Here is a 576716-nt window from a genome sequence, read left to right as displayed (position 1 = left end):
ATATGCCTGGGGAAGGGGGTGGGGTGGGGGAGAAGAGGAGACGGAAGTGCCAATTGCTTGCTTGTATATTTGAGAAAAAAGAGTGCAACCAAAAGCCTAATCCTATGCATGCCTACTCAGAAGTAAGCCTCATTATAGTCAATAGGCTTACTCCCAGGTAAGTGTATATAGGATTGTGGCCCAGCGCCCTTCCTCTAAAAGCCCCAAAGTGCAGAGAAGGTCACTTTGGGGAGTTGCAGACAAACTGGCGAGGAAAAGGGACCTTCAGGAACGCTTTTCAGCCAGCCAGTCCTTAGGTTGGGGGCCTCAGCAGACTTGCTCGCTATGTACCTGCTTGCCTGCTTCTGGCTCCTTCTTCTCACTCACTCCGCAGCTCCCACCTCCTGGCTCCTCCAGGCTTCTCTGGTTGGCCAATCAGCAGGCAGGGCCTTCCTGCCCAAACCTATGCATGTCTACTCAGAAGTTAGCCCCATAATAGCCAATGGGGCTTACTCCCAAGAAATTGAGGATAAAGTTGCAGCCTTAGTCATGCTCAGCAGCAGGAGCAAGCTCCAAGTGGACTCTTCAGCTGCTGTGTGGGATGCAAAGCAGCCGCGACCAGCCCCTTCGCTGGCTGCTCCCTTGCTTGTGCTGCCTGCAACTTGAGGTTCATAGCAGCTGCTTCTCCTGTGCAGGCGTGCGGCTGCTGCCTGCCTCCTCCAATCCTGCAGCACACCTGAGGCAGCCTCGTGGCACACCAGTGTGCCACAGCACAGCGGCTGAAATCTAGTCGATGAACCTTGTACTTTTACCAGTACCTCAAACAAGCTCACCCTGACCTGAAAAAGAAATTTCAGCCACCAAGATATGTATCAAATAATATTCCAGGAGAAAATTCAAACAGTTTTTTTTTCAAATTTGGAAACATTTGAAACATCATTTTCAGATTGTTCCTATGTTTAATGCAGTGGTTCTCAAACTTTTTAGCACTGGAACCCACTTTTTAGAATGACAATCTCTCAGGACCCACAGGAAGTTATGTCATTGACCTTGAAGTGATGTCATGGCCCCGTGACATCATTAAGCAGGAACATATTTAACACCCCCATATGACAGAATCAAATCAAATATATTAAATAAGTAAATTAGAAATTTACAATAAGTATAAGTTTTAAAATTTCTTCAAAATAGAGAAGAACCTTTGTAACCCTCCCAAGCAGTTGCTGAGCTGTTTAAAAAAACAACCCCAAACATCCTAAAGGCTGCAATCCTAACCACGCTTACCTGAATGTAAGCCCCATTGTCTATCATTGCTGAAAGCATATACATAGTAGCCTGTTAAAAGTACAGCTTTGTAACATTTCCCCAAATACAGTCACATATCATGTCTAATGTATTAAAATAAAATATTAAAATATTAAAAATAAAATACACCTTGAAATGAATGGGGACCCATCTGAAATTGGCTTGCGACAACTAGGCTTGTGACCCAGCTAGGTGGGTCCCAACGCACAGTTTGAAAAACACTGGTGTACTGTAAAGAAGAGAACAGAGGTTTTATATAGGAACTGAGGATTTTGTGGTCAAAATAGTCATGAGCAAAAAATTTTTCCTACAGACCTCTGGGCCACAGTCATCAAGTTTAGCTATTCCTAACATTTTGCCTTCTACTATGACACAATGTCTTTGTTTACTTTATGAACAATATGAACATTGTTACTATGACAAGGGCCTGTGTTTTTTGTGTCCTTTCGTCTCCACTGGCCAAAAGCAAGTCTCTACAGGGGAAAAAAAAATGCCCTTTTCATATTATGCTTACCAGGAACACATATTTATGCACTATTTTTTGAAATTATTTTAAATTCTTAACATATGTTAACAAACGTGGAAACCCGCAATGGTAACCATTGGGTAATAACAGAGAAAACAAAAATAACATAAAGAGACACTGGACACCAGGAACAGAAGAAGCAGTGATCTTTCCAGTGAAAGGTCACTGCTGCTAGATGGCCCCACCACCTTAACAACAATACCAGCCTTGAAAGGTAGGTCTGCATCTTAAAAGGCTAGGAAATATACCCTGACTTTCATCTATCCACTGCTGGATAGGGGTTTTATAGCTCATGCTGTATTTCAGATTGCCGGGAGATGGCAGCAAAGAAGCACTGTTGAAAGGAATATGGCCCTCCAAAAGGCTGAATTCTCATTGCAACTCTCTACCATGAGGACGGAGGAAACTGAGGGGAGATACTGAGGATGCATGCCTTTTAAAATATTTTGTTGGAATTCATACATGCGCCGTTGCTCTTCAGGTGTCAGCCTTCTTCCTGGGTCTGTAGACTTTAAATATGCAGTGTATCTGTGGCGTGGCTACATTTGACTTTTATGCACATGAATGCAGAATGCCTGGGCATGACTTTCTTTCATCGTCCCCCAAACTGCTCATTCATTGCCTCCGATCTTGGTAAGCCACTGCAGGCCAGACTATGTAGTATTGGCCCTATTGCATATTACTGACATCCAGAGCACTCCTATGCGTGTCTACTCAGAACAAGTCCCATTGTGTGCAATGGGCCTATTCTCAGAAAAGTGGGTGTAGCATTGCAGCCACAGCATCACTAAATAGATCAGAGATCTGACAATGATATATATTTATTTTATTTCTTCCTTTAAAATATTTATCCCCCACCTTTCACTTTTACAAAAAAAAAAAAAAGACCCCAGGCAACATAATAAAAATATTATTAAAATTGTATAATACAAAACAAACAGTAAAACAATCAAGAACAAAATAATAGACACATCGCAATGCGAAAGCAATTCAAAATTTAAAAAGACGCAGTGGTGGCTTAGAACACATTCTTTGCTGCAGTCATCACCACAGCATAGGCCCTTCTTGTCGGAAAGCTTGCTTCAGATTTCTTGTGTAATCCCCACAGGGTAAACCTTAAATTACAAATGGCCAGGAAAAAAAGTGGGAAAGGCAGTAATAGAGGCTTGGGAACAGAGGGAGAATTTACATGGTTAGGTGCAGCAGCAAAGGCCTTGCCTTATATGAAAAGAGTTCTAGAACAATATGAGGGGCTTTACATAAACAACCCACTCCCTCAGATTGGGGGTCTTGGATCATTTGGCTTTTTCAGCTTTGACAGCTCTGGATTTTTGCTCCCTTTGCTGCTGCTGTGATGCTGTAGTTCAAGGAGATCTCTGCTACTGCCTGCTTTATTAAGCTGCCAAGAGAGAGAGAGAGAGAGAGAGAGAGAGAGAGAGAGAGCGAGAGCGTATTCCTATGGGAAAAGGTGATACTGGCTATTAGGTGGTAGTGTGGGGAGGGAATTTTATTTACCATTGTAATGGTAATCCTTGTACCCTTGACTCCTTGCTATGCCTCTCCGTATACTTCTTTCCCTTACCCTGAATGCTTTAATTAATAAATGTTCAGTTGTTTGTTAGTTCTCAACTGTTCACAGGTGTCTGTGTCCATTTCTTCCCTGGGAACACTGAGGCTGGGTCACAGAGGTGCTGCCGGGTATAGTTCTGTAGACAGATTCTCTGTGAAGCAGGGCGTTTTGTTAACACCTTGAAATGGACTCTTAATTCATGTGTAGTCGGACTTGTCTCAGATCTTCCTTCACCATCATTAGATGTCTGTTAAGCCATTTCACTATACATGACTCCCCAGAGTTCCACAGGTCAGCCCAGAGAAATAAACCACACTGGTGGAATTCTGAATCCAGAACTCCGTGTGAGTCCTTATAGCATGTTACAGAGTCTCTCAAGTCTGTGCTGGCAAAATAGCTGGGACAGACTGAACACTATCTCCTGATCTTGTCTGATCTTGGAAGCTAAGCAGGGTCAGGCGTGGTTAGTACTTGGATGGGAGACTGCCTGGGAATACTGGGTGCTGCAGGCTTATACCATAGTCTTTCAAGACTGAACCAACCACTTGAGAAGTCCAATCGTGGGGCTTGGGAGACGAAAATCCCCTTTCTCCGAGGGGACCTCCAGCTGCTTCCTGGTGCCCGCTGGATGCAGCAGTACCCATTTTGGTGTCACTGCTCCAGTGGGTGGTGGGAAGTTTAGGATGGGGCTGTTAATCAGTTCTACTTATAGCTCAAAAGTGGCTATCATCTCAACAGTGCAGCAAAGCACATTTCTTGCTGTAGGAAAATGCAAAGGTCTGTTTGCCTGGCCAGCTGCATACACATATTAAATAATACTTCATGAGATGGCACCATACAGTAGACAGAAGTGAGGGCCATCGTGGTGTCAGAAATGTATTGGGCCTTAGCACATGATTCAGAATCAACCCCTATACAGCATGCAATCTTTTAAGTACAGCAGTGAAGCCTTTCTGGAAGCCTGCACCATCTCATCTGAGAACCTTTCTCCATGTAATGGTACTTGTATGGTTAGCAAGCAGGGTTTGGAACTTGAGTCAGGTGACTTCAGTTCGAGTTGCAAAAACATGTTTTTTTGCTGACTCTTTTACATTTGAGTCATCCGTGTTGATGATTTGGGCATTGATTTGAGTCTGAGGCCAGTGTCTCGACACTCAATCCCCAAGTATGCAGAATCAAGTCTGGGTGTGCTTGCTTACTTTTTTTGCAGTGTGAAAGACTTCGTGGGATCATCATTCAGACCAGGAAAGTTCCAACCAGGAGGCAAGGAAGAGTTAATGTTTTGCTTTTACAGCAAGCAGGGGGTGGGAAGAGGGAGCAGGCTCTCTTTTCCATCTCTGAAGGAGATGATGGTCATTGGATGAAGGATGGGTGGTCTGATTTTTTTCTTTAGATGAGGAAGGACAGCCCAAGGGGGTTCTTGCCTGAGAATTGGCTGGAGAAGACCAGGAAGGGGGAGGAGGCAGGGAAGCTGGGGGAAGACAGTTTGTAGTGATTCTGCATTCCAAACACATGGCTCCTTTTGGCTCCATTGTTACAAGGGAGGAGGAAGTCTCATTGAACAACCAGTACAAATGGGATTACTTTTGATTAGAGCGGCAAAGGATTGGGTCATACTGGTAAACCTCCCATCTGCTGCGCATGACCCTCCTCCCTCTTGCCGCTTCAGTTCCCACTCTCATGCAGTCCATCCCATTTCCTCCCACCTCGTTTATAAATTAGATGAGGAAAGCGGGGGAGTGTTTAAAGAGAACTCTCTCTCTCACACACACACATACACCCTGGCAGCAGCCCCTCTTTATCCTGCAGAGCCACATCTGGCATTTTAAAGGGAAAGACTTGGAACTTGAATCATTGAGTCGACAAGACACTCTGGCAGGAAAGTCTGCCTGTTAGGACTCATTTCTGAGTCGAATCATGGGGGCAGAGACTTGTGACTCAACTCGAGTCAAGTTGTGCTGGACTCGTCCATCCACTTCCATCCACGTGGAAGTGCTTCTCCCTGGGCCTCAGAATGCCTTGTAAGGCAATAAAAACATCACTTCTGGTTTTACGACAAAACCGCGAGTAACTTTTTAAAATCGTGAGGCCTGCAGAGGCTGCGGGCAGACACACACAAACTCTGTGGGGCTTAGAAGACCCTCCAGAGCAAGGTGCGGGGGGGCATGTGGGGAAGCCTTGCAGTTTTGATCGATGATTAACTGAGACCACAGTTATGGGATCTGTGGATACAGGGCACCCTTGTACCACTTTTCAACAAAAAGTCATTCATAAAGTGATTTACATAGCAAAATAAATAAATTATTCCATGTTCCCAAAGGGCTCACAATCTATCTATCCCAGGGCTGTCCAAACCCAACCCAGGAGCCGGATCCTGGATAAACCTGTTCACCTGATGATTGGACCTTACCATTCCACCTAGGAGCCATGTGTATTCCTCCTAGCTCAGGGGACAGAACGTTCTGGGCAGTCACATCTGCTCGGACGTACCGTTGTGCAGCCTTCTGGGATGCCTCTAACAGACATGATTGCCCAGAGCATTTCTGTCACCCTAGGTAGGAGGAATATATGTGGTGACCAGGTGGAATGGTATGATGTGGTCCAAACGGGGACCCCATTTTCAATACGCAGCGGTCATAAGTTTGGTGACTGCTGATCTAGCCCTTTGTGTATTGTTCAGTTTATCATTTTTTGGCAGAGCTGTGAGTGAAGACTGGATTCAATTCACATCTCTCCTCTCTCTTGGCCCTCAGATGGGATCCAAATCTGCAGAGCAAATTACATTGGTGACTAATGTAACAGTGAACCAAAACATGCTGGGAATGGCGATTCTGTTTTAATTCTTCAGCAAGTAGATGGCAGTACTGTAACAAGACCACAAGCTCTTGTATCTCTAGTAGTGGTGAGGACGACAGAATTTCAGCATGTGTAGCTTTTCTCAACTTTGCATGACAAGCTTCATTTCAAAAAGTTTCTTCTTCTATACAGCTATTAAAGGTACGGGGTCCCTACCCTTATTCTGGTTATCCTAAATACAGTAGTCCTAATATCCCTTTGGTTCGTTTTCTACATGGTTCACCTGTTGAGACCTGCAGTGAGTAGCTAACATGCCATTTTATATTTAATTTTCTTATATGCCTTCTTTTATGCTCATTTGTTTTCTGTAAATAAACTTCACTTTGGTTACGAATATGATTGACTTTTGATTTATGATTAAGATTCTGATCTGAGCCAATATAAGTCTCCTGCCACTTGGTTATATAGTACTTGTTTATTGATTTAATTTTTAATTTGCCTTTCAATCCAGAAGGATCCCCAAGGTGGCTTACATAAAGTAAGAAAATGCAGTTAGAAGCTATGGGGAAAAAAATCTGAACCTGACTCAGATGCAATCCTATGCAGGTTTATGGGGAAGTAAGTCTCACTGTATCCAATAAAGCTTACTCCCAAGTAAATGTGCCTAGGACTGCAGCCTCCCACTAACATCTCTATTTTGGAACTGGGATGAGCACTCATACAAATTTCCCCCAAAGTTATTCCATCATAGCCACAGCCATGAAGCTTCCTGGGTGACCTTGGGCCAGTCACTTTCTCTCAGCCTCAACTACCTCACAGGGTTGTTGTGAGGAAAAAAAGGAGGGAAGTAGCCATGTACACTGCCCCGAGCTCTTTGAAGGAAGGGCGGTATGTGATAGATAAATAAATTATTCAGTCTGGGTGTAGCCTCTCAGCAATGACTGCATTCGAGTTATTTACAATTACAGCACAATTACAGCACAATTTTGTGCATGTTTACTCTGAAGAAACTGTCACTATGTTCAGTGGGGCATGTGTGTATTGGATTGTAGGCACAGACAACTAGAAAATGTTCTTAAAATGATTGCTTATACACAGAAGCAGACTGTGCTGCCCTGCTCAATCCCCCTCACAGTTTTACCACCCCGTACGTGCAACCCCCATGGATGAAAGTGAAGGGCTAGTGAGTGGGTGGGGAGGGTGACCGAGCGAGCGAGGTGGGCCTCAAACATTCACCCACCCACCTGCTAGCTCTTATCTACAGGGAAGATGGGCAAGCAAGCACATCTCCCCCATGGTTAGAGAGGAGTGAGAAAGCCATCCCTACCCCTTTCCTTAAACCCACTTTTGCACGGCCCACAGGTGTATACTTTTGGTCCCTGTTGTGTATATGCAACATTGGACAGAAATGGCTTTAATAAACAAAAACTCACTGTTTCCTCGTTATGATATTTCTGCAATATGGTTGAGATCAGGGATGGGAGAGTGGTCGGGCAGGACTACAATCCTATGCCCATTTACTTGCAGGCAAACTCATTGAACTTAGTGGAACTTAGTATGCATAGGTTCAAGGTACAAAAGTCTCCAAATCATAGCTTCAGGAGTGTTTTTAACAGCAGCTTGATATGCAGGAATTAGCTGGTAAAACTTTTCACTATTATGAAGCTATTAAATGAGCAGCTACCCAGTCCAGCTGAAAAGTTGGCAACCTTGTGTTGCCAGCTAATATACCAATTAGTATCATATTGCCCCACACACACTCAGGACAAGCAAATTTTGCACGCACCATGCTGTTAAAGCAGCCTTCCTGCGCACCATTATTTGGGAATCATTTCCTCTGAAATTAGTGGGACTTGCAGGTAAACATGTTGTAGGGTTGGGCTACATGTCCTGCCTATCAACACCATGTGGATGTTTACCTTGTCACTTTCACTTGTCTTTCTTTCTTTTGAAGTTCACACACTAGAAAGGACATTATTTTCTTGTTAGAGCATGATTGTTTTAATAAGGGGCTCTTCAAATATGGTAACTCTATGGAAGGCAACTAATTTGGCAATTAAGCAATCCACTTTGAGAGAGCCTTCTACCCTAACAAGAGAGGTGAGGATGGTTAACTGCTTAATTAAGCCATCAATGGCAATGTAAAGAGGAAGCAGAGGCAAGACAGAACCAGCAGCAACTAGAGGCTAATGAGAGCAATACTGGCTTCTGGGTTGTTTTCTATAAATTGACTAATGTAAGTATTTGGAGGAGTCAGGAGACAACTAGCAATGCTGCAAGAACCCAACTAGTAAAAAGCCAAAGTGTGAAGTACAATAGAGCAAGCCAATAAGATTATTCACATACCACCCCAAGGGGGGATGGGACCTCAGGGATGGCAATTAATCCCTTACTTCTCCCCTGACTAGTTGTCTGTTGTTTATTATAATATGGCTATCCTCAACCAAAATACAGGTAAGAATGTGTAACTACATTTGTTCACAGCCCTTGCATCATTCCCATCCACTACCTGTTTAGTTCCTTCCTTCCCTTCACCTAGCAAAAGCACCGTCTACATTTTGATAAATTCCTTCAGCCAGGAATTTGTCTCTGGTTTATGTTAATCTGCAAACTGCCATGTAAATACGAAGAGTAATTAATGAGAAAAATTCACAGCCCAACCCTATCCACATTTTCCTGAGAATAAGCCCCATTGACTCTAATGGGACTTACTTCTGAGTAGACACTCAGTAGGAGTACTCAGTAGGAGTACTCAGACACTGAGTAGGATTGGGCTGTCAGTCTCTGAATGGTCTAGAGACTCATGACTACGGAGTCACTCTGCAAGCTGTCTCCTGTTCCTGCTTCTTGAGAGTGGATGCAAATAGTTAGAAGAAACAAAAGGCAAATAAGACAGGTCTAGTTGCTGGTATATAAACCTTGTCAACATGCTAGCAGAGCTCTTTTATAAGTGCTCAATTTACATGAGTCCAGCTTGGTATGTTATCATCAGCAAAACCTTAGTGACATTGGACTTTGACTCTGTCTTCGCCTAGCAATGGTGTTAGATATTATGGATTGATCACCCCTCGAGGTATGTTTGTATATATATATATTCTGCCTAAAATAGCGGAAGGGAAAATGAAGTTTATGACTAATTCCCAGGTATTTGCTATTCCTGTGCTTTTATCACTTTTGATGTACAATCTATTTATAGTGTTAAATGAGACAGAGACAGTACAGACAGGGACAATTCTGGGATCTCAGAGGGCAAGTTTTTCTTGCTTTTATTCATAATCTTTTGCAAGGAACAACACAATAAGGAAAAAAAATCTTATTTTTTAACATAAATCTTAATTTGGTTCAAAATACCTTGGAAACATTACTTTTTATATAGTAACTTTTAAATCATGGTAAATGAAAGTTCTTATCTCAATTTCTATCTTTAATATAGCATAAATCACATCAATTGCACAGAGTCTACCTAGTTAGTGTCATACTTTTGGCACCACAGTGCAGATATGTTCAACCCCCACCTTACAGAAAATAAAGGCCTGGTATCCTTCTAACTGGTTCCTGGAAGAAATCTAGGTGGACATTTTATATCTACATTAACTGATAGTTGATTGGATGGGTTAAGAACAACCACTGAATAGTTTTCTAGCAGATATCTTCTGAGTTTTGACTCTCTATTCTGTAAAAACTATTTTAGAAACAGATACTAGAAATAAAAACAAAATCAATCACAAAATTATTCCATTCTTTTCATGAAGTATGTAGGTTTTTAAGAGTACATTTATTGTAAACCTGATACCTTAGAGCCCAATCCTATGCATGTCTACTCAGAAGTAAGTCCCATTAGAGTCAATGGGGTTTACTCCCAGGAAAGTGTGTATAGGATTCGGCTATCAGTTAGATATTGATAGCTGAGAGAAAGACAGAAAGTTATTTTTAGAAACAGACACACTGATTCACAATTAGATTATCTGCAGGCATATTTATTCTGAAATAACCTCCACTGATTTCAGTGCAACTTGCACTCTAGCAAGTGTTAGGTTGCACCTTGTGTTACCAGTCATGCTCTGAGATATGTATGACATGAGCACATGGGGGAATTTAGACACGATGCAGAAACCAAGGCACTCAGGATACACTATAGTGAATTGGCATGTGATAAGGATGAGAAATTGTGTTGCATATAGATGCAACACAAGACAGTGTATTGGGGAGGGGATAACTGTACCATAAGAGGAAGGGGAAATTCAGTAACTATGCAACACAAATACTTAAGCCCTAAATGATAGCAGGTGCTAGTCAGTAAAAGCCTAAGAAGGAGGAGGAATATGCAGATAGAGGAAGGGGAATAGGATATGAATGGGGAAGACATTAGTATCGGTGGAAATTTGGGAGATTAACCAGAGAGGTCAGCTAATAAGAAACCAGAGTTTGTGTGGGATTGGGGAAAGGCCAAGAGGGGTAGAAAGTTAGGGGAGTAAGGGGAAATGATCTTGGAAAGAACCAAGCATATACATATACAGCATAAGACAGTGACTTAGGATGGCATCCACTGCAGCCTGGAATCATGGCTACAAGGAGTGAGTGTCCTGGCAGGCATAAAGCACTTCACTTACTTGCAGTGGGGAAGCTTGCCTCTTCTGCAGTGTGATTCCTCTTAACTGACAATACAGATGCTCAGATCCCCTTTACAATGCTGGGCATCCCAGCCATTTAAGCAGCTGCTGTGAAGTTTAAGGGGATCCATCTGAAAAGAGGCTTCGAGCTAATCTCTGGGTCTCTGTCCTGATTGGTACAAAAAGAGACTAAGAATTCTAGACTTGAACATATTCAAACCACTTTGAACCTCCTCCACAAATAAGGGGGAGGGGATAGAAATGCTAAGCATGACTACATATGAGACACAGAAGATGATGAGTGTGGGCAGCCTCTGGTCCAGGGTTCCAGTGGCCAAAGTTGCCTATCTGAATCTGCTGTGGTTGAAGCTTTGATTAATGTGGGGCTGCGTCTTGGCTAGTCAGTTGTATCTTGGCTATCTCCCCATTCAGAAAGAACGCTGAGATGAAAAAGAGATGAGCAAAGCCAGTGGGAACTAGGCAGAAGCATTAGTTCCAGGGAGGGAAACGAGACAAGAGAGTTGAGTTGCCATTGCTTCCTTGGGCGGGGTGGGGGAGGACACAGGTCATTAAGAGGTAGTACAGTAGTGCTTGAGTGGTAGTGCTCAGTGGAACACTGCAGAAGAATGGGGAGAAAGGTTGGCAGAGAGGAGAGCAGTCTGATGGGACACTCAGTCTTTCCTAAGTGTCAGTTGAACCAGCAGTTGTTGGGAAGCAGAGACTGGAAGTGCTTGAGGCAGCACCCACCAGTCACTAAGCAATCCACAAACAGTAACAAGAATGGGGGAAAAATGGACAAAAAAGCAGACACAAGGGGTCTGTGACCCAGCTCTGTATAACCAAAATTTCCATAGGGACTCAAGAGGCTTTTGAAGGATGAACTCAACAAGGACCCTTGTTTTGTTTCTTGATGCAGTGCATGTGCAGTGCAAGAGGGACTGCCTATTCTGCACCCCACACCTTGATTGCTCAGGAGGCCTATGCCTTCATTCTCATATCATTCTTGATAGAGTTTTCAATGAAGTTGGGGAGGGAAGCCAAGGATGATTATTCTGAAGTCAGGAAACTCCCAGGATGTGGTTTATTTATCAGTTGAAATCTGCAGACTAAGCAAGGTGCAGTCCGTCTTGGAATTTCCCAGAAAGAAAGGCGAGAGCTCTCTTAATTTTTTTTTCTTTGTGTGTGGGAAAGAGGGGAATTGCTCTGAAAGACCAATATTTGACCTTTTCCGTAAGTCTTGTGGGACCTGATGCATCCTTGTCATCATCCCAAGCAAAATGCCAGGAGATTAGCCTGGCACACACCCAGCACCTTGAACATGCTATGGCACACACCCAGTACCTTGAACATGTATGTATGTATGGCATACATACATACATACATTGAATCAGGCAGTAACAGGTCCAAATTGAACCAGTGCAGTCAGATGTAAATGAGGGAAGGATTCCTGTACCTTTAGTAGATATATAGGAGAGGTGCCTAGTCTCAGTCTCACAAGACAAGCTGTAAAACATTAGTCTGACACAATTATTAAAGGTGCAGAAACCTTTAAAACCCTTTTTAAACTCCTTTGCATCTGGTCATCTTAAATCCGACATTCCATCAGCGCTTCACACCTTCTCCCCTGTTTCTAGTAGTGCAGTACAGAGAGGAATCAAATTAAAATTCACTCTGGGATAAGCTTCATAAATTTAATCAGGTCAGTTTTAACTAGGTTATCTGCTCCCACAATTAATCTAGCAAAACGAGAGATCTTGCCTCTGAACAACGAGAGTTTATTCTGATCTTCTGTGAAAATGTAATGTATGAATTAATATATCTACCCTTGTGCTCACATTATCCTGCAACAGAAATTCATTATATCACTGCTAATATACTCGTATAACCCAAGAAATATTCTAGAACTAACTCATATTTCTTTTTAGCTACATTTGTCTAAACTAGACATTGTCTTGCACAAAGTCTCTGCTTGGTCTTCCTATCAATATATGCAGAGTATTTGAAGACACTGGCATTATCCTATCATCCAAACATTAATATTTCTTTTCTTTTCCAAGAATTAAATATGACAACTATGGATACCGAAACTGAAGCCATGGCCAATTTATCCTCTTTGCAAGGCTCCGTGAATGTGCTCAGAAATTGCACTGATGAAGGTACCTCGTATCAGAAGATCTATATACCCATAATTTATAGCATTATCTTTGTGGTGTGCTTCCCTGGGAACATTATTGTCATTTATGTATATACCTTCAAAATGAGGCCCTGGAAGAGCAGCACAATCATTATGTTAAACTTGGCCATTACAGACCTGCTATATGTGTCTTGCCTGCCATTTCTGATACATTATTCCATCAATGGAGACAACTGGATCTTTGGAAGCATTATGTGCAAACTCATCCGATTCAACTTTTACTTCAATACATACAGCAGTATCCTCTTCCTCACCTGCTTCAGCCTCTTCCGTTTTGTTGTTATTGTCTATCCAATGAACTGCTTTTCCATTCAGAAACGTAGGTGGGCCATTGTGGCCTGTGCTACAGTTTGGATCCTTTCCCTGTTGGTCGTCAGTCCGATGCTGTACCTGATTACTACAAAACAAAAGCAGGGTGGATTAATTTGCCTGGACCTTACTAGTTCTGAAGACTTGAACTCTATGAGGTTGTTTAACTGGCTTCTGACCGCATTTGCCTTCTTCTTGCCTTTGGGAGCTGTGACTTTGTGTTACGCTGTGATTATCTACACACTGGCAAGAGGGCCTCAAACTCATACCACTTTCAAGCAGAAGGCACGTACGTTAGCCATTGTCCTCCTGGCTGTCTTTTACGTGTGTTTCTTGCCATTCCACATCTTCAGAGGGATTCGCATTGAGCTAATGATCCACCCTGTAAGCTGCCGCGCAGAAGCGCAAGTCCGTGATATTTTCACTCTGACTAAATCCTTAGCGGCGCTGAATACTTTTGGCAATTTAATACTGTACGTTGTGCTGGGAGATAAGTTCCAGCAAGCCATTCTTTCTATCTGTAAAATGAAACTAAAGATCAATAAGAAGTAGATACAGGTGAAGAGTGATGTGTTGCAAACACATGAAATATTAACTGACTTTTCAATTTGCTGCCAACTAATTCTGGAAATAAAATGTTGATTTCTTTTCTTGTTTTTCCCACATATTATGTGTTTGCTGCTTTGGATTCTAGACATTTCTTTGCATCTTAAGAGCACCATCCCATGGAGGGCAGTATTCTCCTCTCAGTTCCCATCAGTAGCTCCCTAGTTCCCCCAGACTGTCCATTTGGCTCCTCCTGACCTGGTTCTAAATTTTTCTAGCCTAGATCTTGGCTAGAGCAGAATCAGATCCAATAATGAGGGGGTCCTCTGGCACTGTCCACTTGTGCCCCCCCCCATGTGGATAATGTTGCCAAGTTTCCCCATTTTGCCTTTCCTCCTGGCACAGACTGCCATGTTGAGAGCTGGGTCAAGCCCGACCAGACCTTGGCCAAAGGTCAAGCAGCATTGTTTGTTCTGGGTTTGGATCCTGGACCCTTGATTATTTTGCTTCAAAGGATGAAGGGATTACTTATGTGCCACTTCAAGGCGCATATATGAAAGATTCTTTAACCCAGTCAAAAGTCTCCACTGAAGACTCTGCCCATGAATATCTTTCTTGTTAGGTTCTATGTCCTGAACAAATTTCTTCGCCTTTTGCCAGGAGAAACAGCCATGAGGAATATCCTGAACTGAGCGTTGGCTGTATGCACTCAGGCTTTCGTGGTTGGAGTTCAACTGTTTGTAATTACAAGCTTCTGATATTCTAAACCATGTTCCATGCAAGGTTAATCTTCCTGACATTTCACTCTCACCTGTGAAAGGCATTATCAAAAGTGAAAAGAAAGAAATTAAAAGCTGGTAAACATTGAAACCCACAGGACCTAAAATAAGCCCTAAAATAGAAGGCTAAAACCTACTAAATAACAGGAATGGGGACAAGTTTGTGTCATAAAACACATGTTTTTTGCTGTCTCGTGTACACTCAAGTCACCTGCATTGATGACTCCAGCACTGACTCGAGTCTGAGGCCACCAACTCGGAAATCAGCCCCCAGACTCTGTCTGTGTCTGGGTGTACTTGCTTACTTTTTTTGCAGTATGAAAGACCTTGTGGGGCCATCATTCAGACTAGGTGAGAAGCAGGGACATTCCAGTCAGAAGGCAGGGAAGAGTTAATGTTTTGGTTTTGCATCAAGCAGGAGGGAGGAAGACAGGACCAGGCTCTCTTGTCCATCTCTGAAGGAACCAATGATCATTGGACGAAGAATAGGCAGTCTGATTTTTTTCTTTGGATGAGGTATGGCAGAAGAAGGAGCTCAAGAGGCTTCTTGCCTTGGAATTGGCTGGAAAAGCCCAGGGAGGAGGGAAAATGAGGTGGGGAAGATGGGGGAGGCTACTCATAGTGATCACACTTTCCAGCCTCATGGCTCCTGTGGGCTCTGTTGTTACTTGGGAGGAGAAAGCCTTATTGAATGACTAAAATAGAAGGCTAAAACCTACTGAGCATTGGCTGTTTATCCATGAATTCTTTTGTTCATTAGGTGTAATTGAGGTAACTCTGGTTCCCAGACTTCACACTAGGACTTCATGCTGGCACCAGGACTTTGTACTAGAACCTCCATGTACTTCTGATCCATTCCTAAGTACCTACCTGGTTCTCAGTCTGTAAGCTCATAAGAACAACCCCGCTGGATCAGGCCATAGCCCCATCTAGTCCAGCTTCCTGTATCTCACAGCGGCCCACCACATGCCCCAGGGAGCACATCTGATAACAAAGAGACCTGCATCCTGGTGCCCTCCCCTGCATCTGACATAGCCCATTTCTAAAATCAGGAGGTTGCACATATACATCATGGCTTGTAACCCATAATGGATTTTTCCTCCACAAACTTGTCCAATCCCCTTTTAAAGGCGTCCAGGCCAGATGCCATCACCACATGCTGTGGCAAGGAGTTCCACAGACCAACCACATGCTGAATAAAGAAATATTTTCTTTTGTCTGTCCTAACTCTCCCAACACTCAATTTTAGTGGATGTCCCCTGTTTCTGGTGTTATGTGAGAGTGTAAAGAGTGCCTCTCTATCCACTTTATCCTTCCCATGCATAATTTTTAATGTCTCAATCACGTCCCCCCTCAGGTGTCCCTTTTCTAGGCTGAAGAGGCCCAAACGCCATAGCCTTTCCTCATATGGAAAGTGCCCCAGCCCAGTAATCAGTCTCTTTCTTTTGCACCTTTTCCATTTCCACTATGTCCTTTTTGAGATGTGGCACTCATTTTTAATTATCCCTAGCATAGAATTGGCCTTCTTCACTGCCACCACATATTCAACATGTCCTCCAGAATATGTGTGGCAACAGTAACCTCCCCTGATCTATGGGGCAAAATCAGTGTGCCCTACCTGGGTGGCTTTCAGAACACAGTTTTGTACATTTTGATGGTAGAAATAGAGTTCTCAACATCCTCCATTATCATCTTGGTTTGCCAATGCTATATCATTGTGGGGCATTGTAGATAGTGGGCAGAGATTGCCAAGAAGGTAAAACAAAATCTCAAGCTTCATTCACATGAAAAGTTTCTCCAGTCACAGAGGCATGCACTTGGAAAGATATTGCATCATCGACAAAGGTACTTTTCCCCTAGGAATATCAGAGTATTTGTGGTCCCTCAAGGCCTACAGATGAAATGAGAGGAGAGTCTACAGACCTAAGAAATAGGTCTCTGTGTACCCACAAGCCTGCTTTGCTAGTTATGTTTAATTCCGAACCTACCTACACCCAGAGTGAAGATTCTTTCATTACTTCCAAATGCTTGCAAAGTCTCTCTGTACTATCTAAATCAACCAGAACCACAAATAAATACAGCAGGTCTTTTATAAACATAATATTTGCAAAGGGTTAGTGTCAATCAGGCACACAAAAGAAGAAATTCCATGCAAATACCTGGTCAGTACATACCACACAAATTCACTGGCACCACAAAGCGTTCAGAACAGATATCTGCAGTGCAAAAGCCTCGGCTTTGGTGTTAGCCAAACTGGCTGGTGACAGATTTCCATAAACAAAACCCAAGGAGCAGCAGTAAGCATGACTGTGTAGTGATTGGGGTTGGGGCTGGGAAGAAATCCAAGGACATGCATTGTCTGACCATAGAGCTTTGAGAGTGGGAATTTTCCATGAGCATGAAACTGTGTCCTGCCTCTGATTCAATGCCAGAGCAGAAAACATTTCCAGTGAGCTGCAAGTGTCATGGGGAGGCTAACAAATGCAAGTGCCAGAGTGCAGTGACCAAATCTAACGGCATGAGAACAGTGGGGTCTTCCCCCACCATGTCCCCCATCCATCTGCCTGGCAGGTGTAGTCTCCCCTACCTGGACCACCCCATTTTTCCTCTTCAGTTTTTGTTGGGTGATTGGGAAGGGGGGTGGGATGGTGGCAGCTACAGAGACAGGAGGGTAATTAAGAAGGGGGGTGGGAAAGTGACTAATTTGAAGTCAGCAAGCTCTTCGGCCATTAACACTCCAAACCTATAGATGGTTCCTGCCATCTGAGAGTGTTTCAGGAGAGGGAAGGGAAGCCTCTTTTGAGATATTCTGCAGTGCTATACACCCAGCTCTAAACCTGAACATTTCATTGTCATACAGTGAAGGAGGGCCTGGAGAGTCAGAAAAAAATGCATCTTTTTCTTTCCTTCCCTGAAACATCCCTGTATAGTTCAAGGAAGGAAGTTCTCTTAACCTCTGTTATAACACATATTCCCCAATTCCCAGTCTCCCCCTTCCAGGGTTCTCAGGGGCTCCAGCTGGCCAGTTTCTTCTCCCTCCCTGCCTTCCACTTTTTAGGTTGTTCTTTTTTTTTTTTTAATGTTCTATGCTTCTGCTGTTCTAGGTCCTTGGCATCCCCCAGTGTTGTGGTGGCACAGCTCTTGGAAGCACACAGGGCTGTTTAAGAGTGGAAGGTAACCATTTCTTGTTCTTTGGGTTTAGCAATGTGAATGCTTCTACTTACCAAGGGGGTCCTGAGTTTAAAGAAACTACTACCTTCTTTTAGGGTGACTCTGTTTCACTTCCAAACAGCCAGACAGAAAGAGGAAACAAAAGGAAGGGAGAGAATGCTGGGAGAGAATGCTAGGAGTTGGCCCAGTGGATGGATGAAGCAGTCAGGCAAGATGGGTTCACCTTGACCAAGTCATGTCCCTGCTTTGCACCTTTCATCCCATTCCAGGTTCATGTGCTTTCTTTTTTGTACTGAAATAGGAAAACATTTGATTATTTGGAACTTTTTTTAGCGTGCTTTTCTCACGCGCACGCAGTTTATTATGACTCACATCTGATAATGCAACTGCAACATTTCTGCTCTAAAGGAAGACTCACATTCTTCACCACTTCCTGACGCTGGATGTATCTTTATGGGTTTCTTCTTCCACTGATGCTGCTGTCAGCCTCACTTTGCTATTATTTGGATGCTTTCAGAGGCTCCTGCAAGCAAGCAAGCAACCAACCACTGGGCGCAGGCAGCACTTGAGATAGACATTCTGTTGTCTGAAAAGTGTATGATGCAGAGTCAGGGAAGCAGCTTGTAAAGACAGGCTGAAAAGTAATGACCAGTTTACCTTAGACCAGTTTACTCTGAAAAATAAAGACTGGCCTGGTGTCAGAAATGTTATTGAGAAAAGGCCTAAGGATATTCTAGGGAGAAGAATCAGTGCAGAACAGCCTGCACCTAAAATAGGCAGCCTCATATGACATTTAATTGTACTGTATTAACACTAATGCCAAGTGTATAAATAAGTGCCTACTGCTTATTATGAAGCAGAGTGATGAGGGCTGCTTCTGGTGGCTGATTGTGGGCCATGTATGGGAGCAGCATAGCTGCCCACTCTTGCTCTTCCTCCCTAATAGGGAAAGCCCTACACTTTCCTCCCTAATAGGGAATAGCCCTACACTGCTTTTCCACCTTCCCTCCCTAATAGAAAAGAACTGTAGAGGGAGGGACTTGAAAGAAGGCAGGAAATGGGGATGGCTGGGTCTTTTTAATAGAAGAAAGGAGAAAGAAAAGTGCCACTCATTGTGATGATGGAGGGGGCAAGATGTCATGGCTTGACACTGCTTGGCATTTATCCCTGTGCCTTTACTTTTATGGTTAGAAATTGGGATGGAAAGAGCAGGTTGGCTTCTTACCGAACAACTGGGTAGAATATTGCCTGCATGTGCTTCCTTATATCTCCCCAAGCAAAAGGGCTAGAGACTTACATGTCACACTTCTCATTGAGGGTGTCTAGAAATAAACTCAAATAAGCAAGGAAAACTTGTTACGACCCAAAATGTACAAGTCAATGCTCAGAACAAACACCTGATTTGGAGACTTTCTGTCTCCTGATTTTACATTATTTAGTTTGCAATGCACTTACTAGCTATATCTCTGGCTGCCCTCGTTTGTTTAAGGATATCAAAACATTGGTTAGCACCTGCCTAGTGGGGTCAGAGTGCTCCATGGAAATGTGTCACATTTGCCTAGATTGAGTGAATATTAATACTGTAGACTAAAAATGGATGGGTTGTGCATGCACAAGTGCTATCATTTCTATAATGATTTGTTTGTGTAAATTTTGTGGAAGATAATGGTAAACCAACACAATCACATGAGGAAAAAAAAATAGGTGGCCCACTGTGACAAATTTGCCAGACACTCTGTTGATAAAATTGTTTACCTCTGTTCTGATTCGGATTCCTCTTTGGTTGTGCCAGTGGTACCTGCTTGCCCTGTTTTAATGGATATTTTCTAGTTTATTCAACCTGAGTATGTGTACAGGTTGCTTGGATCTCTCATTGGTGTGCTCACTTGACCTTTATTCATCCTGGATTGATTAATAGCCACACTGATTGCACACAGCTACTGGTGCAACATCACTCACTGCCTAAGCCAGCAATTTTCAACCTATGTGCCATGGCACACTGGTGTGCTACAGATGGTCCACAGGTGTGCTGTAGGCGTTTGGGATGGGTCATTTATTAGTAGGATTATTGAGGGATTTGAGCCCCCTACCAGCAGCAGGGTGTGCCTTGAAAAATGGTCAAAAAACTGAGGGTGTGCCTTGACAATTTTAGCTCCTTGTCAGTGTGCCAAGAGATGAAAAAGGTTGAAAATCACTGGCCTAAGCCCATACATGCAGTGCCGTAGCATCACAGCCCCCCCCCCTCCCATAACACTGGTGCAGCCCTTCTCAGTGACATCCCAAGTGTGCATGGAAACCCCAACACAGCCTGTTACCCATGGACTGGTGCACTGACATCAGCATGATGTCCATGAGACATTGGTCTGATGTCCAAGGAGCCAGTCACTGCATCCACCCTGCTCCAATGCCTGTGGCCAGAGAAGGACCACCAGAATGAAGTAAGCAAGGGGCAAGCACAGGGCCAATGCTGGTGGGCATCTTTCCTGCCAGCCACTGAGCAATAAGGCAATAGACACACCCACTAGCCATGGGGCAATGCCCCAAGTACACCACACCAGTGGTGTAGCTAACCAGGTTGCTGCCCTGTGCAAAAGAAAATTCTGTAGCCCCCCCCCCCCTTCCCGGCAATGACATCAAATTTAATTAATTACATTGGGTCTTTTTATTTGTTAAAGTGAGTGAGAAATGTTAGCTAATATTTTAAAATAGCAAACACTTGTTGAAAGTACTTATTGCACTTTTACAGTGCAAGCTATTCATGTCTACTCAAAAGTAAGTCCCATTGTGTTCAATGGGGCTTACTCCCTGGTAAGTGAAGTAAGGTAGGATTGCAGCCTTACACTGAGATGTGCAGGAGGGGACTGGAGACAATCATAAGAGCCAGCAGCTGACCTTGAGGAAGTGGAATTGAGGAATTATGTGAATAAATGATGAGGCCAAACCACCTGCTGCTCAGTGCTCCTGCTGCAACTTGCCATCCAGGTTGCTGTGCTTTGCTTGCTACCCTCTTCAGGTTCCTGCACATGCGCAGGTAACCTCTCACAGTCAGCCAACTCAGAGCCCAATCCTCTGCATGTCTACTGGGAAGCAAGGCCAGTCTAGTCAATGGGGCTTATTCCCAGGATAGTGTGGATAGGGTTGCAGCCTCAGAGCCCAATCTCCTGCATGTCTACCCAGGAGCAAGCCCTACTGGCTTAGATTGCAGAGACAATTGGGCTGCTGCAGCCTTGCCAGGAGGAGAGAGGAGGGTAAGGGGCAGGCAAGTAGCGAGAGGACTGTGACTAGCAGAGGAGAGTAGGCGGGGAGTGGTGAGCAACTGGTTCTGCTGCACAAGGAGAACCCCCTCCTCAGTCCAGGCAGGGCTCCACAAGGGTCTCTGGGGGCTATTCCTGCCTATGGGGGCTCCATCTCTCTCTCTCTCACACACACCCAGTGTCCTGATCAGCATCCAACAAACCCTCTTCTTCCTCCCTCTCTAAACACAAACAAGCACTAATGTGCTCTGCTCCGCTCCCCATGCGCCTCTCTTGCCATTTAAGCCAAATAGGGCTTCAGGGGGGCAGCATGTTGAGCAGGACAGGTGGAGGAAATCAGGGAGGGAATGAGGGCTGGCAGGTGCATGAAAGGAAGACTCGAGGAGCTCTGTGCCCATCGCCAGCATCTCAGCTGCAGGAGGGGGAGAGGCCCAGCTCCTCATGCCTGCTGAGACCGGTGGTTCTTGAGCTCTGCTGGAAGTGACGAGCTAGACTACCTTCCACCTCAGCTGCAGGGAGGGGCAACATGCAGTTTTGCCCCTCTCTATGACTGTTGCCCCTCCTCCCTCTGGAATGCCTGGCACTGGCAGGGCTGCCAGCAGCAGCCCAATTGTTGCGCACAGGTGCTGTTGCCTGCAAGTTGTTGCCCCCTCAGCCACGTTGTTGCTCCCACCCACCCTGTAGCCCAGTGTACCTGCTACTCCCTGCACCTCCCTCTATGCTACTGCACCACACACAATGTGACACAAGGATACCACAGCACTCCTACTCCTTACAGGAGCTGCAGTAGTGTCAGCATACGTGGAGCTACATTGGCATATTGTGAAGATAGGTTTGGGCTGTAAAACTCCAGAGAGAAAGCCAGGAAGGAACCAGATGGCCGAGTGGCAGAGATAGTGTGCCTCCCTGGGTAGGAGAGGCAGGTTTTCATCTACACTGAAAGAGCCTATTTTTGAACCTCTGTTGAGAAAGTCATCTCTGGATCCCACCATCCTCAATAATTACCAGCCAGCCTCTAATCTGTCATAGTGATCAAGCGGATACTGGGGTCTCTAGGCTGTTCTGTGTATAAAAATCAGTGTATAACAAGGTTGGACCTGTATATGCAAGCTCAATTGCTCCTCTCACTTTTTCCAGACAGCATGGAGGGTTAAAGCCTGTGGCGTAGTCATAAATTTTGACGTACAGGAGCTCATCATATCTCTCATAGCCAAAGACCCTTAGCCATGCCTCACTACAGCTATACAAAAAACAAAACCCTCTAAATTTCTTCATTCAAGTGTTTTCTTCTGCTACTTATTCCTACTATGAAACTTACAACACGTAGGGCCCAATCCTATCCTAACTTTCCAGAGCTGATGAAACTGTGCCAACTGGGTGTGCACTGCATCCTGCGGTGGGGGGACAGTCACAGAGGCCTCAAGGTAACAAAGTGTGTGTTTCCTTACTTAAAAACTGCATTGCAGCTGCATTGGCTCTCGGAAAGTTAGATAAGATTTGACTGTAAATCCTCAACATGCGTTCCAGAAGTCTGTACAGAAGTACGAATGTACATACCCAGAAACAGTCAGATCTTGTCAGACTAGCAGTATTGCACCTGCACAAAAGCACTACCACAGAAATACTGTGCCTGCCCAAAAGCGCCAAAGCAGCTGTCCATAACTCAGGGAGCTGGTGTGTACTTGTAAAAATCTGGCTTAGTGGATCTTAAACTTTTTAGAAACCCTAGAGGCCACTGCCTGATTTATAAATGTGTGTGGCTATACATAATGGTGATTGGGCAACAGTGCTCCCTCCCCAAGTAGAAGCTTGTTTAGCCCTCAATGCACATAGCCTAATCTGCCCTATCAGTTTTGCGAACAAAAAAAAAAAAATTGGGTCGCGACCCACTGGTGGACTCACAGTTTGAGAACAGCTGATCTAACTTATTTCACCCCAAACACTTGAAGAGGGTTGCAATAGCTTAGAACAAATGTATACCAATGGAAAATGGGATTAAACATATTCCCTATAAATTAGATATATTTGAGTGCTACCTTACTCAGAAGGTTTACTCAGAATTAAGTCATACTATATTTAATGGGAGTTACTAAATCTGCATAGGTGTGTAGACTTAATATAACATGAGTTCCACACTGTCTCTCAGGCAACTCTTAGGAAAGATGATTGAGATATTAACAGATGTTCCTAGACAAATTTCTCAGTTTGCTTCCTTTGGAGCCTGATGCATCTTCTTTGCTAATGTCTTTTTGGAAAAAAAAAATTCAAAAGTGGCACCTGAGCACTCCTGCTGTCACTACTTCTCTGTAGGAGAGCTCTATCCTCTCCTACAGAGGATGGGCAGGAGGTCTGGTCTAGAGGGTAGAGCCTCCATTTGCCTGAAGATTAACATCCACAAGGTCGCCAGTTCGAGGCCACCGGCACCGTGCGACCTTGAAGCAGCTGGCAAGCTGCAGCTGAGCTGTTCCATCTGCTCGGAGCGTGGGAGGATGGAGGCCAGAATGTTAAACCAGATCGGAGCGTAACATCTTGAATGTGGTGGTTCTTGAAAGAGAGAACCTTCTTTCAATTTGTAAAAATCCCTGCGTGGATTTAATAAGCCTGCCTGTGTAAACCGCCTTGAATAAAGTCTTGAATAAAGACCAAGAAAGGCAGTATATAAATACTGTATATTATATATTATTATTATTATCCTTCTCAACTACATCACAGTTAAAACACATCCATGCAACCCACAAACTTAATGTGGTAAGATATAGGAAATGAAAATTTTCTCATTACCCTGCCCCCTGCAGTTTTGCATGGACACCTAACTTGTATCTAGAATGAGGTTCTGCCTTCCCTGCATCAAAACCTGTTCATGAGGAGGTATAGACAGACTGCATCAGAACATTCCATAAAACAATTCCCCATCCCATCCGTACAAATATGCTCTCACACAACTGCTCGTTCTGTATTTTGAAAACTCCCTTCCGAAAGAAGAGGCTGAGCATGAAATGCGTTGAAGGACAGATGAATTAAGGGAGTTGTGTGCTTGTGGCCTCTTTCATCTCATGGACAACTTGACCCCAGTGCTGTCTCTTGTCAGGTTTTCTTTCCTAATCGCATCCATCACCAGCCTTTTTCTTTCCCCACCTCCAGAGGTTGCTCTGTTCAAATACCACACTTGGGGATCCTATTGATGCGATTCTGGGTGGAGATGTGTTTTTCCGAGGTCAAGTTGCAGCTGTCAACAACAATTCAGTGACACAGGCAGATTAGAAACCACAGGCACCATTTGAATAAACATCTGTGTTTAAAAATAAATAAATAAAGGAAGGTAAACCTTCAATCATTCCACCCTGGGGGAAATAAATGATTTGTGAGAACTGCAGCCATTTGTTCACTGAATACAAGGTTTAGAACTGCTACTTGATCATTGCTGAATTTGTTTGTTTACTACATAAAGACAGAAAGACTGCACACACATTTGGGGAAACCCTTCTTAACTGGTCAGTTGGGAAGAAATTAGTTTTTTTTCAGATTAGATGAGATTTGTACTTGAGCCGCAGTTTAGGGTGCCTGAGTTTGGGCAGTGATGAGAGGAACTATGTTTGGGATAAAGGTGAATTTAAGAGGCATGCTTACAAAAGAGGCATGCTTACAAAAACAATGCAATGGGTTCCATTTGAATTCTCTTGCCTGAACCTTCTTTTTTTCATATTTCTTAAATACTGCAGAGCCAATTCTATTCAATGAGGAAACCCAGATCCATACCCCTTTCCCCCCTTCTCTTTCCACCAGAGCTGTGTCAGAGGTTAGCCAGGTTGGATCTTGGTCAAGGACTTATGCCCATTAGAAGGTCCCTGGTGGGGTGTGGAGTGCCAGCACAACTGATGGAGTCACATGGTCTGCGAGGGCATTACCTAGCAGTTGGAGGCAGCTGGATGGGAAACCAAATCAGGAGGGGAAGGAGCTGGGAGAGGCCAGGAGCATTAAAGGCAGGGGGGGGGGGAGCAGAGGAATCAGGCAGTGCATGGAAAGGAGAGACAAAAGAGAAAGAAGGTGGTAGAGGAGTGCTTGAAAGCAGCAACACCTGGGAGATAGAAGGAGTGAGAGAGAAGAGCAGAGGAGGTGCCACTAGGGAAAGGGGGGGGGGGGTTTAAGACCACAGGAGGATGGAGAGGAAAAAGAGCTGACAAGGATGAGAGAACAGGCAGGAGGCTGAGTTGGAGGGGGTGGGCAATAAGGAACAACAGGTTGGAGACCGAGACAAACTGTTTCCAAAGGCTGGGTGGGAGATTTTTTCCTCTCTGGAGGAGGGCTAGGAGTGACACTCCCACCTTTACAGTGCACCAACCCCGTGTCTCCACCTTAAGATGAAACCCAGCTGGGACTGCCCTTTTCTTCCAGGCAATTTCACCCCCTTTATTAGGAGGGGTTCCATGTGAATAGGCTCCATCAGTAGCCTCCAGTGAAGTCAACTGGGAAGGGCCAAAAGAGCAAAAGGTTTGACAAAAGAGGACATTTGTATAGCTGTCACAGGAATGGCTAAATCTGCTTAAAAGCAGAGTAAGCCTCTGCCTGAAACCATCTTGGCCCTGGCTGGGTGCAGTAGTACTGTGAGAAGGTATCTCATTACATGTGCTGAGAAAGACTTTGTTTGGAGATATTGGGAGCAGCCATACCAGTCTCTCCAGCTAGCAGACTTTTTTCTCCAGCAGAGTTGCCTAATTGGCCAAGGACATCTTGATTGCTTGATGTACCACAGCTGTGGGTTCAGGCAGGGAAGAGGGACTACACCATAGGTAGTGGCTCCCAGTCATGTAGCCTTCAGAAAGTGTGGCAGGTTTTGACTTCTGATTCGCTGCTGAGGGAGAGCCAGGTATAAAGTGTGTGTACATCTAGTACAGTGATTTTCAATCTTTTTCATCTTGTGGCACACTGACAAGGTACTAAAATTGTCAAGGCACACCATCGGTTTTTGGACAACTGACAAGGCACACCTTTCTGTTGGTGGGGAGCTCGTATCCCCAATGGTCCTATTAATAAATGATCCTCCACCAAACTCTCGCAGCACACCTGGGGACCATTCACGGAACACCAGTGTGCCACAGCACAGTGGTTGAAAATGGTTGATCTAGTAAGTTTAGGAGTTAATTTTTATTATTTATATGCTGCTGTATTTTGTCTATGCTTTATTCCTATTTCTATCCAAGTGCCAGTCCTTTATATGTGTGTAACCATATTTAAATTCTTAAAATAAACCAATTATATTTGCAGATATTTTATCGAGTACAGGAGAGGTTTTGTATGTATCTGAGTCCAGACTTGGCTGCTATCAAAGTAGCCCTGTTTAAGCCACTACTTGTACAAATTTCTGGAGGAAAAGTTAATCATGGGTTACAAGTCATGATAAGAATGTGTAAGCTCCTGAATTTAGAAGTAGACTATCTCAGAATGCCAGTTGCAAGGGAGGGCACCAGGATGTAGGTTGTCTTGCTGTCTTTTGTGCTTCCTGAAGCATTTGGTGGGCCACTGTGAGATACAGGACATTGGACTAGATGGGCCTTTGGTCTGATCCAGCAGGACTCTTCTTATGTTTTTATGTTATATTGTTATGTAGCAGAGCCCAGGGCAGGATCAAGAACTGTGCTTGGCATTAATTTGAACCAATAAGGGCTGTTCCCCCACAGAAAGCCCAGGTCCACTTGATTGCTGTGATTGAGGTAATCCGTGCTCCTGAGTTGAAACCTGTACTTATGTATACTTTACCAAAGAACTGTGCATGACTAATTGTTTGGTCTTAGATTGGTCACGGAAACAAGTAATTGGGAGTTGCCCACCTTATTTGCTGAGGTGTTAAGCAGTGCATTGGGCTTGTGTTATAAAACATTAAAGGGAGTCAGGGTTAATGGGTTTATAGCCTTGACCCTATTTCACACTAAATCAACCCTTTGCCTGGCACCAATGGTTGTGTAGTGTGCACACTGAGTTGAGATGGAACTGCGGTTCCCCAGCCAATTTCATGTGGAACTACTCCTCTGGCAAAAGGTGGAGTGATTGGGCCCCCAACACAGGGCGAACCTCTCAACACAATGTGACATCATGGTATGGATGGGGGAACCATTGGGGGAGCCAAACCAGGACTTTTTCCTAGGACCCTCAGCAACCAGGCACCAGTACTGCTTCTCACCCCTTCCTTTTTTTGTCACTACTACTAGTAGTAGGGTCAAAAAGAGCATCTTTTGCCTTAAAGCTGATTGCCAGTTTTCCTGCTGTAAGGTACCTAGAATTTCTCCAGCCATTCTGGCAGTGAGACTCCTGCACCTTACTCAAAATGGTCATTCATCAGGACAGAAAGCTGTTGGAGGGAAGGAGGGAAGTAACAGAACCCATGTCTGTGACAGAATCACAAATGTTCCACTTCCCAGAGAAAAGCAGTTAAAAAAGCGTCTATCAATGCAAAATTAAAGACAATTGTGACAGCAGCAGGCAATAGAATTGGGCTGCCAACTGCAGCAAGTTGCAACAACAGAAGTCACTCCTGTTGTTGCAAAATGGCTGCCGATAGTACATGGAGCACACCATCAGCGGCCATTTTGGAAGTGATGCTGCAAGAGGCAGCAGTGCTCTATGTCCATCACTGGCTCCTGCTGTGCTAGTTGCAGGAGGCAAAGCAACAGCAGGGATGGGGGGAGGGGAGAATGGGGGTGTGGAGAGTGTGGGAAGGGATGGATCCAGTGGTGATGGCATGTGCTGGATTCTGTCCCCTTTTAGCAGCCTCTCTGCTCCTTTATTCTCTTTGGACTTGTGCCAGCTGCAGAGCTGCCATAGTGAGATGTGGGCACAGGCTCGTATTATTCATAAGGCTGACTAGGCTGAAGCCTCGGGGACCCCACCCCTCATTTTTTTTGCTGAGTCACTGTTACCTGTGCCCTAGGGCTCCAATGGTTGAAGGCACTTTGCACTCTGCAGTATAGCAATACTTGTACATATATTCTTATCCATGTACATGCTCTCATAAGTACATTATTTGTTTATTTATATACATACACATTACTTTTACGCCATATTGCCTACCGGTTCCTTTTTTTTTTGTCCATATCTCTATTCCAATATTCAGGCAACATTAATAAAAGGTGAGACATGCTTTGTTTCAGCTTGTATAGACAGTAATCTTCCACCTATTTTAGTTCATTTCATAGAAATGTTTATTGTTAGAAACTTCTCCACTTACCTGTGGCATATTATAGAATCCCTATGATCCCTTTTTGATGCTCAGAATGGATATAGAGCTATGTACTGCAATCTAGTACTTACTGTACCAAGGTCAGGCTGTCAGCTGTATTGGGGTGAAAGACTGAAGTGCCAGAACGGGCCCAAAATACCTGATAGCCTAGGGGCCCAGCCATGGGTTAATACGGCCCTGTGGGGGCATTTATTCCACTATTTCTGCCTATGGCTAACCAAATAACAAATAATAAATATTGTATTGTAGTCCAAATTTTAATTCAGAACTTATTTCTCTGCAGAAACATGATATCTAGATGCAATGTGTTCGGGGTTGATATACTGTACATTGCATGCTACTGTTGACCATGAGGGAGCAGGAAACCTTTAAAAAGCCTCCAAGCAGGTTACTTCAGAACAACTCCATTTAGACACTCAAGTTTGTAACAAAAAGTCACAGCTTCTTGTGACATTTACTTTAATTCTTATCCTGCCTTTGCCTAAGGGGCTCAAAGCAGCTTCAATCAGCTAAACTTCATCCAGATCTCAACAAAGGCCAGAAAGTGATTTAAAATGAATCCTGGACCTGTCTATGATGAAAAAGGAGATCTATAACTAGGTATTATTCTGCATACTGATGGCTGTGCATATACAAATTCCAGAAAATTGCATCAAATAGTTATATCATGTATATCTAGATCAGGGGTGCCCAAACCCCAGCTGGGGAGCCACTTGCAGCTCTCAGGGGCTCCCAATCTGGTCCTTGGGAAGCCCCCAGTGTCCAATGAGCCTCTGGCCCTCCAGAGACTTGCTGGAGCCCGTGCTGGCCTGATGCAACTGCTCTCAGCATGAGGATGACTGTTTGACCTCTCCCCTGAGCTGTGGGACAAGGGCTTCCTCCACTACTTGCTGTTTCACGTCTGTGATGCAGCAGTGGCAGCAAAGGAAAGGCTGGCCTTGCTTTGTGCAAGGCCTTTTATAGGCCTTGAGCTATTGCAAGACTTTCATTCATTCATATAAGTTCCATCTCTAATAAATTCATTTTTGTAAATTTATTTAAATTTGAAATGTAAATTAATTCTTTTTTCCCCAGCCCCCAACACAGTGTCAGAGAGATGATGTGACGCTCCTGCCAAAATGTTTGGACACCACTGATCTAGATCAATGCTAGGAGTGATGGAGGAGGGACTGGCACTGTCATTTTGAGGGTGATGGACCAGGAAAGATACGATGGTGGGAATCAAATTGGCTGTTGCAAGAGAAGGAGGGTTATTCATAAGCAGACTGTCCCACTTTCTGGTCCTTCCCCCTGCCTTTGGACCCTTGGTGGTTCTGATACTGACCTCTCCAGACTTATTTTTTACAATTAGAAGGAATACTGTGGCTGCATCTGCTGACACTGTATCACCTACCTAGTACACTTTTAAAGCATTTAAAATGAATAAAAATTAGAACTTGGAATGAGAACTTGGGATAAAAACATAAAACTCTGCTTTCTGCCTTTCAAATCACAAGATCTGCAAAAAATAAAACCATTCTCAAACACCTCTAGCTATAACAATACATACAAACACATTTTCAGATAGGTACAAGAGCATAATATGCCATTTGTATCAGCGCTATTTATCCTGCTTCCACTGTCTGATGTATGAAGAAAATTAAAAAATAGATGTCACATAAGCTGCTGTAAGAAATATTTTGTATTTTGATGTTTGGCTGCTTGCTCTGTCCTTTTAATTTCATGTTTTTTGGGGGGGAGGAAATATAATTTTACTGTTATTTCAATGATGTGTAGTACAGCCTCCTCCTTTGACATATTTGTTAATTTAAAGGTATGAACATCTCTTAATGACCTTTTCTTCTCCTCAAACAGCTTCACCTAGTGCTGCATTTCACACAGCATTTCTGAGTGATATGTCTTTGTCCAACACCTGTTCAATCTTCCCAAGGGACAAACGGATTTTAATTCTTCCCCCCTCCTTAAAATAGCTCATTGCTTAAAACAGATCTCTCTCTCTCTCTCTCTCTCTCTCTCTGACACACACACAGAGTTCAATAAACCCTATAATCTCTAATCCTTTACCATTGACACGCCTCTCTTTTCATAAGGCAAGCTGCTAATTAGAATGCAGATTATTACAGCTGGAATTTAGAGTACCGGCACATCGGTGTAACCCAGTTTATATATGAAACCAACTTCTCCTGGAGAACTTCAGCACATGAGATAATTTTCTAATTCTTCCTTAAACCCTTCCCTTTTATAGCAGGCCACCATCCAAAATAGTACGCTGTGCTTCAACCCATTAAAATCAAAGGGCTTCAGGATGCCTAACTATGTTTTAGATTGTGGCCCTAGAGGACTTCCCTTGTAATGCACAGGGATTCAAGGGGTTTTCTTATTTTAATGAGAAACATTACCTTTTTTGTATTGGTATTTATTACAGAGAACTTTTTATATTGAACCAACCTTACGAAGTGCTGTACGAACCTTGTACCAACATGCACAAAATACATTACAGCACTTGAAATGACATGTAGTCATTTTTAAGAGGAAAAAGTAATTTTTAAGGGGTGCCACTCCGCTCATTGCAGGAAAAGAAAACTTGCCAATTGAAAAATAGAGACAAGGCTGACAGTAAGTACCACAAGGCCTTCTACCGGAACTATCACTTAAAAGGCTGGCAGCCACTCATAAAGCTTAGCTGCTGTGGGAGTTCACCCCTGATTAATCTCCTTGAACAGAAAACTTATAATGAATGTGGTTTTTCCAGAGTTACTGTGAACACAGGTTAATTATCCCCTATCCAGACTGCTTGGGACGAGAAGGTGTATGGATTTTGAAAAATTGCATAAATATAATGAGATGCTTCCTCTTGTTCTTTTCACCATTACGCATACAGATGCCTGCTGGCCTTCGACATTTTTCAACAATGCCTGTACAGGTACACATCACAGAGCAGAAAATAGAACGTACAGCCTGTGCCTGCACTGTACGTGGGAATGAGCAAGAGGCCTTCTAATGTTCACACTACAGAAAACAGATGTGTGGCCATACCATCAATTTGTACAATGGCATTATAATATTAGCTGTTTTATTCTCAATCCCATTTTTAATTATCCCTAGCAAGGAACTGGCTTTTTTCACTGCCACTGCACATTGGGTTAACACTTTCATTAGCTGTCCAGCAGCACCCCAAGATCTCTCCTCTGAGCTGTTGCAGACAGCTCAGAATCCATTAGCTTATATGCGAAGTTTTGAGTTTTTGCCCCAGTAATTTACACTTACTTACATTGAAATGCACCTGCCATTTTGCTGCCCATTCTCCCAGTTTGGAGAGATTCTTCTGGAGCTCTTCACAATCTCTTCTGGTCTTCATCACCAGGAAAAATTTAGAGTCATCTGCAAACTTGGTCACCTCACTGCTTATCCCTGTCTCCAAGTCATTTATGAACTGCTGGAAAAGCACCAGTCCCAGGACAGATCCTTGGGGCACACCACTTTTCATCTCTCTCCTTTGTGAAAACAATCAATTGACACCCACTCTCAACCAATTGGAGAGACAGCATAACCAATAAATTGCTGGTCCTCAACCAATTCTTAATCCTCTGCTGGACTCAGACTGAGCTCTAGAGGTCAAAACATGCGACTTCCAGTTTCACAGAGAAACCAGAAGTGAATTTTTTATAAGGCATTAAAAATGTCACTTCCAGTTTTTAGTGAAACCAGAGGTTGCATTATTTATATTGCAGAGCTCAGTCTGAGCATGGGAGAGGCTGCAAACTGACCTCTGTGACCTCTGCTAAGCTCAGAGGATCCTTTGGAGGCAAAGGGAGCAGAGCTCCCCTAATCTGTAAATAACTTAATCTGCAGATGTGGAATCTGCAGATACAGGGAATCCCCTATAGCCTTCATATTGGTTGTGAGCCAAAAGTTCATTTGTAAATATATTTGTTTAAAATGTGAAATACATTTTCAATATTGTTGGGTTCCCAGGTTGGTCCACAAAAGACCATCCAAACCCAGCTCTTTTCCTCCTTGACCTTCCTTCCCCCTCTTTCTTATTTCTTCTCCTAACTTTTAAGACAGCAAAATGTTGTGTTGGCCTGTGTAATTAATAAACACAACATTTTGTGTTTAAAAGTTAGACCTATTATTCCTGGGCATATTTGGAATACTGATTCCAAAAATGGCATCTGTTTTGCCCTATCACGTTTAGTTTCAGAGATAAAGCATAGCCTCATTAGTGAATGCTTCAATCGTTTTTCTCATGAGGAAGCCTACACCATGGCTTCCACATGAGGATGCTGCTTGAACCATTCACTTACGAGGTTATGCTGTATCTCCAAAACTAGATGTGATAGGGTAAATGATGCAATTTTTGGAATCAGTATCCCAAATTCATATCTTTAAAAAACCATGGTTTTTTTAAAATAACCTTTTACTGATCCTCAGTTTCACAGGCCTATGTTATTATTGGAAAATTTTTCTTAGGTGTATGTTAGTCAGATGATCCTAATTTGAAGAACTTCTGAACTGCCTTCTGTAAACTTCCTTTTGTGAGGAGGCCAGTAAGTCCAGATAGATAGGTCAACAAAACATTCCCACTTTCTTTAAACCAGCATAGAAAATAAGTTTCATCAACTGGGGCTTCACAAGAGGCACTTTTTGTGTGGATATTTATATATATTAATAGACTGTGTCAGTCTTAATAATGTGACAGTTAACAATATTCTAATTTGTTGGCGTAATGTGATTTGTTTGCTGTACCTCAGTCCTCTGATTCATTTCCAAAACATGGTAATGTATAACATGAAAAAGCTTAGCCATTAGTAACACTAATACTTCTTATGAATATTTAATACAAAATGCTACCGAATAAAATTGCCATTAAATATTTAAATTAGTCTCTCGTCCTCATATGTATGCAGATGACTCATTTCCCATAAAAACACTTCAGTACACTAATATATCACTCAGAACTTGTCAGTATAAATCAGATGTTTAATACAACTTGCTCTATCAATACATGAATATGAAATGCTTCTTCAAATATTAAGACTCTGTTTGACGCACACCCCAGCTAGAGCTGAATGTAAGAAAAATATTAAGATAATAAAATGAACAAGCCCACAAATAGTGCTTGGTGTTTATATTTGAGAGAGAAGAATTTGGACAATAATCCATGTACGTGATGAAACCCACCAGCCAAGTACTGAAACCTGCCATGTCCTTAATAAGCCTCCTGTTTTGCAGCTCAAATAAAATCAAGTTATCAAGCCCTTGGTAGGCTGCCATACGTGACTGATGGCTGTATTCTGCTTGATGGTTCAGAAATTGCACATGCCTGAAATACAATGTGGACAGTGCACTTCATTGTGTATTTCAGGTGAAAGGAGCAGGTGACAAAGTCTTGTTCTATCCCTATTCATTTTCTCTCCACAACTCATTCCATCCATCCGACATTTCATAAGTTCTAAAATTTGTCCTCCCGCTTGGAATGAAGATAGAAATCCTCAGAAATACAAGGCTGTCAAGAAGTTAATTCATGGAAATGGAAGGAATGTCACTGAAACCTAGCAAGAGTTCATCCAGGAATTTGCTGTGGAGGTACTCCTCTAACGGGCCACACAGTTATTGCACAGACAAACGTATTTGGTTGCAGTTTAACTTTTCTGGAGCCATGCTCCACAGCAAGGTGTAAAGCTTCTTGAGCAGATGTTTTTTGTATTCATGATAACACCTTGAGACCCACCCCTATGATTCCAGATGTTTCTACCATATGCTAGAGTTTCCCACACATTATTATGTACGTCAACATCTCTTAAATCACATTTCCATACGACTTTAAAGTTTTGAAAGACCTATGGGTCTTGTGACATTGACTGCATAAACAGAGGCTTATTGTGGTTCATAGGCAAATATTTGATCATTGGTAGTGTTAAAATGAGTGTCTATTATTTATTTATTTTAAAAGTTTTTCTCCCCCATGAAATAAAAATTTTCACTGGCACTAAAACCTCACCTACCTATGGGAGGGAATGCCATAAAAAAGCTCTTTCCCATGTCACCTGACTAGATATACAAGTGGGCCTTCTTTTATCTGTGGGTTTGGAACCCATGGATTTGACTCAGCTCAGGTTCAGAACCTGCACTGGAGAGTCTCACCTTCCAGTCATGTCCAGGCAGCTTTCTGAGGTTCGGGGGGGGGGAGCACACCTCCTGGAGGAGTTGAAAAGGCACTTTCGGTTTTCGCAAAAACTGGAAGTGCCCAGCTGTTACCCTGCACATCTCTGACCTTGTCTGATCTTAGAAGCTAAGCAAGGTCAGGCCTGGTTAGTACTTGGATGGGAGACCGCTTGGGAATACCGGGTGCTGTAGGCTTATACCATAGTCTTTCGAGACTGAAGGTTGCCAACCAACTTTACCAACACCTGGGGGGGGGCCTTCTGAGGCCTGGAGAGGCCGTGCATTTCAAAATTGAAATGAAGCTTTTCAAAAAATTGTTGCTACAACTCCAGAGAAGCATTTGAGGTCTGGGCAGGAGGTCTGGTCTAGAGGGTAGAGCCTCCGTCTGCCTGAAGATAACATCCACAAGGTCGCCAGTTCGAGGCCACCGGCACCGTGCGACCTTGAAGCAGCTAACAAGCTGAAACCGAGCTATTCCATCTGCTCTGAGCGTGGGAGGATGGAGGCCAGAATGTGAAGCCAGATCGGAATGAAACACCTTGAATGTAGTCGTTCTTGAAAGAAAGAACCTTCTTTGAAATTGTAAAAATCCCTATTTAATAAGGGATTTAATAAAGCCTGCCTATGTAAACCGCCTTGAATAAAGTCTTGAATAAAGACCAAGAAAGGCGGTATATAAATACCTATTATTATTATTATTATTATTATTATTATTATTATTATTATTATTATTATTTCTCATCCACACAGTGACTGCCATTTAGGTAGGAAATGGGGTCATAGTGAGGCTCCTCTCCTAGCTTTTTCGTTGCCTGCCTTATTCTTTGAGGAGCAGTGCATATATAGTGAACAATATTTACCAAACTTTGCAAACCTAGAGGTGTTTCATCCTATATTTAGAATCTAATTTCTGCATAAATCAGATCCCTATCTCTCGCTCCTCAATGTCATATGACCCACAGGACTTTGAAGGCCTCCTGCAATATGCTCTCATAAAAGGCCTATTCCAAACCCAGGGAATGAATCATCCCAAATGATACTTTTACCGTGGCATGTCAGGGAAGCTCATAACGCTGTTCTGTCCAAGGCACAGTTGAGATCTACTCTTGGAGATAGATCAATGACCAACTGCTAGCAGATATACCACTGTGAAATGAAAGCATTAATAGCCTGTTTCTATGCCTTGGGCACTCTAAAATACCTGCTAGAGAAAAATGCTTTCATCAGACAAAAGGGTACATCACACTGAAAGCCTGTGAATTTGCTTTTCTCATAACCGGGGGCATTCATGGAGAGGGAGAACAATCAAGCAAGATGTCATCTTCTAGAAAGTCATCAGTAGAAAATGATACAGCATCCACACACTCTCAATTACCCCACCAGTTCACTTAATGAGCCTGGTGTTCTGGATAACTGTTACAATGTATAGCACTGTAGTGCGCAAGAAACATATACTTGTGTATCCCAGACAGCAAATAGTCACCTCCTCTACGCACAAGCTGTGTGTTGAACTATTTCTACATTGACCAGTTGGTATAGTATTACTATGACAGTATTATTCTAGGAAAAAAAGAAAACAAATTGTGAAGCTAGCATTGTCTGCTTTTTACTCTGACTTTTTTTTATGCCATGAAGAGGTCACCAGTATCTAAATAAGGCACTGTCATGTAATAGGGAGAATGTTGCACTGGGCTCAGGGAGACTAGGATTAAAGTCCTCAGTCATTATGAAGCTCACTGAATTACCATGAGCTAGCCACTCTCTCTAGGCCTAACCTAACCCCCCATCCCTGTCCAGCTTGTTTTGAGGATAACTGCGAGAAAAATAACATGTCAGGGAAGGTAAGATACAAACATGATAAAGTAATAAAATCAATCAGCCAAAAATAAGGCTAATAAGTACAAGATCTCATTAAAATGCTGCCACATCTCTCATAACTCATTAAAAATGCTGCCACATCTAGTATACTCAAGCCAATGTTCAAAGTTCTCTTCTGTTGCTTCCTTTCCCTGCCTCTAAAAGATTTGGTATCACCAAAGTCCTGAGAGAGCCAATATTGATGCATTAGCACCTGGACTTATTTCTGAGCATCTTTTTATATATACAGGAGTAATGTTAAAAGGGATTCAATGATTCCCTACTTTTTGCCTGTCCCTGAAAGAAAACAATAGAGACATTAAACTGCTATTAACAATTTACTGAGGAACATTTGTATCAAAATTTGTGCAACATATTTTAATTCTTTGATGTTGTTGCAGGTCAAGGCAAGGACCAAATGGACACAATGGAGGTCGAAGGAGCAAGTTTATTTCCATTGCTAGCAATGCGTCTCAGGGGGAACTCTCCCAAAGGCTGAGCAGCGAAATAGCCAGGGCTCCTAGCTTTTATACACATCAGATTTAACTTTGATTGACATACAACAAGCAACCTGTCTCAGCAGCTTCAGCACACCATGTGAATCTCTGCTTCCGCCTGCATCTTCCACTATTCAACATGCTCTACTTTATATGGCATTTAAGAAAGCTGTGGAAAATTACTAAGTGCAAAAGTTTCATCTCTCCTTCCTTGTATTAGCTAATAGCATGCTTGCAAAAGTCTCTTTTCTCTTCCAACCACCTGTCCGTTGCGGTTAAGCTAGCAGTTTCCTGTTTTTTAACTGCAAAAGTTCTGCAAAACAACTTCTTGCTGTCAAAACTTGTGTCTGCAACACCACTTCCTCTTTAACACAGACACAGGGGCATGTCCAAGCATTCAGCTGAACCAAACAACCAAGTACAAGGTCCTACTTTAGCCAAGCACTCTGTATGTGCTCAGAACAGGCTCAAATAACTCTGATCATGTACAAAATCCTAGGAATTTCAATTAGGCTCATCCCACGATGTGACACTGAATGAATTCATTAATATCCTGTAGAACAGTTCATTTTATCATTAGAGAAATTGTTAAATTGTGGACTGTACTCGAATGATGAGCTCAGTTTGCTTTGAATGCTTTATTATGTTGGCATCCTTCAGTCTCGGAAGACTATGGTATTGCGCTCTGAATAGTGGTTCTGGAACAGAGTGTCCTCTCCAGTGCGCAAAGCCTGGGTAAAGACTGTTACCTACCAATGCAGCAAATCCCCCCTCTTCACGTTGCTGAAATGGTCCAATGGAAAGGCAGAAGCCAATACGGTTGGTTCCAGCGGCGTCGCAGGAGTTGCCAGAACGTGACTATGTTCAGCCATGAACTGCCTCAGGGACTTCAGCTCCGGATTTTGCCTCGAGGTTGACTCCTGAAGCCTTTTCCATAGCTGGATGTAGCCACAAGGCAGTGGAGGTTTGGGATCAGAGTTTTCCTTCTCTCAGATGAGCTGCCTTCCCAGGCTGATGAGTCCCATCTACCCGGTGGCTGTTTAGTCGCCTCTTATGACAAGTACAGCCAAATTGAGGGCCTATTCTTATCCCCAGCCCCCAGGGGCGATGCTTTATTATAGCATTATATAAATGTATTATTATAAAGTGGTAATTTACCACAGTATGCATGTAACCACTTGATAATCGTTACCTGTATCATCTGTTAGGTAGTAAGACAAATCATATTACACCTGTACCGGATTAGAAATCCAGGAAATGAAACAGTAGGATTCTCCTCAACTTATGGTTCCTTTGGATACATCAATCCAGTCTTTTATTATCTTATTCCTATGTTTGATGAAAATGTAGAAAATTTTAAAAAGAGAGATTTATTTTGAAACAAACAAACCTTCTTCTAAAGTAGTTACATATACACCATGATAGATAGCTACTTGGTAAATAGTTATGTATATTCACCAGATTTCTGAACACACCCTGATAAAAATAATGCATACAGCTGTGCAAGGAAGTATTAAAAACCTACTGGCTAGTCTTTCTGTCTACCAGCTCACTGTCCAGTAAGTCAATACCTTTATCAGCACATATAAAACAACAATTACAGTTTCAAATACAAATATAAATTATAGTGGTAGTAGTTAATTATCCCCCTGGATTCCAGATCTTAATCTGCTGCTCTTCACCACTAACTCCAAGAAAGCAGTTAAACTTTCCTACTAAGGGCCAAATCCTATCCAACTTTCCAGCACTGGTGCAGCCATAATTCAGCCCTGAGGTAAGGGAACAAATGTTCCCATACCTTGAGGAGGCCTCTGTGACCGCCTTCCCACCACAGGATGCAGTGCATGCCCCATTGGCACGACAGCACCAGTACTGGAAAATTGGATAGGATTGGGCCCCATGTCCGGTTAATTGACTGACAGGATATATTTTAGGATCCCATTCTCCTAGCAATCATCCTTCTTCTTTATGCACGGCAGCAGATCTAAAAATTTCAAACGAGTTTCAGAATGCAGTGGACAATACAAGATTGTGTGGGTTAGCAATTCAACTTCTCCCAGCTCACACTCATAGCACCTATCGTGATAAGGAATTCCCTTATCTTCCATCTGTCACAGCCGAGGGCATGACATTACATTCTTGCCAAAATCATTACATGTTGCCACCTTCCACTTCATCAGCACACTCACTGACACATGTGACTCCATCACTGACTCAAATCCTCATTGACACAAACGACTCGAGAGTACACGAGGCAGCAAAGACAAGTGTTTTTGCGACTCAAACTCAAGTCACCTGAGTTCCTATCCCTGCTTATGACAAGGGTAATTACAATTTTTCACAAAAGTCAAACAGTTCATCAACAATAAAAAAATACAACAGAGAGCACACAAGAAACTTATCAAGAGCATGATTTCTCATTAGGAACCTTTCCTTACATGTTCAGCCTTTGTTTCTTGCCTCATTAGCTTTCATTTTTTCTAGGTCACTTGCTCGCTATATCTTTTGTTCTGACAGCATAGTTCAAGACGAGAGCTCCATAGACCAGTGTTTCCCAAACTGTGGGTCAGGACCCACTGGTGGATGTTGACCTGATTTCTGATGGGTCTCGAAGTGCTAAGCAGAGCCTCCAACATAAACACAGGTGATGGCAAGATCAGATAACTAATTGCCTCAAGCCCTGGGGTTATTCAAACACCAAATAACTGCTTATTGCCATGAAAACAGCACAGCAGCTGTTGTGCAAGCTACAAGAGCTTAGCTCTTTGTAGAGCAAGTAGCAGCTACCTTGAAAACTGCAGGAGCTAATTGCCCTTCAAAGAGCTCTGTTTTTTCAGTTTACAAACATGTGCAAATATAGAGAGTTAATTGTGTCTTAGGGCCCAATCCTATCCAATTTTCCAGTGCCAATGCAGTTGTGCCAATGGGGCATGCACTGCATCTTGTGGTGGGGCAGCAGTTACAGAGGCCTCCTTAAGGTATGGGAACATTTGTTCCCTTACCTTGGGGCTGCATTGTGGCTGCACCAGTGCTGGAAAATTGGATAGGATTGGGCCCTTAGTTGATGCCCCCTAATAAAGTATTTAAAAAAATACCCTGAAAGATTTTGCTTTTCATTTTTCTCTGGAGAAATAGGAAAAAAAGGAGAGTATTCATTAAAGTTGATTAGGGTTGCCTCATTAAGAGAAATGGATTGAATTTTTTTGTGAGTGGGCCCTGAGTATGAGGCATAGTGGCTGAGTGGTTAAAAACACTGGTCTGTTGGCTGGAAAGTTGGCAGTGCAGGAGTTTGAGACCCCAGTGCTGCGTAACAGGGTGAGCTCCTGTTACCTGCCTCAGGTCCTGCCAACCTAGCAGTTCGAAAGCATGTAAGTGCAAATAGATGAATAGGTACCACTTCGGTGGGAAGGTAACAGCATTCTGGGTGCTTTGGCATTCTGGGTGCTTTCACCAGCCACATGACCACGGATGATGATGATGATGATTTTGATGATGATACAGGCAGTGCTTTTTTTGTGAAAAAAAAGGTGCAGGAACTCACAACTTGTTAATCTTTTATTTATTTATTTATTTACCATTTTTTATTGGAGAAATAAAATATTTTTATGTGCTTCCCCCCTAAAGATGAACTTACTTCTGAGTAGACATGCATAGGATTGGGTTGTCAATCTCCACATCCCCTTCCCCCTAGCTACTTTTTCTACACATGGGAAAAAATACTGTACAGGTGCACTTGTAGTGTGTAGTATGTAGTGTGGCACTACTTCGAGGAGAGGAAGCGGTGAATGGATTCCAAAAAATGGCTTACATGAGTTCCATATAGTAAAATTACTCTAAGCAACTGTGGGAGTAAGAACAAAAAAGAAATTCGTACATGAGAGGGGTCCTTAGGTGCACATAGAAACAGCTATTTTTGCAAACAAGCGATTAAATATGGTTTAATTCAGGTATCAGAATACTCTGTGTCTTTGGGAAGGTGCTTGGCATGCAATTGTATGTTCTCTGCTTCCCTGAGCAACTGCTTTGCATTGCTGGAGAGGAGCTGCAAACACTGGCTGGTGGAGGGCATGCTTGTGGGGGAAGGACGAGGAAGATCTCTGGCAAGGCTGGACAGCACGTTGTACACACGTAGAATCCCTTTTCACCTGCCCTTAGCATGTGAAAACAGGTGCAGATATATATCTCTGCCAGGATTAAGAGCCCAATCCTAGGTATGTCTACTCTGAACCAATAACATTTCAGAATGGATCTTCCTGGTTTGGTCTCACTTCTGGCCTCCGGTTCTCCCATGCAGGCTGACAAGCAGCTCCATCTCTCACATGGAGGGCAGCCAAGACGCTTCTTGCTCACACCAAGAGCAGGTGGAATCACTCAGCTCGGCTTGTCAGCCGCTTCAAGTTCTCACCATTCTCAGCCTTTCAGGGAGCTGCTGGTGTCCTCGAACTGGTGACCTTCTGATGTTCTCTTCGGGCTAACGGAGGCTCTACCCTCTAGACCAGGGGTGCCCAAACCCTGGCCTGGGGGCCACTTGTGGCCCTCAAGGTCTCTCAACGCGGCCCTCAGGGAGCCCCCATTCTCCAATGAGCCTCTGGCCCTCCGGAGATTTGTTGAAGCCCACACTGGCCCAATGCAACTTCTCTCAGTGTGAGGGCGACTGTTTGACCTCTCATGTGAGCTGTGGGATGAGAGCTCCCTTCACTGCTTGCTGTTTCACATCTGTGATGCAGCAGTGGCAGCTAAGGAAAGGTCAGCCTTGCTTTTTGCAAGGCCTCTTATAAGCCTTGAGCTATTGCAAGACCTTGATTCATCCATATAAGTTCATATTTAATATATTCATTTATGTAAACTTATGTGAATTTATTCAAATTTGAAATGTAAATTAATTCTTTATTTCCCCGGCCCCCGACACAGCTTCAGAGAGATGATGTGGCCCTCCTGCCAAAAACTTTGGACACCCCTGCTCTAGACCAGACCTCCTGCCCAATTTTTCAATACTCAATTTTTACAGTTGAATAGATCTAGTCTTTCATAGAACTCCTCATTCCAGCTCCTCCGTCTTCAGACAATGCTGGCTCCCTTGGCTTAGAAACTGAGATGAACACTGCCCCTAGAGTCCTATGTAACTGTGCAGAGGAAACCTGTGCAGGGGAATCCTTTACCAGGGCCCTGAGTAAGTGAATAAAAATATTATTACTTGTAAATAAATAAAAATATTGTTTCTTTCTAGATTTTTTAAGTCTTGTAAACTTAGTTGGGTCTGGAAAGAGGGTCGTTTAAAAAAGTGGGTCCCAGTTCTAAAAGTTTGGGAACCACTGCTATAGACTTTAAGACCAGACCTTCACATACAGTAGAATGAAGTGATATTATACTGAGTTGTTTGAGTGCACTGTACCACTTCAAATGAAGGTTGCTATCTCTGACTGAAAACAGTCCTGGAGATTCCCCCCCCCCCCAGCATGATGTTAGGCCATTGAGGTGAAGAGGCCTGGTTGAGATCTCTAGGATTGCTTTCAGGAGCCCCCTGAAGATCAAGGACAATCCTGAAGGGCAACCCTACTTCAGCCTGCAGGTGGGGAATGCCATTTTGTATTGTTTTCTCATGATTTAAAAAAAAAAAAAATCCATTTTAAATAGAAAAGTGCAGCTGCAGGACAAAGACTGTAGTAGATCCTTTCTCTGCTTTGTATTTTCAGAAGTATTCAAAAGCGGCATCCCAGTAGTACAGTCCCTTCTACTATAACAGCATTCTACATGTCACCCTGACCTTAGTAGGGTTACAAAACCTCCAGGATTGGGCTGGAGTCTCCAGGATTCAGCATCTAACTCTAGGTGGCTACTGAAGCAATAGCCTGAGCCCTGGAGAAATTATCAGGGCCTCCAGAAATAACCAGTGTTACATTAAGTTGGAAACAAATCTCCAACAATAACTTCAAGTCAAAGTCAGTAGCCCTAGGCCTTAGAAATTTCATTTTTGTGCTCTGTCTTTCAACTTATAGGTGTCCTGCCCCCCTCATTATGGCTGTATGCCATGTCTTCAGCAGCTATAGCTGTACGGTTAAAATCCATTTCCTTAATCAAGTTTGTGGGAAAGCAACAAAACAAAATTATGTGTGCTACTTCAAACAAACAGTAACCCAAAACTGATGATAATGAAGTCTGTCCAACCAATAATATTTCCACAATTCTTTTGAAAATGTTTTAGTTCAGACCGGTCTGAGACCAAAGAAAATTTGTTTTCAACTCCTAACATGACATTGCACATTCAATACACACTGATAATATCCTGAGAGGATAATTCAATATTGAGACTGAGGAATAGTAGTACAGGTATAACCTAATTATCCACAGATTCTTCACCTGTGGTTTTATCTTAATGCGATGAAAAGGGCCCTTTAAAGGAAAAAAGTCGTTTAACAATAGCTTCATTAATGAGAGAGAGGGCAGCTGCCTGACAATCCATCAATCATTCTCTCTCCAGGCACTTAGAATAACTTCACTCCAAGGCAATCGACCCTCCCCCTCCCCCCTGAGCATGCAAAAGAATGATAATCACTTTGCATTCTTTCCAAGTGCTATGCTGTGGGTGAAGGAAGGGATCCCTGGCTTGAAGTGAAGCCTTTCTCAGTGCCTGGAGGGAGACTGATTGATGGATTATCTGCCTAATGATTCTGTCTTAAATTCTGACAAAGGTAAGCAAGGCTGTTTTTAAATCACTTGGCAAAGGGATGTTGTTTTTTTTAATGGATTTACTTTAATGCAATTTTTGTCATTCATGTCAGTTCTGGGAACGAAAATACTGAGACTCAACCTGTACTGTGATTTAAAGTCGCCAGATTAATATTTCAAAAGCATTAAAGGCATCAGAAATCTGGCATCTAGAAAATGGCTGTGGTACCATAAAATAAGCAATTTTGAATTGTTTTATAGCAGGCAATGATAGTCTGGAAAAAGTAGACAGCCATCACAAAAAGGATAGAGGATAAGATGTGCGCACATTATTTTTAAAAAATGGTAATTGTGTTCCTTAAATTTAGCATGTACAGCAGAAATAAGCCATGTGCAAGAAAGGGATAGATACATGAAATTACTCTCAGATAAGATAGCTATGCATTAATAAATATAAGGAGATAACTATCAGATATCCCTATTCTTTTCTAATTGCAGACTCCATTATGAGATGAACAGATATAAGAGTGCGTGCCTGCCTGCTAAATCAATGCTTTCTGGCAGCTGCTTTCCAATATACATGATAAAACCTTGTTCATCCTTGAGTGGGTTTACCTTTGCAGATCCATTAGTCAAGGGAGGAAAATTATTGTTCCGCAGCCTGCAGTCTACAGGGATTTAGATGATCTCGCTAGAAATGAGTTGGCAGAACAGTCTTCGGAAATAACCACTTCCATTACACCAGAGACTCTGGTTTGCCTAGGCCTTATTCCAACAGTGAATAGTTATTCCAGCCTCATGTTCCAAAGGTTCCAAAGCATAAGGAGGAATTTACAAGTCAAGAGTGGCGGTGAGTACCCAGAGAACAGCTCCTCGTGTATTCATGGATTATGTCTACACTACCTCTCCAGGTAACTTGGATATTGTCCCAGGGAACTCAATTTATCTTTGCCTCAATTTCTCTCCCTATTAAATCCTGCACTTATCCATGTTCTTGGAATACACATAGCATGAGGGTAAAATTAATTAGTTTTTGTGCAGTGGTGGATATTTTAATTGAGACTCAAAGGCTATTCTCAATAGACCTGCAAAATGTTATTAAACGAACTCATAAGGCTGACTGTAAAAAGGCTGCAGTAGACTTAAAAGATTAATAACTTCAAGCCTTCTCACAGGTCTTGCTGAGAGATCCTTGTATTGTCACAGGAGCACCCAGAGTTTTCCTTTGTTTATTGGAATTAAATTACTCCTTTCCCAAATGATAAATTTAAGCTGCTCAAAGCTCCAAGTCATACTAATTTATTTGTTCAGTCAGTGTGCCATTCATCTCCCTATTGAAGCTTTGGAATTAAAACTTGTCAGCTGTCATCAACGCCTGACCTCTTCTTCCTGTGAAGTTCAAATTCTGGTCCACTGGGCCTCAGAAGTGAATCTACCAATAGCAACTTTTTCCTTCCCAGAGTTTTCCCTCCGAGAAAACACAAAGTTTTCAACAGGTAAATAATCACTCTGAGACCACCAAGGAAAATATTGTAGAGGTTAAGCAACCAGATAGAATGGCAGGTATAGAGAAAATTAAAAAGAGACGGTTGGGCTAGCAAAATTCCTTGAGGGAAACAAAAAATGTCAGAGATCTGCCAGTTTCAGTAAAGAAGCTGGAAGTAATTGTTTCATAGTATGTTCATACATATGCTGCCCATGTGCACCTTTTTCAGAAGAATGCATTTCTCCACAGGAGGTATCCCAAAGGTGCTCTTTGCCAGGGAGAAGAGGACGCTGAGAACTTCTCAACAAGACAGATTATACTCTGCTGGAGGGAAAGAAAGAGGGGAAAGAATAGTGAGCAGAAAGGGCAGTCAGGCAATTGGAGACTGAAGGCCCAATCCTAAACAGGGCCAGCGCTGGCGCTGAGCTCCAGCACCAACACTGGGTATTGCAAATGTGCTGTAAGACATGTTCACAACACCCTGTGAAGAGCTGGTACTAGCCAAACACCAGTTAGTGCAGAGCCGCTGGCCAGACGCCACCTGGAGCTAGGTAAGAGCTCCAGGTGGTGGTAAGGGCCTCAGGGGCCAAGGGAGGCACTGCGGAGGGGGGGAGGAACCAGGGCAGGAGAGGGGTGGTTATGGTGGAGCTGTGCTCCGACAGATCCTGAACTTCATGTTGGACTGGAAGACCCAACATGGAGTCTCTCAGGTCTGTGCCAGCAAAATAGCTGGCACAGACTTGAGAAGCCCCATTGCAGGGCTTGGGGCTTCCCCCGAGGAGAACTGCTGCAGCCTTGGCGGTGTTGCTGATGCAGTGGTAGCCATTTTGGTACTGCTGCATCTGGCGGAGCTGTTGGCTTTAGATGTGGGCTGTGAGTGAGAAGAGTTCTGCAGTCAGGATGGCTGAAGGAAAAGAAACAGAGCAGCTGAAGGCCAGATACCCGAAAGCACACTGGGTAGGAGAAGGAGAGTAGAGAAAATAAGGGTTAAACTGAAAGAGGGACTTGAGATAACCTCACACTGGGTCCAGCAACTGAAAGGATTAGCTGCTTTTGGTAGGAACGGAATAGTGAGTTTGTGTTGCTGAAAGTCAGGGAAGTCAATGAAACAATTGGAAGGGTGGGTTGAATTTAATATTCTAATAGCCAGTGATGTATTTTGCAGTAGGTCTCCAACATAATTGTATAGCGTTGCTTAGCGATGGTATTCCACTGAGCCATTGGCCTTCAGGTGTGATGCCCCTGGCCACTAACGATGCTGCTAGAATGGAGTGGAACTGTTCAGGAATATCTAAGTGATCAGGACACAGTAGAGACAAATAATACAAAAGCAGCTGGGAAAAGCATCGCATAAGGGTAAAATTCAAGCCAGAGCTCTCCAGGCCTCAATTCAAGGATTTGTCTTCAATATGCTTACTCGCAAAATGCCGTTCCTCACCACTAAGAAACAGTGAAGCTGACACATTAGCAGGATACTAGGCTAGAACTTATGATGGAGACTTGAGCTCCAAAACCTGTTGTTTTAGAGGGGGGAAAAAAGAAGAAATATTGCTCAGAAAACAACACCTGAGCAAGGAAGCATGAAGGAGCCTGAGAGGCATAGGGAAAAACTGCAGAGAGCCTAGGAATACATAGTGTGACGTTGGAGGGAAATTTAATGAAGATACTTGAAGCCTACACAAGACAATTCTGTTTGGTTAATAGTCTGGATTTTGAGACATACTTTTATAAGATACTGAGCTAGAAAAGTAGGAGTTGGAAGAGAAACCTAGTCCGAGACTGAAAGAAGCTACACTGCCTGTAATGAGAAATCCATTCTGTCTGTAACTTACTCTGTTCCTCATTACTAACTGAGCATTTAACAAACACAACAACTGTGAGCACAGTGGTTGAGGAAGCATCAAGACCAAGGAGGCAGAGGGGGTGTGAAATTCACATTTTGCTGTGAAACCACCAGCTAAATATTTGACAGTGAGTCTCTAGTACTTATAAGGACTTATTAAAAGAAGGCAGTAGGCAAGTCTTTTAATTTATGTAGTTGCAAAGCAATGAGAAATACAGCAAGCCAATAGTTTAAGCGTTAGAACTTATAAGCCAGTGACAAGCCAAGAAATACCTGGCTCCCTAGGAAAGCCTGTAATTTTAAGTGGAGCTCATCAACATAAACTGTTTATTTACAGCCTTGACATCAGAATCCACATTCATCCACTGCTGGATTGTTTATAGGCCAGATAAAACACCAGCATTTTAAAGCTGGCTGTAGGATTTTCAGTTCTAAAAGTGGAACATAAATAAAAAGTCGGTCCAATATTTTAAGGAGAGCTGGTATTGTTCTTGTCCTTGAAAACAGAAACCAAAGAAAATGTGCTCTATGACACAGTAAAAAAAAATCTAGGGATCCAGTTCTCTGTCTTGCACCACCTTTTAATCTCTTTCATAACATGTCCTTTCTCTTAGCACCACAGCACAGCCAGCAAAAACTCTCCCAGATGGTGGACTGTGAAACAACCAAGTTGCATGTTGCACAGTAGGTCAGTGACTGGATCTGCCCAACTGTTTGTTTTTACTTCAAAACAGCTTCCAATTTGATTGGAGTGGCAGTGGTGAGAGAAGGTATTTTTCTGATCTAAATTGCTCTGGCCCCAATTTGTAAACTCTTCAGAGAAACAAATACATTGATGAATTCTTATATAGGAGCAACAGGGACCCCTCTTGGCTCTGCAGGTCTTATCTTCAGGTCATGTCTTCCTGAATTCTTCCTCAGAGATGCAGAGATTAATAGCACAATCCTATGTCTATATCCTATGTCTACCCAAAGGTAATGTTGCTTAGTTGGCATTTTCTTTGGTGTTAGGTTCCTTAAAACTAAAAAAAAAAAAAAAAGTGTTGCTTGCCTCTAACCTATAGGACACATAATCCACCATTTATGTTGAATACATTACAGGATGTTAACTTTTAGTTATTGCTAGATGTAGGCTGGAAGCTAAACAGGATTTGGCCCAAGTTATGTGGGAGCTGGACATAAGTTGCCTTATGCAGATATATTGTCCAGGAATTCTTCAAGTCACAGCTTGCATCTATATATACCAGCATGCATGCAGTGCTTCTATCAAGTGCTGATGTACTGCTAAGGTCAATAAGTAATAATGCTGTGATTGCATCTCTAGCACAGAATATAAATGTAGATCAGGTGAGATTTACCATTATAGTTTTCAGTTCAGTTCAGTAGACCTTTATTGGCATAAAATACAGAGAAAGAACAAAACAAAACAAAAATATACAAAGACACAACAACATAGACATCAGTCTTTTCCTCACATACTGCCCAGAGTTCCAGAGCTCTGCCTGGCAATTACCCCAGATAAAAAGGCAGCGACCCTATCAAGGGTCTCAGAGTCAGATGTGGAAAGGAGAGACTGAAGCATGATTGAGTCCTCCCAGCCCTGCATCCTAGTTAGCAAAGGGCCTAGATATTTCTTGCGTGAGACATCATGAAGTGGGCAGTAGAAAAGGGTATGTGTTATGGTCTCAATACAATCCCTACCACACTTGCATTTCCTCTCCAAGTAGGGAATACCACTGAACCTGCCCGATAACACGGCTGATGGAAGAGCATTACATCTTGCAAGTGTGAATGCTCTCCGAGCCTGTGGGCACTCCAGGTGATAAAAGAAGGAGGCCAGTTTCCCAAAACTGATTGGAACATGGAGATAGAGTGGAGAGCATGTGGTTCTGGCGGCACTAAACAGCTCTTGTTGTTCGATGTCAAGAATTCTTTCTTTGACGATTCTGTAAGCAGCATCACACCCAATCATGCCTAGCTCTGCAGTGTCCAGCCCTATTGACTTGAGCTTGGTTAGAAGATCAGTGATCTCTAATGGCAGGACTGAATCCGACAATAATTGGAGCATTAGACCAGAGGGGGTAGGGTTAAATAAAGTCCTAAACCAAAATTTCAATAATCTAAGCCAAGCAGTCGTCTTTAGCCGAATTAACCCCACCTCAAGACACAGAACCGAGTAGGGAACGCACCTGGGTAAACCCAAAATCTTCCGCAGAAAGGAGGCTTGAATGCGTTCTAATGGTTGGGTAATAGCCTTATACCAGATGGGAGAGCCATAAAGGACCAGGGAAAGAATCTTTCCCTTAAATGCCTCCAGAGCAGCTGGAACATAACCATTGCCGCAGGTAAAAAAGAAACGGGAAATAGCTGAGGACGCCAGTTTGGATGCGTTCTGCACTGCCTTACGATGAAAAGCCCAAGTGAGCCTGTAATGGAAGTTGATTCCCAGGTACTTGAAATGCTTAACCTGCTCCATTTTATTGCCATTACAAGACCACTTAAAAGCCTTCCATCTATTGGCAAATATCATTATCTTAGATTTAGCATAGTTGATTTGCAATTTGTTGGACAGAAGATACTCTTCAGTGCGATTCAGCAGACGTTTTAGGCCAATCCTAGTACGGGATATCAGTACTGCATCATCCGCATACAGAAGTAGTGGCACTTGGCTTGCGCCAAGCTTCGGGCAATGGCTATCTATTTCCTTCAGGGATGGGGCAAGGTCGTTTAGAAACAGATTGAAAAGCATGGGGGCCAAGACACAGCCCTGTTTGACCCCTTTGTTGGTAGCGATGGAATGAGTTAGATTCCCACTCCAGGAGTGTCTAACCCTGCATGAAGTATTTAGATGGAGGGACCTAATCAGTAGCAACAATCTTTTATCAATCCCCATGTTTTCCAACTTGGACCAAAGAAGCTCCCTATCCACAGAATCGAAGGCACCTTTCAGATCAAGGAAGGCTACATAAAGGCGAGCCTTGCATATCCTAACCTGCTTATGGGCCAAATGAGATAGGATCAAACAATTGTCCAAAGTTGATTTGCCCCGACAGAAGCCAGATTGCTCGGGGCCTAAGATGCCTTGCGAAGTAACCCAGAGAGTAAGTTTATTGCATAGATATTTAGCATAAATCTTACCTATTACAGAAAGCAAACTAACGGGCCGAAAATTTCCTGGTGTGGTAGGGTCACCCTTTTTATGGATAGGAATAACTGTCGCTGTAAGCCAGACATTGGGCAATAGGCCAGAACTGTCAATCACTGTAAAGACGTGGGCAAGTAACTGGGCCCACCATTCCGGATCGCCTTTTAAAAGCTCAGGTGGTATTTCATCTGGACCTGCAGCCTTCCCTGGCTTCAATTGCATAATTAGTTCTTTAATTTCCTCAGGGGTCACAGGAGGCCAGATAGGCAGATCCACAGAGGTAAAGTCAGGGTAGGCGTCTGGGGATTTGCTCTTATCGTAAAAAATGTCTGTGAAGTGTTGAACCCATGTAGATGATGGAATAATAGCAGGGTCGTATGTTTCTGATCTACACGAACCTGCTACAACTGCCCAAAATTGTTTATTATTTTTTTGTTGAATTGCTTGATGCAGCTTGTTCCACTGAGTTAAAACAAACCTTTTCTTTTTCTCTGTCAATAAAACACTTAGTTGTTTTTTAAGGATAGAGTATTTAACCAAACACTTGGAGTCATTGTATTTTCTAAAATCTAAATAAGAAGCCCTAATACACACCTTAAGATTCCTACATTCACTGTCAAACCAATCCTTTTTGTCAAATGCACCACAGGATTCAACCAACTTAGGCTTCGTACTCAAAACCTTAAAAACGTGACCAATAAAACCTTCAAAGGATTTGATTTGAACAAGGGGATCCGGATCCTGTAGAATGGCTGATAAAAAATCTCTGCTTGCTGGTTCCGTACTTAGACGATGGAAATTAGGGGAAAGGGCGCTATTAGCCACAATTTTATACCTACCCTCTGGATTTGTATCCATCTCAGCTTGTGATGGAACACTCCCAGAATGGAGGTCAAGGACCAAGATTAAAGGTAGATGGTCACTAAGGGTTAGGTCCCCAATGGCAAAATCTTTCACATGATGTTTCATTTTAGTGGAAACTAAAATGTAATCCACAACGCTGGCACCACGAGAGGATACAAAAGTAAATTCATCAGCGTTGGGGAACTCTCTTAGACCATTGAGCCAGATCATGTTAGAGCTGATGGAAAACTTAGCAAGGGCCATACCATTAGCATTATAGTATGCATCTTTGGACCGCCTGCTTAATGCGCAAATGGGGGGGAGGGAGCTGTCATCAACCACATCCCAGGCTCTGCGAAAGATATCTGCTGAATTTCCCACCCTGGCATTTAAATCGCCCTGCAAAAGAATTTCAGCATGGGGGTGGGCCCTCTTGAGGTCATTCATACATGATGATAGATCATTCCAGAGCTGGGTCCTTTGTAAACTATTAAGCAAAGGAGGGATATAAGTGTTGACGCAAATTAAGTCAATGTCTGCAAAAGACACCCTCAGTGCTTGTATCTTGCAACAGCCTGGAATGATGTCTAGAGGGCATGACTTAAACTGCTTCAGTACAAAGCTGGCTAAGCCCACCAAAGGACGACCATTAGAGGTGGATTTAGTTGCAGGTACTACAAAAGCCTTGTAGCCAGGGATATACAGATGGTCCAAAGCCCATGTCTCCTGCAACAGAATAATGTCAAAGGTTCTAAGATAGCTTAAGAAACCACTGTCATTTTTCTTATTCTTCCACCCTGCAATGTTCCAGGAAAGAATTTTTAGTTGGGAAGAAGTAGCAGGGGCTGGAGAAGCATTAATTAGTCAATCTTTGCTTCCTGATGGACACTCAGCACCAGAAGGATGATGAGACATGCAGCTACTCAGGGCTAAGTTGGTCACCGGAGAAGGTGTAAAATCCCTGGAATAAGGGACGGGAATTGCCTCAGTGGCTACTTCTAAAGCAGATTGATGAGCAGATGCTGGCACTGGAAGGGTCAGAGAATGGATTTCATAGGTCGAAGTTTCCGTATTATAATTGAGAAGTTCTGCTTTAACCCTGTCCAGGGATCTGATAATATTTATTTGTTCTGGTCTTGTGAGTTCCTTAAAGGCGCTGATGGCACCCTCCACAATGTCATCCCCCTCCAGCTGTAATTCCATTATCAGATCTTTAGCCAACAATGCAGGAGGATCTGCCCTAGGGCCTTGTTCCGTTGACAAGGGGCCTTTGGGGGCTGGGAGCGCCCTTGCAATGAGTGAATGGTCGTCAGTAGGTAAATGCATTGGGAGGGCAGTAGTAATTGCGTTAGCTGAACCTGAATTTTGGTCATTCACTTCTATGTCCCCAAGGAACCTGGAGGGTAGGTGGGAGCCAGGAATCTTTGGCAAAGCTTTACAGGACACAAGAGCTGATTCCAATTCCTCATCGCAGGGAGCAGCAGATGTTGCCCCTGATGGTACCCCATCCAGGGCTTTAGATAAGGAGTTCATATTAGGCTGTGATGAGCTTGGGGAAGATGACAAGACCTGGGCTGAGTCTCTAGGCAATTGTTGGATAGCCACAACATGATGCAGGACCTCCTCCGTGTTAGTTGAATGGCACTGCAAACCCACTCCATTGAGATAGTCCTCCTCACTGGCTGATTCATTCATCAGCACAGGCTTAAAGGCTTCAGAAGGAGAGCTATCCATAGACTCATCTGCTCCAGTTAGGGGGGGTATGCAGACAGAGGGTGACTGAGCTCCCATCATCTCAGAAATCAACGAAGAATGTGCCTGGTCTGGTGCTTGAGGTTCGGTGCCAGTGCCAGAAAGCTGGACCTGCCATTTGCTATTAGAAGCTGCACCAGTTGAACAGCCAATTGTTGAATTAACTGGCTGGGAGAAAGCAAAAGCCTGTGGCTTGTGCAGTGAAGACTTCAAGTGAAGCAAAGCATTTCCAAGAGAGTCAGCTGCAGACCTTAACTCATTAGCACAAGGCAGCACCAAGGGGCTTGAATCAGGAGAAAAGCAATTGGCAACTCCCACGCTCTGGGTACGATGATCTCTCCTCCAGTGACTGGGCACAGAGCCAGCCTGCGCAAGGCTGGATGGAAGGAGAGGAGGGGGAGGCTGCATTTTGTACCTTGGGAGCAGAGGTTTAATAATCAAGTCGGTAAACACCCTCCGCAAGAAAATGCCAAAGGACCGAAGAAACAAACTCTTCCCATGCAGCTGGCCTGGGATCTGAGAGGTGCCAAACTTCAAAAGAAGCCGGGTCCAATTTGGAGACTGGGGAATCCAAGGGAGTTTTATGATTTCCTGCAGATCAACACAGTCAGCCTGAGATGGATCAAGGTATAATAATCTGCATAGAGAGTCTTTTGCCCTCAGTTTATTGGCCCAGCGCCCCTTATGAATGGGAGAATCCTGGAATTCCAGCAGTATCTGATTTTTCAACAAACAATAGGCAGCTTCTCCACAATCCAGATTCTCACGCAGCCCCAGCAGTTCAGCTTCCCCTGGCTTGTTAAAGTTCAGGCCCAAAGCTTGAGCAGAGAGGGAAGGTAAAGGCGGTTGAATGGCCTTGTGAAGTGAGTCCAGCTGCGCAAGAATAGTATTAAGCTGTTTACATACAAAAAGGAGCGTGTTTCCAATGATAATATTGTAATCGCCCAACAAGGTCAAGAAGCAGTTACTGGGATCGTTCTGCTGAGATAATGACTGCTTATCCTGTGGAGAAGGAGCTGAAAGGGTGGGTGAGGGAGGGCAGGCTGACGCTGTGCCAGTATGACTGAGGGGAGACTGATAATTCCTCTCTGCCTCTGATTTGGAAACATGAAGAGCTTCATATCTGTTGGGAGAAGCGAGATTCATGAGCTCACCTACTGTGTCTGACCATGCTGGGAGATCCTCCAGACGTAGCTGCTTGGCTGACTTGATAGGAGAGTTGCCCTGTCCAGGGGAGTGTTTATGCCTTCTCCTCTTCCCCATCGAAGCAGCTTTTTAAAATCCACTGTAATCCAAAGACAAGGGTGCAGACTGGAAACAACTGGTAGTGTTGCTTTGCTCTACCAGGACTCAGGAAGCATCCAGAGGAGGAAAAAGAATCAAAGGATCCAACTAAAGAGAAATATCAGGGCATAAAGCAGGAGCACAGTAGCAGGGATCCTACCAGGTGGCCATCTTGAATCCCCAGTCATTATAGTTTTCAATTCTTCCTAGGTCCAGGAAGGCAAAAGTATCTCATAAACTATATGCGTGCTCTAGCACTGCTCAGTATCAAGTGGTTCATTTTGGCACCAAGTATCCCAGATGCATAAATAATCAGGCACATGCAAACCCTGACTGTGCTTTAAACCAGAATACGTTTCATTTCCTCAAACAATCATTCCATTATTTCAGCTACATTCTTGTGGGGTTGACTAGAACACAGCTCATACATAAGGGCCAATCAGTCAGGATTATCAAGCATAACATACTTCATTTTAATTGGCTTCCGATCTCTTTTATCCTAGGTATCCTCCCCATTGCTAATTACAGCATATAGTTGCATGTCACATTATTCATCTGTTTGAACACTTGTTGCTGTGACATTCCCATTAACGTTGATCATAAGTATCAGACCTCTCAGATTTACAGTCTCCTGAGCCTAGCAGGCACCTCAATTCTTCAGTTCTACTTTGGTACTTATGACTATTGTGTCAAGGAACATGATGAGCAATACACCTGGTTGTCAGTGGTATACAAGCAGCTTCCCACTAGTACAAAATGGCAACAAGCAACACTTCTGTGTTGCAAGTGTAGCTTTGTCCTGTAATTACAGTTAGCCTGCTGAATGTTAATACATCAGAGCTGGCTTACATTAATGATGCACATTCATCTGTACTGTATTACAAATAGGCTCCATTCTGCAACTTTGTGCAGGTGTCCCTTTCTCCAGTATCTTAGGGTGCAATCCTAACCCATGTCAGTGCTTTCCAGCACTTTCCAGCACTAACATAAGGGCAATGCAGCTCTGAGGTAAAGGAACAAACATTCCCTTACTTTGAGGAGGCTCCGTGAGTGACACCCAACTGCAGGATGCAGCACATGTCCCATTGGCACCGCTATGCCAGTGCTGGAAAGTACTGACATAAGGGGTTAGGATTGCACCCTTAGTCAACTAGATTTTGGCTAACCTAGCTCTATTATACTGTACTATGTGATGCATGCCAGCCTGTAAACTCAGATTTCATGAATTTCTCTGCTACCTGTATCCACAATGAAAAAGAATATTTTCCCCTCTGTACAGCAATTTATTTTTAAAATGTCTACACTACATTTTGTTGATTGTACCCAAGACAGTTTACAAAGTCAAACAATAATGAGACAAAAATACAGTGGGCCCTCGATATCCACAGGGGATCTGTTCTGTGACCCCCCCTCGCAGATACTGATTTCTGTGGATAATGAAATCCCCTGAATAGCCTCAAAGGACCACCTGGATGTGAACAAAATCACCTTCAGGTTCCATCTGGGAGGTGTACTGAGGTGTGGAGAGGGCACATGCAACCTCCCCATGCCTCAAAAGGCCTCCTGGAGGCATCCAGAGGGCACTTCCAGTTGTGTCTAGGAGGTCCCTGCCCTCCCAATTCAGGCTTGGCGTCCTCATTGAGTCAAATCTGCAGGTACCAAGCCCACTGATAAGGGGGGCTGACAGCATAACTAAACATATATTAAAATCAGCCACTAATAATATTTAAAACAAAACACAGAGTTACATATAAAAAATATTTAAATACTTTCTTGCTGGCCTAAGAAGTATTAGAAGCAAAAGTTTTGCAAAAGTTGAAACTGTATTACACTCAGATCCTTGAAACTGAAGTTCAAGTGGTATAGCCTTCTGTGGGTCAGGCACAATGGTCTTCTGGCCAGCCCTAGAAGTCCAGTGCACATCCTTTGGCTAATAAAATATCTTGATCAGGTAGCCATTTGGATGGTTAAGGATATTTCCTGGGTGACCCAGTTCTGTTAAATCAGTTTCCTTTGTCTTGTGACAGGTTTGCAGAAACAAGTTTGGATGTTCAGTGAATTTACCCAACCCTGAGGCCTGAATTCGAATCTCTCTCTCTCTCTCTCTCTCTCTCTCTCTCTCTCTCTCTGTGTGTGTGTGTGTGTGTGTGTGTGTGAGAGAGAGAGAGAGAGAGAGAGAGAGAGAGAGAGAGAGAGAGAGAGAGAGATCTTTTAGGGGTTTTATACTCTCTTGCACAGCAATATACTAATTACCGAAGTGCCTATGGGAGCCTAACTAAATGGTTGTATATGTAGAAATTTCCACATTCAATCCTGGGCATCTCCAGGTAGGGCTGGGAAAGACCACTCACCTGTAACCCTGGAGTACCACTGCCAATCAGAGTAGACAGTACTGAACCAGATGGACCAATGGTCTGACTCAGTAGAAGGCAGTTTTCAAATCTTGATCATATTTCAAGATTTGGGAAAGCCCAATTTTCATGTGGAATGCCATTTCAGCTGTAACACCTCAGCAGCTGAAAGCCTGAGGGCCGGATAAAAAGTTTCTGGGGGCTGCATCCAGCCCCCGGGCCTTATGTTTGACACCCCTAGATCAACACTTCAATTACGGTCATCCAAATACCTCTAGAAAGTACACAAGTAGATACAATGTAATAACTGCTTGTTGTTTGACCTCAGTGTTACCTTGCACTCTGAAGTGCTCCCTTCAATTTCTAAAACTAAAGGGCCATACACCAGGGTTATATATCAGCATTTAGATATTTGAACATGGGGGTTCTATTCTTAACTATTACGGCTAACAGCCACCGACAAACATCTTCCATTATTTTGTCTAACCTCACAACATTCTGTGATAATTAATTCCATAACTCTTTTGGAGAATATTGCGGCAGGGAATGTGGTGGATTATATATTGCATGTGCAGGCAAATTGATTTTATGGAATGACCTTGAGTTCTAAAGGTATGGGAATGAGAGAGAAATTTTTTCTAATACATTTTTGAACAGTCTGTTTTTGAGAGTTTTAATTCGCCCTGAAAACTACAGAATTGAGAGCAGAAGTACAATACAAGTTTTGTGGTCTTTTGGCCAAATTTGTGTCTTTCCCATCTCTTCCTTTAACAACAACAACAAAAATTAGAAGGCATTTATAATAACATATATGTTTGAGTACTGTACAGTGCTGAACAGTGATTGCCAGCCCTTAAATGGTTATCTGCTTCCTCCCTTAATTTCCCCAATGTGAAATTAGCTTTAGCATGATAGATTTAAGCAATATGAAACACTTCCAGCCTCTTCACTTTCTTTTCACCAACATGGTCAAAAGTTTATAGTTGCTCACTGCTTCTATTCCATAGGGAAAAAGAAAGATGCCTGCAGAGAACTTTATCTCTCAGTATGCATCTTGCTGCTGCAGCAAACTGAGAGAAACAGTGATTACAACAGTCTGCAGTCAGTGTGTCCTGTCCTGAATTCTATCCTATGCACCCCTAATGCTGCATCCCCCAATTTGTCTTTTGCAGTTATGTGCATCCTTTTACACTAGGAAGGAAAGGAAACAGGGTAAATGCCAAAGGCTGGAGGTGAGCTGTTGAAGAAAGAAGCAGGGGTCAGATAGCTACTGAAAATGTCTGGCAAATCATGAAGATGAATCCCATTCATCCAATTTAGAGACATGCAAGCTTCCCCACCCCACACAATTCTCAATTAATGTAAATGGTTGTTGAACACAATTATTTTCATTTTACTTAATTAAATTAAGTAAAATATTACCACACATTATTAGTTATGAACTTTTGCTGATAATATTGACAGTCCTTTAACTTGCTTCAAACGGCAGTAACAAAGACACAAAAAGCCCATTCCTAACCAGTGCTGGAACAAGCAGGCAGAGTGGCCTGCTTTTATATGTTTATGAGAGAGAGAGAGAGAGAGAGAGAGAGAGAGAGAGAGAGAGAGAGAGAGGTGCCACCTGGGTGCATGTGCAGCAGTGCTGTGTTGGGGATAAGAGCATGATTTTTCCTTCCCCTGTTGGGGGTTGCTCTGAAATGCTGTGAGAAATGACTGTTCTGCTCCGTGTGGCAGTGTTGCAGTCTGAAAAAGAGAAGGAGCCCAGGTGTGTGACAGTGGTTGGAATCTGTGGTATTTACCAAGAGAGAGCAGACATTCCCTGCTGGTAGCTGTGATGAAAGGGATGCTTAGGCAACACAACTGATAGCAAAAGCACATTTGACAATACTGAAGAGTCAGGGGGCAGGATAGAGAAATGAGACAAATATGCATCATCAATATATTGTGCCTTGCAATTCTCTCTTCCTCATTGCTTACCTTTTCCTCCCTGTTGTGGTGGTGGAGTAGAGGTTTCACTTTGGTGTTTTTGTGTGGAGCATCCTGGGGCAGAGTACCTACAAGAATTCTAAAATGACAAGCGTTAACTCAGTATATTGACATTCATGTTGTGAGGACAGCAGGCTGCTTGCCTGTGTTCCCTATATGTGCAAACAGCTCTTGCCCCATGGTTCCCATCTGCATGATAAGTGCACACTTAGATATGTGTGTATAACCGGAGGCCAAAGAGATATAGTCCTATGCTACATGTCCTATCACCTGAGTTCTGGCATCCTGGTGGGGGCTCCAGTACTAGCTGTGATGGCTGCCAAATGTGGGCTATATCCTGTGCTCCAGTGTAGGAAAGTGGGTAGGGCAAAGAACATGGCAGGAGTTGAGATTTTTTGGTTTTCCCTTCTCCCCATTATTTTCTGTGTTTTTTTGTTTCCTACACCAGCTCTGACAGCATAGCATTTTGCTGATGTTTGGGCTGTCCGTCATCTGGAGACAATTTAAATTATGGTGCAAGTTGACTCCTCCCATCTTGTTCTTGTCTTATCCATGTCCTCACCATGTTTTGGGATCTACACTGGCTATAGTTGCACTGCCATTGAAGGCACATCTGTGTAGTGTTGCACTGGTGTTTGTGGCATGTCTGTTGGTGAAACTGCATCTATGGCAGCACAGCTTCATTGCTGCAGTGCAACTGTAATTGCATCAATATCCTAGGATGCACTCCCTATCCCATACTGCTAAGAATCACATTTCTGAAGTATAGCACTGTGCTGTAGTTCATCTAGCCCAGTACTTTTCTTAGACTGTATGTCTGTGGACAAGGATTGTGTGTGTGTGTGTGTGTGTGTGTTTAATCCTTTATGGTGCTTAGGAATTTTAAGTATTTTATGTTGTTACCCTGCACATGCCCGTTCTCTTCTGATCTCAGAAGCTAAGCAGGGTCAGGCCTGGTTAGTACTTGGATGGGAGACTGCCTGGGAATACCAGGTGCTGTAGGCTTATACCATAGTCTTTCGAGACTGAAGGTTGCCAACCATATGCAATAAATAAAACTCCTCTGGCAAGCACTGGCTCTCTAAGGTCACTCTGCACCCTGCTACCTGAAGTCCTTTCTTTGAAGGTGCCAGGGATTACACTGAAGGCTTTATGCACAAGAAGCATGTACTCTGCCACTGAGCTATGGCCTCCCTCCTCAGGTGAGTTTATGAGCTAAAAACGGTGACAGAAGCTAACTGAACAAAATATTATACTTTTCAGGATTCCTTGAATGTTGAGGTCTTACAAGACTAAGGCTCTTGAAATATGCTGTTTGTTGAGTACTGTGTTTGACATAAAATACAGCTTCTGCATGTTGTTATAGCAAGCCACCCCAAGTTAGAGAAATAGCTTGAGCCTCTTTCTCCCTGCCATCTAGCACTGCCAAGGTAAAGGAAAGATACATGTGCAGGCAGATGTAATTCTTTGTACACGCACACAAGCACTTTGAGAAAGACAATTGAGAAAAACCTTAAAGAAAGACAATGTCTTCAAGAAGGCAATATTATATAGAACGGGGTGGCCAAACTGCTGCTCACAAGCCACATTTGGTTTGCTGAGCTCCTTTTTGCATCACAATTAATATAAAAAGAAAATATTTAAGCTTTATAATTGATTACAAACTATGAGTCTAGTTATAGTAGTCTCAGGTATAAATTGAGAGGCTGGGATTAGGCTCAGGAGTAGGGTGGGGACGTCAGTAGAAACCAAATCCTATCCTCCCTGCTGAGTTGTAGAGCTTCACACTGGTCTCCTTGGTTCTGTGCTAGCTCAGAAGTTGGCACAAATCCAAGGAAACCCCATTGGGGCCAGAGGTGTTCTACATGGGGTAAGTGAACCGAGGTTCCCTGAGGTGAACTGAGTGTGCACTGGCGGCTGCTGTGGTCCCACGGGCTACAGCAGGGGCCATTTTGATGTACCTTGCAGCGCCGGGGCAGCACAGAATTGGGCTGTTGGCTATTGAGCCATTACTTGTATCCTTGTACGCCTTTCATCAACAATGCAACACTATCAAGTAATTGGAAATGCATATTCTATATCTGGCAGCCAAATCTCAATGCAAAGACATACTGGATAAGGGATTGTAAAGGCCTTTCACTTTTCCTAGCACCTGTTGACTTCCTACATAGGGAGGCCTATTATCTACCCACATGCACTTTCTAGTTCCTCTAAGATATACTGTACAGAACAAATATTTCCTGTTTTACAAATGCAATCAATATTTATTTGCTGTTTATAATTAAGCCACACTCCATTATATTCAATAAAATGTGTTCTCAATAATTATTTTTACAGTTCCTTTAAAGGTTTACTAAACATTGTCTCATTTTACTGAAAATCATTGACAATTATGGGAAAACAATTTGTTTTAGACATCACTATGGTTTAACATGAAAAATATTCATCAGATTGTGCTTTACATCCATGAAAATTCTCAGTCCGGTAAACTACCTTCTACAGCAGTAAAAGTATAGGACATTCACAATACAATTGCCTAGTAGTAGAATCCATACATACTATTGCACATAACAAGGGAATAGTCCCAAAGGAAGAAGCATCAGTGGTTAGTTTTTCATCTAAATCAGAGGACAAATAGAAAATCCAAAGGTTTCTTTCCAATACTTATCTGACACTTGAGCAAGAGAAAGAAGACTGAAAAGGACAGTTGGTTGGAAAAACATATGCAAAGAAACTAAGATTGTGAGAAAGATAACCCAGATATGTGGAAGTTATTCTTATAGACTGTTTCAATGTCCTTCAATGTAGGAAGTAAATTTCTTATTCAGTCTTGAATTTACCAAGGAACTGGACAATTCTAGCCTAGGCAATCCCCAATTCAAAATAGGCAATTTTTTTGAGGCAATTCAAAATATACAGGGCTTCCTGTAACAGAACACAAGTCTTTCTCCCTCTGGATATTGTTAATTCTAATTTGACTTTGCTCTGTTTCATAAGGCTTCCTCATCTCCCTTTGTTTCATTCTTTGGCCCCTTAATTACCTCTATTCAATTATGCCTTTGTTGTCTTTTATACCCTAGCAGGAAACAAAGAGAAGAATACAGAGCAGCAAGACCATACTGTTTAACCAAGTACGCTAATTGCAACAAAACTAAAACAAGTAACAAAATCAGCCCCTTGTTCAAGAGCCAAGTTTTTCCCATGATGTGTGAAGGTATACAGTGGTGGGGTTGGGTGGGAAAGTATTCTATAAAGTTGGTGCCCTTACCCAAAAAGAGAGCCCAGTTCCAAGTATCCATCTGCTAAAGCTCAATCTACAGGTTACAAGGAGCAGGAACTCAGAAGCTGAATGGGGCATACAAGAAGGTATGCATACAAGAAGACAGCCATCAAAATACCAAGGGCCAGTGAACTTTGCTTTGTGACCTTCTGACTAGAGAAGGGCCACATATGTGATGGCCTGTCACCAGTCACTGTTCCTCCCTACCCAAGCCTCTGAGGGCTTTTCTGAGCCATTCTGAGCTTTGCAGAGGCAGTGCGTGGATGCAAGGTGCCTTTTAGAGTCAGTGGCGAGGGCCTTTTAGTGTCAGGAGTCCCTTGATGACAGGGGTGCAGGAACGCATCCCAGTTGTTAAGGGTCACACACCTGTAATTTAAAGTCCCAAATGAATAAGGACCTTAAAGTTAAGAATTGAGCCCAAAAATAAACAGGAAGCCAGTGCAAGCCAAGCAGCACCAAAGTAATATGTTCTGATCTGCCAGCAACTCCTTGAACTTTCTACTTTTCAAGAGCACTCAATGAAAAGCACATTATAAGAGTCAAATCTGGAGTTTACCAGAACATGAATCACATAATTCTCAAACTGGGGTTGGTTAGTAGAGTGATTTGGTTACCAGTGATTTGCAAGTGGAGGAGGGGGTATGACTAACAAGCTTATAAGGAAAGCAAACATTTCTGTTGCACATCTGCTTGCAGAGCTGTTATTGATGGGAAATGTTGCCTGTGATTTGTTTGTATTGAACTTGTGGCAGTCTCCAGAACAGTCTTGTGGTTTATTTACAGGTAGCAGGGTTATCTGGCACAAGCAGGTTAAGGCTGCTCAACCCATCCACCGAACCACACCGCCCACCCCCCAAAATCTGACAAGGTTACAATACTGCTTTAGTACTGACAGCCCATCACATGGCTACTATTAAAGACAAAATGGATTATAGGCAAGTTCCCACACAGTCAATTTTTCCCATAAGGACCGACCCTGGGAATTTTCACTTAACAGCATAGGAAGGAAATCAATCTGTCTGGGGAATGACTATCTCTCGTTCCTTGTGTTTTCAGGATCTTCAAAGACATGTTGGAACTGGACCATGTAGCACAGTTACATCTCAACTTCCATTGGTACTTAAGGAATTTACAGAAGGACTCTTCTTATGAATCATCATAAATAAGAGGTAAATTTAGAAAGCCAATTACTTTACAGTGTCAGAACCAATAAAGTTGTAAAATAACAAACAGATGCATTACTTAGTGACAGAGTGATTTGCATTCACAGCTGTGTTCCAGCTCTAATCAAAATCAAGACCTGTCAGAGTCAAGGAATCACTAGTGAGAGGAGAGCCAGAACAGGTGCATGTAGCAAAACTAATTACTTGAAAGCTCCACTGAAACACACAAGCTTTAAATGTATTTTAGCTGATTCCATAACCAGTTCCACCTCTTGACCCTAACCCTTAACCCACCAAATGTTCCAGTTGGCAGGAAGCTTTTGTTTAAACAAGTTGGATTCTGTGGTTAAATGTAGTTGGCCAATTGACTCACACATAAGTGCATGTCACTCAAAGACCACAATATTTTCATGCTCAAAAATGCTGGGTCACTGAGTGAATTAGAGTCCCTGGAGATGCTCTGAGGACTTTTAGGAGGTCGCTCTGCAATGTTCAGCTTTTAACCTGTGATAGCAATAATGTGAGCGTGGCATTCACAGAATTGCTATGACTGTACAATTAAAGTTCACATGATTACTATAAGCTTGTGAAGTTTTTGTATGGTTTGGGGAAGTCATTGTGGCAGCAGCTCTACATGACATCTACAGGATGCAAGAACCTTCACCGTGTAGATTGTCCCATTATGCAGAGAGTCTGTTCCAGCCACTGCCAAGAAAATATAATGCCTGTATCAGAACATCATGTGCTATCAGAGAATTACTTGGCAACCAACGTCATAATCATGTGGAGTTGAAGAACTCATGGTGTCTTCTACATGGCAGCATGTTGTCATATATATGTGAAGTATTCCTAGGCATGTTTCTTCAAAAAGGAGCCATTTGGTGGTCAATAGAGCCTTGTCCCAGGAGGGGCTGGTCTAAGATTTACTGACACCTGGGTAGCATGCCAAATGCTGCCCTCTCTTACTCAGTGATATGCCAGCCTCTGCTCCTTCCACCTCCAATGTTCTAGCCCAGTATACTCTTTGCTTCCATATTTCCTCTTCCTCTCTGTCAATCTCTTCCTTTTAAAGTCCAGAGTGTTGAGGAGGAGGTGCAGTGGAGGCAAGTAGGCAATGGGCAGTCTCCATGAACATGCTGCCTGTGGTAGATGCTTTAGTTGACTTCTTGGATGAGCTGGCCTGCCCAGTCTTATCCCCCCTCCCTCACTGGTGCAGCCATGCCAAAACAGCAGCACAATTGCAACAAAACACCTGGTGCAGCACAACGTGCTGGATACAGCATGGTTGTGCTCTATTCAGCTGAGGGGTGGATAATGAGGCTTCAGAGGAGAAAGAGGGTTTAATTCCCATTACACCTCTGTAAGCCCCTGCTCTGCAATGAGTCTTCTTGGACCTATGCCAGCAATTTCACTGGTGCAAGACTGGGGGCAGGGAGGCTGCCCATGGAGGGGACACGATCCAGCAAGTGCCATCTCTACTGGTTCCTCCCCTTCCCACCACCACCCTGCCTCCTCCTCCTCACCCAGTTTTGCCCCTCTTCACCCCATTCTACACTCCCCCACCCCTCCCTGATGTCCTACTTGCCTTGGCAGGTTCAGCACACTCCTCCAGCTGCTGCAAGAAGGCTCTGGCCTTCCCAGTGGTGCTTGGGCAGTGTGCTACTCTGTGCGCCGCTGGAGCTTAATTTATAGGTGCTTTGCAGCAGTCACCTGGATCAGGTATGGGCATCAGAACTTTTTAAAATTTTAGAAATGCTGAAAAGAAATTTGCCATAACCAGATCTCCAAATAAGGCACAATTTATACATGTCATGAAAAATGTTACCATGTTAACATTCATTATTACTAAAGCAATATTCTAACCCAGTATTCTAAGATTGGTGGAGGGGGTGGGTGGGTTAGCTGTCTTTACACGTGTACCAGGTAAGCGCCATACCTGTAAATAAACCACAAGATTGTTTTGGAGATTGCCATGACTCTAGTACCAACAAAATGCAAGCATCATTTCCCATCAACAACAGCTCTGCAAACAGAAGTGAAATGGAATTTTTTTTTCCTAACATCATGTTAGAATGTTGCTTATTCCAAACAAAACCAGGTGACAGTTGCCCATAAATGCCCAGCTACAGTGGTCAAATACTGGAAAAAAAATTAGTTCACCATCCATCTTGTGGGATGGATCAGGTATTCAGAGCAAATGTAATTATGCTCTGGGGATCCTACTCATTTTTAATCAAGGTATGTTAAAAAAAAAAAATCACTACTCTAAGTCCTGTGAGGAACAGTACAACTCGGGCAGCCCAATCCTGAGCTTCCCAGAGCCCACTGGAGCAGTGGTGCCAAAGTGGGTGCTGAGAAGCCACTGGAAGTCTCCTCAAGGGAAGGAAGGGGGCTTTAGTACCTTTCCCTTCGGGGGAAAGCCCCAAGCCCCGCTATTTTGCTGCCGCAGACTTGAGAGACTCTGAGGCAGATCTTCCAGTCCAACATGGAGTTCAGGATCTGGTGGAGCAGAGTTCTGTTGATCCCACCCCCCTTCTGCCTCTGTTCTTCCCCCACCCCTCTCTCCTCTTGCCCTCCAGAGGTTACACTGCCGCCCAGCAGTTGCTTTTAGCCCCTGTGGTGGCACATCCTCTTCCTGCCGGCGCTGGGCCCTGCGCCTGACTGATGTGGGCTCAGCGCCAGCGCTTCTGACTCACTGAGTGTTTTAAACATGCTTAACAGCACATTTACGGCACTCAGTGCTGGTGCTGGGTGACTTTAGGATTGGGCCCTTAGTTCAGAAAAATGTGGGTTTGCAGGCAAGCACATATATCAGGGTACATTTGCAGCTTTAGAGAAAGTCCATGCTATGAATATTGATTCGTTTCTTGCCAAATATAACTTGCTAAGAATGCAAGTTTCAAATAGCTGGAACGGAGAGCTTTTGCAGTCCCGGACTGGGAGCACTGCGTATAAGAAAAATCAGCGCATAGTTCCTACAGGGAAGAGAGACTCCTTAGCCGTTATGCCCATAGCAGAAACACACAGGTCTTATTTTAGTATCAAAATGTTTATGCCATTAAAGGTTTACTACTACTACTACTACTACTACTACTACTACTACTACTAGTATCAAAATGACTCGCTAAGACCAAGATGTTCACTATTATTTAAAATTAAACATCTACTTGTATAAATTGACACCATTAGCTACTTTTTTACCTCATTTAAAGCTGTATTGAAACATTTGTGTTAAAATTGGAATTGAAATCTGGAAAAAGCAAGCAGTGAATCTGGTTCTCTAATTATAGTTCTCTAGTTATAGTATCTTTTTTTTCCTACTATGACACATCGGAGTCTATCAAAAAAACTTTCACTGAGAACATGAAAGGACCTTGTAGCTCCTTTGTAGCTTAAAAAAGTGATTGGTGAATAATAATTAGCTTACAAATGGGATTTTTACGAGCTCTTGCCTAAGGCTTGTTGTGCTAAATTAGTGAAACTGTTTTGTTAATGAAATAAGCAAACATTTCATGTTATGAATCAGGCAGTGCCCTTTGATAATTTCGGACTGAAGCACATTTTCTGCCTAATTCACAAAACTGGGAATACCTATACCTGAGTCATGAAATCACAAGCTTTACATGAAAACTGCCTAATTCATAACACTGGGGACTGTCCTCACCTAATTTGTGAAATAAAGCAAGGTTGCTACCAGATTTGTAAAACTGGATGACTAAAGCAAAACCTGTACTTGAATCATTAACTTGCCAAGCCACTTCCTAATTAATTAAACAAAGATTTTATTGAATTTGAAAAATAGAAAAGCTTCGAAAATTGCACAAGGAACCAAACTAGACATGACATGGGAGATAGGATGTGTCTAGATGTACGGCAGGTTTACAGCTGTTCTCAGAATGGTTGCTCTTTCAATCTGATAACAAACGAGAAGTACTGGTTGTTGCCTTGTTCATGTAAAATGAAAAATTCACACAAAAAAATTAGTAGCCATGGGAACTGAAGCGGGAAGCAGACTGGGAATGCAGCACAGGGGGTTGGTCCGAACCTTTTCTTCTGCAGCATTTTTTCAATTAACACCCCCAAATATCATATGGATAACTGCAAACTTTTGTACTTAATACTGGCTTTGGAGGGTGAGGGACTTTGATAAATAGCAAGGGGAAAATTATCCTAGGGCCAGCACAAGACCCCCTGGCCTCTGGGGCAGTGTGCCAAATGCTATCCCCATCCTTACAAGGTGATGCACCAGCCTCTGCTCCTCTTGGTGGAGGCAAATGGAAGGTGGGTGCCCCACCCCACCTGCTTCAGTTGGCCTCTTAAATGGGCCAGGCTTGATTAACTCCCATTCTCCTAGCACCACAGTGTTCTCATTCCATGGCTCTTATTTTGAAACTATGGGAGATTCTAATCACAGATCTCCTGCAATAGGGACCTATCTTGCTGGTTATTTTATAAGGCAAAGACAAAATCAATTCTGGAAAGCTTCATGAGTTAGGCAGTCTTACAAGTTAGGTGGAGACTACGCCTATTCCATGAATAAGACCGCAGAAGTGCCCATATTATAAAAGAGGTTAAAGTTCTGGTTTCACATCACGATTACACCCTGCTGAAATTGATGGCAGAATCAATTCTAGTACGCAAATAAACTCAGGGACAAGACAGTTCTTCTGAGTCACAGAAGAGTCAACAGGAACAGATCACAGCACATGCAAGCCAGAGAGAGTAACCAGGAGAGCAGCCTGATTAAAGGACAAGCACTGGACAACCAGAGGAATGGTAAGGAGTGACCAGGATCACAGGTATAAAGTCAGGCAACAAATGGTGAGTGAAGTAATAACATATAAGCAGAAAGGACAGAAAATGGACTGGAAAGTACAGAACAAACGCTTGAGAGCCAGGCAAACCAGGTGGAAAATGCAGCTGACATACAGCAATAATACTTTTAGTGGTGGTGGTGGGGGGAAACAACATGCCCTACAAACAAGTAGAAAAGAATCACTGGGATTTCAGACAAAAACAGCAGGACAGTGCTTCAAAAAAAGAGGTAGCACACAGAGCCCCAAACCCAGCTCTGTGTACAACAGAGATGTGCTTATTTTTGTTGCTTTGCTTTCCCCACCTGATTAGCAGACATGTGCAGAAGCCCACTCAAACACGAGAGGTTGAATGCTGAAATAAAACGTATGGATTAAACAATCTTAAAAGTATCTTAAAATTATGGTTTTAAAAACTATAGTACTATGCCAGGAGCCTTTCCTAAAGCACATGAAAGGAAGTCATGGCAATGTATAAGAATGTTAAAGCAACATGATAAAAGGAGGCTTCACCTATATTTAAATCTGACAAAATTCCAATATCTGAAGGTATTGCATTCAAATACATTTGTAAAGCCCTCCTGGCCCTCCTCACCCCAGCAGTGTCTTTTCTTGTGACTGTCTGCTGGTGTTGCATCTTTTTAGATTGTGAGCCCTTTTGGGATAGGGAACCATTAGTTATTTGGTTATTTTTTTTTTAGTTATTTTTTTTTAACTTGATTGTTAGCCACCTTGCGTGCCCTTCGGGGAGAAAGGCGGAATACAAATCCAATAAATAAATAAAAATAAATAAATTTGATTTTTTTCTGTAAACCGCTTTGTGAAATTTTTGTTGAAAAGCGGAATATCAATACTGTTAATAATAACAAATGCAGCAGTAGCAGCACCCACATTTTGATGGTAGAATCTGATCCTTATGTTTTCTGATACTTATTTGGGGTTTTCTGTAACCCGTGTTTCTAGATTTACTTTTAAAAATGGAGCCTTATTACTGAAATCTGAACAGAAATCCATAAATATATACATGAGATTAATGTTTGTAATCCTTGTCAGTGCTAAAGGAATTTGTGACAATGACTTGTGAAATAACTAAAGGGACAAGATAGAGGGAGAAACACAAAGAACCCTGTGCTCACATTGTAACCCCTTTGTGATTGCCCACACCTAGGACTTGCATGTCTTCAAGGAGTTCTGCAAAAGGAAACCATGTGCTACACAGAACTACTTTCATGAGAAACTTTGTACACCAATTTGAAAAATGGTTAGTACTTTATTGTTTAGTTTAGTACTTTATTATCTTGTCATCTGACCCCATAAATATGAAATCACCTCAAGATAATAAAGTCTGCTGCCCTGTGCTTTCTGAATTCCCATGCAACCTACAGGACTTTTCAAAAGCAGGCTTAGCTTGAGAAAGAGCATTAATAGGATTAAGGCTGTTGCAAGATCCCCTCAACTTCATTTCTTACATCCCATTATTATAATACCCTAAATACCTGAATTCTTCCCTTTGCATAAAATGTTGTCTGTAAATAACTGAAGGGCAGCATGTTTTTCTCTGTGACATTCACCACAAACAGACATAGTACAATTTACAGAGGACAACAGGACCAACCTTGGCAAATCATTATATCTAAGTGAAACACACATTGTGGAATGACTTAATTTCTGCCATCTTTCCAAGTTTCAGTTGTGGTTTACAGCCAAAAGGAAAACCACCAGGAAACTCCTTTTAATAGGTGGCTTCTTTTAAATAACAAACTATTCAATAGTCAATTGAAGAGCACTGATTAAGCTGTAAAAACCAAACATTGTCCTCTTACGTGACAAAATCTATAAAAACCTAAAATGTTGATTGACGAGTGGCCAAGAGATTCGATCACTTTTATCAGATAAATTGGAGTTCCATATATCATTCACCACTGAATAATTCAATTCAACCAAGTCTGTGTGTATATATACACAAGTGCACATTAGAGCAATTTACCACCGTTCCACCTGACTATTATAATCTTCAGTAACACCTATTTCTTCTTCATTCTCCTTTTGCCAATCATGAACCTTTTGCTCACGCAATATTTTCCGCTCCTCTCGTCGCTTTTGGCGATTCTGTTCATGCTCTTCTTGTTTGGCATACTGAAATCGCTGGAGAAAGAGGTCTTTCGCATACTCATACAGCTGCATATCCAGAAAGTTCATCTCTTCTATGAGTTTCCTCACTGACTCATTGATATCCACGTTAGAGGCTCTTGTGATATTGTACTGAGTGAAAGGGGAGATAAACTCCAGGCTAAATGTCCTTTCAAATAGATACTGAGTTTTTCTCTGAAATTCTGTGAGTCCAAAAAAGGCCATGTTTTTCAGGTTGTTCTTAGCGCTTTGGAGAAGGATCATGTTTCTTTCACTCTCGTTCATAAAGGTCAAATTATAACATCCAACCAGGCTGAGATCTGCCAGCATACGCACTTGGCGGTTGTTAGCCAGGTTATGGCCACAATCCATAAATTCCTGTAAGGTGACCCCAGACCAGTCATCTCCCAGGTAACACATAGGCAGCTCCTCTGGGGTGGGGCTCCTTCCATCACACATGTGGAGGGAAGTCTTCCATGTTGCACCTCTTTGGACATGTTTCCATTCACTCAGGTAACGTGATACAGGGTCCCTCAGCATAGTGATATAATAGAAGTTCCTGAAACATTGAAGAAAACAGGTCAGGATACACAGTGGTGTATTGCTGTTTTTAATTAAATAATTATCAATTGAAAAACCTCAAAAGAAATGCCTATGGTTGGTTACATTATATGATAGCACCATTTGGTTCAAAGAATTCTATCTATAGAAAAATAATAGGGGTTTCTAGCCGCAGCTGGTTATTCTAATTGGACTTCCCCTGCTTTCTCATATATTCTCTTCTTGGATATGGACAAATGATCCAATTGGATATGGACAAACCAAACTGGATATGACAAATGATCAAATCTCCCAGTTTTTTTTTTAAGTTTATTATAATTATAACCATTGGGACTAACAGCAGCTTGTTATTTCATGAAGCAAATAACATAGGGGAAAAAGGATTTACCCCTCCCCCAGCAACTGTGATAGTGATCAGATTCAAGTTTCCCATGGCTGCTATTAAACCTGTCATGAATGTTTTGCAATTGACAGTCCAATCCTAAATTGTGCTGGTGCAGCAGGGCTCTACATGGTCTCCGCTGTATCCAGCACAGCTTAGGAGAAGAGTAATTGCAAGGCCTTTTTATTGGTGCAAGATCTCCTGAATAAAACTCAGTCTTTATCCTTCTTTATATGAGCTTTCTAGAGCTTGTCTAACCACCTCAATGGCAGGAAGAATATATGTGAACCCATTAATATGCATCAGAGCAGGAAAAGCCCACAGAATAAAGGCCATAAAAGTCTTTCAGTTGTTATGCATGCAGATAAGATAGGATTAGGATTGCGCTGTTAATGGTTCATTCAGCTTATTGGGGCGGGGCCAGCCACCCCAGGTGGCACTCTCAGGGTGTGCGTGACATCACTAATGACCAAAATTGTGAAAATCGTGGTTGTTAGAAATGTATATATAACCATCATATTATAAATAATTTGATATGTAATTTACAGCAGAATGCAATGAAACAAACCAGAGTGGAATATCTCCATTATAGCAAAAAAAGAAAAAAAAACCAAAAATCAGAAATAAAAAATACAACTGTCTTATGTAACAAAAATAAGATTTTCTTAACTCTAAATGGACCAATAAGACTGATTGGCTGAAGACCCAATGAGATGTTATGACACAGCATGGAACTAACGTGTTCGTAAGATGACATCCTCGGTGGGGAAGGGTTGACATCACTAGTGACCAAAATTGTGGAAATATCATAAGGACGTACAAAGAGCCCTGCTGGATCAGGCCAAAGGCCCATCTAGTCCAGTTTTCTTTCCTTTCACATAACACCAGAACCAAGGGACATCCACTGAAGTTGAGTGTTGGGAGAGTTAGGACAGACAAAAGAAAATATTTCTTTACCCAGCATGTAATTAGTCTGTAGAACTCCTTGCCACAGGAAGTAGTGATGGCATCTTGCCTAGATGCCTTTAAGAGGGGATTGGACAAATTTCTGGAGGAAAAGTTCATCACGGGTTACAAGTCATGGTGGGTATGTGCAAGGTAGAGCTTGGCTGCCTCTGATTGCCAGATGCAGGGAAGGGCACCAGGACGCAGGTTGTGTCTGTTGTCTAGTGTGTTCCCTGAAGCATTTGGTGGGCCACTGTGAGATAAAAAGAGCGTCTCTCTATCCACTCTGTCCACCCCCTGCAAGATTTTGTATGTCTCAAAATTATGCAGGAGCTGAACAGAGTAGAGAGACACTTTTCCCTTTCACATTTACATCTGTGTTATACTGTATAAGAAGTTATAGCCAAATAACCAGAAAAAGAAAACATCTGACTTATAAAACAAAGTGGATTTTCTTAACTCAAAACTGACCAATGAGTCTGAGTGTTCTGAGAGCTAAGGAGATGTTATTATGAGGCAGCAGGGAACCAATAAGATGTTATTATGAGTTAGCTCCGTTTTCCATGTACCAGAGCTAATACTCAAACTCCTATTCAGTTGTGTGTCATCAAGTTGGCCACTGCTTTTTTGCTGGTTACTGATAGGTTGGGTGACCTGTACTGTTCTATAGTAAAATAAAATTTAATGTGGATGACACCATGAGTTACCAGACTGGATGACACCAACCCTACTGATGTTACTGGCGGGAAGGTTGGTTGTTTTTGGTCACTGGCTTAGGTGACTTAGGGCACAATCCTAACCCCTTATGTCAGTGTTTTCCAGCACTGGCATAGCAGTGCCAATGGGACATGTGCTGCATCCTGCAGTTGGGTGTCACTCACGGAGGCCTCCTCAAAGTCAGGGAATGTTTGTTCCCTTACCTCAGAGCTGCATTGCTGGAAAGCACTGACATAAGGGGTTAGGGTTGCGCCCTGAGTGGATTCTAAATATTCAAGGTGGACTATAGTCTATCAGTGATTATTAACCATGGTGGCTACATTGAACCTCCAAACGCTGGGCAGTAAGTCACTGAGTAGTATGTGCAGGAGAGCAATAGCACAGGAGGGAACTGACATTCATTCATTGCTTGTGGGGAGGTATTCACTGTATTTATTTTCTGGCCATTATTACTATTCATTTTATTTCATGACTGTTACTATCTCTCACCCTCACTTACCTCACAGAGTTGTGAGACAATAAGAAGGAGAGGAACCATGCACACCACCCTGAGCTCTTTAAAGGCAGGGTGGTATAAAAATGTGAAAATAAAAATTAATTAAATAAATTTTGTTGTATGGGGGGGTGTCAAAAATTTATGGGCTTTGGGTGTTAAATGATCCAGCTACACCACGGGGTTCATTATTTCGCCTTTTGTTCTAAACATGTTAATGTTCTTGTTCTCAACATTAAGTTACAGAAGACAGACTCTTGTGAAGAAAAGTCCCATCAACATCACTTATAAATAACAAAAAGCGTAACAAAATGTTGATAATACATCCCATTTATTGGATTGCTTAATTTGACTGCTGTCCCCTGCCTTACCTAAAGCACAACATACATTTTTTTTTTCATTTTTAGCCCTCCTTTTCAATAGCTTCTGAAGCATACTGTTTTATGGAACTGCTCAGAAAGCTCTCTGAACCAAATTGCAGGATACAAATCTAGTAAACAAATGCATACATCCCAACAAGAAAAAAGTTATATTACAAAGTAATTTCAAAGGCTCATTTTGCAGATTTGAGTGTGTGTCAGTGGAGTAGCAATCATTTGAGACTCTGCTTAGACAAATTGTTCACAAATCATACATACATTTACCTGTGTGAATGCCAACACAATAACTCACAAATCTGGAATACAGCAATGGCCAAACAGGCCTTTCCACAGCAAATGCAACTTGGAAAGCCTTAAAGCATTTTAAATATTGGGAAGACAATATAAAGCCAATTGGAAATGCATTGGGAAAGTATCACAGAAAACAGACAGCAAAGGAAAGACAATGCCTTTTAATTAAGAATAGAATTTCTTGCACACAACTAAGTACAGAGTGCTCCAGGGAGTCTGTAAAATCCTTTTCAAGCAGTAATAATTTAGCAATAATTGCTTTTTTTAAAAAAAGGTTCAAGAAAGTTAACAGATGGATAAGACAAAGGGTAACAATTACCCTTTACCTGGCGCCGGGGAGCGGGCACCTTGAAAGGTCCCTGTGAGAGCCTCACTGCATCTGCCCGCAGCGCAGGCTCCAGAGCGCTTCTCGCGCCCAGCCCAGCCCCACGCCCCAGGCATGCATGCGCCTCCTGCCAGCCTGTAGGGCATGCGCCAGGCTCTCAGCCTCCCTGGCGTGGGCGGGCAGCAGTGGGACCATGCAGAAGGGCTAAGGTCCCCTAGTCTCCACTGGGGTGAGGCTGGTCCTCCAGCCACTTCCTGGTCCTCTCCAGAGGAGGGGGAGAGCTCCTGCCTTGTGCTGCTGCACCTGTGAACGGGCTGGGCTACACCAGCTCCTGAGACCCTGCCACTTGGACCCTTGACAATGCTTCACTTGCCTAGCAACGCCGCCGAGGCCTGAGAGCAGGCGAGGCGAGGTTTCCCTCACTTGGGACTACTCGGTGAGGGGCAATGCAGGACTGGGGGGAGCCACTGAAGAGAGTTGAAGAGGTGCTGCCTGCGGGATGTCGTTGAGCAGAGGTGGTCAGAGACTGCGGGCAGCCCCTGCAAGGAAGGACATGGCTGGGCAGTCGAGCTCGCTCTGAAGGCTAGGAAGAGCCCCAGCAGCAGCCAGTCTGCTGGTCTCACCGCCCAGTCCTAGCCACACTTTCCTGGGAGTAAGTCCCATTGACTCTAATGGGACTTACTTCTGAGTAGACATGCATAGGATTGGGCTGCCAGTGAGTACGTAGGCAGGCTTACTTAGAGGGTGTGAGGGGTAATTGCAGCTGCTTCTTGGAACGATCCTTTCCAAGAGGATCCTCACCCAACACCAGAACCAGGGACATCCACTAACATTGAGTGTCAGGAGAGTCAGGCCGGACATAAGAAAACATGTCTTTTCCCAGTGCATCATTAGTTTGTGGAACTCCTTGCCACAGGTTGCATCTCACCTACATGCCTTTAAAAGGGGTCTGTACAAATTTCTGGAGGAAAAGTCCATCACAGGTCAAGCTGTGATGATTATGTGCAAATGTGATGGGTAAAAGTAGGCTACCTCAGAATGCCAGATGCAGGGGAGGGCACCAGGATGCGGGTCTCTTGTTGACTTGGTTGCTCCCTGAAGCATCTCGTGGGCCTCTGTAGGATACAGGAAGCTGGATTAGATGGGCCTTTGGCCTGATCCAGCCCTGTTCTTATGTTTTTAAGAGCTGCCATCAGGAGTTGTGATGGGAGGGGAAACCTCCTGAGCAAAGGCAGTGCTGTAGCCAGTATTTAAAATACAGTACTGCTGGGTTTTTTGGTGTGGGGGGAGGTGGACTGGGGAAATATTGACAGTGGAGAGCTTCTGGTCCAGAAGTCTGGATAGTAAGAAATGGCCTGTTGGGTGAAGCTGGGCAAGCTTCTTTGTTACTTCACATTTTTATACTGTCCTTCCTCCAAAGAGCTCAGGGAAGTGCACATGGTTCCTCCCCTTCCTTTTGCCTTCACAACAACCCTGTGAGGTAGGTGAGGCTGAAAGAAAGGGACTGGCCCAAGGTCACCCAGGAAGCTTCATGGCCAAGCAGGGATTTGAACCAAAATCTCCCAGTTCTAAGACCAACTCCAGAACCACTACACCATGTTGGAGCAGGTTGCCTCGTGCCTCCCCCTATTTGAACCACTGAAGAAAGAACTTCCAGTATCCTGAGAAATGGGGAGAAGCTTTCCTGAGTAGACACCTCAACCCTGAGAAGAGGAACAGTCAGCATATGGTATTCAAGAATCCAGAGACACGCTAGGGTCTTACAGCAATGTTGTTAAGTATGACAATATTAGATAATCCTCATCTGCTAAAAACAAACCAAAGATAGAAGAGGCTTAACAGAAAGGCTGAGGAGACAACAGATGTGCCCATGCCCAACATTTTTGACAGAGGTGCTATTGAAAATTTTGTACTTTACCACTGATTGACTCTTAAGCATCCACATGTACCTAAGGAGACAAACACCAGTGAGACAGTTAGGAAGTGTGCAGTTGGGTTTTATTTATTGGCTATCCAAGATGTTGGGGGCACTGTATGTTGACAACCAACTTACCAAGTTGTTACATAGTTTGTGGTAAGCTGTCATTTGGTACAGAGTTATGGTACTTACTCAGTCACTGATGTAGGTAGACGAAATTTGTCTGATGAATATGAACCCACACAATACTGTACAAAGGTTTCTTTCTATTAACCTACTTGCCAGTTGAAATCCTCAGCAAGCCTTATTTCTATGCCATCCCTATGGCAGGTGCAAACCACAAGAGCTCAGAGGGAGGCTTTTATGGAAGTCATTACAAAGCTGTGGAATGTCATCCCAATAGAGCAACCTCTGGTCTTTTTGTAAGAGCTGAAAAACTGATATATCCTAAGCAGGCCTTTGTTTTGACTGCAGTCTTATTTTCTGCCTACATTGATCTGTACAATGTTTTGATAGAGATATTGTTTGTTGCTTTGGGTTTGTTGTAATGTGTTTTATTGTCTTATGTGAACTTTGACCATAGAGAAAAGTGGTATACAGTATTTAAATCTATAAAATTTATTTCTATACTGGTAAGATAATGGAAAAAAATTAAAGGGCTGGCATTGTGATATCTGATCACCACATCATGAGTTACTGTGCATTCAGTGTGGTAACTGACTCATTGTAAAATCTGGCACCTTACAGCTTCCCAAGCATCTGATCATGGAGTAATTCAAACACCTTGTGGAATAGTTATCACATCCTAGCAACCTTGTTTTTGCTATATTTGTGATAACACTGAATGCTCAGTTAGGATAGATTTTTTAATATTTTTTCATTAATATTTTAAAACTCTTACTTAAATCATAATCTAGTTTTGTGCACCTCTTTTATTGTTCTTATTTGAGTATTTAATACATGAATTATTAAACTACCTTTTGGTATATCTTTTGGTATACTTAAAATGGTCATTAGGACATAGAACCTGCTGTTAATTTATTTGAATCCCAACACTGAGTATGAGGAAATGCTCAATTTAGAAAGAACTTCTACAGACTTATTTGCAGATATTATTTTGAGGCCCTTGCGGATTATGAGGCCCTAAACTGTAGCTGTTGTTTTTTAAGCTTATACCTAAATTTGGCACTACCATTAGTTGCCACTACCTTCTAACTGAAACCTCTAATTTTACCTGCTTGGTTTCCAAACAGTATCTTATGTTAAAAATGCCATTGAGATTGTGCAGTCTCACACCCAGTTTCCACACAACTTGAGAATGAATTACACATTTTGTTTTCCCTCACTGCCTTCCATATCACGAATGTGGCATGAAATAAAAGAATTGTACTGCTGTGCCTGGGCTGAACTACGATGACTTCAGTGTCACAGATTTGACTGTGGTGAAGGGGCTACTCTGTTTGGTGCTAGAGGTTCACAATGTATTACTATCAGCTCTATTCTAAGTATGTAAACTTGGAAATAAGGCTTACTCCCTAGATCTCTGTATGCAGAGGATTTCACTCTATGCTATGTAAAGTTAAATAACCATATTAAAGACAAGGAAATTATTCAGATCACTATCACCTCAATTGATCAAATATGCCGATTTGATCAGCATATTGAATAGCCTCAAAAAAGAAGGGGAAATATATATTTCCCAATCTAGTGCCTTTGTTGTGTAAACAGATACTGCCTGCCAGAAAAAAAGGCTACTGGAGATAGATTGCCTCTTCTTGCATTAAGAGCCTGTTTGTTGTGTAGAGAGTCCTAACTGCCTCATTAAGTGCCTCTTTGTTTGACCATAGTTGTATATACGGTCTGTCATTATGCAGAAGGTTGTTAAGCAACACACTCCTGTATTATATACATAATATATAAAAGCTAGAGCCAGATGTAGAGATGGTATTTTAAAGAAACTATAAATGCTGATGTCATTAGAAGTAAAATGTTGTATTTGCCAGCATTAACTACTAAAGAAAGGTTATGTGACTTGAAAAGGTTGGTTTCATCATCTTTATTCAACTAAGAAAATAGGTCAACTTTCAACTTAGGTGTATCTCAGATAACATGAGGCAATCAAGAATGGCTTTGCTTGACCATGATGAATCCAACAACCATCTGCCCTCATTAACTACTCTTCTTTGCCCTTCATAGGACTCCTTTGAAACAAACTGGTTTGTCTGATTTGACAAGTATTTAGTCCATGGAATGGCTACCAGGCTAAACTCTAAACTATTTAATTTCTTTGTAGCAATGACATATCAATAGAAATGGTTCCACTGCGTAATTTATACGGAGTAAGAAGAGAATGGTACTGCCTAGAGGGAATCTCTGAAAGAGATGATGGTTAATGAGTCACATATTCACCTGGAGATAGCAAGCAATGCAGTCTGAATCCATAATGACACATTGTCCCTTAGTACCGAGCTGATTCTTGCCTCAGGTGGATTAAAAATGAATGTGGAAATTCTTGTTCCAAAGCACTCACTTCCAAAAGGCTAGCTGTGACACTGGAATAACTGACCAAAATAAATGAAAAAATCCAAACATTTTAAGCCCAAATAATTTCTCATTGTTTTTTTTAACTGGCATTCTGAATTGAGAAGTCTAATTAATAAAGATCATATTAATAAAGATTCATATTTGGCTCCAGTCATATTTGGCTTATATTGTAAGCATTGCTTTATATTAAACCTCATAGTTATGTTAAGAAGAAAACAGTACAACAGACACAAACATCCAAGCTCTTGTTTCCACCTATGTGGAGGCATGACAAAGCATCATTTTTATGGCTCTCTCTCTCTCTCTCTCTCTCTCTCTGCTTTATTGGGGAAAGCAGTACGTGGAAGAACTCAGCCATGCTTTCAGAAGGCTAGAACACCATAAAATGGTAAAATGTCAGATGTTTTGTTTGCAGTCAAGAGGTCAGTTGGGAGCTTATTTGCTGAGATGGATGGCCCTTTTGAAATAAAAGGACAGTAAGACCTCAGCAGATGAAACAATGATAAAGACATATGAGGGAGAAGGAAAGGACATCCAGGAATGTTTGCAAGAAGCTGCCAGCAGGGCAAAGGACTAACTATTGAAATATTTCACCACTGGTTCCTCCAGCTGGAATAGGAACTGCAGAAGATATAATGGGCTTTAGTTCACATGCTGCCACTAAATTTGGGGAGCCAAACTGAAATTGAAAAACCATCCTTGCCAATGGAAAAATCCCGTTCCAAGATGAGAGAAAAGCAGGTGGAAATTAAACTACTGAGGCTTTCATTCATAATGGCAAATAGGTAGGACTTCACATTTAAAATGAAAAATGCTGGGGGGAATAACATGCTTTGACCCCGACTACCTACTCTGTAATCTCAGTGTGAAGAAAATACATTTTCCAAATGCTCTGACAGCATTATTACTTCTTCTGGTATGGGGAAAGAGCCCTGCAGTGAAAACATATTCAGGAGCTAAGCCCTGGCTCAAATTAAATGTGCAGACTGAGGCCTGAATCCAAACTGCTGCTGAGACTCATTAAAAGGGCTTGTCCAGGGAAATGTTGGGCTTCTTTTCTTCAAACAGCTGACCTCCAGTACCTCATATACCACAAACGGCCAAAGCAGCATAAGGGGCTACTGCTCAAGAACAACTAGCTCCAAAGCTTGCTTCAACTGGGTTCAGCTCTGGATCCTGGTCATAGCATCAAAAGTTGTGCCCAATTGTAAATGACAAAGAAGCATTTGACAAAATCTTTGTAAATGACAAAGACTGTGAGAAAAAAAAAGCAGGGTTTTTAACAATGTAAACTAGGAGCAGAGAAAATGCTCACAGGCATAGCTCCTATAGGGCAGGGGTATACAAGGCAGCACTCCTTCAGGGGCAGCAGTGCAGTCCCCACAGCAGCAGCAGTGCCACACCACCTCCTATCTTGTCCATTTTGCTGATTTGTGCAATTGTGCTTACTCTATTGGCATAAATCAGCTACACATTCCAAGTTTCCAAAGTTCTCCTAAGTTTGATACAAAGCTGCAGAACCCCTTGAGGGTCATTAATACTCATTAAAAGTCTGAATTCTGTGCTTTGCTGATCTCGAAGGTTAACCCTTCTCCTCCCGTTTTCTCCTGCACAGTGCTGTGGCATTCTGTGTAGAGTAATTAAGCCTGAAATCAATCACAGGCAATTGTCATGTTTACAGCCACTGTATCTGCTGGGTTAAACTCATCAGTTTACTGCTGTTCTGTTTTACTGTAGAGACACTCCATTATTTCTTAGGTACAGCTGAGATATTCAGTTACATGCCCAATAGTTTGAATACAACCTAAGATTGAAAGGGGCAGGCAAATAGACAGTTTTTGTAATTGATTCACTGGTCTCCTTTCCTGCAAAGGTGCTGGATTTCCATTTTCTTACACCTTTCCTTTTATGAAACCCCTTTGTGTCCCAGGGTAATACATTCTCATTGTCCAATAACTGGAATGAAGGCAGCATTAAAGTTAAAGGAAAGTTGATGTAGAAAATAATTTGAACCATAATTAGAAAAAATTTGAACCATACAAAAATAGTCAGTGAAGTAGTTTTATTGCTGCAAAGCAAAGCTGGGGTTGGCTTTTCACACACAGAATTATGGCATTAGATGGAATCCTGGTAAATAACATTGTTAATGTTCTTTGAATTGAGGTTTAATCTGTGTGTAAAAAGAGGGGCAGGCACGTAGCCATCTAGCCTTGTCATGTAGCCAGTGTGTCTGCTAATGTAACCCCAAATGACATTTGATGTTCATCAGAAACTCATATTTGAATTGATGATGCTCAAACTCCTTTCCAGTGTAGCTAGAGTCTAGCAAGTTTCACTATTTCATTTTTATACATTTTTTCATTCCATTGTTTAATATTTGTCATTGTTAATTTTATTGCTTACAACCACCCACCCAAATTTATCCAATTTTGTTTGGAAATAATTATGAAAAAGTTGTCTAATTTACTGTTTTATTCATTTGTTTATTCAGTCATCTCCCTATGTCAACTTACATATTTCAGTTTTATTTTCATGTTGATATTATTTCACTTCTTCCTTCAACTTTCTAAATTATGAGGTTAGAGAATGCTGAATTTCACAGCAATAGATTGATAATATATTACTGCCTCTTAAACATATATGGGTCCAACATTGTTATACATGGATTTTTTATACACAGATTTGACTCAACACAAATGGCCACTGCAAATGAGAAGGAATGTGGTGATCCCTGGAGAAGGGGAAAAATGCATCCCTTTAAAATCACAGTTTAAAAACTGCTTTTTACTGTTGTAGAGCGACAGTCATGCAAGTGATTACAGGTATAACCTAATTATCCACAGATTTTTCTATCTCAACTGTGATGAGAAGAACCTTTAAATTAAAGGAAAACAGTCATTTAACAATAGCCTCATTAATGCAAGAGAGGGCAGCCAGCTGACAATCCCTCAATCATTCTCTCTCCAGTTTAACTCCTCCCTTCCCCCTGAGCACGTGAAGGAAGGATTATCACCTCCATTCTGTCCCCTTCATTGGCGCTCGTGGGGAAGGGAGGCATTGCTGCCTCCTAATGAAGCCTAAGTGCCTGCAGAGGGACTGATCACCTCTGTGTGCATTTCAAAAGATCAGCAAAAGGCTGATTTTAAATCACCTGAGCAAAAGGACTTTGTTTTTTTTTAAATTGATTTGCTTTTTTGCCATCCATGTGAGTTCTGGGAACAGAACCCTCGCGAATAATGAGACTCAACCTGTAGTTGAATTAATGATATATTAATTAATTTTGATTTCATTGTATGGGGGCGCCAAATTTTCTGTTACCCTGAGCAGCAGATGCCTCAGCTACACCACTGAAAACCCTTTTCCCTTTAGTACAGTGATTTTCAAACTCTCATGGAGAGTTTGAGCCACTGTAAGTGCTTGTGGGGTTGGGTGCACTTACCCAAGCCTCCTGCAGCCTCCCAGGGATGTGGGGAGCCTGCTGCAATCTTCAGCAGGGCTCCACACAGCAGTGAAAGTAAAAGCGGAGCGATCATACCCCCTCCCCTCCTCCCCTTGCTCCGCTTTCACTTTCACTGCTGCGGGGAGCCCAGCCCTGCTAAAGATTGCACTGGGCTCCCCGCACTTTCGGGAGGCTGCAGGAGGCTTGGGTAAGTGCACCCAAGCCCCTGCAGCTCCCTGCCTCCAGGCTGCCACCATCTCTTAAGGGGGAAGAGGCCAGGGCCCATAGGCTAGGGCGTCGTGACGCCCCAGTTTGAAAAGCCCTGCTTTAGTAGAAAACCAGTTGCTTAGAATTCACTTCATACAGAAAACAAGGTTAAAGGAAATAGAACATTTTTCGCATGTTTTTGGCACAGTATATGCACTGAAGCAATCTGATCTGTTTTCAAATAATGGAGAAATTAATGTACTGAATTTATTGCCAGTCACCCATGGCAACGTCCAGCATGTCTAAGCATAAAAAAAAGCAGAGCCTTTGTTTTAACTGATATATCTTCCTTCTCATCTAGATCAACTGAGCACCACAGAACTTAATTCTGAGTATACATGCATATGTTTGTGCTTTAAGTCATCCAGAAGAGTCCGCCATTTATCTTCTCAGAGCATCAGCTGCAGCATGAACACTTGGCAGACTGAGGAGAGTCACGCCCCTCACTGCCACTCCTGCCTTTGAGGAAAGCAAAGGAGAAACTTCCCTTTGAGAGAAGCAGATACCAGATACATCTGAAAGCAGTAACAGCACCTGGTATTTCGAAGGCAGAGTGTTTTAAGGAAGAGGCTTGCTCCTTTTGCCTCTGGAAATTTCTCAGTCCAGTTGGAGAATAATATTTAGAAAAAATTTTCTCTAACATCTGGATACATTTTACAGGATCTGTCAATAAAAGGGCAATCTGATCTGTCTATAAATCCAATTAATTGATTGTGAACTTCTTAGGTTGAAAAGTGATATTTAAACATTGTAAAATAAATAAGTATGTATTGCTATTACTGAGTATGAGCAAATAAGGGATACATTACTAGAGTAGTTGTTCCCAAACTGGTGGGTTACAACCTACCAGCCAGGGAAGCACTTGATCCTGCCCCTTTAAGGGGTAGGAAGATGGGAAGGCAGCAATGCAAACCCCAGGATTGCACTGCTGCTGGAGGCGGGAGGGTTTTTTGTTTTTTTTTTAAACTTACCTGCAGCCATGGCTGCAGTCCTAGGGGGTCCTGGGAGCTAAAATCTAAAGCAGGGATCTCCAAACCCCAGCCCGGGGGCCAGATGCAGCCCGCGGCCAGCCTCTATCCGGCCCACAGCCAGCCTCTTGTCCCCTCAAAGCCTCTGGCCCACTTGATCAAACATGATTGGAGCTGTGCTCTGGTTGCATCTGGAGGGTGTTCTAAAGGCCAGAGATGGAATGAATGAGCCCATTCATTCCTTTATTCACTCATCTAAGTTCCATCTCTAATTTATTTATATAACTTTTATATTTAAATTTTTTTCCGGCCCTCTATACCATACCAGTTATTTGATGCGGCCCTCTGGCCAAAAAGTTTGGAGACCCCTGGTCTAAAGGAAAACAAAAGAAAAAGAAAAAAAGGGCACTTCTGGTTTTTGCAACAGAACTAAAAGTGCCTAGTTTTTTTTTTCTTTTTTTCTTTTTAGACTTTAGCAGGCACAGGAAGCCCTACCAAAGGTTCCCTCCACCCTCCAGGACTGCAGCACTGGCTACAGGAAAGAAGAAAAAAAAAACCTTCCCATCTCTGGCAGCAGTGCAATCCTGGGGATTGTTCTGTGGCCTTCCCCCCTCCCCTGCAACAACTTACAGTGCTCCCAACTCCCTTTTAGGAGTTTGGGAAGCACTGTACTAGAGGATACTAGTCTAATGGTGGGCTGCTAAGTGGAAAGTTTGATTTGGCCAATGGTGGAGAAACATGGAAGGAAAGTAGGCTTTAGTCTGACTCAGTAAAGAATCTTATTTCTTGTTTGCAGCTGCTTTACAGAAACTGAAATAATGTGAATTCTGACCTTGAGATGTTTACAGGTTGGGCCTTGGTATCTGCAGGGGATCCATTCTCAGACACACACACACCCCGCAGATACCGAAAACCACAGATAAAGAAATCCATGGTTTTGGTCCCTTTAAACTCTTCTAAAGGGAGCTTCAGAATGGCCATTACAGCAAAGAAAAAGCAACTTCTGGTTTCCTGAGGGAAATTGGAAGTGATGTTTTTATGCCTCAGAATGCCTTATAAGGCATAAAAACTTCACTTCCAGTTTGATGGCCGTAAAAGCCATTCTGAAGCCTGCTGAGCCTCCAGGTTTCAGAAATCCCTTGCTCCAGTTGCCTTCGGAGGTTCAGGTTGGGCGAAGTCAGATCCATGGATAGCCAGATCTATGGATAGATAATCTGCGGATACTAAGGCCCTACTGTATACATTTAGACAGATACAACTTTTTAAAATTCAGATATAAAAAGCACAAAAGTCTGAATTTCCTTCTTATGTGTTTTAAATTTCACTTAGAACATTTATTCTTTGTACTTCAAATTTTCTTTCTTATTTCTTTGGCAGCTGTCATAAGTGTAGCCAGGTAAGTAGGATAAATGACTTATTTGTGAAACAGATGTCAGAGCTGCTTGGTAAATAGACCTTTGAAATCAAGTAGCAAGTACACAGCATCCCATGCTGTTCAAATTCTCTTTAATCTCTGCTAATTCAGTCACAGGAGCTCTCCCTTTAGCCTTCCTTTTTTAGTTGTTTTTAAAAAAAAAAAATTTTTTTTGCACTTCAGTGCATTTTGAGGCATTCTAGTGAGTCTGCATAATTAATACAGCAATTAAGAATGAAAAAATATAAAGTTATTAGAACTCCTTGAGAAACCAGTTTGTTGCCTTGGAATTGTTCATTGCTTTTGGCATAAGGGCATAACCTTACATTTCAAACATTCCTTTCAAGTAATGTACTTCCACACCCAACCCATTTTTTGTTATGGTAATTGCAAGTTCAATCCACTCTCATGACAAGAAGGACATTTTGCCAGTTCCTTGACACAATTTCTACAGAGAGCACTGAACAGAAGCAGCACTGTGTCTGCTTCTGTTCTCAAAAATATTAGCTGTCACCAGTAGGCTGGCTGTTTTTCTAAGAGAAAATAGAATGTATACCCCACCATATCTCTAAGGAGCTGAAGGTAGTACTATATACATGCTTCTCCCCCCTCCCCAGCAGCCTGTGAAGTAGGTTAAGCTGAATAATGGTGACTGACTCAAGACCACCCAGTGAACTTCAAGATCACTCTGACTGACTGGTGATTTGAACCTGGATCTCTCCATTTCCAATACAATGAATTACTACAAGTGAAGTGGTGTTGTGAATGCTTTCCCACACAGGACATCACAAAATATTATACAGAAAACAATTTGTAAATCAGCTCCCTATGAAATGTATTTTTCTGAAATCTGAAAAAACGTTTTTTAACTACTGACAAAGGCCCAACCCTAACCCCTGCTTGCGCCAAACAGCGCATGCTCCTCCAGTGCGCACTGTCACTAAATCACCATAAAGATAAGTTTCATAACATGCTTTACAACGGTGCAGCTTGCAGTAGCACTGGCGGGAAGGCCAGAGCCTTCCCACAGGCCCTGGCACATGGAGAGATGCTCACTGGAACAAGTAAATCTGGTCCAGGGGCAGGGAAGCAGGGTTGTTACAGAGTGGGGGAGAGTGTTGATAGGGATGGGGATAAGCAGGTTTGGTTTGGAAGAGGGAGCGAGATAAACAGCACCAACCATTGCATATGGTATCCTATCCCCCTTCCCAGGCTTGATCCGCTGAAATAGATCAACATATATACAGCTATGTAGCTGACGCAGGTCCAAGTTGATATGTTGCAGCTGCTGGGGCTTACCCCAAGGAAACAAATGTCCTCTTTCCTTAAGGAGACCTCCAACAGCCAAAATTCCCCCACAGGATGCAGCGTAGCCTGCACCAATACTATTGCATTGCAGCATGGATATTTAGGTAGTGTATATGGAGTGTATATGAAAATGGAGTGTATAATCAAGTTCTCCTCTTAGAGCACAATCCTAGACCCAGAAGTGTTGCGAATGTGCTGTAAAGCATGTTCACGACTACTCTGGAGTTGGCTGGGCTAGCACAAGGACGTGTGCTGGCTGGCCAGCGGATGCCAGATCCGGCTTCTGCACCAATGAAAGAGGATATGTTTGTGCCAGCTGAGGTTGGCTTGTACAGGGAGTCGGAGAAGGTGGTGGGAGGATAGAACAGGAGGGCAGGCCAGTGCGTGGGCTAGGAGGCACCAGCCTCAGCAACTTAGGCTGGATCCTACCCCCCCCAAACTGGACTCCCAGCTAGCCCAGCATACATCAGGCTGTTTCACTGGAGCAGATGTGAGTAGCCCCATAGGGGTGGCTGATGCCTGCTACAGGGTAAGTGGAAAACTACCTGGCCACGGTGATCCATGCTATGGTGACATCGAGGTTAGATTATTGTAACGCGCTTTATGTGGGGCTGCCCCTGAAGACGGTTCGGAAACTGCAATTAGTGCAGAATGCGGCGGCCCGTGTGGTCACTGGACCTAGGCGGTTTGACTCTGTCAGCCCGCTTCTCCGGGGGCTGCATTGGCTGCCCATTCGTTTCCGGGCCCAATTCAAGGTGCTGGTTTTGACCTTTAAAGCCCTATACTGCTCTGGGCCAGGTTATCTTAGAGATCGCCTACTTCCGCACAATCTGGCTCATCCTCTCAGGTCATCAGAGAAGGCCTTTTTACAAGTGCCACTGCCCAAGGAGGTTCGTGGGGCGGCGGCAAGAAATAGGGCCTTCTCAGTAGTGGCACCAACGTTATGGAACTCCCTTCCCCTTGTCTTAAGAATGGCTCCCTCTCTTGAGACCTTTCGGCGAGGCCTGAAGACCTTGTTGTTTAACCAAGCCTTCTGACTTTATGGCCTTTTTAACAACTTTTATACATCTTTTAGTTGCTTTTTTTACAGGCCCGATTCCTCTAAGAACTGCTGTTTTATGCTCTTTTATTCTGACTTTTATCTGACTACTGTTTTTATGGGTTCTGCTAATGTGTTTTTTAATATGTTTTTATCTGTTGTGAAATTATGTTTTAATTTGTTTTATATGTTGTTAGCCGCCCTGGGTCCCTTTGGGGAGAAGGGCGGGATAAAAATAAAGTTTTGTTATTATTATTATTATTATTATTATTATTATTATTATTATTATTATTATTATTATTATTATAGCCTTGCTCCAAGTGGCGCCACAGCCACTTCCAACCTTGCACTGGATATGGCACAGGCCAGTCGGCCTGCCTGTTCCAGTGCAGGTTAGGATTGGGCTGCCTGCTAACTTACCAAAAAAAAGAAGAAGAAAAAACTAGCTGTCTATCTTTCTTTTTAACCACATTAGACTTAGCTCCAAATGCGTTGGCCTTAACGAGTATACATTGTTGTTTTTTTTAAAGCCATCCATTAAAATGCAGCAGGTTGACTTGCGTATCACTCAGAAATCTTCTCATAAATCAAAAGCTCTGTACGTAATACAAATTAGGGTCAACCTCTGGAAACTATGGCAAATGTGGAGTCCTATACATGCAAATAATTTTCAATACAGAAAACATTTTACAGTAAAACTACTTGTCACATACTTCAGTGCTTTTCTGAAGAACAGAGGAAATCAGAAGAGGGTCTTGGGGTATTGTTTGTTCATGCATTTAATGTGCATAGCAATCAGGATCAAACTGAGAGCAAGCCACAAGGATTAGACAAAACAAAAACAGCAGCACAGTCCAGTTTATAGTGGCATTCCTTTCCACATTTGGCTCAAACCTAATGGGCTTCATGGGTACTTTTGGAGACTTCAGTGCAATGTGATAATGAGTCTGCATTCCCACTGCATTCTCACTGAATCTATCCCACTGATAGACATGGCTGCAATGTCTGTCAAATTTGTTACCAAGGCAAAGAGGGCTAGGGCCATACTCAAGATGCAGGATAAAGAAGAGCAAGACGTCCCCGTTTTAGAGTATGTCTGCACATTGTCTGGGAGTTTTTAGCCTGAAGTGCATTCTGTGTACATTATTTTATTTTAACAAATTTATATTCTGCATTTTCAATCAAAAAACAAGGCAGCTTGCAATAAGGATTAAAAATATCAAATCCAACAAATTAAAAATAAATATTAAAAATTATTAAAAATAAATACATTATATAAACATTAAATGGAGAGAAAATGCTAACCCAGCCATAGGATTAGGTCCCGCACACAGCCTCCCCTCCACACAGCCTCCCCAACTCTCCAAAGGCTTTGTAAAGCTCTTGAAGGACCAAAAAACATCACTTCCAGTTTCATAGAGGAAATCCAAACTGATGTTTTGATGTCCTTAGAAGGCCTTCTGAAGGCATTAAAAAGTCACTTCTGGTTTCCTCCGTGAAACTGGAAAAGATGTTTTTTTGAGGGCTTTACGAGGCCTTCAGAAGGTCAGGGGAGGCTTCCCTATGCTTGGCTTCCCCAGCTATGGCGGAAAGACCCTTATAGGACGCCCTAAGATCAGTGTGCCGGTCAACTGAATGCTGCAGGAGGCCACCATGGAGGGTTGGATGGCAGCATGCCACCAAATCTGGCGCCCAGGACATTTGTCCCCCTTGCCCTCCCCAGGTATGCCACAGTATATAGCTCTCCTAGGAAATATGTGGTAGCCATCACTTTCATTGGACTGAATTGGGATGAAGCCTCTATTGGCCCAATTAATGTAATAAAACAGAGGATAAAAATAGATTGCATAGAATATTCACAAGCTGTCTCCTCCAATAGAAGTGACAGATTAGTTTGGATGAAACTAAAACCTCACACTGGCTGTAGAGACAGGAGAAACAGTAATGGAAATAGGTAAATAGGGTAATGTTATGGTAAATAGGAGGGCAAGGAGGGAGGAAAGTTACCGGCAAGGAAGCCCAATAGTAATGCAGTGCAATGAAAGAGCGAGAGCTGTCAATGGCTGGGAATACAATAATCTAAGGAAGAAAATACAGGGAATTGAAAAAAGCAAAGACCAGTTATGGAGACTCATGTAGGGCAGAAGCAATTTATTACTGACCAGAATGGGGATGAACTAGAAGAGACTATGCTGGGCAGCAAAGCATACTGATTGAGACCCAAGATGTTCCCCACATATTTGGTCACATTGCCATGGAAACATGCGAGATCAACAGCCCAATCCTACCTAATCCCTTTGCAGCAATGCAGCAGTGGCAACATGGTGTTTGCTGCATCCTGCAGGGGAGTTTTGTCCTGGAGACTTCCTTGGGGGAAGAGAACATTTGTCTCCTTTCCATGGGATAAGCCCCTGCTGTGACCATGGGTCAATCTGGACCTGTTTTACTGGTACAAGTCTGTGTGGACCTGTGAGGGTGGATTAGGCTTGAGAAAGGGTTTAGGATTCGGTAGGCACTGCTATAGCCAAACCCAGACCCATTCTGAGACTGATCTGCACTCTTCCCTGCCTCCATTGCCCCTTTTCCATCCACCACATTCCAGCCCTCCCCACCTCCCTCCTACCCCCAATACAGTCTTACCTGCAGCGGCGGTCATATCCAGTCCATTGTCGCATGGACCAAGCTGTTCACTGCTTGCAGCGAACAGCTGGAAAGAGTGTTATGCCACCGAAATGTGTGTTCCAGCAGCATAACTAGAGGTTAGGATTGGGCAGTAACAATACTAACAGCAGGAAGAAAAACAAATTGGAGTATTATCTTTTAATAGGCTAATCCTATGCAGGACCTACAACAATGGATCTCACAGTCTGTTGCTATAAGTACTGTTATGGTGGTGCCAGTAGTGTTGCTGTTATGTGCTCCAGAGCTGCTATTGCAAATGGACAGAGGCTAAGTGGGGGAGTTCATGGGCCATTTGTGGGCAGTGCAGGAAGAGCAGGAGTTGAATCTAGTGCAGGGCTGTCCAAATTTTGGGCAAGAGGGCCACATCATGTCTCTGACATTGTGTAGGGGACTGGGGAAAAAAGAATTAATTTACATTTAAAATTTGAATAAATTTACATAAATGAATTTATTAGAGATGAAACTTATATGAATGAATGAAGATCTCACAATAGCTCAGGGCCCATAAAAGACCTTGCACAAAGCAAGGTCAGCCTTTGCTGCTGCTGCATCACAGATGTGAAACAGCAAGCAGCAGAGGGAGCCCTTGGCCTGCAGCTCACGTGAGAGGGCTAACAGTCAGCCCTTGCTCTGAGAGTAGTTGCATCAGCCAGCGGGACTCCAGCAAGTCTCTGGAGGGCCAGAGGCTCATTGGAGACTGGGGGCTCCCTGCAGGCCGGATTGGGGGTCCCCGAGGGCCACAAGTGGAATCTGTGCTGGGATTTGGGCAACCCGATCAAGTGCATGACAAGATCCTATCCCCATTTTCCTGGCCTGACATGCCCCATGAGGCTCCTCAGAATTACACCAACTAAATAACTGGCGTACATGAGAGGAGACCCATTGAGGCCCAGGCTGCCTAAGGAGAGGTAAGTAAAAAATCGAAGCAATCTCTTCTAATTCAATGTTTTGCAATTACAAAAAGAAGGAAAGAAATCTGAAAACAGTTAGCAGTACATTCTTAGGCAAGAGTTTTGGCATTTTCTTCTTGAAAAGGCTCAACGATATACAGTAAAACTCCAACAGTCTGTAACCCAATTGTCCTGCACTCCTGATAGCCCAGCAACAAAATTGTCTTGGACTCCCAACATTGTCAACCCCTGTGCAGGCGCAATTGTGTATGGCTTGAAGATTGCTTTGCTGAGCCAGGTTACAAAAGACACATGGAACAACCTGAACAGTTTGGCAGTAACGTATTGCAGCAACCCTGTCACTAGTTCTGGGAAGTAAAGTACATAGCAAACCATGCTAATCCAATATTCTCGCACCAAGCGACCTGGCATATTCAGTATTCTGGAACCATTTAGGAACTGAAGGTGCCAGACTATTGGAAGTCTACGGCAGTTAAAGAAAAAAAAATGTTATGATCATTATATGAGACAACTGATGTTATTATGCTTAGCGATATAAATAATTTTCTAAGATAACATTTTATGTCACCATAACAAGTTACCTAAATTGATCAAATTGTTCATGTCATGGATGACACAAATTCTGAGTCATCCTGGAACAGATTATAAAGTCGCAAAATCAAATTTATTGGCAATATTTGTACCTGCAAGCACTGGCCTTTAAAAAAAGAAATCAACCAGATATAAGATTGGAATACATCATGAAAGAGTCAAGCAATTAAATTCTATTGGAAAGAGGTTCAGATATGAGGCTTACATAAAGGATAATTACTGTTTTGACTAATGATTGCTCTAATGATAGCTGTAGAAAATGACAATGTAAAACTGTAACTCCCTGCACTAAAATCAAAATTCAGAAAGACGATACATCATTTTCAACTTGATGTACCGCAATGAAAATATCACGTTAAATTTGCAGCTCTCATCTCACCAACTTGGCATCTCAAGCAGCAGGGGGTTTTATGCATTTCATAGATGACAGCCATTTGTCTTCTGCTCTCCCTCCATGATAATCATGTTTATCAGTTTAATACCTTGGTTAATTTAACCCTACACAATTGTTTGCTTACGTGGGTCTAGCTTCTGTCGTAAAACATTGAATGCCTGAGCAATTCAAAACATACTACTACTCAAAATGGTAACAGAGTGGCGATTTACAGAAATCCTGTAGAACATTACTATGCTCTCCCAACTGCCTGCATAGTTCTAGCTGTTAGTAAGTGGCGATTAACACCCTGCTGCTTGCAGCTGCATTGCTCTATATAGATTTCTTGAGTAGGAAGGTACACAAGAGTAATCAATGCATCATTCCAGCTGTAGTTTAAGGAGAAATGCAGCATAAATCTGTTAAATTAAAAATCATAGACCAAAGTACATCAGCACGAATGCTTGCATTTTTCTACTTTTGTTACAACCAGAAGTGTGAGAACTGTAGACATACTATGTCTACTGAGATTTCTGGAGGTATAGTACCTCCAGCGAGATGAGAGTAGGGCCCATGCTGAAACGGCAATGCCAGGAGGGCAGCTCACAGTTTGGGAACCACTGCAATAGTTTATCTGGACCACCCCCTCAAAGAAAAAGCAGAACCACTGCAAAGAACTGCATCCCATTTTCTAGCCATAAAGGTACTTCAAAAGGAAACTATGGTCACTGCTACGAAGAAAAATGATTGAGATCATAAGATAGATTTATTGGATAACATGAGATTCCAATTTAAATTTATAGTCTTTGTTTTATGGACTGTCAGAGGGCTACCATTACAACATTTTAGTTCCTCTCTTAAAACCAGCACTAATCAGTTTTATCAGTGGTTGTTTTTACTGCTTTTTATTTGCTGGATTTGCTTTGTTTAGTTTTAATGTATTTTTTGTTTTATGTGTTCTATAGATTTTTGTTATGGTATTGATTACTAGCTGCTTTAACGTTCTGTGAGAAGGTGGATTATAAATTCCTTAACTACATACATAAGTACTGCATTCCACCAACACTGCAGTCCCAACTTTGCCAATGTTATAGATGGAAAATAAATAATATTCAGAATTGCAAGCAGAACCGGAGCCAGGTTATTGATTGGAGGCCTGAGAGCAAAGCCTTAGACTGTGCCCCTCATCAATTCCTTGACATGATAGGATAGGAGTGCATAGGTGGTTACCACTATCAGTAGTACAGAAGGTTCAGGGGTTAGTCCAGTCAGGTGGATCCTCTGATGGGCTGAACCTGACCAACATCTGAGGCTTGGCATCTATACTGGTGAGTATGAATGAATGAATGAATAAACCTTTATTAGGCATAGATAAAGAAACCATAAAAACAAACATAATCAGTCCTAATCCTGTTTATCAAAAACAGAGTTAAGTTACTAAATTACTAATAGTACATTTTCAGTTCAACAAAAAGTATCAGTTTTTTTAACAGATTACATTAAGAAGGCTTAGAAATCACCAAAAGTAAAAATTTTGAAACTCCCTCTAGTACATCTAGAGAGCAGTCATTTAGAAGTCGCTTCATTTTTGCCTCATCCGAAAGACCATTCATTTTGCCGAGAAGTGGAGCCACGTAAGTGCGTTGGGATCTAGCGGCCGAGGACAATAAAAAAGAATGTGTATGATTGATTCAATATTTCCCAAATTACAAGGACAGAGGCGTTCTTTATATGGTATTTGCCTATACCTGCCTTCAGTGACCTTGGATGGAAACACATTGAATCTTGCCAAGGAGATTGCACAACGTTCAGAGGGGTTGATCAAAATAAGATAAGAAGCCATTTGCCCATACTTAATCGGGATAGAGAAATTAAGAGGGGAGCAAATTCTAGAAGCAATTTCAAAGAGGTTTTGTGCCTCAATGTCTAGCATTCTTTGCTTTATCCTTTGGTAAACTCCAGGGAATGGAAATAAACTTTAAAAATCCAGTGAAAAACCAATCGATTCAATTTTCAATTTAATTTGGCTAAACCATTTAGAAGAACCAGACTCAGTTAACATTTTGGATGGGAGACTGCCCTGTTTCCCCTTTAGTATAACTGGAGCCAATAGCATATGGCTAAAAGCCATGCTCTTGATACTAAGAGTGATTGTCTGGTTTCCAAACATAATGCAAAGTATGTTACAGATTTAGGTAAACCCAAGATAGCCCTCAAAAATTTAGCTTGGATACTCTCAAAGGTGTGATTTATAGCGCTGATCCAGATAGGGTATCCGCACAGAAGGTGTGCCAATGCCTTGGCATTAAATACCTTGAGAGCAGCTGGTATATAACGATTGCCCTGACTAAAAAAGAATCGATTGGTGCTCTGCAAAGTAGCACGGGCTAAGTTTGTAACCAATTTTTTATGAGTACCCCAGCAAAGATTGTAGTGGAAATGAATTCCAAGATATTTAAAGCTTTTGACCTGTTCTAGTTTCTCCTCTCTAACAGGTACCTGGGCTCCATGATTTTGAAAAGACTATAACTTTGGTTTTCTGCGAGTTCAATTCGAGTTTGTTACACTTCAGAAGTTCTATTTAAAAGTTGCTTAAGTCCAATAGGTGTATAAGAAACTAGCACTGCATCATCCTCATAAAGCAATGCTGGAATATGCAGTGAACATAAGAGGGTCGCCCAGAAAGTAATGCACCACATTTTTTTTCTTCAACAATTATTTATTGAACACAATGAAACTTACACACAAGAAAGAATGATGTTTCTTCTACCCTCCCTATTTGTCCACGTAATCTCCGTCCAGTTCTATGGCCTTCCTCCAGCGAGACACAAGGGCATGTATGCCCTGTCGGTACCACTCCTTGTTCTGGTCACGAAGCCATTTCTGCACTGTGCGAATCACCTCTTCGTCATCCTCAAAATGTCTTCCGCGAATGGCATCCTTTAATGGCCCAAACAAGTGGAAGTCTGAGGGAGCTAGGTCAGGGCTGTAGGGTGGATGGGCTAACACAGTCCAACCCTGTTTAGTGATGTGCTCCGAAGTCCTCAAACTTAAGAACACAAGAACATAAGAACATAAGAACAGCCCCACTGGATCAGGCCATAGGCCCATCTAGTCCAGCTTCCTGTATCTCACAGCGGCCCACCAAATGCCCCAGGGAGCACACCAGATAACAAGAGACCTCATCCTGGTGCTCTCCCCTACATCTGGCATTCTGACTTAACCCATTCCTAAAATCAGGAGGTTGCGCATACACATCATGGCTTGTACCCCATAATGGATTTTTCCTCCAGAAACTTGTCCAATCCCCTTTTAAAGGCATCTAGGCTAGACGCCAGCACCACATCCTGTGGCAAGGAGTTCCACAGACCGACCACGCGCTGAGTAAAGAAATATTTTCTTTTGTCTGTCCTAACCCGCCCAACACTCAATTTTAGTGGATGTCCCCTGGTTCTGGTATTATGTGAGAGTGTAAAGAGCATCTCCCTATCCACTCTGTCCATCCCCTGCATAATTTTGTATGTCTCAATCATGTCCCCCCTCAAGCGTCTCTTTTCTAGGCTGAAGAGGCCCAAACGCCGTAGCCTTTCCTCATAAGGAAGGTGCCCCAGCCCCGTAATCATCTCAGTCGCTCTCTTTTGCACCTTTTCCATTTCCACTATGTCTTTTTTGAGATGCGGCGACCAGAACTGGACACAATACTCCAGGTGTGGCCTTACCATCGATTTGTACAACGGCATTATAATACTAACCGTTTTGTTCTCAATACCCTTCCTAATGATCCCAAGCATAGAATTGGCCTTCTTCACTGCCACCGCACATTGGGTCGACACTTTCATCGACCTGTCCACCACCACCCCAAGATCTCTCTTCTGATCTGTCACAGACAGCTCAGAACCCATCAGCCTATATCTAAAGTTTTGATTTTTTGCCCCAATGTGCATGACTTTACACTTACTGACATTGAAGCGCATCTGCCATTTTGCTGCCCATTCTGCCAGTCTGGAGAGATCCTTCTGGAGCTCCTCACAATCACTTCTGGTCTTTACCACTCGGAAAAGTTTGGTGTCGTCTGCAAACTTAGCCACTTCACTGCTCAACCCTGTCTCCAGGTCATTTATGAAGAGGTTGAAAAGCACCGGTCCCAGGACAGATCCTTGGGGCACACCGCTTTTCACCTCTCTCCATTGTGAAAATTGCCCATTGACACCCACTCTCTGCTTCCTGGCCTCCAACCAGTTCTCAATCCACGAGAGGACCTGTCCTCTAATTCCCTGACTGTGGAGTTTTTTCAGTAGCCTTTGGTGAGGGACCGTGTCAAACGCCTTCTGAAAGTCCAGATATATAATGTCCACGGGTTCTCCCGCATCCACATGCCTGTTGACCTTTTCAAAGAATTCTATAAGGTTTGTGAGGCAAGACTTACCCTTACAGAAGCCATGCTGACTCTCCCTCAGCAAGGCCTGTTCGTCTATGTGTTTTGAACTTGTGTGAGGCCGAGCGTTATCATGTTGAATCAAACATTCACCTGGGTTGTTATGGCGCCGAAGTCGCTGGAAGCGCTTCTCGAGTTTGGTTAATGTCTTCACATAAGCTTCAGAATTAATGGTGCTGCCTCTTGGCATCACATCAATGAGTATGATGCCCTCACAGTCCCAAAACACAGTGATCATGACCTTACCGGCGGAAACAGTTGCTTTGAATTTTTTCTTCTGTGGAGATTGAGGATGAACCATTCCATCGACTGTCGTTTTGTTTCGGGCTCAAAATGGTGAACCCAGGTTTCATCACCTGTCACAATCCTGGACAAGAACGCTTCCCCCTCATCTTCAAAATGTTTCAGCAACTCAGAAGAAATGTTTTTTCTGAGAGATTTGTGGTCCACCATAAGACAGCGCGGAACCCATCGTGCACACACTTTTGAGTAATCAAGAGCATGGATGATTGCATCCACACTTCCTTTGCTGATTGACAGCTTCAGCGCCAACTGCCTAGTCGTTATGCGTCGGTCCTCACGAATGAGCACATCAGCAAGCTGCGTCTTGTCAGGTGTGATAGCCGTGGATGGCCGCCCCGAACGCTGCAAATCTTGGAGCTCTGCCGAACCACCTTCTAATGGCCTCACCCTCTGTGCCCAGCGACTAACCATACTTCTGTCGACTGCAGATTCTCCATAAACTGTACACAAACGTTTGTGAATGTTCCCAACAGTTTCTTTCTCCGCAGTGTGAAATTCAATGACGACATGCTGCTTGTAATGTACATCACTTACAGACGCCATTTTGAAACACTGCTGCAGCTACACTATCTGGCTGAAGAAACCAAAAATTTGTGTGCGCACTCCTGAAAATTCAAATAATGTATATCTAAAGTTTCGCATTCGTACCATTACTGTAGGCTGAGAAAAAAAATGTGGTGCATTACTTTCTTGGCGACCCTCGTAGTTTAGGAATATGTCCATCTATCTGAAGCAAAAAGGGGGTAAAATCGTATAGAAAAAGATTTAAACGGGTGGGTGCTAAAATGCACCCCTGTTTCACTCCCCTTTCAGCCTGAATTTTGGGGGTCAATTTCCCCGAAGATGTAAATTTAATTTGGCAGGTGGTGCCTGTGTACTGGTGAGTATCAACTGCCTATTAAAGGCTGAACTATGCAGTCAGAATTATATCATATTAAAGTTGGGGGTGGCATATTCAAACGCTCTCCAATGGCAGTTTGTCCAATAGGTGAGGTGATGCAGGTTACCCAAGTGGCAGATTGTGTGAGGGCAGCAGATTTGGATGCCCCTCACCCTGAGTTTGTTGCCACCCCTCCTCCCTCCAGCCTGCTGTGGATGTGAGCCACACGGATCCACTTTCCACCCCTTGAAAAATGAGTAGTAAGCAGATCCTTACCTTGCTCCTGGAGGAGTTTCTTCGAATGCAGAAGTGCAGGACTTCCAGTTTCCCTGTAAATCAAACCAAAGTCCCACACTTCTGCAATTGAATAAACAATGCAAGGAGCACAATAAGGGGCTGGGGTTTTTTCTGTTTTGTTTTTATTATGCGAGATAGCAGCAGAAGATTCAAGGTGGCATTGGGCAGCATTCTGGGTTGCCCAGCAGCTGATGTTCTCCCACGCATTTAAAAAAAAGTTTTTTTAAAAAAAACCCTGTACCTAAAAAGTGAGCACATGAAGGAGAAAACTGAATGAGAATCAGATTCTTTAATATGCTGCTTTCAAACTGCAATTGCCTGCCTGAAGTGCAATGTGATTTTTCTGACTGTGCAACTCAAATCAATTCAGAGGACTGGCATATAATTCTCTTCCAACTGAAGCTCTCTGAAAACTGCTCTATCCCAAAACCTTTTGCTGAGGTGGCTTGGCTTCATGCCTGCTGAAAAGCAGTTATCGCAGTTAACAACCCACTGAAATAAATGAAGCAGTTCAGTGCTATTGTTTGAGGCTGACTTCTGACAAAGCTAGATTTCACTGCAACTGTTTACATTCAATTCCCACTATCATGATCAACTTGGAAAGAATGTGCTAGTAGATATGTTTTCATAAATTGGGAATTGAAAAATCTAATGTCATTGTACATTCTTATAGCAGTCTACTCATACCATTACTATTATTCATTGAGATTACAGATGCTCATTTCTAAACCTAAAACAGATTTTTTCAGATAATATACATGTTGTTCAAATCTCTGTGTATCTGAAAATTATTCTGTTACATACAAGACCAGATCAGTAAATGTTAACTGGCCTATGTAACAATTACTCAAGTCACCTTCAACTCAAATACTGGATAAGAGTTTGAGTTGTACAAAAGATTATACAGTATAGTCAAGAGTCATAGTATTTGTTAGTGGCTGACTCTAGGCTTCTGCTTGTCTGGAAAGTCTCCATGCCAGCACTATATATTCTCTGTGGTCACTGGCACTGGAGGCAGAAACTCGCCCTCCAATTGGCCAATTCTAATGTTAAAAAAGCTCACAAAAGTTATGGCTCCTGTATGAAACCACTGCTATGTGAAATGATTTTGGCACACTCCATACAAGGCACGTAATGTTTAAATCTGCACTTAGATATAAAGTGAATAAAAACCAAATTGATTTGAAATAATTCAAATTGCCTACAGTTATAACTATCTGTTCTTTGTCCCAATTGCACTGAACATGAACCATGGGTGTTATTGTTGAAATAGGCATTGGAAGTATTAATGGAGGAATAGTACTGTGATTTGAGCATAACAATATGCCCAAAAATAGGGCAGTGGTTCTCACACATTTAGCACTGGGACCCACTTTTAGAATGAGAATCTGTCAGGACCCACTGGAGGCGATATCATGACTGGAAGTGACATCATCAAACAGGAAAATATGTTTCCTAGGCTGCAATCCTACCCAGGAGTAAGTCCCATTTACTTTCATTGTTAAAAGAATATACATAGTAGCTTGTTAAAAGTACAGGTCTGTCACATTTACCCAAATGCAGTCACCAGGTAGCATCAAGTCTAAAATATTAAAAATAAAATATTGAAATGAATGGGGACCCACATGAAATTGGGTCGCAACCCACAATTTGAGAAACACTGTAATGGGGATATGATCCAGACAGGCATATACTTTCCAACTCACAGGGACTTCAGGCATAGACCTCACAACCTATTCTATATAAAATGAGATAAGGCCACCAAATGCCATGTCAATGCAAAAAAGAGACCTCACTAGTGAAGCACAAAAAAAGTAAAAACAGGCATGCCCACTTATCTATGGGGGTTCTGTTTTGTAAAAACAGAAAGTGCCTTTCTGACATCGCCAGAGGGGTTTCTGAGACCTGGAGAGGCTGTGTGGGGCCTCTCTGGGCATCAGAAAGCCCCCAGATGTGACTGGAGAACACCTTTAGAACCTGCAGTGAGTCAAATCTGTGAGTTCCAAACCAATGTATAAACAGGGTCCACCTGTAAGTTTTAAAGTAGCTGCTATTATTATTATTATTATTATTATTATTATTATTATTATTATTATTGTAGTTCATATCTGCATTTTATTTTGTAGCTTCTTAAGTTATTTTGTGTTTTATTTTATGCTATGGAACAGTTGTATGCTATAGAAAAACAACAACTGTTACTGAGCTATGGAAAAGCAACATAAAAATAAATGAATTGGATATAATTTACTGAATACCAGCAGTCAACAAAAATCTGGTCTGGTTAACTGAAAACCTACTTTATGGTCCATCCCTAATGCATGCTTACTCACAAGCATGCTTACCCACATTATATTTAATGCAGTGGCGTTGCTAGGGGGTTGCAGACCGCACCAGGTGACGTGCAAGAGTGGGGTGACGCATACTGGGAGGGTGATGCGCTAAAATTACGGTGGTTAGGAGTAATACCATCATGTTATATACCTTTGGATGCAGAATTTTGAGCTGAATGCAATGCAAAAAATAGAATTGAAATATCACCTTTCTATCAAAAGTTATTGGCAAAAAACCAGAAAACAAAAAATGCCCACTGGAAAGTGAAACCAAGCCATATCACACATTTACTCGTGAGTAGGTGAACATGCCTTCATCCATCTGAAAGGGCAGGCTGAGAGGAATCCAACAATACCAGAATAGTCCTAATCCAATGAATGTAGCCCCCCAAAAACACTCGAGAAGAAGGTCCTTCCCTCCAAGCTGGTGAATGTATTGAGCCCTATGGAAAACGAAACTAAGCCACGTGGTCATGTTTTCTCGTAAGCAAATGTGCCTTGGCTTCTGGGCAGGTCAGGTAAAGGGAAATGTGAGGCCACCAGAATGGTCCTGATTTGATGCAACTGGAGCTCAACAAATGCTCCAGAAGGCAGCCCCCCCACCATAAAAAGAATGAAACAGAGGCTTGACAGGGTAAGGTGAATTTTTTTCTGTTTTAGGCTGCAATCCTATCCATACTTTCCAGGGAATAAGCCCCACTGACTATAATGGGACTTACTTCTGAGTAGACAGGCATAAAATTGGGCTCTCAGAGTTGTAAAGCCAGGTGGATTCTGATAGTGATATGCTTTAAATAAAAGAACTTAAATTGAACTGGGTACTGGGTAGGGGTGAAAATCTTACTGATGCTTTTTGGGGGGGTGTTATTGAAGGCAGGCCACAGAGAAAATTCACTTGGTGGAACAAGGCTGGCTTTCCTTTATTTATTTATTTCACTTTAATTTATTTATAATTACTTATTTTAATTTGCTTTATGATGGAACCTGGACAGACTGTCATTCTAAAAAGTGGGTTCCAGTGCAAAAAGTTCGAGAACTGCTCCAATAGGGTGTTAGTAAGTTGACACCCGGGGAGGGAGAGGTGACACCACTAGTGGCCAAAATCACTAAAATCACAGCTTGCAAAAATAATACCATCATGTTATATATCATTCAATGTATAATTTCATGCAGAATGCGATGAAACAAACTGCATTGACAAATCTTTGTTCTATCAAAAGGTACAGCCAAAAAACCAGTGGGGGCGGAGCGATGGTAGATCACCACGCCCACCACCTGGAGTGTTGTCCCGCCCACTGCAGGGGGTGACGTGCTGGCCTCCCGCACCAGGTGACGTGAACTCTAGTGACGCCTCTGATTTAACGTAAATATAATGTCAAATATGTGGGACTTCCTTGCTTGGGAAGATTTACACTGAAATCCATAAATGTAAGTTTATGGTTTTCACTGTAAATCTTCTCAAGCAAATGTGCAAAGGACAGCACTCTTCTTGTCTCTTCTTTTTCTTGGGCACCATAGCTCATGTTTTGTGCCTAGGTTCTGTAGAAAGTTTTCTTTCCTTCAGCCCAACTCACTGCTTCTTTCTTTCAGGTTTGCGTATTGTAATGTTATGACAGTGTAAAGATCATATTCCTTTCTATTACACCGACATGTGCTTGGCATTGAGGTGCTGGCATAGTGCATTTCAAGATCAGGTATTCAGCTGGGAACTGTCAATGAGTCTATGTCAATAAACATGATTTTCAGAGCCAGGAGTTAAAAGTACCATTAATTACAAAAACTGTAAATTTATCTATGGTTGGCTGCTCAAAACTAATGTGCTTATGTAACAACACAGGACTTTTAATTTCTAATTACACTATGTCTTTCCTCCAAGCAATTTCAAAATCACAGAGTCACCATAAAGATCATGGTTAACCACTGCACATGAGTAGTTTAATGTCAATGCTAATCAAGCAGTGTTTTAAATATGTTATTTTGAATCTTCACTAGAAGGTAAGCATTAAATTACATTTTGTCAACCAGCTGAACATCAAGTCTGTGCAAGATTTTGGTAATGCCGGACATCATATTCTAATATAATAATCCATGATTATACAAGGTGGGAATAGACAGAAGAAGGGAACATGCCTCTCCCAAATTTGAAGCAACTGTGGGAAGGGAATAGTCATCATGTTGATTTTGGCTAATTTCAAGGACCTCTAAAATTATTTTATGGTTTCTTTGGATCAATTATTTGCTAACATCAATCTCTGTTCATGTTATTTATGATACTTATATAAGACTGAAATAGACTTGGCCTTCCCCTCAGTTCTGTCCTGGATGGGCAAATAAGATATCCTGAACTGTCCGTTAGTTGGAAAGCTATGAGTCATTTTGAGGCTGTTTACCTACAGCACAATCCTGTTTCCCTACACAGAAGTCAATCCCATTGAGTTCAATGGCAGTCTATTTCCATAAATTGTACCCCTCATATTAGCTAAATTTGTAATTAATAATATAAGCCCTCATCTCTTCCATATGAAAACCCATACTTCATGTATTCATCACAGTATTTTCTCTTCTGAAGAACAGAAGACTATGCCTTTGCACTGTTTTGCACCAGAAGCATCCTGAAAATTCTTGGTGATTGATCACTTTCCATATTATGTTTCAGCTTTTTTACTGTGCTGGTTTTCAATCATGATTCATACATGAGTTGATCACCAAAAACCAGCTATTGATGGGGCTTTCACAGCCAACTAGCTACCTCCCTTCCTGCCTTGCTGGCCCTGCAAGTCATTATGGAACATTACCTGCCTTTTTCTGCCATTATTCAATTCTTTTTCAAGCACCCCTAAAGATAATAATAAATAATAATAATAAACTTTATTTATATCCCGCCCTTCTCCCTAAAGGGACCCAAGATCCTGTAAAGTGCCCCTGGGGGTACATGTACCCCAGGTTGGGAACCACTGTTCTACTGGAATGTGGTTTACAGTGCACTTACTCTGATAGCGTTTACACAGATGTTGTGAAAACCAGAATTTTAAAAGTTAAAGAATAAAAATGTATCTTATGATCTTTTACTGTATTTCTAATAAATTAGAGACTGTACAGTTCGTTGGTAATAATTACTAGTAGGTTATTTTTCAGGATCTGGTCGCAAGTAAAATCAGACAAAACTATAGTCAGATACCCCCCTAAGTTTAACTGTTAAATGCAGTGACTTATTACTGTCTATTGAGCCAAATATGTTGTGTGGGGAAAGGAAGCAGGTCTTCATATTGCACAAAATTGTTACTGATTCCACTTGACAACAATACCTCTCCCTCCAAAGAAATGTCTGGTGCAGTGGAATAGAGTTCTATGGTCATAAGAGGCTGTATGGCAGGGTGGCATGTGTCTGAGGAAACCCATATATATGGCCCTAGGGCTTACATGGAGTTAAGGAAAAAATATTTTTACTTAAATTTTTTAATGTAAAACATACTTTTACTTACCTCCCATTTACAGTCAGGTCACCCCTCCCCACCATAGGATGCAGTGCGCACCTTTTTGGCATGGCTGCATCGGCACTAGTGTTAGGGGATAGGATTGGGGGTCAGTGATGCCAGTGTTGTTTGAGCTGCATGAAATTCAGCACATTTTTGTAGCCTCTAGACACACAGAAAAAAACTGATAGAACTGAATGGAATAAATTACAGAAGATTTTATTTCCTGAGAAATACATACTAGAACAGGAACAGAAGAATATCTTTCAATAAAACTCCAAGGCAACTAAAGAACAGAAATTAAACACACCTGACAGAAGTACGGAGAGGGAAGTACGTATGAATGCTTGAAAGAGTCTGAATACTTGACTTCAAGTTTCTAACTTTGTTGCCTTAAAATTAAGCCAGGATGTGCGAAGTAAGGATTGTGCATGTATGTAGAAAGAATATATGTACTCAAAAAAGTACTTCAGAAACTTGTGGATTAGCATTTCACCTCTATTTGTATAAGCAAGCAAGCAAAAAAGAACCAAATTTCATAGCCAACAGCCAGAAACCAAGAATTGTCTTATAAGCAATCTATAATTCTGAACAGTAAATAGCTAGTTCATAATTCATAGGTTGAGACTTAATGAGATATTTTAACAAATACCCACAAGGAAGATAAGGGCTGGTATAATGTGCTCTTTTCTGTACTCATGAGCTTTTCAAGGGCAACAAAGAAGACTTCCTGACAGCAAAAAGCAACAAGAAATATTGCCCTGACCTACAGATTTCCTACTTTCCCATCAAAGTAATCCATGTGTAGAGACATTAAGGAACAATTCATCCCAAGTGACAGTTTCCAAATAACTAGATGCTTTTTAATTGCTAGTATCATTAACCTTAATGGTGTAATTGTGTAGCTCCCCAAAATAATAATAATTTCCTCTCTACCCCAATTTGCTTAGCAGAACAGGAAAGATGATATATAGTCAACACACTGAGGAGTGGAAACAAATTAAAATGGGCAGAAAACAGATAAGAATTGTAGCTTTATCAGATCTATCTGCTTAGTAGTGTCAAACATTATGTAGTAAATATTCAAGACGTCTTTCTGGAGACATAATACATATTCATGGCATTCTATCTGGCAGTTTGGAATGACCTTTGGAAACAACAAACAAGCTAGCTTTGTCAGTGTTGGACAATTATTTCCTATTCAGGGATTGTTTGAGTGATTCATATTTGCATACTTTCGAATCCTTAGAAATGAACCTTTGCAGAATGATTATGAGTATCATAATGTTCTTCTTTATTTCTGGATGTAGACTTCTAGTTATGTAGACAAAATTTTTTTGTAGATTTTTTAGACCACGTACGATTAACATATTGACCAAATGCAGTTTCTCTTGATGCCAGAATTTGAGAGGAAGAGAAAGATCAGGGCTCATACAACAGAATGAACCCTTGGTTTTGAAAACACTGAGAATGACAGTTGGTTGCAGCTTCAAAGAGTTTTTCCCACCATAAGTGATCTTCCCATCTCATTTATTCTGCACACATATTCTGCACACGTATCTTCTACATACAACCTACTCAATCAGCCCACCAAGTAACTCAATGACCTTTTACAATTTCACTCATATAAGAATTAATTTGAGCATGTGAAGAAAGCTGAGAAAACAAACTTTCTAAATTTCGGTTTCCATAGTTTATTCTGCAATTCTATTACTATTGTTATACATGCCAGAAGATTACATAGAAGAACATGTGGCTGCTCCTCTCTGTATTCAAATCTCTGAGTATGTGATGGAAGTTACACAAGTATTGACGAACTGTACTGAATGAAAATTAAACCCAGACCCAATTCACACAAAGCAGCATGACAGCCACTTGAAAACACAGCCACAAGGAGATTGCTGTGAATGGTGGCCAATTGGGTAAGAGGTTGCAGTGAGTTTTAGCATGTGATTACGCCAAAAGGAGGGGGGTTGCAGTTTGCAGTGGCATGGTAAAAACTGGAAACACATCCAGAACAGCTTGGCGTGCAGAGCAATTGTGGAGCACAGGCATTCAAAAGTAGCTGCACTCCAGAATTGAATTTTGTGAATGTTGATGTACTGTACAGTACTGAGGTTTATGATCTGAGGTTTTGAGTCTCAGATAAAGTAATTATGATGCCTGCCTGGTGCTCTATACTTTGGGTAAAGCTTTTTGGAGAGGACAAGAGCCCACCATCTCATTCAGACAGAAGACCTTGGCTGTTTAGCCTTTCCTTAAACACATCCCTGGAAAAAAGATGCTAAAAGCTCTGTATCTGCCTTACTTCTTCCTAAGATTTATCTTGAAACTTTTTCGGTAATTGAAATGTGTTTCTTCCTGTTCTGTGAACTGCGGTTCACTCTCTTCTTCCTAACATACAGTAATTGTAAACGTGAAGACAGTCCTTGATCTTTTGCCTAGGTTAAACACACCCAGGTTGATTTTACTCATTTGGTATACCTTTTCATCATCCCTACTGTTCACTTTAGTAACTTGTTAGTATTTTACTAGAATGGTGCCCAGAAAAGAATGTACAACTCCCAATATTGTCTTATCAACTTTTTTAGGAACTTCTTTTCCCCTTAGCTTGGAGACAGTGCTTCTGTTCATGCACACTTTGAAATGTCATTGGCCTCTCATGTAATATCATTACACAAATTTGTCTCTTGTTTAATCTCTGCCCTTTCTTTCCTGCTACCTCTTATGTCTGAACCTTTTTTTCATCATCTGTGTGATACCTTTTCTCTTTTTTCCTCCAAATTCTTCTTCAGCACCTCCTCTTTCATAAAGCCTTTGGCACTGTCACTAGTCCCTCCAACCTACTGAAACCAGACACAAGGGAGGCAACAGGGGAAGGGGTCTGGTAGCAAGGTAAATGGGGAAAGATTATGCTAATATAGAATGTACAATATGTCTGCATTTTGAGCACCCCCCCCCCAACTATTTACCTCACCTCTATTTCCAGCCTGCATCAACATTTCAATCAGTCCCCTAAGGTACACAAGAGATAGTGTTCTGCCCACCTCTTACATTTAGAGCAACTCCGTGTGATAAGCTGAGAGCCATCCAGCAAGCACTGTGGCTGAGAAAGGATTTGAACTCAGGCCTCTCTAGTCTCATGGCCCAAACCTATGCTAGCTACATGCTAGCATAATGCACATTGCGCTAGCAGAGGCTGCTTTACATCAGTTTCAAAGCAACCTCTATCAATGCATGCTGCCAAGCCACTAGTGAGGAGGCCAGAGTGACCGCCTGCGTACCAGTGAAGACTCAGGTAAGCAGGTAAGGCTATGTAGGTGGTGGAATGGGGCAGGGGGAGGGCAGTTCAGGCCGGGGGGGGCAGGTTCAGCAGAGGAGGCAAACACCAAAACCTTCTTCTCAGGTCTGATTCACCTTCCCAGATCAGCACGGACTTGTGCTATCTATCAAGCTTCCACAGGTTCATGTTCACCTTCCAGGACCAAAGGGGCTTATCCTGGGGCAAGGGAACAAATGTTCCCTTACCTGGAAGAGACCTCCTGAAGCTGAAACTCTTTTGTGGGATTCAGCAGAATCCCTGCATCATCACACAGGAAGTTACGGTGGATTGGGCTGAAAGTTCCACACTCTACTAGCCATTCCACCAAACTAGAACTATAGGACAAGGGTATCAATTGCACGTACTTATGCTGGTTCCCAGAGTGCCTCTGATGTTGAGTCCCTCTGCATATTGGTGCCTCTGATGCTCCAATATGCAATCAGTGTGATAAGACTTAGTGATAATGGCACTCATACATAAGCAGCTATGACATCTGTGCTTTGTTGTTGCAAGACAGCTCTCAGAATAGTCTGGCTCCCCAGAGCTGTCCGATAAATTGATATACAAGTATATTGCAGAGGGACATCTTGTCAGAAATATATGAACACCTGAAGAGCCACAGTGACAATTAAGAGTAATCATATAATCGATCATTCCCAAATTTTACCTAAACCAAATTCAGAAATCTGTTGTTTAATACAGCTTTGCCAGCCTGGCCCTCCAGAGAGAAACATTATTTGCAAGCTGAAGACGACATATGCTGCTAATATTTCATGTTGGGAAACAATTGGACTAATAAACAAAACACGGTTATTAACTCAGTGTGCTGGGAATCTGCCAAGTTGGGAGTTTTCTTCTTGTTATTCTCCCCTGCTTAGAAACAGTCTAAATTACCTTTCCTCACTGTGGCATTAGTTTGATTCTGAGTCAGAATGATCAAATTGATTTCTGTTGAGGAATTAATGTTGTTATTTTGTTAGACAATTTGGAAGAAGGTGCAAATTGTCTTGCTGTGATATGAAAAATAGCCCCTTGTGTCTAAATCTTCTCTATACAGGCTTAAATTGATCAATGAATCATCACAAATAAAATCCATACGCTGCATTTTGTAAAATGACGACATTGTCATTACACAGAGAGATATTTCTGGACATGGAAATGCTACTTTCATATATAGCAACAAATACTGATGGTGACTTATTCAAAAGATGATTTGTTTTTAGGTATTGAATTAGCTGTTTTGCTTCTGAAGATAAACAGGAAGCTATGCACAGTCAGGTTACCCCTTAACCGTTGCGTGGTCATCTATTCAGGCACATGTAGTGGTGTCCATGCACAGAGTCAACCTTGGAAGCTTCCAGAGTTTTGAGGTTTCTGGCCCTGTGCTCAAGGAAGGAGACCCTGTACACCAGTGTATCTCAAACTGTGGGTTGGGACCCACTAGGTGGTTTGCAATCCAATTTCAGGTGGGTCCCCATTCATTTCAATATTTTATTTTTAATATATTAGACGATGCTACCATGGTATGTGATTGGGGAAATGTAAAAGATCTGTACTTTTAACAGGCCACTATATATATTCTTTTAACAATGATAGTCAATGGGACTTATTCCTGGGTAAGTGTGGGTAGGATTGCAGCCAAGATTGTTAAAAGTTTTCCTGCTTGATGATGTTGCTTCCGGTCATGTCAACACTTCCAGTGGGTCCCAACAGATTCTCATTCTAAAAAGTGGGTCCTGGTGCTAAATGTTTGAAAACCTCTGCAGTGTACACAGTTGTGTCCCACAACCACAAGTAGAATGCCCAGCCCCTCAGTCGAAGACTGCCTCCTGGTTCACACTACCCTACTTAAGCAGTGCTCCAATTGTTAAAGCCAGACTTGCAGAGGAATGGCTGTACATCTGTACAGCTGACCATTTGAAAAGCTAATGTTACAGATAAGCAACCTTCTTTGTGGCCTTTGTGCAGTCACACATCATTGGCATCCTTCAGTCTCGGGAGACTATGGTATCGCGGTCTAAAAAGTGGTTCAGGAACAGTGTCTAGTGTGGCTGAAGAGGCCAATTTGGGAGTGAATCCCTTCCACTCTGGGAGCAAATGTGGTCTGTCCCTGGTGTGTCTCCCTGGCTGTGGGCCTTCCTTCTTTGCCTCTTTGCCTCAGTCTGTTGGGCAAGTGTCTCTTCAAACTGGGAAAGGCCATGCTGCACAGCCTGCCTCCAAGCGGGACGCTCAGAGGCCAAGGTTTCCCATCTGTTGAGGTGCACTCCTAAGGCCTTCAGATCCCTCTTGCAGATGTCTTTGTATCGCAGCTGTGGTCTACCTGTAGGGCGCTTTCCCTGCATGAGTTCTCCATAGAGGAGATTCTTTGGGATCCGGCCATTGCCCATTCTCACGACATGACCAGCCAATGCAGGCATCTCTGTTTCAGCAGTGCATACATGCTAGGGATTCCAGCTTGTTCCAGGACTGTGTTGTTTGGAACATTTTCCTGCCAGGTGATACCGAGGATGCGTCGGAGGTAGCGCATGTGGAAAGCGTTCAGTTTCCTCTCCTGTTGTGAGCGAAGAGTACATGGCTCACTGCAGTACAGAAGTGTACTCAGGATGCAAGCTCTGTAGACCTGGATCTTGGTATGTTCCGTCAGCTTCTTGTTGGACCATACTCTTTTTGTGAGTCTGGAAAACGGGGTAGCTGCTTTGCCGATGAGTTTGTTTAGCTTGGTACTGAGAGGAAGAGTGTCGGAGATAGTTGAGCCAAGGTACACAAAGTCATGGACAACCTCCAGTTCATGTGCAGAGATTGTAATGCAGGGAGGTGAGTCCACATCCTGAACCATGACCTGTGTTTTCTTCAGGCTGATTGTCAGTCCAAAGTCTTGGCAGGCCTTGCTAAAACGATCCATGAGCTGCTGAAGATCTTTGGCAGAGTGGGCGGTGACAGCTGCATCGTCGGCAAAGAGGAAGTCACGCAGACATTTCAGCTGAACTTTGGACTTTGCTTTCAGTCTGGAGAGGTTGAAGAGCTTTCTGTCTGATCTGGTCCGGAGATAGATGCCTTCTGTTGCAGTTCCAAAGGCCTGCTTCAGCAGGACAGCGAAGAAAATCCCAAACAAGGTCAGAGCAAGTACACAGCCCTGCTTCACTCAGCTTCAGATGTCAAAGGGGTCTGATGTGGAGCCATCAAAGACTACAGTGCCCTTCATGTCCTCATGGAAAGACCTGATGATGCTGAGGAGATGCTGAGGATTGGATGCTGGACATCCAATCTTGGGGAGAATCTTGAAGAGGCTGTCCCTGCTGACTAGGTCGAAAGTCTTTGTGAGATCTATGAAGGCTATAAAGAGTGGCTGCCATTGTTCCCTGCATTTCTCCTGCAGCTGTCTAAGGGAGAACACCATATCAGTGGTGGACCTGTTGGCTCGGAATCCACACTGCGATTCTGGATAGATGCTCTCTGCAAGTACCTGAAGCCTCTTTAGTCAAACATAGAGTTTAATTAGCTATCCCCCTTACTTTAAGGTGGGAGAGGCTGGTTACAAGAGGATGCCATGCAGAACAGCCCCCCAAATGAGGCGGCATTGTGCTTGATGAAGGTCACTGGTGTAGATCACATTGCAGCTCTGCAAAGCTGTGGACAGAGGACACCCCTCAAGACTATGGTGGAGGAGAAAACGCTCTGCTGGACTGTGCTCTCAAGGAGGCTAGTGGTTCTTTGTAAGCCAGCCAGTAAGCCAAGGAGATAGTCTTGGTTAGTGAGCCAGCCACTGGACTGAAGTCTTTAACCAGATGTGTTTCAGGGACATGCTGTGATGTCTTGCGTCGGTGAGGCACATGACCTCACGGTGCCCTGTGACCCAGACATAACGTCACTTCTAGAAGTGACATCACTTCCAGTTCACCTCCGGATGCAACCCCTCTGGTCATGTCCAGAGGGTTCCGAGGGCCGGAAAGACCGTGTGTGGTTTTTTTTCCTGAAAAACCAGAAGTACCTTTCTAAGGCCTTCAGGAGGCCTTAGAAGGCCGTCCAAGGATTGGAGAGGCTGCGCATGGCTGCATTTCAGAATATGGCTGCACTTTGGATTTGTGCGCAGTCAGGGTCAAGAGAGGCAGAACCTCATCTGCCTTAATGACTGCACATCCCTGATGTGCTAAAGCCATTTCTGCCCAACAATGCATATATGCAACAGGGATCAAATGTGTACACCTGTGGGCTGGGCAGAAATGAATTAAAGGAACCAATTGCATTTTGTGCTCTGTTTTCACTCCAACCCAACATGCAAGATTTACAAGATTTACTGACTGAGGGAGAATCTCAGCTCCCTCTGCTGGTCATTACTAGTTACCGTATCCAATTTCATCAATCTTTTTCTTTGTGTCTATCCAGCCAAGTTCAGGTATTATCCCCCAGCTAGCTTGTACTTTTTCCTACCCCCTTTCCTCCACTTTGTTTAATTCCATTGTTTGGATCTTTAATAAATTACTTATCTTTAGACTCTTTTCCTGCCTGGTCTACGTTCATGCATAATTCAGTAGGTTGTCATGTCTAGTCGCTCGTAGACTACTGCAGTTTGATTTTAAAGAAGAACCCTTCAGGTTCTGTGCTCTGGGAGGGGGTGTCTTCCCTGACAGTCCCCCTCTGCCTGGTCTCTTTAGCCTGAGAAGGTGTAAGTGATAGAACTACCAATTTCCCTCTGCTGCAGTTTCCTAACTGCTGACCCAATAAGAAGGGAAAGTGGAGAACAGGAAGGGGTGTGTGAGTCTTAACCACTAGGACTGTCTCGGATTGTCAGACTGCCTTCTCTGGCTACTCTCCCTGACATCCTGTTACCAGTAATGGCTGGAAAGAATCACTTCAGATGTGTGCCTGCATGCACATTTCCCAACCATACAGACTTCCAGCTCCTTTTCATATAGTGAGAATTTCATGATTTGGTTTAATAATTGATTGATCCAGTATAAAAACAGCACCTCACAGGCCTTGGTATACAAAGATGGTCTATAGCTAAATTGAGTAAGTGATATTTTTCCCATCTCACTTTTCTGATTGTCATCCCATGCTGTTCACGGAATGAGAAAAAAAATGTTGAAATGATTTGGAAATGGTAAGTGTTAATACAGCGGAATACAGATGAAAGTTACTATAAATCTTTAAAAGTGTGGTTTCATTGTATTACTGAATGATGTAAACTAGTTGATCTAGGAGCCGGAGTCCCTGAGGTAGTTCATGGCTGAACACAGTCACATTCTGGCAACTCCTGCGACGCCACTGGAACCAACTGTATTGGCTTCTGCCTTTCCATTGGACCATTTTGGTGACATGGAGAGGGTGGATTTGCTGCGTGGGTAACAGTCTATCCTCCATATCTACTTCACCCAGGCTTCACGCACTGGAGAGGATACTCTGTTCCAGAACCACTATTCAGAGTGTGATACCATAATCTTCCGAGACTGAAGGATGCCAACAACAACACAGTTGATCTAATATCCTGGACAAGACTCAATTTTGTTCCACTTTGAAGAGGCATTTAATGGTGACAGCCCAATCTCCAACATACCCTTCCCAACCTGGCATTTCCCTCTGTTCACTTCCCTGTTGATGGGAGAAGGATCTGAAAGCATGTGAGGTGAAACTGTTCTCTTACCTTTGCAAGGGACCCAAGAAGTAGTAAGAGAACATTGGGGCTACAAGCCTAGCAATGACCAAGAGTCCCTACTCTGCCAGGAAGAGAAACAGGTAGATAGAACCAGAAAAGTAAGCAAGATCTGAAACCTAGGTAGATGAGAGAAAGGGTAGACATGGAAGTGTCTTATTTGCCTTCTCTCCTCCTTCTCTTCTGTTCATTCCCAACTCCTTTTCCTTCCACTTCACACATAAAATGGTTTTTCGTATCATGCAGAAATAAAACAGGCTTGGCAACTGAAGGGTCAGGTAGCACCCCTTCAGGGAACTGGTTTGACTCAGTAGTAGTAGTATTTTTTCAAACTTTACTCTGATATATGTCCAGAAATCAGATATCTTATTTTATCAGTAATTAGCAGATTCTATTTTCCTACAACGGTTTCCATTATTGTACCTACCATGCTTTTCATGATGAGTCAAATATACCACAGAAAATCAATGTAATCCTTCAACTAATGACGAACTGTCAGAAGTACAATGGTGATGTCTTACAAGTATGCCCAAAATGGCACCAACAGAGAGTAAACTTAAAATTAAACTGTCAAAAAGCAGCCATTACCAACCATTACCACACTAGCTTCTTTGTCTTTAGGGTATATTAATATTCTTTACAAAATCATAAGGGCTGAATTAAGAGAAAATTACAACATGTCCACTATTCTCAACATCCCATTTCTAATCTCATTTCTAATTATGGAAGTCCATAATGACCCCAAAGAAGCTCTCTCCTCTCCCAGTCAACTTGTATCATGGCTACATATTTCAGATACATGAGGCACTCAGGTGGATATTCTATTGTAAATATGCTTAAATTAAACTATTAAGTTTAGTAACAAACATTTTCCAGTTTTAATTATGAAAATGACAGAAGTGAGGTAAGTACTATAAAATGTATAATAATTATGCTTGAATAAACTGAATAAAATAAAATGCATTAAAAAAGCATTTTTATATCCCAAGGAATAATTTGCATCCTGATATAGGTAAACTGCTTTTAAAATACAACTGTGATGCAAAGAATTGCCAGTAAATTCTGATTCTATCTTGTCAGCATGAGCCTCAAAAATGAATAAGGAATATGTCTGGGAATTATATTGTTAGTTATGATAGATTTGATAGCAAAATAAAATGAAACTCATTAACTATAGTTACTAAAGCAGCCCAAGGCAGAAACTGACTCTTATATTTATCTAATGCATATAATCAAATCATCTCCACATATAGCTAGTTCACTTTAACATCTCCAGCACACTGTAAATTCCTTGCTCACATTTGTAGAAACTAATAGTCATTAGTCACAATTACTATTAGTAGGGTGGGGGGAGCGAACAAAAGAGACATCACAATATAAAGAACTGTCAAGATGAAATTCTTATTTTCAAAAATTAAGGCTGGAATTCTACATACTTCGCTGGGAAAAAGCCCCATTGGACACAATGGGGCTTACTTCTGAGTAGACATACATAGGATTATGTTGTGGAAAAAAGCTACCATATTTGAATATATGATAATAATAATAATAAATAATAAACTTTATTTATATCCCGCCCTTCTCCCTAAAGGGACCCATGATGAAGATACATGTTATTCTTAAACTTAAAGCCCAATCCTTAAGCTTAAACCCAATCCAATTTTTCATGGTCAATGCAGCTGCAGTGCAGCCTTGAGGTAAGGGAACAAACATAACTTTACCTTGAGAAGATTTCCATGACCCCCCCCCCCACCTCAGGATGTAGCACACAGCACAGCTGCATCAGTGCTGGAAAGTTGGATAGGACTGGGCCCTTAGACATAAAAAAAGACCTTCCCTCATTATTTGAATGCCTTATGCTGCTTAGGGCGCAATTCTAACCCCTTATGTCAGTGCTTTCCAGCACTGGCATAGCTGTGCCAATGGGACATGTGCTGCATCCTGCAGTTGGATGTCACTCATGGAGGCCTCCTCAAAGTAAGGGAATGTTTGTTCCCTTACCTCAGAGCTGCACTGCCCTTATGTCAGTGCTGATATAAGGGCTTAGGATTGCGCCCTTAATCTCTGTAGCCTGTGGCTGTTCTAGTTTTAAAGACTACCTGGTCAAGGGCAGTAGCTGAAAATGTGCACAGCTTTTCAAGAATGAGCTGCAGCAGCAGCAGTAACACCATCACCACAATGGAGTAATTTCTTAATCATTAACGTAATTAAAGTTGGATTCAGAATATTGAGTGCTTTACCATTTCTGGTTTCTATTCATCCTCACGGTAAGTAACCCTTTGAGTTAGATCATTATTTTAACTATTTTACTGCTGTATCATAAGTCATGCTGCTAATAAGTAATAAGTAAACACTAATGATACATATCCTGTATCATAAGTCATGAAGGATGCAGGCCTCTAAGGCTGAAGTCATAGAATTTTTTTTTTTTAAAGACCCAAAAGTAGTCTGAAAGACTGTGCTTCTCATGATGTACTCATAGGAGTTTGGTGCCTTTGGTCAAACAGGTTTTTTTGAGACAGTACAAAAACCTTATCAAACCTATTTCTAGAGGGAAAGTAAGATGAGTGTTCACAAGGAGTTCCTCTTTCAACTAGCTGAGGAATAAATTATGTCTTCAGACATAAGTACACATGTAGTTCTGTCTCATATAATTACATTGACTCTCTCATACTGGTTTCACTGGCAGTCATATCATTTATTCATATTTTTCTCCCACTTTTCCAGTACAAAAGGTGCTTCAAAACAGCTTCTAATTAAAACAATATACATAACCAAACAATGCTTCAAACTGTACCCTCTGATTGTGTTTTATTCTCTACTCTTTGAATTTTGAACTTGGGTTTTTGATTATGGTCCCCCTTTGGAAATACAGTTTTATTTATCTTTTGTTTTTATGGATTTCATTGTTTTAATTGTTGTAAGCTGCCTTGGGCATCTTATTTTTTAATATGATAAGAAAGCTATAAATGTTTTAAATAAAGTTTAAAAAGAAAATAGAAAATCTAAATAACTATTTTAAAAAATACAAGAAAAATAAATAGTATTGTTGACGAGATAGACTCCATCTTGACCCCTAAACAAATTCGGTATGGTAACGTTCTCAATTCTGCCCGGAACAAACTCTGTTTGTGTGAAATATGCAAGCTAGTTAAAATCAAGGACTACAGAAAGCAGTCCGAACTGGCTGAGATGGGACAAGTGCCAGTTAGAGGGTACTTGCTGAAATTATGTTGCAAATAAGGTACAATGCTATCTGAACTATATAATGGAACGGCTTATGCTCTCTTATGAGTTCCTCACCCTGCGGGGTGGGGGAACTATCTTTGATCAAAGAATACAGCTTTCCTTGCCAAATCCACCTTTCGACTCAGCCTTCTTTGTTTCCGCACATCACTCGTGAATGTAAAGGAGGGGGGTTTCCCTCTTTCTGCTACAGTATTGTCCAAAAACCAGCCACAACTAGGTGCCAGCACAGCAAAATTAATTAAACAGAAGCTGAAACAAGAGTTTTTTTTAAATATTACTACTAAGTAATGTAGGGGTGGACCTGATCTTAGTTGTGAATTTCATTGAGCTGGACACCACAACAGAAAAGACCGTTGTGGTTACTACTTGCTGAATAAATACCTAAAGAAGACAAGCACGCACCACTGGGCCATTTGGGATGATCTCATGTGATGGACAGACTAAAATGGAGAGAGAGGGTCCTTCAGATATCCAGGACTCAAATCATTAAGAGATTTATAAGTAACTAGCATTTTGAATTGTGTTCAGAAGCATAAAGGTCCTTCTCTTCCAATCTTTCTCTTATTATCATCAAATATGCAGGGCAGCCTTTTGAACTTTCTTCCCCATCATTCCCTTCCTATCTGGGTCTACTTCTACCAAGTTGGGAGGGAACACAGAGAGCAGACTTGAACAGCCCAATCCTATAAAAAAAAAACCCTGTTGGTGCAGCTGTGCCACAGGAGGTGTGCTGCATCCTGTTGGGGTGGGGCAGTTCCAGAAGTCTCCCCCAGATAAGGGAACATTTGTTCCCTTGCCTGGGGGTAAGCCTCCAATGCTGCAATGTGTATATTCAAACCTGCACCATGAGTAAGCTGGCACATGTCCAAGTTGACCCAAGAAGGTGAACTGAAGCTAACAACGGGTAGAGTAGTGGCAGCACTCTTCAAGGCCTTGATTTGCCCTCTTCCCTGCCTCCCTTGACTTCAGCTTCTTTGAATGATCTTGATAGATCTTGATAGATCACTTCAAGATAGTGGAGCCTAAGGGCCTCATCTATTCAGCTCCTTCTCAGAGGCTTTTGAAATTTACTATGAGTACTAGACAGTAGGGAAGGAAGTGCACCTTGGTCAATCTTCTCTGGGCATTTTTAGAATTGCAACCTTAGTCTCCAGCATGGCACAAGTCTATGTCAGTGATCGCTACTGTGTTGCTCTTTAAATGTTTGATCCCTTTCCTATTATTGTAAATGATCTCCTTAATAAACTGTGTATGTGTTTCAGTTATTTCTAAGTTCTGATTCCTTTCTGGAAGTACGTGTACCACAGCACATGGTCAGAGATCCCTCACAAATGTGAGGCTCAGTTTCATAATCTCAGCATTGTTATAAAGAAATACTTGATGAAAATCTACCAAAATTAAAATGACTAGTGTGTGTTAATCCCCAGGAAATTATATTGAGTGGGGAAAAAATTACTTCAAAACAATACAGACTGAACCAACCACTTTGCCTGGGTAGATTTATATTGTTTCAACAAAAAAACATTTTGAACTGCACAATTTTATTGTTGTCCTTGCTCAAAAGCCTCCTAAGGGTTTAGACAAATCCTTTTACAGTAGCCCTTTGGCAGTTGTCGGGCAGTTGGTTGATCAAGTACCATCTATGTTGTGGCCTTTCTGCCATCTAACCTACTTAGTGCACAACCATTCATCTGCTGGCCTCAAACTGCCCCTTCATCTTATCCTCAAAGGATCAGATGAAATCTTGTTATACTTGCAAGTCACAAATCCTCCATTCATTATAAGAGCACTTTCAGATATGCAGTTACTTCCTGCTATATGCTCTTGAAATGTGAAACCTTTCAACTGGAAAGCAATAGACACCTGAAACTGAGGAGACTTTATCCTTCTTAGCATCACCCAAAGTAGAGTTTCTCAGACATTCATGCCCCAATATGGTAAAATTGTTCTTTATACCCATTCCCAGAAGTTCAAAAGCTTCTGACACAAAGTGGGGCTGTACTGTTACAGTAGCTTCAAATGTTGTAAAATAGAATGACAATACAGTACAGTTAAGGGCTGCTGGGAGTACTTTCAAAGTAGTTTTTCATACAGGGTAATAACAGGGTTAAGTGTACAGGTCCAACCTATTTATACATGGATTTTTTATACACAGATTTGAGTCAACACAAATGGCCACTGCAAATAAATAGGTAAATAGAAACAGCAGAGGAAAAAGATACAGATAAGAAGATTCTAAAAACGTCTGTTTGTTCACTTTGGGCGCAATCCCAACTTGCGCTGGAACAGGCAAGCCAAGAGGCTTGTGCTGTATCCAGTGCAGGATTGTGGCCAGCAGCAGCTTAGCCAGATGCAAGGGGAAACTTTTTCCCTTACTCCTGGGTAAGGGCTGCTGGCGCCTATGAGTCTCCTCGGACTTGTGTCACCTCCTGAGGTGGCACAAGTCTGAGGAGAGTGGAGTGGCTTGAAGAAGCTTGATAACTGCCGGATCCCAGCTCCACCTCCTGCTCCCTGCCTGCCCCCAGGGCCACTCATCACCGTCCCTCCCCCAGTCCAGGAACACCTCCCTCCCTCCTCCTCCCCGCCCCCCATGCCTACTTTTCATCCTTGCGTCAGCTCAACTGAGCAAGGAGCTGGGGGGGGAAGCTGGCGCAGAGGCTTCTGTCAGCCTCCACATGCCAGCGCCTCTTGGAGCGCCGGCCTGGCTGCTTCCCGAGGAGGTGCAAACGTGCTTGCCCATGTTTGCAACCCTCCCAGGCCGGACCCAGAAGGAATGTGCTGATCCCTGGAGAAGGGGAAAAGTGCATCCTTTAAAATCAGTTTAAAAAACTGAACAGTCCTTTAACAATAGCCTCCTTAATGAGAGAGAGAGAGAGAGAGAGAGAGAGGGCAGCTGGCAGACAATCCATCAATCCTTCTCCCTCCATGTGACCTCTCCCTTCCCCCTGAGCAAGTGAAAGAAAGGTGATCACTTTGCATTGGTGAAAGGAGGGGTTGAGTGAAGCTTTCTAAGTGCTTGGAGGATGACTGATTGACGGATTGTCTTCTTAATGACTCTTATCTTACATCACAAAGGTCAGCAAGCCTGTTTTTAAATCACCGGAGCAAAGAAACTTCGTTTTTTAAATGGATTTGCTGTAGTGCGTTTTTGGCCATCCATGTGAGTGCTTGGAACCCACACAAATAATTAGTCTCAATATGTGTCAATATTAGTCTATGTGTCATATCTAACTATCTATATTAAGCATCTTTTACTTATTGTCATGTAAACAATCAAGTTGTATGTAGCCAGTTTGTGGGAGCACCCCATTGTGCCTGATATAAATCCCCCTTTTCCACCTACAAATCTTACTTTTTAGATGAGAGTCAGGGATGAGTAGTCATTAGCTATTTTAGAATGAATTTTTCCCTCAAATCAATTTCTCCCACTTTAGCATATGATTTAACTTACTTGTCCTGCAAGGGGCTCCTTTCACAGGTGAACCTATTCTTTTTGAGTTGCATCTTGTGGTCTGTTGTAAGGGCTCCTCTGAAGTTCTGAAGTGTTTCAACAGGAGCTTGAATTAGATGGCCCTTCAGGATGCTTCCAAGCCCATGAAACAGGGCTTTGTTAATTGACAGCAATCCAGAAGTACACAGATTTTGAAAGCAAAGTGAGTCAAAACGGTGGGATTTGTCTCTCTTTGGTTTCCTGCTGTATAGTGTAAGGGTATCATAACTGCACACAGATGGATTCTCTAGGACAAATGTACAAATTCAAGTTGCTAGTTTTGTTCTCCTGATAAATATATAGGGTTATAGATTATAAAAATATTTTCTCATTATACTTGTAACAATACAATCCAGTACTGTTTGCCTCTCAATAATATGCCTTACTGACTTTGTTTCTCTACAACAATGAGATGTACACAAGACCAAAGTGGGGATCTCTTCTTTCCTTTTCCATTATTCACATTTGTCAGATTTTTCAGGCAATTCCTTTCATCAGGCATATTTCAATTCAAATAATTGACATTTCAGCAAATCCTAAGGTGAAGTAATTTGTGAAGATCAAGGGAGATAAGCTGCCAAATGTTTTATGAAGTTTAACTATATTGCATTGCACCCAGTGCAATCATGCAATACTAATTTGGTAATTGAAATTTTAAAGGGCTTGACTTTTTGTTCTGTGTCAAGACATGCTGTTTCCTTCACAGAGGTCTGCCTGCACTTAGAAAAAAAAAATAGTTTTTTTGTTAGTGTTTGCATAGTTTCTAACTTGTGGGACACAGGAGCAATCTTTTTACTGACTGCAGGAGCTACATGGCATTACTTGCAAACAAGACTAGAATTGACAAGGTGAAATAAATGCCCTATTCTCAATGTTTAAGTTTAAAATCTGGACAATCCATTTTGGTCAAGTGGCATGAAGCTATTTCATGCATGTGCATTACTTAGCAAATGAAAATAAAACACATTTTACCTATATGAGCTGGATTAGTTCCCCCAGGTATTTTGTCTTATGGAGGTCAGATTTCCAATCATAAACTCCATCTTCAGGTATTCAAGATACGAATTTTTTGTGCCTGATAGTTGCATAGAACACTCTGTTTGTACAAAAGCTATTTTTACTCTCCTTTTCAAAATAATTCATTGCATCCTAATGGCTTTGACGTCCATAATTTAAGATGTTGAATTTCCTTTTTTAAAAAGGTGTCAACTGGGGGAAGATGATATTTTTGATATGGTCCATTCGTGGAAAGTAAGCCCACCAAGTTAACAGGATTCATCTGGCCCTTGGCACTGGAAAAATGCTACACCAGTGTCAGAGCTGGTATGGGTAAGTGTAATCCCATAAGGAACAATGGAGAAGGGAAAGCAGTTAAAACTTGTACATCCTGCCACCCCCTGCTGAGCCCACTTTCCGACAGTGGAGCATAGGATATAGACTACATTTGACAGCCAATCACAGCACACCAATCCCAGTATTAAAGCCCTGCCAGGGAGAGTACATCTCAGATGATCTAGCATGGAGCTATATCTTTCTGGTCTCTCAAAGGGGAAATTTGGTGATAGGAACCAATGTGAAAGAGCACATGGTGCACACTCTGCATGAACTCTTGTCCCTCACAACATGTATGGTAAGATATTTAGTAACTCTTGTCTTCTGAGAATTCTGATTACAGGTGTTCTTCCCCAGGAGGTCTCCACTCACAGACACCCAGCAGGAACTTCTTCCTTACCACCCCAACAGGAATGCCTTGCTTGTTAGATCATGTCCGTTGGCTGGACTTGAACCAATTTCTCCTGGTTCCCATTCTGTGTGCAGTGAACTACCAGGGACTGAGTATTGTTGAGGCCCTTGCCCCCGGTGACCTTTTCCAGTCCCTCTCCTGGCAAACAATTTCATTCCAGATGGTGAATGCCTCCACAGAGACTCAGACACTTGTCATGGAGAGACTTATGTGTCTGATGCACATGGCTACCCTCTCCTGAGGGCTCTGTCTTTCCTCCCTTCCTCTGCTATCATAAAAAAAGTATTCCTTGAGTGTATGTGTGTTGTGTGGGTAGGCTAGAGAGATTTGAACCCTGGATGCAGGTGTTTCTGGCAGGTTTTTGCTTTTGCCCCTTCTTTGCTGGCATTACTGTAATTCTTGTAGGAGGTGGGGGTGGTTTGGCACCCTTGTGTCATTTTGTGCTTATATGTGGTGTTCTTGGGTGCTTCTCTGTGTTTAGCAGAGGTGCCTGTTACTATGCTTCTCATTCCCAGGGACTGAGCAGGGGGTGTCTACCCAGGGTGCCCTGCACCTACCCCTGCCCCTGTTCTCCTGACAGTGTTTCTCTGGCTACTAGCGTTTTGGCTGGGTGGATGTGGTGATTGGCTCTTTGGACATCACACGGATGATGCACAGACATCATGCTGGTGTCATGACACTGCTCCTTGGGTAATGGACTGTGTTGGGGTTTCCATGTATTCTACCAGCAAAGCTGGGAAGGGCTGTGCTAGCATGCATTGCCTAGAAGAGCTTAGGCTATGACAGGCGTTGCTCTGGCATCTGTGCAGCATTGGCATGGCGTCCAAGTAAGATTGGGCCATAATTCTCCTTGGTTTGAAACTTTGAAATGTAGTATTTATTTAATGTCATATTGCTATCAGAATGCCTTTGAGGTATACATTAAGCTCCCATCTGCCATGTGCAGCTTTTTCACTGCATCCTCTTCTCCTCAGGGTGAAAACCTCTTGTGGATTTAATGTATTTTATGCTGTGCTATGTGCTTGCAGAAATGAAGACTAAGGTAGAAAAGTGTAACTGACTTGTGAAATAGAACAGATATAATGTGTGTAGAATTTTAGACCTTTATTGATCTTTCTCCTGCTTCTGCTTCATAAAATCAAGTTCCTGCCCCCAAAGCAGGTGTTTTACTAGAACTGCAGTTTTTAAAAACTTCACTTCCAAAGAAATTAGAATTTTAATATAATTAAATGTTTATATAATTTATATGTACATTTTTCAGAAAATGATGCTTAGTTTTATTGTAATTTTTTTATTATTTTATTTTATTTATAGTTTTATTCATAGGAAAATGTTTCATTTAGTTCTAAATAATAGTCATTTCATAAATATTTCTAACACAACTGTTTCGTGCTTTTTTCCCTCGTAAAAATTCTCATCCCTGGTGTGTTCATGCCTGGGCGTCATGGTGTAAGGCTATCATTCAAAAATGTGATATCACATGGATCTATAAGCCAATAAAAATACCTTTGTATTGTGTTTTCTGAGCGTGCAAAGTACTTCTCATGTATCTTAATGTCCTCCTTACAATAATGCACATTCATCTTTGCAGCTCTTTGCAGATAAAATAGATCGCATTTGTCATGAATTGGACTCTGACTCAACTATTCTGGTAGCTGTCCCTATGACATCTGCAAACCCCACCATTCGATACTGTTTTCAGCTTATATGGTCTGAGGATGTGGATAAAATCCTTGGGAGCTTGAGACCATTTTTTTGCCGACTTGACCCTTGACCTGCTTGGCTCCTACGAGATGCACAGGCAGGGCTAGCTGATTGGATGGAACCCAATGTTCCATGTTTATGGCACTGGAGAGTAGGGAGCACTGGTGTTGGCCCAGTACCTGTCAGGGCCCAGGGTCGGGAGCAGGGCACAGCATGGCTGCAAGAGCTGAGTTAGACAGTTGGGCAGTGGTGCAGCCTTTCAGGGTGGGTGATGGCATGCAGGGGCAGGGGGAGGAACTGGCCTCCTATCCTCCATGTCAGGCTGAAAAGCACACCACTGAGGTTCTCCTGCCCACGCCAACAAAATAGCTGGCTCAGACTTGGGGAAGCCCATTGCAGGGCCTTTGCCCTTACTCAGGAAGAAGTGGACAAACTTCCTCTTCTGGCGGCCTCCGTGGGGCCGCTGGATGCAGCGATAGCCCTTTTGGGCTGCCCAAATCTTACATACTTAAGATGTGTGCTGCAAATGGGCAAAAATTTTGATACAGACCTAAGAAGGGGGAGCTATTTTGGGAAAGTGAAAACATAAGTAATTTTTGCAAAACCTTAATTCTACCCTTGCCCTCATCTTTGTTGCAATTAGCTTGGTATCTGGCATGAGTTGACATTTTTCCTCACAGAGCTGGTTGTAGCTATTGGTCTTTGTTTCATTTAAGTGGATTATCTCACTGATATAGGTAATAACATCCCTCCCATCTGTGTTTCCATGCATTAATGTGTCCTTCAGTGCTTTTGTTTAATTAGAAAAAGCAGTTGAAAGTATTTTAAAAATATTTTCAATATTTGTTTTATATGTATATGTCCAGAGGCTCTCTCTTTGGAGTACAGGTTGAGCCTCATTATTCGCATGGGTACCAAGCATGGCAAAAGTGGATGGCAAAAAACACTATAGCAAATCAATTTTAAAAACAAAGTTTCTTTGCTCTGGTGATTTAAAAGCAGGCTTGCTGACCTTTGTGATGTAAGGTAAGAGTCATTAAGAAGACAATCCATCAATCAGTCGTCCTCCAAGAGCTTAGAAAGCAGCTTCACTCAGCCCCTCCCTTCACCAGTTCAATGTGATCACTTTTCTTTCACTTGCTCAGGGGGAAGGGAGGAGTCCGCTGGAGAGAGAAGGACTGATGGATTGTCAGCCAGCTGCCTGCCCTCTCTCTCATTAAGGAGGCTATTGTTAAAGGACTGTTCAACTTTTTAAACTGATTTTAAAGGGATGCATTTTTCCCTTTCTCCAGGGATCTGCACATTCCTTCTCATTTGCAGGGGCCATTCGTGTTGAGTCAAATCAGTGTATAAAAAATCCGTGTATAAATAGACTGAACCTGTATGCTGTAAACTAAACCAGATCCCTGCATTCTGAAGAATCACCTAACTTCCCCTAGAATAACCTGTACACATCCACTGTAACATAGTTCTAATATGAGAAAACTAAAAGAATTCTAAAATGTTGTTTTTAGCAGGAAAGGGCTACAGTGGCCAGGAAAGTGGGCAATAATTTTTGCTGACACCCTCACACACTCCCAAAGTATGAAACAGCAACAATAAGGAACAGCAACAAAGGGAGCAATCCAAACTGCGCCCTACGCCGGCCCAAGTCACTGGGTCCGGCCTGGGAGGGTTGCAAACATGGGCAAGCACGTTTGCACCTCCTCGGGAAGCAGCCAGGCTGGCGCTCCAAGAGGCGCTGGCATGTGGAGGCTGACAGAAGCCTCCGCGCCAGCTTCCCCCCCCCAGCTCCTTGCTCAGTTGAGCTGCTGCAAGGATGAAAAGTGGGCATGGGGGGCGGGGAGGAGGAGGGAGGGAGGTGTTCCTGGACTGGGGGAGGGACGGTGATGAGTGGCCCTGGGGGCAGGCAGGGAGCAGGAGGTGGAGCTGGGATCCGGCAGTTATCAAGCTTCTTCAAGCCACTCCACTCTCCTCAGACTTGTGCCACCTCAGGAGGTGACACAAGTCCGAGGAGACTCATAGGCGCCAGCAGCCCTTACCCAGGAGTAAGGGAAAAAGTTTCCCCTTGCATCTGGCTAAGCTGCTGCTGGCCACAATCCTGCACTGGATACAGCACAAGCCTCTTGGCTTGCCTGTTCCAGCGCAAGTTGGGATTGCGCCCAAAGTGAACTAACAGACGTTTTTAGAATCTTCTTATCTGTATCTTTTTCCTCTGCTGTTTCTATTTACCTTCAATGAATTAAATCTAAGATTCCTTATAAAATGGAGCAGAATCCCATTAGTGGCAGTGGCTGTACATATGTTTTATATTAATAGAATCAATTGCCCCCAAGGAATTATGCATTTATATTCATGAGCTCAATGAAGAAGCATCCAAAAGAGCTGCCAATAGTGGCAGAGCCGTAGGAACAAGGTGAGTAAATGTGCTGGCATGACACCATATCATTGTGGCTGGAAGACATTCCTTTGAAACAGATATCACTTTGTCCCACATACTTTCCTAATATTTCAGCCTGCTTTTCACTGCAACAAATATTTTAACGATTATCAATAGGCCAGAAATGAGTTTCAGTTGATGCACAATAAAGTCTGAAGGGAATAGAACATGAATCTAATCCAGCGTTTTTCAACCACTGTGCTGCGGCATACTAGTGTGCCGCAAGGCAGCCTCGGGTGTGCCATGGGGCCAGAGGAGGCAGGCAGCAGCCACGGGGTGGAGAAGCCGCTGCTTTGACCCTCACGCGGCAGGCAAAAAAGGAGCAGCCTGAGCTGAGCAAGAGGAAGGCTGCAATCCAATCCTCATTTACCTGGGAGTAAGCCCTGTAGACTATTATGGGGCTTATTTCTGAGTAGACATGCCTAGGATTGGGTATCAAGTCCATTGTTTGCCCTGCATGCTGACTGGACAGCGAGAGAAGCCTGGAGGAGGTCTGGGCAGAGTGAGTGAGAACAAGGGAGCCAGGGACAGGCAAGCAGGTAAGAAGCCAGGGAGTCTGCTGAGGCCACCAGCTGAAGAATGGGCTGGCTGAGGGTCCACAAAAGTCCCTTCTCCTTGCCACGGCTGCAGCAGCGACTCTCCCTGCCTTGCCTTTGCCTTTCAGAGGAAGGGCACTGGGCCACAATCCTAGCCACACTTTCCTGGGAGTAAGCCCCATTGACTATAATGGGACTTACTTCTGAGTAGACATGCCTGGGCTGGGCTCTCAAGTTCCTCTCCTAGCCCCACTTTCCTGGGAGTAAGCCCCATTGACTATAATGGGGCTTACTTCTGAGTAGACATGCCTGAGCTGAGCTGGGCTCTCAGGTTCCTCTCCAACCCCACTTTCCTAGGAGTAAGCTCCATTGACTATAATGGGACTTACTTCTGAGTAGACATGCCTATGATTGGGCTTTTGGTCACAATTTTTTTTTCTGAAATACAGGCAATGGGGGGAGAATGTGAGGCAAGTGATCCTGGACCTTTGGAAGGTTCAGACAAGTGAGGGGAGGGACAGTAGGAGAAGTGCTAACTGCAATTATGAGATGGGGGAATGTGCCTGTGGGAGGGGATGGGGTGGGGGAGAGGAGGAGAGAGAAGTGTCAATTGCCTGCTCCTATATTTGAGGAAAAAAGAGTGCAACCAAAAGCCCAATCCTAGGCATGTCTACTCAGAAGTAAGTCCCACAGGCACATTCCCCCCAGTCTTTGGCTGCAATCCTAACCACACTTTCCTGAGAGTAAGCCCCATTGAACAAAATAGGACTTACTTCTGAGTAGACCTGGTTAGACTTGTGCCCTTTGTCATGTAATGATTTAATTGTATTAATTATATTAATTAAAAATTAATTGTAATGTAGTAATTTAATGTAAGTAAAAAACTGGGAGTGTGCCTTGACAATTTTAGTGCCTTGACAGTGTGCCGTGAGCTGAAAAAGGTTGAAAATTTATCTATTTATTTATTTATTGGATTTGTATTCCGTCTTTCTCCCCGAAGGGCACCCAAGGCAGCTAATGAAAATGGCTGATCTAATCTGATACAGAGGTAAAATGAAGCTTACTTTGACAGAGTTTATACCTGATGCTTAAATTATAGGTTTAACTGCTCCACTCCATACTATCCAAGGCAGAGCGAACTTTCCTCTAACAGCGGTCAGATCATATAAAATACTGCTATTTATATACCGCCTTTCTGGTCATTGGATTGCTCCTTTGACTTTATTCAAGGCGGTTTTCATGGGCAGGCTTTCTCTAAACCCCCCAAGGGTTATTTTACAATGAACAAAGAAGTTCTGATTTCAAGAATGAACTAAATTCCAGTAAATTCTGGTAAATCATTCTGGCTGTGTTATTCTACACTGACAAACAGCTGCAGCCAACTTCTTGTCTCTCACCCAAGCAGTCCAGCTCAGTATGTCAGCTTCTCAAGGTCTCACCACACATGGGAGCTTCCAGCGATCTTGAACTGGTAACCTTCAGATGTTATCTTTGGTCTTAAGGGCAGCTCTATCCTCTAGACCAGACGTTATGGCCCTCCCGCTAGGGAGGTGTTCAATGCAGTTTACAGAACAACAGATTAGCAAGATGGGAACCCCTAGGAGGTCAGGCTTGTCAGGATATGGTATCTAAATTTGGCTGTTAGTGCAGCTGGTTGCATAAAGGCAAAAGCAGCATAAATAATAAAAAAATGTCAAATATACTGAAGAGAGCCTTGCTTCCCAAAGATCGACTGTAAGCTGTCTATTCTATTGTCCAGTATATTTGTAGCTTTTCTGAGCCACTACTTGCATTCATCTAGGTTGCGATTCCACAGAAACAAATAACTGTAGAGGCAATGACTCATTATAAAACCTAAGCCAGCAATATTCCATCAACCATTTATCACAAAGAACAGTTTTTTTGTTACAACAGACTAGCACTTGAAGACTTGTAATCAATCACTGTACAAGTCTGAAATTAGAGCTTGGATGATATTATTTCCACATGGAAAAATCCTTACAAAATCACAATTTTTTAGATCCACTTAATGCTGTCAACTCATAAAATGAAAAACACTGTTGGGGTCCCAGTGCATGGTCACCTCACTAGTTACCCCAGAAAAACTGTGCCCCCAAAACTGCTTGCACCTCAGTTGATGAATGATCTCATAAGGATCATTTATGAGAGCCAGGGTGGTGTAGTGGTTTGGGTGGTGGACTCAGACCTGGAAGACCCAGGTTCAAATGCCCCTCAGCCATGAAGCTTCCTGGGTGACCTTGGGCCAGTCACTTTCTCTCAGCCTCACCTACCTCACAAGGTTGTTGTGAGGAAAAAAGGAGGGGAGCAGCCGTGTACACCGCCCTGAGCTCTTTGGAGGAAGGGCGGTATAAAAATGTGATGAATAATAATGAATTTATGAATATAGTATGTTAAGTACATTTAATCACTTTTTTAAAAGTAGCACTTGTTCGCAGTAGTCAAGGTAGCTACTTCAAGAAAGATTGCTTGATGGAAGAAAAGCCACTTGCATAATGCAGGCACTTTCAGCAAGAAAACCTATGCGAGAGATAGCTTGTGAGATTGTCAGAGAAAGGAGAGGGAGTGAGAAAAGAAGGTTGAGCAAGCAGGATAGTGCCTAGGGAATGATGCACCTGCACCCCTTCCAGCCCCCCCACCCGTTCCATTTACTTGACCAGAGGCTGAATAAGGAAAAACAACTTGGTAACTTGTTACTGTGGCCATCATCCCAAGCTACAGAGTCAGACCAAGGAGGGCTGTCTGAGGGAAAAACCCCTCCCAGGACAGCACTGAACCTTGGGAGTGCTTATTAAAATTCAAACCTCTAGTAGCAACTGCAGAACAAAGAGATATGATAAACCACTGAATTACCCAAGAAAATAAATCAAGCAGACAAAGGGTCAACATGTGACTAGTTTTTTTAGAAGTCTAAATGAAAAGGGATCTAAGTAATATGGGGAAAATAAAGGTACGCAGTAAAAATACAAGCAAGTTGATGGAAAATTCCTGAGCTGGCTGGAAAGCGCACACACACAAAAAAGGTTTCACCAAATGGGATGCAATAACCAGTACCGCCCAGCAGATGGAGCCGGGATGCTATTCAAAGCTCTCATAGATTAACCCAGTGGTTCTCAAAACTCTGAGTTTGTCAGCCACTAAGCCTTTGCTGCAGGAAGTGGGGGCGGGGGGGGGGGAAGGCAGAGACACCATGCCCAGCATCACATACCCCCCTACTTGCTACTTAAGAGAGAAGAGCCCAGGGTTTCAGGCTGGGGCATCGTCTGAAAACCATTGGATTAACCCCGTGACCTAGATGGCAGGTTTATCTGCCCATTCACTGAGATCATGCCAATCCTGGGGGAGAGAATAGCCAGAAAAGTTCAATCCTGACCGGAAAAGCACAAACTCTCTATCTATATTAATGGGTAAAGGACGAACAGCCCAATCCTGAGCTGCCTGGTTTGCAGGGCTGCAGTGGTTCTGAAAATGGCTGCCACCCCACCTTGCGCACTCCAGGCAGCCACCAGTGGCTCCACAGGAGATGGGGACTTTCATCCCCTTCCCCCGGGTAAAGTGAGTAGCCCTGTCAGCGTAGAATCAAGAGTCTCCAGGTTGGGCAACCAGCCTAACACAGAGGCTCTGGATCCGGTGAAGCAAAGCTCCACTGGTCCCGCCTCCCTCCCCCAGGAATGCCTCTTCCCCACCCTCTCCCCGCCCTCCCTCCACCTCCCCCCTCCCTGCCTCCCCCCATGCCCCCATCTACACTGCTTGGCAGTCCACGTGAGCGGAGTGGAGCTCTGGTGCTCACCTGGTGCTAGCCCAGCACCAGGCAGTACTGGGCTAGCACTAGTGGAGCACTGGTGCTAGGGCCCACAAATATGCCTTACGGCATGTTTGCAACAGTGCGCGCTGGCGGTGAGCTGGCACACACCGCTTAGGATTGGGTCCAAAGGCTACCTGCAAGATAACGTTATAGCAGCTTTTACTTGCTGAACTTATAAAGGCTTGTAAGGGGTTAAAGTGCCAAAAAATACATAAAAGTAGCAAAAGGGTGAGATACCAGGCATTTATCTAAGAGACAAATTGTGAGCCTCCTCCTTCCCCAAGACCTGTGTTGCAATCCTATACATACTGTCCTGAGAGTAAGCCCAATTAAACAAAATGTGACTTGCTTCTGAGTAAACATACACATGGTACTATAAACAGTCAGCACACACACCCCTGGCAGCAGAACAGAATCAAAGTGCTATTGGCTTTCTCCTTTCTCTTCTCTCCCACCTAAATCCTAAGCAGATAGACCAAAAGGTAAACAAAAGCAGTGTTTGTTGCTGTCTCACCTATTCAACATTAGCAAGGAAGAGAGCTGCCCTTTCAAGCCAAAAGCAAGGAGTGGAGGAGCTTCGACAAAGAAAGGCTCTCCAGGCAGCCAGTCCAAGACAAGATCTCACCTACCAAATTCACATACATCATGTGTTTCACAACCACATGTTAAAAAACCTTTGTGATAGAATCCAAAGAGTTTAACAAGAGTAAAAGAGATATGTTGATATTCCGTGGCATGAAATCCATGGGATAAGGAAACCCACATGAGTTCGCATTCTAATATGTGCTTATTCCATGCATGTGCGATTTGGGCCTCAGACTACAAGTGAAAGCAAACCCAACACTGTGACCAACTTCTTTTTACTTTCAGCAGACACAGAGCAAGATACTTTCTTGAGTAAGCTAAGCTGAAAGAGTTTGCATAAGATCTGTTTTAAGTGCTTTGGGTTACTTTGAAGGAGTCATAATAATGTCTAACCAGAAACACAACTATTATGTGGCATCAACATAGTGAAGTCACTGAAAGAAGGAAATAACTTGTTACATGTAAATATTGCAAAAGCTTTGAATTTGTTTGATAACACTTAAAGCACATTTAAATTTTTTTTAATAATCAGATATTTCAGTCCAATACCATTCATTTAAAATGCCCCTTGTAATAAGAATTCCCTAATATAATCAAATCATTTATTCATTATTGATAACATTCATATGTTAAACAGTCGTTCATGTTAAAAAATATTATTTCTTGTCATTGGTTTGCTTCTTCCCTTCCAGTTACTGTTGCCAGCGTTGATTGCCCACACAGCCATTTAAAGAGCTTTATGGATAAATAGCACGCACAACTTCTAAACTTAGTTCCACCCCTACCTAGCTTAAAGCTTCGAAAAGCTAGTAATCTAATTGCCATTTCTGACTTTGAAACTCCTACTCCCTCATTACCATGAAAGTTACAAAGTCAGTACTTATCTTTGGAATCATCCACTGAAAGTATCACTATGGGTACATTTAAATTAATCCCATTCTATATCCTAAAACTGCACATAATGCTTGGTTCCAAGTTACGGACATCCAAGTTATGGAGTCTGAGTTATGGACGGCTGCATCGGTGCTTTTACACAAGCATAGTGCGTCCACTGTGGTGCTTTTGTGCAGTGCAAAAGCGTTGGGCTGGCAAAAGCCACCCTATGTACATTCTGACTTCTGGACAAACCTTTGAAGTGGAACCAGCATGTATCTTGGGGACCTAAGGCCCAATCCCATCCAACTTTCCTGCTCTGGTGTAGCCACAATGCAGCCCTGTGCTAAGGGAACAAATGTTCCCATACCTTGAAAATGCCCCAGTGACTGCCCCTCCACCCCAGGATGCAGTATACACCCCACTGGCACAACTGCACCAGCACTGGAAAATTGGATTGGGCCCGTAATGTAAAAATTAACTCATTTTAGCTTTAAGTTAAAGATATATACTTCAATACTACATATACATCTATTTATGTTTCTTTTTCTATTTAAAATGAAGCATACTGTTGTCTGACAAGCCTTTTATTTCTTTATTTAAAGCGGTGGTCCCCAAACTTTATAGCATTGGGACCCACCTAAAAAAAGTTTCACTTTACCAGCCACTCAGTCCTCTGTGTCTATATTGGTGACTGGGCAGCAGTGCCCTCCCCCAGTAGCAGACTGTTTAACACTTGATGCACATAGCCTATCAGTTTGGGAACCTGGGCATACATGTGTAAATGGGGCTGGGTACCTACTATGAGAGCCAGCAGGCAATCACACACCTCACCTCTCTACTACTGTTCAACATAGGGGAAGATTCTTGTTGGCCATGACTGACTGAACATTAGGATTGTCAGCTGGTTACTTTTATGGGCTATGAGAAATATCAGTAGTGTCGCGGCCCTGTTCCCAAATGTTGTATTCCCCCCCCCCACACACACACACAATTATTAAAAAATTTCCACGAACATTTCTTAAGAAAGGAAGAAAAATGTAGCTATTTGTAATAGTGTTTTTCTGCAGTTTAAGGTTGTGGGTAATGTTATTACATGTACTGCATTATACTTAGTCACAAAAGGAATGGAATTTTCGCTTTGGAATATTACAGGATTGGTAGAGTGAAACTAGCCACAACTTAGCACATAGGCATGCAATGCTTACTCCCAGAGATTAGACGTATATCTGCAACCTATACTGTATATTAGTTTGTTTATATAAGACTGTAAACTACAAATTTGTGGAAATGAATAACTATACTAGGTTGAACCTGGGACCTTCTGTTCCATCACAGATCCAAGGCCCTTCCTATAATTTGCTCCACAGAACTGTAAGTAGAATAAATTAATTAAATCTTTTTTTTTTAATAACAAATTAGCACAAAGAAAGAATGGCTCAGTGATTAAACTTAATTATCTTTCATTGGTATACTTTCATGTTCTGCAATGAGAGAGTACTCTAGATGAACAACCAAAATGTTCTCCAAGTATCATTATCTCTTTACTACTTCTAAAATATGAGGGTTGAACATTCCCAAATAATGTTTTTGCTGTTATGCTATGAAAAATAAAACCACTTAAAAAAATCTAAACAATTTTGTGAATTATTTTTGTCATCTTTGATAAGTTTGTAACCCAACTTCTCAAAAGAGCACTCACAGCATGACTATCCTTTAGGACTTATCTGGCTTTTCCAGTTCACTGTTGGCTTCCCCCCCCCCCCAAAGGACAAGCTGTTCCACTTCTTTTAAATCATAACATAATTTGGTATATGTGATAACAATTTTGCCTTCCACAAAGTCCAGAAAAATGCTATTTATATATTTAAACCAATTATCTGAGACAAAAAAGAGACAACAAAAAAGAACATAGGAAATTGAATGGTAGAAATTTATGAATCTTTGTCTTTAAGTTTTAAGACAATGCAAAACAAAAAAAAATTGTCACAGAAAGTATGTTGAATGAACTGAAACAAAAAAAAAATGAACACCTGTTTCAGGATGAAAAATGGATAAGTGTTTAACGGTTCCATATGGAACCGTAATATCACTTAATTGCATTTTCTGAGGATGTGGATAGCACATTAATGATTAATGCTGCCAACTGAAAATTATAAATTAGCAGCTGCTTATATAACATGAAAACCATTGAAAGTAAAAGACTCTGTTGATATCACTAATTATACAAGCAAAAAAAATGGTACACAAATACTTTCATCCTAATCAAATGTATTGTGAAAATGGTTAGATATACTTCAGATAGTTTTTAAGGCTCTTGATTTAAGACTGAATATCTTGAAACAGCACCAATTACAGCCCAATCCTACTATGGCCTTACAGCAGCAGATCCCAAGATGTCATAAAGGTCATGCTGTTGTTGTGTGCTGTGGGAACACCAGCACATAAAGCTGGAAGCCCCATGTAAGTGATAGTGGTGTGTAGAACCTCAACCAGAGCAAGTAAGGTGGTGACTGGTTTGTGGGCAGTTCAGGGGAAGACTGAGGTAGGGAGTGAGATGGACATGGGGTGGATCTCGGTGGCACTAGTGTATGCAAAGGTGCTATCCCACTTTTCCTAGCCCAACACGGCCCATGAGCCTACTTAGATTTGTGCCAGCTAAATAGCTGGCATAGGTCTGAGGAGACACATTAGCAGGCAGGTTGCCTACAGAAAAGTAATAAATATTTATATTTACCTCTCCCAGGCTGTCTGGTGCACCCCCGCCATGTGATGCAGTGCAGCTGCATTGTGTAAACTGGTGGGGAACAGGATTGGGGCATTATTTATATGGGAAAATGAAGGTTTTCTACATCTCTAATCTAAACATAGTTGGGCCAACTCAGAGCCCAATCCTGTGGTTGGCGGCATGGAGCCATGCCGCCTTACCACGGTGGCAAACATGTCAAAAGGCACGTTTGTAGGGCTCACTGCCAGGCTCCCACCGCTGCTAATCCAGCGCTGGCTGGTGCTGGGCTAGCATGGGGCAGTCGCCCAGGTTCTGTGGCTCGGTGGTCTCCTGGACCGCAAAGCTGCAGAATGGGAGGCGGGGGCGTGGATTGGGGCGTGGAAGAGGCCTTCCAGGGAGGGGGGAGTGGAGAGAGGGTGGGTGGGAGGCATGCCGGGGAGGTGTGACACGGGAAGGGGGGGCGGGCTGGAGGCGTGCGGGGGGGAGTGATGGGAGGTGGATCCGCGGAGCTCTGCTCCAAAGGATCTAGGGCACTCTAGTAGGGCTGCGTGCCCTACACAAGTGCCTTTTCCTTACCACCAACCTTTTGGTCGGCGGTAATGTGAGTAACCCCATTGCGGGTCTGCTTACCTTACTCGGGGGAAGGGGACGAACGTCCCCTTCTCCCGAGACACCTCCTGCGGTAGCGCGGGAGGCACAGGATTTGGCGGCAGCCCTTCTTGGTGCCACCAAGCCTGGGCGCTCCTGACAGCTCATGATTGGGCTGCCTATCATCTTCCATTTATTATGCACTGGAAGGGATGTCTGGATCCAACAAGATTGTAGCCCACACAAGCTTCATTATGGGGCAACACAAGAAGCAATAGAATGTTAGACACCTGGGCCCCATAAGTATAAAGATGGCAATGTTGACTTGCTTGGGAATGTATTCCACTGAGCCGGCATTGGCAAATGGGAGTTCCAGTTAACTGGCGCTAGGTAAGGCAAAGTCTAATATTTAATACTCTCCATTAGTACACAATAAAGTGCATAGGATTTCAAACGAGGAATGTTTTCCAAATGACTTACTTACTCCTATGCTTCACTAGCATATTCTGAACTATTTGGTGTTTCTTTTTATTAAAATTGCAAATATAGTAACGCAAAACCAAATGCAAAAAAGCTAAAGATAAAAATAAAAAGACCAGTATAACAATGATTATATTCTAATACACAATATCTCAGTCAAAGAAAGAAAAAAGTTCCAAGAATGACAGCTCAATCCTAAATCGATGATCCATCAGCACAGTGGTCCCTGCACAAGTGGAAGTTGTTGCAAACATGCTGTTAGGCACATCATGACATTCAGAGAGCAGGCAGCACTGGCAGGGAGGCCTGTGCCATCCCACCAATGCTGGATCCAGCCCGATGGCCACTGGCAGAGGTAAGGTTTGTGCTGGGCAGTGGTGCAGGGAGGTTGTTTGGGGAGGCTGGGAGGAAGTGTTGCAGGGGAGGGCAGAATGGGGATGGATCTGGCCTCATCTCCCATATCCATCTCAGGCCTCCCAGAGTTACATCAGGCCACTTGGAATTCCGTCAGCTATACAGCGGCCAAAGATTTGAGTAGCCCCATAAGGCAGGCTGGGACATTACTCAGGGTAAGGGGAAAAATATCCCCTTACCCCAAAAAGACCTCCAGCCTGCCTCAAAGCTGCATTGGATGCAGTGGAGACCATGTGGCCCCACTACATCAGAGCAACTTAAGATTGGGCTGCCCACAACTCACACATAAAGAGACAAATATAAAGAGCAAATTTAAAGATGTCCTAAGAAAAATCACCTAGTATATCATTCTATCATCCTATGACCTAACTCAGTAACAGTAAACTTTAGACAACATTTTCATGAGACATGACATTATTCCAATATACAATAAATATCTGCCAATCCTGTACAAATTAATTTATGGCAGAGCAATTGCTATCCTCAAATGGTTTTTGTGTTATTTTATGCATAATCATCATGTTCTGATGCTTACTTAAACATTCACAACTGGCAGATGAATTTGCCTTCAGGTCTTTGCCACCAGTATTTTGACATTCCCTTTACAAGTCCTTTACATTTGCTTTAGGGCCCAATCCTATCCAACTTTCCAGCACCATTGCAGCTGCAATGAAAGTAAGGAAATAAGAAATACATGTTCCCATACATTGAGGGGGGCCTCTGTGAATGCCCCTCCACTGCAGGATGCAGTGCATGCCCCATTGGCACAGCAGCACCAGCACTGAAAAACTGGATAGGATTGGGCCCTTAGTCCTCTGGCCCAAGCAAACTAGTAATATGTCTTGGGCAGCCCAATCCTACCCAAATTCCTGCGTGCTGATGGGGGCCTCCTCAGGGTAAGGGACACTTGTTCCCTTGCCCTGGGTAACCTCCAGTAGCCACAACAGGTCAACTCAGACCTGCACCCTGCATCAAATGCACATTTCCCACATAGGATTGGGCCAAAAATAAACCATCTGGGGTGTAATATTTCCAAGACTTCCTCAACAAGGCTATTTTTATATATAGTTTCACAATTGTTTCGTATTTTGTGCAAATTTTGATCAAAATTGAATGGTGGACTTTTCTGATGAGTTATGACTTTATGACTAAATATAATTTTTAGTTGAATTTCTGAAAATATATAAACATTGTTTTATAGAAAAAGTGAATCACTGAATTCCTTCCAACTGAATCACTTTCAACATCTACATTGACACTGGTGATAACGCTTCAAAATATGTGCCGAAATCTGGTATCTGTGCAGTTTTTCTAGTTTATGGATTAACCTAATATGATTCAAGCCCCATTTAACTCTGATTTTGATTGATTGATTTAAGATATTTATAACCGCCTCTTCCATTTAAGAAATTCCAAAAGTAGCTTCTAATTAAGAGGTGAATAGAAAACACTGACAAATTGCATTTTCCAGTCAAATTACTACTCTTGTCACATTTTGATAGTGGCATACTCATTAAAATTTAATATCAGGTATTGGTACATAACATATTAAACTCTAGTGTTTCACCTGGTGAAGCATAGTTTCTGGTGCAATTCATCATGAATTAACAACGCATTGTGTGAAGTACTTAATCTAATCCTGTCTCTATCACATATTCTTAATAAATCTGCTAATAAACATTGTTTTATAACTTTGGGATGTATGCTAGTGTCTAAAAATAATGAGGCTACTAAAGGAATGTCACTAATGTTTGGTTCAATCTGGCATACGGAACATTCTTGGTAATTCTCAGTCTAGTCTATTATCCAATTTACATAACTGAAGTAATATCATTCACTCAATATTAGAAAGTTAAACGTCTCCTGGATAACCACAGAATGAATTTTTGGACATTATTTTTTTCTGAATATATGTTATTCAGATATAAAGTTTCAATAATGGGGGGTTTTCTTTCAGGTTAATTGGATGACACTGTTCAATTTAGAAAGAGTGATTTGGGATCAATATCACTTTCTGTGCACAAATCTGACCAAAACGGTCATTTTCTTTTTACAATATAGACGTGCACCGCTTATCAACCATTCGCTTAATGATGAACTGCATATATGACAGTGGTCAAAGCACAATAAGGCAATCGCATCTCCCATAGCCTGCAGCAGAGTGTTTACACAACAAAGATACTCTGAATGCAAAAAAGAGGCAATCTGCTGCAGGCTATGGGAGATGGGAGACAAAGGCAATAGATTGGACTGAATGTTCACTTAATGACCTAATGGCATAAGAACAGGGATTGGAGAACGTATCATTAAGTGGTGCACACCTGTAATAGTGATTCAGAGTGGAGGACCTGGCAACTGCCCTCTCCTTACCCACTCTCCCTATGCAGCATAGCCGATTGGAAGTCATTACATTGCATTCCAATATTCTAGAGTATCAGCACCAACTCTTGTTCAAGCAAAGTACAGGTGTGTGTTTCTTATTGACCTTCTGGCCAGCAACAGGTTGCATATGTGATGGCCACCGCTGGTCAGGAGGTTGCACCCCTCAAGTCTCCGAAGCTAAGGGGAGCTTTGCTCCCTCGCATCTGGAGGCTTTTCTGAGCCTCCCAGAGGCAGTGCACATCTGCACGCTGCCTTTGCGAGGCTCAGAATGCCCCAATCGTGCTGCCTGTGTGCTGCCTCTAGGAGGTTCAGACAAGCCTTTGGAGGCAAGGCGAACGGAGCTTCCCCTTGCCTTTGGAGGCTTCGCATGGCGTCAAGCCCTGCTTGACAACAGGGGTGCCAGTCTGCATCCTTGTCACTAAGTGGCACAAGACTGTAGAAGACCTTTGCTATGCCACATCACCACCACAAGTAAGACTCGGTCTAGTCTAGGTTTTTGTTAGCTATGGGAGCTAGTGGGTCCTAAAATAAAGAAAACATACTAAGATATAAGGTGCAAATGATGACAAATAACAACAACACTACTTCCATCCTAAATAAAAATCTTATATCCAAATGTTCATGCAAAATATTTCCATGTACAGCTTGTATTCATTTTTTATTCATTTTTTATTCTGCTTTATTTCAAAACATTGCCATAAATGTTACTGTTCTAATAATTATTCACAAGGCTCTTAATGATTTCTAGTATTGGATATGTGAATTAATCATTGTAACACATTTCAAGAACTTCCATTGGGATAAATATGCTTCTAAACTGTTTAAAAACAACTAATTTCCTCTATCAAATGAAAAAAGACATAAGGCCAAACAAATAAACAAACTGTACCATTTGTAGTCATGCATTTTCCCCCAGGAAGGACAAAATAAACACTTCATAGAATGTGTGAGAGTATGCAGGCACAAAAACAGAGACATAATCTGTGTAATTCATTTTGCACTCACAGCAAGAAAAATTGCCTTGTTTTGAACACCAAAGCTGATGAAAATTGCACAATGGGGTACAAAATTTCTATTCCAAGAAGCTGAGTTTGTATATGGTAACTACTATCTGGATGATCTAACAACAATTTTAGTGCACTTTGAACAATTACAGAATATATTTATGTCCTATTTTCAAAATTATGTCCATTTGTGAACTTTTTTTTTCTTACAGCCCAATCCTAACCAACTTTCTAGTGCCAATGCAAACACAATACAGCCTCAAAGTAAGGGAGTAAAAGTTCCCTTCCCTTGAGGAGGCCTCCATAACTGCCTCCTTCCACCCCAGCATTCAGTGGACACTCCATTGGCATGGCTGTATTTGTGCTGGAAAGTTAATCAGAAATGGACTGTCAGCACAGTTATTTTATTTTCATCATTTCTTTCAGATAAGACCTTTATTGGCATACATAACAACCACACAACAAAGAGAACAGTAGTGAGTATAAGCCTATGATATATAAGGATACATAGCATCTAAATAAATCAGGTATATTTGTCCCATGTAGAATATACTGGTCTAACAAATAGAATATACTGATAGCCTCTCATGGGTCTACTTGCCACCATCAGCTACAGATAGACTACCACCCTCTCGGTTATAGGACTGAAGACATCATTCAGTCATTATGGCTTATCACTGCCATCAAGAATTTTGAAACCGTTTTCAACTCTGAGGGTGAGCAATCATTTAATAATAGCTTAATTTTTACCATATCTGGAAGACCCACCCTATTAACCAGAATGGGCATTAGATAGGTGGGGTGGGCACTATTATGCACAGGAGAAAAATATATGTGGAAGAGATTCAACCAACCCCATGTTACAAGGGCAAAGATGGTTTTGATAGGGAATCTTACTATATCTCCGAGCTGTCACCCTTGAAGGAATAATGTTGAACCTTGCCAGAGTTATGGCACAACATTCTCTGGGGTCTGCCAGTGAAAAAAGATAAATTGCCATTCATATAAATTCTTATATTTGAGGTGGACAGCAAAATTCAAGCTTCCTATTTGGAACATTGATAAGAATTATACAGGTCGTCCCTCGCTATCTGCCAGGGTTCTGTTCTAGAACCCCTAGTGAATTAAAAAAAAAAGCCGTGGATAAAAAATCAGTGGAAAAATAGATTTAAAGACCCACTCCCAGGTTTCTTGCCCCTCTGTTGCTCCTAATGGAATAAGGTCATGTTTCGACATCCACAGGGGTTTGATTATGGAAATCCCTGCTGATATAAAAAATGTGTTAAATAAAAGCAGTTTTAGGTTGTTTAAAAACAGCTTTTCTTTAACAGCCATTTAGTTATTTGATTTTTCTCTGTAAACCGCTTTGTGAACTTTTAGTTGAAAAGCGGTATATAAATACTGTTAATAATGTTAATAATAATAATTTCTTGACGTTGTAGAGAGGCAGTCAGCAATTAGAAATGCAGAGGAACCCCTGCCTTTGCCAGGTTCAGTTGAAGAATGGAATTATCGCTTGCATGACTGCCTCTCTACAACAGTAAGAAAAGCAGTTTTTTTTTAAACTGTGATTTTAAAGGGATGCATTTTTCCCCTTCTCCAGGAATCAGCACATTCCTTCTCATTTGCATTGGCCATTCATGTTGAGTCAAATCTGTTTATAAAAAATTTATGTATAACAAGGTTGGACCTGTATATTGATGCTAAGCCCACATATATTTTAGCATGTGAGATTGTAGCCCTACCCAGTGCCCAGTTCAATTTAAGAACTTCTGATTTAACCAGATCACTGTCAGGATCCACCTGGCTCTGCAAGTCTCAAAAAGGTTCACCCTATCAGCTGAAGCCTCTGTTTTGATCCTTTTTAGTGGGGGGAAGGGAGGCTACCTTCTGGAGCACTTGTTTAGCTCCAGGTGCATAGGATCAGGACTATTCTGGTAGCCTTGCACTCTCCTTCACCTGATCTTCCACACCAGCCAAGGCACATTTGCTTACTCGTGAGTAAACTTGACCGTGAGGCTTAGTTTCGCTTTCCATAGGGCTCAATACATTCATCTACTTGGAGGGAGGAACTACCTTCTCAGGTGTTTTGGGGGGCTGCGTTCTTTAGATCAGGACCATTCTGGTGTTGTTGGATTCCTCTCAGCCTGCTCTTTCCAATGGTCTAAGGCACGTTCACCTACTTACGAGTAAACACGCAATACGGCTCACTTACTCTCCATAGGGATCTATGCATTTTTGTTCTCCAGTTTTTTGGCCATAACCTTTGATAGAAAGGAGATATTTCACTCTGGTTTTTTGCATTGCATTCCTCTCAAAATTCTGCATCCAACGGTATATAACATGATGGCATTACTCCTAACCACCGTGATTTTAGCATTTCACCCCCCCAGTGCGCGTCACCCCCCGTGTGCATCACCCGGTGCGGTCTGCCCCCCGCCTCCCCAGTGATGCCACTCAGTGCATGAGAAAAGTTACCTCAAAGGATTCCAAAGGTTCTTCTGTTTCTGCAAAGTGTTAGGCAAGACCTTTTATGGTCACTAGAATTGTTTTAGTGATCATATCTTCTGTAGTCAACATGCTTTTTGTACCTGTTACAAAACTACTGGTATATTGGACCCCTTGAGCAAGAGCTCATAAAATAACATGAAAGCATTTCCTGTTTCTATTCACAGTTCTTTGGATCCAAGTCATTATGATTTTGAAAAGTCACCCTCATGCTCAAATATGGGTGAAAATATATTGCAGAGGTAAAGAACACAAAGACACATGAATCCAGCTGATCATCTCTCAGTCCTTAAGAGCACAATTTTATATCTATTGACTTAGGCCCCAATCCTAACCCACTTTCCAGCACTGGCATAGCTGTGCCAATGGGACGTTTGCTGCATCCTGTAGTTGGGTGTCACTCACAGAGGCCTCCTCAAAGTAAGGGAATGCTTGTTCCCTTACCTTGGAGCTGCATTGCCCTTATGCTAGAAAGTGGGTTAGGATTGTGCCCTTAGAAGTAAATCCCACTGTGTTCAATTTTATATGCTTACTCTCAGGTAAGTGTGCATAGGATTGTAGCCTGACAGCCCAGTCCTACCTCCCACCATGATTACACTACGTATGCAGATCAGAATAGGATGAAGTCAATCAAAACCTGTTTTGCAAGATAAATTGTGCCACTGCTATCCCCCAACATTACAAATCTAACAAAACCTACTTTTTCTAGCATTGCAGTTAAGCAAGCAGTTTTCCAAAATCTTTTAACTGTATCTAGTGACTTCTTGATTGGATAATATATACTGTCAACATTACTTGTCACTGTTTAATGTGCAGTAATTAGCCTGACATTTGTGTGAGCATCCCAAGTCAAGTGGAACTATTTGAACTCAACTCAACAAACCTTTATTAGGCATAGATATTTGAAAAATTACAACTCCGTGCAGAAATGGTAGAAACCAAACCCATATATATGTATATACATGTGCGCATATACAAATACTCCTATACATACATATATACATTGCGCATACATGTATTATAGTAAGAGACAGCCAATTACTTTACAAACTTTACCATACTGCAGACTACTCAATAGTTCCCTTTAGTTTGGTGGGCTGTAGTGAGATACAGGAAGCTGAACTAGATGGGCCTATGGCCTGATCCAGTGGGGCTATTCTTATGTTCTTAAGTTACTAGAGACCGATAACTTAGCACGATTCAAGTTGCTCAGGTTTAGGAACTGTGCAAGTGAGAGGGTTATATGTTTTGATATCACCCACCAATAAGAATTGAATGATAGCATTCTCAGAATGCCCTATTTTATTGCCGAGCAAGGCACAGAAATATTGATGTCTTAACGCTTGATGTCTGGGACAGCACAACAAAATGTGTATAGAAGATTCTACCTTGCCTAAATTGCAGCTACACAGGCATTCTTCCCTAGAGGCATTTCTAAATCTGCCAAGTAAATCGTTAGAGGGGGTCACATTACAATGCTAAGGTGAAGACCCTCCTCTCCAGGGGGCACACTAGGAAGGACAGATATTTTGGTTGTTGACCAAATGTACTTTTAAGTTGAAAATTCAAAGGGGAACTTTTTTTTGTGCTGCACCTAAAATCTCTTGCCTTTCTATGTCAAATAGCCTAGATGTCAGAAGCCTAGTGATAGCCTCAAGAGAAGAAGCCCTTCTAAATTGCCCTCAAGACCCTATGTTGGATATTTTTATAGAATAGGGTTGACAAGGAGTTAGCAAAGGACTAAGAGTACAGTGAAGTAAGACATGTAATCGAACTGAAGCTGTGAACTGGTTGCACACAGGCATTTGTTTGGATTGCAGCCTATTTGTTCTTAAGACATTGGAATTTAAAATCAGAGCTGATGCATACCTGTCCTTGAAAATAAGTATACAAATATGCTTAAGGGAGAGAAAGTGTTAAAAAAGTAAGTCATCAAGATTATATACATAGAGGTTCCCAAACTGGGAGTCGCAATTTCTGGAGGCATTGCAGAAATTGGCACTGGGAGCACTGCAGGGCTGGCACAGGCCGAGTTGCTTGGCAGCACAAGTGTAACACAACATGACAGAGCAATGCGTGGAGGTCTGGAGTAGTGGGCTGGGCTAGGCTGCCTGCAGAACTGCGGAAGAGCTCACCTGCTCTCCCTGGCCTTTTTTATGCTATTTCAGCCTTTTTTTGCTGCAACCTGGATGTGTCACTGATGTCACATTGCACGTCATCAGCACTTACTTCTGGGAGTAAGCCATGGAGGCATGGCCAGTCACATAAGTTTGGGAAGTGCTGCCATATATCAATGTATATACCTGTAACAGAATACCTGTAACAGAACCATCCATTGCAGTTGCGTGCCTGCCATAGGCTGACCTGTGGCAAATGCCCCGAGCGCCAGCCTCTAGGGCGCTACGGAAGCCTCTCTGACGCTCCCAACAGGGGCGGAAACTGTGCTTCTGGTTTGCCAGAAGCACAGGTTATAGCGCCGGGGAACCTCACAGAGGTTTCCCCAGCGCCGGAAGAGGCCTGCGATACTCTGTGAGCCTCTGGTAAGTAGGGGGGGGGGGTGGCAACAGCCCACGGGGGGGCACCGTTGCGGAGCTTTGCCCCGGGTGCGGGGCTGCGGAGGTCTATGGCTGATCCATTGTCCTTATCAACAAATTTCTTCAAATAAAACCTATCTCCATTTTATTTGGTGTAGGAGTACAAATACCTAAGTAAAGCACATTGTTAAGAAACAGTGGTGTGTGTGTGTATTCCTATTGAAACTTTTTAACCATATATCATTTTTTTGTTTCACTAAATGAAGCAATTTCTCTGAAAAATAAATTAAGCTGGGACTCTAGCCTGGCGGGAGCTGAATAAGGTTGCAAATTGATTTTTAGCTTACTGTAACAAAGGAACATTGGCTTTTGGAACTAAATTACTGGAATGTTTAAAATTAAATATGGAATGCTAGGGTCTAAAATCAAATTACCAACTATAATTATAACCGCGTTTCGTACAAAATAGTACATACATCACTAAGTATTCCCTACTTACCAGCAATTCCTACCTCAATTCCTTTCTTTTTAGATTTGGCTTTTAATGCTGATACTGGACAATACTGCATTCAGCAACCAACCCAAATCAAAATCCAAGCCTTGCAGAAAACCTAGCCCCTTACCATCAGCTTTCCTAAATTTTAAACAACTCAAACTACAAAAAACTTCAGACACACCTGCATTATTTGCATAAATTAACATTCCAATCCTATCTATTCCCTCCCACCAATTCAGAGGTGCCAAAACAACAACCGATGCATCCTGTGGTGGGAGGGCAGTTGTGAAGCTCTCAGGGGCATGCCTCTGAAACACAGTGTGAGTCTACTCAGACCTGTACTACCTTAAATAGGGAAGGGGCTTAGGGTATTGGTTGTGCAGGCACCACTGATCCTGCCCCTCCTGGGCCCAATCTGTGCCTCCCCCTGCCTCATTTTGACCCCTCTGTCCCCATTCTGCCTTCTCCCATAACTCCCACCCCCTCCTGCTGACTTAGCTGTTCAAGTGAGCTGAAAGAGAAGCAGTGGAGTGGGCAGGAAGCTGCAGGCTTTCCTGCTGGCACTCCATACAGCACACTGTTGCAGTACCTTTTGCAACTGACGCTGTCTTCTTTATGGCAGTCAGCACTAGCATGGAAGATGTAATGCTAGTGAGCAGCACACTTAGGATTGGACCCACTTTTACTTTGGGAATTCAAGGGACATTGCTGCTTTTATGGCTAGACGTGCTTGTGCACATCCCAAATGAATGGTATGTTCATAGCTGTTCTGATTCACATAGTGGCACAACACTTTTTTTGAGCCGCCATTACAGCAACTTGGATAACTCCAAGTTATCCAAATTCCATTCTGGAAACAAACAAATAGTACCTCAGTGCAAGTCTAGCCATGAGCCCTTCTGTACTTCTGAACAAATCACATGCAGACTAACTCAGGACATATAATAAATAATGTTCTAAAATGTGTTGCTTTTGAGCTCATCTATCCATACAGTCAATCCTGACAAATCTACTCCCTAGGCCCATGGGGCAGGCCGAGGGTCTGATAAAGAGGGGGGCGTCTGGATAACTGGAGAGGCAGTGTCCCTGGGATCTCCTTGAGTACACATATCCATGGCATTGAGAATTAATTGCAGCTGTAGGGAGAGAGTCAGCTAAGGCAGTATCCTGTTCAACCTGCTGCCCATGGTGATGCCCAGGTCTTAACATGGAGGGAATGAACTCACCAAAGCCAATCTGGGAGGCTGCATCTCTGGCCCTGTATGGGCAGGTTGGGGCCCCTGGTCAGCTGGAGATGACCTTCTGTTGGGGCTCATTCTGCTACTGCTGCCCTTAGGCCGTGCTGATCTGCTGCTATCTCCATCAGTGCAATGGGTGGGGGAAGAGGCAGACATGCAGCCTAGCTGCATGATGGCCCTTGTTTTACTGAGTGGCTCGCTGGTGGCTCCACCTGCCTCATCTTATAGTCTCGGCCCTGCTTGAAAGGGGGAGATGGACAGGGGGCTCATAGGCACTATGCGTGCTGCTGCTGCTGGCCAGTGTGGTGCCCTGCTCCAAGCATGCAGGCAGGAAGAAAATGGAGCCCATGCTGAAAGTGCGGTGTGGCAAGTCAGCACTTTCCAACGAGAGTAGTGCATAACCTGCACTTCTGGCAAGTCTTGATTGCCTGAAGTGGAACACAGAAACCACCTGAGGTAAAAAGATCATGTCCAATTTCAACACCACTTGGTCTAAAATCTGATGAATGAACAGTAAGAATGTACAGTGCACAGTTTACTGATCGTTCATGGTGAAATAATGGAAATTAAAAACACTTACTTGAAGGTGTGAAGGTACAAGCCCACCGCATTAATAATTCAAAAGGTTTGCTGATCACATGAGCCTAATGTTAGAGTCCCCAGTGGGATCAAACCTGGTTAAGCAGCTTGGATTCAAAGGACATTCACCCAGGCCTCAGCTTCATGAATCCAAAACACTTCAACACAAAATTGCAAGTAATATAATCTGGAAAAATCTTTGCTGTTTGATTCTGCTGCACATATATACTGGCCCTAAGAACTTCGTCATTTCAAAAAGTGTACATATTACAGTCCTTCTTGAGTTGTACCACTTCAGTACAACTTATGGAACCCCTAAGTGAAAAATGCCATGGACAAAGAAAACTGTACATTCTTAGCAACGCTTGTGAAAACCTTCCTTAGCATTCCTTCCCTCCTTTTTGCCAACATTACAGCCTCAGGTAGCCTATCCTTACTCATTTGTTTTTTTTGACACCTGAGCAGCAGATGTTGCAAATGCTTTGACATATGTTAACTGCATCAGAAGAAATTAGCACATTGCTGATAACACTTTGGGCAAGTTCCTTGGGTGCCAGAAATAACCTTTTATAGAAAACAGGTGTATTTAAAATTAACTAAAGGATTAGAATTTATTGCTCCAATGATGTATTTATTTGCCTTTGTTCTCTCACTCCCAGTTTTTCAGTTTAGAGTTCACAAAATATATTCATATAATCCTCTGTTTTAGTTCCTTTTCAAGAATATATCTGCACAAATCCTACTGCTTCAACAGCCCAATCCTATTCTTCCCTCCTCCCCCACAGATACAGGCAGTTGTGGAGGTCTCCTCTGGGTAAAGGGACAATCTTTGTCTACCACATCCAAGGTGTCATTGTGGTAGACAGACCAGTCGAAGGGAGTGTATTATGCCTACCTGCGCACTGGTTGCTGCCTTGCTTCGTATAGGGTTCCTCTACTCCTCTCTACTCCAGTATAGAGCTACTCCAGCTTTGTTGCTAGTGTAGAACTTTTGAGCCACTAGGGGCATGTCTAGCTCAGGAAGGAAGTCTGGGATTCAGTATTCACTGACTTCGTTTTGGCCACCCCCATCCCAGTAGATAGCTAGCCATTCATAAAACAACTTGCCTCTGTCTGGGGTTGTTGCTCCCAAAAGAGGCACATTCTGCAATCACTGAAAAGGGCAATTATTTATTTGGATTTATATCAGCCAAAATAAGAGATTAAGTGTAGTCAAATTTAATATTATTAAATGCTGTTATAAAAGACCATAATTTCTGTTAGCTCTCAAAATGCTGCATAGGTTTGGGTTTTGATAAGAATAAGGAGTACTGCTAAGACACATGCTGCCACTAGAACTACACACAGATCTGAACCTAAAAACATAGCACAATAATTGACCACATGCTTTCTTGCTGGCATTGCTTTGTGCTTTAAGAAGTTTTTCAAAACTGTATTTTCATACTTGGCTTCCTAATACATTTAGATTATTCTTCTACTATCTATGGCACTTGCATATTCACCAAATTCACAATAAACCTGTTCACTGAGGACCATGATCTGCATGTTTATCAAGTTAGTTGTAAACACTTGATTAAAAACTCTCAGCATTGCCATAAGCATTTGTATCACTCTAAATGCAAAAGTTTTGGAGAAATGGAAGATTAATGTGTACAGCCATTATGTAAGCAAATATTCTACACTTAGATGGGAATCATACACAGAATAATTGCAATTCACTATAGTGCCCAGGAGGGATAAATTAAGCCCAAGTAATGTGCAATTAATGCATGGGAAAACACATTCATGAGTCACATCCATGGGATTTGCAACCACATGTTCACTGCATATACATCTACACAGGTCTTTACCGAATTTCTCATTGGTCTTCCAAATAATCGTGACACAGCAGAAAGATCTGCTATAACAGGGCTGTCAAACTTAAGGCCCGGGGGCAAACTGAGGAAGCTTTTCATCTGGCCCTCAGGCTCACAGCTGCTGAGCCATACTGAGGTGTTACTGCTAAAAGGGCAGCCCACTTGAAAATTGAGCTCTCCCACATATTGAATATGATCAAGATATGTATGTTTTCTCTTCTGTCATTTGCAGCTAATGAGTTCCCAAGTGAGGAAAAGTGCTTATTTTTTGTCATGACCTATTTAATGACATCACTTCCTGCCTACTGACATCACTTTCGGCCCTCAGCAGACATCATGAATGCTATTTGGCCCTCTGTATGAAACGAGTTTGACACCCCTGTGCTATAACAAACAACATCCCCTCAGGCCTTTCGTCATAACCCTGGCGTATCATAAAATGCAGGATTCTTCACAAGGCAAAAAAAACTACACTAGAACCATCAGATTTTAAACATACTAAAGTTAAGAGAAGGGCTGCCAATGACCACACACAGATCCTCGGCAGTAATACCTAGTGTTTAGCATGCTTGCTCCCTTCCCTCTTCCCTATTTGGACACACGTTTTCTGGGGAAAAGGCTTGGTAGATTAAACCTGCTGCCAGCAGCCCAGAAGATCAAGCTAGCCAGAGGGGTTCCCTGGACAGAACCTCCTTTTCTACTGAATCTCACAAATCACTATTAAAATCACTCTCACAGTAGCGCCTGCAGAGCGAAGAGGCATGACAATCAACTGATTTTCCCAGAACTAGGTCAACCCAAGGTTAGATGAAAAATATTTATTAAAAGCCGAAAAAAGGAAAAGAAGAAAACAAAACCAATTGAACAAAGAAATCATGGGGATGAAATCTGGCAAAACAAAGGGTTACTTAATTTTAACCAATTATCCAACTTTCTATAAGCACTGAAAGTGCTGGAGCGCTGCAGAATCTCACAAATGCATTGTGCCCTTAAGAATTTCTGCCTGCAAATTTTGAATGAGCTTGAACAAAAGAGGTTGTGAAATGGCTGAAGTTTTTAGACAATTCTAAAAATTTTTTTTATAAAACCTGATGATACTAACTACATAGTTCCTAACTCTGCATCAGATGATGGAACCACCAGCTCATTCCACTCACAGTCAACCTGAGTGGGCCATTGGTGGGCTCCCCTCTGGATGGCCGAAGGTAGAGGAGTCCCATCTGCTTGGCTGTTTATCACTCAGCTGGAAAGACATTCTCCTGACCTATGTTTGGAGAGCTGCCTGGCTGGCTGCTTGGTCATTCAGCCAGTTTCCCTGAATTTGATCGACCAGTTTGGCCCATCTTAGCTGCTCTTTGAACTGCATTTCTTCTCCACTCAAGTTGCCCATAACTTGCATCTCAGCTCTGAGGGACCTGTGTTCTTGAGCCCAAGCCAGCTTCCAGCTTACGAAAATAGACAAAATATGCCCCAAAAGACAGATAACATACATTTTACGATAAAACATCTGAATACGTGATGGCATCACAGGTGGCAGTAGCTGGAAAAAGGTTTGTTCATCCTTGACACAGCGTAAATATGAAACTCAAGAGATTCAAAACAAAATTTTAGCCCTATATCCTAATATCTGTAAATTCAAAAAAAGAGCTAAAAGACCTAGATGAGATTTGCTGAAAATAATGAATACAGAAATAAGCTTAACTGAATTGTAACAACTCATTTAATTCAAAAAAACTGAGACTTTAATGTAAGTTGAGCTCTGCTATCTTTCTTTTTCAATGAGGTTTTCATTTGCCAGTCATTATCATTTTGGTAGAAGATTAAATTATTTGCTCTTTGTCACTGGAGGGGCAGATTGTAGACAAAATTTATGAAACTGACAAGTTATATGATAGAAATGAATAGAATTTATGTTCTTATCAACCTAATGGCAAGTAATTATCTCTGTAGCAGAAATGTGCTTTTTCATTATGAGAACTAGACATGTTAGAGAAATTTCTAGTAGACATTATTTATATAGCAAACAAACTGAGTCGGAAACTGAAATGTATGGCCTCAGTGTTTAGTACAACGGGGTACTGACCCACAAGGTTTGTTATATACTAAAGACGATGAAATATCTACCTCAAGTTAATTATTATTTACTGAAAATATTTTTATATCGCCTTTCCTATGCTCAAGGTGGTGTACAACATAAGACAAAATACAATAGATAAAAACATAAGAATAATAACCATTTAAAACTGCTGCAAATGATACAGGAGCCAATTAAAATATAAAAAAGAAAACATAAAAACAGCAGCAGAAGATAAAAGGGTCCCTATGAGATGAAAAGAAACCCAAGTCTTTTTGTACCCCCCCCCTTCCATTCACTGCTCAATTACAGCCCAAAACAGTTACCTCACCCTTGGGCCGCCTTTGCATTAAACACACAAGGATATTTCAGCCAACACTGTTTTCCAAGGAAGGCGAAAAAAGCACAATAAAAAACACTATCTGGTACCAAAGTATAATGGTGTCAAATACAGTCAGACCTAAGCATCCAAAAGAGTTCCATTCTAAGAACCCCTGCAAATGCTGAAAACCATGGTCTGATAATCAAATCTGTGCTTGCCCTATAGGGGACTTCCTGCAGTGCGTGGCAATTCAGGAGGTCTCCTGTTGGTAAAGGAACAATCATTCCCTTACCCTGGGCAAGCCTTTGTAGCATGGGGAGTAAGGTCTAGGACCTGCACTAGCTAAACAGCTGGCACAGGTCCACATGGACTTCCACTATAGGATTAGATCCTGGAAGAGAGTTGGGATTCAGTAACCACTGCTGCTGATGAACTTGCTCCCTTCTCAATTACTCAGGCTTCTTGACAAAAAGAAAAAGTTTATAAATCTTAAATTAAGCTATATGGAACACCCTTAAATGATCCAAAATATAATAGCCTGATAGTGATTATTAACGATAGTTGAGTGCAAGAATAATTAAATTATAGGAACTAGTTTTATTCAGCAGTCTCTAAGGACATAAGTCAAATTCTGTTAGGCAGAACCCAATGAAGCTGGATAACCATTCCTAAGCAGAGTATTACAGTGCCTTTATCACTCCTAGCACTCTTGATCCTTCTCAACGATGGGAAATTTTAGATATTGACCTCAGCCAAAAAGAAAAGTTAACTATTACAAGATGAATGTTCAGTCTTAAAGTGCTTCTGCACATTTGTTTGAATATGGTTTAGGGCAGTGCTTCTCAAACTGGTGGGTCGTGATCCACCAGTGTGTGTAAAGCTACACTGTCCCTTTAAGGGGAAGGCAGAGGCAGCGATGTGATCTCAAGGAGTGCATCACTAAGGGCAACAGGGGGGTGCTTTTATTTACTGTGGGCTTGGGCAAGCAGCAGGCGGTATAGGGAGCCCTGCTCAGCAATCCACAGGGCTCCCCAAAGCTTCGAATGTTGAGAAACAGCACACGCGAACAACTTCCGGTTTTGCATCGCAATCAGGAGGTGGTTTGCGTGTGCTGTTTCTCAACACTTCAAGCTTCAGGGAGCCCTGTGGAGGGCTGCGCAGGGCTCCCCACACCTCCTGCTGCTTGCCCAAACCCACAGTAAATGAAAGTACCCCTCCTCACTTCCCCTTAGCGATCTGGGGGATCGCATCGCTGCCCTCCCCCTCGCCTGCAAAGACTTACTATGGAGTAAATCTCCTTAAAAGTTTGGGAACCACTGGTTTTGGGTGTAAACCCAGAAACTGACCACTGAAAAATCTGGCTAGACTTCTCTCTCTCTCTTTCTGTGCGTGCGTGCATGTGTTTAGTTTTGAGTCAGGCAACCTTTTCAGCCAGTCAGTTTTCCCCGTTTACAAGATTTCTTGATTTAATGCACTGTTTAGACAGCATTATATTTGATGGAGCTTCAACACCATATGCTGGGAACTTCCTCTTTTTCAACAATTTTATTTCACTAAGCCAGTGGTTGTCAAACTGTGGGTTGACCTATGGGTTGTGACCTGCTTTTTGCTGGGTCGTGAAACTGACAAGCTTATAGCTGACAAGGAAAATGTGTTGAGCCCTATGGAAATTGAAACTGAGGCACATGCACGCATTTATGCATTAGTAGGCAACTGTGCCTTGGTCCACTTCAAAGGGGAGGCTAAGAGGAATGCAATACTACCAGAATAGTCCTGATCCGATGAATGCAGGCACTAAAAACTCAAGAAGGAAGTTCCCCCCTCCTAGAAGACAAGGAAAATGTATTGAGCCCTGAAACTGAGCCACCTGTGTGTGTTTACTCACAAGTAGACAAACATGCCTTTGCTGTTATCGCAGGTCAGGCGAAGGGGAATGCAAGACCACCAGAATAGTCCAGATCCAACAAATGTTCCAGAAGGCACCCCCCATATTAAAATGGATAAAAACAGGAGCTTGAGCAGCTGGTAAGTTGAAAAATTTTTTAAAGTCTTTTAAAGCTAGATGGGTCTTTATTTTAGAAAGTGGGTCCCAATGTTAAGAACTTTGGGAACCTGCACTAAGCCATACCTTCTCAATATTTTCATGCTCACCATTTTGTATTAGTGTTCTTTTTAATTTAGCTAAGAGTCAGCTAAGCCCCTTGGCATCCTCTCAATTGTGTTTTATTAAATCACACACGCTCATTTCCCAAAGAGTCAATGACCTTATTTAGACTACATTTTCCTCTCAGCTGACCTTGAGGCAAAAATTACAGCTACAGCAACTGGCAACTTTACCAGCATTCAGCAAAGTATGAAAAGGGTAAAGGCTCTTCATTTCCCAACCTCGACATTCATCAAAGAGAGACACAGAGAAAAAGAAAGGGCAGGTTTCAATGACATGCATCCAATAAATTGGAGACTCTTTATCACATCAAATGTCTGTTCAGCAGTTCTTAATCACAGTATGTATCATTCTATACGTTGTTCATTTTTAACCCATGAAAGACAGACAGAAGTCCACACTTTTTTAATGTAAGCAAACAGCCTTTGAAATTCATTGCAAGTTATAAAAAATAGCATAATTAATATGCTATTTTTAAAACTGCAATTCTTCTATTTGTAGCTTGGTATGGGGGAATGCAACTGTACTTAGGTCGCAATCCAGAAGGCGCCCTTGGCCGGTGCAAGTCCCTTGCACCTGTTGAAGAGTATTGCTAAAGTGCTGTAAAGCACTTCTGTGACAACTCTGGAGGAGAGAGGCCAGCCCAAGCCCCATTGGGCCAGCATGAAGGTAAGCCCATGCCACCTGAGTCAGGCTGGCATGGGAGTCTGGGGGTGTGAGGGGAGGGCAGGGGATGGTGGGTGGGCCCACAGGTAGGGGGACTAGGCTAGGATCTGGCACTTGTGCTATATCCTAACCCTGAATCAGCTACAGGCTGCTTGGATCTGCACCACCTTGAGGCGGCACAGATCTGAGTAGCCCCATTAGAGCTGTTGTGGCATTACCCAGGGTAAAGGGAAGGAATTCCTCATGCCTTGAACTGAGCTGCAACCGCCTCCAATCCTGCTCTGGATTCAGGACAGGCCAGCTGGCCTCCCAATGCCAGTGCAGGTTAGTATTGGGTTGCCCATTCCTTATGCTCTTTGAACATCATCAGTCCATTATCATTATCAGTACAACCCTGTACACAGGAAAAGTGAACACATGTAGTGGGTGACCTATGTGCATTTTGTTGAATGTCTGCACACAGCCCTTAAACATATAGTTGTACATTCTCCCTAAGGCTTTTTCCTAGCAATTGGGAACCATGCTTCTCTAAATGTATGCATTTAAATTTCTATGCAAATATTCAACTGGAATGCAAATATTGTGGACATAGCCCTGCAACCACTGTTCTGCTCCACTCTACGCATACTGTTTTCTCATGAAAGATATGACATAGGAACAGAGCCTGAGTAGTTCTTTGGGATGAGAATTATTCTGAAATTATTTTTTTCTATACAGTGGAATTAGTTTTCTGAATTTAATTTTACTGTATTTGCAGTACTTTATCTTTTAGGCTCTCCAACTCCTTCTCTGAACGTCTCAGAAAAAAAATTCTTTCAAATCTGAGGGACAGTACATTGTCATCTCCAATTTTATATATCTCTTCTTCTGGACTCAGTGATGTCTGTCTTTAATAATAAATAGAACAGGGCCAGAACAACCACTGGATAAATGAGCCTTACAAGCTCTCTCATTTGCTTTACAAAGCAGAGATCTCTCTCCTGCCTGATTCATGTCAACTATACCCACAGGCTTCTGGACATTTGCCATCTGATTATTTTGTTCCGCTGGTTTGCTCTTCTACCTAATTAGCCATTTTTTCAAATTTCTGGCAACAGCTAAGAATTGCTTAGGGTCTTAATATCAATAAGTCACTTCAGAACTGTAGTTCTAAATAAAAATTATCCAATAATGCTATCACAGTGGACAATATACACCACAGGTTTAATATGGGGGAAGCTACTAGCTTACATTATAAGCCTGGGACAAAAAAGTGAATTTTGGCTAAATACCACAATAGAGAGGCACTGAGTGCAAAGCAGTTATTGGTCTTGTCAAATGGTTAAGAGCCGGTCAGAAATTTGAAAATGAACCAATATTTTTGCTAACAAGTTTTTTCATTCATTCAGTCTATTGAAATCATAGCCAATGTTAGACAGCTTTCTAATCAGTTCCATTTGGAGTGAACCATTTTATTCAGTTAGCTTTCTGTTATTATTCATGTCAGGCTTTCCTATTAAGACTCTGGAGCTGACATCTGTCACTAAGATAAGTTAGAAGACTCATCCACAAAGACAAGCGAGTCTGTAAGGAATTAATTTACACCCTATTTCTACCAACCTGGACATTTTTTTCCAAACAAATTCCAGTCATGGCTACATTTATTTCAAATATTAAAGGGTATCTATGATTTGAATTCATTCTGTCTTTGTAACAAATGAAAGTAGAGTTTCATGAGAGTCCAGATAATTAACAGCTCAATCCTATATTCACACTGCAGTGGCAGCACAGCAACAACAGTGCAATGTTGGCAGGAGACGACCACCATGTCCAAAGCCATGCCCACATCCAGCACAAAAGGGGAGGAAGAACACCAGATCTCAAGCAATGCTAGCACAGCCGTCCTAGACATTTTGCCAGCATTTGCCTGGTGTACTGCGTCCAGTTCTGGTCGCCACATCTCAAAAAGGATATAGTGGAGATGGAAAAGGTGCAAAAGAGAGCAACAAAAGTGATTACTGGGCTGGGGCACCTCCCTTATGAGGAAATGCTACAGTGTTTGGGTCTCTTCAGTCTAGAAAAGAGGCACCTGAGGGGGGACGTGATTGAGACATACAAAATCATGCAGGGGATGGACAGAGTGGATAGAGAGACACTCTTTTACCTCTTGCATAACACCAGAACCAGGGGACATCCACGAAAGTTGAGTGTTGGGAGAGTTAGGACAGACAGAAGAAAATATTTCTTTACTCAGCATGTGGTTGGTCTGTGAAACTCCTTGCCACAGGATGGCATGCAGCCTAGATGCCTTTAAAAGGGGATTGGACAAATTTCTGCCGGAAAATTCCATTACGGGTTACAAGTCATAGTTGGTATGTGCAAGCTCTTGGTTTTAGAGGCAGGTTGCCTCTGACTGCCAGATGCAGGGAAGGGCACCAGGATGCTGGTTGTGTCTGTTGTCTTGTGTGCTCCTTGGGGCATTTGGTGGGCCACTGTGAGATACAGGAAGCTAGACTAGATGGGCCTTTGGTCTGATCCAGTGGGGCTCTTCTTATGTTCTTATTCCTAGCAACCATGATGCAACCCAGCAAGTGCAGAGGTCATGCAATGATTGGTTAGCACCAGGGTGGCATCCCACAATCTATCTGATTACACAATTCCATGACACCCAGACAGCAGTCCCACTAAAGACCCACTAGAGCCAGTTGCTGCCATATTGCTGGGTCAAAGCCAGGGATGTGCGGCGCGGGGGCGGCAGGAGAGGCAGAACTGCCCTATTGTTGTCTATGGAAAAGCACTGCAGTTGCCTTGCCTGCTTACTCCTGAGGAGACTCTCCTTACACCTGCTTTCTCAGGTATAAGGAGAGCCTTCTCAGGTACAAGTGAGTGGGGTAGCTGCGGTGCTTTTCCATGAACTATGATCGGGCAGTTCTGCCTCACCTGCCACTGTCGCAACGCACATCCCTGGTCAAAGCATCTACAAATCCATGAATTGGAGGGAGTGTGCTGGGCCCTCTGGCAAGAAGCAAATCCACTTCTGTGAGTTCTCACTTGCACAGCAAATGATAGGAGGTAAATACACAATAGAATTATTTTAGGTAAGACCTTGCCTTTCTCTCAAGGCCTCGTGTCACCAGAGGCTCAAGGCTGAGGCAGAGTCTTATCACACTTGGTGCTGATGGTTAAATATGACAAAACATAAGAGATTCTTATAACATATAGATTCTCTATAAGAGAATCCTGTTTGTTACATTCTCCAAAGACTTGGGATGATAGGGGATGACTGGGGTGGGGGTGGGGATATAGAACTCTAGCAGGCTCTAAGCAACCTGACTCTGGCACAGGACATGACTGTAAGACAATATAAAGAAGCTGGGGTACCCAAACTTCCTAATGCAGCATTGTAACTTTTGGCATTCCCCCCCCCCTTTATAGCTAATATAAAAGACATCTTAGAAAATACTGTGTTTAAAGATAAACATTTGGTACAGTTTCTCATTTGGTCCACAGCAAACAAAAACTACAAAAACTGTGAAATCCAGGATGGCAAAAACAGATCAGCATTAGCCACACCATCCTGGAACACAAATGAAATTTTAATTTTGCAAATTCCATCTTAAATCTCTACAAAATGTGTCTGCGGTTTGCATGTTATTTATTTATTGATAAATAATAAGGAGCATTAGCTACAGCTATGGCATATTTGAGATGCAGGTAAATTTGATATAAATCAAGTGTGCACCATAAAATCTCAAAAAGAGGTTTTTAGGCTAAACCAAAAGAATGGAAAAAGTTTGGAAATATGGAAAAGAGCACCTGAAAAATAGAAGTTGCACAGGAGCTGTCCCATATTTTTTCCTGCGACTGTAAGATTCTCCTAGCTACCTGTGGACTTGAGGGAGTCAATGTGTGGATTAGCGCAGCTGAATGCTGTGTGTTGAATCAGTGCTGCTAAGTCCAGTAAACACTCCATGGAGGCATGTCCTATACCTGCCAGACAATCTCATTCTCAGACAAACAGCCATAAGTCATTTTTTAAAAGATTGTACGTACCTACCTTATAATTTAAAAATACTTCAGGGCAGCTTACACTGATATCAAACCAATAATAAACCAATAAGACTTAAATACAATCCCTAAATATACTACCTAAATCCCTAAATTCTATGCATGTTGACTTGGGAGTGAATCCTAATGAATGCAGGTAAGCATAAGGCTGATGTGCTATACACATTTACCTGGGAGTAACTCCCATTGAATTCAGTGGAGCTTACTTCTGCATAAACATGTTTCACATTGTGCTGTCAATCTAACACCTAAATTTTCAACCATGCACTTTTGAGGGAGCATGTCAACAACAAAGTATGCCACGTGCCACAACAAAGAAGGCCTTGATTGCCAGCATATAACCATCTGACGGGGAGGGGGGGGTGTACCAAAAATAACAGAGATACTTCTCCTCGTCTACCCAAAATTTATTTCTCCTTACTTCATAATCTCCCAATGCATTGCAATTCTTATTCCGTTCTGCCTCACAACTCTGTAAAGGAAGGTTGAGAGTTAGTGATTTGGCCAAGGCCACCCATGAGCTTCATGTTGAACAGATACCTGCACTTGCCGATAAACGTCATGTCCAGGTCCATTGCACCACAATGGTTGGTAATGCAAAGAGGTAAATATGCGTAATTTATAAACAGGCCAAAATGTTTTGCTGCAAAGCACTTTATTTTATGACGTGTGCAAGCATCCCCAGCATCCATGGACGTTCCTGCTGCTCCTGCGGACACCAAAAACCACGGATAGCAGCAAACTCTATTCAAATCCCGCCCATCACGCTCATGACTCCCCTCTTTGTTTGCAAAGGCTTCGCAAAATCCAGCTTTTTTGTTTGCTTGTTATAGAACGCAGAGAAAATGAAAGTAGACACTGAGAATACTAGACTTAAAGCTGGTAGACTAACACTACAAGAGGCAATAGAGAACACTAACAGGAAGTGGATAGTCAAGAAAGCAGACAGAGATCTCTAGACTCCACTTCTCAGTGTCTGCTTTCATTTTCTCACTGTTCCATAGCAAGCAAGGCAAATAGCTATATTTTGCAAAGCCTTTGCAAGCGAAGAGGTGAGTCATTTGCACAATGAGGGGGGAATTTGAGAACTGCAGGTAAATTAGTCAGCGGCTATGGGATCTGCAGATACGGGAGGACACCTGTATACTTATGTCAAAAGGAGAAACATAACCAAAATAAAAACAGAATTTTTTCTCATTTTTTAGAGTGTATACATAGCATTGTTATGAAACTTTAAAGACAGACTAGAAATCTGCTGACATTTCATTCTTGGTCACACATCATGAACTATGGTAACATAAAGGACTACCGTGCAATTGATGGGTCAAATGCTCGGTCTTAAGCAACACAACAGTGCAATTCTAACAGCCACAGCACCCGAAGGAGCAGCAATGCTAGAATGGCCCCTGGAGGTCCACTTGGGGGCAGGGAATGTTCGTCCCCTTCGCCTGAGCAAGGGCGAAGGTTCTGCAATGGGGCTTCTTGCATCTATGTCAACTATTTTGCCACTGCAGACTTGGAACGTCCATGTCAGGCTTTTCAGCCTGACACCAAGGATAGGCTCTGATGGAGGAGGCCTCTGTTGGTCTCACCTTCCTTCCAGGTTGGTTCCTCCCCTTTGCCCTCCGCAACCCTGGAACACCTGACCCCCACCACATAGCCACCCAGCCCTCTTACGTTTCTCCAGCCGTTATGGAGTGTCCTCCAGCTGGCACTGGGCCCATTGTCAACAGGCACTGGCCTGGTGCTGGCGCTCCCTCCTTCCAAGGTGCCGTAAACATGCTTTATGGTACATTTACAACCCCAAACGCCAGCCCTAGAGCTCAACGCCAGCGCTAATGGCCCATAGGATTGGATTCTAAGAGACACCACACCATAATCTTTTTTTTTTTTTTTAATGTAGGGGAAAGCAAAACGACTGAGGTAACATAAGGAGAACGTATGAAGGGGCAGGGGAGAGAGAAGCAGAAAGATGGATAAATCAAAAAAGAAAGAAAAGTCTTCCCATGTGGCAGGTAGGGCTAAAGCAGTCCCTGAAAGAAAAGACTGAAGAGTACATGCTAAAGAAAGACTGGGAAGTGATGTGCCACTCCTCAAAACAAGCTAGGTCCATAAGCTATCCAGGTCACACATATATCACAATTTTAAATGTCAAAGGAGCTACTAGAAAGAAACATGTAGGACCATTTCTGAAAGAGGCCTAGATTTTATTTAGCAGGTAGAATCAAAGTGCTAAATATTCTTACATTCTACTATTTACAATTCCTTTTCTATGAACATCTTCTTGTAATGTGTAATCTGCCAACCTCACTCATTCTATACAATAAAAGTAGCTGTAAGGAGTCATGTGCCATTTCTGCAGCAGATGAGATATTAAAATAAAACATATTCCAGCTCTTTGATTTCAACTGATTTTGTGGGTAATACAATAAACAGAATAAGATAGCTGAAACCAATAAAATCTGATTTATAGCATTAAAGGCAATCTTTATAGCACTTATTTATGGTACATTACATCCAAAATCCAATTTCACAGGCTGCTGTTTGAAACTTTCTCCTCACTCATAAATACAGTACATACTGCATACCTCAATGGCATAAAGTTAGATTGCATAAATGTCTGCATTCCCAGGAGGTATGGCAATTCGCATACCATGGTGGTAAATGGGTTTGACAGTCATTTCCCTAACCAGCTCTCCAATGAACAATTTGTAGTCAGCTCTGAATAAGCACAGAAAATATACTTACTACTTTCACAATAAGAAAATACATTATATGTATGTTGAATAATGAGAAAAATTGAGATATCCAAAACTTTAAAAATACTACTTGGCTCCAGAATGATTAATTATGTAACCAAAAGATGAATTTTCAAATATATGTAAAATGGGGCACAAACAAATGACATTAAGAACATTTGGTATCCTGATTGATACCTGCAAATATGTAGGCTTCCAAAATTTATAAGACATTCACTCCTCCACCTAAATTATAATCATTTTCAAAATATAATAAAGCTCTTCCTCCCTGCAAAGGCCTACTGTGATATAACAAATTCCAGGCCAAACTTCAGAAATTCTTTAACTACTCTGCATGAAGTATTCAGACTAGTGCTCTAAGAAATAATGAAAATATACTCAAATAGATTACCAAGAAGGGTATACAGGTATCCCCCCTGTAACCGCAGAGGATAGGTTCCAGCTGCCACTGCAGATACTGAAAACTGCAGATAGCCGTGAACAATTCCCCTCACCATACAAACAACCTATCTGCCTGTGATCGGTCCTATCAGCCATCCTGTTGCTGTCTCCTGTGTCTCACTGGATACAGGGACACGAATACACTGGATACAGGGAGACACCTGTATGAGTATAAATTGCGGAACCATTCTGACAGAAGCTCTGGATAGTCTGTTTTTCCTATTTTTCTTTTGGTTCAGAGTCTTGTATTATGGCTGCTATGGAAATTGTACTACCTGCAACGTCACAAATTAACATAGAAAGCTGTCCTATATGGAGTCAGACCATTGGCTCACCTACCTCAGCACTGCTGACTGACTATCAGCAGCTCTCTGGGGTTTCAAGGCAGAAATTTTTCACTGCAGAGATTGTACAAAGGACCTTCTACATGCAAAGGATCTGCTCTACCACTGAGCTACAGGCTGTCTGCCATCATGTGTGTTCAAAGCCTAAAGTAAAAGACCCACAAGAATATTGTAAAACCTGGGAGTCCTCTGGAGATATACCTTCAAATACAGTCAATTTCCTCAGTAGAATTTTCCAAGCAATCAGTTCTTTTTAACAGCTTGTTTATCACTAAAGTTTATAATATGAACAACCAAATAAACTCACACTAATACGTATATAACAACTCAGAACTGTTCCTCCAGTTTACAGTAAAAGGAATAATTACTTCCTGAATATTGCCATTTAAAATACATTTCTTTCTGTGTCTTTACTCACTTAGTTCAAAGGCACAAGCCATGTTCAGTTTCAGTTAGTACAGTCATCATTGTGAAAAGGGCAAAGAACAGTATCTGACTTTTAGAGGAGCTTTGTCATTTGAATCAGGGACAAGTTTATCTTCATTTCAAATGGCTTCTTCTAAAAGAAAAAAAATTGCAGATTACATTTGTCAGACTTTACACAAGTTTAAGTTCAATGTAGTCTATTTATGGTGTACCGACTGGCTCTATGTTCATGCAATAAGACCACTGTCTCAGTAATGACTAATGGATTCTTTCATTCAGATGAATCCTCTGTCCAACTGCAGAGTTATGACTACTTATGCAATTGCTGGATGTATTGATTTCTATCAAACCAATTTCAATCATGAGTTTTAACTCATATGTGCTTTTCAAATAACATCTTTTAATCATTTTTACATGTGAACAGTTTTTTCACATAAAGTTGTTTTCTAATTAAAACATGCTCCCTTTCTTCTGCAGCAGCAACTGTTACCCTGCACATGCCTGATCTCGTCTGATCTTGGAAGCTAAGCAGGGTCAGGCCTGGTTAGAACTTGGATGGGAGATTGCCTGGAAATACCAGGTGCTGTAGGCTTATACCATAGTCTTTCGAGACTAAAGGTTGCCAACCATCTTCTGCAACCTTCATGTCCTCTAGTGCCACATTTCAAGTTGCTTTCTAAATTTTCCCAAGTTTAGTTCTAAATTTATCAGTTGTCTTTCCAGCCTTAAAAGCTCACTTCATCACAAAAAAGAAGTATGATCAATTTAAAAAATAAATAAAAAGAGCCTATCAGATGCAATATTGAAAAAGCAAAGGAACAAAAAACAGCAAACATTCTCAGTGAACAGATTCTGTGTAAAAGAAATAATATAAATAGTTGTGGACAAACTAAACAACAGAATGTATATGTGGTGGGGAAGGGAAATCAACAACAAGAGGGAAGTAGTACACAAAAACACAAAGACGCAAGAACAGGAGGCAGAACAGAAATGGTCCTTCCATCCTATTTGAAGGGGAACAGGCAGAGGCATAGCTAGGTCATTTGACACCCAGGACCCATAAATTTTTGTCACCCCATATGACTTAATTAATTAATTAATTAATTAATTAATTAAGTCATTACATATATATTACTATATATAATATGTATGACTTTGTGTACCTTGGCTCAACGATCTCTGACACTCTTTCTCTCGATACTGAGCTAAACAAGCGCATCGGTAAAGCAGCTACCACATTTTCCAGACTCACAAAGAGAGTCTGATCCAACAAGAAGCTGACGGAACATACCAAGATCCATGTCTACAGAGCTTGTGTCCTGAGTACACTTCTGTACTGCAGCGAGTCATGGACTCTTCGCTCACAACAGGAGAGGAAACTGAGCGCTTTCCACATGCGCTGCCTCCGACGCATCCTCGGCATCACCTGGCAGGACAAAGTTCCAAACAACACAGTCCTGGAACGTGCTGGAATCCCTAGCATGTATGCACTGCTGAAACAGAGACGCCTGTGTTGGCTCGGTCATGTTGTGAGAATGGATGATGGCCGGATCCCAAAGGATCTCCTCTATGGAGAACTTGTGCAAGGAAAGCGCCCTACAGGTAGACCACAGCTGCGATACAAGGACATCTGCAAGAGGGATCTGAAGCCCTTAGGAGTGGACCTCAACAGGTGGGAAACCCTGGCCTCTGAGCGGCCTGCTTGGAGGCAGGCTGTGCAGCATAGCCTTGAAGAGACACTTGGCCAACAGACTGAGGCAAAGAAGGAAGGCCCATAGCCAGGGAGACAGACCAGGGACAGACTGCACTTGCTCTCAGTGTGGAAGGGATTGTCACTCCCTTTTCAGCCACACTAGACGGTGTGCCAGAACCACCTTTCAGAGCGTGATACCATAGTCTTTCGAGACTGAAGGTTGCCAACAACAATAATAATTATATTGTTTAATTAATTCACTTTTTATACCACCCTCCTCTAAGCAGGAATAAGGAATAATTAATAAACATAAGGAATAAGGAATTAATACACAGGAATAAGACACGATTTCCAGAATTTTGGTCACTAGGGTGTCACACCCCCCCCCCCCCCGGATATCTCATTCATCTGTTTTGAGTTAAGGCAGTGGTTCTCAAACTTTTAACACTGGGACCCACTTTTTAGAATGACAATCTGTCCAGAAACCACCGGAAGTGATGTCATGGCTGGAAGTGACACCATCAAGCAAAATAAAATAATTATAAATAATTAAAATAAAGAAAAACAGATAAATAAGGGGAACCTAGCCCTGTTTCACCAAGTGAATTTTCTCTGTAGCCTGCCTGCAATAACCCCCCCCCCACACACACACACAGATAAAGCAGTGAGATTTTCAGCCCTCCCCAGTGCCCACCTTACCAGCTCAAGCCTCTGGTTTATTCTTTTTTTTTTGGGGGGGGGGGGAGGTTGCTGCCTGCAATAACACCCCCCCCACAAATAAATCAGTGAGATTTTCAGCCCCCCCAGTGCCCACCTTACCAACTCAAGCTTCTGTTTTATTCTTTGGGGGGGGGTTGCTGCCTGCAATAACACCCCCTCACATACAAATAAATCAGTGAGATTTTCAGCCCTCCCCAGTGCCCATCTCACCAGCTCAAGCCTCTGATTTGGGGGGGGGGGCTGCCTTCTGGAGCATTTGTTGAGCTCCACTTTCATTAGATGGGGACTATGCAGGTAGCCTTGCATTCCTCTTTGCCTGACTTGACCAGGAGCCAAAGCACATTTGCTTAATGGTGAGTAAACGCAACCGTGTAGCTTACTTTCGCTTTCCATAGGGCCCAATACATTTGTATGCTTGGAGGGAGGGACTTCCTTCTTGAGTGTTTTTTGCGGGCTGTTTTCGTTGGATAGGAACCATTCTGGTGTCACTGGATTCCTCTCAGCCTGCCCTTTCCGATGAACTATGGCAAGTTTGCCTACTCACAAGTAAATGCACGATATGGTTCAATTTCATTTTCCATAGGGTTCAATGCATTTTTTGGTTTCCTTTTTGTGGCCATAACTTTTGATGGAAAGGAGTTATTTCAATCCGGTTTTTTGCATTGCATTCTGCTGGAAATTCCGCATCCAACAGTATATGGCATGATGGGGATACTCCTAATCTTCGCGATGTTGGCGATGTTGGAGCATTTGTGGTGTTACACCCCCCCAAGGGTGGTACCCGGGGTGGACCACCCCCCGCTAGCTACACCACTGGGAACAGGTCTTCTGTGTAGTGGTGTACAAATCTAGGTTCCCAGAAACCACTGGTGACTTAAAATTGAGACAACTGTTGCTCAGGTTACTGAAGAATTTAGGAAACATTTTTGTTCTCCTCCCATATGTGTTGACACATGTGCATGACCTGGCAACCTCCTGTTTATCCTAGGCTTTGGTATTTTGTCTCCATACCAAGAAAAGGAATTTTGGTTTTCACAGTTCAGACTGAAACATCCTCCAAATCTACAAAACCACTTTGATAACAGCCTAAAGTAGGACAGAAAAAAAATGTATACTTATACTGTGAGCAGTGATTATACCTCCTCACTGCTCTTCAAATTTTTCATATATCTCATGCCTTGAACATAAACTTAGGACCCTTGAGGAAGACTCAACACAAGTTCTATGGTTTAATCTGGAGCAAAAGCACAACCGAAAAGGTTTGCACCATCAGTAATCAACCATCATATGCATTGTTCTGACGTTTTATTCATATATGGTAAAATCTTCACATACAATGCAATTTAAAACCCACTTATGCTGTGTGAAGTCCTATTAAAGCTTATAGGAATATTTCAGGATTGTTCCTCTGTAAGTGGTTTGGAAAGTATGCAAGAAGATATGGCTAAATGCACCACTGCACTACAGCAAAACAATTTTCTTTACATTAATAACATTTTTCTAATGTTCTATTTCTAGCAAACTCTTTTTTGCAGCACAGATTACTATTGCATAATTGATGTTGCATAATTCACATAGTAGCATGCCACTCTTTACTTGCTCTTAAAACATTATTGGGAACAAAAAGAGCTTTTAATTAGAACACAGTAACAAAGTTCCAAACAACACAGTCCTGGAACGTGCTGGAATCCCTAGCATGTATGCACTGCTGAAACAGAGACGCCTGTGTTGGCTCGGTCATGTCGTGAGAATGGATGATGGCCGGATCCCAAAGGATCTCTTCTATGGAGAACTCGTGCAAGGAAAGCGCCCTACAGGTAGACCACAGCTGCGATACAAGGACATCTGCAAGAGGGATCTGAAGGCCTTAGGAGTGGACCTCAACAAGTGGGAAACCCTGGCCTCTGAGGGGCCCGCTTGGAGGCAGGCTGTGCAGCATGGCCTTTCCCAGTTTGAAGAGACACTTGGCCAACAGTCTGAGGCTAAGAGGCAAAGAAGGAAGGCCCATAGCCAGGGGGACCGACTGCACTTGCTCCCAGTGTGGAAGGGATTGTCACTCCCGAATTGGCCTTTTCAGCCACACTAGACGCTGTTCCAGAACCACCTTTCAGAGCGCGATACTATAGTCTTTCGAGACTGAAGGTTGCCAACAACAAGTAACTAGGGGCCCAATCCTATCCGACTTTCCAGTGCTGATGCAGCTGCAATGCATCCCTGAGGTAAGGAAATTGCAGCAGCAGAAGAAAAGGGAATCTCAGAGAAGACAAGCTGCATCTGCAAAAATTCCTTCCTCTACCCCAGTGGTTCTCAAACTGGTGGGTCATGACCCACCAGTTTGTGTAAAGGTTCCTCTGTTCCTTTAAGGGGGAGGGGAAGGGCAGGGAAGTGATCCCAAGGATCATGTCCCTATGTGGGGGTGAAGGGGGATGCTTTCACTTACTTTATGTAGGTAGGGCTGCAACAGGCTGCAGAAGGTGTGGGGAGCCCTCTGCAGCACTCACTGAGGCTTGGATTAATCAGTAACAGCAAGCGCAAAGCACTTCCGTTTTGCAGGGGGTGCTTTGTGCCCGCTTTTGTGAATGTTCCAACCCTCAGGGAGGGCTGCGGAGGGCTGCACAGGGCTTCCCGCACCTGCTGGAGCCCTACCTACATAAAGTAAGTGAAAGCATCCCCCCTTCGCCCCCCCTTAGTGACACGATACTGGGGATCATGTCGCTGCCCTAGTCCCTCCTCCACAAAGACTTACTAAGGGAGTAAAGCTCCCTCAAAGTTTGAGAAACACTGCTCTAACCAGATGTTAAAGGTCAAGGAGCCCTCAAGCTGAAAGGTTGGCCACCCCTGCTCACCAATATATTTCCATCACTCTGCTTTAGTGTGGTTTTGACTTGCCACTGCTTCTTGTGCTGTTTCCTTCCATAATTGCACTTTTCTTAGGATGGTATTTTTTCTGTCTGTCTCCGATATATGTATACAAAATTACAGCAGAACTGAACAGCAGATAACAAACATAATGTTTGTTTTCTGTTTCGGCTTTTATTTACAGGGAAACTACTGGAAGAGGGAGGCTAAAGTTATTTCCTGAGGCTGCTGTCCACAGCTATTAGGAATTAACATACCTCTGCTGTTGGTTCTGGTTCATGGTCACACTACAGCAGCGATTTTCAACCTCTGTGCCATAGCACATTGGTGTGCCGCAAATGGTTCACAAGTGTGTCACGGGAGTTTGGGGGAGGGTCATATATTAGTATGGTCATTTGGGGGATGTGCCAGCAGCACATGGTGTTCCTTGTCAATTGTCAAAAAACTGATGGTGTAGTCAGTGGCGTTGCTAGGGGGGTGCGGGGGGTCTGGGCCGCACCGGGTGACACACACAGGGGGGGGCGACGTGTACTGGGGAGTGACGCGCTAAAATCACAGTGGTTAGGAGTAACCCCATCATATTATATACCGTTGGATGCGGAATTTCGAGCAGAATGCAATGCAAAAAACTAGAGTGAAATATCTCCTTTCTATCAAAGGTTATGGCCAAAAAACTGGAGAACAAAAAATGCATGGATCCCTATGGAAAGTGAAAGTGAGCCGTATCGCATGTTTACTCGTGAGTAACTTGCCTTAGACCTCAGAAAGGGCAGACTGAGAGGAATCCAACAACATCAGAATGGTCCTATCCAATGAACGCAGCCTCCAAAAACACCTGAGAAGGAAGTCCCTCCCTCCAAGCAGATGAATGTATTGAGCCCTATGGAAAGCAAAACTAAGCCTCACGGTCAAGTTTACTCATGAGTAAGCAAACGTGCCTTGGCTGGTGTGGAAGATCAGGTGAAGGAGAGTGCAAGGCTACCAGAATGGTCCTGATCCTCTGATGCAGGTCAGAGGAAACCCATTGGAGATTGTGGGACATACAGAGGGGTTGTGCATGCAAGCTAAACAAGTGCTCCAGAAGGCAGCCTCCTCTCCCCCCCCTAAAAAGGATCAGAACAGAGGCTTCAGCTGATAAGGTGAACTTTTTTGAGACATGCAAAGCCAGATAGATCCTGCAACTGATGTGGTTTAAAAAGAAGTTCTTAAATTGAACTGGGCACTGGGTAGGGCTGAAAACCTTACTGGTTTTGGAGGGGGGGTGTTATTGCAGGCAGGCTGCAGAGGATATTCACTTGGTGGACCAGGGCTGGCTTCTGCTTATTTAATTATTTGTTTTACTTTAATTATTTATACTTGTTTTAATTTGCCTGATGATGTCACTTCCACCATGATATCACTTCTGGTGGGTCTTGGACAGATTGTCATTCTAAAAAGTGGGTCGAGTGCTAAAAGTTTGAGAACTGCTACAAGATGTTAGTAAGTTGACACCCCGGGGGGGGGGGGTGTAACACCACTAGTGACCAAAATCATCACTTGGAGGAATAATACCATCATGTTATATATCAATCAATGCGTAAGTTCATGCAGAATGTGTTCTATATTTGTTCTATCAAATGGTACAGCCAAAAAACTAGTGGGGGCGGAATGATGGTACATCACCACTCCCACCACCTGGGGTCTTGCCCCGCCCACTGCATGGGGGGGGGGTGACACGCCACTGGGTGTAGCTCGTGGGTGGGCAAACATTCAGCTTTAGGGATCCAGAACCTTTAACAATTGTGTAGGAGAGAGAATTTCAGTAGATGCAGCTCGTCATCTGTGAAATTACAAGCTGTACCTGCTGAAATTCCTCTTCTATACAATTGTTAAAGGTCCAGAATCTCTAAAGTTGAACATTTGCCCACCCCTCGTGTAGCTTGACAACTTTAGGGCCTAGTCAGTGTGCCTTTAGATGTAAAAGGCTGAAAATCGCTGCAGCAGAGTATGATACCATCTTGGGGAGCGAGATAGCATGTTGGGAAATGACTTTTATATACAAAAATTTTTAAAATAGCACAAAATCACTTATAAAGGAAAAAGTGGGAATAGTATACTGTATCTTTTTCAAATAAGTTTTATTTGAATCAAACCAAATTCAGAAGAACAACCAGTGCAAAGGTCTGCCAACAATGGTGAGTCAGTGGGGTGGGTGGAATGGAGCAGGGGGGGGGGGTGGAATGGGGAACTGTGGCCCAAAAGGGAGGGGGTAGCATCCAGTGTGGGTGACTTGTGCTGGATGCTATACCTCCAGAACACGCTGCCATCCTCCCTTTGCCACCTCAGACTAAACAGCTGATGCAGGTCAGAGGAAACCCACTGGCAATTGTGGGACATACAGAGGGGTTGTGCGTGCAAGCCCTCCCCCACTATAGCATGCAGCACAGCCCATTTAGGCACAGATGCATGCTATGGTGGGGAAAACCATAGGATTGGGCCCTAAATACATGAGAAAGCCTGCTGCAAGTGTATGCAGGATTCTGGATCAAGGGCTTGAGTATAATAATTTTATACTCAACAAGGGTTCTCAACAAGGGTTTCCCTGCCTTGAACCTTGGAATACAAATTCAATTTGCATTATAGGCATTTGGGAACCACCTGCAGATACCTGAATCCACAGATACTGGGGATGCCCCCTGCCCTCTGCCAGGTTCCCTCATCTGAACCCTGGCCCTGCTAAAGGCATAAAATGTCTAAGTAAAAATTTAAAAAATAAAATATGTAAATAAAAATTTAAAGGCATAAAAATGTCACTGTTGGCTTTACGGAAAAAAACCAGAAGTAACTTTATTGGCCTAAATAGCCATTCTGAGCACCACAGTGTCTGAGGGCAGACGAGTGCGGCCTCTGCGGGCTCTGAAGAGCCTTTGGAGGGTGTAGTTAAGGGAAACCATGAATTTGGGATCCATAGATACGGGATACTCCCATATTTATTTTTGTAATGCTTGCACATTTTCTTCAAAGCATCTTTCATCATCAAGTGGAAAAAAGTGGAAATTCAAAAAAGTGTTTTTAACATAAGAAAAATTATGAGCAGATGGAGCAGAATTCTACTGCTCATTAAAACACTATACTTGGTTATATCAGCAAATAAAAATGAAATATAGAGCAGATGGTCATTTCTGCTTCCCCTGATTTCTATACTAGATCCCTCCTCCTTAAAGCTCTAGGTTTTTAAATAAAAATGGTCTATTTTAGAATACACACATTTTTGCAAGCCATTCATATGACCTCGTAAGTTCTGCCAGTATGTTTATTTTTTGCTAAGGAAAAGGTCCACAATTTCTGCGAAAATTATTAGCAGCCAATTTTTCTGAGACAGTATGAAATAGATACAACTAGTGAATGAATAGGTGAACCAAATACAGATGTTTTTAATGTGATATGGTTAATTTTGGCTCCTTTTACCTTTTTTTGGTGAAAGATTTTCTGAATAACACTTTAACATATTTTCAAATTGGCATAGCTTATCCTATACACTGTGCCACAGTGTTGCGAAGGTGCTAGATGAGCTTGTGCCAGATGAGCTGTAGGGTTGCTATCACCACAAATCAACCAAAACAACTACTTAAATGGCAACATTACTATTTTGTTATTGTTGCATGAATATTCTGGCCATAATCTATGGCAGAGATAGGCATGCTTAAACCAATGAATTTTAGTAGGTTTAAACATACAACTCCATCTTCGATGGCACCTTGGTTTGGAGGTTCAGGTTCATGCTGTGTCCTGATTGTAAGTATATGTGCAATTATTTTTCTAGCATTTTGCAAATGTTCCACCTGATTAAGCACAAAGATCATTATTTTTAGGCATCACTGCATTCCAGCAGCATTATTCAATGCTATTGCCTCTGAGATGCCACAGTGGTGCCTAAACTTTAAGATGCTTTTCTACAAAGATGGATTTCATTCACACTAATGAATAAAATAGACTTGATATAGAACAAAATTAGCATCCCACCCCTTGTCTTTTATCATCAGCTCATATGAACAGAAAAATGAAGACTGGAATTGCAAATATATTCCAGAATTAATGTACTTTATATGAACTTGGTCCACTTAGCCCAGTATTACCTGCCCTGATAGGCAGAGACACTTCAAGGCCCCTGGTAGAGATCTTCCCTAGCTTTTCTATCTGAGACCCTTTTCAGCAGAGATACCAAAGACTGAAGCTTGTACCTTTTATTAGATGAAGGGGTAATTAAGATACAATTGTGTGGGGTTTTTCAGATTAATTCTAGCTCCTTTTATTCTTTTGAAAGATTTTCTGAACCACACTAGAAAATATTTCTAAAGGGCACCTAATGTACATGCTCTACTACTGCGTGATGGGCCATAAAACAAATGAGAAAGAATTTTGGACTGAAAGATCTGGATAGCAGCAGGAACATACTGGTTACCTTCATTATAAAAAATTATAATGAATGTATTTAGATTTAGTAAGGGATTATGCTTCACAGAAGAGCTGCTTTGGGGAAGAAAGTTGAAGGAAGATGGAGGCAATATCATACAGGTGTTCTGCATGAGCGTTTCAGATATGAGACTCCAAAGGAAAAATATGCCATTTTAAGCCAAGGTTCTGCGAAAGTGACTACTCCAAAATGCACTGCATGCTAATGTTATGAATGTTATTTGCAGAATAAAGATGTCTGCATCTTTTTTAATTATTATTGAAACAATTATTATTGTTTCAATAATAATTATATGCAAATTAAACAAATGGATTTCCCATTATGTAAATTCAACAACCTGTTAATTATATTTGCTAACATACATACATAAGACCTTAATTGGCATAGATGCTAATAACTCCAAAGCTAGTCTCCCATCCAGGAGTCTGATCAGTTTCACATCATTCACTGACTCCTGGTGCCTACAAAACCCAGACTACTTCAGACCACTACCAATGATAAACTTTGCATTGGGAACATTCAATCAATCAGAGTTGCTTTAGCTGGCATTCCAAATGCACTAGAAACAATACTGCGAGTGGACTATGTGAATGCAAATCTGCAAGTGTCATATAAAAAGTGTCTCTAATAAGAATTTAAATGGAAACAACAGCTTATCAGTGAAGGAAACAAAACTTCATCTCTAGGATGTCAAAAGCACTTTCCAAGAAAGATTACAGTGCTTTCCTGCAGAGAAGTAAGAAGCAAGAACAAGGTCATAAGTCAGTAACAAATCTACCATCTTCATCTGACTGTTATTTATAATTGTGATTGCAATTTTGACTCTTGGTAAAACCAACATTCGAAAAGATGAGGTTAGAGAACTGAGGAGTGCCACACAAAATCCTGCTTGTTTTCTGTGGATTATCATTACCAATATGAATGCTTTCCAGTTGCACCAGCATCATCTGACAATTCTGCAGCTTGGGACTGATAATTTTAATCGCCGCATTGTTTTTCAGCTAGTGAGTAGCTCACCTAATGACAAGAGAGTTTAAAAACTAAAATCATGGACTGAGAGTTTAGCTGAGCAGCAGGCCAGTTTCAGTCCTTCCTTTACCCAGCTGACTTTGCCATATCTTTTTTTCAGATTTTGTGGGCTCTCTGCTTCATCCAGTCCTCCTCCCCTTTCTTCTCTTTCTACTATCTGTTTGCCTTTCCTGCACCTGCCCCTCAGGTCCTGTACCCCCGTCATGCACAGCATCAGGGAGTCAGCTGGAGATAGCAATCTGAGGGCCCAATCCTATCCAATTTTTCAATGCCAGTGCTGCTGTGGCTATAGGGTATACACTGCTTCCTGTCTTGGGGAAGCAGTCTTGGAGGCCTCCTCAAGGTATGAGAACTTTTGTTCCTTTACATCGAGGCTGCATTGTGGCTACCCTGGTGCTGGAAAGTTAGATAGGATTGGGCCCTGAGATGCTGTGAGTTGCAATATCTCAAAAAGGTGAGGATGGCACCTGCCAGAGAGCCAGGAAGGATGGAGAGCTGAGTTGGGGTAAAAGGAAGACAGCAGGGAGGTGTTTGGAGGGAGTGAAGAAGTGAGGATGACCAGCGAGCATAGGAAAGAGCGAGGAAGAGGAGCAGAGAAAAGGAGGAAAAATGGAGGAAGGAGGCAAAGGCAGGATTGCAGGGAGTGGAGAAGGAGGCAGAAAAAGTGAGGGGAAGAAAAAAGGGAGAGAGCCCTGGGGAAGAAGCCGCAGGGAGGGCCAGAAATATGAGAGGAAAGCACTTTTCCCAGGGAAATACAGGAGACACTCCCCACACTGGCACTGGGTGAACTTGCAGAGTCAGTAACACCCCCCTAAGATGTTCATTGGTCTATGGGATTTCCTGCTGTTGTCTAATTAGGAGAGGCAGATCCAAGTTATAAGGACTACAGGAAGGCAAGGAGAGATCGCAGAATCACCTTAGGACATATCAAATCAAATCAAACCTTTATTGGCATATGTACAAAAAAACCCAAATAATGGTCCAAGAAAATTATCATACATTAATTAAGCTCAGCTTCCGGTGACAATTCTTATATGAACATGGTGAAGAAATTTAGTCATATTAATTGTTACAGCCTCATTCCTGCCCGTAAGTAATTTTCTGACAATGTCAATTTCAGATACATTAAGCGACACAAGCAAAAGGCCTTAGGACGTATCATTGTACTGGGATTAGAAAAAAACTGGAACCAGTATAAGATGCAAGTATGATTGTAAATAAATCCATTCCCTTGAGCACCACCCTCAAAAATCTGCCTGATTAAAATAGCCAGGATGTCTCATGTTAACTCCTTTGATGCTGTCCTCCCTCTTGGGATGAGGCTGTGCCCCATGGTGATGTAAGAAGGTCCTAAGAAACTATGTTGCTTCTCCAAGTGCTAAAGGACAGCTCTGCTTAATTATCTTACTGTTTTCTTCAAAACATTGCCTTCATGGGAAGATCACAATATCTCTCCCTGTACAATTTAAGATTCAGCTGATTTCTCTATCAAATGTTTTATAGGTCCTAGAAGAACTACAAGTTATGTGTAAGCTTGGCATATGCATCAAAGCCCCAGATGTTGCCTGATATGATCAGTGTCTTGTTCTCTATTCCCATGAACTCTGAGTCAGCAAACATCTGTTTTCCAAATACATTTTTTGTACCCTTGTATGATTATTTCATTCCCTGCTGTTGAAATTGGACTATATTTGGGGCAGAAGTCTTTCATTCTTCAGTCCATTTTAGGTTCATGCTCCAGACAAATGACAGACACCAGGAATAAATTTTAGCAAACTTTCAAGCCAAGCCAATGCCTACTTTAAAAAGGAAACCGCTTGTCATATCCGCTTTGTTATGAGGATATAATGCCTTACTACCAGCAGTAATATAAATGCAGAAGGATATAAAATATTTCTGACCAGTATTCTGCATCTCTTACCTTGTTTACAATCTCAAGAAAATCTTTGTCATTACTGCAATGTTGTTTTTTTTAAAAAGTCAACAACCTTGTATTTAACATGAACCTGCTTAGCAATTCAGGTGAGCAGTTTTGTAAATTTTAATACACTCTATTCTCCCCATCCTGATTTTCCTAAATTGTTAATACTTTTAAATAGAACAAAACTGATCTTTATAATTAACATTAGAAGACCCAGACTAGAAAGTATTTATTTTCAACAAATGTAATTAGGATTAAAGTATAAATTATTCAAAAGACAGAAGCTAGTGTAATAATAAAATATGGTTTCTCACTAGGAAAGTTAATGATTAATTTTGGGCAAGAGGTCCTACAGATAATGGCATAAGATCGGGCATGCTGAAGTACAGTGATTAATTCTTAGCCTTTCCTTTTAAAAAATGTATCATCAATGCATTTTTATTCAGCATCTGCATGAGTAGACAAAATTAGTTGTTATTCCCATTACATCTTCTATTCAGTTCATGTCTTTATGCAATCTCCTTTGGAAAGAGTTAGACCAGGCAGGATTATTTTAACGTTTTTGATCCACTCAATCTTTCCCAAGAGGATTTTATTCCTCTATCACCAGGAAACCAACTGCAGATTTTGGTTGTATTAGTCAACTAGGCTACCTTTGGGAATGCCCATCTCTTCCCAACAAAGGAACATTTCACAAGAAAAACAGAAATTACTATAAATATGTAAAGAAATCCATTATTGTCTTTGTCTCTTGGGGGTTCAGAAGAACCAAGCAGAATGGAACAATCTCTTTTCAAAATGTGCCAAAAATATTGCACTGGGCTAAAACCAAATTGGGTTTGCATGTCCTCCTATATAGAGTCAAATTAGATATGCATGCAAATACACATGCCTTTGATCACAATTATTTCCATTTTTAACATGGTGCAAGGAGGCCATGTTGCTCTGTCACAACACGCAATGCTTTCCCCATCTCCTTTTCTCTATTGTCATCTTTGTGACTATTTTAGATGGTTAGTCCCTCCACGGACTGACTTGTCATGTAAAGTGCCATGCACACTGATTGCATTTTATACATAAACATATACCCAGCTAATAAGCAGTTGTACTGCATATGTTAACCAAAATAATCTAGACTACAGAATGCCATTAACATATAGCAACAGGATACAAAGTGCCCTGTGCCAAGGTGCCTACAGAACAAAAAGCAGGAAAAAGGAGGAAGGCAGCACCACTTCTAAACCACAACACTCAAAAGGTAGAAAAGAAAAGTAAGTTTTATTTGAGAAAGCCTCCAGTTAACAACTGCTGTGTTGTCGAGATCACTATCAGTGGCGTCACTAGGGCTGAAGCCTCTGTTTTGATCCTTTTGGGGGGGGGGGAGGCTGCCTTCTGGAGCACTTGTTTAGCTGCAGGTGCATAGGATCAGGACCATTCTGGTAGTCTTGCACTCTCCTTCACCTGATCTTCCACACCAGCCACGGCACGTTTACTTACTTGCAAGTAAACATGACCGTGAGGCTTAGTTTCACTTTCCGTAGGGTTCAATACATTCATCTGCAGATATGGGGGAATTTTCTGCACATCACTTCAAATATCAAAAAAATTGATTTGTGGTAGCGATGATAATTATTCTTCACTGGAGGCAACAAAAAAAATTTAAATTGCAAATTAGCCATCATAAAAATTACAGTATAAGATGACACTAAACATACGTTAACATTCAAGCACATGCATGCACCCTACACATGCACAGCTGCAAGCAACACTGCAAGCCAGCTTGGCTGCCATATTTGGCTTGTGCAATGCCTTCTGGGGACCCATCTCTCTTAGGCAGTGAGTGATTAAATCTACCAATACTGTACTGTGCATGCAAAGTATCTTTTGCACTTTTAACCACAAAGAAGACACTAAAATGAATCCTTGCTGAACAGGCTGAAACTGAACAGGCCACATGAAGTGAGAAATTTTGCAGTGAAAATACAGATCTTGGACATTTAGAAAACAATAGTTGAAGTCCTCTCCATTTTTAGAAGAGTGAATCTTCTCTGCATTCAAAATGGACACGTGAGGCCAAAATAAGGAAAGATGCAGCGGATAGCGCCCGAAACAACTAACTTTTGAATCATTTATGTGATCATATTAGGAACAAAATGGAAAAAGTTTTAAATTTGTGGCTCAAAGATATGATTAGAAAATGTGTGTCCTGTGATGACCAAATTATCCAACTGAAGGCTTTGTCACTTTATAGACACTTTAAAGAGATGTTGGGTGATGAAGAATCGTCATTGAGGGACCCATTCAGAGTGAGCAGAGGTGGCTGCATCGATTCAAAAACACTATTCCCCACATAATGTCAAGTTGACAGGGGAATCTGCATCAGTGGATCACAAGGCAGTACCAATGTTTCTGGAAGATTTGAAGCAGCTGACAAAGGGGTACAAGCCAGAGCAGGTGATTAATGCAGATGAAATGGGGCAGTTTTGGAAATAATACCCAGAGACTTACATCTGAAAGCAGGGAGGTAGGCTCCCAGGTCCAAGGCTGAGAAAGACAGGGCCACCCTCCTATTTTGTGGCAATGTGTAACCAGCCACTTAATCAAGCCAAGCTTGTTGCATTACTCAGCTAATCCCAGGGCTCTTAAAAGAAAAAAGAACCTCCTCCCTGTTTATTGGGTGTCTCAGAAGAAAATGGTGATATTCCCAGATTGGTTTCACAAATGCTTTGCTCTGGAAGTGGAGGGAGAATTTTCCAGAGAAAGGCATAGAGTTTAAAGTCTTGCTCACCACAGACAATGCTCTTGAACACCCTGAATCTGCACATCCTAATGTTAATGTGATGTTTCTTCTGCGGAACACCACCTCTCTCATCCAGCCATTCAGCCAGGTTGTATATGATGAGTGCTCTGTCTTTCTCTCCTATAGGCATTTTTTTTGCCCATTTTACTGTATTTTTGTATGCTTTTAACTCCCCTGAAGCTCCTATCTGTGCAAGTTCAGCAGCTGCAAACATCGCTCTCCAGACAGCCTTTTTTCCTTTATGTTTGAAATACTATCCTCAGACAGACATGTGTGAGACATGAACTAATCCTGCCTCCAAAAGCTATTCTGCTTAGTGATAATGTGCATCTGCTATTGAGCAGCCAAACCTACCTAGCTCCAAAAGGTGGGATGGCGTAACCAGGTGCTCCCATTCCTCCAGTTAGGTAATTAATGATATCATCAAACCAAGTCTTTTAAGCCCAAAAGTGTTCTTCTGTTCCTACCATGGAAAGCTAATGCTGGGACATGGAAGCACACCCACTTACTCTTCTGTAAGTGTAGAGGACCAGGATTCCTTAGACAAATGTAAGTTAGTGTTGCCAGGGACTCATTTTTAGCTAGAGGCAACCAGGGAATTAATTTTTCTTTTCATTTTGTTTGCTATTTTTACATCCAGCCAGCTTGCAAACCACACCATGCTTAATGTAGCTAGTGGGGGGGTCCCATGGGCTGAGAGTTTTGAGTAGTATCCCAACTCCATTTGCAGGGTGTTACTGGTTATGGCATCCATTTGATCAAAGGTTTTCATTGCATCCCACACACCCACTCCCAAGCTCAGGCACTTTCCATCAGCCTGCTTGTACATTTACTACATGCTCAGTGCAGGCAGGTCAGAGCATCACTGCTACATTTACTGCTTGAAAATCTCAAATGAGAGAGAGTCCATTACTGCAGAAGGCAGATACATCAGTTGAAGATAATAAATCTGGTACAGACAAGAACAGCCACCCTGTGGAGATCCCTTAAATTTTCACTTGCATGGCAGCTGTCTCCATATAGCAAATCACCCATGAGCAGTAGAGCTCACTATACTGATTGGGGTGTGTGTGTTCCTACACATCATCTAAAACCTCAGAAAAATTGGTTTGTGGTAGCGTGGAGAAAATCTCCTAATCATTGTGGTGAGCCACTGCACATGAATGGCTTGCTGCACAGAAACAGCTTGCAGAGGAAGGAATTTAAAGTGACACCACATGGCAAACTCAATTTAAGAAGCAAGAATTCTTAAGAAGCAAGACTAAGGTAAGGATGTCACCTTGCCTTCAATTCTGAAACCCCAGAGGAACACCATCACAACAGAGAATCTAGTCATCATTTTACATGGGCCACATTGCATCATTTATCAAAAATCTATAGTTAAATTTAACTTTTACGTGATTGGAATGCTGCAGTGGCAAGAGCACTCCATGCTGCTGATTTTTACCTGTGGATGCCTTGAAGTGGAAATGATGGATGCCACATGCTCTGACTATGATTAAATTTGCTTTGACAAAGCAGCGTGAAAATCTGATTTCTAATAAACCCCCTGCATTTTAACTTGTGCTGAGTAAACAGATATACAACATAATGTTGTATATGTTGTAATGGCTACCAGGTCATTAGTTAATTAATTGTGCAACTCTTATCAGTCTACCCATTAAACTATTATGAGTCAGTAAGAACTTAGAATCCACTTGGAAGTCATAATTAAGTACAATAAAAGCCAAAGGAGATTAGAAGTTAATTTTTTAACTGAAACCCCCCTCCCCCCCCAAAAAAAACCCCTCAAATAAACTCTCTAAAATTAGGCCAATAAAATAATTCCAGCTTGCCTGACAACAAAAATGTCATTCAGGTTGACTGAAGAGGTTGGAAGGGGGCAGTGAACTGATGAGGGGTACCCTGCATACTGCATGTCACCACTGCTGCCCAATGACCTGCCACTTCAACTTACCCTCCAATGCACTTATTCACTGAAGGTGAAACAGCAGTTCATCTCCCTCCAGCATCACTGCTGCAAGTAATCACAGCCGTGAACCTGCAAGAAGTCCTGTTCTGATTGCTCGATTCCCTGAGTGATCAGAACAGGATCACTTGGCTCTACCTTTTTCTCCTTCTTGCCCACCCAGTAAGGCCAGGAGGGAAAAAAAAAGGGGGGGGGGAAGAAAGCAAAGCCTCTACAACTTCTGCCTTCTCTTACTTTTCAGGCCATCCTCGACTACCACTCCACTGCCACAAATAGGATGGACAGAGTAGCATGCTTTTCCACACCTGTTGTTAGAACAAGCCACTGGAGAGGAAGTAGCATATGGATGGCCTGGCCAAAAGGTGAGGAATGGGGGGTTGTCTTGATGGCATTGCTTCACTGCGCTCCCCTCTTCTTGCCTGCCAGGTTGGATCTCTAAGCAGTTAGTCAGGTGAGGAGGAGGAGGAGGAGGAGATAGCGGCAACAATGGTTGGTGGTGAGGCATACACACACAAATGTGCATGCATTTTTTTTTAAGTGTGGGGAATTATGGGGATGCATGAGCAGGCAGGCAGGGACAGCAGATCTGAACAAATTCAGAACGTAGATCCACAGAGACCACCTGTGAAAGAAGGAATAGTTATACAATTCTCAAAAACATGGAGCACTAATAATGATAGGCAGACAAATTTAACCAAACATAAGGCAGTACAGGGGGGTCTCACTATCTGTGAATCCTGTATCCATGGACTCACTTATCCGTGGATTGGGTCCACACTCCACTCCCGTGTGCCCCCCCTCCAGAGGTGAGGCTCCCCTTGCTTCTCGAGGATGGGGGGCATTTCCTGGTATTCACGGTTTCAGTTAACTGCAGGGGGTTCCAGAACAAAACACCCTGAAGATACTGGGGCATGCCTGTACTTCTTCACAAAATGCACAATTTACTAATTGCTACAGAATGCTGTAATGGCTGCTAGCAGAAAGAGTTTTCATGACTGATAAAAATATAATATTTATAAGGAAAACACATTTTTTTAAAACTTTAATATTTAGAACTGTATATTCAGTGCAATTTTTTAAAACTTTAAAACTGTATATCCAGTGCAGTTCTATGAGTGATCCATGCAATTCGTTCGTTCAACCTTTATTAGGCATAAGTATTTGGTAAATAAGGTCTCTGAACAGATACCATACTGAAAATAGAGACCTAAGCAATACATAGATATACAGGGTGAACCAAAAGTAGGTGGACAGTAAATGATAACATTTATTTTGAGATTACATATACAGTTATATTTACCAATACAATTAAATATAATTTAATATAATATAACACAAACGCCATAGTTATAATGAACACCATCATTATAGTATAACCCTAATGCAAACCCTATTCCACCTACTGTCCACCTACTTTTGGTTCACCCTGTATATATAAAAATGTATATGTGTGCACACGTAAATGTACACACAAATACATACAAACACAACATTATACATACATGCAATGCTATGAGGGATTTCTAACATATATGCCCTGTCCACTCAGAACTAAAACCCACTTAACCCACTCAGAAGTAAAACCACTCAGTCTACTCAGAAGTAAAACCCACTTAGTTTAATGAAACTTACTCCTCAGTGCGTGAATAGGATTGCAAACTTAATTTGCTTTAGATTCAATTATAGTGTCCCTTTCCGAAAACAAATTTGAATTTAATACAAATATTTTAAAGTGTTCTAAGCATTTCCAATTTCTCGGAACTGAATGACCATCTAACACAGATGGAGTTAAAGGATGTGCTTCTAAGTAAAAGAGAAAACAATCTGACTTTTGAAGTTAAGTATTATAAATGACACAATAAGTAATGTATTGAATTTGTTACAGTGGGATTTCTAACAAGCCAATCTCCATAAGCACCAGAATACAGGAAATCATGTCATCCTAGATCTCAAAAAGAGCTCATCTGTGGAGCTCATCATGGAGCTCATCTGTGTGATCCTGTACTCCTGTACTCCTGCAATGTGCTCAGTTCCCACATTATGAATATTTATTATCGTACCAACAAAACAGCATGAATATGTATGTCCCATATCATGGAGAAATAATATTTTGTCCACTAATCATTAGCCCTGCTTCAGGAAAGTTTTTACAACCTGAACCTCTACATGTTTACTCAGAAGTATCAATCTGTTCAGCAGGACTTACTTCCAAATAGGCATGCGCAGATTGCAGCATCAGTATTAAAAATGTGATCCTGCTTGGGGCCATATTGTAGGTGACAAGAGAAATCTGTGATCAGGATCTCTCCTTTTTTTGTATTGTTTTCCTGATGAACAGCCTCCAGCAACTGCTTTTGGAGAAGGTGGTTAACTATTTCCTCCCATGCTCTTTCCTGGTTGTAAATTGTCTGCACACAAAATTCAGAATGGAAAAAGAAAAAGGGGGGAAAGGGGCTTCAAAAACTCCCTGAGCATCACTTTCTTGATCTTCAAAGCAACTGCCTGGAGTTGTAATACAGATATCTCACCTCACATCATTGTCTGGCCCTTGGTACTGAGGCAAATTGAAATGTCTCTTATCTATACGTAGATATGCTACTGTAATGCAAAAGGAACACAGGCTGCATGTCAAGGTTGCGCCTTGGTTCCTCCATTTAGTTAGTATCAAACCAATATGATTTACAGTAACAACCAGTTAATAATTATGCTTATTCAGGAAATACATGAATTTCAGAATGGAAAACTTGATGGGTGGCCCAATTCTATTCTGTCCCACCAGCAGAACAGAGCCATAAAGACAGAGCCTTTCCACGTGGCTCAGGGGGTTCCACGTGGCAGAAAGGGGAGGGTTTGTGCAGAACAGAATGGTGATGGGGTGGGGAGGCCTCCTTCCCAGGCCTAATCAGCCTTCCCAGAAAAATGCAAACTTGCACCAGCAATCGAGCTGGTGCACGTCCAAGTTGCCCCATAACAGTTGCTGGGGCTTATCCCGGAGCAAGGGAACAAATGACCCCCTTGCCCTGAGGAGACCTCCAGGATCTAAACTCCCCCACAGGATGCAGAAGAAACTGCACCAGAGCCACTGCATCACCACACTGAGGGTTGGAGAGGACTGGGCCATCAGTCTTTTTCTTGGCGGTTTAAATTCAAGCAACAAAAATTTTAGAGCATCTTAAAACTACAAACTATTTTAGCATAAGCTTCCATGGGTTCTAAAGTGTATGCCAAAATAAATGAATTAGCCTTTAAGTCACTACCAGACTGTTGTTTTTGCTGCAAAGAACAACACAATTGCCCCTCTTAATATGGATCTCTTCTTTTTTAACCTCATGGAATGGATTGATTTAAATTAAGGCAATTTAAATCAAGTGATTTAAATCTACTTAGGATGCATCAATCAACTCCAAAAACTTAAACAGTTTGTCCTTGTATTTCTACTGAAGTTTGGAAGTTCTCAAAGCACTTCAAAAAACTCAGTGTGAAAAGACCCAGAAACTTTTGATTAGCTACAAGCAACCATTTGCAAACACATGTACTGCTGGGATGCACCCAGCCAAGCTAAAGGCACACCCAAGATCTCAGGCGGCTGGAAAGGGTGGCACCTCCCAGCCTGGCCACAGGTTTCATTAGGAGCTGGACAGCTGAGGCAAGAGGTTGCCAAGTGGAGCGCTGCTGAAGAGCTTCAGCTGTGACCCTGGTAGCCTCGAGCCCCCATAGCACTTTGCCTTGGCCTGGACCCGGGCCTGAAAGGGCCTCAAGGAAGACCCTGACCAAGGGGAGCCACCCTTGGAGCCCCGAACCCTGGGGTGGCCCACCTCAAACCCTTCTCAAGGGGATCACTCAGCCCAGAAAGAACCTGGGCAGCAGGAGGGGCAGAAGCCTGCTGGAATCCAGCGCTTCTGACAGGGATGCCCCATGGACAGCTGCACATTACACTTCCTGAGGTCCAACACCTACCTGCTACTCACTGCCTGGAGGGCGCCACAATCCAGCCAATCAACACCTGCAGCAGCTGGTGAACTCGAGAAGGTGCACCCTTCTCAGCCCCCTTACTGATGGGACTTAAAAGGGAACCTGTGGCATAACAGGCCCCATGAAAGACAAAGCCTTGACCAGATTAAACCATACCCGCAAACTGCTGCTGTTGGCTTCTCATGTCTCCTGTCAGTGGGGTAAGGCTTGTGTGCCCATCTGTACAATGCCCAACCAAGCTGGAGGGAGGGCAGTACCCCAAAAATGGATATTATATTCGGACAAGATTTGTTGTCTTCAAAACAAAACAAGGACATTACCTTCTTCCTGAGCTCTGACATCAACCCTGCTCTGACTGTACTGTTACACACTGGAATAACATTCCTAAACATGCCTGATTACAGGTGGAACCTGTTTATCCGTGGATTATACATCCTAGGATCTGGTTCAAGGCAGGTACCCTAGACCCACACTGAGCCAGACTCTGCTCCACCTGAACTGTCCAAAACCACGCTCCAGTTCTCTCCATAGGACACCCAGTGGGCATACACCCACTGCCTCTCCGGGCTTTGGAATAGCCTGGAAGGCTTCCTGGGCCTCAGACTGCCTTAAAAGGCAAAAAAGTCACTTCTGGTTTTGTGGCTTTTTTTGCCTTTCTGGGCTATTCTGAAGCCCGGAGAGGCAGCGGTCGGACACACACTGCCTCTGCGGACTTCAGAAATCCCTTCGGAGGGGATCAGAGTGCTGCTACAGTCCCCTTTGGAGGGGTTAATGGGGGGAATTTCACAGATTTGCATATTCACAAAATTTTGTATCAGCGGGGGTCAGAGAACAAACTCCCCGTGGATACCGAGGCCCCACCTGTACAACATTAATCATGTATCTGATAATCACAGAAAAACAAGCATAGTTTACTGAATACACTTTATAAAACAGTGGTGTCATGACTCAGCCCAATGATGGTACACAACACAGGACTGAAAACTTCTGTAATAAAGTACAAACATTAATGGGACATTACCCTTTTGACAGGATCCAATAAAGAAACAATTAGAGTCATGGAAGCATCATGGGTCAGTCAGATTGCATTTTGCCCAAGGACCCACTAGAGGTGTTTGTTTCCCATGAGTAAGATAGGATTACAGCCTAAGTCTTACTGAACACAATGGGCTGACTTCTGAGTAAAATAAATAACACTGTTTTCAAACTCCTCCAAACAGAGAGCCTACCTGACTGAGTCAACCCTTGAATCCTATACTCCAGGTGATGGAGGGGAGGCAATCCAATACATCATCAGGAAAGGGCAGGGGGTCACGTCAGGGAGTCCAATACAGGGTTTGCCCCAGTAGTCTGAATATCCTGGCACCACAAAGGAACTCTAATTCGTTTAATGAAATGATGAGCAGAAAATGTATTAATAGCTAGTATTAGCAAGAGCACAGACACTCCTGCAGTTTCTAACTTTCTGCAAAACTAGGTAATTTGTCCAGTATGGTAATCCTTTTTTTTTTTTTTTTTTTCAAACTGCAACTTGTTCCATCTTTATATTCTGCAGTTGATTCAGATGTCTGTCTCTCTTTCTGGTAGGCTGGTTGAATTTGGTTTTATTTGTTAATTTATAATCTGATTTTCAATAGTTGTTCTCAAAGCAAGTTAAAGTTTAGAGAAAAAGAAATTACCAATAAAGTACAGCAATAACAATAAAATATTCTTACAGCGACAGATTAAAACCACAGAGCGGGCAAGTACGAGAACAATCTTAGGCTGAGACCAAATGTGCAAAAAACTAGATGTGCAAAAACCCACATGAAAATGGGCATTTTCCATGTACAGAATAACTGCATGTTGGGAAGCAAACCTCACAAGGTTTTACTTATCTGTGAGACACTCATGAGCAAATCCCATGTGGCCATCAGTCTGATTAATGATAGGACTGCCAAGTAATTAGTTCTCAACTTCAGATCTCCAAGAGCAGAAAGGCTATGAACAAAGGTGCTCCCTTAAAGAATCCAGCAATAGTTCAGAAGGCACGATGGAATCAGATGTCTTCAACTTGGAATCTGACTCCATAGTCAACAACAGAAGAGTGAGAGGAGCTGGCTTCCATGGATGAATAGCTCCTGTGTTAGATCGTTGCTGGTACTGAGGTAACCACCAACATCAATCCAAAAAAAGTTTGCCTGTGCATTAGCAGGACTGTCCTAGTGTTTATATACCACTTCCTACTGCAGGATTAAAATACAGTTTTACAATGTAGACATTCCAGGATCCCCCATGGTTAACAAATTCCATGGATAATGAAATTCACGGGGGAGGGAGGGGGGCTTCACAGTTACTTACTTAAGGGAACTTGCCCAGCCCTCCAAAGGTTGCATGCTGCCTCCCGTCCTCCTCAGAAGCCTCCTGGACACAACTGGAAGGTGCTTTCAGTTGTGTTCACGAGATCGTCCAAGACTCTCTAGCTCAGTGATTTTCAACCTTTTTCATCTCACGGCACACTGACAAGGCATTAAAATGGTCAAGGCACACTACCAGGTTTTTGACAACTGATGAGGCACACCATGCTACCAGTGGGGGCTCACATCTCCCATTGGCCTTATTAATAACTAACCTTCCACCAAATTCCTGTGGCACACCTGTGGACCACTCGCGGCACACCAGTGTGCCATGGCACAGTGGTTGAAAATGGCTGCCCTAGCTGAAGACTCAGCGTCTGCAGATATTCAACTCCGTTGATGGCAAGACCACGGATAAGCAGGGCCCATTCTACCTCATGCTTTAAGAGCTATCTCAGTTTTGCTATTTTTCTGAAAGAGTTTCATTTTTCTAAAAGGGTTTCATTGTAAACATTAACATGGTTTAACAAATAAATTGTGCCAATTGTGCAACAATAAGCTCATGGTCAGAAGAAAGGCCCACCTGCTGCTTTCTTCCCTTTGTGAGTACACACATGGGCTACTATTTCCCATTCAATCTAGCATCAGGAATATTTGGTACAGGGATAAATTCTGTAAATGTAATAAAGAAGGTGCTGCCTGGGTGTTTTAACAGCCTTTGCCCTGGAAGCTCTTTCCCTGAAATTACAGGTGTCTATGGTTACACAAGCAAAAACATTTTGTCGAGGCTTATTTTTTGACATGGTTTTAGGCAAAACTGGTCTAGGAGGCTTCACTGATAAATAACTCCTTTCTCAGAAGACCACAAGAACCTAGAGCAGAGTCTAGACGAAGGGCGCAATCCCTTCGTCCCTTGCGTCGGCCCAGGAGGATTGTAAATGTGCCATAAGGCACGTTTGCACCTCCTTGGGAGGAAGCCGGGTCGGCGCTCAGAGAAGCACCGGCCTGCAGAGGCCGAGGCAAGCCTCCACACCAGCTTTGTCCGAGCACCTTGCTTTGGCCTGGCTGTGCTGACGCAAGGCTCTGAGGTAGGCGGGAGGGAGGGGACAAGGTGGGAGGGAGGCGTTCCTGGATGGGGGGAGGGCAGGTGGTGGGCAACATCAGGGGCAGGTGGGGAGCGGGAGGCGGGGCTGGGATCCAGCAGTTATGCCGGATCCCAATTCCCGATTCTGGGGACAACAGAGTGGCTCCAAGCCGCTCTGCTCTCTTTGGGGACTTGCGCCACCTCAAGATGTGGCACAAGTCCGAAGAGACCCATAGGGGCCAGTGGTCCTTACCCAGAGGAAAGGAGAAATGTTTCCCTTGCCTCTGGCTGAGCCACTTTTGCCCCTGTCCTGCGCTGGATACAGCTCAAGCATCTTGGCTTGCTTGTTCCAGCGCAGGATAGGACTGCAACCAAAGTGAGATAAAACTAAAATTCTATAATCAAAACATCCTCAAGATGTTGAAATAGTTCAAACATAGTTCAAAGATCCCAAACAGTATACTTAAATCCTCAAATCCAGGGCCTTTTTTTCTTTCATCCCTGAAACCTACTCTATATACATTATGTTTCCTCTTGATACTACAATTTTATTACAATATGCTGCCTTATTTTGTTTCACTGAAACAAATTCAAAATGGCTAGGAAACCGATCCAAGTGAAATGTTGAGGTGAACGGCTGAACAAGCAAAACATCACAGCAACACATAAAATTGAATTGGTTTCTATAGCAACCATGTACAGAGCTTCTAGCCTTTTGCAAAGTCATCATCTCATGTGTCAGGTGTTAACTGTGTCTTCCCACCATGAGCCAAACACACAGTGTGTGCATTCTAGCTGGGACTTAACTGTCCACTGGTGTATATACACTTATATGGAAAACAATTACAAACTACATAAATGTATTTTGTAAAGGGTGAGTGTACATTTTCAAATATGAAGCAAGCGTATATCAGAACAGATAAGTTTAGCAAATTCTAGTAGACACAGTAACTATAAAAATGGCAAATCTTGAACTTGGATTTTAAAAAAAACTTCAGTTCACGCTATCTTGGTGTTTTACTTATATCTGAAATGCCACTCTCTATTTCACCTTCAGTTTTGCTGAAATTAGAGCTAAAATACTGCAGGTTATAATATGGAACAAAGAGTCCTTCAGTTTGTTCTTATCCATTATTTCAGCTAAACTGCATTGTGCAGAATGTATCATAGTATTCCTTGAGTTTAGACTTTTCAAAATATATGCATTGCACAAGCCATTGTTGCCAAACATATTTCATAAGATATAGGTGTTTGTTACCAGTCAGTAAGAAAGAGTTACAGCCTAAGTCTTACTGCAGACAATGGGCTTACTTCTGAGTAAGGTAAATAACACCATTTTCAAACACCTCAACTTGTAGCCAAAGTGACTGTTACCATTGATTTGCCATATGTGAATATATATAAAAGTTTTCATGAGTGAAAATAGTTATGTGATACAAAAAGAACAGCCCAATTGTAACTCATCAGAACAAATGTTGCATCTTTTCCATTTTTTCATGGAGAAACCACACCCAGACTATTTTCCACATGAACACTGACTTGCTTTCCAGTTACACTGCTGAATCTCATGTGCTCTGCTTTCTGCAAGCTAAAGAGGGAAGTAACTAATTTGATATACTGTACAAGTTTGGGACTCTTAAGGCCCCTCAAACGGGGCACAAAAGCTGGGCTGCTGTCACACACTGCCAGGCCACTGCTGCAAACAGTGAGGCATGGTGCCAACAACAGCAGCTCTGAGAGGCTATGCCAGCAGTTCTCAAACTCCAAGGGAGTTTGAGCAGTAAGTTCTTGCAGGGAGGGGGGAGGCAGCGATGCGATTGCCAGGATCACATCGTTGTGAAGGGGTGCAGGGGCTTGGCTGGACTTAGCAGAGCCTCTTGCAGCCTCCTGGGGGTGCAGGGAGCCCTGCGCAACCATCCGCAGGGCTTCCCAAAGCTTAAAAAGTGAAAGTGGAGCAATCACGCTCCATATCCGCAAAACCAGAAGTGGAGCGCGATAGCTCCACTTTCACTTAAGCTTCGGGGAGCCCTGTGGATGGTCATGCAGGGCTCCCCACATCCCAGGAGGCTGGTAAGTACATTCCAGTCCCTGCACCCCCTTTAGTGACATGATCCTGGCGATTGCATCGCTGCCTCCCCCTTGCCCCTGCCCCAGCCCCTTTAAGGGGGCAGAGGCCAGAGCCCTCAGGCTAGGGTGTCATAACACCCTAGTTTGAGAAGTCCTGGGCTATGCAGATGCAGGTAAGTTGGCAGCAGTGGGTGGGGAGAGTGGGGCATTCTGAGGCAGGGAGGCTGGAGGGCCAGGACTGGAGAGGGAGGATCTCAGAGGCAAATGTGCATGCCAGATCCTCTCCCCCATTTTTGGCTCACCCTGCCCCCTTGCTCTCCTCAGACTTACCCGAGATATATAGCTAGCATGGGTCCAAGGAGATCCATAAGCTATTAGGAAGCCTATGCAGAGAGAAGTAAAAGTTAAAATTTGACTACTTACCTCTGGCGAGCCATTTGATCATTCCCCGCTCCCCACCAGCACTGATACAGCACCTGCTCCGCCAGTACAGATGCATCAGCACCAATGGTGGGGGCAGCAACGGATTGGGCAGTACATCCCCCATACATTTTCAATACACTATTAGCAGATTTTTGTTGTTGTTTTACTGTACTTTATTGTTCAGTGTCAGAGGAGGACTACACACTGTGGAAGGCATATATGTCAACCATGTATAATATGACGTTTAACATATTCATATGATGTCACAAGACAAGCTTTGCAAGTTACATGGAGGAATGGCATCAGAAGTCATCCAGGTCAGGTGCTGACCAAGGTCCCACATCCATCAGAGGGCAGTCCTAGACTGAACCCTCAGTACTGTTGATAGTGGTAGTGCCCAATGCACCATCAAAGCAAGGGCGGGCGGTGTCATGGGGTACCCACTATAGTTGCCCCAGGCTCCCTAGCTACCTGGTACCAGTACTGCATGCAGTGAAAATTTCCATTTTAACCAATACCTTTACAATCAACACTGAAGAACAAATAAGCAATGTAAACATCCTGACAAATGACAAACCACATTCTCTGCACAATTAAAAATACAAACAGAGCTTGTGACCCACATAAATAAGAAAATTTTCCATTCACGCATCATACCTATTAAATATGAGATGATTCCAAGAGAAAAAACAGGATTTCCAGTATGAATTAGAGGGAAAACTGGTTTGGGCAGCACCAAAGAAAAAAAAATTACTTACTCTCTACTGCTTGTTACAGAAAACTTCATACAGACCTCACCTCAGTTTTAAGCCTAAAATTGCACTGACCTCCAGAGCTACTGTGAGTTCAACTTGGTTTCATCTTTGAGCCTTTTCGCTTCCACATTCACTTCTGCTTTTGTCTCTTCACGTTACTGACTTTCCATCTTATTTCAAATATCAATACAAAAAATGTTGTGTCACCCTTGCTTTCTTAGACCTAAGAGTATTTCTTGTCTCTGTGCTATTATTTGTTTCTGCACTTATTTCTACAGAGTGCCTTGAGTATGCACACTTGCAAGGATCTATGTAGACCAGACTGCAATATTATATTTACAATAGCCTCAATTTAGTTCCAGTACTCAAGATCAGTGTCCAAGGTTGGCCAGGTCAGGCACTGTCCAAAAGTCTAGGCCTCTTTTAGGAGACAGTCTGTTGTCCCCTGAAGCTCCCATAACCACCAGGGGTACTGGTAACACAAAGGAGATCTCTCTTTCATCTTCTACCTGTAGCGGTGGATGAGTATTCTCCATACCACCACTGGTGTCCACAATTGTGGCTGCTGCTTCCCCCTTCCATTGCCCAGTAAGCTCCCCCTTAGCTTACAAGCCCATTGTGGTGGAAGAGAAGCCACCATTGTCCTTCCTCCTTGTGCTCCACTTTAAATGGAGACCAGAACAATGAGGAAGGACCTTTGCAGTGGCTGATACACTCCCCTTCCCTACATCCATTATAGATAGCTCACCTTTGGGTCATCACTTTAGAAGTGTCACAAAGGAGAGTCCTCCACAATCTGCTGCACAGTTTCCAGGCAATCCTGGAGAGAAGCGCTGGCACTCACATACCTGTGTGCACGTAAAGGGGGGCTTGGCACTACCTGTGTGCATGTAAAGCCTAGGACTCCCCATATAGCTGACACAGAAGCTGCCAAGAGTGCATTATGTCATCCTCAAATGAAATGAGGAGGTGATCTCAGAAATAGCCCATCCAACTATTATTTATATTATACGAAGCTGGATAAGCTTGCTACCGTTACTTTTGCAAATCAAGGCAATACACAGCCAGCAAATATTTTTTTAAAATAACAAACAGTTTCAAACATGGGAAAACTAACATAGGATTCACCTGATTGCTTTTACATTAAAAACACAATATGCAGGATGAGCAATTTATTACTGTATTTTAGTGCTTCCCAAACTTTTTAACACCGGGACCACTTTTTAAAATGATAATCTATCATGGCCCACTATACCAAAAAAAATCTACAAAGAAATATTTTATTAATACTAATAAGTTATTAATTAATAATAATCAAGGTCCTGTGCTCCCAAGGCTACTAAGACCTGACATACAGTATGTGCGCATAGACATTTGATAGACTCTCCCAAGAAACTGAGTTCAAGGACTATTCCCCCAAACCTTTATAGTCATTCCAAGGTACTCAGAAGGCTAAACTGGGTTCACACGTGAACCCAGATGTGCAGTTAGGGACTTCCAGGTCAGTCAAAAGGCTGAAACTGGGTTCACACGTGAACCATGTCACACCAATTTCTAAAGTAAATAGGAAAATGTGACATTTTAATTTGAGGGTTATGAACCTTGTATCATAAGTTAGCATTCCAGTTTACAATTTTCTTATGCAATCAGGCAAGGGCGCTTGCAAAGTTTTTTTTTTTTTAATGTTTCAAAAACTTTACACAACCCACCAAAACTCAGCTTGCAATCCACTGGTGGGTCCTGACTCACAGTTTGGAAAACACTGCTGTATAGCATTAGAACTTCTGGGGAGTGCCCAGTTAGCAAAAATGTAGGGGGAAAATAGGACATATTAATAAATGTTCACAAAACTATCACTGACATAGGAAGGAAGAGCTGTTTCACAAGTTTAAATTATAGGTGCTCACGGTAATTACAAAACAACATTCTACGTAACAATTACAACAGATATGCTGAGCAAGAAGTAACATTTTGAGAAACACAATACTTAATGTATCTAGGAATGAGAAAATGCACCATCATCAAAATACAAGTGCAACCTGGAGGCAAGACATCTATGGCTAATTAACGTGCAACAACAACTGAATATCTGAAAAGTTTAGCAACATACAATGCTGAAAGACAATGGAGCAAAGTAAGCAGGGCTTTTCTCCTGCAAACATTACACCAGAGGTGTCAAACATAATGCATGCAGCCCAGATGCCCTGCAGATATGGTCCACAGAAGCTCTCCAACCAGCCTGTGGAAACTCTTCATAATGTAGCTGGGGCTTGGAGACCTCCAGTGCTGTTCTGAGGTCACGTGAGACTTCAGAACCCAAGATCCTGAGGAATCATGCTTATGGTCTTTTTAAAGAATAGAAAGATAGCTTTTAAAAAAAATAAGAAAAAAATATTGTGAACACAACATCATTTAAAAATCCACATTAAGCAGCTGAATTTACAAAACTTCAAGGACAATCTTCAGACACAGGCAGTAGTAAGATATGTATAACATAGTACATGTTTCCAGTATATTTCCCTAACTATACTAGAAATTGTTGCATCATACATCACATAGCAGCATCTGTCTTCTTTGAGGCATCATCAAGTTGCTGACTTGTAGTTACAGTACTTTATGCCTGACCAAGATTTACATATTTTCCTCTTCTTTCATTTGCACCTAATGAGTTCCTAGGTGAAAACCAAATGTTTATTTCAGGTAACTCCCTACTTAATGACATCATAATTGGTATTCTTCAGTCTCGGGAGACTATGGTATTGCGCTCTGAAAAGTGGTTCTGGAACACCGACTAGTGTGGCTGAAAAGGCCAAATCAGGAGTGACAATCCCTTCCACACTAGGAGCAGATGTAGTCTGTCCCTGGTGTGTCTCCCTGGCTACGGGCCTTCCTTCTTTGCCTCTTTGCCTCAGTCTGTTGGGCAAGTGTCTCTTCAAACTGGGAGAGGCCATGCTGCACAGCCTGCCTCCAAGTGGGATGCTCAGAGGCCAGGGTTTCCCACTTGTTGAGGTTCATTCCTAAGGCCTTCAGATCCCTCTTGCAGATATCCTTGTATTGCAGCTGTGGTCTACCTGTAGGGCGCTTTCCCTGCACAAGTTCTCCATAGAGGAGATCCTTTGGGATCTGGCCATCGCACATTCTCACGACATGACCATAATGACATAACTTCCTGCTTAATGATGTCATTTCCAACCCTCAGCAGGTACTACAAGAAAGCTATTTGGCCCACTATATGAAATGAGTTTAACACCAGTGTAGTGGTGCCAACCTAGCAGTTCGAAAGCATGACAAAATGTGAGTAGATAAATCGGTACCACCTCAGTGGAAATGTAACGGCGTTCCGTGTGCTTAGGCGTCTAGTTATGGAGGCCCCATGACGGACAAACACTGGCTCTTTGGCTTAGAAACAGAGATGAGCACCGCCCCTAAAGTCAGACATGACTAGGCTTAACGCCGGAGGGAACCTAGTGCTGCACAATAGTGTACTACACTACTCCTAGAAGATTAAATGTCCTGATCTTAATATCCAGAAGACTTAATGGAATATTAGATGTTAATATATTTTCTTCAGAATACCTTCTTGAAATCAATCCCTCAACTGTTCCATAAAATCCATTTTACTGGGAAGGCAATCTCTTTATGGCCTAAGAAAAAGTTGTTGTTTTTTTTAAACTACTACGAACAATAAACAATGAAACAAAGGTAAAGATCTGTGTGTTTTTGAGGGTTGGGGTGCAGGAGACGATATGGCTTCAGCAGCAATAGAAAAGGAACTGGGGAGGATGGGGTGTTTTACCCATGCTTGAGACACATGGCAGTGCATGGGATTTCCCTCTTCAAGCGCGTGAGCAAGAACGCTCAACAAAGTTCTGGAAGTGTCTGAGGTTGGGTCTATGCATGCCACCCTGTGTAGCAGATACCACCTGAACCTAGGACACAATTCTAACCAGGTGTACTCAGAAGTAAATCTTATTTTATTCAATGGAGCTTACTCTCAGGAAAGTGTGGTTAGGATTGCAGCCTTAGCCTAAACCCAGTTTCCACACTGGGTCTTGGAACATAGGAAATAAGCAAATACCACCTTTGAATACAGTACAGATCCCATCTCTGAATCCGTGGGTTTTGGACCCACAGTTTTAACTAACTGTGGGTTCTCAACCTGCAGTGGAGACTGGAACTGAACTCCTGGGCGCAATTGAAGATGTTGTCCAATTGCATCCGGGAATCTTTCTGAGACCTGCAGAGGCAGTGCACGGTTTTCCCAAAACCTGAAAGTGCCTTTCCAGCACCACTGGAGACCTTTCTGAGGTTCATGGAGGCCTCTGTGGGCCTCAGAACACCTCCAGACAGCAACGGAGAATATCTCCAGTTGCATCTGGAGGTCCCAAGGACCGAAACTGTGAATTTGTTTATCTGCAGGTTTTGGTATCCACGGGTGTGCATGTATGTCCAGGAACAGATCCCGGTGGATACCGAAGTCCGACTGTATACATAGAACACCTTCCTGTTATTACTATGTAGCCTCTAGTATCCATCTCAAATTTTGAATTAAGGGTAAAAGCTTTTGTAATAGAGATATGTCTAGAGAGGCTTGATAGTCAGCACCTCCCTTTGTAGAAAAAAAGCAGTCCTGAATTAGTGACACACAATGCATGCATGCAAAGTATGGCTTGTGTTGCAGTTATTTACACTGATGTAGATAGGGCTCATTCATTCTACCAGTGGTTATGTATGACATTTAATTATGTAAAGCAACCTTGATACATTATAGCTTCGTATGCCAAATTGTCCCTAAAAACTCATGTTTTATTATGTTTCAATGTGCTTCATACTTGTTCAAACAGAAAGCGATGTTACATTTACGCTATTAACAGACGTCAGTGCATATGGGTGTTAATACACATAAAAAATTATCTAAAAGTTAGAGATGCTCACAGGCTATTCACTAGATAACTATTATACTGTAGGACCATATGTTTTTGAACTCATGTGGATAAATCAAACATTTGGCTGGCCTCTTCAGCATATGCAGTTAATGACTGCTGTGGCAGACAGCAACTACCTAGGGAAATTATTCTGCACTATTCACACTTTTTATGAGTTACAAACCTCACAGGACAGCAGGAGACTGTTCTTTTTTTCAGGTCAAATTTGCTTCCGGCACACTTAAGAAACAGGAGACAATCTCAGACACAGAATGAGCTACAACTGAAGAACAACTTGCTCTAGGGTCTAGTTGGGTTTTTCCTATTTATATCGTTTACTCTTATGAAAACTATTTTAAAATGGCAGATTTCAGCTCAATTTTAATATAAATCAACACCTGTTATTTCTCCTTCTGTTCTGCTGCAGAAAGTCAGTTTTTAAAGCTTCTCGTTCTTCTGACCAATCTCTCAAGTTAAGCATATTATGAGAGTGAATAAGATGGCTAATGTAATAATGCCATTGTACAAATCGATGGTAAGGCCATACCTGAAGTATTGTGTCTAGTTCCGGTCACCACATCTCAAAAAGGACATAGTGGAAATGGAAAAGGTGCAAAAGAGAGCAACTAAGATGATTACTGGTTTGGGGCACCTTCCTTATGAGGAAAGGCTACAGTGTTTGGGTCTCTTCAGTCTAGAAAAGAGGCACGTCAGGGGGGACATGATTGAGACATACAAAATTATGCAGGGGATGGACAGAGTGGATAGAGAGATGCTCTTTACACTCACGTAACACCAGAACCAGGGGTCATCCACTCAAATTGAGTGTTGGGAGGGTTAAGACAGACAAAAGAAAATATTTCTTTACTCAGCGTGTGGTCGGTCTGTGGAACTCCTTGCCACAGGATGTGGTGATGGCATCCCACCTAGATGTCTTTAAGAGGGGACTGGACAAATTTCTAGAGGAAAAGTCCATCACGGGTTACAAGCCATGATGGGTATGTGCAACCTACTGATTCTAGAGGTGGAGTACCGCAGAATGTCAGATGCAGGGGAGGACACCAGGATGCAGGTTGTGTGTTGCTGTCTTGTATGCTCCCTAACACATTGGTGGGCCACTGTGAGATACAGGAAGCTGAGATACAGGAAGATTATGTTTTATCAGAATACAAGGAATGACAAGAAATGTCCTTTAAAAGAGATCGTTGGCAACCATAGGAGAAAAGACAAGCAGATGCAAGAGAGCATGGAAGGGATTTTCAGAACTGACTGATCTGAGAATGTGCTTATTGTACTAAAGAACAACCACCAAACACAGAGAATAAACTGCTTCTATCACTTTCACTTCGGTTATGTTCAGAAAGTCCTCTGAACTAAGTGAAAAAGAAAGAGCTCAAACCTAACAGCTCAAACACTAGTTAACACAAAACTAAGCTGATTAGCATTTCTCCTAGAAAGAATGAAAAATGTGGCAGATATTTATTTGGATGTGTAAGCACTTACAAGCATCAATGAACACTGTATCCTTTACAGGTCAAAAGACTACATCCCCTAAAAACGTCTGAACCTTTCTATTATCATAAATTCTGGAGCATGAGAAGAAAAATAAGGAATTCATGAGAAGTGAAAAACAGGTGAGAAAGGTTTGCTTGGTGGGTGAGCACTGACAGCCCAGAGAAGATGGAAAAGATCTGAAAAATCATCTTATTCAGCAGGGGGAAACTTTAGCACTGCAAGTTAAGGGACAGGCCCAAGAGTTCAGTATTGTCTCACAGGGTTCATTGAGCAGTATAGCAGTAGTGATAGCAGGATACCACATGTTCACATATAAGAAATTCAAATACTGGCCTCAAGCAGGCAAATGCTGAGAACAGCTTCAAGGGGCTTGTTGCACAGCTCATAGACTGGTCAGCATGAACATTCTAAAAATGTCAATGTGCATTCTTGAAACTGCATATGCGCACATAATGGTTCATTAGTAAGCTCTGGAAGATGTGAAAATAAAAACACAGCAAAGGCCAGAGCTTAAAAAAAAGCGACTTCCAGTTTAAGAAAACTATACTGGGATGAAGACAGACACTTACTCTCCCTCTATTAAATAAAGGAGGAACCACTTGAAAAAGTGCTTCTTTTCCTAGTTAGTAAGGTGAGCTTCTATCAACATGGGATTTGTAACCACATGGACACTTTAATCCAGGGCTTTCTTCATGGCAAAAGTCATGCTAGTCTCTCCTCCCACACTGCCAAACATTCTCAGGCATTCTCATTCCTGTGTCCACATGTATCTCAGCAGCATTTGCCCATCAAAGGGGATGTGAGCCCCACTGAGGGTTTGCCCTTCCTGTTGTTGCCAGCCACAGCAGGATTCATATGGAGAGGGTCTGGGGGCCCACCCACAGGTCTACCCGAAACTGAAAATTGTTCCATTTGGGGATTGGAGTGCACTTCCAGATTTTGAGTAAAAACTGGAGTGTGCTTCAATCCCCAAACAGAGTGAGTTTCAGTATGAAGGAGGCCTGTGGAGGGGGCTGCAGGCCTCCCAGATCCTCTCCAAAGCCAGCAGGACACCACAGATAAGGGGGAAAGCCCCTGGGTTCCCACAATGCCACCATCATTGTGGTGCCATTGGAGCACCCCCCCTTGCCCCAGGCTCTGCCCCCCCGCAAACACTTACCTGGGGTCCCAAAGTCCAAGTAGAACTTTGGGTACTGCTTCTATATATATTTTCCTGGAAGGAAGCCCCACTGAATGCAATTGGACTTACTTCTGAATAGGGAAATAAAAATGGCAGCACCAACCACACTTTCCTCTCTTCCCTAGAGGTTATTCTCAAGTTTCCATTAAAACAGTTTCAAAAAGTAGAATTAATTCACTCAATCACACAGCACTCACACAGAAAGGAGGAAAACAACAAACTAAGCATGTTACTAAGCACGTTATCAGTTTAATGCACATGAGATAGATAAGGAAAAATGGTGGAAAGTCAGCGAATCTACAGGAAGCCTGTGCCAGAGATTAAGGTTATCAGTCTTGTCAGTGCAGGGCGGGGGTGGCAGAACCGTTGTTCATGCACTGCAACTACAACTGCCCTGCCAGCTTACACTGGAGGAGGCTCTCCTTATACCTGAGAAGGCTCTCCTTACACCTGCTTCCCCCCCCACCCCCCTACACATCAGTCTGGCTCAGACGAAGCTTTGCCTGCTCCAAAATTCTAATAAAGCAACTGTATCTTGCTGGTGCAGCAAGTTTGACCTTGTGACAAAAGTCCCCTCCAGGTGCTTCTTGGTTTAGGATTGGTAACCCTTGCTTCTCTCACCTTTCCATTCTTTCTCTGAGTGTAGCCAAAGACAGTGTGCCAACATGGGCTGCTCAGCCAACCTTTGTGGGTCACCTTGCCAAATGCCAGGGAAGCAGCTATGGCTCTCCTGCCCTGCATCCCTTCCTCAAGTCAATCCAAGCTACTGCCTAGTTTTGAGGAGCTAGCTTCAAGTTCTCTTTCTGCCTTTGTACACTGTTTTAATCAGGAGATTAGCCTGGACTTGTCACTCTTGCCCTGCACCTCTTACAGTATATCGCCCTGAGTCCAGCAGTTACAGACTACAGGGACATGCAGTGCAGGGGCAGTAGGTGAGGCAGTACCACCCCATTGTACTCCATGGAAAAGTACCACAGCTGTCCCACCTATTTACACCTGAGGAAGCTTTCCTTACACCTGAGAATGATTGCTCCGATACATCTAAAATGCGGACTTCCTCTTGGCTTATGGATCTGAGGCTTCTTGTCATCAGTATTGGATCTAGCACCATGTTACTGGCATAGGCTATGGTAGGCACCCAGCCTACATACACATGCACCTATATACCTATATATACACATGCACCTACCTATATACACATGCACGCATGCATTTTCCCTGCATTTTCCCAGCATGCTTCAAAATAAAAGCTATCAGACAACATGTATTGATTAATTTTTATTGTTGATATTTCCTACCATCTAAACTAATTTGTGAAATTCAGCAAATAGTACATGCAACAAAGAAGAAAACCTGGTCGACTTGCTATTTATAAGACACATGAAACTGAAATCTTCATTGTCCTATTGACTTTTTTAAATAGATAGCAGCCATGGGAAGGTGTAATCTTGATCAGAACCTATTGCATGTGACAGGGGAATTATCCTTTAACCCCTCCCCATGCTATAACCCCCACCAAAACAGCTATTTGCATCAGCAGTATTTTCCCTCCTTCCCAGGACACATAGTAGCTTCAGTGAGGCAATTTTAATCAGGAAAATGACATGAACAAAGGGACAGGAAAGGTACCCGATTATTTTACTTTCACTTGTCTTTTCATTCTTTGTGTCTCTGGTTCCTTTTCTTTCTTGTGTATTGTAGCTTTCTGATAGTAAGCTTTAAACTCTGATTTTTCAAACATCATCTTTCAATAGTTACTGTAAATAAAATCAACTAGCCATTTTTAGCCACAACTGCTACTCCACAACCTTTCATAGACACGTCTTCAGCTTGGCCAAGAATGTGGAAAGGTCAAAAGGTTGAATTCTTGATCCAGAATCCAGTAAATGTGCTTCTTTTAACACAAGCGTTTAAAATCATGCCTCACACTAACTCATAAGGCACAAAAAAAGAAAACCTTTTAGTAAGGTGGTAAGCTATGAGGGGCAGACTTTAAATCTGACTCAGTAATTATAAGGAAGACAATTGTGCTGTCTGGAAAGCCCTGTATTGTTTCACACATCCTGAGACTGAACATTCCTTTTCTGTCCTTCCTCTACCTAATAAATATGTAAATATGTTCTGGTGGCAGAATTGGGGAATTAAGACTTATGCTGAGAATTGGAGAGCATAGCTACATTGTAGCCATGCTACAGTAATAACCTCCACTCTCTATGAGTAAGGTCTTCTTCAGAAGGTATTCTAACAGAAACCCACAAGAATAGTTGGAACTGCCACAGCCTTATTTTTAATATCCCAGCATAGATCAAAAAAGAAGGATTCAACTAAGCCAGTGACTGAGAAAACTAATTTCATGGTAAAATAATTCTATAATATATTTAAGGTGTACTGGCAGAACTACTTTTAAAAGAAATCTGCATTACAAAACATATAAGAGTGGGGCAATTACATAGCAGTACCCTACAAATTCTTAAAAATGGTTATTCTTTGTTTCTTCACTATTTTATTTAAATAATTTTCTGAGGGAAAAACTATTTTTCCCCTTTTCAGTAGGAATTGTTGTTGCTTTTTAAATTGTGGTTTATTGCTTTTGTACAGGAAAAAGGTAAAAGTAAGAAAGCTGGAACGTGTTTACCACAAGAGCTGTGTTATTCAGATGCTTCTAGAAGCATTACCTGTTTTTTCTTCTGTTCAGAATTCCCACCTGCATGCAAACGAGCTTACAGATCCATTGTGGGTGAATAAATGAGAAGAGGGTATAAGACAGTCAAAGGAGCTGATTTCACCTAAATTTTTATTGCAATGGCTTTTCCTAAAATAGGTTTCTAGAAATAATTTCAACACATACACTGTGCTATTATGCACAGTTTTGGAATTAAGAAGCAATGGCACTCTTATGTCCAAATCTAGCACTTTCAAACACCATCATAATAATCCAGAGTGGAGTCCTGACGGAAGATCAGATGTGTAATAAAGATATGAGAGTACGCCTGGAACACAAGCTATTTAACGGTTAGAGAGATTGGGAGCAAAACTAGACATGATAAGGGAGTTCTGTAAACTGAACTTCTGAAACATTTTTATTTTTTGAAAAGCAGCAGTGGCGGGCCTGATTTGGAACACAACCATGGCACAGGGGGTCTAACCTTTCTTTAAAAAGTTGCTTGTCCCTTCTGCGAGAACAAAAAGGGGGGGAAAGGTTCACTTAATAGTCTACAGAGAAATGTTTTATTTGGGGCTAAGTCTTAAGAGAGCCAAGCCTTTCAGCTTTTGCAAAAGTGCTGTAAAAAGCTTTGCAAAGTCTGTGAATGCCAGCAAGGAGGCCACAGCCTCTCCATGTGCATCGGTGGGAAAAACAATGCCCAATGGAACAAGTAAGAACAGAACGGGGGTGGGGCGAAGGACAGGGAGGACTGTGGGCAAGGGGGGTAGGTCGGCACATGCCATATCCTATGCCCCTTCCCAGGCCTGATCTGCTGAAAGAGATGAACAAGGACTTGCACCAGCAATATCGATGATCCATTGCGGCTGCCGGGGCATACTCCTGGGGCAAGGGGACAAATTTCCCCTTAACCAGACACCTCCAGTAGCCAAAATCCCCCTGCAGGATGCAACGTAGCCTATACTAGTGCAACTGCATCTGCCCAGGGGAATTCCTTTAGGACTGGGCTGTCTGTCAGTGTTTCAAGTCTTTTTAGGGGATCTCGTTAAGTAAAGCAATCTTCTATAATGTCTCAGAATAACCTCTGGGGGAAGTGGAACTTCTCTGGATTCTCAGGTGGCAGCTGCGGCCGTACTTGGATCGTGCAGACCTGGCCATGGTGTTGGCTTTGACTTTTAAAGACCTATGCTGCTCTGGGCCAGGGTATCTTTGAGATCACCTACTCCCATACAATCCAGCCCTTAGGTCTGCGGTTTTCAAACTCTCAGGGAGTTTGAAACCTGCAGTAAGTCTTTGCGGGGGGGGGGGGAGGCAGCAGGGGCAGGGGGAAGGCAGCGACGCGATCCCCAGGATCACATCGCCCAGGGGGCTGCAGGGACTGGGATGCACTCACCAGTCCCTGCAGCAGCCGACCCTGTGTGCGGGGAGCCCTGCGCGAGCGCCTGCAGGGCGCCCCAGGTCAGGGAAAGGGAGAGTGGAACGGAGCAGATAGCTCCACTCTCCCTTTCCATGTCCTGCAGGCACTCGCACAGGGCTCCGCGCACACAGGGACGACTGCAGCAGGGACTGGTGAGTGCACCCCAGTCCCTGCAGCCCCGTCAGAAGGGAAAGCAGAGCGATCGTGCTCTGCTTCCAGTTTTGTGGAGCAGGGCGCGATTGCTCCACTTTCACTTTTCCTGACCTGCCAAAGTTTGCACAGGGCTCCTAGCACCCCCTGGAGGCTGCAGGAGGCTTGGGCAAGTGCACCCAAGCCCCTGCAGTGCTCCCGAGCTGCCTTCTCCCTGTCTCCTGACTTCCCCCACCCCTTAAGGGGGCAGAGGCCAGGACCCACAAGCCGGGGCGTCGCGGCACCCCAGTTTGAATACCACTGCCTTAGGTCATCGGGGAAGGCCTTTTTACAAGCACTGTTGCCCAGGGAGGTATGTGGGGTGGTGGCAAGAAATAGGGCCTTCTCAGTAGTGGCACCAACACTATGGAACTCTCTCCCCCTTGATTTACGAACTGCTCCCTCTCTTGAAACTTTCCAGCGAGGTCTGAAGACATTTCTGTTCAGACAAGCCTTCTGAGTTCCTGGCCTTTTTAACATCTTTTAACCTTTACAGGCTTGGGGCCTTTTTACAAACTGCTGCTGTCTGCTCCTACATGTTTTTATCTGATTGCTGTTTTTAAGAATGTTCTTGTTATTAATGTGTTTTTATCTTGTTTTAGTTCATGTTTTTAACAGTGTTTTTAATGATTATTGTAAGCCGCCTGACTCCCTTTGGAGAGAAAGGTGGGGTACAAATGAAGTAAATAATAATAAACAATCATAAGTGTCCTAGTGTTCTTGCAACATCCTAATGTCCACCCTAAACCTGCTTTGTAGCAGCTTTAATCTAGGCATTCATAGACATTCTTTTCTCACAATGGGTGATGCTGCTTCAAGAAGTTGATAACTGTACTAAGGTAATGAATGAGATGAGGAGGTCTGTTTCATACAGGCAAGCCAGTGTGGTGATGCCAGCTCTGCTCCCCTTGCCTCTGGAGGGGCTTCTGAGCTTAGCAGAGGCCATCTGACCCCAGCCTCTGCTGAACACATACTGAACTTGGTAGGCAAAACAATGCAACTTCCAGTTTCATGGAGAAACCGGAAGTGACGTTTTTAATGCCTTATAAGGCATTGGGAGGCCCGAGGAAGCTTTCCCGGAGGGGGCACATGCAGGGGGATGCACAGAGGACCTGGACCAAGCCACGGATAACTGAATCTGCAGACACAGGATTCCCAGATATCCCCACCCATATACACAGTTTATCACTGTCTAAATAGACAGTGACTATTTTAATTTGACAGTGACAGTGATTTAGACTAAAATCTTTTGGATGAAAGTCATCCATACAACTTATTTTCTCCCTTTCCTCTTATTTATTGAATATTTCTACACTAAATCCTAAAGAGATAAGATGGCAAAGTCTCAGTTAACATTTTGTGCAAAGACTATCTGAAAATGAATTGCCCCCTCTCAGTACTACTTAGTGTTATGAACCACAGCCACATTAACTTCCAGTAAGTTTCAGATGGTGAACAGGACACCGAATACATTAGCACTTAAAATTCATACGGCAGAAATAAAAGTTTATGGGAAAAGAAATTCAATAATCTCTAGTCTCATTACTCCTCATCAAGCAAACAGGAAATGCCTTTCAAGCATTTTTGAAGATATAGGAAAAATTAATATGAGCAGGCATTATTAGGTCCCTGCTACTCCCATTTTTCATGGATTTCTCTGATGATAATGCACCTCTATATTCAATTTTGCTTTCAGTATCTCCTCTTGTCTCCTTTTATCTGTGTCTAAGAAACCTGTTCATTTCATCAAGGCATCCTGCAGACCCTGAAGAGATTAATAATCTACTTATTCCCACAAGGATACATGGAGGAACCATAACACAGCTGGGTGCCTTAGATGACCCAACTGATCATCTATTTTATAAGTGTAGTGAGTAAAAACTTAAGAGCTCAGCAAATTCATAACTAAATGGCAGACAGTTAAAAATAGGCATATCAGTGTTGATTATTGCAAACATATCGGCTGCAAAATGTCTAACAACCTGATCCTTACTGAAGGATGCGCTGGCAGAACACACATGTTCCACCAGTGAGTGCTGTCATAAAAGCTTCGTAAAGTGCTTTTCAACAGCACAGTATCAGGGAAAAAGCTGGAGCCTTCCCACACACACACTGGCAGCCATTGGAATACCTGCCAGACCTGGTAAGTCCAGCACAAGGGCAGGGGAAGATTGAGAGGAGTGAAATGGTGAGCAGATGAGGCAGGGTGGGCAGACAGGGCCCAGAGGAGCACAGAATTGACAGTGCCGGTATGTGCTGTATACAAACCTGGATCTGATCCACCTGGACACATCCAAGCAGACTTGCACCAACAATATTCACTGGGACAGGTCCGGGTTGACTCATAGTGGCTGCTGGGGCTCACCCTGGGGCAAAGGGAAAAATGTTGTCTTACACTGCGGGAACTTCCAATAGCCAAAAATCTCCAGGGCGATACAACATAGCCTGTTGTCAGTTAATTGCCATGTGGGGATTTAGGTTGTATTGGACCGTCAGTATATCTTTGCAGGATACATACTTTTAAGACAAGAAATATAGTGTGTATACTAGCGATCTGCAAAGGTGTTTGTAATTGCTTTATATTGCAGAGAGCGTGAGATCTTGAAAGAGCTACCTGTAGTAATATGAAGATGATTGTCCGTCCTGCCTCCACTACAAGCAGTTCGGCACTGGGGAGATGAACGAAAATGGCCAACACCTGCTAGAGTTTTGCTGTCATCACGGTCTCTGTGTCAGCAACACGTTCTTCAACACGAAGCCCCAACATAGAGTCTCTTGGAGATACCCAAGATCAAAGCACTGGCACCAGCTCGACCTGATTTTCACCAGACACTCCAGCCTTCCCAGCATCAAGATCACACGCAGTTTTCAGGGTGCTGCCTGTGACACTGACCACTCCCTGGTGTGCAGCAGAGTGAAACTGCAAACAAAGCGACTGTATCACACGAAAAAGGAAGGAAGACCTCGCATTGATGCCAGCAAGACCCGGGATCAGAGAAAAGTGGAAGAATTTGCAAGAGTGCTTGAGGAATCTCTTCCAAGCCCAGCCAATGCAAATGCATCCAACAGATGGGAACATTTCAAGAATGCCATTTACAACACTGCCTTGCCCATATTTGGCAAGAAGACTAACAAGACAGCAGACTGGTTTGAAGCCCACTCTGAGGAGTTGACACCAGTCATTGAGGAAAAGAGGAGAGCTCAAGCAGCTTACAAAGCCTGTCCCAGTGAATGCAACCTGCAGGTCCTCCGAGCTGCTCGTAGCAAAGTCCAGCAGATTGCCAGGAGATGTGCTAATGACTACTGGCTCCAACTTTGTTCCCAGATACAAACAGCAGCTGACACGGGCAACATCAAGGGGATGTATGATGGTATCAAGCAGGCCCCAGGTTCAAAACAGAAGAAAACTGCCCCTCTGAAGTCTGCCACAGGTGAGGTCATCCAGGACCAGGTGCAGCAGATGGAGCGCTGGGTGCAGCACTACTCTGAGCTGAATTCCAGAGAAAATGTAGTAACTGAAGAAGCGCTGAACAACATTGAGTGCCTGCCTGTGTTGGAGGAGCTTGACAGTGAACCAACCCTAGCAGAACTTAACGCGGCCCTGGATTCCCTTGCCTATGGCAAGGCACCTGGGAAAGACAGCATCCCTGCTGAAGTCCTAAAGTGCTGCAAAGAGATCATCGCCACTGAGCTGCATGAAATTCTCTGTCTCTGCTGGAGAGAAGGTGGAGTACCCCAGGACATGAGGGATGCAAACATTGTCACGCTGTACAAGAACAAAGGCGATAGGGGCGACTGCAATAACTACCGCGGCATCTCTCTCCTTAGCATTGTAGGAAAGCTGTTTGACCAAGTTGCACTAAAGAGGCTCCAGGTACTTGCAGAGAGTGTCTATCCAGAATCGCAGTACGGATTCTCAGCCAACAGGTCCATTACTGATATGGTATTCTCCCTTAGACAGCTGCCGGAGAAATGCAGGGAACGACAGCCACTCTTCATAGCCTTCATAGATCTCACGACCATGACTTCATGTACCTTGGCTCAACGATCTCTGACACCCTTTCTCTCGATACCAAGCTAAACAAACACAGCTACCACATTTTCCAGACTCACAAAGAGAGTATGGTCCAACAAGAAGCTGACAAAACATACCAAGATCCAGGTCTATAGAGCTTGCGTCTTGAGTACACTTCTGTACTGCAGTGAGTCATGGACTCTTTGCACACGGCAGGAGAGGAAGCTGAACGCTTTATACATGCGCTGCCTCCGATGCATGCTCGGTATCACCTGGCAGGACAAAGTTCCAAACAACACAGTCCTGGAACGAGCTGGAATCCCTAGCATGTATGCACTGCTGAAACAGACCTGCGTTGGCTTGGTCATGTCGTGAGAATGGATGATGGCCGGATCCCAAAGGATCTCCTCTATGGAGAATTTGTGCAGGGAAAGCGCCGTACAGGTAGACCACAGCTGCGATACAAGGACATCTGCAAGAGGGATCTGAAGGCCTTAGGAGTAGACCTCAACAGGTGGGAAACCCTGGCCTCTGAGCAGCCTGCTTGGAGGCAGGCTGTGCAGCATGGCCTCTTCCAGTTTGAAGAGACACTTGGCCAACAGACTGAGGCAAAGAAAGAAGGCCCATAGCCAGGGAGACAGACCAGGGACAGACTGCACTTGCTCCCAGTGTGGAAGGGATTGTCACTCCCAAATCGGCCTTTTCAGTCACACTAGATGCTGTTCCAGAACTACCATTCAGAGCTCGATACCATAGTCTTTTGAGATTGAAGATTGCCAACAATGTTGTCAATGACCTCAATTTCCAAAATGAGCACTATTTCTCCTAACTCCATCTTGGTTCCTTAGCTGATATTACTTAATAACAGCCAGGACCACTCTGATGGGAGCAAGGCATGATTTCCTCTAATCAAGATCATACTAATACAGGGTAATTGATCTGAACAAAAAGTTGTAGCAGAGCAGGTCACATGTGTGTCACCTTCCTCTAAGGCAGGGATGTCTAACATAAGGCCTGTGGGCCGGATGAGGCCCCAGAAGCTCTTTATTTGACCCTTGAGCTCTTCCAGCACCACCATCAGTTGCTCTCAACTGCTGAGCTGTACTGAAGTGTCACTGCTGAAAGGGCTCCCTGCATGATATTTTGGTTCTCCCATGTCTTGAAAATATGATCAAGTTTTGCATATTTTCTCTTCTTCTGCATTTGCAGCTAATGAGTTCAGAAGATAGAAAAATTATATATATATAATTTATTTATATTTATTTCTGGTCATGACTTGCTTTATGACATCACTTCTGGCACTCAGCAGGCATCATGAATGCTATTCGGCCCACTGTACAAAATGGGTTTGACATCCCTGCTCTAAGGGCTTGCAAATTGGGCTCTCCTCCTTCTTTCACCACACAAGCCTTCCTACATAGTAAGTTAAGCCTAACTACTCAGCAACCAGAGCATATGGACAGTCTTTTCAGACTCCTTCTCCAACATACTTCTCTTACCAAAGACCTAAGAATAGGTGCAGCCCACAACCTATCATTGTCCCTCAGGAACCTCTCTGATTGGAATGCAATTATGTCTGTGTGCCCTCCTGGAATTCCACACTTTGAAAAAAAAAAAATCAATCAATATCAAACATAAGAAATATTTACTTTAAAAGAAAATAATCTAATCTTTGGAAGGTTAATTAAGGGTAGAACAAAATGTGTGGATATTTTTTGCACATGTTTAACAAAAAACGCACTTAGTATACAACACCCAAACATATTTCCAGGGCTAAATTAACACAGCTAGCTCTCTCTTATGCAAATAGATTCCCATCGATCAAACCAAGCACAAAGGGAGCTAAAGTTATTTTATCTGCCTATCAGTGAGTGTTTTGTTATCTCAAGATATCCTCAAAGAGAAAAAGAAGTGCTTGGAATCAATACTGCCCAATCTAATTTTCCTCATGGCTCCCTAGGACAGATCTGTAATTAATAAGAAACTCTAGTAAACTGCCAAAAGTACTACACAGCAGACACCTAAGGCTCAACTAATTTTGCTACTCAAAAATAATGTTTGTATTTCATTTTTAAGCAACTCAATTGCTTATTTCCACAATAATGATTAAATGGATTTTTATTTAATAAATACAGACTAGTTTTGTCACAAGTATGCTACCTCTTTTGGAACTTCAAAATGGAATGTTATAAAACATGTATATCCAAATCCAACAAGGGAGAGCTGGTGTGTTTTCACATTGACTTACCTAATTGTAAACAAAGAACCCCCTATTGTGCCTGTGGATTGGTCTGTTAGCAAAGATTTACTCTTTTTGGTCAAACTTGGAAGCCAGAAGTGCTTAAAGCAAAGAACCATGCAAGGACAGAGGAATCATCCTCTCTGAAGCAAATGTCTTATCTTTTCTCTGAAAGCACTTCTCCACCCATAACCCGTTTAAGAACTTCTGAGTACCTGGCACCCAAAATTAAATTACTGGCGCTTTTGCATTAATTTTGGATGAGCCTGAGAGAACCTTTAGACTTTTGGAAAATCGGGTTGCGACTCAAAGTTTGGGAAACACTGATCTATTCTATAGTGAGTAATTTTACATTAGGATTCATTGAGTGTTCATTCTGAGTGCTATAATTGAAACCTTTTGTATTTCAGCTGTTTTATTGATTCACTAAGGAAAACTGATAATTTCATAGTTTCATAATTCCATCAGTAATTATACTAGCTTTTTGGCACTATAAAGCATTCAGGTACTAGGAAGGTCATACTATTTCCTACTGTTTTTCAAAAGACCTTTTAAATATGCTTTCCATATCATATATTCAATAACTTACTTAAGAATATTAAGTACTCTCAGGTGGATAGATACACATACGTAAAAAAAGAAAAAAAGAACAGGGTGTCTGTGGGCCAGCATGTAGCCATTGTGCTTATTTTCAGTTCCAAAACTGAGCCAACAGACCTTTCATACAATACGTCAGTTCTAGTTGCCCCGCCAACTCTCTTCATTTCAACAACCTAATTTAAATAAAAAGAATTTTGTCGTTGCAATGTTAGACAACATTGCAGAAGCCCTAGTTGATCTACTGTGAATCACCCACACCAGTAGATCTCAATCTAGCTTTGACCCACGTCTGTTGTAAGAAAAACAAATCCCTCTTTCCATGAACTGAAAGGTTAGAGAGAGTTGTAAAGCAAAGGCCTCCTAGAATTAATGACTAACAGAGAGAGAGGCAGAACACTGCAATTTATTCCTGTCACTAATTAACACTCTTTCACCCAGTAGACCTACCTTATTCACAAGTGTAAACTCTGAATAATTAGGTGTTCTAGAAGTCATCTAACCCTGTGACAGGATGGAACAACAATTTCAAATCAAAGTGACCAAACCAGCAAAGTCTACACAAAGATTGCTTGAGCAATACAAAATCCTATGTGTTTTTAAAGCAATACCCTGTTTGAAATACACAAATAAAATGAAATCCTGTATAATATAGTGTACCTGTAAGACTTAAGACATCAACCACTGATTTCCAAATGTTGGGCCATGTCCCTCCAGTAAACTGAGAGATCTTCAGGAATGGGTCACCAATAGAAATTGCTCCACTTTCCAAAAAGTGACCCAGGATTCTTTGCTATGTTATTTTTAAAAATGCTAGGATTTAACTTTCACATGATCTGAGAGTTTCATCTGAGAACCCTCTGCAATTATATATCCATTACATGCTACTTCATTGATACCTGTGATGAATGCCCTGAGTTCCCCCCCCCACCCCCATATCTGCCTATTTTCAGGCACTTGTAACCTCCCAGAAGCAACTGTGCAGGTTTTGTGCTAAAATCTACTGGGACATGCTCCTACAAAGGTTATTATCCTTTCTTTGAAATACCCTTCCATGACAACCATGTGTTGTTGTGGATTTAAGTCCTCCTTCATGTTTCAAATAACTAATCCTCCCACCGAGATTAAGAACATAAGAAGTGCTCCACTGGATCAGGCCAAAGGGCCATCTAGTCCAGCTTCCTGTATCTCACAGTGGCCCACCAAAAGCCTCAGGGATCACACAAGACAACAAGATATTTGCATCCTGTTACAACTCCCTTGCATCTGGCCTTCTCAGGTAGCATACTTCTAAAACCAGGAGGTTGCAAAAACCCATCATGGCTTGTAACCTGTGATGGACTTTAGAAACTTGTCCAATGCTGTTTTTAAAGGCATCTAGGTCAGATGCCATCACTACAACCTGTGTCAAGGAGTTCTATAGATTGATTACACTCTGGGTAAAGAAATATTTTCTTTTGTCTGTTCTAACTCTTCTAACACTCAATTTTAGTTCATGTCCCCTGGTTCTGCTGTTGTGAGAGGGAAAAGAACATCCCTCTATCCATCCCCTGCACAATTTTGCACATCTCAATCATGTTCCCCTCAGGCGCTTTTTTTCTAGACTGAAGTACCCCAAATGCTGTTCACTTTCATCATAAGGGTGGTGCCCCAGCCCAATAATAATTTTAGTTGCTCTTTTCTGCATTTTTTCTAATTCCACGATACCATTTTTGAGATGTGGCAACCACAACTGTAAACAATATTCCAGATGTGGCTAACCATCAATTTGTACAATGGCATCATCATATTTTACTCTCAATCCTTTTTTTTTTTTTTATGTACCTGAACATGGAATTTGCCTTCTTCACCACCACCGCATACTGGATCAACACTTTCATTTAGCTATCCACCAGCACCCCAAGATCTCTCTCCTGATCTGTTACAGACAGCTCACAACCCATTAGCATATACATTAAGTTCTGATTTTTTTTTTGCCCCAATGTGCATTACTTTACACTTACTTACATTGAAGAGCATCTGCCATTTTGCTGCTCATTCTCCCAGTTTGAAGAGCTCCTTCTAGAGCTCTTCTGGTCTTCACCACCTAGAAAAGATTAGTGTCATTTGCAAGCTTGATCACCTTGCTGCTTATACCTGTCTCCAGTTCATTTATGAACAGGTTGAAAAGCAGTGGTCCCAGGAGAGAACCGCTTCCAGTACATATCTTTAGGGCACTTGGCTTTTCACTTTTCTCCATTGTGAAAACTGCCAATTGACACCCACTCTCTGTTTCCTGGTCTTCAACTAGTTCCTAATCTATAAGAGGACTTGCCCTCTTATTTCCTGACTGGAATTTTCTCAGAAGCCTTTGGTGAGGGACCTTGTCATACGCGTTCTGAATCACCAGCATCCACATGCCTGATGACCTTTTCAAAGAATTGACTGGCATGCCCCTTTCTCTCTCAGCTATTCTTTTCATGGTATCTGTGCTAGTCCAACAGAAAAAAAGTATTTTAGGGCAATAGTTTTATCAGAATCAATTATAAAAGTCGCAATAATGAATCAGCTTTTGAGTTCACCAGAACTCTTCTTAATATTTCACTTTAAGATGAAAGTGGGGGAGGAGGTGTTGCTATGCAAAAGCAGAAGCCTAGCCTATAGTGGTCTGTCAGAGGACAAGCTTACCAGGTGAGAGAGGGAGTCAATGAAAAAACAGGAGCATGTGGCAGAGGTTTGTTAAGAAGGAAAGTGGGGCGGAAAGAGGAGGGCTAGCCAGTAGCTCCATGGGATTTAAACACCTGTGTGTGGCCAATGAAGAGAACAGTCTCCAACTGGAGAGCAGCCAGGCACTGAGCTATGGGAGGCTTAGGGAATCAGCCCAGTGACAGGAGGAGCAACTCACAAGGAGGAGTGGGGTGGAGTGCAACCCCGTCCTCTAAGGCAGTTTCTGAGGTCTTGAAGGACCAGGATGGGAAACTAATTGAAGAGGCTTGGGCATGCAAATAGGTAGGGCAACCAGGAGGGCCAGCAGGAACTCTTACTGACTTGGGGCCTTAGGCATAGTCTTAACACAGAATGGAAGGAAACATGCCATACAAGCTAATGAAGGCTGTGCAACACTTTGCATTCTAAAGAATATTCCAACCTGCAAAGTCAAGAGGGACTGTTCAATGAAAAATCATAGCTCAGTGGAAGAGCACCTGCTTTGCACTGTATCTCTGGTTACGGTAGAAAAAGTTTCCTATCTGACACCTTAGAGCACCACTGCCAGTCAGTGTTAACCATATGGCGCTAGATCACTGGTTCCCAACCTGTGGTCCAGGGACCACACTTGGTCTGTGAGACCCTCAGAAGTGGTCCATGAGATCACAGAAAAAAGATCACTTTTGATCACTTCAAGCATCTTGCCAAGTGAGTGATCCCTCACAGACCACCAGAGAGAGTGAAGTATAAACTGTCTGAAGCTGTCAATGAAGTGGTCAGCTCTGGGCAGTCCATTCTCTGCCATTTCTGGTAGTCCATGTGGGGGGGGGGGATTCACTTGTGAGATACTTCCCCACAGACCATCAAGGAGAACAGACCGCCTGCAGCCACAGCTAGCAACAAAAGCAGCAACCCAGAAAACTTCTCTTTAAATATTTCGCTAGTTATTACAGATTCAATTGTATTTTGGGGCGGGCGGTAGTGTGGTCCACAATAATACCAATTTTTGCCTCAGTGGTCCATGAGCTCCTAAATGTTGGGAATCACTGAGCTAGATGGACCAGTGGTCTGATTCTCAATAAGGCAGCTTTCTATCACAGAGAATAGATAACAGTCAGCCTGCACTATCACATGACTTTCCGTGAAAGTACTCCTAAAAATATTGTTGACCCAAATAACTGCAGTTCTCACCGATAGATCTACTTTCCATAATACAATTTTAAATCAAAGAAAAGTTTCTTCTGCCACTGTAGTGTCCTAAATTATAATGAGGACATGGATTTGTATGTGACTACTCATAAGACAAAGATATGCATGGAAACAGCTTGACATGCCTTTCTACTTCTTATTTACTAACCCAAAGCAGTTTTGGTAGACAGGCAGACTGAGTGAAAAAGAGTACTTTTCTAAAAGGCTCAATTGAAAGAGAAGATGTTTCAGACCTCATTGATAAATTAAAGATCAATAAGTCACCGGGCCCTGATGGCATCCACCCAAGAGTTATTAAGGAATTGAAGAATGAAGTTGCTGAGCTCTTGACTAAAATATGCAACTTGTCCCTCAAAACGGCCACTGTGCCAGAAGATTGGAGGATAGCAAATGTCAAGCCGATCTTTAAAAAGGGAAAGAGGGGGGACCCTGGAAACTATAGGCCGGTCAGCCTAACATCTATACAGGGTAAGATGGTGGAATGCCTCATCAAAGATAGGATCTCAAAACACATAGACAAACAGGCCTTGCTGAGGGAGAATCAGCATGGCTTCTGTAACGATAAGTCTTGTCTCACAAACCTTTTAGAATTCTTTGAAAAGGTCAACAGGCATGTGGATGTGGGAGAACCCATGGACATTATACTGTATATCTGGACTTTCAGAAGGCGTTTGACACGGTCCCTCACCAAAGGCTACTGAAAAAACTCCACAGTCAGAGAGCACGTCCTCTCCTGGATTGAGACCTGGTTGAAGACCAGGAAAAAGAGAGTGGGTGTCAATGGGCAATTTTCACAATGGAGAGAGGTGAAAAGCGGTGTGCCCCAAGGATCTGTCCTGGGACCAGTGCTCTTCAACATAAATGACCTGGATACAGGGTTGAGCAGTGAGGTGGCTAGGTCTGCAGACGACACCAAACTTTTCTGAGTGGTGAAGACCAGAAGTGATTGTGAGGAGCTCCAGAAGGATCTCTCCAAACTGGCAGAATGGGCAGCAAAATGGCAGATGCGTTTCAATCTAAGTAAGTGTAAAGTCATGCACATTGGGGCAAAAAAAATCAAAATTTAACATATAAGCTAATGGGTTCTGAGGTGTCTGTGAGAGATTTCGGAGTGGTGGTGGATAGGTCGATGAAAGTGTAGACCCAATGTGCAGCGGCAGTGAAGAAGGCCAATTCTATGCTTGAGATCATTAGAAAAGGTATTGAGAACAAAACAGCTAATATTATAATGCCGTTGTACAAATCGATGGTAAGGCCACACCTGGAGTGTTGTGTCCAGTTCTGGTCGCCACATCTCAAAAAAGACATAGTGGAAATAGAAAAGGTGCAAAAGAGAGCGACTAAGCTGAATACTGGGCTGGGGCACCTTCCTTATGAGGAAAGGCCATGGCGTTTGGGCCTCTTCAGCCTAGAAAAGAGATGCCTGAGGGGGACATGATTGAGACATACAAAATTATGCAAGGGAAGGATAAAGTGGATAGATGCTCTTTACACTCTCACATAACACAAGAACCAGGGGACATCCACTAAAATTGAGTGTTGGGAGGGTTAGGACAGACAAAAGAAAATATTTCTTTACTCAGCGTGTGGAAATCCTTGCCACAGGATGTGGTGACAGCATCTGGCCTGGATGCCTTTAAAAGGGGATTGGACAAGTTTCTGGAGGAAAAATCCATTATGGGTTACAAGCCATGATGTGTACGTGCAACCTCCTGATTTTAGAAATGGGCTATGTCAGAATGCCAGTTGCAAGGGAGGGCACCAGGATGCAGGTCTCTTGTTATCTGGTGTGCTCCGTGGGGCATTTGGTGGGCTGTTGTGACATACAGCAAGCTGGACTAGATGGGCCTATGGCCTGATCCATTGGGGCTGTTCTTATGTTTCTTATGTTTTAATTCCAAGAAAAGTAGATGATCTGCTAAAGAAATCTTACTTGCATTTCAGCTTCCCTAATACGTAGATAATCAGTGGCAGATCTTCGCTTTTACAAATGCATTAGCACAATGGAAGAATACAGGCAGAAAATGTATCATACCAGCCCAGCAATACAATACATGTGCTTTAAATGTCAATTCTCTCCTAAGTGCAGAATGACGGCCTTTTAAAACAACCTTATTCTGTTTCTACACTGGATTTACCAAGTTCCATTCTGTCGCATATATTCACAAGTTTTAAAAATGACAAAGCATGATTGTGACTTTATTACTATTACTATTGGAACATATCATTATATATACCCAAGTTTTTTTTAAGTGCTTGGAGAATATATTTCTATGAAAGCAAAACTAATGGGTAACTATTATCAGCAAACTGCTATCTTAATATTTTGATTTCTAGAAAGAAAGAAAGAAAAAAACCATGCATACATCTTCCATAGCATGCACATATACACCATTCTCAATCGTGCTCTCTAATCAATTCCACAAAGACTTATCTTGTTGTTGCTGTTTTGAAAAAAAAAAAAAACTATTTTGAAGAGGTTGGTAGTGACATGCCTGTGCACGAAGTCAGATCTGTTGAGAGGTTTAGACATGCACTGCTGTACGTTATGTGCATCCTGAATTGTGAAAATTGAGATCATACAGTTCAAATGAATGGGTCAAACCTATTACTCTGGCCTTTTATGTAGCATAATTTTGTGCAGAGAAACAGGGAACTGTGGTTCTGTTATTGTTTATTGAGAAACAAAATAGAGTGATACTAGGAACACCAGTGTAGGTGGACAAATTAAAGAGTAACTTTAATTGTGAACACTTGAAGTAAATGTCCATTTTTATTTTAAAATTTGTTATAAGCTTGAACAATGTTTTATGTATACAATTACGCATAAGACTTTTCTTGTTGTATCACATCTGTCCGTGTGACGTGATGCTCTTCAGTTTCTATACAACCATAAAAGTACGTATATCCCTGATGAGAACTGGATTATGACTTTGAGATCCCTCTCCTTAATGCCTTCTGTCAGGCCTTTGGCATCCCAGGCCCTGAATTGTTGTAAGCCAGGATGTGGCAGGAGGGGCCTTGATGTACAGGCCTGGTGTGAAATGTAAATTAAAAGAGACAGCAGCACTGTCTATGTATGCTGATTAGCAATCAGCTGCACCTGTTGCAGGTGGGAGTCACGTGACTTGGAGAGAGTTGTGAGCAGAGTCACGCAGGCTATGGTGGAGTGGTGCAATGTACCACTGGACACCCAATCAGAGTGGGTCACAAGACTGTCTTGTGACTATGAGGTCACCCTACTCTGATTGGCTGGCCCCGGTATATATGGGGCAAGCACAGACACCAAGGTGCGGGTTGTTGTGGTGGAGTTTCTGTGTGGGAGTGCTGCTGGTTTGTGTTCTGACTTGGACTGTGCTTCTCGTGACTGTGACCTGCTGTATCCCTGACTTCTGGACCGTTTGACTGACTAATCTTCTGCCTGCTCCTTTTACCAATACCTGCTTCTGCAACAAACAAGCCTGGGTCTGCTTCTTTGGCTCTGTTTGGGATCGCTTGCTTCGTGTGCTGTCTTCCTACACTCCCGTGCCACTTTGCTATTGGGAAAGCAAGGGCTATTCTCCCCTGCTGACCTGACACCTTCTAACTTACTAAGGGTGCAATTCTAACCCCTTATGTCAGTGCTTTTCAGCACTGACATAAGAGCAATGCAGCTCTGAAGTAAGGAAATAAACAGTTCCTTACTTTGAGGCCTCCGTGAGTGACACCCAACTGCAGGATGCAGCACATGTCCCATTGGCACCGCTAAGCCAGTGCTGGAAAGCACTGGCATAAGGGGTTAGGATTGCGCCCTACCTATTCTAAAAAGAAAAAGATTTTGCTTCAGTCCAACTTCATAGCATGCAATAATAGTGTTGGTAGTTAGCACAACCAAGTCTGCAAGAGGGATCTGAAGGCCTTAGGGATGGACCTCAACAAGTGGGAAACCCTGGCCTCTGAGCGGCCTGCTTGGAGGCAGGCTGTGCAGCATGGCCTTTCCCAGTTTGAAGAGACACTTTGCCAACAGTCTGAGGCTAAGAGGCAAGGAAGGAAGGCCCATAGCCAGGGAGACAGACCAGGGACAGACTGCACTTGCTCCCGGTGTGGAAGGGAATGTCACTCCCGGATTGGCCTTTTCAGCCACACTAGACGCTGTGCCAGAACCACCTTTCAGAGCGCGATACCATAGTCTTTCGAGACTGAAGGTTGCCAGTACAAATAGTTAGCACACATATTCTTGTGGGTATCGACCCACATATCCCTCACAAGGGGAGGAGTTACTAGCCCTTTTGACCACTAATCTGGCCAGTGGAGTGTTCTTCCTCACTGGGGGGGGGGTGCCTTGCCCATGCAGTTGCCTTGGTGTTAGCTCCAGGTTAAGGTGCACCCAGTTCCTTCTCCAAGCCTGGTGAGGCTGTCACCTCCTTCGGTGGGTCCACTTGTCATAGAAGAGCAATGGGCTGGAGCTCTGCCCTCAGTGGTCTGGTTCGTCTAGCACCAGACTAGTCAGCTACTCATCCCAGGTCTGGGCAGTTTTGAAGCATTGAGAGCCTCAGGTTCAGTCTGTTAAGCTGTCTCACCTGCCCTTGAGAGACCCAATTCTTCTTGCCTTGCCTTGTTTCTTCTAAGTTTCTTGCTTGACCCAGTGTCATAGCTGGCCTGGTTGGTACCCCAGGACAGGAGGGGGTCATCATATCACCCCCCACCTCCAGAATGGCCCCAATTTGGAACCAAATGGAAGCATGGCAGGGCCCCTCTATGCTCCACTCGCCGCTCCAAACTATCAGGCAGCGAACACTATGCACCCCTATAGTGAAGAGCCCAGCAAATCTCTAGATGGCAGCAGGAGGTGAGCTGCCCCAGCCATGCTATACCACTGTTTGAACATATGAAACCTAGAGCTGATTATGTCATATCTTACCTGACTGGATGAATGGAACTCAGTGGACCACTCCATCTCATCACTTTACCTAAACAGCCTGGTTTGGCTGCCCAGTTGGTAGGTCACTGGTTCCCAAAATGATGTCAATCCACCACCCAGGAAAGGTTTGGTCCCTTAAGGGGTGGGGACAGAGGGATAACAGCAATGCGATCCCCAGAATTGCAATGGTGTTGGGGAAAGAGACAGGCTTCTGGCTTGCCTGAAGCCAGTGAGAGGGTCCGGGGGAGGTGTAGAGAGCCCCGTGCACACCTCTGCAGGGTCCCCTAATCCTGGAAAAAAAAGTAAATCACAATCTGAAGTCAATTCCAGTTTTGTGATCAGAAACCGGAAGTGACTTTCGATTGTGATTTTTTAAAAAAAATTTCCAGGCTTGTGAAGCCCTGCAGTGATGTCCACTGGGCTCCCCACACCACCCAGACCGCGTCGCTGGTTTCCGGTAAGCCAGAAACCACCCCCTTCCCCAGCAGCAGCACAATCCTGGGGGATCACGTTGCTGCATTCCCCCTGCCCCCAAAAGCACTTCAGTGGTTCCCTCCTTCTGAGGAGGACTTTGGGAACTGCTGCAGTAGGCACATGCCAATTTCAGTAGGAGGCTCGGCTGTCCCAAGCATAGAGAAAGATCAGATTCACAGCCGAACACATTTTTTTTTTTAGCAATGGTGTTTTCAAACAAAAGACAAAGGGTATTACACAAGGATAACCCGGCAGTTTTCAGCCTTCTGAACCAACACAGAAGCTGGGGGATTGAAAGTGTAAAATTTAAGGGAAAATAAGCAAATAATAATAATAAAAATGGGGGGGCATTCTTCACAAGAATTATTAATTATCTAGCTGCACTACAAGTTATCTAACTGCATTCACCCCACTGATCCCATAGGAACAATAATCCACTATTCACTGTTTCAGTATCGCTGGGGTTTCCAGGAACCAAACCAAACCCTAGTGGATGATGACAATTGACTGTACTTTTCTCAGCAATGATGGTTAAAAAATGATTAAAAAATAACACTATCCAGTGTATTTCTAAGACAGAATAATTTGACAACACTTGGAGCATTAGTTATTCCCTGGAGTACTCCTGCTGCTTGCATCCAGTCCAGGTAAATGTATTATTGTTGTTCGAAGGGGCATCATTTTATCTGAAGTGCTAGAGATAAGGTTTGTACGTGAGAGAACCTGAACATTTTTTCTACTTAGCTTTGCTATGTTTAGTGTCTCTTTTCCCGACTTTTTGGCTGGCAGTAAAACAAGAAATGCATTTTTTTTTCTAAATGTGAGATTGCAATCTTGTCTCCATAGCATTTTATTTGGAATGGAAAGGTTAATCTTTCAAACTGACTTCCTGGAGCCTTGTAGACCTCTAGTAATAAAACTTCTGGCTATCTGCTTCCACAGGTAGTGAAGCCGAACTTCACGTTCACTTTTAAAATCAAGGTCATTTAAGCGAAAAGCTGTTTACCAGTTTAAAACTCAATCCTAAACAATCCTATTTGGATGCAACAGCAATTTTGACCAGATGTTTTTGGGGTTTTTTTTATTTTGTTTGATGACTTAGAGACAGATCCAAGCCCAGGCCAGCATCACACTCCCACATGCTGCCCAGGCTGTTGCAAAAGTGCTAAAAGGCACTTGTAACAACTGAGACACCAATAGAGAGACCAAAGCAGGCAGGCGCTGTGCCTCCACGCAGGTTAGAGACACCCCGGGAGCCATCAGTGGTAAGTTCCCTGCCAAACTGGAATGGGGAAGGTGGGGAACAGTTCGGGCCCAGGAGGGCAGCAGGGGCAGCAGCAGAAGACATCCTATTCCTCCCTTCCATGCCTGAAAGCTCTACATGGATCTGTGCCAGCAATTGAGCTGGTCCAGGTCTGAGTACACCCACACTAGCTGCCGAGATTCAAAATGGGATACAGGAACAAATGTTGTCTTACCTCAAGGAGATCTCCAGCTACCTCCCTGGCTCTACAGTATACAGCACTCAGTATACACTGAGGCCATTTCAGTGCTGTTGTACCAGCACAGGCAGCCCCATTAGCCCCATTAAGACTGTTGCAGGTCCCTCTTGTTTTACTTATCCATGGCTAAGGGGTCAATCTGGAGAACTGCTCTTTTTGGGTCAGTCTTCTAGGGCGTACAGATTTTCTTATTTTAAAATGTGAACTACTTTCATATATTTGGTATGTTACATAAATTATCCTTTAAAAAGCACTGAAGGCCAAATTTAAATGGGACGTAACATTTCATGTGTTCTTTTTCTTGAATGGTTGCAACATTGGCCCCAGGTTGCCGGGGAACTGGAACTAAGCCCTGCACCGAGTCCCCCATGGCTCCCTGCACCTACTCCTTGATGGTACATTGTGCACTACCATTAATGCTAGTCTGACAGCTCAGGGTCAGTCGGTCCAGCCACATGGGAGCTCTTATGGGCATAGGCCTTTGGCCATTGCCAGGTCTGGCCAACCCCTGGTGCCACCCGAGTAGATGCTTGACTGTACATTCAGCTATACTCCTTGTATTATTTTTTTACTTGCTTATTATGTAAATTTATTAAGAGCACCGACAGCAACTACAATTTAGATACATGGATTTATTCTACAGTAGCCTTTTTTTATTTTACAGATGACAGAGACTACTTTTTAGAGCTGTCGTTTTCTTTATAATATTTGACAGATATTCATCTCTATACTCTCAAAATTACTGGAACAGCATACTGTGATTTTCAGTGCATCTCTTTTGCACTGGAGTGGTTCAGATGAAATGCTATGCTTTGGCAGTACATGGATGTACAGTCAAAGAGCCCTGGGCCCATTCATTCTCCCTCCCTTTGCATGTGACAAGTATTTCTCTCCTGGTTTGAGGTTGACAGAGGACAGATGCCCCTTACGGAGACAAGTCAACCTGGCCCATCAACAAGCCTTGTTGTGTCTCCAACAGCCAGGGAGGGAGTTGAGCTGCAGTTAATTGCTCTGCTCCACTGGATCCACACTGGGCCTCTCAGCCTGATAAGGGGCCACTTTACTCTGCGCCAGCTAAACAGCTGGTTGAATAGCCCATCGTGAGGCCTGCTCCCTTACCCAGGGAAAGGGGACAAATATCCCTTTTCCTCGAGGAACCACCAACAGCTGCTTGGCGAGCACTGGATGCACTGGCAGCCATTTTGGTGCCACTGTTCCTCTGGGCACTGGGCAGTGCAGGATTGGGCTGTGAGTCCTGCTGCCAGCTAGCTGCTGCATACTGTTCACTCCTCTGTTTGTTTTTGTTATCAAGTGTTTACTGATTTTCTTATTCTTTTTTAATACAGAGAATAAACCTAAGCTTTCTTCTATGGCACACAAACTATACTGCCAAGATCCTTGGTAAATAATTTGGTATAGGCAGAGGAAAAGGGTGGCAAGGCAATTTTAAAAATTAAAGTGTTCTTTACTCCAAATTCTCAGTTCAAAGAAGTCCCTGTAAAAAAGAGCAGCGTCTTACAAGACCACATGGTCTAGACTTAAGAAAACAACTCATGAAAACACCTTAAAGAACTATCAATGCTAAAGGCCGCAATCCTATACATACCAATTTAGGAGCAGATCCCACTGAACTCAGTGGAACTTCCCAGTGTATACTTAAGTATGTACAATGCAACATATTTATTTTATGCTAGGAAAAAATTTGTAGTAAAATCTTGAACAGAAAAGTAAAAATGGTTCAGAATTTCAATGAACATATTCCCATAAAATTCCATTAGAAGAACATTAGCTTATCCCAGTTATTTCACAGAATTAAACTTCTGTTCTTTTTATAGCATGCAGTCTTGCCTGAGGTCAAGGTAGGTATTTTTAACATTTATAAATGAAGTCAAGGGATGTATGTGATTGAGTGCTGGAGAGAGCAAAAGTACAGTCACAATAGAAAGTAAGGGAAAAATTGAAAATAATTTCAAGCTGTAAGGCTTTCAAAATGGTACAGTTGCGAGGGAGGGATATTTCATGCACCACCTGTTGGTGTCACAGACCATAGGTCCTCAAGGACACTAGCACAGCCATCCACCTCCTGAAAGAATGGAACAGCAGCATGTTGAGGAAGGAAGGGGAAAGCAGAGATGGGTCTTTACCAGCAATTTCCAGTCAGATGTAGGATTTCTGTTACCAGAAATTCCTTCAGTAATACCAGCAATAAAAGCACTAGTCTCATGATCAGGACTTATAATCACTGTGATTTCTAAGGTTTCTGTAGTTTCCATTGCTAAAAGTTGGTGCGTCCCCCAGAGGTCTTAACTGGGCAAAGGCACTCCTGGTGTTCACCCAAGAGTAATGCTGGGTCCAGAAGCATCCCCAAAATGGGAATCTGATCCTCAAGGGGAATGCAGTCCCATACAGAGGAGGCTGACAATCCATAAACTGGGTTACAAATCTCCTGACTAACAGCGCTTTGGTCTTACCCATGTCTAATTTCAAATTGTTTACCCCATCAGCTCTAACCCTAATCCCAGGCAGTGGTTCAGAATGTCCAGTACCTAACGAAATGGAGGACAGGGGGTGCAATATTTCAGAAATGGAGTGTGACCAGTGGTAGAGCAGAGAGAGAGTGTAATAAGGCTTACTGTTGTATTGATCAGATCTGTGCTATTGATCATCCTCTGCTATCCTGAAAGTTTGAAGTGTTTCTAAATCCTTGGCTCCTGTGTTGTTGAGGTTGCACAAAGCCAAAGTCTTCTCCAACCAGTGACAGCAGTGTCTCCTAGTTGCTCTGATCCCTGAGAGAGCTTAACAGTATCCCAGATCTGGCTGGTGCAAAGCTTCTTTGGTTGGCGTGGTCTCCACTTGCAATTCCTCCTTTTAACCAGAGCTTTTAACCAGATGTCGTGCACAGGCAGTTCTCCTACCTGACATACCCCATGTCATCAGTTCAAGATCAGTCACAAGCTTGGGTTCTGAGGGTCTCCAGACCTGATTGACTACTTGTTTCATGCCTTAAGAGTTTGAAATTGTAGTACCTAACGAAATGAAAATAAAGAGGTGGATGTCATTTCCATATTGGTAGTGTCTACCTCCTGATGACTTCCCCCAGAGGTTTCCTGTAGATGTTAAACTGCATGTGAGATAAGAAATAACTTTAGAGAGAGCTGCAGACCCATAGCCAACTCCTCAAAAAGAGTTTTCCAGTACTTCCTTGGAGCCTAGCCTCAAGAAAGGACAAGAATTGCTGCAAAAGAGAGTCTCTAAGCCCCATTACTAGATATTTCATAACCAATGGTACTGAAAGTTGCTGAGAAGTCCAGCAGAACTTACAGGGATGCACTCTTCCTGTCAAATTTGCAGAGCAGGTGATTCAACTAGGGCAGTGGTTCTCAAACCTTTTAGCGGTCCTAGAGGCTGCTGCCTGATTTATAAATGCCAAGGGGTATGACTATAATGTGAGTGGGCATCAGTGCTCAGTCTCCTGAATCCATTGGGATAATAAAAGTACATTGAAAGTGGATGAAAGCTGTAGTGGAAATGCAACCTTTAATAAATTTGTTTTGTATAGTTTGTTTAGTCAGGACCTGGGCCCCCTGGAAACTCGGGCCCCAGTGATTTTGCCCTCCTGACCCCCTCTCCTGAGGGTACTTATGGCTCAAGTGTTAGCTAGATTATTGCTAATTCAATCATAAATTCCACAAAATAAGTACCAAGGAGGTAGTGTGTCAATCTATACACCCCACAAAGTGCTGAATTGTTTCCTATGCGTTTTATATTGCCTTAGAAAAAGGCAACAGTAGCAAGATGTATCGTAGCTTTGAGTCCTGACGTAAAAGGTAGCACTGCCAACAGACAAACAAAACAGCTCATATTCTGAAAGCATATATTCCAGCTGCATGCAGAGGCTATGAAAATATGTGAAAAGGAACATCCTATACAGCGCATTCTATTTTCACTCTAATATGCTTATCCTCACTCCCCCCAATTTGAGACTGGTTTGAAACTCTCTCAAGTCAACATTCCATCCCATCTGTGCTTTGGCTTGCTCTGTGCAAGACAGAACTCAAACTCCAAATTTCAAGAGAGTGCAAAACCCCTTTTTTATATAGACACAAGTAAATGCACCCTGCAGTCTAAAGCACACACACGCATTGCTAGCAACTACTAGAAATCACCCTCCCTCAACTCAAGCCTGTAAAGGGGGCACAACTCCCACAGTCTTTCATCTTACTTCTTTAATCTTGTCTTGCTCCTCTGAGTGTCACTCTGAAGGGGGGTCTCAAATTGTGAGAAATGTTAGCTCTCTCTGTCTCTTCATGGGCTGCGTGCTTCACAAGAGAGACAAATCCTTCATCTGCTGTCTGGAAGATGGCTGAGTGCATGGAATCTGCACAAAATCTTTGGGGAACCAGAGCTATTGCAAACGTGCTCAGAAATGGAAGAACACATTCATGTGCCTTACTTTCTTCTGCTCCAACTGCAGAAAAAAGCAGACAAAGTTAAGAAGCCAGGCAAGCAGCCGGGCAGTTATTTCCTTGTCCCTGAACCTGGGGCAGTTAAAAAGTAATTATATTTAAATATATAACAAATAAATGTTTTTATAACATGTTTTAAAATGCTTTAAAAACATTCATTTTCAGCTAGTCAATTTTTTTAAAAAAATCCAGTTTAAAATGAAATCCTCAGACAAACAAATATGCTAAGATGTACACTTACAATATGCTGTTATAACACTCAATTGTGCCCAACTATCAAATGGACCTGAGTTGACTGCTTTTTCTAAAATATTTCATGTTAAGCATAATAAATGATAAGCATAAGATACTTGCTTTATTAATGCAGGCTTCCTACTAGACTCAGGACCTAGCAAGGCATTACAGGCACAAATGGTGGTGGTGGTTGGCAACCTTCAGTCTCGAAAGACTATGGTATAAGCCTACAGCACCCAGTATTCCCAGGCAGTCTCCCATCCAAGTACTAACCAGGCCTGATGCTGCTTAGCTTCCAAGATCAGATGAGACTGGGCACGTGCAGGGTAACAGGTGACTATCCACAAATGTCCAAGTGATTCCATCCTATATTTCATCGGGTTCATATCTCACCACAGAGCTCATGTCGATGATCTTTTCTTCAGTTTTTTTCTCTCCAAACACCTTAGTTCTGCAGTGTATTCAGTTATCACAATGAATTAGTGTACATAGTTTTAGTAGTGTACTTACTTTTCCATAAAATATAACTTTGGAAAAGGAAAACTAATTTAAATCTTTTTTCTTGGTGATTTAAATTGCCTTAATTTAATCAATCCACACAGGCTGAATCAAGGGAGAAAAGGAACAGTTGCAAAAATTCCAAAATCAGTCAGGAAGCCAAAATCAATGGGTGGGCAGTTATAAGTTTTCTGCTTGCAGAGTGGGTGCACTGGAAGGAGGCATTAAAGTAGTGTGCACTTCAAAATATCCTGTGTGGGCAATTTCTGCGGCAACCTCTGCTCACAGAGATAGAAACCTCTGCTATCCAAAATGGGACTCTAATTTGAAAAGAATGATGGCTCACTTCAAAAGATTACTCTACTCACCTCTTTTGACATCTTCATGTGCTAATGCTGCTAATATAATATCTGCTTCACAGTCACAAAGAAACAAAATCATATTTTTGTAGGCCTTAGGAATGGACCTCAACAGATGGGAAACCTTGGCCTCTGAGCATCCCGCTTGGAGGCAGGCTGTGCAGCATGGCCTCTCTCAGTTTGAAGAGACACTTGCCCAACAGACTGAAGCAAAGAGGCAAAGAAGGAAAGCCTGCAGCCAGGGAGACACACCAGGGACTACATTTGCTCTCAGCGTGGAAGGGATTGTCACTCCCGAATTGGCCTTTTCAGCCAAACTGGACACTGTTCCAAAACCACCATTCAGAGCGTGATACCATAGTCTTCAGACACTGAAAGATGCCAACAATTTTTGTATTAAAGCCAGTTCTTTTTCTTACACAGATTTTGTATCCTGAGTCACTGAATAATAGGTAGAAATGTCACAGGTGATGTTTCTTCTTCATCTGGGGAAAACTTCACTTGCTAAGTTTCTGTCATACAGCCCAATCTTATCCACGCTTTCCTGGGAGTAAGTGCCATTGACTCTAATGAGACTTACTTCTGAGTAGACATGCATAGGACTGGACTGTTAATATAGCTACTATAGGCACAAGATCTCTGCGGATAAAATACATATATTCTGAGATATGCTTCTACATTTTTAACAAGTCATTATAGAAAACATGCAATATACACATGTAGGAGATCTTTAGAAGTTGTAGCACTCCATACAGATGAAGCTTGTTGAAATCATAGAATCTTGAGTGGAAATCCAGCAACCCAGGCATAATGCAGCAATCCTATACCCACTTTTCTGGGAGCAAGCCCCTTTTGACACAATGGGATTTCCTTCTGAGTAGACATGCATAGACTTTGCTGTACGTTTTGTAGGATGCCATTTTGTTTTTGGAAAGTAGGTATAAAATTGTTGCCTTATGCCCAGGTTGCCAGTTGTCTAGCCAAAATTTTACCCTTCCTTTAAGTATGCCCTAATAGGATCTGAAGAGAAAACTCGTCCACCTCAAAATTCCTTCAGGACTCAGGGGCAGGGACTAGATCAGGGGTGTCCAAAGTTTTTGGCAGGAGGGCCGCATCAGCTCTCTGACACTGTGTTGGGGGCCGGGGGAAAAAAGGAATTAATTTACATTTAAAATTTGAATAAATTTACATAAGTTTACATAAATGAATATATTAAAGATGAACTTATATGAATAAATGAAGGTCTTGCACTAGCTCAAGGCCTATACAAGGCCTTGCACAAAGCAAGGCTGGCCTTTTCTTTGCTGCCGCTACTGCATCGCAGACGTGAAAAAGCAAGCAGTGGAGGGAGCCCTCATCCCACAGCTCACACGAGAGGTCAAACAGTCGCCTTCATGCTGAGAGCAGTTGCGTCGGGCCAGTGTGGGCTCCAACAAATCTCTGGAGGGCCAGAGGCTCATTGGAGACTGGGGTCTCCCTGAGGGCCACATTGAGAGGCCTCAAGGGCTGCAAGTGGCCCCAGGGCCAGGGTTTGGGCACCCCTGGACTAGACTAAGAAGGTCTATTTCAAGTGAGACCCAAGAACCTCACTCCGTGAGCTCCTCAGAGAGAAAGGCACCTTGCTGGATGCTAGTGTAAAGAGTTGGTGAGATCTGCACCCAGGTAAAATCAGATAAGAAACAGTTTATTCGTTAGAAAATGGGAATTTATGGAACTGAAAGACCATTTTAAAGTGGTCTCTTCTAAGCTGTGTGTTACAGACCTCTTCAAAACACATGGTAGCTTTCAGTTAAAGTGCATCTGTGAGATTCTACAGAGTTGCATCACCATCTCCTGGTAATTAGCATTATTGCAGGCTGCTTAACCCCTTTTCTGCCATAATAAATTCTTCTTACTCTTTTTTTCTTGTTCATTTGAGTTTGTCTTCTTTTTCTTTTACTCAACTTTTAATAAATCTTTTACAGTTTAATCTTGAATCTGCCTGGTTCCTGGTATGGGAAATACAATGGATTGTCATGTCTCCTCATCCTCTGAGTTCTGCCCAGAGAGCCTCTCTGGCTAGCTTGATCTGGACTGGTGGCAGCAGATTCAATCTACCAAGGCTATAAATAAGCTTCCTCAATAAGCTATAAACAAGGAAGAGAGGCGAAAGAGAAAGGAGTGAGTATGCAACCAGTAAGCACTACTGCCCTAGATCAGTGCGTGGTTGCCAATAGCTCTAGTGAGTCTCCTCGGATCTACGACAGTTATTTTGCTGACATAAACAAGGAGAGTAGAGGAAAGGGATAGGGAGAGGAGGCAGGATCCCAGCACAAGTTACTGCTGCCAGGATAACTCTATTCTCCAGTCTGCCTCCTGCCCTCCTTGTCCAGAAACTCCCCCTCTCCATCCTAGTGGCAGCAGGACTGTCACTGTTTGAAGTCACAGTTCAAAAGTGGCTTCAGGTGGTACGCTGTGTGCTGCAACATGGCATAAGAACATAAGAACAGCCCCGCTGGATCAGGCCATAGGGATCCAGCCCCGCTGGATCATAGCCATCTAGTCCAGCTTCCTGTATCTCACAGCGGCCCACCAAATGCCCCAGGGAGCACACCAGATAACAAGAGACCTCATCCTGGTGCCCTCCCTTGCATCTGGCATTCTGATATAGCCCATTTCTAAAATCAGGAGGTTGTACATGCACATCATGGTTTGTAACCCGTAATGGATTTTTCCTCCGGAAACTTGTCCTTTAAAAGGCGTCCAGGCCAGATGCCATCACCACATCCTGTGGCAAGGAGTTTCACAGACCAACCACAAGCTGAGTAAAGAAATATTTTCTTTTGTCTGTTCTAACTCTCCCAACACTCAATTTTAGCGGATGTCCCCTGGTTCTGGTGTTATGTGAAAATGTAAAGAGCATCTCTCTATCCACTCTGTCCATCCCCTGCATAATTTTGTATGTCTCAATCATGTCCTCCCTCAGGCGCCTCTTTTCTAGGCTGAAGAGGCCCAAACGCCGTAGCCTTTCCTCGTAAGGAAGGTGCCCCAGCCCCGTAATCTTCTTAGTCGCTCTCTTTTGCACCTTTTCCATTTCCACTATGTCTTTTTTGAGATGCGGCGACCAGAACTGGACACAGTACTCCAGGTGTGACCTTACCATAGATTTGTACAACGGCATTATAATATTAGCCGATTTGTTCTCAGTACCTTTTCTAATGATCCCAAGCATAGAATTGGCCTTCTTTACTGCCACACATTGGGTCAACACTCAATGTAATGTAATTGTAATGTAAAGTAAATGTAAATGTAATGTAATGGGTCGTAATGTAATGTAAATTGCCATTTACAACACTCTGTCCCACTGTCATAAATGTTTGTTTGGATTGGGCTGCTAAAACACTTGTATAAAAAGGTATTGTACTAAAATGCTGGGCATTGATTTGGGTTCAGTTCCCTGTCCAGTGATGAAGCTCACTGGCAAACTCAGACCAGTCACCATCTAGCAGTCTAACATCTCATATTATCATTAGGATATAATACAGTAGAAGGAATGTGCATGCGACCTCGAATTCCTTAAAGCACTGGTTCTCAAACTTTTTACATGGGGCCAACTTTTACATGGGCCCTAACTATACTATGGGAGGGGGATGCCTTCTGGAGAGTTTGTTGAGCTTCACATTCAATGAATTGGAATCATTCTGGTGACCTGCAACCCTGGCCTGCAATAGGAGCCAAGGTACTGTTGGTTATTAGCGAGTAAACATGAATGTGTAGCTTCATTCTGCTTTCCATAGGGCTCAATATATTTGTCAGCTTGGAGGCAGTACGACCTTCTTGAGCTTTTTTGGGGTCCTGCGTTCATCAGATTGGGACCATTCTAGTGGTGTTGCATTCCTCTCAGCCTGCCCTTTGCAATGGACCAAGGTATGTTTGCTTACTCATGAGTAAATGCTCAGTGTCACTTTCCATAGGACTCAATGCATTTTCCTTGTCAGCTATCAGCTTGTCAGTTTCAAGACCCACCAACAATCAGGTCACAATCCAACAAGTGGATTGCAACCCACAATTTGAGAAACTGTCAAGGATACAGAGAAAATATAATAAATATTACATCACTAGCATAAATCTCTCTAAAACATAGGATAATGAAATTTCCTCCCCAGAGAAATACAGGTACAACCTTGTTATACATGGATTTTTTTATACAGGATTTGACTGAACATGAATGGCAACTGCAAAAGAGAAGGAATGTGCTGATCCCTGGAGAAGGGGGAAAATGCATCCCTTTAAAATCTGGTCAAATGCCTTTGAAAATCCATTACGGGTTACAAACCATGATGTGCATGTGCAACCTCCTGATTTTAGAAATGGGGTATGTCAGAATGTCAGATGCAAGGGAGGGCACCAGGATGCAGGTCTCTTGTTGTCTTGTGCGCTCCCTGGGCCATTTGGTGGGCCACTGTGAGATACAGGAAGCTGGACCAGATGGGCCTATGGCCTGATCCAGCGGGGCTGTTATTATGTAAAATCAGAGTTTAAAAAACTGCTTTTCCTACTGTTATAGTGATTAAAGGTATAACCTAATTTTCTATGGGTTTTTCACCTGTGGAAAAATCACGGATTTTTCTATCTCAATGCAATGAGAAGGGCCCTTTCAATTAAAGGAAAAAAGTTGTTGCCTGTTAATGAGAGGGCAGCCAGCTGACAGTCCATCAATCATTCTCTCTCAGGGCTTCACTCCAGGTCGGGTGACCCCTCCCTTCCCCCTGAGCGAGTGAATGAAAGCTAATCACTTTGCTCTGTGTGAAGGGAGGGGTCACTGGCTCAGACTGAAGCCTTTCTAAGCACCTGGAGAGAGACTGATTGAGGGATTGTCTTCCTAATGTCTGTGTTTTATATCACAGAGGTCAGCAAGGCTGTTTTTAAATCACCTAGCAAAGGGACATTGTTTTTTAAATGGTTTTGCTTTAATGTAATTTTTGTCATCCACAAGATTTCTGGGAACGGAACACTTGAGAATAACAAGACTCAACCTGTATGTCTCTCTCTACTTTACTTGCTTTTTTATCATCTGTTGAGAATCTTTCTGTTTAGGCAAGCATTTTAACTTGTTTGATTTAATACAGCTCTGTGATTATGTTTTATTCCACAAGTAGAATTTTGATTTGGGTCTGCAATTTATTGTTCTACTCTCTTCATCGTGATTATTTTATGCTGCTTTATGACTGTTTTTATTTTATTTTATTGTCATGTATTTTTGTATAAACAGTATTTAATCCTTGGAAGCTGCCTTGAGCCCTGTCAAGTAGTGGAAAGTGAGACATAAATTTGTATCTTTAAAAGAACATATCAGCAAATACTGATGAATCAGCCACTTAGGGTAATGGTAAAGTAATATTTCTACTAAATAAATAGGCAGTGCTATAGTTAATATACATAATTTGTACTCAGTTATAACATAGAGAATGTATCTGTTGTAGCTTAGTAACTGATCAATCAGTTGAGTAATTTGTCATGATCATATATAGCAAATACTTTATTACCATTAGCCCATAGGCAGTTGCTATTACATACATGGCTTGAAGAGAAATTGATTTCCTTCCCCATTCCCTGCTTCCCTTCACAATCCCAAACAAGCACCACCACAAGCACTTTTAGCAAGGTGTACTAACAAATATATTGCTCAACATTTTCATGCTATGTTGTAGACTACAAAGTATTTAAAATATATTAAATATTTATAGAATGACATTTAAATAAAAATACTGTATTACTGGACTGCTTTGTCATACTTCACTGAATTGCTATCCAGTGGAAAGAGGAAGATTAAAAATAAAACTACACATACAAAACACATGCCAGTCTTCAGGCACTGCTGGAAACCTTCATTTTCCAGGTCCTGGTTTTTAACGCTAATACAATATTTTCTTGTCTCTGAACAGAACCATGGTTGGTCTCCTCTACCCACAATGCATTCTTATTCAAGATTAATGAGGCACTATGAAATCAAACTGTGAAAAGTCTAAAAAAACTGTGCTTTTTTTACTCTTCACTGATTACATTGTGCAATCTCTGTTGAAATGATGGGTACAGCAAGGTGATGAGAAATGGAGAAATGCAGTTGCACAGACTAAAAGTGCATAGAGTGAATTCTTTTGTCATTCTCTCTCAAACACTTCCACTAGTTTCAAGCAGATGCTAGCAATATCCAAGGCAGCTAAAATATTTTAAGCAGTCAGCTTTCTATTCAACCATGCAAGAAATGGGCATTAAGGGAAGCTGAGGATGGGAAACTAAAATTTTATTTCAGTTATCACCTTATAACCCACTTGCCAGATATAAAATGAGCGAGAAAATGTATACAAAATTTTAAGAACTATCCTTCATGCATTTCATCTACTAGAATTGCTCTGGTTGTCACACAAAATACATGTTTGATTGCATACCATGAGCAGAATGGGGAATGCTAATGTTCTCAGCTATCTGCTTTTTAATTATTTAATTCAAACAGAACCTTTGAACAAATGGTGAAAATCCCTCATCCCTGATTTCTCCATCTATTTGCACCTTTCTATCCACTAAGGGCGTAATCCTAAACATGAGTTAGACTGGTGCAAGGAGACCCATAGGGGCTGCAGTGGTTTACCCGGGAGTAAGAGGAAGAGTTTGCCCTTACCTCTGGCTGAGCCACTTTGGTGCCCTGTCTCATGCTGGATACAGTACAAGCCTCCTGGCTTGCCTGTTTCAGTGCAAGATAGGATTGTGCTGTAAGGCAGTGGTTTCCAAAACTTACCTGCGTCATGACGCCCCGGAGCCTCTTTTTCCAGGCTCAGCGGGGCAGCACCATCTTGGATCTCACAAAAACTCATGAAATCCAAGATGGTGGCAAACAAATTTCATGCGATTTCCTGAAATATAAGATGGTGAGGGATCTGTGAGTTCAATTCTGAGGATGTTTTGCCCTATCTCCCTGGATGGCTTTCACTATTGTCGAGTTTTTAAATGAACTTCTCAAGGATTTGGGGTGTTTTCCATTGTACTGGGAGAGGCAGCTTCCCAAGGTAGCTTCCTTCTACCACTGTATGTAATGCTATGTATGTGACAAGGGGAGCGTTGCTAAGTTGTTAGGCACAAGGCAGAAGTTACAGGCACTGTGCCTATCATCACAGTATGTCTCAAGTATCTGAACTGCACCTGATCTCAAAAAGTCACATTCAGCCCAATCCTATCCCCCACCAGGCCAGAGCATGCAGTGCAGTTGACTAACTACACGCTGCATATTGTAGGCTGGAGGGGGGCAGGCGACAGCCCAGGAGAGGTAAATAAACTTTTTTTTACTTACCTTTCCAGAGGATCCTGAAGTGGGTCTCTGTGCCAACTCTTTTGCTAGGGTCAATCTGAGGAGGTTCCTGAGGCTGGGAAGGGGGGGGGATAGGATCTTGGCATGTACTTCAGCCACTGAGTTTCCCCCCCTTCACCCCTGGCCCAGCCCACTCCCTGTCATTGACCTACTTGCACTGGTGGAAGGTCAGAGGGCCATTCAGAGGGCAGTCTCCAAACATTTGTTGCTGGTGGCTGGAGCCCACCAAATGGAAGAGCAGATTTCACACCATTGGCCCAGGACTTACTGTGCTGGATCACAAGGCAGAAGGAGATTATAGCAGGGAAAGACAAAACTTTAAGGGTTCTTCCCTCATGTGCTCACCATTATTCAGAGAGGATCAGCAGGCTTTGCAGGCATCAGAAGCCTCCACATTAAGGAGGGCTTGAGGAAAGCAGTGATCACATGCACAACAATAAGGCTAGTTTGCTGGCTGCATTTGTGCCAGCAGCACAATGGAAGTTAACAAGTCAGCCGTATTTGTGCAGCAAAATGCACTATTTCAAAAATGAGCTACACAAATCACACTTCCAGCATTGATTTTGCAGTCGCACTATTTCAAAAATGGGCAAATTAAGAGCATGCAAATCAAGCATTACCAGTCCATTGGTTCATAACATGGAAGTTGTTAGATAGAGGAAGAACAGAAATGGAATGCCCAATTGATTAACATAATTGCAAGATGGTGTAGTGTTTCAGGAGTTGGACTTATACCTGGAAGATCCAGGTTCAAATCCAGGTCACCCAGCTTCCTGGGTGACCCTAGGCCAGTCACTATCTCTCAGCCTAACCTACCTCATAGGGTTGTTAGTGACGACTATGTACACCACCTAGAGCATAATGGAGGAAGGGCAGTTTAAAAAGGAGAAAAATTTAAAAAGTAATTTTTATAGCCTGTGAGTATCTAATATTAAGATATTATCAAAAAAAACAAATTATTTCTATTTTAGGTAGAAATAATTTCCAACTTCAGGTCAAAAGTTTGAACAAGCTTTTGGAAACATTCAATATACAGTAAAATTTTAACAACTACAAGTAAGGAATAGGAATTATTGTGATGTACTCCACATGCTGAAGTAGTACTCCATATAATGCATATAAAGAATAAAGCAATTTATCTCAATTTTAAATTGAAAAACAGAACATAATGAAAAGGGAAAGCTATTGGCTAGATAAAATATTTATTTTAGCCATCAAGTGTTCATTTCAGGCTCCACTGGCTAAAGAAGTAGAAATTTATAAGAAAAGGTTTTCTCAATTATAATGTATAAACACGAGTTTTTCATCTCCTTGAAGGTTCATTGCAAAACCCAAGTCCAAATATTTTAAGAAAAGAAAAATATTAATATATGTAATATTTCTTCAAAATAATAAAATAATAATAATATTTTTATCATTTTGCAATATTGATCCAATAGAAAGAATGGACAAGGCATCCACCTGTCTGAATTCTGCTGTTTAAATTATATGGCAGGTCACAAATTAGGAGAGATTATCATGAATATGAAAAAATGAAGCATGGCAGGGCATAAAATGGGTTGAAGACTGAATTTCAGAAGTGAACAATATTAATAGCTACTTTTAGAGGAGGAATAATATAAAGAGGAAATGAAAGGTGAGAATGTACAGTGATTTAAAGAAAAAAAAAGGTGAAGTTCAAGGACCAGCAGTACTGGCAATACTGGCATAGTGCTGACTTCCCCAATCCGGCCTCAGCAGTGAGCCCAGATTCAGTCCTAGAGTTGACCATAATTTGAACCTCCCAGTGTTGGTGGTCCTACTTTGCCCCATATACTTGGATTTGGGCACTGTGGTGCAACCAGGCATGTACAGGGACCACTGGAACCCAGTCCCTGCTTCTATGGTGTTGTTATACCATAGAAGTCCTCCACAGTTGTCATTCCTCCTAAATGCTACCAGAAACTGCCACTCAAGTGTCTGCTGAATCATCTCTCAAAGAACCCATTTCCCCTCACCCCAGAAAGCAGCTTCCTTGCCTCATTTCCCTCCCTGGAACTAGCTACAGCTACTTTCTAGCCCTCCTGAGTTTGCCTCTCAAATTCTTTTATGCCTTTCCCCCAACTTTGAATCAAGATTTATATGCCTTAACAACCTAATCCCATGATTGCTGAAACAATGCAAGCTCCATCCTAGCAGACACAAATCAGTGAACTTGACCTTAGGCACCCTTGACCATTTGGCAACCAGTCCCTTCATCTTCTGTGTATTTTATGTAGTCAACCTGATGTCATACTTGGCTGTATATCTAGGCATAGGATTCTCAGGAACAATAGTACCAATTGCCCAGGTCTTCCAGAATTGCTGCAGTAACCAAAAATAGGCACCACCAATACAGTCAGGTGCAGGTCACCTGAAATGTGCACAGACACCTCAACGATGTCCTTGCAAAATTCCCTAGGAGTATATAGGACGCCCATGTCTTCAGAATTTTGGTCCTCAAGCAATTCTTATTGTCAGTTGATTGGAGGCAACTCCTTCATAAGTCTGATTGGGTGGGTGTTTAGGTGCTGCCAAGGACTGTATGCAGAGGCATGTCTGACATCCCACTCTTGTGTTTTAAGGTGATAAGGGCTCCCTTTGGGAATGTACATTCTGATCCTGTACCCAGTGGAATTAACATGGCTGCAGCATACCACAGTATTCGCTAATGTTTAGCAACTGTCTTTTTAAAAGATCTACTTCCTTTCTAGAACGTGTTCTACTATGTTCTCATCTCTATTTTATTCCACTTAGAACTTGGCTGTCTCACCCAGTCACACTGTAGACAGCAATTCTGGTTATCAAGATGTGACTTATAGTATAAATGAACCTCTGTAATCTGTTGTGTAGACACTAAGGAGTATTAGGGCATGAGTCAGTGATCTTGCTTTTCTTAAAAATGAATAGCCATGCCTTGCATGGGAGAAAAAACTTCTCTAGAAATGATTACATCTCATAATGTCCCTGAAAGGTCAAGATATTTTCAGCAAGATATATTGCATTCCATGTAGTGTTAGTGCAAAAGTGTGCAAATTAAAATAAATCTTTTCTGGATCACAAAAACCAAGGAAAAATTGGCTATCCATAGAACGGTAACACACGAGTACACTCAAATTAAATGATTATAATTTACTTTATATCTGCCTTCCAATATTTAACATATCAACATAATTCAATCCCATTATACAGATACAATAGGAAGCTAATATATAATGTAACCCTCCTTAAGAATTGTCAGTAGTTTTATGGACAGTTTTTATGCATTCTGAATATGCATGTTTTGACCATGCAGAGTCTACATGTAAGCAGAACTGCAAGAAGATGCACAAGTTTAAAAACAGCATTTTTCTCAGTTCTGGTAGCGTATTCTACAAACGATGGTGACAAAACATGCATGTTAGCATCTTAAAAACAACTTATGGTGTATCCGTAAGGAGAAAATATACCAAATAGCTACAGCAAGGTGCAGCTGATCCCTGACACACAATACCAAGGTTGCGCTACTATCTGTTCATGGGAGGGCTACTGGTGGGTAAGAGCGGCAGGAAAATTTGCTTGCAAAATAGCAGCATATGCAAGGGTATAGGAAAAGGGGTCTGCATAATGCCCACAGAAACGCAACATTAAAATTATAAAATTTCCCCATACCTGAGCATAACAGTCCATGCATTGCAGCATTTTAAGTAAGTGTTAAGTGTACTCATGCTACATCTTTCTTCTGAACACTGCATCAAATTTATGTTGAAATGCTTAAACTATGTTCTTCAGACACTTGTCTTCATTTTTTTAAGTACAACAGGTTTATCTTTTCCCAACAGTTTGACAGTAGTGTTCTGGCTCCTATGCTGCCCCCTCCCCCCCCCAAAAAAATGCCAGGACCCCACCACCACCAGTCATGTCTGGAGGCCTTCTGAGGGCATGAAAATGTCACTTCCAGTTTCCCAAAGAAACCGGAAGTGATATTTTCATGCCCTCCCAAAGCTTTAGAAGAGGCAGCATGCAGCCTCTCCTGCCCTCAAAAGGCCTCCAGAAGGGGAGGCACTGGGTGCAGGCAACCTGGCTAGAGTGGCGGCAGCACCCCCCTCTAGCCATGCCACCTGAGGTCACTTGTACTCGTGGACCCTCCCCAGGAATGCCACTGAATAGAAGCAATGCTGATACAAGTAAAGTTTTTTGTGTCAGAAGTCAAGCTGTTGCTACCTTAATGTTTCCCTATCAGCTCCTAGGGTAGGAATAAACAAATGGCACACATGCACATAGACGCACACACAGATAAATACTGCAGAAATTGCAAAAGAGCAAACTATAACATCTTACTACACTCAAAATATGCTGTTTAAAAGGAAGATAAATATTTATTAAAGCTTATGCCTAATTCATTGCAACACAGTTAATTATGTCAGTTCAACCCACTTAACAGATGTTTGATTTTATGAAATCAATTTCAGAAGTTGTCATAAAATGACTATATTTTATGTGTATTTCTGGGCATATTTGTATATTTTCTGATGTGGGAGCAAGTTTGAAGCTCAAGGTCTGAGTCCTTCAGAACTAGAATTCAAATTACAAGCAATCTCTTTTTGTTGTGTAAACAAATTTAGACAAAACGAATTTCTCTTCCACTGAGCAGGTTCTCACCAGTCCCCATCCCAAGTACAGAAAATGCAGACAGATCAAATAACAGATGATGTCATTCCAGCTGAAGAGCAAATATAGCTCTTGGCTGGAAGCTCACTCTCCTCATCCTCCATCCATTAGCAGAAAGAGCCTACAAGAGTCACTGAGAAATGTAAGAAGAGCCTAGTGGTTCCATCACACAGGGAATGTCAGATAAAGAACAGTTTATTTAGTAAGAAAATCTTTAGTATTTTGCTGATTTCAGAGTTGTCTTCTCTAGCCATATTAACAAATCTCTCTCTCTCTCTCTCTCTCTCTCTCTCTCTCTCTGCATTATAAGTTCACTGAAAACATGGGGCAACAGCTCTGAGATTCCAGAGCACTTCAATACTATCTGCTGATGATTAGCATTATTTCAGGTTAAAAAATTAAGGGTGCAATCCTAAGCATCCCTTCAGCCAGCGCAAGTCCCTTGTGTTGGCTAAAGAGTGTCATGAAAGTGCTGTAAAGCACTTTTGCACCACTCTTCAAGGAGATAGGCCAGCGCACGGATATGCGCTGGCTTCCCCATGCTGATGCAGGCCCCGGGGACAGGTGAGTTTGCAAAGGCCAAGCTTGGGCGGAGCAAGGTGAAGAGGCAGGAGGGAGGCATTATGGGGCGGGGAGGGCGGGCGGCAGGAGTTCCTGGGGCAGGTGAGTGGGGAGTGGGAGGTGGGGCCAGGATCCAGCACTTATGCTGGATCCTAGCCCCATTCCTCGGTGTCCTGGAACAGTCCTAGGAACTGGTCCAAATAGCCCCATTGGGACTCCTTCGAATCTTCCTAGGGTAAGCGGAAAAGTTCCTTGCACCGAAACTTGCACTGGATACAGCACAGGTCTGCCAGCCAGTGCAAGTTAGTAAGGCAAGGCCAACAGAGAGGACAAAGAAATGTTATGATGTTTTGTTCAAATGTATGTTTGAAAGGCCAAAACAAACTTAGAAATTCACAAACATTGGTTCAACAAGTTTAACCAGGCCCAGAAAAACAATTTTGCTTTCTCTGACAGAGTCTGTTTGTACAAAAGGCATTACAAAGTTGTAAGGAACACTTAAGGTTTACCTAAGTGAATTAGTTTAAAGCCATAAGTTTAGTAATATAAAGACAAAAAGTAGATTAGTTAGAGGGAAATGCAATGGGTAAATAAGTTTGGAAATAGGGAATAAAGTAAAATCAGAATGAACTGTAATTGAACTTTCTAAAAGTACAAGGCAGAGAAAAAACCTTCCTAATTAAGAGAATCGTAAAATTCAGTGCCTAACCTGTTATCAGACAAGTTGTCAGGATGATATACTAAGCTAGGGACTCTGCAATTAGCAGGCTAACTGTCAAATTGAGATATATAGGACTCTGCCTGACTTCAAAGAGTAGAATGTAAACCCCCCCCCCCTCAAACCTATAGGCTGCCTTTAGACAGAGGAAAAGCAGTTTCAAAGCTGCTTTCAGAACAAAGGGAAAATGAGATTTTAGAAGAATTTTAAGGGAAGTTTAATGTGAGAATTAGATATTAATGAGAGACTAACAAATATGTGGATTTAAAGAGAGGCTTAGCAGTGCTTAAACAGGACATTCTATAGACTTTGAGGCAAGCAGCAAAGTAGTTGGACCATCAGTTAAAATCAGTTACAGATTCTGCTACTGAACCAATAAAACTTAATGCCTCAGGTCATAAAGTCATTATCTGGGATAATCATCTATCACAGGCAATTTGGATTTCCAAATTGTATTCATTTAGAGTTTCTCTACTAAGAATAAAATAAAGTTACTTTTAACCAAACAACACAGGAGCTGCACGGCTTCAGGAATTGAAAAGCAAAAAGCTTCTAGTCAGTAGTTTGCATTCAAGTTTGCCTGTAAGTAAAATGCAGCATGAAATATAAGAGGTTTGCAAATCAAAGTAATTATTAGAAGCAAACTGCCAGCCATAAGAGTTTAACAAAAGCCAGCAGCTCTGTAACTTCATTAGCAGATCTAGATATTTCAATTAGAACTTCTAATTGAGAAATAAGAATAGCACCAAAAGCAAAATGCAATATGTTTGCATGCATTCTTTAATCAATAATAAGAAAAGACTTGGGTCTGCCTTAAAGTGAAGCTTGCAAAATAAAGGCAACACAGCTAATTTGGAATGTGGAATTCTTATCTAAGTAGGAATATTTCAAATTTGACAACTAAAACGCCCAGACTTTCCTAGGCGCCAGAATAGATAGTGAATTTAAGAATATTTCTAGTAATAATAAGAAATAGTTAATCTTAGCAGACATGGACTCATTAGCAGAAAGTCTGTTCAAAATCAAAGTTGACAGAACAGATATGAAACTAGTGAGACTACATATCAAATTGACAAAGTCCGATAAGAGACAATTATCTCAGGAATGTGAGTCTCTTGAAAATACAACTTATATCAGAGAAGAACTGAGATTTTACAGAAATCAGAAATCATTTAATAACTTTGTGTGGAAAATAGATATAAAATATTTTAAATCAGATTGGAAAAGAGGATAAAATGATGATTAAAATAAGTATAAACACCATTAAAATAAGAGCATAATTAGAGAAACAGGAACAATTAGGAGAATTAAGATAGACACACAGTGCCCCCTTTGGAATAGTATTGACATTACAGAAAGGGGAGGAGTTCTCCAGATATGGCAAACACAGTAACCTGAGATATTTAAAGGTATGTCCCATTTCTGACATCACAGGCTCTTAACGAATAGGAGTAAAGCTTTTAGAACAAAGACCCTACAGGTATATAAGGTAAAACCCAGCAGGGAAAATTGCTTTTTCTCTGGGACACTGAGAGACCACAGCTCTCTGTGTTTCCCATTTTGAACCACCAAGAGAAGCCCATTGCTGGCAATGAATAAAAGCTTGGAAACCACTACAACTTCAGTCTGCTGAGTTTGTTCTTGAACCCTGATTCGCTGTGCAACATTAGGACTGTGTTGCCGGTAACCGATGTTCTGCCCACTTCAATGTTCACTGGGGGGGGGCTTTGTTATCTCCTTTTACTTTCATCAGACTTCTAATATATATTTTACCTATTATTGTGAAACCGCCTGATCCCATGTTTTGGGAAATACAGGTTCTGAATTGCCATCTCTCCTCACTCTGCAGGTGCTGCTATGAGAGTGATTTTGAAAGAGACCCCTGAGGTTCTGTGCGTTTCAAGAAGGGAGGGTTCTGTGTAGCAAGTCCCAGAAATGCCCCGATTCCTCCCTCTCCCTGTCCCATAAGAACAGCCCCACTGGATCAGGCCATAGGCCCATCTAGTCCAGCTTCCTGTATCTCACAGCGGCCCACCAAATGCCCCAGGGAGCACACCAGATAACAAGAGACCTCATCCTAGTGCCCTCCCTTGCATCTGGCATTCTGACATAACCCATTTCTAAAATCAGGAGGTTGCGCATACACATCATGGCTTGTACCCCGTAATGGATTTTTCCTCCAGAAACTTGTCCAATCCCCTTTTAAAGGTGTCTAGGGTAGACGCCAGCACCACATCCTGTGGCAAGGAGTTCCACAGACCGACCACACGCTGAGTAAAGAAATATTTTCTTTTGTCTGTCCTAACCCGCCCAACACTCAATTTTAGTGGATGTCCCCTGGTTCTGGTATTATGTGAGAGTGTAAAGAGCATCTCCCTATCCACTCCTGCCACAGGAAGTAGTGATGCCATCTTGCCTGGAAGCATTTAAGAGGGGATTGGATAAATTTCTGGAGGAAAAGTTCATTACAGGTTACAAGTCATAATAATAATAATAATAATAATAATAATAATAATAATAATAATAATAATAAAACTTTATTTTTATCCCGCCCTTCTCCCTAACGGGATCCAGGGCGGCTAACAACATATTAAAAAACAATAGAATTTAAAAACATTAATACAAACAGATAAAAACATTTAAAAACACACTACAGGGCCATAAAAACAGTAGTCAGATTAAAAGTGTAAAAGAGCAAATCACCGAGGAATCAAGCCTGTAAAACTAAAAGATGTATAAATAAGTTAAGAAGGCCAGAAATCAGAAGGCTTGTTTAAACAACAGTGTTTTCAGGCCTCGCCGAAAGCTCTCAAGAGAGGGAGCCATTCTCAAGTCAAGGGGAAGGGAGTTCCATAATGTTGGTGCCACTACTGAGAAGGCCCTATTTCTTGCAGCCACCCCCCGGACCTCCTTGGGTGGCGGCACTTGCAAAAAGGCCTTCTCTGATGACCTGAGATGGCGAGCCGGATTGTACGGGAGTAGGCGGTCTCTAAGATATCCTGGCCCAGAGCAGTATAGGGCTTTAAAGGTCAAAACCAGCACCTTGAATTGGGCCCGGAAATGAATGGGCAGCCAATGCAGCCCCCGGAGAAGCGGGCTGACAGAGTCAAACCGCCTGGCTCCGGTGACCACACGGGCCGCCGCATTCTGTACTAATTGTAGTTTCCGAACCGTCTTCAGGGGCAGCCCCACATAGAGCGCGTTACAGTAATCTAACCTCGATGTCACCGTGGCATGGATCACCGTGGCCAGGTCTGCACGATCCAAGTACGGTCGCAGCTGGCACACCAGCCGAAGCTGAGCAAAGGCCCCCCTAGCCACAGCCGCCACCTGGGAATCCAGGAGCAGCTGCGAATCCAGGAGGACCCCCAAGCTGCGAACCTGCTCCTTCAGAGGGAGTGCAACCCCATTCAGAGCAAGTCGATAATCCAGCACCTGCATCGAGGATTTCCGAACCAGGAGAGCCTCTGTCTTATCCGGATTTAATTTCAACTTGTTAGCCCCCATCCAGATCCTCACTGCTTCCAGACAGCGCTCCAGGCCCTCAACTGCCACCTTGGAGTCTGGAGGAAAGGACAGATAGAGCTGGGTGTCATCAGCATATTGATGACACCTCACTCCAAACCCCCGGATGACCTCTCCCATCGGTTTCATGTAGATATTAAATAGCATGGGGGACAGAATTGAACCCTGCGGCACCCCGCACCTCAAGGGCCAGGGTGTCGAACAGGCATCCCCCAGCACCACCATCTGGGACCGACCCTCCAAGTAGGAGCGGAACCACCGCAAAACAGTGCCTCCAACTCCCAACTCGGCCAATCGGCCCAGAAGGATACCATGGTCGATGGTATCGAAAGCCGCCGAGAGGTCCAGCAGGACCAACAGGGACGCACTCCCCCTGTCCAGTCCCCGGCGTAGGTCATCCACCAAGGCGACCAAGGCAGTTTCATAGTAGTATCATCAAGTCATAGTAGGTATGTATGTGCAAGCTCTTGGTTTTAGAGGCAGGCTGCCTTTGATTGCCAGATGCAGGGGAGGGCACCAGGATGCAGGTTGTGGCTGTTGTCTTGCGTGCTCCCTGGGGCATTTGGTGGGCCACTGTGAGATACAGGAAGCTGGACTAGATGGGCCTTTGGCCTGATCCAGCAGGGCTCTTCTTATGTTCTTAAGGGTGCACCTACAATTGTACAAATTCCTATGATCAAAACAGCTAGAAAAGTACAGTCATGATTGGCAATAGCAGAAATCACTGCTAGTTCCCCCCATGTCCCCCAGAACTGCCTGTTTCCTACTATGACTGCATATCACAGAATCTGACTGGGAGCCAGTTCAAATGACACTTACTTCAAAATAATTGGTCTGTTGGCTGCTACGGCAGAATTCTAGAACAAGCTCCCAGAAAATGACATCAAAAGACCTTCTGATCAAAGAATAGTCTCCTCTACTTATAGTTCATATTACCACAACTGAAAAATCCAACCAAATATTAGAATGAGTTAATAGCAGAAATGAGTTAATAGCAGGAGGAGCACAGGAATTAGAAAACAGAGGCTCTACTCTCAACCAGAAGAATCTACACAAACTTTACCTCCACTGTAAACCAGCAGTAATTTGAATTCTTGGCATAGCCCATGAAACTAGCCAGGAAGGAGATGACAGGAAAAAGACTCATTCACTAAGGGGATTAATATTGGGACATCTGTCTCCTAGCATGCCAGAGCACTGAAAGCAGCTTGCAGAATAAATATGATAAAATACACCTACCTTATTAACAAGCTTGAGAAAAAGTCAAAGCTTGTTTCTAGAATAAATCACAGAAGTGTGAAAAGATGGAAGATTTCTTAATCAAGTCTTTCTGTGAAGAGGAATACAAAGTAAAACTGCAGTTCCATCATCGCCACAAAGAAAGGAGAACATTGCTTATTTCTTAGACTTAGGGCACAATCCTATCCAACTTTCCAGCACCAATGCAGCCCCAAGGTAAGGGAATAAACATTTCCTGACCTTGAGGAGGCCTCTGTGACCGCTCACCACGACTACAGGATCCCATTGGCACAGTTGCATCAGCACTGGAAAGTTGGATAGTATTTGGTCCTTTAAGGCCCAAACCTCTCCTCAAGACATACCAGCATACCACCATGTACGTCAGCACAATAGCCTCGCCAGTGTAGAAGTCCACTCACCAGCAGATGTGCCAAAGACTTCAGTGGAACATTGGAAAAACATAGCCCAACTCAAATGTCACTTGCCAGCAGGGATGTCAATATAAGATTATTGATTCAATTTATACCCCAACATTTTGATGATGATGATGATGAATACTTATATATCACTATTCAACAAGGATGGTTCACAAAGTAGTTTACATAGTAAAATGAGTACACCAATAAATGGTTTACAACAGGTTCCAGCACATTTTTATCTCTTGAGGAATGCTTTAGAGTAGAATGATGCCTGTGTTGAAAGGTGTATTGAAAAATGCCACATTAGAGTGAAGAATCCATACAAATTTTGACAGAAAGATCTGAGAGCAAGAGATTGAATTTTAACCAGCTCCAACTAATGGGACTTTTCTGCAAAACCAAAATAGATTTTATTTGTAATGGAACTACCACAGTGGTTCTCAAACTGGTAGGTTGCAACCCACCAGCCTGGGAAGCATTGGTCAATGCCCCTTTAAGGGGCAGGGAGGGGGAAAGACAGCAATGCGATCCCCAGGATCACACTGCTGAAGGGGATGGGAGGGCATTTTCTACTTACCTGCAGCCAGTGCTGCAGTCCTGTGGGGTCCAGGGAGCCCTCCACAGGGCTTCCCATGCCTGCAAAAGTGTCTAAAAAATAAAAAATGGACACTTCCGGCTTTCAAGACAAAATTGGAAGTGACAATTTTTTTCTTTTGTAAACACTTTTGCAGGCATGGGGGGCCCTGCAGAGGGCTTGCTGGACCACCCTGGACCCCGAAGGATTGCAGTGCTGGCTACAGGTAAATAGAAAACCCCCTCCCATGCCTGGCAGCACCGCGATACTGGGGATCATGCTGCTGCCTTCCCTCTTCCCCGCAACAACCTGCAGTGCTCCCAACCCCCTTGTCGGAGTTTGGGAAGCAATGAACTACCATATTTCCCAAACACATTCTCCCACAAAAATCTTTCAAAAGCATTCACTGCAAAAATCCACTGCAGAGGAACCAGTGCTCAGAATCCAGAAGACTTTTAATGCAACATTTTAAGAAAAAAAATGTTTTTAAAAAGCAAATATATATATCCAACACGATCCTTTTCAACCCACTGACCATCAACTGAAGACCAATCTTTTACTAAAAAACAGAGACATACATTCTGAGAGGTTACACCATGACAATCAATAAGATTCCATTTCTCTTTTAGAGTAATTGGTTTCTTTTTTTAAGAATAAAAGAAAGAAACTAATAAAGCCAGAACAGTAAATCACTTGAGCCTGAGAGCTTTTGGGAACCTACTAAAAATGAGAGGCAGTGAAAACCTGTTATACAAAACCATATGAAATCTCAAATAGCTAGGGTAAACTATATAATTTGATTAACATATACTTCACAGACAATGGCATGAACCTAAAATAGATGCCAAAGACTAATGATTTTTATTTGCCACATTTAGATATGGTATGGTCTCATAAATTAAAAAAAAATACTGCAGTACTTCCGCCATTCCCCCCCCCCCCCCAGAACTGCTAAGGACTTTTGCTAGAAGCAGCTTTCAGCATGGATGTATACAGCTATATTCTGAACATTTACTGTTTGCTACTGTTGGGCCTAAATTCCCCAAATAATTATCAGAGAAGGCCAGTGCAATCCTAGTGAATAAACACAAAAAGCCCAGGATAACATCCCAAGCTTCAAGAGTAATGACAAAGGTGGAAAAGATAGTCTAGTCAGGCATGAAATTGATTTTAACACAACAAATATCTGTTGACTCCAATGGGCTAAGCAAATAATTCTAAAGTAGAGTGGAGATAATAAACACAAAATCATTAACTGCACCTACTAAATCAAATGTGGAGGAAAGAAACCTGTTGTCACATTGACCCTGAAACCTGTTTAATAACTGATTAAAGTAATTACTCCAAAACCTGACATGGCTTTTAATCATGGGTTCCTTTAGATCTGAAGAAGAAACTTCAATTTGTTCTCCTTCATGAGATTAATCTTCTTAAATATCAAGGGCACGATCCACTTGCACTGCAGATGCACAGAGATCCATGCACAGGATCTTTCTAAGGATGTGATTCTATGCACTCTTTCCTGAGAGTAAGCCCTGTTGAACACATTGGGACTTATTTCAGAGTAGACATACACAGCAGTCACGTGCAGTTAAATGAATGGTTGGTGAGGCACTTGCTGTGACCCATCGCAGAAAGGCATTCTGGGGGTTATCCGGAAGCCGCAGCACCTGCGCAATCCCAGTGGACATTGAGCTCCTGCTGCTGCAGGTCTAGTCTCTTCCTGAATAGAAACAAGCATGTGCCTGTTACTATACAAGGAGAGACTAGAGCTGCAGCAGATGAGGGCTCTGCTTCCCCTGTGATTGTGCTACTACTCAGAAATTGGGCGAAGCGAATGTGCAATCACAGGGAATCACATTGTGCACAGGCTCCACGCAGTTTCTAAGTGGTTGCACGATTGCAGGGGAGGCTAAGCTATCATCTGTCGCAGCTGTAGTCTTGCAGCAGTGAGAGCTCAACCTCCCATGCGATGGCACAACCCCTCAGAAAGTAGTGGCATGTGCAATCACAGGGGAGGCTAAGGCTATTTTTCTTGGAGTATAACAGGTGAGGCTCTGCCTCTCCTGACCACACATTCCTGATGCCTAGGATTATATTTCTAGTCTCAGTAGAGCCAGTTTTCTCCCTCTGCTTATATGCACATAGGTGGGAGAGGGAAAACAGGGCTCTCAGGATCCTTTATGCACTGATGTTATTGCCCTCAGTGCAATGGATTATGCCCCAAGTTTATTTCACTAGACACTAATGCCACAATCCCATCTATTCCAAGTGCAGTGCCCATGTGTGTTTCATACTGCAGAACAGAGACCTGTTTTCTCCCACTGCAGCACACATGCAGACATCATGCCAGGCCATTACAGAGAATAGGAACTCTATAAAATTACCCAGCCTCATGAAACAGGAAGTGGTTTGCAATCAGTTATTTTCAGTATTCTAAGAAAACAGAATTCAGAAAATTGCAATCAGTTATTTTCAGTATTCTGAGATTCAGGGAACCCTGTGGACGCTGTGTGGGGCTTGTTACAACTCTTAGACATTGCAACAGCCCCCTGTGAGTTAAAAAAAGCAAAAAAACTCTTCACTTCCCATTGACGCAATCATGGAGAACACATCGCTGCCTTAAGGAGCCAGAGGCTGAGGTTCTCAGGCAGGGGCATCATGACGCCCCAGTTTGTGAATCTCAGAATTAGTGTTATTATGTGGCTTGCTACTTAGCGGTAGTTCTGATAATTAAGCTCAAGTATGCTGAAGTTTAGTGTAAAAAAAAAAGTACTTTTACTTCATCTACATTCTAAGTCAAATTCATCTGTCTACTAATTATATAGCCTGAAGGACACGAGACAGCAAATAGAAATATTAAAGAAACATTTAAAATATTTATCTTATTATATTTAATATATCCTGCTCCTACATGAGTCTCCAATGAACTCCCATTCAGGCACTCATCAGGTTCAAATCTGCTTAGCCTCATTAATATGCCAGCATTAGCTGCCCTTAGAGGTTATTCACTGGGTGTCAGATTCTTCTGGGTTTAACAGTTGAAAAGGGTATTTAACACTGGCAATAGTGTTATGGAATTAGGAAGTAGATTTTAATGTTATGATTATCAATATTAGATAAACTACTCTTACATGATAGAATGCTAGCTGACCAGCTGTTTTAAGGGAGAGGGGCAACCAAAAACAAAGGTACAGTTTGGGGTGCAGAGTTTCAAGTTGGGAGATGAGACCTGATGCTGCTTGCAAGATTCTGCTGTAAGTTAATTCAATTTAAGTGCTCAAACTTTTATGTTTGTAAATAAAGTACATTTTATATTTGTAAATTGCAAAGACACTAAGACTCCAATGATCTCTTTGCCAAAGGAAGTTAGAAGCCAGGTAGCTCAGTGACCCCTGGAACTTCCCAGGACTGCAAGAAGTAGAGCACAAACATGTAACAATACAACCGTTATCAAGAAGAAGTCCACAGATAAAACTCTAGACTGAAACAACTGAATCCAGTCTTTTAAAAGTGAACTAAGTGCATTTCATATTAACTAATTACTAGTGGCCTATGCCTGAAAGGTTTCACATTTTTTTACAAAGAGAAAAGGACGTTTTGATCTACAGCTCCCAGTTCCCATTATCTTTGACATTTTCTGCAAAGCGTTGCATGGAAGTACACAGTAACTTCAGAATTTGATAATAATGACATTTTTCAGCATGCAAAATAAGCAGCTTTGGCTAGTACAGGTATATGTAGCGTCTATGGTTAAATACAGGAGTATTTTACAAATTGTACAACCACTCGGCAATATTAGATCAGGTACATGCTAAAGGCAAGTTCTAAATCAGGAAATATGACCTTCTTCAGTCACTCATGATGAATTAACCACACTCAATTTTTAAAGTAGCTCTTTAGTCACACATGAATAGTGTCGACTTCAAAACACGTCAAAAGCATGCTGGGATTTTAATGGGAAAAGGTATTTTCTAAGAAACCAATCAAACCTGTAAATTTTACAGATTTGTACAATACGTCTGCTGTAAAGATGATTGGAAAAAGTTGGGACATCTGCTCTTCCTGCTCACTCAGGTTCACATCCCGGACCACCAGCATAGCCCTGGTACAAAAGTTTCCCGCTATGATTCTTCTAAATTTTTCAGATTTCCTGCTACTTTCACCTTTTAAGGTGAGAAGAAAACTATTTTCCTCATGTACAGAAAAGAAATACTGAACACTGGTCAGCTACCACAGTCAAAAATGAATTTTTCCCTACAAAGAAAACATCAGCTCTTGGGGAGGGCCGAATCAGCCAATACCATGTCGCAGTATAAGAAGAGTGTGAAAAGAGTCTTGAAGAATGCAAACCAGCACACAATGTAGAAATTAACTGCTGAAAAGCTATGAGTTACAAATTTGAAAGAAAATTAACTCCTCTAGTTTGATGTGATATAGATCTGCCTACAGAAGGGTACACAGCAGCTCTACAGATTGCTTCCCTGGTTAATATCTAGGTTTCCATTAAGATCTTTGGCACATCAAAGCATTTTTTAAAAATTAAGATTAAATTATATGGCTGAAAGGACATTCTAATGCATTTGAAAATAAGATTTACTTTCTTGTTTAAAATAGAAATTATAAACAAAAATAATTTAGAATCAATCAAAATGCTGCAAATCTTTTGTGATTGTACACTGAAGTACAGTTCAAGCACATCTAGGATCGTCTTAAATTTCAATGGAACTTTTTATACTTCTCTGTCATATTAAGGCCCCGATAATCAACTTCAAGATGATACCAGAGGATTCAGTGGCGTAGCTAAGGGGGTGCAGGGGTTAGCAGTTGCACCGGGCATCAGGCTTTAGGGGGGCAACAAGCTGAGCTTGACACCAGTGACCAAAATTGTGAAAATCTTGGTATGTATGAATAATACCATCATGTTATATATCATTGGAAAGGTAATTTAATGCAGAACACAATGAAACAAAAGGCACTGGAATATATGTTTTCTATCAAAAATTATGGCCAATTAACCAGAAAATGAGAACAACTGACTTGTGGAACAAAAAGTGGATTTGCTTAACTCCAAACCGACCTATAAGACTGTTTGTTCTGAGTGCCAATGAGATGTTATTATGATTCAGCATGGAACCAATAACTTTTTATTTATTTACTTAATTAAATTTGATTTTGTCATGTGGGGGGGCTACAAAATCTTCTTTGACAGATAGTTGCAGATAGATGCCTTAGCTATGCCACTAACTGGGGGGAGGCAGCAGAGCAAGTAGGTGATGAGCTGCGGTAGGGAGGAGGTGGGATTCTCCCAATTTTCACTTTTAAAAAAGCCTGGGTGTGATGTCACTTCCGGTTGTTTCATCACTTCCGGGGCAACATTTTGAGCTTGGCACCGGGCTACGTGATCATTAGCTATGCCACTGCAAGAGATTCACCTATTTAAACCAAGATTATTTTAAATAAATATGAATCACAACCCAAGGAACTACAGTAGTAATAACAGTGGTGTTTTCTGCTCTTGCCTTTCTCTGCAAGATAAAGAAATCAGCAAGGATTGACCTGGTGAGCCTAGTATGCTTGATGCTTTGTGCATCTTGATAAGAATGAAAGCTAAAGTTAGCAGTGTATTTGCTCACATCTAACAGCAGTGAAGGCAAAACTAGCTGACTAGCATAGAAGAGACAGGAGTGCTTAATTATTATTAAAGTATTTCTACCTTGACTTTCCTATTAAAAAACTGAAGATACCTTACAATATAATAAAACAATTAAAATATCAAAGAACCAACAATTGATCATAAGAACATAAGAACAGCCCCACTGGATCAGGCCATAGGCCCATCTAGTCCAGCTTCCTGTATCTCAAGTGGCCCACCAATGCCCCAGGGAGCACACCAGATAACAAGAGACATCATCCTGGTGCCCTCCCTTGCATCTGGCACCTTGCACCTTGATCACAAAATAAGGGAAAATAAGCAAATGAAGCAATCAGGGACCAAAAAAAAAAAAAAAAAAGTAGAACAGCACATCAGATAACCTGCAGAAAAACAAAGGTTTCAGCAAGTAAGAGGTTGTGAGGCAAGTCTGCTTAGGAAGGGAGTCTCAAAGCCTGGGCACAGCCACGCAGTCTTTTCTCTCATCTCAGCCCTTTCTCTCATCCCAGCCAAATGCAACTCAGATGTTGTAAGGATGCAAATGAGTTAGTAATAAATTAGCATGTACACATGGAAAAGATAGTTTTGTAGGACAGTCTTTTAGGTATCACAAAACACAGTCCTAACCCACTTTCCAGCACTGACCTAGCCGCAATGCAGTCCCAAGTTACGGTAACAAACATGCCCATACCTTGAGGAGGTTCCCTTGACTGACACCCCACTGCAGGATGCAGTGCACATCACATTGGCACAGCTAGGTCAGTGCTGGAAAGTGGGTTAGGGTTGTGCCCATAGTTCCTATCCATGTTGGGTTTTGAAGGCCATGACCACGGCTTCATCAGAAATGCGTGCAGAGGCGGTAGAAAAATCCAAAGGAACTATCGCAAAGTGATTTCAATCCATTAGCTTCTGGGGACAGGCCATTCTAATATGCTCCCTGTCTCAGGAGATGGGATTTCCAGTTGGTCTAAACCCTAAAGGTATTGATCTGTTGAGGGCATAGCAAATATTTTACATTCCTCTACCCTTAGATCACCATAATTCCATCCACTCAAAAAAAAAAAAAAAAAGTGTCAGCATGTGTCCAGCTGAATGAGTGAGGCCAAGAATGACTTGGGATACAAGTACAGTTTGTCACAGAGGTTACAAAATCCTGGTGCATGGATGCTGAATTCCCCTAACATAGCATTTCTCAAAATGTGCTCCGAGAAGCCCTGGGGTTCCCTGAATCCTCTTCAAGATGGATCTCCACAAGCATACCATAAATAGCTACCATATGCCCCCTTCCCCGTTTGCTTGTCTATTGTTTCCATTTTCCCTATTCATGGCTCTTCATCATTCCCCTCTTATTTCCAGCTCTTCGCTGGTATTCTGCATTGCACCTAGCACTGTTACTCCATGCTCTGGAGCTCTGGGGTACTATGAGTCTCTGTTCATGCACCAGCAGGGCTCCCTGATACTCCTTTAAGGAATGTAAAGGGCTCCAGAGACTGAGAACTGTTGATGTAAGTTCATTATGTAAGTTCATGAACTCATGATATACTTGTAGTATAAGTCACCTGGGGTAAAGCAGTTTACAGGCATCAGGACAAGCCAAAATAATATTATTAGCTTCACTAGCTCTTGCCAGGGACCAGAGAGTGACCCACATTGGTCTGCTTCTCCCATAACCACATGGAAATTATGTGAAAAAAGCTTTCATATGATTGTCGAGCATGTAATCATAATCCCTGAAAAAGAGGATTTATGACTGCAAAGTTCAACTCCATATTAAAACATATGTGAGCTGCTTCCCACATATTGCAGTACCTACGCAATGTAGAAAATGTCACCCATTAAGGATGCCAGTTGTGTGAACAAAATATAAATACATATTTTTGGTCATTATTTTTATAATGGATTATTCACTCCTATTTTTAATTATTTAAAATCATGCCTAGACAAGTGAAAATGTACAAACCTGGATGAACTTTTAAAATAAATTGGTCTACGTATTCTCCTCCCCTCCCTTCATTCACACACTACTAATCTTTCAGCTCCTCCTTCATATCTCTCTCTCTCACACACACACACACACACACACAAAAGTTCCAGCAGCACAGGCTTACTATAGGATTGGGCCCTAAGGCAACAACAGCAAGGCTTAGGAACTGGCGAAATAAGTTTTAACAGAAGAGTGAGCTCAGGAATCCTCTATACGCTATGGGGGGGGGGATCAGGAGCTAGCTTCCCACTGCCAAATTAATCCATGTTTCCTTCTAGTCTCTGCTGACCACTAGCAAATTTAACAGTTGTGTGTGCCCTTTAATCCTGTCCTTTATGAAAGGAGTCTGTCTAGGCCTGGAGGAAAGGGGGTAAACATCATTCTGTGCATGTTTGACTGGACAGGTTTCTCTCCAAAAAGCTACAGAATGCCAGCTTCAGACAGTGTTTTATTCAGATGATTGCCACCTCCTTTTTTTGCATTCTGCATGATGGTGTTTCAGTGTATGATTAATGAAAATACTAACAAATTAATTATAATAGTGATCAATTACAATGCCAATAAATGTTACAGTGATGTCAGATTCTGTGTGCTCACTGATTATATATGAGAGAGAGAGAGAGAGAGAGAGAGAGAGAGAGAGAGAGAGAGAGAGTTTATACATCTTACAGTAAGGTAGTCATGTAAATCTGAAAGAACAAAGAGAACAAGAAGTTTTGTAACACTTTAAAAAACTAAGGGTGCAATCCTAACCAACTTTCAAGTGCCTTTATTTTAAAGGATGAATGGATTCAGGTGCTTTATAAGAAAAACAAACTTTCCTGTATATAAAATAATAAAAATCAAACAAAACAATACAAACAGCAATCAAACATAAAAAAAAATCAGCAGGAGGATTGAAGAACACCAATATCAAGTTACATCTTGGCAATGTCTGTATGAGTGTAGTGTTGGTGCCTGTCTGATTTGTAAAGATTTGATTTACAAAGGCACAAAATTTTGCATCTGATGCAGCAGACTGTAGTCCATGAAAGCTTGGGCTACAATAATTTGTTAGACTTTTAAAATGTCACAAGAGAGTTTAGCAACTTCCTATAAAGGTTGAGTCTCCTTATTCGAGAAGGTTCTGTTCCCAGAACTCACTTGGATGGCAAAAAATGCACTAAAGCAAATCAATTTAAAAACAAAGTACCGTTTACTGTGATTTAAAAACAGCCTTGCTGACCTTTAGAAATGCACACAGAGGCAATCAGTCTCTTAGGCACTTAGGCTTAGGCACTAGGAGGCAGCAATCCCTCCCTTCACCAGGAGCCCCAGCTAGGGGGAAAGAATGGAGGTGATAATCAATGCCATTTAGTCTTCATTCACGTGCCTAGCGGGAAGGGAGGGGTTTGCCTTGTGCCTGGAGAGAGAACAATTGATGGATTGTCAGCAGGCTGCCCTCTCTTGCATTAATGAGGCTATTGTTAAAGGACTGTTTTCCTTTAATTTAATTTTAAAGGGTACTTATCATGTTGAGATAGAAAAATCTGTGGATAATTAGGTTATACCTGCACTCACTTGTATGATTGTCTCTCTACAACAGTAAAAAGCAGTTTTTAGACTGTGATTTTGAGACAAGGCTATGAAAGCAAGTCATTTATGCTAAACTAATCATTTATGTAAATGTTCATAAGCTTAATGAACCAAATGTTAATGCTATGTTATGGGTGTTTATAGCTGAATTACGGTAGTTATTGGTTTATATGTTTATGAAATAAGAAAAAGTGTTTGTTTAGCATGCTCATATGTTTGAAACAAAGAAAGCATTTTTTTGGTCTCTGTTTCTGCTTCAAGCAGGCCTGCAGGCAGAAGCAGTCTGAAATGGCACAGGAATGTTTCTTTGGCAGCCTGCCAGAGAGATATTCCTTTGAAGGCACTGTCTCTGATAAGGGAGTTAGGAGTGACACACTCCCTCCTGCTTGCTTCTATGTGAAGGCAGAGTTGCTTTAAAACATCCAAGCCATTTGAGATGGAAATTCACTGTCTGCTTCTGAATAGAGAACATTTTGGATTTTAAAATATAATTCAGACAGGCTTTCCTTTTTAAACCAAATACAGTTTGGTAAACACTGGGAAGGGTTATTTAGACCAAAGTTTCATAGAAGTTCCAAAGAGATTATAATGCTTGCTTGCTTGCAAATATTTTTCAATGCCTTAAGTGTAGCCAATATATGTTAACTATTAGAGTAAAGCTTGATTGCCTGATGTTATTGAAAGTTAAATAATAGTAAAGAAATACATAGAATAGTAAAAGCAATTAAATTTGACTATTAAAAGGGCTTAAAGCCACAAGTCTGAAAATGTAATTCAAATGTAACCTTGAGAAGGCAGATGTCTGGCTAAAGTTCATTAAAAGTCTAACAAGGAGACACTGGAATGTGGTATACTCTTATCTTAAGCAAAAGCATTCCAACTCTGTAGACTCAAGGTCCGCCTGACACCTTAATTGGAACTAAAGAGTTATAACTTAAAGTGAGATTAGATACAACATACAGAGAACTAGGGAGGAGGCAGGAACCAGGATGCGCCTGCACCAATTAATTAGGAAGAGTTATGTCTCTCTTGGCACAAGAACAGATAACTAAAGGTTATACACAGGTTAGAGACATTTTAATGGGGAAAAAGGCCTTGGCAAAGAAAGTAAATCTGTTGCTAATTAAAATAGAGTCTTCCAAGATACAGATACCCGCAGAAACAGCTGGACAGGAACAAGATAATAAAGCCCCTAATTAGCAAAACATTCCTGAGAGCCTCTGTCTGAGCTAAGAGCTGACAGGAGGAGCTAGATTTAATTGAAATAAAGAGAAAGGTCTCTTAAAATCCTTATTTTCAATAAGAAGTTAGTTTGTCTTGTATTAAATATAAGTTTATACCACTATACAAATCACATATAGCGGGGAAACCAAAGGTTTAGTTAAACAGAGGTTGATAGAAAGCCCAGTGATTGATGAGACCAGACAGAAAGGAATTTGGAAAGATAGCACTGATGGTCAGAAATAAGCACAAGACATACTAAAAGCCAGTATATGAGTAAAGAGTGCCATCTAGTGGTTCTTGGAAACAATGTTTTATATAATGTCTCAGTGTATGTTTTCACCTTTTTTGGAGTTTGTAACTTGAAGCCAACCAATCAAATGCTTGTAAAGTTATCTGTGGCCAATCCTGAGAAAGCCCCCATTTCTGATGTCACACACCAGCCAATGAGAAATGTAAGACTCCTCAGACAAAGGAGCCAGAATCAAATATAAGGGAGAGGCTCACACTGGAAAATTGCTTTTCTCTGAGGACTTTGAGAGTTCCCACATGGCTCTCATTGCTCTCTTTATTTTGGACAGGAGTCCCTGAGAAGCCCGTTGCTGGCAACAAAATAAAGCTTGCAGATGATCACCACTCTTGCCTACTGAGTTTGCTTTTGAACTTTGCTCTCGACCTTGCAACATTTCTAAAGGGATAAATTTTTCCCCTTCTCCAGGGATCAACACATTCCTTCTCATTTGCAGTGGCCATTCATGTTGAGACAAATTTGTGTATAAAAAATCCATGTATAACAAGGTTGAACCTGTATTTTGCTTAAACCTTTCCTAAAAAAGTAAGAAAAGGGAAAGCACTCCCTATTAGTGCTCCTTCAGAAAGTATAGCATTGAAACTTCAGTTTTATTTTATTTTTAAAAGCACTTCCCCAATAGTGGCAGATTCTAATGAAGGACCTGAAGGATTTGTTTCACTTTATTGATGGCAAAATAACATTAAAATTTTCCACAACAAGGTACTTTTGGCAAATGCTACAGGTCAGAACAATTTCAGGCACCAATGAGAATACAAGCACTCAGACAGTGAGCATTTTAAATAAAATATCTAATAAGTCATCAGTTTGGAGTTTTTAATACAGAGTAACCTATATTGAAAATATTTTCACAATGTCTTGAAGGAATACATTTATAGTGGTTTGCTATTAAAGACAATTTAAATCAGAGTCAGGAATCTTTCAAAGTTTTCCAACCCAACCAGAGCTAATTTGGTATGTTACCACCCCTTTTGCCACCACATGCTCAGAACAGCTATCCTGTGTTGCTTATCTGTTCTTGCATAGTTTTAGATAATGGCAAACTAGGACTAGATGAGACAGCTATCTGTGTAACAAAAAGTAGCTGCTTCAATGAATAGCAGGGAGCAGTGGCGTCACTAGGGTTCACGTCACCTGGTGCGGGATGCTAGTGCGTCACCCCCATGCAGTGGGCGGGGCAACAACCTAGGTGGTGGGCGTGGTGATGTACCATCGCCCCACCCCCACTAGGTTTTTGGCTGTACCTTTTGATAGAACACAGATATGTCAATGCAGTTTGTTTCATTGCATTCTGCATGAAATTACACATTGATTGATATATAACATGATGGTATTATTGCTCCAAACTGTGATTTTAGTGATTTTGGTCACTAGTGGTGTCACACACACACACACCCCCAGGGTGTCAACTTACTAAGACCTTATTGTAGCAGTTCTCAAACTTTTAGCACTGGGACCCACTCTTTAGAATGACAATCTGTCCAAGACCCACCAGAAGTGATGCCATGGTGGAAGTGACATCATCAGGCAAATTAAAATAAGTATAAATAATTAAATAAGCAGAAGGCAGCCCTGTTCCACCAAGTGAATTTCCTCTGTAGTCTGCCTGTAATGTCCCGTCCCCCCCCAAATCAGGAAGGTTTCCAGCCCTACCCAGTGCCCAGTTCAATTTAAGAACTTCTGTTTAAACCACATCACTGTCAGGATCCACCTGGCTTTACAGGTCTCAAAAAAGTTCATCTTATCAGCTGAAGCCTCTGTTTTGATCCTTTTTAGTGGGAGAGGGGGGCAGGCTGCCTTCTGGAGCACTTGTTTAGCTGCAGGTGCATAGGATCAGGACCATTCTGGTAGCCTTGCACTCTCCTTCACCTGATCTTCCACACCAGCCAAGGCATGTTTGCTTACTCATGAGTAAACGCAATTGTGAGGCTTAGTTTTGCTTTCCATAAGTCGCAATACATTCACCTGCTTGGAGGGAACGACTTCCTTCTCAGGTGTTTTTGGGGGCTGCATTCATTGGATCAGGACCATTCTGGTGTCATTGGATTCCTCGCAGCCTGCCCTTTCCGATGGACTAAGGCAAGTTTGTTTAATTGTGAGTAAACACGCAATACGGCCCACTTTCACTTTCCATAGGGATCCATGCATTTTTTGTCCTCCAGTTTTTTGGCCATAACTTTTGACAGAAAGGAGATATTTCACTGTTTTTTGCATTGCGTTCCGCTCAAAATTCCGCATCCAATGGTATATAATATGATTGGGTTACTCCTAACCACCACAATTTTAGCATGTCACCCCCCAGTGCGCATCACCCACCCTGTGCACGTCACCTGGTGCGACACACACACCCCTAGCTACGCCACTAGCAGGGAGAGAAGGAGGTTTTTGTATGAGACATAAGCACCTGCATTTCCTAAAATCTGCTTTGCATATAGCTATATAAATCCCAAAAGAAGGTCAACGCTTCTTTTGCTCACCCAACAATTTCATTACTGGGTGAGCAACCATACAAACATGCCCTGGAACCTGTCCTATTGGAGTCTGTCCACTGAGGTCAGGAATGCCCAGCAAACTGAAAGGATGTTGTTTGTAAGTTCGCTTTTGCCAATGCATCACCTTTATATGCAACCATTATCTTAATGTAATGCACATACATTTATATTTACTTTTACTTACGTTCCCTTCAATATCTCAATAAATTTTATTCTAGTTTATTTTTGTCTGGATTTTGCTTTCCTAAGAACCCGAGTGACATAGGCTGCAATCCTATATGCACTTTCCTAGGAGTAAGCGTCACTGAATACAATGAGACTTACTTCTGAGTAGACATGCATAGGATTGTGCTGATATAGTCTGGCTGGACCAGCCCCTGATGTTAAGAAAACATATAGGTAGAATCAGTAGCGGACGTACCATTGATAGAATGGGGCAAATGCCCTGGGTGCGGGGTTTTGTGTCTAGCTGAATCTCATTCTGGAGAGTGGGAAAGTTTGGATTTGTAAAAGCTTGCGCTGTGTGTTTATTACCCTATCCTATGGATGTCTACTCAGAAGTCCCACTGTGTTCATTGGGACTTACCTCCAAGTTATTGGTATAGGATTGCAGCCTAAGAGCTCTAGACTAAGGCTGCAATTCTAAACAGACCTACCTAGGAGTAAGCCCCCTTGAGCTCAATGGAGTTTACTTTTGGATAGACATGCCAAGGGTTGTGCTGCATGACAGTTCTAGCTGCTTTGAGAAGAAATTCTAATCAGTACAGTTCATGGAAATTCTTCATATTCCAGTGTGGACAACAATTCAAAGTTGTACAGTTATTTAGCCTCCCCTCTTTTGTATTACATGACAGCAGCCTCCTGAGATACTACATCAACTGCAGTATTTGCTGGGACCAGCCTATTACACATCTATCCCTCCACCATCTCCAGTCCACACAGTCACACTGATAATTTGCAGAGAGCCAGGCATGTTCGTTTGTTGAAGCTAAAACACAAATCTTGAAGCATCTTAAAGACAAACAAATTTATTTTGGCATGAGCTTTCATGAACTACAGGACGCTCCATCTAATGAACCATGATTCAGGTTTATGTTGAATTAAATGTGTTAGGCTTTAAGGTGCTAAAAGTCTCTTCATTGATAATTTGATTATGTTCCTTAAAGCTATAATTTCATTGCACAAAAAATGCAAACATTTTCACAAAACAAACCATATGCTTTACAAGAGTAAGATGGCAACCACAATCTATAATAAATGGGAAGGATTACAGTAATAATTGGTAAGACTGCATAGTAAGAGCTAAGCTCCTATTTTGTTTTGCCCCCTAGTGACTAATCAAGAGTAATGCTTTCATACAGATGGTACATAAACATTTGTACCACAGCAGGAATGGCCAGAGGTCCTAAGCCTAAAATATCCATCTAAGAAATTATGTTGAATTACTTAAGGAGGTATGTGAAATACATTTTTAGATGCAAACACAAAACTAATTTGAATTATCTCAAAACTAGATCCAACACCACCTATTTAATCCTTTATTTTCTTGTATTTTATACCAATAGCCTGCCTCCCCCCAGAAAGAACTTTGTGAATTCACTGCTATGAAATCTAGCCATTAACAAAAATATATATCCTTGCTCTTCTTAGCAACAGTAACAAAGAGGAATGACAAAGTCAGATGCCTTATTCACAGAGATTAACAACATTCAAAAATACAGCAATAATTCTACAATGGAAGTGCATAAATAATTGTCGAAAGATAAAATCAAACATTTACATTATTCAGTTTCTTGAAGGGCTTGAATCTATCTATCCCCTCTAATAGTGCAATCCTATATAAACTTAACTGGAGGTAAGCTCCATTAAACAAAGTGGAACTTACTTCTGTGTAGACATGCACAGGATTGTGCTTTCAGGTTGCAATCCTATACACATAGTTCTGGGAGTAAGCCTCATTGAACACAATGAAACATTTCAGAATAAAAAAGGAAATAGCATAGAAGCTCACTGGCTAAAGAGAAGGAAATACTAGCTTGTAATGATATCAGTACAATAATAAAAAGCCACATTTTTGCATTAATAATTAGGCAGTTTAAATTCAGAAGCACACAGGACCTAATGCACAAATTTCTTTTGAGTGGTCTGAAGCCAATTCAATAACAGAATAGCTATGAGTGCAATTACTGGCAGCTGAGGTTGAATAATGAATACCTACTGTAGCAGCAACTACTGAACAACAAGAGAAGAGATTCAAGAGAAATAATCCTTTTTCAGTTAAAAAAGATACAGGTAAATCAGGCAGATTTCTTTAAAGTAGGTGTGTGGGTCCTGCACCCAGAAAAGATGTGTGAAGCAGGTCCAAGGGGCATATGAAGTGCTCTCAGAACTAAAAAAAATTGCCTTGATACACATGATTTTCATGAGAGGAAGTTGATTTTTTTTTAAGTCTTTGAATTTGGCTCTGACTATGGATAGGTCAACAATATATTTTCTTATCTGCCACAATATTTATTGTCTTTGGCGTTCTCATTGATTTTTCATGCAAGTTGTTTCGATGTCTTCAAATTCTTTGAGGCAAAAAAGTGTTTTTGTATGACTGAAATTAAATGTTTTTGAAGATCCACTTTTTGCCTTATATGTTTATTACAGTTTCAGGAAAACGATAAAAAAAATGCAATAAAATAAAAACAAAAACAAAGGAAGGGTACATACACCATTCAAAAGTCTCCTGAGGGTACATGAGGTACGAAGATTAAGGACTTCCACCTTAAAGAAAGCATGGAGCTAAACTAGATGAAACACTAAATTAACCATTGTCAAGCAGGGGGCTTTTACTTTAAAATAGCCTCCATGTGTTCCATGTCTGGAAAGGAACCAGTATGTACATAGGGGTCTAAAAGTACACAAAACACATAAAAAGATGTATAAAAGGGAGTGGCAACAGGATACAGGTATCTTGTTGTCTCATGTGCTCCCTGAGGCATCTGATGGGCCACGGTGAGATATGGGAAGCTGTCCTAGATGGGCCTCTGACCTGATCCAACGAGGGTCTTCCTATGTAATTATGCCAACTCTGGGACGGATGATGACACAATGATGTCCACATTCTACTTCTGGTTGCTGCAGCTGTTCCAACTGCTAATCTTGAGAGGTCCCACAGTGACTAACAGCAGAGTTGCTATTTAGAAACCAAGACCAGTAAAAAAAAAACAGGTTCTTTACTCCCTAGAGCAGGGGTCTCTCTCTCTAAACTTTTAGGCCAGAGGGCCACATCAAATATCTGGCATGGTGTCAAGGGTCGGAAAAATAAATAAATTTTAAATATAAAACTTAAATAAATACATTCGAAAGCCTAAGGTCTTCAGATGGCCCAAAAATGTCACTGGTTTTTCAGGAAAACAAGGAAGTGGTGTTTTTATGCCTTTAGAAGGCATTTTGAGGGAAGGCGCATGGCCTCCCCAGTCCTCCAAAAAAAAACCAGATGCAACTGGCGCACAGCTCTGGTCACGTTCAGTTGAGCAGGCCAGAGGCTTGCAGGGAATCAGAGGCTTGCTGCGGGCCAGACAGAAGATTGTCATGGGCCGCATCTGGCCCCCAGGCCAGGTTTGGAGACCCCTGCCCTAGATAAAGGGGCCTTTCTTCATATGGGAAATTGGATCATTGGTAGCTCCACCAGCAATGACAACATCACATAAATACAGATTCCACAAGGGGAGAGGAAACAAAGGAGGCTGGTTTTACAAGAGCACAAAATACAGTTGGACATTGCTATCGGCAGGGGAATCCATTCCCAAACCCCTCACAAATCCTGAAACCTTTGGATAATGGAGTCTGCTGGTTTGGTCCAATAGAACCTACCACCACTACTGGAAGCACTTTCTAATCATGTCTGCAGGTGTTCTAGGCCCAGAACAGCCACAAGTGGCCTCCCCGGGGCTCAGAACATCTCCAGATATGACTGGAAGGCACTTGCCGTTGCAGCCAGGGGTCCTCTGTGGGTCCTCCTGGTTCAGAAGCCGTGGTAGATCAAATCCACAGGTTCCAAATCTTCAGATAAAGACAACCTACTGTAACAGGAAAACTACTAAATGGAATGGTCATTATCTTGCTCATTAGCATCTGAATGCCTCCAGTGTCAGGAACAACAAGGCTTCTACCCAATTGCAGGAATGGCAGCTATCTTGGTATTTCCCATATTTGCTGAAGCTTCTCAACAAATACTTATAATCTTTCAAAATATAAAAATGCTATTAGTTAAATTCAACGTCCTAGCAAGAATTTAAGATTTTTTTAGTGGAAGATATTGAACGCATTGAATCTTGACATACTAAACCAAATATGCCTGAACCAATCTTTGTCTGCTTAAGGGAAAAATAATAATCCAATCTGTACTTTTCTAAAATGCCCCTGAGTATAAAACTGTACCACTGTGCTACTTGATAGCCCTGAGGGCAACACTGACTCAAGCAAGAATTAAATCAGTTGAGAAGGCTTCTGGCAATGGACAAGAGTAAATATGTTCACTAAGTCGGTGCATCCAAAAGCAAAGAACTGAGAACAGCAGGGATTTCATAACCTGTATATTCTGAAGTCAAACTTCTACCATAATGATGCAATTATATTGGAACTCATCTAGACCGCTAATTTGATACACCATACCTTGGTAGCACTTTGCAAATAAGCAAATTCTTAATTGTGTACAATACAGTACCATACACTGCATCAGAGTATTGGGGGGGGGGGACTTAAGTGTATGTTTTAATATAAAACACAAATTCTCTCAAGGGCAAGTAGTGAGCATACTTGTTTCAACTTCTGCAAAGTCTGTTTCAAAAGATATGCCCCAGGGAGATGGATCCTGCAGCACTGCTGCCACCCTCTGGCCTGCTAATGGACCATATTGATCACGGTAAAAAAAAACTGTCTTCCTTGGTCACTGCCTTTCTTGATGTCTGTTCTAGATGTACAAGTAAAAACAGTTATTTCCAATCAACCATTTTGATTGCTTTTACACTCATATAGCACATTTTACTGTTGATGTACTGCAATGCTAAACTCAGTATGGCACTGACTAGTTAAGATGGCTAATTTTCCAATTAACTTTTCAATTACGTGTTATTTCATTTATCCTTTAGGAAGGTAGTGAGGAAGGCAACCAACACAAAAATGTGTGATGATGTGTTATGATGTCACTGTTCAGTAGGCAATAGACGACTAGTTCTTCACATCACACAAAATCAAGACAGGAGCTCAAAACTACATTGCCCGAGTTAAGATGAGACATGTGAACAACCGAGTTTATCCTTAATTTCAATTTAAAGGTGTTTAGCAGTCTAATTCTAACATATAGTAAAGTGAAAGTATGACATGGTCAATCTTAATTGTTAACTAAAACCAATGTTAATTATACATAATGACTTCTTCCTGAACTTACCAGAAGATTAACTGACAGTGCTTAATTTTGCAGCCATCATAAAATATAACTCAGCATCTTCAGTAGGAGTTGGCCATTTCAGGGACCCAAATGTAAAAGCCACTACACAGGACAAATAGTGAAGTGCACTTAGACTTTTTACAGCATACATTCTGCACTTATGGAATCCAAAGTGTATACCAAGAAAAGCTGAATTCTTCAATCCACATAAATTATGCACTAAACACATCAGCGCAAGTTATCTATGTTGCTCAAGCTTGCAATTTTTGTTACTCGCTTAACTTATTCTCATTTTGGTCATAGGAGATGCAGGCCCTGTGCAACATCATCTCCAACAAATTAAAATACGGATTAAAATACTCGTAATATCAAGTCACTTTTTAGTCTTCTGTACCTTGGGGCTGCATTGCGGTTAGGCCAGTGCTGGAAAGTTGGTCAGGACTGCGTCCTAAATTACACAGCTTTTTTCCTGATCACTTCATACAAAAGCAGAACTCATACTTCTCGGCTTTCATCTCATCAGTGACTAGAGAGCCATGCAGCTTCCAGAGGGACTTGTGTTCATTCTCGGTTGTTCTTGTTTTCCACTTCTTCAGTCGACTGCTGGCCAAACCAACACTAATCTAAGGCTGACTCATGTAGATAAGCCCTTTTATCTCCAAATGTTTGAAAGAATGCATTATTAGACACCTAAGAAATAAGTCACTTCTCACTTTAGATGCAGAAGGTTAGTATAGAAATTTTATTTTGTCAAATTCACATCCCAACCATGTGGAGGAAGAAAAAAATCTCACTTCTAAGTTAACATTAAATTTTTAGTGATAGACAGATTCATTTGATGATGTCGTTTAGAAGGAGAAATTCAATTCTTTTCTCAGCATGAAGGCCATGTTTTGGATACTGAACTGTAAAAAAAAAAATGTTTTATTTTATACATACTGATAGCAGTAACTTACCACCTGCATTGGCAAATCATGACTACATGAGCTGACTTTACTTTCTGCAAAAGCATCTCTGAGTGAATTTAGACAATCCATTTTTCTTCTTCAAAAATAAAACTTTGGGAACTATTGCAAGATTCAACTTCCATGCTACTGTGTTTGCTGAAGGGTCACTCAACAAGGCCACTAGGCTTTTGGGGGGGGGAACAGAATGGACATTGAAATGAGTGTATACATTTTATTCCCCACAACTAGATAGATGCCCCACAGATTTTAAGCCTTTGTTACAGCTAGTTTAATTAGTGGGCCACATACACATGGCACTAAATAGCACTCTTCAAGATAGCCACTGAAGGAAGGGAATATCTTCAAGCGGTGGTGCTGACCACTGTCAAAACTTTCATTAAGGTGAAGTCTTAGCAGTCTGTTTTGGGGGTCCAGGAAAGGCAGTTACACATTCAAGGAATCTGAAGTATGCTAATGAATGCCTGGCATTTTGTTACTGTTAGCACTTTCTTCTGATTAACAGGATAGCTGGATTCAGACATGGGGGCCCCATCTCAGCCCCCATTGCTTTTTCTCAGGAAGTAGAGAGAACGCTGCTCCTGAAATGCTCTCTTTCATTTGCTGGCCATAGTGTCCTCCTGAGCTATCTTTCCAGGAAAGTTTGTCTTACCTACATCCACTGGTATAGATATTACCTGATTTCTCTCAAGTCTGAGTTCTCTCTGCACACAACCTTCAACTGGATTTCCTAGAGTCATACCTTCTCTTCCCCAGTCAGTTGGGTTCCCTCTATCTGGCCTGTTCACCCCTGGCCTCAGGCTCTTAACTCTCTCTCTTGGGTGGTCTAGGTCCCCATCCGTCCGTTCCCCCGCTGATGGTCCTCACCTTCTTATTGTTCCTAATGCTATCATCCAGCCTCTTATCATCATTGGCGATGGGATTCAAATATATCTCATTCTCTCCTCACCCTTTGGTGGGTGTACAATAACTTGCTCTGGAAGGATGAACCACACAGCTGCATAACTTTCCAGTTGACTTCAGTAAAACTAACCCTTAACTCAGCGTTTCTCGAACTCCCAGGGAGTTTGAGCCCTGCAGTAAGTCCTTGCAGGGGAGGGGGGGAGGCGGTGAAGCGATTGCCAGGATCACATTGCTTTGGAGGGGCGCAGGGGCTTGGCTGGACTTACCACAGCCTGCTGCAGCCTCCTGGGGTTTCCTGGAGTCCCGCACCAGTCTCTGCAGGGATCCCCAACATGCAAAGACTGTGAAAATAACTATTGCAACCCATTTCTGGTTTGTGATTGCAAAACCGCAAGTGGGTCGCAATTGTTATCTGCATTGTCTCCGCATGTTTTAGAAGCTGATGCGGAGCTCCCTGCACCCCCGGGAGGCTGCAGCAGGCTGTGGTAAGTCCAGCCAAGCCCTGCACTCCTACAAAGCGATGTGATCCTGGCAATTGCATCGATGCCTCCCCCTCCCCTTAAGGCAATTGCATCGATGCCTCTCCCCACCCCTTAAGGGGGCAGAGACCAGGGCTCTCTGGCTTGGGTGTTGCGATACCCCCACTTTGAGAACCACTGCCCTAACTGGTTTGCTTAGGAGTACTTTTATGGGCTCAATCCCATGGGCCTTCTACAAAGTGGGAGGAGCATCCCACAGTCACAAAATGCTCAGTGATACTGCATGGAGAGCACCACTGCCAAGCAAGTCAGAGCTGCTGCCCCGCAAAGCAGCAGCAGCATCAGATCCCTGCTAGTGAAGATCCCAGGCTGTGTCAGCGGCATGTTTTGGGAAGGGAGAGGGATGATCAGAGGAGGATCTTGAGAGTGTGTCTTGATGGCAGCGACTTGCGCCAGGATCCTAAACCCAAAAGCCCACCTCAGAATGCCCCCCCAGCTCTCTTCAGATTTACACATAATGTTTTTACTTACCTCCTGCTGGCTATTCAATCACCCTGCCACCACAGCATGCAACTTACCTTTTTGGCACATGCTGCATGCAACAGCATGGCAGGGGATAGGACTGGGCTGTAAGTATACCTCCTTAGGACTAGAACCTTAAATTAAAAAGGAACGGAAGGGGAAAAACTGCATCTCCTACTATTGCTTCTCAGTTGTAACAAGAGGTGCCTGCAGGACTGTCAACCACATTTCTCATTGTCTTCTTCCCTCTCCCTTTCCAATTTAAAGCATCTGGTAGGGGAATAGAGAAGGGAATGTAGCTATGATACCGGACCAGCAGGCAGTGCTCCTTTGATCAGATTGTGCCTGTAGAATGCCAGTTGTCAACTACAGTAGAAATATGTAAGTTTTCTTCTGAAAAACTGAGGAATAAAAATATGTCCACTTTAGAAATAAAAAAATGGAGATGGTCAAAATTCCACACAAGCAATCATATTTTCCAGTTCATGGTTATAATGTAAAGTATGCAAAGTCCAGCCACTTCAACAACAATGAGACAAACCGTAGCCCTATGAAATTATTTTATATCTTCCCTGGTAATGAATATTATCAAGTCGTGCATATTCAGGACAGTACATCTGTTTACTGGAGTCTGCAGTTTTCTTCTACATGCATAGCTGGCAAAAAGTTAAACAGATCTTCCCAAATGAAGCACAGACCTTCCCAAGAGAACACATACAGAAAGAGAAAATTAAAAAAAAAAAACTACAGAGAATCAACAAAGAACTAATGAACCTTTTCTGACAGAATTTAATTTCTAAGTATCTTTATATTGGGTTGTATCCAGAGAAAGTTATGACTGGTGACCTGCTGAAATTAATGGTGCTTAAGCTAGCCATGACTAATTGGTCTCATGAATTTTAAAGGGACTTAGTCACAATTAGCACTGACCTGAATGTTTTCATACATGAAAGCTGCATAACAACATATTGGTCAACAACCAACCACTAAAACAACAGTGAAGCTGCAGTTCCCTAACTGTGGGTCACGACCCACCAGTGGATCACAACCCAATTTTTGGTGGGTCATGCCAATCGCGCTACGGCATCAGCTAAAGTTCTATGGACAATGACTAATGTGCATCACAATGGGTTTCAGAGAACATATCCCCGTCATTAAGCGATGCATACCTGAATATTCACAAACACAGAAAAAGGAATGAAAACGGGAACATCTTATTAGTCTAGTAATTGCTTAACAGCACTAGCCTATGCATGCCTGCTCAAAAGTACATCACACTGAGTTCAGTGTGACTGGGGGTGCAATCCCAAAGGCACCCTCAGCCTGTGCAAATCACTTGCACCGGCCAAAGTCACACAAGTGCTGTAAGGCACTTATGCAATGTCTTTGGAGGAGGGAGGCCCAGCCTAAGCGCTGGTGCGCAGGTAAGCCCGTGCTGGCCGAGTCAGGCTGGCATGGGGTTCTGGGGGGTGGGTGGAGGGCAGAATGGAGGTGTTTTGAGGTGGTAGGAGGATGGGTGGTGGGTGGACCTGTGGGCGGGCCACAGGTGAGCACTTGTGCCGAATCTCAATTCTCGTCCCGGGCAGCCCAGAGCAGCTTCAGGTTGCTCAGATCTGCGCCACTTCTTTAGGTGGTGCAGATCCAAGTAACTCCATTGGGGCTGCTGTTGGGTTACCCAGGTAAGAGTCATCTATTCCTCTTGCCCCAGGCTGAGTTACAACCGGCCCCAAACCTGCTCTGGATATGGGGCAGTCCTGCCGGCCTTCCTGCCCCAGCACAGGTTAGGATTGGGCTGTAAGGCTGCAATCCTATCCACACTTAACTGGGGTAAGTCCCATTGATTATAATGTGGCTTACTTTTGAGTAGACATGCCTAGGGTTGGGCTCTTACTCCAAGGTAAGTGTGCATATATCACAGCCCAAGTATAAGCACAGCGATGGATCTAGTTTTTCCAGTTGTGATTCAAGTTTTCCTGATGTGCAAAAGGTACTTTACAAAGCAAAATTTGTCTCATTAAGGGAACGATAACTAGTAAGTCAAGCATGGAAAAAATGAGTTTTGGAGCAGCTCTAATCAAGACTTTCTTTGAATACAGTCCATTGAGTCACATTAAAACCCTATCAAACACAATGAAAAGTTATTTGTAAGAGAGAATTATATTTACTAAGGGTTCAAAAATATTATTTTTCTCAAACATGTATTTCGCTCGCATGGCTGCCTCTTGACAGCACAGGAAGAACATACTGGAGAAAGCAGTAGTCTAATGAGAAAGTTAAACGCCAATTTATACTGCTATAGAAAAGTCATATTGTTGCAGTTCAGGAGACAAAAAACAAAGGAAAAATAAGAGATTTCTAGATATCCCTTTATACCAGAAGTTCCCAAAGTGTGCGTCACAACAACCGGGGGCATTGCAAGGCACTCAAAAGGGTTTCACCAGACTCCTGTTTCTGGGCAGCAAGACCCAAGCCTCCAAAAAACAGCAAGAGGCTCAGGGAAAAAGGCATAGTTGAAGCACATGAAAACCACATGCTGGGAAAAGCCTTCCCACCTGCCCTGACCCTCTTACTGCTATTTTGAGGCTTGTGTTTGACCTACAAACCCAGAAGTGAGTAGTGGTGACATCATCGCATGACATGCTTCATATCACCACCAGTTACTTCCAGGTCCCAATGACATCATAGCAGCAGTAAGATTGGGAAGTGCTGCCTTTAGCCCAGGGGTCTCCAAACTTTTCGGTTGAAGGGCCGCATCAAATATCTGCACAGTGTCGAGGGCCGGAAAAAAAAAAAAGAAATATAAAATTTAAATAAATACATTAGAGATGGAACTTAAATGAATGACTGAAATGAATGAATGAATGGGCTCAAATGTCCAGGATTTCTTCAAGCACCAACACAGCCTAAGAAATAAAGCACACATACTTAAATGGACGCCCATTCCCCCACCCCACAAGCACAACTCTGGTTGTGTTTGGTCAGCTGGGTCAGAGGCTCTCAGGGGATCAGAGATTGGCCGTGGACCAGATAGAGGCCACATCTGGCCCCCAGGCCAGGGTTTGGAGACCCCTGCTTTTCCCCCATGGGGACCCCCCATGAAGTTTTCAACTATTATTTTTCAGAGATTTTGCATCCCTCCACACAAAAGCTTTATTTGCTTTATGTATATTTAATAAATCAGAGATTACATTTATAAGTGAATGGTTGAATACAACTAGTTGCAAATTTAGAACTTTTGTTGAATAATATTTTTCACTGCACAGGTTTCATTGCATATCCTTAAATTCAAAAGATACTTACTCATGTAGATGTTTCTGAAATCTGAAATCACTTTTTCATAAATAAAGTGATTAAGAAGTTTTGGGTAATGTTCACTGCTGCCAATAGCCTGTTTTTTATTAACTAGTTTCATAATCCATTTATTGCAAAGCAATAAGTTGCATAGGTTTCTGTGCCTGAAAACATTAAAGGCACCAGTCATCACTGAAAAGTGTCACACTGATATGACAAACCAAATAACCTCAGGGGGCTCACAGACTAGGGACCTCATTTTATAACTCATTTGTTTAGCAAATGAAAGACAAAATACTGCTTTCTTTTCCCCTCTGGAAGCAATACAGTGCTACAAGCCTCACACACATAATGGAGGGAAGTAATGGAGTGAGATAATCCTCATGCTATTTCTGACGGCTGAAATCACTGGAGTTTGCCATGCATTTCAGACAGTAAAAATGAAGACCATTAAATTTATGAAAGCAAACAAACATCTAAGCTTTTAATGTAGTGTTATAAGACCACTTTATTTCTTAGGAATCATTTGTTTAAAATCATGTTGTCCTAAAGACTACCCATTGGAGATATTAGAAAATTAGTGTAACTAAAATATTACCCAAACAGTTTTTAAGGAAGATAAGCGAGTATTCTAAACAGTACAATCCCTTGCATGGGACATGCCCAGGTAAGTATGTATAGGATTGCAGCCTAAAAGCCTATGAAAGTGTGTGCACACATACATACTGGGGAAAAGATGGGGTACAGCACACTGCATGCAAGAAAAAGACCTTCAGGTTTATCCTCTGCCATAACACTTCATATGGTCCACCTATTCGAAGTATCACTGGAAGTAACTGGAGATGACATCACCACCAATTACTGAGTTGGGAGGCCAGATGCAATGCGATAAACACCAGTAAGAAGCTCAGAGTGGACAGGAGGGCTTTCTCAGGCATGGAAAATCATGCTTTGGAGCTCTGCCTGCCGAGCTGAGCCTCCTATCGCTGGTCGTTGCATTGCGTTTCTGGTCTCGCTGTTAGGCAGCAGGGGTCCTGCGAGTACCACCAGACACCATCTCAAGTACCAGTGGTGGTATCTATACACTGGTTGAGAAACACTGCACTAGCATAAGGACACATTAACATACTACAATATTAAGCAAATTCAGGGCATTTTTTGACAAAGTTCTTCTTCAACAAGAAGTAGAATCTTTAAGTTACTGAAACGCCACATTCCCCAGTTGCAATTTTGCTACAAAAGTAGGGAGACCATTATGGAAAATCGGGGGGGGAGGGGAAGCAGCATGATTGTTCATTCTCTATCTCCCCCACTTTTCTGATAAACTTTTCATTCCTTTTTTCATTCAGCAAAGCTCCTTTCAGTGACTAGAAGTTGCCATGTTTCTTTCCAGTAATGGCAAAGAGTGAAGCTACGAGTATTTCTGGACCATAACGGAGCGTATTGACTGCCATCCAGCAGCTGCCAGGAACAGTTCTGCTACCACTGTCACCACAGGGGGCAGCAAAATACTACATTTAAAAGGAATAATTGGTTTTGACATTGTAATAGTTTCAAAAATTGATTTATTTTCTGAAGACATGTTACAACAGCCAGACAGATGAATCTGTTGAATGATGAACATTACTCATAGCATTCTGGAATGTCAGGTTTAATCATTATATCCAACCTTGTCATCATCTCCCCCCCCCCCTTTTATAAGAAAACAGGAAGGAATATGCAGTTCTTTCATTTTTCCCATCTAAAGTACATATAATCAATGTCTGCATTTATAACATAAAACAAAATATTTAATAAGATGGCGGGGAAATTAAGAAGCACTACCAACCATTTCTGGCTACTCCAATGACAAAAGAAGCCCTAAATCTTTTGAGAAGTTTGCTAGGCTTGAAACTGTCAATTTCATTCCTCTCAGTTTAAAGCAAGCATTCACTCTGAACTCAACTCTAGTACTGAATGACACCCATTTCTTCCACACAGTTTGTTCTTATCCCATGAAAACATGGAAGAACATAAACAATTTTGCACCTTCTTACTGGAATGGCTAACAGAACTCATGCAGAAATAGTTAAAAGTGGGTCCTAGCATCCTACTCAACCTATATGCAATGAGGGCATAATGGAGCTGGTACTGTTATGTATTACTGAATCTGTATTTAAAAAAAAAAAAAAAATTGCTTTCCTGTTAGTGGCAGAATAAGATTTTTCGTTAAGAGGCTGAACAGTTCTTTATTTTTGACTGTAGAAAGGAACTTGCCTCCAAATGAACCTGGAATGCAAGAAGAAAACAAAGACTCCTACATACTTCAGCTGCATCATGTGAATCATGTGACGGGCTGCCTACTGGGTGTTTTGCAACAATACGCTTTGGAGTAACATAGTTGAATCTTTCTTTAGAAGTGTTGAAAAGCAAACAATTTTTCTTACTCTCTCTTTTAATTTATTGTGGGGTCAGTGCTTTACATCTATTGTGAAAAGTTGAGTAGGGTCAAGCTAGTATAAGAACTTAAAATGTGTAATCCACACACCAAGTTGTATAACGCTACTGAACACAGCAGGTATCAGACTACAAGAAGAAACCAATGAAGAACTTCTGAACATGTGAAATGAACATGAATCCACACAAAGCCTCACATCCAAGAGGGATATGGAAGACATTCATGTTCTTCCTGCTGCCTTTATGAGCTGCAACCAGGTTTGCATTTCTGAAAGTTCCATCTCTGTGGCCTGAAGGCACTGTAGCTTTTTAAGGGAATTTTTTCTTTTAACTCTTCAATCACTGAATGGTGAAAAAATCTGTATCTGTTGCTAGGTTCACAAAAGAAATTCAGATTTCTACAAAGAGCCATTCCTTTATAAAAGTCTGACTACTTACATTCTCATTCCGCAAACAAGAATCATTTACAGGATTTAACTATTACTTTATAACACAGCTATCTGCCAACATCCATACACTTTAAGCACAGAATTCTAGTCAGAAAAGGGACCCACTGAAAGACAACAATATGCCTTTCTAGCTGGAAAGTTTTTTACAGCCCAGTCCTGAGCTTCCCAGTAACCTGGATTGCAGTGGCACCAAAATGGCTACCGCTACATCCCAAGGGTCTGGAAAGCACCACCAGAGCTACACTCCCTTACCTTGTGTAGCGACCAGTCAGCCCCGATGGATCTTCTCAGATCTGCACCTGCTACTGTGTGCAGATTCAAGAAAACCCATGTTGGGTCTCCCAGTCTAGGAGGGAGATCAGGATATGCCAGCAGTGCCTGCCGCCATCTCCACCCCCTCCCTTCCCCTGCCATGCCTTCCCCCACCCTCCCCAGAACATCTTCACCCCCTGCCCAGACTTACCTCTCTACCATCCGGCACTCACCCAGAGCTCTGGGCGGCAGTCCAGAACCAGTGCTGGCCAGTGTGGGTTCACGCTGAGCCAGCTCCGGCGCCAGCATAGACTGTCGCAGGCATGCCTTACTGCAAGTTAGCAACAGTGAGCACCAACGGTGGGCTAGCACAAGCATGTCAGGATTTGGCTTTTAATCTCTATGCTCCAGTTCTTTTCTGCTAGAAAAATAGCTCTGGAATGGGCACAGGAACAATGCACCATACATTTACTACTTGCCTAGTATGTAATGGGTCGCTAAAATGCAAGGTTATGATATGGGTCAAGTTTTATTCCTTCATATTCAAGACATACTGAATTACAGAACGCAGAAACAAACAGATACTCAACATGTGACTGCAAGGCCTCCCTTTGCTTGGCAAATTACAGAAATTTAGCTTGGCAAATTACAAAAATTCCGTAAACTGTATTTACTGAATCCCAGACATTCTGCGACTGCTGATCACAGGCAAGAGCAAGAAGACAGACTCTGAAGGCACTGAAATCCTGCTCAGAGTCACTCTTGCCCCTGACAATTTACCACAGAAGACCACACTGTATCCAACAACAGATTCCACATGGTTATACAGCACAATTATGGAGAAGACAACTCTAGACATAGGTATGTGAGGCCTTGTTTACCTGTGGCCATTATAGGTTCTAATCAGAACTCTGAGATAAGCCTGGAACATTAGAAATAGACAGAAAGGGGCATGGCATGATTTAAAATTGTAGAGAGCAAACACTGGTTAGTGAAGCATAAACTTCAAGCATCAGACAGGCCTACTACAAATCTACACAATATCTGGCTTACCATTTAAAGAGGCTATTAACATATGGCATCAAAACATTTTTTTCTACTAGAAGAGTTACTTACATGTGCCAGTGAGGGTGTTTGCTTTTCCACATTCACTATATTACGCCTCTATATTCTATGCCTCTGTATTCTGCAGGGTTTCTCAAACTGTGGGTCGGGACCCACTAGTTGGGTTGCAAGCCAATTTCAGGTGGGTCCCCCATTCATTTCAATATTTTTAACATATTAGATTTGATGCTACCATGGTATGTGACTGCATTTGGGAAAATGTTACACACCTGTACTTTAAACTGGCTACTATGTATATGCTTTTAACAATGATAGTAAATGGGACTTACTCCAGTATAAGTATGGATAAGACTGCAGCCTCAAATTGTTAAAAATTTTCCTACTTCATAGTGTCACATCTGGTCATGACATCACTTCCGGTGGGTCCTGACAGATTCTCATTCTAAAAAGTGGGTCCTGGTGCTAAAAGTTTGAGAACCACTGTTCTACAGAATACAACTGGACTTTTCAAATCAACTTTAATAAACAAATTCGTTACCAAGTTGGAAAGAGAGTAATGTTCAAGAAAGCTTAAAATTACTTTATTCTTAAAAGAATGCAAAACCTTAAGTGTGCTGAACTCACACCTCTCAACAACAGCTTCCCTTTAAAAGCTTCAGAATTCAACACATAGAAACAAAAGTGTACAGAATTTCAGGTCTAGAGAACTACGAATCCCAAAACACTGCAATTCCAAATTAGACAATCTGCTACAGTCTACATTACAATGTTTTTGACAAATCCAAAAGATTCAATAAAAATATGCTAAAACAAAAAAAAGTTTTAGAACCTGTTATTTTTTTAAAATTACAATACATGCAGTATTCAAGTTTTCAACTTTGGAATATAGCGGGGGTTGCCAGTAGCTATGTAAAATACAGTTCATAAATGGTACTAGTATGCTTGAGTTTTGGTATGATATCAAGACATTAACAGCTATTGAGTGTTATACAACCCAACCCGATGTACTGCAGGTTTACACAGAAGTAAACTCCACTGAGTATAATAAGACTTACTTCAAAGTAAGTATACATAGAAGATTGCAGTTCAAACATTTCAGTACACCAGCAAGCAGGCCAACAACCTCAGTTAAGCCATTTCTGCCCAATATTGCATGTACGCAACAGGGATCAAATGTGTACACCTGTAGGCTGGGCAGAAATTAATATCCAATTAAGATTTTAACCTTAGGTATGCAAAATTTAGGAAGAACTCTCCACCCAGAAAGATACAAACACAGTAAAGCAGTATGTGAAGGGCTAAAGAGCTGCAGGATACTTCATCAGTTCAAAATATGCAGTTCTCTGTGTAGCAGAACTGTCCATGGGTGAAGTGGCCCTTCACTTTCCAGAATTTGGTTGCATTACAGATTATGTGCCAATTTTGATCGTACTGGGGCCAATTATAATTTCATCTCAAGTGCAGGGCACTGAAAAAATCTCTCCCACAAGTCAGAACTCTATGTGGTGGCCTGAACACTTATCCCATGCGCCAGCCCAACTGCTGCAGCACCACCACATTAGCACTGCATATTCCAAGCAACTGCTTGCTTGCCTGGCATGGAAGCATTGCACACCTTTGATCACATGTACTCTCAGACCGCAGTCCCAGACTCAAACTTCTTAACATGATTCCTTTTTAAAATGCACAGAGTGTTTCTCTCTTGATTAATCAAGGTAAAGAATGTTAATCAATCTTGGAAGGAGCACAAGAACTAGCTAAGATCCCAATCTCAGCTAGTCTACCAGCATGTCTACTCAACATGTACACTTACATCTAAGTCCCTTTGTGTTCAATGGGGCTTACTCCCAGGAAAGCATGTACAGGACTACAGCCTAAAGGCCCAATCCTATCCAACTTTTCAGTACTGGTGTAGCCACAATGCAGCCCGGAGGTAAGGTAACAAATATTCCCATACCTTGAGGAGGCCTCTGTGAATGCCTCCCCACCACAGGATGCAGAGCACGCTTCATTAGTACAGTTGTACAGAATAACTGGATAGGACTTGGCCTTAATAATTGTCTGGAAGGGACCAGGCAGAGGAGTGCATTGCCTCTTTCTTCCCATGTATCACAATGAGTGCAAGGAAGACCTGCAGTGGGCTCATCTTTTGGTGGGTGTGTTTGCCAGGCTGGCTTAGGGCCCAATCCTAGCCAATTCTCCAGTGCTGGTGCAGCTGTGCCAATGGGGCATACACTGCATCCTGCGGTGGGGAGGCAGTTACAGAAGCCTCCTCATAAGAACAGCCCTGCTGCATCTTCAGGCCACAGGCCCATCTAGTCCAGTTTCCACTGTATCTCACAGTGGCCCTCCAAATGCCAGAGGGAGCACCTAAGACAACAAGAGACCCGCATCCCAGTGCCATCCCTTGCATCTGGCATTCTGAGGTAACCCACTTTTAAATTCAGGAGGTTGCAGGTACACATCATGGCTTGTAACCCGTGATGGGCGTTTCCTCCAGAAGTGTGTCCAACCCCCTTTTAAAGGCCAGATGCCATCACCACATGCTGTGGCAAGGAGTTCCACAGACCAACTGTCCTCAGGGTATGGGACCTTTTGTTCCCTCACCTCAGGGCGGCACTGGTGCACAGCATTGAGTCCTTAACCCTGGGGCTGTTGTAGGGGCCCCTCCTGCGCTGGAGAAGAGGTGCCAGGGACTAACCTGAGGGTGCGGTTGGCGGGGCAGCCCCCCCTGCGCTCCATGGCGGCGGGCACGCAGCTGGTCAGCTCCGTCCAGTCGGCGTGCAGCCCGCAACTCCAGCCGGTGGAGAAGCGCGAGAAGAGCCACGTGTCGCCCTTGCTGTCCCCCGCAGCAGCGGCGCCTCCGGGCCGGTGGCAGGTGCACTTCTTCTGGCCGGCGCGGCAGTAGCAGGGCTGCTCCAGGCGGATGTTGCGCACCAGGTGCCGCCCGAAGGTGGTGCCGCCGGTCTTCTGGATGTGCAGGAAGACCATCACGTCGCGGCCGCGCATGTCGAAGCGTACGCGGCGGCACAGCTCCGGCAGCCCGAAGGAGAACTCGTGCCGGGGCGCGCCGGACAGGCGGAGGGCGAGCCCCGACGGCTCCTCGCGGGCTTCTGGGTGCAGGTGCTGCTGCCTCCGCCAGGGGACGTGTCCCCCGTGCGGGAAGCCGCCACAGCGGGAGGAGGCGGCGGCGGCGGCTGGAGGGGAGGCGGCGGCAGGCGCGCTGGGGCAGCCCCCGCCGGGCGAGGCGTATTGGTAGAGGACGGAGAGGAAGAGCAGCGCCAGGAGCGGCGGCAGCAGCAGCCACCGGCTCAGCCGCTCCTCCATGGTGCCAGCGCCGTCTGTGGGGCTCCCGCTCTCTCCTGCTCCTCCCTCAGAGCCCAAGCCTCTGCATGTCTACTCAGAAGCAAGCCCCGTTCTAGTCAATGGGGCTTACTCCCAGGAAAATGTGGACGGGACTGTAGCCACAGCCGCTCTGGCCCCTCCCTTCAGGCTGGGGGCAGCTGCAGCCTGTCCCGGGGTCTCTGCGGCTCCAGGACGCGGGGCTGTAGCGAGAGACCCACCCGCAACGTCGACGCCAGAGGCGGCTGCTGCCGCCAGAGCCCCATCGCGAGCAAAGGAAGGACTCGCCGCTCTTCTCCTCTCGGAGCCCAATCCTAGCCAAGTCTACTCAGAAGTAAGTCCCATTCTAGTCAATGGGCTTACTCCCAGGAAAGTGTGGCTAGGATGGCAGCATCAGAGCCCTATCAGATGTATGTCTACTCAGAAGCAAGTCCCATTCTAGTCAATGGGCCTACTCCCAGGAAAGTGTGGACAGCACTGCAGCCTCGGTTCCTTCGCGCCGCTGGGGGATCAGAGGCTGCCCCTCCTCATCCCCCAGTCACAGCTGGAGAGAACTAGCAGACGGAGAACAGCTGGCCGCTGTTGCTCAGTGCCGTCCGGGAGCTCCACGGAAGGCGGCCGGGGAAGGGGCAGCAGCGCCAAGCCGTCCGGTTCTCAGCAGCAGCGGCGGTGCAGCTGCTCCGCTCTCCTGCCCGGCTGCGCAGAGAGAGGCGAGAGGGAGGGCTCCGCGCCCCCAAGCCGCACACACCGAAGAGCCGCGCCGGAGCTTCATTCCACCACCCTCAGATGCTGAGCGCCTTCGGAGTCTGACTCATGCCCACCCGACGTCTCAGGGCGGTGGGAGGGAAGAGCCTTGGAGGGGAGAGCGGGCAGGCTCTGCTCCTCGCTGCAGCTGCCAGCGTTGTGGCTCTTTCTGCGGGGAGGGTCTTCGCATCTCCCCCAGCCCAGCGCTGGAGAGAGGAGAGTTCGCCAAGCAGCAGCCAATAACTGCGCTCTCCAGGCATGCCGGCAACGGTGCCCAATAGAAAGCCACTGCGCAAGGGGAGGCGCGGCATTCGCTTCCCTCTCCACACCTCTCCGATGCTTGTGCTCTGGCAGAGAGAGAGGCAAGCAGCTTTCTTTCCCAGAACGGATCAATCCTCCAACTTTCCATTGCAGATGCAGAGCACAAGCCTAGGCATGTCTACCCAGAAGTAAGTCCCATTGTCTCCAATTGTGCTTCCTCCCAGGAAAGTGTGTATAGCAGTGGTTCTCACACATTTAGCACTGGGACCCACTTTTTAGAATGAGAATCTGTCAGAACCCACCTGAAGTGATGTCATGACTGGAAGCGACATCATCAGGCAGGAAAATTTTTCACCATCCTAGGCTGCAATCCTACCCACACTTACCCAGGAGTCCCACTGACTTATTGTTGTTAAAAGAATATACATAGTAGACTGTTAAAAGTACAGGTCTGTCACATTTCCCCATGCTACATAACATGGTAGCATCAAGTTTAATGTATTAAAAATAAAATATGGAAATGATTTGGGCCCACTTGAAATTGGCTTGCAACCCACCTAGTGGGTCCTGACCCATAGTTAGAGAAACACTGGTGTATAGGATTGCAGCCACAGTCACTCACAATGCAGCCCCAAGATAAGGGAACAAACATTCCCTTACCTTGAAGGGGCCCCCATGACTGTCCCTCCACCACAGGATGCAGCACGTGCCTCATTGGCAGAGCTACAACAGTACTGGGATAGGATAGGGTCCCGAGTCATTTGCTGTGCTCTGGCAAAAGGGAGGGCTCGGATTGGAACCTGGAAACTGAGAGGCCACAGAAGAGATGCCTGTTTAGTTTAGCCGGGTGGCTTTGTCACCATGTGCTGTGGTTGGCCGAGAGGTGCGAAATGGAGCGAAATCCTGAATGATTGGCATCTACGAACCCCACTTGCTGTCAAAGTGGTTTTTTTGTAGCTGTTGAACAGCCCAGCCCTATCCAACTTTCCAGCATTGATGCATCCTCAATGCAGCCCTGCAGTAAGGGAAAAAGCCTAGAGGAGGTCTCTGTGACTGCCCCACCACCACCGAATACAGTGCCCCATTGGCACAGCTACATTGGCACTGGAAAATTAGTTAAGATTGGGCTAGAAGTCATGTTCATGGTGCGCACTTAAGAACAACCGATGCATGCACAATAGGTTTGTTATGTAGGAAACTTCCTCAAAGTGTCTTTGAAGTGAATGGAAATACGGTAGTGAAGGTTTTCAGAACTAGCAGTGTAGATCCAGTTGTGTGGTGCATAAAAAAGGAGGGGAACAACATGTGTTGCAAAGGCTGTGGAAAAAAGGGGAAAGTGGTAAAAATGGTGAAGGAACTTTTATTTACAAAGAGTCCAGTAAAATATTTTCAATCACCTGATGTCTTTCAAGCAAGCTCTTCTTCAAAGGCAAGAGTTAGATTATTCTACATGTTGCTAAAGAAAAAATATAGCTGTTGTTGAAGTAAAAAAAGAAGACTTTTGCAATTGGTTCTTGGAGTTTTTGGTTTTGTTTTTACTTTTACAACTACATTCTTTTTCCTTTCACAGCTAACAGAATACGGTATGTATCTCTGACACAACATCTCTATCATTCTACCAATGCTGTGTGCATTCACTATTACAGTTGGTTTCTAAGATTATGGTAAGGATGAAATTGACTAATCTTCCAGGAATGTTTATTTAGCTGGCACAGAATGAGTAGCCCCATGTAGGGCTTTCAGACCTGGGAAGGGGGTTAGGATTCAGCAAAGGCCTGTTTATTTAGCTGGCACAGAATGAGTAGCCCCATGTAGGGCTTTCAGACCTGGGAAGGGGGTTAGGATTCAGCAAAGGCCTGTTCTGTCATCCCCACCCCTCTCCTGGGCCTGAACTGCCCCTTGCCTGCCCTCCCCACCTGAAAACTCCTCCTTGCCTCCATTTTGCCTTCTCACCCCACTCCCCTCTGCCACCCAGCACAACACCTACCTGCCCCAGTGGCTGTAGGGCAGAATACGGCACTTATGGGATGGTGCCTTCCCACCAGCGCTGCTTATTCACTTGGTGTCAGAAAGCCCTTTACAGTGCTTTTACGACACCCAGAGCTGGTGCTGCAGATAAGGCTATGAGTTTGTAAAAATAAGTGCATATTTTTTAGAGTTTGATTTTTAGAATTTGGTTTTACAGCTCAGTCATGTTTACTCTGCAATATGTCTCTCAATTTGTTCAATAAGGGTAATTCCCAGATAAGTGCAGCACTGTCACCTTAAAGTACATTTTCAACACTAAATACGTTTACCATTCTGACCTTTGGTGCAACAGTGTACTGTTGGTAAAAACCGCTTCTAAGAGTGAAGGAGATCCTATTCATTCAAGACATCCTTGTGTATGCCCAATTCTCCTTATGTAAATTCTTCTTCTATCATGAAAAGAGCTTTCAACAGTGTGCCACTGCACCCAGTGTGTGGATGCTGCCCATGTGCATGGGAGCCTGAGTGTATGTACACTCCCCCCCTCAAAGGATGAATGGAACTTAAGGAACGTTTTAATTATTTAGTAATACAGGGGAATATGAGGCTAGAGCAATACATCCATTTCTATTACATATAGACTAGCTTACAGCAGCACTTTCTGCTGTTCTCCTTTTATATGTAGCAGTCTTGAACATTGATTTTTAAAGCTGTCTTCTCAGTGGATTATAATCAGTACTTCATGTAAATCATAAACATGGAAATTTGTACATATCCAGATTAATTGGAAGGGACATAAAATATCAATCTGCATGATAGAAAAGTAGTACGGGTGTTTATCATAATTACATTTTGTTTAAATAATTGCAGGGAATATGGATGGATTTACACTCTTTGTGGGATACACTGGAAAGTGACTTGGCATTACCTGAACAATTTTAGAAGGGGCCTTTACATAAAGGTACCACAACACTCTATTGATTTTATATTAAGATAGATACACAGAGAGAGTAAGAGAGAGTGAGAATGTGTGTAAGTGTCACTCCAATGTGTGGCAGCTGTAAAGAAGGCCAATTCTATGCTTGGGATAATTCAAAAAGGGATTGAGAATAAAACAGCCAATATTATTATGCCAATGTACAAATAGATGGTAAGGCCTCATCTGGAATATTGTGTTCAGTTCTGGTTGCCATATCTAGAAAGGATATAGTGGAAAGCAAAACAAACAAACAAAAAGGATATGTGGAAGAAAGCAACCAAAATGATTAGTGTGTTAGGGCACCTCCCTTATAAGAAAGACTACAACATTTGGTGTTCTTCAGTCTAGAAAGAAGGTGCCTGAGATCGGACGTGATTAATACATATGAAATTATGCATGGGATGAGTATAGAGAGAACTTCTTTTCCCTCTTCCACAACACCAGAATCAGGGAACATCTACAAAAATTGACTGGCAGGAGTGTTAGAAAAGAAAGATGGAAATATTTCTTTACCCAGTGTGTAGTTAATCTGTGGAACTCTTTGCCACATGATGTTCTGATGTCACCTGTCCAAACCTCTTTTAATTGTGGAACAAACACATGAGTCTTTCCATGGCAAGGGTTCAAGTCTGCGTGTGGACACAGACTGAATCACTCAAAGGAGCTCTTATGCAAGGAAGAGACTGAAAAAGTCACTAAGGGAGCCTGAACAACAATCTGGCAAAGCAGGCTGCTGGTAGCTCACAACACAAAGACATAGGCTGGGAGCTAGACAGGCAGGGTTCAAGCCCAGCCAAGGGACTTGCCCTATCAGCAAGGGTCTCACGTTTTGCATGTCTGGCCAGAAACACCCATAGCAGAGACCAGAGAAGGGGCAAGCCTAGAATTCACACTACTGCTCCACAAAGCTTCCCCCTAACCACCCAGCTACAGCAGGAGAAAGGGAAGAGCATCTCATCTGGTTTTTAATACCTTCCATCACCACAAACAGGCACACCTGGCATGGAGGTCATAGCACATGCACCTATCAGAGGGCCAGTCACTGGGCCGTCATGAGACACAGGGTGCCTACTGCAGTAGCCCACCCATCTAGCCATACCCACACACACAGCCCATGCCCTTTGCTTCATTGCTGGAACCTGCCCGTGTGGCTCTCAGTATGTTGCCCTTCCTGTTCCCCTGCCACTGTCCACCATGTACCAGGGCAGCAGGGAACAATAGCTTGTGATCACTGAGGAATGTCCATCAGCCTCAGAGCCCAAGAGTCTGAGAATGCTGCAGACTGTGGGAGCAGAGAGACCCCTTCACCTGTGGAGTCCCATCCTGAGGCCTGCTGAGAAAAGAAACAATAAAGATGGAAAGAAAGGATCTCTATCTGGTAACAGAGTAACAAGAGTGATCAAGGCCAATTCAGGGTTGTTATTGAACTGTTTTGATGAGAAAGCAGCATCTGAAAGAGAAACACACATGGGGGTTGCCAACTATCTTCTCTTAGCAAGGCTGTAGTAACATTGCAAGTTATCTGACAGACAGCCAAGTAACAGGTGTCTGAGAGTGCGGCTGCACCAGATGGCTCTCTTATCTGCTGAGGAGTTGGCAAAGCCACTGGGGCCTGACTGGAACGAGTAGGCCAGCAACCTCACTGAACAGCAGCTGGACTCACACTGGTCACTTCAGGTAGGCTACAGGCTTCTCTTTGAATCTGCATAGTGTCTTTGCCAGAGGGATAGCTGCCTGTGGGGATCAAGATGCTTTTTGTGCAAAGTGCTTCCTTCATGCACCAAATGCCCTTTCACTTTGGTTCCCATCACCAAAGTTTCCCTTTGAGAGACCAGAGAGGCACAGCCCCATGCTGTACAGATAATCTGATATGTCATCTCCATGCAGAGGCTTTAGTACTGGGATTGGTGTCCTGTGATGGGCTGTAAAATGTTCACTATCCTATGTTAAGAGGCCAATCCTATTCTAATCAAATTTTAAAAAACCTTTATTAGCATACAAACTACTCCCTCCAGGGAAGAGTTAACCATACAAATGGACAGTTTATTGAAGTCTAACCCAGAACTTCTTGGTCTACTAACAAATGGAATTTCATTGCTCACCCAATAACTTCTGGGGGACCATCACTGAGGAGAAAAAGCAGTTTCTCTGTGTCCAAGAGCCCTAGTTTGTTCTCTAGGGCAGAATCCAAATAGATGATCAGAGAATCCATGTGCATTACACAATAAAAACAGATATGAGTTAAAGTCTCCACAGCGCCTGACTTACAAGGGCAACAATGATTAGGGAATGGAATCAATCTTACAGAATGTTCCCAGGGAAACTTGGGTGGAGGGAGAGACATTAAATCTTGAGAAGGATACCGATAGGTGCACCCTCAGATCCGTTAAGGACAAATAGGGGAATAACTGACCAAAGGGCAATGGAATGTATAAGGGGAAATATAAGGGGGAGCAGACATAGGAAGCAGTATAATGAAGAGTTTGAAACTCAGTATCAAGGAGTCTGGTTCAACAGTCTAAACCAGGGGTGCTCAAACTTTCAACTTTAGGGATGCTGGACCTTTAACAAGTGTATAGAAAGGAGAGAATTGCAGCAGGTACAACTTGTCATCCCACAGATAACAAGCTGCACCTGCTGCAATTCTCTCTTTTCTATACACTTGTTAAAGGTCCAGCATCCCTAAAGTTGAAAGTTTGAGCACCCCTGGTCTAAACCAGTGGTGCTCAAACTTTGAGGGAACTTTACTACCTCAGTAAGTTCTTGCAGGGGAGGGGCTAAGGCAGCAACACGATCCTGCAAAACGGAAGTGCTTTGTGCCGGCTTTATCTGAATGTTCCAAGCCTTGGGGAACGCTGTGGAGGGCTGTGCAGGGCTCCCACACCTCCTGCAGCAGCCTTGTTTTCATAAAGTAAGTCACAAGCAACCCCTCTCGCACCCCCTGTACGGGCACGATCCTGGGGATTGCTTCCCTGCCTCTCCCCTTCTCCTGCCCCTTAAAGGGTTGGGGGAATCTTTACACAAACTGGTGGGTTGTGACCCACCAGTTTGAGAACCACTGGTCTAAACACTTCCGGCTCTGGGAGTATAATTAAGGTGTCCGGAGAGAAACCCAATAGTCTTACCTTCTCCCACACTAAGTTTAGCCACTTGGGAGTCACAGTATCAGATGACATTTGAAAAACTAGACTGTCCAGGCAAGCAAGGAAGCAAACACGCAACCAGTATTTAAATCTTGCTTGCCATACTCTGGTCACAACTAGTGACTGGCCTAATCTCAGGTAGATCGCAGCAGTAGAGGTGCATCTAGGGAGAACCATCAGCTTCCTAAAGAACCCAGTTTGTAGCAGCTCAAAAGCATAGTCGACTCCATCCAAACCAGGGAATCCTATCCAACTTTCCAGCACAGATGCAGTTGTGCCAACAGAGTATGCGCTGCATCCTGTGGTGGTGGGGGCAGTCACAGAGGCCTCCTTGAGGAAAGGGAACTTTCCCCCCTTACTTCGGGGCTGCATTGCAATTGCATTGGTGATGGAAAGTTGCATAGGATTGGGCCCTAACAGGCCCGCCAAAATAATTTTAAAATATGCTTTCACATAGGTACATGACTTATTTTTGGGAAAATACAGTTTTATTTTTATCTCATATGCTGATAAAGCTTTACTTTTATTTCCTCTTATTGTAATCGTTGCCACTAAATACACAGCATTCACTATGATTTATACTAAGTGCTTGAACCTTATTAAAAATCCTTCATTAATCATGTCTTCCAAACACAGAAATAGCTGCAGCAATAAATTCTTATCCTCATGATTGTCTGTTGTGCAATTAGTTTTAAAATGTTGCTTTAATTCTGCTATTCTGTCAAAATATTTTTTATTTGCAATCTATCAACCAGTTAAGCTAGAGAAGTTATTAGCTTAAATCCTCATATTCTGGTTTAGATTAACCAGGGTGCCAGGGGAAAAGAACGCCAGATATTGTCCAAATTGCTCTTGTATGCCTCCTCTTCAAGAGGCTCTGTCCAGAAGGGTGCAGAGAGACCTGTGGGTTGGAGAAAGACAAATGGGAATGGTGGACAACAGAGATGAGGATACAAAGAGAGATGCTGAAAGGACAGACAGAAGAAAGATACAAAGTACTATACAGGTGTGTTGCTTAACAACCTTCCACTTAACTACAGACCACACATACAAGGTGGTCAAAGCACAACAAAGAAGCTCTTAATGAGGCAATGAGGTCTCCCATGGGCTGCAGCAGAGTGTCTGTTTACACAAAAAGCAGAGGCTCTTAATGAAAAGAAGAGGCTTTAATGAGGCAATGACCTCTTAATGAGGTCTCCAGTAGCCAGTGCAGTGAGTGTCTGGCAGGGGGTGTCAGTTCGCACAACAAAGGCACTAGATTGGGCTGAATATTTGCTTAATGACCTGGTCGCATAACAATGGGAATAAGATAATGTATCCTTGTCATTAAGTGACACACCTTTACTACTTTGAACTTCACTGGGTCCCCAAGTTATAAACACCCAAGTCATAGATGGCCACATCTTTTGCCCAGGTACAGTTCAACAGCTGTAGTGCTTTTGCACAGGCACCATGGCACTGCGCCAGCAAGAGCCAGATATTTTGACATACATACAGTCTGACTTCCAGACAAACCTCCAGAATGGAACCAGTAGGAATCTTGAGGACATAATATATCTACTATGATTGATTGTTGGCAACCTTCAGTCTCGAAAGACTATGGTATCGCGCTCTGAAAGGTGGTTCTGGCACAGCGTCTAGTGTGGCTGAAAAGGCCAATTCGGGAGTGACAATCCCTTCCACACTGGGAGCAAGTGCAGTCTGTCCCTGGTCTGTCTCCCTGGCTATGGTCCTTCCTTCTTTGCCTCTTTGCCTCAGACTGTTGGCCAAGTGTCTCTTCAAACTGGGAGAGGCCATGCTGCACAGCCTGCCTCCAAGCGGGCCACTCAGAGGCCAGGGTTTCTCACTTGTTGAGGTCCACTCCTAAGGCCTTCAGATCCCTCTTGCAGATGTCCTTGTATCGCAGCTGTGGTCTACCTGTAGGGCGCTTTCCTTGCACGAGTTCTCCATAGAGGAGATCCTTTGGGATTAGGCCATCATCCATTGTCACGACATGACCGAGCCAACGCAGGCATCTCTGTTTCAGCAGTGCATACATGCTAGGGATTCCAGCACGTTCCAGGTCTGTGTTGTTTGGAACTTTGTCCTGCCAGGTGATGCCGAGAATGCGTCGGAGGCAGCGCATGTGGAAAGTGTTCAGTTTCCTCTCCTGTTGTGAGCAATCTACTATGAGGGACAAAAGGAATCATGTGACGAAGAGAGATCAGAGTTGCAAAAAGACCTGTGGGGTGAGAAACTAAAGAAGAACATAGCTGAGCGATAGGCCTCAACTTTCTGCAGATAGGCATCTGCAGAAATCTGTGAGAAGAAAAAGAGGGTAAACAATAGATGGGGTGCAGAAAGTCCAGTGGGGTGAAGAAAGGGGATAGTGCAAAAAGGGGGGGGGCAGATAACTGAGATATAGGGCTGCAATGAGATCTGTGGGTCAGAAAATGGTAAAAGAGTGGGTAACAGATGGGAGTGCAAACCTGTGGTGATATGGAGACCGAAGACCGTTCATGTGCTAAACTGTACCCGGCCCAGGCACATATACATACAGCCAGGTACAATCATTGTTAGTCCATACCTAGATACATTATTCCATGCAGGTGCAATCTGTGTATAGTGTACATTGTATTAGCTTTAGATTGGATTGTTAATCTGTAAAAAAGAACCCAGGTACAGCCATTCACATGGAAGTATGCTCAAGGACAGCATTGTGTTGGTACTACAGAGACAGAGAAAGACAGAGAGAAAGAAGACATATATTTGTCTTCTGGGAGAAAGAAGAAATATATTAGGCCACAGGTGGGCACTAGGTGGTGTAAGTAGCTCTACTGCCTGAATTAGGGCAGATCTGCACCCTTGTAATTACAGTATTACCCTTTCCTCCCTTGCTTTTTCAAGGAGATCAGTGCAGAGTGATCCTGGAGCTCCCCAACTCCTTTACCTTTTAGTTTGCTGCTTGCTCCTGCTTGTTCCCACCCACCTGGCCATGTTCAAATAAACAGTATGGATGGAGCTTGTTAGGAGCTTCTTCTTACCTGCGTGGCTCACTTGTTGGGCAGGCAAAAAGAAGGCAGCAGCAGAGTGATCCTGTTTGGATCACTTGTGAAAACAAGCAGCCCAAACAGTATCACCCTGCTACTTCTTCTTCCTGCAGCACGGGGGGGGGGGGGGGGGGGGGGGGAGTGCTTAGGAAGAGGTGAACTGCCACTGCCCCAATCATCTTTCCACTTGCTGTGAGCAAGCAAGAAGAGAATTGGAGCACTGACTGAAGTGATTGGGTAAGCTGCATTTACAGTCTCCTCATTTACAGCCTACTACAAGAAGCAGCTCCTTCAGTCAGCCTTGTGATTGAGCTGGCACTGGTAAATTGGGACCCATTGGTCTGTGAATGATTTGCAGTGAGTAGCTGGAGTTTCTGATTCCTCCAAATTGCCACTTGTTTAATAACAGCAGCATCAAAAAGACTTCCCTTCTGCTGCCTCCCCCAATCAAATTGTTAGAATTCTTGATCTGTAGTTACTCAAATGTGGATTTCTACTTGGACATGCAGATCATCCCAGTGTATGGCTGTGGCAGTCAATTGACCCTACCCTCTGAGCTCTGTCTTTTGCCTTCTTGACACTGACTCCAATAGGTGGACTTTGGGATTCAAAGGCTGCAGTCCTATGCATACTTTCCTGAGAGTGTATGCCCCATTGAAGAGCATGGGACTTACTTCTGAGTAGACAAGCATAGGATTGTGCTCTAAAACATGCAGATCTCAGCTCACATGTCTGAAGCCTGCCCATTCTTGTGCTATGGGATGCAGAGTTCACCCTGTGCAGGTGAAAGAAAAGAAAGGGGTTCAAAGAGACATCTCTATTACAGAGAGAGTAGTTGGGAGCATTTAAGAGAACTTAAAAAGGCATGAGTTACACTATTAAGAGTGTTTTTAAATAAAAGCGTCCCCCCCCACCGCTGTCTTAACAGAGCTGAAATCCTAAACATGTTCATCTGGGAGTAACCCCTTGAGCTCAGTGGGACTTACTTCTGAGTAGGCATACCTAGGATTGCACTGTTAGACTATTAGTGGTCTCTCACTAAAGATCCTTGGGGCACTTTAAAAACTAATTGTAGCATAAACCTTTGCAGACCACACAGCCTGCATCTGATGGAGAGGTCTGTGGTCCACAAAAACTGGTGCTACAACACATCTGTTAGTCTCTCAGGTTTTAGATTTTGCTTCTAGAGACTAAGGGCCAAATCCTATCCAACTTTCCAGCCCTGGTGTAGTTGTGCCAATGGGGGGTGTCCTGCCAGGGCCTAGGAGAAGGGGGTAAAGGGGGTAATTTGTACCCAGGACCAGGGTCAAAAAGGGGACCCAGGATCCAAAGGGGGACCACCCAGAAATTTCCTGGGATCTTGCATTTTCTGATCTCACCTGTACTCACCAGTAAAAGGCCCAAAAGCAACTTTGTACCCCTGATAAAATTCCTCTCAGAGACCCTGTGTGCTGCATCTTATGGTGGGAAGGTAGTCATGAAGGCCTCCACAAGGTAAGGGAACATTTGGGCTGCACTGCAGCTGCACCAGAGCTGGAAAGTGGGATAGGATTGTGGATATCCTACCCACATTTTCCTGGGAGTATGTCCCATTGACTTTAATGGGACTTACTTCTGAGTAGACATGCATAGGATTGGGGTAATCCACGAGTACCTCTCTGGCCATCAGGGAGTAATGTGAAATGTGGCTCAGACTCTTAATTACACCCAAGGAACAACAGGGAGAATATTCAGCCTGACGAGCAGAAAGCAACAAGGGGAAGCAGGACCACCTACCGTGCTTCCCAACTGGTCTGCGCAGAGTTCTCCCAACTTTCGGCCACTCGTCCACCCAGCAGGCTCCCTTCTTCCCTCCCCGCCTCTGCTCTCCAGGCCCGCCTCCGCATCTGCTTGCGAACCCCCCGCCCGGCGCTGCTGCTGCTGCGTTCGTCGCGGATTGGAACCGGGCTTCGGCCAATGGGAAGCGCCTGCCCGCCAGCCCCTGGCTGGACGGGGTGGGAGCCGGCGCCCAGCTCAAGAGCCTACTGGATGGGCTGGCGGAGCGGGTGGAGCGCTCCCGGGGTCGGGACTGGGACTGTGCGTGGCAGGCGCTCCAGAGCGGTGCTTGCAGGAGGAAGGGCCATGGCGCTGCCCACGCCGGTGCTCTTGGGCGCCGGGATGCTGCTGCTTCTCCTGACGGTGTCCGCAGCCCCGCGCAAGGCGGTGACTGCTCGGCTGGCGGCGAAGTGGCCGGCCACCCCGCTGCTGCTGGAGGCCAGGTGCGTGTGCGGGGACAGGGGATCCTGCGAGAAGAGGATCCGCGCAGATCTGCACTTGCGGGTGATGGAGGCGGCCGCTCTCCCTTCCCCCCCCCCCAGCTCTGGGTGGCAAAGCCAGGGGCCTCTAAAGCGGGTGGCAGCGCGCGTGGCCAGCAGTGCCTCTCCTTCCTGCCCTCCGCCGACCCTCTGCAAGAAGAGTGGGGTTGGGAATGAATAAGGAGACTGCAGTCCTATGCACACTTTCCTAGGAGCAAACCCCATTGAACAGACTGGGATCTACTTTTGAGTAGACCCCTTTAGGATTGGGCTGTGAGAGACCATGTTTCCTTGCTTTTCGAGGGTGGCAAGGGGAAGAAGGAAGGGAGCTTGCCACGCAAGAGTAAGAAGCTAGGAAGGGGCAAGGAGAGAGTGATGGAGTAGGCTACGCAAACTCAGGAGATGGGTGGACGGAGAACATTTGGTTGAAAGGTTCCCTGGGAAGAGGAGGACACTATCTGTAAATTACTTAGCACCCAATCCTATCCAGTTTTCCAGTGCCGACGCTGCTCTGCCAATGGGGTATGCACTGCTTCCTGTGTTGGAGAGGCAGTCACAGAGGCCTCCTCAAGGTATGGACACATTTGTTCCCTTACCTGAGGCTGCATTGTGGTTGCACCATTGCTGGAAAGTTGGATAGGATTAGGCCCTTAAACCTCACAGGTTAAACCAGCTGTTTTCAACCACAGTGCCATGGCACACTGGTGTGTCCTGGATGGTCTGCAGGTGTGCTGCAGGAGTTTCTGGAAGTCTCATTTATTAGTAGGGCCATTGGGGGATGTGAGCCCCCTGCCAACAGCATGGTGTGCCTTGTCAGTTGTTAGATGAAAAAGTTATGAGATGGAAAAGGTTGGAAATAACATTCTAGTACAGATTCATAGTCAGTGGATCTGAATGCCACAGCTCCCTTTGGTCCAGTGATTTTCAACCTTTTTTGTTTCACGGTGTACTGATAAAGTACTAAAATTGTGAAGGCACACCATCAGTTTTTTTGACAATTGACAAGGCACGCCATGCTGTTGTTGGGCACTACGTCCCCCAATCACCCTGCTAGTAAATGACCCTACCCCAAACTCCCACAGCACACTTGCAGATCATTTGCGGCACACCAGCATGCCATGGCAGAGTGGTTGAAAATGGTTGCTAATCTTTGACACTTTTACATCTTCTTGTTTATGAGGCCACTCAAGGGTCCATAACAGTTAAGTTTCAAAGGCTTGAATGGAATTTTAGAAGGCTCCAGAGCAAGTGCTTTGGTTTTGCAGTCCAGAAATCAGTGGTGCTCTTGCATTCTGTTTCAGCCTCTTTTGTAGTACCCTTTATATCACTTTTACTGACCTGGAGCTTGCTGCCTCCAGTTGCCTTCAGGTGGTGAAGTGACATCGAGCAGTACAATATTTGACATCCGGTGGTAAAAGAGGAATTCTGGTACCAATCAGTTCTTTCAATCTGCTTCCAACACCACAGAATGCCAAAAGTGACGGGTTGTCACTTTATTGCACAGAACAGTATATGTGATTGATCACAGGTTACCATCACATGATGCGTCATCTCTATATGACTTCAAAGTTTTGACCACTGTGACCTCTTGGGTGCCTGCGCTATGTTGAGCTATACACAAATGTCTCACTAGTTCCTTTATTTAAATTTTAAAGTGACAATACTCTGTCATCAAAAGCAAGAAAAGCAACTGATGTGACTCAACAGGGTGGTTTTTCTTGTTTTGATTTTTTGTTTTAAGTACTCTCTTGCACTTGACTGGAGATGGTATTATGCCTATCAGTGGTGTTCAATTTGGTATGCTGTTGCCCCTCCCATGAGCCCCAAAATAGAGGCATTTGAATTCAAGCTATGTCTTAGCAATAAATAAACTAGCAACCAGTCCATGTCTTCTGGGATTGTACTATTGATTACTTAAACTATAAAAGTCTACTGTGGGTTGAAGACTTTAATTAAGTTTTCATGTTGATCACAGAGGCTGTCACGTTTTCAATGGAATAATAAAAGGAAGCAAACTTTGTTCACCCACTACCTGTATGCTCTGTTTTGTGTGTGGGAAGTTGTGAGACAAAGTGGGGAGGGGGGCGGGGGAAACCATTGTATGAACAGCTTTCACAAAAACACACAACCTGTAACCCAACCCAGTTAGGAAACAACAAAAATGGTCCTAAATGATCTCATTTAATCACAATCCAATTGTATGATTCAATTAGATAAAATAAAAAAAAAGATTTTCTTAAGTCATGTTAACTTAAGCAGTACAGCATCAAGATTGTAAAAAAAAAAGCCAGATACATTTCAGCCAGGGTCCTTCATAGCAGTAAACATTCAATGTGCATTTTGCCCTATTACATTTAGTATGTGCTATATGTGTAGAAGTATGAGGTAATGTAATTTGCACATCATGCTTTTTATCTACTCATTTTACAGTGGAAGCCTGCCTGCTGAGGTCATGGCTGATTGAATATCTACTGTAATTCCAAGTTAATTTTACGACAGTAAAAAATATAGACTTGTTAAATCCCACCTCAAGCATGAAAATGTTAGATGACCTTGAGTATCTCACTAAACCTTGGTTCCCTATGAGATTGCAGCCGCACTTCCTTCCTTTTTTTCCTTGTGTGTGAGAGTGTGTGTGTGAGAGAAGCAGTACTAACCGTTTCTTGCAAAAAAATTTTAACAGTGAATTCATTGCTGAAGAAAGTAATGAACAATTCTGGCAGTTTTTGGAAACAGTGAAAGAAGTATCGGTATACAAGAAAGGAGGTAAGCAACTTGAAAAACTTGGTAGTTTGGATATGTTTAGATTGGCAGATCCTCTCATGGTTTGTATGTTGTAATACAGTGAATTGCTTGCACTCTTTAAACTTACATGTTATTCTGCAATCTGCACCCAGTAGCACTTCACTTATAGGTTTCTTCCCATGCAAACTGGTACCTAGAGATAGCCCAGGACAGGTTGTACCTGAGCCAAGTAGCCATTGAGGTGGCACCCTAACCCGCAATGATGTTGATTTTGGGCCATTTTATCTGACTCAGATAATATTTGCACAGATTTCTCAATGTCTTCATTCTGCATCTCTTCCTTTTTAGATGGTTTTTAAAAATTCTGATGCATTGTGGCTGTCTTCATTTGCCAACTTTTGCATACATCTCAAAAGTACCTAGCAAAATGACATAATAAAACTGATTAGTAGAGCAGCAAACAAAAACCAACAGTGAGTTTACAGATAAAAAAACTTGCAAACAATAATCCAATTTGTAAGAAGGATAGGCTGAAAAGACATCATGTGCCATAAAAAGGCTGAGAAAACAGGATGGACTGTGCCTGCCCCTGAAGCAATAGCAATGAAGGTTCAGGCAACAGGAAAGAGTTCCATAATTGGGTACTACCACAGAAAGGGCCTTCTCTCCCACCTACCTAACCTCAAAAGGTAAGGGCACCTAGCAAAGGACCTCCAATGAAGATTTTAATTAAGAAGTGGTTCCATATAGAAAAAACTGTTCCTTCAGAGACATTTATTCCAAGTCGTTTAGGGCTTTACATGCCCAAATCAGCACCTTTAATTGCTCTATGAAACGAAGTGGTAACCAGTGGAAATTTTTAACATTAGAATAATGTATTTGTGGCAGTCAGTCCAAGTTAACAGTGAGGTTACTGTGTTTGATTGAGTTGTAGTTTTCGGACACACTTCAAGGGCAACACTAAGTATAATGCATTACATTCATCAAGTCAGATATAAATATCCTCATTTATTTGGAGATGGGATAGAGGAGGGAGGAATAAATTGTTTTCAGACTTTACCAGCCCTAGCTCCCCCCCTCCGATGTTTCTTTGCTCATTACATTGGAGTTACTGGTTTTGTCTAAGGTTTGTGTTTGTGCTTATAGCAACCAGAGCCTACGTTGCAAAAGCATAATCGTGCAAGAGATCCATGAAGGATTTAAAGACAATAAACAACAAATTAAAACAAAAAAGCACATCAAAGTGCATGAGAAAAGCTCTGGGCTGGACAATACTCTGAAATATCCTATTGTACGTTTTTATAACACAGTAGAATAATGGAGGATTAAAATCACATTCACATCCTTGAAACTGAAACAGGCTCCACAGTATTTAAGCAGTCACAGTGCTCTGCATATAAACAAACAAATGAAAATACGTGTGCTTGCCGTGCTGGAAATCCTCATTTTCTGACTTTGGTATTTGGTACTTGGTGTCTGTTTCATATGCAGATTGTCACAAACTATTACAGTCCCTTGGGTGTTGACCATGAATGTGTGAATTAAGCTGTAGAGCCAAACTAAAATGCCAGACAGTATCTCTGGGGGGAAAAATCTGAGTATAATGTTGTGAGAAAGGACCTGTGGCCGACATTGACACACAACACAGGATGGTACAGAAAGTATGCAGCACATCCTTCAGAGATCAGCATGAACTGAGCAGAAGGAACTTGTGGCTTCTGCGTATTAGGAGGATTGAGTTGAGTCATCCAGTCTCTCTTCAGTCACTCCTTGCATTTGGAAGCAATGGGATTGTTCACACATGTAGACCAGCAGCATGTTTTTCCTGCGTACGTAGAGAACCACTATATATCCTGGGCTATACATGAACATAGTCCGCAGAAGCCATTTCTGTGGCCGAAGCATCTCTTTTTCCACCCATCCTGTGATTCTGCACAAAGGATAGAGTGCATTAAAAAAATAAGGAGCCAGTTCTGCATGTGTGAACTGGCTCAACATTTCTCTGTGAAGCACTTAACTGTGAATACATTGTGCATATTTATTTTTAATCTGCCTAAGTTTTGGGAGAGATTACAATATGTTTTTAAACATAAAATATAGTGGGCTAAACTACATTTTTCCCACCCAGTGGCTGTGCAGTCAACATGCTGATGAAAAACAAACAGCAATAGTTAAGCACTGTTAACTGTGTTGTTGTGAGGGCAATGCTTTCATTTTAATTTTCAGTCCTTGAGGACTTGCCCAGGTGCTCAGTCAGGATGGTAGGCCCTAATTGCTATTTGTTAAGGCAAAATTATATACATAGTCACTCGGTGGAAAAAGAGCCTGTTTTCTCTCCTTTGTTTATCCGTTCTCTTAGCACCACTTTGTTCTTTTGTTTGTTGTCTTCCACAATATTGTCCTGTCTGCTCCTATGTTCCTCTTTTTCATTTTCTTCAGTATAGCAATTTGTTGTTCACAATGGTTTGGCGTTCGACTTAGCCTATGTCATCTCTCACCTGGGAAAATAAGTGGTGATAGCATCAAGAAAGAGTTTTCTGTTTGTTCTCAGATCATTCAGCTCTTTCAAGGAAAAACCAGGTTTGAAAAAAAAGCAAGTGTTTGCACTCCTGAAAAGTGGGCCATTCCAAAGTAACATTGATACTGTCGTATTGCTGCCATTTTGGAAGCAGCAGCTATTGCCTATCCTCCCCCTTTATTAAGTACGTATACAGGAAGTGAGAGTGTAACTGTTGCAGTTATACATACACTTTTACAGGTTCTGTTTCTGTATTGCCTTCCATCTGGAGTCCACTGCTGTGCTGGAAGGGACATGCATGGCATTCTGTGTCTCCATTTTATCTGGTACTAGGGTGGCTGCGGAGACTGTGGTTTACTGTCAGGATTGGTACTGGCTGGATGAGGACAAATAAGTTGAAATTACATCCAGACAAAACAGAAGTGCTGTTAGCCAGGAGGCTTGCAACTCAAGTGATGGATTATCAGTCACTTCTGGAGGTAGTTGTGCTCTTCTTATAGGAGCAAGGTTGCCATTTTGGACTGCTCCTGGATCCATTCTTGCTCCTGAATGTCCCAGCTTAGGCTAGTGAGCCAGTGTCTGCCTTTCTTCCTTTAGTTAGACCTGATTATGGTTGTCTACACACTTTACATTGCATTGGACTTCTGTAATGCACTCTGCATGGGGCCATTGAAGACCATAAAGTCAGTGCAGAATGCTGCTGCACACTTGTTGACTGGCACGAAGCATGATGAGCACTTCAGCCTTTGCATCTCCCATTGCTCTACTTGGCAGACTGTTTCTGGGTGCAATGCAGTGTGCTGGTTTTGAGCTTTGAATGCTTCAAATGGCTTGAAACCAGAGTACCTGAAGGATCACCTCCCTCTGAAAGAAAGTGCCTGCCCCCAAGGTCAACTGAGAAAGTCTTCTTGGATGTTTCATATTACCATGACTGCTCTGGGACATGTGCGCTATAATGTACATGTGAACCCTAAAGACATGTAAGAGGAAGGGACCTTTAACCACTGGATGGGGGGAACCCACCTCCCAGCCTGATATTGGAGAAAAAGTTGGAGCCTAAAGCTGAATGGCTTGAATACATGGTTTTACTGTGGAGATTAATTATAACAGGGGTTATGGGGGGATGAGGCATATAAAGCAACATAGTCAGTAACTGAAATTGACCTAGGAACTAGTGCCACTTGATGAAGTAGTGGGGAAGTTACAGCATATGTGGGGCTATTAGTGAGCAGATGTAGAATGTATGCAGAATGTTGGTTTTCCCAGAATTTGGGAAGAATTGCTATGAGGGAAAGGGAAGTGGGTTTGTAGTGCTGATTTTTCAGAGCCAAGTGAGTACAGCTTTACTCCCTGCAGTCTAAACTTCATGATTCAAGGTGCAGCGGTTCCCATTCATCTATAAGACTCGTTCTGAGTCTTAATTGGTTGGTTAAGGGAGACTGAATACCAGGGAACTTGGGCCCAATCTTATCCAATGTTCCTACTGTGATGCAGCCATGCCAATGCAGCCTGCGCTGCTTCCTGTTGTGGGGGAGAGACAGTTTTGTTTGTTCCCTTACCTTGGGGCTGTATTGCAGCTGCATTGGCACTGGAAAGTTAGATAGAATTGGGCCTTTGGTCTGCTGGTCTCTCCCATTCACTGGAGTGCTGCATGACTTGCAGAGGTTTGCTTCTACATGATCAAGACTCCTGCCATTCTGTTGCGGGGATCTTTGAGTGCACAAACCCTGTCCATTTCATTTCAGAGTCAGTCTCAAAAGGCAAGGTCTAGGTAACACCTGCGTTTGCAGAGGTGTGCTTAGCTATTATGCATGAGAGGAACCTTTTTGTTGTGGCACTCAGTTTATGGAACTCCTTGACTCTGGATAGAAAACTGACCCCTTTGCTACCACTGTTCTGATGGTGTCTCTTTGGGGTAAAAAGTTATTGATTGTTTCTGTTTATTTTCCCTTGATTTTGGTGTTAGTTTGGTTGGCACTGTGAATTGTTAAATGGTGTTTGGCTTTTCTTTGTTGTATGTATTTTTATTGTGCAATTAGCCATCTTGAGTGCCTCAAGGAGGAATGCAACAAGGAATGCATAATATAAATATTTTAAATAAATAAATAACAGCTAATCAAAGACAAAATGCCTGGCTCTTGGGCAATCTGCCTTGATTAAGTAAAGCTTTGACATGTCCTTTATTTTAGCAATCTTAGTAAATTATACACTCACTTGTTCTTTCGTGTTCTATTGAATAAGAATAGGTGAGTAATTAGTCAGAAATGTATCTGTCTGTGTGCCTATAATTTTTTAGTATCCATGACATTTATGTGCTGACTTAATTTATCCATGATTGGAAGCAGATAGTAATATCCCACTTTGTTTCTTTTTTTAATACAGTCTCGGAGCATTCTTATTTCAACTTAATCTTGAAGAAAGCTGGACAGTTCCTGTCAAATTTGCAGATTAATCTGTTGAAATTTTCGCTTTCCTTACGAGCACATTCTCCAAAAATTCAGATGTTTCAACAGGTGTGTAAAGCTGGCTGTTGCAAGCTGGGAATTTGAACATGAAATATGACTGTATTATGTGGCTACAGTTTGGGGGTGAAATAGTATCTGAAAAGGCCATTACAGCACAATCCTGTGAATGTCTACTCAGATGTAAACCCAGTTGAGTTCAGTGGACTCACCCTCAGGTAACTGTGTAAGAATTGTAGCTCTAAAAGCATCATCATGTGCAAAGTATGGGTCCAATTCTATCCAACTTTCTAGTGCCGATGCAGCCATGCCAATGGGGTGCAAACTGAATCCTGTGGGGAGGGGGGGCAGTCATGGAGGCCTCTTCAAGGTTAGGGAACGTTTGTTCTCCTAACTCGGGGCTGTATTGTGGCTGCATTGGCACTGGAAAATTGGATAGGATTGGTCCCTATGACTTGAATCCCAGTGACACTGCTTGATTTAAGGAGCATCTTGTGGTGGATGTGTGGAAAGATGCCAGGAATTGAAAGTTGTGCTTTTGAACAGAATTCACACCTGTCTCTACCTATATGACATTCAGAATCGAATTAGGAACAGCATGATGTTTGGCTCTTATTGAGGGGCATGAAAATTATTTAAAACTAAAAAAAATTTTTCTTTAAAATGTGGCATCTATTGCATTGTTGAAATGACGTTTGGTTTTGTATCAGTAATATATTGCTTTTTGGTTAGGTAAAACTTGCCCTACTTTCAGGACTGGGCTTTGTGCTTTGCTTTTTACAGAGACATGCATTTGAAAATTGCACAGTCTACAGCTATAGTAAACCCATCAATTGCTTCCACAAATGAAATTTCTCCTTGGATTGGATTTTTAAACTTAAACGGAAAGGAATATACAGTGGTGCCTCGCATAACGAAATTAATTCGTTCCGCAAGTCCTTTCGTATTGCGAAAATTTCGTCTTGCAAAACACGGTTTCCCATAGGAATGCATTGAAATTTAATTAATGCGTTCCTATGGGCAAAAAAAGTCAGAACAAAGTCAAATTTGGTTTACAAAGTGTTTATTAAGTGCTCTTTAAAGGCATACATACTGTACAGAGGATTTCAAAAATTTCAAGCACAAAACTTCAACTTTTTAATTTTAAAAATTCGTCTTGCGAAGCACGGCCATAGAAAAAATTCGTCTTGCGAAGCACGGCCATAGAAAATTTGTCTTGCGAGTCACCAGAAAAAATCGCAAAAACGCTTTCGTTTTGCGAGTTTTTCGGTGTGCGAGGCATTCGTTATGCGAGGCACCACTGTAGCTGCTAGGACTGTTTCTGGCTGAATGGGAAGAATCGTGGCTTATTGAACCACAGCTCTGCGTTGTCTGAACCTGGTTTTATACCGTGATTCTTCAGCTGCAGTTAAATTGCAGCAGCTGGGTTCCACTGACACATGGAACTGTTGTTGCGCAAAACCAACATTTCTTCCTCATGGCTGCGCATGTGCAGTGAGGCAGAAGACACAAGGACAGAGTTTGAGAGTTCAGCATTCATGTGGGTTGCTCTCACAGTGTTTGTTGGGTCATCTGGACTGGGTCATTGCCTCCAAACTTTGTTAACCCTCAGGCTTTGATGGTTTTCCAAGGGCATCCTTGGGGAATAGCCTTTTCACGCACCTAATTTCATATTGGGTGCATGGAGCATGGAAAGCAAGTGGGACAAAGGGCAGGAGGCAGTCTAGAAGGTATATCAATATGAAGCTACTTTTCATGCTTAGGATGCTGAGATGAGCAAATTGCTTTTCATTCTCTCTAATGATCTCCTTGGGATCATTAGAAAAAGATATTGAGAATAAAACAGCTATTATTATAATGCCATTGTACAAATCAATGGCAAGGCCATACTGGTAGTATTGCGTCCAGTTCTGGTCACCGCATCTCAAAAAGGATGTAGTGGAAATGGACAAGGTGCAGAAGAGAACGACCAAAATTACTGGGCTGGCGCACCTCCCTTATGAGGAAAGGCTGCAGCATTTGGGGCTCTTCAGTCTAGAAAAGAGGCACCTGAGGAGGGCGGGATGTGATTGAGACATAAAAAATCATGCAGGGGATGGATAGAGTGAATAAAGAGATGTTCTTTTCCCTCTCGCACAACACCAGAACCAGGGGACAGCCACTCAAATTGAATGTTGGGAGAGTTAGGTCAGACAAAATAAAATATTTCTTTACCCAGTGTGTAATTAGTCAGTGGAGCTCCTTGCCACAGGATATAGTGATTGCATCTGACCTGGATGCCTTTAAAATGGGATTGGACAAATTTCTGGAGGAAAAGTCCATCACAGGTTACAAGGCATGATGGGTATATGCAACCTGCTGATTTAGAAATAGGCTCCTGCAACCCCCTGATTTTAGAGCAGGCTACTAGTACCTCAGAATGCCATATGCAAGGGAGGGCACCAGAATGCAGGTCATTTGGTCTTGTGTGCTCCCTGAGGCATCTGGTGGGGCCACTGTGAGATACAGAAAGCTGGACTAGATGGCCCTTTGGTCTAGGGCATTTGTTGGGCTACTGTGAGATACAGGAAGCTGAACTAGATGGGTCTATGGCCTGATCCAGTGGGGCTGTTCTTATGTTCTTCTGCCTGATCCAGTGGGGCTCTTCCTATGTTCTTATGTTCCTGTACTTGCCTTGTCTCCTAATCCCTCGAGAGGTACTGTGTCTTCCCTGTAATCTCTGGATAGTTATTACTAGAAAAATCTGCAACAGCTGGTTGGAAAATAGTGCCATCAGGGGCAGCTGCTCATCTGGCTTCACAGAACTGTTGTGCAGCAAACTTGCATGGATATGTGAAAGAAACCCTGACATCACCAATGGGTTTTTAGAATTATTACTGCTGTGCTGGTTTTAAAAGATCTAGATTTTAACTGTTTTTTATTATTCTATGCTATATTTTGTGTGCTTTTGGAAAGGTGGGGTATGTATAAATAAAATCAACGTTGCATTGATGTTGACACTAAAACAGGCAAATCTTAATGGGTGTGATTTACTCAAAGGATATATTTAGAAAGAAGTTGGTTAATGTTGCAGCGTCGGAGGCCAACCAGCAATGTACAAAATCAACTGTTAGTGTTGCACCCTACACTATATAATGAAGTGTTTTGTGGCACCTTAAAAACTAATGCACTGAATTTCAGCATAAGCTTTCATGCTGAGGTTATCAAACTTTGAACTGCTAGGATCCACCTCATCCTACGCAGTGGGTAGTGACCCAGTTCTCCCAGCAGAGCATTACTGGGAGCCATCAGAGGCAACTTCCAGGTCTTACAAGGCCTGTATTCCACTCCACTGGCCTCTGTGGGGCCCTGAATGCCTTGCGGATGCAAATCAGATGTTGTGGTCATGAACTGGAAGTTGTTTTCGGTTGCTTCTGTAAGGCATTTGAGGTCCTGCGGAGGCCAGTGGAGTGGGTCACAGGCATGGTGCAACCCTGAAACTGCCTCTAGCAGCTCCCAATAATGCTTTGCAGTGCTACAGGGAGCACCAGCTCACAACCAACTGGTGGGTCATGACCCACATTTTAAGGAGTACTGCTTTAGTGAAGTGCCCTTCATCAAATGTGTGAACTATTTATGCTGAAATTAACTTGTTAGTCTTTAAGGTTCTAAAGACTCCTTGTTTCTGTGGCAATAGACTAATGTGGCCACTTCTTCAGAGGTTGTTATAAATAAATATACAAGTGGTGCCTTGGTATCTGTGGGGGATCTGTTCCTGGACCCCCTGTGGATACCAAAAAAGCACTAATTTAAAAATCTGTGGTTAGGCACTCCTTAAAGCCTCTGAAGGTGACAGGATCTACTGACTGGAGCTTAAAGCCTTCGGAGGTGACCAGAAGCCTCCACGGGCCTTGGAAAGCCTTCTAAGGCCTCTGGAAGGCCTCTGGAAGGCCTTAGAGCAGGGGTGCCCAAACCCTACCACTTACGGCCCTCGGGAACTCCTGATCCAGCCCACAGGGAGCACACAGTCTCCAGTGAGCCTCTGGAGACTTGCTGGAGGCTGTACTGGCTTGACAGAAGTGCTCTCAGCGTGAGGGCAACTCACTCACAACCTCTTGCGTGAGCTGTGAGACTAGGGCTCCCTCCACTGCTTGTTGTTTCATGTCTGTGATGCAGCAGCGGCAGCAAAGGAAAGGCCAGCCTTGCTTTGTGCAAGGCCTTTTATAGGTCTTGAGCTATTGCAAGATTGTCATTCATTCATATAAATTCCATCTGTACTGTATGCATGTATGTAAATTTATGTAAATTTGAAATGTAAATTAATTCTTTTTTTCCCCAGCCCCAACACAGTATCAGAGAGATTATGTGACCCTCCTGCCAAAAAGTTTGGACACCCCTGCCTTACAGGGTCAAAACTGCGTTAAAACTGGAAGTGATGTTTAAAGGCCTAAGAAGGACTGGGGAGGCCCTACCTGGCCCTCCAAAGGCCTTAAAATGTCACTTTCGGTTGTGTGTCAAAACTGGAAGCAACCTTCTAAGGCCTTTCAGAGGCCTTAGAAGGCTTTCTGAGGCCTGTGGAGGTTTCCACAGGCCTCAGAAGAGGTTCCAGAGGTGACTGGAGCACAGTGCAGCTCCAGTCACCTTTGGAGGCTTTTGGTTGAGCTGAACCTAGCTCAACGCAGGTGCGCAGATACATAATCTGTGAATAAATAGACTTGGCCCAATCCTATACAGTGCATGAAGGCTTATTGCTGGCACGCACTGTAGCAAATGTGCCATAAGGCATGTCTGTGGCCCTCAGTGCCAGTCCAGCACTGATGCTAGCTCAGTGCTGGCCAGCGCTGGTGGACCGCTGCTGCTCCGCCACTCTGCAATCACGTGAACCACTGGCTGAGGAGAGGTAGGTGGGGGAGTCAGGGAGGAGGCATTCCGTGGCTGGGGAGGCAGAGGGAAGGAAGGAAGGAAGAATGCCAGGGGCAGGGAGTGGGGCGGGAGGGAGCTGTACCGGATCCTGAGCCTCCATTTCGGGCCACTGGCCCAACACAGAGGCTCTTGATTCTATGGTGGCCTTTGGGTTTCCATAGAATCCAGTAGCCCTATTGTGGGGCTACTCGCCTTCCCCGGGGGGGTGGGGTAGGACGAAAGTCCCCTTCTCCTGAGGAGCCACCAGTGCTGCCCAGGTTGTGCTCAGGATGCAGTGGCAGCCATTTTCTGCGCCACTGCAGCCCTGAACACCGGTCAGCTCAGGTTTGGGCTGCCCACCTGTAGTATATTCCTATCATGTGAGGCAGCAGAGTGAAAGCATATTTCCTGAAAAACTTTACTATGGTTCTGGCTTCTAGTAATCTCCAGGACTGTATTCTCATCTCAGTTGAACTTGGGGAGTGGGGAATACATATCAGTGAGAGTTCTTTTGCTAATTCTTGATAAAAAATACTTGGCCCATGTTGCTATGCCAAAAAATAAAGTGATGTTTAAAGCATCCCAATGAGTGATGATTGGTATCCTGATAAATTGATCCTGACATTATTTCAGGGTTTAATCTTTTCATTATTTTTGGTTTGCGCACTCGGTACTTAGACTCACAATGTGATAGCAGCTGATGAGTTGTTTTAATCAAAGGAAGGTGCATTACTTTTAGGATGAAATGCAATTAAACCAGCCGAGTTGAGTGTAATTGTTGAAATATTAGATTGCAGCTGATGAGCCTCCACCTCGAGGTTGCAGTGCATTTGTGGTTATCCATGGGAAGAGCACCTGCAAGACTAATGAAATTAAGAAACTTCTGAAGAAGGCTGGTGGAAGGTAAATGTAATGAACTACCTTGAGTGATCTTTTTTTTTTCCTGTTAGGAAAAAATGTGATACTGCAGAACAAATGCTTTCCATATTTTGAAATGAACATTTCTCTTTGTTCCTCTCGAGCAAATGAGTACACTACACTCCATAATATTCATTAATCAAAGATGCCGCTTTGTGTGTTTAATACTGTATTAAGATTCCATAGTCCTGCCCTCTGATTCTGGGTCAAAGCGTCTTCTCAGCCCTTTTGGTCCTTTGCTACAGCTACTGATAATCATCTTGCCACATTCTTCCTAAAGAAGTCAGTGGGTGATATTATCCCTTTTCAAGTTTTGCTTGCATGCTATGCAGCCATACAAAATACTAACCTGTCTCCTCAAACTATCTAGTCAGTCAGCCATGGCCTAAAAAAGAAAAAAGTACCAGCTTTTGTACTACTTTCCTGCCTGTTTTCCTGCAGGCAGTTCTTATATCTCGTCTGTTAGGGGAATGGCTATTGGCAAGCCTTCTTCCACAAAAATTTTCTGTTTCTGGAAAGTTTTAAAGAGGTCACATGGATATATCTCAGCTAATCTCACTCCATCCCAACTTTCTGTTGCTTTTGTCCAATCAGGTTAGTTCCCCTCACACTCCAGAGGTCATGTTCCCAGACTACAATCCTATATGCACTTAACCGAGAGTGAATCCCATTGAACTTTGTAGGATTTTCTTCTGAGTAAACTTATAGGATTATGTTATCAGTGCTAGGGAATGTTAAGCTTCATCCATGAAACTGTGTACAGCTATTTATTTTTAGAAATAGATTGGTGGGGTTTATTTTAACATGACCTTTGTTAAACACATTTTCTTTTTTCTTTTTGGAAGCAAAATCATGAGATAAGTTATATGTTGTTTGTGTGAAACATTAAGCCGAGTCATGCCAGGAAATAATGTTGTAACACAAAGTTTGTGGCAGAGTTATTTTCCTCTGCCTTGTGATTTTTCCCTTCTGTGAGGAAATGGGGAACTTTTAAAAAACCCAACAAGATTAAATTATGCGTCAGGTGTACATGCAATCTTTTTGGCCTCTTTCTCATCCTGTACTACTCTGGTTCTCAATACTCCACCAGCTCTAATTTCAGGGATTTGTCATTTTATTTCAGTTCTTCCTATCCCCATAGTTCAAACCTCCACATATCTTTGTCCTATCCCAGTGCCTGCCAAATCACTAAGTTGATGAGGATCAGCATAGATCGTGAAGGCTCTGATTGACTAGATTTCCATTTATTAGCCCTATGACACCTATTTTAGCTTGAAAGCCACCTTTACCTTATCTGCTCTTTTGATAGAAACACTGCATGTTGCTCTTTGCATTGAGCTCAGTGGCCTGCTCTTTGATGATATTTGCATAACAGAAGTCGAGGGTCTAAATACTGCATCTGTTTACTGCAGGTAGTTAAAATGTCCTAGGGTTGTAAAACCATTAAGTACTCATGGTTAATAAATCATTGTTTCCAAGACACACAATTTAGGCTGCATTTCTAGTCACACTTGGGAGGATGTTCCATTGTATTAAATGCTACTCATGTCTGACTAAACCTAGATAGGGTCAGGCTGTACATGCATTTGCATTGTTTTAATAGCAGCAGCATCTACGGTCGGCTGCTCTGAAGGAAAGCTCCTTGTAAAGACTGGCCGTACAATGTTAGTGAAAACTAGACATTGCTGTTCTTCTTTTATAACTTACTACTCAGAACATTCACATCTCAGGACATACATGGTGAAAATATTGCTGCTGTAGCATGGAGGTGGAGAAGAAAGCCTGAATTCAACTGAAGTTTGAATTACCCATGTCATCTTTATTAATTTCATTGTATATGGTCCAATAGCTATGAATAGTACTAAATGAAAAGGCTGCACATTGCAACATAATTAAAATGTACTAGAACTCATTGCTTTGTGCTTGCTGTTCAGTAATTTTAATCTATGTCTTCATAACATATAGCAATCATGATGTCCTTTCCATGTCTCTCACACTTTGTCGATTTGTTCAATAAACAGGAAATAGCATAAAGTCTCTCTTCCCTTCTGCCACACTCATTCAAGCATTTTTCATTCTGATCTGAAAAGTTATTTGTTCTTAATCCAAGGCCCAAGCCATATCTGTTCAAAGGAGACCATAAATTCCCTACGCTCAATGAGGCTGCCCCAGTAGTGATCCTTTATGCTGAAATGGGTACAAAAGACTTTGCCACGTTTCACAAAGTTTTATCTGAAAAAGCACAAAAGGAGGAAATTGTTTATGTTCTCCGACATTTTGTTCAGGTAAGTGGAGGTGTACGCAGAAGTCATATGGTTAACTGCCTAATGACTGTGTAGTATTCTTAATAATTATATTACCTTAATAGTTGTTATCGTTTTCCAAATTCCCTGTGTGCTTTTGTTGTTGCATATTTGATTCTCTTATTTGAAAGTCTTTCAGTGGCACTTATGCAAAAGTAAAATGTTGTCTGGCCTGATGAAATCACAGATGGAACAATGTTTAAGATGCCTGCATTGGCACTAATCATAGTTAATACTAACTAGGATTTATTTTGTGACCGATGTTTGAAATGGGTTTGCAAATTCTGTATTTGAGGAATCTGGTAAGTATTAGCCATTGTTAATGCCAATGCAGATATAATGTTGGAGAAAATTGATGGGGAGAAACATGCTAGTCTGTGGCATGTGCCCTAACTCTTAACCATATTAGGAGATACAGAACATTATGTCTATATCACTGTGGGCAGAGAAGCAGGAGACTTTTTCTGCCTGATTATTGAGAAGTCTGTGATTAAGTTTAGAACTTAATGATCCAGAATCTGTGCGAAGTGTGCATGGCATCAGGCCTATGGCCAGACATGTTGGGGTAATTGGTAAGAGACAGGCTAAGTTATTCCTACTGAGCACACTGAGCAAAAATCTAAAAATGGGAAGTCTAATATATTTAAAGTTATTTAATACAATTTCAAGAACAAAAAAAACGTTTCTTGCACCTAGATGTTTGGAACAGATTTGCTTCTTATTGAGCAATTAGGTAGCATACTGCCTACATGTATATTTTCTTGTCTCCTCAAGTAGTGGCAAGGTACTTTTAAACTGCATGCTAAACATTAAGGAATGGCCTGCAAGATCCCTGAGTGTAGCCCCAATCCTGTAGCCTCGCTTTGGCTATGGCTCTGTGTAACAGCGTTCTTTTTGTTCAATACATCTGACCATATGTGTTGTTGTTACTTATAGTGCTAGCGCAGGAAAAAGAGAGAGATTTGGGAAGCGACCTGTGATCCTTTTGGTTTCTCTTCTTCAAATCTTGCAAACCCTTTTGCCAGTAGCATTCCAGAAATAACTGAACCCTAGCTGCTACCTCGTGAAGCAGATCTTGTTCTCCATATTTGACAGTACTCTCTTGGCTGATGTTAGTACAGAGGAGCCCTGTACTAACAGGGATCTTGTAACCCTGTTAGGGCTTCCCTGGGTCTCCTAGCATTAAAAACATTACTTTCAGTTAATGTTAACAAAGAACATTAAAAGCGTCACTTCCAGTTTTATCATCAAACAGGAAGTCACATTTGTTTGCCTTTTCAACCATTCTGAAGCCTGTAGCTGCTGCAGGCTGCTGTGCATGGCCTCTCCTAGCCTCAGAAAGCCTTTGGAGGTGAGGGGAGCCCAGCTCCCCTAACCTCCAGGGGGTGGGGTGCATCCACATTTATCTGCAGTTTCACTTAACTGAACCCCTGCGGATACCGGGACATGCCTGTAATTGTATTAATGAAGGCAGTCGTCTGAAACATATTTCAGAAAGATCACGTGGAGTTCATAAAAGAAGATAAATGGTAACATATTAAAAATAAAATTGATTGGTATCATGAGTGCAAGTAGCAGTACCCAAACATCAATATGAACTTAACATACAGTTGCATGACATTTGAGGAAAGCCACTTCTTTTTCTCCCTCAGAAGGCAAATAGCTACTTTATATATGTTTAGATTGTTGATATTGTCTTCTAGAGCCCCATCCTCTCATTTGCCTAGTTGGGGATAAGAGAGTGCTTTCTGAACAAAAGTGTTATTTCTAAGATTCCATGTGTGTGTCGTATGTATTATATCAATGAATCCTGCAACATCCTTACTTCCTCCTTTAGAATGTCATTGCCCATACCATTGTAGAGTGGATGGGGAGTCAATGCTGCAACTCTTTGCTGATTTAAATATTCAGTTTCACTAGTTTGTTAATCCATTTGTTTTCCTCTGTTTCCTGAAGTGATATTGCACTTGTCACTGGTCACGCATTTCTCTTTCTCTCTTTTCTTCTACATTTTTCTTTGTATCAGACCTATCTTTATACCCTGTACAGCTCCAGACTTCATATACAAATATCATGCGATTTAAAATATCAAAACATATTCTTACTTAAAATTGAATTAATTTGGTCTAGTATTGAGTCATAAGGGTCAGGAGGCCTTATTGGTATGAGATGGTGCAGACTTTTGTGTTCAGAGTATGCATAAAACTCTGTGGTATAGCCCAAATAAAGTTCCCATAGATAATATGTGCAGATGCATACATCTTCCCAACGTGAAAAAACAATTTCGTGGCCAAACTTTAATAACTGATACTGTAATTCAGGAGGAAGTAACGGCCCAGTCCTAAACCTCCTCAGCGCTGACGCTGAGCTCCAGTGCTGGGTGTTGTAAATGTGCCATAAGGCATGTCTCAGGCACCCAAAGAGGGGCTGCCAGCGATGGACCAGCGTCAGTTGGTGCTGAGCTTCAGCATCATGTGGAAGGGTGGCCGGTGGTCCAGCAGTGTTGCCTGGCAGTGAGTCATTTTGACATGGAGAGTGGGCAGAATGGGGCAGAGGAGGCCAGGGCAGGAGGAGGTGAGACCCGTGGAGCCCTTTGCTGGATCCGATGCTCCATGTGGGCCTGAAAAGCCTGACACAGAGCTCTTCTCATCTGTATCAGCAAAATAGCCAGCACAGACTGGAGGAGACCCACTGCAGACCCTTCCCCTGAGAAGATCTCTGGTGGCACCAGCAGTGCCTGTGGATGCAGCAGTAGGTGTTTTGGCACCTCAGGATTGAGCTGTAACTGAGGTAGTGAGTATCTATTGGTCCTGAAATTCGAATGATCAGGTTCCAGACTGTTCTAGTTAGATGCCTGTTACTTGGCTACAGTAAAGAAAAAAGCCTGACTTTGTGCATATTCACCCATAAGTCAGACTGATTTCTATCAGACTTATTCTGAACTAAACCTTAGTTTTTCTGCTATTTAGACATGGCAACTCTTCACACTCTCTTCTTTTCCCTTCTCTTCAAAATGATGTGCTCAACCAGAAGCCCAGCTCTGAGAAGATGTATTTGTCCGGATATGGTGTAGAACTTGCAATAAAGAGTACAGAATACAAAGCGGTGGATGACTCTCAGACTAAAGGTACATTTTTCTCCTGTGTGTGGTGTTATTGGAGACATTATTATCCCAAAATATTTGGAAGTGTCTAGAATTTTGAAGGCAGTAATCTGCTGCATTGCCCCATTGAAGTTAATGGAAAATGTCTTATTGGGTCAGTAATTCACCTAGTATTTGTTTTCCTGACACACACTGTTGGTTGTGATTGCATTTTGTGGGATATGGCAAAAGTAGCCACAGGCATTGAGAATCAATACAGAAATGTACATCTGTAATTTTTTTGTAGATGGAAGCCTTTGTATAATGGAAAAGACCTATTTTCTAGCACTGTACACCAAGCATGATCGTCCTCCTTTTCATCTATTTGAGGGCTGTCTAATTTCTTTTTTCTCATTTTAGGAAGTATAAGTTAGGTTGTTTGACAGGGAAAAAAAAGTGCCATTGTAATAACTTCTGGAAAGCAAACATATTGTCATATTTTCTGTATGTGCCACATTTAGCTACAGGTAATGTAACAGATACAGAAGATAATGAGGAAAGTGAAGTCCGAGGATTTCTCTTTGACACATTGAAGTGAGTTGATTTTACTTGTAATTTTGCATTTGTATGCTTGGTTTTATATAGTTGCATTTGTTTGCTTAGAAAAAATGCCCTGAAAAATCAGCATTATATACCTGTTTTGTGAAATTTATTTTAGATTAGTAGTTATGAATGTCTCACAGTTTAAAATTATTGTTGATTTGTTAAAAGAACCATTTTATAATTTTCTAGAAGGTGGCTTCTGTTACAATATAGTAATATGATTTAAAAAATGATAAAAAATATAAATATACAAAGTGAGTTTTTAAAAATAAACCATATCTAGATAACACAGACTGGTTATTTACATCAACTTATATTTTATTTTCAATAAAAATAAAAGGGAAATACCTTTTGTACTGGTATATTTAATTTTTCCTAGTTTCCATTTCTTTGCATTCAGTTATCTCCATTTATGTTAAAATGATGCAGCATAATATATGCTCAGTTATGACCTGTAGATAATTATCTAGTCTATGGAACGTACCTGGTGACCCATGGACCAGATCTGGCTTCCAAATTACCCATATCTGGTTTCTGGTAGCGATGTCAACGTGCGGTTGAAAAAAGTTCCTTTTTAAAAATATACACTTTATTGTATTACTATCTCAAGCACATTTTGGAAAGGAAAAGGACGGTTACCAGTCTGCCTCTTGAGGGGATTGTGTACTACTTCTCTCCTACAAATTGATGACTTCTAAATGAATGTTCTTCATATTTTTGAAGACCCGATTGCTAGGCAATACCTCATTTATTAAAAGCCATACTGTTCATCATGGGATGGGTTTGCTCCAGTTCACAAACTTGTGTCTGGAAACTATACCTGGGAATATAGAAACTTGCCATCCTTGCTGTAGAAATAACCAGGATAATTTTTTCTCTAATAAAAACAAGAGTCTGATTAGATTATCCTGCAAAACAAACTGGTTTTGCTTTTGTGTTTTAATATTTTTCTTGAAATTTGTAAAGAAAAATGTTGGGCTTTATGTGGTCCCATGGTGAGGGGGAGAGGGAGATTGAAACATCTAAAATAAAAAGAGAGAAATTTAATGAGCTAAAAACATCAGAACTATTTTTCTTGGTCCATTAGGGAAAAAAAGCCAAAATAGGGTAATTTTACCTTAAAAGGACAACTAAAATGTTTCAGAGGTTGGCAAGCTTTCAAGTTGTTCAGAGACTGTCTTCAGGCTGGATGTTAAACAATAAAGGGGGGGGAAGAAGAGGTGGAAATGTCCCAGTCTGCAATTTTGTAAGTCTTTCAAATGGAAGCCATAGAGGAGGCTTATGCAGACTGAATTTGATTACAGTGCATCCAAGTGGAACTGCCATCTGAGGGCAATCGCCATATCCTATACTATCCTCAGAGTGGCTATTTACTGGCATAGGATTGGAGTGTCCATTTTTGCTAGGTACAACACAAATTTGATGTGCACTAAGAACCACTTGAACAAAGAAATAAAAATGACTATTCCTTTTTATGCATTCCCCCCAAAATTTAGAAGTTACTCAAATCTGAGTAAAAATACTGGTGTTAATGCAAAGCTGAAACCTACCATCTTTCTCCAAGCCCGACCTCCTTTAGGGGAAGGAATAACATCTAAGAATACCACTGCATTTCTCTTTGTGCGGATTTGGCACTGAAATGGTGTAGTTAAAAGAATGTTTAGGTGCAGTTACTGAATTACCATCACCATCTGATGATGGTGATAATACATGTTGGGGGGGGGGAGTAGGAGCAAAAAGGCAGGATCCAGTGAATTTGAAAGGCAAGGTGCAGTGAACCCCCCCCCCACACCTTCCATGTTTTGCTTTTACCAAAACGTGGTGTGTGTGTGTGTATCTGCAAAAGCACTAACCATTGGTAGTGGTCAGTGGCGTCACTACATGGGTGTGGCTGCTGCAAATTGCAACAGGTGTGACCTTGGCAGGGTGTGACACCACACCACCGAAGCCTCTGTGCAACAATCTTTGGCTCTTTTCAGTCCCAGTTGCCTTGCACTCACACCAACAAACACTTGCCACGTGCTGGTGAGAACACAAAGTAACTGGGCCTAGAAAGGGCCAGAGATAGCCAAACAGAGGTGGTCCAGGGGCAGGCTTCTGCATTTAAAAGAATGCAAAATCTTGTAAGGTCATTGGCGACATGATTACATCACCTCAGAACTTCCGGAACGCCAAGCTTCACATGGTAAAGCCACTGCAGGGGCACCTCAGTTAGTGGTAATCATAAATTACTTGCTTCAAACACTATTTTCAACTCTGGTTATGAGGGATAATTCAGGTAACTCACAGTTGTACTAGAGAAAAAAAATTAAACGTTTTTATTCATCTTTTCCAACGTCTTATGTATTGTGATCTACTGCCAAGTGGGGTATATACTGTTGACTGGTATGTACTGTTGATCTATCTTGTGATCTAGGCAGAACTATCCTGACCTCAAAGACAATCTGACAGAGTTGAGAAAATATCTGATTGAAAGTTCTGATGATACAGCACCTTTGCAGGTGTGGGAGTTACAAGGTATTCAGCATGCATATTAGTACAATTCTGTGAAAGCATACATAGAAGTTCTGTAAGTGCCAATAATAGTGAAATCTGTGTAACAGCTGCAGTTCTTATATGTTCAAGATGTTTTTGCTTCCTTCTCTATCAGGCAAATGCTGGATGTGCACAGAACTTCCCTTATCTCATAAAAAACAAAATGGGAAGCCTTTGTTCCTGTAGACTCTGGATTGACTTTTGTGATTGAACAGCTGATGACAGGCTGAGGTTTCGGGCCCATGTACATACATGCTTACCCTCCCTCCATCATTGTCCTTTTCCCATCTATCATTGTCTAGCACATGTAAGCGCCACCCCCACCCCCTATTGACTGCTTCCCAGGTAATCCCTGTCCTTCCCACATGCTTTACCAGATAGAGTTGGTGGAGTTGGTGAGGGAGGGCAGTGGCTCTCCTACCCTTTCCACCTTGTAACTGCATTGACTAGTGCCGGGGTCTCAAAACTTTTCAGTATGAGGGCCATGTTTTATATTTGTATATTATCACATTGTATATTTTACACATTTTCCTGGGCTGTAAAAATCAGTTTTATAAATGAATGCATGAAATTTGAATGAATGAATAAATTTTACTTGGACTTTTTTGGTAATCAGCATGATATGATTCAGAATAAAAGAGAAATGTAACAATTATAAAGAAACAATGCTGTTTTTAAACTGAGAAATGATATAAAATGAGTAAAAATGTCAAACATTAGGAAATGCTCTGTCAAAAAAAAAAAGTTGCTGCTGGCCAGATAAAATCTTGTGGCGAGCTGGATGTGGCCCCTGATGACAGCTGATGACAGGTTTGGAAGCCCCTGAACTAACAGATAAGGGGGTGAGGTGAAGAAATGCTGGCATGAGCTCTTCCTTCCCCCGTCCAGAGGCCAATACGAATTACTCACAGGGGTCCTAAAAAGAGCACCTGGAAGAACGAAATTGGCACTGTGTAACTTCTAATAGCCTAGACCAGGGGTGTCAAACTCGTTTCATACCAAGGTCCAAATAGCATTCATGATGCCTGCTAAGGGCCAGAAGTAATGTCATTAGGAAGGAAGTGATGTCATTAAACAGGTCATAACCAAAAATAAACACTTTTTCTCACTTAGGAACTCATTAGTTGCAAATGACAGAAGAGAAAATATGCAAATCCTGATCATATTTCAAGATATTGGAGAGCCCCATTTTCCTGTGGGCTGCCCTTTCAGCAGTAACACCTCAGCACTGCTCAGCACCTGAGAGCCTGAGGGCCAGATAAAAAGATTCTGTGGGCCACATCCAGCCCCCGGGGCCTTATGTTTGACACCCCTGTCCCAGACATTGAATTAGAAAACCTAGAGTTGCAGAGTGACTAAATTTTTTTTAATTCTAAGTGTGACTTTTCTATTGGCTTCTTTCTTTTCTATTGGCTTCTAGGCTGTTGTGAGTCACATGATGGCCAATGATAGGGCCAGTTGTTTCAGTGGGACCCAGAAGTCTCCCCCGTAGTGGGGTCCCCACTGAGTCATGCACCTGTGTCCTAATGTCATGATGTTCTGTGTGTCCCTTCACCTCATTGGCTACTGCTAATGGAGGAAACTGGCCATGCATCTCCAGTTTTTAGCAGCAGTCATGCATTTATCATAATGCCTACTTTGAGTCTAAAGTAACCTATGATTGGGTCCTTGTAGTTTTTCTTAAGCTGTTAGAAATAAGTCTAGCCACCAAGATTGATACGTGGTTGGACTACAATCATCTTGTCCTGACCCTATTGGGTAGGATAAAACAGCAAGACACAGTATATTGTTCTGTGAATGCTGTGATTTTTTTAAATCAAACAATTTTAGATTGTATTGGTAAACTGCAGCATCAGATGAAAAAATCCACTTAAAGCATTTCAGAGAGGAGGAAGGAAGAAAAGATGTGAAATCTTTCTATACTGACGACCTGCAGGATGCTGTTGTGTGGTTGAAATCACTATAGTACAATTTATCTTTACCGTTTCTATTAATGTGGCACAGGAGTAGGCCATGAAGTGTTATCATTGTAAAATAAAAGGCATGATACTACTTAAAAAGCTATTCTGTCACATCCAAAATATGTTGAGGATGAAGGAAATTGACCGTGAAGCTTGCAGAAGATTAGACTTTTTTTCCATAATACGGTGAAGGTTGCATGATATGCCTTTCTCTCTTTCAACATTATTGGTAACAGTTTCTTATATGGTTTACATTCTGTATGAGATACTTTTTTGTCTAAGGCAGGAGTCTCCAAACTTTTTGGCCAGAGGGCCGCATCAAATATCTGGTGTGGAGTGGCGGGCCAGAAAAAAATTAAATATAAAATTTAAATAAATAAATTAGAGATGGAACTTAAATGAGTGATTAAATGAATGAATGGGCTCATTCATTCAACCTCTCTGGACACCCTCAGAGACACAGAACACCTCAGAACACCCTCCTTTTCAGAACACCCTCCAGACACAATTGGAGCACAGTTCTGATCACATTCAGTTGAGTGAGCCTGAGGCTTTCAGGGGACAAGAGGTTGGCCACGGGCCGGAAAGAGGCTTACTGCGGGCCGCATCTGGCCCCCAGGCCGGGGTTTGGAGACCCTTGGTCTAAGGAAAGGGAAGGGAAAGAAAACAAGGACACGGGTTTGTTAAAGGAACCCAAACACCTGGACTCAAGTTAGTCAGAACAAGTTGGCTGCAACTAACTTAAGATCCATTGCTTTTGAAATTATATAGCATTGGGGTGAAAAGACGGAATCAGGAATTCCTTGGTTTAAATCCCTTCGATGAGCTCCCTAGCTGATCTTAGTCAAGCCACACCCTCTCATGCGTCCCCCCCACCGTATCCATAGGGGGTGCTTCCCTGCTGATACCATGGATACTCAAAACTGTAGATAGTAGCGAACCCTACTCAAATTCCCCTGTCATGCTCATGAAGGGCCGGCCTTGCGGCACTTCGGTCAGTTGGTTCAAAGCAAGCCCAATGTTTGGAGGGGTCCTCCACCACTGCCACCAGCTTGCTCCACAGCTGACCATGGAATCATGTATGCCAAGGTGGAACACTGCTGTGTGGCCCTCCTGCCTGCTCCGGGTCCCAACAGCTCAAAATGGGCCTCCCAGAAGCTCTTAGTGGTGATGTCATCACATCACTGCCGCTTATTTCTAGGTGCTGCGCTTTGCACATGACACCATCAGCCCTGGGCTTCACATATTTGCTTGTTGCCATGGCTGCTTGGTGAGTGGGGAGGCCCCACAAAAATGTTTTACATTTTTGGGCCCCACCTCTCCTGACTCACTTCGCTCATGACTCACCTCCCTTCATTTCTGGATACTTTGGAAAAAGAAACTTTTTCTTCCTTTTGCTTTGGAACACTTGGAAAAGGAAGTAAGAACCAAGACTCTTAGCTGTTAGAAGAATGCTAGAGGAGGCATTGGTGAGAATGCTGACAGGAAGTGGACAGCAGAGGAAACGGACAACAAGACTCCTCTTCCTGTTTGCATTCTTGCTGTTGCTACAGTTTAGTTACTGACATTGACCAAGAAACTAAATTGGGTTTACTGTGAAAAAGAATTTTGAATCCTGCTCTTGCGTTCTTCAATGATCTTTAATTTTCTTTCAGATCTTAGTCTCCAAGCAGCTTCTCAGATCCTTTCTGTTCCTGTTTATAATGCATTAAAAGTAATGAAAGACATTGCACAGAACTTTCCAGTAAAAGCCAGGTATGATGACATTATTTACATCTGGTATTTGGGTTGTCTTTATTTTGTTTGATCTTCAGTTCTTAAATTTTTCCCCATACTTCCTGTAAGGATGTCAGGATGGTATACAAACAACCTTGAGTTAAACTGGAGAAAGAGTGACCCAAAATCAATCAATGAAGTTCAAAGATTTAAACCTGGTGAGTCTCACCAGTCCAGTCCTAGTTTATCCACTGTACCAGTGGTTCTCAAACTTTTAAGCACTGGGACCCACTTTTTAGAATAATAGTCTGTTGGGACCCACCAGAAATGATTAACCTAGAAGTGATGTCATGGCTGTAAGTGACATCATCAATTTAGACTTCAAACAGCCACCATCAGCCAAAGGTCCCATTATACAGCACATTGGTGCTGTTATTTGTCGAAGCTTGGAATTCAAACTTTCCAGCTCGGAAGGCAAAACAGAACACAGACTTGGATCCTTCTCCAACCACACAGCCCTCCCCCCATTCCAGAGTCCCATCTTCCTACCTATTCAGAGCAAAGAATGCCTGTCTCCCGTCAGGAACCCACCCTGTCCAGCAGCTCGGTTCCCTGTATTTTCAGCTCTGTATTTTCAATGGTGGCTAAGCTAGATGTTAGGCGACCCACCTGAAATTGGCTCATGACCCATCTACTGGGTCCAGACCCACAGTTTACGAAAAGCTGTGCTATCTTATGCTAGAGCAGCCTTGCAAAGAAATCTACAAAGGTGAGTAACCTGAGTGCCCATGTGTGCCTACCTGAGTTATGTATGGCCTTAACAAAGAACAGAACTGAAAAATAACTTTTGAAAATCTCAATAGATATGAGGACCCAGCATGTAAATCCTAACATTAAATTGTGATCTAAATGTTGTCATATTTGAGAACATACCCTTGAACATTTAGGTTACAGTAGTGGGGAGATTTTTGACATTTTTCTTCTTTATACGAAGAGATTTCTCATAACAGTGTACTGCCTCAACAGTGTTCATACGACTGGTCTTGAGTTGAGATTTCCTTTACTACCAGATGTAATCATTATTACAACTGAACTTTTCTATAGCATTATTCACATTACAAAGTGCTTTATAGTTCTTATCTCATTTACCCTTACAACAACCCTCTGATCAACCTTCACTGCAAAAGCCAAATGACTTTTTCAACTGTTCTGTCAAATAATAAGCTATTGCTACAATCTGCCATGCCTGGAATCCCAAATGGCTCTCTGTGCTTGTTTGACATTACAAGGCACAGCTTGCTATAGCTTTTGAAGTATGGTGGCAATACTAGCCAAGAATAAGGTAACAATGAAAGTGTGTCATGGATGCTTAACAATAGATGTGACTACTGCTGTCTCACATCTTGCAAAAATGTGAATAATGTTCTTTGTAGATAGTTGAATATAGCTATCATAAATATAGAGTGGGTGTGTGGGTGTGGTTTTTTTTTTTTACTGATTTTATTATTACACTTGATAAAAGGGACATTTATATAAAATAGCTCCATCCAAAAAAGTCCTTAATACTCATTATAACAGAATATTTTGCAAACCTTGTCACAGAAACAAATGAAGACAAGGGGTGTGGATGTATGTAGCTATTATGTTATTATTTTTAGAAGTCCTTGATTTTCCTTAAGTTGAGATTAGGAGTGACCCTTTAGTTTGTAGACTTTCTCACTTGCTTCTTACCATGAGGTGAGAGGTTATTTTCATAGGGTCAGAATTGTTTCCATGTGCCAATAATGATGAGCTCTACCATTTGCTCATTTACTTCTCACAGTGAGAGGTGCAGAAGAGGAAGTAGTTGAGGCCAAGGTTGTATCACTTCCAGACTGCAGATTGTGAGTTTAGAGATTGTGACTCTATCCTTCTCCTCGACATGCTTGTTTTTATTGTGGAGCAATTTCTCTTGCATAGAGGAACATTCAGTTACATGAGTTTCCATCTACTGTCCGAAGTAGTACAAACCAGACACAGATTTACTGCCTGGGGGAGGACTAGGCCAGAACATACTTTGCTTTAAAGAAAAATGCCATTCTACATAGCTGAAACACAGCTGCTGCTCTATTGCTGCTGCTTTTCCTAAGATCTGATCCGCAGTTTACAGAAGTGTCAGGTCCCTGAGTTTAAACTACAGGTCAAACACATCTTCTGCAATATTGGGAAGACATTGCTTGCCTGGCAGCACATGAACCAGGATCCCAAAACCCATGAAGATAGATGTTTCATGAACCCAAAGGAACTCTAGTTTTGTTTTCTCTCCCCCCCCACCCCACCTGTATTGGTATTGACATTGAGGGGAGTTTCAAAAACAATTTGAAATATATCAGTGAAGGTCATCTGTAGACAAAGTCAATTGTTCCATTAGGTTACTGCAAGCTTCTTGCCAGAGCCTCTTTAGATCTTGGCTTTTGTAAGCATGGCTCCTGGAGCTGCTATGGAACATGTTTATGATTTGTCCTTGAGTATGTGCATATACTTCTGATATTACAGAAAAAAGTCAGTTTATAGTGTGAATGTAGGAACTAATCATTTCTATATCCTGGGTAGTAGCCTTGACAGTCCAAATACTTACACTCTTCTTTGGATAAACATGAGTCCTATAAAAGGTTGCACTTTACTTTCCATATCAAACATGCATATCAACACTTCAGTCAGATAGCAAGGAAAATCTTCCCACTGTAGAAGTATCTTAAGTCAGATAAACCTTGTTGTAATTGTTTAAAAAATTGCTTTATTTTTCACGTACAGTATAATTCAATCTTGTGAAAATGAGATAACCAAATAACCTAGTAATAAAGTCCCCCACTTTACTGACTATTAAACTGGTTTAATCAAAGCCAAGTTGTGTCCAATTGTTATGACATGTATTTCTTTTCTTCATTGTGATATTTGTATCCTGCTTTTAAACTCAAGTGGCTAACTGTAAAACCAGAAGAATAAAATAAATTGAAACAAAACATATAATGGCATAGAAAAGGCAGCAGAAAACAGTAAAATTGAGACATCTAGTCCCATATGAAATATCAGAACAAATACAGCAGAGGGACGAAGTGAAAGAAACTGCTTTAAAAGTACAGCATGAAAAGATCTGACTTTTTCCGCTGCTTGTGTTTGAATTTTCATTGTATAATTTTCATATTCATTGTTACTGCTTTAATTATTTTATGTAAACTACTTGTGAGGTTTGCTTGAAAAGCTATATATAGTCGGCCTGCATTTTAAGGGCGACTGACTCAGAAGAATTTAAGTAACAATGTTCGCCCCCTCCTTTCGAAAAAGATAGACAAAAGCAGTAATTTAAATAGTGTAGGCAACTCTGCCTACTATTCTACTTGCTCGATTTATGCCCCAGAGTGAGCCTGAAATGGAAAAATGAAACTGTTGTTTACTCTGGCCTTATATGTGTCTCTCGTACTGCTCTTTTACTCCTAAAAGAGATGTATTTGTTGACTTTAAGGCAGTGTTTTCCATTCTGTGGGTCGGGACCCATCAATGGGTTGCAAGTTAATTTTTGGTAGATTGCGAAAGTTTAGAAACACTAAATCTTTACAAGCACCCTTGCCCAATTTGAGAAAATCATTAGCTGGAATGCTAACCTGTGGTATGAAGTAATCTTCATACCCCCAAATCAAAATGTCACTTTTTATGATTTTCTCTAGTAATTTGTGTGCCTTTTCTGAACCCAGTTTCAGCCTTTTGTCTGCCCTGGAAGTCGCTAAGTGTACATCTTGCTCTTCAGTTCAACCTTCCCTGGTTGAACAGTTCAACCTTCAGTTCTGGGTTCCCTGGACTGTACAGGTTTGGGGGGGACAGTCCTTGAATTCTATTTCTAGGGACAGTATAATAAATGTCTATGCACACATACTATATGTGTGTAATGTCTCTAGCAAACTTGGGAGCACAGGACCCCAATTATTATTAATTAATAATTTATTAATATTAATACATAAAATATTTCCTTCTAGTTCTCGTTCTCATTCTCGTTCTCTCTCTCTGGTCTAGTGGGTTGCAATAGATAGTCATTTTAAAATTGAGTCCCAGTTCTAGGACGATTGGGAAGCACTGCTTTAAGGGCATTTCAACCATAAGCCATTTTGGCTTTATACTCTTAGAACGTAACGCTTGTGTAAGATGTGGACCAACTACATTTATAAAAACCAAATATAGCAGATAAGTACAAAGCTAAAATCAGGAAGCTTCTGCAAGGGAAACCAATCAGGTACCCCTAAACTTTTCCCCTCAAAAAACCGGGCTTCAATCCAATGAGGAAAATATTCCAGGGATGAGTCCAGTACAGTAACTTGTGAATGATGGTTGGTCAATATTCTACATTCTATAAAGGCTTCATAATCTGGTATAGTCTGATCATTTATGAAGACGTTTGGTTGGCTAACACACTTTTTTTTCTCCTATCTCTCTCTGTATTGTAGAGAAAACCGAAGTTGGCCTTCTCTTGTGTAGGTCAAAGATTTACAGTTTTCTAGTACCCTGCTCTGGATTGTCATACACATAATTTCATTCAAAACACCCTGAGTATTTATTCACTTAAATCAGTGGTTTCCAAACTCTCCAGGAGTTCAAGAGCCACTGTAAGTCTTTCCGGTTTTTTATCTCGAAACCGGAAGTAGGTGGCAATCTTTATTTTTAGATTTTATGAGGCTTGGGGGGCTACAGAGTGTCCTACAGAGTCCTACACTCCTACAGAGTGTCCACAGGGCTCATTGTACCCTCCTGAGGCCAACATGGGCTGAGGTAAGTGTAAAAATGCCCCTGAAAGCCCTGGCAATGGCACAATGTCCTGATCATGTCACTGCATTCCCCCCCTCCCTACCCCTTAAAGGGACACAGACAGCTTCTCTGGTTGGGGTGTCATGACACATCAGTTTGAGAACCTGTCTTAAACAAAAAATAAGGTGGGGAGAATTCATCCACACACAGTTTTTTTGTTATGTCTGAATGTGAATTTTATTTTCTCAGGTCCCTGAGTAAAGTGCTGGTAAACCTACAAATGAGAAAAGAAATAAAGGAAAATCAAAAGGTTGGTTTCAGTTTTGTTTTTTTTTTAATTGTACTGTTCTGGGAGATGCATATATAATGAGGTTTAAAAAAAAACACTTGGAAAATTTCAAAATACTCATATTTCCTCCCCCAAATAGACATGCTAATCAGTTCAGTCTTTACTGCTCATTATACTCTTCTTCTCAAAGAACGCACAGCATGGCTTGATTTGCCGAACTACTGAACAACTACAGTTCCAGCTAAGTGAATGCTGAAGGGAGTGCAGGCTATTAATGTTCAAATGATGCCTTCAGGGGCTGAGCTTTAAGTCTGGAAAAAGCAGCTTCAAGTGACCTCTGAAGTCGAACATAAATCAGTTAAAACACTCAAGTGCCTGCATACATGGTAATTTATACATTTCTGTGTTGGAAACATATGAAGGTTAAGCTTTGGGCTCTTGCCCCTATGCATAAATGGTTGGATATCTGGGCTCTTTTGTGTATGCCATTGGTACTCAAACTTTTCTGGCCAGTGGCTCCCTTGACCCCCATGGCTGATGGCCATGACTCCCCATCATGTTCCTGAGGGCTGGAAGTGACATCATTAAACAGGAAGTGGCCAGAAATATTAACTATATTAAATATAATATTATAATATATTTATTATAATATAATTTTAAATATATATTAACTATATTAATATTAATTATATTAATCATATCATTAATTAAATGCAGATCTTAAAAATATATTACACAGCAATATACATGCTTTATAAATGATCAGCTGCTGATCACTGTTGGAGACAGGATGCTGGAGTAGGTAGATTTTGTCTGGTCCAGGAGGACTCATTTTTTTAAACTTTGTAAGCATACCAATAGAATTGTTTTATCAAATGAACTTTGTGAACAACCAGTCTGACCAACATTACACACACACACACCCCTGTGGACCCCAATCCAACTAGTCATTTCTCCCATTCTCCTTGGATAGGATTCAACCCTTTATTAATTTAATGAAATTAAATTTTTCCAGCAGCTGGTGGGGAAAACAAAAATAGACCATGAAAATATATCAGAGCTGATAAGGATTTGGTTTGGAAGCTGATTTGGCTCCTATACTAGGAGATGCACAGCTGAAGCCTGTGCATGTCTACTCAGAAGTAAGTCCCATTAGAGTCAATGGGGCTTACTCCCAGGAAAGTGTGGATAGGATTGGTCTGGCAATCACTTCATCAATGAACAATAAGTACCGGTATTCCCTTCAAATAGCAAGATTCATCACTTTAAAAATACAGCCTTTCCTCTTCAGTCAAACAACAAGCTTAATAAATCACTTTAACAACAGTACCCTTTTTCTGCTCCTGGCCAAGTAAAGTGTGTAGTTGTCTCTCCCCTCCCCCTTTGCCAACTGCATGGAAACAACTTTAAGGGGAGGGGGAAGAAAGCAGGAAGTTTGGAGATGGAAAGGTGGAAGTGGGAGTGATTGAAAAGAGAGATTTCACTTTGATGAGAAGCGATCCCAGGCTGGGAACTAGGAACCAACCAGACAAGGATCAGCGAGGATTAAGGACCTCAAGGCGAGCATGCTCGGAAGAGGGCGGGGTGGAAGCAACCACTCTCGAAGCTGAGCAACTCCTGTTTCTTCTGCTTTTAAAAAAAAGGGCAGAAGACGGGCTCGTATTCTGCCCAGGGGTGTGACTGTATCGCTGTGCCTCCCCTTTGAGTTCCTGGTGCTGCCCTAAAGAGCCGCACCTCACAGTTTGAATAACAGTGGTGTATGCTTAAACTGTGTTTTGAAGTACTATCCTGTAGATTGTATTACCCCAGCCTCTTGTATTGATTCAATATGACTGACCTACTACCTGTCCCCAGTTTAAAGGGACATTAGTCAGAGTTCCTTCATATAGTACTCCTTTTCTTATATGGTCTGTATACTCAAAGTGTGGGGAGGGAACAATGCTTGGGTCACCTTTCGATATGTCCTTCGATATGTAGAGCATATCAGGGCCAGCCTTAGAAGCTGCAGGGACCCCTCTAGTAATTTTATTAGCTCAACTTGAATGGAGCCAGACCAAGGGCGAAAAACAGCTTTTAATTCTAGACTCCTGTACTTCTAGTGGTATAGTGCTGCCTAGCCTGCAGCACTCCCCAACTCTCGCCCAACGCTGCCATGTCTGCAGCAGCCAGTTCCGTAGTGAGAGGATGGAGCTGGAAGCTGCAAGGGTAGGGAAAGAGCGAAGTGCGCATGCTGCTGCCTGCATGGCACCAGCGTTGGGCCAATCGGAAGCAGCAGTGGGGGGGGAGCTGTGACTCAATTTCAGGCCAGTTGGAAGTAGCGGTGGGCATAAGGGCAGTGCAGGACCCAATTGGGCAAAAATGCCCAAATTGCCTAAAAGCCAGTCCTGAAACAGATGTTTGCCTTGCTACTTACAGGGATAGAAAGTTGCTTGTTGAAATTTTTGTGTGCAATTACTCAAACAAATTCTTGATTACTAGAAATGTGTGAGAATTAATGTATAATTGAACACTTGTACGCCTCTTAAATGTTAAGGATATTTATTTTTAGCCAGGAAACTAAAATCTTGTACACTCGTAGTCAAAGACTTCCTGAAAAGTCTGAAAGAAATATTTTTATGCCTGGTATTCAAATCCATGACTATGACACATCAGTGGTGTCAGGTTGCTGGGGGCCTGGGAGCAAACTGGCTCGCTCCCACTATGCCTTCTGCATGCCCCCCCCCCCCGATGGTGCATTGAGTGCTCCACTGTCTCCAGTTTAGCACCTGTAGTGAGAGCTCAGAGGTTGGCCCACCAGGTGGACTCTCTTTTGTGCCTTGACCTGTGCCTGAATGGCTGACTCCAACTACATTTGTTGGACTGCTGGCTTGTATTCTTGAGTATCAATAACTGAGGAATGAAAAGTTGGCATGTAGAAGCATTTGATTTGGGGAAAGGGGCCAACGTATGCTGACAGTAAAAAATATTAGTATAAAAAAGGACAATTAACCATCAAACTTAGGAAAGCGGGTTCATTGGCAACTGGGAGTGTTATTATGTGATTGCATAATGCAAATTGTATTTAACAGTATGTGTGTAAAGGTCCACCCTTCTCATTTACTTTTTCACCGTCTGCAGATTTGACTCAATGTGCCACCATGGATGAGAAGGGCCCTTTAAATTAAAAAAAACTGCATCTCTTTACACAGCTTAAAAAACTCCTTTCTTACTATTGTCGCGTGGCAGAGCAGCAATCACAAAGTCTCTAGGGCTTAAAACAGCTCCTTTTGAGTTCACACCGAGGCAAGAGCCTTCTCCTTGGATTAGATAGAGGTTGAACTAGATGACCTATTAGGCCTCTTCCAACTCTATGATTCTGTGATTCCTGTTACTCTGGAGCTGAAAGAATGCACAATGAAAGTGATCAGTCAAGGTCCTTGACTCAGTGTGAGCTCAAATGGAGCTGTTTTAAGCTCTGGAGACTTCCTGATTACTGCTCTGCCACACTACAATGGTAAGAAAGAGTTTTTTTAAACTGTGCAAAAAGACATGGTTTTAAATTTTTTGACTGATTTTATTTAACGCAGTTTTTGGCATTGGTGGGGGTTCCATTCTTAAAACCCCCGTGAATGCTGAGGCACCACCTATATTATGTAATGTTGCTTGAACCTCACTGACATATCAATATTGGTCAGGAATTCCTACATTGGTTACAAAAGTGACATTTGGTAAGCATGCACCCCAACATGACCCCTGTTAGAGAAGTCTGAAAGCCAACTGGCCTCGAAACCACTGTGTTGTAAGTGCTTGTTCATTGCACCCCACCTTTCCATGGCCAGTCCAAGATATTTGGTCCCAAAGTCTGAACATGCAAATTGCCAATCCCACCTAAGTAACATGGAGTACAATCAACTGGGAAATTTTTCTTCAAGATCCTCATTGCGGTGGACAGGAGCTTTGCAAGGGCACTCCCATTCTTTGGGTTAAATCTCCAAGGACTATAAGCAGAAGGAAAATAGCTACTGGCACTGTTCTGCAGGCATACAAGGACTTGTACTAGAACACATGCAGCACTTTAAGTTTTCGTGCTTCTGCAAGGAGTTGGGGAAGGTCTTGTGTGCAAGTGGAAGAGCACCTTTGGACTTAGTTATGCTTTTCTCCCACCGGAAATGGATTGCGATCACATATTTTAGCAGTACTGAGGCTTGGGGAGCCCAGCAGAGGGGGCTGTGGGCTCCCTGCACCTTGAGAGTTGTGGCACTGCCATGAGTAAGTATGAAAACAGCGTCTTCGTCCTCAGCAGCACCTCAGTTGTGGGGATTGTGTTGCCACCATCGCCCCTCCCCCACAAACACTTACAGCAGCCCAAACTCTCCCTGAAAGTTTGGGAAATGCTGCTCTATATACCACAGAAATTCCTTTGTTGAAAGCAGGGGTGTCAAACTAATTTCATTCAATGGACTGAATAGCATTTGCTGTGCCTACCGAGGACCAGATGTGACATCATTAAGCCTGAAGTGATGTAATTAAGCAAATGATGGTCAGACACGGTGCTTAGTTCTCGCTTAAGAGCTCAGCTGCAAATGACAGAACAGAAAATATGCAAATCTTGATCATATTTTCAAGATATGGGAGAGCCCAATGATCACATGTTCCCACCCTTTCAGCTGCGCAACTTCTGCTGAGATGCTACATTGCAGCTCAGCAGCTGAGAGGTGCTCTGCCAGATGACGCCTCAGCAGAAGTGGCATTGCTGCAAGGGCGGCCTGTTTGATAATTGAGCTTTCCCAGTACCTCAGCAGCATCTCCATCTCACATCCCTCTTGGTCTGCCCCTTCCCCTATAGCTGTGGTTTTCAAACTCTCAGGGAGTTTGAGGACTGCAGTAAGTCCTTGCAGGGGAGGGGAGGCAGGCAGCGGGAGCAGGGGGAAGGCAGCAACGTGATTCTTAGGATTGCGTTGCTAAGGGCGGCTGTGGGGACTGGGATGTACTCACCAGTCCCTGCTGCAGCCTTCCAGGGGTGCGGGGAGCCCTGCGCAAGCGTCTGCAGGGCTCCCCAGCCTTCTAAAAGTGAAAGTGGAGCGATCACGCTCCACTTTCAGTTTTGCGGAGGTGGAGTGCAATCACTCCACTTTCATTTTTGGAATGTCGGGAAGCCCTACAGATGTTTGTGCAGGCTGCTGCACGACAGGCTGCTGCAGGGACTGGTGAGTACATCCCAGTCCCTGCAGCCCCCCTTAGTGATGCTATCCTGGGAATCGCGTTGCTGCCTTCCCTCTGCCCCTGCTCCTTAAGAGGGCAGAGGCCAGGGCTGTCAGGTTGGGGCATTGCGATGCCCCAGTTTGAATAGTGCTGCCCAATAGTGTTCCTTGCCTTCTGAGGACTCCTCCCATCTTTCCTCGCCGACCTTTGCCAGAAGCCACACCACTAAAGGGTCAGAGCTGGGAGAGCCTAATAATCACATGGGTCAAATAAAGAGCTTCTATGGGCTGTATCCAGTCTGTGGACCTTAGAGACCATTTGACACTCTTAATCTAGATGTTTCCACAAGGTAACATTAATTCTATTAAAACAAGGGAGGGTCTCATGGCACCGTAAAGACAGATTTATTCTTGTGGCACAAGATTTTGTGGACTAGAGTACACTAACAAAGCAAGCTTTAATCTACAGAAGTCTGTGCCCCAATACATCTGCTAGTTTCTATTTTTTTTTTCCATTTATACCCTTCTTTTTTTATCCTGAAACTCATGGCTATTTGTATTGGGTGGTAATTTAGTCAGTAACCTAACCCTCCTTGACCAGAAAAGTGACTGTATTGCTCTGATCATGTCCTGGGTTTTTAAAGATGTGTCAGGCAGTCCAATCCTGAGCTACCTGGTGCACGGAGCTGCCATGGCACCAAAATTGACTGCCACAGTATCCTGTGTGCACCAGGTAGCCACTGCAGGCTCCTTGGGGGGAAGGGGACTTTCATTCCCTTTCCCTGGGTAAGGGAAGTAGCCCCGCGATTGGGCTACTTGATTCTGTGGCGGCTCTTTAGTTAAAAGTCATTGACTTTCCTGGTTTTAAGATTATCTTTTAGACTTACAATACATTCCTTGAAATTCCAGAAATGGGCACATCTCCTCATAGCATAAGTCAAGAAGATTCAGGCTGCAATTCTAAATTCACTTCTAGCAGGGTTCTCCAATCCTCAGCCGATGGGCTGGATCCGGTGTTTGGAGATAGCCCTCCCCCGTGCGAGTAGCACTTACAGTTCCACCATGCTGCTGCTTCTCTTAGTCACAAGGATGCTCTATGGAGTCACCTGGACATCCTGTTGCGCAGCCTCCTAGGGGTATTGGCAATAGACACAACTGCCAAGAGCGTCTTTGTGATGTGATTGGGTGACAGGAGCAGCAGCAGCATGGCAGAATTGTAAGCATTGACTGGGACGGAGAGGGCTTTTCAGCTGCACAGCGGTGACTTATGGGAAGGAAGACGCATTGAATTCAGATGGGCTTTGTAGCAGTGATGCTTAGCATCAAGCTGCAAGTCTTATTTTGTAGATGCTTCAAAGCAGTTCTGAACTCCATGCCCATGAAAATCTCTATTAAAGAGCATATTGTTTTTCATGCTTTCCTGACACTTTTACGTGGTTGATCTAAAACAAATACTTCCTCTTTTTTTAAGCCCTGAAGCTATTTTTTCTTTGAGCCATTTGATCTGTTTAATAGGCTTCTTTTGGTGGATTCCTATTTAAGGTTTCCTTTTTTGCCTTACTGCAGATTACTCATTTTTATTAGACTGCAGCAGCTGCATAAACGCAGTGTAAAATGGTATCAAGTACTGGTAGTTAAATAGCTCTTAAAATAGATCTGAATGTGTTTTGATGTCAGTTGCTCTCTTTTTGGAAAATCCTGTTACCTAGCAGGAGAACTTTAAGCCTTTTTTCTCAAATGTTGCAGCCAAAGTAACATTTGAGTAGAAAATGTTGAATATATTTGATCAAATTGCATTCCCAAAATGGAAGTGGTGGTATCTAGAAATAGTTGTTTAATCACTACAGGGGGCCCCCCATATCTGCAGATCCCATATCCACAGATTCACTTATTCATGGATCGGGCCCAGGCCCCTCCAGTGTGTGCACTCCCGTGCGCACCCCCTCCAGAGAGGCCTCTGAGCTCAACAGAGGCCAGGGATGGATGTCCCTGGCCTCAGCCGAGCTCAGACTGAGCTCAGAAGCTAAAAACACTTGACTTCCAAGTTTCATAGAGAAACCGGAAGTAATGTTTTTAATATCTTATAATGTGTTGGGAGGCCGGGCTCAGTGGCTCCTCAGTCGGAGCTAAGCAGAGGCCAGGGATAGATATCCCCCTTCCAGAGGGGGTGCATGCAGGGGTTCACACACTGGGGGCCCAGGCCTGATCCGCTTATATGGGATCTGCAGATATGGGGGCCCCTGTACTAATTAAACAAATAGTTCTAGACACCCCTGCTTTGCCTCCGAGGGGGAGCGTTCTCCAGAACTTTGGGGACAGGCGTTTGCCTGTATCCACAGTTTCAGATATCTGCGGAAGGTTCCAGAATGGAACCCCCCGTGGATAAGGGGGATGTGTGTGGTCCCTATTTTGCACCTGCTGCAGAGGGGGTCTAAACTTGAAGCGAAGTGTGAAAATACAGTGTCAGTTCTTTCAATATAGGTAATGACATTTGAGATTAATTTGGGTGTAAATTAAACCTGACCCATACCATTGCACTTGTCTCTAAAGCCACATGGAGAGACGGTTTGGTGCACTTGAGTACAATGGTAAAAAAGCAATCTTCTTTGTCTCCATTATACGTTTGGCAGCTATTCAGACATCAGTGTTACTACAGAAAAAATGGTCTTACACTTTTTTGAGCTTCATGACATTCATCTAGCAGCGGGAGAGGCATGATTTCAAGCTGTGCAGTGCTAAAAGATTCCCTTGTAAGATAATGAAAGCTGAATAGAAAATGCAATACAGGAAATTGACTAAAGGCTATTAAGGAGTGGAAAGTATATGATGATTACATGCAGTTAGAATGGCATTGAAGGGTATAGATGTATAGAATGCGAAAGGTGTTTTAAGGCTAAGTAAGATTTTGCTATCCACTTGGGCAAGTGGGTGATAGGATTGTGCCATGTGCACAAGAAGCCCATTGTGGGTCCCAAAGAACTAAGTATAAAAGCCCACATCCCCCATCCTCTACTATTATATTATACAGGTTGTGTATCCCTTATCCGAAATGTTTGGGACAAGAAGCATTTTGGATATTGGATTTTTTCATATTTTGGAATACTTGCATATGCATGAGAGATCTTGGGGATGTGGCCTATATCACATCACTAAATTCATTTATGTTTCATATACCATAATACACATAGCCTTAAGGTAATTTTATAAAATATTTTTAATAATTTTGTGCATGAAACAAGGTTTGTGCATGAAACAGTTTGTGATTTTATTTCTTTAGGCAATAAAGTGAAAAAGAAAGAACGAAAGCCATGTTGGTGCTCAAAAAAGTTTCATATTTCGGAATTCCGGATTAGGGATGCCCAACCTGTAATTGTATAATGTCATAACAGTTGGTCTGTAGCAGTAGTAGATGAATGCCTTCTGTACAGTGTATTGATCTGTATACCATCATATTTGCTGTAGTGAAATGTCCTAATTTTTCCCATATGTTTCACCTGTTTTTGAACATTCAAACCACCCACAGGTTTTTGTGGTGCCTCAGCATCCTGAAGCAGCAGCTGAGCTATTCAGATGCAGAAGTTATTATCCTTTTGTGTTGTTGTTAATCTTCTCCTTTTTCCCAACTGACCAATAACAAATTATCTGGTTTTAAGCCAGTTCATTGGACTATGAAGCCCACCTGATTGCCAAGAAAGTGGAATTCAGGAGTCCAGTTTTAACATCTCCCTCATTAGTACCCAGTTCCATAGGTGGAACCTAGTTATTACTCACAGGCTATGCATAGTGAACGTCACACATACCCTTGTAATCTTTTGCCCAGGTCTGATTCTGCTTCTTCTTTGGGGTGTCACTTTCCCATAAGAAGAAGAATAAGCAGCTGATTCTTCTGGGGGGGGGGGGTAGGTCACTCACTTTCCTTGCTACAAGTTTGGGTGCAAGGACCAGGGACCTGGGCAACATGAAAAAGCAGGACAGGGAAAGTATCCAGTTAGTCAAATCAGGGCTTGTACTTTATTTCTCACTTGCTTTTTAGCATCCTTGCCATCTTTTGCTGCTCCCATATTTCCTTTTGCCTATTGATCGGTACCTTATTTTTATCCCTTGCAGTTTCCCATCTATAGTTTTGATTTTGCAGCCAATTGATCAGCTTCTTTCCTTTCTCTGTTTTGTCTGTCTGGTCTCAGTTTATTTAGGGAGGTAGTGGGTTACCACATGTACCAGGCTGCTCACATTCTGCTGCTGGCTGGTTTTAAGGAAACCTAGGCTTGTGTGTTCTCCTGGGAGGGACATTTTTCCAAGGCAACCACCTCCTGTTTGGGCTCTCTAGTTTGGGTGATGACAGCACGTTACCTTTTTCAAGCTCATTCCCAGTTTACCCAATAAAAAGAGTGGAAGCAGAGAGCAAGGGAGAGATGCGCTGTCAATAATTGATAGGTGCTGCACCTTCTTTTGCCTCCAAGTCTTCCCTTTACACTTGCCTTCCAATTTGCATGAACTGAGACTTTTTAATGGCATTCCATATAAGGAAATGTTAGTTAGGGCTAATTGTGAGAAAGTAGAGCAGTGGTAGAGTGCTGCAGATAACCAGGGTGTGAAATACCCTAGGAAGAATGTTCAGCATTTGCAGTTTAACTTGTCAAACCAGTGTAAAGCTTGTCTTTTGTGTTTGGTTTTCTTGTTTCCTTTCTGTGACCCCTTCCCCCTGTGCCACTGTCCTCCCAAAGAAAACAGCAGTGGGGGAGGGGAGCGGAGGTCATTTTAGTCAGGATCATAGTACAGGTGAGAAAAGGTTAAATGGCTCTCCCTATGTGCTGTCATCCTGACCCTGATTAGTTCCCATTTCAGTTGTTGCTTTTCACAGTTAAACAAAAAATGAACATGTGACAGCCAATCGTGATTAATATCACTTCTACAGTACTTTGGATATAAGAATAATTTGTGGCCTAAGTTTTTTTCCTCCCCAAATTAATGTCACTTTGTTCAGACAGACCTCAAAATTCAAGTTAGAATTATTCAGATGTTGGTAAGATTCTTTTTTTAAACTGTTTTATCTCAGTTTTACTAAACTTGGCAACATTCTTTTCCCTCTCCCTTTTTTTTCCTTGTTAGCATTTACAGGAAACTCTTGAACTTCAGCCTGGCGATGCACGTTTATTTTTAAATGGCCTTCCTATAGACCTCGACTTTCATGATCCATTTAGGTAAAGTATTACTTCTGTGTCTTGTTTTTATTATATCCTCAACTCATTCTCCTGATCAGTAGTTCAGCTAAACTGCAGTTAGCTGTATCTTGGCAATCCTGAAAAAAATATGAATGTGTGTCATTCTGTGGTTGGTTGGTTCAAAATTTTCTTTGGTTCCTCCCCCCCCCCAGGGGGGGATATTGAGAGGGGGAACAAAAAACAGGTGGACCCTTGTTATCTGCAGGGATTCTGTTCCTGGACCCCTTATGGACACCAAATTCCGTGTGATATCAAATCACGTGGATTTCAGGGTCCTCTGAGTTCTGAACATGCTCGGAGCTGTTCTGAGGCCCAGGCCTCAGAATGGCCTCTGGATGTCCTGGAAGGGCACATCTGGTTTTTGGTCGAATGTGCTCTGGTAGTCCCCGGTAGCCTCTGGAGACTTCAGGTTGGGCTGAATGTGGCTCAACAGGGGTCCAGAGGACCCACGTTGAGCCAGATTCGTGGGTCAAAAATCCATGGATAAGTAGGCTCAACCTGTAGTTGCTCAGGAAATAAGCAAAAGCATTTATCATTCCAACCATTGTGGTCATTATAGCAATCATATACTATTTTTGATTACATTTTACACAAAAAGAATAATAAAAAGGTTCACAGAAGCTATCTGTCAAAGATCTGATGGCTTAGTTCAAATCATTGTGTGAAATAACATTGCCACTTCACACACCACCCTTTACCACTTCTTGACCCTCTTTGCTCCTTTTTGTCACTGCAGGGAGAGCAGGACTAGAATAGGTAAATGCAAATTCCCCTTCCTGTAGACCAGCCATTTTCAACCACTGTGCCATGCCACACTGGTGTGCCGCGAATGGTCCCCAGGAGTGTCACTGGAATTTGGGAAAGGGTCATTTATTAGTAGAGCCATTGGGGGATGTAAGCCTCCCACCAACAGTATGGTGTGCCTTGTCAATGGTTAAAACACTGATGGTGTGCCTTGACCATTTTAGTGCCCTTTCGGTGTGCTGCAAGATGAAAATGGTTGAAAATCACTGCTATAGACTCACCACCCTCTGCCTTAACTCTGTCTTCCCTACCCTTTAAAACCTGCTTTTAGGAGCCACTGCATGCTTGGTTCCACTTTCTTTGACCTCCTTGTTTCTTGACCAATCTTCTCTGCATTCTTCTCTCCCATTGCTCAGAGCATTCAACCCTTCTTGATCATATGAACTGTAAAGTTTCTTCTTAGAACAGTGGTTCTCAAACTTTTAGCACTGGAACCCACTTTTTAGATTGTGAGTCTGTCAGGACCCACCAGAAGTGATGTTATTAACCTGGAAGTGAAGTCATGATGGGAAGTGACATCAATTTAGGCTTCAAACCTAAGCTGGAATTGGCCAAAGGTCCTATTACACAGCACTCCCATGCTGTTATTTTGCATAACTCAGAATTCAAACATTCCAGCTTGGACATCAAAGCAGAACACAGACTTCGATCCTTCTCCAAACACTACCCCCTTTCCAGCTTCCTCCAGCCCCATCTTCCCACCAGGGCAAAGCAGCATGCCTCTCTCCCACAGGGAATCCACCCTGCCCAGCAGCTCTGTACCCTGTATTTTCAGTTTTGTATTTTCAGTAGTGGCTATGCTAGGTGATACGCAACCCATCTGAAATTGGTTCATGACCCTAGTGGGTCCCGACCCACAGTCTGAGAAACACTGTCTTAGAGCAGTCTCTGATTTATGGCCCAATCCTATCCTTTCCCTCCCCTGTTGATGCATGTGCCAGAGCACATGCTGCATCCTATGGGTATGGGAGTCCCTGAGATCTCCTCTCATCTCAGAGGTAAGAGAACATTTGTAACCAGGGTAACCAGGATAAGCTTCTGGTGCTAGAATGGGCCTACTAGGACCTGCACTAGCAACTTTGCTGGCTTTCAATCTCCACACAAAAGTGGACTAATGACTGTTGAGTTCTCTTTGCAATCATTCCATGCTGTGACACCAGCTTAGTAAATTGGTATCTAAGGCTTTACTGCTACAGTCATAATACAGTATCGGTTCTGCATAAACAAAACATGAAGAAAAAGAAAACTTGGGGCCTATCCTAGCCTATCGTTTGTTCCCTTATCTTGGGGCTGTATTGTGACTGCATTGATGCTGGAAGTTTGAACAGGATTGAGCCCTAAGAAATGTCTTTGAATTGTTCTTTGCTTGTTCAGCTTTTTCTTCTGTATGGTTTTCTACATAAATATATGTTTTAAATATAAAGTTTTTTAGAAACTCTGAAACTGGAAGGCAAAGCAGTCCATGGACTTCACTCTCTTGGCCTTAAAGGAGACATGCTTAGTAAATTGTTGAGATTATCTATCCGTTCTGATGATAACACTTACGCCCTAGACATCCGTCACTCTGCAATAATAGTAAGTAACCTTATTTATTTTAACCACTGATTGTCATTTTGCTGATTACTGCTTGGGGCAGGCTGGGTATAGTAAATTTCTACCTGTTTTTCTGAGTTTTAAACAACTGGTACAGGATAGGATGCATTCATTTTTTACAGATCAGCTGCATTTTGCTTTCTGTGATGTTTATGAGAAACTCTTAGGCATTTCAAATTACCCATGTTGAAATATTTGCTCTTCCAAGAGCAACATTTTGTGTTTGCTTGAGGATGAAACTATAGCTTTGGAAGGGGTCTTCAAGGCCATCTAGTCCAAACCCTTGCTTGAACCAGGAAAATCCTATCAAGAGCATCTCCAAAATGTGCATCTCAAGCCCCTGCTTGAAGATGTCCAGTGACAGAATCGCCTCAGTTACTAATTATTAGTTCAGTAATTGGTTCCCTTGTTTTCTGTGGGTTTGCCAGTTATTAGAAGAAAAGCCATTTGTGTAAGACACATGTGCAACTGAAAACACTAGTAAACCTATTAATTAGTTCTATGTTCAGTCACCATATTTCACTGTTATATTTATTAATTGTAGATGTGCTTTTGTGAATAAAGAATTTAAAGCAGAATCTTCATTATCAAATGATATTTTTTTTGTAACTGAGAAAGAAATGGAAAGACTTCCAGAGGATTCCAAATTGTCCTTTATTGACAAGTACGTTAATAGTGGTAGTGGTTGAGGAAAAAAATTATTCAATTCCGGCAATACATACTGTATCCTCCCATGTGGACTGAACTCTCTTTTTTCTTTTTTAAAGAACAGTTTAATTGCTTTTTTCTTTTTTAAAGAAAAACTTTAACTTGAAAATAACTAAAGCCTAAATGACTGTCAGCCCAATCCTATGAATGTCTACTCAGAAGTAAATCCCATTAGAGTCAATGGGGCTTACTCCCAGGAAAGCATGGATAGGATTGGGCTGTAAATTGTGGTAAGAACAGCTTTGGTTATTTAAGAATATCTTCCACCTTTTGGAAGCTTGTCAAGTTTTCCTAAAGGAGAAGATGGGTAATGAGGAACAAGACAGCTTGCCCACCAACACTGGTGTTGCCCTGCAGTGTAGCTGAACTGTGGAACATAGGAAGGGCTGGATGTTTGTCAGACCATGTTTTCAGTTACCAGGGCTGATCTTGTGACCAATAGGTTTTGCAATTGTCTGATCTGAAGAGTGCATGTGCTCTAGAACAGATTCTAGAATTCTCTGCAATGTCTGGGTGATCCTTGGCAGATAAATCAATTTGGAAAGTGTTCTTTTCACCATAAAGTTTGATAAGTTTTATTCTCTGGTATATTTGTGCTTTGAAAATTTTTAGCATAGTTTTAAAAATGGAGGAGCATTTAAGAAATTGAGATAGCATAAACCTACCGTATTTTTCGCTCCATAAGACTCACCTGACCATAAGACTCACCTATTTTTTAGAGGAGGAAAACAGGAAAAAAAATATTCTGAACCAAATAGTGTAATAAAATATTTAATAAACTATAGCAGAGTAACATTTGAACCATCCCCCCCTTCTTAGGGTGAATGGGATCATAAACTGGCATGAAGATCCCTCCCTTTATTAGGGTGAATGGGATCATAAACTGGCATGAAGATCCCCCCTTCATTAAGGTCCCCAACGTGCACTCTTTTTTGCAGTATTTGCTCCATAAGATGCACACACTTCCCCCCCCCCACTTTTTTGGGGGGAAAAAGTGCGTCTTATGGAGCGAAAAATACGGTATCTGTTGTCTCCTATTGTTTTGATTTTATTTTAGAACCTCAGAATCCATTGTGATCCTCTGGTTTTTGCCTTTATGTTTGAGTGACTAGTACCTATGTGAAACACTCCTATCTACATGGAAGTTGTTTTTCCTTTAGCCATTTTCATGCATCTGGGAGAATATTTACATAATCCGATCATGTGTGTGGGAGACAGTGACATGTTTGCCACAGAATTTTTGTCCTCTTGCCACTTGGGTGCTAAGTTCTTGATCAGGATTCTCAGAATGGGCCTTTGGCCCATGTAGTTTGATGGCTTGAAAGTCTTCACAGTGCAGTATCCACTCACTGAAAAGAGCCTCCGCAACAGTTAGAGTCATAACAAGCTCCTAATTATAATTAACATTTCAACCTTACAATTGGGTGTTGAGTTTAGTATCAGGTTGCTAACATGGAACTTTTGAGAGCTTTGAGTTTGGCTATAACATTTTGTTTTAAGGGGTGACTTGGTGAACTTTGGCAATCACTGGGTTCTTTTTTTTTTTTAGTGGGTCAATAACCTGGAAAAGGATCATATGTATGACAAGTGGCCTTCAAGTTTTCAAGAACTTCTTAAACCAGCATATGCAGGAATAATGCGACAGATTCGCCGTAATTTGTATAACATGGTATGTATTTGTGTCTGTATGTACTGGGCAAATTAAATATATACTTTGATATAAGAGCTGCATTAGACTTTAGAGTCCTTCACATGGAAGTCACTGAAAAGCTCATACCATCTCTCACACCCCCACATACCAATCTTGACTGCATTTGACATGTTTATGTGTAACGCTTAAGAGTGCATCATGCAATCCATGTTAAGTTTGCGCAGCGGCTGAGGCTTTGCCTAGTAACACCAACAGGGGTGATATTTTTCATCTGATTAGGCAACACACAGATTAATGCAGTTTTAAATGCTACTTTTCTCACCCTTCTTGCATGCCTGAATTGTTGCCACAGGAGGGAGCTTTTGGTGGCCTCTGTTTGGGGGCTTGGTGCTAAAACAGTTCTAGTCTGAACCTTTTGAAGCAAACCAGGGAACTGGTCCTAATAGAAACAAGTTGCCCTAGACTTGAGCTGCAGTGTAATGTGTTTTTTCTCCTTTGCCTTGAGTACATGCCTATGCAGTCCTCATTGCTGGCTTCTACTTTCGGGCAGCTTTTACAGAAGCTGACTTAGGGCCAAATCCTATCCAACTTTCTAGCACCAATGCAGCCCCAAGGTAAGGGAACAAATGTTCCCATACATTGAGGAGCCCCCGTGACTGTCTCCCCACCACAGGATGCAGCGCACACCCTGTTATTGGCATAACAGCACCAGCACTGGAAAATTGGATAGGACTGGGCTCTTAGACCAGACTATGTGCTCAAATATTGTTAATTCATTCCAAAACACCTCATCTGTTTAACTATTGTGGGCACATTCATACATTGCCTATGGAGCCTCTGAGCCTCCAAATGTTGCTATGAATGTTTCCTGTATATAAAGCTTAGCAGCATGCTTTGGAATCTGACCCTGTGGAAGTGTTTTCTATGCATAATAGTAACATGTAAATCAGCCTTGTGGCATGAGTTATGAATGAATACATAAATACATGTAAGAATTTGGCATTGTTGACAGTGTTTCAAGATCTCTTCCTTTCATCATACTTCTCTTTTGCTGCAATTCTAACTCTTTGAGTTTATTACCGGAAATCTTAAGCTGTCTTTTTTCCTTCTGAGGAAGAGAGAGTAATATCATAAATTAGGTTTCTTTTAACTCTAGAAGAAGTTAATTTTATACATTATTTTGAAAACTAAGAGTGCAATCCAAACGGTGCGCCCGGCCAGCGCAAGTCCCTTGTGCCAGTCTGGGAGGGTTGCAAACGTGCCATAAAGCATATTTGCACCTCCTTAGGAGTCAACTGGACTGGCGCAAGAAGGTGCACCAGCCTGCAGACGCTGCATCCAGTTCAGCCAGTGTGGGGATTTGTGGGGGGGGGGCATGGGGAAAGCAGGGAGGAGGCATTCTGGGTGGGGGGAAGGTGGGCAGGGCTGTGGGCTGACGGTGAGACAGCGGGGGTGAGACCAGGAGCCGGCACTTGTACCAAATTCTGAACCTGTTCCTGGGCAGCATGATATGGCTCTAGGCTGCTTGGATCTGTGCCACCTCTCCAGGTGGTGGAGATCCTAGTAGACCCATTAAGGCTGCATTGGTTTTCCCTGGGGTAAGGGGAAGCATTTCCCCTTGCTCTGGGTCAAGCCACTTACAGCCCAAAATTCATGCTGGATACAGGGCAGGCCGAACACCAAAACTCAATTTATCCCTGGAGAAAAATAGGGCTTCTATCCTCCCTTGTGATTAGGCTTTTTATTTAGAGACACTTTACGATATGAGAGCCTGTTGATGTCTGTCAAGAAGTCTTAAATTCTAATACAGCAAATGTGCAACATACTGTTTCTCTTTCATGGAATAAACTTATTCTTGACTACTATTTTCTCAAACCAGTTGCTATTGAATACATGTATTTGAAAAATTCTATTGTTGAGACCCTCTGGCGGCAGTTTTCTCAGTTGGGCTGTTTATATATTGATGACAATTGTCAAATGAATAAGCCTTGTGGTTGTATGAATTTGCCTCTGAAATCCCAAGGTTTTTTTTATTGGAGACCATTTCTTTGTATTTGTACACAAGGTTAAAAAAAGACTAATATATTCAGCAGCAATAAAAAATATAGCAGTCAAGGTTAGTAATTTTTACAGCATAAAAAAAAATCTGCAGACCAAATGTAGGTAACAGACATATTTTAGGTTTTATTCAAATCCCCCGTGCGCCCCCCCCCCCCACAAAAGTGCCATTAATCAGAGGATCTCTGCAGATAAACATACACATTTTTGGGTCCTGAGCAATATTAGGATGACAATTGTATTATTGTTTATCACCCAGTGCTGGGCCTTTTAGTACAAATTCATAAATTCCAAAGTTGAATTAAAGTATACTAGTAACATTTTCCTCTCAGCTTTTCTTAGAAATTAATGTGCAAGTCTTCCCAGTTTCTCCAGCTATTGTGTGTGTTTGTACTTCTCACTGTAGTGGTAAATCTGTATTTCTGCTGTACAGTACTGCCTTAGGTGCAGGTGGGGACTCATATAGTGGAATGCTCTTCCTTGCAGGAAAATTTACTCCTCATGAAATACAGGTATGTCAGGTGATTTGCCTAGGCTACATTCCTTCTCTCTCTAACATCTAGATTTCCATGTGGAGGGAAGTTTTTATATGGTGGAGTTTTCAATCTTGTGAACCCACAACAATGGCCTGAAATAATATGATCCATTCACAGTTTTACTTCCTCTATGTGGAGCTTGTGTGGTCCCTTGGGCTCTTAAGTTTGCAAAGGAAAAGAAAAGAGAGTGCTGCCTGACCTATGAATTCTCTTCTCCTGTTAGGTTCTATTTATTGATCCTCTTCAGGAAGAAACAGCTGACTTCATGAAACTAGTAGATGTAATCTACAGTCAAAAAGTACCTCTTAGGTAACTTAAACTGTGATGTTCATCTTCTGTTAGAATGGTGGTGGTTAGCATGTACACTCTCTCCTTCCCTGTAGTTGCAGGGACTATCATAGAATTAGGACTTACGCATTAGTTTGCCTACTTGATGATATAGGGAAGATAATCTCAATTGAGTGAAGTTTATAAATGAGGGTATTGTGATGGATGTGCCCTTCTTTGAAACTATCACCAACTGCTGTTTTTCAATGAATGCAAACCTGACAAAATGGACAGGTGTGATCTTCATCCAAGGTGGTATACAATGAAATATACGATTATTTTGGGTAAAAGTCATGGGAGTAACTTTTGGATTTCCATCCATTGCTAATACAGGCATGCTCTGGTATCCGTGGGTTTTCTGTTCTGGAATTCCCCATGGTTAACTGAAACTGCGGATACCAGGGACCGCTTTCCTCACCTCCAGAGAGTCTTCTGAGCCCAGCAGAGGCCGCGCACATCCATCCACAGCCTCTACCAGGCTCATAGTCAAAATAAGTCACTTCCTGTTTTTTTTTCGTAAAACTGGAAGTGACCTTATAAGGTCTGGAGGGGGCACACACACATGGTGCGTGTGGGGGGAGGCACAGATGCAATCTGCAGATAAGGGAATCGGCCCCCTGTCTAAATTAAGGCTGCAATTCTAAACACACTTTCTTGGGAGTAAGTTGCATTAAATACAGTGAGACTTACTTCTGAGTAGACATGCATAAGATTGTGCTGTCAGTTAAACAGAGCTTATTCATGAGAAAAGGAGTTACAGAACACATAAGAACAGCCCCACTGGATCAGGCCATAGGCCCATCTAGTCCAGCTTCTTGTATCTCACAGCGGCCCACCAAATGCCCCAGGGAGCACACCAGATAACAAGAGACCTGCATCCTGGTGCCCTCCCATGCAATACTCTGCAAAGGGTGGTATTTAATCAACCTCTTGCATTCTGATTGTGCAAGTTGGGAATGAAATTAAGATCTTGGCAATGGAATATACATGAGAGAAAAGAGTATGTGCATAAATTTGAGAAAGTTGAGATGGACCTAGAGCATCTTGGTGACCCTACAGAAGATCTTCCCAGGATACCAAAATGGCAATGTTACGCAACTTATCCAACAATCCAGTTTAACTTATTGGTTGCCTGGACTGGCATGTATAGTGCAGGGTCACCAACATGACATCTGGTGCATCTTGCACACTGGCAGGAGATCAGACTGATTGGAAGAGGTAAATAAAGAAAAAAATTACTTGAGGGTGCAATCCTAACCCATTCCAGCAGCGACATAAGGGGAATGCAGCTCCAAGGTATAAGGGAACAAACATTCCCTTACTTTGAGGAGGCCTCCGTGAGTGCCTCCCAACTGCAGGATGTAGCACACGACCCATTGGCACAGCTATGCCAATGCTGGAAAGTTGGTTAGGATTTGGGACTAAGTCCTCAGCTGCTGCCTGGTCCCCCATGGGACTCCTCAAAGCTATGTCAGCTCTTTTGCTGACATCACTCTGAGAAGCCTTATGGGGACATAGCTGGTGCCACCTTCATCCACCCCCTATTGGCTCTGTACCAGCTCCTCCACTGGCAGACTCCTGTTGGCAATCAGTCTGTGTGGTGCTGTTGGTGACTCATCAGCCACAACACTCCAGTGACTGGTTGAGCAGCTGCAACTGTGGTAGATCTTGAGGTACACCGGCAAACCCTGAGGATAGGCTTGGGCCATAATAGTACAGGGGCCCTTTTTATCTACAGGGGTTCCATTTCCAGAATCCCCATGGATATGGAAAACCACAGTTTTTGGTACCCTCACCCTAACCTCTGAACCCAAACAGAGCTGGGTTCTGGTCAGGCCCGAATGGTTTTCTGAGGCCTACAGAGCTGCACATGACTGCCTGCAGCTGCTACAAGCCTCAGAATGCCTGAAAAAGGTTCTTCACTTAGGCAAAAATAACCAAAGATGCAAGTACAGAATAGAAGTTACCTGGCTTGGCAGCGCAACATGTGAGAGAGATCTTGGAGTTGCAGTGGATCACAAGATGGCCATGAGTCAGCAGTGCAATGTGGCTACAAAGTAGGTGAATACCCATCTAGTCCAGCTTCCTGTATCTCACAGCGGCCCACCAAGTGCCCCAGGGAGCACACCAGATAACCTCATCCTGGTGCCCTCCCTTGCATCTAGCATTCTGCTGTAGGAGGATTTCCTGTTACAGGCAGGGATTGGACTAGATAATCTTTTAGGTGCCTTCCAACTCTATGAGTCTATGATAATGTCTTAAATGGCAATAAAACTGTCACTTCTGGTTTTACGATAAAACTGGAAGTAGAGTTTGTTTTGGTCTCTGTGCTTTTTTGGGCATTCTGACGCCTGCAGCGGCTATGGACAGCTGGGTGTGGCCTCTGTGGGCCTCAGAAAATGCTTGGAAGGCTGGGGGGGCATTCAGCACCCATGGATAGCTGCAATCCATGAATGCCAAACCCACAGACATCATGGGCACCCTATATTAAGTTACAGAACATTTAATTAAAATATGTTTTATATGCTGTAACTCATTGTGACTATCTCCATCTTTAATATCTTGAACATTGCCAGTTATTTCTTCCTGTTAAAATGTTTGCATTTTGTAGAGAAGTATCTGTCTGTGTATCTGAAGGCTAAAGCAGCATGTTTTAATCTGCTTTTAATGTGGTTTAATAAAACTATACAACTCTTGCCAAATTTTCTTCTTTCTTGAAACAGAATTGGATTTGTTTTTGTTTTGAATACGGACAAAGAGGTTCATGAGAATGAGGATGCTGGAGTTGCTTTATGGAGAGCATTTAACTACTTTGCAGATGAACTGGACATTCCTAATGCTTTTGCTGCCGTCATAAAAGTTAGTACTTGTAAGCAAATGAAAAGAATGCCTTATTTGTTTTTACTGTTGCTTTCCTACATATAGAAAGTGGCCACAGGGCAGGGTTTATTTCTGGGGAGGAGAGAAGTGGAGGATATGGTAATGTATCATTTATCTATGCCTAATAAAGGTTTATTCATTCATTCATTCATTCATTCATTTATCAAAAACTGATTTTGCCTAACCCTGTTCTTGTAAGAGCTTACATGCAGGTTTTCCCTGAATAGATGTAGATATTTGTATGTGCATATTGTAGTCTGAATGGACCTGAAATAATTTCAATGTCCTGTTCTAATGTAGGATCCCACATGGTAGATTATGATGCATATAATCTAGGCATACAAGCAAGAAGTGGCGGGTCCCTTGAGGGCCAAATTCTATCCAATTTTCCAGTGCCAATGCAGCTGCAATGCAGCTCTGAGGTAAGGGAACAAACATTCCCTTACCTTGAGGAAGCCTCTGTGACTGCCGTCCCACTGCAGAATGCAGCATATGCCATGTTGGCATGGCTGCATTGGCACTGGAAAGTTGGATAGGATTGGGCCCTCAAAGAGTACAGAAACACACTGCAGATGGAAACTGGAAATCCGCAAGGTCTCTGAACAATCTGATCAATTTGATCTGAACAAATCTCAAAGAGTAAAGAGACCAAGGTTGGGGGGGGGGGAAGGGCAGAATCATTCCTGAACCCAACTGTGGTGTTCAGTTTCACCAGGAGTACGAAACTGAATCCAACTACAAGTTGGAGAAATCCAGGTTCAGCGTTCTTAGGGAAGGAACTGAAAATAAAATTCAGTGTTTTAATGACTTTTTATAAAAACAGTGCAGTTGCTTTAAGAACAACACATACAGTTCTTATCCCCTCTTTCCATAAAGGATACAGAGTTGGAAAAGGTGCAGAAAAGAGTAAAAGCATACCCCAACCCCCTCCCCCCCAAAAGCTAACAGGAATGGTGTCCTTGTTTCCAACACTTTTTGATTTTGAAGCCTCTTTTTCAGGACCATTTAAAACCTTAAGGAGCAATTCAGTACCACTCCATACAAATTTAAAAACACACTTAGCTTTTCAGATGTTTTTGAAAATCAAAACATGTTGGAAACAAGAAAGAACATCTATCCTGTCTGCTGTGCCTTGGCATTTTTTTTTAAAAAGCCTATAACTGCTTCCACAGCTGACCTTTTTTCACCTGGCACAGAAAAAGGACAACCTAAAAGATTGGAGTACCTTCCCTTAAAGGAAAACTTAAAACATTTGGAACTTTTTAGATTAGACACAGAAAAAACTGGAGGGAAGGGGGTTGCTTACATGCTGCTTTAAAAATTTTCCAGAGAAAATTAGAGAAATGCTTTTCCCTCTTTCATAACACTAAAATTTGGGGATCACTGAGTGAAATTGATTGGCAGTAGATTCAGATCAGATAAAATAAAATACTTCTTTCTAAGATGCATAGTTAAAACATGAAATTTGTTATTGCATAATGCTGAGATATTCAATCTGTGCGTCCTGCCTCCCTAGTGAGGCATGGCTAGCCTCCAGGGGCGTCACCAGGCATCTCAGGGAGAGAGGTGGCCAGCAGCTGCTCAGCTGCACTGGCTGCCTCATGACTTGCTGCTTTTCCGAGGCTGAGAACAAGGTGGGTGGGGCTGCGTGAGGTGAGGTGGGTGGGGCAGTGTGAAACATGGTGGGGTGAGGTGGGAGAGAAGGCTGGCTGGGCAGGCAGAGGTGCCACATCTCATCATGGAGCTCTCTCCATGTGCAACCTTTCCCCAAGGACTACATTTCCCAGGGTGCCCCTCGCCCTGGGCATCCTGGGATTGGTCAAGCCTGGAGGAGAGAAGAGTGTGGAGGCGCTGCATCTCATCAGCACAGGGGCACTCCTGGTAGGCTTCAAACTGGGAGGGAAGAGTTTGAAACTTACCAGGCAGTGCAGCGCTTTCCTCGGCTCCTAGTGGGGGAGGGGCAAATGCCCCAGCCTGCATCCCTGGGGGACTGGGGTGGCATCTGCATGCTGGGTGTATGTGTGTGAGCAGCCCCCATCTACTTTGGGGTGAGTTGTAATCTTGCTGTATGTGGCTGCAATCCTTTCCACACTTTCCTGGGAGTAAGCCCCATTGACTCAAATGGGGCTTACTTCTGAGTAGACCTACATAGGCTTGGGGTCTGTGTCAGCTTAACCCAGGATCTTCACCTTTCTCTTTTTCCTCCCCCTTCAAAAAAGAAAAAAAGCCATTCTTGATGGCTTTGTCTCCAAAAATTGATTAAAAATAAAAAATCCCCATTCCTTTTCAGCCATCCCTTTTTCCTCTTGCCTCTTTTTTTTTGGGGGGGGGGGGTACTCTGTTGGCTGCTATTGTAAGACAAAAGGCACAATCCTAGCTAGGTCTACTCAGAAGTAAGTCCTATTGTGATCAATGGGACTTACTCCCAGGAAAGTGGGGTTAGGATTCCAGCCAAACAGTGTCTGGGTCTCAGTTTGCAATTAGCAGATACACACAAAACAAAGTCTTCCCCTCCCCCAGCAGATTCATCACTTCCCCCTCCCTTTCCAAAACCCTCCAGGTGTGCTGCTAACAGGGCACAATCCTAACCAGGTCTACTCAGAAGTAAGTCCTATTTTGTTCAATGGGGCTTACTCTCAGGTAAGTGTGGTTAGAATTGCAGCCTCAGAGTGCTGGCAGCCTTGTTTCTAGTGTATAATTATAACACCTTCATCCCCATTTTGGGGGTAACTGAGGTGAGGTGTTGTAATAGGGAGCTGTGACCAATGGCCACAAGGATCAGGGGAGGCGCGAGCCGGAAAAGTTCGAGAACCACTGGCATAATGTGATGGTATCTGACGGCTTAGGGCCCAATCCTATCCAAATTTCCAGTACCGGTGCAGCTGTGCCAATGGGGTGTGCACTGCATTCAGTGGGGGGGGGGCAATCACAGAGACTTCCTCAAGGTTTGAGAACATTTGTTCTCTTACCTCGGGACTGCACTGTGACTGCACTGGTACTGGAAAGTTGGATAGGATTGGGCCCTTAGATGACTGTAAAATGACTATAGAATTTAGATAAATTTCTGCAGCGTGGATTTCTGCACTTCTGTTTGCCTTGATTGCTAACAGGAAGCTTCCAGGTTCAGAGGCAGTATACCATTTACCGGGCGGGGGGGGGGAATACTTCTGGTTACTCTTTTGGGGGAGGAGGGTGCTGAAATAGAATGGACCTTTGAACTAGAATAGACCATTAGGGCTCTTACATTCACACAGTGTGTATTTATCTATGTTGTAAATAGCTCTTGCCCCAACCAAATTTAGCTACGGGACAGAAACTATTAAATAGATGAATTTAAGGGAGTAGATATTGCCTCACAGAACCAGAGAGAGAGAGAGAGAGAGAGAGAGAGAGAGAGAGAGAGAATACAAGATGCTAAAATACAACCTTCCACCCAGTGGACCAAAATGAAACAGCAGAATAATATCATACATGAGCAAGAGTCCCTTTAATTTTATCCAAGTTTCTTTTAAAGTCAGTGGGATTCCTTGCTCCAAAGAAAAGAAGACTGTTCCAGAGTTGTCTGCCAGTAACAGAACTCCTTAATTTTCAGCGTAAATTTATTAATAGCTAATTTACAGCTGTGAAATTTTATGCCCACCACTTGTTTTTAACATAAATTGCTGACAACTCTGCTGTGATACTTGTAACACAAGTATGTGCTCAGCAGTTTACTCATATTTCTCATCCTTTAATGCTCAAGGATGAAATGGCGACAAGACAGTTTTGTTATGTAAATCTTTGTCTTGGTTGCCTGACCAATCTAGGGTTGGGTACTGGAAGGAAGCAAGATGGATGCACATAATTATGGAGAAAATAAATAGTACTTTTATTCTTTCCGCTGTACCTTTCCTTTTCCCTTAGTGCACAGAAATGCAAATGATGGATGAACTTAAGAGCGAGAGAACACTTCATTGAAGTTTAATTGGTTGAACGTATTAAAGTGTGCCATCTCTTGGCTATTGCCTAAAACTGGGTAATAAAATACAGTAGATGGGTCTGTGATTGGGTGACAAGAAACCTTTACAATCCACTTGCAGTGTGGTGATAAGGGTTTAATATAATATGAATATATCAGTGGAATGGATTATCTCATTTCTTTATCTCTCTCCTTTGTTAATTAGATGTACCGTGAAGTTAAAGATGGGGATGTACTTTCTCTGGATCATGTGAAGCGTGTTCTTCGCAGTAAATTTCCTCATGCAAACATGCGAGAGATCCTGGGATTTCGTTCTGAGTATGATGAGAAGAGAGAGGTATTAGAAAAAGAGTTTGGAAGATGAAGTAGCAAAATTATTTTTTAAAAAGCTGTTCTGTATCCATTGATGTGTTGCGTGGGTGGGCCAAATTGTGTTTAGCTTTGCAAATTACAGGTTTGGAGTGCCAGAACTTTGAAGAGATTCAGTATTTCCTAATCTACAACATTAGTTACTTTGACACAGATGCATGTCTTGTAAGAACAGTTACAGTGGGATGGATTGGTGCTGTAATGCCCATGGGAATGGCCACAATCAAATGTATCAGTGTGCATTTGAAAAAATGTAGGTTTTATGCATCACAGATAAGGCAGATATGGATGTACTGGGGTTGGGAGGGGGGACGGCAGTAGTGTCAGCCCCAGAAAAAGTATTGGAAAGCCACAGAAGGGTCCAAGTGGAGGAAGGGAAAACAAGCTTAGTCCTGCACATCGTTTTTTTGCAAGAGGAATAATAGCATATTTCGCATTAACCCTCCCAGTAGCTCTGATTGATTTTGATGGCGTTAGAGGTTTTTTCTTCCATCTTCCCCAGTTCTGTCATCATCAGATGGACTTGAGGCCATTGGGAACTGCTCTTTGTGTGTATGGGGTGTGTTTTTCTTCTGTGGGACTGTGCTTTTCTTTTCCCCACCACCGCCACAGCACCACCAATAGCACAGGAAACGGCACAGTCCTAACATTTTAAAATTCATCCTAGATCCAGGATACTTAGGTTTATTGGCAAACTTCAAAATAGGATTGGCAGCTAACATTAGGGCAGTGAAGTTGACCTGTTTCATTTACCTATCACAAACTCCTTCCATACCTATGACAGCACATGTTCCTCTGTGGTTTGTCATTGTGGCCAAACCTGTCTTCATAACAGGAGAACTTGTCTTTAGATGCTGTCAGCTAAACTTCAGCACTGCAAGTCTAAGCAAACACTTGCATCTTTGTGCATTTGCAGTCTTTTTCATTGGTTGTTTCAGACAATCATGTTTTCATCTGGTGATTACGAGCTTTTTTTAAAAAAAGCACAAAACTTACTGGAATGTTGCAAGAGAATAATGAATCACTTTGCCCCTGTGCTGTCCCAGCAGACAGTACTTAGATCTTTGTGTTCATTGTCTCTTGATATCTCATCACTTCTTTTTTCTGCAGTCAGCTACATTCTGTATAACTGTGACATCCCTGATCTGTCTAGGCAGGAGCAGCGTTTTATAAGAAGACTGGCCTGGGTCCATTGCCTCAAGCTCTTTTTAATGGTGTGCCTTTTAACAGAAAAGAGATGAATGTTGCTGAGCTTGGGACCTCTCTGCACAAGATGGTGGATGCCACAGAGACCTTCCAGCGGGCCGTGTTCATGGTATATTTAGCATTATTATTCTTTTTAAAATGTGCAGTGAAATACTGGGCAGGAGTCGTGGTGCTCCAAGCTTCAGTGGTGCTTCTATTCTACATCTTATGTAATGAGGTGGTTTGGAATTAATGTTGTGAAAACCTAAATGGCATCGTTATTTTAATTTGCAGTCATGATTTTGAAACCTAATACATAATGATCATCCATGCTTTAGAATTTAACTAAGCATTTGTTAATCTTTGAGATGCTTGGAGCCACAACATGAAGATGAATATTGGTAAGAAAATACATACTGGAGAATAGATATCTCTTTCCATGTGTTCTCTTTTTCTTGCTCATGGATCTACTGGCAATTATTAATGGTTATATAGAATCTCTACCGCTCACCCCCGTTTGTTAGTGTCTGTTGTGAAGCCTGAAGAGATGGTAGGGTGGAAAGTAAGAAGCATGAGTCTGCTCAGCCAGGCCCATCTTGAGGGGAAAATCCAGAAAGAACTGGTGGAGGTGACAGACAATAGTGGAAGCCCTGACAGTAACAAGAGCCAATGGCCAATCGGGCAGATACAGTCAAGGTTGGCCATTGTCCAGCCCAGGACTTTGCCTGACCTGGAAATCTTCATAGCCTTACCAGGTCAGAGGAAACCAATGTTGAAGTCATTTAGACTTCATAAGAGAATACTATCTCAGAGAACTTTCCAGTCTGCAGCCCCCAGTGGCTCACCACACGGGTCAGCAGAGCATAGATCTTAATGTTACCAGTTCTAGTTTCAGCAGCTCATGGCAATATCCAAGTACGTATGAAGCTTTGAATTAGCTTTAGATTGAAATTACAATTCTTGAGTGGTACAGAAATTGGAGTGAATTTTTTTATTGTCCCAATAGGGCTTGCTAAATGATCATAAAGATGCCGTAGATTTCATCATGGAGCAACAGAACATAGTTTCACATATAAATGACAAAATTCTCAACGCTGAAAAAAGATATCTGAATTTTATAACTCCATCAGGTAAACCAGTTCTTCCTTTCATGTTTTTGATTCTCATGTTATGGATATTTGATATGAATTAATCGTGCTTTTATTTTTGCAGTTCCTATAGATACAAATGATTTGTCAACTTTTTCCTTCTTGGATGGTCAAGATAAGACTTTTGTTGTTTCTGAAAGCATGAAATATGTGACAAAGAAAGGTATATTTATTTTGTTTAACTGTTAAAATATTAGTCTAGCATTCTTGCAGTAGGGTTTGACATAGACAATTTTTATTCGTATTTAGTTCTATCCCAGGTTAAAGTCTCAAAAGTGCAGTGGCACGGAGGTTTCTCTTGCTGAGCTATACCCTGCTCTCAGAGGTTATGTGTAGCAAGACATCAGTGAGACCTGCAAGGGGGGCAATTGCCTTGATCATGGTTGATCATGGAACACAGAGGTAATATTTAATAATAGTTAACGCAAGGTGTTTATTTGCAAGCAAACTCATTTTGCATCCTGGTTTGTCATATTAACCATGGATTATATATATTTACACATAGTGTATAATTTAAAAAAAGAAACTGTTTAAATGTTATGTCTGTGTAAGTCTTGAAAGCACTGTCTTGTGTATTTCTATATGCTACCTGATACCTCTAGGGCAAGGTGCCCAAACCCCAACCTGGGGGCCATTTGTGGCCCTCAGGGACCCCCGGTCCAGCCCTTAGAGAGCTCCCAGTCTCCCAATTAGATGCTCCCAATGAGAGCTCCCAATTAGCCTCTGGCCTGCCGGACACTTGCTGGAACCCACGTTGCCCAACCCATCTGCTCTCAGTGCCAGGGCCAACTGTTTGACCTCTTGCACAAGGTGGGGGCTGAGGCCTCCCTCCACTCCCTTCCATCTGTGAAGCAGCAGTGCAGTGAAGAAAAGTCTGGCCTTGCTTTGCACAAGGCCTTATATAGGACGAGCTATTGCAAGACCTTCATTCATTCATTCATTCATTCAAGCCCTATCTCTAATATAGTCATTTATGTAAATTTATTCAAATTTTAAATGTAAATTAATTCTTTTTCCCCAGCCCGTGACACAGTGTCAGAGAGATGATGTGGCCTTCCTGCCAAAAAGTTTGGACATCCCTGCTCTAGGGAATAACTTTGTTTAAAAAGATAACTGTGATTGCAAAATCTTAAGTTTACCATGATTACAAAACAATTTTCTAAATACAATGAATTATTTTAAAACAGGCAGTTTTTTTACTTAGAATAGTTTTTTTTAACCTTCATTTTTTTCCCCCCAAAATGCATTTAAAGGGAACCCTTGAAGGTGAAAAATGCTGCTATAAAGGCGTGCTTTTCTTTAGTGTTAGGATAAATTGCTGAGTCTGAGTCCCAGTTATCTAAATATCTTAGATGTTCTAATGATGATAGATCATCTGCATATTACATCTTTGGTGCTAATGACATTTTAATCATACACTGCCACCCTACACAGAACCTTACCTTTTATGTGCTTGTAAAAATAGTTTTAACAGCCAGTTCTTACATTTAGCTGTGTTAGCTATAATTTTCCCAGCCTCTGTACCTTGAATGACATATTTGCTGTGTGCTTGCACTTTTCCCCACCACCACCTTTTTATATGGCAATCCACCCCTCCCCTTCTTTCTTTGAGCTAATATGATGCAGTTTTTCATCTACACTTATTTGAGCCCTAGTTATGGTTAACTCTTTTGCAAATCCTGGTGATACCAATTATGGTTAGCTATAAAAACCATGGGGCAAATCTGCATAGATATCTCTGAAAAGAAAAGCGGGGCGGGGGGGAGAAGGAAATTTTATGTGGAAGGGGTAAAAACATTGGTTCCCATATGTTCCATATTTTGTAACCATGGTAAAAAGATAGGAAATGTTACTTGGCAGTGGGCCATATTTATCAAAGTGGACAATAAAGGGTCGATATTGGAGAATCCAGGGTTTAGGGTGGATGAATTGTGGTTTTTGATGGGAAACTTAACCTGGCACACTAGATCTGCATATACTCAGGGCTCAAAGCGCTTGTCTGACACATAATTGAAATCTGTTTTGGCATACACAAAGATATTTCTGAGAGTGACCATAAGTTACAAGTGCAATGACTGACAGCCTTTTATGTAGTTGGCAATTCTTGCTGCCATTGATATATAAACAAGAATTAGCAGGCTATTGTTGACTCATGTATTATACTCTGAGGTTATACATCTTTGGCCTGTAAAGCATCTGCCAAAACGATCCTTCCCACTTTCATTCTACTGCTTATTGCAATAGGTTTATTAGATCGGTCGATTTAAAAAACCTCTTATCCTTCCTACTCCAGTTTTAGTGGTTAGCATTCCAAAAATTGGCTCAAATATCTGGAGAACATATTCCCATTCTTCTCTTAACAATCTAGAGTGAAAAAAATGCTATTAAAATGTTTCAAAATAAGGGAGAATCGAGGATTTTCACCACCCTTCTGAATATAGCAGCATATTTTAACATATGCATTAATCCATATTTTTGTTTTGCCATTGCATTTTTCCACTCCATTCACCTGCTTTATTTGTTGCGCGCTGCAAGCTTGTGACCTGGGTTGTTTTGTTTTTTCAGATGAAGATATAATATATGCAGTTACCATATGGATTGTTGGTGATTTTGACAAGCCAGATGGGAGGCAATTGCTTTTGAATGCAATGAAACATCTGGTCAGTTCCTTACAATTCCTTTGCCCACTTACAATATGAATCCTTCTGACTATTCCCTCAGCAAATCAGTGGCAAAGAATGTGATAGAAATAGAAATAATGGCAGATATTGTAACTCATTAGATGACTGCAGCTAACCTTAAAAAAAAAAAAAGACAGATGGCAGCTGCCCCAAGAATCTAAATTTTGATAGTGGGGGGGGGGGCAGGTGGATAAGGAATGCAAAGGCAAGAGTGATGAAGGATTAATGTCAGCTAACGCAGTTATGCGTACATAGGTTTCATTACACTGGGGCATATAGACTGATGGGTTACCAAAGCGTCTTTGAGCAGGTGGGTTCCAAGAAGACATTTGAAGGAAGAGAAAGAGGGGGCAGCCTGAAAGAGACTTAAAGGAATTAAGCATCAACAATAATAATGATTCTATTTTTGTCTTATAGAAAACCAGCAGTCACATACGGCTTGGAATTGTGTATAATCCTACATCAAAAATAACAGAAGATAGCACTCTTGTTGCAAGAGCAATCTTGGCAGCTTTTCTAACTCAGAAGAATGCCAGTTTGAAAAACTTTCTTGGTCGGATTGTGAAGGAGGAGACTGCAAAGTCCCTCTCCATAGGAACTAAAATCAAGACGCTTCTTGTTCCAGTAAGTAGACAGCAGAATAAAATTATAGTCTCACATTTTCTGGTTCCACAGGAAAAAAATATGTTCCTTTTGGATAATGTTTACTATGAATATATAGTTTCCGTGTCTTTAAGGTGATTGCTGACACTAGTGGTTCTAATTTTCGTATACATTTGACCTGCTAGCTGTTCAAGAGAGAGAGAGAGAGAGAGAGAGAGAGAGAGAGAGATAAAATTTTCTTTTCTGTGAAGAGCTAGTAACCACTTTTCTCAAGCAAGCACAATTCTAAAGCACAGTGTTCCTATATTTGCCATGGAAGTTAGTAATGTTCTTGGATCCACTCTTCAGAGCATAGTATTTGTTCACAGATACATCATCGGTCTATATTTGAGTCTTCCACCAAAAATACAGAAATAAAATGTTACAGGACACTTAGAAAATAACCTTTCGGGGTAATGCCTAGGCCAGTGGTTCTCAAACTTTTTGGTCCCCATATCCTTTTACAAGCGTAAGAGGTATCTTGTGGAGACTTGCTAGCATATTTTCGGAGTCTCAGGGAGTCCCAGAGCATTGGTATGTGCATGGAATGGTTCAGTGCAAAACCCAGGGCTGGCTACTGGTGAAGAGCCAAGAGGGAATGAGGAAGGAGAGCCATGAACAGGTGAGGCAGGAGGAATGGACAAACAAACCAGGCAGGGGGCAGAAGACAGCCAGGTTCATGGAGCCCCAGAACTTTTAGGAGCATACTTTAAGAAATGCCAGTCTAGACAAGTTGAGAAATGGGGGGGGGGGGGGGGGGTTTGAGAAATGGGGGAGGGATTGGATGCAAAACCCTATTGACAAAAGGCATGTTCTATCTGTGCATTAGGGGAACATACACAGCCTTTGGATGAGACCTGGAAGCAGAGGTGGGGAGAGAAGAGAGAAAATGCATTATTGGCTTTCCTCTCCCCGTTTCCTTGAAAAATCCGAAGAGGCCATTTCCTAAGGAAACATTATCCTTACTGTGCCAAAGTCCTGAGTGTGATTCACATTTTATCTCTTTTAATAGAGGTTTTAATGAATCCATGTTGCTGCCTCACACCATGAGTTCAAGGGAAAGCTCTGGATTAAGTGCTTGGAAAGGCAATATCTGCTGAAAAGTTAGAGTTTACATTGTGCTTCTTTTTTTGGGGGGGGGGGGAGAGGTTTTTGCTTACTAGTTGTGTTTTATTTTTCTTATCCGGGATGCCTTCATACACTTTCTGTTCTAGGGCATGGCTGAAGATTCTTTTGAAAAGAAATACCACACAGTGGGTATAGACATGATTCGGGCTCACCAGATATTCTGTCAGGAGGTTCTTAAGCTGCTTCCTGGGCAAATAGCTGTGATTAGTAATGGCAGGGTAAGTAAAGAAAGAATATGCTTCCACTGGTCTTGGTTAATTGTTTTTCCTTTCTTTGAACTTGCTACTGAGGAAATGCATGTCAATGCTGTGTATTCTCCAAGACAGAATTCTTGGTTCTTTCAATGTGGATTGTGCTTCCTTTTAAGTGAAGGCCAAACTCTTGTAATAGGTCCTCCAAGACTAGCCCTGTGTCCTGAAAAAAGTGAGGTTCTTATGGAGCGCCGTTAAAGCTCATTAGAAAGGAGGAGGATGAATGGGGCCTCGTCTCATTAGCTAAGCAAAGTGCATTGGGTGCACCAAGGTACAGGAGCATCCAGTGTCAGAAAAGGAAAAGGTTGCTAGCATCTGCAACACTTACTCCTGTCTCTCACCATGGTGGGTATTGGTTCCACTTGGAGTTCTGGCAGTGTGCCAGTTCCTAGTTACCAGAGTGGTGGTATATGCTGTTGTATCCAGAGTTGATTTGCCTTGCAACTAATTGTACTCCATGTTGTTGTGCAAATGACCATATGAGGGGGGAAAAAGAAGCACAAAGGCTGTAGGAACTTTTGGGGCAGGTCCAGACACATACGTACATAAAAGAGGATCACAAATCTCACTCTAGCTGTGGCTCTTCAAACAACTAGTCTGGTTGGGGGTACTCCATGTCCCACGTGGGACTCTTCTTGAGTAGGAGACCCAAGTCCAGATGGCAACCGAGCAGGCCCTACCGATGGGGGGCAGCTGCCCCCATAAGCACTATGTTTTCCTCCAGCAAAAAGCCTAGGAGCCCGAAGATGTCAAGAGGAACAGGTCCAGGACTGATTTACAGCCCTTAGTGTCCCCAACAAGGCATCCTCTCCTCTGTTCAATTATGAGAATGAATTGTCAGTGGAAGCAGAGTGCCTGGATCACCTGACAGTGGGATCCACACTCTGATAACATCCAGCTTAGATTACAGTACTCTGATATGCTTTACATAGGGCTGCCATTCAAGACTATTTGGAAATTAATTCAGATTCAATTAATTCAATTCTGATTCCAATACTTGGATAGTTTCATTGGCTACCAGTCTATTTCTGGGCACATTTTTCGGTGTTTGACCCTTGGAGAGCAGAATTTAACCTTTTTATCCCACCCCCCCACCCCCAATTCTGAAAGTCAGTATCTTGATTTGTGCTTGTACAGATAATAGGCCCTCTACATGGAAATGAATTCAATGCAGATGACTTTGACTTACTGGAGAAGGTAACGCTAAGTTCAGCAGCAGCAAAGATTAAAACCGCCGTTAAGGAACTGGGTGTTGGCAATAAACGGTAACATTTCTGTGTTTTAATGTATGAAAAAAATTGGGGTGTGTGACTGGGCATCCTTCTTCACTAGTTCAGAGCAGAGCAACTTTGAAAATGATTTTTAGTTGAAAACAATTTTTCTATTGCATGTCAAATGAACCTTATAAAGCGCAAAAAAAAAAAAAAATAGGGCAGATTTCTCTGTATTGGAGCACCATGTAACTTAATTTTAATTCACCAGATATCCACATGAAAGGAGATCCTGTTCAAACTATGTTTTGGGGGAGGGAGGGGGGTGTTAAAGCACCACAATTTATAAATGTCATTGCGATTGTAAGTTACACCTCTGGTTTACTTTTAAACTTGTGAAGTATTTCTGTATCTTCTGGGGGCCTTTGGGTTGCTTGTATCCTACAACAATATAAAACCTCTGGGTGAATTGAATCTTCTCTCATATTTTGGATTTTGAAAACCTTGAGAATGTTGTAATGGTGACACTATCTCTCAGTAAGCATTTGGGGAAAATGCAAAAATAACTGCATAATAATTTGCAGAAATAACCTCCAACATTTGTGACAGGGAAGAGGATTAAAAATGAGCCTTTTGTTTGTTTAGTGGCAGCAATTTGGTTATGAAAGTGGATGCACTTCTTTCTTCATTGCCAAAAAGAGAGGGTCACAAAAATGTTGACTTTCCCAAAGAACGACACAGGTAAGATGCTTTGTATAGCTGCACATAACTTTGCATTCCAATGCAGTTGTAGCTGTGAAATGTTAATGTACCTGAATGACAGATAAGATCTTTCAGAACTTCAAGGAATTTGGTGGAACATTTGATTTACTGCTGTGTGAGTAGCTTACTGGTAATGAGCAAGACGTTCCATCTTAAGGGGTTTCCTACCATCACAAGTGGAAAAGATTTAGAGTTCAATTCTAAAGGAGTGCTTGGCTGGCACAAGTGCCTTGCGATAAAGTGCTTTAAAAATCCAGCCTCTGCGCAGATAAGGACAGGTAGGTTCATACTGGCCAAGCTTGGGAGGATGAACGTTGTGGGGTGTGGGGGGGGGGAGGGCGGTGGGCGGGCCCGGGGTCAGGCAGAGAGCGGGAAGTGGGGCCGTGATCCAGCAGTTATGCCTGATCATAACCTGTTCCCAGGTGGCGCAGAGCAGCTCCAGCCTGCTCCATTCTGCTCTACCACTTCAGGTGGTGCAAATCCAAGTAACCCATTGGATTACTTGGCCACTGTGGCTCTCCCTGGGGTAAGGGAAATTTTTTCCTTTTGCCTGTGGCTGAGCATCAGCCAGCCCCAAATTTGCGCTGGATACAAGGATTGCACTGTAAGTGCCTAACTTTATCAAATAATAGTTATTATTATCTAATAGTTAATAATAGTTAAATTATCAAATAATAATAATAATGTTTTCATACCACTTCTATATGCACTCCAGCACAATACCCCCTTATTGTATACTTCGGGAGGGATTTTTTAATGTAATAGATCTTAGAAAGGCACTTCAGAGCTGAAAATAAATGTTCTTTAGTCCTCCTCTGAGGTGATTGTTTCAATATCTAATAAAAGACAATTTTTTTAACAAATCCAGTATCACCTATGTCTTCTTTCAAAAGAACCATTGCAGTTAGAAGTGAGACCTTTATCAGCTATGCCTTTATAATTGGTGTTTGAAGAATTTTTCAGTGCTGTACATTTATAATTGGAAATTTTTGTGTATATGGGTGTGACAGCTAAGATTAAAACTGAAATCCTATACACACTTTCTTGGGAGTAAGCTTCTGCTGGACACAATTTGACTTACTTCTGAGTAAACATCCATTAGGCTGAGCTGTAGGTCCCTATCTATAGTCTGTCTTGTATGACATTCTTCAATACAGACACTGTTTAGTCCTGTGGTTCTGTTGCTAAATCATATGCCACCATTCTAAGGATTACTTTGAGAATCTTTTTTCCAGAACTTCATAATAACTGGGCATTAACCACCGCATGAATGCAGTTCTGTTCGGTAGAGGTAATTCACACAGTCAGCTGCAAGTTATCAAGTGATGAGACACCAAATGATATATGTCCACTTATTGAATCAGAATATGCTTTCTGGAATGGCTAAAAATGCAAAAGAACTATATTTTTCCAGTGACTCTTGTAAATGTTATGCTTTCAAGTCATATATGACTTTTTTCCAGTCACCCGCTCAATGTTTGATGTGTTTTTTCTTCCTTACAGTGTACTAAAGGTAGATCCACAGGAAAATGAACCCTTCTTTGATGTTGTTGGCATTGTAGATCCTCTGACAAGAGAAGCACAGAAGCTGTCACATTTGCTGATTGTAAGATTGTACTGATCTCTTGCATACAATTGCAATATTGTAATTTTTAATTTAAGCCTGTATAGCACAAATGTAGCACAAAATGGCTGTATTTAAGACCCATTTGTATCACGGTTGTTCAGCCATGTTCTCTGTGTATGGTATGATATGGTCATAGATCCAGGTTCAAATACCTGGTTAGGTGACCTTCAGCCACTAGCTGTCTCAAGTGAACTCACCTCATATGGTGGTTGTGAGAGCGCGATTGGAAAATACTGTATAAATTCACTTGAGCAAATAGAAAGGGAGATACAAATGTGATGCATAACATTAAAAAATCGTATTTGTAAACGTCTTTCAAATTACTTGCCTCTTTGGAAGACTTCCACAAAGCACACATGAGCATGTGTGGCAAAAATCCTCTATTTTGGCCTATTTGGGCCATTTGCCCTATTTTTAGAACTTTTTAACTAACCAGAGGTTTGTGCAATGTCTGTGAAGCTTGTGAATTTTGATACATACTGCTATTTGATCTTCTGCATCTGCTTTTGGTTCTTATTTTATTTGCTTTACGGCGCAATCCTAACCTCTTATCTCAGTGCTTTCTAGCACTGACATAGGGGTAATGCAGCTCTGAGGTAAGGGAAGAAACGTTCCCTTACTCTGTGAGTGACACCCAACTGCAGGATGCAACACATGTCCCATTGGCACCACTATGCCAGTGCTGGAAAGCACTGGCATAAGGGGTTAGGATTGCGCCCTAAGTTATTCAATCCTTTACTAAACTCCTGATTCCCTGTCTTACTGTAGTTTATTAGGATGAGAGAGGGTTACCACATTTCACAGCTTGCCTCAGACCCAACTCATACATTCAGAAATCCATGTGGTAATGGGCATTTCTCATAGAATAAGTGCACGTTAGGATGCAAAACCTACATGGGTTTCCTTATCCCATGGGTTTCACAGAATATCTAAATATCTCTTTGCCACTCACCAACCTCCTAATCCATGAGTTTGGATTCTTCCATGTATATTTTTGAACATGAGGTTGCAAAACCCACCTGGTTTTTAATATCCATGAGTTTCATAGGTGAGGTGGCATCCTGGACTGGCTGCTGGCAGCTCCTTTGCTACAGCTCTGCTTGTTTTTGGCTGTAAAATGCAGCTATCTCTCCCCCTTGCTTGTGGTAAATAGCTGAGACAGCAACAAACACTGCTTTTGCTTGATTTTTTGTTCTATCTGCTTAGGATCTGGGGAGGAGGAAAAGGCAGGGAAGCCAGTAGTGCTTCAGTGCTCTTCTCCCTGGAGAGACGGGGAAGATGCCATCTGTTTATATTGCCTTATGTATGCCTACTTAGAAATAATTCCTATTATGTTCAATGGGGCTTAGTGTCTGGAAAGTGTGTAAAGGATGGCAGACTAGGTAGAGAGAGTAAGGAGGAGGCAACAGCATTTTTTTTTTTTTGCCCCTTTCTCCATTTGCTCTTAGTTGTCCTACCCTCTCTTCTCATTTCCTCTCACCCTGTTCCGATCAGGGAAGAATGGCTGCTTGACAGACTATCATGATGACAGAAGATGCTGTCATTGTCATCCAATGTATGCCTACTCAGAAACGTTCCATTGTGCTAAGTAGGCTTTGCTCCCAGGAAAGTGTGTATAGATCAGGGGCGTCCAAACGTTTTGGCAGGAGGGCCATATCATCTATCTGACACAGTATTGGAGGCCGGGGGGGGGGGGAAAGAGTTAATTTACATTTAAAATTTGAATAAATTTACATAAACTAATATATTAGAGATGGAACTTAATATGGATGAATGAAAGTCTCGTGATAGCTCTAGGTTTATAAAAGACCTTGCGTAAACAAGGCCGGGCTTTCCTTTGCTTCTGCTTCACATACACAAAACAGCAGAAGGAGCCCTCCGCCCACAGCTCATGTGAGAGGTCCAACAGTTCACCCTCTCGCTGAGAGTAGTCGTGTTGGACCAGCATGGGCTCCACCAAGTCTTCCAAAGGGTCAGAGGCTCATTGGAGACTTAGGGATCCCTGAGGAGACGGACCCCAGGCTGGGGTTTGGGCACCCCAGTGAAGATGGAAGCTGAGCAGCCCAATCCTATCCACTTTCCCATGTCGATGTAGCAGTACCATGGTGGACTCTGCTGCATCTTACAGAGGAAGTTGCAATACTGGAGGTTTCCTGGGAGTAAGGGGACATTGTCCCCTTGCCCCAGGAAGAGGCCCAGCTGCCACAGTGGGGCAATTTGGACCTGTGTCTGGTAAATAGCCACTGCTGCCACTAATCTTGCCCCCCTCTCAAGGTGTAACTACATAATTCCTAATAATAGACAATACCTTTATCGGTGACCTTCCTCCCTGGTAGTTGCCCTTCCCAGGGATTGTTAGAGTGCCACCTCACCACCTAAAATTGTAGGGACCTTCCCCTGGAGGGACCTGGAACAGGCTTGTTCCTCCCCAGGGAGGCCTCAGATTGGCTGGAGGAGGAGGGGGTTCCAGCACCCTTGTCCTCCTCCCTAGCAGAGCTGCCAAACCTGGCCTAGGAGCAGGAGCTGTTGACCTCACAGCTCCCTGCTTCACACTGACTGCCTCTCATCCCTGGCTTCCCTGTTTTATGGAGCAAGCCTGCCCCCTTTGGCCCCTCCCCTTCCTCCAGGTGGGGCAGAAAAGGCCTTTCCTGTTCCTGGCTTGTTTCCTTCTGTGTTCCTTGTTTGTCCTGCCAGCCCCCTCTGGCTGGTTGAGGTGAGCCAACCCGCTTTGCCCCCTTTGGGGGCAGTGAAGCCTCCCCACCCTGGGCAGGGGGTGCCTGCTCCCAGGTAAGTCGGGGGTCAGGGCATCTGGGAGGAGCCCCGACAAATAAAAAATGCATGCTTTTATTTGGTAGGTAGCAGAACACTGACTGCTCCAAAGTGGCATGAGGGTGAGATGTACAGTGGGAACAGCAGAGTACCTTCCACAATAGGACATTTGGGAAAGAACAGTGTTTCTTCTGTCCAACTAGACTTCACTTTCTATGAAAAATTATTTTGATTGCATACCAGAGTGTACAGAGTGGGAATGTGGGATAAGAACATAAGAACATAAGAACAGCCCCACTGGATCAGGCCATAGGCCCATCTAGTCCAGCTTCCTGTATCTCACAGCGGCCCACCAAATGCCCCAGGGAGCACACCAGATAACAAGAGACCTCATCCTGGTGCTCTCCCCTACATCTGGCATTCTGACTTAACCCATTCCTAAAATCAGGAGGTTGCGCATACACATCATGGCTTGTACCCCATAATGGATTTTTCCTCCAGAAACTCGTCCAATCCCCTTTTAAAGGTGTCTAGGCTAGACGCCAGCACCACATCCTGTGGCAAGGAGTTCCACAGACCGACCACGCGCTGAGTAAAGAAATATTTTCTTTTGTCTGTCCTAACCCGCCCAACACTCAATTTTAGTGGATGTCCCCTGGTTCCGGTATTATGTGAGAGTGTAAAGAGCATCTCCCTATCCACTCTGTCCATCCCCTGCATAATTTTGTATGTCTCAATCATGTCCCCCCTCAAGCGTCTCTTTTCTAGGCTGAAGAGGCCCAAACGCCGTAGCCTTTCCTCATAAGGAAGGTGCCCCAGCCCCGTAATCATCTTAGTCGCTCTCTTTTGCACCTTTTCCATTTCCACTATGTCTTTTTTGAGATGCGGCGACCAGAACTGGACACAATACTCCAGGTGTGGCCTTACCATCGATTTGTACAACGGCATTATAATACTAGCCGTTTTGTTCTCAATACCCTTCCTAATGATCCCAAGCATAGAATTGGCCTTCTTCACTGCCACCGCACATTGGGTCGACACTTTCATTGACCTGTCCACCACCACCCCAAGATCTCTCTCCTGATCTGTCACAGACAGCTCAGAACCCATCAGCCTATATCTAAAGTTTTGATTTTTTGCCCCAATGTGCATGACTTTACACTTACTGACATTGAAGCGCATCGGCCATTTTGCTGCCCATTCTGCCAGTCTGGAGAGATCCTTCTGGAGCTCCTCACAATCACTTCTGGTCTTTACCACTCGGAAAAGTTTGGTGTCGTCTGCAAACTTAGCCACTTCACTGCTCAACCCTGTCTCCAGGTCATTTATGAAGAGGTTGAAAAGCACCGGTCCCAGGACAGATCCTTGGGGCACACCGCTTTTCACCTCTCTCCATTGTGAAAATTGCCCATTGACACCCACTCTCTGCTTCCTGGCCTCCAACCAGTTCTCAATCCACGAGAGGACCTGTCCTCTAATTCCCTGACTGTGGAGTTTTTTCAGTAGCCTTTGGTGAGGGACCGTGTCAAACGCCTTCTGAAAGTCCAGATATATAATGTCCACGGGTTCTCCCGCATCCACATGCCTGTTGACCTTTTCAAAGAATTCTATAAGGTTTGTGAGGCAAGACTTACCCTTACAGAAGCCATGCTGACTCTCCCTCAGCAAGGCCTGTTCGTCTATGTGTTTTGAGATCCTATCTTTGATGAGGCATTCCACCATCTTACCCGGTATGGATGTTAGGCTGACCGGCCTATAGTTTCCCGGGTCCCCCCTCTTTCCCTTTTTAAAAATAGGCGTGACATTTGCTATCCTCCAATCTTCTGGCACCGTGGCCGTTTTGAGGGACAAGTTGCATACCTTAGTCAAGAGATCTGCAACTTCATTCTTCAATTCCTTAATAACTCTTGGGTGGATGCCATCAGGGCCCGGTGACTTATTGATCTTTAATTTATCAATGAGGTCTGAAACATCTTCTCTTTTAACCTCTATCTGACTTAACTCCTCGGTTAGGAGGGGCCGTTCGGGCAGAGGTATCTGCCCGAGGTCTTCTGCCGTGAAGACAGATGCAAAGAACTCATTTAATTTCTCTGCCATCTCTAAGTCTCCTTTTATCTCCCCTTTCCCTCCCTCACCATCCAGAGGGCCAACCGCTTCTCTGGCGGGTTTCCTGCTTCTAACATATTTGAAGAAGCTTTTATTATTCCCCTTAATGTTGCTGGCCATGCGTTCCTCATAGTCTCGCTTGGCCTCCCCTATCACCTTCTTACATTTCTTTTGCCACAGTTTATGTTCCTTTTTATTCTCCTCATTAGGGCAAGACTTCCATTTACGGAAGGAAGCTTCCTTGCCCTTCACAGCCTCTCTAACTTGGCTGGTTAGCCATGCGGGCACCCTCCTGGATTTAGTGGAACCCTTCTTTCTTTGCGGTATACACCTCTGCTGGGCCTCTATTACTGTTGTTTTAAGCAGCCTCCATGCACTCTGGAGAGACTGGACTCTTTTACCCTCCCTTTCAACCTCCTTCTAACCAGCCTCCTCATTTGAGGGAAGTCCGCCCGTCAGAAGTCAAGGGTTTTTGTTAGAGATTTGCCTGGTATTCTTCCCCCAACGTGCACGTCAAAACGGATCGCAGCATGATCACTGTTCCCCAATGGCTCAGTAACATTTACATCTCTAACCAGGTCCTGCGTACCGCACAAAATTAAATCCAGAGTCACCTGTCCTCTGGTGGGCTCCGTGACTAGCTGATCTAAGCCACAGTCATTTAGCACGTCAAGAAATCTGGTTTCCTTATCGTGTCCAGAACACAAATTGACCCAGTCAATATGAGGATAATTGAAGTCCCCCATGATTACAACCCTGTCCCTCCTTGTCACCTCCCTGATCTGTTTCCTCATTTCAAGGTCCCCATCAGATTTCTGGTCTGGAGGACGATAGCACGCCCCCAGTATTACATCGCTGCTCAAGCCTGGTAATTTAACCCACAGAGATTCTACGGTGGAGTCGGACCCACCTTCAATCTCTACTTTGCTGGATTCTATCCCTTCCTTAACATAAAGGGCCACCCCACCTCCAACACGCCCCTGCCTGTCCCTCCTGTAGAGTTTATAGCCCGGGATTGCGGTATCCCACTGATTCTCCGCATTCCACCAGGTTTCCGTTATGCCCACTATGTCAATATTTTCCCTTGTCACCAGACATTCCAGTTCTCCCACCTTTGCTCGTAGACTTCGGGCATTCGCATAAAAGCATTTATACACGGAATGCCCCAGGATGGGCTGCTTATTCGCTCCTTTGTCCCCGCATCCTCTCATTGTGCCAAACTGTCTATCACATCCCATCACCCTACCTTTCCCAATTTCTTCTCCTACCCTGCCTTTGTCTTGTTGTTCTCTAACCTCCCCATCCTCATCCCATAGGGATGAGGAGTCCCGAACCGGATGCCCCTCAGCTCCTGTCGGCCTTCCCCCAGGGATCAGTTTAAAAGCTGCTCTGCCACCTTTTTAATGTTATGCGCCAGCAGTCTGGTTCCATTCTGGTTCAAGTGGAGCCCGTCCCTCTTGTACAGGCCCCGCTTGTCCCAAAACATTCCCCAGTGCCTAACGAATCTAAACCCCTCCTCCCTACACCACCGTCTCATCCACGCATTGAGACCCCTGATCTCCGCCTGCCTAGCTGGCCCTGCGCGTGGAACAGGTAGCACTTCAGAGAACGCTACCTTTGAGGTCCTGGCTTTCAGCTTCCTGCCTAAAAGCCTAAATTTGGCCTCCAGGACCTCCCAGCTACACTTGCCCACATCGTTGGTGCCGACATGCACCACAGCCGCTACCTCTCCCCCAGCACTGTCTACTAGCCTGTCTAGACGAGAAGTGATGTCCGCAACCTTCGCACCAGGCAGGCAAGTCACCATGCGGTCCTCACATCCGTCGCAAACCCCCCTCTCTATGTTTCTAATAATCGAATCCCCCACTACAAGAAGCCCCCGACCCCCCTCCCGCCGAGGAGTATCCCGAGTGCGTTCAGATACGGGCCCATCCCCTGGAGAAGGGGTCCCCCCTAGGGGATTGTTTCCCTCCTCTCCAGGATAAAAAGCTGTAAATCATTACACTGAAATATTTGGTTGCATTGTAGGAGCTAAGCTGTCCCACTAAAAGAAAAAATGATTATGAATATAATTTTTGCACTTCATTCTAAAACAGAAGTTAGGGTTATCTGGAAATCTGTTTTTAATATGGGAAATGTTTCTATTAGGTGCTTGGCCAGATGATCAACATGAGACTGAGGCTATTCATGAACTGCAGATTCAAACTCTCAGAAGTGCCTTTGAAGAGGTAAGTAGCATGTGAAATGAACCCAGCCCATCCACCCTATGTGGCAGACTGAAGTGGTTGCTTTAAGCAGTAAAATAGGGGGAGTGGAAAGCACCACCTGAAGAACAACAGCCAAATGCAGCCCATGCTGTTCCTCTACCCCTTGCAGAACCAGGGAGTCCCTGCCCTGGTTTCAAAGGAGACACAGAAAGTAAATGGCTGCTGGTAACCTCCCTCACTCCACGTCCCTGGTGCAGGAAAAAAGATGTTGTCATCTCCTGTGCAGGAAAAAAGATGTTGTCATCTCCTTCAGCACTCTGAGGGTCTGGCTAAACTGTATATGAAAGCTTTTTGCAGAAATTTGTGCTTTAATATGACTCACAACAAGAAATAGTTGTCACCCAGTCTAGCCTATAGGATGGGGACTTGCCAGTGCTGGTTCTAAATATCTGCCAGTCCACACTTTCTTGTACTGTGACATTTTCTTACTTTTTGTTATTCCTGTTCCTGTTTGTATCTGTCCTCCTCTCAGAATTCTTTCTTCCTTTTATATCTTACAAATACTTAGTCTTCCAGTCTTTATTTGGTCTTCAGGTCTTTGTTTTCATGTGCCGAGGCGTCATCTCTCACTTTGCTCTGCTCTGCACTCTTAAATAAATGTAACTTATTAACAACATGCATAAGTACAGTAAGTCATCCATTGGTGTTTGTATAATATTAGTGGTGAATAAATGTGAGAAAATTGCCCTATAACCTCATAGAAAGAGAGCTCATAATTGGAATCACTTATCGGAGCTCCTCATATTACCATTTATTTATCATTTTTCTGTATTTGCTTTCTATTTTGTAACCAACAGCCAAGAAATCCGTTTCTTTTACCAAAATAATTAGATCATTTGTTACAATATTATGAGTTCCTGGGACGTATTTTGCTTTCCTCTACCCAGGCATAAAATGGGTTCTGGGTAGGAAATTAATCATTGTGTGCTTCATGTTTGTGAAGGGCTTGAGACCTTGCCCATATAATAGGACAGTTGTATTCAGCTGGCAAATGCTGTACTCTGAAATGTGTGTTCTCTCTTTTAGGGAGTTAGTAATGGTTGCCATGTTCTTGGTTGACAATAATGGAAGAATGTTTGTCAAGGATTTGACTAGTAATTGTCGCAGTGAATCAGACCTGAGTTAGAGCTATAAAGCCTTCAGAAATTAAAAATAAACAGAGGGAGCGAAAGATCTCTGCTAGGACCATATAACTGAGGGTTATGAGGCATTAGCTGCTTCTAAAAATAGCAGCATTATGTGCTCAGCAATGACAAATGTGAACAGTAGGTTTGGAACAATTGTAGATGTAGTGGGTTTTTTTTTAATTAGTTAGACTTTTCTGTTACTTTCTGCCTCACCTTTTATACTCTAACAATCACATTTTTGCTCACAGTTTTTACCGGTTTGTTCTGGAGCCAGAACTTGCTTCTGGGGCTAAGCATGAATTTCCTCTTCCACCTGGTGCAAACTTCCTTGAAATGCCAGACTACCCTCTCTTGACTCTAAACATGATCACTCCAGAAAGCTGGTTGGTTGAAGCAGTGAGCAGTTTATATGACCTTGATAACATACATTTGAAGGATGTAAGTAGAGAAACAAAACAAATATTCAGAAAATTTGTCATTTCTTTCCCCCCCATTTCCTGTTCTCTTTTATAGATATTTAAATATTTTTATAAAGCAGTCTGGGTATGACTTTAGTAAGGAAAGTCAGAGAATATATAGTTAAATGTACACTAAAATGCTCATTCTCATGTGAAAATAACACAGGCCTACAAAATTGAGGATCAGAAAAGTTTTTCCCAAACTTTATGGTGGTTTGATATTAATTTGGGGTGCCGATTCCAAAAATGGCATCCATTTTGCCCTATCACGTCTAGTTTTGGAGATATAACTTCATTAGTGAATGGTTCAAGCAGCTTCCTCATGAGGAAGCCATGGTGTAGGCTTCCTCATGAGGAAGCTGCTTGAACCATTCACTAAAGAGGCTGTGCCATGTCCCCAAAACTAGACATGATCGGGCAAGGAATTGGTGTAACGTTTAAGGAAGCAAAATGTGTGTTGGCCTGTGTAATTAATGGAAGCAGTGCAAAGTATCATATGTCTTTCATGTTTGGAACCACCCAGATACGGCATACCCCAGATAAGGTAGTTATGCTTTCATAGAATGCAAGAATTTGAAGGGACCTTGGAGGCCATCTAGTCCAACTCTCTGCTCAGAACAGGCAACTGCTACTGCACCCTACAGGTGGCCTGTATCCAGCATGTCCAACAAGGGAGAACAATAACTCCAGAGACAAGACTGTTTACTTTGCATGGGGTTCTGATAGGTTAGAGCAGTGTTTCTCGAACTGTGGATCAGGACCCACTAGGTGGGTCACGAGCCAGTTTCAGGTGGGTCCCCATTCATTTAGATATTTTATTTTTAATATATTAGATTTGATGCTAACATGGTATGTGACTGCATTTGGGGAAATGTTACAGACCTGTACTTTTAACAAGCTACTATGTACGAGTTCTTTTAACAATGATAGTAAATGGGATTTACTCCTGGGTAAGTGTGGGTAGGATTGCAGCCTAGGATTGTTAAAAAATTTTCCTGCTTGATGATGTCACATCTGGTCATGACATCACTTCCGGTGGGCTCTGACAGATTCTCATTCTGAAAAGTGGGTCCCAGTGCTAGATGTGTGAGACCCACTGGGTTAGAGAAATACGGCAATGATGTAGTCAGCCTGAAAACTCTCAGTATTTGAAGCCAAGATGCTTAAGATGCACATAAAATATTTGGACTAAGGTAAGTTGTAAATGGGAAGTGCTCCAGCTGAATTGTATGCTGTTGGCATAGAATTGTCCAGTGTGAAGAAGAGAAGCACAGTAAGGGTGCAGTCCTAACCCCTTATGTCAGTACTTTCCAGCAATGGGAAGTGTGCTGCATCCTGCAGTTGGGTGTCACTCACAGAGGCCTCCTCAAAGTAAGGGAATGCTTGTTCCCTTATCTCGGAGCTGCATTGCCCTTAAGTCAGTGCTGGAAAGACCTGACATAAGGGGTTAGGATTGCGCCCTAGATGTTTTAAATATAAATTGAGGATCAGATAAAATAAAAACTGTAAAATGAAATTAAATTCTTGTTTCTATTAATTTTAATATTCCTAAATGACTTCAGGAAAGAGTTTGACTTTGCACCTCTTGGTGAGGATTCACCAATTTTTCTAATTATTAAATGTCAGAACTAAAGTAAGCTAAATTATTTCTTCTGTTTCTGCTAAATATGTAACATGGGGCTCTTCAAATGAGAAAACATGTGGCAAGGAGTTCTGAGGAAGAGAAGAACCTCTCTTCCAGTAACGGTCAGGATGGTCAACAATTCTGCAGCAGCAAGAGAGGGTTTTGTGGACTGATGGGTTGTCATGTAGTCCTACCCTATGCTTTGGAATGGCAAATGAAGCAGGGGCTATTAACTGCTCCTTGCACCACCTAGCTCGACAAGAGCTGCAGCTATTTCCTTTAATCAGCAGTTCCTCATTTGTACAGTGGCTGCCTTAGACTAGTCAGGGGAGATTAAGTGTTGCTGGAGCAAATGTGAAATGTGCTCTTCAGGTGTGCCCATTCACATGCACAACTTTGGGGGAAGCTGTCATGTGCGCTGGGACCATGTGCAGTGGCCAGTGACGCAGCTTAAGTGATCCACCAGGATAGAAAATGGAGGTGAGGGTGAAGGTACAACAACAAACTTTTATTATGGGGTGTGGGGGATTACAGGCCATTTGCACAGCACTCTAAATGGATGGTGCTAGGGTTGCCTTTCTCCCCACAAGGCTTGAGAGGGTATGTGGGAAGGGGGCTAAGCTGCACCCTGATCCATCTCCACAGTTGGGGCTTCCTTGACATCCCTGAGCATGGCTGACTCCTTGGCTCCATAACTCCTGTTGCTTCTTTTCAAGGCAGACTGGACTGTTGGGCCAGGAGCCTTCAAGAGGTGTCTTTGTGGACCCCACCGAAGACATGACCACAACCTAGAACAAAGTGGACAAAAGGCAGCCAGATGGAATAGTCCTTCGGAATCCAAGTCTCCGCTACTGCTCCTTCCTTTTCTCTTCTATACCTTCCATCCTGTAAATAAAATACCAAGTAGTAGCACCTCAGACTTTTGTGTTTCTGAGAGGCAAGCCATGTCTTTCCCTGCACCTTTCGATGTGAATCTTCCCCCATGAGACAAAAAGGCATGTTCCCCATGTCCACAGAGGTCCTCCTTATTTGCCCTTTCTTTTCAATGGCATGGAGTGAGGTGACTCACACCAGTATGCTGCTATTGCAGTGTCAACAACTATTCAGACTGCTCCTGGAAAGGTGCTTCCTCCCTTTCACAGTTTCAGCTGAGCGGAGAACACCTAGTCCTGCATTCTTCTGTTTGAAATGCAGGATTTGAGTACTGTAAAACTGAGGTTCTATTATGGGTTAATTCCATTATGGAAATACGGATGAAGTCCATGAATTTCAGTGAAATTCAACATGAGTAACTGTACGCAAGACTGAAGCTCAAGCTTCCTATTGAAGTGCCTTTTCTTCTTAGAGGGGTTGTTGTATTTTCACAGGTGGAGGATGTTGTTGCGGCAGAGTATGAATTGGAGTACTTGTTGCTGGAAGGGCATTGTTTTGATGTGTCCACTGGTCAGCCACCTCGTGGATTACAGTTTACTCTGGGAACAAAGAATAATCCTGTTAAGGTTGATACCATTGTGATGGCCAACCTGGTAAGTACTGGCTGATAAAATATACATAATTTGGAAATGATCATCAGCTACCCAGAAACTTCAACAGTCGACTTCCAATAATCTGGCACCTTTCAGACCACAATCATTGGCTGGGATCTCTTTTCACAACACCTTTTGAGAGTACTAGACAAGACTGAGAGTGTAGGAAGGAGCCCACCGTGCAAAAGGTGCCCATTAGTGGCAGGCATGGGTGGCTCCTTCTACCCCTCCCAGGAGGGCCAGAGCAAGAAACATAGATGAGGTAAAGGCCTGTGCTGGGTTGGGTAAGGCCATTGCTCAGGTGCCCACAGCAGCTTGGAGCTGTGTGGGAAGGGCCCTTATGTAAGCAGGGCGCCTTTCCTTTAAAACCCCTGTGTTTTTACTTCTTAGGGATATTTTCAATTAAAAGCAAACCCAGGTGCTTGGATTTTGAGACTCCGTGAAGGAAGATCTGAAGATATCTACCAAATATTTAAGTAAGTCCTAATCTATCTCTGAGTGTTGCAACTTCAAATTTTTCTAAGCATTTTTAAGTAAGGTGGTGGAAGTGCTGAAGGGAAGCAGTGAAAGTCATTGATATAAGACGTTATATCTTATATTCAGTAATATTGTTATCCAGCAATTTAGTCTTGGCATGTCATTTTGACTACTTGCTCGCCTTCATGCATCTTCTCCCTCTTGCCAAAGTGATATTCCCAAAGCTGCTGTTATTTAAACAAGAGCTTGGGTAGCATTCCTATTCTTTCCACACCACCTGAAGTGGGAATTTGACAATCTTGCAGTGTAAAGCAAACCTTAATCCAACAAGTGTTCCATTATACCCTGCTCTTGTTGCAGCCATGGAATTCAGCACCTTGCTAATTTTTACTTTTAAGAGAGAGCTTCAGAAACAAAATCAATTACATTTTAAAATGCAAATATATGCAAATGTGCTTGCTTTCCATAGTTTATGCAGGTTGCAAGACTCAACATTTATGAGTGCACATTACTTTAGCTGAGATTTTTTTTCATAATTATATATACACAGACACAATCCAACTTCAGTGCATTAAATCCTACCAATTTCCTTGGAACGAAGCGTCCTTAACTGGTGGGTTGGCTTGTGGATGTAGAGTGTAATCAGAAATTTTCCAGAATGCATTAGCTTTCAGGTTACTAACTTTCTTTGCATAATTAATTCTCTTTTTTTAAAAAAGCCACCTCTGCTGTTTAGACATTATGGTGGCACTATTCATGACAACGATCGTCATTTTGAAGCAGCTGCACCTGTAAACCAGAATTTCTTATGATGTGCTGCTTCAGATGACGGCAGATCTAAATTTGGCATCTCAAGTTGACAGGGTTTCAGTCTGATTATTACGATTCATTTGTAATCCAATCCTGTGCTTCTCTATTTATAATCTAGTTGGGCACCATGGGGCTCAGACCAGAAGCTCTGCATGTCAAACACAGATTCTCTGCACCACCAGGGATGCTAAAGAAGGGAATTTACAAACAGTTCAAACTGGGACAATGTCACCCCAGAATATTCCTGGTCCTGGGGCTCCATGATCCCAGAAAGCCATTCTGGTGCTACGTCCTGATATGTATCTTCAAGTCTATTGCACTTCCTTGTGTCTGGAGAAATATCACTAAAAGAAACTTGTAGGTTATGTCCCGCTGTGTTTCGTGGTGGTGTGCCATTGTGTTGCCCCCTCTGCTCAAGGAACTTGCTGCTTCTTCAGCTGCAGGGTTGGGTTGGTCCCTACCAACACTTGAACCTACATGTCTCACAGACTGCTTTTATAAATACGGTTTTTAAAATCTTCAGAGTCTTATTAAAAGGCTTGAGGTAGATAATACTTAAAACAATGGAAAGATTCTGTGTCCCAACATGAATTAAAACATCCCACATTTTCAACATTGTGGTGTTGATGTTCTCAAAAATGTTTCTTCTGCTAAAACACTCTAATCTTTCTTTGTATTGAGGATTGCTTCTCTCTAAGGATAACTATGAGCTATTAAAACATGAAAACTATGTCTGACATACTTGACAAATGCAGTGGAATTGTTAACAACTGAAAAACAAAAATAGGTTTTTTCAGCCGAGGGTATGGATAGTTGTCAAACAGCTTTATGCTGCAGGCGGGGATGACAATATAATTTAGAAATTAAGTATTTCCTTCAACTGTTTATATTTCTCAGTATCATGCAGAAACATCTTGATTGGGTGCATATAAATTTTCTGTCAGCTATGGCTCAGGATGTAATTATGTCCAAATCTGTCAGAAAGAGCTAGTCCCCTAGGAAATAAAAAACGGCAATAAGTGTGTTTGGGGGAGTGTTTGTGATACTAGATTCTGAGTAATTTGTACCTTTTAATTCTAGAAGTTGGTTAGTTTTTCTGAAAAATGTATTGATGTTTCAATACAAAAGATATTGGGTGGCAGCTTGTTTTGTCTCATTTCAGCACTTGGCTTTTAAAATACATTTTAAAAAGTGCATTCTGAAACACATCTCTTGGGGGGATAATGCAAGATGCTCAATAATGAAGCAAAAGCAAGCCTTTTAAAAAAATCAGCGTCTTCCATGTGTTCTGTGAGTTTAACACATAGTAGTAGTAAGAGTTAAGAAACTAGGATTAGCTATCAATATAGCTTTAGGGTGCAATCAGAACTTAACATGTTAAACGTAAAGCACGTTTGTGCCTTCTCGAGGGGAAGCCAGGCTGGCACTCCGAGAAGCGCCGGCCTGTGGAGGCTGACATAAACCTCCGCACCGGCTTTCCCCCAGATACTTGCATCGGCTTGAATGAGCCGATGCAAGGATGAAAGGTAGGCATGGGGGAGGCGGGGAGGAGGAGTGAGGGAGGCGTTCTTGGGTGGAGGGAGGATGGGTGGTAGGCGGCCCCGGGGTCAGGGGGAGCAGAGAGGGGGAGGCGGGGCTGGGATCTGGCGGGTATGCTGGATCCCAAGCCCCGTTCTTTGGGAGAATGGAGCAGCTTCAAGCTGCTCCGTCCTCAGACTCGCGCCACCTGAAAAGGTGGCACAAGTCCAAAGAGACCTATTGGGACCTGCAGCCCTTACCCAGGGGTAAGGGGAAAATTTTCCTCATGCCTCTGGCTAAGCTGCTTCTGGCCGCAATTCTGCACTGGATACAGCTCAAGCCTCTTGGCTTGCCGGTTCCAGCGCAGGATAGGATTCCGCTCCTAGTATGGAAAGATCCAATGAGATTCAAGTCATTATAGCAGTAGGTGCAATACAGAAAAATAGCTAAAAGAGTTTTGGTCTTCCTGAACCCCAGAGATGCAAGTAAGTAATTGGCCATAATCTGTAAGACAGGGCTGGAGAGTTTGTGGGTGCTTTCAGCTACTGGGAGTCTAGTCTTTTGCTGTTTTTGTTTTTGAAGGCTGTCGGGGCCCCTCCCAGATGCCCTGACCCCCGCCTTACCCTGGAGCAGGCACCCCATGCCCAGGGTGGGGAGGCTTCCCTGCCCTTGAAGGGGGCAAAGAAAGTTGGCTCACCCCAACCAGCCAGAGGAGGCTGGCAGGGCAAACAAGGAACATTGCAGGAAACAATCCAGGAACAGGAAAGGCCTTTTCTGCCCCACCTGGAGGAAGGGGAGGGGCCAAAGGGGCGGGCTTGCTCCATAAAACAGGGAGGCCAGGGATGAGAGGTAGTCAGTGTGAAGCAGGGAGCTGTGAGGTCAACAGCTCCTGCTCCTAGGCCAGGTTTGGCAGCTCTGCTAGGGAGGAGGACAAGGGTGCTGGAACCCCCTCCCCCTCCAGCCAATCTGAGGCCTCCCTGGGGGTGGAACAAGCCTGCTCCAGGCCCCTCCAGGGCAGGGACCCTACAAAGGCATCATAATACAGCATAATAAATATAGTCAACAAATATAATGAAAGTGTTCTTGTTTTTTATGTCTAGCATTCCCTCTTAGTGGGATGCATTAACCTATATTTAACTACATACCATTTATCTCTGCTTCTGTTATCCTCCTATTGGGAGGAAAACAGTTATATTTAAGGGGAGGGATAGAGGGAAATGATTGCATCAATCAAGTATGTGCATGCAGTGTCTATTCTGTCCCTGGGAAAGATAATTTATCTGCTCCCTCTCCTGCAAAATAAATAAATAAATCTTGGTTTGGCAAGTGTATGGACTAGCCTGTGGATGGATTAGCTACATATTGGATGGAGAAGAAATAAAATTACATGTATTTGGTCTAATCTCCCTCCCTAAAGCAGATCAAGGCATGTGAAATCATTAATGGATTACTATAGCAGGGGCTATTGCTTTTACTGTAAAAAAATTGTCTGGCTGCTACTCATTGTGCTACAGCTGGTAAAATCATCCACTTGTGAGATGTCTCTCTTACTAATATACTAGCTCTGCTTACCTGATCTTAGGAAGAGTTGTTAGGTTTACAGAGAAGTGTTTGCAAAAATTGCCAGATGGTTCTTTGCTATGACAACCAAAGGGACTCTGAGAAGGAATCAATAAGCTGCATTTTATGTGAGAATCCAGTCTTTTCCATATAGATATGCTTGGGGAAGATCTTGATGTTAGTAGTTTGTGCTCTGGGGGCTTGGCAGATGGACTTGGAAACAGTTGTCCTCCTTCCCCAAAAGCTACTTGTTCCTGTTTGATGTGATTAGAATTGTTCCTGTGAGAGGTTCAGCTACTTGTTTTCTGTTGAGAATTAAGATGCTGAGCCTGTGGCTTCCAGATACTGATATCTCAAATATGTGGTATTATGGCAGGTAGTCTTCAATGGAACGACTTCAGTCCTAAAATTCAGCTGTTGTGTGTAATCTTATCATAATTCTCTTATGCTCTGTGAACCAACTTATTTCCTAAAATTCAGTATGAACCCTTTTCTCCTTCTAAATTTCCTTGAGTCTAGTTTCCTGCTAGCAGCCACTTCAGGAAAGGTATTAATGTGGAAAACTTTCCAAATTGGTAAGCTGGTACAATAAAGACTCTGAAGGAGGAGGGCTTCTTCCTCATCTGAACGTGCTGTTCTACTTTCTCTGTGTTGTAACTTTAAAAACTATGATTTGTTTTTAATGAATATGAATATTTTTGGCTGAAGTTAAACAACTGACTTTCCCCCCTCTGTCTCCTAGACATGAAGGAGCTGATTCTTCTGGAGTTCAAGACGAGGTTATTGTAGCATTAAATAGTTTCAGAAGTACAATCATCAAAGTCCAAGTATGTATTCTAATAAATCCTTATGGGAATGAATTTTTTTTTTTCCTTTTCAATGAGGTTAAAGCTCAGCATGCGTAGTAATGATGCTGGCTGGTGCTTTATGAATCCTGACAACAGTGCTTAATTTAATTGTGTAGGTACAGAAAAAGCCTGGTGAAATTAATGAAGAGCTCCTGAGCGACGCCGTAGGAGAAGGGGATGCCATTGCAAGGTAAATGGATTTATGTGCATGTGGGCCAAACCCACTCACTTGGCTCTTCTCTGACAGTAATTCATAGTTGATTACTTTGAATTAGCTGCAGTCAGATTCTTGAGGAAGATGTTGGGCATTGTTCCTATATAAGAAATTTCTTCACTAGCTAGATTAGTTTGTGCTTTGATAGAACTGGCTTGTCTGAGGCATGTGATTGTCCTGTTCTCTGCTTTTTATAGATATATCTACAGCACGGCAGGCTATACATCTATACATCTATATACATCAGATATATCTATACACGGCAGGCATCTACAAAACTATCCCAATTCATACCAGCATAGGAAAGTTAGTGGTTGGTGTACCCCTTGTGGTGTTTTTGTGTAGTGAGTGCCCTTGGAACATGGAATAATTTTCTTGTTCCTTTGCTATGTAGACAACTTTGAGAACTTTTTTGTTGTTGTTGAAAAGCAGTATATAAGTATTCTAAACAAGGCAAGTATAATGCCACTAACCTAGATGGAAATCATGGGGGGGACGGGACTGAAGGATACATGAAGACAGATGTGCTTGGCCATCAAGCCTTGGAGACCAGGATTTCCAATTTGGATTCTTAAATTCACACATCATTTTCATTTAGGTGTAAATAATAAAGTGAATTTTACAGAGTATAAATGCAGCAGTATTTGGCATAAGGTAGCAGTAGCATGTGAAGAGCTACAGAGAAGTGAGAAATATGTATTCCTGTCCCAGAGGTATAGTTTTCTAAACAAGATAGGAAGGACAGAGGCAAAGGAAGGCAGGAATTGATAACAGGTATCCTTGGTTTTGTTTTGGTGTTTTTTACACAACTGTTTTGTATATAACCTGATACACAATTTGTCTCCGGTTTGATAGGTCAGAGTGCCTGACTGTAAGCGAGTTACATAACCTAGTCTGCACAACTTGTTGTATATTCCCAATATGCCACATTATACTGACAATAGCTGAGCAGCCCACCCAGTGAGGCTTCCTTTGTCAAACTCCACTTGGACAGCAGATCCCAAAGCGTGCATCATGACTCCCTGGGGTGTCGTGAGGCACTTGCCGAGGCATCGCAGACCACCTGCTGCCTCAGCAGGGAGAAGACTGTGTGAGCCTCCATACGACAGCAGGAGGCTCAGCATAGTGGGCAGAGCTGCAGCATGTGAAGACCGTACTCTGGGGGGAGCCCTCCCGCCAGCCCTGACCCTCCTACCACTGTTTAGAGGCTTGTGACACCTTCCAAACTTGGAAGTGAGTGACTGGTGACATCATCATGTGACAAGTCGCACCACCGCCACTCACTTCCAGGTTCCACGGGCGCCTCAGCAGCCAGTAAATTTGGGAACTGCTGCACTTGGGGAATAATGTATCTAAAATATTGTGACATTGTCAGGAGTGTGAAAAGTTTCAGTGGATCTGTATTGTATTTCTGGCAGTACTGTTATCAGGTTCCACTCGCTAAGTGCTCATTAATGCAGAGTCACATGATTTTTAATCAGGGATATTTTCGTTTCATTTTTGAATGAGTTCTTTGACACCATTTAACTTGTCAAGAAATCATCTGTATTGTTCATTCATTGTGTCCCGTTTCAGTTTGGCAGTCTGGAGAAACAAAATGTAATGCAGAATGTATTAACAACAGGCTCGATCCTGACAAGACTGAGTCCTTATAAACCCAGTTGAAATTAATAGGAGAGCAAAGTGCATGCTTATGTTTCCACTCCAAAATGGATTAGATTATAAGGACTTCATTTTGGCTGGGTTGCACCCAATACCTTTGTGCCAAGTTGCATGGGTAGGGTTAAGGCTGAGTCAACTGCAACTTATTTTAATTGCTTTTCTTGGCTCTTGATCAATTCAATATTTGCATGGAGGGGTTTGAGAGGTTGTCTTTGTTTTTGTGGAACAATAATATATATTTATTCCTTCTATTTATGTGCCACTTTTCTCCCTTTTCTTAAATGCAAGCTAAATCATAATTATTCTTTTGAAGCTCTCCTGGTGAATTTCCAGCAGAAGAAAGGGAGAAGAAAATGGATACATTAAACATTTTTTCTGTTGCTTCTGGCCACTTATATGAACGCTTTTTAAGGTAGATGGAACTCTTTTATTGTATTTTAGTAAAGAACATTTTGCTAATCTGTATTTTAATCTTGGAAGTGAAGAATAGACCAAGGCTTATGGACATTGAGAGCCAACTTACTCAGACTATATATGAGCAAGAGTTATGCAGTTGCAGGCTTGTTACTGAATTTTTTTTATCTAGCTATGAAAAAAATCTCAAAAAGTTGCTTTCCAGCATATTGTAGCAGTAGGATGTTTCATATACACTAATGTACCCATCAACTGAATTTTTTTATTTCCCAGAATCATGATGCTCTCGGTTTTGCGCCACACCAAGACACCCGTTAAATTTTGGTTTCTGAAGAATTACCTGTCACCTACATTTAAAGTAAGCACAATATCTTTATCTTAAATACAGCACCTTTTGTGAAGTTTCACAATAAGTAGCAGTGCTTGGCTCTTTGAGCTGAAAGGTGTTAGTGTCAATTCTGACTTCATTTCTGGCATTATGAATTAGAAGTTACATAAGGTAAAATTGCTACATTTTTTTCAAATTTAAATGCCAGCTTTGTATTGAACTTTTAATGGGGATGTCCTTAACTGCTTTCTGTGCTGTTTTGCTATCAGGTCTAATGGGTCTTGTTCCCCTTTCTCCGATAAAAGACACTTCTGATGAGTCTTGTGAAAGATTCTGTAACTTAAAATTGTAGATGTATAAACTCCAGTATCAACTGACTCTGAAAGACTAGTTGACTCTGAAAGACTAACAAAGAGAACATCTAGTTCACACACAACAGGGCCAGTGTTTTAACCATGGTTAAGAGATTGGGGTGGACCATGGGATCCCAAGCCCCATCCCCCAACTGCAGCTAAGGAATCTATATCAGCACTGGTATTAGCTACAGTGAAGGCTCAGTAAGTGCCTGCTTTGTGAGAATTCGTAAACAGCTTTAAGAATTTGGAAGGAGAAAGCATTTCCAGGTGAGAATAGCCTTATCTAGACCGGAGATGCACAACTGAATGCCTGCAGGCCAAGTTCATGCCTAATGTACTTTTATCTGAGGGGAAGGAAGGAAGGATTGCTCAGCATTGCTTGTTAGGGAAGAATAAGACTTGGGTGCCATGGTTTGATATTAAGAAGATGGGCAGTCTTGAAAGGACTCACCTGAGCTTGTGCACTCCCTGTCTCCCTGCATGGGGAGGCAATTAAAAGCTTCCCCTTTCACTTTGGAAGAAGCTATGTTTTCCCATATTTTTGAACTTGAGAATTGTAATTTGCTCTGGGTTTAGATTGCAGGCCAACATCTGAAACTATGGTTTGGTTTCCACCTAGAGGTGGAGAAAGCACATGATTTGAGACCCTGATCTCTGATTCTGTTTAACCTCACAGTGACAATCATAGTCTGTGCATGTGATCTCTGTGACATTTCATATATATTTTATTACATTGCTATTCCATTCACATTCTGGAAAGATAAAATCTCACATCCAATCTGCCTCCTAATCTTTCATTAATTTTATTAATGAAATAATAATAATTAATTATTAATTATTAATATTAATTATTAATTATTAATATTAATTTCTCTCTCTTCTGTGCGACACACATACAGTTGCAAGCACATTCACTTAGATAGAGTCATCTATGGATAACTTCATGCTATTGGAGGCACTGTACCTGTAAAGTATTTCTAACAGGATGCTGCCAACTTTAATATTTTTCTTGACTCTCTGTTTGGGTTGGATGGTTCTGACAAGCATCAGGAAAATAGAATGACTTCCAAGAATATAGAAGTCAGTCACCCTTGCTTTCGAAATAGAAATGGGCCACCTGAATGTATTTTTCTCATGGTTGTATTTCTTTCATTTCATTTGTGTTTGTATTTCTGACCTCCTGTTTCCTGTATGACCTTGATCGTCATTTGTTTTGGCAATAACGTGTGCATAGTTTTTCTTTTTGTAGGAGGTTATTCCTTACATGGCAGAAAAATATGGTTTCCAGTACGAACTTGTGCAATACAAATGGCCCCGCTGGCTTCACCAGCAGAGAGAAAAGCAAAGAATCATCTGGGGTTACAAAATTCTCTTCCTGGATGTTCTTTTCCCATTGGCTGTGGATAAAATAATATTTGTGGATGCTGATCAGGTAAAAAGCCCCATTTTAAGAAAGTGTATAAACAGTTCTGATCCACATTGGTTTAGAGTCCTCTCCCCCAATACACCTGAATATGTTGGCTCAGGCCAGATCAGCCTGATCATGTGATAAAGCTATTCCTAAATGGTGCCACTGGAGTCTGTAAGTGGGGCAAATTTGAATGCTCTCTCACACAAGGGAAGAAACCCAAATCCCACCTCCTACACATTCAGAGCTATAGGAAGAGGGTTCCACTTCTCCCTGATGTGCTCGTGCTCGGGGTGAAGGGAAGTGTTGTGGGAGAGCCTATAAACCTGCAGCATCTATCAAGAATCAAGTTTAGGTAAATCTTTGCGACTCTTCTGCTTGAATAAACTTGTCCTCCATACTCTGTACTTTGACAGAAAATGACTAAACAGAATTGATAACCATGGAGAATGTAGTATTTATGATACAGTATGTGGTCATCTGTAGGGAATAGCTCCATCAATACCTGTTCCCCCAAGCTGGCTTTCTTGTTCTCCTGTGATACATTCCTAAACCTCTTCCATTTGGAAGTTGGCATGAAATTCCATAATGATTTTTTTATGTCCTTTGTGCCGTATCCAACACTAGATGTGTGCTGGACGAATGGACTGTGGCAGTTATGTTCTCAGGGAAATGCAGATAGCCTTGAAACAATTATTGTGTAGTGTTTGTTCCTGTGTGTGGTTTTCAGAAACCTCATAAAATACAAATTGGGGGGGGGGATACAGCTTTGTTCTTCTAACCAGATACCCAAAATTCCAGTCCACTACCTTAAAATAACAGCAGCTGTTGTGTAATGTGCAGCTTCCATGATTCACCCCATACCTGAACTGCATCTCAGTGACAGGAAGGCTAATTTCTACTACTCAGCATGTGTCTTTGGATAACACCCTAATCTGTCTGCTTTGGGTTCTTGACCCAAAATGGTCTGCAAAGCAAGTTTATCTGCTCAGCTCGGTGACTTGCATGCCCCATAGTTGATCTTTGGTGAGGCTTCTAGAGGAAACCCAGTTACTGTCTGCACCCCTCTTAGTTTTCTAGTTGGGATGCCACTGAAGCGACTGTCAGGCTTGGAGCATGTGGGCATGAAATCAACTTTTAAAATATAAATACTGGTCTACAAGTTGATGCATACAGGCCTATTAATAGCTGAATGAAACTCAACATATAGGTGGAATCCTATATTATATGCAATATTTTTCCCCATGCAAATGTTTAAGACACAGTTAAGATGAGCCTTTTATGTCTCTTTTTAAGAATGAGCAATCTGTTGGGTGGCTGAACTTGACATGGGCTAAGAGACAAAACAGACAGGCCCTATTTCTTCCCCCCCCCCCCAAGAAAAGCACGACAAAAAAAATACTTTTTGAAGGTTTTAAGTTTAAATGAGGTTTTAAGTTAAATGTTTCACATGAGGAATAAATATTACTCATGCGAAACAACTAAGGAAGTGTCTTTTTTTCCTTCTATTTTGGGAATATTATGAAGGTTAAGGAAAAACAAGAAATACTTTTGGACAACATGTTGAAGCTCCTGCCCATGTCCTGTTTCTGGTAGGAGTCTTTGGGATATAGTTTTAATGACATAGCTAAACATCAAGCACTGAGCTATTGTGTGAAATATCACCCTTTTCACTGAAGGAAACTTAGAGACAGCTGCTCTAAGTGTCATCCAGCATATGGCAAAATATGGCCTAGATGCTTCTGTGCCACAAAATCTCTGCTCTATTGACATACCATCCTCTCTCTCTCTCTCTCCCCCCCCCCCCCCCACTATCTAGATTGTAAGAAGTGATCTGAAAGAACTCAGGGATATAAACCTGAAAGGAGCACCATATGGTTACACTCCTTTCTGTGACAGTCGTACAGAAATGGATGGCTACCGTTTCTGGAAGTCTGGGTACTGGGCTACACAGCTTGGAAAAAGGAAGTACCATATCAGGTATGAGAACTAAGCAAGACCATCTTTCTCACTAGTACACCCTTCTATAGTGTGTTACAATGTTACGAGTGTCGTATTTATTGCTTAAGAGTAGATTTATTAAGGGTAGATCTCTTGAAGGGCAACTAGACAGTTCAGTATATATTTTGGTAGTTCCTCATATATACTTTAGCTAGCATTTACAGGAGAAACATTTTGACTTTGTCTTTACCATTTTCTCGGGTGCAAAGGAATATATCCTAATGTGTTGCTACAAATCTTACTCATTTTTATAGTGCTTTATATGTTGTGGATTTGAAGAGGTTCCGAAAGATTGCTGCAGGAGACCGACTTAGAGGTCAATACCAGGCACTAAGTCAGGATCCGAACAGTCTATCCAACCTAGATCAGGTACATTTCAACCAATTATGTCTATCGCAAAGATAAGCATGACCTTAAGCTGGAAAAATACCCTAGTGTCTCTTGGTTACATTTCATTGTGACAAAGGGACAAGCGTAGGATACTCCAGTGGAAATCAGAGGGACATGGCAATGCCAGATACAGTTCTCAAAACTCACTCTTGCTCCCTACTTTCTTTTCCTGCCCAGTATTGCCATGGAAAGAACAGCAGGGGAACATTCTTCTCCTTATTGCAATAGTGGCATCTACACTTCCAAGAAACCGAAGAGACACTCCCCACCCATTGACATGACCTAGTTCTAATTCAGTAACAGCTGCAACTTCCATCATTCACAGTACACACCTTGCATTTTAGAAGCCTGCATGACTATATTATAACTGGTGGCTCATGCTGTTGTTTTTCAGGATCTTCCAAATAACATGATTCATCAAGTGGCTATTAAGTCTCTCCCTCAAGAGTGGTTGTGGTGTGAAACTTGGTGCGACGATGAATCCAAGGCAAAGGCAAAAACCATTGATCTGGTGAGTTAGTGTATGAAACCTTCTCGTTTGGGTTTAGCCAGGACTTCATAGTGAATACTGATGATGAATATTGTTAATTGAGGACATAAAGACAATTCTGCTATGAACTGTTGGGTAACAGTGTATCTCTACATTAGGTCTTGGGTGGGAGCCAAGTCATGTAAGATCAGGGGTGGTGACTCCTTGATATACATGCTTATTCCTATCCTTGCTCCACCCCCATTGTGGGTGAACTGAACTGGAGAGATTATTCATGTATTTCATTGGTCCCCAAAATTTTTTGCGTGCTCTTTGGCAGCCCATTTCCATAAATTGTACCCCTCGTATTAGAAAAATGTTTGTAATTATTATAGTTGCTGTTATTTGAGATGTATGTTTTCAACTACTGATCCATATCTGATAATATACAAACTGATGATCTGAAACTAGCAGATTTTGGGGTTTTCACAGCCTGCTCTCTGCCTTCCTTCCTGCCATGTCAGCTGCTCAAGACATTCTAATACAAGCCTGCCTTTTCCCACCAATATTCAACTCTTTTTTTGAGTACCCCTAAAGGTCCTGGCAAGTACCCCTGGGTGTACATGTACCCCAGGTTGGGAACCACTGATGTATTTGAATGTGGGATCTCCCTGAGAATATAAAACCTTCTTTTGGGTGGGTTTTGTGTCTCAGGTGTTGAGATACCCTGTGTCCCTTTGATTGCTATATTTCCATAATTCACAGCCCAATCCTGAGCTGCCTGGCATGCAGGGCTACAGTGGCGCCAAAAATGGCTGCCACTGCATCCAGCGCACTCCAGGCAGCCGCCACCTTCATCTCGGAAGGGGACTTTTATCCCCTTTCCCCAGGTAAAGCGTGAAGCCCCGCAATGGGGCTACTCAATTCTACAAAGACCCATAGGTCGGTGTAGAATGAAGAGCCTCCATGTCAGACGGCCAGCCCAACGTGCAAGGCTCTAGATTTGGTGGAGCAAAGCTCCACCAGTCCCACCTCCCTTCTGCCTCACTTCCTCCCCCGGAACGCCTCCTCCCCCGGAACGCCTCCTCCCCGTCCTCCCTGCACCTCAGAACGCCGCCTCCCTCACACCCACACCTACCTTTCCACTGCTCAGCAGTCCGCACAACCACCGAGCGGTGGAGCTCAGGTGCTCCGCCAGCGCTAGCGCAGCGCTGGCTAGTGCTGGACTAGCATCGGTGGAACACTGGCGCTAGGGCCCGCAAACTAGCCTTACGGCATGTTTGTGACAGTGCACGCCAGAAGTGAGTCGGCACGCACTGCATAGGATTGGGCCCTAAGTCATTAATTTCTGTCCTATGGTGTGGAGCAAGGGTGTCCAAACTTTCTGGCAAGAGGGCCACATAATCTCTCTGACACTGTGTCGGGGGCTGGGGGAAAAAGAATTTACATTTAAAATTTGAATAAATTTACATGAGTTTACATAAATTAATATACTAGAGGTGGAACTTATATGAATGAATGAAGGTCTTGCAATAGCTCAAGGCCTATAAAAGGCATCACACAAGGCAAGGCTGGCCTTTTCTTTGCTGCTGCTACTGCATCACAGATGTGAATCAGCAAGCAGTGGAGGGAGACCTCATCCCACAGCTAATGTGAGAGGTCAAACAGTCGCCAAACAGTCGCCCTCATGCTGAGAGCAGTTGTTTCGGGCCAGTGCGGGCTCCAGCAAGTTTCCAGAGGGCCAGAGGCTCATTGAAGACTGGGGTGTTCCTGAGGGCCGCATTGGGAGTCCTCGAGGGCCGCAAGTGGCCCCAGGGCCGGGGTTTGGGCACCCCTGGTGTGGAGAATAGGCAAGGGAGCCTAGAAGACCGTGGCTGTGCCTAGTCTCACTGTGGGTAGGATCCCAGGGGCCAGTTAACTAATGAAGAGAACTGTGCAATCATTCTCCTTTGCAGACTGGCAGTGGGGATTGTCCCAAGCCCTTGTCTGTGACTGGAAGTAGTTGCCAATCATTAGATAGCAGTTTTGTTTTTTATACTTCTATGTCAGCGTGAGGCTCTTAGGAAGGGCAAAATGTCAAAGCAGTATCTTGTGTCTTCCAGTGCTTACCTGGGACCATTTTGATTCAGCTGTGAAGTTCTTTTAAGAGGGCGAATTACTGAACTTCACAGTGTTTGTATATTTATCAGATCTGTGTTCTTCTACTGAAGATTCCTAACCAATTCACATTCCGGTCCTTTTAGTTAGTTGGTAGTGCTGACAGGAAGAGCTGGCTGGGGATGAGCCAGTTGCAAAAGATGAATGGTGGGATCGAAGGCTCCCAGGGGCTGGTGACAGATGGTCCTGTTTATAAAAAGAATATCACCCAGATGTTTAGGCTTCCTAATAGAGCAGTGATTGAAAAGCATGGTGTGCTGTTCTCCAGTAAAATATTAATAGGTGGATTTTTTTGGCCAAAATTATTTGCATAATGGTGGCTGATGAGCATAGCTCAGCCATTATCTCTGCTGTAGAACCAAAATAGTACTCATTTTAAGACTTAGTGTTGAGGTGATCCCTACATCTCAAATCTAAGTTCCATATGAATTATGGCTGGGGGGGGGAGGCTGGGTGATGAGTCGTCAGATATTTAGGTTCATTCCCCTGCTAAGCTATGACATCTGTAACCTGTGAAATGCTTGTAAGGTTTTGTTTTCCAAAGTGATCATTTGCAAGAGGGCTATACCAGATAGATGTTCCTGAATGCATGGGTTAGTCTCTGCAGGCCCTTTGCCCTGATCTTAATACATATATGGCAGCAACCAGTGTTTATAGTCTGGATTTGATGTTCTCCATGGTTGATGGGAAGATCTATTTTCCTGCTTTTTGTTTGCTTCTTAAATGAGTGATACAGTTTTATTTTCATCTTCTAGTGCAACAATCCAAAAACCAAAGAACCCAAACTAGAAGCTGCTATGAGGATAGTTCCCGAATGGACAGAGTATGATACTGAAATAAATAAATTAATAAGTCACATCAGAAAACAAAAGAAGCCATTTCAAAAAGGTGAAGCATTTGAAAATGTTATGAAGACTTCTCAGGGACCTCTTGGCGGCGGGGGCAGGGAATTAAAGGTTGAAGCCTGTCTCTTGTCAACCTCAATGAATTTACATTAAATGCAGTTCCAGCTACAGAATTTTGAAGGTGGTTAAGGAAGGCATTTCTGAAGGGGGCTGCCCTTAACCTGGGGGAGGTGGGATATGCAAACAGAATTATTTCATATGGCTTTTGTCCTTTGGTGCTCTGCAAAATGATAACTGTTGGGCCAGCAGACCCTTATTCTTGGGATGTAGCAAATGTCCAACCTCTCTACTTTCTGGGGCTCATCTTGGCAAAAAGCACACCTCTTGTGAATGAAAATTCTTGACCCTGTGCTGCTACTGTTGTTGCCTTTTTGTGCTTCCACAAGACATAGAATTTGATCCTAAGCATGCTTACTTGACAGTATATCTCACTATGTAGTTGTGGTATATCCAGGCCACATTAGTAACTTTCTCTGCATACTCACATATAAGAATTAGGAATGTGTTTCGTAACATTTGAGAAAGCTAGAAGAAATCCCAAGGATCTGTATGCCATTTAGGAATCTGGGGAAACAGGAGTTATGCTGGGCTTACTTTATGACCACTTCTCCGCATGCGTACAACTGCAGCATAACAAACTTTGAAGCAGCTAGTCTTTTTCCCTTCTATAGCCATCAGTTTGTGATATTGTCACCAACTGGGACAGAGGATTATAGGTTTAAGTAAATTAGACTGTATTCCTGTGCACACTTCCATGGGAGAAGGCCCCACTGAACACAATGGGACTTGCTTCTGAATAGCCTTACATAGAATTGGGGTGTTAATGATTGTAACTATAATGAGGAGAATCACAAGAAAATATTTAAACAGAATCTGTTTAATTAAGCCTTGTTTGATTATGTCGTTAACTTAGGATGCAGAACTAATGGGTGCTTTTTCTATTACAGATTCTAAACACGATGAACTGTAGTGCTTACTTGGACATGGTTGTGATAGAACACCCACTCTGCTACAGTCTGGAGAGGGGATGGAGACGACACCATCTTTCATATATGTAAATACTACAGACTCTCTATTTTTTATGATAGATTAATGTGCAATCAACTTCAAAAAATTTATTCTGACATTTATTATTGTACTTGGAATAGAAAGACAGAGTGGCATGGAAGCCTAGCAAGAGGTTTGTACAGTTTATCACTCCATCTGATGGGTTTCCTGCTTTTCGTGTTTCCAAAGACCATGTAAATTCTGGCGCTAATACTCCCCAAGTGCACATAGTACATCACACAATACAAAATTTTGGATGGAACTTTCGTGCAATTAGAAAGTGTGTGTGTGTGGGGCAAACCGTCTGGTATAGTAAATGAGCTATACCGCCGTCTGTTTTTATTTAAAGTATTTCTAATGCCCCTTTTAGCAAAAGAGTCTAAGGAGCTGTCTTGAGGTACTATTTGAAGTTTGAATTGCACTCTAGCTCAGAGATTTTCAACTTTTTCATTTCATTCATTGTCATCCACATTGACAAGGTGCTAAAATTGTCAAGGCCCACCATCCCTTTTTTTGAACAATTGACAAGGCACATCACACTGCGGGGGGGGGGGGGGCTCACATCCCCCAATGGTCCTACTGATGACCCTCTCCAGACACCTGCAGCACACCTGTGGACCATGCGCATGCACTGTGTTGCAGCACAGTGGTTGAAAATTGCTGGTCTAGCATGTCTGTATATTTCTTTGATGCATGTAATGTAACTTTTGTGGAAATAAGATGTTTTCAATTCTTTTCAAGGATAATTTATAAATACATTGAAAAGCAGCTGTCCCTTTGTTAGAACTGCCTGTAACCCATTGTCTCATGTTCCCAGTCGTTTCCTATTATCCCACTACCTTTTGCAATGCCTAAAAACTCTGTGCTAGGAGAATTGACTTTTTAAAAAATACTCTAGTCCTCATTCCTTGCAAGAACTCCTTCCTCCTCTGTGGTTAATAATCTTGGCATTTCTGTTTAACAGTTTACCTGAGAGACAAGTTAAAGTTCTCATGGGGATATAGAGCCTCTAGCTTTGTTTATAACAAATTTTTAATCACATTGGAGACCAGACAAAATCAACTTCTTGTCTCTGACATAAAAGGATATCTCAGAGAAACCCAGATAACATAAAAAAGTGACTAGAACCCATTTAACTGTTTCCCCTATATTTATCTGAAACAAGAAGGCAGAGTTTTCTGTTTATTCACAGCTGATATTTAGAAAATGTGTATTTAATTAGTGCGTCACTTAATACAGAAATGGAGTCATTGTGCACAGTCCACTAGTTGTAGCATTTAATGTTAGACACCAGTATCTTCCTACAAAAACCTGGAAAACCGTCTCCAAATTGCTCTTAGTTTCTGTGAAATGAATGTATCTTCCATTGCCCAAACAAATCCGTCCCCCGTCCCCCCGACTACAAGCCCATGGAAATACTGAAACTGTGAAGGTATTTATACTATCCATTTTGGCATAACACCTACTTTAAGCTTGGGTGCTATTGGCATTAATTTTAAGCTGGTTTCAGGAAAAAAGAAGTATTCTCTGTTGATGAAATTAGAAACAGCTTTATTCCAAATTTTGTGGCTGCCAATACACCATGCAGCATGATTTTAAGCTTATCTTCAAAACGTCTTAGCTTTCAAAACACTGGCCTAAATGTTTAAATAGATCCTCATCCTGCAAACATTTGCCCAGTGTGCGCGCATGCTGCAGTAGATTATGTTAATTGATACTGACTGGTCTTTTACTGTTGTGACTACAGAACCTGCCTTGAAGTACTCTTGATCAATCTAATTTGCAGTCCCTAATGATGCTTCAGGCAAGAGTTCGGACAAGCGCAGCCATTTCTGAATTCCATATAAATTAAGCCATACTTATGATGATCCTTGCAAGTCCCTGTTTTGTGCAGTGGCAGGAAGCAAGGGCTTTTCTCTGCCTTTTATTCAGTTTTAATGCTGGTTCTAAAAATATTTTTTTAATACTGCCCAAAAATAAAAAGAACGGTAGGGTCACAGGTGCTAGCCATGACAACTACCTCAATAACAACACTTAGGGCATGATTTCCATGAATGTATCAATATGAAAATGTGATGTTAATACTGCCCGAGCGTATGGAATTCCCAGATTACTGTGAATTTTGTTCAAGGTTAGGTCTTCGTGAAAATGATTCCAAAAGCAGGACAGAACAGGAGAAGCCACCACTGGAGCTCCTCAGCTACAGAATTATTTTCATGCTGTTAGGGGTGGGTGGTGGTCAAACTAAATTGTCAAAACAGGCTGGTCCAATCCTCATTTGTGTGATTTGAGCTGAAAACTCTCTTCAGGTTATACATCTCCAAACTTCCAGCAAGGGGAAAGTGTATAGAATCTGCTGTAGGTGTGATTTTCTCTTATACAAATTGGCCAGGGTTGTGGTGATTTGGAGATATTAATAGTACTGTATGTATGCTGTACCATTACTGGAGTTCCCTTGAACTTTTGACTTCTGAGGGGCATTAAGAAAAAAGAATAAAATAGTATTTAACTAGGTTGTTTGAGGCTGAAAACTACTAATGTCATTTTGAATCACTCTCAGATTGCTTTCTTGAGAGATAAACTGGATTTTAAAAACACTTCTACAGATTCAAAATTGTCTTGTGAGATAACTGTAGGCTGTGCTTTGAATGTACTTCACAAGTGCCTGAGTAGTGTGGAACATAAGGCTATTAGAAGTGGCCCAGTTTCTCAAGCTAAAATGAATGTCAGCTCGTAGGAAGCAAAGTGCTAAACTGGCTTCTTAAAACTTACTGCTCCAAAATGTTGCGGGGGAGGTCACATTGGCCATGAAATACTGACGCCTGCCCCCCCCCCAAGTCGGAACCACTGTCATCCAAGTACAAGAAGATATTTTCTTTCCTACCTATACTGATGAACTAGAACACAGTAACTGACAAAAGTTACCTTCTTTTCAGTCCCACCTCCTTTCATCAAAAAGATTCAAACTCCTCAGAAACAAATTAAATGGATTTAGGGTCACATTCTAGTCATTTTGTTCAAATGTCAAGCACAGATGGAGTGAAAAGCTACGACTATCACTCTACTTATCTTTCTGAAGCAACCAAAAGAAGGGAAACTGTTAAGCTAAGAGAAAGAAAATGCTTTTTTAAAAGGACAGAGTAGAAACCACTTTCAACTCATCAACTGTAGTAACCTTATTCTCCATTAATCAGTGGTCTTCAAACTTTTTTGTGCCATGACCCCAATAAGGTATGAGACTGGGGACTGCAGCCCACCACTGATCAAGCCCACTCCCAGAACCTAATCTGCCCATCCCTTGCTCCTACCTTTTGTGATTGGGGTCATGATCCACAGCTTGAAGAACACTGCCATAAGATGTATAGGGGCACTATCTGAGGCTCTGACATACTAGAGCCCTCCCATACAGAGGTGTGTTCCCTAAAAGGTAGTAGTGGAACGGTTGTCATCTACTTCTGATTGTATGAAACTGCCTGTGACTAGTCAGACCATCATGCCAGCTAGATCAGTATTGGCTACAGTGATAGGTGGTGGCTCTCTAGGATTCCAGAAAGAGCTCTTTCCTAGTGCTACACAGAGATGCCACAGTTGAATCACTTATAGAATTCTCTGCCTCATTTCTTTCTTGGAAGGGCAGGTGGCAGCACGTGCTATAATCTGAGATATATTAAAGAGAGTTTTAGACATGAGAATAGCATATAAGAGCAATGGGAAAAATCCTCAAATGTCTTCGATGAACACTCCAGTAGTCACATAAGCCATTAGTGCACAGTCTTTTACCAATACTGAAAACAAGAATAAACTCTGCTTTCTTGCAATTACAATGTGAAAAACCAAGTACCTGACTGAGTCCCACAATTGTCAGAAAGAGTTGGGTAAACTTTAAAGTGCTTTGTTGACTAAACATGTGGGTTTGTCTTGAGTGGGAGGTCTCAAACCAAGTCAGAAGCAGAGCAAGAACTGCAGCCCTAATTATGCTTCCACATGTTCTGAAATAGTCAGGGACTTGACCCCCAGACACATCAAGAGAGAGTGGACTGCTGTTGTGGTGCTCTTCATTACAAGCTTGTTTACCCTTCAATCACTGAAAAGCCTGGCATTCATTAGTTCTTCTTTAAAAAGGGCAAAATTCCTACCTAGAAATAATAAGTCAATGTACAGAAGAAAAAAGGGGGAAGACAGTGGAAGAAAAATTGTCTAATTGAAGTGGAATTTAAACTTAAAAGGTCCTCCAGAACTGAAGGGGTCAAACCCTTGCCAGGAATTCCAGCTTCTGTGAAAAGGATGTCCTCCCCCTTGCTGGCTTTCTGCATCCAGAGGGTCTTCTCCTGCATCAAACTTGCTCCGCATTTCTAAAGAGATATACAAGTAATAGTGAGATCACAGCTTGTACGTGGATATTCATATGGATGACAGACCAGATGTATTTTAATTGCTTATGCTGTACAGTAGCCACCATGCTTGGAAAAACAATATGTACATGAGTCGGAATGTGCATTCTAGTTCTATGCTGGAACAGCACAGGAACAACCAATGGCAGCAGTCCCACTCCCAAAGATACCCAAGGGGTGTCTTAAGCTTTGCTTTTTGTTTGCCAATTTCCCAGAGCATTTTCTTCATGTAAAGCTGCCATTCCAAATTAGGGGAAGTTTTTCATGACAACTACGCAAATGCTCAGCCTGTGGTAATGTCCAGGTACTTTGGTATAAACAGAAGGGCTTTCTCCCACACCGAGAAGAGAACCTGAAATCTGTTTTAATGTTATAGCAAACATTTCCTACGCTTATTCTGTCCACCCTTAGTTAGCAAGTATTAGCCATTCAGTCATTCATAGCCATCTGTTATTGGGGGGGTACACACACACACACTTTATTTGGGAGGGTCATGAAAAAGAGCATTTTGGTCAAGTGGAACCCAATTAAAGTGGATGCGGGAACCCTGCATGTTAAAGTTATTTGGGGATCTACCAAAGATAGTAAGTGAAATTTTTGCCAAGTAATCAAGCTCCAATTATCACTTCGCCTTATCTCCGGGGCCAATCAGAGAGCAGAGCCTTTCAACTCTGAAGAGTTTCCTTTCTCTGCTCAGCTCATGCAGGCACCTGTTTCTATAGTAACTTTGGTGGGAAATTCCAGCCAAAATTAACCTTTTATTTTCTTTTGTTCCCTTTTGCTGCTGCAACCTGGTTCCTTTTTGCAAATGCAATTTGGCAGGAGTCTGTTTTTTTCAACACCAGGATGGGATCCGCCTTTCCATTTGAAATAAAGTCCAAGGCTACAATTCAGTGTACCATTACTTAAGAATAACTCCCATGGAAAGCAGTGGGTCTACTTCCGAGTAAAAAGGGTTGCAAATATATGCAGCTGCCTTTCTCTGCTGTGAATTGAATTGCACAGTCCGAGTTATGTGTTGTATGTTGTATGTAAAGCTTCTGGCTTAACACACCAGCCAGCTTAAAGGTGGATTTGATTCATGGTTCTCCTGCATTGGTTGCCAACCTTTTTCACTTGCATATCCCTTGGCAGCCCATTGCCATTGTACCCTTCATATTAGCAAAATGTTTGTAATTAATAATACAAGCCCTCATCTCCTCTCTATGAAAGCCCAGACTTCATGTATTCATCACAGTGTTTTCTCTTTTTATCTGTTTGAAGAACAGAAACTGTTTTGCACCAGAAATGTGCTGAGAAATTCTGGGTGATTGATCACTTTTCATATTATGTTTCAGCTTTTTTACTGTGCTGGTTTTCAATCACTAGCTCATACATGAATTGATGACCAAAAACTACCTATTGGTGGAGCTTTCACAGCCAACTAGCTACCTCCCTTCCTGCCTTGCAATGCATTCTGGAGCACGGCCTGCCTTTTTCTGCCATTATTCCATTCTTTTTCAAGTACCCCTAAAGGTCCTGTTGAGTGTCCCTGGGAGTACATGAATACCAGATTGGGAACCACTGTTTTACTGGTATGTAGTTTACAGTGCGCTTACTCTGATAGTGTTTACAAAAAGGTGGTGAAGACCAGAATTTAAAAAGAATAAAAATGTAAAATCAGGTAAATCAGGCCTCGGGTAAAATCAGACAAAACTATAGTCAGACACCCCCCTAAATTTAATCCCTGACTTATCTGAGGGTCATAGAAAATTCCATGACTGATGGCTCAAAACTTGCCCTCGACTTGTCTGTGGGATTGACTTGTAGGCGAGTGTCTGTGGTATATTCTGTTGGCATGGAGAAATCTCTTGGCGTAGATTAAATTGGAGTCAAAAGCTTTTATTTTTTCACACTAACTTAATTTGTGGTATTTTACCACACAATCAAATCAAGAAAGTGCTTTTCACAAAGAAAGGAGACATAAACAAAACACTACATCTAAAGAAAGGACTGCTTTTCAAATAAAAGATGAAATACAAAAACTAGATTACTGGGGGCGCAATCCTAACCAACTTTTCAGTCTCAAGGTAAGAGCAATGCAACTCTGAGGTAAGGGAGCAAACACTTTACCTTGAGGAGGCCCCCCAACTGCAGAATGCAGCATATGCCCAACTGGCACAGCTATGCCAGCACTGAAAAGTGAGTTAGAACTGCACTCTCAATCATTTTGAGATGAGCTACCAGTAAACATACCTGGATCAGTGAGGACTTCTTTGGCTGCTGCAATATCAATAAACTTTTTCTCTGCTTTCTTCTTCTCTTCTTCATTCTGGAAATTATCAGGGTGCCACTGCATTGCCAACTTCCTATATGCTTTTATAATTTCTTGTTTTCTAGCATTCCTGGAGAAATTAAATAGAAACCATTTTCCAATGACTTTCTATGAGTCCACCTGGACTCGCAGCTGTCCCTGGATTCCCAGGTGGCGGCTGTGGCCAGGGGGGCCTTTGCTCAGCTTCAGCTGGTGCACTAGCTGCGGCTGTACTTGGATCTTGCAGACCTGGCCACGGTGATCCATGCCACGGTGACATCGAGGTTAGATTATTGTAACGCACTCTATGTGGGGCTGCTCTTGAAGATGGTTCGGAAACTACAACTAGTGCAGAATGCGGCAGCCCGCGTGGTTACTGGAGGTAGACAGTTTGACTCTGTCAGCCTGCTTCTCCAGCGGCTGCACTGGCTGCCCATTCGTTTCCGGGCCCAATTCAAGGTGTTGGTTTTGACCTTTAAAGCCCTATACTGCTCTGGGCCAGGGTATCTTAGAGATCGCCTACTCCCGTACAATCCGGCTCGTCCTCTTAGGTCATCAGAGAAGGCCTTTTTACAAGTGCCCTCACCTAGGGAGGTACGTGGGGCGGCGGCAAGAAATTGGGCCTTCTCAGAAGTGGCACCAACGCTATGGAATTCCCTTCCCCTTGACTTAAGAACGGCTCCCTCTCTTGTAACTTTCTGGCGAGGCCTGAAGACCCTTCTGTTTAGACAAGACTTCTGAATTCCTGGCCTTTTTAACATCTGCTCACAGGCTTGATCCTTTTCTAATTTGCTGCCCTATGCTCTTACCTGATTAGTTTTTATCTTACTGTTTTTATGATATGTTATGTTTTTATCTGCTTTTAAATTATGTTTTTAACTTGTCTTAACCTTGTTTGTAAGCCGCCTTGAGTCCCTTCAGGGAGAAAGGTGGGGTAAAAAATAAAGTATAATAATAATATTTAGAAATGGCTTTCTATCTGAAGCCAAGCCTTCAAATAACCTTTAGTGTTAATGCACACACAATGCCCCACACCTTCCCTAGCAGAGAAGGAAAACGTTAAATAAAGGAGAGCAAGAAAAGGAGAGTTGTACCAGACAAAGGGGTGCATCCAACTGTAGAGAATAAAATCTAATTGTGTTAAAATATATGTGCATGTAGAGGGAGTATCCTTTATAAGTATAGGTTAGGACTGGAAAACTTGGAATTACTGTGAAATGGCTTACAAAGGGGAGTTTTGCTTCATATGAAATAAGGTGTTATAAATAGGGATCACTAGGGATTAGCATCTAAGATAGTGTCCATACAGCAAATCCAAATAGCCAGAGACTGCTAGCTACAAGATATAAAGGCTACAATTCTGTACACACCTGGGAATAAGTTCTAATTAAGTCATTGGGGCTTATTTCTGAACAGGCATGCATAGCTTACACTGAAAGACACTATCCCCATTACTCCATTTAATGATGGCACACAGTGCCAAAACACAACCAGTGTCTACAATGTAATACTGGAAATGATAATGCTCTTTTTAAAGAGAAGGGAGAGGAAGTAGAAGAGCACACACAGGCATGGCAACAGCAAAATGTGAGCATCCAGTACGGTTTAAGTGATCAGAGGAGAAAAGAGCCTGCAGCCACAGTGACAGAATCCAGGACTGTTGGAGAAGAGCATGAAAAGCATGGCAGGAGATACAGGACCAAAGTGCAGAGAATTTCAGTGTTAAAGTCCTTAAAAAGTAGAGGACTGAAATGCAGGGAAACAGATAATAGGGACCCCTCTGTAGCTTACTACAGATAAATCCAGAGTGTTTCAGAATACGGGTGTCCCCTGGTATCGGCAGGGATACCTGCACCCCATCCCCCAAGGATACATCAAACTATGACTAAGCTGGACCATATCTCCTTGGCCTCCTGTGTCCATTACCTTTGTCCTTCTTGTTTACAGTCACCTGAAGCAATCAGTTTCTTGCTTCTACAGGTGGCTATAAGCAGAATGCTTCTAGACAGACTAGCAGGCAGGAAGCCTGCATGTTAGAGGGAAAACTCAGAGAACGTTAAGAGCAAGTAGGTCCTGTTAATGTTCCAAGTCTTCCCTCTAACAAACAGGCTTCCTGCCCTGCTTGTCTGTTTATAAGTAGTTTGCACTTAGCCTCCTGTACAAGCAAGAAACCAATTGCTTCGCATATCTTTAAAAAAAGAAATACAAAGGTAACGGGCACGGGGGCCCCTGGATACGTGAAACTGCCAATACTAGATCCGCTGATACAGGGGCACCTGTACTCTTCTTAAGGACTGATCCCAATACATATTTCCTTTTGAATCACTCAGAGGGGAGAGCCAAATCCTGGCTTTCACTGAAGAACCACTGCAACACAACATTGCACACTCTTATGTGCACCAGCCCTTGAGGGCAAAATCACTCTGGCCATCTTAGAACCTTGATACCTCTTCATTTCTTCTCCCCTCTATGTTGCTAGACCATGCTTTCAGAATTGTATTCTCAGGACCCAAGTTTGCATGAGGAAGGGCTGACTTTCCAGGGGATACTTCCAAGCAAATATCATTCTGACTTTCCAAATTGCTTCAGCCAGTAAAACTGTATATCATCTCTCCCCCCCCATTTCTCTAGCTTATTCACTGCAATTTGTTCTTCCTGTTACAGTGGTTTTGTTCTTTACTTAACACTTTATTCATCCTTTTGCTATTGAGGCTTTTGTGTGTGTGTGCTGCTGTTGCCAATGCATTTTCTCTCTATTCACAATTAACCATTTTCGGATACAAGTTACCACTTTGGCCAGAGAAGATTCAATGTATTGAGAAAAAAAAGTTTAAGAAGATTAGGAAATGGTAGAAAGAACTTTAGAAGATAACAAGGCTTTGCCTTGACTAGAGGCAGCATATCAAGCCAGGAAAACAAAAGGGATTTGGTTGTTGTAACAAGGGCTTAAGTATCAAGGTATCGCTGACCAGTATTAAGCACAGTGAAGATTCTCTGCCTTCAGTTACATTGACTTGTAAACAGGGTTTCAACAGTTGAGCTGAAAATGAATTTTGTTTGAAGCGGGGGGGGGGGGGGAAGAATGGGGCAATTTAAGGAAACAGAAAAACTTTTTTTCAAAGATTTGGGAGCTCTACAAGTTTACTCAGAGCTCAATCCTACGCCTGGGCAACATCGCTCTTTTGTGCAATGCCCAGGCACTAGTTTTGAAAGTGCTGTAAGGCACTTCATAGTGGCTGAGAGAGGGAAGGCACTAGGCCTCTGCCACTCGGCTGGCTAGCGAGAGCCTGCAGCAGTGAGTAGGCCACTTAATGGTGGGAAGGTGTAGGGGGACAGTGGGAGGAAGGGGGGTATTTCTGGGTGGCAGAGGGCTCAGGAGGGGGCAGAATGGCAGGGATCCTATCCCTCCCCGTTTCTGGAAACCCTACATGGGCTACTTGAATCTGCACCAGCACCTGAGCCGGTGCAGATCTGAGTAGCCCCACGGGGTTGCCTGGTTCAATCATGGGGTAAGGGAACCAATGTCCCCTTACCTCGAGGAGACCGCCAACTGCCTTCTCAGCCCCACAGGATATAGCAGAGGTTGTTTCAGCACCGCCATACCATGGCGTTGGCAGCTGGGATAGGACTGGGCTGTTAGTCTAGCTGCTGCTCCTGCAACAAAACTGGTTGTCAGTTTGTTCCCAAGCAGAATTCAGGGTGCTGGCTCTGAGGTTTAAAGCCCTATGCAGCTTAGGCCCAGTGTATCTGCTGGAATGTCTCCTCCCAGATGAACAGGCCTGTCTCCTGAAGGGGACCTGAAGCATGAGCCAACCCTGGCAGAAGCCCTGCTAATTGTGACCAGGAGGCCTCAAAACTTTTATTTTTCATTTTGTTTCTCCCTTTTGAATATGTTCTGTTTCTGCTGTCAGTATTTTATCTTTCTTATACTTCTTGTGCCAGAAAATTTTAGATATGTTGCATGTTACTGGTATCCTGCTGCTGCTGTTTTTATTTATTTTTTATTTTGATGTTATATAATTTTTACTGCTTTTTTTTTATGTCACCTTGAGCACCCTATATCTTAAGGGGAGGGGTTGGCTATTTATTTAAAGAAGATGTAAGTATATTTGTATTAGGAAATACAAAAGTGTGTCGGAAGAGGTACTCACCTTTTTACCCCTAAAATTTTGTAGTAATCTCTCTTCTGAGACTGCTTGAGCATCCGCTGTGCTCTCTCCAAGTCTTCCAGAATCTGCTGGTCATTTTCACTGTGCTCCTTAGCACTTTCATAGTCTTGAATGGCTACAGAATACAGAGTCATGAGCACTCAGTTATCTTGCAATTAGTCATCATAAATACAGAGAGTTAGATTTCAAATTTTCAAATGAAATACTGACACCTTCTATTTTAATTTAAGTATATGAAGCTACCTCCTACCAACCCAGAATTCTGGTCCTAATAGCCCAGTCCTGCCACCTTTGACTGGCAGGAATTCTCCAAGATGTCAATTGGAAGACTTTCTCAGATATTCCACCTGCAGACCTTTAACTGAATATGCCAGAGCTCTGTGTGTTGGCTCTATCCCTAAAGACTAAAGCAAAAGTTTGAAGGGTCCTGGTTTTCAGGCACCTGCTCCGAGTAAATCACTGTCCCAATTGTTCTTTTGGTTTCATTTAAACGATATTTCATTTGCCACTAAAAAAAAGTGTGCGGAGCTTTGTGGGGAAACTGTGAGATGCCATTCCTCAAGTTTCAGCTCCCTTCTGTGTCTCCAGAAGGGCTGTGTGGGAGGACAAGGGGCTGGAGCAGTTTCATCTCATCTCTAATACACATACATGTAAATGCAGGCATTTTAACACCGAGGGACCAAAGAGATGCACAGCCCACCATTTTGCCCTAGCTGAAGAGGCTCAATTTGAACTGATGATAACACATTATAGGCCAATTATGGCTTTCATAATGACTCTTTAATCAAAATGAGCCAACATCCTCCTCATTTTCAAATCCACTCAGGACAAGGTATTGAAGAATAATTAATGTTGCATGCTGAGAAGAACTTTCAGTAATGTGCACAGGTGGGCAGAACATGGGGAAAGAAGGGGCAGAGACTCAAGCGGAGATGTTCAGTGGGAATACAGGAGTATTACAAATCTATAAGAATATCTGCGTTTTCGGGAAAGACTGGAGAGGTGTCCTGTAACAAAAACTCCTCTCATTTTTGCCACATGTCCTTTTAACGCATTCACTCATTATCTATACACTGTATATAGTCAAGTGTAAGTCAATCTCACAGATAAGTTGAGGGCAGGTTTTGAGTAAAACATCATGGAATTTTCTATGACCCTCTGATAAGTTGGAGGTAAAACTTCGGGGTGTGTGAAATTTTTAGAAAACAAACTAGAAATTGTTCTGAGGTAGCAGCAAAAAGCCAAAAGGGAGCCATTTAACCGTTTTCTCTGAACAGGAAAGGAGATAAAAGGTGCTTATGAAAGCTGTACGCTTTGTGAGGAGTATAGTGCTGCACTTCCACATAGCAGCAACCTTCATACAGACCAAAATTCCTAGAAGCGTCTTCATCTCTTTTCCTATCTGAAGAAAAAGCTAAATTCACTACCTTTTTTAGTTGCTTCCTCAGAACAATTACTGGTAAATAGAATTGCTCCTTTTCCTCCACCCCCATGTCCTGCTTCTCAGCCCAGTCCCACCCCCATCTCACCAAGCAACTGCTCCTAGAAGCTTTATTTACTGCATTGACCCATGTATAAGTCAACCCATGTTTTCAGGGTCAATTTTAAGGCATAAGTGTTTTGACTCATACATGAGTACATACTGTATATAAAAACAAATGTCCTGACTGATTCATCAGTGCCCAGCCCATAACCCTGGACCTAGAAACATGAAGTTCGGGAAGTATATTCCTTCCATGACTTAAGGACCCACTAAGAAGAGGTTTTTAGAAATTCATCCTCTAAGGGGTTGAAAAAAGGTAAAATGTGTTTCCACTGATTCCTCAATATCTCTTAGGTTTGATGAGATATCAACTTGGTTTTGGCTTACAAACGTTACCATATGAATACTTAAAAATATAATTCAGGATTTTGCCCTAATAAGCCCCTAAAAGGGGCAAATCTAAATTTGGGGGTGAATTATAGAACTCTTCCTATTACTTAGGCCTTTTTCCCTGTGCTACTGTCTGAGAGCGGCCTATGGCCTACATGGCTACTAAGGCCAGGCTGGCTCTTTTAACATAACCCTTTATAAGTCGGTATGGCAAGGGGTAGAAGCAGTAAAATAATAGAAAAATAAGTCATTTTAGTGTTTACTCTGAACAGTAAAATGAAGTGTATTTCTGGCTCAATGCAAAGTTCTGCTACCCCAAGATTTTGACAAGCCTTTCTCCTGATAACTTGTGCTATTGCCAGCCCTAGCTCTGCTTATCCCAGTGAGAGGAGAGTTAGGGAGGGGCACTGGCTCAAGAGTAGTGAAGCATGGTAGTTATACATAAATCATCTGACTAAGCAACTGAAAAAAAAGAGTAGCATTACACAGAAAAACTGTTCTGACCAAGTATCCCAAAATAAGCTTTGGGCATCACAAATCATAGATCTATACAACTGAAAATGTTCAGCATGATGCCCTAGGAGTGCGTCTGAACTAAAGTTCCATTCTGGTGCAAAGTGTGCTGTCCCCAGGAACGGGGCTTTACAAGGCAAAAACCCTAAACAGCTATAAAACTGACTTCTAGATCACCCACAGGACTTCTACTATCCGTGGTTGCAATCTACAGCTTTGTTGAGCTGTAGCTGAGCTTTAAACAGGGTCTGCTCACACACACCAACATCAAATAATGTTTTAGACCAGGGGTGCCCAAACCCCGGCCCTCGGGCCACTTGTGGCCCTTGAGGCCTCTCAATGCGGCCCAATGAGCCTCTGGCCCTCCGGAGATTTGTTGGAGCCCACATTGACCTCTCGCGTGAGCTGTGGGATGAGGGCTCCCTCTACTGCTTGCTTTTTCACGTCTGCGATGCAGTAGCAGCAGGAGAGAAAAGGCCAGCCTTGCTTTGTGCAAGGCCTTGAGCTATTGCAAGACCTTCATTCATTCATATAAGTTCATCTTTAATATATTCATTTAAGTAAACATATGTAAATTTATTCAAATTTTAAATGTAAATTAATTATTTTCTTCTCTTTTCCAGAAAACTATGCATTTTAGACATTACTGGTATCTTTAGTCCTAAAATACCCCCCCCCCATACACACACATGCGTGTGTGCACACAGATACACTGGATGCTGAAAAAGAATATGCTTAGGCTTCATTTTTTGTGCCCTTCACCAGGGCCTGCTTTGCATCTCCTGCATCTCCTAATGAGTCTTTCCTGGTTTCTCCATTTCTAATCTTGGCGTGTCTCATTATAGATCTAAGGCTTCTAGCTTTTCTAAGTAAGACAAAGTATTTGCATCAGATTATCTTTCAGCAGCTGCTCTCTCTCAGTCGGCATTACATTTATCTTTTTGTTGTTTCTGGGCAAGCTGGCAGGAGGTGGTGACCAATTTATATCACTTAGCCACTCTGAGGCTGCCTGCAATTCCTTTTTGAGGAAAATTTTTCAATGGGACTTCTCATGCCAGGTGATTTAAACATCCATTCACCAACAAAGCACCAATCTGACTTCCCTCTCATTTCCCACTAGCAAGCCTACTGTGATGGCACTAAAGTACTTTGGCTGCCACTGACATTTTTAAAGCTTTGGCCATTTACTTAGGAAGCCAGCAGGCTATGGCACTTCATGCCCATCACACATATTTTATGGCTGCAACTAAGTGGGAAAGTGAAACTTCTGGGACTTTTCCAGCACTCAGCTTTACTGCCCCAGTACTGTTAAATACTAGAAAACATTATCTCCTTTTAAAAGCGAGGATTATAAAATCTCACAATGAATGCCTGCTGAATGTTTCCACCCCCTCCCCCATTTATAGCCACAGGCACTAACACACCACAGCTAGTGGGGGGCGAGGAAGGGCACCTGCATTATGTTCGGATCACACAAGTTATACACTGACCTCTCCTGCAAAGCTGTGCTTAGGGAAACACAGGATTTCCAATCATAGGCGAGCCTCCACCATGCAAATGGGAGGAATTTACAAAGCAGAAGCACTGGGTAGGAGAAATGTAAAGCTCCAGCTCATTGCTTTTCCTTGAAACCTGGTGCGTTTTCCTTCCAATTTTTGTGTCTCACTTGACTGAGAAACAGGAATTGGGGATTGATCAAGTGGAGGAATTGCAGAGGAAAAGCAGGTGGTGGATGATAGAATAGTCAGCAAATGTTCTCCTCCCTCCTTTGCAAATCAGAGAGAATGATGGGGATCGATACCATCTTTGTTGCCAAACTTTTAGTTCAGTTATTATGGTACAATCCTAAGGTCTCCCTGTGCTACAGAAGCACGTACTCAATCAGTGCAGACTATTACAAATGTGCCAAAAAGTATATTGAGTTAATGTGCCAGTTAGGAGTGCAGGCAGGAAGGGCCAGAGCCATTCCACTGGCGCCAGTGCAGGGAGCAGCATGCAGTGGATGTAAGTCTTCCACCACACTGCGCAGGATGGGGGGGGGGGCGAGAAGGCAGAATGGCACAGAAGAGGCAGCGACATTTGTGGGGTTGGGAATGGGCAGTTTGGGCCCAGGGGGGCTAAATCGACAGTGCCGGCATGCACAGTATCCTACCCATTCCTGGGCCTGATCTGCTGACAGGAATCAACATAGACTTGTGCCAGCAATGTACCTGGTGCAAGTCCAAGTTAACCCATAGCAGCAGCTGAGGCTTTCCCAGGGGCAAGGGAACAAATGCCCACTTACCCAGAGGAGACTTTTTCTACCTGCTTAACTCCCCCGGAGGATGCACTAGTACCACTGCATTGGTGCAAAGGAACTCAGGTAGGACTGGACACTTTCTGGAAGTGGTGGGGGAGTAGCAACAGCCACTGGGTGAGCAATGCAAGGGCAGGGTGCAATGACCAAGCCACAAAAGCAGTGCTTTTCCTATACAACATGTACACACACACCACAAAAACACTGGTCTATTTAGTTATCAACTAGAACAATTTGGTTGACAGCAACGTTAACAGTGGGCAGTCTGCTGGGTGACTGACTATCCTTGCTTATAGCCAGAGGTGCTTAAACGATAGTCCCCAAATGGGACATAAGTGTTAATGACTGGAGATGTTTCCCTTAGGGGTCAATCTACTTGCAGGGGGAGGGTTCTGAGATAGTTCTGCCAACGTAGGTGTGAGATCAAAGCAAATCCGATGACTCTTATTGTTTGGAACCAATGAGTTCCAAATATCTTTGCATACTAATGCAATGAATGCTGCTCACTGGATCCTGGTTAGTCGCAGGATCTACTTCTTGGGGAATGGGGAACCACAAGATTTCACAATCACCAATACTCCAGCTTAGCAACCACTATCCCTGCAGCTGGCCATGATCGGGGGGGGGGGGGGGGGGGGAGGATCACCACTCTGAAAGAGACAGACTGCCAGGGAGGGGAGGATGATTGGCGCTTGCTCCCACTTCTCTCTGCATTTCACTTGCAGAACAGATGACATGGTTTTGGCTGCATTAAAGGGATAAAAGGCTGTGAGGAGGGAAGGGAAGAAATAGAGGCTGCAATCCTAACCACACTTTCCTGAGAGTAAGCCCCATTGAATAAAATAGGACTTACTTCTGAGTAGACCTGGTTAGGATTGTGCCAAGTGTCCACCAACCAGCAGCAGCTCAGCAAAGAGGGACTAACAGACCAGAGGTATAGATGCATCCAGACAAGGACCTGCATCAGATCTGAGAGTCATGAGGGCCCCTGCCCACCCGCTCTCACTTCAATGAAGCTCCATCTTGTAAGGTGACAAAAGAGGAAGGCAGACACTGGTGGTTTCTCACTAAAGCGAAACATCCCAATGAATGTTCTTCTGCCGTCTTCAAAGTTTTACCTTCCTCATACTGCTCTTCTAGCAAGTAGGCTTCAGCCCTGTCTCTGAGAGCATTCACATTCTCCGGTTCTAGCTTCAGAACTTCAGTGCAAACTCTGATGGCTTCTGTTGACTGCTGGTTCTGTAAACGGGGGGGGGGGGGGAAACAATGAGGTCCGTGTTCTGTTTGTGCTAACTTCTTGCAAAGGTCAAACTACAGGTTTACCTTTGAGAAGCAATGGCAGATCCTCTCTTTGGCACGAGTGGTATAGACATGGACTTTGGGCTCCGTTTTCATCACTGTCTCATATTTATCAATGGCATCCTGGTATCTATTGATAGTGGGGAAACAAAACTGAGTACTCTGGTCAGCAGCCTCCCATAGCATTGACTTGTAACATTAGGTGTACTAAAAGCACTGCAATTTGTTTATCACATTTCCATGCTGCTGTTCCTCCAAAGAACTCTGGGGAGTGTGCATAGTTCCTCCGCTCCTTTTGTTCTCACAACAAACCCTGTGAGGTAGGTAAGACTGAAAGAGAGTGAGACTGGTCCAAGATCACCCAGGAAGCTTTATGGGTGAGCATGGATTTGAACCTGGACCTTGCAAGTCTAACTTCAAAACCATTGCACCAAACTGGCTCTCCAGATATTCATCATTCATATGTAACCCTGAATGTTTTCCCCTTCACACTAACAGCAGCTGGGGAGCTGGACGGAGGTTTGCATCAGGCTGAGAGCAAAGCCTTCCCACAATGCAAGTCACTGCCCAGTCCCACCAATGTTTGGAGGGGGGGCCCCCACTGGAAACTCCAAATCATGGAGATCCCACAAAACTTTGGTCCCAAATCAGATGTCACTTCCATAGCACCCAAGTACAGCAGCATACACTCTCCATATTATGAACACAAAATATAATATAAATGAGGCTTGCCACAAGAACAGCCAAGGACTCTCCAACAATGAGAATGACTTTGTTTTCACCCCAGATTTGGAGTTACATTATCTTGGCCACATTGTAGGATACACAGGGACATTTGAAACACACTATGTTCACAGCCTCTTGAAAGCTTCTCAACATTTTGGTTTGATCTCATTTCTCTTGAACACTAACGATCTCATGAAGATTTATTCATGGGCAGCTGCAACATTTTATTTGCAAATATGCTGTGATCTCCACATTTAAATGCTGAGACATTAAAATATCACTTTAAATAAGAGATGGCATTTAGTGTAAAAACTAACAGCCCTGACACTTTAATTTACTGGGGAGATGAATAACTACATAAAGCTTTCCTCAGAGGCCATGCGGTAAACCTCCCTAATTACTCACAAAACCAATCGATTTCCTTTTTGTATTTATCAGCAACTGGACCGATAATGAAGCTTTGCTTCCTCTGTCATTTCTGCAGCATTGCAAAGCAAGCGTAGCAACTTCCCAGACCCTCTGCAATCAGAAAATCTTTTTGTGTAACTATTGCAACAAAAAAAATCACACTGCGCATCATCCTACAGCTCTAGGAAGTTAGAAATGGCCTTTAACATTAAAGCAGATAAGGGCAATTGGGCTTTCAGAAAGAAATATCTCAACTGTCACTTGGGTTTGGGGTGAAGACTGAGTATCCCTACCAAGTATAAAAAGCATCTGCACTATATCATAATAAGATGCTATAAATTTAGGTGATGGAGGAGCAGTTCACTTAATGCAATACAATTCTCAAATCATATGGGACGAAATAATTTATCAGGAAACTATGGAAAGGAAGAATAGGAATTAGAGTGAGAAACTGAAAAGATGACAGAAGGCAACACCGTCAGCCAAAGATGGCTGCATTTATTTGGATGTGATGGTATTGATTTGGGATTTGGTATAGTAAGGTTCCAGGCGAATGGGAAAGCAAATTCCGCCTAAGTTCAATCAGGATAACTCTGGTTTTTTGCTTCCTCTCAGAAGGAGCTGCCTGGAACAAACAAAAGGTTGCTCTGATTTCACAGAGGATGCAGCTAGTGTCTTACCTGCCTCCTCCAATAAGTTCTTCTGCAGCCAAAATCTGCTTGTTGAGTTTCTTTACTTGCTTGTAGTGAGAAAAACATCCTTTATGGTCTTGGTCAAGTTTCAGACATTCCCGCACTTCACTTTCAGAGAGGGAAGAGAAACGAAAAGAGAAGAGGTAGTTTGGTTTCATGGGTAGTGTGTTAGATTGGAAAACTCTAGGCTCAGACCCAGCCCCTAGAATCAGGCAGCAAACCTATGCACATTTACTTGGGAAACCAGTCCAACTGAAGTCAATGGGACTTGCTTCTAAGCAAACATGCATGGGATTGTGCTGTCTGTTTAAATCATTTTTCAGACTTTTATTTATTTCTATTTTATTTGTGAAATGTATATCCCACCTTTCCTATGCCAAAGCAAATGCCCAAGGCGGCTTACAATGCTCAAAAATAAAGTACAACATATCTTAAAGACAGGATGCTTTAAAAACATTACTTATTAAACAGTGAAACATAAAAACAAAAACAAAGCAGGGCCTAACACGTATCGCTGAGCCACTGGGGAACTAGTAAGTCCAGGGAGGCAGTCAAGTCACAGCAGTATTTCAGAGGTGCAGAGGGCTAACATCTACTCAGCACACACATGCCAGACGAAACAGTTATGTTTTGAGCCTTTGCAGAAAAGCCATGGGGGAGGGAATAGTTCTCAATTCCCCTGGAAGGGAGTTCCATAGTTGTGGTGCCACGACAAAGAAGGCTTATCCCCTCTCACTTGGGACAGAAGTGGCACTTGCAGAAGAACCCCCTCAGATGACCTAAGTCACCGATAATTTAGGACGCAATCCTAATGAACTTTCCAGCACTGACCTAGCCACAATGCAGTCCCAAATAAGGTAATGAACATGCCCTTACCTTGAGGAGGTCACGTTGACTGCCTCAGGATGCAGTACACGCTACACTGGCACAGCTATGTCAGTGCTGGAAAGTTGGTTAGGATTGTGCCCTTAGTCACATTTGAACTGTTACTAAGAAACTAGGCTATCACAAGTTTTGTGCAAGGTGGTGCCCAAAAACCTCATGGGCATTCACAAAAAGCAGCGAATGGGGTCCACATTGATGTTCTTTGACAAGGGCATACAAAAGCATGTGCCACACTACAAGAAGTCCCTCAATCTGGGTGGTGATTATGTTGAGAAGTAGCGTTGTACAGTATGTAACTTTTTGTGCATAATAGAATTGTTTTCTTTCTTCTTTTTTTTAAAGCCTACCGGAGGTTACTTTCTGAATAGCCCTCATATAAATGAACACATGCAATGCAGTAAATTGTATATCCTTTACATTTGCTATATGATGCAAACTTGTAACACCTACAATAGAGCAATTAATAGTCCTCTAGTTTTAAATCACCTTTTGTATAGAACTTATACCTGAACAGCTATTGGACCATCCCTGAATTATCAGGCCTAAAGCATCCATGAGAGCTTTCCATTGCACTTAGAAGAGCTCAGGAGGATTTTGTCACTGCTAACCAAAAATGTTCTATGGAAATTAATTGTTTCCCATTTTCCCATTCAGAGCTATGCATCTTAGTCCAAAAACCTTCTACTTTTCTGGCACTGGAAGTGGTGCCTTTAGGGAACACCTGAGTATCACAGTATTTGTGGTTGCAAAAATAGAAAAAGGAGGTTTCTAGTTCTTACAGTTGCTCAAGTATAAAGGCTCGGAAAGAAGAGAATAGCGGAGGCTTTCAAAAATCATGGGTCTTCTGAACCACACACTCTCTCTCCCCCACCCACAGCCTACAGCCCCTTTCCCCTCAAGTTTTCAGACCTTCCTTCTCATTGGACTGACAGCACCATCAATGGACAGAATGCTTTACAGCAGTGGTTCTCACACATTTAGCACCGGGACCCACTTTTTGGAATGAAAATCTGTCAGCACCCACCAGAAGTGACATCATCAAGCAGGAAAATTTTTAACAATCCTAGGCTGCAATGCTACCCACATTGACCCAGAAGCAAGTCCCATTGACTATCATTGTTAAAAGAATATACATAGTAGCTTGTTGAAAGTCCAGGTCTGTGACATTTTCCCAAATGCAGTCACATGCCATGGTAGCACCAAGTCTAATATATGAAAAATAAAATATTGAAGTAAATGGGGACCCACCTGAAATTGGCTCACAACCCACCTAGTGGGTCCCAACCCACAGTTTGAGAAACACTGCTTTAAAGCATAACCGAAGCAAAAAACACAAAAACTCAGCCCTCAGGAAAAAACCTCATTCAAAATTATGGTCTTTTTAAACAAAACATTTTATTCCCTGCCACTGGATGCTGCTGTACCAAACAGAATTTAGGAAAAACTAAATATTAATAATAATAATACAGGTATTTATATACTACCTTTCATGGTCATCAGATTTCTCCTCAGACTTTATTTCAAGGCGGTTTACACAGGCAAGCTCTACTAAATCCCTATAGGGATTTTTACAATTGAAGAAAGTTCTGTCTTTCAAGAACTACAACATTTCACATGGATCCTTTTATGATCTGGTATCACATTCTGGCCTCCAGTTTCCTTCCACACAGCTGACAATCCTTCATATCTCACTTGAAGGGCGGCCAGAGAGCAGATGGAAAAACTTGGCTTGGCTTGTCAGCTGCTTCAAGGTCTCGCCGTTCACGGTGCCGGTGGCCTCGAACTGGTGACCTTCAGCTGTTATCTTCAGGCAAATAGAGGCTCTACCCTCTAGACCAGACCTCCTGCCCTATTACAAACACTGGAGTTTCCAGCCCCACGTCTTCCTAAGAAGCCGTCTATGGGGGAGATGGAAATCCACTGCAGAGAATGATCCATAGTGGTGATGGGGGGGTCAAAAGTTTTTACACTTTCTTTCCCCAAACCAGATTCCGAAATCCTCTATGAAGGGAAAAAAATAGTCCAGGAAGGTTCAGGAGAGCAGAAACAGTAGTAGTTAAGCACCTCTTTCTTCTGCAACATATGCTCCTCCTGGCCCAGATCGTATTAGGAGGAAAAGACTTCAGTTTTGCCACTGTAATGTATAGTTCCACCTCACAAAAATTTAAAACCAGTATCAGGGCTTCTGAGAAGATGACATTTTTACCATCATGGATAATAACAACCTTACCTTAGAGACAACTCATGGTCTCCTAGCTGGTAGTAGATAGTGCTGATTTTATAGAATGCTTCAGTATTATCACTTTTCAATTTGGCAGCAGCTTTTAAATCACCAATGGCCTTTCCAGGTTCTCCTTCCCTGATATAACATTCAGCTCGAAGCTCCCGCAGCTCTGCATCCCAAACACAAACCTTAAGATACCAAAATAAAAGTGAGACTTCATCCACAATCACTTTTTGTATTTCTTTAAGAAGAAGCAATGCCGTTGGGTGCTGCCTCTGAAGAGATTTCTATCTGTACACATTATGAGAGGGTTATGCATCTAAGCATCCGAGAGAGAGCAAGAGAGCCTTTCAAATGCACAACAAGCACAGCATCTGTGCCTGTGTGAAGGAGGCATCTCTGCTTAACTAACAGTGATGTCTCATTTTTAAAGTATTTAGTGGCATTTGCCAAACCTTCGAGTTTCCTTCCACAATAGGGACTAGCAACATTTTTTAAAGCCAACTGAATTGCATATTAAGACCATCATTATCAGTGGAAATTTCAGTCACGTATAGTTGCTCACTATGACATCTGATCCTAAACTGGACTGATTGGGAGCTATTATTCAAGCTGCACCAAATAAGAGTGAAAAGAAGCTGCTTGTCTGCCCCACACTTATTTCTCAGTAGCAGTTTCCCCTCCGAGACTTACATTTAGGATTTCATCCAAGAGACCGATAACAGTATAGTAATCCTCCTCGAGATATGCAGACTGAGCTTGGGAACTTAGGCGCTGTATCTCAGCAGACTTCATCAGCTGGGCACGAGCCTCCATTTCCTCCTTATCACTAGGATTAGATTCGAGCTGTAAACATTAACAAAAATAACAAAAGAGCAGCAGCAACAGCTTACACTTTGAAAATGAAAGAACTTCCCACAATAAGCCTCCACATGTCATTTTGCCTTGTGCTGTATGACAAAACCACACCACTCAATTCCTCCGTTTCCTGCCCTAGTACACTTTAGGACCTCCAACTATCACTCCTTATTCCAGGGCCTCCTTTCTCCCTAAGCATTCCAAAGTCAGCTCTAGATCTGGCTATCAGTCCCCTCTCGCTTGCACATGTGTGCATAAAACCACACACATACAATACAGTGGACTCAGGTATGCCTCACTCCACATGGGACTGCATCCATAACCATCTGCTCTCATATACAGAACATGAAGGACATTCTTTTTTCTAAGACATGTAATGAATTAGGCCAGTGGTTCTCACACATTTAGCACCGGAACCCACTTTTTAGAATGAGAATCTGTCAGGACCCACCAGAAGTGACCGGAAGTGACATCATCAAGCAGTACCATTTTTAACAATCCTAGGCTGCAATCCTACCCACACTTACCCAGGAGTAAGTCCCATTTACTATCATTATTAAAAGAATATACATAGTAGTTTGTTAAAAGTACAGGTCTGTCACATTTCCCCAAATGAGGTCACATACCATGGTAGCATCAAGTCCAATATTTTATTAAAAATAAAATATTGAAATAAATGCTGACCCACCTAGTGGGTGCTGACCCACAGTTTGAGAAACACTGAATTAGGCAAATAATCTCAATAGAACAGAGCCATATTGGCAAGCAAGAATGTGCAGGACTCCATCATGAAGGTGCTTCTAACTACAGTCATTTTTTAAATATTGAAAATGCTTGACTATCAGAATAGATAATGTGTGCATTTATTATACGATAACACATAAAATGTTTTACAAGATGTCCCACAATATGAAAAAACAAATAAAATTCCAGAAAAATCTGGAAGGTTTCTTAAAACTCAGCAAGTATGGTTTTACAGTCACTTTTGGCAGCAGATTCCAGAGAAAAGGCTATTTTCATGTCTGCAATCTTCATCTCTGTGCATCATTTTATCATCTCGCCCCAAGAGCAAGTACTGACAGGAACCCCCAAGTCCAGACTGAGTGGCAGGGCAGATTATTACCTCCCCCACCACATTCTCCTGCATCACAATTCCAATCTGGCTGTTCACTGAATAAACACAATAAACACAATCACAGGCCCAATTGTATGCTTCATCTAGCTCAGAAGAAGCCTATTTTACATTTGTCTCTTTACAATGCTCTGTATATTTTACAGTGCAATCCTATGCCTGTTTTCTCAGAAGTAAGTTCCACTGTGATCACTGGAAATCACTGCCAAAAAGCATGCACAGGATCACACCAGTAGACATTTTTACAAACAACAAAATTATGATGAAGTTTCCTCATATTTAAAGCCTGCATTCTTAAGACCTCTTTGTCCTTGCTATTTTTGAAAATATATTTATCATGATTACAGAAACATGAGTTATTACAAGAAAGGAAACAAGGCCATGCATCTTTCTTATTCTCAGTATCTACAAATACAAGTAATATCAACAAGCCAAGACAAATAAAAGGGGGCACAAGATTCATCCAAAAATATGCTATCAAGGTTTTCAGGCAAGACAAGAGATCTGCCAAATGATCACAGGGTTTCTGCAGATCCAACTACTGCAACTTCTTTTTAAAAAGGATAATAATAATAACAGTATTTATATACTGCTTTTCAACAAAAAGTTCCCAAAGCGGTTTACAGAAAAAAAATCAAATAACTAATGGCTCCCTGTCCCAAAAGGGCTCACAATCTAAAAATATGCAAAAGAACACCAGCAGACAGCCACTAGAAAAGACACTGCTGGGGGGATAATACTGATGGTAGCCATAATACTGATGGCTACCTGAATTAAAAGGCACAGGTGTAACAAGAATCCAGTAGTATAGGTGTGTGTCACTTAACAACTGTCCATTTAACGACGGGACCACATATACGACAGTGGTCAAAGCACAAAAAGGCTCTTAATGAATCACACGCATGGACGACTCAGAAAAGCACTCAAATCAGGGGTCCCCTGACTCGGCATGCCTCCCCACGCATGCAGACTCGAGTCTGCCTGTGCTAGCTTACTGTTAACGCGGTGCAAGAACCCTTGTGGCTGCCATCATTTAGAATGGACGAGCAGCAGGGAGTTCCAGCCACAAGGCAGGGAAGGGTTAATGTTTTCCTCTTGCAATGAATAGGAGAGGAGAGGCAGGAGCAGGCATTTTGACCATCTGTGATAGCAAGGAAAGAATGAATGATCATTGGATGCAGGAGGAAGAGCCCAAGGGGGTTTTTGCCTTACAATTGGCTGCAGAAGCCCAGGGAGAGGGAAACAGTTCATAGCAATCACGCTTTCCACTGCATGGCTGGTGGGGAAAGGGAAGCCCCATTGAATGACTGGCTGCAGTGGGACTACTTCTGAGTAGAGCTGCCAAGAATCAAGACATCCTGGTAAGCCTCGCAGCTGCTGCGCGTGAACCTTCCCCCTCTTGCCACTTCTGTCCCTGCTCTCTTGCAGTCCCGCCAACCCCTCCCACCCTCTTTACAGATGGAACAGGGCAGCAAGGAAGTCTTTAAAGTGAATTCCCACACATACAGATCCCGGCAACAGCCCTGTTTTATCCACAGCAGGCTTTTAAAGGGGGGGGGCAACTCAGCTCGAGTCCTTTAGAGTTGTGAAGGGGCGACTCTGTAAGTGCCCCCATTATGACTCTTTTTTTTTGAAATGTGGAAGTTCTAGACTCCAGTCAAGTCCTGCTGGATTTTCCCACCCCTGGTGTTTCTTCATGCATTTCAGGAAACAATCTTTTTGTCATTGGTATACATGTGATGGGCGAGGCTGGTTTATTTCTCTTTTACTGTGTACATATTAAGACTATTAATGTATGAAGTGGCTCCTGATCTGTTTTAAAAAAATTTCCAACACATCCCAAAGGCTACAATCCTATCCACACTAACCCAGGAGTAAGCCCCCCTGATTATCATTGTTAAAAGCATATACACAGTAGCCTGTTAAGGACAGATCTGTAACATTTCCCAAAATGCAGTCATATACCATGGTAGCATCAAGTCTAATACATTAAAAATAAAATGCATATTGAAATGAATGGGGACCCACCTGAAACTGGCTCACAATGCACCTAGTGGGTCCCAATCCACAGTTTGCGAAACACTGAGCTACATCATTCGCCCAAGCCACTTGGTTGCTCTTTAAAAGGCATGGCAATAAACCACACGGAAGCAGGCCACAATGATAATGCCTGAACCAGTTTCTCACAGGAAAGTGAAATGAACAGAGTCAAGATATGGCCTACTGGGATTTGAATGAAGACTTTCCATGAAGCTTAATCTACAGCTTTCAGCAAGTCACTGCCTTTCAATCTAACCTATCCTGCAGGTTTGTTGCAAGGACAGAATTGTACAAGCTGAGCTGCTTCAAGGAAGGGAAGGATATTAATGCAAGATGTTAATTTTAGAAGTTTAGGGAATCTCATATTACAGTAAATTAGGTGTTAAGGTACCACATGTCTCTTTATTATGTTATGAGATGGTGTTATGTAGAGAAGTGATTTGCCCATAAACAAAAAAGTAGACCACTACATACACCACGCCATATTAAGAGATACTCTGAGAAACAGAACCAGAACTAACCCCTTCCCGCCCCACACCCACATTCCTGGACAGCCCCATTACGGTGCAGGTCAGATTCTGGCCTTCCTTCCAAGGACAACACCACCATCCAGTCTGCATCATCTGTTTGTTCAGTTACTGTGCAATACAAATTGTTTGGACATTTACAACGTTTAAAGCATTTATAGTTTGTAGGTTTCTAGTGACTTCCTGTCTTTCTCACAAAATTTACTCTTTTACAGAAAATGCTATACTAATACCACCATTACAGGGACTATTTGTCAAGAGTTTGTCAACTTAAGCTTTCCAGCCATAAAAATAATGATGCCAGCAGATCTTGCAGCTATAAAAATATACTGCAGTGACCTCCCTATAGCAAGATAATGTAGGTAATAAAAAAATCATTTAGTACAGCTTAATTAGTGGTTTAACATCAGAATAAAAACAGATGAGATGCAAGTGGTCAAACTGCTTTTAAAAATGATTTGTATGTGCAATTCATTTCTGCTTTATTAATTTAGCTTGCTTTGTTAAGTCAAAAACACAGCTACATGTGTTAAGTCTAACAATTTGTCAAGCTGATGAAACTCAGTGTGCATCTCTAGACTGCATATTCCTAAGGTTAGAGTTGCAATTTGCTTTTTTTATAGCTAACCAATCTCATAGCCCACAGTGCAACGCTAAAAAAAATAAATCTATAACACACCACTGAGTAGCATTAGAAGTATTTCAATCAAATTCAGAGAGCAGATTTTTAAAGAAACATTAACAAAACAAACAAGCACTAGCTAGAATATTAAACCAGGTTCAAACCTGGTTTCACATTCTAATTTGTAGGGACCAGTTAAAAAACGGCTTCCTGTTGCTTTGCAATATTCCCTTAACACTCCTGCTACGCTATTATGGGAAAATAACTAGTTTCCTTTTTAGGTGGGTATGCAAGGGCCCATTCCCATTTTCTTGCTGATTCATAATCCAGCAAACGACAGCTTGAGTCTTCTGAAATGTTTTTGAAGGATGAGAAAACAGATAGCTAGAATTCTCTTTATAAAGAACAGATTGGATAAATATTGTACAAAAATTAGTTTAGAAGATTAAGCTTTGATGAGCATTTAGGTCTCTTCAAACCTTGATTTTAAGAAATAAAGTTAGGTAAGTCATAAGAGTGAAAGAAAACCAGGCCACACTCCTTAACGGCCATGTAATCTCTTTATTACTTTCAGGGTGATCAAGTAGCCATAAACCCTTATGGTCACTTGGCACCCACAGGTCTATCCAAGACCGGTTGCCAAATAGCTCTTAAACCACAGAGCTTCCAATCCTGGTAGTCAGATCAAATTTGGGGAACCCTCCCCTGAGTCATACCCCAGCCCTCCAGGGTACACCCCAGACACACTGGATTGCCTCTCACAACCAGTCCCTGTGGCATCTCCAATCCCAATAATTCAGTCAGTTGTAATAAGTAGGATTTATTGAATAAATGTTTAAAGCATAGTTATACAGACAGCACTGCATCAGTCAAAAGTTTAGGAATTTAGAGAAGAGCACACCAATACAATACAACACCCAGCCTAATGAAACAATAACAACTAACTTCTAACTCCTAACTCTGTCACTCACCAAAGTCTTAGCTTTCCAAAGTCCAATCTGACCCATCTTGCTGCAGACAAGTTGGATTGCTCTTTTCAGAGTGGTCAAGGGTCTCAGACCCCCTCAGCCAGAGACAAAGCTAGCACACACAAAAAAACTCTTCTCCCTCACCTTTATAGGTCTCCTGACCCATCCACCAATCAGAACTCGGTTCCAGCTGAACATTCTAGGGGTGGACATGCCATCTTACTCATGGTGGAATCCCCCCTCCCAACCTGAGACATTCACAGTGAACCCTGTTGTTAATCAAGTTGACCTTGAAGCCCACTTGGTAGGATATCAGAGGGCCCTGTGAAGCGGTCTCCTCCACAGTTCTCCCAAGTCTGGTATGCACTAATTGGAAGTTGGTTACAGCTGGGGCCCTGCACTTGGGCCTAATGACATGACTACAAGCAGACACTTTCCTTGTTCAGATGTTACCTGGCCATTAAATTCTCCCTTTTTTGTCACAATAAGTAAATCATATTGTTTCACAAAGAAACATTTTAGTCTATATCACAGTAAATTAAATAGCATAAATGCTTGTGGTTTTGGTAGCTTTGCATCTACATAAAATTGATACAACATTTTTAATTAATTAAAAATCATAAATAATCATATTCCACATTGGAAGAAATATGTAAGAGGTGGTGCTCAAGGAAAGTCTTTGCTGGCCTCTAGTGGAACAACACAAAATGGACAATATGGTTTCTTTTGTGTCTTTAGGAATGCTTTCCAAGTATTCCTAGTTGGAAAACATGGGGACAGTCAACAATACAGAAATCCCCTTAATCTTAAAAAAATTAGGTTCCAGGAGGCTGTTTTTAAAATTGTTTTGTTCTTCAATCCAACATCACTATTATCAGTAGTGAAAGTTGTGAAATATTTAAAAAGCATACAGTACACCTTTTCATCTTTATACGTACCCAATCTGTACCTAAAAACAGCCCTTATAGTGAAAATGTGGATAATGAGTACAACTGTACACTGATTTCAATGGAAGAAATTCTAAATCATTCCAAAGTCATTCCAAGTTCACCCGAAACTCACCTTAGCATAAGGAAAAAGCTGTGTGATGCAATAAAATAGAATAATCTTTAGCAACATTATATAGCACCAATAAAGAATTAAAGGAGATGATGAAAATGTTTCAGAAACTCCAGTATCACATAATGAGGTTTTGTATCTCAACCTTTAGTGGCAAGCTATGAGCAACTCTCTTACTTTTCAGCTGTTTTTCCACCTTTCCCATTTTTTTTTCCATCTTCTATTCTTTAGGATCCATATTCACAGTAATATGTAGAAACACACCACAAAAACAGATAAATATAAAAGGGAGCATGTAATGCACATGCCTTGAAAAAATGAGAATGTGCTACCCATCAGGCAAATACCCATCAGGATGATATCCATGAGGAGGATGCTTCATGAGGATCCTAACGCACACAGAAGCACACCTGAAAAAGGGAGCGCTTCTGGACCTCTGTCCTACTGGGGGGAAAAAATCAAAAATTTGATCTGACTCCCTGGAACTCCTTCTCTTGCACACAAGGCAAGTCTGTTCCCCTCTCTATCTCTAAAAGAGAAGCGTACCTATTGGGTAAAATAAAAGGTTGCATCCATGAGAATCTTCTTATTCCCCCCCCCCTACCATTTCTATACCTTATATTGAAAAATCTTGGTATGGCTAAAAAGAAGGATGCTCATAATATGTGCAGTATGTATAAGTGAAATTCTGTGTAACAGAAGTATTTAGAAAAATGGAATAGTGTACACCTACACTACTGTACTCTATATTGTGAGGTCTTACCCTGTATAGCAGGAGTGCCCAAACCCCGGCCCTGGGGCCACTTGCGGTGCTCGAGGACTCCCAATGCGGCCCTCAGGGACACTCCAGTGAGCCTCTGGCCCTCCGGAAACTTGCTGGAGCCCGCACTGGCCTGACGCAACTGCTCTCAGCGTGAGGGCGACTGTTTGACCTCTCACGTTAGCTGTGGGATTAGGGCTCCCTCCACTGCTTACTGTTTCACGTCTGTGATGCAGTAGTGGCAGCAAAGAAAAGGTCAGCCTTGCTTTGTGCAAGGCCTTTTATAGGCCTTGAGCTATTGCAAGACCTTCATTCATTCATATAAGTTCCACCTCTAGTATATTAATTTATGTAAACTTATTTAAATTTATTCAAATTTTAAATGTAAATTAATTCTTTTTGTCCCCGGCCCCTGACACAGTGTCAGAGAGATGATGTGACCCTCCTGCCGAAAACTTTGGACACCCCTGCTGTATAGGAAAGCTAACAGGACTTGCTGGGACTAGCTAGAATAAGATGGGTAATGTTTGAGAATGGATACTAATGCCATCTGTGGACATATGACCAGGTATGCTTGTATCTTGACTCAAGTTCTTGAGTCAAATGTTCTTAAACAGGGGAGCTTCTGTAGTCAATGCCTGCTATGATGTAAGGAATGGAGCAGATACACCATGGGCCAGTGTGTATGTAACAGTGGCCCCCGCAATATCCTCTCACCAGGCCTACCTCTGTTGTAAGGAAGGTGGTGCACAGTCACCGAAACTTTGATGATAATGGTGAAATTTTGTAGTTACGCATATACCATCCACTATAAAAAGTACCAGTTCACACTTTCTCCACTCCAAGTATAGCCAAGTCAAGAACTCAGGGGTAGTCCTGCATGCTCCCAAGGCAATCACACAGAGGCCACCATCATGGGTAAACTGACATGAAGGCAAGACAATACCATATGTGGTTGGTATCACAGGTATTTTTGTCCCACTTCAGTAGACTGATTCTCTTGGTGTTATCAAGCTTTTTCCTAACCACAGTAGCATACACATTTTGGTTTTTTGCTCTACTGGAGGTCAGCAGGTTAGAGAAATGGGATTATTGCAAACAGTTCCAGGAGCCATCCACAAAAACTGCCATATTATACATTTCTAGAAAAGTTCTCACTCTACCAGTGTATTCCACACAATCTTCCCATTCCATTGAACACACACAAATATCCTCCATATTGCTAAACTGGATAACTGAGCTACACAACTGGTTAACAACGCCACCCTCCCGTTTCTAATTCTTTACTTCTGGAGGGCTAGATTTATTTATCTAAGCAACAGACTAATTCTACTTGAAAGACACCATACTGCAGCTTCACTTCATAAGCCTCTTCAACTTTCTCAGTCAAAGCTTCTAAATTATTCTTTTCATATATTTTCCATTACCAAGTTTCCATTTTTTAAAAAAGCAACCTCTAGAAAATGCAGGGCTAAATTTCATGAAGGCTACATAGGCAAAAACCAAACAAAGGGCACTCAAATATTATTTTGTTTGACTGGTATTCTCTGTGAATTGAATTACCATAGGGAAGCTCTTGAAATATGACATATAAACAAAACAGGACGCATTTATCAAAAGGGAGCTGTTATATAACTCCAAAACCTGCCCATATAGACATCGAGACAACTGAGAACACACCCTAGCTCTGCCCTTTCCCCTGTCAACCATGCACAGGGTCAACAAGTAAAAGGGCAGCAGGCTCACACTTGCTGGTCCCACCTTCAGTGCCATTGAGGGATGGTGAGATTGGGCTCCATACATGTACAACTGCGGACCCAATTCTATCTCACTTTCCAGTGCTAATGCAGCTGTGCCAATGGCATGTGCTGCATCCTGTGGCTTGGAGGCAGTTACAGAGGCCTCCTCAAGGTAAGAGAATGTTTGCTCCCTTACCTTGGGGCCACATCAGCACTGGAAAGTTGGATATGATTGGCCCTGTGTGTACTATCAGAAACACAGTTGCCACTGCACATGCCCAAAACTTGTTCTCACCTTCCAATGAATGCATGGAGGTTGGGAAAATGGTCAGCAGATCCACACAGGTTGGAGGCACAGTTAGCAAGCACAACTGCCCACTCCCAAGCACATATGCAGTGCAATCCTATCTTGCGCTGGAACAGGCAGGCCAGGAGGCCTGCGCTGTATCCAGTGCAGACTGGGGATAGAACTGGCTCAGCCCGAGACAAGGGGAAACCCTTCCCCTTACCCCCGGGTAAGCCACCACAGCTCCAATGGGTCTTCTCAGGCCTGCACCATCTCAGGAGGTGACACAAAGAGGTGATGCAAGTCTGAGGAGAACAGAGCGGCTTGGAGCCACTGCTCAGGAAACAGGGTTGGGATCTGGCATAACTGCAGGGTTCCAGCCCCGCCTCCTGCTCCCTGCCCATCTGCCCCCCGGAACAGCACCCTCCCGCCTCCTCCCCAACCCCTTCATTGGTTAAGTTCAGCCAACACAGGCTTCCTGGCGCAAGCGCGGCTCCGTGCACTGGCACAGCTTGCTCCCAAGGAGGCGCAAAGGTGCTTTACGGCACATTTGCAACCCTCCTGGGCTGGTGCAAAGGACCGGGTTAGAACTGCCCCCTTAGTGTGGCAATAAGAAGGGGAGAAAATGACTCCTGAGATTCCTACTTAAGGCTCATAATCGGGCCACTTCAAAGTGAACTAGAGCCAAGGACTGGCACTTTTGCAAGGAAATGGTGATAGACTACCAATGGAATCCTGGAAAGGCGTTTAAAGACCCACTAAAAGATAAATGATGGGTATACAACATAAATGATCAGTAGAATTGCAGTCCTTAAAAACAAGACCATGAAAAAACAGAGACAACCATCAGTCTATAGTTTGCTTGCATACTAAACTATGGTAGAGATTATAGTCCTGAGAAAATGTCTTTTTCCTCATCATTTCTACACTCTGACACCAATACAAAGAAAGCTGGTTGCGCTTAAGTTGTGAATAACTTGCCTGAAAGATGTCAGTGGGACTCGTACTGGATTGAAGCCTCTGTCTTTGGACGCTAGCCGATTTCTTTCTGCATTCCCACTCACTGCAATTTTTCCTATTAATATCTTTACCTAATTCACAATCATCAAAGTTAGCAATCCCCAGGTATTCTAAAAGAAGTTTCCTTATTGTGCATACTTCTTCCTCCCCCATAACTATGTGGGTACACATCAATTCATCATAAAAAGTATGCATGATAAGGAGAAAAGAAGGCTTAAAAGAGAAAGACTACAACTCTGGATCAGCCAGTAAAACTGACCAGCAGTAGATTCAGGACAAAGAAGAGTAGCGATACTCTATGTAGTATACTATGCAGAATCAACTTTTGTGATGGCCATGAGTTGAGTTGCTTTCAAAAAGGGGCTAGGCCTATCTTCCATGAATTTGTTTATTAAGACTAAGACATAATAGCTAAATGAAACCTCCAGGTATGCCTCTGAATAGCAGAGGGTGAGATAAGAGGCAAACAGCAGAGAGTTAAGTTGTTGCCTACAGTTTGTGGGTTTCCTAGAAGCATCTGTGAAAAATAGACTAGATGCATCTTTGATCTGATCCAACAGGGCTCATGCTGATTGTTCTGCACTCTTTCTGCATTAATTCCACATATTCTTGCTACAATACTTTCAGTCCTTTTAAAAATGTTTTCCAGTTCCTAATGTTTAATTCATGCCAACTATAAACAGCTAGGGACAACACTATCCATTTTCTTCTCTCTGCAAGACCTAGTCTTCATTAGATGCTTAATAAATTATAGAATCCATCTAGTCTCTCTCATTTGACTACAGCCAGATTCCCAATGCACAAGTCTTCAAAACAATCACCTAACTTTAGACAGTAAGGGTAGCCTTCAGAAGAGCAAATAGATAAGTTTTAGTAAGCTGAATGATAAATGGATTCTCTCTGTTCTGGCTTTTGATGTAGCACAAACATGGTATGTATGAGCAAGTTTTAAAATGTTCATGATCTAATAACTTTTGTGCACTTGTTTCAATTGATTAAAACTAAACTTTGAATATGACAGCCTGCCAGCCATTATCATCCCCAACAGAACTATGTGATGTATGGTAATACTTTGACAAAACTCTAAGACAGTGTTTCTCAAACAGTGGGTCAGGACCCACTAGGCGGGTCGCAAACCAATTTCAGGTGGGTCCCCATTCATTCCAATATTTTATTTTTAATATATTAGATTTGATGTTGCCATGGTATGTGACTGCATTGGGGAAGTGTTACAGCTTTTAACAATGATAGTCAATGGGATTTACTCCTGGGTAAGTGTGGGTGGGATTATAGCCTAGGATTGTTAAAAATTTCCCTGCTTGATTATGTCAGTTCTGGTCATGACATCACTTCCAGTGGGTCCTGACAGATTCTCATTCTAAAAAGTGGATCCCGATGCTAAAAGTGTGAAACCACTCCTCTAAGAAACATTAGAATTATATCCTTCACCTTTACAGAGTTCACTTCTACATCAAGATGAAATAGATACATGCACACAGTTTTTAGTTAGACTTATTCAGAACAACTGACCAATAAACAAATCCACAACAAATCCCTTGTGGACCAGATCTAAATCAGCCTAGCTCCAGTGAATGAGAGTAATACACAGAAAGTTACTTTGGTTTAGCAGCTTCTTTTTCAGTGAAGTTGGAAAAGTAATAAGAGAAGAATGCCATAGCCAATTATTTCTACAATCAGGAAAAAACACTCAATTTTTCATTAGCTCCCACATTGCAAGTTTCAAAAGTACTAGTCTACCTCTGGATAACACAGGAGCTACCAGTCTAACAGTGCTTATTCACTCTGCATCATCACCACTGGACCCACTTCAGAAGGTGCAGCATTTTACTTCAAGGATGCTACTGTTGAAGTTTCTAACTTACCACTCTTCTAAAGTCTTCTTCTGCTTCGTCAAACTTTCCCTGCTTAAGCAGCAGGTTCCCTCTTTGCAGCCTTGCCTAAAAAACAAAGGGAAACTGCTCTGTAATAAAAGACTCTTAGGTGTCATCAAAAATGCATTCAAACACTTGTGTCTTCTACACTTAAAATTGGTATCTGGTACTGCTTTGTATCTGTTCTGTAACATTTACAATGTTCTATTTGTTCTTATCATACATTTTTATCAACAGAAAGATTCTCAAGTTTTGCACCAAAGGTTCAGAGCATTTTGCTGCAAATGCATGTACAGTTTCTGAGAAACAAGTTCTCAAATTACAGGTAGTCATGAGTAAATGGTCAACATCACCTATAAAGGTCTTCAAATTTCCTCAAGCCATGGCCCCCCAGAAACAGTAGAAATACTCTTTTTAAACAAAAGAATAAAAACTACGGCTGATGCAAGAAAGGAGGTCTCCAAACCAAAAATATGCCTTTTCCTACAACACATACTAACGCACAAGATTATTATTTCAGAAGAATCCAGGTCCTGGCTTTAATCATCTAATGACTTGCAAAGTTCTACAGCATTTCCAGATTTTAAAAAAAGTTAATTATTCTGCTCAAAATAGGTAACAGATCCAGGTCTCTAAAAAGCTCCAAATGCTAGAAACATTACTATTTTTATTTTTACAAGAAAAGCAGTGTGCATACTTTATAATGTAATGCAAGCAGAAAATACATCCCAAGGGACTTATAGTCTCAAATTTGATAGTGCGGTCACATGAGTTAAGAATCCCATGTGTACTACAATTACATACAGATTCAGTAGAAACTTGAATGCAATTAGTACTTTAATTATAAGTGTTTCTGTACACATGGTACTCATAGTGGAATACTGTCTTAATTCAAGACTCAATAGTCAATTCCAAATGGTATCAAACCATCAACACCTCATTTGGCAATCAAAGATTTAATGTGAATTAACACACTGAAGAGACTGTCCTTCCTGCTAATGTACCTTTCGTATCGCACAGTTGTGAGAATTTTGGCCTACATTTAACCTCTCCAAGTTATGGGATAATAAAAGTTTACTGTTGGATTATACCACTTACTGAAAAAATGACTCCTATTTTAAAGCAACATAAAAACAAGAAAGACAAAAAGCCATTTTCATCCACCCCGAAGGAATCTTCAGAAAGCCTTACTTACCGATGTGAAATCCTGCTTTAATTCAACCACCTTGCTTAAGTCACGAATGGCAGCTTTAGATTTGCCCATGGCTAAATATACTGTGGCTCTTCTGTAATAGGCAAAGTAGTTATCAGAGTCCCCTTCTGCAAGTGAAAAAGGAGCAATCAGAACATTGCCTCAAGCCAGCCAAATCTTTGGATACAACTAAGAAAGTAATAAGGAGGAATAATAGTACCATTACCAGAATTTTTAAACAGTTTGATACCAACATTTAATTAACTGGAGGAACATTGCCATAGTACAGTCATTCTTTACATTGCATACATTTGCATATATTAGTACTAATGAAAATTAAAATCATGAACACATGACAGTATTCAGCTTTCAGGTTATATTTAAGGCCTTCAAAAGGTGAGCATTGGAGTGCATTCCTGCTGTGGAATAAAGTTGAGCCCCCTACATGGGAAAGCTTTTTATCTCAAAATGCAGGCTCACACTGGTAAGACTGTTTTACATTTTGCCACTTTCCGGTCCTGGCTCCTGCATCTCTCATTTACAGAAGGCCAAATAATCATCTCACCAGAAATCAGCAGTGCAACGTTCTTCCAAGCATCCCCAATAAGTCTGCTGAAATGGCAAGCCTTTAACATTTAGCAGAGACAGAAATATACCAAATCTTCCTCCCTTCTCAAGGCAAAGAAAGTTTTTTGGCACTGTGAGCAGAGGCCAATTGTGATCCTGGCCCCTGTGTTACCCAGGGCCAGGACCGCAAAATGCCACCGCACCATGGCGAAAAACATCACTTCTGGTTTTCATCACTTGTTTTTTGGTCTTCTGAGGGCTACAGAGGCTGCATGCTGCCCTCAACAGGGCTTCCGAGTCCTCCAGAAGGCCTAAAAAGGTCACTTCTGGTTTTGGTCTCCATGGCACTCCAAAGCCCTTCTATGGCCCCTTAAAGAGGCCTTAAGATTTTTTTTAAGGTGACAGAGGGAGGGGGTCACAGCAGCGCCCCCTGCTAGGAAGCGCTCCAGGATATTCGCCCCACCCCCATCTCCCCCCCCTCAGGTGCACCAGTGACAGATGCACAAGCGTTTCAAACAACATCAAGAATACTGCATTTCATAGGCCTTGATAATGATGCACATCACAACAGCTCCAGCTAAGTATTTCCTTTGCCCAGCAGGTGTTTTGCAGGAACTTACAGCCTCATCCTATTCAAGTGCTTAGCCAGCAAAATGTGTGTTTTGCTGGTGTGTGGCAGTGAAAGTGCCATAAAGCGCTTTACGACAGCACTGAGAGCCAGCACACCAGCCCTCGCTATGCCCGGCACAGGGGTGGGGAGAAGGCAGATTGGGACCGGTGGGGAGTGGGATCAGTAGCATCAACATGCACCATATCCTAACCCCCTTTCCAGGCCTGATCCATCTGCATAGATCAACTCAGACTTCTTCTCAACACTTCTGCCACAATGTGCATTTCTTAAATGTTGGTCTTCACCACCTTTGGCTCAGAAGCCAAGACTCCCTCCAATGTAAGTACTAATCAGCTTTTTAAAATGTTTATACTTCTTTCTCAATGTATGATTTAAAAAACCCATGTAAAACAGCCAGCACAAAAAAATAAGCCTACAGAACCTCATGGAAAATCTCACCCAAAGCTTAACATCAGCTGTTCCTCAACTATGTCCTCACAAAACAGAACAGTTTTCAACCAAGCCCCCAATTACACAGCAATGCAGCCTGATGGGACCCTCTGGGGAAATGAATTTCTTATCCATAGACCTGCAACAAAAGAGGCACTGCTCCCAGTTCTGAATTTTTAAAACTGAGAGGTACCAAGAATCAATCTTTCTGAAAGCCATGCCCTCTATTAAGCAACTTTGCTAGCCAATACCTGCTATATGGTAGGACAGCTGTCACTTCCTAGTGGTGCAAATACTTCTTTGAAGTTAGACAGCCTAGAACAATCAAGGCTAAGGTACTATATAGGAAATTAAGGTGGGGCGGGTTGGTGGGGAGGTCGGGCAGTGGCTTTTGTAACTGATTCCCCAACACAAATATCTATTTGCTACCACCTGTCTCCAAAACGAATCTTTCAAGCACTGCCCTTGGAGGAAAAGTAATCAAGATCAGATATGCTACAAAACTGCCAATTCTAAGATGGGGACATCTAGAATGGAAAAGACCTTCAAAGACAAATCAGTTACTCTCCGCCAAAGATCTGGGCTTTGTGGTTAGAGATGCAGGATTACAGCTACCGTGAATTATTGATCAGCCCCACCATCTGTTCATGTCTCAAAAAGAATCCAAACTTCTTATCGTGCACATAAAAGCAGCTCAAGGTTTAGAGCCAGAAGAGAAGTCTTCTGAGGTGCACAAAATGGATGAGCCTGTACCTTAGCTCAGTAAATTGCAAGGGTGAAGCTTGAGTTTAACAAATGTAGCTAAGAACAATTCTGAAAATCATCATAGCACATAGCGGAGTTTCACAGATGGGAAAACTAAGCAGCGTTCCAGGAGCATCCTTATCAAAGGGGCAGAAGTGCAAGTGAAAAGAAGTCCAGTGATTGCTTGGAGAGATACACACTCTCCAAGAAGTATAAGCCAACAGCTAAACAGTGGTTCCCAAACTTTTCAGAGACCCTAGAGCAGCGCGTCCCAATCTTCAGCACCTCGTGACATCCCTGCACACTGAAAATGCAGCCCACAGAGCCCAGAAGTTAATCTTGGGTATGTTACAGCCGAGTCTTCTGGCCAGAAGCAATGCTACAAAGGACCGTAAGAAGCTCAGGGAGGGTGGGCAGGCTTTTCTAAGCATGCAAAAACTGCACACAGGAGCTCAGCCTGGTGAGCCAAGCCTCCTACTGTTCTTTGTAGCACTGCATCCTTGCCGCCAACTAGCAGACATCCTGCAATTCCCTGGAAAGTGCCTTGCAATTTCTCTGGAAGTCACACCTTACACTTTGGAGACCTCTGCCCTAGAGGCTGCTGCCTGATTTATAAATGCCAAGGGGTATGACTATAATGGTGATTGGGCAGCAGTGCCCCGCCAGTAGCAACTTGTTTAACCCTTGATGCACATAGGCTAATCTGCCCTGTCAGTTTCACAACCCAACAAAAATTGAGTCACAACCCACTGGTGGGTCCTAGACTCACAATTTGGGAACCGCTGGCCTAAAACAGTATACTCACAATGAAATGGCTACTCCAAAGCAACAGGGCCTCCTGGATTGCCTGACCCAAACCAGAGGTAATCTATCTGACCTGAGATACTGAGACGCCCAATGCCAACCTATCCAGTCATTCTTCCACAGCCACCAGCCTACCAGGGCTTCACTTTCTGCTTTAAGGACCCTTCCTTCTGAGTTCTCAACTCCCAAGTCTTGTTTACCATCTGCTAGCCCGACAGTTCGCCATAACTTAGGGCACACTTGAAGTTGGGAGAGTGCAACCTTTCATACGAAACGAAAGGACACTTCAGTAGCAACTTCTCTCTCAAACAGTTCAGCAATTTGATTCAACAGTGTTACAGCTCCAACTTCCCACAAGCTTAAGGGTTAGGAGCTTGCCCTTTATACAATTTGAGGCTGCTTAGCTCCTTCCTTGGCTTTACTTGGCTATCTGGAACTTTCAAACCAACTTCCCTTCCTGTAAAATCTTTTAAAATAGATTTGGAGGGAAACCTGCAATTTCCCTTAATTCTAACTGACTAAATACAAACAGAGAAGGAAAGCTCTGTGCACTGCTGAAGGGCTCTTATGACTGCCGTAAGGCAGGCTTCGATGCCAGAACATTAATTGCCCATTAATTGCCCATAACATTAATGGAATAGCCCATTAGGACTGGGCTGCGAGACTCTATACAGGTATACACCACAGTGTACGCATCCACAATCCTGCAGCATCTAGAAGGTAGGAGCAAGTCACAACTCTGAGCACAATTTACAACCAAGATTAATCATTACAGTATTGACAATTTTAGTATCCAAACCTGAAAATATGTATCCACCACTAACATTGTCACTGTTTACTTTTTTCCCCATTTACAGAATCGAAAAAAACATTTACAAATTATGACACTTGGGCCGCCATCCTACCTATAATTACGTGAGAACAAAAATACCACCTTACTTTAAATACATCTATGTACACATCGCTTTTTTGAATTACATAATAAAAAAATATAGAGGGACCCCCATATCCATGGATTCACTTATCCGGGATCAGGTCTGAGGCAAGCTCCAGCATACGCCCCTCACCCTTGTGCACCCCCTCGCCTCCAGAGGGGCTTCTGAGCCTAGCAGAGGCCAGAGACATCAGTGCCCCAACTCTGCTGAGTTCAGACTGAACTGCAGATCTCAGAACACGTAACTTCCAGTTTTACGGAGAAACGAAGTGATGTTTTTAATGCCTTATAAGGCTTTGGGAAGCCCTGGGAAGCCCCAGGCCCAGCGAAGCAGAGCTCCCCTTGCTTGCGGAGGGGGGCATCCCGCAGACGGATTTCAAATATCCACAGGGGGTCCTGGAATAGAACCCCTGTGGATAAGAGGCACGACTGCAGACTTCTGCTCAAAGGAGCCCACAATACCAGTTTAGACAGTGGAGGGAAAAGGTAGAGAAAGGCTAACTGGATGAACAGGCACAAGGCTGTAACTTGAACACATGAATCACGATCATGGACTGCTAGTTCATATGACATCCACATGTGATCCAGAACTGAAAGGAATAACGCAAGAGGCAGCTTTCTGTATACTGTGAAAAATATTAGCTATCTGTAAAAGAGATAGTACACAAAGGTCAAAAGTACAAGAAATTTTTGCTGCTGAATAGTAGTCCTGTAGAGCCCAGCAGCCTCTTACACTAGGAAGAAAAAGCACACCGAGTGCCACTGTGTAACAAAGATCAAAACGTAAGTCAGCTGCAGGTCAGTGGTCTTTGGATACACACCTATGGCAGCATGAAAGTGAGACAAAGCATCTGCTAACTGTCCAGCTGCCAACAGCTTCTTTCCCATTTCCAGTTCTCTTTCTACTTCTGCATTTAGTCCACATTCTGCTCCTGAAGGAAACAAAAAAAATATACATTAATGGATTAGTTGTTTATTCTTTCATTTGCAGGAGATTTTTGTATTAGCTGACACCGAAATGAGCTCAGAGCACTGAGCTCTGAAACAGATACATTAAAATCAGACCTTATCTGGCTTGCTGCCCCCTCCCCCAAGAGTAATGAATTGCTTGAAACAGTGTTCCAACCCTCAATCTTTGAAGAACCTGATGAATAATAGAAGCGAAGAGGTAACGCCAACAAAGCAGAACTCGGGGTGGGAGTGTCAAAATTTCACATAGCAGTAGAGCATTTGTTTTACACCCAGGAGATCCCACATCTCATCCTAAAAAACTCCGAGCTTGAGAAGACCTCTGCCTGGTCTTTTGAAAGGCTTTGGAAAGATTTTAGAAAGGCTGGCCAGTCAAAGCAGACAATGCTGAGGTAAATAGATCTGTGGTCTAACTCAGCAGGACGCATCTTCAGATGTTCATGTGAGTTTTCAGCACAGATAAAACACCAACTCTTTGTACCTGACATCTGTTAGTGAAACATGTAAGGAACACAGCCTCAGAAATAGGTTCTCTCTTCCTAACATCTCCAAGGTTCCAACCTTGTGGTAGCGAACCCCCAGTGTATGATAATTCTGTTGCAGCTCTGTAGCTTCTGCCGCTACTATCGTATTCCTTCTAAGGATTTCTATCCCACTGTTCAGACTCCAAAAAGGTCATCCTAGTATCACATCAGATTAATAAATACACAACTGCAATAATATTTAACAGTCATAAAATCAACATACGCCCACAAAAACAATCCCAAATTCAAGAACCAAAAAAAAAAAACAGAGCAAAATCAACTGAGAAACAAGGGAATTAAAAAATATATATACACAGGGTACTTACCGAATCAAATGCCTGCTTGAATGGAAAAGTCTTTACAGTTCATAAAAACAAACTAAAGAGGGGGCCAAACAGGTACACAGGGAAAGTGGGTTTCAGAGTTCAGGGTGCTCATGAAGTTGTGCTCCCCCTTGAGCCTCAGTACTAGGGAGAATGTGGAACAAAGTCTCCACTGTTGAGCAAAGCAGGTAGGCAGAGTTGTATGGGGAGACACTAACCATAATGTTCTTATATGTATTATGAATTGATAATCTTATTAGTTTGGTTTTGTTTTTTTTTACTAAAAATTCATCCAAAATTAAAGTAGGTGTCAATACTGAGACACCACAGAAAAAAATATGAAACACCAACAAACTTTTTGTTGTTTATATATGTTACCATAAAAACCCAAAATACGTCACTGCACATTCCAACTAGTAACAATAAAAAAAAGTCCTAAGCATCTTCAGAGTTACGTTCTAATCAGTGAGAACACAAAGCTCCAAAGATTCAAGTTCTAACTAGTCAGAAAGCAAAAGCATCAAGTGTTTTGGTCAGCATTTTCTAATTCTCACTAATTAGAACAAGAATTGGAACGGGAAACCCTAAAGATGTTCAAGAGCTTCACGATTTTATTAGTTCTAACAGATTTTGAGTGTTTACTGCAAAACACTTCTATTTTACACGTCTCATTTTATTGAGACACACAATTTATAGCACATTTATTATGTTATAATTCATATATATACTATAATTCACACATATAAAGGCATGCTTCGGCCTAACGATGAACCACATATGAGGGTGATCAAAGCCCAACAAAGAGGCTCTTAATGAAGAGGTCCCCCATAGCCTGTAGTAGAGTGCCTGTTTAAACAACAAAGAGCTCTTAACACAAAGAAAGGCCTTTAATAAGGCAATCTCCAGTAGCCTGAGCAGTGAGTGTCTGGCAGGAAGTGTCTATTTACACAGGCACTAGACAAGGTTGAATGTTCAAATAATGACCTAGTGACATAAGGACAGGTATCTGAGAACATATCCCATCCTTAAGTGGTGCACACCTGTACTGCTTATGGTGTACAAAGAAGCAGTCACCTGATTCAGTTACAACTCAATCCTAAAGCCAGCAGCTCTGCTGGGTGCAGCAGTGCCAAATGGCTATCACTGCACCCAGCACATCACCAAGGCCACTGGAGGTCTCCTCAAGGGAAGTTCCAAGCTCTGTAAAAGGGTTTCTCAATTTCTGCACCAGCTATTTTTGCTCCCCACCCCCAAGGTTCTCACCTCTGCCTGGAGCTCTTACCTAGCTCCAGGAGGTGTCTGGCTGATGCTGGGCTCAGCACCAACTGGTGCTGGGCTGGTTCTGACTCTGCACAGGGTGTTGTGGATCTGTCCTATGGCATGTTTCAATGGCTAGACCAGGAGTTCAGCACCAGCACTGGCCCACTTTAGGACAGGGCCCTTAGTGTGCCCAAGTGCTCAAAGTGTTCTCCATTGGTGTCTGTACACACGTGTGCTGGGATGGTTCCACACATCTCTTCAATTGTTTCCTTAGACATTTGAGCGTTGCAGGTTTTCTACAATGGACTAGGCATGAATTAGAGCTCGCTAAAATGTTTGCACATTTTTTGAGACGCCCTGCATATGGTAAAATTACACAAATAGCAAGAGGAATAAACCATGGTGAATAAACAGCACAGACCTAACATGGATTGAAAGCATTTGTCATAGACATCTAAGTAACTTGTACTGATAATGTGAATGCTTTAAATAGTATACAGAAATAAAGGTGGGCACAGCCTACACACAGTTAAAATTGTAACATGCTGAGAACAAACAAACTGACTCACTTCAGATCATTGTCCTGCAAAAAAAAAGTGTGCAAAGAAAAATGCTATTAATCTAGTCCTGAACAGGAACCATCACATATAAGATATAGAACGGCTTAATGTTCACTGCTATTAAAAGGGCTACACAGTCAATTCCCCCCTCCCCAAACAGATGCTCAACACGATTCTGGAATGCCACTGAACATGCTCAATCTGGACTGGGCTATACATTGGACTTTTTACCTTTACTTTTAATGCACAAATTTATGTGCATTTCATACGCTGGGAGGGTACAGAGATGCCACTACCTTGTCTGTGGCTTTTACCTGCAATCTGACAAACACTCAAGCAACTCACTTCACTATTAGCACTGTACATAGATAGTTCATGCAACTGCTCATATTGGGGACTGGTGCAGAGCATGCACAGGCATGATTGCATCATCCAAGGAGTACTTGTGTGTGTAGAGAATGGGTCATCAACATAGATATAACAGTAGATACAACTCTGATAACATTCAAACACAATAGGCTGGTTTGAGCAATTACCAACTGAGACAGCCCACCTAATACACAATTAAGGATGGGATAGCACATGCCTTGCTTCTCCAGCTTGCTCCTATTTGCCTAGGCATGATCCAGATACTTTAAAGCAGGGATGCTCAATAGGTGGATCGCGATCTACCGGTAGATCACGAGGCAAAATGAGTAGATCGCGGAGTCCTGTCTCTCCAAACTGTTAATATGTCAGTTTCGTCTAGTGACTAGAGGAAACTGACATATTTAGCTGACACTAAACTGACACTGAAACTGACACTTTAGCTGCTCTTCAGGCATGCAGCAACCAAACTGACTAGACTCCAGCAGGGGCTCCATACATTAAAGGGGATGTCTGTCAGACGCTTCCTTCCCCCCTGGTAGATCTCCGGGCCTTGCTGGGTTTCAAAGTAGCTCTCAAGCCAAAAAAGTGTGAGCACCCCTGCTTTAAAGTAACATCTAGACTGAATGGGGGGGGGGGGTTCAGAAAAACCATCTCTCTCACACAATTAGGACCGGGGAAAGGTGCAACCAGTCGAGCGAGAAGGATGTGAGCAATTCCATCCCTAATCACATAGTAGGTGACCCAGCTGAGATGTATTGTCTGAACCAACCCATCATTTTTCAGCTGAATCAAAACACCCATTCAGCTGCAAGTTATCAACTGAACAGTTACTAAATGTAGAGAAAAGTAACATGCATGCATGCACAAGCCAAGCATCAATCTTCAGAATAAATGAAAAAACAAAATAGGTATTTTTCAGAATTTGCATTCTATATCAAGCCTATACAGTTTCTCTTCTTAATGTTAATCCATAATGTTCAGTCCCTCAGATCACAAAATGGCCTCAGGAGTCACAAGAAGTATTAATTCATTTGGCTGCAATCCTCAAACAGACATACTGTGTTTTCAGTGGGGCAACAATGGCAACAAATACACCTCCATGTACTTGCTATCAAGTTACATTTAAAAAGAGTAGGAGCAGCCGAGAAGAGTGCTGGGAGGGGGTCCTGCACCAATTTCCAAATCAAAGTTGCCATTTTCATGTACAAATAACTTTTTCCTCTAAATGTTCCACAGACTCACTGAGCTCTGACAGCCAATATGATGATTTTCTTCCCCATTTCACGCATCATCACTGACAATAAAAACTCTGGAGGCCAAATTACATTATATCTGCGCAATCTCTTCTTACCTCATGCATGCCCTCAAAAAATATGAAGTGTGGTTATCCGGGTGTTATTAAGAGAAAAACTGAAAGCAAAGTTGCACAAGTGCCTATGAAGGCTGTACAAGACTCTATTACTTGAGATAAGTGCGCTATAAAGAATTCAACTTTATCTTGTAAAACCAGAGTCAGTATTTATGTAGCCAGAAATTATATATAAGTGTGCGTGCATGCAGACGTCAAAGGTAAATCACAAACTTCAAAATTGCACTTTTATACATATACCTATTAAATGTATTCCGAATAACCACATATGGCAGCACTATCAAGATACCATTTTAGACCTGTGTTGCGAAATTTCTGGCTTACATGCTACCCTGTGTCTGTTTTTCAGAAAACTTCCCTATGCTAAAAAAGTTAGCATAGCAAGGAGAAAGGTTCTGGGTTAGTTGTCTCTCTGATGGGCAAATTTTCTACATTCAAGATGCTTCTTAGGCGGAGAAAAGTTTAAACATACATCTCATCCTACAGTTTGAAAAGGTAAAGCTCCGACAGGCTGGATGACGTGTTTATTTCAAAAATTTAAATAATACACTTTGGAAGCATCCCACTGATTTCAACCAAGTTTATGTCCAATTAAGGCTGCAATCCTTTGCGCACTTACCTGAGAGAGACCCCCTACTAGAATCTACAGAACTGACTTCTGAGTAAACATGCACAGGATTGCACTGCAAAGGTGCTTAGGACACAGTACAGCAGCATGATCAGAACAAAGCACAGTTCTATCCCTGTGCGACTGCAACCTCAAAAAAAAAATTAGTGCTGTATTAACACACCAAGTCACATTTTCAACTACAATACCCTGGAACTGCACAGCAAGTGCACAATCTCATTTTATTATTTATATTATGCTTCCCCCAAGCTCCCAAAACACTTTACAGATATTCTTGCAGTAATGCAAATAACACCCCTGTGAGGTAGATCAGTTTCCTTACTTTTCTATTGCAGACAGGGGAGCTGAGGCTGCAGGAACTGTGGCCTGACTAATTCCATTAGCTTTAGGTGAAACAGATGTGACATTTTAACTGAACACTTCCTGGTCAGGCACTCTTTCAGCCACAGAGGCTGGGAACAAATGCCCCAACTATATCCGTCTTCCAGAAGAACTGACAAACATAAGTCATAAGAATACCTACTGTACTGGCATATTTTTGAACCTTCTCTCAAGGGGTAGCATATATATGTAAAAGAATTCTCATTTTCTCATCCCACCCCACTCACTTCCCAAGCCCTTTCAGCTCCATCAAACATCACTGCTCAGGCAGAGTTCATAAATGCTCCAAGATTCTGATACCCCCAATTCCACTACCAAGGCAACACTGAGTCCAATCCTGTGCACATCTACTCAGAAGTATCTTTACAGTCAATGGGCTTTACTCCCAGGTAAGTGTGGATAGGATTCTAGCCTTGGAACCCAATCCTATGCAGGTCTACTAAGTCTCATTACAGTCAATGGGGCTTACTCCCAGGTAAATGGATAGGATTGCAGCCTTGGAGCCCAATCCTATGCACGTCTACTCAGAAGTAAGTCTCATTATAGTCAATAGGTCTTACTCCTAGGTAAGTGTGGATAGACTTGTAGTCTCCCCCCCTAACCCTTGCTTTTCCAAAGACTGCCAGCAGTGCCCTAACTCTTGTTACCCCGCAGTAAGTACCCACAAAAGCCCCTTCACCTTCTCAGTTCACTGTAAAGGGGGACGTTTGCCCTGGCCCCAACTCCGACCACCACCAGCACAAACAGATCCAGCGTTGCCTTTCCCAGGCTGGCATGACTTCCTGGTCACCAGACCTGCCTCCTCCTCTCCCAGGCACTCGATTCCCCCGAGAGCAAATGCCTGCCCCACCTCTTCCCTCTTGCCCAGCAGCGCTTCCTCCTCACCCTCATAGTGGAGGTCCCACAAGACCAACAGCAAAGGCAGCGCAGAGCCCAGCTTGTGGACACAGGCGCGGGGAGACACCATGACTGCTCCACTCGGCCCCCACGTGCGCCCGACCGTCTCACTAGTTCAACTCCGAACTCTCAAACTCTCAACATTCTAAAGCCTGGTTCCCTGGGGTGGGTCGTGGGGGCCTCTGATTGGCTGCGCCACCACCCCGTCCCACCCCTTGCTAGGGTAACGTGGAGAGCAGGAGAGGTGGCTGTCAACAGGCCCCGCCCCTTGCTGCCAGAGAATGCGTGCTGTGGAGCACTGAAGCCACAGCTGACGCAATGGTGCCCTCACTCTTGGCTCCAGGGAAGCGCCTCGTTGACACCTTTGCCAATCACAGCTCCATGCAAGGCGATGAACGAGTGGGAAAATGACTGAGAGCCCAAGCCCATGCCTGTCTACTCAGAAGTAAGTCCCACTGTAGTCAATGGGGCTTACTCACAGGATTGTAGCCTCAGAGCCACATCCTATGCCTGTCTACTCAGAAGTAACTCCCACTGTAGTCAGTGGGACTTACTCCCAGGAAAGTGTGGACAGGATTGTAGCCTGAGTGCCCTATCCTATGCCTGTCTACTCAGAAGTAACTCCCACTGTAGTCAGTGGGGCTTACCCCCAGGAAAGTGTGGATAAGATTGCTGCCCAAGTATTTTTTGAAGCTTCCCCCCAACCAAAAACAAAACACAAGTGAAGTGACGTATTTAACTTGAGCTTCAGCTACACCATCCTGTTTTTCAAGCATCAATGTTCAAAGTAAAAACTTTGTATAGTTGATGATGTAAAAAAAGTCTTTGTAAAAAAAGATGATGCAACATGGATATTAGTAACACGAAATACTGTGTCACTCAAAGTCGTACTGAAATCAATGGGACAAGTTAGGAATTCCTGAGGTGAATTAATTTCAAGGAGGCTTACAGCACAATCCCATGCATATTTACTCAGAAGTAAATCCTGCAAGGCTGAACTAAATAAATTATTGCCCAGGTGTACTTAGAATTGAGCCTAATTACCTGGATCAGAGCCAAAGTACATGACAATCTCAAAAGGAATTAATTATTCATACAAATCCTATTTAAAACCTTATTGTTATTTCAAAGAACAATTACCAGATTCATATCAGAATGTCATGTAACTTATTTTAAACCTTATCTTTGTATTTACCACATACTGTACATTAAAATAAATGAATTACACCTGAAAACATGTTGGGTACAATATATCAAACAAGTGTTGTCAGTGCCCTGGCTAGCCTTTCTTGCTGGGTGAGACAACCACATGTTTAGGTGGAGCTTCAAATGCAGGGCATGAATAATATAAAAACAGTGATGGCTTCAGAGCCAAGATAAAATTACATAATGACTGTGAGAGTCAATAAGGCATGTGATACAACTTTGGGAAACCTAAGTTGGTGCCCAATCCTATCCAATTTTCCAGTGCTGGGGCAGTTGTGGCAGTGGGATGTGTGCTGCAGCCTGTGGTGGAGGTGTAGTCACTGGGGCCTTCTTATGGAAATGTGTTTCCTTACCTGCATTGTGGTAACACTGGAGGAGGAAAGTTGGATAGGCTTGGGCCCTTATTCAGTTGCACCCTGCCTGAATAAATCCTGGGAGCCTAGTTAATGAAAGTGTGGCATGCTTTTATTCCTCACCTGCAGTTCTGATCTCCCTTCCTTTCTTCAGGGTCAAACTACATATTACAGAGAACTCACAGCCCAATCCTATCCACACTTTCCTGAGAGTAAGCCCCATTGACTCTAATGGGACTTACTTCTGAGTAGACATGCATACGATTGGGCTGTCATACGTTTGGACCTTCCATTTTATGTTTTTGTGTGCATGGTGGGGGGGGCACAAAATTGAAGTTTTCTTTAAAACTATTAGTGGATTGGGCAATCACTGTCAGAAGATAGTGGAGGCTAAAGCCCCCCCCCCTTTCCACTGACTAAAGTTTTAGGTTGTTTCAGACACACCCCTTGAACTGGTAAAAAAAATAGGAAAAGCCAAACTTCCCTGCTCTCTGCAAATCACTGCATATACTCCCCTATAAGTTGATCACACACATAAGCCAAGGGCAGGTTTTGAGCCAACAATCATGGAATTTTCTATGACCCTCTGATAAGTTGGGGGTTAAACTTAGGGGGTTGTCTGACTACACTTTTGTCTGATTTTACCCAAGGCCAGATCCTGAAAAAAAAAACCTACCACTAATTGTTACCTAAGAACTGTAGTCTCTAATTTATTAAAAACATAGCAAAAGATCATAAGATACATTTTTATTCTTTTTTAAATTCTGGCCTTCACCACCTTTTTGTAAACACTATCAGAGCAAGTGCACTGTAAACTACATACCAGTAAAACAGTGGTTCCCAACCTGATATTCATGCAGTCCCAGGGACACTCAACAGGATCTTTAGGGATACTTGAAAAAGAATGCAATAATGGCAGAAAAAAGCAGGTCATGCTCCAGAATGCCTTGCAAGGCAGGAAGGGAGGTAGCTAGTTGGCTGTGAAAGCCCCACCAATAGCTAGTTTCTGGTCATCAATTCATCTATGAACCAGTGATTGAAAACCAGCACAGTAAAAAAGCTGAAACATAATATGGAAAGTGATCAATCACCCAGAATTTCTCAGCACACTTCTGGTGCAAAACAGTGCAAAGGCAGAGTCTTCAGTTCTTCAAACAGATAAAAAGAGAAAATGTGAAGTCTGGGCTTTCATGTAGAGGAGATGAGGGCTTGTATTATTAATTACAAACATTTTGCTAATAGGAAGGGTACAATTTATGGAAATGGGCTGCCAAGGGATATGCAAGTGAAAAAGGTTAGGAACCACTGCAGGAGATCCAGGAATCAAATCCACCTTTAAGCCCAAAGCTCTACATACAACATACAACCCATAACACATAACAGTGTGCAATTCAGTTCACAGCAGAGAGATGAGCTGCATATAGTTGCAACCCTTTTTACTCAGAAGTAGACCCACTGCTTTCCATGGATGTTATTCTTAAGTAATGGTACACTGAATTGTAGCCTGGGAAGGAGGGTCCCATCCTGGTGTTTCAAAAAACATACCTGCCTGGCAAGCATTTGTAAAGCAGAACCAGGATGCAGCAGAAGGAAGAAGAATAAAAGCTTAACTTTAGCTGGAATGTCCCAGGAAAATTACTATAGCAACTGACTAGGTGCCTGCCTGAGCTGAGCAGAGAAACAAACTTTTCAGAGCTGAGAAAGAAACGTTTTCTTTCTGAGAGTTGAAAGGCTCTGCCCTCTGATTGACCCGGAGATAAGGCGAAGTGAGAATTGGAGCTTGATTCAAATTTCACACTATATGTGAAATTGCCAAATTCACACTGGAGCTTGGCAAAAATTTCACACTATATGTGAGTATCTATGGTAGCTCTACCCTTAGTTAAAAGGGTGGAAAAGCAGGTGTATGAGTGTCTAAGAAGGGTAGGAAGGTGCTACTGCTATTTTCTATATCAGTCTACAACAGTGTTTCTTAAACTCTGAGTCAAGACCCAGTAGGTGGGTCATGAGCCAATTTCAGGTAGGTCCCCATTCATTTCAATACTTTATTTTTAATATATTAGACTTGATGCTACCATGGTAAGTGACTGCATTTGGGGAAATCACAGATCTGTATGTTTAGCAGGCTACTATAAAGATACGTTTAACAATGTTAGTAAATGGGACTTATTCCTGGGTAAATGTGGGTGGGATTGCAGCCTAGGATTGTGAAAAATGTTCCTGCTTGATAATGCTACTTCCAATGGGTCCTGACAGATTTTCATTCTAAAAAGTGGGTCCTGGTGTTAAAGGAGTGAGAACCACTCTTTTCGATACATGTGACAGGCATGGAAAAAACTGGGGCTGTTGCTGGCATGTGTGTGCATGTGTCTGAGTTCCCTTTAAACACTCCCCTGCTGCCCCATTCAATCTGTAAACAGGGCAGGAGGGGGTGGGGTGGACTTATTGAGAGTAGGGACAGAAGTGGAAAGAGAGAGGTCACGCAAGGCTTACCAGTATGACCCAATCCTTTACAGTTCTACTCAGAAGTCGTTCCATTTGCACTAGTTGTTCAATGAAACTCTCTCCTCCCAAGTAATAAGGAAGCCATGTGGTTGGCAAGAGTGATCACTATGAACCACCCCTTCTCCAGCCAAACCCAAGGCAAGAATCCCCTTGGGCTCCTTCTCCTGCCCTATCACAGCCAAAGAAAATATCTGACCACCCATCCTTTGTCCAATGATCATCCCTTCTTTCAGAGATCAGCAAAAGAGCCTGCTCCCACCCCCTATTCATTGCAAAAGCAAAACATTAACCCTTCCTTGCCTCCTGGCAGGAACATCCCAGTCTGAATGATGGCCCCACAAGGTTTTTCACACTGCCAAAACAGTAAGCAAGCAAACCCACACACAGGCAGACTTGAGTCTGCATTCGTGGGGATGAGTAAGTCAGGGGGTCCTTGACTCAAGTGTTTTGCCAAGTCTTCCAAATGTGTGATTCGAGTGTACACGAGTCAGTGAAAAACACTGATTTTCGCAACTCAGACTTGAATCACCTGAGTTGAGTTCCTATCCCTGGTGAAATGTTAATTCAGGCTGTGGTATAACAGTTAGATATGTTAAGGACCTGCATGTGTCCTTTATTTTCCCCTGCTACCAGCAGAGCAGCCATCCTTCCTTGCTCCTGGGAAAAAAGAAATCATCCTCCTTCTTGGGACTGCAATTATGAGTGTAGCAAGTTGCTTTAAAATATTAATGGGTAACTCGGGTAGATACTTTACTTTTTCTCCTTTTGAGTGGTGATAGTGTTTATTAAAAAGAAAATCTCAATATTGTACAGTCCGCACAGGCACTACTGCATCACCACAGGGGAATTTAGAACCCAATCCTATGCATGTCTGCTCAGAAGTAAGTTCCATTGTAGTTGATGCAGCTTATTCCCAGGTAAGTGTGGCTAGGATTGCAGCCTTAGGACCAAATCCTATTCAACTTTACAGCCCTGATATAGCCATGCCAATGGAATCCATGCTGCACCCTGTAGTGGGAGAGTAAAGGAGGCCTCCACAAGGTATGGGAACATTTGTTCCCTTGTCTTAGGTCTGCATTGCAGCTGCACCAGTGCTGGAAATTTGGATAGGATTTGGCCCTCAGTTAGGACTGGGCTGCCCCACCACCAGCTGCAAAAACCCTTACAACCGAACCTCTTTAAGTTGACCACCCAAGGGCCTGGAGGAAATTGGTCAACATAGGGAGGTGATCAACATAAGGGAAAAAAGGCATTTAAATATTATCATGTTTAGCTCCCAGGACAACAAATGCAAGGCCAAGTTATTATTTAGATTGGGTTTTTAAAAAGTTTTATTGCAAATATCAATGAGAATTGATCCTCTTGTGATGCTTATGTACTAGAATCACAGAAGATCTCTCAAGGAGGTGGGATGTGGTGTCAGCAGTAGCCCCTTTAAGGGTTAAAGCCTGGGCATTCAGCAGAGGGTGTGCTGCACATCTGCAGCCACTTGAAGGCAATAGGGCCCTCAGGCATAAAAAGGAAAGTTTGGTGTGTGTAGCAGGAGGAAAGCTTGAGAAAGGACAGACTGGATTAATGGACTGAGGAATTGATTTGTGAATGGACTTTAGAAGATGCTGGAGCAGAAACTGCTGGAGACACTAAGACTGGTGTTTTGTGCCCAAGACCTGCTGATGACCAAGGGGCTGCTGTAGTGGCAGGAGGCTGCTGGCAGGAAGGAGGACCTCTGTAGGTTAAACAGGTGAGCTACCTTGATGGTGGGGTCTAGTAGTACTGCAGGGCAGAACCAGGGTCATTTTTGAGGAAAAAAGGGGAGCTAATAAAGTGGGCATAATTCTCCAGGCAGAGCTTGGCCTTGGAATCTGGCAGAACAGCTTACTATTTATATCTATATCAAGAGACAGAGAATAAATAGCCCACAATCAGTGTTTAAAAAAAACCCCTGAAAATTCATAAGCTTAAAAAATTGTAAGTTAAAAAAAATACCTTGTTTCATGGCACACAGGCAGACTAATGCTATCCCTTGCTAGCTGGTAGCATGTTACATAGCCACCAACAGCTAAAAGAAAAAAAAAAAAACACCTAGACTGCCTGGCCTCCACTGGGTCTCCTCAGATTCACTAAATGCCAGAAGGTGTTTGATACGGTCCCTCATTAAAAGCTGTTGAGAAAACTCCAAAGTCAGGGAATAAGAAGGCAGATCCTCTCATGGACTGGGAACTGGTTGAAGTCCAGGAAACAGAGTGGGTGTCAATGGACAATTGACAAAAAAAGTGAAGAGAGGTGGAAAGTGGAGTGCCTCAAGGATCTGTCCTGGGACTGGTGCTTTTCAACATCTTCATAAATGATCAGGAAACAGGGATAAGCAGGGAGGTGGACAAGTTTGTGGATGACGCTAAACTCTTCTGAGTGGTGAAGACCAGAAGGGATTGTGAAATGCTCCAGAAGGATTTCTCCAAACTGAGAGAATAGACAGCAAAATAGCAGTTGTATTTCAATATAAGTGTAAAGTAATGCACTGGTGATGGGAACCAAAGTGAAAGGACAGTGGCTTCACTATGTACAAGCAACTTACGGAGGGTTAATTAATACTCTGTGCAATGGTCGAAGTGGTCAAGATACAACTTGCGGAGGTGGTCAATATAGAGCAGTTGGACTGCCATAGTGTATATGCAGTGTCTGTTCATACAGTGAAAATGAGGACAACTTAAGGAGGTGGTCATTATAGAGAAGTGGTCAACTTTGGAGGTTCTACTGTATTTTCAAAAGTTCTGGGGGGAACAGACCACTTTCCATTTTTTACACGAGTCTCTTGTAAGAAACAGCACTCTTGCCTTTAATATGAAGGCGTTCTATGCTTTGAGTTTAATCCTTTCGCACTTAATGTCAAATGGCATACTATTATAATGTAGCAGTCTGTTTGAAAGCCTCAATAACCTCCAAAAATTGTTTAGTTTCATTTACCAAACTTCTCACAGTAATCCATTTTTATTTGATATACACATTTAATTTAAATGGAACTCCTGGTTCTACTTATTGCCTTTTTCTTCAGTGTCTGAGGAACAAATCTAAACTCGTCCATGAACTTTGTTCAAAAGAACTATTAACATCTTTAAAACTAGGATTTCATCCCCATCTAGCAGCAATTTTTTCCCTTGTTAGATTCTTAGTAGTGTTGTATTCCCTCTTTGATTCTGAAACAAATAAAAGTAGGCATCAGATCCCCATGGTTTATTTAATCCATTTTGGAGGCCTGGCCTCAACTTGCACTGCCATTTTCATGCCAATCATCCTTTCACAGTCCAATTCTAAATATTTCTGCAATGCTTTTTCTAAGCAGGAAATTAAGTTATTCTTTATTTCCTTTGGGCACCCTTGAAATTTACAGTGGTACTTTCTGCCAGTGGTATTCCTGGAGGAGGGACAAAGCAGTAATTTTCTTCAGGTGCTAGGATGCACATATAAAGCATCCCCCTTGGCTCCCAAGCCCTCCCCCTTTGCTCCCCCTTGGCTTCCAAGCCATTCAGGAAGGTGAGAGCAAAGCTGGGGAGACACCTCCACTTTGCTTTCACAGCCTCAACTGACATAGAAGCTGATGTGAGGGGCTGCTTTACACATGTGTCCTGGTACCTAAGAAACTTACTGCTTTGCCCCCCTCCAGAAATGCCACTGCTTTCTGCAGTCATTTTGCACCTTCTCCAAATAGCACTTTAGTTTTTTGGTCTCCAACATTAATTACTTAATTTGCTATGGTGATTGAGATGAGGTGATTGAGATTGCTAGGGTAATTTGCTCAAGTTCTTGAGATGATGGGGAAAAAATTGACACATGCAGAAAATTCAGTTATTGCAGAACATGAGTGTCTCTTTGATGGTTCCTAAGTTGAGTCACAGTCATTCAATTACATCAGCACAAATTTGAACCTGGTTCAGTACTATTCAAAGTCATCAGCACCATTCTAGGCCCTATGACCCATATCCTTGGGGCATCATCTATCCACCATCCTGAAAGAGGCAGCTGTAAAATTCTAACTTATCTTCCTTCAAAAATAACAAAGGCCTTTATTTTAAATGATTACTTTAGGTACAAACAGTATTAGAATTCTTGCATGCCTTGCAAGTTGGGATCCCAAAGTAACCCAGGAAATAGTATATCACTAACAGCCTGTCCCTTCTTCGCCTCTCCGCTCACCCTGTCTCATTGTGGATAGTACAGTCAGTTGAGGAGAAAGTAGGGAAAGGAGGAACGAATCAAGAAAGGGCAGGGTGACCAGATGTCATAACTGCAGAAGAAGGCAAGGCACCCCAAAATGCAGGACATCCAAGAAAAACGTAGGACATGACAAAATACAATCAAAAAACACGATTACATGTTAATTTAAACACTATATTACTTATTAAAACTATATTACATATAATTTATTACAAGAAGGCTATGTGCTGCCTGCAGGGGCCCACTTACAGGGAAAAGGAGGACATTTAAATTCTTTTCCAGGGTATAAGTCTAAAAAAGAGGATATGTCCTGGAAAGAGGACATTTGGTCACCCTGAGAAAGGGGGCTGGTTTGGTTGGTGCAGATCTATGGGAAAATCCAGTGTTTTTGGAGATGGGGTGAAAGAGCAGGAAGTAAGTGGAGAATGTGCAGCTCCATTGCAAGGCAATGCACCAGAGACAGGGACATGTGGTTCACGGGGAGGCAGTGCCTCCCCATCAGAGTCCTTTGAAAGTGATGCTGCCATGGGAGGTGCTCAAGCACTCTCAACTCACTGCAGCTTCGTTTTTCAAAGGACTCTGGTGGGAAGGCACTGCCTCACCTGCCTCCCCACCCACTGCACCTCCCTGCAACACACCCTCCTTCCTTCATGGGAAGGCTGCTTGGAAGAATCCTGGATCCAGCTTTTCCCTGATCCAGCACATGTTAGAGAATGGGAAACACTAACAGGAAGAGAGTGCTGTTGTCTCTCTCCTGTGCACTTCTTCCTGCTGTTGCTGGCGAAATTACCTGGCAGGAAGGCTGTTGATGAAGAAGAAAGGGAGACCACCCATAGGCTCCTCACCTGCCTCCTGCTCCAGGACACTTGCACATCTTCTTATCCTTAAAGTGCGGGCGTTGGTGCATAGTGGCCAGCAGGGGGAGTCTTCTTCCTACTGCTGGAAAGTTGTTCATAAAAAGACGGGTGAGCTTTCTTGCCTACGCACTTGACCAGGGGTTCTTAACTTTTTTACTATTACAGACTCCCCAAAGGATTGTCCAGTATGCTCCATTCCCCCCAAGTCAGATTGTCGAAATCATCATCACCATCACCACCAGTTCTATTAGGTAGCAGTACACCTCAAAAGATGTCAATAACTTGATTGTACATATGGATAGCTCAGAATGAAATGCCCCAATCCATATTGATAAAGGTGCTGGTTAATAATCTAATCCAGTGGTTCTCAAACTCTTTAGCACCCAGACCCACTTTTTTAGAGCGACAATCTGTTGGAAGCCTGTCCTATGCATGTCTCCCCAGAAGAAAGTCCCATTGTAGTCAATGGGGCTTACTCCTAGGTCAGTGTGGAGAGGATTGCAGCTCCGGAGCCCAGTCCTATGCATGTCTCCCCAGAAGAAAGTCCCACTGTAATCAATGGGGCTTACTCCCAGGTCAGTGTGGAGAGGATTGCAGCTCCGGAGCCCAGTCCTATGCATGTCTCCCCAGAAGAAAGTCCCACTGTAATCAATGGGGCTTACTCCCAGGTCAGTGTGGAGAGGATTGCAGCTCCGGAGCCCAGTCCTATGCATGTCTCCCCAGAAGAAAGTCCCACTGTAATCAATGGGGCTTACTCCCAGGTCAGTGTGGAGAGGATTGCAGCCCCGGAGCCCAGTCCTAAGCATGTCTCCCCAGAAGTAAGACCCACCGTAGTCAATGGGGCTTCCTCCCAGGTGTGGCCAGGACTGCAGGCTTGGCCAGTCGTGCGGGGGAAGGGTCTGTGCCTGCGGGCGGCCGAGGGAGCCCAGAGGCGGGAGGGCCCGGCCTGCCACCCTCCCGCGCTGCCTTGTGCGGAGGGAGGGGCTCCCCTGCTCCAGTAGGCCCGGAAGCCGCGGTGGTCCTGGTTGCCATAGGAGCAGCGGAGACGCGCGGCGCAGGGAGCACTGGCGCGCCAGCGCGCAGGCGGCCCGGCCGAGAAGAGCCATCGGAAGGAGACTGGCCCCGCGCAGGGGCATGCGAGGCGGCGCGGGGAGGGCGGCCGGGCCCGCTTCGCCCTGGGCGCCGTCTGAGCGGCCTCCGGTGCTGCCCCCGCCCGCCTCGCTGCCATGGCCGCGGTGGCGGCAGCCACGGTGCCCGCGGCGCTGCCGCCGTTCCAGTTCCGGGCCCGACACGAAGCCCCGGACTGGCGGCGGCTGAGCGCCGTGGACGTGGAGCGGGTGGCGGCCGAGGTGGACGTGGCGGCGCTGCAGGAGCACCTGGGCCACGTCACCTTCTGCTCCGCCGAGCGCGAGCGCTGCCCGCACTGCCAGGCGCCCGCCGACGCGCTCCTGCTCAAGCTGCTGCGCCTGGCGCAGCTCAGCCTCGAGTACCTGCTGCACTCGCAGGACTACCTCGGCGCCCAGCTCCGCGCCTGCCAGGAGCTCCTCCGCGCCGCCGACGCCCACCGCGACCAGCTGGCCAAGGACGCGGCCCGCGGAGCCCAGGAGCTCCGGCTGCTCAAGGAGGAGTGCAGGCGCCGCAAGAGGATGATCGCCACCCAGCAGATGATGCTCCAGGCTGGGGCCTCCCACCACCAGGTAGGAGGGGCGCTGGAGGCCTTCGAGCGCACTCGCAGCCCGCATTCCGGGTGAAGGCTGCAGTCCTGTCCACACTTGCCCGGGAGCGAGCCCGTGGGCTTACCTCTGAGTAGACTGGCATAGGTTGGGCTCTCAGGCTGCAGTCCTATCCACACTTGCCTGGGAGTAAACCCCATGGACTGTAATGGGACTTAGTAGTCATGCATAGGCTTGGGTTCTAAGACACTAAATTGTTTTCATTTATTATGAATATGGTTAGAAATCAAGTTTTGATTTACAGGCTCCAAGGCAACTGTCAGAACATCTTGAAAACAATATAGAAGCACATAGAAACATACCTAAAAATAGTCAGATGCACAATAAAAATTATGGGCACCAGTAATCGAAGCAGCAGAAATACATGTGAGAGAAAGCAAGGCTGCAATCCTGTGCACTCTTCCTTGGAGTGCATTCCACTGATTGAACACAATGGAACTCACTTCTGGGTAGATATGCACAGGATTGTGTTCTAAGCTGGGGTGGCAAACCTTTCAACTTCTGGGCTCCTGGACCTTTAACAGTTATGCAGAAGCAGCTGCACTTGCTGAATTTCCTCTTCTGCACAATTGTTAAAGTTAAGCCACCCTGCTCTAAGCTATCCTGGTGTATCAGACAGCAAGGCCTAGTGTACCCATGGGGTAGAATGAATTGCAGGTAACAGTCACCATTTACGAGCACTCCATGATAAAACCTTCTGCAAGTCAGAAAGGAAAAGAAAGTTTCAGGAAGGAAAGTTCTAGCTCAGTCTGTCCCCTCTGTCCCAGTCTGTATTATTTTCTAGTTGCAGTGAGTAGTTTTTTAACAGAGATAAGTGTTCCATAATGTGTGCCCTTACCTGATCACTTTGAAGTTCATTTTACCACCTTAGTATTCCATCACTTCATTCTATTGCAGTCTGCAACCAGATTCTTTGCCTTTTACTAATTTTTACAAGCACTGCTTCGAATATTCACTTGCCTGTCACTAAGCGTATGATACTGCAGAAAAATAAAGGCTACGTTTTAATGTTCAGTTACATGGGACAAAATTCCACTGAAACAAAAGGGACTTAACTGTGTGTAACTGTGCTTGGGTTATACCCAAAATGTTTCTGCTCAAGCCCTTCCTTACACATTATCTGCCCCTGTAATCTTCATTCCTGAAAACACTCAACCACATAATCCTACTGCCAGTAAATAAGTAGATAAGCCTGAGTGTCAGTGCGCAGGGGCCAGGGTCCTTATGCAGTCACATTTTTCACTTTTGCCCCAATATCTAAGAACTCAAGTCTAGCTGAGCATCATTTCAGTATGTTTTATGTATCATCATAGAAAAAAACCATAACCATTAATATATTATTTATGGAGCATATGTTGATAGTTATATTGATTAGAAATGGATAACGAATTGGCACTACTATTCAAATGTAATCATTTTGAGTTAGCCAAAATCAAACAATATCCCTTCTCACTGTGATGAATCTTATTCTTATAAGTAATTTATGGGGTTTTGTTATGAATAAGGAACTTCTTTCAAGAATTCAGTATGTGACTCTTCACTACCAATCATATATCAATAGTGCATGTGAGTGAAAGCAATAGCATGAGGGATAAAACATATAACTGTTATAGTCAGTGAGGCAGTTATAATGGAGGACCCGGTTGGATACTAATGTTTTGCAGCCAATATGATGCATTTATGGTGCAATCCAGTATCAATCCCCATGCGGTGATGCAGCAGCACCAGTAGGAAGGCTACACTACATCCCATGGGGAATTTCTGGCTGCCCCTGGGTGAGCCTCAGAAGCACAAAGGGTCAACTCGGACCTGTGCTGGCAATGCCACTGGTGCAAGTTCACATTGCTGTGTGCAGGTGGAACAGGCCTGGGAAGGGGGTTTGGATACAGCATGTACCGGCACCCATTGATCCTACCTTCTCCTGGATCCAATTGAACTGCCCCCATTGCCACCCTGTTCCGCCCCCCTCCACTCCATTCAATCCCCTTCCTGCCCTCTCCACACCCCTGCGCTGAATTTGCATGCTCTGGTTGGCCTTCTGATGACTTCCAGCACCAGTGGGAAGGCACTGACCTTCCTGCCAGCATGCCGGCCCTTGCATAGTCACAAAGCACTTTATGGCACTGTTGCACCACAACACACTGGTGGGACGCATGTTCTGCTGCACAGGCCCTCATTTGGATCTGGCCATTAGTTGACATTGGGCCAAATTAGTTTGGATTGGGCAACTTCTTTCAACAGTAGATTCCTGTTGTGTTTAGGCATTTCCTTGGCACTCAGCCCTTTCCACAATGGCTTTATGATTTCTTGCATTCATCCAGCACAAATGTCTCTTAATTATTTATGCTCCTAGTGTCTGTTTCAAAGCATTTATATTTTAATAGCATGATAGCTATCAGTAGTAGAATTTTAAATACTAGATGATAATTGGGAATTCTGTGGTAAGAATCTGCTTCCACTAAGCATGTTCTTAAACTGCATCTATACATGTTTCATGTTGTGCCAGCTGATTGCTTTAAATGTAGTCCCTAAGGAAGGTGTATATGTTTGAAGCAGATGGAACAGCAACAGATTGCAAGACCATGCATTTGTAAATTCAGAACACTGCTAAATCTCTCTTCTGCAGTATTATGGCAACACTGCATACAATTCAGCTCCCAGTTCTGGCTCTGACAAAGAGAATATATTGGATGTGTTCAGATGTAATACTACCATGAGCAAACCATGGTTGAGCATTACTAGCACAAACCTCAGGTTCAGCTACTACATGCTAGTCCAAGGCTCCTGCTAGTAATACAAAATCATGGTTTATCACTACAGGTTGAGTCTCATTATTCCATTCCCAGAACTCACATGGATGGCAAAAATAGCATTAAAGCAAATCCATTTAAAAAACAATGACCCTTGCTAGGCGATTTAAAAACAGCCTTGCTGACCTTTGTGATGTAAGATAGATTCATTTAGTAGACAATCCATCAATCAGTCTCTCTCCAGAAACAAAGGCTCTTTAGAAAGGCAGAGCAAAGTGATTTTCTTCCTTTCACATGCTCAGGGGAGGGTCACCGACTTGGAGTGAAGTCTGAGTGTCTAGAGCAGGTGTGCCCAAACCTTGTAGCTCTCAAGGGCTCCCAATCCGGCCCTCAGGGAGCCCCCAGTCTCCAATGAATCTCTGGTCCTTCAGAGACTTGCTGGAGCCCGTGCTGGCCTGATGCAACTGTTCGATCTCTCATGTGAGCTGTGGGACAAGGGCTCCCTCCACTGCTTGCTGTTTCACATCTGGATGCAGCAGTGGCAGCAAAAGAAAGGCCGGACTTGCTTTGTGCAAGGCCTTTTATAGGCATTGAGCTATTGCAAGACCTTCATTCATTCATATAAGTTCCATCTTTAATATATTCATTTATGTAAATTTATTCAAATTTGAAATGTAATTTAATTCTTCTTTTTCTGGGCCCCACACAGTGTCAGAGAGACGATGTGGCCCTCCTGCCAAAAACTTTGGACACCCCTGGTCTAGAGAAAGAATGATTGATGGATTATCAGTAGGCTGCCCTCTCTCACATTAAGGAGGCTATTGTTAAATGACTGTTTTCCTTTAATTTAAAGGGCCCTTCTCATCCCATTGAGATAGAAAAATCCATGGATAATTAGGTTATACTTGTAATTGCTTGCATGACTATCTACAACAGTAAGGAAAGCAGTTTTTTAAACTGTGGTTTTAAAGGGAAAAATTTTTCCCCTTCTCCAGGGATCAGCACATTCCTTCTCATTTGCAGTGGCCATTCATGCTGAGTCAAATCCGTGTAAAACAAGGTTGGACCTGTACATCTGAACCAAACCCTTTACCTGTTTTGTTCTGTAGTGTGTGCCCCAAAGTACCAGAGGTATTAGACATTTAACTTTGTCAGAACCTTGTATTTATTTGAGTGTTAACTGCCTTGGGAAACCTGTGGTTTGAAAGGCATGATAAAAATACAGGTGGAGCCTGTTTATGCAAGAAAAAATGTGTTGTGCTAAATTTCATAGAATTATGCAAATACATTGCAGCCTGACACTTCTGGATGGAAGGAAACTAAGGCAGTGGTTCTCAGTCGCTTCCCCCTTCCGTACTCAGCCCTCCCTGTTGCCTGCTGTCCCGTTTCTTTCACAGGTGGGATACTGAGCTTTTAAGAGTCCGGTCCTATGCATTTCTACTCAGAAGTAAGTCCCATTCTAGTCAGTGGGGCTTACTCCCAGGAAAGTGTGGAGAGGATTGTAGCCTGAGAGCCCAGTCCTATGCCTGCCTACTCAGAAGTAAGTTCCATTCTAGTCAATGGGGCTTACTCCCAGGAAAGTGTGGATCGGATTGTAGCCTAAATCTCATGCTTTGGCTTGCTGGGAAGACTTGCTTGCTGGGCTGTTTTGTTTCCGTAGACTGGAGCACGGAGAACCTGCACCATCTCATTCTGAAGGGGGGCGGGAATTTGGCAAGCACCCCCTGGGTTTTTAAAGCAATCCCCTCTGTTACTACCTCACCTGCCCCTGTGTGTGTGTGTGTGTGTGTGAGAGAGAGAGAGAGAGAGAGAGAAAGAGCGAGCGCGAGCGAGCACACGTTCCACCTTGCTGCACATGTTCTGGCTACAGAGGTTTTTTTGGGGGGCCCCCTTCCCCTCCTCAGCCTCTTTGTTGGCTCAGGGGCTCCAGGAGTGTTTCTGTTCCCTCTTCCATGGGGAACATCTTCCATGGCTCCGGGGCTATTTCTTGCCTGTGTGAGGTGGAGCCTTTTTGCAGTGTTTTGTGTTGAATGGAAATGGAGGTGTGTGCGACTTTCAATTCCCCCCACCCCATTCATGTTGAGACAAATCCGCAGATAAAAAATCCGTGGATAAATAGGTTGCACCTGTATTTTAAATAATAGCAATGTTTACCTGCTACTTGTCCCACAAGAACAGTTGTAAACGTGACTCTGGGCACAGTCCTAACCAACGTTTCAGCACTGACATAGCTGTGCCAATGTGGCATGCACTGCATCCTGCAGTGGGGAGGCAGTCAAGGAGGCCTCCTCAGGGTAAGGGCATATTTGTTACCTTACGCTGGGTCTGCATTGCGGCTAGGTCAGTCCTGGAAAGTTGGTTAGGATTGTGCCCTCTGTTTCTGTATCTATCAGCACAGTTTGGTAACATGTTGATATTTTAAGCTTTTGATGGTCAGTGGAACAAAGGTATATAAGAATTATGTCCCAAAGCATATCACGCAAGCTTGCCAGACTGGCCACATAGCATCAAGTTGTAGAAATAATCTGGATTAAGTGCTTCATCATTTACACACTGGTGCCCTTAGTAGTCTTGCTCCTGCAGTTAGCACTTGCACATTTCTTATTATGGTGATATGAAAATGAAGAAATATGCATATCCTAACAGTTTATTTACTGTTAATAAAGTTTAGGATTTGACTGCTAACTAGATAAAGATGTTTAATTTGTCATAGAAGCTTCAGTCTTGTACCTAACTGGATCCAGCTCTGTGCTTCCTTCTCTAAACTACCTGAACAGGAGATTGCTGATGTCTAGGACTAGACATGCTGGATAGTGGGTTTTTTTCCTCCCTGCTTCACTTGCCCACGTACAGAATCTGTTTGTGTGCATATTTTCTCATGGGAGTAGGGATATATTTGCAGTGTACCTGTGTTTTAAAGAGTGTTCCGTTTGCAAATGTAGAGTTTGCTTACATTTGGAATAGATTTTTTTATTTTTTATTTAATTTTTTCTTCACTTTTAAAAATATGCATTGAGGAAAACAAAATGGAAAACATGGAATTAGGACCATACCTCAGAACTATGTTCACACATATTTTTATGGACCTGAAGTAGTTTTACTATGCAAGACAAAAAGTCACACCTTCATTGCAGTCCTCAAATTGCCTGGGAATAAGTCTTTTTAAGCTCAATGGGATAGCCTTCTGAGTCAAAAATTTTAGAATTGTGTGGAAGGTTAATTCACAGTTTAAAACCATTCCATAACTTACAGATTTTGGGAGCAGTCCTAACCAGCTTTCCAACTTTCCAGCACTGACATAGCTATACCAATGTGGCATGCACAGCATCCTGCAGTGAGATGGCAGTCAAGGGGTCCTCCTCAAGGTAAGGGCATGTTTGTTACCTTAACTTGGGGCTGCATTGCGGCTAGGTCAGTGCTGAAAAGTTGGTTAGGATTGGACCCTGCGTGTCCCATTTTATGCCTGCACAGTTCTTTGAGTTGCCTGGAATGGTCTGTCTGTTAGTAATAGCTCAGTTTAAATGGCAAATATTTTTTGAAGAACAGAGCCAAATTAGCAGTGAAATATGCAGAACTAATTCTTTGAAAATACTGTACCTAAAACAATTGTATACACCAGCTTTGCTGTATTTTTTTTATTTTGCAGTGTCAATTTTGTGACAAAGCTTTTATGAACTATTCCTTTCTGCACAGTCATCTGCAGCGTCGCCATTCAGAAGAATCACGCATTGGTGAGTTCTGTAGATCATTGACGGTTCAACTGTGGCCAAAATAAAGACTTATTTAGCCACATTTTTACAAAAGAAGTCAAACTGACTGTATAGGTTTCAGAATTAGCATGAAACAAATTTATCTTTTTCTATATGAAAGCTACTTAAGTGTAATAAGCAGTTACTAAACAGAGATGAAGGGGTTTGGAGCCAGTGGCTCTAGTTTAATAAAGGTTAGTAATAAGTTCCATTGGAAAGTAGTGAACTGACTTGCAGAATGAATTGAATTCTCCATTTTTACAGATTTACCAAGAATAAATGTAGAAGTGTCTCAAACAGGTCAAACAGAAGTGTCTCATATCTAGATGTGCATAAATCTGGCATGATAAAAATTAATTGCTTCCAAAGTGCCCGGTCATCTGTGGCCGTGGGGCAAAGTCCATGGGTTTGATTCATACCCATTTGCACAAGGGATACCCATGTGCACACCCATATGCACAATCCCTGCTTCCTCCTCCCCACTGCAGCCCTCCCCCAAGTTGCTCCTGAAGGTTCGGTGATGTTTAGTAGCAACATGGGATGTTGCATGGGGGGGCTGCAGGGGGTGAGAGAATAACCAGAAATCAGGAACAAGCACGTTTTGCATGTATTTCTGCATGTGTGAAACACAATGGTTTGCTTTTGGTTTATCCCCTTGAAAGAGAAGAGCTTTTTCTCTGTTACAATTGTTACCATTCCTGTTCTCTCTTTATGTGCTGATTCAGTGGTGTTCCCAGAGGCGGGCAAAACGGTATGTTTTACAGGCGCCTCAGTGTGCCATGTAAGCAGCCTTTCCCTCTCACCTGCAGAGCCATTCTGGGTGATGAGAGCAATGCAGAGGTATCTCCTCTGCATTGCTCTTGCTGCCCGGAAAAGCCTTGGAGGCAAGGGGAAGGGGCCTCTTACACAGCACGTTGAGGCGCATGCAAAACATATTGTTCCCCCCTCCTGCAACTGCTACTGTGTGGATTTGTATTCTTCTCATCATAATTTGAAGTGCTGGTACAGTCTGTTGTAGCCAACTCTAAGGCTCTTCGACTACAACAGCCACAAAAATGGAGCTGATAGGACAACTGAGGTACTGAAAATAACACTGTTCTTTCTTATACCTCAGTAAATTAAGATTTTGTTTAAATGCATGAGAAGAAATGAGAAGGTCTGAACTGTAGGCTCAGAAAACTGGTTTATTTTAATTGTGGTTAGTTCCCAAGCCAGGATTACAAATGGTGCATTCAGATCTTGGTTTCCCAAGTTGTACTGTAATGAGAAACTACAGTTTATTCTAAAAACTGAATCCAGAAGCTTTTAATTTTCTCCCCTCAAATCTAGAGAAGCAGGGAAGGGTGCAGATTTGAGGCTGTGCTCATGCACATAACGTTAAATCATAGTTAAATCATGGCTTAGCGGTATTTTTGCATGCAGCCTTTAGGTCAAGGAAAACAATTATAGAGCAGGAGTCATCTAATGAAACTGACTGACGGGAGATTTAGGACAGACAGAAGGAGGTATTTCTTCACACAATGCATAATTAATATGTGGAATTTATTGATATGAGTTGTGGTCTTGGCCATTAGCTTGGCTGGCTTTAAAAGGAGATTGGACACATTAATGGATGAAAAGATCTTGATGCCTAATAGTGGCTGTGTGCTACCTCCAGGTTCAGTGGCAGTGTACATCTGCATACCAGTTGCTGGGGAGCAATGGCAGGAGAGTCTTTCTTTCCTGATTATGGGCTTACCAGAGGCAACTGGTGGGGCATTGTAAGAAACAGCTTGCTGGATCAGAAGGGCCTTTGTCTTGATCAAAAGTGATTTTTTTATGTTCTTAATAATAATAAGGTATTTATATACCATCTTTCTGGTCATTGGATTACTCCTATGACTTTATTCAAGGCGGTTCACATAGGCAGGCATTTCTAAATCCCTCAAGGGGATTTTTACAATTATAGAGGTTCTCTCTTTCAAGAACCAACAACATTTCAGAATGGATCTTCCTGGTTTGGTCTCACTGCTGGCCTTGAGTTCTCCCACACAGGCTGACAAGCAGCTCCATCTCACATGGAGGACAGCCAAGACACTTCTTGCTCACACCACGAGCAGGTGGAATCACTCAGCTCGGCTTGTCAGCTGGCTCAAGGTCTCGCCATTCTCAGCCGTTCAGGGAGCTGCTGGTATCCTCGAACTGGCAACCTTCTGATGTTATCTTTGGGCTAACGGAGGCTCTACCCTCTAGACCAGACCTCCTGCCCTTATACTTTGACCTCCTTCCCCAATTATACTGTGCTTAATTACTGTTTAAATTTTAAGATTGTATAAATGGAGAGAATGGTTTTAAAGAATAATAGGAATCTTTATGTAAGGTGGATGTTGCTTCAATGAGTTTGTTTATTCACAAAGTGATGATGCTGTGCTTATATGCGTTGCAGAGCACAATAAATAAATAAATAAATAAGGGTGACGTTTGAGGGAAATGTTGAATCAAACATTTCATAAGTATGTTTTGAAATCTTGCTTTTCGAAGTACCTTGCACTGTTCCTTCTTGTAGTCCTTGGATGATTTTCTCTTGAGGAAGAAAAAACCAGGTGCTGCAGTCTGCAGTGTAGATTTCACAAAATCGTTCTTTAAATGCCTCTCTTGGAAGACCTATATTCTTCCCCTCTCCCCCCAAAAAAGTCTCACTGAAGCATATTTCTTTCAAACAGATAAGAAAAGAGCACAGACTGATAAACTACAAGAGGAGATTGACAAACTGAAGGAGCAGTTACAGCTCACCAAGGTTCAGTTAGAAGCTGAGCAGCGTGTTCATGTTGTCAGATTGTCTAAGGTGGGACATACTCGGCATTGCTACTCTATTTGCACTGAAATCTACATAATTTCTATTACAAATAATAAATTAAGACAGTGATCCTGCAAGCTTTCCTAAATTTCCCAGATCAACCTATTGAAGATAAAATCTTTCTATATTCTGTCAGCTCTTCTGAAGCTTTCAGGAATTTGACTGAGGTTAATCTGATAATGTGTAGAGTTGAATCTCTCTAGCCAAACTATCAAATGAGTGTAGGGTACTTTACATTTGAATCTTTTATATCTCTTGAAACCACCTGGTTCCTTCTTACCATTGGCTCCCTTTGGATGACATCATTATTTGGATTTTAGATACTTTCCAAGACTTTTATCATATAGCATGAGAACATCTGTCATTTCTTAATCCAGTTTGTTTGGTCAGTTGTCATTTTATACCTTGATTTTCAACTTTCTGCCATCTTTGATAGGTGCTTGAGTTCTCATTTTCAATAGATGTACCCAGAGTCCATTGTGTATAATACCCAAATGTGCCTGTACAATTTATTGCCTTACTCTGTCTTTTAGTTTGATTAATTTAGGGCGCAGTCCTAACCAACTTTCCAGTACTGGCATAGCTGTGCCGGTGGGGCATGTGCTGCATCCTGCAGTCGGGGCGGGGGCGGTCATGGAGGCCTCCTCAAGGTAGGGCAATATTTGTTCCCTGACCTCAGAGTTGCATTGCCCTTATGTCAGTGCTGGAAAGTTGGTTAGGATTGTGGCCTTAAGGTTGTAAGTGCTTAGCTGATGACCAGGTGCAACTCAGTTTTCTCAAGAAGACTATTTTTTTAAATCCATGAGATAATTCTCAGCAGATTGCCTTTAATTTCAGGAATATGAGGAACACACATCAAGGGAAGAGGAAATTCGGCAGTTATTTCACAAGTGGAAAGAAGAAGAAAAAGAAAAATTGGCCAGTGAATTAGTGAAGATGAAAGAAATGTTTATGATGGAATTTAAAGAGTTGACTGCAAAAAATACAGAATTAGAAAACGTAGGTAATTGAAATCTGGAATTTTGATGGCATATTACTCTATGAAGTGATTTTGGCCTGATCACTTGTTGGGAATACTTTATTCTGAGTTGGCTATTTGGAGCTTTTAAACTTTTAAAATTCTGGTAAGCTGCAGCATAGTGGAAACTAGAGACATTGTACCTGATAAACCAGTGGAAACTAGAGACATTGTACCTGATAAACCATAGCATTAGAGATTATTGCTAAAATTGCCAGGAGAGAGCAGCACGTAATCATTCAGGGCTCAGAAATTCCATTCTCTCAAAAATGCTTTTGACAGACATTTGCTCCCTTCCTGTCTGGGGCCTTTTGAAATAAGATTGCCATTCATATATCCCCATCAGGATGAACAACCGGTCACTCAGACCAAAATTATGTTCAGTTGTTCATTTCTATAACGTTCTACGGAAAAAAATCATAATTTTTCACTGGATTGTACTGAGTAGCCCTGACCCAACTGTGCGTGTGGGCACAGCCCCAAAACTGCACACATGGAGATCTCTTAGAAGCAATAATTGTTCCTTTCAGTAGTTCAGCAGGGAAACAAGGGAAAGGGGTTGAAGACATTATCTTTTTCCCCAAATAAACAGCTGATCAGTGTGTTACTGCTATTCTTAGAAGGCTCTTCATATGTACCAGCTGCTGCACCAATTGCATCGGGATCATTGGGAACAATACTGTGAAAAATTCAGCATTATTTTTGTCATAGACTTTCTGCAGTGAACTATTTAGTGCAATTGTTGTGTGGGTGTTAAATATTACGTTACGTTTTTGTAAAAATATATTTTAAATGTTTATATTTGCTAAGCAACTTTCCAGTTTTGTGGGCAAATTGTGCAGTTCATGGACTCCTATGCAAGCGTGTCCACTGCATGGGTTTTAGATGCACTAATCAACCAATGCTAATTAACAAAACTTTTACTGTAACTAAGTCCACCTCACCTGCCTACCAGCCCCCTCTTTCACTTATGAGACAGGGTTTGTCTCTGCAAAGCACCTCTCTCTTTGCCCTCCTTCCTCACAAGGGCACTCTAGGAATGGAGCCTCTCCACTTCTCAAACACTTCTCCAGGGTTCTCATGAGGAAGGAAGCAGGGAAGTTGTAGAGGGAGGTGGCACCACAGCCTGTCCTACAACTGAGCAAGGAGGTTGGCAGGCAGATGGCGTGTTTGTTAACCAGCAAACTCAGTTGGTGAGCAGAAATACTGATTAACCAAGTTGACTGGTTAACAAAACTGTGCTATGACTATTTCATTGGTTAGAAATACTTTGTATAATGCAAAATATTGTAGCTCTTTTTAATATCATAGGTTGATCTCTGTCAAGCTCCAGTTCTCTAGTTCTTTCTTCTAATATATCTTGGGATTTTAACTTTTTTTCCCCCTCTTAGCATCTCTTAGAAGTACAGAAGTCCAACAAACACCTGAAATCAAATTTAGGTACATTAAAAGATAGCTCTGAATTTTCAGAAGAGAAACCTCAGAACAGTGTAGATCACCAGAACATTATGGAGCTTCTGGAAAGACAGGTAATTTTTAACATAAACTCTAAAACTCAATCACTGGTACTATTTCCCTTGTTTTTATTTATACAAGATAGAACATGAATATGTATACTCTAAATCCTTGGGGCACTCCTCAGCTGCCATCTCTACTTGCACCAATTTTCAGAGTCGTGTTTTTATAAATTTTGATTTCATAGTCACAGTAAAATGTGTCTGATACTTAATAGTCTTTAGAAAGTGTATCTTGTACTAGAAAATTAAATCTTCTATAACAATTATAATTTTCAGGGATCCAAAGGGCTACTTTGGCTTGGTTACATTAGTAAGGCTCAATAGGATGTTTGTCTCTTTTCCTTTACATGGCACACTCCTGTTGCATGTCACAAACTGCATTTGAAATTCAATTTGAAAGCCAGTTTTCCATGAAGCATTGGGCACTGCTATATGAGAAATGGAAACTCAAAAGGCACTTTTGGCGCTTGGAACTAGTTATGTGGTTCATTGGATCCTGGCCATGATACTTAATTGCAAAACAGAATTTAGTTAATAAATGCATAATTTCCATTATGAATAACAGAATGTAGCTAAACAAGGAGCAGACTGAATGAAGCATGATCTACTTTGTACAATTCTGCATTAGTGTGTAAGGTCATGATGGCTGTTCTCAAAGTAGTAACAGGACTCGTGGTCCAATACTATACTTGCCAGCTGTGGTTGTTGTCTCACCTCTTCTGCTGGTGCTGACAGCTGTAAAGCAGTCAGCACCAGTAGTAAAAGGTGCTCTGGAAGCACGCTGCCAGGGACACTGGCAGGAAGGCCGGAGCCTTCCTGCACATGTTGTTGGCTCTTCCACCACCCACTGGACCTTGTAAGTATGCAGGAGATGCAGGAAATAGTGAGGCAGGGCATAATGGGGTGGGGAGGGGGCAGAACTGGGTAGGGAGGTGGGCGTAACAGTGGTGGGAAGAATGCTGGAGGGGGTGGATCTGTTAGCAGTGTCACACACCAAAACCTATCCCCCTTTCTTGCAGCCTCCCTGCTCCCTTTCTCTCCTTCGACTTCTGCTAGTGAAATAACTAGTGAAACCAGGGAGGTCAATTGCAGGTTCAGGGAGATCCACGGTCAGATTTTGGACGCATCTGGAAGTGCCTTCTGGTTGCATCCAGAGGTGTTCTGGACTGCATCTCAGAAGGCCTGTCAGAGCCTTCCAGTTTTCATTAAACCAGAAGTATTTGTTAGAAAATTCCAGCAGGCCTTCTGAGTTGTGGGGAAGTCATATGCAACCTCTCCACAACTCAGAAGATCTCCCAGGCACAACCTCTGGTCTCGTCCAGGAATTCCTCTGTGGTCCTCCAACATGGGTTTGTGATCCATGTTGAGTCAAATCCACGGATTGCAAACTCACGGATGTACCCCCCCCCCATAATGTAATAATGACCTTTAATTTGGCTATCTGTGCAAACAAATGTTTTTCTTCAGTAGTTCCATATGATACATTGCAAATCAGATAACATCTGAAACATTCTAGGAAGCCAAAATATGTATTGAGTATTCTGCTAATATACATTTTTTTGTAATGACCTAATCTTTAGGTGACCCATTTGAATTTGTGATCTTACTTAAAGCAAGTTTTGTATGAAAAGCAACTTTTCACCTTGCCACTTTACTTTGCTTGATGCATCATATTCAGATTATGTCAGTGCAACACAACAGATTGTGAAGTTATACCAGTATTGTGGTTGGTCTACTCCATCTGTTGCTTTCTGGAGCAACAGTCCATATCAGTTCTTTCATTCATTCAATTATATATAAACTTATTTTTCGTATTTGAATTTAAATACAGAAGGCACATTTTTAAAAGATCAAACGGTATTATTATATTTTACTTAGGAAACTAAATGGACTTCAAAAGTACAAGCTCTTCATCAAGAACATGAAAATGAAAAACAACAGGTAAAACTGCATGGTAATTTATACATAGAGTAAGCCTATCTGTAATTTAATGAAATAAAATAAACATTATATACTCACAATATTATGCAAGGAACTGGAACCATTCTTAATTGTTGTTTATAATACAGTCTTGTTAGGAAAAATTTACTTGAATATTCCAGTTCTAATAAGTTATGTCATGCCCAGTTCTTGTGTTGAAGAACTGAAATACAGAAATTGATCTTTGAAGTGATTACAATGTAACTATGCCTTAGACTTGTATGGCTTTGTTTATTTTGAGTGTTCCTGAAACTTTAATTGTATAAAAAAAACCTGACGTTTTATAAGAATCTATGTCCCAAACAATTCAGTCACACCTCTGGATGTGTGGGTCTTCAAACAGTCTCTGGATTGCTGTGCGGGCCCTGTATTGAAGTTACCAGGTGGCTCTCTCAAGAGCACTTTGAGCTTTCAGATTTCTTGGAGTTTACTAGCATGGGAAATGGCTCGAAGCAATTATGACTTTACAGAGTGCCTCTACCTCTCCTGTGCAGATATATTGAAAGAAAGCAGTGTTGACTGAACTGTATGTCAAGTGGCAGTATTTGGGGTGGCAGAAATGAAGAATCGTATGATCCAAAAGGTGCACCCCAGGTTCTATAGAAATGTTAAAAAGTATGCTGGGATACATCTTTGTGGATCATATGTATTTAATGTATGCACCATCTTTTAATTAGCTTGCTTAAGTTGGCTAACACATTTTAAAGTGGAACAAAACAATTACTGAGGAATTTTTTTGTGTTGGAAAAAGCACAGCCTTCTAAGCCAGGAAATGTCTCTGCCATTTCTGGCATACTCCTTAACATGTTGCTCCCCATGTGAAAAATATTATGTCAGAATCAAAAACATGTTGGGTATTTTTTTATGTCTTTGTATACGTTACCATCAGCAAATCCAGGAGCATGTCAGCGGGGAAATGCTCTTGGCCAAAAGTGAGGTTTTTTTTATATGTCTCATAATACAATCCCATGCTTGTCTACTCTGAATTATGTCCCACTGTGTTCAATGAGACCTACTCCCAGGAAGGTGCATATTGAATTTTGCCCACTGTGACTTTCTCAGGTATTTAGCTGGAAAGTTCAGGCGACATTGCATCAGTACATTGACCAGAGACAGTCAGACAACTAGAATGACAAAGGCAAATGGTGGTGCTTACTGATTTATTTCCAGCTCCCAGTTTAACAGGGAGAAACATATGGAGTTAGGCAAGGGGACAGTGCAAAATGATGTAGTTAAGGTGCTTAAGTTAAGGTGTAGTTAAAGGTACTTTTGGTACAAACATTCCTATTACTCAATTTCTCTGTAAACTAGCATCATGGCTACTCTCTAAAATAGCATTGTGACAGTCTCAAAAGTCTATCACAGATCATTCTGTGTTTCAGTCTTTGGAAATTCCTTTGGGAAATTAAAGATATATTTTTCAAAAAAAGGGTCACTATAATCATAATTACAAGAATTAATTGATGACATAGCTTTCAGTTAAGGCAAAAATAAATTCTATTTAAAAGAAAACAAACTTCAGCAAATCAGTCCTGTGTGCAGGTGAGGTATCTCTATTGCTTGTCGAAGTGGAAGAGCCCCATAGGCTTATTGATATCTGTCTATTGTATTTAGCAGTGGGAGAGGCTCTGGCTTGAATTTTGTGTGGGCAAATTTTTCTCTAGCTGGAAATCTTAAATGGAAGCGGATACAAATGATTCCAATTTTTTTTAAGGCGCTCTAGTTCTGGAATGTTTGGAAACAGTGTAATTTGGAATGGCAGATCAATTTACTTTTCCATATTTTTCATTCAGCTTATGTCACAAATTGAAAGTCTCAAAACATCAATGACTGAGGACTTGAATGCAAGCAACATGTTCTATAAGCAGAAAATAGAAGAACTAGAACAAAGACTTCAAGAGCAGAATGACCTTGTTATCGCACAGAAGCACCAGGTCTGTTTTGTGTAAGATCATTGCCTATTTAAAATCCCAGGTCAAAGCAAAGGGCCTCACTTCGGGACTGAAAAGGCAGATAAATTTTCAATTACTATCAGATAAATATTTCCCAATCAGCTACTTTTCATACTCTGTGTTTTTGCAAACAAGGTTCCTGATGATAGCATGTAGTATTTCTAAGCTAGAAGAGGAAGTGGGGGAGGGTGAAGGGAACTTGCTTAGTTTTTATTGGTTATAGTGATTAAAAACTCAATTATATCAGAAGGTCTTGGTTTCTGCAGTGTTACAGGTGGCTTTATAGAATTGGGTGTAACAGTCCTTCCACTGGCACAAAGCAACAGCTTTTAGCATTGTCATTTTGGAATGAACACTGCTATAATGATTCAGACACCAAGGGATTGGAACATACTTCTCCCTGCTCCCTAGTCCAGCTTGATCAGTTGGAATCACCTTGAGCAGGAATAAAAATGTCTCTTCCTAACCACATGACCCACTGTCACTGGAATCCATCAAGAGCAGGTTCTCTTGGAATCCATCAAGAGCAGGTACTCTTGGTGTCTTGCTCACTCATTTGGGCTGGACCCTGACAGGCTACTGCCTCCATGTTCCAAATACATTGCAGGGAGAGAGCCTCTGCATGGCTAGGTGCCCATTTGTCATTTGCTCTTGGGCCTTGGATAAGGTAATGCCACCCTTCTTATCCGCTTCATCTTGCACCTCTTACTATCAACATGGCAGGCATTTTGTTGCAACCATACAAACTATTCTCATTTCTAAAATCTGTACCTACTCTTTATTAACTCTGTATTTCAGATACAAAAATTGGCTACAAAGTCGGTGGAAAACATCAGGTCTTCTGATGGTAAGTTAAAATGACAAGCAAGATAAACTTTAAAATATCTTTGCTCTTATCTGTTTGCTCATCAAACTTAACAAATATATAAAGTAAGAAAATAATGCCTGTTTATTGCATAATCACTGTACTGTGAAAAGTCTATTTGGAAATATAAGAATCTATACTTTATATCTTGTTTCTTTGCAGTTACAGTGAAAACTTCAGCACAGACTGTGTTTCAGCCTAAAGCAAGTCTGTCATCTATGAGTGGTAAGTTTTGTTGCAGCAGTGCAAATTTTACTGTTCTATTGTCTTTTGAGACAACAATAAATAATAGCAAATTTTTCCATTGAAGTCTTCCAGACATTCTCAAAAAAATCAGTGTTAGGGTTCCTCACTGTAGTTATAGTGTTGGCATTTTCTTTGTGTACAATAATTATTTCTGCTTCCAGTCAAAATTGCAGCTTTTCCCTTTCAAGCACAAAATTACATGGTTATAATAAATTTTAAAAACTTAGGACTGGCAAAAGAGATTTTGGATCCTGTGATAGAAAATCAATCCCCCAGCATCACAAACATAATTATTATATTAACAATACTGTATTTGAGCGCACCCACAATCAGCTATCTAAGACAACCTCCTTATCTCCCTTATGATAGGGTTGACCCTGAATAAATAATAATAATAATAATACAGGTATTTATATACCGCCTTTCTTGGTCATTAGATTTCTCCTCAGACTTTAATTCAAGGCGGTTTACATAGGCAGGCTGTTTAAATCCCCGTAGGAATTTTTACAATTAAAGAAAGGTTCTATCTTTCAAGAACCACACAACATTTCAGATGGAACTTTTGCGATCTGTTATCACTTTCTGGCCTCTTCGCACACAGGCTGACAAGCAGCTCCTTCCGAAGAGCAGGTGGAATAACTCGGCTCAGCTTGTCAGCTGCTTCAAGGTCTTGCTGTTCATTGTGCCAGTGGCCTCGAACTGGCGACCTTCAGATGTTATCTTCAGGCAGTTGGAGGCTCAACCCTCTAGACCAGACCTCCTGCCCATAGTACATATAAATCATAGTACAATTATAGATTAAACAATTTAATTAAGCTCTGTTTTTTCTTTACTGGTTCCCACATACACTGAGGACGTGAGACATGTTGTGAAACTAGCTCTGAAACAATGTTGGCTTGAGGACTAATGAAATTGCATGGCCTCTGCTGTTCTTATATTTCAGTTATTTGAAGTGGCCATCATATATTAGAACTCATAATATGGTACCTTCAGTGGAGGCATGTTATAGCCGTCAGGTCACCCGATTGTATTGCTTTGCTATGCCAATAACGGTCTTATGAACTGAAGTGATTGTATCAATTGGACTTTGAAAGGTCAAAGATTAAGGCAGTGTTCTCAACACTTTTTGTCAGTCACTGTTTTGATTTATTCAGTTCTCTCCTCAGGTGTTGGGGACAGGTGTTGGACTGTTTTCTTTACACTTAAATCTATGCCTATAATTCAAGATACTGTTTTCTATAGTATATTCAGTAGGATTTGTGGTTGTTCGTAATTCTCCTGAATGCACCAGAACAGTGATCCTTTTTCAGTAGTCAAAGCAAAATGTTTGGGAACAATTTGCGTACTCATTTTGAATGACTTTGCTGGTGATTATCTATTTTATTATCTCTGCAGGTCTTTTCTGTCTCTTTCTCTTCTCCTACCTTGTTCATCCCTCTTGTCTTTTTATAGTTAATTTCAAAATTATGCCTTAAAGGAGAAATCCTAATTCTTCTCCTTTCTAGCAACAGATTGTATGAGTATGGTAAGACTGTGTTGTATTTTTTCCCCAAATAAATTTATTGAAAACACAAGAGTTTTCAATTGTACATTTCATGAGTGATTGTGTTTAAGATTGTATTCGGGTTTTTTTCTTTTTCAATATAGAAGCCTGATATCCTTTATCACTTTTGGAAAAGCAATTTTGGAAATATCACTTCAATATTTGCATCTGATATCCTTTATCACTTTTGGAAAAGCAAACCTAGGTAAAATGTGCATCAGAGTCCACATATGGTTTAGTTCCACTGAATTAAATGAAATGTATCTGTAGTTCAATCTCAGCTCTCAGGTTCAAAGGGCATGCAGGATTCTTGGTTAAACAAGATCCATAAGGGGAAGAAATAGCATATGGATTTGCAAATCATTTGGGTCTCGGTCAAACTCAGCACACCATGGTTTGTTGAGTCATCTAACTCAACAAATAAATAAATCAAATAAAAACTGACTTTATATTTAGGATAGCATAAAATGAAATAAATAAGGTGCATCAGAATTTTGGGTGCATTAAATCAGTGGAAGATTAGATTTTGGCCCTGATCTAGAGAATGGTAGTCACATCTAATTTCTGTTGAAATCAACTGGACTTAGTTAAGTCATGACTTTTAGATGGTTTGTAGAGAAGGGAAAGGAAACCAAAATACAGGTCCAACATTGTTATTCACAGATTTTTTATACACAGATTTGACTCAACATGAATGGTCACTGCAAATGAGAAGGAATGTGCTGATCCCAGGAGAAAGGGAAAAATGCACCCCTTTAAATACTTTTCTTACTGTTATAGAGATTTTTATCTAAACAGAATGAGAAGGGCCCTTTTAAATTAAAGGAAAACAGTCCTTTACAATAGTTAGAGGGCAGCCAGCTGACAATCCATCAATCATTCTCTCTCCAAGACCTTCTCCCTTCCCCCTAAACACAAAAGATAATCCTTAATAATCGCCTGGAGTGAGACTGATTGTTTGATTGACTGATTTTTTGTATGACTGATTGTTTGATAGTCTTAATGACTCTATGTTAACATCATAAACGTCAGCAAGGCTATTTTTAATCACCTGAGCAAAGGAAGTTTGTTTTTTAAATTGATTTGCTATAGTTTGATTTTTGCCATCCAGGAGGGTTCCAGAACTCAGTTCTGGGACTTATACCTATTGATGTATAGAAGTAAAGACTTTGGGTGGAGAATAGCATTCAGAACTCAGTTCTGGGAACCCTCGTGAATGAGACTCAACCTGTATACCCTAGTTTACAACTTGTCTTATAGGGTTTGTTGGTGGATTTTATCCCACAAGTGGAAAAGAGGGTATTAATCCACTGATCTTTTTGAACATACCAAGAGGCCACAAGAGGCTGCTTTGATGACTTTTCTTTTCCTCTCTTTCTTCGTGGTGGGAATAGAGGAAGATCAGACTCACACTCTTCCTCCCCCTGGATCTTCTGATTCAGGGGGTGTCTTCTGTGCATGGTGAGTACAAAAGGTTGGGTGGTAATCTGTGAACCTAAGACTTATACATAGTGATGTATAGAAGTAAAGACTGGGTGGAGAATAGCATCCAGATAAACCCAGTATGTCCTGTCTATGGCCTCTTTGTTCTCATCTCAGACAGCTATCCCTTGTTCACTTTGCTTATATATGAATAACGGCTTGTTCTTGTTGAGGTAGTTGAATATGTTAGTTGAATATGATAGTAAATACATCACTCTTTCATGTACAGTGGCTGAAGATACTAGCATATCTTATACCATATCAGCGTAGTGCCTATAACTTTGAACTTGAGAAGTTTCATTCTGCTCAGCTCTGAAGTCAGTGAATTAAGAGAAAAATAATTTTCTCTTAATTTTCTCTATAGTATCTCCATAGATTCTTCTGCATGATTTTCATCCTCTGGACCTTTTTCTTGACCTACTTCTTCCCTGTCTGTCTTTCTGTCTGTGCTGTTCCTGTTTTTCCTCATTATTAGAACACGTGCTGGAGCCCATAGAGGAGCTTCCAGAGGATGAAAAAGGTAATGAGAGGAACAGTCCAACCTTTTGTGCTCTTTAATGATAAATGCGTTATTGAGGGTACTATCCTATCCAACTTTCCAGCACTGGTGCAGTCACATTGCAGCCTTGAGGAAAGGGAATAAATGTTCCCTTGCCTTGAGGAGTCCTCTGTGACTGCCTCCCCAACCTCATTGGCATGGTTGCACCAGCACTGAAAAATTGGATCAGATTGGGCCCTGAGAATACAAATGGTTTCCAGAGCATGTTGCCTAGACTTCAAAGCATAGTTTCAATACGGCAGATGAAATTTTCAAGCCACATAAAGAGACTTCTGATAGGATCAGGAGCCATAATATTTCAACCATCACTTCCTCATGCAACTTGGCTCTTGTTTTTGTCCATTAACTCTCTGTGCTCATCTGCCTGAAAAACCAATTACAGCCCATTCCACAACCCTAGCCATCCTTTGACTCTTTCCCCCCATAAATCCATTGCAATTCCCAGGACTTTGTATCATGATGTTCCATATTTTGGGATACTGCAGCATGATCCTTTTCCTTGACTCCCAAAGTTGTACCCAGAGACTGAAAAGAGGAATGAAAGGGGGCGCTGGCACTTTTGAAATGATGTAGTAAGTTTTTTTCTAGCAGCTCAGTGTAATTTTTAACAAGCCATTCAGTACTTGATTCTTGAATACCTTTTGGAATGGTCAAATTATTATCATTCATGCAAATTCAATTTAGTGTTTATGAAAAGCATATATAGGCATGCTTGACTTTCATCACTTTACTCTTTCAACTGCTTTCAGTTATAATCACATTTGAAATTTTGTTCACCTGTTTTCCTCTTTCGTGCAATTTCATCCAACAATGCTTGTCGGCATCCTTATGTTTATTTTTCTTTCATTTCTGTTTATTTAGGATTTGCACATGTTTGCATTTGTTACGTAGTTATTTATTCTTTCACTGGTCAGAATAAATTTGCAGGCTTTTAACTTTTATCCTTGCTCTGGTTCCTAACCCGACAAAAGCGCAAGGTTTTGCTATAGTTGCCTCTACTGGATTAATGCATTCTTAGGTGGACCTAAGATGATTTGTTTGCTTGTTTGTCTCTGTGATAACTTAGCTTTGTGAGCAATACAAAGCAGTATTTATAATTACAAAAACTGTACTATTATCCAAGCAGAATGTGTCCTCTCACTGTTAAAGGTCTGTTCTAGACTTACTGCATTTACATAAAAGGAAGACAGTGTTATTCACAAACCCTCCAGGACTTCTTCACGCCTTCCAGTGCATTATAAGGCATTAAAAACATCACCTCTGGTTTCTCCGTGAAACTGGAAGTTACGTGTTTTGAGCTCTAGAGCTCAGTCTGAGCCCGGCAGATACCGTGGACAGACGTTCACAGCCTCTGCTGAGCTCAGAGGACCCTGTGGGGATAGGTGATAGGATCCGGTGAATGCAATCACCTCTGGATTTACCCTCTCCTGCAGCCTTCTCTCCCAGTTTCACCCCCTCCCTGCCCCAAGGCTGCTTTACCTGCTTCACGCGACTGCCTGCAGCCTCTGCAGGCTTCACAGTGGCCATTACTGCCAAAAAACACTACTTTGTTTCCCGAGGATGTTTTTCCCGAGGAGTGTTCCCGAGGACACTGGATGTTTTTATACCTTCTTAAGATATTCTGAGGCCAGGGGAGGGCTTCCCTGAGTCGTGTTTTTTCAGTTGTAATGGCCATTCTGAAGCCCACAGAGGCCATGGCAGGCATGCAGCCTCTGTGGGCTTCAGAAAGCCCTCTGGAAGCGACCAGCACACAACTGCGGTCACTTTCAGGGGGTTTAAAGGGACTGAAATGGTGGATTTCTTTATCCATGGATACTAAGGCCCCACCTGTATGTAGAAATGTCTGCAACTCTAATACATTTGTCTTCAGACTGTACATAGACAGCAACCACGGAAAGACATGTTTACACCTGTACTCTAATAGAGACATCTTACATCCATTGCCTTCTTTGCAGCTGTTCCCAAAGACGGGCCACATTTTAGGGTATTTTTGTCCAGATGAAATGTCATATATTTCTCTAAACACAATTATTACCTTCTTGTCCCTCTTGGCTTCCTTATGGTACCTTTCCTGCCTGATGATGTGATTTAGGAGAATTCAGGTGAACAGGCAGACTTGCATGTGAAAATATGTGGAACATTATGATGATAACATTATAATTGTTATTGTTCTTGTTGTTTCTGTAGCTCTTTCCCATGAACCAAATGTTTTATTCTTTATCCTCGTAGAGAGATGTCACAGCCAAAATCATGGCTTGCCCAAGGATCCTCAGTAACCAAGCAAAGATTTGAACTTCACTCTCAGAGCCAAACCAAACTCAGGCCAAAATTAATTAAACAGCAATACAAATGGCCACATGAGATGTTGCAAATATCTTTAATGCACTTTTTTGAAGACACTCCCTCAGTTTTAGTTTTTTAAGTAATTTGTTCATAGCATAGATTGTCACCTTGGCTTGCTTACCTGTTATGTTTCAGAAATGGAGAAAAACGAGTCCAAAGTAGGGAAGAGTAAGCATCATATCATACATACTTTGAAGAGCAATCCTTCTTTAACTAGAGAGCTGAGAGCTGTTTTGGAGCAGACCCTAGCAGAGAAGTTGGAATCCTTGGGAATTAAATCAGTAAGAGCATTTTAAACTATTTTTGCAGGTAGAGGGGAAGGTACTACTCCTGTGCCCTTTAGTACCCTACTATTCTCTTGATGTCGTCCTGGGACAATTGTAGTTTCTCATGTCATTTGGCTATGGACATCACTCTGAATCTGTTTTGACTTCGGTTTGCAGTCTTTTTGTAATGTTTGCAATAAAGAGTCTGTTCTTACACATATATACAGTAATTGTTGTATTTTTTTTTCTTGAGATACTGGAGACTAGAATTGTTATCAGTGTCTTGGTGGATTAACACATTGAAACACTTTTCATATAAATTCACTGTGAAAACAGGAGAGAAAGGGCCCAAGCTGAGACATCACACTTAACCATGGTTTGGTGTTACTATCATGAGTGTCATGCTCACATTCTCTCCCTTTCCTCTTAATGATACCAATGCTAAACTGTAGTGAAAGCATAGCTTCTTAACAAAGTTTCAAAGTATCATTCAAAGTAAGTGCAAAGCACCCCCCTTACCCCTCCTTAGCGACGCAATTCTGGGAATCGCGTTGCTGCCTTAGCCCCTCCCCTGCAAGAAATTACCAAGGGAGTAAAGCTCCCTCAAAGTTTGAGGAATGCTGATCCAGAGCATTGCTCTGTAGAGATGAGGTGGGCTGCTTGTGAGCAGCATGGCAGAATGGCAAACACTGCTCTGAACAGGAACAGCTTTTTCCAGACACAGCAGTTGTGAGTTTGGCGACCTTTGGCCTAAGTAGTCACATAAAATAGCTTTTATCCAATCAGGTGTCAGTTTTCCCAAGGAAACATGTATCTGTCCAGTTACAATAAGCTTACTCAGTCCTCCTTAGACAACATTACATATGCTATCAGCCTGGGTTCACAACACCTGGTCCAAACAAAACACCTTTGTTTCCAGTCACATGAGTACCAACCAGTTACAATTCTGCAGCCTTTAGAAGGGGTTCTTTGCCATGTCTTCTTTCTGTTTCTCCAAGAATCCTTGTAAAAGCAGTCTCACACAATCAGATCCATCAGCTTGAGTGGGCCTTCCAGTCTGCCCCCTCAATGATCTTGAGAAAGACCAAACCTTTACACGAAGGCATTGCATGTCATGAGTCTATAAATTTGTGTTTATAGTATTAGCATCCTTTCAAGGAATTTTTAAAAACACTTTAAAACACGCATTTTAAAAAACACTTCTCTGTTGAAAATAGCCATAAAATGGTATATCTGGCATGTGTCCCACTAGAAAATGGTAACACTGTCAATATGCTAAAGGAGGTATTCCATTTATAATTACTTCTGGAGAGATTTTTAAAATGCAACTAAATGTAGACCTTAGGGTATATTGAATTTATAAAGTTTCTAAAACATCATTTGAAAAAATTACTCGAGTCTTTAAGCCACAGATTAAAATACAATGTAGGCTCTAGTCTCAACATTTCACTTTCAGCTGTGGAAAGCATCTTCAGGGGATTATAAAGAATTTTGTATCTTCTGCTCAATGCTCTGGGCAACATCCTAGAAGGCTTGAAGACTTGAGCAATATTTTTAATTATGTTTTAGACTCATTCAGCCACAAAAGCTGTGGTGTGTTTATAAAGTTTTTCCAAACGAATGTAAGGAACCTTTTTATTATCTGCAACAAGACTTCTGTTTGTAAAATTGTGGAAAAACTGTCCACTAAGTCAGAGTGGCCACTTAAACACTGGAACAATTGAAATGTTTAAGTGAATTGTATATTTAAGACCAGAATTGGATTTTGAGAAGATGAACATGAGTTGCAGAACAAAATTAAACTCCTATTGTATATCTTTTATAAAGACCAACGATAGATATAATCAGAAGTACTTGATTCTATTATGGAAGGATTTTTTCTTTGAAAAGAAGTGTAAACTGTGTGTTTTTAAAATTTGATTTCTTACCTGTTATTTTCAATTAATTATGTTTTTAAATTAAGAAAAACCACTTCTCTGAGGAAAGCAAGAGTGTTTTAAAAAGTAGAAAATGGTCTAAAGTTTTTATAAGTACTGTAATAGCAGAATATTAGAATGCAGCTTTTTGCCTCCACAGGGAGTTCATGGTATCCCAAGTGATCATTTGAGCAGAGTTTTAATGTCTGTTGAGTCTGCTAGAGAAGAGAGGAAGAAGCAAGTTCCTGACATTCAGTCTATTCGAGAAGAACTTGAACGACAAGTCAGCTTCCGAGTTGCAGAAAGAGCATCTTGCAGTAGAGTTTTTTCCAGTCCTCATATTTCTCCAGAAGGTGTGATAATGTCTTAGGCCTTTTTTCCCCTCACTGGCTTCATACTGTGGAAACTATATAATTATAACTATAACATTTTTTTTTACTTACCCCCGTAGGCTTCCCAATCTCCTTTGGGTCTCCTTGGACCCATGCCAGCCATTTTGCTAGCATATTTCTGAGGAGAGAAAAGGAATGGGGTGGTCTGGGAAAGATCGGATCAGATTTGGTATATGCCTTTACCAAAATTCACCCCTTCCTTCCCCCTGCCCTCCCCTGATCTGCCCCCAAACTCTCCCTGCCCTCCCCACCCATTGCACATCTTCACTGTCAACTTACCAGCACTGACAGAGGCTTCAGGAGCCACTGTGTTGTGTGCTGCTGTTTGTGGCAGTGCATGATAGTGGGCTAACTTTTGCATCACCGGAAAGTACCCTGCACTGTGGAATGCAAGATTCAGCAGTGCAGGGTGACCAAAAGATTGGGCCGAAGAGTCCCATAGGCGATGGGGCAGACTACAAGAGGGTAAGCGAAAAAAATCTTGCTGACTATCCAATCACCTCCTCTCCTGCCATTGGATACCGCATGCTCTCTGTTAGCATGGCTGTGTTGGCGCCACTGGTGGGGAGGTAGGATTGGGCAGTGAATTTTGTTGGACCCAGTGCATGCCTTAGTTGCAAAAAGGAAACTGAGGATGCAATCCTGAGTCGCCTTTGGGCCAGTGCAGGTTCCTTGCGTCCACCCAGAGGTGTCACAAAAGTGCCTTGGGAGGCAGGTGCACGGATGTACACTGGGCTCCAGAGGCCAAATCCAGTGCCATTGTGCTGGGAGTCAGGTGAGTTTGTGCCAATGAAGTCAAGCCGACTTGGTAGTCTGGGAAGAGTAGGGCGGAATCGAGGTGTTCCAGGGTGGGGGGAGGATGAGCAGCGGGCAGGATCATGGGCAGCCAGGTGCAGTGCCAGGCTGCTTGGATCTGTTCTACCGATGTAGGTGGCGCAGATCTAAGTAGCCCGATTGTGTTTATTATCTGTGTTTATTCCCCCTGCCCCAGACTGAGCTGCAGCCATTCCCAACCCTGCTCTGGATCTAGGGCAAACCAACTGGCCTGCCTGTTCCAGTGTTAGAATTCAGCTGTGAAGACGTTTCTGTTGTTCTTGCTTTCACTGTGTATTCCTTATTAGTGGTGACAATCAGCTTCCCTGTTGATTACCTGTATTCTGATTTATTTTTATTTTGTTTTCCATTGCAGCTAGGCAGTGGGCAGCAGGAGGTTCGTTATCGACTGTGTTACCCAAAATGTCAAAAAGTTCTTCAGTTGCCAAACGTCCAGTTGTTCAAAGAACAATAATTGCTGAAAACACATCAACACTAAAGTAAGCCTTGTGGTTTATTAATGGTTGTGAGCTGCCTTGTGGGCCTTCATAGTAGAAAGTTTACAACAGCAACATGGACAGAAAGTTATAAACCTATTTCCCAATCCCCCAAAGTGGCATTTAATATGTCTTCCTGCAGAATTCTGTTGTTCTTCTGCAGGGGGATGCTCTTAAATTATTTTTGTGTTGTTATAACTGATTTAAGCCACTTCTTCAAATTTTAGTCAGTCAAAGCAGCATACAGAGTAAAAACATAACACACCAATGTATCATATAACAGCAGGAAACAAAAGCCTACAAATAACTTCTTGTTCTTTCTTTCAGGACTAAGAACAGTGTATTGGGAGAAGGAATTTCCAGAAAGTCAGCTAGTATTACGTAAGTCATCCTCAGATTTATTTTGATGGCTGTATGTTAATCTGGACTGAGCAATAAATAATGCGAAGTACAAACATGAATTTGCACACACCATGAATTCATTGAATTCATTTTGTTTTCTAGATGTGTAGATTGTATCTGAGCGGAAAAAAATCCCTTTCCTAGCAACTTTCAACATCTGAGAGACAGTTTAAGTTGATATAAATCTACATAAGAACATAAGAACAGCCCCACTGGATCAGGCCATAGGCCCATCTAGTCCAGCTTCCTGTATCTCACAGCGGCCCACCAAATGCCCCAGGGAGCACACCAGATAACAAGAGACCTTATCCTGGTGCCCTCCCCTACATCTGGCATTCTGACTTAACCCATTTCTAAAATCAGGAGGTTGCGCATACACATCATGGCTTGTACCCCATAATGGATTTTTCTTCCAGAAACTCGTCCAATCCCCTTTTAAAGGCGTCTAGGCTAGTAAATCTGTACTCTTTAACCAGTTGTCTTTCAGGTGGTGGTACTCTGGATTAATTAATGTTCAAAATGATGGTGCATTTACTAAATGAGCTGGAATGATTGTGTCAGTGAGTGGCTAGTTGATGACAACACTGACCTGTTTAATCCCTAAATTATTTTCATTCTGGACATACAGCTTTTTTTCCACCTTTCCCTTATTTGGTTAAAGAAGTTGGAGAACTTCAAGAAATTGTGATTAACCAATAAAGCCCTTCACAGTTCTGGACCTAGATACTTGAGGGACTCTCTCTCTCTCTCTCTCTCTGCATGAATTTGCCAGTCCTGTGCATCTCAAGGGTTCTTTTGCAACTTCTGCTTCCAGTGGAGATGCAGTTAGTGGTTACCAATGACATTGGTTACCAGTGGTTTCCTGGTAGTGGCATTTGGTCTCTGGAATGCCCTACCACTGGAGTTAACCCATTTTTGCCCAGCCCACAGGTCCCTGTTGTGTATATGCAGTGTTGGGGAGAAATGGCTTAAGAACAGCTCCTTTCCTTCCTGAAGAGGGATACGAAGACTTTTTTTATTAAATTGGTTAATTTATCCCCTTCCTGCTTTTTTTTGTTTTGTTTTTAATATTGATTATGTTTTGCTTTTACTGTGTATGCTGCTTTGAGCTTTGAAGAGGCAAAGAAGGAAGGCCCATAGCCAGGGAGACAGACCAGGGACAGACTGCACTTGCTCCTGGTGTGGAAGGGATTGTCACTCCTGAATCGGCCTTTTCAGCCACACTAGACGCTGTTCCAGAACCACCATTCAGAGCGTGATACCATAGTCTTTCGAGACTGAAGGTTGCCAATATATAATATAAAGTATGCTGCTTTGAGCTTCTTTTTATGGGATTGGAACAGTGGGGGTATTAAAATCTTTAAAATAAATAAGGTGAGTTTATGGTTAGCAAAAGTTTGGTTGAATCTGTGTCTTCCTGTAGTTTTTTGTTTTGAAACTGTGGAAAGTGATGATTTTTGTTGTTGTTGCTCCTAGAACCCCACCATTTAGCTCAGAGGAAGAAGTGGAGGACGATGACATCATGCAGTCTTACATCTCACCAGAGTTATCTCAGCCTAAAGCATGCAAGAGTAGCAGCAGCAAGGGCAATTTGTCAAGATTTTCAAGCCATAATGATGTGAACTTGCCTGAAGAGGACGAGGTGGAAGAAATGAAAGTGAATCTTAAGCCTTCAAAAGGTATGAAAGTTAATTTTGTACAATACTTGAGAAGCCAGAGAGCAGTCCAGCAAGTGATAGCACTGAATCCAACCTTGTGAGTAGGTTCCACTGAAAACATGGTGCTGTGCAACACTAGTGCTTGATAGTTCGTTGCTACATTCTTAACAGTGTCTTACATTATGGACCCAATCCTATCCAACTTCCAGTGCCAATGCAGCCACAGTGCAGCCCTGAGGTAAAGGAACAAATGTTACTTTACCTTGAAGAGGCCTCTTTGATTACCCTCCTACTGCAGGATCTATCACACACCCCATTGGCATGGCTGCATCAGTGCTGGAAAATTAAATAGGACTGGGCCCTAAATGTTCATTATTACAGGTAGATTGCCCCTTATTCAGGTATCTGAAATCCAGACAACAGACATGCCCCTGTATCCGCGGGGTCTCCGTTCCAGAACCCCCTGCAGTTACCTGAAGCTGCAGCTACAGGTGAATTCCTGCCCTCTCCACCCTACAGAGCCTAGCAGAGGACATCCGCGGCCTCTACTGGGCTCAGACTGAGCTTCTGTTGACCCTCTGCTGAGGATCCTCCTTGGAGGAGCCTGCCTACAAAGGGGTGCACATGTGGGGGGGGGGCACAGACTTGGCTCCCTGAATTCCAAAATGCAGACATTTTTGTCCAATACTTGTTCTTTATAATGTGAACACTAGAAGGCCTTGTACTCATTCCCGCATACAGTACAGGTACAGGTTGTAAGGTCTGTTCTGCTCTGTGTTGTACACCTGTACAGACACTTGAAAAATGTCAAAGAGGCCAGCAGGCACCCTTATGGGCATCAGTGAAAAGGGCAAGAGGAAGCATTTTTCATTATATTTATGTAATTATTCCAAAATCCAGACAAATCTGAAATCCAGACACCGTCCCTTTCCAAGCAGCCCAGATAAGGGATAATCAACCTGTATGATTATCAGCTGAATGTATCTCATTTTTCTGCTTTTGTAGGTGCAATTTTTCAAAGAGGGGCTGATCATGTGGAAAAGACTCAGCTGAACCAAAGAAAGGAAAACAAACCCACCAAAGGAACGAATGTTGCTCCAGATTTTATTCCAAAGAATGCTCCAGGAGTAAAGGTATTAGATGTTATAATCGATCTTACATCTATATTGAGACATGTTTCCTTCTCTGGAAAAACGATGGATAATTTATTGTTGTGAAAAGTTCCTTTTCCAACTCCTTTTTAATAGTTTCTAAAAACTAGTCTGTTTCTTCAAATTAGACATTTATGATCAGTAATTGTTCAGTATAACAAATATCTAGCAGTTAAATAAAAACCATGGATTTATTCATTATAAGTAAAATTCAAGTGGTTGGCAACCTTCAGTCTCAAAAGACTATGGTATAAGCCTACAGCACCTGGTATTCCCAGGCGGGATCCCATCCAAGTACTAACCAGGCCTGACCCTGCTTAGCTTCCAAGATCAGGGATATGCAGGGTAACAGTTGCTAAGTGTTACCCTGTAACAAGTATTCAACTGTCTGAAGTATACAAGTAATTAAGTATTCAAGTGTCTGAGGCCAAACCAAATGAGCACAGAGGTTGTATCATGAATCTCTTTTGAAACTATTTTTGGAAGGAATCTGTAGGTAATTTTTTTTTTATATACAGCATATTGTAGCCTCCTATCAGTAGAGGGCACTGTCTTCTTTCCTAGAGTAGCTTAATGGTTTCTTTGATATAATCACTGCATTTGGTACTGATTCAAATAAATCCTGTATTTCCGTTCCCTGAGACTCCCTTTCCTACTTCTATCCATTTATTTGCTTTCAAAGAACAAACTCAAATCACTGCTTTTACTATGCTATCAATTTCCAGAACTTTTGCATTTTTCGTAGCAGCACATATTGACAAAGCTCCAACTGCATTAATCAAAGGGATTATACTTCTTTTTTTACTAGTTCTCAGGAGTTATTGAGGAGAAAGAGGATGATTGGGATTTATCATCTCTGGAAGAAGAAAATCCTTTCCTAGCAAAAGACGAAGAAGTTAAGACTGGAGCTGCATTAGAAAAGAATGATGCAAGTGCAACATCTATGGTCCATGCATGGGGAACACCTATGGGAAAATTAACAAAGGAAGACGGTATATAGTTCATTCACCATTATTATCCTAAAGGCTACAGACTGGCAGTGGGATTAGGTACACTTGCCAGCATATTTGTGCTGGATCATGAATCTTACATTTAAAATAATCCTGAACAGTCAGAGTATTCCCGATCTTATTTTCTTATGAATTGTAAGCTACAGCAGTAAATGTACCTTAATGAATCCCAACAAAGGTCTCATATTGGTCAGCTGGAACTTTGACTTTCTTGAATTGGGCTGTGGTCCCTAGCTTTTGGGTTCTGTCAAAACACTAAATGTGAGTATGTCCTAAGGATCCTAAGTCCGTTTATAGCTTTTAATATTTCCATGGATTTTTTGTGCACAAACGTTCTAATCCAACCAGTCCCATTGAAAATAAGCATCCTTTTAATGCTCAAAGTTGGCATGGGCATATTTACTATTTCCAAACATTGGAACACATCCTGCTTTCTGTTTTATTGTGAAACTTTGAGCAACTGAGGTGGCAGCATCCTCATTGATTTGGAAAGGGTGGCTTCTTTATTTAAAGAAATGTATTTTTCAGGGGATCCATTCACGATTGTTGATCTGCTTACTAGTTTGAGATGTGTGTATTCATCAATTCAGTTTCTACAAGCTATACAGTACTGATCTGCTGGTTTGCTATATGGTAGAGTACAGAGAAGTGATGGGGACCACAAGGCAGCAAGATATACAATACCCCGAACAACACAGTCGCTTTTCTAGAGTACATCTTTACACATTTCTAGTCAAGCACTGTGTTGGCAAGCCTGTGTCATTTAAATTCAATTGAAACAATTTAAGCTGGACCCTGAGAAGAACTTTCTGCATCTTAAAATGATACAGTACTGGAACACATTGAATAGGAGAGTGCTGGTATCTTGATCACTGCAGGTCTTTAAGAGTACTGTTACTATGTTTTTTGCTTTTACACAGGCCTTCAAGAAGCAGATAAAACAAGCACATTCAAAAGCAGCTTAGTCAGTGTCACAGACTGGAGCGGCTCTTCAGATATCTGATTGTTGTCTTTGGTATGAGATTTTATCTACAACAATTTGATTTCTCTTCTCTTGTGCATTAACAAGGAACTTTTGTTTACAAAACTGGTGTCTTTAATTTCCTTTTGATTTAGTTCAGTGTTTACTGCTCAAATACTTCTAGCTGCTTTCAGTGTTTAGGAAAGAAGTGTTCCTCAATAAACGGTATTAACTGACCCAGTATTTTAAAATTTTTAAAAACTAGTTTTAAAAATTATTTACATTAAAATTTATAGAAAAATGTGAACATTTTAAATAAAGTATTTCTTTTCACTCAGATGTTACTTTCTTTGTAACAAGTGGAAATTGTAGAGGTTTAAAAAATTGGCATCTCTTTAGGCCAGTGGTATTCAAACTGGGGCATCGTGACGCCACAGCCTGTGGCTCCTGGCCTCTGCCCCCTTAAGGGGCGGGGGCAACCAGGAGACAGGGTCAAGGCAGCGGATCGCGCTGCTCAGGGGGGCTGCAGGGGCTTGGGTGCACTTGCCGAAGCCTCTTGCAGCCTCCTGGGGGTGCGGGGAGCCCTGCACAACCTTCGGTAGGGCTCCCCAGGTCAGGAAAAGTGAAAGCGGAGCGATCGCACCCTGCTCTGCAAAACTGGATCGCTCTGCTTTCCCTTCTGATGGGGCTGCACCCTCCAGTCCCTGCAGCAGCCGTCCCTGTGTGCGGGAAGCCCTGTGTGAGCGCCTGCAGGACGCCCCAGGTCAGGAAAAGGGAGAGTGGAGTGATCTGCTCTGCCTCCACAAAAGTGGAAGCGGAGCACGATCGCCCCACTCTCCCTTTCCCTGAGCTGGGGCGCCCTGCAGGCGTTCACGCAGTGCTCCCCGCACACAGTACACCCCAGTCCCTGCAGCCCCCTGAGCAATGCAATCCTAGGGATCACATTGCTGCCTTCCCCCCACCTCCGCTGCTTCCCGCCGCCTCCGTAAGGACTTACTGCAGGTTTCAAACTCCTGGAGAGTTTGAAAACCACAGCTTTAGGCAGTTATATTAGTTTAGGGCAACAGTTTCCAAACTCACTGTGGCCACGGTGCCCTTCTTTCACAGTAGCCTCTTCTTCCTGGCTCTCACTGCCATTTTGGATCGTGCGTGATCTTGTGCAATTCTCATATTATCCAAGATGGAGACACCCAGGAGAGCTGAGAAGAGTGGTGGTCAGGGACATCCTATGGCACCCCATTAGTTCACCACAGAGCCCTCAGATATCATAGCACATAGTTTGGGAACCACTGGTTTAGCGGATTCTGCAGAGTAACAGCAGCTTCCCTTAGTTAATGTGCCCTTGACCATGTAAGAGCTTGATCCTCATCCATTCTTTCTATTTGGCACACATCAGCGTAGTATTAGTGCTGTTAAAGGCTCCCCAGCATTTCTTGGAAACAACAGTTGTTGCATTATTTTTGTGAAGCATTATATCTAGGGTCACCCAGTTATTTCCTGGAGACAGTAAATTATACTCTGAGTATATATGCTCTTAGCACATATAAAGATAAAGGTCTTAGCACATTTAAGCACATATAAAGATAAAGGGTCTTAGCACATTTAAAGATAAAGACTTTCCCTTTTCTTCTCAAGTGAGGACATGGCAAACTTAGAATTGCTACCAAGCTTCCAGCTATAGCAAAATAAATTTGAGGTGAATTTTGGAAAAACTTTCTTCAACTCAATAAGATCAGCAAAATTTATCTTGCACATCCCTACTAAATGGCACTCTGGTGCATACAAGCTGCTTTCTGGAACTATCTCCAAAGTATTCAGATTTGCATTAAATTTAGGGCTGAGGATTTAGAGACGTGCAGCGCAATCCTAAACTGCGCTCGAAACAGGCAGGCCAGGAGGCTGTACTGTATCCATTGGAGCCAGAATTGGCTTAGCCAGAAACAAGGGGAAGCTCTTCTCTCACCCCCAGGTAAGTCACCACAGCCCCAATGGGTCTCCTCAGACCCTGTGCCACCTCAAGAGGTGATGCAAGTTCGAGGAGAACAGAGCTGCTTGGACCCGCTCTGCTCTGCTCAGGGAAAGGGGTTGGGATATGGCATGACTGCCAGGTCCCAGCCCCATTTTCTACTCCCCGCCCACCCCTTACCCTGAAATGCCTCTCCCCTACCATCTCCCCACCCTCCCCAGACCCCTGCGCCTGCCAAGCTCGGCCACTGCAAATTCACTGATCCAGAGGCCCATGATGGTGCAGTTAGGCTGGCACAATTCCCTTGCACCAGCCTATCCATAGCAGACCTCCGCACCACTTACAAGCTGCGCAGAAGCCTCCGTTTGGGCCAGGGAAGCCCATAGCATCAGTGCAACAAGAGTTGTGTTGACGCTCTAGGATGCGCCCTCGCTGCCTTTGGAGGCTTCTCCGGACTTCTACAAGCATTAACACAGCCCAAGAAATAAAGCACAGGCTTCTCCGGAGGCAGCAAAAGGGGGGAGGTGCCCAGACCAGAGCGTCAGCGCTGACGCTCTAGGCTGTGTTCTCACTGTCTCTGGAGGCCTCCAGAGACGGCAAGAGGCGCCCAGGCCCAAGTGTCAGCGCAACATGAGTTGTTCAGGTGCCCCTGCCCTCTCCTATAAAGGAGGAGGTGCGGGGCGGCCCAGTCCGGCACTGAGTTGCTGCCGGAGAGGCAGCTTCTTGCTGCCTCTCCAGGAGCGCTCCTGGGTGCCCCTCCTCTGTCGGGAGGAAGCTTTCTTAAAGGGACAGAAGCCAGCTGAGCTGCTGGCTTCTCTCCCTTTAAAGCAGGGGTCTCCAAACCCTGCCACGAGGGCCAGATGTGGCCCGCAGCAAGCCTCCTTCCAGCCCACGGCCAACCTCTTGTCCCCTGAAAGCCTCTGGTCCACTCAACTGAATATGACCAGAACTGTGCTCTGATTATGTCTGGAGGGTGTTCTGAGAGCCAGAGAGGTTGAATGAATGAGCCCATTCATTCATTTATTCACTCATCTAAGTTCCATTTCTAATTTATTTATTTAAATTTTATATTTAAATTTTTTTCTGGCCCTCCACACTACGCCAGATATTTGATGCAGCCCTCTGGCCAAAAAGTTTGGAGACCCCTGCTTTAAAGGATAAAGTGAGCAGGGGGTGGATGGGGGGAGGCCTGAGGCGGTGCCCCTGGAGGGTTGGCGCTCGGGACATTTGCCCTGTTTTCCCCCTCTAGGTACACCAGTGACTAGAGCCCCAAACAAATGGTGAATAAAGCAGGTGGGACATGAATGAGGCTTATAAAATAATGCATGGTGTGGAAAGAAAGGCATTACACACATGCACACATAGAGAGAGAGAGTGTGTGTGTTATGCAATGAAACTGATGGCAGGAGATTTAGGGCAGTGTTTCTGAGCCAATGATACACGTGGCACTTGGTATCTAGTGGTATGGGCATGGTCCTGCCACCTGGCAGCAAGACCAGCAATGCAACACAACAAGCAGCATTAGGAGACTCAGCTTAGCATCAAAGCTCCAGTGTGTGCTTTTCACACGCCTGAAAAAGTTTTCCCGTCCACTCTGAGCCTCTTACCAGTGTTTGTCATGTTGCATCTGGCCTCCCAAGCCAGAAGTAACTGGCAATGACATCATCGCCTGTTGCTTCTGGTGCACTTCCAATAAGTAGACCGTCAAAGTGGTACGGTAGGAGACAAACGTTGTGAAGCGCTGATTTAGGGCATAAGGAGGGAGGTACTTCTTCACACAGCACATACTGGTTCTGTGGAATTCATTGCCTCCTGATGGAAATGACTTTAAAAGGAAATTAGAGGAGGGGGCGGGGCCAGAGGCAACTGAATGGCTGTGCTTTTCTGAGCTCTTGAAAGCTCTTGGGAAAGCATGTTATTTCCTCCCAAAAAACCGTGGGTCTGAGGAGATCCAAGGATCTGTGATCAGGAGAGATTCATTCCTAAGATGGTGTATGGTTTCGGAGAGGAAGGGCCCAGTCAGGGGCTGTTTTTTCTCCAAGGGAACCCAGCCATCAATGTCCGTGTTGGTGAGGATTCATGTTGAAACTAAGCTGAAGGCCCCAAGCAGGGAAGGAAGAAGAACTAAGTGAGTGTTGTTCCGCTGTGGGTGTCTGGCATTGATTGATTAATTGACTGCCTGATTAAGCTTTTGCCAGAAGGAAGAAGGAGGAGCAGGTTTTCCCCCTCTGGGAAGAGGAAGAGGGAGGAGGCTTTCTCCACTCATTTGTTTGCTTGTGTGAGAAGAAGCTTTAGAGGAGACCTGCCGAGCTTGTTATGGAAATATGAGAGCATAACTCGTAACTTTACAAATCTAAAACTCCTTGGATTACAAATTAATCATTTTGGAATATAAACTTTGCTTTGAAAGGCTCAGTTTCGCTTTCCTGTGGAGATCCTGAAGTGCCTGTGGAAGAGGGCTGGAGATCTGCATTTCTTTGTTTTGCAAAAGTGGCTTCATTGTTTTGAATTCCTCCTGTTTTGTTTTGACTATCTCCTGGAACAGAATGCGGTTGATATAGCAACAAATGTAAGCAATAGAATCAAAACAATAGAATAAGAAGAATAGAACACTGGGGACATCTAATGGATTTAAAAAGACATAGCAAAGATAAGAACAGGACTTGACAAGTGAAAAGGACAATACGCTGAGGACATCTAGTGGCATTAAAAATATTGCAAGGCAAAGGTTTATTTGACTTAAAATTTCCTTGTGTTGGTTTTTATGGGTGAACAGTTGATTTTTTGATGATGTGATGTGATGTATGGGTAATTGATATATGTGATAACGGATATTTGAGTTTTACAGGAAAGAAGATATAAGAAGGAAGAAAAAGGATGACGGGAAAAGGAGCAAAAGTTAGGGGCTCTCCTGCCCTGGAGTCAAACTTGGGAAAACTAACACAAGAGGAACAAAAAGGGAAAGATTGGAAGCAGACAATACAAGACAATATAGAAAAATTAGTGGTGATGGGACAGCAGCACACAAATCAATTTCTGCAGGTTCAAGCTAGTCTGGATGTTTTAACTACACAACTAAATGATCTTAGTGTGCAACTGAAAGCTGCTAAAGGCCAAGCAGATGAGAATACACAAAAGATTAGAAAAAAAAGACAACAAAAGATCAATCTAGAATACTGGAGATAGAACAAAACCAATATGATGGAGAGGCAACTTTAATGGAAATTCAGATGGAGAGTGCAGCTCGAGTGGTGAGAATACAAAATGTACCAGAACAGAAAGGGGAAATACACAACGTCTGATTGGTGATTTAATATCAGAGTGGATCAACACACCAACAGAGGAGATATTTATGGATCTGGATTCAGCGAGAAGAGTGAGCACTTTTAATCTAAGAAAACATGAACTACCAAGAGAAATCCATCAGAACTTTTTACAAAGATAAAATATTGAAGCTCTCACAGGAAAAGGAATGGATGGTGGAGGGTAGCAAAGTGAAAATTCCAAGACATGTCCCATGGAGAGTGAGAAAGAAGAGAAAAGAGTATGAAGAGCTAGCAAAATTTTTAAGAGGAAAGCAAATACCATATAGATGGCTTCTCCCAGAAGGTATGTTTTTTCAATTCCAGTCACAGAGATATAATATAAATTCAACAATGGAAGCAGAAAACTTCTTGAGTACAGTGATGAAAGGTGAGACGAGAAATGAAGAAAATGAGGAAAGTGTAGAAATGGAGCTGGAAGAAAAGAAATCAGATGATTCAGAGACAACTGAGGAATCAGAGAAGGAAGAAACTAGAGGGGCAAGGAGGCATTCACCAATAGCAACAAGAAGACGACAAAAAGAGAAGGTAAATAGTAAAAAGAAACATGATGGCTAAGGGAGGATGGAGTATTTACTATGTTAACATAAATGGCTTAAATTCACCTCAAAAACAAAATAAAGTCTTCCTTCAATTGCAAAAGTTAAATATGGATATAACTTGTATACAAGAAACGCACATCAAAAATATGAATAAAGCACTGCTTGTGAACAAAAAATTAGGGGAAGTATTTATAGCCTCAGATCTTTAAAAAGGGGTGTGGCCACATACATAAAAGAGAGACTGAGACCAAAATTAATGTATGCACCACAAGATGGAAGAATATTGATGGTGGAAGTACAAAAAGAAAATGCAAGAGTCTTAATTGTGAACATTAATGCACCAAATGAAAATCAGCAAGAATTTTTTGTAAAGTTATACAAAAACACAAGAATTAGAGAATACAAACGCTGTATTATTGGAGACCTTAATTCAGTTTTTGATAGACAAATGAATTCTACATTGACGCAAGTAAAAGAGAAGAAAATGTGAAATTAACAAATTTCAAAGAAGAAAAAAACTTAAATATTTAGGGATTCAGTTATCGAAGAAAACAAGCACATTAGTGAAATATAATCATTTGAAATTGATTGAAGAAATAAAAAGAGATTTAACAAAATGGAAAGAATTGCAACTTTCATTGATGGGAAGAGTTGCTGCAGTGAAAATGAATGTTTTGCCTAAAATAAACTTTCTTTTCCAAACAATCCCTGTAATTTTGAAGCAAGATATATTTAAAGAAACTAATTAAATTATCTTGAAATTCATCTGGCAGGGAAAGAAACCAAGAATTAAAATGAAGGCCTTGCAAGATGTGAAACTAAGAGGAGGCATGGGGCTTCCTGATTGGTTTTTAAATTATAAGGCCGCAGCGCTACTATGGATTAAAGAGTTGAGTATATTAGAAGATCAAAGAATACTTAAACTGGAGGGACATGATCTTGAATGGGGATGGCATGCATTTGTTTGGTATGGAAAAGCAAACGAATATAAGTGATTCAATAATCATATTAAGGAAATCTTTATTATGGATCTGGGCTAAAATACAAAGATACATGTATGCCAAAATCCCCTGATAGGTGGCGCCGCTAGAAGCATGTACCCAGCCGAATTTACTAGAGACAACAAAAATGCTTAGATATGAAAGTTTATTGAAGAAAGATGGGCAGTTAAAGACAAAAGAAGAACTGTTAAGACACAGTGTGGAGATGGACTGGTGGACTCACTTGCAACTTGATTCAAAATTTGGGAAAGATAAACAAGAAGGATTCTCTTCAGAACTGATGCCATTTGATAGAATACTCTTAGAAACAAAAGAAAAATATCTCAAAAGAATGTATATGTTCCTATTGGATTTTGAGATGCATGAAGAAACAATAAAAGAATATATGATAAAATGGGCACAAGATATAGGCCATAATATTACATTAGAACAATGGGAACAGATTTGGAAATATAATATAAAATTTACTAGAGCAACAAATTTTAAAGAAAATGTATATAAAATGTTTTATAGATGGTACATGACACCAGTAAAACTGGTAAAAATGAATCAGAACATATCAAAAAATTTGTTGAAAGTGTAAATGTGAAGAAGGGACATTTTATCATATGTGGTGGACATGTAAAAAAAATGCAAGCATACTGGAAAATGGTAAGGAATCTAATACAAGAGATTGTTGGATTTACGATACTGCTGAAACCAGAGTTATTTTTGTTTAATATCACCTTAGATATTATAGATAAAGAAAATGATGTGTATTTAGTTATTATATTAACTGCTGCAAGGATTTTATATGCTAGATACTGGAAAGATATTAAAATTCCAACGAAAGATGAATTAATAGAGAAAATAATGAATGTGGCGGAAATGGATAGACTTACAGAGATTTTGGATTGACAGCGTAAACTGACACAGAGCAATGGAGACCATTTTATGCTTGGTTGAAAATGAAGTTGTAGATGTATTCATTTAAATGAATATATTGTATACATGATATATTATACAGAATATCATTTATCTATCATATCATATCTAGAGGTTAAACTAGAAGAGGAACAAGATTAGAAGATATGTATTGATTGATTAGATACATTGATATATGATTGCCTGCACCCTTCAACGGTATGTTTTTGTGTTGTGTATTGAGTTTGTGTTGTATTGAGTTTGTGTTTGTTATGTGTTTGTTTATATTTGTTTTGTTTTTATTTTGGAAAATAATTTAATTATTTAATTAATTAATTATTTAATTATTAATTATTAATATTAAATTTAATATTTAAATAATATAATTATTTAATTAAAAAATTAATTTAAAAAAGGAAATTAGACAAATTCATAGAAGTCTAGTAATGGCTACTTGTCATAATGGCTGTAGGTGACCTCCAGTTTCAGAAATAATGTCTCTGAAAACCAGTTGCAGGAGGGCAATGGAGATGTGTGGGTTTCCTAGAGGCAGCTGGTGGGTCGCTGGGGGGAAACAGAATGCTGGACTATGTGAGTGTTCAGCCTGATCCGGTAGAACTCTACTTATTTTAAATATTCACTCCTTTTGACACCATTAGCCATAACCAATATGACTTTATTTGTAAATGTATTTTTGTTTTTGTTTTTTACAGAAAGCAAAAATAGCAAATGATTCACAGATATAATTTATGCATAAATCAGTATAAATCTTAAAACAATGCATGAGAAAAAATTTACATCCAGACAGCAAAAGTTCATTTATAAAATATTCTTATTTCTGGTGCTAATTACACCAGTACCTTTTTAAAAATCATTCTGTGAGTGAACAGCACAAATGTGATTTTTTAAAAATGCATCAACTCTTGGAGCTGCCTTGGCTACACATAGGCATTCTTGTCAAAGTGCTTTGGAGGGGCTTTGCTTGAGCTGCTGTAGGCCTTTGTTCGAGTGGACATCACAGATGCTGCTTTGTTGTATGTATATCCAATCCTGAAAAGTGAGAACATGACTAAGTATTTTCTTAATTGAGAGAATGAGCTGTAAACAGAGGAAATACATATCCATTCATGACAGAAAATCAAACTTAATGCCTTTTTGAGATGAGCCCAGCTACTTGCCAGTGCAGGGGGGGAATTCAGCTTTGAACTAGTCTTTAAGGAGCATTTTATAGTGCTATTTCAGTGTTCAAGGCACAGATGTTATTTCATTAATTTGTATAACAACTCATAAGTACATAAAGTACAAAACACATTAGTTGGTATTGTTATCCCAAGTATGCAGGGACTGAGGCTATATATACCGTAAACACTTGCCTATAAGTTGACCCCACAGATAAGTCGAGGGCAGGTTTTGAGCCAACAATCATGGAATTTTCTATGACCCTCGGATAAGTCGGGGGTTAAACTTAGGGGGGTGTCTGACTATAGTTTTGTCTGATTTTACCCGAGGCCAGATCCTGAAAAATAACCTACCACTAATTGTTACCTAAGGACTATAGTCTCTAATTATTAAAAACATAGTAAAAGATCATAAGATACATTTTTATTCTTTTTAAAATTCTGGTCTTCACCACCTTTTTGTAAACACTATGAGAGTAAGTGCACTGTAAACTACATACCAGTAAAACAGTGGTTCCCAACCTGGTATTCAGGTACTCCCAGGGACACTCAACAGGACCTTTAGGGGTAATTGAAAAAGAATGAAATAATGGCAGAAAAAGGCAGGCCGTGCTCCAGAATGCCTTGCAAGGCAGGATTGCTTTGCAAGGACCAGCAAGGCAGGAAGGGAGGTAGCTAGTTGGCTGTGAAAGCCCCACCAATAGCCAGTTTTTGGTCATCAATTCATGTATGAAACAGTGATTGAAAACCAGCACAGTAAAAAAGCTGAAACATAATATGGAAAGTGATCAATCACCCAGAATTTCTCAGCACACTTCTGGTGCAAAATAGTGCAAAGGCAGAGTCTTCTGTTCTTCAAACAGATAAAAAGAGAAAACACTGTGAAGAATACATGAAGTCTGGGCTTTCATATAGAGGAGACGAGGGCTTGTATTATTAATTACAAACATTTTGCTAATATGAAGGGCACAATTTATGGAAATGGGCTGCCAAGGGATATGCAAGTGAAAAAGGTTGGGAACCACTGCAGAAGAACCATGAATCAAATCCACCTTTAAGGTGTCTAGTGTGTTAAGCCAGAAGCTCTACGTATAACATACAACCCATAACACATAACTGGGACTGTGCAATTCAATTCACAGCAGAGAGATGCAGCTGCATATACTGTATTTGCAACCCTTTTTACTCAGAAGTAGACCCACTGCTTTCCATGGGTGTTATTCTTGGGAAGGAGGGTCCCATCCTGGTGTTTCAAAAAACACCTGCTTTGAGCTGAGCAAGAAACTTTTCAGAGTTGAAAGGCTCTGCCCTCTGATTGACCCGGAGATAAGGCAAAGTGAGAATTGGAGCTTGATTACTTGGCAAAAATTTCAGCACTATACGTGAGTATCTAAGGTGAGTATTTTACCTCAGAGCACAACTAGATAGGATGGTGGCATGGGGAGGAGAGAGTAACTGAACTTTCTTCACTTGCCTCTTCCAACCTAAACCACATGCTTTTAGTGCCATTATAAGCACATCTACTTAGGAACAAGTCCCATTCAGTTCAAAAGGACTTCCTCCCATGTACGTGTATTTAGGATTTCAATCTTTAGTCATTTTTCTTCAGACAGCAGTTATTTTTGGTCGCAGAGTTGCCTCGAGAGAAAAACTACTACATGAAGTAGAGAGCACAGTATTGGAGAGGGCTCAGCTCCCTTCTCCTGCCTGGCTACACTGGGATTCAATTTGCTCCTCTACCCAATCAGCAAATAGCATTGTGCACAACTACTGTCATGTTTAGTTTGGCCCCAAGGCCGCCCAGTAAGTTCACAGTAGGGGCAATATTTGAACCCAGCATTTCCTGGTTCAGTCAGCCACTATTTTACTCTAAAGTACTCTAATGGAAGGTTGCTGTAGTTAGAGATGTTTGAAAATAGTGTTATTTATTTTACTCAGAAGTAAGTCCATTGTGTTCAGTAAGACTTGGGCTTAATTCCAGCTTATTCACCAGGAACAAACACCTCTAACTATAGTGCAAAAAAATCATGGGAAGTGAGCGGTAATCATGTGTTACACAACAACTGAGCATTAAAAATAATATCATCTCAGATCCTGACAACAATCTGTAAGGTAGGGAAAAGTTTTCCCATGTTACAGATAGAGGACTGATGAAAAAATGGCTTACCTTTAGCCCAGGGGTGCTCAATAGGTGGATCGCGATCTACCGGTAGATCATGAGGCAAAATGAGTAGATCGCGGAGTGCCGACCTCCCCCCTTCAGGTGCCTCTGGGAGGAAACGCCAGGAGTAAGGCCCATTGTACTCAATGGGGCTTACTCCCAGGTAAGTGTGGCTAGGATTGCAGCCTCACAGCCTAATCCTAGGCATGTCTACTCAGGAGTAAGTCCTGTTATACTCAGTGGGGCTCAAGGTACACCAACATACATTGTACACATAAATGTTATATGTTTTGATGGCGCAAACATTGTAAAAAAAACTCTGGTAGATCTCTGGACCTTGCTGGGTTTCAAAGTAGCTCTGGAGCCAAAAAAGTGTGAGCACCCCTGCTTTAGCCCCCTAATTATTTTGCAGCTGAGATAAAATATGAATGAGAGAATTTCCGCAGTTCAGTCTTTATATACTAAGGTCCTGATCCTAGCCAACTTTCTGGTGCTGATGCAGCCATAATTCAGCCCTGAGGTAAGGGAACAAATATTCCCTTACCTTGAGGAGGCCTTTGTGACTGCTCCCACAATACAGGATGCAGTGTACACCTTGTTGGCACAGCTACATTGGCATTGGAAAGTTGGCTAGGATTGGGCCCTCAGTGTTCCATTCTAATAAAGAAGATTATTCTAATTTGGCACTGGAAAGTTGGCTAGGATTGGGCCCTCAGTGTTCCATTCTAATAAAGAAGATAAAGAAATAAAGAGAGCCAGGGTGGTGTAGTGGTTTGGGAGGTGGACTAAGGCCTGGATGATCCAGGTTCAAATCCCTCCTCAGCCACAAAGCTTTCTGGGTGACCTTGGGCCAGTCAGTTTCTCTCAGCCTCACCTACCTCACAGGGTTGTTGTGAGGACAAGAAAGAGGGGAGGAGCAGCTGTGTAAACCGCCCTGAGCTCTTTGGAGGAAGGGCGGTATAAAAATGTGAAAAACAAATAAATAAGATCTACTTGTGGAATTGGGCTCCACTAACATTAATACAAGACACCCCCAGCAACCCTCCCCCTGTTTTGAGCTACTAGTCATGCACAACCATTGTGGCGAAAGCTGGCTGCAACCATAGACCAATATATCCTCGCACCGGCTCCTATTACACAAGCATGAACAAATTGTATGAAAAGATCAACCCTGGCCATTTACCATTATGTATAGTTTACATTTCAGTTACATCTCCTGGCAGCCACATTTAATTTTAAACAAAAATATTGAGTTTAAGACAATAGAATCCTCTCAGTGGAATGGTGTTTGAAATCCATACAGTATAGCAATAACTTCAATAGCACAGGAAATACATTCCCCCAAAGTCAGGCACTGCATAAATATACACTATATCTTTTATACACAGTTATAAAATACACTGTATATATGCACAGTTAACAGCACTATAAAATATTCATTAATTGAATAGGGTGCTGATTGGCCCAGAATGCCCTGCTTTCATTGCGAATTGCACCAGGACAAAGAACACCGTAATGAATCAGCAATAAAGGAAACTGCATTATCCAAGGTATACCTGTATTGTGATGAATATCCTGACTTCTCCCTACTTTTTGCCAATATTTCCCTGTTTTGGACCCATCTAATCTGCTCAAGACTTCCAAGTCATCCTGATACAGTAGCACTCTGTCTGCTGCCTTTGTTCAAGCATCTTCACCTTCCCCATGACCAGAGAACAAAGAACTGAATTTTAAACCATTCCATTATAATGTGAAACCCACCTGGGGTACAGGGCCTTTACCTAAAGGAAAGCTGAGCTGGGAATGGAGTGAGGTGACTACTAGACACCCCTGAAAGATCATTCCCTGACGAAGCAACCTAGGCCATGATCTCAATTGTGCTTTCTTACTATTTCAATAAATACCCTTGAAATATCAGTGCAGGTTGTTGCATTCAATGTTTGCATTTCACTTTTTTGCAAAAATGTCCTCCTCCTGTCCTCAAGAAGTGGAGTTCACACCTTGGACAAAATGGGGACGGTTGCAATGCCCACAACTTAGCAACTGTTGATTCTCCTATATTGGCTTAACAGTGCATGTTGGTTTTGGAGAAGGAAAGAGTTGTCCCCTTCTTCTCCATGACAAGCAGGACAGATTTGGATTGCATGAACATCAAGCCAAAGGAGGAAGGATTGTTGTGAGAACGGGTAGGAGGTACGGTCACAAAAACCTTTCCTGCTACATGGGAAAGCAGTTTTCTGCACTGCAATCTGGCTACTCTATATCCATGTCCATCTTCCCGTGAAAGCACAAGTTCTCCAATGGATTCCAAGATAATTGGCCCAATCCTATCCAACTTTCCAGCACTGATGCAGTCATGTCAATGGGACATGCACAACATCCTGCGGTGGGAGGACAGTCACCGAGGCCTCTTCAAGGTAAGAGAACAGTTCTTTCCCTTACCAAGGGGCTGCATTGCTACTGCATCCAGACTGGAAAGTCGGATAGGATTGGGCCCTCAGTTCCAGAGTTATGAAATTCATGCAGTGAAAACATGCATCCCTTTTAAAAAGGATCCATTGCAGTATCTACGTGGCACAATTGAAGGTTTTGCTATCAGTTTCTGCCACATGGTATCTAATGCAACACTAACATTGACAAGCAAAATTAATTGTCATATATTTACATCCTTATATTGACAAGCAATATCATATTTTTAAGTTTTCCTTCAAAGAGAAGGGAAGTCTTTAACTCCCTTTTTTTCTTTCAAGCAGTCTTTCTCAAACCCTAACTGTAAGCTTGTTTCAGAAAGATATGCAAACTGGATCAGCATCACTTACCTTCCTACACAGTTAATAATTAGAAATATGTTAATACATTAATTTGAATAAAGCCGGTGTGTTCTGTACCTTGGAGTTTTATTGTTTTCAGCAATTGAAAAGCAGAATATGCTGCCACCAATTATGCAGAGTGATGCTCCAGCCCATCCAATGAACAAAGCCGCGCCTAACTCATATCTGCACAAAAGCGATACATTTATGCTTAGTAAATAGTTTCATCAGCAAATAGGTTTCATTTCTTTTATGTTTGTGTGACCAAGATAAACAAAGCCATCTAACATATTAACATATATTTTACTAAACAAGTTGGCAGAAGCTGCACCTACTTAGTTGTGAAAGAAAAAAACAAAACCATCCAAACTTCTACTCTTCTTCTGAACATTTGCTTTTCATGCATTCATCAGTTATAGTTCCAGACATTCTGGCAAAGACCACTGACACAGAAGCACGTCCAATTGATCTGAATGGAATTCAATTCCAGTAACAACCTAAACATGCCAAAATAGGTAATTCTATTATTTATCAATAGATAAAGAGATAAACCAATGTCGAAGCAAAGTTTATTTGCTTTTTTTGGACTTGGAGACTAGGGCACTGTCCTGACACTGAGCACCATCTAGTCATGCCAGATAACTTTAAAATGGTGGTTCACATAAGCTCTCGTTCAAGGAGTAATGGTTGCAAGGTGTTGGGGCAGCTTATAGAATGCTCAGATCAGTTGGGCATCTATTAATAAAGTCATGCTAGGAAGTGGATCTATTATCAGTTTCCAGTATTTTAATTTTCAGTATTAGTGGAATTCATTTAATTTTCACCAGGGAGAGATTCATTAAATTAATTTTTATCTCACCCTTCCTTCAAGCCACTCAGCGTGGCATTCAGGGTTCCACCATACTCAATTATTTTATCCCCACAACAACTTTGAGGTAGGTAGGCTGGGAAGTGGCACTTGACCCAAGATCATTCAATGAGCAAGAAAAAACTAAAAAAAGACGGTGAGCTTGGAGCTAACCCTGTTAACTACTTTTAAACTCAGAAGAAGAGCATAAATTCCTCTATTTTGTAGTTGTTTATATCATTAGAATACCACATTTTCCAGGATTTCTACACATAGGGCCCAAACCTATCCAATTTTCCAGTGCTGGTGCAGCTGTGCCAATGGAGCATACACTGCATCTTGTGGTGGGGCAGCAGAAGTCTCCTTAAGGTATAGAAACATTTGTTCCCTTACCTTGGGACTGCATTGCGGCTGCACCGGTGCTAGAAAATTGGATAGAATTGGGCCCATAGTCTTCTCACCACTGGGCAAATAGAAGTATGTCACAATGATTGTTATAGGTCTAAGAAGGGGCATTAGGCAACCCAATAATGTGAAATACTGACAGAACTAACCAATAGCAGAAGTGATCAGCTTATTTTACTATAGGCCAAGGTACCTATATTTTGAATAAAACAGCTTCTGTTCATCAGTACCTCTTCTCTCATCAACAGCAAGTTTAAAGGTACTGTACATGCAGATAATCCCAGGAGTATCCTAGCAGATCTATTCATGTTATTGTCTTTACATAAGATTATTCCTGTAAGTCACTTGCATTCTCATATACAATGGGGACTCAGTATCCGCAGGCTTGCCATCCAAATTCCATCACCCGTCGATGCGAAGCCCATGCCTTAGAGCAGGGGTCTCCAAACCCCTGGCCCGGGGGCCAGATGCGGCCCACGGAGAGCCTCTATTCGGCCCATGGCCAGCCTCTGATCCCCTGAGAGCCTCTGGCCCAGTTGACCAAACAGAACCAGATTGTGCTTATGTGTGCTTTATTTCCTTGGCTATGTTGGTGCTTGAAGAAATCCTGGACATTTGAGCCCATTCATTCATTCATTCATTCATTCATTCAAGTTCCATCTCTAATGTATTTATTTAAATTTTATATTTAATTTTTTTTTGGCCCTCGACACCGTGCCAGATATTTGATGTGGCCTTTGGCTGAAAAGTTTAGAGACCCCTGCCTTAGAGGGTCAACAGGACATGAGCAAAAGCTACTTCCAGTCATGACCAGGAGGTGTTTTGAGGCACATGCAGGCCCACGGCCCACACTATGGCTCACCCACACCTCAGAAGACATCCAGGATGCAACTTCCATTACGTCTATATGACTTCTGGTTATGTCCAGGACATGTTCTGAGATGCGGGGAGACCCGTGGCCCACTCCATGGGTCTCCCCGCACCTCAGAACACCTTCCAGACCAAAAGTCAAAAGCACAAACTGGAAGTGGCTTTCAGTCACATCTTGAAGGTCTTCTGAGGCATGGGGTTGCCTGGCATAGCCTTAGTGAGAGTAAATGCAGCACTGCGACCTTGCCCCCCACAGACACTAGCATCTACAGATTTCAGTATCTGTGGGGGGTCCTGGAATGGATCCCCTGGGGATACCGAGGGCCAAATGTAGACTAAAATACACTGTTGTAATGAACGATATAAGCAGTTTTCTCCCTGCTGAACTTATAAGCTGAAACACACATACAGTTCCTTGAAAAGCCCCAAATGTTTTCCCACAACTACTTACTTTTGCGCCATAAACGTTGGGTCAAAAAATTCTGATGTGATTCGGTGTGCATAAAGGGAGCAACCGCTCATACCACACAGCCCTAAAATGCACCAAATAGAGAATAATACAGTAACTGGCACCTATACAACATGTGTAAACCTGACCCTTCTGGCTATTGAATCAATGGGAATTTTACCACCAATTTTAAGGGAACTAAGAGCCGGATCCTATTCTTACACCTCCCCTGGGGGTGCAGCCACACTGAAAAGGAGCATGCTGTATCCAGCAGGAGAGGTGGTAGATCAGGAGGCTCTGGAAAGGAGATTTAAATCCCCTTACTCCTCTGTAAGACTTCAGCAATGCGTCTCATTGGACCTGTGCCAGCTCTTTAGCTGGTGCAAGTCTGAGGAGAGAAAGGGGGTGGGGAGGCTGCTGACAGAGGGGATAAGAGCTGGCATGCACCATTGCCACTGGATCTACCCCCTCCTGCAGCTTCCTTGCCCCCGTTCTCCCCCTCCCCCGCTACCTTACCTGCTTCAGTGGCTGTGGCAGGATTCAGCAACAGATGGGCCTCTTGCAGAAGCACTCCCAAAATGGCCACTGACAGAGCACTCAGCACATTTTGTGACATGCTGCTTCTGCATGATAGCCCAATCCTGCATTGGATTTAGCGGAAACATGTACCCCTAGAGATCTGTAAAAGCACTCCATTTAAAATATCACACTTACCAGACAGTATGAAAATAAGTCCAGCTACACAAGCGAGTTTAGCTTTCGTCTGGTCCGAGCCTCCAACTTTTGTGCACTTCATTCCAACTAGTGCAAATATGGACCCAAAAAATCCAAAACAGACAGCAGCAATCATCAGACCTCTACAGGCCTGGATGTAGCCTGAAAATACAATCATGAAAACTGGTATTAATTTGCAAGAACTTTCAAAGAGCTTTTATTGTAGGTCCAATGCAATAGTGACAATCCTAATTTCCTCTAAATTACTGGTTCCCAACCTGTGATCCACAAGACCCTGAAAAGTGGTCCTCGGGGTCTCAGGAAAAAAAAATCACCTTTGATAACTTCCAGCATCTTGCCAAGCAAGCACACTCCCGCTAACCACCAGAGAGGGCAGAGAACGAACTGCACTCAGCCACAGCCAGGGCTCTGTTCTCCACCCTCTCTGGTAGTCCATGGGGGAGTGTTCACTCAGGGAGACAATTCACCATGGACTACCAGAGATGGAGGAGAATGGACTGTGCACAGCCACAGCTGGCAACAAAAGCAGCAACCCACAAATCTCTATAAATAACAAATCTAATAAAGCAACCCTGATTAATACAAATTTATTGTACTTTTTGTGTGCAGGGGTGGGGGTGTGGATTTCATGTGGTCCACAATGATTCCAATTTTTGCCTCAGTGATTCCCAGGCTCCTAAAGGTTTGAAATCACTGCTCCAAACCATGGACAGGAGGCTAGAAATATGCCAATCGGTTCATACACTCCCTCAGGCCCATGTAAATTTCTCCTCTTCTTTCTCCTGTCAGCTGTAACCATAGTTCATTTTACATCTACATTATGTTAACATTGGCTAGTGCAAATGCAGATGGAGATTTTAATCATTTTTACAGTTTGTTCTCTGCTATGGTCCTTCCCTTCGCTTCCTCCACCTCTAAGCACCAAGAATTAAGCACAGCCCCGAGAGTCTGTTACAGGTTCTGATCCTGGACCTGAAATGGGGTCCGAAGTCAGGGGTCCAGGATGGGGGAGCCAGGTCCTGATCCTGGAAAGACTACTTAGTTTGTAGAAGCCTATTAGGGTCCCATTATTGTCAGTGCTCCAAACCTGAGTAATGCAATATGCTGTTGCCTTAAATGCCTTATGGTCATAATTGAGCTGACTAAAATAACTTGAAGAAGACTATTGGTTTCAAACAGTCTACTGCAAAGCAAGAAATCTGTGTAAACTATTTTCTTTCCAGTGCTGCAGCCATAAAACTTAAACAGCTCAATAAAAATAAATTTGTGTAAGTGTCCTTAAATGGCTGACAGCTTCTCAGCCCACTTCCTTTCTCCTCTGCTTCTCTTCTGCTTGCCCTGCCCATCTTCGACAAATATAATTGTGGACATCCACAGAAATGACGCAGAGAAACTATCACACCATCAAAGGGATCATCCACAGTTACCACACCTGATTAGCTGTTTGCGCACAACCTTTCAACAATGAACTTTAGCCCTGCCGTATGCCTGCAGCAATCCAACACATGTCCTCATAGACAGCTGCTTTAGATAAAGATATTCTTTGTGCCACAAGCTTCTGAATGTTACCTTGAAGATGCAGTTTCTGTGAATAGTCTCAGAGACTCGGTTTTCTGCCTATTAGCTAATCATAATACAATTCATAGTGGACTAAAAGAGGATTTGTTGATTTTGGAGTGGGAAGTCTATGAAAGGGAACAAACATGTATACCAAAACCCCGGTGCCAAACACTGGAAGCTAGGATTACCAGTTGCAACCCAGAGAACCAGTGATTACCATACCTCATTGCAATGGGAAATGGGGGTGAAGCAGGCTGTCTTGTCCTACTGTTCATCCCCCTCCATAACAAGCAGGATGCCAGGTGTACTACCCAAGAGGTGGTGGAGATAGGCAAAAAACATACCCACTTAACTTGAATAAGATGGACAGAATGTGGAAGGAATTGGTGGGAAAAATGGAGGCAGAGGGGAGTATAAGGCTAAATGTACAGTCCCTAGGTCAGGGATGTCAAACTCGTTTCATACAGAGGGTCAAAGTTAGCATTTATAATGCCTGCTGAGGAAATCATTAAGCAGAGAGTAACATTATTAAGCAGATGATGGTGCTGGAAATTAGCACCTTGTTCTCACATGGAATCTCATTAGCTACAAATGACAGAAGAGAAAATGCACAAATCATATTTTTCAAAATATGAGAGAGCCCAATTATCAAAATGGAAGAGGCCAATTATAATGGAGGCCAGATAAATTGCTTCCAGAGGCCACATTCAGCCTACAGGCCTTATGTTTGACACCCCTACTCTAGGTTGTGATTAGCCTAGCCTTGACCAGGGCTTCATATTTTGCAGCATGAAGAGCTGAAGATGCTTAGTTCATTAGACTCTGCTCCTTTAACTTGCTAAAATAAATATCTATCATGTTCCTCCTTTTGGGAAATAAATGATAGTAAAACCTTTGTGATGATTCCAGTGCTATTTTAGGGATGTTAAATGCAATGTGAAGATTAGCAATTGCCAAAGGACATAATTATTCCCCATGACTTCATCTGCAATTTAACCTTCAAATCAATTTTTGATAGCTGAACTAACAGCCCAATCTTATGCATATCTACTCAGAAGCAAATCTCATTCAGTTCAATGAGAATGCCAGGGAAATGTGTACAGCAGCTGAAGTGAATAAACTAACAGCTGACCAAAGAACTGAAACAATTTTTTTTACTACTCATGCAACAATTGCCAACACAGTTATCCACAAATGAATGTTGTGCCTGTATCCATTTCCAAAAATTACACAACCAAATTTAAACATAATTCAATTCAGATTTTGAGATTTTTAAAATTTCAGTTTACATACCAGAATTTGAATTACCACATCCAGCATAAAATATGCCAATTTACAAACATTCTATCAATGCTGCAAAAGCCACAATAAAGATACACTAGCAGGAATGTCACAGGATTGCCAGCTTACTGTTATACACGGATGCCTATGCCTACAGCAGCCAAATTCATGTTCATCACATCTTCAATACAGGAAAATCTTTACCCATCAAATTTCTGTATGTCAGACTGCTGTTGAAAAGGCACAGGAGCAGAGCCAATGAGAAGTTGGCAGCCTTGCACTTATACTAAAGAACGGATGGTTATCATTACAGCTTTGTAACTCTAACAACTCCATTGAAGAGGGAATTTGGCAGGTGCAATTTTTCTAATCTGTCACACAGTTGACAGCTGTTCTCTGTAGTCTGAACCAAGAGATTCAGGCAAGGAGAGAGCCTGATACAGCCATGAATGCACTTGGCCTACTTTGAGTGCAGGAGCTAGCATCTCCCACTCAGGGCCAGACCAAGAGCTCCTGTCACCTGATGCAGCATGCCAAATGCTGTCCACCTTACCTGGTGATGTGCCGGCCAGAGATCTATAGGGAGAAAAAAAAAAGGTGGAACCCCTACACAGAACCCCTTTCCTTCTCCCTCCACCACTTGCAGGAACATTTAGTCAAAAAGCAATAATTATGAAGAGAGACCCTGTATCTTAACAGGTGCACTGAAGACAATCACACTATAGCTATGTGATTGGAAGGTGGAATCTCCTCCATTTTGTACAACTTTCTATGCCATTCTCTGGCCTCTCAGAAGCAGAACTTTTCAACCTTATGGACAGATGATAGGTTTGCCAGTTTTTTACTCATCACATTTCTCCCACCACACAACAACATCAAACACACTCCTGCCACACATCTCTCCTGCCACACAACAACATCAAACTAAAAGAAGCTTTTAATGCAAGGAGATAAAATGCTCACTTGTTTATATATACTTACTTTGGTAAACCTTTATTGGCATAATGGAAGTCCACAAACAATAAATATGACATAACAAATAGATACACTTGACCAGGTATTAGCATCTGACCTTTGCCATAGAGACTATGGCACTAGAGACCACTAAAAATTCTGTCACCAAATTGATGATGGGAGGGGAATAATCGCTAAGAAGAATTGGGAAAGGATCAACAAGGGAAACAGGAAGAGAAGAAAGAAAAGGGCCAAGTAGGTGGGACCTAAGATTATGATGGGCAGAGCACCGAAGAAGGATGTGATCCAGGGTTTCTGGTTCAGCTGAACAAAACATAATCTATTAGAAGGGGGGGGGTTTAGAAAATCTCCCTTGGTGCATTGCATTGCATTGCAGGAAATATGTTCAGTCTCGCTAACATGAAAGCCCTTCTTTTGCTCAGATTAGTGAGATGGACAAAATAATTCGCAGGGTGGCCAAGGGAGGGGGACAATCCAAAGAAAAGGGGTGAACAGGTCAGATTTAGATTTGACAGTAGTGTTACGTATTCTTGCTCCCAGAGTTTGTGTTTGATTTGTTTATATATTTCAGGCTGCTGTTAAGAAACTCAGGAGCAAGGCCAGCAAAGGAGTTGGCAACCCTATAGTTAAGAATTTGATTTTGTCAATAATGTCAGCCGTTTGTCAGTAATAACCATTTGCCAGTATTTATTTATTTTTAATAACTGGGCTCCTGTGTCTTTACTAACTACATGACAGGAAAAAATGAAGCAGACCTTCATCTCCAGCATTGAGATGTGGTGAAGGAAAAAGCTTCACTCTGATGCTTTCTGCCCCTTTCAAAGCTATTAAAAGGCAAAGAACCTCTGCCTCTTAAAGCAAAAGCAATGCCATTTTCAGATTATTTTATTCCCAAAATTCAGCTTTTTTAAATGCTGACTCTTAACTGCAGTTGACCTATTGGTAGGGTTGCTATGCATCTACTGGCTGGTTCCTGTGCTGTTAAGAGCAATCAGAAAAATGTGTTGGTGACGTCTTTCCCACCACTTGTTTCTATGTCAGGAAAGAGTCTGCTGATGAATGTCTCTGTCTTAGGATGCTGCTAAAGACTGGCTAAAGAAGAGCAGAGCATGTAAAAAAGAACTTAAAGTGTATTCCCATGCCCATTTACCCAGAAATCCCACTGTATGCCATGGAAGAATTAAAATGAGACTGAAAAACCCCTGTACCATGCAAACAAAAATGCTCACTTTAATGCAATATATTTTAGAACATGCTTCGTGTCTGGAAAAAAATTGTTAGGTTTTCAATTAGCAACCCAATCAGAGATTGGCATGCTTATAACGAGATCCTTGGCCCTTAATCATAAATACATCTACATAAAGTTCTAACTCAGGTCTGCACAACCTCATACCGACTCAGTTGAATACAGCCCTTAATCATGTACTCTGGCCAACATGGTGCTTGACAATTCCTCTTGTTTTTGCAGTCCCAGACAGGCAGCAACAATAAGAGGGGTATTGAGCTCCAGTTGGGCCACCAGACATGGTGTGGTGTGGTGTGGTGTGGTGTGAAGGCTCAAATTATATAGATCTGCCGGATCTAATGTTACTAAGGTGGATATTCATTGCAAATCTTTTTCTCTTCCAGTTCTCTTCATCTGCAGTGTCCTTCTGGGTTACATTCTTCAGGTACACCTGTAGCTCAAAATTGGCCATGGAAGCCATTATTTTCTGACAGGCCCAATTTATTGGCACTGTTAGTAGCTAATTAACACATTAAGGTGCTGAAGCATGAAGGTATTTACCCAGAGGTCCGCTCAAGTTTAATTTATGGCTTGGTCTCCTAGGCAAACTGGTAAACATTCACCCTAACCAAAATAACTAGCATTTGTAAAAGACAACATGGCTGCCATTTACTGGTCAAAAGGGCAACACATGCTTTTTTTGGTAAGAAAATGGGAAGGAGCAGAAGCAGAGAGAGACGGAGCAAGTGAGGAAGGCATAATCAGCTCACTAAACCAACACAGAGTCATCAACCAGTAGGTTAATAATTAGCCTGATATACTAATCTGGTCTAATTCCCTGTGTCAAGGCAGGAGCAAGCAAACCCAAGTGTCTTAAAGCTAATCTTTTTAGGAGTGCGCCAAAAGGGTAAGTGGAAAGCAGGAAGAACAGAGGTATGAGTAAGACAATACAGGTCAAGGAAGCTATCTGTGTCGTATAACCAGGAAAAGGAATAGGAGGAAGCCTCAGAACAATAAGCTCCTTCCCTAGCTCGTGGTGAGCCTAACATACATTTTTGGGCAGTGACTTAGGGCGCAATCCTAACCCCTTATGTCAGTGCTTTCCAGCACTAGCTTAGTGGTGCCAATGGGATGCGTGCTGCATCCTGCAGTTGGGTGTCACTCACGGAGGCCTCCTCAAAGTCAGAGAATGTTTGTTCCCTTACCTCAGAACTGCATTGCCCTTAAGTCAGTGCTGGAAAGCACTGACAGAAGGGGTGAGGATTCCGCCCTTAGGCTGTTAAAGCTGCAAGAAAGTTTTTAAAAAGTCAGCAAGTCACTGCATTTAAATTGGGCACCCTTGTGTTAGAACAGTGATTTTCAACCTTTTTTGTCTCATGGCACACTGACAAGGTACTAAAATTGTCAAGGCACTTGACAAAAAACATCCGTTTTTTGACAATTGACAAGGCACACCATGCTGTTGGTAGAGGGCTCACATCCCCCAATAATGCTACTAACAAATGACCCTCCCCCAAACTCCTGTGGCACACCTGCAGACCATTTGTGGCACACTAGTTGAAAATGACGGTGTCAGAGGGAGTGAGATGCCAAATACAGGGTTTCTGTGTTGGTCATTAAAACAAAGGCAGCTTTCCTCACCCCTGCACAACATTTATCCAAATCCCACTCTGTTCAGCACTTAGAGGATACAGGAGCCCTGTCCTCTTTTTTGGTCCATCTAATGCCAACTTGGGTGGCCAACTTTAAGGCTCCTGGACTTTTAACAATACTGTAGAGGAGGGAATTTCAGCAGGTGCTGCTTGACTTCTATGATAAGCTGCACCTGCTGAAATTCCCCCTTCTACACTATTGTTAAATGTCCAGGAGCCCGAAAGTTGAAAGTCTGGCCACACCTGTTCTAAAACAAGAGGCATCAGATGGCTGAAATTTATACAGGAGCTGTATCCATAAGTTAGCAGAGTAGGGAACTAATAGTATGGTCAGAGGTTCTCAAACTTCTCGGGAGTAAACCTCCTGAGATAAGTCTTTGCGGGGGAAGGGGCAAAAGCATGGACGCAATTCTCAGGATTGTGATGCTAAAGGAGGGTGAAAGGGGTTGTTTTTACTTGCAGAGGGCTGCTGCAAATCCAGGAGTTGCAGGGAGCCCCAGGAAGCCCTCCACAGGGCTCCAGGAATGTTGAAAAAATTGGAAACCACTTCCTGGTTGTGATTGTGAAACTGGAAGCTGTTTCTGATTGCTTTTTTTTCAACATTCTAACACTTGGGGAGCCCTGCAGATGCTGCACAAGACTCCCCACAACTCCTGGATGGTGCAGCAGTCCTTACTAAGTAAAAACAGCCCTCTTCACTCCCATTTAGGGACGCAATCCTGGGGATAGCATTGCTACCTTCCCCCTTCCCTTAAGGGGGCAGAGGCCAGGGCTCTCAGGATGGGGTGTCACAACACCACAGTTTGAGAACTATTGGTATGGCCAGTAGCTTCTAAGAACACTCACTAGCCAATTCTAATGAACACAGCTTCAAAATCCCTTCACTGGCACCAGTGCAGCCCCAATTTCTATCTTCAACTCACAGCTTGCCACCTTCTTTTCTCACACATTGCTGCCTGACATCCAAAATACTTGTAGTCCTTGCACGGCAAAGGGTTCTCCTCCCCATTCCTATCAGACTAGATATCTTTGTTATCCAACTCTTCCTTCCCACTGACTGATCAAAGGCCACCGCCACCCATTCCACTTCCTCATGACTGCAACTGGCAGGTTGCACAGGTACTCCCCCCACTGCTTGATACCTGCATTGCTCATTTCAGTGGAATGGAGAAAAGAGAGTGATGCTGCAGCATGCAGTAGCAGCCATGGATATGTCTTTCCCACCCCTTGCCTTTCAAAGGGCACTGTTTCATAGATCTGAATATGGTTCAATAATCTGTGTGGAGTTTAGTGAGGGTGCCACTAATCACTAGAAAGGACCCCTGTTTAGTATCCTTGCCCTGCCAGATGTAGTGTTTTTTTCTCCCTCTTTCTCCATGCATTAGCTATTGAAGGCACAGGATCTGCCTGGAAAAAACAAGTTTCTCAAATGTTGCATTCAGGGAGTACCGTTTTTATTTTATTTACTCAAAATGCAATATCCTGGATTTCCCCTCTTGCAAGGGAGATAGTCAAAGCAACTCACAAAATTTTTTTTTTAAACTATAGTAAAAATAAAAATCAATAATAAAAACCAAACACATTCAACAATATACAGCAGTAGAAAGAAAAATCAAAGCAGTGTAATTAAGAGGCGATGGAACATAATTAGGCTCCAGAGGCAAAATGGATGAGAAATGCTTTCAGTCACCATTGAATCCATGAAAGTGATGGAGCCAGCCTCACATAAGGAGCAAGGAGCTCCATAATCTGTGTGCCCTGCAGAGAAGTCTGCCTTCACGCATCAGTGTGAAATGCACCGCTGTCAATGGTGGAACATGCAAAAAAAAAAAAAACACAAACCCTTCCAATTGATTTTAAGGAGCAGGCAGTTGCATCCCATTGATGCAGTTCTTCGAATATGGTGGTCTCAAGTCATTTAGGGCTTTAAAAATTAGAACTAGCATCTTGAACTGCACCTGGAAACAGACTGACAAACAATGCTGCTGATAAAACTGAGGCATGATGTGCTCACTGTGTCCCACTATGGCCAACAAGCATGCAGCAGCACTCTGCACTAGTTGAATTTTCCAAAGGGTCTTCAGAGACAGCCCCCTAGAGCACTTCACAGTAATCTGAGCATGATGTAACCAGTGCATGGGTGAAGACTGCAAGCTTTGATCCACAGGCTAGGAGCCAAGAGTTTAGGCTGCAATCCTATACACACTTTCCTGGGAGTAATCCCTATATAGCACAATGGGACTTACTTCTGAGTAGACATGCATAGGATTGTGCACTTAGAGCCCTTTAGCTCTTGCCCTTCAGTGTATGCCTCTGGGGGCACCACTCAGATAGCCCTAGGTATTCCTACTTCTGCCTTTCAAGCTAGCGTGCAGAACCATAAGTCACACACGGAACATGAAGTGAAGAAATCTCTTAGGACAGTGGTTCTCAAACTCTCTGGGAAAGTTTGAGAGCCACTAAGTGTTTGCTGCAGGCAGTGCAGGCGGGGGGGGGGGAGGCAGAGACGCGATGCTCAGCTTCCTGCCTCTGATCTGGGCGCGGGGGCACGCTGCCACTCACCTCTGCCTGCAGCAGCCTCGCAAAACTGGATGTGGTCACGATTGTCTTCTGGAGGGCTCTGCGCTGTGGAGGGCTCTATGCGTCATGATGCCCCAGTCTGGAAACCACTGTCTTAGGACAATATAAATCTGTCCATCAAAATCCAGTGGCTATATCCAAAGCCAGGATATCAAGCAGAACTGAAAAGGTTGCATCTGCAAAAATGTGTTCTATTGTAAAACAAAGTTACACTACCTTCCTTTGCATCTGAACACTTCAATGGGTATGGAGCTTCTTTCAGGTGCTATCTCCTCCTCCCCCCCCCCCCCCAGTCCAGGTTTTGGGAAAGCTTCTACTTTGAGGTTATGGTTGGTTTCCCTTGGAGTTCATAAATCTGCTCTGAAGGCAAGGTCAAGGTCTTTATGTTTTGAAAACAAAGAAGAGAGTTCATAGAATCACAATCCTTTAAGGGACCCCCGGAACCAATCCATCCAAGGGTTTCAGATGAACACAAACTCTTATACACAAAGCACCCTTAGTGCAGTAGTAGGAGCTTTGACCTTGCCTGGGAGAAAATGCTACAGAAGCAAACAAGGGCTTAAACAACAGGTGATGGTGTGCATCTCAAATCTTATCTTAAATCCACCACACTTCAACATTTTTGGTGGTGTACACTTGTCCCCTGTAATAAACACACAGGATAGAGACTTGGGTTAAACTGGGCTACTATACTGAAAACCAATCACAGAGAAAAACCTGCAGCAGGTCATACCTGAAACTCCTTCTTCTTAAGTGCAGGCAACTAACTTAGAGGACATAGCAAGCAACCATCTGTTCCCCAAACTGGGAGTTCCCGCCCTGCCTCAAAGACACAGCCTATCAATAGATGTCCCAAGCTTCTCTATGCCAACTTCAGAAGGTCAAGACACCTGGACTGTGCTGACTCCCCCAAGCCATAAAGTCTTTGAGGCAGCCTTTGACATCCAACCCAGTGGGTTCAGCAACCAGCCAGCCTCCCCAAGCTGGCAAGCCTCTGAGACATGGTGCTGGCTCACCCACCAACTTTTTCTTACCTCAGGGTACACACTAAAATCCATACTCCTGTCTCCCTATATCCCACCCAAGAGACCACCGCCACCACCCATTGAACTCCTGGAGAATCCATTGAACTGCTGGAGAATCCATTCCTCGATGGTGGGCCAATGGTTGATGAAGTGAAGAGTGTGATATGATTGTTGAAAAATGGAAAGGTGCCCTGAGTGGACCAAGTCACTGATGAAACAGTTCAAAGCCAGGGGAGGCATTCAACTATAACAGTTCTACATATTCCTGCATCTGGCATTCAGAATGCATCCCATTAGCATGGAAAAAAGCCATCATCATGTCGATCCTGAAGAAAGGCGATAGCCAAGAATGCAAGAACTATTGCAGCATCATTTTCCTTTCAATCATTGGCAAGGTGTTTATGAAGATCATACAGTTGTGGCTGCAGAAACATTGGGAACAGACCAGCTGAGAAGAGGCAAGCAGGATTCAGGTCACATCAGAGCTGCACCAATCAAATATTTGCCATTTGTCAACTGGTGTAGAAAAGGATCAGCTGTGGAAAGCCAACCATCATCATCTTCAAATCAGCATTCCATTGTGTTCACAGCCCATGCTGTGGAGGATGCTGGAGAATAAGCACATGCTGCTGAAGATCATCCAACTTCTCCAAGCATCATACAATGGTTCAACTAGCAGCATGCCAATTATAAGCAAACTATCTAATGAATTTGCTATCCAAACTGGAGTCCACCAGGGAGATGTCACTTCTCTCTGCTGTTCAATATTGTGCTTAATGCCATTAAGAGGAGAGCATTCAAGGACAGGCGTGGAGTTCAATATGATGTAAACAAGTTCCTGACCGACTTGAAGTTAGCTGAGGATTGTGCCATATTTGCTGATACAGATGCAGAGGCCACTGACATCCTTTTCCATATTGCCCAATTCTAAAGTCTAAGCCAAAGTTATGACTGCAGATGGATCACACACCAATGTTCACCTTGATTGAGTCCAGATTGAGCTGGTTCAAGAATAAGAATTCAAATACCTGGAATCACTGGTGCAGGAAAAAAAAGTGCCATCCATCACTGAAGTCCACTGCAGGATTGACCAGGCAACAGTAGCATTCACCTTGCTCAAATGGTGCCTCTGGAAGATGGTCAATATCTCCATCAAGACAAAACTTTGCCTCTTCTGAACACTGATCCTGCGGATTCTTCTGTACAGATCAGAAACATGAACTCTACTCAAATCAAATATGAACAAGCTCAAGGTCTTCCAGTGCAAGGCTTGAGACAGATCCTGGGTGTGATTGCCATTGTAATGAGACAATTCAGCTAAGGTGCAGTCATCAAGGTGCACCAGTCAAAGAACAAATCCAAAAACGAAGACTGCAATAGTTTGGACACATCTGCAGAATGAACACCAGTTGGCTGACACACAAGCTTCTCTGCCAAAAGCGACAACCCCACTGGAAGGTTCAGTGGGGAGCACCAAAGGAAATGTGGCACAGACATGTTGAGGTAGATCTAAGGAACCAGTGATTGACCATCAACCAGGCTAGAAATATCACCACCAATCTCCAAGAGTGGAAGAATATTATTAATGACACATGGAATCCAGCTGAGAGGACAAACTGCTCCCCAGCTAAGCACCAGTTAAAGACGAAAGTCCCCCGATCTACACAAAATCTGCCCAAAGTGACCAAACAAAGAAGAAAAGGAATGAACAACCTCGAACAAATACCAATCTGGTGTTTATCCTGGTTGGCTCTGTGCATGTGTGTGCACGTTCAGATCCTTTGTCTCAAAATAAATTTCACAACCCAAGAGTATTGTACCCTCTGTATACTGTATAATGAAGGAATAGGAAGGGGAGATCTTTTCCTCTTCTTTTCACTCCAAAAGAGAAACTAACACTAAACACCAACTTAAACTGAATATTATTTTTATATCTAAGCATTTGTATTTTGACTACATATGTAGAAGAAACTCTCTGATTGAAAAAAAAAAATTGTATGTCGGCACTTTAAAGATCTATGTAAATTAAATACTGATCACTTTTTTTCCAACCAAGGAACCGGAAAAGCTGAAAACCATTCAATATAATAATAGCCATCCTAGCAGTGAAACAATTAACATACCAACCAGTTTGCTACTCTTGAAGCATATATAATTGCAGGAGGCCTAGGTTTAAAAGCACACAGCCAAAAGCCTCTTGCATCAAGAAAGAAGAGCAATTAATCTTCCCATATTACAAATTAAGTGTTTCACAACAGTCAGTAGTTGTCCAGGCTTGGGGGGGGGGGGCAGGTAAAATTACCTCACTGGAACCCTTACATTGTGAGGAGTGAGATTTGAGAGCAGGGTGGCCAAACATCCTTCGCATAAGTCACATAGGTTAAACTTCAAGTGTGAGAGCTGTAAGAGAGATGCTTGAGAGCCTCAATATTGAAGAGGCTTTTAAATTCTTTAAAGTTAAATCATTCTTATTCTTTAAATTCTTAAATATATTTACTCACCATGAACATTAAACTTGTGTTTTAATCCAACTTACTCTGTGTTTATACCCAGTAAATCAGGGGTGCCCAAACCCCAGCCCGGGGGCCACTTGCGGCCCTTGAGGTCTCTCAATGCAGCTCTCAGGGAGACCCCAGTCTCCAATGAGCCTCTGGCCCTCCCGAGATTTGTTGGGGCCCATGCTGACCCGACGCAACTGCTCTCAGTGTGAGGGTGACTGTTTGACCCCTTGCGTGAGTTGTGGGATGAGGGCTCCCTCCACTGCTTGTTGTTTCACATCTGTGATGTAGTAGCGGCAGCAAAGGAAAGGCCAGCCTTGCTTTGTGCAAGGCCTTTTACAGGCCGTGAGTTATTGCAAGAGCGCGATACCATATTCTTCCGAGACTGAAGGTTGCCAACAGACATTGCAAGACCTTCATTCATTCATATAAGTTCACCCTTAATATATTCATTTATGTAAAATTATGTAAATTTATTCAAATTTTCAATGTAAATTAATTCCTTTTTCCCCTGGCCCCCAACACAGTGTCAGAGAGATGATGTGGCCCTCCTGCCAAAAACTTTGGACACCCCTGCAATAAATGATTATAAAGCTTGGAAATTTGTTATTTACCTTTTAAATTAATCATAATGCAAAAAGGAGCTCAGTCAACATATTTCTGCAAGCCACACATTTTATGTCAAAGAGATGCATGTGGCTTGCAAGCCACGGTTTGGCCACTCTTAGTGCCTCTCCCATGCTGGCAGCAACAGCAGTAACTGTTGATGCTTTCTCTTCTGTCCCCTACCAAGAAAAGGCAGGTAAACAGGGTGGGAAGTGGTGCTGGGGGGTACAGATACCTCCACAACACAGCCTCCTCTGCACTGTCACTCACCCATCACCTGTTCAGCTGTGATATCATCAGCTCATTCATTACTGCTGCTCCTCTTTGTTTTTGGCCAGAAGGGAAAGATGAGTTGGTGAGCTAACAGTCAGAGCAAGCCGGTTGATGAAATTGCTCCTGGACAGGCAGTTGGTGGCAGCAAAGACAAAGGCAGCTAGGGTGGCAGCTAATGGTGCTGCCTGTCCTCGCCACTCCCAACTCCTTGCCTGTCCAGCACTGACATCAGCAATCTGTTTCTAGGGCTCCAGTCTGCAGTGGGCCCTCTGCTAGCATGCAGGTTCTGGCAGGCACCTGACCATGCTGGCCACCAATGCTGGATCTGCTTCCAACAGTTTCCTGAAAACAGTGACAAAGTTTGATTCAGAAAACACAAATAGCTGTTTTCACAGTCACGCACGGCACGTAGAGCACAGTACACCATATACATTGTCATCCCTTGGCTCAGTACTGCATGCAAGGTGGCAGGGCCGGCCTAAGGAGCTGCAGAGCCCAATGCAAAACATTTTTGTGGGAGGGGCACCCCAGTGGGGACCCCCTACTCACCAGGATGAGCAGCAGTGGCAAGGCACCCAGCAGCAGCATTACCACCAACTGCTTCAGAGGGGGCCACTTTCAAGCCAGTCGGAGCCAAGGGTGGGCAGGACAGAGGGCAGACAGGCCTCTTGCCAGAGCAGCAGCAGTGCCCTGCTCACCGCACTTTCCTCACAACACCGAAGCATGGAAGAGCATCAGTACCAAGCAAGGTGCCAGCTGCAGCTACGAGTGCTCCACTTGCTGGCCCAGTGCGGGACCCCTCCAGGTGCAGGCCCAGTTTTGCCAAATGAGTGAAACTGCCGTAAGGACAACCCTGCAAGGTGGATGAGGCCGGACTTTAAAGTGCCACTGAAATCAGTGTATACAAATTCAAGGAAAGGAGCCCATCCTTGCTATCTCGAAAAAAAGCCAGCGCATACCTAACCCCCTTGCACAATATCCGCACTATTACAAATGAAATACCAGCATTTTGAGACAGTAGTTGTTTAGCAAAAAAGGCAGCAGTATATTACGTACTTGTCAAATAAGGAAATAAAGTGTAGCAGTTTCAACAACAGCATTTTTTACTAATATACACATGTACACGTACAAATATAACTAGAGAACAGGAACTCCAAATTGTATTGTTTTATCAACTCAAGGCACAACATTACACAAAACAGGGTGCCCAGAAAGGAAATGAATAGAGCAGGGCCTTGCCTCTAGCATTGAGGGGGATCCCATATCTGCACTGTTAAACTTTGTATGAGGAGTGAATGCTTTGGAGGGTACCCTTCAAGGACTTTTCATGGTCCAAAGTGGCCCAACACAGGGACTGGAAAGGGAGGTGTCAGAGAGAGTACTGGATAGTTCTGTGGCAGCGGTCATGGTAAGTCATTCAGAACAAATCAGGTCTTGCACAGGTTGGAAGAGGAAGTTGGAGCCGAAGAGATGACCACGTTCTGTTACTGCTTTTTCCTTTGCAACTCACCCAAGTCCTAGTTTGTCCTGAGTGACCATTGAGAGGATTGGGATCAGCTGCTACGATTTACCTACGTAAAATCGTAAAATTTACGATTTACCTGCTCGTAAAACTCGATTTACTTGCTCGTAAAACAGGTTTCCTTCACAGGGTTCTCCACCTTCTCTTTTCGCCCACACTCCCACCTGACCTGCATATGCATAAAGAGGAACAGGGAGATGCACACCTCCCTGGCAGGCATCATATCCTTGACTTTGTCTTAGGGGTATTGGTATTATGGACAATGAATGGACATTTTGAGAAATTAATTTATAGGCTTGCCTAATACTATTTCATAAGCAGGGAAAGAAATGTTGTTTCAAGGTACTACTTAAAAAAATTTTTTTTTCTGTATCTGTCACAACCAGATGGAACACACTAGGGCAGTGGTTCTCACACTTTTAGCACTGGGACCCACTTTTTAAGATGAGAATCTTTCAGGACCCACCGGAAGTGATGTCATGACTGGAAGTGACATCATCAAGCAGGAAAATTGTTAACAATCCTTGGCTGCAATCCTATCCGCACTTACCCAGGAGTAAGTCCTATAGACTATCCTTGTTAAAAACAGAGTAGCCTGTTCAATGTACAGGTCTGTAAGAGTTCCCCAAATGCAGTCACATACCATGGGAGCATCAAGTCTAATATATTAAAAATAAAATTCTGAAATGAATAGGGACCCACCTTAAATTGGATCATGACCCACCTAGTGGGTCCCGACCCACAGTTTGAGGAAAAACTGCACTAGGGAGTAGGGAGGTCCTTGAAATCTGTTATGAGGACGTTTCCAGTGTGTCTTTGAACTCAGAGTCAAAGTCATTTATATCCAAGACTGAATATTTTTAAAAGCAAATTCTTGAGACCAAAAAGCAGAATCTGTATATTATGAAACAGAATGAGGGGGCAGCACAAACGCTACACATTTGCATTCATAGAGATATCCTCAAGATGCACTTAATTTCTCCTGGTTAGTAAATAAAGTTTTAGGAATGGGCAAAATGAAGATTCAAATAAGCTATTGCTATTATTGCAGCAGGAAAGGACAGTATTGCAGTATAAAGGACAGGAAAGGACAGTAAAATCAGAATTGCATATCAGACAATAGCAGCCTATTCGGAGTAACTGATCAGAGATTTCTGTCATTACATTAAAGTTTCTGTCTGAATAACTAAAGCAGGGGTGTCAAACTCGTTTCATTCAGAGGACAGAAGTTAGCATTCAGGACACCTGCTGAGGGCCGGAAGTGATGTCATTACCCAGAGAGTGACATCATTAAGCAGCTGATGGCCAGAAATCAGCACTTTGTTCTCATTAACTGCAAGTGACATAAGAGAAAATAGGCAAATCTTGATCATATTTCAAGATATGGGAGAGCCCAATTTTCATGTGGGCTGCCCTTTCAGCAGTAACACCTCAGTACTGCTCAGCAGCTGAGAGCCTGAGCGCCGGATAAAAAGCTTCCGGGCCTTATGTCTGACACCCCTGAACTAAAGTATTACTTTTTGTGCCCACGATTATATCAAACCCTTTATCCAACCTCAGTTAAAACTCCAATTAATTTAAAGATGGGGGGGGGGGGTGAGACAGGAGGCAGACAAATAGTCTCAGAATTTTTTTAAAAAAATAATCTAAACAGTGGTTCTCACAGTTGTTAGCACTGGGACCCACTTTTTAGAATGACAATCTGTTAGGACCCACCAGAAATGATGTCATGGCTGGAAGCAACATCATCAAGCAGGAAAATGTTTTACAATCCTAGGCTGCAATCCATTGTTAAAAACATATACATGGTAGCCAAATCTGTAACATTTTCCCAAATACCATGGTAGTACCAAGTCTATTCTATTAACAATAAAATATTAAAATGAATGGGGGGGTGCACCAGAAATTGGATCACAACCCACCTAGTGGGTCCTGACCCATTGATCAAAAAGAAGCACTTCCCATTTGCATTTCTGTTGCAAATTTATGGATTTCCGCTTTTATGGGGTTTTCCCCCTTCCGGAAGTCCTGTCACCTGCAGCTGGACCCAATGCGCATCTCCTGTGCATGTTTCCTTAGATGTCAGCCTCACTGGCTCACTCCCAAGAAAGTGTGATAGAACTGTGACCTAAGGCTGCAACCCTATCCACACTTTCCTGGGAGTAAGCCCCATTGACTACAATGGGGTTTACTTCTGAGTAGACATGGCTGGGTTTGGGCTCTGAACCTTACAGCCTGAAGGCAGGCGTGGGAACTGTCCGGTTCCTCACATCCCTCGCCCAGGCTCTGATGGAACCATGCACCTTTTGCACATGCTGCTGGAAACCCATGCACTTGTGCAGATCTGGGACTTCCGAGCAGATCAACCAGGGGAGGGGGGGATGGTGGGAGACTTGCAGACCGTCCAGCGCCAGCATGGAAGGGAAGTCCTTGCAGTTGGAGACTCCGGTGGAATCGGTCACGCACGTCTTCCAGAGGTTGGACCAGAAGGTGGCGGTGGTGATGACGGTGCCGTCGATGGAAGACACTTTCCAGTAGTCGGTGGGCAGCGTGGAGGACTCCAGCACCCAGCCCGAGATGCCCAGCAGGAAAGCCACGATCTCGGCGGCCGTGCTGGCCATGGCGGAAGGGAAGGCGCAGCGACGCGCGGGGATCCGGAGAGGGCGCGGGGCAGGAGCGCGCGATCCCTCGGCAGCCGCAGCCCGACTTCGCCACCGGCTGAGCCTCCCTCCCCGCCTCTCAGCATCCTCCAGGGACGGGGAGGAGTCAGCGCGCCCAGCCCAGCCAGTAAGAAGGGCTCAGCAGCTCCGTCAGGGGTCTAAGGCTGCAATCCTAGCCACACTTTCCTGGGAGTAAGCCCCGCTGACTATAGTGGGACTTACTTCTGAGTAGACAGGCACAGGATGGGGCTCTCAGCCTGCAATCCTATTCACGCTTACCTGGGAGTAAGCCCCATTGACTCTAGTGGGACTGACTTCTGAGTAGGCATGCATAGGGGTGGGCTGTAGGGCTGCAATCCTATCCACACATTCCTGAGTACAACCCATTGACTATAGTGGGACTTCTGCGTAGGCATGCATAGGATTGGGCTGTAAGGCTGCCATCAATGCACACTTTCCTAGAATGCAAAGGGACTCACTTCCAAGTAAACGTGTATAGGATTTTTGTGCCCTTAGGCAGGTCGGCAGTAGGGTGTCAAAGGCCAGGAGAACAAGCCACCCGGCCTATTTTGTGACTTTCAAGTCATTTATCAGAAAAGTGAGGAGGCAAGGCCAGTTTGTGTTTCCTCTCACCACCATTTTATGTCCTTCCATTTTTATTTTTTAAACATTTTGTCCTTTCATCATTTTATTCTTCTCTTGGGCTGCTTGCTCTGGGACAGCTCTACTGAATAAACACAATAGGACAACCTGGAATTGGCTGACAGAGTCATCCTTGCTTCTGGTATACACATGCTTTTCTTTTTGCCCTGCGGACATCTTTGGCCAAACAATTTCATTTCTGCAATGCACTCCTATGTGCATGTGCAAATCCTGTTTATTAAAGATGACATCATGAGCTTTTTTCTTTCATCCCAGACTCTGAAACTATGACCAAATTATCATCACCCCAGCACCCTCATTTTATCTTTCTTTCTATCTATCTTTCAGCGTACAGGTGCCACCAGTGGTACTTGAGGTGGTGCCTGGTAGTACTTGCAGAACCCCTGGACATCTGCTGTCTGGCAGCAAGACCAGGAACGCAACTCAATAAACAGAGGTAGGAACTCAGTTCAGCAGACAGAGCTCCAAAGCATGCTTTTCCTCGCACGAGAAAGCCCTCTCATCCATCCTGAGCCTCTTACTGGTGTTTGTTGTATCGAATTTGGCCTCTCATAAGAACATAAGAACAACCCCATTGGATCAGGCCATAGGCCCATCTAGTCCAGCTTCCTGTATCTCACAGTGGCCCACCAAATGCCCCAGAGAGCACACCAGATAACCTCATCCTGGTGCCCTCCCTTGCATCTGGCATTCTGATACATAGCCCATTTCTAAAATCAGGAGGTTGCACATACACATCATGGCTTGTAACCTGTAATGGATTTTTCCTCCAGAAACTTGTCCTTTTAAAGGCATCCAGGCCAGATGCCATCACCACTTCCTGTGGCAAGGACCGACAGACGCTGAGTAAAGAAATATTTTCTTTTGTCTGTCCCAACTCTCCCAACATTCAATTTTAGTGGATGTCCCCTGGTTCTGGTGTTATGTGAGAGTGTAAAGAGCATCTCTCTATCCACTTTATCCTTCCCGTGCATAATTCAGAAGTAACTAATGATAATGGCATAGCCAGTAACTTCTGGTGGTACTTCGAAGAGGTGGTACAGCGGAGGACAAACCTTGAGAAACACTGTTTTTGGGCTAACTCAGAACTTACTCAACTGGTTGAAAATTGCAGTCTGAAAATAAGCAATAAGGAATTGACAACAAAAGTCCCACCTGCCTTCTGGATTTTGCCACTGTTTGGCCACAGATTTGGAAATTGTGCCATTATTGTCACATGCATTTCACATGCAAATACATGCATTTCCTCTTCAGTTTTAAAGCGTACAAAAACCACTTGATAGCTACATACAGTATATTGTTTAAAGCAGGGGTCTCCAAACTTTTTGGTTTGAGGGCCACACCAAATATCTGGTGTGGTGTTGAGGGCCGGGAAAAATTTTTAAATATAAAATTTAAATAAATAAATAAGAGATTGAACTTAGATGAGTGAATAAATGAATGAATGGGCTCATTCATTCAACCTCTCTGGTCCTCAGAATACCCTCCAGACACAACCAGAGCACAGCTCTGGTCATGTACAGTTTAGTGGGCCAGAGGCTTTTAGGGGACAAAAGGCTGGCTGCGGGCCGGGTAGAGGCTTGTTGTGGGCCACATCTGGCCCCTGGGCAGGGGTTTTGAGAACCCTTGTTTAAAGAAAATGTATTGAATTGCTTATCAACCTGTAATGGGTTATAGAACAAAAGGTGCTGTGAAAAAAGTTTCTTTTTATGAAAGCTGAAAGACAATCTACTGCAGCAACCTTTTCTGAAGGAATAAAATCACAAGCAACCATTTCCGGTTTCACAAATCAAATAGCAGTTGACAGCATTATTTGTTCCTTAGCCAGTATAAACAGATTAGGGTCGTCACGCCTCTTGTTCTAGATTGGTTTTTCTTTTTAATTTACTCTCTTTATGTTGGGCCACTTCAAACTCTTCCCTGCCCCTTGAAGTGACACGATTTTTGGGTGCTTGGGTGCACCTGGCCAAAGAGAAGACAGATCATTATTCATTCAGGGCTGAAGTGTTAACCTCTGCGTATCTAATCCAGTTTGTCTGAAGACCTGAATTCTGAAAAGGAAAACCTTTCAAGGCGTTAAAAAATCCAAGATACTAGCAAAAGCTCTGTCCTTGGATGAAAAAACATAGGAGATATGGAAAGTGCCCAAAATTTGAACTGTGGAACAGACTTTCACCCACTTGGCCATATTGGTGAATTTGAGTACCAAACAGTGCTTAATTTCGAAGACAAGTCTGGAGTTCAAGCTTTCCTGAAAACCTTGCTTTCTGACCCACAGCCCAATCCTATCCAACTCTCCAGCACTGATGCAGCTGTGCCAACAAGGCTGTGGGGGGGGGGGGTGGACAGTAACAAAGCCTTCCTCAAAGAACATTTTTTCCCTTACCGTGATGCTGGAAAGTTGGTTAAGATTGGACTGCCAGAAGCCTTTTGCTTTAACTCCAGATCTGTAGGTGCTAGTTGTGCTTATCTGCTAGTAAGAAAGTACACCATGCCCATGCACAGAACCACACTCTTCTAAAGCTCACACATTCCAGAGCTGAGCCCTGGCACTGAATCTTAGTTATGAGATTGAGTCATGGGCCATGGCTCACATTAAACATTGCTCCTGGACTTGAATCTTTATGGCCATTTGCCAGTTGCTCTGTTAGGATAGCTTACCTGTCTGGGGCAGGACTTACTTGCCTCACATCCCCTGGCCAAATTGCCAGAAACTCCTCTTCCAGGCAGCGCAAGCCACAGCTGGCCACTCAGGCTTTTCCTGGACTTTGGTGACTAGTGCTTTGCTTCTGCTCACACCTGAGGGCATGACATTGCTGCAGTGCTTCTCAGGGGAGGCTGCAGAGGCCACTCCCATTGCCACCCAAGTTGATGGTGAACTGAGTGTTGCGAGGGGGGGGGGGAGACCAGGAAGTAGAGCTTCAGCTGTGGGCATTGAGGAGTGACAGAAAAAATGATGTTTAGATACATATGGGGCTGTGTGACGGCAGGCAACAGTGCTTATATACCAAGTTTGCACTACAAATACTGTTGATAGTGGCTATATGGTTTTGAGAGGCTTGTTGCTGAATGCCATGGTGGTGACATGGTTATGTTGAACACAAACTGGGGCTACCCAACTCAGGACCCAATTCGATCCAACTTTCCAGTACCGGTGCAATTGCAGTGCAGCCCCAAGGTAAGGGAACAAATGTTGCCATACCTTGAGGCGGCCTCTCTGATTGCCTCCCCACCACAGGATAGAGTGCATGCCCCATTGGCATTGCTGCACCAGCACTGAAAAATTGAATAGGATTGGACCCTCAGCCAGTGGTGTAGCTAGCGGGGGGGGCACGATCCGCCCCAGGTACCACCCTTGAGGGGGTGTCACACCACAAATGTCCCAACATCGCTAACATCATGGAGGTTACGAGTAACCCCATCATGCCATATACCGTTGGATGCGGAATTTCCAGTGGAATGCAATGCAAAAAACCAGATTGAAATATCTCCTTTCCATCAAAGGTGGGCACTGGAGGGGGGCTGAAAATCACACTGATTTATTTGTGGTGGGGGGTGTTATTGCAGGCAGCAACCCCCCCAAAGAATAAACCAGAGGCTTGAGTTGGTAAGGTGGGCACTGGGGGGGCTGAAAATCTCACTAATTTATTTGTGGGGGGGGGGGGGTAATTGCAGGCAGGCTACAGAGAAAACTCACTTGGTGAAACAGGGCTGGCTTCCCCTTATTTATCTGTTTTTCTTTAATTTAATTATTTATAATTATTTTATTGTGCTTGATGATGTCACTTCCAACCATGACATCACTTCCGGTGGGTCCTGGACAGATTGTCATTCTAAAAAGTGGGTCCCAGTGTTAAAAGTTTAAGAACCACTTCCTTAACTCAAGACAGGCCAATGAGACACGGGGGGGGGGGTGACACCAAAATTCTGGAAATCATGGCTTTTAGGAATAATACCATCATGTTATATACCATTTGATGCAGAATTTCATCCATTGCTTGTGGGGAAATATTCATGGCATTAATTTTTCTGGCCATTATTATTATTCATTCCATGTCATGACTATTACTATCTCTGTCTCACCTACCTCACAGGGTTGTTGTGAGGACAAAATAAGGGGAGGAACCATGTACACCACCCCGAGCTGCTTAGAGGAAGGGTGGTATAAAAAGTGAATTAATTAATTAATCAATATAATTAATAATTATCAATAATTAATTAAGTCATATGGGGTGACAAAAATTTATGGGCCCCCGGTGTCAAATGACCTAGCTACTCCTCTGCCTTCAGCCACAAAGTTGGATGATATCACCCTCACACTATTGGGTCAATCACTCTTCCCAAACCTAGCCTACCTCACAGGGTTGTTGTGAGAACAGAAGGGGACAGATCAGGTATGCCACTCTTAGCTTCTTGGAGGAAAAATATATGCCATTACAGAACCAATAAGGTTCTACTTATTTTTTGGATGAAACAGAACAAATGTTTAAGTTATAAGATTTTCTCAGCAGTTAGTATACTTTTTTCCATTATATAATGTTATGCATAAAGATTGGGTGGGAATATATTCAAATATATTTTCAAGCCACTTAACAGGTCATTTAAATAGACAGTGGGCATAAATAGACAGAGTCACATTCTTTCTGTGTTTCATATACAAATAATCCTTGTCTCATGTCAGCCAATCAGTTATGTTTCTATGAAACTGTTGGTATTCTTGGTATACTGAAACAAAACAGAGAGACAGAGATTAGAAGAGGCCATGAAATGCTTTTATCTGGCAAATGATGGTAAATAATAAAGTGTGTGAATACTAGATTTGGACTGACCAAAAAGCTGATGTGGCTGATGGAAATGACTCGCCTTGGATGCATTTGAACTGAAGTCATGGCTCCAAGCTTATTGGTATGTAGGACCACACCAGATTGCATCTCTGCACTGAGTTGCTTGGGAATGTATGATCATTTTTGCTAAGGGGCCAATCCTATCCAACTTTCTAACGCTGATGCAGTTGTGCCAATGGGGTGTGTGCTGCATCCCTTGGGGGGGCGGAGTCACACAGGTCTCCTCAATGTAAGGGAATGTTTGTTCCCTTACCTCCAGACTGCATTGTGGCTGCATCAGTGCTGGAAAGTTGGATAGGACTGGGATTTGTTCAAGAGTACTTGGTTGCTTATCCAGATGATATGTGAATGTATCAGCATGGGATCACCCAAGTCCTTTCTTTAAATTAAAATTCAATGGTGTTAACTGATTTAAGTGAATGTAAAGGTGCCTAACTCTGTCCCTACCACCCAACCAATCCCAAGTTCCAGTGCAATGCAAGAAATACTTAGCCAGCAATCCTATGCATATTTACTTGCCAGTAACTTCTATTGATCTCAACAGAATGTCCTTCTGAACAACTTAGATAATATTGTTGGGCTGTTTTGCATTCTCTTCTCCAAGGGTACGCTGCAAGAGTTAGAATGATTGTTCATATGGCGTATCCCATTACATCTTGTGTCCAGGTACAGTTCCATATATAGTAGCCCCCCCCCCCCCAATCTGCAGATTCTGTTTCTATAGTTTCAGGGCCAAATCGTATCCAAGTTTCCAGTGCCAATGCTGCTGTGCTGCTGTGCCAATGGGGTATGCACTGCTTCCTGTGTTGGGGAGGCAGTCACAGAGGCCTTCTCAAGGTATAGGAACATTTGTTCCCTTACCTGGGAGCTGCATTGCGGCTGCTGGAAAGTTGGTTAGGATTGGGCCCTCAGTTCTCTGCAGTTCACAGATCCCCCCTGTTGAACTCATACTCATCTGTCTTTGTTCATCTGTCCCCATTTGCAGCCCTCCTATCATAGTCTCCTGTGCTGTATACTTTCTCTTGCTGTCCATCTTTGTTTGCAGCCCTTCAGCCCTCTTTCTATTAATGTTCTCACCATCATGAATGCTTACCTGAATGCTTACTTTGAAGCCTTCCCCCTTATTACACCAAGTAGCACCCCAGAATAGCAAGTAGCTGCCTTGGTGACCATGCAGATTGGCTCTTTAAAAAAATAGATGGGTTATATAGCCTTAAAAAGCTATTGATTTTTAAGGAAGAACTCAGCTTTTGGGGAGTCCTGGGGCATGAGCCCTGTGAGGACTCCTCAATGACACGGACCCCAGTCATTGGAAAGAGCATACATGGGCCAGCCACCCGTTGTGGTGCCTGGAAACCAGGTAGTATACAGACAGAAGTCTCCTTCCTGCTGCAATAGTGCTGGAAGTGAAAAGGGAGTTCCACTCATCTGGTGGGGAGTAAATACAACAGCAGACCATCCTTTTTCTTCCCCTGATGCCATGTCAGGGGACAAGTTACCCAGGAAAGTGTAATGGCACTGGGGGAGAGGCAAAAGTCTGTCCAATGCTGCCACTGTTACTCCATAATTGTCTAGTAAACATCTCCATGGGCCCTGTTGTACTGGGCAGTGGTGAGGAGAAGTGAACGCTTGCTGCCTCAGGTGTTAGCCAGATGTAGACCCACTAGGACCTTCCTGTAGAGCAGGGGTGCCCAAACCCCGGCCTGGGGGCCATTTACGGCCCTCCAGTGACTTGCTGGAGTCCGTGCTGGCCCGACACAACTGCTATCAGCATAAGAGCAACTGTTCAACCTCTTGCATGAGCTGCGGGCTGAGGGCTCTCTCCATTGCTTGCTGTTTCACATTTGTGATGCAGCAGCGGTAGCCAAGGAAAGGCCAGCCTTGTTTTGTGCAAGGGCTTTTATAGGCCTTGAACTATTGCAAGACCTTCATTCATTCATATAAGTTCCATCTCTAATATATTCATTTATGCAGATTTAAGTAAAGTATTCAAATTTTAAATATAAATTAATTCCCCCCTCCCCCGACCCTGACACAGTGTCAGAGAGATGATATGGCCCTCCTGCCAAAAAGTTTGGACACCCCTGCTGTAGAGGCAACCTGTCAGTGGGAAGGAGAAGGGGGTACTCTTCCTGTGCTGAACTGTTCTGTTCTGCATGAAGGCTGTTTCTGTACAGCTTGGGCTTACTGAAGCTCTTGGAGCCTGACTAAAAAGAGAAGGTAAGAGAAGGGTTAAACAGGTTAGAGAAGGTTTAACAAGTAACAGGTTTACAGGTTAAACAGGTAAGAGAAGGGTTAAGGACCCTCTCCTACCACCACCTGTCTATCTTTTCCTGTTGGGGAACCTCACAATTCCTTCATATTGTGCATTTCTATCATAAGACCCTCATTAGATAAATTGGCATATGGTTTTTCCCCCTAAATCAGCTTTTTGCATAGGGGATTACCAATTCCATAACATTTAGAGCATTAAAAATTCAGTGCAGTTTGTCTCTCAGTTCTGGCTTCAAGCCCACTGCATTGCTCAATGCAAATTATATTAATCACATGTAACTAAAATCGGCAAATTATCTGGCTCATTGTTTGTTTTCAATGGGCTGTTGATGAGGAACTGTTTCCTCCTCCCTGACTGGGGCCATGGTCTCTCTCCTTTGGATTGCATTCCCTCTGACTTGTTCTGGTGAAAAATGGTATAATTAGTATACTTATACAATTGTTAAAGAAAGAGTTGTCACAAAATAAATAGTAATAATTTGTCCACAAAATATGGCAAGAAAAATCAGAAACAAAAAGTAAAAACCTTTGCTGATCATGTTGCAAATATTAAAAAAAAACCAAAAAACATTCATACCTCTGGCTAGTTCCTACCCCTACAGTGTCTTAGCAGTGCAAGGACAGTAGTGCCAATGTGGTGGGGAGAGGTTTAAAAGTTTCAGAGGAAAACTTTTCAAATGTACTACCAGAATTCCCTTAAGTGAAGTGGGGTGGACAATATATAAGGGCCAAGTTATGTGTTACTCCAGCATTTCTCAAACTGTGGGTCAGGACACTCTTGGTGGGTTGGGACCCAGTTTCTGGTGGGTCCTATGGAACCTCCAATGAAAACAAGGTGATGGAAAGATCAGATAACTAAGGGCCCAATCCTAAAGATTCTCAGTGCCAGCATTGGGTGTCACAGACATGCCATAAGGTATACCTGCAGCACCCGGAGAGGAAGGGCCACTGGTGCTGGACTAGCACCAGTCAGCACTGAACCTCAGTACTGTGTGAAGGGCCAGCCAGTGCCCCAGCAGTGCCAGCTGGTGGTAAATATTTTCAGGGCAGGAGGCAATGTGAGGAGTGGGCGGAACTGGGGTTTAATGGAAGATCATCAGGGGATGATGTGGTGTTGACAGTGATCCCATGTTTTGACAGCTGTTTGACAGCTCTGGGAAGGACAGGGCTAGCTCCACAGCTGTAATCAGTCAAGGCCAATAGAGACCTGGACGTACACATGAGCTTCATTTGACCTTGATGGAACTTTGAATGGACAAGGGGCTAACAAGGTAGCTCAGAGCTGAGCTGGATTTTGGATAATGGGACAACCAAAGATAAAAGGCAGCTTCAGAAGAAGCAAAGCCTAGACCCAAGAGGCTGCCTGACCCAGACCTATGGGACACCCCAGACCTACAGGATGGACAGACACACCTGGAGAGGATACAGAGGAGGGACTCTGCTGTAGGAGACTGGACTGGGAAGACTGGACTCTGCTTTGGAGACTGGATTGGACTTGGACTGGAGGCTTTGGACCTTTACCCACTAAGTTAAGTGGAGTTTTGGGAAGGGAAAGCCTCTGGACAAGAGGAATTGCAGGGAGTCTGTTTGTAGCAATAAATTACTGTTAATTGCTCAAACTGATAAGGAGTTGTAGTCATTCTTTTGTACACTGAAGCTGCTGTTTTGTTTTTTTTTTTGGAAAAGAAGGGGGTGTTAATTAGCAAAAAAGGTGGGCATTAGAAGGGAGTTAAAATATTTGGATGGGACAAATTGGCATAGTTGGCAGGATTGCAAGACAGGGGGGACTGGTGGAGACAGCACAGACTTGAGAAGCCCAATTGCAGGGCTTGGGGCTTTCCCTGGGGAAGGGGACAAAAGTACCCTTCTCCTAAGGAGAACTCCAGTAGCCTTGGCAGTGCCACTGAAGCAGCTGCACCCAGTAGAGCCACCCCTTTAGGACTGGGCTGTAATTTCCTTAAGCCTTGAGGCTATTCAAAAATCAAATAGCTGCTACCTACCCTGCAAAGAGCTAAGCTCTTGCTGTTTGCAAGATAGCTGCTAATTGCCTTGCAAACAGCTAAGCTCCTGCAGGGTGCAAGCTTGAGTAAATAGTGGAGTTAAACATTCAAGCCTCTTTTTTTCCTGGGATGTCTTTCCCCAAGTTTGTCAGTGACAGGTGGGTGGGGGAGTGCCGGCTGGGTGACATAACAGCCTCTCAAGCCTTGAGGCTATTCATTAGGGCTACCTCAAGAAATGGATCAAGTTCCCCAAATGAATGAAATTTCTTTCTAGATCACCCTTTTTTAAAAAAAAAAATGCTCATGAAGCTAGGTGGGTCCCAATATAGTGTCATTTTAAGAAGTGGGTCCTGGTGCTTAAAAGATTGGGAACCACTGCATTCCTCTAACCACATAATGAAGCATGGAGTGTATGCTTATTTTTAAAATAACAGCTCAAAGCAAAAGAAGGATTATAAAACAGAATGGAGTTGTTGGAGTGGGGTGGGGGCTTTAGGACTTTGTCCCCACCATAGTTTTGCTTCCTATTGCAAGTCCCTTCATGTGTAATTTTAAAGAAAAAAAAATCTCCAATTAGCTTTCAACAGAAGCTTCTTTTCTGTATAAAATTGTGACCTGGTGGGAGAATAAGTCCCAAGTCTAAAAGCTCCCTTAAACTTACAGCCTTAGTTCTGCTTTGTTTTCAGGCCCCCACCTTGCAACTACATTTTTTAAAAGGAACGGACACACACAAAGCCATGTTACAATAACATGTAACCAGGCCTTAATTTCTGAAATGTCCAAGGGTTCAGGCCTATGTAGAAAGCCTGCTATTTGCTTTGAAGGAAGGGACAGTCTCTAGAAATTAATGGTGAGGAAAATGTATTTTGCACAAAAATGTTTTTCTTTTGTACAGTGGTAAGGCATCTCATTTTAAACTACAGTATAAAGATACGAAGCAAAAGGTGGGCGGGTTGGCCAAGCAGAACACAATCAGGAACTCAGTAATTGAAATGTGACTTGGTGATGAATTAATTGGTAGTGTGTTGAGGCACAATTGACATGGGAGTGGTTGGAATGAGGAAAAAATTGCTTGGGTGTGTTCATATGGCACAACAGTAACAGTAACCCAGTTTAAAGAAGTGGACCTTGCAGGGATAGGCAAGTCCAGCAGGGCTTGACTCAAGTTTCAAGTCTCCACTCCCTGTGACTCAGCTCAAAACAGGTCCTAACAGGGAATTTCTGAGTTGCTCAGAGCATTTTGGCGACTCAAAAAGACTCAAGTCATGAGTCTTTCCCTTTAAAAAGCCAGCTTCGGCTCCATGGAAAAAATGGGCTACTGCCAGGAGGTGTGTGTGTGCCAGAGTTTTCCTTTAATTATTTATACACTAGATGCTGTTCCAGAACCACCTTTCAGAGCGTGATACCATAGTCTTTTGAGACTGAAGGTTGCCAACAACATTTATATACTACCTTTCTTGGTAGTCAGATTTCTCCTCAGACTTTAATCCAAGGCGGTTTACATAGGCAGGTTATTCTAAACCCCTGTAGAGATTTTTACAATTGAATAGTTCTCGTCTTTCATAGAACTCCTCCTTCCAGCTGGATACCTTCCCGGTCTGGCCTCTCTCTGGCCCTTCGCCTCCCACGCTCCACTTGACAGTAATTACTCTCTGCCACTGAGGGTCTGCTCATCAGTATATCAGTGTGTTGTCAGTTCTCAAGTACTTCTGGTTGTTTCAAACTGGCAACCTCAGATCTTCAGGCATACAAGGTGGCAGCTCTACCAACTGAGCCAGACCTCCTGCCCTTTAATACTCCTCTGATGTCCTATCCCATCTGTACACAAGGTGGGAGGAGTGGGACAGACTGTGTGAGAGCAGGGATAGAAGTGGCAAGATAGAGGAGAGTCATGTGCAGCAGCTGGGAGGCTTACCAGTACAACCCAATCCTTTGTAGTTCTACTCAGTAGTAGTCCCATTTGCACCAGTTGTTCAATGAGGTCTTCTCCCCCCAAGTAACAATGGAGCCAAAAGGAGCCATGAGTTTGGAAAGTGTAATCACTATGAACTGCCTCCCCCTGCTTTCCTGCCTCCTCCCCCTCCCAATTCTGAGGCAAAAAGCCCCTTGGGCTTCTTTTTCTGCCCCCTCTCATGCAGAGAAAAAAATCAGACTGCCCAGCCTTCATCCAATGACCATCAGTTCCCACAGAGAAGAAAAAGAGAGCCTGAGCCTGCTCCTGCCTCCGCCCTCGAGCTTGATGCAAAAGCAAAACATTAACCCTTCCCTGCCTCCTACCTGGAACTTCCCTGCTGCTGTCCTGGTCTGAATGATGGACCCATGAGGTCTTTCACACCCCAAAAAAACTAAGCAAGCACACAAACAGACTTGACTATGCATGCATGTGGACCTAACACACAGTAGCCCTTGCCCCCAAACTGTAGCCCATATGTAAAAGCCTGCACTGCTAAAGCATAGCAACACACGATGATAAAAGCTGCTTAGTGTTAATAAAGAATCATTTGCGAGTCTGATTAAAAGCTGGCTAAAGCTGGACTTGAGGCCTCAAAGGCTATGTTTGCACTCTGGAATGTAGCTGAGATAACAATTACATTACAATGAAAGATGAGCCTTGAGATGAGTGTCTTGGCAAAGACACTTACTGATTTATGCATGCATCCACTAGGAAACCTCTAACTTTACACTTTTGTACTTTTAGAGCAAAAGCACATATATGCAATATAGGGACAAGGTAACCTGTAACCCACATATAAAGGAACATAATAATCATAGGAGTAGGAGACCAAAGGGCTGCTTGGCTTTAGTAAAACTTTTAAGATTCTTAATAAAAGACAAAAGCCTTGGTATAGCAGAGAGGCCTCACAGCTGCTGCCTAGTGCCTATGTTAACACATAGGAAAGGTATGCAGATAAGATAAGGAGTGCCAGGCAGATCACACAGTACCTTTTCTTTCAATGATGTTATTCTAAAATTTGTCAAAACAATCTGTATAATTGGCTTGATTTATGTGAATGTGATTCAACACTGGGTAAATGGTATTATAGCACACCCTGCTGGTTCTGAAAACTTTGTAATTTAATATGTTTATGCAAAATGTAACCTGAAATGTACCTATCAGGTATCTTTAATGTGAATTGTACCTTATCTGTAACCTATTAGGCATTAGGCCCATCTCTGATGTAAAATTTCAGCCAATGGGATGTCTAGATTTTAGGACAAAGAGCCAAAAATTGTATAAATGGTCTTGACAATATTGAAAGCCGGCTCCATACTTTGAGACAAGAGTCCCATGGGCCAATTGCATGCAATTTGAATACAGAGCCTGCAAACCTTTACTCCTAATACTGAGTCTTGCTTTCTTTCAGCCTTGCAACAGACCAAGTCTTGAGTCAGTGGCCTCAGACTTAAGTCACTCCCCAAAGCATAGGCATGGGTGACTGAAGTGTAAATGAGCAATAAACCTGTATTTTTGAGACTGAACTTGAGTCACCTGACTCGAGCTCCCATTCGTGGGAGACTTCGGTGGACCTTAGGGTAAAGGCAGACACAATTGAAACAGCGATGTCAGTTTGGAATCCTCTTCATTACATGCCATGCAAATCTACCTGTTCTGGAAAAAAAAAGGTTCTGCACATTTGTAGCAGAAGCTAGCTGTGTATGGTACTGATTGGCTGCTACCTCTAACATCAAGCCTACATCTCCAGAACAGTTTTGAACTTAAATCATTTTCCTGTATTAATAAGACAACAAATGAACACCTATAGATAAATGTGCTTTACACATATTGCTAAAGATGAATTCTCAAGCTTCAGGAGGGGGACAGACTGCTGAGTCAGAATTCTATTTGCCAGTGTGTGCAGCTGTGTCAGGATTATTTGGCCCAATAACTGAAAATTTGCTGTCTGAATAGGGCAAGGCCTTGATGTCTGGGCCTGTTTGTAAGCCCATACAAAAGTGTATGAACCTGTTTGTAATTCACTTTATACAATGTGACTCCAATCTGATCAATCGTGCATGAAAAAGTGCAGTCATTATGACTATGCAAGCCAATGTAAAGGTGGGACAGGTGCACCCTGGGAGGCTGATGTAATAGATCATGAGAAGATGAGGTAATTGGATGAGGTCATCCTAAACCTGATTGGTGGACAGTAATATAAAAGGAAGGCAGGCACAGCCTAACCTTGTGGGTCATTGTGTGGTTGGAAAGAGTGAGAATGTGTGGGAAAACTGTGCTGTAAATACACTTGCCGTTTTGCTGTTGCAGAGACTGCTTATCTGTACATTTTGTAAATATAGTTTGGTGGTGGATATCTGTCTTGTCTGTGCTATTTCTTCCTGAGACTTTGTTGGAGCACTCCTTGGACTTGCTCCTGGAACACTCCTTGGAGTCTGCTGCACTACATTTTCCTCTACGGGTTGTGTATGCAGCAAAGCCTGAACAACCTCTCATTTCAATTGCAAGAGTGGGAGAAAGTCGGGCACGGACTCACTATGAGTCCTTTTTTGTTAATTATGTCTGCTTTTACCTTTAGACTGTCAAGCTGGACACTTAGGGCACAATCCTAACCCCTTATGTCAGTGCTTTCCCACACTGGCATAGTGGTGCCAATGGGTCATGTGCTTCATCCTGCAGTTGGGTGTCGCTCACAGAGGCCTCTTCAAAGTAAGGGAATGTTAGTTCCCTTACCTCAGAGCTACGTTGCACTTTTGACAGTGCTGGAAAGCACTGACATAAGGGGTTAGGATTGTGCCCTTATTTGAACAAGGCGGTTTATCATAGCCACCATCGAACTAGGTTTGCTCTAGGTTAATCCAGGAATAAATCTTCCTTTTGTTGCCACATACTAGATTTTATTATTCTCAGGGGGTTTGTATAATTCTGGGAAACTATACCAAGGCTTTAAATTCACTAATCCATAACCTGACTTTAGGTTTATCATCTGCAGTGAATCCCAAGGCTTTGTAACCACACCTCCTTACTTGCTTTTTTCCAATCTTATGCCCCTTTTGTTGTGAAATGTGGGGCATATATCTATCTCTAACCCATTGGGATGATGATGATGATTAATAACATCTATGCTATGAAGGCATAGTAGAAGAGGAGCTTCTGATTAATCAGGGGCTCTTTTCCTTGCTTATAACTTGCCTCTAATTTAGATTTGTCCCTTGGTTTTATAAATAAACTTGACACTGAAGGACATTAAAAGATTGTTTTTTTCAACAATCTTTGATAGCTGATTGTATAAGCAAAAGACTGGCCCTGGAGAGAAGACAGGTATTCCTAATTTCTTCCACATTAGGCTCATAGATCCCTAAGCAAAGTGCTTTTCTGAGACTGACAGCCCAATCCTGAGCTTCCCAATGCCCAGGGCTGTAGCAGTGCCAAAATCCCAAGGGGCTAGAAGCACCACTGGGGCTACTTGGAGTAAGGGAGCTTATGCTCCCTTACCCTGTGTAAAACCCAGGCAGCCTTGATGGGTCTCGTTGGATCTAAGCCCACTATTGAGTGAGCAAAGTTTCGAGGAAACCTCTGTTGAGTCACCAGGGCCAGGAGGGGGGATAGGATAGAGCAGCAGGGCCTGCCACCATCTCTAACCCCCTCCTGCCCTACTCCTTTCCCCTGCCACACTTTCTCCCACCCTTTGCCTGCCCTGGACCGCCTCTCACTACCCAGACCTACCTCTCCACCACCCAGAGCTCTGGAAGGCAATTCACCATCCTGCGCTTGGTGCTGGCTCGGTGCAGGTTCACACTGAGCCTGCCCCAGCACCAGACCAGCAGAGACTGCCACAGGCATGCCTTATGGCATGTTTGTGACAGGGCGAACCAGTGCTGGGCCAGCACACGTTGCTGTGGATTGGGCCCTCAGTCCTCTTGACCTCTACACAAAGAGGTGAGGCTATTTGACAGATTAATGCCGGAAGCTTCGCTGCATATTTCTTGGCTTCTACAGTGGCTGCCAATGAACTTGTGAAACCAAGCATATTAAAACAAGACAGTGAAACAGATCAATTTCTTTAAACTAATTTGGCTCACGTGAACCTGGGATGGCAAAGATTGAAAAAAGGTCAAAGTGACAAAGGAAAGTTTGTTTTTGACTGGGAGCAGCATGCTTAAGTAGCCAGGAAGCAAAAGGACAAGTGGGGAAATTATTTCAGTCGGAAATCAGCACATACCTTCCAAAGAAAGTGATATGGCTGTCACTCCAAAACCATTGTGACTTGGGCCAACAGTGGCATTGTATGCAAAGCATCCAGAAAAGACTATCTGGCATGTCACCTGATAGCTACAATCCCAAAATTTGACAGCTTTATTATCATAATTATTATTACATTAACTTTACTATATTTAAAAACTGCATAAACACAACACTTAAATAGGCACTGAGTAAAGCCAAATCATGTGGTTGTACTTATATTTGTGCAATAGTTTCTGTTGGCAAATGGCAAAGAAGTTATCTAGGACCCTGAGCCTATAATACATGCTCACTACTGAAAGAATCCTCCCAGAATTTCACTAAGCACTGACCAAGCTATCTCTACTACCAGAAAGACAAGGAACTTGCATTTTTTTTAAACAAAAGATGACATTCTTAAGATCCAGACAGCCCAATCCTATCCACACTTACCTGGAAGTAAGCCCCATAAACTCTCATGGGACTTACTTCTGAGTAGATATGCATGGGATTGGGCTCTGAATTCTGTACCCAGTAGGAATTTCTGTAGCAGTTATGAAATACTCACAGCCCTGACCTCCAATATTTCACTTCCAATCCAAATATTCCTTTCCCTACTTTTCTTCCCATAATCTGTTGTCTCAAGCACTTTACTCCCAGGTTGACTCACTTCCAACATCTGAACTGGGACAGGGGCAGAAAAGTTTTAGAAACAAGGAGATAAGGCGGGGAAGTGTTCAATTTCTGATCATCTGCACTCTCCATTATGATGGTAAAATTACACTGCACCTCTACTTTATATATGTACAAGGCAAACATGTAAGCAACAACAGCTTTTCTTTTCTGACTCTTAAGTTTTGTTGAACTCATTAGAACATAAGTGTTAGGGACTGCTGGTCGACCCTAATGAGGGAAAGCTGCTTGGCTTGACAATGAGCCGTGGTGCCAAGTGGGACCTCCAGACACACCCCTGATAGCCTGGAAAGGAGCCATGCTGTGACCAATCCAGCAGTGCATCTAGAGTGTGCCTGACTTTTTCCTTTCTGTTCTTCTTTGCCTCACCGCCCAGGAAGCCACATTAGTCATCAACAGTTATTGTAAGCACTGTGACTTCTAATAGGATTTGCAGATTGATGCTGGGCAGAGTTATTTGTGTGTAACTGCATGGTTTCCAATGGCTCAGGACAGCCATTTTCAACCTTTTTTCAGCTCACGGCACACCGACAAGGCACTAAAGTTGTCAAGCCACACTACTAGTTTCTAATTACATTATGTTACAATTAATTTAATTAATATAACTAAGGGTACAAGCCTAACCAGGTCTACTCAGAAGTAAGTCCTATTTTGTTCAATGGGGCTTACCCTCTGGAAAGTGTGGTTAGGATGGCAGCCTTAGAGCATTACATGACAATGAAAGAAATTCCCAAGAAGCTTGGAGAGGGAGGTGTATGTGGTTTCTGGAAAGGTTTTGAAGCAGGTCTGTTCAAGCCTGTTATCGATGTGCTCTGATATGCCAAAAAGTGTGGGCAAAGAGAGATGAGACTGAGCACACTGGAGAAATAGAAATGTGCTGTGAAGGACAGTGAGGAGATGCGGCTGAAACAAGTGCAGGATTCACTGGGGTGGGGAAAGAGAAAGAGAGAATGGGAGGCACCCTCTGAACTTTGGAAGGTGGGGAAGAGGGAGGGGAGGGGTTAACTGCAAGTATGATGGGGGATGTGTGTGCAGGAGGGGGTGGGGTGGGGAAGAAAAGCATCACTTGCCTGCTCATTTATTCAAGAAAGAGTGCAACCAAGCTTCTGTAAGTCTACTCAGAAGTAAGCCCCATTGTAGTCAATGGGGCTTACTCCTAGGTAAGTGTGGATAGGATTGTGGCCCAGCACCCTTCCTGCCAAAGCCTTGCCAGGGAAGGCAACACAGGCAGGGTCACTTTGGGGCATTGCAGACAAGGAAAAGGGTCTCTCCAATCCTTTCCAGCCAGCTGCTTCTGGCTCCTGCCTGCTTCCACCTTCAGGCTCACTCTCACTCCCTCCTTCCTCTCGCTGCTTGCCCTCACTCCCTCCACATTCCCACCTGGGAGATCCTGGGAGATCTTCCAGGCTTCTCTAGCTGCCTGCCCAATCAGCATGGGGGTCAGGCACCAGCAACAGCAGGAGCATTCAAGCCCCTGCACAGCTGCTCCTTTTTCTCCTGTTGTCGCATGAGGCTCCAAGCCACCGCTTCTCCAGCATGTGCAGCTACTGCTGCCACCACCTGACTCCTTGAACCTGTGGCACACCTGAGGCAGCCTCACAGCACACTAGTGCACTGCGTCACAGCAGTTGAAAACCGCTGGTTTAGGATTTGCATAGGATTGGGATTTCCATTATGGCTAACTTCATGCATTGTGGCCACCAGGTGTCAGGCTGTAACAGACCAGTCTTTATGGTGATGTAGGAGAGTTATCTACATTTCTGCCTCTGTCTTCTCCACTGGTTTCTGGGCCTCATAATAGCTTTATGTACTGCCAGTATTTCAGAAGCAGCATTGAGCATCAGCCCAAACTGCTATTTGGTAGAGCCCAAACTGCTATTTGGTAGAGCACAAAGTTACTGGTGACACAGTCTGGAGCCTACAATTAATTTGCCATCATTTCGCTGTAAAGCTGATAGCTCAATCCCAACCAACTTTCCAGCACCAATGCAGCCATGCCAATTGGGTGCACACTACGTTCTATGGTGTTGGGGCAGGCAGTTATGGAAGCCTCCACAAAGTATGGGAACATTTGCTTCCTTACCTCAGAGACTGCATTGCCATTGCATTCACACTGGAAAATTGGTTAGCCTTGGACTGTAAATAAATACAACTCTTTAAAAATGACAGCTACTTAACTCTTCCACTGAATGTCTAACTTAAATAGCTGTGAAATTTACAGTAGATAGTTACTAGCAGATATTAACTGTTGAAGGTTGTAATCTGAGAATGAAAAGGAAGGGCAGATAAGATCTGCAAAAGTTTCTTCATAAAAAGTTTTAAGAGCCTATTATGTTCCAAAAGCAGGGTATAGGAACAAAGCACTGTATGATAGCACTGAAGGGGGCAAAACCAAATGTAGGTGCAATTTAGGTGGTTGTTAGTTCTGAAGGATTAAGCTACCTGTCAGCCTTTCTCCTCCTGTTCTTTTAAACAGTTGCCTAGATGTTCACAGCCAGATGAATATCATTTCAGTAACAGTATACAGCTATTCTTAGTGTTACTTCATTGCTAATTACAAAAAGAACACATTGTGATAACAAAGGGTAACTGAGAGTTGGTGTAGTGGGATGGTTGAAAAGTGCGTAAGCTAGAAGTCCCTTCTTCAGCTCCTTGCAACCATGTGATGTGGTAAGTATTAAGTATTAAGAATATTTTGATAGTTTTTTTTAATGTTTGGATTTGCTGTATAGTTCAATTCTCAGTCTAATACCCCACTCCTAAACTACTTTTCCTAACTATTCTGGTTATTTCAGTGGGATTTACCAAGTGTGTACCTGGGATCACAAACAGAAGCAAACTGTCAGGTAATTACATTGAGGATGAAGGTGTTAACTCTTTGCAGTTTTGTTTCCCTCTTTATTGACAACTTCTTTGTAAAGTGTATCAATCCTGCACCTTGCTTTCTATTTTCTTACTGCAAGCACAATTGCAATGCCAGCTTGTCCAGGACTCCAGGGTAGTCTGGTAAAGTGCTATTGAGACTTCTTTTGGTTACCAGTCTTTTAATTATAATTTCTTTGACCCCCCCCCCTTTAATTAATGCAGGTTCTGCTTCTTAGCTATTGGCCCTTTAAATATACTTTCTTTACTCAGTGCATAGCATTCATGAACTGGCCCTTTAACCAGCCAGCATCTGTTTCTTACCCAGCTGTAGTGGTATTAAATTACCAATTTCATATTTGCAGCCATGGCAGGTGAATTTTGAAAAATGTTAGTGGAATAATACTGTTTTAAATATTGAGCAATTGGAAAATGTCTTCCCACCACCACCGACAGAGTACAGGAACTGACTAAATAAAGGGCCAAATTCAGTATTGCCATGGCTTCAATGAAAGAAACTAACTTGGGTCAAGAGCCAATTTCAGGTGGGTCCCCATTCATTTCAATATTTTATTTTTAATATATTAGACTTGATGCTACCATGGAATGTGACTGCATCTTGGGAAATGTTACAGACCTGTACTTTTAACAGGCTACTCTGAATATGCTTTTAACAATGATAGTCAATGATAAGACTATTGGGGATAAGAATAGGCCCTCAGTTTGGCTGTACCTGTCGTAAGAGGCGACTAAACAGCCACCGGGTAGATGGGACTCGTTAGCCTGGGAAGCAGCTCATCTGAGAGAAGGAAAACTCTGATCCCAAACCTCCACTGCCTTGTGGCTATATCCAGTTATGAAAAAGGCTTCAGGAGTCAACCTCGAGGCAAAATCAGGAGCCGGAGTCCCTGAGGCAGTTCATGGCTGAACACAGTCACGTTCTGGCAACTCCTGCGACGCCGCTGGAACCAACCGTATTGGCCTCTGCCTTTCCATTGGACCATTTCAGCGACGTGGAGAGGGGGGATTTGCTGCATGGGTAACAGCCTTTCCTCCATACCTATTTTACCCAGGCTTCGCGCACTGGAGAGGACACTCTGTTCCAGAACCACCATTCAGAGCATGACGCCATGGTCTTTCGAGACTGAAGGATGCCAACAGTCAATGATACTTACTCAGGAGTAAGTGTGGGTAGGATTACAGCCTAGGATTGTTAGAATATTTCCCTACTCAATGACATCACTTCCGGTCATGACATCATTTCCGATGGGTCCTGACAGATTCGCATTCTAAAAAGTGGGTCCGGGTGTTAAATGTGTGTGAGAACCACTGTGTTAGAAGCAGGGATCAACTGAGTGTGCTAAAGTCATTCCCTTCACCTTTGTATCTGTATTTGGCAAACTGTGTCTAGGACGGTGCTCACTGGAAGGTTTGTGTGTAGTATGTGTGAGTTGTGCAAGAGCAGACTGGCTCTACAGGCCTCCCCTGGCTGATCCCATCCCCATTTTGATCATAGAATGTTAAATGGAATCCAGTCCAACTTCTTGCTTTGTACAGGCAGCTAACGGATGCTTTGACTGATGCTTCCAGTGCTGAACAGCTCTTATAGTTATGTGCTGGTGTTTCAGGAGGGGGGGCAAAATGCTAAGTGTTGCAGGTGCCCAAATTCTGGTGTAAAACAACCCTTCCCTCTCACCTTCAGAGCCAGTTGTGGCTGCAAAGGAAAACCTTTCATAGCCATGACTGGGTCTGAAGGAAAGGGGGAGGGGCTACTTTACACCAGCATCCACGCACCTGCAACACTTAGGTTTTGCCCCCCACCCTCCAGGAACAACAGTGCAGTTAGGGCGTTTTTGTTCATGTCTAGCCTACCTGCCTGTAGGTACCTGCCTGTAGTTCAACCCACTGGTTCTAGTCTTACTCTCAGAAGTCACATCCACCTGTGAAATGGCCAAGTTTAGACTTAAATATTGGTCTTATAAACTACATAAGTTCAACCAGGTTCCCTAGGAAGATGTGAATCATTGAGACAAATGTACATAACGAAGAACAAAAGAACAGCCCCACTGGATCAGACCATAGGCCCATCTAGTCCAGCTTCCTGTATCTCACAGCGGCCCACCAAATGCCCCAGGGAGCACACCAGATAACAAGAGACCTGCATCCTGGTGCCCTCCCTTGCATCTGGCATTCTGACATAGCCCATTTCTAAAATCAGAAGGTTGCACATTCAAATCATGGCTTGTAACCTGTAATGGATTTTTCCTCCAGAAACTTGTCCAATCCCCTTTTAAAGGCATCCAGGCCAGATGCCATCACCACATCCTGTGGCAAGGAGTTCCACAGACCAACCACACGTTGAGTAAAAAAATATTTTCTTTTGTCTGTTCAAACTCTCCCAACACTCAATTTTAGTGGATGTCCCCTGGTTCTGGTGTTATGTGAGAGTGTAAAGAGCATCTCTCTATCCACTCTGTCCATCCCCTGCATAATTTTGTATGTCTCAATCATGTCCCGCCCTCAGGCATCTCTTTTCTAGGCTGAAGAGATCCAAACGCCTTAGCCTTTCTTTGTAAGGAAGGTGTCCCAGACAGGTAATCATCTTAGTCGCTCTCTTTTGCACCTTTTCCATTTCCACTATGTCTTTTTTGAGATGCGCCGACCAGAACTGGACACAATACTCCAGGTGTGGCCTTACCATAGATTTGTACAACGGCATTATAATATTAGCCGTTTTGTTCTCAATACCCTTCCTAATGATCCCAAGCATAGAATTGGCCTTCTTCACTGCTGCTGGACATTGGGTTGACACTTTCATCGACCTGTCCACCCCCCCCCCAAGATCTCTCTCCTGATCTGTCACAGACAGCTCAGAACCCATCAGCCTATATCTAAAGTTTTGATTTTTTGCCCCAATGTGCATGACCTTACGCTTACTGACATTGAAGCGCATCTGCCATTTTGCTGCCCATTCTGCCAGTCTGGAGAGATCCTTCTGGAGCTCCTCACAATCACTTCTGGTCTTCACCACTCAGAAAAGTTTGGTGTCGTCCGCAAACTTTGCAACCTCACTGCTCAACCCTGTCTCCAGGTCATTTATGAAGAGGTTGAAAAGCACCAGTCCTAGGACAGATCCTTGGGACACATCGCTTTTCACCTCTCTCCGTTGTGAAAATTTGCCCATTGACACCCACTCTCTGCTTCCTGGCCTCCAACCAGTTCTCAATCCATGAGAGGACCTGCCCTCTAATTCCCTGACTGTGGAGATTTTTCAGTAGCTTTTGGTGAGGGACCATGTCGAACGCCTTCTGAAAGTCCAGATATATAATGTCCATGGGTTCTCCTGCATCCACATGCCTGTTGACCTTTTCAAAGAATTCTATAAGGTTTGTGAGGCAAGACTTACCCTTACAGAAGCCATGCTGATTCTCCCTTAGCAAGGCCTGTTCATCTATGTGTTTTGAGATCCTATCTTTGATGAGGCATTCCACCATCTTACCCGGTATAGATGTTAGGCTGACCGGCCTATAGTTTCCCAGGTCCCCCCTCTTTCCCTTTTTAAAGATAGGCATCACATTTGCTATCCTCCAATCTTCTGGCACCGTGGCCATTTTGAGGGACAAGTTGCGTATCTTAGTCAAGAGATCTGCAACTTCCTTCTTCAATTCCTTAATAACTCTTGGGTGGATGCCATCAGGGCCCGGTGACTTATTGATCTTTAATTTATCAATGAAGTCTGAAACATCTTCTCTTTTAACCTCTATCTGACTTAACTCCTCGGTCAGGAGGGGCCGTTCGGGTAGCCGTATCTGCCCAAGGTCTTCTGCCGTGAAGACAGATGCAAAGAACTCGTTTAATTTCTCTGCCATCTCTAAGTCTCCTTTTATCTCCCCTTTCCCTCCCTCACCATCCAGAGGGCCAACCGCTTCTCTGGCGGGTTTCCTGCTTCTAACATATTTGAAGAAGCTTTTATTATTCCCCTTAATGCTGCTGGCCATGCGTTCCTCATAGTCTCGCTTGGCCTCCCATATCACCTTCTTACGTTTCTTTTGCCACAGTTTATGTTCCTTTTTATTCTCCTCATTAGGGCAAGACTTCCATTTATGGAAGGAAGCTTCCTTGCCCTTCACAGCCTCTCTAACTTGGCTGGTTAGCCATGTTAGATTTAGTGGAACCCTTCTTTCTTTGCGGTATACACCTCTGCTTGGCCTCTATTACTGTTGTTTTAAGCAGCCTCCATGCACTCTGGAGAGATTGGACTCTTTTTACCCTTCCTTTTAACCTCCTTCCACCCAGCCTCCTCATTTGAGGGAAGTCCGCCTGTCGGAAGTCAAGGGTTTTTGTTAGAGATTTGCCTGGTATTCTTCCCCCAACGTGCATGTCAAAATGGATCGCAGCATGATCACTGTTCCCCAATGGCTCAGTAACATTTACATCTCTAACCAGATCCTGTGTACCGCACAATATTAAATCCAGAGTCACCTGTCCTCTGGTGGGCTCCGTGACTAGCTGCTCTAAGCCACAGTCATTTAGCACGTCAAGAAATCCGGTCTCCTTATCGTGACCGGAACACAAATTGACCCAGTCAATATGAGGATAATTGAAGTCCCCCATGATTACAACCCTGTCCCTCCTTGTCACCTCCCTGATCTGTTTCCTCATTTCAAGGTCCCCATCAGATTTCTGGTCTGGAGGACGATAGCACGCCCCCAGTATTACATCGCTGCACAAGCCTGGTAATTTAACCCACAGAGATTCTACGGTGGAGTCGGACCCACCTTCAATCTATACTTTGCTGGATTCTATCCCTTCCTTAACATAAACAGCCACCCCACCTCCAGCACGCCCCTGCCTGTCCTTCCTGCAGAGTTTATAGCCCGGGATTGCGGTATCCCACTGATTCTCCGCATTCCACCAGGTTTCCGTTATGCCCACTATGTCAATATTTTCCCTTGTCACCAGACATTCCAGTTCTCCCATCTTTGCTCAGATACTTCGGGCATTCGCAAAAAAGCATTTGTACATGGAATGCCCCAGGATGGGCTGCTTATTAGCTCCATTATCTCTGCATCCTCTCATTGTGCCAAACCGTCTATCGCATCCCATTCCCAATTTCTTCTCCTACTCTGTCTTTGCCTTGTTGTTCTCTAACCTCCCCATCCTCGTCCCATAGGGTTGAAGTATCCCAACCGGATGCCCCTCGGCTCCTGTCGGCCTTCCCCCAGGGATCAGTTTAAAAGCTGCTCTGCCACCTTTTTAATGTTATGCAAGTCACCAGGCAGGCAAGTCACCATTCTCTCTCTCTCTCTTTCCCCACCCCAGTGAATCCTGCACTTGTTTCACCGCATATCCTCATTGTCCCTCACAGCGCATTTCTATTTCTCCAGTGTGCTCAGTCTCATCTCTCTTTGCCCACACTTTTTGGCATGTCAGAGCACATCAATTGATAACAGTTTCAACAGACCTGCATCAAAACCTTTCCAGAAACCACATACACCTCCCTCTCCAAGCTTCTTGGGAATTTCTTTCATTGTCATGTAATGATCTAAGGCTGCCATCCTAACCACACTTTCCTGAGAGTAAGCCTCATTGAACAAAATGGGACTTACTTCTGAGTAGACCTGGTTAGGATTGTGCTGTTAGTTATATTAAATTAATTGTAGCAGAAACTAGTAGTGTGGCTTGACAACTTTAGTGCCTTGTCAGTGTGCCGTGAGTTGAAAAAGGCTGCTCTAGAAACTTGTCCAATCCCCTTTTAAAGGCATCCAGGCCAGATGCCATCATCACATCCTGTGGCAAGGAGTTCCACAGACCAACCACACGCTGAGTAAAGAAATATTTTCCTTTGTGTGTCCTAACTCTCCCAACACTCATAAGGAAGGTGCCCCATCCCAGTAATCATCTTAGTCGCTCTCTTTTGCACCTTTTCCATTTCCACTATGTCCTTTTTGAGATGTGGTGACCAGAACTGGACACAGTACTCCAGGTGTGGCCTTACCATTGATTTGTACAACACCATTATAATATTAGCTGTTTTGTTCTCAATACCCTTTCTAATGATCCCAAGCATAGAATTGGCCTTCTTCACTGCTGCCGGTCATTGGGTCAACACTTTCATTGAATTGTTCACACCACCCCCCCCAAGATCTCTCTCCTGATCTGTCACAGACAGCTCAGAACCCATTAGCCTATATGTGAAGTTTTGATTTTTTTGCATGACTTTACACATTGAAACGCATCTGCCATTTTGCTGGCTATTCTGGCAGTTTGGAGAGATCTCTGGTTTGGAGAACAGAAAGACAGTTTTTGAAAACAGAAGCAACTTCTGAGGGATCGATTTTTGTGCAGAGGTGGACAGAGGTGGCAATGCTTAGCTTTCTTCCTCTGCTGCCTTTGCTGTCCTCTCTGGAGTCCTGGTATGCAAGGGAACCTAACAGGCAGGGGCAACATTTTATCTTTTTTTTTCTCGCTTTATCAAAATGTGACTCTTTGGGTAGGTTTGTGGGGGGATGCTCTTTGTTATCAGATCACTTGCAATCTAGTGTTTTGCTTGTGATGCTGATGTTTGCTTCTTAAGCTTTCTTTTCCTTTTGTTATGCCTACACTTCCAATTCTTTTAAAGTCACATTTCATTTTTCTTATTACTGCCCTTATAATGCATTTTTTACTTAATAAATAGTTTTTTTTTGGGGGGGGGGGGAAGGTTTTTTGTATTTTTGTGGTCGTGGCTGTAAGCCAGTTTGATTTTTCTTTCTTTTTTTTCTTAAATGATGAAAAGTGAGATACAACATTTTGAAATAAACAGAAAAGCTGTGTATAGAGGAGAGAATTTGTGGGAGGGGGAAAGCAAGTGGGAAGGCTTATACAGCCCCCCCCCCCACCAACCCTTCATTAAAAAAATCACCTTGCAGAAATGTTTTTATTTCCACAAACACGTGTGCAAAATTTAGGTTGCTCTACTGGTTTTTGCTCAGACACTGCACAGACAATCTCAGACACTCAGACGATCTCCGACACTCTTTCTCTCGATACCAAGCTAAACAAACGCATCAGTAAAGCAGCTACCATGTTTTCAAGACTCACAAAGAGAGTCTGGTCCAACAAGAAGCTGACGGAACATACCAAGATCCAGGTCTACAGAGCTTGCATCCTGAGTACACTTATGTACTGCAGCAAGTCATGGACTCTCCGCTCACAACAGGAGAAGAAACTGAACGCTTTCCACATGCGCTGCCTCCGGCGCATTCTCGGCATCACCTGGCAGGACAAAGTTCCAAACAACACAATCCTGGAACGTGCTGGAATCCCTAGCATGTATGCACTGCTGAAACAGAGATGCCTGCGTTGGCTTGGTCATGTCATGAGAATGGATGATGGCCAGATCCCAAAGGATCTCCTCTATGGAGAACTCGTGCAAGGAAAGCGCCCTACAGGTAGACCACAGCTGCGATACAAGGACATCTGCAAGAGGGATCTGAAGCCCTTAGGAATGGACCTCAACAAGTGGGAAACCTTGGCTTCTGAGCGGCCCGCTTGGAGGCAGGCTGTGCAGCATGGCCTTTCCCAGTTTGAAGAGACACTTGGCCAACAGTCTGAGGCTAAGAGGCAAAGAAGAAAGGCCCATAGCCAGGGAGACAGACCAGGGACAGACTGCACTTGCTCCCGGTGTGGAAGGGATTGTCACTCCCGAATTGGCCTTTTCAGCCACACTAGATGCTGTTCCAGAACCACCATTCAGAGCGCAATACCATAGTCTTTCGAGACTGAAGGTTGCCAACAACGAACAACTGGTTTTTGGATGAAACCCATCCCTTTGCCAGTGTTTAAATTCTAGGTTGGTCTGGGCAAGGGGTCCTTTTAATTTTTGTTCTAATTTCCTTATGTTTATAGAAATTGGGGGGGGGGGTGGAGACGTGAAATTGCTTTATTTAGGGCAGTAGGGGGGATTTTCAGCCCCCCCCCCAGTGCCCACCTTACCAACTCAAGCCTCTGTTTTATTCTTTGGCGGAGGGCTGCCTTCTGGAGCATTTGTTGAGCTCCACTTTCATTAGATGGAGACCATGCAGCTAGCCTTGCATTCCCCTTTGCCTGCCTTCACCAGGAGCCAAGGCATGTTTGCTTACTCACAAGTAAATGTGACCCTGTGGCTTACTTCCACTTTCCATAGGGCTCAATACATTCGCCTGCTTGGAGGGAGGGACTTCCTTCTTGGGTGTTTTTGGGTGGCTGCTGTCATTGGATAGGAACCATTCTGGTTTCATTGGATTCCTCTCAGCCTGCCCTTTCCGATGAACCATGGCAAGTTCACCTACTCACGAGTAAACGCGCAATATGACTCAGTTTCATTTTCCATGCAGTTTTTTGTTTCTTTTTTTTTGGCCATAACTTTCGATGGAAAGGAGATATTTCAATCTGGTTTTTTGCATTGCATTCCGCTGAAAATTCCACATCCAACGGTATATGGCATGATGGGGTTACTCGTAACCTCCGTGATGTTAGCGATGTTGGGGAATTTGTGGTGTGACACCCCCCTCAAGGGTGGTACCCGGGGCGAACTGCCCCCCGCTAGCTACACCACTGCTTATTAAACCCTTCAAGCAATATGAAAAAGCAAAACTTTCACTTAGAGATTGCACTGCCACATTGTGGTTGTTCTTTGTAACCAGTTCTGTGTCTTAAACAGCAGCTTGGTGTACAAAAAGAACAGTGGAAGCCTTTCCTGGCATGGTGAGATGCACTGGGAAAATTTTCACTTGCAGGTGTGGCATCTGGGCTGGCTAGGTTGGACACTGGCCAAAAGGCCCCTGTCCATCAGAGGAGCCCCTTTAAACTCTCGGTATTGGTGGTAGAAGTAGTGCCCAATGAGCGATCAAGGGATGGGTAAGAGTGCCATGGAGGGAGGTCTGGTGGAAGGCTTTGCACAACAGATGTCTTGATGGAGGTGGGAAAAACAAAGTAAGAGGTGTCCAGCACACAGGTGAGAGTTATACTAAAGATGGGAGAAGACCAGAACTGAACAGGTGTCAACATTTTAGCCACATGAACTAAGATGGGGCAGGTTTTCACAGTGCTGTACAGGCAGAAGTGACATAATAATGAATTAAATATGAGGGCCAAAGGAGAGGGGTGACATGCATCAGTGGCACCTGAAAGTAAACCAGGAGAAGAATGCTTGGGAGGATAGATAAGTTCACCTATGGTGGACATATTGAGTATTAGCTGGTGATAAGACTTCCAAGAATATTAGACAGGCAGATGGAGATATGAAGCTGGATGTAAGATGAGAACAGTTTTCATGTAGAGAAAGAATGGAATGAACTCTCTTACGAAGTGCAGGTATGAACTTACTTTATGCCCTTTTCATGTCAGAACAAGACCTTTCTTATCAAAGATGTGCATGTGTTGATTTGAGGTTGCTGGCAGGTTTTTTTGGATATTGCTGAAACTGAACTTTCCAAATTATATTGGGCAGTGATTGTGAAAGCTTTATTCAGCATTTTGATTTTTATAGCACAATGATTTTATGATTTTGTTTTTCTGAAATATATAACCAGGTATTTAGGGAGCTGGCCGTCGTCATGAATTTAATGAATCACACTTTTCTTTTTGAAGTTTTTTTCTCTCCCCCCCCCCCCATATTTTACATTAGTTGATCAATGGCTTGGGCACACAATAAAATAAAAATCAATACATATTGTATTATGGCTTGGGACAAGTATGTCATGGTTCCAGCCTCAAGTTACAAACAGGACCAAGAGCAGGAGCAGCCTGCCACCAACATCAAGGCCATACTGGACCCAGTCCTTGGCAGCAAGGAGGAGACCAGGAAACTGAACCCAATCCCCTAGAGATGATCTCTTTGAATATGAGCCAGAGTCATCTCACAGACTGGACCCCAATATGGAAATGCTTGGTCTTCGTGCCCTCTTGCTAATGCAAAGATTCTATCATGTGAGAAATAGCTGAAAGGAGTCTACCCCTTTAAGAATCTCAGCTGTGTAGTAGTAGAGGGGTAGTCACAGGTATGGAGAGTGGATAGCTGGGAGAGAGCTTTCACAGTTGTGGTGTTCAGAATTTGGAACAGCCTCTTGAGAGGTTTGCCTGGCTCCTTTGCTGGCTACCTTTAGCAAGGAAGATCATGTTATTTCAGCAACTTTTTAAATAGTTGTGTTTTTTTTAACTAGGACTGAAATAATTTCTGCTGCTTATCTGATTTAGATTTAATATGTTCTTATGGTATAGCTCATATTGTAATCGTTATCAACAGTGCTTTTTAAAATAGCTTTTTTATTGTTGTATGTTGCTTTTCAATTGTGATTATAGTCCATTTAATGCACTGTGAAAAGGTGAGATATAAATAAGTAAACATACTTTTGGATTTGATGCAGGATAGTGGCTGTCTGCACAGCTCTGCACTGCCCCCCTATTAGGCTTCTTCCACATGACCCTTGATGGTGCTTTGGGCACCAGGGGCACTACCTCTGCCACTAGTACTAAGGGTTCAGAGGCTGGCCTGGCCAGGTGCACTCTCTGGTGAGTGTGGCTCAACCTGGCCAACTTCTGATGTCATCCCTAGTGGGGATTAATATTTTGCAGACTGCTTGATAACTAGGCTATGTCTCATCTTGGGCCAATTTATTCAAACAGCAGAATAAATCAAGTAATAAAGCTTTTTCCTGGACTGTGTCATTTTAGATTGTTTTGAAATGCCCTCAACACCTGTGTATAGAAAGGTGACTCGAAAGACTCGAAAGACTTACAGTACTTTTGAGTGCAGGGAATTCTTTTTCTCAAGGGAAATATTCAAATAAGCCAGCTCCTCTCCCCCACATTCTGCACCCTGAAGAGGTACAATACATTTGATTCTGCTGGTTGCAGTGGCATCACTTTGGTTTGCATCACCCGGTGTGGGAGGCCAGCATGTCACCCCCCATGATGGATCTCCTCCCATGCAGTGGGCAGGGCAATCCCCTGGGGAGTGGGTGTGGTGATGCACCCTTGCTACACCCCTGCTGTTTTTTGGTTATAACTTTTTTATGGAATAGGGATATTTCAACACGGTTTGTTTCATTGCATTCTGCATGAAATTAAAGTTAAAATGATATATAACGTGATGGTATTATTTGAAAATACCAAGAGTTTTAAAAATTTGGAAAATGGTGGTGTCACCCACTGTGCACGTCACCCAGTGTGGCTCGCACCCCCCCAAGTGACACCACTGGTTGACAGTATAAACTGACCATTGATCTTTCAACCCTGAACTCTCCTTTCTGGATAGTGACAGGCTTCGTGCCAATGAATTCTCCAGTCACCAGTCATTCTGTGCATATTAAGTGGAAGTTGTAACTCTATGATTTCTGTTTTCTTATTTCACATTTTTGTTTTGAATAATATGTTTTGAAGTGTTTTTTTTGTACAATGTAGTTTTTAAGAAAAACTCATTTGCAATTTTGCATTGTATTGAAAATTTTTAATAAAGCAGAAGTAACAAGATTCTACATAACCAACAGAGGGCAGCAAAACCAAAGGACTTGTATAAGCAGAGAGGATAAAAAAGATTCAGTTTTCTTGGCTGTTTATTCCTTTCAGCTCAGCCAGCAAGTTTCTCATTGTTGTACAACAGAAAATCCGTCAAACGGAAGGAAGCAAGTGGCGCTCACCAGTTTAATGTTCTCATGTGGAGGAAAACTGATTTGCTCATTTCAGTTTATTCTCTCTGACATTAGAATATTTAGCACATATGGAAACATATGTATGAGTGATATCCAACACTGGCACAGTAGGGTCGCCAAGTCCATGCTGTATCCAGTGTTGGATTTGAGCAGACAGGAGGTCTCCTTGGGGTAAGAGAACAACGTGTTCCTTTACCTCGTGTAGAGCCCCAGCCTGCTCAATTATTTAGCAATTTAGCTGGTATAGAACCAAGTAGTCCCAAGGAGGGCTTTCAGGCCCAGGATTGGGGTTAGGATGCAGTCTGCTCCACTGTCCCTTCCCCCCCCCCGGCCTGAACCACTACTCCTCCCCGCCATCCCCAACCCTGAAACACCCCATCCCTGCCACCTGGCACAACACTTACCTGCTCTGGTGTCTGTAGGGTGGCACCTGCTCTGCTTACTTTCTGGGTATCGAAAAGTGCTTTACGGTGTTGTTGTTGTTGTTGTTGTTATTATTATTAATTTATACCCCGCCTTTTTGCCCAATGGGCACACAAGGCAGCTTACAATTTAAAAGTGCAACATGAAAAACAATGAAAAACAATTTACAATAATTAAAAAATCTAAAAACAAACAAACCCCATGGATTTTCATATAAAAAGCAAGAAGCAAGAACGCCAGCCAGCCTGTCAACAATTAAAAGCTTTTTGAAATAAAAAGGTCTTCAGTCCACGCTGAAACGTTAGCAACGACGGAGCAGTTCTCAGTTCTAAGGGGAGGGTATTCCACAGTTCGGGGGCCACCACCAAGAAGGCCCTCTTCCTGGCCGCCGTCCCTCTCACATCACTTAGTGGCGGCACAGTCAAAAGGGCCCCCCCCCAGATGATCTAAGAGAATGGGCAGGATTGTAGGGAAGGAGGCGGTCCCTCAAATACCCCGGACCTGAGCCGTAAAGGGCTTTAAAAGTCAAAACTAGCACCTTGAATTGGGCCCGGAACAGAACCGGCAGCCAGTGTAGCCGCCGGAGCAACGGCTCGACAAAGTCAAACTGACATGCCCCAGCAACCACACGAGCAGCCGCGTTCTGTACTAGTTGTAATTTCCGGACTGTCTTCAAAGGCAGCCCCCATTTTTACAATTCTGGCACTCTCATACATAAGAAGAGTCATGCTGGATCTGGCCCCAGGCCCATCTAGTCCAGCTTCCTGTATCTCACAGTAGCCCACCAGATGCCTCAGGGAGCACACAAGACCACAGGATACTTTCATCTCGCTACTACCCCCTGCATCTGGCATTCTGTTTACCCTTTCACACCCCAACAAAGATACCAGACTGCACTCCTACAATAGGATTGGGCTATTCATTTATTTTAAAAGATCTATAGTTGCCTTTTGTCAAACGGAATTCAAGATGGCTTAACAAATAGAAACATAAACCATCATACAAGAGAACAGCACATAGTATGGAAATATGCTATTTTAGAAAAAAATTAATAAACAGCAATCAGTTAATTGTGCCATCTGAAAACCATCTCTTCACCAGGTGGGCAGACAAACATAATGAAGGAAACTAAATACCACAAAAAATTAAACCACCAATATCAACTACTCCAATCTTGAATTCACGTGACAAACTTTGGTGGCTGAAGGAGTTTAACAAAGGTACCAGATGGATCTACCTTAGGAGAAGGATTTCTGCAGTTAGGTTGCAAACACCTACTTGACCTCTGTAGGTGAAGATATCTGGACAAAAAAAAAGTGTTTCCTCTAATGCAGTGTTTTGGGACCCACTAAGTGGGCTGCGAGCCAATTTCACATGGGACCCTATTCATTTCCATATTTAATTTTTAATATATTAGATTTGATGCTACCATAGTATGTGACTGCATTTGGGGAAATGTTACAGATCTGTTCTTTGAACAGATTACTTACTATGTATATGCTTTTAACAGTGATAGTCAATGGTACTTACTCCTGGGTAAGTGTGGGTAGGACTGCAGCCTAGGATTGTTAAAAATGTTCCTGCTTGATGATATCACTTCCAGTCATGACATCACTCCTGGTGGTTCCTGATAGATCCTCATTCTAAAACGTGGATTCTGATGCTAAAAGTTTGAGAACCACTGCTCTGATGCTATAGGAGCTTTTAAAATGTAAACATAACTGAAATGCCTGGCATCCCCTCAAGTCCAGTTCCCAGATAGCTGCTTGTATAACTAGCTGCTAAATCCTGCTCCCTCCACTATCTTTCTTAATTTTCCCAGCAATTTTGTTGGCATCCTTCAGTCTCGGAAGACTATGGTATTGCGCTCTGAATAGTGTTCTGGAACAGAGTGTCTTCTCCAGTGCGCAAAGCCTGGGTAAAGTAGATATGGAGGATAGACTGTTACCCATGCAGCAAATCCCCCCTCTCCACGTCGCTGAAATGGTCCAATGGAAAGGCAGAGGCCAATATGGTTTGTTCCAACGGCATTGCAGGAGTTGCCAGAACGTGGCTGTGTTCAGCCATGAACTGCCTCAGGGACTTCAGCTCCGGATTTTGCCTCGAGGTTGACTCCTGAAGCCTTTTCCATTACTGGATGTAGCCACAAGGCAGTGGAGGTTTGGGATCAGAGTTTTCCCTCTCTCAGATGAGCTGCCTTCCCAGGCTGACGAGTCCCATCTACCCGGTGGCTGTTTAGTCGCCTCTTATGACAAGTACAGCCAAACTGAGGGCCTGTTCTTATCCCCATCCCCCAGGGGACAGCAATTATGGCAGTTGTATTATACCACTAACAGATCAGCTCTCAGTCAGAACTAATGTCCACTCTTAGAAGAGGAAACTGATTAAGATATGTAATGATTTATTAGTTTTAGTGATATATGATAATGATATATGATTTCCTGCACTCCCTTTTTTGTGTAGTGAAGTCTGTTATGTTTTTTGTGTTATGTGTGTTTGTTTATATTTGTTTTTGGAAAATAAATTTTTTTTTTAAAGAACTAATGTCCACTATGCTAGTTGGTTGGGCTGGTCCTGCCTGTACAGTGCATTCACAGTCTAGAATGCATTCCACCCCTCTTTTTCTTCCTTCTTATTCTTCGTCCACAGTTTTTTTCCCCTCTTATTTTGGCAGCTCTGTTGCATTTGTCTTGCTTTATGGGTTCCAAATCCCACTAAATCCCACTATTGATATGGGATTTACCCATATCAACTGATTATTTGTTTTGTATGTTAGACAGTAATACTAGAATTGTAACTCTAAATTATGATGATGAATATTTGAATACTGCTTTTCAACAAAAATGTTCACAAAGTGGTTTACAAAGAAAATAAACTAAATGGCTCCCTGCTCCAAAAGGAAGCACAATCTAAAAAGATGCTGAAAAAAACCAACAACAGCCACTAGAAAAGACATTGTGCTGGGGTGAAGAAGGACAGTTACTCTCCCCCTGCTAAATATAAGAGGAGCACCATTTGGAAAAAGGGCCTCTTTTTCCAATTAGCAGAGTAGTTAATAGTAGATAACTAATTATGGGGAAGGGTGAAAGAGGTCAGAAGACAAGGCAAACATTTATTTCCTTTCAGTAAACATATCTATGTTTCCTTTTAACTGGCAAGAAGTGACATTTACTAGTGTGTTTCAGGAAGTGACTCAGGCATTGATGTTCCTTCTCTAAAACAGCTGCTGCTTGCGTGGTCTGCAACCATTTTCACCCTGACTGCTTCCCCGAGGATCCCTACTTCTTTGGGTCTCAGTTGCACGGTGCTTCCTATACAGTACATTATTGTATTAAATCCTCTTCCCTATTCGGCTTCAGGCAGAATTACTCATTATGAGACAAATATGGAATTGTCAGCCCTGCTTTTGTTTGTACAGAACTAATACTGAGATTTGCATTTTCAGGGGAGAATCAGCTAGCTGTACGGGAACTAAAGTTTGCTGTCTACCAATTCACTATGACAAATTACCCTCCCCCCCATTTTAACTGTTCCCTCCCCTCTGCTCCAAAACTAGAATAAGACCAGTTGAAAGATAAACTCATCAGCTGAAAGATGATGGTGATGGCAGAGCAGAATGACTGGGCACAGGAAGGGCTAAGCATGGGAGAAAATACAGCCTGCTTCTGCTGCCAGTCAATTTATCCTCACAAATATGTCCCCAACCAGTGCTGTTAGGAGTGTTATGATCCTTTACTTTTCATGCTGGCCCCTTTAGCTACTGATATTAGAAGGCTAAAAGTAGGAGTTGGTTTGGCTGGGGTTTGCAGATATAGTTAGGGACCTTCTTTCCAAATACTTGTGAAACAAGCTTCACTCCTAGTGAGAACTCACAGAGGGATGAGAACATAATTAACCCAAGACTTAGACATATATGTTTTCCTGTTTTCATAGTTCCCTCCCAAGAATCACACTGATTGGACAAAGAAGAAAAGGAAGCACCAATTAATAGCTTTCATTTAGCTACCATGTGTGTCACTGACAGTCAGAGAGCTGTCAGTCACATGATCCCTTCCCTGACCTCCCCCTCCTTACCCCATCAGCTTGGAAGTTACCTTGTCTATAATATGGAAGAAAAGGCTCAGGGCAGTCAGAAACAAAGGGGGAGGAAAGCCAAATGAAACAGCTATCCACCCAAAGTGGCTTTGTATCAGTTTTGAATGCTTCAGAGGGACCTTCCTTCATTTAGGGCTCTCTTTGAAGTTGCCCCAAAGCTGGGTGATTTGTTTCAGAATGTGATTCTTTCCTAGTGTCAATACAGTGAGAAGAATTGGCAATGGCAAATGTTTGTATTATGCTCCTGTGTTAATAAAGAGGAGCCCTTCTTGTCAGCTTCACTTGCTTATAACAAGCTGAGATCCACTGAGTCTAGTCATATGGTTTCACTGGAAACCTCAAGGTCTTTAGATAAGAAGGCAACAATCTCCACATGTTGGGGTTTGATTTAGAGTTCTCGCCTGTCCTTGGTGGGTAACAATACAATGTTATTGACATTGCAAAAACACTGTGTGGTACAGTAAGTGGACGTGAGGATGCCTCTCTGCCAGAGTTAGTGACTAACTGTGGAAGTCATTCTGCAAGCTTCATGGCTATGCTGTTTTCCTACATGGCAATGCTACCCGTACTACCACATGATTGAGCAAATACAAAGCACAATCTGTCCTAAGAAAGGTCTATCAAAGCATGACAGGCCTTTAGTCATTGTGTAGAGTTGCTTTTCTCACCCTTGCATGACAGTAATACTTGTAGGAATTTCCTCATCTGTATAATTGTTAAAAGGTACAGGAGCCCTGTCTTCCTTTGGTCACTATAAGGCCTATGCCTTGGCTTGTGCTCTCAAAATTGCAAAACCATAAAAGTAATGGAAGCCCATTTTTTCAAGACCTTAAGAATAGCACAAGCTTGAATAGGAAAGTCCAAAGGGATGTGAATGTTCAACCATCTAGTTTACCAAATTGCAAAGACTATTGTTAGCCAGGTCCCTTAACACTTAAACAAATTATGTATGCATCTGTAGACTGGTATGGTCTAAACTTTGCTGATCCATGCTGAGATGGAAATTCTTAAAAAAAAACAGACACTGAAAAGTGTTCTATACATTTGAATAACAATTAATACAAATTGTAGCATGTCAGGCCAGCACATCTTGTGACTCACCATTAAACACAGCCCTCCAGTAATTTATGGTGACCTTCAAGGGGCTTCCTAAGCAGCCTGGACTGAATTGCAAAAGCCAGGAAAGGTGGGGTGCAGTGAGGGTTTGTTGAGCACTTGGCAGAACAAACATACATGGCTGGTGGAATTTGTTTGCCTTTGTGGGTCAAAAATTGTTCAGGTTTGGTGGATAGGAATAGAGTGTTTATTGAACACAAATATTTCTCTAAAAACTATAACCCAAAAAGAATTAAGTGACTCTTGGCTCACAGATGTGTAAGAACATTTACCGGAATTTTTTGTGCTAGCCTGTTCCTGGAAAATATTTTGATAAGTTAAGCACAGATTCCAGCTTGATAAGGGGAGAAAGTCAGTGAAGGAAAAATAAACCTTCAAAAGCAGTCTTTGAGACAGAAATAATGTTTAGGAAAACCAGTCCATAATCTACAAAATAAATGCAATAGTGTACAGTGTGTGTGTGTGTGTGTGTGTGAGAGAGAGGGGGGGAGGGAGAGGGAGGGAGGGAGGGAGGGTGTGTGTGTGTGTGTGTGTGTGTGTGTGTGTGTGAGGGAGGGAGGGAGGGAGGGAGGGAGGTTATCCACCAAAACAAAATGTAAATTATGTGGCTAGCAGATGTATTTATCCTAAGTTGTCCAGCTGGCATAAAGAACTTTTTATGACCTAAAGTTCATAAGGTGAAGGATATAGTTGTATGAGGTTCTGGCAAGCAAACACAAACTTAGGCTGCAATCCACACTTCCCTGAGAATAAGCTCCATTTTGCATAGTGCAGTGTTTTTCAATCGGTGGTATGGGTACCACCAGTGTTACTTGAGGTGGTTTCTAGTGGTACTTGTCCACCGGACACCTGTCACCCAGCAGTGAGACCAGCAACAATGCAACAAACAGTGATGGAAGGCTTGGTTTGGGGACAGATCTCCAAAGCATAGCCCTTTCTCTAGCTCTCTCGTCCACCCTGAGCTTCTTACTAGTGTTTGTCATGTCACATCTGGCCTCCCAATCCAGATGGAACTGTCAATGACATCATCACCAGTTACTGCTGGTGGTGCTTTCAATAGGTGGACCATGTGAAGTGGTATAGTGGGTGACAAACATTGAGAAACACTGGCATAGTGGGACACAATTATGAGTAAACATGCATAGGATTGCTTTGTTAAGAGTGGGAGCAGGAATTGCTGTCAAAGTAGAGGGGAAAAAAAACTGTTTTCCATTTGTTATTGTGATGGGCACACAAAGGTTCTGGCCTGACCCACAGGATGTGCTTTTTCAGCAATCACAGTGGCACCCCTCTTGGGAAATAAATAGGGTTGGCAGCTTTTTAAGCCATCCCTTTAACAGCAATTTGATCAGCAGGCATTTGCAGGTAGTCATGCTAATCTCCATACTGTGAGAGGCTTCTTCTGCTGTTTTTTTCCTGCTCTTCTGGGAACTCTTTTTATAAACTAAGTAAGTATTCCAAATGTTTCTTGTAATCTGGATTGTGACTGAGAAGCAGGACACCCACAGCCCAGTTCTAGTAATTAATGTAATACTTCATTATATCAAATATTTTATTATGAACCAGTGGACCTGAGAGCTGAAGTATAGCAGCAGAGAGTCAATCAAAACTTAAAGCTATTTTCCCATTGCTCATAATCCCTGGGAGAAAGAAATGAATGATGATGGGGGATGGGAAATCTGATGGTAAATGTGCCACACCACCAGCCAGGGTTGGCTCGGTGTCAAACCTTTTGGAAGGGGGTGTGGGTGGGAATATCCCTTGTTAATGGCACATCAGTGATTAACATAAAATAAATTGCTCAGACTAAGCAGGGATAATCATCTCTCTCTCTCTCTGTTTTAAATCTCAAAGTTTGTTTAACATATATGCCTAATTAAATTCCTAATCATACTTTAACTGCTTCATTCCAAAGCAGGTAATGAGGTGAGAATCACTTTGGAAGGAAAATAAAAATCTCAATGTGATTAAAATAATTTTCTGTTTAGTTGGTTCTGAGTACTCTGGTGAGAGCTTTTGAATTCAGTCTCTGAACTTATTTCAGTTGTGTGCCAACGTACCAAAATTGATTTCACTGGACTTCAATTAGCTTTAAAAAGACCACATAATGACTTTATTATCACATTTGAAACAATGTTGCCAAATATTTTCAAAAGCAGCTTTGGAATGTGTTTATGCAAGAATTAATTCTTTCATGAGCGAACTAGTCATGCTGCTTAGCTTAGGACAGACGGTGTACAGCAAGTTCTAGCTTGATTACTTGAGGAAATGGGAAGTGGGGGCAGCACTGGATTAGAAGGCATGGGGCAGATGATGCTGTGCTAAGATCGCCGTTTGCCATATTCCATCCAGGATCAGAGAAGCAGAACATAAAGCACCATTAATCTCAGCCTGGGACCCTTGTAGCAGGAAATTGGCACCACCAAGACAACTCCCAGATTGAAGAAACTGCTGGCCTGATACCTGCTACATTGCAGCAGCGCCCCATTATGGCCATCATTGGTGCTACTCCTCTTTTGCACAGGTGACCTGATAAGCCAATAGGGGCCCTAGTTGGTTCTGTGTAACACTTGCTCCAGGCCCACATTTTTCATTTTGAGCCATTCATCAGAATAGTCATATAGACTACATCTCCTCTATCTTCCCTTCAATGTTCAATTCTAGCCTAGTCCTGACCTGGCTGCTTCTGACCCTTAAGAACATAAGAACAGCCCCACTGGATCAGGCTATAGACCCATCTAGTCCAGCTTCCTGTATCTCGCAGCGGCCCACCAAATGCCCCAGGGAGCACACAAGACAACAAGAGACCTGCATCCTGGTGCCCTCCCTTGCATCTGGCCTTCTGACATAGCCCATTTCTAAAATCAGGAGGTTGCGACCCTTCTGATTATAGTGTACCCGATCTGGTGCTGGACCCCATCCTGCCTGGACTCAGTCTGCCTGCACTGACTTTGGGTCCCTTCATTGCAGCCGGGAGAGGGAAGCAGCCAAGGCCTGACACGGAGTGGCATTCCGCGATTTCCCTCATTGCTGTTCCACTGCACTGTAGAATTTCAGACTTCCTGCAATGCCCCCATTTGCATCGCAGCCCTCGGTTCCTTTTCATGTAGTAACTGAAGACCACCCATACCCTTTACTGTAGCGGGCATTTTTAAAAGCATCAGCTCTCCTACAGATGCCCACAGTCAGCGCTGGCCACTTTGAAGCATACTTGCCTAATGATTAATTCAATCATGAGAGAAAAAAGAAATGCTTCAATGCCCAGTTTTTTAAGGACAGGCTTTCTTTCCACAAGTACTCCTGCTGAGTCACTGTACCTTCTTTGTCCATTTAGCACCGGGATCCACTTTTCAGGACCTACCGTAAATGATGTCATGACCAGAAGTGATGTCAGGGAAATATTCTAACAACCCTAGGCTGTAATCCTACCCACACTTACTCCTGAGTAAGTCTCATTGACTATCATTTTTAAAAGCATATACATAGTAGCCTATTCAAAGTATGGATCTGTAACCTTTCGCCAAATGCAGTCACATATCATGGCAGCATCAAGTCTAATATATTAAAATAAAATATTGAAATGAATGGGGGCCCATATGAAATTGGCTAATGACCCACCTAGTGGTTCCTGACCCACAGTTTGAGAAACACTGAAACAGAAGACCATGCAAAGAAGGAATAAGGTGAGTGAGTAGGGAAGCCGACTGGTGCAGGAGAAAGGCAACTACAGACTCGGGTGAAAGACTATTCCTCTGTCACTTGATACAAGCTGGATTGTTTACATCATGGATGGGCCAGCCATGCGTTCACCCTATCACTTTTGAGGCTATGCTGGCTCCATTTTGGATGTATGTGAACAAAATGGCCAAGACGTCAGAGTTGGCACTAAAAATCTCTGTCTCAGTCACAGCAGGAGCCTGAGCCACATAGGGAAAGCCAAAGAGGGCTTTACATTAATGTCCTGCCTCACCTCAGTGAATGGGTGAGACCAGCAGATAATGGAATCTTCCTGGTCAAGTGTAATCAGGCAGATTGCTGCATCAATTAGTTCAATCAAGGGTGTGGAAGGTTTTGGAAATCTCTCTTGCCGTATCTTCTCCAGCCAGTTTCTTTCTAATATAGAAAATCCACCTTGATTGCCTTGCATTAGACACTGATTGAATCTTTTGCTAACACGGGTAAAAAGTTTCATTTTGGTGCCAAAGTGATTGACTTCCTTGTGATATATAACTCAAAAACCTCTCCTTTGCCTTCCCAGACTTATAAACACCTATAAATATCCCTGGCTTGCCCATTCAAAGTGTGTGCCTCTCCAGGATGGTGCACCTGGTGCCTGCATTAAGGCAACCTTCAGCCAAGGTGAAATCACAAGAAGAGTGCAAGTAACCAGCAAAGACTGATGCTCTGATACTCAGTTACCCTGGCACTGGACTTTCCCATGCTGATACTCAAGCAAGCCCCTTCTAGTACTCATCATCTTGCCCAGGGCCAGCTTTATGCCAGATGTACCAATTGCTCCTGATCAGGTCCTGTGCCCTCAGGCTGGGTCATCTAGCCATGAATGCACTTTTATATTCAAATGTGCTTAGATCCAATCCATTAACTCACATGCACTTTTAAAGTGTACATTTTCATTGCTTTCCATTCTGCCATAGAGATATAAAATCTATAATACATTTTATAGCCAGTGGTCTGGCTCTGTATAAGGGAATGTCCTATGCAACATATATTGGAAAATACTTCATACCATACCTATATATTGGACCATACTTCAGGGAACCAAAATATGATCAAATCTCCAGAGATTGACCAAATATCACTGGTGTATGTACTTGTATAGGAAGCTGGTGGCTTCTGCAGGTATTGAGAAGTAATTTGGGAATATCTGTTAAGCATTTCGGTTATGTATGTTGCTACACAAGCCATGCTGCAGGTTTCAGACTTCCTTACTTCCTTACTGCAGGTCTGAGTTTCTTGTCTTGGCTGGGATGTGCTGCAGTTTATGCAGTAGGACAAACAGTTTATAACAGGGTATAAAACTGTTTGAGTCTCTTTTGGTATATGTAAGACGTTACCTTTAAAAAAAAACAAACCCCAAACATTAACTGCATTGAGGAGCAAATATTTGGTTTTCCTGTCTGACCATGAAGAAAACTCTGCTGTTTCATTCTCATTGTTTATTTGCACTGATATAAACACTGGAAGACAGTCGTTAAATGGCTGTGCCTTTTGGAAGTTTTCCATCCAGGAAAAGAAATATTAAACTCCCCAGCCCTCATTTCCTCTGGAAATCTGATTCACCATTCTGAACTAATGGACCATTTCACAAATGATATATTCCAGGAACAGCTCGCCTCTTGTTACCAGCTGAAAAAGAATAGACAAAGTCCACCCAAATCCTCGGGGCTATGATGATAACCATATTGGTTAATATAGTTAATAAGCTGTCACATCTTGAAATAATGGGTGCATAATACAGCTGCCCATAGGATGCTTGTGACTGGGAAACCATTTTTGTTGCAACACTTCCGTGCTTTAAAGATGGCTTAAAGGCCAACACATGCAAACTGCAATGCTGTAGCAATGAAATGTGGGCTTTCATGGTTCCTTGCTTCAGAGATTTGCACATGCCCATTGTATGGCCATATTGGGCAAAAGAAGCTGTCAGTGGCCACATTGTGAGTTGTGTCCTGTGCCTATGTCCCCCACCTGTGTCACTGCTGTTTCTGGCAATGAAAAATAGTCATGTTAGAGATTACATGTTCCTACCTCCTTGCAGCGCATGCTATCCAGCCTTAACACATGAAATGTTACTTTCTTTTTTGTCACTTACGAACAAAAGCACAAACCTCTAACAGATAAAGTAAAATAGATACAATACATAGACACTGATAAAGTTAAACTCCAAGTCTATGGACAGAGTTTTTTAAAGTTGAAATTGTGTCCTTAAATTGAAACACCATATTTTTTTCAGACTGAAGCATAAAAGTGGAACTTTGGATTTTCTAGAGAAGTGGCAAGAAAAAGCAAGAGTGACTCACAAATCCTCTTCCCACACTTCTGGATCATATATAAAGGAAATAACAGCACAATATTATGCATGTTTACTTAAGTAAGTCCCACTGTGTTCAGTGGTGCTTACACTCAGGCCAGTGTGTACAGGATTGCAACCTAAATGTGCAGATCTCCTTCTGGGTAGCATACACATCGGTGCTGCGTCCCCTCTTTTCTTAGTGCACAAAGTTTCCAAAACTAGTTTCCAAATGATGGTGCCACAAATGGAGACTAAGCAGGGATTAAAGAACACTATCCCAGACATGACTGGAAGGTTCAGAAACGCTTTGATAACATCATGCCAATATTGGAAAGAGTGACGAATGAGAAGTTCTTTGTGCTGTCTCTCAAAATAATAAAATTCACCACTGACACAAACAGGCAGTGAATTTACATCAAACACAAGAAAATATTCATCACACAGTGCATTATTAATCCATTGAACTAATTGCCACAGGATGCTGTAATAGCTATTGGCATAAGCTATTTAAGCCATTTCTGGCCAACATTGCATATACGCAACCGAGATAATATGTGTACACCTGTGGGCTGGGCAGAAATGGGTTTAAAATTAAAAAAAGGAAGAGCATATAGAAAACAAACCTGTCACCATGATAGTCAAAAGTTCTTACAGACAATATGCTCCTGACAACTAGATACTGGGGATTAAGAAACAGGAAGTGGGTTTAAGTCTTCATCATATCAGCTTGCATGCCTCTCAATAGGACTTTTCTCTGACTGCTGGTAAACAGAATGCAGTAATAAGTGACTGATCTAAATCAGTTTAGCAAACTTTATGTAACTTGTACAAGGCCCACATTATGACAGGCAGTGGGTAAGGGTGGAGAAAGGGCCCATCCCTTGGAAAAGTACATTGGATAATGTATATGTGCAGCTCACTGAAAGGCACGTGGTTCCCAAGGAAACTCCATGCAAATTGAGCTGTTTGAGGGCAGTTACCATTTGTGTATCCCCTCTAGTGATGTCCTAAAGTGCATTGTTTTACTTTTTCTCATAGGATTGAATGGAAGCCATTCATTTAAATGAGAGAAAGTAGAGGTGTTAGTGAAATCATGATAGGTGTGGGAATGCTGGTCATCCTTGTTTCTTATAGATAGGTTTTGCCCCTCCTGCAACAATGGCAATCTAGTACTGTAATTCTGTTCCATAGAGCATAATGGAAACCACTGAAAAATCATTTCTCACCCTCTTTTCATAGACTTGATCCAGGACCTCTTTCTTTGTCAGGCTAGTGTGTTGGAACCGAGATATTGACCTTAAGACATACAATGGGGTTTGCACATTTATCACAGCAGTTAAAATACATGGAATTCATAAAAGCGGAATTGGCTGCTGTACGGTAGGTACAGTATTTTTTTTTTTTTTTAATATGGAAGTATAACAACTGATAGTTTAAAATGCTGGATTACTGTTCAGTGTTTCGTTTCACTTAGTGTAATTCTACACTGTAGAAGTTGTTGCACCGAGTGGTTAGAATTAGTGCCCCTAAATGTCATCGCTGTGTGCTGCTGCCGTGTCTTTTGAACAAGAGTTGCTGTCAGTCTTTTTATCTGCCAACACCTAGTAGATCAAAGCTTCTCCAAGTTTTGATAGCCTGCTGTCTGGAGAGTTCATACATTTGCAAAGCAGACTTAATGATAACTGTGTGATAATTAGTCACTGGGTGATTAACTGCCCAATCCTATGCTTCCTGGTGTCCACTGGAGCAGTGGCACTAAAGCAGCTACCACTGTATTCAGCAGGTGTTGAATACACACACACACACACACACACACACACACCCGACCTCTGAGGAAAACCTCAGCCCTGGCAATGGGTATCTTTGCATCTGTGCCAGCTATTTTGCCGGTGCAAATGCAAGAGCCTCCATGTCAGCTTTCTGGTCTGACATGGAGTTCAAGATCCAGTGGAGCAGGGCTCCACCAGTCCCACCCACCCCTCTCCAGTTCCTCCCCTACCTCGCTATCGTTCCACCCTCCCCTCCAGAAGTTGCACTGCCACCTGGTTGTCACACTTACCCGCCACAGTGGCAGATCCTCCTCCTGCTGGTGCTGGACCCAGCACCTAACTGGTGCAGGCCCAGCGCCAGTGCTTCTTCCTCTCTGGGTGCCATAAATGTACTTTATGGCAAGTTTACGGTACCCAGTGCCGGCACTAGGGTTCAGAGCTGGTGCTAGATAAGTTTAGGATTGGTCCCTAAGGCTGCAATCCGGTGCATATTTTCCTCGGAGTAAGCCCTATGAAACTGAATGGGACTTTCTTCTGAATAAGCATGCATAGGATTGCACTGTAAATGTTTGAAAATCAAACTTAAAACATCCACAAGTTACAAACACCAATAAAGCTAGCCATGATAATCTGTACTAGGGGTATTTATAAGAAATGTTTACACTTAAGAATTCAGTGAGTGAGCTTTTGCAAACCTTAAAGAAACATGGGCCAGTAGTCAAATATTGTGCATCAAAGCTAATAAGCCAGAACTCACTGAGATAAGAATGGAGTGCTCCCATCACATAAAACAGAAATGAAATTGTGGGAGCTGTCTTGGGTTCTCAACAACCTCGTCTAATTTCTCCTTGGTTTGGTGTCAAACACTGCCAACATGGCTGAGGGAAATCAGCTTCCCAATCTGGCCCACCTGGCATGAAGAGATTTAAGGGAGAGGCTTAAACCTGCAGTAGTGGAAGAAGACAAGGCTGGGCAAAGAAATGGGGGACACCTTGGGGCAATGGTCTTCAGCTTTCTAGATAAACTCTTTCTGGACTTGTCTATTGAGAAACTCCTTGCATATTGTGCTATAGAACCCCAGTGCATTGCAGAAGGTTCTGGGATCTGTTCTAAGGGGCATAAACAGTTCATCAGAGGACCTAGCTGATGTTATCAGGCCTCACCATAGCTCTGCTAAAAGGGTAAGCTGGCCTAGAACATATGTAACAAATTCCAACAGCTGCAGATTTAGAGGGGAAATTTGGTACTGGTTGACAATATGTCTTTCAGGGATTCTTGCCAGCTATTACTAGCCTCCAAATGAAGGAAATCCTGATAAACCCATGACTAAACCCAGGGTTTCCAGGACCACAGTAGTCCCCCATGACTATAGATTAATACTTCTGTTCCAGAGTCATATCTTTTTCTTGTATCCAGAGATTCGTCAATTGCAAACAAAGCTTCTGCCTTTTAAGGCACTTTGGGCAGGAGTAAGTTCTACAGTACTGTATTACAGGTGTGCCATTCTGGTATCCCCTGCGGTTACCTGAAACCATGGATACGGGCAAACACCTGTCCCTTACCCTCCGGAGGGTCCTCTGAGCCTAGCTGTTTAAAAAGTGCAAAAGGTCTGGCAGTTAAAAAAGTGCCTGGAAGCGGTTTCCTGGAACCTTCTAATGCATTAAAAACACCACTTCTGATTTCTCCATGAAACCAGAAGTTACACTTTTTAAACTGCCAGGCTAAGAGCATCCTCTGAAAGCGAGGGGAGCAGAGCTCCCCTCCAAAGGAGAAGTGCATATGGGGACCTGTGGTCCCCATTCTCAGATAACTGAATCCCTAGATACAGGATCCGAGGATACAGGAGTCTCCCTATACTTAAAAGGAATAGAGCTTTCTTAGTAGTTTCCTTACTGCTTGGTGTTATACCCTTGAAAGTATTAGTCCTGAAAATTTGCTGTATGTTAATTTATTTCAATACTGTTTCACTCCCTCCAAGCCCAATGGATCATCCCACTATAAAAAAAATTATAGAGATTTGAATTGGGCTGCTTCAGATTTTGGAGAGGAACTTCTGAATCTTTCCCCAGAGGCAATTTGATGCTTTACATACGTTTTTGCTCCACCCCCACGCCACCTGTTACTGTTTTGTCTTCCTGCTTGCTGCCTGACGCCTGCTACTGCCATCCTATTTTTGACATTATTACATATTAGTGATTTAGCACATGGAAAAATGGTTCCTGTATGATAATAAACGGGTGACAACGTGTACATGTGTGCATATATATATGTATGAGTATTGAAAACATTCTGGCACTCGTGGGCAGTGAGGCAGTAGGAATGGCAATGATTGTAGCAGGGAGAGGAGAAAGAAGCAATAGGTTAGGTTGCTTTCCAGAAGCTTCTCCCAATTCTTGGAAACTCAAACTCCCGTAAACCCAAATGAACATGCTCTTGGTGCATAATCATATTTATAACTATCCTAAAGACCATATTTGTTCCCCAGTGAACTTGACTCATATGTAGATTTAGAGCGCAATCCTAACCAACCTTTCAGCACAGGCATAGCTGTGCCAGTGGGGCATGTGCTGCATCCTGCAGTTGGGTGGCATCCTGCAGCTGGGGAGTCACAGAGGCCTCCTCAAGGTATGGCAATGTTTGTTCCCTTGCCCATAAGTTGCATTGTCCTTATGTCAGTGCTGGAAAGTGGGTTAGGACTGCGCCCTTAGTTTTTCAAATACCACACTGATTTCTGTTAATTCCCTTTTGCTTACCCTCTATTTTGAAGATAGTAAGATGAGGTCTGCAGTGAAAAGCACCCAGAGCATTTCCTGCGCAGTTCATCCAGAGACCTTGAAAGACCCACGTCGCTGTTATCACCGACGATGCCCTGCTGGTTACTTTCCATTCATTTGAGGCAGTAGCTGCAATAATTGCTCCTATTCCACAAAAACAAAAGAGGAACGCTATAATCTGTATTCCTAACATGTTCCTAGTGCGGCATTGATTCCCTTGTGGCTTGTTATGTCACTCTGGCAAGAGGAGAGCACTTTTTGATGCCTAGTACAACATTAGCGAATTACATGTGAACAAGTGTCACTGCATGTTAATATTGATGTAAATGTCTTTCTTCTTCACCTTTGGCTACCATCTGAACAGGTGAATGTTGTAGTTCCATAGGAAGAAAATGGACACAAAGTTGATGGGAACTTTTTAGTGATCGTACTGGCTCTGAGGACAACATTAGAGCATTAATTTCAATTCTATAATTTCAATTTTGTTACATTTTTCTCTTCTGGCATCCTGTCATTAAGTTAATGCTTAATTCATAGTTAATCTAAAATGCAATGGACTTGATCACTAGAAAATAAGTGCAGAGTCCAAGTTGCACAGTAGCTTTTGACATGGATTTGAGCAAAACAGATTTGAATCCATTTTAATAGAGGACCAAGAAATAAATTCTGTGATTTCAGGTTAAGTTCTGGTGATCCCAAAACTTCACACAACCTTTTTTCTGTCTTCAGAAATAAAGCTTGATCTGTGTTTAACACACACTCATTTAAATGTCAGGAGGCACCTGGATACTCTACCTTATATAGGAACCCTGGCATTATTCAAATGGAACTTATAGAATGACCAAGCCAAACTGGTATTCTCTTGTCAGCTTCTGATCTGTCAAATGAATAAAAATATTGATCTGCCTGAGAGGGACATTAAGAATATACTGAAAATTATTTTTTACACAGTAAAGCAATGGTTCCCAAATGTACCCTGGTCATAGAGCCCTTAGTGTCACAGGAATTATTTCATGGGACCTTGTCGCGTCAACACCAATGGAGGAAAAGATGTCCACAGCACTCCCCTGAGATAGCACAATATCTCACGTTATCTAGCTAAGATGGTGGTGCCTAGCTGGCACTCTGTAAGTTCACCGTGGCACCCTGGGGTTCTGCACCACACGGTTTGGGTACTGCTGCAGTAAAGCATTCTATGTGTTCATGATATGTCAAGAGTCAAGAGTCCTCAAACTGGTTTGCGTCATTATGACAGAGTAGAGCTAGTTTGATGCATAAGATGCTATTGGAGTCCAGTAGCTATGCGTGAAGCAATGCAGGTAGCAACTATCTGCACACTTACTGAGCAACAACCAAAAAGTGGATCCTCTTGTCCATACTGATAGGCAGCGTGGCAATGATGGTGAAAACAGTGCAGATCAGCTGGACAATGCCACAGAGCAGGTACACACAGGAGCCTTCTGAAATTAGTGCAACTGTGAATCAGTTACATTATTGGCATGTGCTGCTTTCTGGAAGCCGTTGCTTCATGCTGTGGACATCATGGGCTATATCGTCAAGCGAAGTCACTTAGGACAGGTGATTATATGAAAGGGATAAAAGTCCACAAATAGGTAGGCAGTCACTGGCTGGCCAATTTCTTTTTAAGGAAGATGGGAAAGCTGCTGCTTTCTGCAGGCAGTTATAAAGTTACTGCAATGCATAGCTATAGGGCTGTTCCACACAGCCTTGAATGGTGTTCAGTACTGGCTGGCACCCAGTCTGTCAAATGGGACAGTCAGCCACACCTACTGTAGATGCCGGTGGGAGGAGAGCACAGTTGTTGATGAGACAACAGCTAAAGGGTGGTGCTGGAGTCTCTAGTATCCTGCTTCTTTTCTAGGTAAAGGACTGCCTCAAGTGAGGTGTGCATTGGAGTGTGAGAGAAAGAGACAAGGACTGGGTACAAATAGCATAAGCGGGGGATAGTTTTAATATATGTATGGCTGATGTAAGCAGTGTTAATGGGACCTGAGAGAGATAACTTTGATCCTGAAATCTGTGGAGAAAACTGGTCTGAAAAGCCAATGGACTTCATAAACGATATCTTTAAAAACACAAGAGTCATTTGTCAGCAGCATAGTCACGGAGAACCTGCAAGGATGACTATAAAATAATTTAACAGCGTCTTTCGCTTGGCTAGATGTGGAGATTTCCCATCCACCTAACAGGAACCTTGTGGGCTGGTCTTGTGGAAAGTTATTCTGTTTTAGAGACCTGCTGCAGCTGGAATCAGAGGGCTTGGCTAAGAAGCTCTCAATTGTTTTTTAAATTCAGTTTTTACAAGGAGTAAGAGATTTATGGGCACCTGAGGGAAAGAAAATGCTGTAACCTGTAAATCAACCAGCCATTTATTTTTGGCCCTGTTTCCTCTCTGTATGTCTCTTACATTTTGAGCAACCCTGCATTTTGTGGGGTTCCTTTAGCTATCTGTTTTGGGGGAAAATAATTCTGAGTGATCTCTTGAAGTTGTACGCTGAGGTCTCTGTGTTTTAAAGATAGAGTAATGGGGATTAATTCCAGAACTCACAGTCAAACTAGATGACTCAGGAAGATATCCAGGGTTGTATCTCCCATAGTGTTTTTGTTTGTTTGTTTGTTTTTAATACAGGGTAACTGCAGCTCTGGCTGATTCCCATTTTGGATAAGGACCATGAGGGAAGGAGTGTTAACCCTTTTCCCCAAACCACATTCCTGCTTGGTCAATTTCAGGGCTACATTAGATGAGACAACAGGAGATCATTAAGACCACACCTGGAGTATTGTGTCCAGTTCTGGTCGCCACATCTTAAAAAAGACATAGTGGAAATGGAAAAGGTGCAAAAGAGAGCGACTAAAATGATTACGGGGCTGGGGCACCTTCCTTATGAGGAAAGGCTACAGCGTTTGGGCCTCTTCAGCCTTGAAAAGAGGTGCCTGAGGGGGGACATGATTGAGACATACAAAATTATGCAGGGGGTGGACAGAGTGGATAGAGAGATGCTCTTTACACTCTCACATAACACCAGAACCAGGGGACATCCACTAAAATTGAGTGTTGGGAGAGTTAGAACAGACAAAAGAAAATATTTCTTTACTCAGCGTGTGGTTGGTCTGTGGAACTCCTTGCCACAGGATGTGGTGACGGCATCTGGCCTAGATGCCTTTAAAAGGGGATTGGACAAGTTTCTGGAGGAAAAATCCATTACGGGGTACAAGCCATGATGTGTATGCGCAACCTCCTGATTTTAGAAATGGGCTATGTCAGAATGCCAGATGCAAGGGAGAGCACCAGGATGAGGTCTCTTGTTATCTGGTGTGCTCCCTGGGGCATTTGGTGGGCCGCTGTGAGATACAGGAAGCTGGACTAGATGGGCCTATGGCCTGATCCAGTGGGGCTGTTCTTATGTTCTTAGTGATGCGATCTCCCACATTTTATAATACAGTATTTCAAAAAAAGCCCTAAATACTGGAATTAAGCCCCTGTACTGTGCACAAATCCCACAAAATGTATGCACAAATTGCATGCAGAGTTGCCAGATCAATTAACTCCAAAAGTGAGAAGCACATTCTACAACTGCATGTTTCTCCCCCTTTGATATTATTCAAAGTGGCTGCATTTAATTCTTAAAATTCATAATTGCCTAGTTCCATGAGAACTGATGCACACATTATGACTGCAAAACAGACAATGCTTTAAATTGTTCCATGCTTTGGTGTCACCACATGATAAACTGTATCAATCAACAGCCGTCACTACATTAATCCGTTGAGGTGAAACAATCTTGGCACATGAATGGCTCTCTACAGTCCACCCAACACGAAAATAGTTACCATGTGGGCTGACTGAAAATGACCCGAAAATGAGACCTGTGCAGAAGCTGAGACCTGTGCAGGAGTCCTGAGTGGTTATCATCATTGTCAGAGTCATTGTTTCGGTTTGAAACAATTGCTCAAAAACCCCAAGACCTTGCTGGCAGGCCTGCAATCTGAAATGCTGGCTTACAAGGGAAACAAAGCATGGAAGGGAGAACATTAGGAAGCATGTAAAAGGAACTGACTGAAGTATATTGGCCTGGGTCTGATCTTGCAAGCCACCAATTCTTATATTCATAAATTCTGGCTTCTTAAAGGCCAAACTACAGGTGACACTGAGTTTTTCCCTGAAGTTTCTTTTTCTTGTTTTGCTTTTGAGACAAAATGAGGTTATGGAGGCAGCTACCAGATATGTAAGATTACACCAAGTGAAGGGAAGGGGGCAATCTTAACCTTTCCTTTCCTGTGGTTTTCCCCTCCCATCCCCCCCACCCCTGCAGTGGATTGATATGGGTACCTGCATCTCTTCTCCCGTAATGGAAAAAACAACTTTGAAAGAGGTGATTTTCAGTGGAAAAACTGATGGAAGAGAAAGATTTTAAAACCTATTTCCCTGCTGTGGTACAGTTTGTAGGAAGAAAGCCATAGCTCAGTGTTAGAGCATCTGGTTGGCATGCAGAAGGTCCCAGGTTCAATCTCTGACATCTCCTGGGAGGACTGGGAAAGACTCTCATCCAAAACCCTGAAAAACTCTTATGAGTCCATCTGCTGACCAAGGTGGACCAATGGCCTGACTCAGTAGAAGGCACCCACCTATATCTACCCACCTATATTGTACTTCACAGGTAGCAGCATCTGTGACTGCATAACCCAACCCCATCCAGCCGGAGAGAGAACTACACACAACTCAGTATCACATGGGTTTTAGCACTCAGTGATCATGGCACTGGATCAAATTGTTTGAAGTTCTCAAGTGGGATGAGAAAAGTAAATCAGTAATTTTAAGTCGTATATTTCAAAGTTAAAAGCTAACATGTTAACAGATTTGCATCTTCCTTCTGGAATCCTGGAGCAATATGACTTGTAAAAAAAACTTTATCTTGGTAGACAAATGGTCATTTGAGTTGTAAGTAAAGTGGTTGTTTGGTAAGGGACAATCTAGAAATGACATGGGAGTTCTGCAAATGGGATTCCCAAAGCCTTTTTCTTTTTAGACAGGCTGCCATAAGGGACCCTGGTTTGGTGGTACAGGGACTCTGTGTGTGTTTAACCCTTTGCCCCTGTGCTGAGTCTTTGACTTAAATGCACCCCTTGAATTTTGTGTTTGAATTTCTCCCTCTGCAGCAAAGAATAGCTTTGGGGGATCGAGACTGCAGTGCTGGGGAAAGGGGTTAGACTCCCCCTGGCCTTTATGCAAATCGGCCTCTCGCAGTTGCTTTTTAAAAGAGAAAAAGTCATTGGGATTTGCAGACACAAGATAAGGTATAGCCCAATCCCTTCTAGACCCAATCCTAACAAGGCAAGGTGTAGTTCAATCCTAACTAAGCTGTACAACAGACTTTTGGCAGTGCGCACAGACCACTGCTGGCAGCCATTCCACAACTGCTACTGCAAACAGCAGTGGTGTCAGAAGCTCAGCTACCAGTGGAAGTACAGGTAAGCCGGTGTGGGGAATGGCAGTAGGAAGAATGCAGGGAGGAGGCGAAATGGGGGGGGGGTGTCTGAGTAGGGACAGGGTGGAGATGGGCAGAACAATGTGGGAGGGAGTGGGTACTAGTGGCACTCCATGCGCCAATATGCTCTTCCCCCTCCTCTATTCTCCTTGGTTCTGCACCAGCAAAATTATTTATTTATTTATTTATTTATTTATTTATTTATTTATTTATTTATGAGGGCAGAACAAGGATGGGGCAGGTAAGGCTCTTGTGTTTGCTCCAGCAAAATAGTCGATGCAGATTTGAGGAGACCCATTGCTGGGGCCAGGGCTGCCCGGTCCCCTTCCCCTAAGGAGACTCTCTGCTGCTTTCTGGTGCCCATTGGATATAGCGGTAGCTGCTTTGGCACTGCTGCTCCAGCAGATGCCAGGAAGCATAGGATTGGGCTGTTACAGGCATCCCCATTCATTTGACAGGTTAGGGACTGGAGCAGTGGTGAAAAGAGGAAGTGGTTGAAAAGCAAAACCCAATCTTTTTTTTTTGAGTTTACAAATGTAGCTTCCAATGCTTTTTTAGCTAGCAAATTGCAAATGCCTTTTTTTGTCTTGAAAATTCCTGCTGTCACACAAAGATTTCTGCACATGGACATTCATTAACGCCTTTGGGAATGGGAATGGGAATAGACCCGGAGCTAAAGTTGGCATGTGTTCTCTCTCACACACATGCACGCACACACCAATATAGTTGGAATCATCATTTCATATGCAAATCAACACAGGGGAAGGAAATTTTAGCCTTTAGAACAGCAGAGAGAGGTTGAAAGAGCAAAGCATGTGTTGAATGAATGACTTCTGGGTAGAATTTAAATGAGTTGAAAGATCAGATCGGATCATCAAAAAACAAATGATCAGAAAGCAGGGGATACCTGTACTCACTAGCAGTTTTAATCTAAATCACTGGGTATAATAAAATTGCATCAGAATGCCAGAATGCAAATTTCATCAGAATGCCAGATGCCAGGGATGGCACCAGATGCAGGCCTCTTGTTGTCTTGTGTGCTCCCTGAGGCATTTGGTGAACCACTGTGAGATTCAGAAAGCTGGACTAAACTATGGCCTGATCCAGCAGGGCTGTTCCTATGTTCTTATCCTCCCCGTCCCATGCCACAAGCACATTTATCAATTTATCTATCAATCTGTAGACTTATTATTAACAAAACTGAAACCTGTTTCTTTTGTTTTTGTTCTTGAAAAGCAAAAATATTCTAGGATTGGCAGGGGGAGGTTGATTGGCAATAACATAGATTCCAGTCAATCAGGGCTCTGCACTGCTGCCTTCTACTGCAATTTCACAAAACCATTTATTTTCAGTCCTGAAGAGAAACACACACACGAGAACTACTAGTGATAAGACTGCGTCCATCCAATGTCCACTGCTCCATGCATTTTACCTATGTTTTCTTTACCCCAAGATGTTCAGTTCTTCCTAAAATTGTCCTGAGGTCTCCTCCACCAAATATTAGAAATTGTAAAATATTCCTATATGTAGCCCATTCGATCCCCAAAGCCTCATTGCTGACAACAAAACGTTTAAATCAAAATAGTAACATCAGCTAAACTTACACAGCAACAACAAGGCTCTGAGCGCACGGAGCCACTGAACAGATGACCTGATAAAATTGTGTTATGGACTGTGGTGTTCTGCTGTTCAAGGGTTTCCTTTAGGTTTGCCTTAGTTTGGCTACGAGCAACACATTCTAATTAAGGGGCAATCAAGGGTGGAGGCTGGGAACAATGTGCTGCCTTGGAGCTTGAGTGCCAAGGGAGGAAAAAGAGAAGCGGAGGAACGGATGTGCTGTTGCTTTTGGCTTCTGCTACTGAGGCTGCTTGTGGGCAAGCACTACCTACCCACACTTCCCCTGCTCAACATTTGTGGGTTTGCAAATGAGCAGATGTTGCAGAACACCTCAACTTTGCCCCCTCCCCGCCCTCCCCCAAACCTGGAAAGGCCTGCCGCTGGCTGGCAGTAGTACTTACCACTGAAAGCCCTTGTCATTGGCACCATGGCCCCACGCCAACTGCTGCGGGTCCAGTGTTGGTGGTGCACCAGTACTACTGGTACGAAAGAGACACATATGATAATCTTGAGGTGTTCAAGAGTCACAATATTTAAACAACATTTAAATTCTTAAACATACTTACCATGAACATTAAACTTGTGGTTTAATCCAGTGAACTTTCAGTTTATATCTGGTGAATAATTATAAAGCTTGAAATTTTTTAATTTACCTTTCATAGTAATTGTGATGCAAGAAAGGAGCTTAGCCAACATATTTCCATGGTCTGCACATTATATATCAAAGGGTCATATGTGGCTCATGGGCTGCAGTTTGGCCACCCCTGATGTATATCATGTATGTGATTATGTAGATTAAGATTTCTTCTCTGTCTAAGGGTATATTTAAAGGCTTACCAAACTACCTCTCTGCCTTTTGACACAAACAACCAAAGTGTTTGTTAGAGCTTTTATTGTTACTATCCAGCCAAAGTTAAGCACTTTTAAGTCCCACTGTAATAAACGTGATTTGAACATACTTAAACTGTCTAGATCTTTTTTCTTTGCTTGTTCTGTAATATTCAGGGATTCCCCACCACAGTGTTTTCTAAACAAAGGAGGTCAAACTGATATAGTTTTTGAATCTGGTATGCTGGTAAGCTTTTATTATACCCAGTGATTTAGATTAAAACTGGCATCTAGGCCAGATGCCATCACCACATCCTGTGGCAAGGAGTTCTGCAGAGTAACTACATACTGAATAAAGAAATATTTTCTTTTGTCTGTTCTGACTCTCCCAACACTCAATTTTAGTGGATGTCCCCTGGTTCTGGTGTTATGTGAGAGAGAAAAGAGCATCTCTCTCTATCCACTCTATCCATCCCCTGCATAATTTTGTATGTCTCAATCATGTCCCCCCTCAGGTGCCTTTTTTGTACTGAAGAGCCCCAAATGCTGTAGCATTTCCTCATAAGGAATTTTGCCCCAGCCCAGTAATCATCTTAGTCGCTCTTTTTTACACCCTTTCCATTTCCATGATATCCTTTTTGAGATGTGGCGACCAGAACTGAACGCAATACTCCCAGTGTAGCCTTACCATTTGTACAACAGCACTATAATATTAGCTGTTTTATTCTCAATACCTTTTCTCATGATCCCAAGCATAGAATTAGCTTTCTTCAATGCCATCGCATATTGGGTTGACACTTTCATTGAACTGTCCACCAACACCCCAAGATCCCTCTCCTAATTGATCACAGACAGCTCAGAATCCATTAGCCTATATGTGAAGTTTGATTTTTTGCTCCAATGTGCATTACTTTACACTTACTTACATTGAAATGCATTTGCCATTTTGCTGCCCATTCTCCCAGTTTGGAGAGATCCTTCTGGAGCTCCTTACAATCTCACCTGCTCTTCACCACTTAAAAAAATTTGGTGTCTTTCGCAAACTTAACCACCTCCCTGTTTAACCCTGTCTCCAGGTTATTTGAAAAGCACTGGTCCCAGGACAGATCCTTGGCACACTTCGCTTTTCACCTCTCTCCATTGTGAAAATTGTCCATTGACACCCACTCTCTGTTTCCTGGTCCTCAACCAGTTCCTAATCCAGGAGAGGACCTGCCCTCTAATTCCCTGACTGACTTTCTCAGCAGCCTTTGGTGAGGGTTCATGTCAAACGCATTCTGAAAAATCTAGATATATAATATCCACAGGTTCTCCCGCATCCACATGCCTGTTGACCTTTTCAAATAATTCTAAAAAGTTTGTGAGGCAAGATTACCCTTACAGAAGCCATGCTGATTCTCCCTTAGCAAGGCTTGTTCGTCTATAGGCACAATCCAGCCTTTGACTTGGGCTGGCACAAGTCTCTTGCGCCAGCCCAGGAGGGTCACAAACATGCCATAAGGCATGTTTGCACCTCCTTGGGAGGAAGCTGGGCTGGCGATCAGAGAAGTGCTGGCCTGTGGAGGCCGATGCAAGCCTCCGCACAGGTTTCCTCCACGCGGGTTGTGTTGGCCTGGCTGGGCCAGTGCAAGGAGCACAGGTAGGCGGGGAGGAGGCGGGAGGGAGGTGTTCCTGGGTAGGGGGAGGGTGGGTGGTGGGCGACCCCGGCGGAGAAGAGCGGGAGGCAGGGCTCGGATCTGCCAATTACTAGTGCCACCTCAAGAGGTGGTGCATATCCAAGGAGACCCATAGCAGCCAGCGGCCCTTATCTGGAGGTAAGGAGAAATGTTTCCCCTTGCTTCTGGCTGAGCTGCTTATGGCCCCTATCCTGCACTGAATACAGTGCAATCCTCTTGGCTTGCCTGTTCCAGCGCAGGATAGGATTATGCCCTATGTGTTTTAATATTCTATCTTTGATGAGGGATTCCACCATCTTACTGGAACAGATGTTAGGCTGACCACCCTATAGTTTCCCAGGCCCCTGTCCTTCCCTTTTTAAAGATTTGTGTGACATTTGCTATCCTCCAATCTTCTGGTACCATGGCCGTTTTAAGGGACAAGTTGCATATTTTAGTCAAGAGATTGGCTACTTCATTCGTCAGTTCCTTAATAACTCTTGGGTGGATGCCATCTGGGCCCAGTGACTTATTGATTTTTAATTTGTCAGTGAGGTCTGAAACATCTTCTCTTTTAACCTTAATTCCTGACTTAATTCCTTGGTGGGGGGGGGGGCTGTTTGGGCAGCTGTATCTGCCCAAGGTCTTCTACCACGAAGACAGATGCAAAGAACTCATTTAATTTCTCTGCCATTTCCAAGTCTCCAAGGATATCTTGCCAAAACATGAGGGAAGGGACATGATTGATGTCTGAATAATGTTTGACTTGTGGGTGCGTGCATCAGTCACTCAAATTGGAAAGCTGGACAGCAGAAAAGCAACCTGAGGATGGAGACAGTACCACCTGTTTGCCCACCTTCATCCCTTTGTCTTCCCTGTTGGCTCCTTTGTGTAGATCTAGATGGCAGGGTCGGCCTTGGAGCTGAAGGGCCCAACTGAAAACATTTTTGCTGAGCCCCAGGGTCACAGCCAAGGTCTGTAGAATCTTAGACATATAAATAGAAAGTCTATAATACATTATATCTCTATGATATAATGGAAAGCAATCAAAATGCATGCTTAAAAAGTGCATGTGAGTTAATGGGTCAAATGGAACGAAGCATATTTTAATATAAAATTGCATACATGTAAGCCTACAAGTAAACAAACAAAATGTGTAGATTACCTTTGAAAAGTAATAGTTATAAAACCACTTGTTTTAACCACTTGTTTTAATGACTGTGAAATGATTTAGTGAAAATATTAATTTAATTTTTTGTTTAGGAAAAAAATTCAAAATGTCTATTTCAATGTGGCATTGTGTGTGTATTTGACAAAACTAGAGTAGACTGTCCTAGTGCGGGGTGCCCTTAGTTATGGGGCCCATTTTGGAGCACTTGGTCCAATCAGTAGCAGAGCCTATTGGGGGGGGGAGCTGTAAGTGCACCATGGCTCAAAAAATTGCTGTGTAAGCTGCCCCATCCCTTTGCTCTTAGGACCAATCTGAGGAGTGAAAGCAATGTGGAGGCATCTCCTCCGCATTGCTGTCATCCCTAGATAGGCTCCAAGAGCAAGGGGAAGGGGCAGCTTAAATGGTGAATTTTGGAGCTGTGCCGCAATAATAGCTCCACCCCTTCTCTGGCTCCACAACTGGGTCCAATTGTCTTAAAGCTGGTCTTGCTAGATGGTAAATCACGTCAGGGCCGGTTTGGGTGTGGAGCATATCTAATAAACTGGTGCGTTTTTTTAGAAGGGTTTCTATGAGAGCAGTATTAGAACATGTTTGTGTGGGCTACTTGTCCTGTAGCATACTCATTAATGGTTAATCACACTTTTGATTTGCATATTCAGAATGTGGTATAGGAACAGACTGAAAAGATTTTAAAGCAGGGTATTAATCCTAATCCTGGGAAACCCTGGCCTCTGAGCGGCCCGCTTGGAGGCAAGCTGTGCAGCATGGCCTTTCCCAGTTTGAAGAGACACTTGGCCAACAGACTGAGGCAAAGAGGCAAAGAAGGAAGGCCTATAGCCAGGGAGACAGACCAGGGACAGACTGCACTTGCTCCCAGTGTGGAAGGGATTGTCACTCCCTTTTCAGCCACACTAGACACTGTTCCAGAACCACCATTCAGAGCGTGATACCATAGTCTTTCGAGACTGAAGGTTGCCAACTACTAGTTGCTTACCTAAGAAAGATGGCCTAAGGTGATACATAGGTACATTCAGGTAGTGTTTTTTTAACCAGCAAAAAACCTCTATAGTGCCAAGTTAATTGCTTTCCTCTGGATTTTCCTCCTTTGCGTAACTGTACCTGATCTGTTGTGAAACCATCCACTACGCGCTTTAAAATGATGTATTCCAGGAGAGAGTTTTTAGTTACTGTTCATTCAGATGGCTAATTTGAGGTGCTCTACTGCAAGACTTTAATCCTTCCAGTCTTTTGTGGGAAACTTCACAGGATACCAGTTAACAGCTAAATGATCTTGATGCATAGATAACTATGCAAGGTTTAGGAGCCCTTTCCAATCATAGTAGTTTTAAAGCATACTCCTATGCATGCTCACTTGGACATAAGGTCTCTGCTTTCCATGAGGCCCATTCTCCAGTAAATATTCATAGGATCACAGCCTAAAGCAGCAATCCTATACATACATAGGTATTTATATACTGACTTTCTCACTCTTTAAACAGCATTCAAGGTGGTTGGCGTAGGCACACTAATCTAAGTCACTATCTTTCAATGGGGTTTTTACAGTTCCTTCTGTGGAAAGACTCACAGAACCCTCAGTCACCAGATGTTCCTTTCATAGTGTGGTTATCTCTTCTGGCTGTGTGCCATCAAGCTTCAGCAGGCAGCTGTATATCCAGACACAGCCTCAAGGCTGTTCTCCATTCTTTGCTGGCCAACCTTCTCACACACTCCCCTGCACAGAGTCACCAACTCAGCAGCAACTCCATCATGTCATAACAGGTAATAGCAGCTTATCAGCCTGGTATTCCATCCAGAAACAAGACCACGGTTGTTCCTCCTTTACTCTTCAGACAGTACAGCAGTTCAACTATCAGACCACACCTCCTGCCCCACTTACACCTACCTGCTGAATTTTAATAGGATTTACTTCTAAGTGGACATACATAGGATTCTGTGGTAAATCTACCCAATCCCAAAGGCATTCCAATCCAGGTTTTACAGGTTGCTCAGCTCTTCCACAGGCAGCTTATGGCAGGCAGCCATGAAAGATTACAGTAACTCTGTACTACCATTAGTACTACAGTTGTTTTAATAAAACTAGTGTATGCCTTGACTGCCTTTCTGCAGCTACTTGTATCTTCCAAAACAGATTTTCCCCCCATTAAGTATTAACCAACAAACACATAAACATAAATGTCAACTTAAAAATATATCTAAAATATTGTTTTATGCTACAAACATGCACACATTTATTCAAACCATATAACCACAGACTTTTAGGCTGCAATCCTAACCAACTTTCAGGCAGTGACATAAGGGCAATGCAACTCTGAGATAAGGGAACAAACATTGCCTTACCTTGCAGAGGTCTCCATGACTGCCCCCCAACTGCAGGATGCAGCACATGACCCACTGAAACAGTTATGCTAGTGCTGGAAAGTTGGTTAGGATTCCACCAGTACACTCAATGCACAAAACCAAAATAGTGCCTTAAAGCTGCCTCATACACACACGTTCGTAAAAGTAAGTCCCATTGAGATAAATGGGTTTATTTCTGAGTAGATATGCTTAGGATTGCAGTCTGAACAATTAAAATGAAAGACTATGATTTCAATCCACTAATTTTAAAGCAAATATTTTGCGAAGCATTTTGTTCGCCAGCATTTTTTTGGTCCTAACCAAGGTCATCTCCTAAGGCAGTGATTTCCAACCTTTTTCATCTCATGGCACACTGGCAAGGTGCTAAAATTTTCAAGGCCCACCATCCGTTTTTGGACAATTGACAAGGCAAACCACACTGTGGGTGGGAGTAGGTGGAGGTTCACATTCTCAAATTGCCCTACTAATAAATGACCCTCCCTCAAACTTCTGTGGCACACCTGTGGACCATTTATGGCACATGGGTTGAAAATTACCGTTCTAAAGAATGGTCATCTCAAGGTATTGACATTGTAGAGTGAAGTTACATTTTGCTGGACATGTAGATGTTACATTATTGTCTTGATTTTGTTATTGTATGTCACACTAAGAATGAATGAATGAATGAATGAATGAATGAATTCATATAAAAAACAAAAATCACGAATTCCCTCTTCTTTACAGGGAACAACTTTTTTTCTTGTAGAAGTAAAATTGACTAATTTATAGGCAGGGACCTATCTGTAAACTGCCAAGCATTTTAATGGTACTTCATCAACAGATTTGCTTGGTATTCAGTTAATTAATTAAGCGAACATATTAGTTTGTGCTGCCTACAAAGAAAAGGAAATACACTTTGCAAGATTGTGGGATAGAAGAAGAAGAAGAAAAAAAAAAGCTAGGATTCCAAGAAGCGATACTCAGCAGTGCAAAAAATTTACACCGTGGGAACATTTGTGGCATTATCACCTCCGTTTCCAAAAAAAAGTTAATTTTTCATTCCCATTATGTTCACACAAAAGACAAAGCTTATCATCCTAGCAACCGACAGGCAGCCCCAATGAAAATGAGAGCCCCTATATTGTTTTGCAACTTTCTTCTGTTAAGCCTTTAATTGGCTATGACCAAGTGTCAACACGTCCCTTATCATTGCTCACTTTGAGCATGGGAGAAATATTTCCCAGAACATTCTTGGCATGAAAATGGGCACCCTTCTAAGCAAAAGGTGAGGAATAACAGGCAAAGCATAATCCATAAAGCACAATGGCAGCAAAATATAATGCTTGCTACAGAATCCTACACCTTCTAAGAGAGGCTGCCACCACTCACCAAACTGAACACAACCCACTAGGTATGTCCTGTGACCTGCCAGGTGTTTCACCTTTCTCTTCCCCTTTTTTAAGCCACAGGAGGGCTGTTCATACTTTAAATCAAACAAAGTACAATCAGTATTCATCTCTACCTAGTTGTAATTAATTGGTTCCATTCCATGGGGAATTACATGGGGTACAGTCTGTATATAGTGTGCATGGCTGTTGATCTAAAAAAAAATGAATCCTAATAACAGTCTGGTCTATATGGAAATGTGTACCTGGCTACAGAATTCTCTGCAGCCTAATGTGTGAACAGCCCTAGGAAAGCAGCAGAAAAAGGAAAAGAAAAAAAGTGGTTTGAGAAGCTCCTGGTAGAGCACGGTGCATGGTGAACTGTGTTTAGCTTGACATGTTGGACATGTTGTAGGAACTGCAGCTACCCACGCATTTGGTACAGTGGTTTCTAGTTAAGTACTGAACTGATAAAAGGAAAGCACTTTAGCCCAGTTCTCAGAAAAAAAACAAATGAATTTGTAAACAGAGAGCTCAGCAATGGGCCTGGTGAGGCATGAGCCAATTCTTGAGGTAGCAAGGGTCCGTTGTTGTCTCTGTTCATCCACCTAGGTCTCATGGAGTGCTTACTGTTTGCTGCTGCAGTAGTTTCTCATCACCTCCTGATATCAGCCAGGGTCCGGTGGGGAGGTCAGTGGTGATGGAGGACTGTTACTGAACCACTGCCAGGTGAGCTTTCCCAGCTGGACACCATCCTTTTTTTCACATTTTTATACTGCCCTTCCTCCAGGGAGCTTTGGAAGGTACACATAGTTCCTTCTATCACAACACCTCTGTAAGGTAGGTTAGCCTGGGAGATAGTGACTGGCCCAAGGTCACCCAGGAAGCTTTGTGGCTGAGCAGGAATTTGAATCTGGATCTTTCAAGACAAAGTCCAACTCCCCAGGGCCTATGAGAGGAATTTTATCAGGGGGTACAAAGTTTCTTCTGCGCCTCTTCCCAAAGGGAGAGGGGCAATGGGAGCAGGCAGACCGAGGGGGGGGGGGCAAAAGAGGGCAGAGGGAGGGTTGCTGACAGCCACAATAATCTGTGGAGCCCAGGTCTACTAGGCTTCGTGATGCAGAGCCCAGGTCTACCCAACCATGTGGCATTGGCAGCTAGATAAAGTAATATTGAAAACCAAACACCAGTCCTAAGTCTCTCTAAAATCTTTGAAATATAGAAAATCCATTGCAAAAAAGTAGCCTCATAGTATTTAGGCTCACACTAGAATGGACCAAAATGAACTTCTGCAGCAACTGTAGCCCCAGAGCTGGGTCCCTGAGCTTCTATACACTCCTTCCACAAGCTATGGGATCCACAAGCTAAAGAGCTACTGTGGCAGACCAGTTTCCTTCCAGATTTGACACTGTGTTAAGGAGGGTCATGGATGCATTCCTAGGCCTGATGTGCATCACACTGCATGCACATGGTTGTGCTCTGGCATCATGCACAGGCAGTGAGTTCAGGTGACATAGGAAAATGTCAGATCCCAGGAACTTTCCCGGCCCCCTCCTTTGGCTCCTGGGCTCCCTTTCTGACCCTGGGCCTGGGTACAAATTACCCCCTTTACCCCCCCTCCTAGGTCCTGCAACTCCCAAACCACACCATACAGGCTCATAATGTTAGCCAAAATCAGGGCAGCCTCCTTCAGTGCAGCCACTGTCGCTTTGGCTGGTTGAATAAAAAAGGGCCTTTTTATCTACTGCCTGGTTCACAGACTCTGGGGGACTGGCATATGCATTCCTGAACATGGGTAAATGCACCTTTGGCGAATCCTCACAGGGCTTTTGCCCTAGGACACTTTAAAACTGGAGCCACTACTGGTACTATTCCCATTTCAGACTGCAGGTGAGGGCTCCTCAACATGAAAAGAGCTCCTTTCTTTGTAGAGGCTTTCTCCCTAGACACAGAAAGCCAGGTGTTTTGAAAAAGGATTCTGAGGTACCCTGATCCCTGGCCTGCAAGTTTTCTTGTGTGAAGAAATTTTTCTTCACATTATATCACATACAGTAAGCCCTCCCCTGCACCCTGAGATTGAGCCAAACTAGTTGTGATGTGAAATATTATGTCTAGTTGGGTGTTTATTTTTGCTTTATAAGGTAGCAGCTGCATATAGCAGGGCCAGTTTAAGATGCTCAGCTTCAGAAGCCTGAGGCTACATGCCAGATGCTGCCCTCCCCTTCCATGGTGATGTGCCAGCCTTCTTGTTCCAATTTCAAGGTTAGAAAATGAAGAGAGGACAAAATGGAAGAGGGCGTGGAGAGTGCTTCCAAGAGCTTCCAAGTCCACCACTTTCCTGTCATTCACATTTCCTCTCCTGCTGCATTCCACCCTCCCTTTTCCAATCCAGGGAGTAAGAGTAGGGGGACCAGTAGTTGGTACACAGAAGAGATGCCACCTGCATCTGTGCTGTCTGAGCCAACTGCTGCAGTTGGATTTATGGCTAGGTTGATTCTGGGGCAAAGGCCCAATCTGAAGCATGGTAGAGCAGGTTAAAACTATAATTCTGTGACTTTTTCCTGACCAAAAATCCTCCATGAAACTGCTCTGTGCCCTGGAGGTGCCATTTGCTGCTGAGATTGATGATTGTATGGGGAAGACCCATGCAACACACCCCTCCCACACCATTGTGTCATTCACACACAATCCCCAGTCTCATGGCCTTGATTCACAGCAGCTTCCACTTGAATTTCAAGCAAAAAACACATTTTTTTGTTTCATAATGAACAGATATCAACCCGGACAGAACAAAGTTTCTAAGTGTGACCATCCACTTTGCTGAGCATAGAAATTTAAAACAGCTTTGATTATAATAGAGGCGAGACAACACAGTTTGGCTTCACTGTGCCAAATAAGCTGACAAAAACTATTATGGATAAAGCCTGTATATTTTGGACCAGTTGTCTTACAGGGAATGGCCTTCCTGTAAGGAAATATTAAAAGTCTTAAGATAAGCAGCAGCAACAAAGGAAACACCTCCAAATAACTTAAACCACCAAACAGCTCCTTCCAACGCCCACTGGCAGGCACGAAAAGCAACAGCCAACAGAAAAGATCATTTTGCTATGTTTCATCTAATAGGCATCTGACAGACATTTCATTATTGTTGACTAAGAGGCAAATGCTGCTGCCAAAGATGGTCTACAGTTTATGCTCTTAGCCTCCACACTGGTTGTATTAAGGGGCTACAGTTTGAACCCTCTTTCTTTATAGATCATGGCTATTTCTAGATCCCATACTCTTCAGGGCCCATTCTGGTGGCAGAAAGAAGCCATTCAATGTGCTGATGCGAAAAGGCATTGCTCACCTTCATCAGCTGTGTAGGCTGCCCAAAAGGTTTCCAGACCGGTAATGAATGCAGGAAAGGAAGACCTGCTGTTTTCCAGACAGGTCTATTTATAGTATTTTGTCACTGAATGCAGCTATTGTGTTATTACCTATCGATCAGAACTACTGTGAAACTTATTGATGGAAAACAAGCATTACAGAACAGCTTTTCAGTTTAATCCTTAGCAAGTCTACATCAGAGTTAATTCCATTTAGGTCAATTGGTTACAAACTATGGGCACAATCCTAACCAGGTCTACTCAGAAATAAGTCCTATTTTGTTCAATGGAGCTTACTCTCAGGAAAGTGTGGTTAGGATTGCAGCCTATTAGTGCTTATGAGCACACTATTAGTGTACCTGTATACTACAAACAAGGGTTGCCCAGAAAGTAATGCACCACATTTTTTTTCTCAGCCTACAGTAATGGTACGAATGCGAAACTTTAGATATACATTATTTGAATTTTCGGGAGTGTGCACACAAATTTTTGGTTTCTTCAGACAGATAGCGTAGCTGCAGCAGTGTTTCGAAATGGCGTCTGTAAGTGATGTACGTTACAAGCAGCGTGTCATCATTGAATTGTGTACCGTTTATGGAGAATCTAAAGTTGACAGAAGTACGGTTAGTTGCTGGGCACAGAGGGTGAGGCCATTAGAAGGCGGTTCGGCAGAGCTCCAAGATTTGCAGCGTTCGGGGCAGCCATCCACGGCTGTCACACCTGACAAGAACCAGCTTGCTGATGTGCTCATTTGCGAGGACCGACGCATAGCGACTAGGCAGTTGGTGCTGAAGCTGTCAATCAGCAAAGGAAGTGTGGATGCAATCATCCGTGCTCTTGATTACTCAAAAGTGTGTGCACGTTGGGTTCCGCGCTGTCTTACGGAGGACCATAAATCTCTCAGAAAAAACATGCTGAAACATTTTGAAGATGAGGGGGAAGTGTTCTTGTCCAGGATTGTGACAGGTGATGAAACCTGGGTTCACCATTTTGAGCCCGAAACAAAACGACAGTCGATGGAATGGCGTCATCCTCAATCTCCACAGAAGAAAACATTCAAAGCAACTGCTTCCGCCGGTAAGGTCATGATCACTGTGTTTTGGGACTGTGAGGGTGTCATACTCATTGATGTGATGCCAAGAGGCAGCACCATTAATTCTGAAGCTTATGTGAAGACATCAAGAAGCGCTTCCAGCGACTTCGGCGCCATAACAACCCAGGTGAATGTTTGATTCAACATGATAACGCTCGGCCTCACACAAGTTTGAGGACTTCGGAACACATCACTAAACAGGGTTGGACTGTGTTAGCCCATCCACCCTACAGCCCTGACCTAGCTCCCTCAGACTTCCACTTGTTTGGGCCATTAAAGGATGCCATTCACGGAAGACATTTTGAGGATGACGAAGAGGTGATTCGCACAGTGCAGAAATGGCTTCGTGACCAGAACAAGGAGTGGTACCGACAGGGCATACATGCCCTTGTGTCTCGCTGGAGGAAGGCCATAGAACTGGACGGAGATTACGTGGAAAAATAGGGAGTGTAGAAGAAACATCATTCTTTCTTGTGTGTAAGTTTCATTGTGTTCAATAAATAATTGTTGAAGAAAAAAAATGTGGTGCATTACTTTCTGGGCGACCCTCGTATACTATACTATATTACACACACACACACACACACTCACAATAGTATGTGTACATTCCTGTCAGAATGATTTCATGTTTTTTAAAAACTGTTGCTTTGGCACTTCTGAACTTCAAACATAATGTTGTTGAACAAAATTGTACAAATATTTATCCTATTTTGAAATACTGCATTTCTTTCGCTCCTAAATTGCATTTTCTGTATGAAAGCTTTCTTCTGTTAAAGTAACCTATTCTTTTTAGAACATATCTCTATATTGGCCATTCTAATTGCCAAACACAGAAAGACAACACACACATTCATTGTGTAAATTCACTGTTCTTTAGTAATTTGGCTGTGTAATTTGCCTATTACCTTTACTCTTTTAGCAGATAATTTGTCAGATGCCAGAGATATATGTGGAAATGAACAATGGGGTGTACAAATTCTTACGCAAAACACTGTGACTGCACATTCATCAGAAGTAATCATGTATATGCTGGAAGTAAACCAAAATCTCAGGTTTTCTTTTAATTGTATTTGCAGTCCAAGTTAGGAGGATATTTCATCTGTTTGAACGGAACTTTACTTATACTATTTAACTTTGACATTTAATCCATTCGTACCCATTCCAAATTTACATTCTATCCTAGCTTATTTGAGCTTTATATCAAATAATAAAAAAGACCTCTAAAAGCTTCTAAATTAATAGGGTTCCATGAGTAAAACATTTATTGAACGCAATAGGGTGTACTTCCGTGATAGGATTATAGTGTTGGTCTCCAATAATATTTGATTTTTATTTAAAGTTTCTTGATTTGTTTGGTTATAATATTTGATTTTTGGCTATTGACATTTTCCCAATATTTTCAAGCTTTCCGTCTGCAAAGGCTATTATTAAAGGTTATTTTTTTCTGGTTTAACTGTATACACTTCTCAGCTAGAGTTAGATTATTATTCTTTTGCTCTGTTCCCTGAGCAGAAGGAGTTTGACAGTCTTTAAAAGATTCCTTGGGACGAGAAAGCCCTGAAGTCTTAACTGTGTTTTTGTGCACATGTGATTTCTGGCATGCTGGCAAGCAAGGCTGCAGAGAGAATTTATGCACTCCAGAACAAACACTAACCCTCATTCATTCTCCTCCCTCCCATTTTGAAACTGATCAGTACAGTACAATATTCTTGGCATCTGTTCCGATTCTTTACCTGCTCCAGCTGCCCAGGTGATGCAGTATAGTTGCTGCTACCTCCATGCCCCTCCCCATTTCATGCATGAGGATAACACAGGAATGCTGAAAACTCTGTATAAGAACTGGGCCTGAAGGCTAGTATTGAACTACAGTGATACACTGTTCTAAATCATTCCATCAAAAATGGTATTTTCATTGGTAAAATGGTGCAAGACAAGGCATTGACAAAGGGCCCAATCCTATCCAACTTTCCACCACTGGTGTAGCTGTGATGCAGCCCCAAGGTAAGGGAACAAATGTTCCCATATCTTGAGGAGGCCTCTGTGACTGCCTCCCCACCACAGGATGCAGTGTATGCCCCATTGGCACAGCTGCACCAGCACTGGAAAACTGGATAGGATTTGACCCAAAGCTGGCTATTTGGAAAGAAAGATAAAAGATAAGCATATTTCTGTTCCAGCTCAGCCTTGATGTTGGATTTGTGAAGCCAGTACTCAAGAAGTAAAAGCTTCCTAAGTGAAAAGTCAGTACACTTCCTTGCAAAATACAGCAGTTGTAAGTGACCCAAGATGATGAGCAAAATCTAACCCTTCCATGTCCAATAGGTAAAAGCCTCTCGTTTTCAAAATGAACAGCAGAATTGTGGGAGGAATTTTCCAGGGGCCTTGACTAATCAGTCTGGGGTGGTAGCAAGGTTGGAACTTAAAAGCACTTTCAAAAGTTGGATGATGATGATGGCGTTATGTATATGGTGCCTTACACTGAGAAAAAAACAGGTCCCTGCCCCAAGAGACCCATCACATAAGTGCTATTCAGACATCCAGCTCCCCATGGAGATGAACACATGATTCAGGAGGCAGCCTGTAGTGGAAACATCAGAAGACTCATTGTTTTCTAAGGCAGTGGTTCTCACACATTTAGCACTGGGACCCACTTTTTAGAATGAGAATCTGTCAGGACCCACCAGAAGTGATGTCATGACAGGAAGTGACATCATTCAACCAGGGAAATTTTTCACAATCCTAGGCTGCAATCCTAACCAATCCTAGGCTGCAATCCTACCCACACTTACCCAGGAGTAAGTCCCATTTACTATCATTGTTAAAAGAATATACATAGTAGCTTGTTAAAAGTACAGGTCTATAACATG

The 576716-nt window shown here is 42.7% G+C and overlaps 6 protein-coding genes and 1 long non-coding RNA gene across 12 annotated transcripts; 3 read left to right on the top strand and 4 right to left on the bottom strand.

Annotated features, from left to right (window-relative positions):
* Positions 1-12881: 12881 nt before the first annotated feature.
* LOC136645809 (2-oxoglutarate receptor 1-like) lies at positions 12882-13841 on the top strand. The gene has a single exon (XM_066622218.1). It carries the CDS (start codon positions 12882-12884, stop codon positions 13839-13841), a length of 960 nt encoding a protein of 319 aa, XP_066478315.1.
* Positions 13842-69388: 55547 nt separating this feature from the next.
* Positions 69389-274824, bottom strand: HS6ST3 (heparan sulfate 6-O-sulfotransferase 3). Its single transcript, XM_066621613.1, has 3 exons — positions 274693-274824; positions 274196-274620; positions 69389-70094 (listed from the first exon to the last, which is right to left on the bottom strand). The coding sequence occupies exons 1-3, from the start codon at positions 274819-274821 to the stop codon at positions 69389-69391; spliced, it is 1260 nt and encodes a 419-aa protein (XP_066477710.1). The 5' UTR covers positions 274822-274824.
* Positions 274825-282422: 7598 nt separating this feature from the next.
* LOC136645762 (uncharacterized) lies at positions 282423-286823 on the bottom strand. The gene is made up of 4 exons (XR_010794161.1): positions 286737-286823; positions 285635-285735; positions 283849-284097; positions 282423-282832 (listed from the first exon to the last, which is right to left on the bottom strand). It is a non-coding gene; the product is annotated as an uncharacterized lncRNA (long non-coding RNA).
* An 8104-nt stretch (positions 286824-294927) lies between these two features.
* Positions 294928-384920, top strand: UGGT2 (UDP-glucose glycoprotein glucosyltransferase 2). The gene is made up of 37 exons (XM_066622030.1): positions 294928-295030; positions 300651-300763; positions 302889-303063; positions 306112-306208; positions 306685-306757; positions 309183-309283; positions 312918-313017; positions 318001-318061; positions 328330-328421; positions 330671-330821; positions 333097-333216; positions 336016-336101; positions 338843-338978; positions 343163-343294; positions 344480-344641; positions 345518-345641; positions 345724-345822; positions 348225-348319; positions 348758-348964; positions 350197-350328; positions 351499-351626; positions 352218-352313; positions 353838-353940; positions 360985-361064; positions 362479-362668; positions 365680-365838; positions 366229-366314; positions 370946-371030; positions 371168-371241; positions 373241-373339; positions 373615-373699; positions 375275-375457; positions 377253-377413; positions 377689-377803; positions 378219-378335; positions 381206-381338; positions 382303-384920. The coding sequence occupies exons 1-37, from the start codon at positions 295019-295021 to the stop codon at positions 382323-382325; spliced, it is 4185 nt and encodes a 1394-aa protein (XP_066478127.1). The 5' UTR covers positions 294928-295018; the 3' UTR covers positions 382326-384920.
* On the bottom strand, positions 382257-439697 carry DNAJC3 (DnaJ heat shock protein family (Hsp40) member C3). Of its 3 annotated transcripts, XM_066622036.1 has the most exons (13): positions 439618-439697; positions 438722-438870; positions 423197-423307; positions 418270-418394; positions 417066-417140; positions 404865-405017; positions 404178-404359; positions 401051-401170; positions 399261-399366; positions 399056-399176; positions 393238-393370; positions 389029-389177; positions 382257-386754 (listed from the first exon to the last, which is right to left on the bottom strand). In XM_066622036.1, exons 3-13 carry the CDS (start codon positions 423261-423263, stop codon positions 386600-386602), a joined length of 1386 nt encoding a protein of 461 aa, XP_066478133.1. In that variant the 5' UTR covers positions 423264-423307; positions 438722-438870; positions 439618-439697; the 3' UTR covers positions 382257-386599. The 3 variants fall into 3 exon arrangements, with proteins under 3 accessions (XP_066478133.1, XP_066478131.1, XP_066478132.1); XM_066622034.1 differs by lacking the exons at positions 438722-438870; positions 439618-439697 and adding an exon at positions 429644-429769; XM_066622035.1 differs by lacking the exons at positions 438722-438870; positions 439618-439697 and adding an exon at positions 429438-429520.
* A 654-nt stretch (positions 439698-440351) lies between these two features.
* Positions 440352-472567, top strand: DZIP1 (DAZ interacting zinc finger protein 1). 3 transcript variants are annotated; one of them, XM_066622031.1, is made up of 18 exons: positions 440352-440485; positions 446918-447002; positions 449723-449844; positions 450694-450855; positions 452266-452403; positions 454270-454332; positions 456165-456305; positions 457122-457170; positions 457351-457413; positions 460935-460979; positions 463497-463642; positions 465704-465896; positions 467125-467248; positions 467573-467626; positions 469124-469326; positions 470311-470438; positions 471265-471448; positions 472387-472567. In XM_066622031.1, exons 1-18 carry the CDS (start codon positions 440435-440437, stop codon positions 472467-472469), a joined length of 2034 nt encoding a protein of 677 aa, XP_066478128.1. In that variant the 5' UTR covers positions 440352-440434; the 3' UTR covers positions 472470-472567. The 3 variants fall into 3 exon arrangements, with proteins under 3 accessions (XP_066478128.1, XP_066478129.1, XP_066478130.1); XM_066622032.1 differs by lacking the exon at positions 460935-460979; XM_066622033.1 differs by lacking the exons at positions 440352-440485; positions 449723-449844 and having other exon boundaries at positions 446955-447002.
* An 8533-nt stretch (positions 472568-481100) lies between these two features.
* Positions 481101-555006, bottom strand: CLDN10 (claudin 10). 2 transcript variants are annotated; one of them, XM_066622236.1, is made up of 5 exons: positions 554847-555006; positions 489596-489757; positions 488885-488966; positions 486390-486497; positions 481101-481212 (listed from the first exon to the last, which is right to left on the bottom strand). In XM_066622236.1, exons 1-5 carry the CDS (start codon positions 554914-554916, stop codon positions 481101-481103), a joined length of 534 nt encoding a protein of 177 aa, XP_066478333.1. In that variant the 5' UTR covers positions 554917-555006. The 2 variants fall into 2 exon arrangements, with proteins under 2 accessions (XP_066478333.1, XP_066478332.1); XM_066622235.1 differs by lacking the exon at positions 554847-555006 and adding an exon at positions 507215-507434.
* Positions 555007-576716: the final 21710 nt, after the last annotated feature.

This window comes from Tiliqua scincoides, chromosome 3 (genome assembly GCF_035046505.1).
Source record: "Tiliqua scincoides isolate rTilSci1 chromosome 3, rTilSci1.hap2, whole genome shotgun sequence".
In the NCBI taxonomy this organism is placed as follows: domain Eukaryota; kingdom Metazoa; phylum Chordata; class Lepidosauria; order Squamata; family Scincidae; genus Tiliqua; species Tiliqua scincoides.
The sequence above is the reverse complement of the archived record's forward strand: the minus strand, read 5'-3'. Positions and strand labels throughout refer to the sequence as shown.

Excerpts from the sequence above, each read along its gene's own strand:
- DZIP1 (XM_066622031.1), top strand. The coding sequence starts at position 440,435 with ATGATCGCCACCCAGCAGATGATGCTCCAGGCTGGGGCCTCCCACCAC. Across the intron at positions 463,643-465,703 it reads AATCCTTGGGAATTAAATCA|GGAGTTCATGGTATCCCAAG; the intron begins GTAAGAGCATTT and ends TTGCCTCCACAG. Across the intron at positions 467,627-469,123 it reads AGAAAGTCAGCTAGTATTAC|AACCCCACCATTTAGCTCAG; the intron begins GTAAGTCATCCT and ends TGTTGCTCCTAG.
- LOC136645809 (XM_066622218.1), top strand. The coding sequence starts at position 12,882 with ATGGCCAATTTATCCTCTTTGCAAGGCTCCGTGAATGTGCTCAGAAAT.
- HS6ST3 (XM_066621613.1), bottom strand. The coding sequence starts at position 274,821 with ATGGAGGAGCGGCTGAGCCGGTGGCTGCTGCTGCCGCCGCTCCTGGCG. Across the intron at positions 274,621-274,692 it reads CTGCCGCCGCCTCCCCTCCA|CACCTGCACCCAGAAGCCCG; the intron begins GCCGCCGCCGCC and ends CGGAGGCAGCAG. Across the intron at positions 70,095-274,195 it reads CCCGCCAACCGCACCCTCAG|GAACTTCTATTATATCACTA; the intron begins GTTAGTCCCTGG and ends TCAATGTTTCAG.
- CLDN10 (XM_066622235.1), bottom strand. The coding sequence starts at position 507,434 with ATGGCCAGCACGGCCGCCGAGATCGTGGCTTTCCTGCTGGGCATCTCG. Across the intron at positions 489,758-507,214 it reads TTCCATGCTGGCGCTGGACG|GCTACATCCAGGCCTGTAGA; the intron begins GTCTGCAAGTCT and ends TTGTATTTTCAG. Across the intron at positions 488,967-489,595 it reads ACTTATTTTCATACTGTCTG|GGCTGTGTGGTATGAGCGGT; the intron begins GTAAGTGTGATA and ends GGTGCATTTTAG.
- UGGT2 (XM_066622030.1), top strand. Across the intron at positions 303,064-306,111 it reads TTCTCCGACATTTTGTTCAG|AAGCCCAGCTCTGAGAAGAT; the intron begins GTAAGTGGAGGT and ends GTGCTCAACCAG. Across the intron at positions 343,295-344,479 it reads AGTATGATGAGAAGAGAGAG|GCAGGAGCAGCGTTTTATAA; the intron begins GTATTAGAAAAA and ends TGATCTGTCTAG.
- DNAJC3 (XM_066622034.1), bottom strand. The coding sequence starts at position 429,725 with ATGGTGTCTCCCCGCGCCTGTGTCCACAAGCTGGGCTCTGCGCTGCCT. Across the intron at positions 399,367-401,050 it reads GAACTTATTGGAGGAGGCAG|ATACCAGGATGCCATTGATA; the intron begins GTAAGACACTAG and ends CACTATCAATAG. Across the intron at positions 393,371-399,055 it reads AGAAGAGCAGTATGAGGAAG|CCATTCAAGACTATGAAAGT; the intron begins GTAAAACTTTGA and ends TGTATTCTGTAG.